Source organism: Channa argus, chromosome 21 (assembly GCF_033026475.1).
Source record: "Channa argus isolate prfri chromosome 21, Channa argus male v1.0, whole genome shotgun sequence".
Lineage (NCBI taxonomy): Eukaryota > Metazoa > Chordata > Actinopteri > Anabantiformes > Channidae > Channa > Channa argus.
In genome coordinates, this window is record NC_090217.1 from 14,955,288 (window position 1) to 15,457,729 (window position 502,442).

Below are 502,442 nucleotides of genomic sequence, written 5' to 3' on the forward strand. Positions count from 1 at the left end.
AGTACAGCCACTGCTACTTCCTGTAGAAAGAGGCATTCGAGGGGGTTTGGAGACCATCGCACGTCTTCTGGAAATATCCAGCTGGAAAGAGGCATCAGACAAGCTGAACATGCTGAAGAGATTATACATCTTGATGCCTTGAGATCCTGCCAGAGGAGCTGGAGAACAGAATATAGACCATTGTAACTTATTCAAAATGTTGTACCCTTAGCTCTTAGCAGTACTAGTAACAGAAGTGCAACATTTTTCCTTTCGAGCAAGAGTGAGATAAAGTCAATAAAGGTCAATATAAGATAAAGAACTTGCTTTTCTTGGATCTAGTTTGGGTAGTACATGTAAATGAATGCCCTTAAACCTTCCTCTAAGTTCCCAATGTTAAAATAATCCTCTTTTTCTAGCTAAAAAAAAAATGCCTCCAAGTGATTTTCTGTTCAGATGATGTCATCTCATTGCTTGTACTATGAAGTTTGTTATCAGGGTCAATCTACTTTTCAAAGGCTCCTCCAGATCCTAATGATGAAACACCCCTGTCATCTGGAGGATTTTTTTTTTAGTTAGAAGTAGAGAAAGCAAGTTGAAAATTAGTTGAGTTGCAAGACAAATTCAAGGCTGTCTGATGGCTGAAATGTGAAGAGAAGGGTAGCAGAAGCAGAAAGCAGAAGGGTAAAAGCACATCACCTTTACAGTACTAGGTTTAAGGATTAATTAGGTTTTTTAGTCTTTTTTTTTTATTTTATAACACTGCAAAATTGGATTAGCTGACTTTGTGCTACCTTCCACCCTTTGGCTGAACTTGTTATGATTTTTCCTCCAAAAAACAGTATGTGTGTCAATATGTGCCTTACTGCAATGCAGCTCTAGAAACCAGCTTTAAATTCCATGGGACTCACACTAAAACCTGATGTTTATTTTTGATTCTTCAGATGGGGTTAGCTGAAATATTTTCTACTATCAAGCGCCACTGTAGCTCCTGGAAATATCTGGGAGTAAAAATCCTTACATAAATCATCCTTACATAAATCAGCAGCACACTCCATTGGCATCAGGATGTTGAGCTAGGAACCAGTAGCATGGCTCCAATCATCTACATGGGAAAGAATTTAAGAGGTAATCCCAGCCAAGATATTCATTTTCCCATATGTCAAAAAATGTAGATTTGCTCACAGCCGACAGGGGGGAACCAGGGTAACTGCATCCAGATACAGTTGAGAAAGACTCAAGAGTTTGAATCCATAACTCTAACATTTATCAAATGTGGCATGATTATTGCTGTATTTGGTTATGGAACACTCAAAACAGTTCGGCTGCGTTATGTCAGCAATATTTTGATGTGGATTCCAGATGACTTTGTCTAATGTATTAAGACTAAGTTTAGCTCTTGGTCCCCCCACTTGTTCTTTATATGCATACTGAGCCAATATTTCTCTCCTGGGAAATGGGAATTAGTCATTTTCCCCTGTAAAACAGATCCAGAACAGCTACTGGCATACACGCTTATTGCAGGAGAACATCTGCAGTGGCTGTGGAGGGTGTGTGGGTATGATTTTAGGGTTCCCGTGACTAAAATACAGTTTTTCCCACGACTGCTTCATTGAAGATATTGATGTTTTATTCCATAGATGCCATGAAATTAAGACTGGACGAATGAAATACTTTGGGTTTAATATTCTCCCCCACCTCCACTACCAAGTGTCTGGTTTCGATTCTAAACAGCAGCAGCTTGGTTATGAAGTTCAACACAACAAGTGTGGGAAACAGGTGATTCACCACCAAAATCACAACATAAAACACTTTAATTTCCATTATAGCATTTCCAGAAAGTAAGAATTTACCATTACTGTATATGTTTAATGTATAAGGTTGTGCAAAAGTGCCCCACCCCAACCCGTCATGGCAGATGGCCGCCCACCCTGAGCCTGGTTTCTTCCGTTAAAGGGGTTTTTTGCTCCCCACTGTTGCCTAGGACTTGCTCAAGGGGAAATTGTTGGGTTCTCTCTAAAAATCTTTATAGTCTTGACTTTATTCTGTAAAGTGCCTTGAGACGACTTTGTTGTGAATTGGCGCTATATAAAAAAAGTTGAATTGAATTGAATTGATGTTTTGTTGCATTTTTTAATGTCTTTTTGTCTGTAAGAGCAGTTTTGTGTTGCTTTGGACAGTGAGCTTCTGTTTCAGTCTGTGTGCTAACTGATTTGAAAATGTGACGTCATAGTGGACACATGTCCAAGCACATGAGAAAAAAGTGTAATCTAGTGAAAGTTTACTTTGCTTCTTTAATGTAACAAATGCACAATTAATAGTAAAACTGTGAAAATTAAAACCACTGACAGCTAAACTGTTGTAATCCAAATCCTTTAACTGTCTCTTACAATCTTTAGTAGCAAATAAAAGCGTGGGTAGTGAAAGGATTATACAAAGGTAACATAATATTTTCTTAGTCCGCTGCTGTTCTTACAGTAAATTAAATTAGTGTGTTGACATCACTGACACTTCTCCTCTTGGTGAACTGGAATCAGATCCACTGTCTCTCATCATGGGGCTTGCAGAAGCACTGGGCTCAAAGAGGGATGGCAAACAGATTTATCTATTACAAAACGTCAAAGCTCACTGGGTGAAAATCAAAACTCAAAGGACCTGACAGACAAATCCAGACACTTCTCACACAAGCTTCACAGCCGACAAAAGAAGAGAAATGCAGTGAAAGCCGATTGAGGCCAAGTGTAAGCCAAAGCCACTCTTGTTTTCTCTCTCGATCCATCATTTTCCCATCAGACAAGGTTCTGACATTGGTGTCTGCCAGCCGCCCCAACACCTCACTTTGTCTCCATTATCTCTCATCCTTCATCGCTCGTCCCTACTCACACATGCTGACTCGTCTCTTTCTGTCCACTCCTGCCTTGATGGGCTGCACAGGGAATTTCTCAAAACCAAAGTGTTGTTGCACAGAAGAGCAGTCATTGCCATGAAAAATTGAGCATACTGAGATTTCATTCACCGCATTTGCTGAATATTTATAATGACAGATTCGGTGCACGTGTGCTCAATGCTACAGTACGTATCTTCTCTAGCAAACGAAACTAAATGACAACTTTAGTACATGGTTAGACTAAGGCCTCTAATAAATGTATGGGCTCCTTGAAGATGTCAAGCTTACCCTAACCTTCAGAGCTCCTAATATAAAAATGTTAAAAGCAGTGATAAATACAAACCATTATAAAGCATTTTGTGTTAGATATTCATTTCGACATAAACTCATACAAAACAAACAACAACGAGTAGACTGAGTGGATTAAGAAAATAAGATGTAATGTAGTGCAAATGAAGGTGTCCATGCATTTACTCTTCATTTCCTTCAGCTCCAAACTTAAAGGACAAGATTCTAGCTGTGAGACAGAGCGTATGAAGTGACTTTTCTGTCCTAATTCCTTGCTTTCGGCCTTATCATGCAGGACAGGACCATGGAAATAATTCATGTTGTGTGTCTGTCCGTTTGAGTGGGAAAAAATGCTGCCAACATGTCTGGGATAAGAGGGGATGGGAGGAGAGAGTCTGAAAATAGAGGAGGGGACGACAGAGGGAGAGATGGATGAGCAAAGGAAAAGAGTGAGGCAGAAAATAGCGTGTGTGAGATGGAGAGAGACTTGTCAAAACTTGGCCTCATCGCATCCTTGCCAACTGCTTTTAGCTTGCCACTCTAACTCAGGGTAATATGTGTGTGCGTGCATGATTGCATGCTGAAAATCTTAACCCCCTCATCTTTAATCCAAAGTTCAACCTCTGGCAACAGTTTTAAGTCAGGAAATTTTTAAGGGGGAAATAGGCAGGTACGTCTGGAAAAACAAGATATGCATCGGAGAACCATTTAAAACAATGATAAAACATGCAGTGAAGGCTCGACAGAATTATGTCTGACACACAAACACACTGTGAGTTGTCAGTTTTTAAGTTTCCACATCAATGTGTCCCAAAAATGTTTTTTTTTGTGGGGGGGGGTTGAGAAAAAACTGTCATGACAACTATAAAATGGCTTGATGAATCACACAGGCCTTAAATTTAATGTGTGTCTACAGTACAAATGCTTCAGTTATGTTTTTCAGTCACTTATCTAACATGTTCCTGAGGTATATACTCGTAATAAAGTCTCTCTCTCTCTCTCTCTCTCAGACACACACACACACACACACACACACACACACACACACACACACACACACACACACACACACACACACAGGGGCTGGATGCTATACATTAAAGTGGAATTGGTTCATGTTACAGTCCAAAAATCACTTGGCTCTAGTTACGGGACAAACAGAGTGTGTGTTTGTTAATGTTTGTCTTTGAAATAGAAATTCTGTGTTTTGAAAGAAAGGCTTCCTTGTATCCTTGACAAAAATAACTATGAAAATGAATTTCTCTTTTGAAATGGCACTTATTATTTAGCTGCGAGACTACGAATTGTCTGCTGTAAAGTTTTCATCCTCACCTTTGTCAAAGAGCAGGCTGCATGTACTGTAGAAGCCAGGGGTGATGATGGAGAGGGAAGTCACTAGGGAAACGATAATGGAAGGGAAAGAGAGATTAACAACAAAAAAACTCTCTGTTGTTCTCTATGCCATTCAGTTCCTGGCACTCTGGCCTGCGATGCTAATTCAGTAATTGATCCTGAGACACTGCTCTGAGGTTACTCTATGTGTGTGAGTGTGTGTGAGGTTAAAGCGTTTCTTGTTCTGAATCAGAGATGTGGAAGAGGAGGAAGGGTCAGCCCCCTGGGAAAACAAAAAAGGGAGAGGAGGAAATTACAGAAAGAGGTAGAGAGTGAAACAGAATAAAGTTTTGTGACAGAGAGCTGAGCTGTGGATTAAGGTGGAAGGGATGAAAATCAAAGAAGGAATTGATTGTTGCGAGTTAAGGTGCTGACCAATGATCCTAGATGTCCCTCTGGATGGGTGCTCAGCTTCAATCTGTATTGATCCTTGTTTTGATCACTGAAGCATTAAATGCACCAATAATACGTATTTAAAAAAGAAAGTGGAGTTTCCAAAGATAAACTAATGGAAGACGTCAATGTCTTTCTGCAGGTGGTCTTAAAGTGGGATTCCATTCAAACCTACTGCAAATTCCAACAAAACCTCAAAAACATAAACAAAAGAAAGAATTTGTCACATTTGACATCACCCGGAGGAGCTTTCCATCATCAGGAGTTCAGGTGACATCACACGGAGAAGCTCTGGAAAAACAGGTTGACCGTGATTACAAACTCCGTAATGTGAGCAATGATTGATTTGATAATTGATTTCATCTGAGGCTATTTTCAGGTAGAAGTAGAGAGATATTTTTATAAAGGGAAGTCAAAGGGAAGTTTAATGACATTTATGTACATGTACTACCCAAACTGAAAGCAAAAGAAAAAAGTTCTTAATCAGTGAAGGCGTCCTTTAAGCATGTGATAGTAATTACATTGAACCCCAAACAAAGATTGTTTCAGCCTCGAGCTTCATCGCATATTTGTCAACCCGTCATTACATCACAATGTTCTAAACTTTAAGTGAAGGTAAGTGATCACAAAATCCTAACATGTGGTTGCACACACCCACGAAATGAACATGAGAAGGCTGATGAGCTGATGAGTGTGAATAGAGGCCGTAGAGCTGTGTCGGTGGTAAGGGTCAGGGTCATGGGGTTGGGCTACAAGAATTCAACATGAAACACATGATATTGCAAAGTGGTTTTTTTTATGCTGAAAATAACATGAAGCCTTCCAGCCTATTGTTCCTGTGTGGCTTGCTATGTGCGAATAACTTCATATGAAAGCAATTTAAAGGCAAGAGGGACAGCTGCCAACAGTGATTACAGATCATGCAAATCAGTGGTCCTGCTTTCAATTTACTGACCCTGAAAATCTGTTCCTATTACTCAGCAGCTGTGTGTGTATGCATGTGTGTGTGTTTGTTGGACAGCGTGAGAAGGACAAAACTAAGAAAAAAGCCATTAAGTATAGTTGAAAGTGAATACGCATGATGTGTTGTCATGGATATTTACTATATTCACTCTCTGTTCCCTGAACGTAACCTTATGTTTTTTTATCCTAATGTTTTATTATTCATTATCATCATTTCATGTGTGTTCATGGCTCGTTTTTACTATAAGTGGAAACTCTTCAGAAGCTAATTTGTTTTCTTGTATGGCAGCACTTTTTGAAATCAGAGTAAAGGAAGCAACGGAGAAGCAGACACACGGTGGGAAAACAGCTTTAGATGCTGCTGAGTCGGTTTTTGACAGATGAACACTCACGCTCTGAAAGCACTGTTTTTCACCATTGCAGCTCCGGGGTCGGCCTGGGCAAAGTTTGAGTCCAGGTCTGAGGGTTAAATGCCAGCTGAAAGCAGCAGCTGGCCAAATCATCAGCAACAAAACCCCGGTGAGAGGAGCAAAGAATTGACAGGAAACAAATTCATGACTTTATTTATCCTGATGAGTCTTGTTTTTTTGAAAGATTTAACTGATAACTGATCTGCTTTTAGGCAGTTCGAGGTTTGTTGTACAATATATAGTGTGCAGTGTTTCCTTGGCTCTTAGAAAGTCAAATAGGATCCTGAACTTCTTGCCAGCAGGCACAGCAGTATGTTATAATGCACTAGCATGTGCTGGACCTTCACTGTCACGGTCACGTCACTGAAAGAGGAACTAAAACGTCGTTATATCTAAGCATACCGAGTGTAAGAAATCCAGTACTGGCGTCCTGTTAGGTAGCAGAAAAACAAAAACAGTCAAATCAGCTGCTGATGCAGTTAAATAGGTTTCTAACAACTTCCAGCTGCTGGAAATAGTCACACAATTACACTGAAAACAGTAAAGCTTTGGGGGAAATGTGCTTTATTAATAACTCATTGTTCTATGCTAAAGGTCCTTAAACTAAAATGTTTGCTAAAGTTCTCAAGATGAGAATTATTGGCATGAATATTTCATAAGTACCTACATCTTGAAGCAGTGAGAATAAGCGCTCTCAATGAACAGAGAGCACAAAATCCCACAGCTTTTTGTTCCTGTGTCGTTTGCATCGGCAACTTAGCTAAATGTTAGGAAATGAAGGCAAAGCTTTTTCTACAACATATGTTCAGGACCCTCAATGTAAGATAATGACATGACCATACCAGTGCTTTTACATGGTATAGTCTAATAAAAACCAAATTGCAATTTACTGATTTATTTTCCCACTGATTTACAATTTATTTTCCCACACAGAGTTGAGTTTTCACTGGCATCTGGCAACAGATCACTGTGAAGCTTTGTTTTGTTGAAGTACATTTAAAGAACTTTGTTGTTCCCAGAAATGACCACTTTTACACTAACCTTTTAATACTGTAGTTGCTTTTGTTTGTCTGCTGCTTGACTACCAACAGTAAATCATACCTCATAAATATAATGTTTTAACGATGAAGTTTTGATACTTTAGCTAACATAGCGTGACTCCAGGCCTCTGTGTGGGCTGATTTCTAATGGCGGAGTATCGGAACATGCGGCCGCTTTAGAAAAACTGACAGATTGATGCAAGTCATACTGAGACAAAGATGACTTCCTGTCACGATCCGGATTTTAAAGTAGAAATTAGACTTTTAAGCTACACATGACCCTTAACAATTATAATATAATTTCCAGGACGTAGCTACATTGCAGAATGACCCCGTATTGACCTCTGTTGACCCTTATTATCAGTTTTGTTTTGGCAGAGCTGATCCTGCAGGTGATTATGTGTGTGTAGTCTGCGTTGGCCTGAGATTACTGACTATTGTACCTTTATGGGACGGCAGCCAACGTGTTCATCTGAAGAAGGAAATGACGCAGTAATTTGTTTAATAATACTTAGGATGTCAGTGAGCTGGTACAGTTCAGTCAAGTGACTTGAGATGATGGATAACTCCAGTCTATTTACTCGGAGCACCACTCCCACGGCTTTGTTCAACGTCTGCTCCACCTTGTAGATTCTATTATTACCTCGATTTTTATAGCTTTTTAAAAATACCTTTACAAGTTTATGGAGCACTTCCTAACCCAGATACGTAAACAAACACTGCAACTGTCTAAGTCTAAGTTAGGTGCTAAAGAAAAATAAAATGCACAACTCTTCAACAGATACAGGTTGCAGCATTTCACAGTACTATACAAGTAGTAGTATTTAATACTGTAGCAGTGCAAAGATGACTGTAGAGACATCGCAGTTTACAACACACTGTCTCATTTGCTTTATGGATTTAGCTGTAATTTACAAAGAAAATGTTTTACACTAAGTCAGATCTATTGGATTTTAGTTAGACTGGCAGACACTATCTCAACAGCCTCCTTTTATTTGTTTTTACATAAAAAAGGTTTAATTTATCCTAAGTTTGCATATCCTTGGGGGAACGTTTAGTAAATTCAACCATACCAGCCAAATCAATAAGCAGAAAAAGATGAACTCATCACTATAAAAAGTGCTAAGTGTGTATCACTGCGCACTATGAAAGGCTCATAAAAGTTGACTAATGTAAAACAGATCTGCATGTTTATTTCCAGCTACAATTTCTTTCATTTCATTCACTGGCAGCTTTAAACTTTAATGATCTCACATTAACATAACCTGACTAAAATAGTTGCCATTCAAATGTTTTTGTTTTGTTTTTTGTCGTCTTTATCAGCATCTCTGCGAGTAAAGCATAAATTCTTCTTTCTTCTGCACATTTGTTGCCCCACCGTGCATTTATCCTCCGTCAATACTACTTTATTACAACATAAAATTGCTCCGAAACAGCCAGTTATCAGGCAGCTCTAACATCGGGCTCTTGGAAAGAGTGAAACCGAGGGTTTCCAAACCAAATTCCTCTTTGGAAAATTCAGCCAAAACACAGCAGCAGTTAACTGCAATGTCTACACTGGCTGCTTCTGTAGACTAGTCTGCTTCATGTAAACAGCTGAGAAATACCACACAGCTGCCAATAAAATCAGAGCACTGTAAAATCTGATATTAGACGTAGCAGATATGAGATATTTCTGCTTAATGTCTGCTTTGTTCCACAGTTTAGAGGGAAGCACTTTATCGACAGCCATGTCATTAACCAGCACTATTGATTTACTCCATTCCGTGTTGAAAACTGGATTTAGAAGGATTTTTTTTGTTGTTGTTGTTGTTATCAACCAAGTATTCTGCAAGTTAAAACCTTTAGTTTTCAAAGTCCTTAAGTGACTTTTACAGATGGTTTCTTGTTGGCACTAAAGATCAAAGACTTTGGGATAGTCCCTTCAGGGCCCCCACATGTATCCTGCTGAAACCCTCCCAGTTTATCCAGGCTCGGGACCGGGCACCAGGGTGGCCCTTGGTGGCTGGGCAGGATCGCACCTGGTGGGTTGGGATTTGAGCCTGATGCCTTCTGCATTCCAATCCAATGCTCTACCACTTAGCCACCAGGCCCCCCAACTTTCCAGCTGGCCCTATTGTATATAGAAAGCTGCATACAGTATAGATGATCAGGGAGACAGGTAGGAGAAGAGTCCGGAAAGAGATAAAGAGAGTCCAGATTGAGGTGGCTTGGACATGTTCAGAGGAGAGACTGTGAACATTTAATAACGAGATTGAAATGGTTGATTTGCTATGGAAACCCATAAAGGGAGTGAAATATTAATAATAATAACAACAGTAACAATACACTAAAAGTTAACTACACCTGTTCTGCTGCGCGTTAAGGTCCATGTACCGTAAGTGTTTCAGTGTTTCTGCCTCATCAACAGAGCTGACAGAGCATTCAGCTACAACCAGAGTGATGCTCTACTTTGCCAGGCTCCTGGATTACAGATAGAAAGGACAAGATAACCGAAATAAGCAGAGCAGTAGCCCATTAGTCAGAGCAGTAGTTGTAGACAATTGTGTAGTTTTTAAACGCATATGTGTGTGTGGATGGGTTGGATATCCACAGTAAAGCCGAAGGGCTAAAAGCGGGAATGTGGCAGAATGTTTCTTTAAGATGTTTGCTTAAAGTTGTCTGTACCTGTGGATATGTGTGACATGTTCCCGGCATGTCTCTCTGTGTATGTTACTCTGTCCATGTAGTATTTTCCTTGTCTGGTGTCTATAGCCAGTGAGTACTCAGTGTGGGGAGGTATCATCAACTAAACATGAATACAGTGTTTCCCAGTATTCAGCTAAGTATTAAGCATGTGTGAAATCCATATAGACTGAAATCTTTGGAGTAAGTAAAGAATATCAGGAAGAGTTACTTTATGTTATGAAGAGCCACATGTAGAAGAGGAGTTCACGGGACATAGACTGGCTCGTGGCTGATCATGCTCTCTGTGTTCACCCTAAATGCTTCAGCTACAATCTTTCAGCGAATCTATTTATAATTTTAAATTTAAAAAAATTACAATTTTAAAAAGTGATTCCACCAAAAGTTTCCCTTGTTGTTGAGGCTTAAAGGTTGCGTTATGCTGTGGCAATAAGACACTTTATTTGACTTTCCGTCATTTAGCAGCTCCGTGTGTTCAGACAAAAATCCCTCTCGTCTTTCGGCTCTTGCCTGCACGTTTACAAAGCACTTTCATAAATCTATCGCGACTTTTTTGAGATGTGTCGCTGTCATCAACTTCTTATTGCTGAAATATTATTTATTGCTAACCTAAGCTTGAGACTTTAACTAGAGAACTGAAAACAATTCTCGGGTGTGTTGTGTGATAAAAGAGTATCAGCGTTAGTAAATCAGATGTTAACTCAGTTGCGGTTTCTCCACAGTCCACATAATAAGTTGTGTGTTTATAAAGTGAAAGTAAAGAATCATTTACTTAGTCTAGAGCCTATTTACTGTTACATGATTGGACAAGTCTTGGTGTTGCAGGCAGTATACTTTATGTAGTATGTCGACATTAAGACCAGTGAAATAATATGCAAATGAAGTGTTGAATGCCACTGACATGCTTAAACATATGAGTGAAAGATTATATGGCTGATTGTGTCTCGCTCTTGACTTTATTCACTTGAATGTGCAGTTTAAATGGAACCAGTGTGAACAGTTGTGCAGCCTTTACATAAGATGTGTTTAATATGAGCTGCTCACGCCCAGGTTAGGCTGTAGGGAAGCTCTGAGTAAGAAGCAGGGCGGTGCTGGAAAATGTACAGAAAGTAAACAATGCTTGAAAAGATACACACAAAAACTCTCAAACATCACTGGGATGTCAGTGGTGAACATAAAAGGACCAGCCTCCTCTTTTCAGTGGTGATGGGAAAAAGGCAACAAAAAAAAAAATAGAGAGAGAACTTCTTGTGTCTTTAAAGGTGCCAGCGGTTAGAGGCCCCTGGAGTCCAAATGAATGGTGCAAAGAAAATAAGCTCCGTTGAAAAGTTCCTGTGAAAAAGCACCAAAGATCAGCTCGAGTCAAAACTGCAGAAAACACAAAGTGACAGATCGTGAGGCACAAAGAACAAATTCTGGCTCGATGAAAGCATAGTGAAAATGCTTGTCGAATTACTCACCAGGTGTGTTATGAGGCGAAGGAATTCCGCACGCAAGCACACACACACACACACACACACACACACAGACACAGACACAGTTGGCACCTGAAGGTATGTTTATAATTGTTTTACTGTAATTATAATTACCAGATCCCAAATTAAAATAACTGTGACCACAGTCTACTCACCACCTACTCTATTGTGACTAGCAAGAAAGTATAACAACGTTCAATAGGGCTCATACAGCGATAAAGCAGCAATATTTAAGTGTGTGTGTTCCTGACAGGGTTAATGTTGCAGGAAGGGGTTTGTCAGCACTGGCAGTTCCACTGAAATTTCACCAGCCAGAACCCAAATAACACGATGTGGAAGCTCAGTTCGATGTCAGTTACGTAATTTGTCTAATTTCAGTGTTCTGCTAGGACTCGCAAAGCATGTGCGCCCTATAATTGCACGTTAAAGACGGAATGAAAGTCCTCTACCCCCTGTATCTCTCTGGCACGAGGCAGTGCAAGCCAGAAAATACTGTAGGAACGAGTCCTGAACGCTGGGAATAAATTAGCCTTTTTTGTACACACACACACACACACACTAAAGAAAGAAAGAAAGAAAGAAAGAAAAAGAAAAATTTGCATTGAGTAAAAAGTTAACATTTGGTCATCTCCATGGTTTTTTAAAGCTGAGCTCCCTTTTTGTGCAAGAAAACACGTAGAAATTGTAGCAATTGTACATAAGAAAAGCTTGTGTGATTTAAGCTGAAACAGAACAGGTCTCACTAAAAGAACTGTCAAGTCCTGTGGTGGCTGCATCTGTAGAATGTCAGACTGCAAAGTCTCAGCTGTGCATGTATTTTTCCTGTTTCGGTCCAAATGCAGTGTTTGCTTTCGACCAATAGCAATTTTCTTTCTCTAATATTCATCATTTATCAGAGCCTGTGGTGCATTCAGTTTGTAATGGAGAACTTAATGACATGTAATAAAGTACTAAAATTACCGAGAACCATATTTTATGATATTGTGCAAGTTGACTCAAACTGTTTTCAGGTGCAATTCTCTACTATTTGAGATTTACCATTTACTATTTTATGCTATTTTTTTATTTTATATATTCTTTTTTACCGTCATCTTCCTCTCGTTCCCATTTTAGTCTGGTTCCACTGATTTGGACTGTTTTGGATCCTTCTATCTAATCAGAAATCCTTGCGTGTTTTTCTATGTTCTGGTGTCACAAAGAGCTCAGGTGGAAATATTTTAGCTTAACACGCATTCACTTTGCATTTGTTAATTCCTTTTAAAATAATATAAAAAAAATAGTGGGACCCAAAAAATGACATCATATTTCCAACCATGTTTTAAAAAGTGATCTCTAAGAAAAGAAGAGCAGCAGCACTTTGTGACAATGAGAAATGCACTGGTAGATTAATAATTCAGCTGTTTACATCATTCAGCTCAAAGGAGATAAATGCATCCACAATGTCTCAGCACTAATACAATTCGGGTGTTGCCCTAAGAGATATACCCCTGCTCTCGGTGAGCCTGCCCCTGGTGTAGATATCATGAGAACCAGAGTCAGAAAGTCAAGTTGACAGTGAAAGCTTGTTCATTTCTCTCTTCCTTTTCCCACCTAATTGAAGTTTTCTTTCTTGGACGTAGGCTGATGCCAGTTTTACTCCTGAATTAGCTTTGTCATCAGCTCACCCTGGTCTCTGTCTAATGTTTGATGGAAACTCTAATGCTACACTAAAGGGTGTGTTTAGCACTTTTATCATTTGCTCATAGTAAGTTGGAGGTTCTAAGGATAAATAGGTTTCATAGTGGTCTAATCTTCTGATTTAGCTTCTGTCACACTCCCTATTTGCACAACTTGCCATATATATTGGCAATATTTCAGACGGGTAATTATTAGAAATTAACAACTTTATGTATAGAGTTCAAATTTGGCTTTTAATTGACTTTTCCCTACTGACATGTATCAAATCTACATGAAAAGATGTTGCTGAGGTGATTAATTTTTTAACGGGGAGATTTGATTGGACTTATACTTCCCTGGTCAAAATTATAATTACCAAAACCAAAACAAACTATGGTTATTAGCTGCTGAGTAGATTTAGTACATAATTATTCCCACAGTCTGAAGACACCAATGTTGTGATTTGAATTAAGGGGATAATGTACAAAGTGCTGTAGTTACAGGGATTCATGAGTTTTCAGAATTTGAACACCTCAGCGAGCACTTCATGAGAATCAGTGTTTAAACTAGGTTGTAGTTGGTACAGTTAGATTCCAAGCTCTGAATGGAAGCCTACAAAAGTTGGTTGGCTTCATCTTATCTAGTGCAACACAAAAAAAATTGAATAGAGCACAATTTCTTTTGGGTAAAATACCTCTTCAAGTTCTTTTTTGTAAATGTGTAAATGAGAATTATTATTACTGTGGAAAAAGTTTAGCAGTGTGCTGCCAGAGGTCCACAACTTTGCTCACATGGTTGTACCACTGAAAAACACACAGAGCCAATGTGCCAAGGAACTGCCAGCTCTACGCTCGGGACGTCTTCCTGTTTTTGTGTGGAGAAACCAGAGAGTTGCGTGGGAAAACTACTGACGTAGGTTCACTGTGTAAAATAATAATCGGCAAATAAGCATATATCTTGTAAATGTATGTATGTTAAAATATTTGATTGGATGGCTTCAGATTAGGTTTAATGTGAACAGTGGTCATGGAAAGTTCAGCCACACGCTGCTGACCACGCTATTGTCTGGTGTTGCTAAGTAAGTGTTCGTGTCACAAACTGGCTTGTTACTTTGTTTTAGGGTGATTCACTCTGATTATTTGTGCACTCGTTAGGCGTTTTTAGGCTGATTTCACACTCCAGCAATAACATTAGCAGGGTTTTTTTTTTGGAAACTACATCATACTGAAGCTACATCACACTGCACTGACAACCATACATTATTAAAAGCTTCTTCAGCACAATGGCAACAGATCACACTGTCACATCCCCTCAGGGCGATGTCCAACCCAGGCACAACCTGCAACAGAGCACAGATGTCCAAGATCACTCACCCCAATGTGGGACAAAATCACAGGTGCTTTGTGTATAAGTCTGGTAGATGCAAATTGGAGCAAATTAACTAAATGTAAAATGAATTTCGTTGAAACTAACAGCGTTTGTTGTGTCTAGTAGAATCACTGTGGTAAATTGAAACATTTATTTGGTATTTTCTCGTAAACTGTATAGTGATACGTTGAAAGAGTCTAATATTACGTCACAAGTTGTGCTTTTTTTAAGGGAGAATTAGCTTTGGTTGCACGTTTTTATTGATTTGTGAGTGTCAGAGCATTTTGCAAAAAGAAATTGTCATTTTGAGCAGTGAGCTTCTGTTTCAGCCTGTGTGTGACCTGTATTGAAAATGTGACTTCAGAGTGGACACAAGTGTCTAAGCAAATGAAAACTAAAAATATGCTAACTATGGTCTTGCTTCAGAGCTTTTATGTATTAATAATATTTAATAAGATTTTTTTTTTAGGATAAGATAATTTTTCAATCACTGAAGTTTTGATTAAATCCCATCTTTTAATTCCCAGAACGTCTCCAGTTTTAGCTTTGAAGCAAAGACCAAGCCTGCACATTACTGCTTATTGTCGGGTTGGTGGGTGAGGACGTTTAATAAATCCCTGTCTGCTTGTCCTAAAGGACCAAAGCTATACAACCCACTTTGTTCTCATGCTTTACACCCTTCCTGTCTGCATTTACCTCTACTGTTGATTGCCTACTGTTTTGTCACATTAAATTCCCACCTAAGTCTCTATAGGCCAACACCCTTTTCCTCTCTATTGTATGTTTCTCCTGTTCTCAGCATGTACTTTATAGTGGTTACTTAATCAGACCCAGTGTCTTTGTATGAATGCATGCCACTGTATAGTTACAGTATGCGCTGATAGAGTTAATTTGGGTTTGGAACACGGGGTGGTTTTACAGCCCCTCGCTTCCTGCAGTTTACAAGCTAACCTCTCTGCTTCCCTTCCTCTGTTGTTATGCCTTGGATACGTTTTCTTGATTTACTCAGTTTTGCTGTTTCAGTGCGTCAAATTAAACGTTTGCCTCAAATGGCTTCATGCTCTGTGTGCTCACTACATAGATTGTCTTTATGATCTTTTTTAAACCATGATCTTTTCTTGTTTGTTTTCTCTAGGTACTCCGGTTTCCTCCCACAGTCCAAGGACATGCACGTTAGGTTAATTGGTGACTCTAAATTGCCTGTACTTTTGTGAATATGAGTGTGAATGGATTTCTGAATGTGTATGTTTCTCAGTGTGGCCCACTGCCCAGGGTGGACCCCAGCTCTCGCCCACTGACAGCGAGGAGAAGCTCGAGGATCCACAACCCAAAACTCAATGAGAGGTTAAGATGATGGATTTTTGATAGATGGGATGTTAGGTTAGATTTCAGGATTCAGGATTTACACTGTGAAAAAAAAGATTTGTTAGAAAAACTACAAGCATTTAACACATGTTGTGATCAGTTCGTCGAGGCTCTGAAAAAGTCAGTCGTGGCGTCAGCTGCTCATTGTGCTGGTTAAAACAGTGCACTTGACTCCAGCTTTAACTGTCAAAAATCTGCCATGGCTCATTTGGTAAAAGATTTATTACCGAATTTCATAACACAAAATAACAAATGAGTGTTTTTCATTCCGTTATCAGCTTTCAATCTGATTGTTAAGCAACCGAAGAAGCCAAATGATGAAATTCACCTGAACAAAACCTGGCCGTGACTCATCAGCGTCAGCAAATGTAATAAAAAGTTGGGTGTTTTTTAAACCAGACGGGTTTCATGTTAACATGCTATGAATTTAGTCTGGTGACAGTTTAGTAAACACTTCTCTCTGACAACAGATGCTACTTTTTTAGTAGCATTTATTTAAAGTGTTTAAACATCCATCAATCCATTATCTACAGCCACTTATCCTGTTCAGCCCATCCCAGCTGTCACCGGGCGAGAGACGGGGTCCACCCTAACAGATCTCCAGTCTATATCCGGGCCAACACACAGAGAGATACAGACAGACGAGCATTCACACACAGCTACAGATAATTAAGAGTCACCAATTAAACCTCACATGCACGTCTTTGGACTCTGGGAGGAAACCAGAAGAAACCCAAGCAAGCATGAGGGGAACATGTAAAACTCCACACAGAATGTTCGAATGTTCAAGCTGGGGAATAGAAATTTGGACCTTGTAACTGTGAGGCAGCAGTGCTAACCACTCAACCATGGTGCCCTGTGTTTAAACAACCAAACCGTAGAACCATCCAACAGTCTTGGATCACATCATTCCACCCATAAATAATACGTCATTTTATTTGTACTAAATGAAAAAAATAAAATTCAAATCCCTGTTTAACCATCTTCTTAACAAAAGACTCTTAATGTTATTTTTCAGAAATAACTGTTTGGTCTGAAATAGCAGGTGCTAGTGTGTTTAATAATATATGTGTACAATGGAACTTAGACGTGATGATGTGATCTATTGTCTGGGTATATTATACATTAAAAATGAGCTTTACACGTACCTATGACGAATGGAACGCTGCTCTTATGAAAACATTTTTACATTAGAAAAAGACAGGGACACCGTCCACACCAGAGATTTAGTTGATAAACGTGTGTATCCTTCCAGTAATGATCGAGTCCAAACAGGTTCTGTGATTTTTCTTTTTACCAGAGAACATACAACAGAAGATCAAATGGGTTTAAAGTTGTTCCAAATGGCCCTTCTGGAATGAGGATTGCTGATTTTTAGTTACTCAAGAAAGACGATGACAGTGTTAATAATAAATAAAAATGAGGTCCCTAGCTGGACTTGTGTAAGGTTTGTGAAGATGTTGGGATGTTTACGGTAGTCATGTTTCGCCTTTCAACGTTTTTTTTTGTTTTTTTTTTTGATACAAGCGAGACATTTTTTAGAAGGGACCCCTCTGAAGACAGCGGTGTCCACATTCTGGCCAGAAAAGACAGATCCTTTGAAAAAGGAGTAAAGGTAGACATTTCATCAAACTGCCCTTACTATCACTTAAAAGAGGAGGTGGCCAATTTATCAGCCACCTACATCAATGCTCTCCCGACGTCAGTTTTACAGCCATCGACACTTTAAAGCTTTACCCCACACGACATTCTGGTAAGACCACCACAGACAAACTCCACAGAAGATCCCAAACAGCCCGTTTAAAGAAGCCTTTTAAAGGAGAGAAAAGAGTCTTCAAGTACTTCAAGCAAGTCGTGGCATAAATCGGATAACTACTGAAAAACCATGGACAGAGAGACATCAGAGGTTTCTTACACTATAATTCCATAAAATTGAACAGTAAATCCTGCATTATTCTTCGCTCGTCTTTAAAGACAGGAAGCATAATCAGTAGGAGCCGTTCAGTCTTCATTTGATCTGTAACATGAATCTTGTCTCTTATTTTTATTATATATACATTTTTTTTTTTGCGGCTCTGAATTAAAAAAAAACAAACCAAAAGCTGACTCAGCAGCTCACTTCAGCTCTCAAAGCGTTTCACTTCCCGTCCCGATTCACCCTCCCTCTTCACTGAAGAGAAGCCTTTATTTATTCCAGGAGGACCACTTATTCTAGTGTTACCTGTTACCTTCCTACTCCCATATGGGAACTGCAGACTTTATCAGACTGGGCAATCTAACCCGACAACTCTCTTGTGCTCTTGTACACTCTTACACACACAAATAAAAACCCTCTCTCCCTTTCTTTCCTCCTCCCCCTTCTCCTATCTGGCAGAGTGATCTTAAGGCAGCTCTCCTGCCGTCTGGCTGCCACGACAGGTAAACTAAACCCGTGGCCTTGAATTACCCTCCTCCTCTTGCTCCTCCCTTCCACCAACTGCCCTCGCCCCTCCTGTTTCTGCGACTTGCTGCGTGGTCTCATGCTTTAGACTGGTGATCCATGGTTAATGGACTCCCCCCCCCCCCCCCCCCCCCCCCCTTTTACAACAGACAGTCTGTTTGTGTGCGTGTGCAAATGAGAAAGAGAGAGATGGTAACTGAGACAAAGCACGTCCACTTTTTCTGCTACGAGCTTTGCCCTCCTGCACTCTGTTGGTCAAAGTCGTCCCTCCAGCAGCTGTCACTCATTCCGAGGTGTTGTCATTTTGTCATTTGAACCTCAATCAAGCATCTAAACCAAAATTCCATCTGAAATTACAGTGTCATCATAGTTATCATAGTTATGTTATTTTCATTAACGAACTTCATGCCTGGAGACCATTTACACATTTCATGTAAGTGCATTAAAGAGTAAGGGTGGTGGATGAAGATACTGTATGAATGTGCACACTGATCACATGCGGACTAACAGTTTACAAATATTTCCATACTCTATTTCCATTTTTATTTTCAAAAGCATCTCACACCAGATGTCTAAACCCATGTCAGCATTTAGTGGCAATTAACTGCACCCTCCACTCAGGCAGTAAAGAAATTTAACAACTTGTGCTTTTCCACTGTGGGTTGTGGCTTTTTGAGGAAATGTGATTTGTTAAATTGGCCACATTTGGAAATTATATTTTGTGAATAGGGACCCAATGAGACTAGACCTCCTCAAAATAATCTGCAGGGGCAGTTCGCTCATTTATTGATTTGTTTTCTGCGGACGCAGGTTTTGGATGGTTCGTATACACCTCGTTGTTTCGGGCTTGATCTTATGTTAAATGCCGACTCTAAGTTGCCAGTGTGTGTGAATGCGAGTGCCATGACACACACACACCAATGGTCTGCTGGGGGCCAATGTCCGGCCATTGATGAGTGTGTGTGTCCTGCAGTGTTTGCACTAGATGTAGATTTGGAGAAAACAGACTTGTGACCTCTTCCTTCTTGTTATATTCATGTCCTCTATCCTGAATATGAGCTCAACTTCAATCGAATAGCTTGATTTTAACACTCATTGGGTTTGTTAAGTCGCAGAAGTGAGGTAGTCGAGGGAGATGAGACATGTGTTTGAACATGCAGACCCAGAAGCCAGAAACACCCACAGTGTGGAAGATCCTTCTTAGATGTTCGCACGGGTGGGTAGCTAGGGTTGTGTTTGTGTGTGGGTTTATACAAAATCTATATCGGTTATGTGCCTGAGGGAGTTTTTCAAGCTTCGAGTATTTGTGCTTGTGGTTGCTAATGTAAACAACAGCAGACGAATATGATCCTTGGTCTGTGATTAAATATGTAAGCAAACAAGTGTTTTTCTTCATATCAAATGTTACGTGTGAAGTGACAGAGGACGGCAGTGAATGAGTTAGAGTATGTGCAGAAGGTAAATATGAGACTGACTTAGCAACTGAGGCGAAGAAGAGAATTTCGAGCCCCTGAAGGACATTTCTTACTCGCAACATTTTCTACGGAGGAGAACTGTAACTTTTGGAATATTATAGTGTATTTAATTTCTTCTTTAAAATAAAAAGAAAGTGCCAATTGTAGTTTTTATTCATTTTTTGTTTTTTTGTTGCTTTAATTAGGTTTTCATGTTTTTTTTTCACTATTTAAAAAAAAGTATTTTCTTTTTGTCTTCCTTATGACCTTTATTTCTTTGCTTTTTCCGTTTAAACGTTGGGCTTGTGTGTCTGCGACTTGTATGTGAACATTAAAACTGTTTTGTGTCAGTGTGTGTACTTCGTGTGCGTGAAACTGGGGTAAAAAGTCAGGCGACGACCCGTGAAACTGAGTAGAAATCTGATCCAGACACGAGTAAAAGCTTTTCTCCTCCTCCTCCTTCTTTCTCTGTCCTTGTCTCACCTGTTTTCTCTTTCCTTTCTGACCTCACTTTTCCTCCTGTTATCTCTTCCCCCTTGCCTCATTTTTCTTCCTTCTATATATCTTTTCTTCCCATTCTTTTTTCCCTCCGCACATCTCCTGTCCTATTCAGCTCCAGGCCAAGGATCACTGTCACACATAGACATAGAAGAATGCAGTAAGGGGAGAAGAGGGTTGGGGGAAAGTGTAGACGATGTTTCGAAAAAGTAGAAACGTGTAACTGAAGTTAAACCACCCCTCTGGGATGGAGGAATGATGGACATGAGACTAGACAGTGAGGGGTCACGTTCTTGTTGCCAAAAGTTATATAAAAAATATAAAAGTTATATATAAAGGCAAACGTTACGTGTACTGGAGGAGCCATGTGGTTCTCTAAAATATTCCTCGGCCTCCAATTGGAGGTCACAGTGACAAGGACCACAGCAGAGAGAGAAGTGTGAAATTGGCAAAGAACAAAAAAAAGAAAGGAGACAGAGGATGATGTACTCAAAACAGACACATAAGGGTTTTTTGTTTTTTTTTTTACATTTTAAACCCACGCTGTTCTAGCAAGTTCCCCCCATTCGCTTAGTTCAAGTGCATAACCCCACTAAGAGATGAAGGAATCATATCATGAACAAAGTGTCAGGAGATGTCATCAAAGAAGGACAACGTTTCACTTTAATATAACATCTGACTTTTAATGGAAGACAGCTGTTCATCCATAATCCTCTTTGTGTTTATTATTCTAACCATATCTATAGGCTCAACTTTTATTCTTTCTAAACAGAAATAATAATTTCATATTTTCAATTGTCAATTAGATCCAGTTATTTGTCCTTTATTGTGCTCCGGATCAACTTCAAGTTATCATCAATAAAATTAATAAAAAAATAAAAGGCTGGAAGAGTTCTGAGCGTAATTTATGGATAATGTTACTGTGGAAGTCCAGATGCTTGCACTCTGATGAAAACGAACAACATTTACAGGCGTTAAGCGCTAACGTTTTAACGGCAGAACAGGAGACATTAGAACGTAGGTTTGTCCATAATAAAAGCTGATCCCAGGTTCTCTAACAGAATCTGTATAATTTGTAAAAAAAAAAAAAAAAAGTTACATCACTTCATAAAACTGTGCTACAACATTACCCGCTGTCAATGTGCATGTACGAGGAGAAAGACACTAAAAACGTCAAACTGACAGCAACACATGCAGGTTATAATTATAATAATAATCTATTCTATCTAAACAAAAAACAAAAACAAACAAAAACATTTCCTTTCTGCTCTTTCTCGCACTTGCATCTCGTGAACTGTGAACACTTTTCTGACAGGACTTTGCTTTGATGTTGCTTTTTTTCTCCTTCACTTAGATTTCTGCTGCCTTGTACCTCACTTGTAAGTCGCATTGGATAAAATGCCTAAATCTAAATGTTATCAAACAATATTGTTATTATTACACCAACATGGACCTTCAGCATGTGGTTTTCATCAGGCTCTGTTAGACGTACATATTAAAGGAAATTACATTTTTGGTCTGAGTTTGGATGATATTAACCAGACATCTGGGGCCTCCCCTCTTACATGCATTTCTCTTACTTATTGACTAAATAGAAGCAGCTGTATCTCAGTTGGCAGCTGTCCACGGACCACAGGGTCAGCGGTTCCATTTCCGGTCCCTCCTGGCTACGTGTCAAAGTGTCCTTGGAAAAGACACTGAACCCTAAGTTGCTACCGGTGGGTCAGGTGAGCACCTTGCCATCGGTGTGTGAGTGAGGAGCAACATTGCAAAGCGCTGTGGATGAAAACGCTCTGTAAGCGGCCATTTACCAAATATGACATCACCTGTCAATTATCAGACGCACCCTTTGTCTCTTTGCCAACAGAAGATGACTTGCTAAAAACCACATGACCTTATACCCACCCAACCAACCATATTTCTGCCTGGCTGATATATTTGAATATGAATAATTGTCTTTAATTTTAAAATATTTTTTTCTTTCTCTAACAAAACTCTATTTAAACGTCCTTTAGTGTGTACTTTTAATAGACCCCGATGGAGGCTACATGCCGAAAAGCATCACAGAATAATAAAGTTGTTTCACAACCTCCCAATCTTGAGCTTAGTACTGTAGGATTAGTTGCTGGTTACCAAACCTTAACTACAGAGGAGCTACAACAAATCAGAAAGAAATCAGAAGAAACACAACAGACCTTTGCACAGTGAGCACAAAACACACATTTTCTTCATGTAGTTCTGGTCTTTCCACTGTGTTCGAACATCAGTCTATTGTAAAAGCTCTTTTTCAGCTGCGTTGATTTGCTGCAGATGGTGACTGACATGAAACGTCCTCAGCACTATGCGCAAAACTCATACACAATTACTCGAAAGACTTTGGACAGAGAACAAAAGGCTTTGTTTGGCTCTTCGTAAAGACATCAAACTACACCCACACAATGAAACTTGGCAAATCGAATCCAAACATAATAATTCAATTTCTAAGTCATCAGTGTTTATTATCTTGCCATTGACTCCCACAACATCTTTGTGATTGCAGAGCTCACTAGATATTTATTGATGAAATAAAGTCTCTTGGACACAAGCTTAAAAAAAAAAAATATATATATATATATATATATATATATATATATATATATATATATATATATATATATATATATAAACATTAGCATTTGGGGTCAGGAAAGATGTCCAATCATAAATTACAAATGAAGGTGTAATTTTTATCTGTCCAGTGTGATGCACAGCTAGCAAAGCAAAACTCATCTGTCTTTCAAAATCTTTGCCTCTGGATTGGTGCTGCATGGAATATGGGCTAGTTGCTGACCAGCTTGTTATAAGCTAAATACTAACTCAGCCAGGACTGTGTACATATTTCCTTTACGTCACATTCTTGTTCTTCTATCATTTGCTAATATCGTCTTCTTGAATTTGTGAAGAGAGAAAAGAAAAAGAGCAGCAAGAGCAACTACAAAACATCGGGCAGGTTGGTAGGATTCAAACCTCTTGAATTTTCCACATTTTGTCACGTTACAAGCACAAATGTAAAGGCGTTTATGTGCTAGACCAACACAAAATGGTACATGATTCTCATTCGAACACATGAACGTGAGCACTTTGTTTTGCTCTGTGACATAAAATCCCAACAAACACATTTGTGGTTGTAACATGACAAAACGTGGAAAGTTTCAAGGGGTATAAATGCTTTTGCAAGGCTCTGTAATTCTTAAGCACGTAACTTCTTCTTCTATACACTTTTGTGGGAATATGCTCCAGAATATTTCTTAATAAAGAGCGAAGCTGTCGAACGTTCCTATCAATCAAACCCACTGAGAACACAAGCATCAGTGTAACCTACACTTATTGCTTTGTTAGTGTTGTATGAGGGTTGTAGTTCAAACTCATCAAGTTATTTCTGCTTGACAGGAAGGTTTTGTGGCTTCATTTCCTAACAACTAACACCTGAAGGACTGGGTGGGGCGTAGCAGGGAGATAGAGGGCTGGGTGGTACAGGGTGGATTGATTTTCAGGCTCATGCTGCAGCGACCTTGAAGCTGGATGTTTCCACCTTTTACTGATGTCAGGTGAACAAAAATTGTAGCTATAAGTTGTAAGAGAATTCAGAAAACTTTGTGGATGTAAATAGTTATTTTTATTCACTTATTATCATCATTTATGTTTTTAACAAGAAAGGTTTTTGGGTGGGAATCCCTATAACACACTGTATGTTTTTGGAGAGTGTTGAACTAGTGTTCGATATGACTCATCATTCAAAGAAAAAAAGGAGGGTCTCGTTTCTTAAAAACGTGCTGCTCGTGGGTGTTACCAAGCTGTCACTCAAGCTCTCCTGGTTTTTTTCTTGAAGCTTGTGTAAAAGTTGCGTAGAATAAGTGAGTGCAAATCAAGTGAAGAGGGCTGTGGGGAAATAGTGTCTCCTTGACCGGGGGCTGGATTTTTACGGTGAATGATTGTGTAATAGTCTCAGTAAATGTGTTGATTTTATATAAAACAGTCAGCAGAACTTTGTTACACTTGGGTGACATCCGGTGAATACAGCGCACGTGAAACGGTTAGAAGTTACGGTATGTAAAGTACAAAGTCCTCGGGTCGAGGTCGAAGGACATATAAACATGGAAACCTGGAAATCGATCCAGTGTCAAATCAACTATACTATGATGCTACTGTATGTCACAGCTCAGATGTTCTGGTCCTTTTAAGTTGCTTGGGTTTTTACCTGTTGCATCATTTTTGGGGTGTAATTTCACTTGGTTGGTTTTGAGGAATTTATTTCATGTGTTGTAATGTTGTGGCTTTTTTTTTTTTTTTTTTGTTAGCTGACGTGCTGCGTGTTTTTAACTAGCTTTCCCTGATTGTTAAACACCTCTGGAGTGAGAATGGACAATAGAGTGACTCTCCTGTATAGAGACAGAAAACACTGCTTCAGACTGCAGAATCAAAAATGGGAGACACACACAGCTGATCCAAAACATCCTGACTTTTAAAAGACCAGCGGGACTTATTTAGGCTTCTGTGAGGCACTTTGTGTTGAAAATGATCTCTCCTTTCACTCAGCTGCAGCCTTTTGTCACGTACATGCGCAGTTGGAGAAAGCTGCTTACTTGTACACATTACACAGAAAAAAACAACTTTCCTGTTTAAATGACACTTTAGATATCGGCTTTCCTGAGAAGGGCGACTGAAGTCTCTTTGGCTATTTGCTATTTATGACAACTGCAGATGTTTTTGAAGGTCTGTGGACATCAAGATGCTGCATGCTGCATAGAGCTCTATGACATGGAGCTGCTGACTACTTGGACTTATTCTGTCCCTGAATTTATATTTTGATAATTAAAGTTGTCTTTTATTTATTTCTGAGTATTTTTCAGTTTTACCTGATTTTATTTTTTGAGCTTGAAACAAAGTATATGGGTGTTGACTGGCTGCTTTATTTCAGGCTAAATTCCTGCCAGACACAGCGACTCTTTGCCAACATATTAAGCTATCAGACAGGATATAGACCAGTCTGCGTGAAACACCATTATATCTTCTGCCATTCAGCAACAAAAGGCTCAAGAAATCAGAGCGTTAAAATACTATAGACACACAAAAAGCAATGCAGATGTTGCCAAGGACATAAACGTTACAGGAATCCTGCATCTTTTGCGATGTTGCCTGAGGTAGTGGATGCTAGATTCAGATTTTTCCTGATTTTGTGTGACTTTCAAATGGGCAAAAATAGAAGTGGAAATTTAATGGTAATTATAACGACACATTTATTTTGGTGGTTTTACTCAAAGCTGGCATAAGCAGAAATATCATCACATATACAGTGTTTGAACAAATGATTTTTCTACACACATCGTGTGAGAGCACACTTCATCAGCAGTTACTGAAAGGATCTACTCTTACAATTACTAAACATCATTAACACCATTAAACATCTTTGATGCCTTGGATTTTGGATTTGCACATGCAAACGTAATATGTGCAGTATTGTGACAACATGACAATTAGGAAATATTTCACATTCTCTCCCTCCTCTTTCATGATTCAACCCACAAGTTTCTATACACAATCTCTCTGTTAAATGTTGTGTCCTTCTTTTCTCTCTCCAGAACGACCTACTGTTACACTTTGCCCCACCTGTTCACGCCTTCGTCTTCTCATCTTGCTCTTCTCTTGGCGATTTTTCCATCTCTCACCTACTTTTTACTTTCTCCTATTCCATCCCTCCTCCTGCCTCTGTCTCTCTTTCCCCAGAGAACAACATGAATTATGCAGTGTTCTGCTCTGATAATCATCATCATCGGCCTTTCCTCTGATTTCTCCCTCTTTTTGAAGCGTACAGTGGCATCTTAGGTCAGCGCCAGCTTTTCTGGAGTGTTGCCTTTGCACCTAAGACCAAATGATCCATTTGCAAAAAAGTGGAAACTTATCAATCATCAGCCTTTTTCTTTTTTGCATTGCTGGTCTGTCCTGCGTACTTTGTATGTCTGACATCCAAGCACCACCACCACCAAACTGGTAACGCACTGAACTAAGATTTGTTGCATGGAGTATATTTCCACGTCAACAAAACAGTAGATGTTTCAGGTTCTGATGACATACTTTGCCACATGCACGCATTGCAACAACAACCGAAGAAGACGCTGCCACACAGACCTGTACACACACGCATACAAACACAACCTCACACACTAAACACACTCTCTCCCTCTGTGGTCCATGTGTGCTCTGGGATGTTTAGCATGTTTTACTCTGTCAAAGCCACCGGTCTCTCTCTCACACACACCCTCTCACACTCTTCTTCCTCTGTTTATTTGACTTAATGTCTGGGAGGCTGTAGAGCAGATTGGGAAAACCCTCATTGTCTCCACTACTCTCATTCATGCATTCACACTTTTCTTCCTCTTAACCAAGTTGTTCTATTTTTTTCACCTGTTCTTGTATCCTCCTCCCCACGTTTCCTTTTATTGCCTTTTTCTTCCTCTCATTCATTCACTCGTTCACATTTCTCTCTCAGGTGTGTTTGTTTTTCGTACCAGCACACATCTGTCGTTAGAATTATAACAACATGTTTGTTTGTGTTCATCCTTCCATTGAAAGTTGAATAAACCGGCTTGTGCCACATTCATCCCCCCATAATGTATCTGTGTCTGTCATCGCAGCTGTTTAATCTTCCATGGAAGAGCGGGATATTGCACAGAATGCCGTGACAAAATTAATGTCCCGTGAATTACTTTCTGTTGAAATTTTCAGCAGGAACAATGTTTGCTGTCCATGGTTGGGTCTGTTTGCTGATGCATATCACAGTGCAAATTAAAAAAAAGAAAAAAAAAGAAAAGAAAAAGAAGACTGCAGTGTTTTTGTAACAGACATGCTTGGATCTCATTATGAAGCATGTGGAATTTACTGTGCAAATAAATCTAATCCGGTTCGTGTCATTTAGGATGCTGCTTGTGATCTCGTCTGGATTTAGCCTGTTGGAAAAGACTCAGACTCCTTGTTTAAGGTTGTCTGGGGGTATGGCAGCACGAAAACGATGCTGCGCTTAGTATCTGGAATCCAGTGAGGTCAATACAAGCCGTATCTATTTATGAGTGTGCATAATCAAATAGGAAGATAGACAAAACAAAAACAAACTGATACAAAACCAAAAAAAGATATTAGATGTAAGATTCCCACTGTGAGTTACTTTTTTTACTTTAGTGATATCACAGTTACTGTACATTACGGTTAGTTGGTTTTCAATCCTAATCAGATTTCTGAAGGACCAGAGCTCCATATAGGTTTAAAAGACTTTATTGAGCTCAAAAAGCTCAACCAGAGTTTGGAATATCTTGAAGTCACGGTGAGTACAGGTGGAAGCTGGAGGCTTCAGTTGGCTTCTGCCACGTGGTCCAGCATTGGTGAGAGGGAAAAGAAGGAGGACAAACAGCACAGACCAATAATCCTATTCCGAATCACAATCCAATGTCCCAGAAACAAAGTCTGAATCCAAAAAGCCAGAGACCGAGAAGCACAGAGTGGAGGTATCCAGGGGAAACTAGCTGACTCTGGAGGACAGGTTTAACACAAAAAACATGAAAGGTCGGGTGGATGCGCAGAGTTTTGGGGAGTTGGAGCCTCACCGCCACGGGATTAAACACTTTGGAAATGGGAAATGGTCCAACGAATCAGGGAGCCAGTTTCTTGCACTCAACTTTGAGGGGGAGGGTTGGTCATAGAAAACCAAACATTTTGACCGGCTTATTAGCTGGCGGCCGTAGAGCAACCATTGTTGGCCGAGTTGGTGTAGAACTGGACTTAGCTGGGTTCAGGCTGCACTGGATGCAGGATTTATCCTCTCTGTTTCATCGTTGGTTTGTGGGAGGAAACAAGAAGACAGGTTGTTGGCTGATTCTCCAAAGCGTTAATCATGTCTTGCTAGAGCTCCAAGAGAGCAGCCCCCAGCCGGGCTGCAGGGAGCAGAATGAATCCTGGTTCCTCTGAATCATCCGTAAACTGACAGGATAAAGTGTCTGCCTTTCCGGTCTTGGGACCTGGTCTATAAGACAAAACAAAGTTGAAGCTGTCAACAAACAGGGCCCAATGGGCCTGACCAGGGTTCAGTCTTTTTGCTGAACGGAGACACTCTGGATTTTTATGATCTGTGTAAACCACAAACTGTTCCTCGGCCCCTTCTAACCAGTGTTACAGTTCTTCCAAAGCCAACTTGATGGCCACTAATATGTGGTATAATATGGTAATAACTGGTTCTGCAGGAGCCCCTGGAGAACCTGACAAACATGATGGATATGCTCGGTCTCAGAACGGAACAAACTAAGAATGTATCAAAATAAACAAACTTATTCAGCATGTCTCCCAGAACATCACTGACCAAGCTCTGAAAGACAGCAGGGGCGTTGGTCAGGTCAAATGGCATTACCGGATACACACACTGGCCAGATGGAGAATTAAAGGCTGTCTCCCATTCGGCCCCTTCCCTGATACGGACCAGGTGGTGGGAATTCCGGAGGTCTAGCTTGGCAAAAAGTGAATGGCAGAGGGTAGCGATTCTTGACAGTTGAATGGAAACTGAAAATCCTAATACAGAACATCCTAATGAAAAGATGATTTATTTATCTGATCAACATATACAGATATTTACAGTACATGTTTCTGCACGACCCAGTGATATTTATACCACATTTAGAACTTAGGTGTGGAAGCCTTCTCTGCTTCTTCACCCTCCTTATAAAAACTGTCCCCCTCTCCCTCACCCGTTACATATTTGATGACTTCAGCTGCGGCACAGGATAATAATTACACTGCTATCACGTCATGTGGGAAACTCAAGGGATCTGCAGAAGATGCGTGTTGCCATTGTGCAGATTAAAAATTGAACATGTCATTTACTGTGATGATGCTAAATGAAAGGCTGGTATGATGGGACCTCGTATATTTTATGACTAATGCTTAGTCATAGAGGGGAGAAACACGGCATGTTCCTTATTTTGTGACATGCAGAGATTAAGTGAAAAATATCATACTGACATTTTAAATCTTACAGGACCTGCTTCCTGTTCAGAAGATGTTGCAGGTAAAGGTTTATTTGCAAGGTAGTTAACTGTACAACTTAAAACAAAATTAAAGGCAGAGTTTCACTAGTACAAATCGTTGAGCTTTAGTTTTGTGCATTTTTTAAATAGTCTGTTCTCTGAAACCTTCAAGTTGCTGTCAGCAAGGCTTTAAACGTCCAACCGCTGCAGTATAATAGACATATGAAGAACAGGGCTACTTAAAAAAATTACATTTGTCTCAAACTTCAAAGTGATTCCACCTGTCAAAACGCTTTTCAATGTTAAAAAGCGTTGGCATTGTGTCACTGGCTGAATTGCAGTTAGCAGCTCAGGATAAACTAACTGTGGTTTAAAAATCAAGAAATGGTTGAATGGTTAAACTGTCAAACTTGTTTTTATGTTAGTAAACAACCTAATTTGTTGCACGACATTTACAGGTTTATGAGAATTTACAAAGGTTGAATGATCACTGGAATAAAATGACACAAACCTAGAGATGATGGTGCCTTCTAAACGCTGTTTAGTTTATTATATTTAATCATTATTGTCTCCACTGCTCTACTTATTGCTATATTGCTTTTTCTCCTGTTGATAACTCCTCATCTTCATCAGCTGCTTTTCCTTGCTTCATTAGACCTGTTTATTTATCTTAGGGAGGTCTAAGACTGGTAGGGTCATTGCAAACTTTGCACACATTCAATCTTGTACATAGTTTAACTTTTGTCAGCCCTGGGGGGGGGGGCTCCCTTACTGGCCTGGGGCCCCCAAACAGTTGCCAGCCTTGGAGCTTAGAGCTCCTAAACAAGGAGTCTGAGCTTTCAGTGTAGTTTTATTAGGAACCCTGGTGCTTCAATATTTGACGCCAAAACAGATGACTTAATACAAGAAGAGAAAACTTCTTGCAGGGAGGTCAGCGGGGTGGTGGATGGTGGTTGGAGACCAGGGTCGTTTCACGTTCATTACGTTTTGCAGCACATCATTTGTCTTGTAACTTCAACTTACCCCCAAGTGTTTCCTCACCATAGTTGTTTCTTAACGTAATGTTACCCCGAAGTTGTTTGCGCTCAGACTAATGTAGTTTTTCTTTTATTTTTGTGCATATAAAGTCGTTCCTGTGGCGTCAAAAGGTGAAGCTCCCGGAGCGTCTGATAGTAACCTTTTGGCGTCAATGCTAAAGGACGTAGAAAGCAGCCAATTCGACGCCTTGGGAGCCTCAATATCTGAGCGTGTGGTATAAGAACGCGTTGGTACTGTACATACAGACTGGTTCGTTTTAAATGAAGACTTAAGTCTATTTATTCTTACAGGGGAAAAAAAAGCAGCAGTATTTGGCTTTAAACGTTTTGCCTTGCGAACCTTCCCAATGTCAGGCAGCACTTTTCATGATGAGTGAAAGTAGCAATAGCTGCAAACACACTAACGCACGCACGGTACTAATTCGGTGTCCTAATTCATGTCAGCAGTGGCAGCATGCATGCAGGTCTTTGCAGCAACATGCGCCAAGGGCCATCTGTCCTGTGTCAGACCGAGCGGCGTAGATTATGTTGTTGAGGGAGAGAGAGAGAGAGAGAGAGAGAGAGAGAGAGAGAGAGAGAGAGAGAGAGAGAGAGAGAGAGAGAGAGAGAGAGCATTACGCACACCCTGATCCTCTCAAACAGAACCAGTGTGGCGCACAGACAGGCGGCAGTCCTCAGGAAGTGGGAAGTTTTCGCCAAAAGGATTCTGTTCAAAAATTAATCACCTTCATGTCGACTCTGTTGGATACTAACCCGCCGATGCTATGGTTACCTTTATTACGGTAGGAACCGCTTTATTGTGGTTTACTTGCTGCCTAATTGAATATTTTTGTCGTAAAAAAACAAAACAAAACAAAACAAACCCTCTTTGGATTTTGGGGAGTCTAACACCAAGTTTGCAACGGAATGACTGAAACTGTTCAACAGACACATCACACAGTAAGAGTCGATAAAACCCCACAACGCTTCAAATTATAGGTGCTGAAGGTGCTGAAGTTACAACTTGCTTCAACACCTTTAACAAGTTCTTTTAAAATGTTCTATGTGGCAGCGAAGTTGGGTCCAAACTCGTTTTACGCGCTGCAGATTGAAGATGTACTTTTAGTAAAACAGTAGTCACGTTTGCTGTTCAGGCACTGAGTTCTTCTCCTAAGCCTGAGCTTTGGCAGGTAACACAAAGAATAGGAGACGCAACGCGCCGTGCGCTGCCTCAAGGCAAACCAAATGCAGACAAACTCACTTCTCCAACCCGTCTTTCGTTGTCTTTATAAACGCGCACAGGTAAACAGAAGGGTTGGGTCTTTCTTCATACACGCAACCTTTGGAGACTCTTACTATATTCAAATGCACTCAGAAGTCTTGTTTTTCTCGAAGGCGTGTTGCAGGGAGCGGGGTTGGCTCGATGCGCTCTGGAAACGGTTTAGATGTGGTTCAGCTTGTGTCTTTGGATTACCGAGGCGCTAAATGTGCCTTGGCTCGCTTAGTGGGAGTGAAAGCGGATATGTCACAGTTGAGTCCCAACACAAAGGCGGACTACGCGTTGCATCGCTCTTCTTTTCCTCCCTGCCCTGCGTGCACGCCTGCACATTCGTTTGTGTACGCATACAAACTATAGCGTGTGTGTGTGTGTGCATGAAAAGGACACGTTAACGTCTTCTGTACGCCCCAGCACCCACTTCTCAGGTCCTAAAAGTTTTGAAATTTGTTTTGGGGACAAATGCAAGTGCATATGCGTCATGTTTTGGAACATGTGGGTTGTCACATTAAAGATTATCAGACAAAATAAGGTGCTTCATTACTTCACTTTATGGAACTTTTGTTTTCTGGGCACAGTTAGGGTTGGTGTGTGTTTGCAGTGACGCTAGAATATCAAATGTGGGAAGCTTGTGATTGGATTGCAGCCAAATAGTCCAGTAACTCCGAAATACATAGTGTGATCGTATAATATCAAATAGATGGAACTGGGGAGTTACCGGCGCTGGGGTGCAGTTGAGTACATAAAATGGTATGTGACATGTGGCTTGTGAAGCTCTGCGCAATGGGACACACCAGTGGGTGCCCTGAGCCTTTGGTGGATGTTTCCCTGCTGCTGTGGGAGTCCACGTATGCATGTGTGTGTGTCGGAGTGTATACGTACTCGCAAAGGCTGCAGGAGCAGCTGTTGCAACTGCGGATTTGAGGCAGAGCCCCCACTGACGTGCAGAAGCAGACGAGCAAACTAGGACGCAGCGGAAGAAGGTGATAGAGAGAAAGAGGGGGCAGTTCAAATCAGTGGCTCTCCTCATAGGTGCTTGAGTCCAAAATGGCCTGGTGGGCATCCTGACAGGAACCTTCTACTACAGCTGTGCGCGTCCCAGCTCTGGATGCAATGCAGCTGCAGCAACTCACATTCATTTTGCTTTTCTGTGAAGGAGAAAAGTAGCACACAAGGAGTGAGGGGTGTGAACAATTTAAGGGGCTGGGCTCCGGAGAGGAACACATGGGGGATACTGCTGGTCTAATAAACTAATAGTGTTACTGCAAAGATTTTGCTCCCGTTTGTAACTAACTCTGCCCCCCAGCCTGCTTCCTCTTTCACACCTGTTCCAGTACAGCAGGTGGTGGATGCATACTCAGTAAGGGGGCAGGGGGAAACATCTAGAGGACACCTAATATCATCAGGATGTATGATTGGTCCAAGAGCTACATCACTTTATAGTGGTCGCTCTACTATGTGCAGCGGAGCATTTTTTTTCTTTAATCTGACTGTGCAAAGCATTAATCTTAGCATGAAGAAAAGACACAGCTTGGACCTAAAGTTGCCGGTTTAAATCAACACATGAACTAAAAATAGGTGTCAGGAAAATAACAATTAAATAACACACATCATCAACTTGTTCATAGCGAAAACATCTCCTCTAACACATCACTTCAACTTTCTTACATGTGTAACTGCTACAGTGTTTCATTAAGCAGGCTGTAGTGTCCATGTACAGTGTGAGATATTATTATTGGACGCTCCAGGAGCTTCCCCGTTTGATGCTACAGCAACAACTTCTATGCACAAGAAAACTACATTAGTCTTAGTCATCCAGGTTTAGTTAGCTGAAGATTCAACTGGACTTTTTTCTTCTTTGTTTACTACTACTACTATTATCCAAGCGGAAGCTTGAGGTAAGTAGCAAAACGTTTCCAACCGAGAACAAAGAAGTCCAGTTGACATGATTTAATCTTCAGCTGACTGTGATTGTGCTTTGAAACCTGTCAACTGGGGATTGTGGAAAAGTGTGTTAAGTCAACTTCCTCAGCCAATTAACAGGCTTAAATAAACATCTGAAATGATGCAAGGTGACTTTCCCTTATGACTAATCTAATGTTCACCGTATCAAAACATCGACCGAGCTTGTAAGAAAGGGCAGCCTTGGTGGATTGCAGATGTTTCATGAAGCTCATAACAGAAGGGCTGACTGAACGTTACAGTGTCCTGGAGTCTTTCTCTTCTGGAAATCTGTTCACTCATATTTCTTTACTTCCCCTCCTGCTGTGTCATTACATGTGACTCAGTTTAGCTTGCCACATTTCTAGAGGTTTACTCATCTGGTGTCTAATTCTAAATAAGTAAGTGTTTAATTATGCTTTCACTAACTAACAAGCATTTCTGGTTTCATTGGACTTAATGGGAACCTAGTTTTTGCAACTTAAAAAACCCACTGTAGACGGGAGATGTGAATTTACAGATGGTCAATGTACCATTTGATCTTTATTGTCACATTAGATGCTTTTATATTCTAGTTTGCCTGTAATTGTGCTCATTAAGGAAAGTCCCAAAGCCTTTAGTTCAGCCACAAATCATCCTACCTGCTATAGTTAGAAACAGTTCAATCCCCTAAAACACACTAAAATAAATGAGGGTAAAGGTGAATGAGTGAACTCTTGGATTGTGAAAAGTCTGCACTGTGCCACAGCTGTTTTGTAGATAGACCATAGACCTTTTTCACATTTTGACATGTCATATTAGGAAAAACACTGGTGTTACCAATAATAACTGTAACAACATCTCCATTCAGAGCCACTGTCAAAAGACAAACAGTTGGATGCTACTCTACCGTTACGAAAGAGGAAGACACGACACAATAACTAAAGAGATGCAGTCAAATCTCAAACAAATGAAAACCACGTGGAAAACATGATGGAAATTTGAATCTGATGAACGTTACATTGCTTTACATGCATACACGCGGTTTTAAATGATTTAACCTTTTCCACCTCAGCCAAGCAGAAACACTTTTATTTGCCATATTTATTCAGGTCAGGTTGCTGCTGCTGTGAAAATCTTAAAGGGTTTTGTAAGTAAAGTCAAGTGCGGCTTAAGTACACATATAAAACACAGTGTCTCCAGGACCTCTTGGGTCAAGCACCTGAAGTGTTTCTAGGCCTTTTGCAGCTGGTCCCCAGACAAGCTAGGATGTTGAACATGAGTGCTTACATCCCTCTAGAGTATTTATGGGTATTGGAGTCCATTAAGGCTGCATAGACTTCATAGTTTAAACTGGAATATCCCGTGAAGTGATGAGCATACAGCAGGTTTATAGTGCCTCATTCCAGAGGGATGACAGAGGGTGAAGATGTTGGTGAGATGGGCTTGTGTTTAGAACAAAGTTTGGATCCGTACCTCCCTGGCTCTTCTGTGGGGATCAAGCCGTTCCACTCATCCTATATAGCTGCAGTTTCACAGCTCTGCCTGCCCTGAGATGGTTTACAGTTTTTGCAGAGTGTTTATCTGCTGCACATTCTTATGGCCAGTTAGAGCAAAACACACTGTAAAGATGTGGATGGGACCCAGGCTGCTTCCTACGCTCGTGTTTCACAGAACCAGCACAGTGCAGAGGAGTTCAGTGCACGCACACCTGTCATTTAGGAAATTCAGTCCCTGTAACCTTAACTCTTGGCTTCATTGAAACATTTTTCTCCCCTTGCGTGTCTGTCTTTCCCACAATTTCTTGATTGACAGAGCCGATAGAGATCATGTGGTTTCAAGGTGAGGCTCGGCCTTCCCGGCACCTCAGTCATATGACAGCTCAGCCCTCCTCTTCTGTTCATTCAGACTTGATAATCTGCCTCTCTGTCTCAACGATTTTCTTCATCTCCCTCACATTCAGTGTCGGGATCTTTACCTCCTTCATTTTTCTCTTTACTTTGCCCCTCTCCCCTCAGCTTGTTTTACTTTCCACTCGTTCTGTTTCCACATTAAAAGCTCAGTGACCTCCTGTTAACATCTCTATCCTGATACAGCTGAACATTGAGCCAACAGGGATGAATTCCCATACCAGCTCTGGACAGTGTTTTACCCACAATAGCCTTTATTTGATTTGAAGCCCTGATTCTGTCTGGATGTGTTGTAGCTGAGTTGCATTTAAACGTATATTGAAGTGTGAACACTGTACAGAGAGAACTTTAATTCCATGTGATCTACTTAAATGTCAGATTGTCTTCCTGCTTGTAGCATTCATGAAACTCATGATAAATATTTCCTTTGACCTTCTCATGTCCTACAACATGATATCAATACACTGAATGTATGGGAAGCAGATCACCATGGGGCTGTACTAAAACTATATCATGTCGCATTTTTCTAAGTAAATGTTCTTTGGATCATTCCCCGACTCAGGATAAAATCAAAACTTCTTGGCAAAGTAATATGGAATTGAATGATCACTTCAAATAATCGTATCCTTGACAACAAAAACAGACAAAGCGGAATTAAAACTTTATCATACTGCAACTATAATGTTTACAGAGCCACTAATCAAGGCCGACCTCCGGTGAATGTATGTACAACCAACGGTAACATGTTGTAGTTAGGAAGCACTAATTATCACACACAAAAAAGGAGAAAGTTATATGATGTAGTATTTAAAGCCAGGACATCTGCTCAGTGACTATAGCTGACTTACAAAGCCCAGAAGTTTCCCACAAGACACAGATGTCCAAGTCCAGTGTAAAGAAGTTTTAACCATGAACATTAAGAAAGTGCTTCTTTGTACTTAAGCCACTAACTTTTAATTTTTTCCCTAAATATCTCATCTTATGCCTAAAAGTCTTATTCCATCAGTGTTTTTGTCTAAACCCAACCTCATATGGACATAAACATTTAACTTTTTCATTACAAAATGGTTCATACATGTTATGATTGTATGTTTTGATGAAGAGCTGCAAAGTAATTATTATTAATTACTGAGTGGAGAAAGTGTTGGTAGTGTTTAATCACAAATATCCTAAAGGGCACATCTGTCCTGCAAGACACTAGTTGCTTATCATGTTTCCTAGTGATGTCTATACAATTTGACTGACATACCTGCTTCCTGTTTGCATGGGAGGTTTGGTTTAAGTCAGTCAGGAATTTCATATCCTATAAATGAAGTACTGATGCCATTATAGTTTGTAGTTAGTGTTGTGACTGTAATTTGTTCATATTGAAGAGGTTTGAACAATGTGATTTTAAAGTAAGTTTTATATCTCTAATCATGATCCACTTACATGTAAAACATATAATTGAATACAGGAAAGTTCTTTTCAGTTCTTTTTGCATTTACTGTGACATGGGCAGATGGAGCATTTCTACATGAGGTATTGTTGCTTTTGCTGAGGTAAAGCATCAAAACTTAAAAATACAGAAACAGAATTTAGGAAAATGTACTTGACCTAAAATAGTTGCACTAAGTATTGGTTCTGCTGAAAATATTGTCTGCGATTGACACATTCATTCATCCATCCATTATCTGTAACCACTTATCCGATTCAGGGTTGCAGCAGCCTATATCCCAGCTGTCACAGGGCAAAGGGCAGGATACACCCCGGACACCCAGTCCATCTCACGGCTGACACAGATTTAGAGTCACCTAACACGCATGTCTTTGGACTGGAGAAGGAAACCCACACAAACTCCACAAAGAAGGGCTAACTCAAGCAGGGACACAAGCCTGCAAGCTTCTAGCACCCATGGTTGGTACTAATGGCATTAAACTGTAAATGTTTATACGCTGATATAGTCTGAGCAGTAGCATCTTACTGTTGTAGCTGATAAATCTGAAACTGAAGCAATGCAAAGTTTCATTTCCGGCCAAATTCAATCCAATTTGGTACTGGCTTATATTCAGGGGTCAGATTAAGATCTAAACATTAACATTAACAATAAGACACCTATTATTTCCTTTCAGTTCCAATGATACTATTGCCAGAGTCAAGTCAATTTTATTTGATACCTGAAAGTGTTAGCACAGATTTGTACCAGCTGAACAGCCTCACATTATTCTGCAGTGTGCACTTAAATTTGGCAAATGAGTTTCCACCTTTTTCAGCTACATGCAAAAACTGAACAAGGAGAAATGTTTGAATGTTTGGTTGGAGTTGGATTCCTTGGTAGTAAAGGTGCAGCTCAGTGTATCTCTGAAGGTAAACTTCCTGTTGTATAATCCCAGCTCAAATGCTTGGGAGTGTCCATCTTCATTTTCTCCTTTTAGAATAAAACACCTATAGGTGACATCTGTGTGGATGCTTCACGTTAGTGGCCACCTTTGATATTTGAGCTGACAGATGTTCACAAAGCTGGAGGGTGAAATCTAGTGTTCTCACCACAAACTCACACACATCACAGACACAAATCCAGCCCGTCCCCTCATTTGGTTAAATTCTAACCCTTAAATGAAACCAATCCAAACTTTAATCTTTACCCCAAAGCCAAACGCCTAGCTCCAAGAGATGACAGTTGTTGGAAAATGTCCTGAGAGTCCTAAACCTATCGTTCATGCATGAACACCACGCCCAGGATCAGTGTCATGGCCGAGAACACCCGACAGTATGTGCAAACCGTGAATTGCCAATTTCACAACATGGAGAAATGTTTTTCGAATAATTCCACAGTAATCTACAAGACACAAAATACTCTCCGCTTTACTTAAAAACCATTCCCAGTCCGAACACTGGAGGTTTCACATTCCCACATTAATTTTGGATCACAATTGGCTCCAAATTAGTTGTGATGTAACAAAGGGTTTGTCTTAAGCCCCATTCTGACTATTCTGGTTTGATTTCACTCCGAGAAGTGGAGTGATTTACCATTAGCTGCCCTGGTCAATGATTGTAATCCTGTTCAGAGCTCACTTCTGAGTACTTTCCGAACGTCTAAGTTGTAATTAGCGTGATTTGTTTGGTCTTACTGTAATTTAAAGCTGTCGAGAGCATTGCAGTGGCATTTGTCTGCAGAAAGTGCTGCTTGGCTTCTTTTTTTTATTAAAGGTGCAGTAGGAAAAGTACCATCATTCTTGTTATGCTTCATTTTATTGTTTTTACTTTGAGCCTTCTTTATAATTTTGCACTATTCTAAGTTTAAGTTTGCCTCACTAACTTGTAGCAGTTCCTGTTTTCACTATCGCTGCATTTCTCTGATAGTGAGGACGTTTGCACAGAATTTCAACAAAATTCGTTTGGTCAAGTTTGGTTTACAAGAAAGCAATTTTGACTTGAACCACAATATAAACCAAGCTGGTTCGACCACACATTTTTTGTTTCTTCTCATTAAAGCATTAATGGTCTCTGGCATGAGGTTAAATATTGAATACATGTGCAAATATTTTTTAGAGCTCTGGTCTCTCAGATCAGGTAAGAATTGTTTCTGCAAAAGTATAAGAAGCCAGAGGCAATAAAAAGCCAACCTCATAATATCCTATGTGTCTGAATAGCAGAACTTCTCACCAACTTGTGTGGTTAATTCCTTACTATCTATCATTACTAAACATAAAACCCTAATATGAGGATTGGACTGTGGGTGAAGCACATATTACTAGATTTGTATGGCACGATGAGCAGTAGTCTGGAATAGTCACTGCAGTAGTACAAGGCAAATGAAGATTTTGTGACAAATTCAAATAAAGCCAATCATTCAAATCTATGGACTCACTAAACAATAGTCTTTTGTCATGAGGGGTTTAAATAAAGACAAAGCTGTCATTTATGTATTAATGAAATTACAGCAACCAGGAGTTTACATACAGGATAATAATATTCGATTCACTACTCTATTAAAAAAAATATTAACTTCCATATTATTAAGGTATATGCACTGACAAGAAGAAGTGACATACACCTGTGTTGTCATATTATTTGCATCACCCACAGAAACCATAGAGTAGCATGCAAGATGTAAATTAAGCAGGAAAACACAGTGGAGTGTCTGACATAATGCCTAACATCTGAAATGTCATGCTAATCAGTCCAGATATCAAGATATTTCACTCTTAACCACCAACTGCACGGTGCATCTAAAAGAAGTGAGAGGATGTGCAAAGCAGGATTCATCCTCTGTGGACAAACGACTGTCATGCTGTGCCAAAGAGTCAAAACACACTCCAAGATGAGGTTCATGACCGAAATATTGCAATAGTTCACCCAGGTGTGACACGAGTTGTCCCAGCACGCCCAGTTATTAAAAATGAGCCCGTGCTTACATGCTGGTTTGGACGGAGAAAATAATTGTGTTTAATGTGAAAAGAAGCCACTATTCAGTTTCATTCAAAAAGACAGATCACTGGCTGACATTCAGACAAAGGCAGCAGCAAAACACCGAGCTGGAGAAAATTTGTGAGCTTGCCAAAAAGCGTATAACGTCAGCATTTTTTAAAGTGAAGACAATCTTATCAGATATTTACATGCTTTTGGAAACATGGATGTTGATGTTACAAAGCCAAAAAAAAGTAAATCTAGAAATTCACTATCAAATGTATCTGCATTGCCAAAATAGGACAAATCTGCAGTTGTTAATCCTCCATCGTACTATAAGATGTTTTATGCTTTACTGTTGCCTGAACACCAACCGCCAACTCTAAAACCCACTGTAACCAGTAAAATGTTCTGCCTTTGAGGTAATGTCTTCCAAAGCACAGGGACTTGGGAAAAGTTTCTGGACTCATGACATCGTGTTCTCATTTCCGAGGAGTCAGAAAAAAGGGCGCTTTCCCCAGTCGTTTGGTGTTAGATAGTACTAGCACTGAAGGTGCACGTTTGCGTTGAGACACGCACGGCTATCAGTCAATCCCAATAATATGTCACTTAAAATATACAGTAGAATTTGTAGCATTATTTCCAACAAATAGGAAAAGAACGATTAACAGCGTAACACTGTTATGGGCCCATTTATGGGTCATTATGTTTTGGGGTTTTTTTTTTTCCAGGCAGCAAAAAATTCATTTTAAGATCCCAGTCAGATGACAGTGCCCGAGAGAACAAAACAGCAGATCTTATCAGGAATAAATTCATCATGACTTTTGTTCCAGAATCTCAGTAATTGTCTGGTGCTCTTGTTGAAATGTGGAAATTTAGTGGTTTATTCGTGTATCAGTCAGTGATCATATGCGCTGCATGTGACACATTGTGGTAGTGACTTGTTTTGTCCTTATCAAAGCCGTTCATTAATGGTAATTATGAGAAGGAGACTGTTATTAGGTTATTATGTTGTGCTATTCTGTGGAATCGTGCCAGATGGACCCACTAGGTGGCCTCAGGCCTGTTCCAGATCTGCTGTGTGTTGATTTAACTCATTAATCAGGTCATCACAATAATGGCGTTCTTCGTCAAAATCACTTTATAATGTAGGACCTGCAGTCAAACTAAACTTGCACGTAAGGGTCCATTGTACCTAACACAATTTTCCCGTGATTAAACACATTTTTTTGAGTTGGGCCAAAACTACCCCAAACCCCAGCTTAACATGAAATCTGCACTAATGCAACAGATTCTCTAGCTGAAGCAGTTCAGGAGTGGTCCCGAATTTATCGACTGTCTCAGATGCTACGTCAGTACTCATGCATAGCCAAAAACAAGATGTACTTTTTGTTGGGGCAACTCGGAGACGAACAAGACTATACTTGGTTGAGAGATGATTTCACACATCTGCAATAGGTTTATACAGTATATATATGGACAGATCACTTGCCCTGTTTGCTATTTGTAGTCTTACTGTATTATATAGTAGCTTTTAAAAGTGATGAACAAGATTGCAATTCAGATCACGAGTTGTAGTTGTGTTTTAAAGGATACAATCTTTGAGCCAGATCCCCCATCTACATCTACATGGACGTAAAAAAAAAATATGTAAGTTTTTTGTCAGACACGTGCTCCTGTCTTACACCTGATCAAATAAAGTAACCCTGTAATCAGGAACCGGTCTCTAAGATTGTTTATGTATAAATATTAGCTCATTTTGAATTTGATGCCGGCAACACATCGACACATCAAGTTGGAACGGGAAAAAAAAAAAAAGTTTCAAATTCAAAATGAGCTAATATTTTCCATGAATTGCTAAAATGTCTTGGTTTCAACATCTGACGTGCTGTTCGTGCTCTATTGTGAATAAAATATGGCTTGATGAGATTTGCAAATTATTGCATGGAAAAGAAACTGAATTGAAGATATGAGAGATGCAGCTAGTTTGTGCCACTGCAGTAATCCCAGACAGTGCCAGTCCATTCAAAGCTTTAAAATCAAAAATCAACAATTTAAAATAGTCTGAAAATGGACTGGAAGCCAATAAAGAAAGGACAGAACGAGTATTAAATGGTTAAATGTTCTTTTGTTCATCAGAAGCTGATAGAGAGAAAACTGATTGACAACAACAATGTTTTGCAATAGTCAAGAGCTGAACTAAAAAGCATGAATTACAGTTATAAACAGTGGTCTTCAGGTATGAAGACCGGGGGGAACAAACAACACTCCAAGGCAGTTATGGTTGCTGAGCAAACCACACACAGTCCAATCTGTTTTCATTAAGATGTAAAATGCTCTCAAGCCTCTCAGACAGTCGAACAATGGCTGTAGTGACCTGCCTCCCATTGCCTTTAAAGGTTAATACCGTACTGTGTCTGTCATCTGCACAGTAGTGAACAGAGAAGCCAAATTTATTTAAAATAGAGTCCAGTGAGAGCATGTACAACACAAAGAGAACTGGACAGAGAATGGAGCCTTGGTGAACACCGCAGGATTGGGGCTTTGGTACCAGTAACTTCTGATGGTGTGATGTGATCTAAACCAACTGAGAACAATACCGTCCCACCAAGACAAAAGAAAAACTTGTGGAACTGTACCGAAGGCAGAGAGATCTAAAAGCACCAACACGAATAAGTCCCAGGCATCCCAACGAAACGTGCACATATACACGACACACATATTGTTTGCTAAGAATTGTAAAATCCTCATTTTCTTTCAAATACAAAAATACACAGTCAGTCTGGAAGGTTTTGGGCCCTGCAGAGTTCTGGGGTTCTTGGTCTCTGACACAGTTGCCCACTTTGCACATTTGATAATGTAGCTTGGCTTAATCTGGGAATTACTACAAGAATACACACACACATGGACACACACTGAAGGAAGGTCAAAGCCACTGTTGAGCCCTACAGTCTATTCTTGTGTCTGTGACTCTGTTAAGCCTGACACCAGATTAGCTTCCCTGATCTCTACAGCGCGGGCTGTTATAACCTATTACTGCTCACTGCTCTGCTTAACAACATGTTGCAGACACTGTTCGCGTTAGTCGAACTACTCCTGGGTTCAGTCTTTGCTTGACTGTTAAGGCTCCATAACAGGCCTGCGGAGAAGCGGTGGATTTAAGTGACGATGTGTTTGGAAGTCAGGTCGAACCTAAATGTAACCTTCGAGTGCTTCAACAAATAAAATGTGCACAGAGGGTTTGAAAAGAAGCAAACAATTGATTTAAAAATAAAAAGAAAAAAGAAACCTCTGCTCAGCCTACAATTGTAATCAGTCAGGAGTGGACCTTGTTAGATGAAGGGCACAATGGGAACCACATCAAAGTAAGAAAGGATTTTTTTTTTTACCTGTCACTCTTAGCAAACCACAAACATCGAACAGTCCTGTTGTGTCTGTCTGGCCTGTTGTGTAAGACGTAGGTGGATAGAGAGTTCTTACCCCTCCCTTTCTCTTTTACACACAAGGACTAAATAGGCGTGTGTCAACACTGCTGGATTCATTCATCTAATAAATCGGGCGGGGAGAAATGTGCCACTGCGCATCAGGATGCACTAAAGAAACTATCTACAATGGCGGGGTCCCAGTCTGATAAATCACATTTTCTTTTACATCATGACATGGTATGACAAGCCTGGGCCTTGCCATTCATGTGGATGTTACAGTACCACCTACCTGTACACTGTTGCTGACCAAGTCAACCCCATCATGGAAACTGTATTTCGGCCTCTTTCAGCAGGATAATGGACCCTGGCACACTGCTAAAATGGTTCAAGAATGGTTTGAAGAACACAACAATGGCTTTGAAGTGTTGACTTAGCCTCTAAATACTCCAGATCTCAATCCAATTGGCATTGGTGGGATGTGCTGAGAAAAAATTAGGCCTGCTCAATATTAGGCAGGTGGCCATAGTGCATTGTCAATTGTCGGCAGTCTTGTTTTTTCGTGCATTATTTTGGTACATTTGTTGAATCATGGTTACTTGGTTGTCATAGTTTGAGGACTGTGAAATATAATAAGCAGCAATGGGACCCACTTTTCTGCCACAGCCTCTCTTGGGCGCATTCCAAGACCATAAGGTACAGAACTGTAATTTCGTTATCACTCCATACAAAGACTGGCAATAAATAACACAATATAAAACCAGTGAATGGCTAAAAGCTGCTTGGTTTTCTTTCCTTGCTCCACTGTCTCTATTGGTCACTGAAGGTTCAAATGGGAGTCACATTGGAAAAAATGTGTTTCCCCCGAATCACTTAGCAAAATATCTGAATGCAATAAAACTCCTCTGTTTGGCTGTGACTGCTTTTCTTTAGAGTATAAATGATAAACAGTTGGTGTAATTACGTATGTGCTTTGACAGTAACAATATTCAGGCTGGTATGTAGTATTCTAATAGAAATCATCTTGCTCAGGTTAATGTTGTCAGACTCAACCAAGGTGTGTGTTTTGCTTTTGCAACCACTCGGACACAAACTAGTTTTCTCCAGTGATCATCACAGTGAATGCAGGTGACTCACCTGGCTCGAGGCAGCTAAACATTCAGAGGGTAATTCACTGTTATGATAGGAATTCAGCCCTTCCCTGCACTTACTTGAGAGAGCAAGGTGGGAGGTGGAAGAAGCCGGGGAGGATAAGCCATACATCTTGACAGCCTAAATTGCGTAAATTGGTGTAATTTCTAACATGAAATATTTTAAAGGACACAATCAAAGAGTTGTGGAAAACTGTCGTGGATGATTCCAGGTGAAGGTTTCGTGATTGTGAATTAGCTAAGCATTCACCAAAGTCTTTGCAAGCAAACATATGTCATGGTTCACCACTTTGTGCCACGTTTTGAGAATGTCAGTCAGTTCGAAAAGAATTTGAACAAGATTTGCAAAGAGTTTAGGTCTTTCACCATCTACAGTACATACTGTATTGTGAAAAGATTCAGGGACCCCTGATGTGTAGAGGTCAAGCTGCAAAACTCCATTTGATGTTGTGTGATCTTGGAGTCCTCATGCCAAACTCTCATGTTATCATGATAAATTAGCCCCACGGGTGCAAGAGTACTTATCAAAATCCATCGTCACTTAACACACACACAGCCACTGCATTCAGAGATGCAACGTGAAAGTCTTATTGCACAACAAGCTATTTTTCAACTTTGCAAAAAACCCTGCTGAGGTCTCTGGGCCTGAGCTCACGGCAAACTGGGGGGCATATTGGGATTTTAGAGAAACACGTGCTGCCATTAAGACAACATCTCGTGGAACGTCAGTGAATATTTTACAAAGACAGTCCGGAGCCTCATTCTGCACATGCTACACACAGAGTGTGTGTGTGCTGTACTGGCTCCTTGCAGTCCAGATCTGTCTTCTATTGAAAGAGTATAGTGCATCATAGAGGAGAGGAGAATAAGACAACAGTGACCAGAAACAGTTAAGCAACTGAAGTCAACTATTCTGCTTGCAAAACTGCAACCTTTAGTATCCTGACTTCCCAAGTAATTATAAAGTGTAAGTAAAAGAAAAGGTGATAAGGTTAAAGAAGTTGGCCATTGAAAACACGATAATATTTTTTTGTACTTTTGTCAGATAAATAAATGGTTCAAGCTAATTACGAATTTACTGATTTCAGTTTTTATTGCACACAAAAAAATGCCCTTGCACATTTACAGAACTACACAAAAACTGCACAAAAGGTTACAGCTTAGGAAAGTAAACAGTCATTAGTGTGGATTCAATGAATAACAGACCACAAAAACACGAGTGAAGTTTCTGGTACAATACAATGAAATGTCAGCTGTCATAATCTCACCACCGATTGAAAGGTAGACAGGTTTGGTGTTGCAGCAGACTTTCTAGATTACTGTGTTTTAACTTCCAGCAAATTCCAGAGGAATTGGAAGAACAGAGAACTTTCCTTATGCTGGCTAAGTAGTGTTTATGTCTTATCCCAAGAGTGTAATCCCTACTGCTAACCTAGATATACAGCTTTAAGTCACCCGGCCTTTGATTATATGTACTGTCAACTATGAAATGAAGATGAAGAAATCCCAACATGCTCATACATTATATAGATCATATGAAATGACTGTTTTAAGAGTTGATGTGGGATTTTTCTTGCTTTGCTTTTGCAGCCACTCTTCCAGCAATTTGTCTGTCGTAAATTCTACAGACTTGAAATATTATCAGTGTCAAAGATCCCTGTTATCTCTGACTCAGAATTACAGGTTGGAGACTGTGGAGCTGTTTGCAGTGTGATATAATATGTCACATAACAGAGAGCGAGAAAGCGAATAGGTGTAATTTCTAAAATATATATTTTTTTAAAACTTCACTATGAATATGTTGATGCTTAAGGGTCATTTCAGTGTCCGACCCCTTTATCAAATCTTGAGACTGTGTCTACCATGGATATTTATGAGTGGCTCCAAGCAGCGTTTCCTTCTACTTGTACATGTGTAATGACAATTACGTTGAATCTAATCTAATCTAATTCATAATTTGCAGAACAAATACTTGGCTGGTAACTATTACAGCCTGCATGTGTCTGTCATGTTCTTTTTTCTCTATATTCCATCACATCTGGAGTGAACTCGACAAATTTAGGGCTCAGACATTTAAGAGTCAAAGTCCCTCAGAAGGTTTTGCCAGTTTGGCACGTTACTTTGGTTGGCCTCATTCCTAAGCACCCAGACTGCTTCATCACCGGGGTCTCCACCATAAATGCAACACACACCACCCACTCTATAGTCTAAATCTGATATAGCTGTTCTTTACTGATCCAGTAGGTTTCTGCTTGGAGCCACAACAAGAAAAAAGTTCTAACAAACAAGTCAGGGCTGTTTTTTTCTTTAAATAACAAAACTGACTTCAGTAGTAAGTCAGTTCTGCAAGTATTGAATCAGGGTTTGACTGACATACAGTAGACTGACATTAGTTTATCCCATAATAAAACAAGTCAAAGTCCCGGCGTGTAGGCTCCAGTAGTTTACAGTGTTTCGGGGAAACTGGTGAGATGTGTTGGTGGTCGGACTAACCCTAACCCCTAACCCTAACCCTAACCCCTAACCCTAACCCTAACCCCTAACCCTAACCCTAACCCTAACCCCTAACCCCTAACCCTAACCTCAGGCAATGACTTTTGTCATTAGGATTAAAATCCATGTTTGCAGAGGTGACAAGCTGCAGTTTTAATAACATCTGGGTTCATCCAGTAATCAATTTTTAAATATCTATATTCCACTGAATGGACTGAATGTTGGTAAATGTGAGTATTGGTCAAATCAATTGTAGATGACAAAAAATATACTAAGCACAGTTTTATCAAACATATGTGCAGAGTGTAAAACCAGCTCAACCTTCAAATCATACTGGTGCATTTATGTCTGAGAACCTATTAGTCAGTTGGAACAATGTGTCAAATGTTAAATTAGTCAAACAGCAATAAAATAATTGCATAATTGTAATATTGCAAAAAATCTAGACTTTTAGGCTGTTTATTGAAGCATTACATACATTTCATTGGGCTGTGACAAATTTCAGTATGATATGACATTTTTGCCTACATTGAGCAGACCAAATTAGTAATGGGAGGTCCGGCTCTTTTCAAAGATTTGTCTCTTTTTTGGTTCGACTCCCTTCTTACGGATACAATGTGGCTCTTAAATGGCTCCAAATTTAGTCCCACCAAGAGCCTTATATTTTAGCATAATTTAGCAATTATGAATACAGTGTTTTAGTCATTATGTTTTTTCATGACATCCATGAAATGCAGTTAATGTTTTAATCAAACTTTTACTTGAACAACAGAACACAGAACAACAGCAAACAAATCAAATAAATAAAGGCAGAAGTCTTAACATTATGGCAGGTTTGCCCCCCCAGATCCTAGTCTGTCCTCGCATGTGATTGGCCGCCTGGTTAAAGTAAAGTCCCAACCATCTTTGAGCCGGCTCGTTCACTTCACTATACCTAATCGATTATTTTGGGGGAAAAAAAGGGATGAAGTAAATGCATAAAACACGGAGACCCGCACACACACACACACACACACACAGAAAGTTTTTTAGTAGTCACCACAGCAGTTGGCAGAGCCGTCATTACATTTATAGGTCTACTTTAGTTACAGCACAGTGGAAACCTGTTTCACTAATCTGATTGCTTTAATGACAGTATCTGTTGTATAACTGAGTCAGTATTTTGTATTCAGCATCTATTTGAACTCATGCAGTAAAAACACGCTCCGTTGTCTTAAAGTGTAACAAGCAAATGCAGCTTAGGACTTTCGATCTGAAGTAGACTGTTTATTTTCACTGCTGTTTGCTGCTGCCTAACATTTACGGCCCACTCCTCTGATATCATGTGCCGTCACGTTGGAGTGGCTCAGTGAAAGATGGGAGACCGGTGGTGAAAGCACGTCTAAACTGCTCTCCCCCCGGTGAATCTTCAATTAGTTTAGAGCTTGTGGCTTCACATCTTTAGCCTGGCAGGCAAAGCAGAAGTTGAATTGCTTACCTTTAGATCAGATGAGGCACCAAAGCAGAGGACTTTTCCTCAGAAGACCTGAAATCAAGTGCAGTGCGAAACAATTTTCCGTTGTCTGCTTTTTGTAACCAGTGGCAAAGAAGGATTTAAGCAAAACCACTACATTTGAACTAAACCTCGACATGTGTATAAAATAACCCTGATGTCTTTGTGCCCCAGACCAAATTGCTATGTTTAAAAAGTTGTAACACAGGTTGTTTTTTTTTGCCTGCCTCCTTACACGGGTGTAATGGCTGTATGAGGGAGTCTATGTGGGCGTAAAGGAAAATGGTGTCACTTTTATTCAAAGCGCTTCGCAATGTCGCTTCTCATTTAGCCTTTCCCGCCCCCTCACACACCGACGGTGGGAGCAACTTAGGCCCAAGGACGTTTCGACAATCCTCCCTTAACGACTGAGCTACAGCCACCATCATGTTGGAGGCCTTCTTGACATTTAGGGAAATTCTTTGGGGTTTGGATGTTTTGTGTATAATGTAGTTTTTTTTTATTATTAAGAGTTGTATTGTTCTAACCACTGATGTGACCCACGCTAAAGGTTGAATTAGCACTATTTGGTTAGAGTTTTGGGAAAGATTGTGGTGTGGGTTGGAAGACATTCAACATAGAGTGTTGGTCGTTTAAGTTATGAAACAAACAATGTTGGTTATATGTTTGAAAAAGGAAGTCAACAGTAGTTTTCTGTTCCAAATTTTTCACATTTTGTTGCCAAATCATTACTTCCCACACGAACCTGGAGTCAGGTCTACATAAATCATGACTGACGAGCTTCACGGGGTGCAATTTATTATTAGTCCATTATTATTAGAATTTAATAGGAAAGTATAATTGAGTTCATGAATCAGAGGCTTTATTTCCAGTTTGTTTGTTGGAGCACAGAACAAGGAGGATTTTAAAACTAAACTGAATTTCACTGAAAGGTTTCATGGTCAAAGTTGCTTGAAATGTAAATCCATTAGTTTTATAAATGGGTTTACAAATGAGGGACCACAGCAGTAACAGTGACTCATCTGTTCTCACTGACTACTGACCAAAACATCTGTGTCGGCTAAATGCTACACTTGATGCGATTTGCCTGCTGTGTGCTGCCGAGCAGGTTAGTCACGGTGACTTTCTGTGGCTGCAGTGCAAGTTGGAAAGGTTGAGGATAATTTGGGTGGAAAAAAACCAAAAAAACAAAGCAACCTAAAAACTGCAACTAAGCATTGCAAAGAAAAACTGTTTTGTACAGACTTTCACTTTCCATACTTTGTGCAGCTTTAACTTCTTGTTCTTTGCCTTTTTCTGCCTCCTCATTCTGCAGCCTTGCTACAAGATGTTGGCCAGCCTGCTTCGATCATTACTTTGTCTTAATCAGATAGACTGGCCGGGGTGTGTTGGCCTCACTTTAATGAGCTGCTGATCTACTGCCAGTAAACAAAGTTCACTACATTAAAGTGTAATTTTCTGTGCAGGTTAGGAGGCACCGCCATGCCCTCATGAACCCAACAAGACGTCTCCATTTAAACACACAGGAGCCACACGCACTGTTTTAGATTGATGCCAAGTGTTTAAAAACGGAGACGTCTGTTCACATGTAACCAGTTCTGACAAACAGACAGTTATGAGGTGATTAAACACATATTTCTTTCTGTGTGTCTCCATGTTACACAAACCAGTGTGTCCTAGGCTGCGCCTCTGTCACAGATCACAGTGCAGTGACCTGCTGGACAGTTTGCATGATCCCATTGTAGTATCCATAACATTAATAAAGTTTTTCCTGTTTTTTATTGCTTTTTTAAAAATAATAATGAGAATAATTTTATGAGGAAAAAAAATGGAATTAATAATAATATTTAACAGATATTTAGATATTTAGATATATAAATGAATGGAGAAAAGCTGAAATATCTGACTATTTTACTGTAGGTCAGTTTTAGTACAGTTGTAATCGAGGCAGCAGCAGTTCAGTTAAGGATCTACTCCCTTTGGTGCAAGACAGATTTCTAGGAAGTTCTGCTCATAAATTTTACAGAGAACAGCTATTGATAAATCATACAGCTGTTGTTTCTGTGTTATTATCAGGGAGTTTGAAGTCTTTACCATTTCAGTCCTGATTGATGTGAATAGAAAAAGAGAAGGGAGATTACTTTTATTTAGGGTTTGTCTTGGCGCCAGCAAACAAATAATGTTAAGCAGTCGGTTAAATAAATACGTCAAGGTTGCAAATTTGAAACTGGATCATTGACAGGATGACATGCTTTTGCAGATGCAAATTTGATCAATGATCATGGTGAGCGATCTGTAATAAATGCATTTACCTGTGGCTGCTTGCTAAGAAAGGCCACTCTTTGTGTCACCAGATGAATGCTTTAGCTGTGAAGCAGACGCAGAAGGGCATGTGGGGTTCACATTTGCAGTAACCTAATACAACTCTCACATGTCTGTAGAGGAGGCAACACTAATACAATGATATTACACTGGATTACACGTATGCAGCTGTGGTGGACCCTCTCACTAGCATTGAAAATGAATTTATACACTGTTAAATACTTTGAATATACCGTAAATACACTTTCCTTATGGAACTCCATAATTTCTAACTTCCCTTATCACTAATCATCAGTTGATAAGGTGAAAACATTGTTTCAATCATGCCGGCATTTGAATAAAGAACTCAACTTTTGGTTGAGAATTCTTTGAAAGTTGGAGCTGACACTCATCAAGCTGTGACCCGTCCTCAAAACTCACTCTTGCGTGTCAGCTGATAGTGACACGAACACTTGAACCTTAGTCATCTTGTGACTAATGTCCGGTCATAGATGAGTAAAAGGGTTTTTTTTTTTTTTTTTTTTTTTTTTTTTATGCCTCAGGCTTGGTTCCCTGTTTTATGTTCATGATGTAATTCTGAACAAATTTGGATGAGGGTCAGTAGCTCAGAGTGAGTGTCAGGGTAAGTTGCTTCCCTAAGTGAAGGAGTTCAAGTGTCTGAATGAGGGTATGGTTGAGTGTGTGATTGACAGCTGGATTAATGCAGAGTGATTAGCCTTACCCTGATTCGTTTGTTAAAAGTCTGAATGCTAATCTCTCAGTTTTCAGCTCAATTAAAGCTCAAACCATCACCCATGATCATAAGCTCTGTCGTGACTCAGAGGATGAGATAGCAGATAGAACAAGCTAAAATCTGCCTGGTTTTAGGGAGTGTGACATAATATCACTTATTATGTCGTCGTGCTGTGAGCACGAACCGTTCCACCCTTGTTGTTGTATCAAGGAAGCTGGGAAGCCTGAGATTTGGGTGCTAGGATATGTATACAGTAAATTATCCTGTACGTTGTCTTTTGGTGAAGTTGTCCCATGTGCTTATTATTTTCTGACATGGAGATTTCTGTCAAAAAAAACAAAAAAAAAACAAGTAAATACATATATAGAATATTAGAATGTATCATTGTCTATACCAAATTGTGATCAGTCCATCATGTACAGTAGATGTTGGAATATTTCACCGGGAAAGTGAAACCTAGAATCTGCCGGTAGCACGAGAGGAAAGGTCAGACCTAACCAAAGCAATTAGGACCAACAATATCTGTATCCAACTTCATAGCAACAGTAAAATTAGTGCTTGCAATCAAGTGGAGGGCCGGCAGACCAGCGTTGCCGTAGCTAGAGCCGGGCCTTGCAGCCATGCGTTTTGAAGCGACATGCCTGATACGAGCCAAACAAAGAGTTTCCTAAAACACCAGGTGCCAGCGATAAACTGTTAAAAACCACAACTGTAAAATCAATACCTAAGACTTTTATGACTTTATATGTAAGATGCTGCTCCCTGAAACGACCTTTTTTCATGCTAAGTCTCCAGTGCACAGCCCTTAGGCTAATCTTAGTGTCTTTTTCATTTTTGATTATGCATTAACCAGATATATGAAGAAAAAAAACATTTTTTTCGACTAACCTGGAATCAGCACAAAGGTTTTGTTTGTTTTGTTATGTCGACTGTGGGGTTTTCAAAGAAAATCAATCTCGTTTCTCCTCTATCATTCAGGCAGGTTTTTGGCTGCAGAGCTGCCCTGGAATCAACATCAAATACAGTACAGGTCTGATTTCCTGACAGCAGAAAAAGCAAGTAAATATTTGGCTAACATTCATGTCAAATGATTGTGTTGGTGCAGAGTGACAAACCCCAACACCCTGCATTCCAGTTTCCCCAGAACTGGTGCTATTTTCAGTCCAAAGTACCATCTGTGTGTCACATGAAAAATAGATTTTCCTTGAGCAATTATCCATTTAAGTGTGAAGCACAGTGCTCAGAGGCACACGGTGAATTTCTTGTAAACATGCTTTCTGCTATGTCAAATTTGCTCTTGTTCGAAGAGTCAGTTTAAGGTGAGTTGTGAGCAAATAAATGAGATGCTGGTGGTAACCTCACCCGATAAAACAACCGATAACCTGTAGATGAATGTGAAGAATCCTCTGACAGTTCCCTGAGGCTGCAGATGTTTCTTCTTGCCCTAACCTGCACTTTTAGTAATTTGCAGTGTGTATGCAATACATTTTCTCAGTTTCAGTGGGAGGTGAAAAGATTTGGGGATTACAGCTAAAGGATTTTCCTTTGTGGGTTAAGACATTCTCTGACCTTTTGGACCAATGGGACACTTTTAATCCTACCAGAATAAATTAGAGGATGCCTCAACGCCAAGATAAATAGTTCCAAAAAATTGCTTCTAAACATGTCGTGCGTTTGATTTGGGCCACTTAAGGTGGTGATGTGACTGCTGGCTCCCTTCTGGGCCTGGCTACATGGAACCTGAATCAGCCCACATGTACAATACCAAAGACAGCCCAAAGCCCCCAAATCACATGTTGCCCAAATCACATGAAGCAGATGATTTTGACCATTGGAGGTGGACCTTCTTAAAGAGCATACTGCTAAATTTGGTATGAGAAATGAGTTTATGTAAGGGAGTAATGAAATTCAGAAATTATTACATTGTCATTAATAGAAGCAGCAGTGGCTCAGTTGGTAGAGTGGCTGCCCACCGACCAGAGAGTTGGAGTTTCGCTCCCCACTCCTCCTGACCACATGTTGAAGTGCCCCTGGGTAAGACACTGAGCCCCCAACACCCTGTTCCCATCCCCAGCCGTGCAGTGCCGGTAGAAATTGGCCCGGTAGAAATTGGTCACACTAGTTAAACTAACCAGATTTTGTGGGTGAGGAGGTTCAGGCAAAGTACAGATTTACGCTGTTAGTGGATAAACGTTTTGGTTCAAGGTCAAAGGGATGGTGGCAAAGACCCTAAAACTGTTTAAGTGGTAACTGCCACAAATGCTAAAAGAAGAGTAACATGCATTAAAACGTTAGCTAAGAGACATCATGGTCATGGAGATATCAAAATCTCCAATGACAGCTAATTCAGCCTACAGTAAATCATCTTTTCAGCACTTTTAAAATGCTTGGATACTATTGTACTTTTGTGGTTCGACAGTTGGACCAAAGTAGTCAAAGGTTTTGAAGAAAACCCTCACCCAGCCGGCCCACCCACTTACATCATTCTGTGATGTAAGTGGGTTTGTAGAATAAAATTCAGATGTGGTAGGAGTGGAAGAAGAGCACTGTAGACACAAAAGACAAACATCCTTTAGACGTCATATCCAACGGGGGAAAAGAAAAGATAATATGTAAAATTATATCTGCGGTGCGCATCACACCAATAAAAGGCAGACAGACAGAGAGTGTAGTTCACTATCAGTGCACATCATACGGACAATTAGAACCTGCATCTAAATCTAAGATAGACTCACCTGGATGACTTTGAAACAGCTGGACTCATTATATACTGACAATCTGTGGTTACACACCCGTATGTTTGCTGCACTTTGTTAACAGGACCATTACCATCTGTCAGTGTTGTTCTTTCTGACTTTTACTAAAAGCACTTATTGGCTAACTGTAGTGTACACAACACCTAATTACAAGCTTAACACTAAACTCTGGTTCATGTCCAAAAATAACTTCTTGTAGAGGTGAGAACGGACAGAGTGTCCTCACTGGGGAGGTGTTTCCTCTCTTTCCTGTCCCTGTGCTGTTTCCTACAGTAAACATAGAAAAGCAAACCAAACACACACACACACACACACACTCATTATCAGCGTGGCCACAGAGAAAGTTATCGCTCGCCCACAGAGTCTTAACTCATGAGAGCCTCCATATCAACACAATAAACCATATTATGGCAGTGACAGTGGCAGCAGGAGAGGAAATTATGTCTGGTTAGGTGAAATTTCACAGGCCACAGGCGCCTGATTTATGAAGAGGCCTTTATTAATTCCAATATCTAAATAAAACAGGGGACGTTTGAATAGAGTCTATATTATGTGCTGTGGACACTGCTAGTTGACACCAGGGGACTTATCTTAGATAAGAAAAAGGAAAGAGCGAGTGCAGGGATCAGGGAAAGTTTTCACTACTCGGTGCCAAATAAAAATCTGTCAGCCCCGTCACTGTTTGACACCTCCCCAGTGTTTTGCCTAAAAAACAAGTAGACGCAGACAGTATGTGGACAGATGGATTGACGGATCGTCTTTTTTACACGAGGACATTTGTGGAACTTAAGGACATGCGGATGTCTTTTCCGAGCCATTAATTGTAAGGTGACATTGCCGCTGAACGTGCTCCCCTTCCCCTCAATCCAGCAGCTGTAACATCCAGCCAGAGCCCTGCTGATGGGAACAACTCACCTCATTCTGTTTGTAGCCATCTGTTTGTCTATTATCCCTCACCTCTTTTTGTCCTCCTCACTCTGAAAGACATGGCGTCCTCTCACTGTGCACTGTACATTCTTCACAACATCTGTTTGTGCAGTGAATTGCAACATTAACAACTGAGTCTCATCCATCCTCCACCTGGTCGTACTGTAATTAGACAGGGGGACACAGAGGAAAAGCGTCCTGCTGTTCACCTGTGTTTTTTGACTTTATCACAGACTGTGATCCTATAATAAGCCAGGAATATATGCAATTTGTACATCGGTGGTGGAGCAAGTACTCAAATCATTTACTTACATCAAAGTAACGTCACTACGGTGTATAGTGTGTAACAGGTAAAACTAAAGCTTAAACAAATACATGAAGTACTGAAAGTACTCTTTTTGCAGAACTCCTCATTTTGCATTGCATGTGTGTCACTTCAGTGTTGTATGGGGTAATTATAGAGCTTAATGTAACTACCGTATGTGGTGTTTTGATTGTAGAATTTGAGTTTAATTATTATTATTTGAGGTACTTTACATAATGCTGGGCAGATTGTGAATGTAGTTAAAGCATATTCTTTTATATTTAACAGATTCTGGAAAGCAACTAGTAACTAGTGCTTATGTATATATATATAGCAGTTTAACAGTTTGATGGTTTACTTGAAAACGCAGTAAAGTCAGACTTTGTAGAAGCAGAAAATAAAAGCACTCAATTAAATCAGGAATACCCCAAAATTCAAAAACTTTGTTTCAGTATTTAGGCAAAGTACTTAGTTTACTTCCACCACTCTACATTGGTTTTACATACTTTTCTATGGGTCATGTTTAAGTGGAGAACTACGGCTAAACATGCAGGTTTTTTTTTTTTTTTTTAAGGTTGATAGACATCGTACTCACCCAGAACACAGTCCTCTCAATGATGTATTAAAATTCTGCCTGTCCATGTTACACCACTCCCAGACATCCAGTTGGTCTCCATTCAGCCAGGGTTTAAACACAGTCTTGTATCTGATGGTTTAGTGTTTCCCCTCTGGAAATGATTTAGTTGCTAGATAACAGTGTAGCCTCATGTGGGCTTTTCTGTGAGGAACAGAAGACTCACTTCACATCTTTTTAAGGTTAAGATTTGAAATTCATTACCATGTAATAATTTGAGGCGCATTGGTCAACTCTCTGAAACCCCTGTTGTGACCGGCACTGTAAAAAGCCCCGTGGTTTTCTTCAGACACGTGGAGAGCAGCTCATCATCAAGATGGCTCTGGCAGCTGAGGATGATTCCATTCATTATTAAATCAATAAATATTTGCGTTGAGTTAAAGTGCAAAAAAGAAGTTACTTTGAATTATTTTACGTTTACAATAATTGGTAATCGGTTACCACTGGTGTGGCTCATGAAGTGCACTTCACATTTCAGCTCATCAATTTGTTTTCCTGACATGATGTTTAACCAGCTAATTCAAAAATTGCTTACTATTGGTACTTTGGTTTTTCTATAGTTAAAATATATTTATATATTGGTGGAGACCACAACAGCTTTTCTGATAACTAGGAAGTGGCAACAGCACTTTCCTGAGGCTGATACCAAGAGCACATCCTGACCCGTGCTGATTTGGAATAAGCATGTGGTGCTGAAACAACTGCTTTTGCACACACACACACACACACACACACACACACACACACACACACACACTGGACAAAAGTTCCTGTGAGTTTATGTTGTTGTATGTGAAAACCACAGGTTTGGCAATTCGAAACCTTAAAAGCAAATGCAACTGTACACTTAACTTTGCACTTAACTTTAGGTAAATTTTGACTTTTGATTTCGCTGGAGGCAAAGAGACAGGAATCCTAGCACAACAGTGGGATATAATCTAAAACTAACACTTCCAAAACTAGCAAAAAGGAAAGTATGCTTTTGTTTATTCTGGAAAGGCGACATGAGTTCAGCATTTGATGTGTTAACTGAAGAACGCTGTAATGATGCAGCTGGCTTTTAAATCATCTGTCTGATTGGCGGCATGATCTATCGTCCCATTTAAAGCTGAACAAGTTGATCTTTCTCTGTAATTATCCTACAAAGTTTGTGACATACCTGCCATAAAAGAATTGTAGGTGCTCTATGGCTGCACGGTATGTTGCACATGTAACAGCATGTTCGTTCCCATAGCACTTGTACACACACAATCACACAGAGCTGCTGTTTACCACAAACACAGATCCTTTACAAGTTTCCCTTTTCCTGTCTTTGCAGGTCTTGCAGGTGAATCTAGTGATGTCCATCCTGCTCTATGTGATGGTCCTCGTGTACCTCTATGGTATCCAGGCAACCAACATGGACAGCAGTCGCCAGGGGCAACAGCAGCAGCCGAGTCCAGACCCTTTAAACTCACTCATCATCCAGCTGCTACAGGCGGACCTAACAAGAGGGAAGACCCGAGGGAACCAGAGCCAACATGGGAAAAGCAGAAACACAGAGCTCCAGGACAGACTGCCTCCGCTCCTCGGTGCAAACCTTCCTTTAGAGGAGCAGGGTGATGTGGAACGGTTGGGGATGGAGGGTCGCAGCAGCAGCAGCAGCAGCAGCAGCGACGGGATGGGGGACCAGCAGGTGACAGTGTTAAACTCTGACCTACTGAGGCAGCACAAGCGGTACAACTCACCTCGAGTGCTGCTGAGTGACCGACCCCCACTGCAGCCGCCGCCACTGTACCTCGCGGACGATTTTGTTAGCACTGGGCCCGAGGGAGCGGTGGCGGTAAACAAGACGCGAAAGAAGCGCTACGTCGAGCACAAGAGCTATCGTGGGGAATACTCTGTGTGCGACAGCGAGAGCCAGTGGGTGACGGATAAAACCCAAGCGGTGGACACTAGGGGGGACTCTGTGACTGTTCTGGCCAAAATTAAAACCAGTGCCACACAGGACATCAAACAGTACTTTTATGAGACACGATGTCGGACCCCAAGGCCTTTCAAAGGTGGTTGCAGGGGCATCGATGAAAAGAACTGGAACTCGCAGTGCAAGACGACACAAACGTATGTTCGAGCTTTGACTCAGGTTCGCAATTCAGTGGGCTGGAGGTGGATACGCATAGACACATCCTGCGTCTGTGCATTGTCTCGGAAACGTCACAGGACGTAATAAAGCCCCCCTGAGGACTACCAGTCCGCTTTCTGTATAGGATTTTAGTTCCTGATCGCAGTGCTCCCCACCACTGGATTATGGGTCATGGCGGTGAAGAGCAACGCTCTGGCTGCACACTGATGCTTCTACTGAAGAAATCGCGGGTCCATTTACATGATATTTCACACAAATGTGCTGCAAATTCACAAGCCGGTTGCAGCACTGATACAAAAGAACTCTCTTGAAAAGGGGTTGGGTCGGGAGGGAGGGCGCGTGTGAGGGAGAACTGTACATATAAATTATTTAAATTATATGAAATGCATGTAGTTTTTACATGTTTATCTATATATATATCTATATATATATAGATATAGATATAATGTATGGATATATTTGTGTTATTTATTGAAAAGGAAACAAATATCTATAAAAAGGAATGAAACAAGCTATGAACTCTAATACAGAGCTGGGCTGCAAAGGTGCTTCACAGTAAAATAACTTTACATGTGCCTTGACCAGTGTAGCTGCAGAGCACAGACAGGATGTAGCAACTCACAGTTGCCACTCAACAGTTGCCACAAATATTTTGGGGGTGAACATAAACAGTGACAGAGCTGCGTCCCGCTCGTCCTGTTCCATGGACTACTATTAGCCCCAGACCCATAGAACCACCGAACAACACAGAGAATTATCAAAAAGTATAAGGTAACATAGGACCAAAACACAGATTTGAGACTTATGACCAAACACTTATATTTACACATATTTCACTCTTGACCACACTGTTAAGTTAAGATCATAATTATTCCTCTGGGAGACAGAAACAGAAATAGAAAATCCTCTTGCTGGCAGTGACTGACAGGGATTTAGGAAAACAAGAAAAACCTCGATGCTGTTCACAACGTTTTACTCTCAACTGGTATCATGAGTTGTTTTTGTTTCTTCCTATTAATAAAAACTTATATTTCTTAACGTTTGGAAATATTTCATTGAATAATGCATATTTTAGTTTGTGATCACAAGATTACATAGGTGGTACTGTATTAGTGCACATTCTTATAGCAATTCTAAGATGACTTTGTACTGAAATCTTGTTGTAATGGTCAGGGGCTAATCGAATAAGACCCTCCTGCTGGTACTGTGTGGGCACAGTGGAAGACAGTAAAACTCCCAATGAGTCCTCAGCTCAGCCAGTGAGAGAGTGGCAGTTAATTACAGTAGATGTCGGATCAACACTCATTGATTATTCCATCTGATCAGATGATTTTCTCTTCAGTTTATAGAACAGACGGAGATGGAACCAAAATTGCAACTATCAGTAATGAGGTTACAGTCGGCTTCCATGGGAAAGCTGATTTTTTTTTAGTGTCATGTCTACGGGAAAGCTGCTTAGATTTCCAGTTAGATTTCTGTCTGAGAACACTGATAACTCTGCCACGTATATGTGTAACCAGGTTTCCAGTCGGCTAGATCCAACCAGAGGCTGCGGACAGAAACATGAATTAATGAGATCATTAATGGGTTAACAGGGTGATGGGCGGTGTATTTTAAACGAAGACCCTGTGAATTCAGCCTCATGTGGCTCCTTTTTTTCCCCCCTTTCTCTCCACGCAACACGTTGCAACACGAACACACGATGGAGGTGGTGCAGAAATGAAGGTTCCCTTTTGCTGCATGCGTACGTGGATTTCCTGTAATCAGGTTACTTAAGTGCATGTAAACCCAGTCCGTTTCAAATGTGGTTAGAGATCAAGAGACATGAAACAAATTAAATAAGAATGTGAAAGGTAAAAGGTATTTGTGCTAATAACAGTGATGATCAAACTTCCAGCTGCCTCAATACATTTTGCTTCAAGTACATCAAGGCAAGTATTGTCTAACTACATGGTAATAAACAATTATATGGAGCATGGACCACGGGATGTATCTGAACACGGAAGGGGTGGGGGGGTGGGGGGTATATGCACTGAAACAGACTTATATTACTGATATATTTTATTAATATTGATATCTTAAGACGTTAGAAATTTAATGTGTTCAGTAAGTAAAGTTATAGAATATTAGTCATCTGACAACGCAATATCTATATGCACAATGAACATGCACATATTAGATTCTCTTGTTCATATTCCTGATCAGACCAGGCCTGTTCACACATTAAACAATGCCCCTGCATAAGACATATTCCGTCTCCTGCTGCAACATCATAATTATTATAAGCCGGTAGCAGATGCAGTCAGTCAGAGGGTGGGAGACTTGTACAATGGCTTCCACTGTTTACTGTGCTAATGTGAGATAAATGTAGGATGAACTTAACCTTTGAGATAATTTGATAAACAAACAATGGGCATCTTTCATCTCATTTTTATGTGCAAATCGCATTGTACAACCATCTAAGAGCAAAGTACAGAACAAGAATGATGCAAGGACACACATATCAAAGAAAGGTAGAGGGAAAAAATGACAAACTGAAATCTAATTAGGCAAATCACTGAATGTGGGCAGCTGTAGCTTAGTTGGTAAAGGCAGTCATCCATGGACCACAGGCTCCAATGGTTCGATCCCCAGCTATATGTCGAAGTGTCTCTGGGGAAGACACGGAACCTAAAACAACCCATTCCCATCCCCAGCTGTGCAGTGCTGGTTCAAGGTAGAAATTGAGAAGGGTTGCGTCAGGAAGGGCATCCGGCATAAAAACTGCCAAATCAAAATGGGGACAATGTCCCGCTGCGGCGACCCTGAACTGACGGGATAAGCCGAAAAAACTGAATGTGCAGAATGACAGAAACAGACCAGAGGAAATGTAATTGAGAAATACATGAATCGGACATGATCAAATTCCACAGAGCACAGACCAGATAAACTATGCTGTGTAATAGATGGTATATGAGGAGTCAGGAAGCTTTAGCCAATGAGAAGATACCAAGTTCAAGAGCCATAAATACATCATGTGATAAATATATTATGAAAATTTTATTTCTCTTGAGTTTCATTGAAATAGTTTTGCATCCAACTGGAGTGATGGAGTTTTTTCAGGAGGTTTTTTTTTTTTTTTTAATGTATAGAAATAGTTTTGAAATGACACATTCCCAGTGTCACAGAGGGGCACAAAGGACTGTTGTATTTAACAAGTGAAGCGTGTGTTTTATTCAAACCATAAGGTGGGCAGAGCTTGTGGGTCTTTCCTCATATTCCATCATGTGTCTGAGAAATTACTGTGCAAAAGAGACAGATCCAAATTTTAAAACCTTCGAGTGGGAAAAAAAATAGACCAGAGAGCAACACAAGTCAACTTGTCAAGCTGAGGTGAGTGGAAATGCTTCTCCACAGAATAACTCCTGGCTTGATGCCGCACTAAACATCATCACCCCCACAATCACATGCATCATCCTCATTCTTATCATGCTTTAATCTCACTGACCTTAACAGTCATCAGTTCCACTAAATAAGTCCCCCCCCAAAAATCGTATTTTTAATTTCTGTGCCATGACTACTGCATAATCCAAAACACTTATGCAGCGTCAATTGGTTTGTGTAACTGTTGGATCTGGGCTTTTGATACTCTACCAGAACTTTGTAAAGACACATATAGACTAGGTTAGACTACCAAAAAAAAATAGTGTTTTATATACAGTTTATCATAAGCATGAGCTAAAAACTGGTTACAAAATGTCACAGCATCAATTAAACCACCCATGACATATATATATATATATATATATATATATATATATATATATATATATATATATATACACGCACACACACACAGCAACCATTAGAACTAAACTTACAGTCGTGCTTTATTTATTAATTTGATACAGGTGAGGGAAGCACTAAAGGCCCAGGGGTTTTACTGGGGGGGTAAAGCTGTCTTAAGGAGATGTACATACATGCAGCGCTGGGATTTAATGCAGTAATCTCCTATTCTAACAGGGGCTTAACACTTGGCAGGCTGCAGAGGAGTGGAGCAACACCTTTAGTGTGCTGTTCACTAAAAACTAGAATTTAAACCTCATGTAGACCAGTGCACCCTGAATGCAACCGCAAGGGCATCTGACGTAAAACACAGGCCAAATTAAAAATGCGAATCATGACTTTCACACTGAAAATGACTCCCATACCGGATCAGTCGGGGCCTAGGTTAACAACGACCGCCACCGGTGCTGTTGACCTACAGTGTACCGGTGGAAATTGGGCTACTGTTGGTCAAAGAAGGAAGAAGGAAGGTGTGTTCTTAGCCAGAGAGAGGAGGAAAGCCAAGAACGTAGGACTGACAGTAGGGACTTTGAATGTTGGGACTATGACAGGGAAGGCTAAAGAGTTGATTGACATGATGCAAAGAAGGAAGGTGGACATACTGTGTGTCCAGGAGACCAGGTGGAAAGGTAGCAAGGCTAGAAGCTTAGGAGCAGGGATCAAGTTTTTTTTTTACCATGGGTCAGATAGGAGGAGAAATGGAGTAGGAGTTATCCTGAAAGAGGAGTTGGTGAGGAATGTTCTAGAGGTGAAAAGAGTATCAGAAAGGGAGATGAGTCTGAAGCTGGAAGTTGAAGGCGTGATGTTCACTCCACCTGTTCACTCAGGTGGACGACATCTTGTGTAGACGTTGTAATCTGAAAGACATCAGTGACTGTAAAGCATTGGTAGGGGAGAGTGTAGCCAGACAACACAGGATGGTGGTATGTAAAATGATGCTGGTGGTGAGGAAGATGAAGAGGACAAAGGCCGAGCAGGTAGTGACGAGGATGGTTAGGATCAGGAATGACAGCTCTTGTTAGTTGTGTTGGAGATAAAGTCAGAGAGGCCATTTGAGGTGGTTTGGACATGTTCAGAGAATAAATTGTGAATATATGGATAGAAGGATGCTGAGGTTGGAGCTGCCAGGTGGGAGGTCTAGAGGAAGAGCAAAGAGGAGATTTATGGATGTAGTGAGAGAGGACATGAAGTTAGTTGGTGTGAGAGAACAGGATGCAGAGGACAGAGTTAGATGGAGGCACATGATTCGCTGTTGAGACCACTGAAAGGGAACAGCCCAAAGGAAGATAAGTAGACCAGCAGCACCAAATAAAACAACCTCAAAGTCTGAGGTCGGGAGGGGGGGTTCCGTGTCTTGCCCAGTGACACTTTGAGATATGGCCAGGGGGAGTCGGGCCACACATTGGTGACCCTGGGGTCAATGTGCACCCACTATACCGACTGAGTCACCGCTTCCCTTATTATGTCCTCCCTTGTACAACCGGAGCTCAGAGTGCAGACATGGAGTCCAACATACTGGACGGCCCCACAAAGTTTTAGCATGAGAACATGGCAAAGGTGACTGTTACAGCGGTCAGGTCTATTACACATTTGCTACGAGAGTGAAACACAATATCTCTTGTAACGTAAAGTAAATTCCAAGCTTTTGTATTTTCCATTCCACCTATTATAAATATGCCTACAGCCTAGTTTCTTGGCTTGGGTTTTAAGTTCTTAACTTTTATCCTTGTATAATGCTTGACAAGAAAGAAAAGACAGGATTATATCAGGAAATGGGTTTCTTTCAGCATTGGACATCAACTTGTCAGATGTGGGCGTAAAGAGGGATTGCTGAGGGATTGCTGGTTTCCCCCTCCTTGCACTGATTTCTATGGGGAAACAAGGAAAAGTATTGTATTGGTTCTGTAACTTGGAACTGGTTGTTAGTGCTGAGTGGCATGTGAGATTTAAACCTAGGCAGCAGAAACTTTTAGGGGACATTCAGAGTCCTCGGACCTGCTGAAAGCCTGAAATCACAGATCACGGGTTTAAAGATGGCAGATTTATTTGGCAACTGTCAGTCAAACTCTGTACTGTGTCGCTGTATTTCAGACTAAAGGTTGCCCAGTAATTCTAAGTACAGTAACTAAGCTTCTATGCCAACAACGGATCGGATTCACTCACAGTTGCTTAATAAGTTGTTTTAATTCTATAGTTTTAAAATTACTTGACAAACCATTCGGGTCTTTTAAAATTAATGAATACTGCACCAACACTTCAATTCACACCACAAAACATCACTTTGAAATATTGTGAACCACTTCTCTCTCGGTAAAGTGATAAGTTTGGACACAAATGTTAACAGTTTCTGTAGTTTAAGAACATGTTATGAATCTAGTAGTTTTGTTGACACTTTTCGGAGGATAGATAATGATGAATGAGGCCTTCATTGTCAATAAAACTGTATCAATATACGATGAAATAAGGCTGGACTTTGATGCATCGCCTGCGGCCTGAAGCGCAGACGATTAGATGCTGTTGGTGATTATTCTTTTTCACTGTCATTGTAATTGTTCCAAGTCAAACATGACTGTTGAGCTATTTCATCACAAAATCCAGTATAGTTCTGTATAGTACAAGCCCAGTTCAAAGAAAATTGTGAAGAAGAAAAACAGAATGCAATGATTTGCGAATCTCATCAACCCATATTTTGGTCACAGTAGAACATAAACAACATCAGATGTAGAAACTGAGACTTTTTACCATTTGATGGAAAATATTAGCTCATTTTGAATTTTATGGCGGCAACACATCTCACAAAAGTTAAAAGAGGGGCAACAAAAGGCTGGAAAAGTAATTGCTGCAAATAATTAAAATATGGAGAAACATTTGACAACTAATTGACAACAGGTCAGTAACATGACTGCATATAAAAGGAGCATTTCAGAGAGACAGAGCCTCTGGAATTTAAAGATGGGCAGAGCTTCACCAATCTGTGACAAACAAAAAAAATTGTGCAGCAATTTCAGAAATAATTTTCCTCAAAGTAAAATTGTGAAGACTTAAAAGATCCCATCATCTACAGCAAACATTCGCCCCATCGAAAACAAACCTCCAGCAACAAAGGACTGTTGAGCAGCTAGAATCCTGCATCAGACAAGAATGGGACAACAGTCCTCTTGTAAAACTCCAGCAACCGGTCTCCTCACTTCCCAGATGTTGGCAGCTCTTAAGACGTGGGGATGCTACACAGTTAGTGAAGCAGACAGATAGTTTTAGGCCTATAACCTGAATTAAATCTATCAAAGCAGCATCTCCAAAATCCTTTTTTTTTTTTTTTTGCTTTGCATCTTATGAGTGTGAAATGAGTTTCAGATATGAGACACTGAACCTTTAAACATGTCATTTGATTTCATTTACATGTGCGAGGGCCAAAGTGGTTCAACGATCCAGTATTTTACATAAAGGCAAACATTTGCAAAAAGGGCCAAATAACAGAACATTGTTTTTTTTTTATTTTGTACTGCCATAGAAAGATAATGAGACAGTTGGGCACTGGGCACAGACATGTAAGACTTGATTGTCTTTATTTTGTGTCTCTTGTGTCTGCTTGTTTAATTCGTTGTAATGTTTTGTAGCTGTTTGGAGTCTCTTCATGTGGCTTTGCATCTCTTTGTGTCTGTTTGACTTTCCAACTTCTCAGCCGTTCTCACAGGCCTTGAGTTTCATATTTTACTCATTAAATTTAGTTACAATGCGCTGATAAGATGTAAAGGGCGACTTGTCTGGTTTGGGTTAGTTTTGTACTGTACATGTACTCTGTACTATATGAAGTTCCTCTGTATTCTCTGTATTAAACATCTCTCTCCTTGCTGACATTTCAGTTCAAACAGCTTCACATGTTTGCTCTGATTATGGAGGTTGTTCGACTTCTCCAGAAGTCCTCCAAAGTACTCCTGACACTGAAAACACCTGTTTATCAGCGGAGGGCAGTTTAAAAACATTAATATACGTATACTCTCTGCGCTAGATCCATCTGCCTCCCTCAATCTCTGTCTCACTTCAAAACTGCTGACTGAGGCCTTTTCGCTTCAGTCTCCAGGAGTCAGTCGTTCTCTATGTTTAATCTGTCCCTGTCTGTGTTGTCACCGCCATTTCAGTGTTGGACTCCACTCCACCAGCCTCTTCAACCATCACACCACCATCACCACCACCAAAGTATAGACTCTACCCTGAGACATTGCTGTTCTCATAACCTGATATCTACTTTACATAAAGTTAAGTCTCAATGGAGGCTAAGTACCAGTGACTCTTCTCACTAAAGTGTTTGAAAGATCAAGCACTTTAGGAATTAATCCTTATTTTGTGCCACTTCTTATTTGAATGGAGTTTGTCTGTCTGTGTTGGCCTTGACATAAACTGAGACCTGTCCAGTGTGGACCCTGTGGTCAGGAAAAGCAGGTTTTCTTGGGTTTCCTATTTCAAATGTACTAGTATACGTTTGGAGAAGGTGAACCTCTAATGTTCAACATCATCCGCTTCATTTTGTTCCAGTTTTATAATTTCATCTGCCATTTGTCAAATTGTACGTGTTACCGCGTTTCAACAAAGCCTCCCTTAGGGAAACATGCAGGTTATCCAATTTGTTCAAATGCTTGTATTACTGTTCTCAAACATTTAATGATTCCCGTGGCGTGTGGAAACTCTCTCAAACATATTACGCCCAGCTCACATGTCAAAGGCTCTGACTTTCGGAGGATTAAACCGTGCTTTCCAGGGGCCAGGTCGTACCCAGAGCAAGTGCTTCATTCAACATCAGACATTCCGCAAAACGGGGCTTTGAAAGACCCACTAATGCCGTGTTTTTTAACTCCCAGCATTTGGAGACATGGGTCCAAATATGGTCCTCAGGGAAGCCAGCACACGGTATTGCCATAAATAGGTATGTGCTGCAGTATGTTTTAACATATGTAAGCCAAGCCAAACTTGAAATATTTATTAATACTTAGTTGCAATATATTGGCGAAAAGAAACAACTCTATTAAATCTGATTCAAGATCATTTAAAGAATGTAGACATGAACACTTTAAAAGTGAGTGATAAAGTTCAATTTACAGCTTGCAAAGCTGTGCAGCAAAAAGAGAACAGCAACATGTATTATTTAAATAAGTAAACAATATTTCATATTAATATAAAGCTGTTCCAAAGTCAGAAAACTGTAAATACACAGGTTCAAACAATGCTTGAAGCTCGAGTACATATCATAATTTCACACTGTTGGCAGAAGTCTTTGACACTGGAAGGCAAAAGAAAAACAAAAGTGTTGCCAAAAAGCTTCGATCAAAAGGAGGGAAAAAAAAAATCCAGTCTTAAGAGCTGCAGCAGATTGAGCACTGACAGTGAGGGGAGAGAAACTACATTTAATTGGATGACAATGAGAAACCCTCAAAGCAGAGGGTGAGGCCACATTAGTAAGTATGTATGCACATCAGGGGAGTGGAAGAAAGAGGAAATAGAAGAAAAGAAAAGTTGCTTTGCAGTAAAATGATTGTCAGGTGAAATGTATCTTGAGAGGTTGTCTCACATCTAGCCTTCATTGTGAACATCTGGAATGAAATGCAGCATTGACCACCCAGTGGGTCTGTGTATGTATGTATGTATGTATGTATGTATGTATGTCCATGTGTGACCACACACGGAAAGCCCACATAGCCCCTGTACAGGGGATTACAGGGGATTTTACAGTACGTAGAGTCCATAAGGAGCACTGTTTCCTCAACAAAGGTTTCTTAATGTGGAGAGGTTCCGACACACACACACACACACACACACACACACACTCCTACATGTGTCTTTTTACAAATCTGCCTTTGTGTTGCAGTTCTTACTCATCACCCACTGTCAGCAATATGAAAAAACTGCAGTAAAGCAGTGGATGTTCTTACAGTTTCTTCAGGAATGCGAAATACAAGAGTCATTCAATATAAAACAAACATTATTATTTTGACTGCTGAATCACTGTATAACTGCTATTGTGGGAAAGCATTACAATTCCATTTTTGGGGCTTTTTCCTTATCTAACTTAGCAGAGGGGGGTTGCAGTATGTTAGCTAGCTACAAGTATTTTTGAATAATTTTGAAGAATTTGGAATAATTCAGCTTCACCATGTGGGTAAAACATAAGTGAGGACAGGAGATTTACAAAGTGTACAACAGCAGAATGGATGCGACACAATGGTAAGTCACTTGTTGAGGTTTTTCCATTTAGCAATCATCATATTTTAAGGTTTTCATAGCTATCAAAGTAATTTTCTGAATGACTGTCAGTATTAAATCAAAATAGGAACTGAAAATTATATTGATGTTTAATAAAAATGTTAAAGAAGGCTGGAGTTACAAAGCTGGCCATTATACTTTTATTCCAATTATGTTATATTTATACGGGTTAGATATGATACATTTATTGGATTGTCCGTATATTTTAAGAATTTTAATTCTACCTAAAAATCATGTTTTGAGGATGATCTGAATACTGTTCTTGTGCCATAGCAGGAAATCAGCTGGTCTCTTGGAAACCAGTGATCAGTCACAATACTGGACTAATTCAGCTAAACATACCACTTTGACCATCAGAATTATAAAAAAATGCGCCAAAAGTAAAAATCTAATCAAAAGAGCATTTGTGTCGTCCCCTCCTCACGCACCCCTCACCACCCCTGAGCCATTTCGATTTTACTCACAGTGAAATTGATGTGACAGGTTTCTATTTTGGAAAAAGAGTTTTGTCCATGAGGTGTTTGTTGGTAAATTAAGCCAGCGCCCGTTTGTGAAATCCGCCGCCTGCTGCTTCACACCCACCGACAAACCGTGTATGTGTTAAACATTAAGTGTCATATAATGGTTTTTAAATCCACTGAACACATATCTTAACACTTTAGTTTGGTTCTGGCAAAGAGTTCAAGGTGGACTGAGTTTACACAGCTGGACCTGACTGGGATAAAAGTGACTAAGTCCACGGCATCGTTATTATACAGGATTCTATTCCCCACAAAAGAGTAAGAAATAACAGAAAAAGCAAATTCTCAAACTGCTCTTTGTTTTTTTGTTTTTTTCCCTCACAGTGGTAAAAGCATCAGTTTCTCTATGAAAATTGAACATGTGCATATAAATCACCAATCTGGTTCTGGTTTATAACTCGAATTACTTCCTCTCAGTTTGGGGTCTTTAAACAATTTATAAGGCTTCAGCTGAAAAAAAGAAACGTCCAGTTTATTTTTTAATTCTGGCCATTTTTACTCACTTGCAGAAAATTCATTAGTAAGTCTGGAGGGCGAGCAAATAACTTTTAAAGTTGTGGAAATTAGGAGTAGAGTTTAATTCTGGACAAGTATCAGATTTTTCAAAAAATATGATTTGTTTAAGTTTATTGTTCAAATAAACTAGGTAACCAGGAAATCTACAGTATAAGAAGCCTATGTGCTTCACCAAAGAGAAAACTGTCCAACAGTACTAATGCAGGGTAAAATATCATGGGAGACTTCATGGCTCCTGCTTTATGGGACAGGGGGAATTCAAAGGTTGCCACTCTTGTTTTTCTAATATCTCTAAACACCAGAGACTTTCATTCATCTGACATCTCAGATTGCGTTGATAAATTACATTACATACTATAAAAAGTTTCACTGGGTTTTTTTCCACCTCCCTTAACCTCGTTATTAATTTTAGTCAATGTGAAGTCTGTGCTCATCGGTTTGTGATCCTTACAGCCAAGACCTGCCTAAGAAAAAGTTTAGACTTGATTATGTTTTTAGTTTTTTTTTTCCTTTTGCAGTGTGTCATGTACCCACCTATGTACACGACTGGACCCTTTCCCATGTCTCATCACACCCTCACACAGGAAAAGGATGGAAATGTGAGCTCTTGGAAAGACAGAGATCCTCTCCTCACCACTCCTGTTCCCATAAGTCTTTGACATCATGTTATTTTAGTTCCTGTTCAAGTGGAGTTATAACCCGGTCACTCTAAATAATACCTCATCTGACTCTCTCACGGCTTGGGTGCCCCAGTTTTGGGCATAAAGCATCGTGTTGATGTTACGCTGTAACAAAAAATGGCAACATGTGCTTTCAGGCAGATGGATCACTATGCGAAATATCATTAATTTTACTGGAGTTTATGTAGGGATGGTGCCATTCATCGCTCGGACGACAGACTTGACTTAAATGTTTGTAGGTTTTCTTAAACACACAAAGTGGAAGATTTATGTTTGGGTCAAACAATTGTATTAAAATTATTAAACACTATTCACACTGATTGAGCTACATCCCAGTAGAAAGTTTTAGTAGAAAGTAGTTCTAACGAAATCTGTTCATGATGAGATATGTCACTTATTGACTGTAACACCAGATCACAATAACATATAAACTGTTATTATTTCTCATCAGCGAGCCTCTACCTTCTAGTAGGTTCCGTTGGTTGTTAAAAATTACCTGGTGTCTGTTGTCTTTTAGACTTCTTAAACTACATCAAAAGCAAAAGCACCTTGGTTAAGGTTAGAAAAAGCTTTTCTGGCCTAACATTTAATAAACGTGTTGTGTAACTCGCCAAACCACAATCCTTCTTTACATTAGCCAAGTGTTGTGTAAGAGCATCAATTTAACCATAAAAACTAAGGCTGATGTTGTTCAAGATGTGATTTTATAGAGAAAATATATGTCTGGGAACAATTTCTTTATAAGTTCTGTTTTAATGTCTGTGCAACTTGTCATATCTGTCGTCAGCACTTCCTTATAATAATAGAAAACATTATGTGGTTTCAGTTACGTTCTCCATAAAAACGTTCTCTATGATTGCAGTTTGGATGTATATTAAATGCCAACAATAGACGGAAATATGTCCAGTTCAAGTCCAGACTGAGATCTCTGTCACATGCTATTTCCTTTCTGTCTGCTGCCAGTAATGTACTAAAAGCATAAAAATGCAAAAAGATGCACCAGAGTCAGTAGAGCAGCTGCCTGCTAAACTGTTCCTTTGCCGTTCCTGTGGATAACTCTGCCCTTTTCTTGGGAAGACTCTAGGATACGTTAGCCACCTTTTGGAAGGTGGAAGGTGGAAGGACTTTGCCCAAAGTCTGGATCCCTCCTTCTAGAGGTGGAAGTTTACGCCCAGGCCAGACACTTTCCCTTCAGCTAACTTTAAGTCTGACATCTACTCTGTTTCTGAGCGTGTTTCTGGGCCTGTCGCCAATCTACCTGTCCCTGAGGCTGTTTCTGGATTGGCTGATGCTCCCTTTGTTCCTGGGTCAACTGTAGCCCTGTCTGCCTCAGATGCCGGCCTCCAGTCCAGATCCCAGAGGGTTTCAGCTGTCGTCGCTGCCTTCCCGCTCAACCTCCAGCTCAACCTCCAGCTCGTCCCCCGGAGGGTTTCCACCGTTGTCGCCGGCCTCCAGCCCGTCCTCCTGCTGAAACCTGTTGTGTAGTTTACTCCCTCTCACCGTCTCTTTATTTGGCTCCACCCATATACAGAAGCGTGATACATTGTTGTTATGTCATTATGCATATTTTGTTCTTCTATAGAGAATGTGAATGGTGCAAATGCATATTCGTTTTCTGCAGAGATGAGGCTGATGTTTGATGCAGCTCAGTGCATCCATACCACATACAAATTCGTCCAAATACACATACACACTCCCGCCCTAAGAGAGATTGAGGTCAGCGGATTGACCAAACAGTGTCGCTGCCAACATCAGCCTCCTCCAGTCACAACACTGCCCTGCCTAGAATAACACTGAGGGGATCTGCACACACAAACACACATTTGCCTTAAAAAGGAAAGGAGGAAGTTGCAGACTTCATCTTTGGGCTTACACACAATAACACACATGACTATCCCACAGGTGGAGCTGTGAGAAGTGGAGAAGTGCTGGACAATTGGTACTGTGCAGAAGTTAATCGTCTTGCGACTTGGTGGCCGAGGGATCAAGCATATGAACACACAAGGCGTGATAGGAATCCTTCACGATAAGCGGCCTTCACTGAGTAACTCCAGGTCACCACACAGCAGCACGCTCACGTCGGATATCAGGCAATGAGTAAGACCTTCAGAATGAGAGAGGCTGTGGTGTCACGCAAGCATCATGCCACAGCTGGGAAACACACTCTTCTCGGTCGTCCTCTGCACTTAGTGAGGCTCCGCAGCGCAAGTTTGCCTGCAGCCGTGCAGAAGCTGACAGGACTTGAAAGTCCGTGTGATCCATGAAGTGTTTGGGGTAAGTTAAGGGATCTGGGTTAAGTTCGAACATGGTTTATGGTGTTTTGAAAATTAGAGGTTTCACTTTATTTAGTGCTACATTCTTGACCCTCCCTAGGATTATAAGATTAGGATGGGCCATGGAGGGTCAGGATAAACGGAAAGTACACTGAAATTGTCTCCTGTTGATGGAGACTGGGGTTAGTCAGTCACGGGGAACAAAGTTGTAATTAATAAAGTGAATTGACTCGATCAAAACTTGCAAAACCGAGTAAAAGACTTTATGCACTTCAAGAGTCTTAATTTGTGAGATTGCCAGATTTCCCCAGAGGAAGCAGGTGACGCAATAAACAGCTAAAGTAAAGAGTCAGTGTAGAGTTTTAAAGCTAAGCGCTCGATTAAGCATGTAGTCTACAGCCTAACACTTCCCAAAACATAGTGGATACAAGCACATGTGCTGAAGGTAGGAGAGAACTTCGTCATGGTTACAGTATCAACCAGGCGGCTAAGGTTATGGAGCGGTCTTGGTTATGTTTTTTTTTTTTTTAAATTAACAGCGTTAAGTGTGATGTGTTGTTCCATCTACTCTGCTCCTCCTTACACATGCTCACCGCTCTGTGTATGATGATGTTTAAAGAGTCATTATCACTACTGGCTAAGTTTAAGGCTTCGTCAAAGGTCAGAGCATTCGCTGATTATGTTGGGAGAACTCTCAATCATATCTTGGGACCCCTGAAGAGAATCTGACATCTGGGCTACCTTGCATAAACAGCTGCCACTGTGGCACCACCAGTCAAAAAACTATGGCAGGAAAACAGAGCTCCAACTCCGGTGGGACTTTAATGTTCTGACCTGGACTTAAAGCAATTTCCTTTTCATAACACACCAACCTATATGATTACGGACATAATGAACTTCTCACACTGGGGCACTTACATTTGATACACATTTGAGAGCTGAGCATTTATCCTGTAGCTGTATCAGTTTAGTTTGCATTTAGTCCCACATGCCCAAATAAGAGCATATGAAGAGTCTTTTTTTTTTTTTTATGGACTACAGTGGCACGAATGAGTCCAACAGGAGCAATAATGACTCTGCCTGGGTACACAAACCTCATATGGAGCTGAACACCATATTGGGGGCAATGTAAAGTTGTGACAAGATGTGTCAGAAATAAATGGTCATCAATCATTGCAAATGAGTTGTATAACCTCCAATCTGTTACTAAATTTAGACTTTTACATGTTTAATGAAGAATTATGGTTTGCTGAAGCTGAAGCTCTTTCCTGTTCATGTTGTCGTGAGCAATGTCAAAGCCTTAGGGATATTCAGAGGTTAAAGGTCACAGGTTGTTACTCACTCGCAGGTCGGTGAATGTACAGAGGCCATGCAAACTGATATGGAATCAGCATGTGTTTCTGACAACATGTGCAGGCCATGAGTCTGCATATACCCTTTGTGTTCTGACAACCTTATATATGTGTGTGTGAGATCTCTTCATTTAAAATAAATACCATTAGACATGTCTTACTGCAACACTATGGATTTAATTTACTGTGTACAGAGACATGAGTTTAAGTTACGTGTTTGCTGTATTTCAAGTGAACTTTATTTGTACAGCAACGATTCACGACCGATTCAAGTCATCTCAAGGCGCTTTACAGAATAAAGTCAAGACTATAAAGATGTAGAGAGAAAACCCAACAAACATGCTTGATCAAGCCCTGGGCAACAGTGGAGAGGAAAAAACTCCCTTTAACAGGAGAAACCTCCAGCAGAACCAGGCTCAGGGTGGGCGGCCGTCTGCCTTCACCGGTTGGGGTGAGTGGAAAGTGAAGAGTGAGAAGTTGTGTATGAAGATCTGTAAAATATCTGTAAAATTTAGGTGGAGGATCTGGTGAATTCTTTCCCTAATAGCTACAGTTTCTTTTTCTTTTTTTCATTTTATGTCTTATCCTGCAAGTTCCGGGTCGCCACAGCACAGCTTTCACGCTGGATGTCCTTCCTGACGCAACCCTCCCCAATTTCTACCGGGCTTAGACAGGCACTCCAAGGGGATGGGGATGGGAACATGCTGTCCAGGGATCGAACCACTGACCCTGTGGTCCGTGGACGACTGCCGTACTTACTGAGCACACACACCCTAACACACACAAATACACTGTATTATCTCATTCACACTGTTCTCTTGCTGCCCACTAAAACATGTCCGGAGTTAATTCTCCTGGATAATTTTGGCATATAAGCCAATCGAGTTTCCTATTTTCTGTCAGCATGATGCATAACACATCATTTACATAGTGTTCCTCGTGTTCAATATTGTGAAAACCACTAACAATACAAAAGTAAATCTGTACTCTGCTTTTTCTGTTTTTTATTCATCACTGTGTAAGAGAGAGTCAAACAATTGCATGTCACAGTGCAGCTCAAGATCTGTCACAGCAGCTTTCTATAAATAAAGTTTGAATGAGCAGTTTACAAATATGTGCGTGTAATTCTTCGACGCTGATATATATGTTTTGTGATTCATTTCATGCATCTGTACTGAGGTTTGTACATAAATACATTGATATTTTTGTAGTTGTAAACTTAATGAAATCTGGGTGGCGTCCTATCTATAGTTTTACTGTATGTGAAATCGATTAGGTCTGCGTGTCATCATGAATGTGCACTGATATAAAACCCGAAACTAAACAGAACTGTGACCAGAGTCTGCTTTGAATTATCTCGGCCAGGCCTGCTGATCTACCCTGACACAGCAGCTCTGTAACACTCCAGCATATGGTTTTCATACACAACGTGTCAACGCTGTGATTGAGTGATTTCACTGGAAACACTAAAACCGTCTATCACACGGTGGTTGATGTGGTTTCTAAAAAGCAGTCTGCTGATAGTGCTATTAATTAAGTTGTGAAGACATGATGAACGGTATTGATCCTGGATGTCAGAAAACACTGGAGCTGACAGCTCTGCACTGCTATGTTTAGAATATAACAGCAGATTGAAAAACCATAAACCATAATGATGATTTCAAGTTTCAAACCCAACCCCAGAGAATTAGATTTCACATTGCACATGAGAAATGGCCCAGATCTGATTTGAAAATAGTCAAAACGGTTGGTTTACACTTAAGCGGAAGAATCAAATGTGAATCAAAAACATCAGATTTAGGTCATTTGGGATTTAGTGACTCAGCAGGCGACACACACACTGCACCACGAACTACCTGACTGTGGGAGCGTTATTGTCGTACCTGACACCTCATAATGATCTCAATTTTAAAATATTCCGAACTATCCATTATGGACTTCCAGCTTCTTGACTCTTTATTAGTGGGACCATGGCACTTCTGCCACTGCACTGTGGAAATAACTAGCATGTAAGCTGCATGGCATCACTGGACAAGGACCTCTATAAACCCGGATCTGAAATGCTCCGTGGGGACTCTCAGCTTGGGAGGGAGACAGGACACATCGGCAGTTATTATGAGAAATCACTGAACAACACGTATTGACTGTCGCACACTGAACATCCAGAAAAATCGGAGCAGACACAGCGTTGACTTACAGGTGAGTGGTTGACGATTTAACTACATCTGTTTCATGTCATTGAAATGTGTGATGAAAATGTTTTCAAATGTAAGACTTGACCTGTGAACATCTGCGTGTTATTAGAAGCAGACCTGACTTGGATCGAGATGACGCATGTGAAGCGGTTTCAAGTAATTCCCATGTCAAAGGTACAGTGCTCTATGAGCTGTTTTGAATAAGAGGGTGAAATGATGACAGTTAACAGAGATACCAGTGTGGTTGCAGCTACCTACAGCATTCCAGCACACTCACTGCTCCTCGATGTGTTTTTCTGCATCAAAAAAGGCAGATAAGATAAGATCGTCCTCGATTATTAGCAAACAGAACCAACCTGCTTTTCTGAGAAGAGCCAATTAAGGAAAAGCAGGTGAACAATGAGGGGACGGCAGCCGTTTCCACAGCCGATTTATTCCACATCAGTCAGATGGGTGAGATCCAGTGACGGTGGAGGCCACAGCATATGATTCCCATCATGTTCAAAATCAAAGTATTCAGCCTCCCCACAGCATGAAGCTGTCACCATTGTGCTCCACACAGGAAATTCAGCAGTAGGTTCATGGTGATGCAAAATGCATTTAGCCAATTATGGTCTAATCAGATTAGAAATAAAGTGATTTTCTTTCTGGAAATGATGATTTGTTGTGAGATACAAGGAGGACTAGCACACATTCACACACATACTCAACCTATTTCTGGTAACAAAAGCCAAACCCACATAAAATACATATAGAGTTAAGACTAAAGATTAATTAATCGGATTAATCTGATTAATCAGATTTTGTTGCACTTTTCCAGGAAAAGATATTTTCGGCAGTAGCTAATAAACATTTAATCACAGTAGCTCGTTGGTTAAACTGTTTTGTGGATCCAGTGTATATGGAGCCAAATGAAGACTTTTTATCAGACAGCACTGTACAAGACAAGAGGACTGAAGGTTTCTATGGATCCAGATACAAACATTCTTCTCAACATTATATTTTTAACCAGGGTCTCACACTGAACAATGTAATTAAGCTATGTGGCTGATTTACATTTAATAGTTAAATATAACCATTGGACTAGAATCTGTATTGACAGATACCTAATATGAAAGGACTCAGATCTGTGTTTGGGCCAAAAATACTTGATGGGACGACCGGGCCGCTAACAACTCTAGTGTCTGGCTACTGTGCAGGGCGGCCTCCCGCCGACTTAGTCCTGAAAATCCACTGCTTACTGGAACACACACCAAGCAGCAGGTGGTTTTGAACCTACACTATACTACAGCTTGTAATAAGGCCCATGGCTCCTCTGCCTTTGCAACAGCATGATCAGATACCCAATTACTGAACTATTGACTTTGGAGTCCTCTCCCGGAGACCTCTCACAGGAACCGCACAGTGTAGTGCAATATTAAGTCAATATTTTGGTAATACATATAACTTTGGGTTTATATGCTCAAGGGTCAATGCGGCAAGAAGGCAATGAAGTGAGGATGAGAAACAGAGAGGTACCAGCAAAAAAAAAGGGACAAGAGTAAATATTGGACTGGCTTGTATTTGTTGGCAAAAGCTAGAGATAAGTAAGTATGTATGCAAGACAGATGCCAAGACATAAAAGGAAAGACATTAGTTTGTTAGAATGTCACTGACTTTGAGCTACTGATCAGTTGCCAACTGCCAATCAACTTGTTATAATACTCATGTAAAAGTACATTAGAGTAGCTGTTTGTCACGATGAGCCAACTCATATTTGCATAGCAGATAGAAATACTAGAAAATAAAACCTTTGATAAGTGGTCGTCTTCCTGGTTGCAGTCAATGAGATGTTTGTGTAAAGAGGAGGATTATGCATTTCTGGGAACCGAAGACAAGATGATTAAAGAAGTGGAAGAGGGAGCTGGAGTTTTGGAGGACAACTGGAGGGACAAAAAGGAGGACAGGGTAAGAATCAAGCCAGCTCTGAAATATTACAAAACACACATTTCTGCATAAGTGTGTTTGTGTGTGTGCGTGTTTTAGGACCGCCGGCGACTGGAGAGGGAGCAGGAGGAAAAAGAGAGACTCAGAGAAATAGAGAAGTGCAAGAAGGTGAACACACAAACACACACACACACACACACACAGAGTACAAGTCTATACTAAACCTAAGTGAAACCAAACATTCTCTCCTCTCTCAGCGTTTGGCACAGCATTAAGGTTTCCGCTAAATAACACCAACTCACCCTCAACGGTTTGTTTCTCATGAAGACACGTTCATGCCAATGCAGGATTGCAGATTGTCTCTGTCTTTCTCACACACACACCAATGCACAAGCACACAGGTTGCACCCAGCAGCCAAGCAGTAGTAACTGGAGCTGAGTGGTGTAATGACAGATTGACTTGGCAGTGAGCAGCGAAGGAAGAAAACCCCTCGGTAGTTTAGATTTTCAGCTTAAGATTAGAGTTTTTCAGAACTGAACCATGGATTTTCCATGTTAATTATATTTTTTACTACTTGCAATTAGTACACGTCACCTTTTGTTGTCTTTGATTTGTTGTTTTTCTTAGCTAATTGGGTTTGGGCCCATTATTCAGATCGTAAGACGCTGTGCTCGTCATTTCATGAGCTCAAGCTGCCATAATCAGCCTAACGGAAAAAAGTGCTTTGAACAGTCAGGCAGCAGTGTGATGGATCAATCAGTGTTAATTTAGCATCTAGGCTGACCTCAGCGCTCACAGCCAAATCAGATGCACTTCCGTGGAAACGACAGCGAGGGGAAACACAACTCTGGCTGCCAGGTTTATCAGTCACATCAGACCTCACTTACACTTCACGGCGGTAAACATGAACACTCATTTGGCATTTTGGAAAATAGTGTGTTTGCGCTGTAGCTTTTATTCGGAAACACACAGTTGTTAAAACAGATGGACATCATCATGGACATGGAATGCACACACACACACACACACACACACACACACACACAAAACAGCTGTGGGTCCTTTTAGCAACCGCCCTATTTCTGACAAGAGGTCAACAAGGGACAAGGGCTGTTGTTGTGATTCTGGTGCTCGCACACACACACACACACAGACACGCAAACAAAAAGGCAGGAAGCCGATGACAACATTTACCCTGATAGGACAGTCACTCTCACCTCAGTATGGAATGTACTTTCCGCTGAACTCTAACTTAACCCCAGACGAACACACAAACGGTGCACTCAATCACACACACACACTCAACCGGTGACTTATGGGTGTGACCTTTGACACATGCATCAACACAGACAAAAACACATGCACGTGCAAAGCAAGCAGACAAGCTGCTAATAAATGGACAAACACAAAGCCACACACAGTGTCACGTCACACAGAGCTGAATGAGCACAACACACACACTCCCTCTCTCTCACACACACAGACACTTACCTCACCTCAGAATGCTGTAACTAAGCCAGAAGGATTCCAGAAACATATTGTAAGTCTAGCACCCGACTCAAGTAGTAGACACATATAATGTACAGGGTGATGTAGTACTATGGGGCCGTGGGTACTTATATTTATGTAGTTCCATATTAATCTGTTTAAATAAATAATCTATTTAAGCATTTTATTCGCTTAACTAAAATAAACATTTGGAATTTATTGGCAGTGCCTCCCCTTAGCAGGAAGTTACAAATTACTGACATTAAAACCCTGCATAAGAATGAAGTTTCAATTACTTAATAATTTGACGGCTATTGTGTTCCATGTTCTTTATTATGGTAAAACCCGTAAGGATTTGTAAAAACACAACACTCTTGCCCAATACTTTAAATGCAAGTAATACATGTAGTAAAGAAAATACATCTTCATAAATGAAATAATTCTTTAAAAATGAAAAAACAAAATACACGTGTAAAAACAAATATAAGTTCCCTTTTCTTTGAAATTACACTTCAACCCAATTACAATCAGGAACTAAAGTGGGTCCCCAGTCACTTGTAAATAAAAATAAACCGTCCTTTAAAACATTTTAAAACGTTGCAGGCACTGAGTCCAATGCTTGTGAGCGGGGTGACCGGAACTTCACTGGCAAAGCAAGCAACAAAACAACACACGTGCACGTGCATGAACGTGCCAGTACTCACAAACTCCTTGAGTAGTCAATATCAGAAAAAGTATGAGTTGCTGAAACTTGGTGGGGAAGACGCAGGATGAAGGTGCCTCTGAATGGGACTAGCACAGGTATTAACAACCAATACAAATATAAATATATAGACAACCTGATGCTTGAATTTCAAACTTATGTGACTGTTTTACTCTATATATTGAACTGATTGCTTCTAAGCTTTTTATGTATTGAAGACTTGGCTACATAAGCTTTGCAGCTTTACATTTAGGTTAAACTGGACAGCAAGAAATTCAACACCCAGAAAAAAGCAAACCATTGTTTAATGCCACTGCTAGTGATGCACTTCAGAACAAAGTTTAGCAGCTTCTTCCAATTCCCTGTATCAACGGTATCAGACGACTCTTTGAGACTCACTTTGAAATTGGTAAAACTAATACGGAGAAATGTGTTTGTTTTTTTTCCCCAACAATCAGGGTTTTCATGGATGGTGGATTTGGAAATAAATCTGTATTTTGAAATGGTGTCTCACATATTTGCACAGTTTTCCCTTTTACCACACTGGACCAGTAGAATGCAGCAGGTCAATTTGTCCTGCTTCTAACAGTTTATTCTCCGTTTTCAATCAGTGGACTGTGTCCCGATGGCCCCTCTTTGGCTTCAAGCAGTCCAGATATTTTTGTTCACGTTTCCAAAGTGCTGCATGCTTTGGTGTACTGTAGTAAAAGAAACCCAATGCCATTGACACATTTATAGGCTCCTGCTTCAGAAGAGCTTGAACTGTTGGAGACATTTACAGACATTCAGGCACCTAAGACAATGAATACACTAACACCTTTTACACCATAGGCCGTGTGTGTCGTAACAACATGTCGCTAATATTTGTAGCTTTTACTGAATGTGTGATTGCTGACAAACTTATTGCAGATGTTTGCATGTTTAAAGGCGCTCGCATGTACGTATTTAAAAGGCTGGACCGGTGACAGCTGCTAATTGTCGTCAATGGGAGCCGGCTTCGCAGCCCATTGGCCCCTGCTGAGCTCCGCGGATTCAAAAGGAGCTGGGACGTGGGAAAGTTAAAGAGAAGCTTAGTGTGTATGCAAATATGCTCTGACGCAGTGCAAGTTTCAATCGGGTGAGAGCCAATCACCATCACCTTGGTTCGGCCGAAGCAGCAGATTAGTTTGCTGCCAGTCCAGGCGTTAATCATAAACGACACAAAGGAAAAGCTGATCATTGCAGTCTCGGTATAATGACAATTTACGATGTGTTTTTAACGTTTTCCATAATGTAAGTTACTGGGGCAAACAAAAAACAAGGAGGATTGTTGGTGCTGTATTGTTGGTGACAGATACTTCACAGCACACTCACAGAAAAACCCATTTGCAAAGTAATGAAACCTCTAATTTGGACCCTTTTCCGAGCTTCCGCTTATCTAGTCAAATATCTCAACTCTAATGGTTGGACTGGCAGCGTCTTTGGTACAAACATCGCTAAAGGTCGCTAAAATTTAAACTGATTCCTTATGTAGCACAATTCCATCTGTCTGTTTATCACCAAATCTGGATATCTGAAGTCGATGCCTTGTTTTAATCCTGTATCCTTCTGGAAACTTGTCGTTATGTTTTCATACCTCTGCAGACGCTCTACATGTTTTCAGTCTGGAAACCCTTTGACTTGTAGATGGTCAACTTCACCACCACCACCACATCTGGCCAGATGGCTAATTGCCCCATGATATTTTTTCTAGTTGGATCACAGACAGAAAACAGAGATTACCTACAAATTGGCTAAATATGCTAATTTGTGGTGGACAGAGAGTGAATGAAGTAATTATTCAAATGGCCAAATGCAAATTTCTCACCCAAGTGTGCGTGTGTGTGTGTGTGTGTGTTTTCAGCGCGTAATTGTGGAGGTAACGGTTTAACCGCTTTCACCTTCACTACACGTGTCAGCAAAGCTTGGTCTTTAGTCTGACTGACATTAAACCAAATGCCTCCCTCGCTCACATCGACTTCCTTTGCACATTACTGCTCCCCCGACACACTCGCTCACTCGGCATGAGAAAAATGTTAATTGATGACAGGCGCTGTCCATCGAGAGCAACTGGCCTTGGCTGTTAAAAATCTTCCATACACATTTCTCCAATTTGAGGTCAGGGATAAACCATGAGCAGCCTCAGTACTTTTCATCACTCTCACACACACACACACACACACACACACACAAACACACCTACTAAAGCACCAAGAGGAGCAGCCCCCAGTAGAATGTATGCACAGACACATCATTGTATTAGGGGAACCTTACGACCCTCACAATGATGTTACAGATCCTAAAAAAGTTGGAGAGGATTTAGTGTTTTTTCTTCCTAAATATGGTTTGCAGCTGTGAAAATGAGTCTCAATATCCAGTACGTGCGACTCGGCATATGGTGGGCTATTTTAAAATCCGCTGTAATAAAGCTGTTTACATGGTTATTTAATAGTGATATCAAATATAATTTTTATATAATTAGAACCTTTAGAACAGCCTAATGTATGATGTGCTTAATGTAGTGCTCCACAGCAGAGGGGACTGAGGATCCTCAAATCCATACTCAAGTAAAAGTATTTGACTTAAAATGAAATTCATTACATGTAGAGTTACCACTTAAAATTCTGTGCTCAAGTTGAAAAACTTATTTTGCAAGTACTTAACATTTACATTTACATTTAGTCATTTAGCAGACGCTTTTATCCAAAGCGACTTACATGGCAACCAAAAATCTAAGTCAAGCTTGAGTCCTAGGTACCTAAGGACACGAGCTGCATCCGATCTTAAAGGAGAAAGCCGTTTATTATGTAGTCCACCTCCTAGTAGGTTGTTAACATGCCACACAACATCAAAAATCAACTGAGACTCATCAGGCATGCAGGGAATGCAGACTTTAAATCATTAAAGACTGAAGGTCAAACATGTCAGTTCAAAGTGGGAATCAATCTGCTGTCACCCACTTCAGACTCCTCAGCTTTACTGCACAGCCATCCGACCCACTTCCTCCCTATGCAGATGTTCTCTGTCTTTAAAATATGAAATTGTACTGACGTCGCTTACACACATTCACTTCTGCTTCGTTAATTCCTGCTGGATGTTCCCTGTGTGTCACATGGCTGGAAGGTTGAAGGCTGGCTACTAACCCACATGTATGGACAGATACTGTAAGTACTAAACGTTGTGGTAACAGTCAAATCAGCTCTGTGAGAACTTCAGTTCACATCTGTTTAACAAGAGCCTCATAAATAATCTTACTACCAAAAGAAAACAACACTCATAATGCAGGACGATGACGCTGACTTTTATTGGTGCTTTTGAACCAGACTTTTCTGGGGATTTCGTTGTAGGGACCACCCCCAGGGACCCTCTACCAGAACTGTACCGCCCCAGGGCTTTTTATTATGTTTGCATTTGCACTGTCAGTGACATTTATCTCATCTTATATTGATTTGTTTTGAGAGGCAGCCTTTTGTAATATCTGATAGAATGCATTTTGTTAAGTCTCCCATCAAGCAAGTGGCAGCAACACATGTCGTATTTCAACTCTGACACACAGCTTTTATATTCCAACATTAATTATAACAGTTTAAAATGGTAAGAACATGATCCAGTGGTAAATTAAGACATCGTTTGCTGAGATCTGAACATGGTTCCTGTTCAGCTAAGAATGTACATACTAGAACTTTTATGGTTTATAGTTCCAGAGGTCCAAACACAAAAAAGTGAACTTCCTGTTATGGTTCTAAGAACTCTAATAAAGTTTCTCTAGTCCAAAGGCGCCTTATGTCCAACAGGAGATTAATGCCTAATAAAACATTTATTTATTGTTTAATCAGATTTAGTGTAAAGAATATCCACCAGCTACGTAACTAAAACTAAATGTAATTGAGTGAAAAGCAGAATACTTTCTTGAGAACTGAAGAGAGAGCAAAATTAATACATTTTAAATTCATACTAAAATCGAACATTTGAATTAGAGGGAATTTAATTCATATTAAAATTAAAGTGATTTTTTTTTTTTCTTGTAATTGAATGCAAAATCAACCCAAACTGTATTGCTGTGCTTTGCTCAGTTGCTGGGAGAGAGTTTGGATTCATGTTGCAGAGGACGAGAGGATATTTGATTACTTCAAAGATTTGCAAATTTCAGATCATCAATTTAGATATTTTTACACTCATGTGCCTCCTCTATCTATCCATTCTTCCCCGGGGACAGTGACTTCCAACATCACACTTGCTTACACAGTAAGATGTTAGGGCCTCAATCGATTTGTTCAGGAAACTTCGGTTCACATAGTTTTGAACGGTGCAGCTTTCAGTCTTACTCTGATCAAACAAATGCGCAGTGTGGCTGGTTTTCTTTGGCATCATCGCTGTGGCAGTAAAACATCAGCAGGATCGATTGATGTGCATCTCACACACATGGCACAGCAGCTATATCTGCAATATGCTTTATACTGCAGCTTTATTATCTTCACTGCTTTACTGCAGTTTTCTACTTTATACAGTGTATAAACATTATTACTGGAAAGACTGTTGAATATCGTTGTCATGTCTAGTTGATTTTCAAGACGGAATCTTTAGCTGCCATTACTAATCAAGCTCCAGTGTTCTGGTGCTTCCACTTCACCATGTGAAACAGAGTCCAAAACATAGTCTTTTATAGTCTTGGTTTGGTCGTCTGAGACTCCAGAGGGAAATATCTGGCTCAGTGTCTCACTACGAACACACACATTACTAATAGCGTCTGTCTCCAGTGCAAACAGGGCTTATGAGAATGATGAGACTGAACTCCGGCACTAATGTTACAGCTGGAAAAGACTAACATGCCCTAAAGAGCGGAGGGCTGATCATTCTCTGCAGGTTTGGCACTAAGAGGGACTCCTTTAACGGCAGCTATGCTCATTCCACCCACTGTTAATATAGAATGTATAGTGTGACATGTATTGAGCACATACTGAATGAGTTGCCTTTAATTGTGCATTGTCGATATGCTTCAGGAGAAGGAGCAGCAGTGGAGGACCCATGTAGCAGAGCGGACCTCTATGCAGGAGAAGGCCGTGCAGGACAGACTGGCACGAATCCGGAAATTCAGGGTGAGGCTCTCACTCAGACATCATAATTTGTCAAACGCACAGTTGACAAACCAACCAGCTGCTGCCGTTTGACATGTCTGACATGCTACACTTTACAGTGGCTGTCTGACATACAACACCACTGTGTGACAGCTTCAGTAGCCCCGGGGCTTCTAGGGGTCCAAAGCCTCTGCAGAGTAGAAAAGCTTTGTGCACATTTGAGGCGAGCTATTTATTACATGCCGAGGGTTTTCTGGACAACACTCATCAGGTTACGTGGCGGCCGGGTCACAGTTCAAGGGGATTGATCAGACCCCAGTTATAGAGACTCGTCAGTAGCCTGGAAATTTATGGCTCCTTTGAAGTTCAAGTCAATAGTTATTGTGTTTTATTGTGTTTCACTCAGCCATCGCTCATTGCTCTGTTTAATGAACTTGACCTGTCAATCAAATGGTAAATGTTGAATATAGCGGTGATGAACGTATCTCACAGCTGTTGTTAACTGCCCACACTGATAACTCTGTGGAAGACTTTGAGGCTATTTCATCCCTCACTCATTGTGCACAGCTGAATGTAGAGATCAATTAAAAGCTGTTCAGTCATCACACTTTTATTCTCCTGCAGGAGTTTCAGAGGAAGGTGCTGGCAGAGGAGTCGGGACTGGAGAGCGAGGCTGTCGGCCTCACCGTCAACCAACTCCTCACCCGGATGTAGCTGTACTACCGGACACCATAGCAACGCACAGGCTTTTGCTGTAATGACCAGAGTACAGTAAAAATACAACAATATAGAAATTTGCTTCTTAATGGGGGGAGGGGGGGCTGGTGATGATGATGATGTCACATTTGTCAAATTATTCAAAAATATGCCGATTCAGAGACTCTAGTAAGAGACCGACTCATGGTTCGGTTACATTAGAGTAATAAAGGATTTGAGTACTTCTCCCACCGTCTGTATATTGACTGCTACAGATTTAGAACAGCAAAGGATCAAACAGAGCTAAAACTAGTTTCAGCTTTTGGAACAGGAACTAAGAGTAAATGAAGAAAAGTAAAACAAGCCAAATCCCTAATCCAGGACTAAGGCTGCGTAAAATGCCTTCAGCATTGTTAGAGCACACACAGCCAAGCTCATGGGCACTTATAGGCTCCATGACATCTGTGGAAGGGATTACAAACTTAGATTTTTGTTTTCTTGTGCTAAACCCACGAGGCAAAAGAGCCGGGTCCAGCAAACATCAGGCCAACAGATGCCAGATTATAAGGACCAATACCAACGTCCTGGTCCTCTGACCTGCAGTGGCATCCACATGGCAGCAGGAATACTGGACCTTCATCGTCATGGTTACAATAATAAGCAGCGATCATGGTTTGGATTTGAGGAGAATGATTTGTCATCATATTTATGATAACTGTGAGGGTTTGGTTAAAACACTAAACAATGGGGAGACGAGAAGACGAGCAGTTCAGTCCACCGGAGAGTACCATGCTGCAGACTCATTCTAATCAGTTCATCAATGAGTCCAAGTGGACATATGTCCCAGATAGAATGAAATTCCATCCAATTATTACTGAGACCTTGTGTTGATGAGAATGGAACAGACTTGACCTTTGACCACCAATGTCCTAATCAGTTCAACCACAAGTGCAAGTGGAGTTTGTGCCAAAAACTCATGATATTTTACAGTCACAAAAATGAGAAAGACAACTCAAAAACACAAAGCCTCCAGCCACAGCAGTCTTTACCAGGGCAAAGACACACAAATAATGGGCTGTAACATCTTACCATCACCATATATGTTGGTCTCCAATCACATGTGTCAGAAGTGAAAAAAATCTCAGTGACCCCCTCATTAATCAGGGGATGCACATGCACTTGCAGTTCAAGCTCAGTAAGAAGCCTGCAGCAACAATCTCTGTGGAATTTACCTCTAAATATTTTGTAGACAGAAGGCGGCACGTAATGAGTAATGGGCCATCAGTTGAGCCTCTAAGTGATTTACCTCAGCCATATGTAATCTACTGCATGTGCAGCCATTTCACAGACTGCTTTTGTTGATGCTTTCCGTCCAACCTTCACGTTAGCGTGCGTGTTTGTATGACTCTTCTTGTGTATTTACATTTGCATCTGTGTCACTATACGCGCATGTTCACATGGCGGGCGAGTCCGTCTGAACATGATTTAGGAGCTTCCTGAGACTCCAGCTCACGGCAGCCTTCTAAAGTAAACATGGGGGCAAGAAGAAGATGAGGAAAACAGAAAATGCAGAGTGATTAATAAATATGAAGGCTGACAGTTTCTGTCAGTCAGTGACATTCTTGCTCTTTGGCTTTTAATGGAAATGTAAAGGGAAAATTCGAATTAGAGCTTATTTTAAGGCCTTCTTGTCTCACTTGCTCACCCTTAATGCTACATCCTCTGCTCTTTAAAATGTCCTTGTTTGGAGCAAAACGAATAATTTATGTTCTTTTTACCTCAAACCATTTGAAAGAACTCAGCTCTATACCCCCCAGGATCCAATCCCATCTGTAATCTCATTAATAATGTTTTTGAGATTCTTGCGATGAGCGTAAGATGTGCCCACCTGAGTCAGTGAACTCAACACGGCAATGAACAATGAATCAGGTTTTCACCGCTTCATTTGTAAACGACAAAGTGACAGACACAGGTGGTTGTGATCTGCTGGATAACACTGATTGGGGTATTTATATGGAACGAAAACATGACTGTGTCCGAAATCACCCCCCTACTCACTCATTCCCTATGATGTACAATAGCAGTTCGTTCAATAGGGAGCCGTCGATTGACATTGTAGATACGTTGTGTAATAACTAACAGCTGTTTGAGCATCTGTTTCATCTTTAAAATGGGGAACATTGCATTGTGGGATTTTTAGCGGGACGTACTGTACGTGCCATGTACACAACCTTTAGTGTTGCATTATGGGATACTATGAGTGCACTATCGAGATTTACACACTAAATATTCTCACACTACAAAAAAATGGCAAAGACACTATGTAGTGAGTAGGTGCTGGTTTTGGACACAGCCCATGTCTCTGTGGAGAGGACAGAAAGGTAAGTTTAAGACTGAGTACATCAAACCTAACATAAAAATGTGATTGACCTGTCAGAAGACAAAGGAAAGCCACCTGTGAGCAGCACTGGGACGTTTGGTCTGGGTGGTTGACACTGAGTGGAATGTAGCTCAGTCCGATGAGGATCAGGTGATTGAATCAGACAGTCTACTTCCTCGCTCTGAAAACTCTCAACAGGTTGGTTGTGGTTTCGTCTGTCCCCGGAACCGTCTGTTTGACGTGTCCCTGCTGTGGGGAATCCTCCCAAGTCCCAACCCTACATCCTGGAGAACCTTTCCAGTCTTCACCATGCAAATGATTATTCACCTACAAGACTTGTGCTTCTCCGTCTAACATGTTGTCTGAGGTTTTCCGCCCAATTGCTAATTTATATTGCTGATTAATACAGATAACATTTTAATGGAAATATGCAATAAACATCTAATGTGCACATTTTGCCATTGTAATCTGCATTAGCTGTCAGCTTTGTTGGGCAATATAAGTGAGAGGAGAAGTTAACGTGACACACACACACACACACACACACACACACACACCTCTCACACTTTAAAATTGATGTATTTACACAGATGCAGAGAGTAGGGTGTGTCCTGGCTGGGACTGGATTGTGTGTGCGTCTGTAAACATGAATACATGCTGTAACTCTACGTGAACGCTTCCTTAAGCACGTGCACGTAGAGTTGTGTTTTGGTTGAGTGGGCATGTGAATGCAGATATACAATGAGTGTGCATGTGTCAGCGTGTGGAGTCTAGTTGTGTGTGTGTGTGTGGATAAGGTGTGGCCTGGGGCATTTTTCAGAGTGACACATGAAAGAATTCACATTGGTTTCTATAGAACTCTTTCATCTGGATATTAAAGGGGTAAAAGATAAAAGCTGTTGACAGAGATGGAGAGAGAGAGAGAAAAACTGAAGTATTTAACATACAATAAAAGCATAATAATGTCCACATTAATGCTTGAGGACACACACAGGAACTTGGACCCTCTCCCCCTGCTTATCATGCAGCTACTTCCTCCCACTTGCTTTCCAGAATACACAAGACTTTTTCACTGTGCATTGTCAGTTCTTTTGATTAATTAAGCAGCAGGTGGAAAAGTGTATTTCCAGGACTCGCTGGTAGCTGCACTGTTGGTGCGAACGACATGTAACGACTGTGTTTGCGTTTGAAGTGCGGCTGCACGATGTATCTGCATTTCATAACCCTGCCATGTTCTTTCCCTTTTCAACCCAGACGAAAACAATTATCTTAGAAATTCAATTTTGAACAAAAAAGTGCTGTTTACTCTCACTGCGTTTGATTGCTAATTGTTTTTTAAGGCTGCCAGCCTTAATCACTTATCACTTCCCGTTTTTATTGGGGGAGTGTTGTGTTTTGGCCTATAGTTCACGAAATGTCTCGCACACCTTCCCGGAAGAGTAGGAAAAAAAATAGAAGCAAAAGGTTAATGGAGACTTTTGACAAATCAGGGCAGGCCAGGAATTAGCCACAGGCGGAGCAAAGACAAAAACACACATAAACACATGAATGATGGAAATGCACCATGGTACCCTGTGAAACTGTTCCAGCTGTGAGCAGCTTTCATATTATCAATCACCTATAGGTCCAAACACAACCTGCAAGAGGGGAAGAACATCACTTGTCCATAAACACAGTGCATTTATGTCAATTCCTCCTCACACAACTTTAAGAAAAAAATCAAAAAACAGTTAAGTCTTTATTCATTAAGGTCAGGAGCAAGTTCAAGAAATGATATGTGACATAATGTCTGAGGGGAGTCTGTCAATTTACCAATACTTCTGTTTACTTGATGATTCTTAGCATCCCTGACATAGAGCTTGGGACAGTACAACGCATTCACTTTAATTTCGAATTTTCTATAATACTGTTTATATTTCTATCTGTAGCTAATCGTACAGTAATGCAAATGGACCCTGGGAGAGAGGAAAAATAAAAGGACGGAGGACTTTTCTTTCTGTACTTTTAGGTGTTAATTTCATGGCTTCTGGACATTTGTAACATTAATATTCAGGTTTATGTGAGAGACAGTGTGTGTAACAGTCTTTGCATGACTGGATAGTTTTTTTCAGCGTTTGAGATCATTTAATTAGATTAGCGTATTTGAGAAATGTCATAAGATTCTGCTACTGTGTACAGCAAACTTTAACCAGTACCAGGATCACTGATGCACTGCATGGTGATAATTAGTGTATCAGATGAAAATGTGGGTCATATTGCACATAGACACTTTACATCACACTTTGGTGAATTGCCAGAACTTAACAGCACTGAACTATATTTACCTGATATTAACTTGTGAGATAGAAAAATGTGATCACAAAACACGAGAGACTAATGAGAACAAGAAGGCCGTTTACAGATAACAACCCGCCGTACAAACACTGTCTCTGTTTTTTCCTGTCCAAACCAGGACACATAATCACTACAGGTCACTCATGCTTGAGGCCTGTAACACACACATATACGCATAAGATTAGACGGTTACGTTTTATGAATAGAGAACGATTTGGCAAAGTTGAAAGCATTTAATAAAAAGAGGCTGAGTGTGATCCATCAACCTAATGTTGATGCTAACTGAGTAAAAATGTGGACCAAAAAAGCAAAAACAGGAACTGCTCGTGATGTTACCACATCACATTTGATGCTGTAATTTAGAGTCAACAAAGTCTTTGTAAGGACGAGGTTGGCGTGAATGGGTGGGTGACAAAACACAGACAAGAGACATCGGTCCATGTTTCGTTTTTATTTTTAAGTTCATATTTAACTCCATTTAGTCGCTGGTAACTTTAGTCAATGTTTTTAACCCTCACCATGATCTTTCCTTAACCGAGCCTTCTTCTATTTGTTCCTAAGTTTGTACAAACACCAAAAGACACTACAGCGGCCGATGTTGCTTGAGAAAGACTTGCTGAGTCTATAGCATGTGTAGAAGGTGTATACTGGCCCATAACAACCAAGCTGGTGGATGCTCCAAAGAAAGCAGTAATTGATACATGGTTAAAAACAAACCTGTACAACACAGCTATAATAAAGAAAAATGCAAAAATAAATGAATTTAAACTATATAAACACTATTATTGATTGTAATAGTAAAAGACAACACATCAAACTAATAAATTAGATTATTTTTCGAAAATAGTTTTTTGTTCTGACAAAAACATATGGCAAAAATATTTCATGGCTAGTTACTGAACATACATTTTTAACAGGCAGGTGTCCTGACTGAGTACGTAAAGAACATTCTAGAAAGGCTTTCAGAAGCAAAGATGGGTTGAGGTTCACAACTCTGTGAAAGCCTTAATAACAATTTTTCCGAACGCAAAATGGTGAAGATTTGGGGAATTTTATCATCTGCAGCACGTAGTATTATCCAAATATTCAGAGAAATCATGCAAATCTCTGTACACAAAAGACTACAATAAAAGTTGATAATGAATGTCGGCCATCTTCATGAGATTTAAAATAAAGACGATCCTTTAGTGGAGATCACGCCACCGGAACACCTTTAAAAAAACCACTGTCAGTGAAAATAGTTTGTTGAAAAGTCTATTGTGCAAAGAAATGACCAAAATATAAAAAGCACCTAGAAATGCTTCTGCCTTCTCTGGGCCGAGGCTCATTTAAGATATACTGAAAAATGAGCTTTACTATTTGGGACACATCTGTTAGTGTGCTGCTCTAATCGTTTGATCCTAACAAAGACTTGTAGGACGTGTAGGAATGAACGAATCAAAACATGAGATTAAAATCATTTTTTCTGTACTGGGCAAACAGTAAGAAAAATTACTTTCACCATATCTGAGGTCAAAAGAATATCGAGGGCCACAAAAGAAGTGAACCCAGCATAAGTAAACATAGACCTGAGACAAAGACACATTTTAAATTCGCTGTAAAAAGTCCTTCCATGTCCATACATTCAGTGTTTTTATTTTCAAATTATTATATTTTTGTCCTTTATGGCTGATCCTGAGTTCAGTGTCGCCGCAACGGATCTTTTGTCCGCATGTTGATTTGGCACAGTTTTTACACCGGACGCCCTTCCTGACTGAACCCTCCCCAATTTCTAGCGGGCTTGGGACCGGCACTGCGCAGCTGGGGATGGGGATGGGCTGTTGGGGGTTCGGTGTCTTGCCCAGGGGCACTTCGACACGTGGTGGGGAAGAGAGGGGCACGAACCACTGCCTCTATGGCCGGTAGGCGGCCACTCTAACAACTGAGCCACTGCCTGTGGCCTCTGTGCAACCTTGCAATTTAAAACATCATACAAACATTGCAACATGCACAACAATTTTTTTTTTTTAAGAAAAGCTGTTAAAAATCAGGCAACAATCACAAGCAATTCCACAAAATTATGGAGGGACTGTATTACTATTATGCTGGTTGCAATGCCACATTCCAACAAGCACAGAAACGCGTTTCAACCGTTATGTTTATTGTTTGGAGTATGTTTCTTTTGGTTAGGTGATCCCCAAATGGGATAATATGGTTAGAAAGGACAATAAAATAAAATTAAATAAAAAAAAAAAAAAAAAAAAAAAAAAAAAACAGATCCTCGACATGAAAGCAAACAGATCACACAACATGTAAAATTATTTTATAACCCATCAATCAGCCTAAATAAGTTAAGAATCTGGTAGGAAAAAAACATTTCGCTTCTTAAATGACAAAAATCAATTTAACACCACTATCACAACTTTTTTGTCTTAAATCCATGTGAATATGTTAAAAAAGCAACAGTCTGTCACTGAGTCCTTATGTAGCAGACAGATTTGGTGTTGCATTGGAAAAACAGCGTGTTTCAGCACTGAATGTTTACAGCATGTGGGCACATTGTGTTGGGGGGGTCTTCAATTCAAAGTTACTCATCAAGTAACCCAAATATCTGCATATGCATACGTGTCTGTTGTCAGCCAACATGACACCTTGGCAGCAGAATTGAGTCTTCCACACCATAACGAGCTCGTTTGACCTATTCCAACTTAGAATTGAAGTTTAAAAGAGGTTTTGCTAAGAAATCAGGACACAGCATACATTACTTTCATTTTTACCTTTGCACGTATCAGGCCGGGTCAAGTTTCTGCTGTTGAAGCACCACCTGCATCACAACGATATATAAACAAATATATTGACTGTTCATAGCAGTGGTCCCATATCAAGTGTAGGCACCAAGAAATGTTTTACCATATCACTTACTGCAGAATAAACTCCAACAGCCTTAACATTAGCTGATACATTACAATGATTCCAACTGGGTCAATGAAAGGGACACAGCTGATGTTAGCTGGAGGCTCCTCTTTGTTTAATGTAAAGTGTGCAGGAGGTGCCACCGACTCAGCAGGGGGTTGAAATACTATGAATTAAAGGGGGGGTATCTATGTCACTATTATTAAGTTACAGTAATTAGTTTTCACTTTGTCTGTAAAAAGATAGTCACGTTAGCTTCTGGCTTTAGTTTCCAGGTGAAATTTGAACATAACAGCACAATAGGTCCATCCAAATATTGAATGTTGAAAGAGACAACGTGTAACCTATGCCATGTAGGTTTATTGAGAAAAGTGAGAAATTTGTTGTGTATTATATGGAACACACAGTTGTCTTGGTGTCTTTTAGCAACACCAGCCCCGAACGGTTAGCAAAATAAATAAATAAATAAATAAACGGCGATTCCAGCAGCTTACAAACCCTCAAAAAAATAAATCAATAAATACATTTAAATTGTATGTATCATTTTAGTTTATATTTCAATACACAAAAAGTAAGGAAAATTCAACTTTCAGTTTGACTTGAACATAAAAAGCTAATTTAATTAGTATGTTTTATAAGTTGTTATCAACTACAGAATACATATTATATAGCTAGACCAGATGGTAATTTTGCTAGCTTACAAGCTGAAATGATTTAAACATATATCTGATGTATCAATGTTGAAATGGCCAAAGGGCCCAGTTATACAAAATAAAATCTCTTTACAGTCTGTTTCCCAACAGCTGACCTCCAACATGGTTGCTACAAGTAGAGTGACACCACAAACGTCCTTTGAGCAAGACATAGTTCATCCATTTGTGTGCAGAAGACCCATATTTATGATTCACCGGCAGCAATGTCAAAGTATACAGTCTGGTATTTCATAATCAAGAAATGCTGATGAAGTATCTGTGTAGTTTTACGGCCATTCTACATTCAGCAAAAAAGTCCATATTCATTTAATCCTAAAATTATATCGTGGAAGTTATGAGTGGCGTACAGTGATGTGCCACGTTGGCAGACGCATCCATCCGTCAATACGTAGGGGAAGGGTGTCGAAAAACAACGAGCAGCAGATGGGTATTGACAGACAATACGGTTTTTGTAAAGTGGATTCGAAATGTTTCCTGAACTCATTGGAGAAATGAACGCTTATAGTAGACTATCGTGTATTGGAAATATGGAATTGTTGTAGCTGCTACAGATTTAGTTAAAAACAGAAATACATAAAGCACATTAAGAATGAACATCCCCAGCATTAGAAGAGAGCCACACTGTCCATTGTCAGTTTATGGTGATCACGTGTCCGTCACTGAATCTGTCCCTTAGCATAAAGGTCTTTCTTTGTCTCCATTATCTTCCGGGTTCTTGTAATATTTGATTGTTCAGGCTAATGAAGTAATTATTGCTTATCTACGCTATGACGTTAATGGGCCTCGCTGAATCATTTATTTTTACCAAAAAGTAAAAATGATAACACTTGATAAGGTGAACAGTCGGTGCGAAGAGGAACAGCAACACACCCATTCAACCAGTGTGGACATAGCACATTCAACCACGCTGAAACCAATGAATTCGTATTGTTTAATTTAAGGCTGTGCTTGTTTTTATCACAGCACTACTACTGTGTCACACAAAATAGTACACAAGAGACATACACAGCCCGAATCACCCAAGGAATCATTCGGAGGCCCAGCTGGAGCAGCTCCACAGAGGTGTGTGTTTTGTTACACAGCAGTGTGCCTGGAATTTTCATTTTCCTTCCTGGGTGGTGAGGGCGTCTTCCTGGTGAATTGGCTGAAGCTGGCGGCCCTACATCTTGCCCTCGGTGCTCCTCCTCCATCTCCAACCAGGGCCTGAGTTTGGCCTAAGGGTAGAGTGCTAGAGCGTCCTGGGGTGGGGACACCCTGGGCTTGTTGGAACACGTTGCTGCCCGGTTGGAAGGCATTGTCCTTGGCGAAGAGGCTCTGGATGAGCTGGAATTTTTCCTTCTCTTCCCGCAAGAAGACGTCAACCAGGAGTTTCTTCTCCCTTTTGAGTTGCTCCACAATGTTTTTGGGGACGTCTGGGATCACCCAGGCAACCACGAGGCTGAGGAACATCACCAAGTTCTAATGGAAGAGGGAGAAAAGATAAGAAACAGATGGACGTGAAGACAATGGATAAAAGATGCATCCATTCATTTAACCCCATGGATATTAAAAGGGTCCTGATTCCGTAAAGAACAGGTTTTCAACACAAATGTACAGTATATGAACCGCACTTTATGTGAACCATGTGGATGGGCACATTCCGAGCCTTTATAATGTCAAAAGTATTCATAAAGCCACATGAAAGTTCATATTAATGGCTTCTTTTATGCTTTTATTATTTATTTTTTAATCTTAGTGGTATTTTAAGATCAGACTGTAAATTGTGGAACAGTTTGCATAATTTTAAGGTCCCAATATTTCATTGCACATAGTTGTACTTTGAAATACATCTTCCCCATTTCTCTAGTTTCTATTTGTTCACCATTCAAACGTGCGCTAAACTAACTATTAGCAAACGGCATTTCAATACACCCATGGTTGTACAGACATTAATAACTGGATGACTTTAATACTGATACAAATGTAAAAACATGTAGATCCTCAGGCAGCTTCTGTAGTTATACTGTCTTTTAATATTAGTACCCAGATTTATGGACACTTAATAGCAGTGGACATTGTACATAATGATGTTTGTGGGAATCGGTGTCTACATAAAGTCTGACAGGAGCAGCATTGTTGAGAATTTACTAAATCCTGTTTATGTGTTTCACACTGACAAATGCTTTTTATTGATGAGAGTCACATGCAGTGACCAAACACACTGCCTTTAATTAGCTTAGCTGCTATTGCTAATAAAATGTCTTTATCAAAAGAGAATAGATATAAGGCACACGGAGAAATCAGAATGCTGTAAACTGTAACAACTGACAATTCTGCTAGCTTGCTTTGCTCTGGCGACTGGGTTGTAGTTTTATAATACGTTGTCTGTCACTTAGTTTCAGAAAACAGGACAGGACACGTAAGGGGTACAGAGAGTGTAGGGAGTGATAATTGTCTTGTTTGATGGGGTCTCATTAAGACCTCTAGTGGCTAAAGGGAAAGTAGTTATAAAAGCTTAAAAGGCAATAACAGTAGTAAGCCTATCCCTGTCCCATCTTATTTGAAACATATCACTGACATCACATATTTAGTTACATTCTGATCAGGCACAATCAGTCAGAGTATTTGCTTTTTATTCAGCCTTTCTGTCTCTACGCATACCTGGAATAGTATGACGAAAGCCAGCCTCGCAGCCAGGACACACCAGTACTGTTTGGAGAACTGGTACGCGTCTGGAGACCAGGGGGGTTCTCTGTAGTCTTTATACCTAGAACAAAGCATACGTGCATTAAGTGTCAACCAAGGAAGGCACCACCCACCGGGAACCGCAGATGCACAGTGCAGAGTCTTGATTTATATGTACCAGGCTGAGAACTAGCCTCATTAAAACATACTCCTCCACCACACAGCTTGGGACCCCAGTCAAAGCACAATCAACTGTTTTCTTTATAGTACATTCTTTATTGTCCTGGCAAAACAAACAGCAGAAAAGTTGAACCACATGTTGAGCTAATGGTGGTCAGCATGTTTAAATAAAGAGAGAGAGAGAGACAGAGGGAGAGAGAGGCAAGAAGAAATAAAAAGAAGTGAACACAGGTAGAAGACTCGGGGAACACAATAATAATATAGACAAAGTAATAGGAAGAATATGTGGGAAAATCCGAAGTATGGCAGGTTATGCTATGGTTCAGTATCACTGAAACAATATTTCCCTTGTTTGCCATTTTCAGGCTTCTGGTTTGAACCAAGGTAACTAACTGAGCTCGAGACATTACTTGATATAAGTTGCACAGACTGCAGGTTTGGTTCAGGTGGTGGTAATAACAGGCTGTAAAAGGTCTTAACAATAAAAGATTGGTGTAGTAATGTGACAGCTGCAGAGCCAGAGCTGCTGTCGCTGCTGCTTCTGAATTTGTTGGCTGCAGTGCAACGAGAAATGATCCACGAAGGTAATGTAACTGCAAACTACGGAGTTTCGAGGAGGAATGTGATCTGTTGTTATTTTCTGTCACCATCTGCTCATAATAAAAATAAAAACAACTGAAAAATAAATATATAAATCAAACCAAAACAAAATCTGGTGGATTAGCCTTTATGAACACGTACTGGTTAAGTAACATAAACAAGCACTTAGTTTAGATGAACCAGCTACTTGGTCAGTAGTTCCTGTTTCCTGGTGGATGCAATCACTCTGCGTCTTGCACTTTAAAGTAAATTTATGATGGAGTCATTTTGAGACAAGACAAGTTAAGTATGTAACAAATTAATAACTCATGAGCCCAAAAGCAATAAAAGACCCATTTTCAGTTCCAGATATATTGATATTTCCTATTAGAACTGAAGCTACATGTCCTTCTAGATAATAACCTGATGAAGAAAACCTTAAAATGTAACTCAAACAATCTATGTGTTATTGTTATGATGTAACAATATGTATTCTTGCGTTGGTCCTCAGTAGTGCCATTTAAAAAGGCGACTAAAACACTGGTTCATCACTATCCACAACTGTGCTGCTGAGATTAGATAAGACCACCCTCGCTGTTTTAATGCTGCAATGCTCCTCATGTTTGTGTAGTGTTAACTTCTTAGGATGTGGTACTTAGGGTACTACATGTACATTAAACTTCCTTTTGACTTCCCTGTATCAAAATATCTGTCCTTCTAGCAGAAAAACTCGTCCAGACGACATCACTTGAAGGACCCTTGAGTTCAGAATATATCATCGTGTTGCTCATACTATGGAGGTAACAATCATGTTCAACATGTTTTTCCAGAGCTCCCCCAGATGACATCATCTGAACTTCTGATAATGAAAAACTCCTCCGGGTGATGTCATGTTTAAGCAGCATGACAGAACTCCAGAGAGTGACAGAAAGTGAACTCTGTAATGAGAATAATGTGCTGAAAAACGACAAATCGTCTGTAGATATGTTACAGTATCGTCAGTGTAATGCTTTCTTATTTTTTGAAGAGAGGAACAGAATTGGGGAGTGACTGGGTTCCACACACAGTTCTGCTTGTTTGTTACATTACGGTTGGACTTAAGTTTTTAGAAAGTTGAAAGTTGAACGACAGTTTATCTAACGTTAATCTCTAAAAGCCTCTTAAAACAGAGAATGCATCCTCCTAATCCACTGAAGATACAGAAGAGATAAGAAAAATAAAAATAGAAAGAAAGACAAAGATCTCCATTCTGTGGAGCCACAGATAGAGCAGTCTTCCAGTCAGCATCACACTAAATTAGTGCGTCTGAGATGGACATTAAGTTAGATATCAGAGAGGCATTCGATTACAAGAATGAAAATAAGCCTTTGTAGCACTGATCTCAACACAGCCAATCAAAGAGACAGAAATAGCAAATACAAAGATGAAAACATTGTTGCCATATATACTGTAGTAGGACATTGTTTCGCTCGTGTCAAACACAGCCATATTAAGCCATGTGAATAAAATACAACTAAACAATAGTTTGGGTTTTTATGAAATCTATGAAAAAGTTTAATCAAAAATTGCGGGAGACATCAGTCGCACTATAAAACGTTTCACATTGGGTCTTTTACAGTGAACACACAGCAGTTTTACACTGACGGAACTAACCCAGCGTTGCAAGTCATTAACACGTACACACACACACACACACACACACACACACACACACTCAGTCATGAAAAAAATTCCTCGGTAGCGAAAATAGATTAAATGGCCTGATTGAGCTGTCTCGCCAAGTACTCTCACTAAGTACTTGACTAGCAGTATAGAAATAACAGAGGGAGGGCAAAATGTGTGTGTGCGTGTGTGTTAGCTGTGTCTGACTTCTTCTCCTTATACAGTCATGAGAGAGGAATGCTGCCTTGGAGAGTCAACCCATCTCCCCTCTCTTTTTTTCTTTGATCTATTAATTTCCTCATTCACTCACCGATAATTTACACGATCTAGATCAACCTCCAACACGAGCCACATTGTAGAAGGAGACGTCCTGTTCTGTCACGCGCCGGTCAATTTTCCCTTGTGTGAAAGAACCTTTTCACTCTTCCTGTATTTGTGCGCGTGTGCATTTTAAAGAAGCTCCATGTTTGGTTAGAATAGTGCAGCTTGGCACTAACTGGAGCATCTGATTCAATATTCCTTCACGAGACCTCGCAATGAAATTGTGGATAATACGTGAGAGACTTGTGTTCGTATGGTTCTGTGTGTACGTGTGTCCCAGAGAGTCACTTCTGCCAATACGAGGCCTCGTGGGATCCAGAAATACATTTTCAGACAAACAAGGGTCAGACCATTCCCATCCTCCAAACACACACAAACAAACATGCACTATCCCCTCATTACTAAACATGGTTGCTGCCAGGTAACGCTATGGTATCTATCACTATGGTAACAAGATTATCCCACTGTCTACTGTGTGCAGCGACATGTCTGCATCGTCATTTTATGGCCTTTCCAGTGTTTTATCAGGCTCACCTGTGTTTTTCAGTTCCTCTGCTGCTTTCTATGGTTTTGCCCGCTATATTTCCTCTAAAAAGTAGGTGTGTTGGCTCTATAGGTAGTGATAATTTTACTATAACTACCTCTGTAGTAGAAATACAGGAGTACAATTACTCTATTTACTTCCTACTGTAAGGCCATGGAATGATTGTCATTTTAGTTAACTTGTCACCTGTAAAAGTTCACACACGTAAACGAGCCAATGCTGGTGAAAGGATATGACCGAGTGATCTGTTCAGCTGGGAAGTTGCTCCCGATCTATTTCCCCTTACAGTTAGCTGTGATGGCTACATCTTGTGTTTGATTTCCTTATGAATCATAGATATGCTTGACAAATGATTTGACTGAACTCATCTTTATTTTTAGCACTCTCAGAGGCTAATATCGGTCACTCTGCTTACTGCTGTTTAACACAAGTTCTCATTTCCTACAATCTCTCCAACAGAGGCAGCCTCCAAGCCCCCTTGGCTGAGGAGGGGAAATAAGAAATGGGCCTAAAATCTACATCATGTATGTATTAGTTAGAGTTTGTATTCTGAATGTCAGGTTAGCTGCAGGCTGTTTTTACACATTTTCGGTGCCTATGTGCAGACAATAAGTCTCACAGATACTTTTGGGAATGACATGTTATTGACTTTGCCCTATGTCAGATCACAACAAGGTTTAGGATTAATCCACAGAATTATTAGGAATAAGAAGTAACAGTGTGTTTTTCAATAGTCCTGATCCTTAACTTGAAACTTATTCAGTTTTACAGTGAATAGGTTTAATTCACATTCACATTTTAACATCTCAAACCCCATCCCACTGTTGTTCATTAATAAAAGGCAAATGTCAGCGTTTACTGTATAATGACTTTTTTTTCTTTGTCCTTTCGTCTTATCCCGTGAGTTCAGGGTCACCACAGCAGATCATTGTCCGCATGTTGATTTGGCAGTTTTTACGCAGGATGCCCTTCCTGATGCAACCCTCCCCAATTTCTACCGGGCTTTACCCGGCACTGCACAGCTGGGGAGGGGACAGGCCTGTTGGGGGTTCAGTGTCCTGCCCAAAAATGTCTTTTGTGGCATATATTAGTTACTATATTCATGGGTCCTTCATAATTCAAGAATGACAGAAGAGGACTGAATAAAACACAAATATTTTCTATTGATACACTTAGACATCAAATCAGAAAGGACAAAAAAACCCATCCCTTAACTCTGTGGCTGTCACTTGGTGACTCCTGGTGATAAAAGCCTGACCACCGCCAACTTCCTGTCGGCTCAGAAAGCAAGTACTGTCTTGATATGAAGCAGAGAAAAGCCTGAGATTCCCACTATCATAATACTTTTAAAAACCACATCCTGGAAGAGACAAAGGCCTGTAGCACATAAAGCTTCTTGATCACAAAAGATTCTGGTTAATTTACCTTATTTCTTCTTTTGTATTACAGCTCATTTATCTGTTTGTGTTTTATATTTGCACGTTGTTTTCTGTAAATTACAATAAAAACCTCTTTGGCTAAAGATAATTTGATTTAAAACTAACTGTAGGGAAACTCTGGTGATGTTTTCATAACTGACTCAGTCATAACTCAGCAGACTTGCAAATAAATCTGCTTTAAACAACTGAAGATTTAATCTTTAGGTAACATTTTTAGCAATAGCAATACAATGATAACAATTCTACTGAAGGTGAACAGAAATATTTATGCAATAAATATATCCAGCTGAATGTCTTTTCAGCTAGTCTTCATATCGCACAAAGGTATGCGAGCTGCAGTGATTTCCCAAAGTGTTCGCATTAGGCAGCATGTGGTGCCTCCTGGAGCACCACACCACAAGAGTCATGCCATTTTATTTTATAGAGCGATTTCTTGGTTTTCTACAATTTACACAGTGGCAAAGAACACTTAAAATGCAAGAAGGGGAAAATACTACTTGTCATAGTAGTCAAAGGACAGGTGTCTCTAATGTTGAGTTTTTTCTATTCAAGTGACTGTTTGTCATCAGACCTTTTAGAATTTGATCCCGACTCAAAGCTGACTGCTATTATGTCAGTTTCTTAAGTAAGTACCAATTTAGATGTGGCCTGTCCTAGCACTGCTATTATGCCACAATTTTGACCTGTTTTCATACAAGAAAGTACCCACTTGCGCTCAATTGATCCATCATTCACCCCAGCTCTTGAGAGTGACCAACAGGTCTGCTGTCAGTCAGGGGAGGCAAAACACCTTGATTCATCGCTTGTTAATTTACCGCAGCACTTTGCAGCACTTTTAAATGCTGTAGCTAATTTTAAAACATAAAAGCTGCTGTCAGACTCAACCTATTCGCCTGAAGGCAACGTTAAAAACACATTTCTGCAGATTCAAAGCACACAATACAGGAATACTGTAAATCAATGTAACGTTCCTACTGGCAGTGTGAATGCAAACAGTAAAAAAAAAGCCCTTCAAGGTGTGCAGTTCTGATTAGGATGTGGACATCTGAGCGGAGCCTGAACGGATAGGACCTGTTGTTACCCAAGGTTTTGGGTTGGGTTGCGACCCACCACCCTTTGGGAGCAGTGGGCCCCCGTGGTGGGGGGCCCCCGTGGAGCTAGCGCTGAGTGTCTCGCACGGGGACACACCTGGTGGGGAGGCTGGGATTTGATCCGGCAGACTTCTGCATTCCACCCTGCTGCTCTATGCATTGAGCTACCAGGCCACATGATAAGTGCTCGTATTAGAAAAACCCAGCACCAACTCAATTGTGTGAGGCTTGGGTCAGGTTTCCATATGTGATGCAATGTACTTGTCCAGCTCGGATTTGGTTCGGCCATTACACCCTCAGGCTGGATTGTGGCACTCAGTGTAACCAGTGTGCAAAATGTATAGTTTACTCTACTACATTATTATTTAGCAGTAAAGAGAACATATTTGCATAGATGTACAGTGACGCATGAAGTGTCATCCCACACTAACATTTTTAAATGTGATAAAAGCTTTAAAACATTTAACCCCTGTCATACCACCCATTTATCCATCCATCCATTCATATCCCCTTTTTTTGCTGTTACGTCTAAGTGCCAAGCACATTCTCACTTCTCTTGAACTTACTTAAATTTGCATCATTATCCATTTCTGACCTCTTTTTTCGATCCTGCATGTATTCATTCATACAACTAGCGTCCCCAAATTAAATAAAAAATAAAAATAAAAGGAAAGCTGTGACCTGTCAGGAGCATCAGACATACTTTGAATCACACAATGAATTGTATCATTTGAGTTGAGCCCAGAGGCGTTACCCAAACATCAGCAGCTAACACACAGTACACAGTGGGAACGTACGCCATAAACACGGCACACACACACACACATCCCTCTTGAACCATCCTCCAGCTAATTTCACGCTTATACGCGTTGAAGGCGGACATTATCTTGTCGTGTTTCGGGCGTGACGCATCACACTCTACTGACACAAAGACTGTATTCTTGCGTTGTAATTCTTTGCTATCTTATGTAACATCAGGTCGGGCTTAGCTGTCTGTGGGCGCCGGCATCCATGACCTTTTCATCTACAGCGCTTTATACTGATGTTATGAAAGAGATGTTTGCCACTGGCATAAGCGAAAACGCATAGAAGATACAATAGTGCACTGTCTTTGGGTTATGCAGTAATGGATCTTCGTTGGCGTGACAGTATTTTTCATATCCGCCGTCGTTGTCTTAGGATTTGTTTGTGTGTGTGTGTGTGTGTATCTATAGATATGTGTAGTATTGATTTAGCGCAAATGTGCATCTCAAATTAAACTTGGCCATCAGATGTCAGAGTTTCAGATTTGAAATTACTCACACATGTCCGACTTAGACATATAGCTTTGCCAAATATGGCAAATAAGTAAGTTTGTCAACTTTTTCCCACTTGTTTTTTTCTTTACATACCTTGTTAGCACTAACAGACAAGCATATGTCGTATTCTGCAGAAATGAGTGAATTGCTTCATGACAAGTTTGAAAGTAAAAGGGAAATGCAGTAATTGTTCTGCTTCGCTTCCAGCTTGTGCAGATGCTTTGCAGTGTGTTATCAAATATAAAGGTTTAAAAAGAAAATTAAAGAACTGGTAAGACATGGACATAACAGAGACACCCATCTGTTGACTTTAATGGACGCCGTCCTTGAAATAAGCAAGATACAGAGACTGAAGGGGAGATTATGTGTAATTGCAGTGAGGTCAAAGTTATAAGCTGTGACAAGACAGAGATTGGCTGTTTTATCCACTTGGACCAAGTTCCCCAAACTAAATTCCACTGATGTTAAAATAGATTAAATGCCTTCAATGTTTTGAAGATATTTTAGAAAACAAAAAAGCCAGAATGTCTATACACATATAAAGTGTAAAGAGCATAAACACTGAATGTATTGACAAGGTGACAATTGTTGCTAAATCAATAACAATATTGATTTTATAGAACTCATTGTTTTGTCCTTGTATTGGTGTAAGCAAAAATTTGTAACCTTAAGATGTATGCTGTATGTGTGTGTGAGTGTGATTGTGTGTGTGTGTTTTTACCGGCAGAAAGTGATGTCTTTGTCTTCCAAGCTGTTTGGTGCTGTGCCGGGTTTAAAATTAGACACGTTGAAGTAGGAGAGTGTGTGGTCAATGAAGCCATGCATGGTGCCATTAGGACTGTACATGTACTGGTAGACAAGCCGAGGGATGAAGTCAGATGTAAAAGATATCACAAAGGCCTCCAGAGAGAAAAAGGGGAAAAAGGCAGTATGAGACAATTTTCTCATATAAGCAATTCTAAAAAAAAAAAAAAAAAAAAAGAATGAAAAAAGAAAATCGTTTTATCCTGTAGTTTGTGTGTACTGTGTGTACTGTGGGTATGTGTACCCACTGCCTCAAAGTTCTTGAATACATAAAAAGACTCCTGCTGCTTGTTTTTCCAAATCCTCCACAAATCTGGTTAGTATTAAAAGTAAACGGAATAGGGCTTAGTTAGATACCTAAAGACAAATCCTAAGAAGAACTTTCTTCAAGTCCCACACATACACTTGACCTCCACAGATCAGCAGGTTTAAATTCATGATTCTAGAATCTCGTAAGAGCATAACTGATGACATTCATAATATAGTTAATCTGTATTTAGTTTTAAATTTAGTTGTAGTTTTTTAAGTCTGAACTAGACAATCTGTGCAGCCACATGGATGATATGTCAAAATGTTCCAGCAGAGACTGACAACAGGATAAAACTTAAATCCCATACTCTAACATGTCAGTAAAAGATATTATACAATATGTATGCATTCAATTATTATTTCTGTTATATTTACATGTCATGCTACTGCCTATGCAATGACAATTGAATATAGCCACAAATATTATGGAATCGTTAAGCTTTCAGACTTGATGAAGCTCTTTAAAGTTACACACAGGTAGTAATTGTAGTTCTCCTCATGACACATAATTAAACATCACACAAAAACCCAGCAGACTGTCTCTTTAATCCTTTTCTGTTTTGCACTGCAAACTAGTCCAACTGATTGTCTCACAATTTTAAATGTACTGTAAAGACACCTAGAGAGTAAACATCACCTCCCCTGAACACTAATTAAGATGATGGTTTATTATAGAGTAAAAATTATTTATGTACAGTGGGGCCTTCAGGGTGGTGTAGTAACTGTATTTAGGCATCATTGTGTATATAGCTGGCTTATTCATACATAATAAAATGTGGGACATTCCATAAATACTTACATTTATAATGACTGAGAATTTCCCCATCCCACTCAGTATGTTGTACCATATACCTGAAGAAAAAAAGAACAAAAGTGGGTACATATTTGTGTCCATGTTATCATTCCACATTGTTTCAGTGCATTGGGTTGAGAGTCCTGATAAACAGACCTTACAATCTGCAACCTTTCAGTTTAGCAAACCTAATAAACTTGATCAAGGTCAAACCAAAATGAAGGCTGATTTTCTGCATACAGTATATATCTGATTAATGAGTAATTAGCTTTACTGAGCTCAGGAGAAGACTCAGTGCAGACTTGCTTACTGCTGCCCCAGGATTCTGTCTCCGGGCACTTTCATCTCTTGATATTAATAATTTAGGTGTTAATGCAACTTGTTGAAAGTCTTGTAAATAAAAAAGGAGTGTCTAAAAAAAGGAGAAACTTTGAAACGGCTGTCTCCTTCTTACCACTTCTCATTATTGAGTTACACATGAATGCAATACTACAATGCATTTATACTATACGTTCAGAAATAGGATTCATCTAGTTTAAAACAATTAGCTCATCAGATAATAAAATCCATATCTGCAGTCTTTCCCCGACATTCTTTCCTGATGTTTGAAATAGCGATTTAGAGGATTACAGGGGAGATGTTGATACTCCTGTTTTCGTCGGATTTTTCTGCATGAAAATGATCAACATTCAACATATTCTGGTTTATTGTGTATGTGGTTCTTTTCTGATCCAAGTCAACGAGCTTACCAATGTCTTTAGCCCGTATAGCAACTGGCCTGCGTAGCTCTGTAACAAACTTCTTGGCATCCAGCCTGATCTCGATGACATTGTTGAGCAGGGCAAACAGGGGAGCGAGTGGAAATGAAGCCACAAACAAAGAGACGAAACCAAACTGGATGACTGCAAGAGAGAGGGAAACGATAAGTAAACAGGTGCAGCATGGTCATTATTACTGAAATCATTTGTGATGATATATTAGGCCTCCCACAAACAGAGACTACACTATATAACTCAAGTAATGAGGTAGGGACATTTCCTATCAAACTATTGTTTCCATTACAAAATAGTAATAAGCACCCAAGTGTGACTGTGGGACTGTCGGCGGTAGAGCTGCAGAAATGTACCTACTTCACTTTTGTAAACTCATAGAGGTCACTAATCTGGACTTACGGATAAAACAATGAACTACTTCATAACTGAGAAACATGTTTGGTTCAATCCACAAATCAAAACAGCATCTTTGTCCTTCCTCAGAGTGTGGAGAGGAAACATGAGATTAACAAGATTGCTTGTCTGACTGTGGCTGCAATGGAACCTTAGTATTGTGGGAATGGGGTTTTCCAGCGAGCCGAGACTGGCGGCTTCATCTCGCCGTGCAGTGACAAAGAGCAAAGGGGAAGAAAATACGACAGAAGACAGGTGAGCGCTAAAGGGCAAAACTTTGCTATCTACCTGAGCAGAGGTTGATAGGTTCAAGGTTGGCCCAGAAACATATGCACACACAAAGAAGACCCACATCTTAACACAAGTGTAGGGGCTTGCAAGGGACCAAACAAAGAGAAATAAATAATAAATAAAATAACACAATCCACACACCAACAATTCCTACACTACATGATACATGTAGGAAAAATATATTTCTGCCCTTCAGTAACATTAGCACAATCTTTCACCTCTTTGTGTTCATACTCAAGACATATCACATTAAATCTACTCATTATCATATCACCATCATCCAATATGCTGATAACTGTGAGCAAATGGGAAAAGAGTGTTCAGTGAAGGAGGAGACATCTTTCCAGAAGTTACACTGTGTATTAATCAATAGAGGCTAATTCATAGAGTCTTATCACAAAGGACTAGTTATCATTGAAAAACAATATTTTAAAAGGTAATTATAATGTATTGTAACATAACTGTAACGTATTATCTTGAGCAGAGTATTGTCTTGAAATGCAACCCAAATTCCAAAAAAGTTGGGACGGCGTGTAAAATATAAATAAAAACAGAATGCAATGATTTGCAAATCTCATCAAGCCATATTTTATTGAAAATAAAACATAAACAACATATCAGATGTTAAAACTAAGATATTTTACCATTTCATTGAAAATATGAGCTCGTTTTGAATTGGATGGCAGCAACACATCTCAAAAAAAGTATGAACAAGGGCAACAAAAGGCTGAAAAAATAATTGCTGCAAAAAAAAAAATAGAGGAGCAGTTGACAACAAATGAGGTTCACAAGTCAGTAACATGACTGGGTACAAAAGGCATTTCAGACAGATGGGCAGATTCTCCAATCTGTGATAAACTGCATCTAAAATTTGTGAAACAATTTCAGAAAAATGTTCCTGAATGTAAAATTGTTAAGACTTTGAAGATCCCAGCATCTACACTATATAATATCATCGAAAGATTCAGAGAATCAGGAGGAATCTCCGTGCACAAAGGATAAGGCTGCGTGTGATCTTTGGGCCCTCAGGCAACACTGCATTAAAAACAGACATGATTCTCTACTGGACATCACTGCATGGGCTCAGCAACACTTCCAGAAATCACTGTCTGTGAACACAGTTCACTGTGCAATGCACAAATGTAAGTTAAAGCCGTATCATGCAAAGAAGAAACCATATGTGAACATGATCCAGAAATGCTGCCGTGTTCTAAATGGAACCGTTCTGTGGTCAGAGGAATCAAAATTTTAAATTCTTCTTGAAAACCATGGATGCCATGTCCTGCGTACTAAAGAGGGGAGGGACTATCCAGCTTGTTATCAGCCTGCATCTCTGATGGTGTGGGCAGCTTACATATCTGGAAAGGCACCACCAATGCTGAAAAGTACGTAGAGGTTTTGGAGCAACATGTGCTCCCATCCAGACAACGTCTTGTAGCGAGGGCCCTGGATATTTCACCAGGACAATGCTAAACCACTTACTGCATCCATCACAACAGCATTGGTTTTGCAAGAGACGAGTCCTGGTGCCAAACTGGCCGGCGTGTAGTCGAGACCTTTCACCAATAGAAAACATTTCATGCGTCATAAAGCAGAAAATCTGGCAACAAAGGCCCAGGACTGTTGAGCAGCTAGAATCCTACGTTTTACACATCGTCCCCACTTCTTTGGAATTAAGTTTGTACGATTCAAATCACATTTCATAAACAATTGGTGCTGTAATAGTTTATATTAGCATTTTTGTTTTTTTTTTCAACAGTGGTACCATAACTGTATTTGCATGTGTAAAACAACCTTGGAATCATAATTGATAGAGTTATTTATACATTTAATCTGCATAATAATTTCCTTAAGAGATTCTTTCATACACTCATTTATTTAAAAGGGACTAGTTTGCATTAATTGTGATTGGTAAGCTTGCAAGGGGCTAGGAAATGCATTATATTAATTAGTGTTGTACAACCATGTGTATACAGGCAGACAAAACAAGCCTATGTTCCATCATGAATTTTCTTTTTCCTGTTCTATAGTTTTTGTCAATGTCTTTGCCAGTGTTTGCAGCAATATTCCATATGGATGTCACACACCTTGCTGGACTACAGTACCTATCTATTTTTCTTCTGTGCATGAACAAAAACAAATTCAAATGGCCTCTATAGCAGATTCATAAGCTCCGTTCATAAGTTCATGTGTACAGTCAGTAAGAGTAGTATCAGTAGTATTCATTTTAAAAAATAAACTGGCCCTTAAACCGCTGGACTTTCTCCATATTTTGTGTGTGTGTGTGTGTGTGTGTGTGTGTGTGCGTCCACGCCCACATGAACACTCACTCATCTCCATGTATTCAGGCGTGAGGCCTTCAAAGGCAACCAGAGCATAGTCTAAGTTCCACTGCTGTGGAGGTTTCTCCTCCTCCTTCTCCTTCTCAGCTGATCCTTTATCCTTTAATGCACGCACCAGCTTTTTCAGCTTCCTGTCAGGATACAGGGGGAGATGGTGGCAGAGATTAATGTATGTAAAAGGTGTAAAAATAGAAACCATAAAAGTATGCATAAAAGTATTTCCACGCATCTTGTGCGTCTACTCTGTGTGTCCTTTAGCAAACTATACTGTATATGTACATGCACCGTTTGAATTTGCATAACATATTTTGTTTAATAGTGCATATATGTTTTTATTTGCATGTGAGACTCTATACTGCTTATAAACAACTCTAACCGCCCAACAGCACTTAGCAAATAAGTGGTTATCACACAAACACAAGGGAGTTACAGTTTATAGAGTGCATGCTAGGCACCGGTGAACTTGGTAATGATGTTGGTGTGAAAGCAGAATAGAGTTTTATGCTGTAGCTTTATGTTTCAGCTACAGTATGTTTCTTCTACTTCCTTCACATGTTTTGTCCCCTGGCGAGTGATGTCATACAGTGTCATATTCGTTATTTTGAATGTGAAACACATCACCTGTCCAGATAATTATTGCTCAGCTCTGTCGCACTTTACGGATTTTGTACAATTCACAGAGTCTTAAGTGCTTCTATAAGTTAATATTTGACTCTAATCATATGCCTTTAAACTCCACTAGACTAAGATAATTTAGTAGCAGATGGCTTCAGTTCAAGGAAGTAATCGTTTTTTAGGCAAAGCATAACAAATGAATATATATACAGTAGTTTATGGCTGTATATTTGTTTGGGTCAAACTAGTAGGATCTTTAAATTACTTAAAATTTATTAAGTAGAAATTTTAGTTATGTGCAGGCCTCGCAACTTCTAAAGTTCAATTCAAGATTCGTTGCACTGCAATGAGTACAGAAGAGCGCTGTCATCCAAATGCAGCAAAAACAACGACTTATTATTTAACAGGCCATGACTGTTTTGAGCCAGTCACTTATTTGTGACTGTCTCTATGGGTGGGAACACAGAATGACGCTACTGTGAATTCTCTATAGACCTGAATCCTCTCTGGGAGGATGTGCAGGCTCAGCCCACAAGCCCTTGGTTCTCTTAAGGATGCACCACCTTTGTTGTGAGCGTTAATTGTAGGATACCCCCCTGGGAGCCTACTAAGGTGTGTGTTGGGGAGATAGCCAACCATGATGTAGTCTATAAGACACAAAATATTCTATTATGTATCGGACATATAAGCACGACTACCCTACAATGAAGTAGAAGGTAACTACTGTCCCACCCCCCCACAGAAGAAAACAAGAGGTTATTGACATCTAGACTGGTCTAGATTAAGGTTGTCTCTGCACTATGAGGAGAAACCCTTAATATTGATATGCCCACAGATTAGGACTTTTAGCTTTTCAGTGGGTGAATGTGCAGCAGAAGAGGGGCTGGTGTGTAGGTAGGATAGTATGTGCTGTGGCTCGCTGATCCCTCAGGACATTCTCAAGAACACAATGTCCTGAACACAGCCTCACCTTACAGATCTAAAGGTCAAGCTGTGCTTACAGCGAAAAACAGTGCAGCCTGAAGCTAAAAGCCACCTCTCTTCTGTGACAGTTGTTAAAACCAGAGCTGACCCCTGACCTTTGCTATTTTATCACTGGTAAAACAGTGTCTCTATACTAAAAGTGAGCCATCTTTTTTAGTTTGATGGAACAGAAATGCTTCCATTTTAATCATTCCAGGTGTCCACACCACCTGCCAGCTCATGTTTTACTCAGTAAGCACAGGTAGAAACATGACCCTAAATGTATATTTTAGCATCAAGTCTGTTTTCACACATAACTACAGTGAGTGTGGGGCTCTGAGTTGCGTCTTACAAACATCAAGTGAGCACATACAAAAAAAAACTAAGTGGTGTACTTACGGAATGCCTATTTCAAAGACGTTGTTCTGGATAAGCTGTTTCCCCAGCATGATGATACTGAGCTGAATGCACAACTCAATGAGGCAGCCTCCTGGAGCACACTGAGGAATACACACACTCCATTTGTGCCCTTATTCATTATTACTCAAACGTTTCAGATATTCAGCAGAAGTATAGAGATTCACAAAGAAAAAGACAAACCTCCTCCATCCGATAATTGTTGAAAACATATGTGTAATTTCCAGGTCGACCTGCAAACCTGCAGAAGCCAAAGGTACCAGATTCACAAATGCTAATTCCCATTGGTAACGATGTTTGTCATATGTGCATATTGTCACTTGACATAATGTACAGTAACAGAATTTGAAGATTTCAAACTTATCAGACACATTTATTTATTAATGTTCCTTTATGGTTTAGTAAAGTTCTCCTTAGACAAAAGTAACTATTCATAAGACAAAATGTTTGACCCATTGTCGAAAACTGATTTTCTCACATCAGGTAATCTTTAAATTTGAACAGGTTTTCATGGTACAGTGATGCATGGATATAATACTACACACCAGGATGCTGGACTTACCGTCCCTTGAAGAAAGCCACATAAAATATAGGTGCGTAAGCATTCATGAACTTCAGCAGGAAGGCTTTCAGGATGAGCCGCTCCTCGAAGTTAGTTTCTGTTTTAGGAATCTCTGGAAAAGAGGCAAAGGGAAAATATAAGCAACACTTGACATTGTTTTGTAGGTTAAGAGGACAGTAAGGGGACGAGTGAGAAAAACAAACACATGAAGCTAGATGCATGCACACATTTGGCTGACATTAAAATATTTTCTCTGACTATTACTGTATTATATAAATTAGTTTGTTCCAAAAAGAGTGGTGATTCAGTCTGACTCTTGAATTTTTGATGCATGAGCACTGTACTGGAAGTAGGTCAAAATACAGGCATCTTTCACGTGTCATACTGTATCTTCTCTTTCTCTGTAACACACACACACACACACACACAGAAACTTAAAGAGTTTGAATTTGAAACTAAACGTGCTTTAAACCTCTTGGGATAATGGATGAGATGACTGGAGCATGAAAACATCAAAATTTTACTTTCCCAAAAAGAGACAGGAACATTCTTTCTAGTTCTCACACTCTTTTAAGCAACATAAAAGTACATGAAGATTTTGTTTGCTCGGTTTGAAGTTAGAAAAGCTCGTGAAAATAAAATGTGTTAGTTTTATGTTTTGTTATTTCAGTGTGTTAAGGCACTGTTATGATTAAATAGGTATAGTATATAGTTCTATACCTAGTTCAGTCAACCACATTGCAACAGTCCCATAGATTTCATCAAGGATCAGAATAACCACAAGGTTGATAATGACCGCAGTGGCTGACACCGTCACCCGGACATTAGACTTGATCGCTGGGTCAGGGCTCATCGCCATCAGGGCGGAGACTGTGATGCGATAAATGATGACACTGAAAACTGCCGAGAACGTCAGACCAAACTGTGGGTAAAATAAAATAATAGGGAAAAAAATCATTACATAGCCATATTTATCTGATACTAACAGTGCAGTAACCTGAATAATTGTTTCAAAGGACACATCCATGTAGACCACCCGTGCAGTCATTTATGTACATTATCACCGTGATTTACTGTACATGTCCATTTTCTTGTTTAAAGTGCTGTCATCCATCAATGCTGAGAAAATGTATGATACAATGTAGAGTCATGAGCTGATGTTTTATGTACTAACCATAAAGAGGATAGAGGAAACATTGATGAAGTATCCAGGAAGACGGTCTTTCCAGGTCAACTTATCTATGGGAGACTGACAGGAAGGACGGGGGGAAGATGGGAGGAAAAGAGAGGAAGAATTTGTCAGTCACTCATATAATGGGCCAATGCTTCAGCAACTTTTGTTGGGGAATCTATGGGGCAGAACACAGGGCTTCCTGTTGAGACATCTCACTGGAAGAGGAAAAAAAAAATCATAAACGCATATATCAATGTTCTGGTGTGGAAAGAATCGTCTCGGCTCCTTTTACTCGTTTTTAATGGCTTGTAAATGCTGAGTGAAGACTAAGCAGCAACCGCATTCTTGGCATCTGTATTTCACTAGCTCCACATAAAGCATTACACTGTCCCAACAAAGAGACATAAAGGTTTTGAATATTGCATCCTACATTTGGAGACCACCTTTTAGTTTAGGCTGTAAATATACATCAGTGCTTTTAAACTTCCCTCTGACTTGTGACTTCAGATTGATTAGAAACTTTGATCCTTGATTTTATTTCAGATTACATTTGCTCAAGCACCAAGGCTGAAGAACCAAACATGTGTAATTGTCCAAAATATAAATATATATTGTCTTGTCTGTATATGATATGATTCTCTGAGCTTACTGTAAATCCAAAGGAACAAACTGACCTACTTGTCTCAGGAAGAAAAGTCGTCTGACTGGTCTGTCTAGGGTTAAATATGGTCTGATCTCTACATGTCCACAGCAAATGCTGTATCTCCATCCTCAGGTATGTGACCCCCTTTTCACTCAAGCATTAGTGACTGTAGGTATATACACAATGTAATTGTGCGTGAGCGTGCTCAGGCAGGGCCAGACAAGAGTTTCTCATACAAGGATACACACACACACACACACACTCAGACCACAGAATGATGGACAGAGAAGAAGACAATTAAAGTGTTAATGATCAGGACAACAGTACCATCTAGTGAACACTTTGGCACAATACAACCTGCAATATTGTACAATCTTTCTATGTCACAAACAAAAATATACTCAACAACCTACAGATAAGAGAACATGTTTCACCTCAAGCCTGGTTTGTTACAGCTGTGAATAGTACATTTTGAATTATTATTATTAATATTAGTATTAAGCACTGGCAAGTGTTCTGGGAGTCTGGCATTCTTAAGAAGAGCAAGTCTCCACACATTGATTATTACTTTTAATTAAGAGAAATACTCTTATAATTGGTGTGATCCTTGTTATGGCATTAATAAGGCTTTAAGTGTATTAGTCTGTACCCTGGGAACTTTGGTTCCTGGTTTTCTTCATAGTTTATCCAATTAATTACTATATATAATGTATTTAGTAACTTATATTTTGTTATCCTCCTATGATCCACAATGAAATTAGTCTGACTTCATGGTTTTAAAATGGTTTAATTGTTAATAATGGTGTAATGGTTTAATACCACTTTGTTTTGTAATTAAAATTATAGAGAAATGATATGTCCAGAGCTGGTGGGGAAGTAGGAAGGGTCAGTCCTGAAGGAGTTATTATTAAAGATAGCATTATTTTAGAATTGATCTAAAATATGTGTTTTTGTGTATGTTGATTTGCAGTAGAAACTGTAGAATAATTAACACAAATATCATATTTGATGTTTACGTACTGTAAGTATGGTGCCTTCAAATGGCAGAGTAAAGAAAAGGCTGGTTACTGTTAATTGTTGTGGGTTACAGAGGTGTAAGAATCACTCATCGATAGTTATTCATTATTATTTATTACCATAATACTACATTTTTTTCTCTGCATGACCATAAGTCAGCTGGTTAAAAAAAAAGCAATATAAGAGGGAAGAGAAGAAAGACATACAGGAAGCTGTGTAATTTTAGGGAGGTGAACAGTAAATAGGCGTGATTTGGCTACTAAAGCGTATCAAACAGACTGGCAGCACAAACTGCCACACAATACACAGCTGGCAAGCTGCAATGCAAGCTGCCTCAACCTCTGCCATGCCCCCCAGGCACATATCCACTAAAAAGTACAACTTGGAGCCCATTCAAAGTCTGCAGGCATCTGGAATCTGGTGTAATATCTACATGCTAACAGGGTAACAAACACACTGAGTCTCCTGTCTGTCTCCCGTCTGCCGGTTCGGCATTCGACGGCATTTCCAGCATGTGCAAAGAGGTGTCAAGGGCACAAAACTAGTATTAACCTCAGCTGTGGCAGATTTGTACTTATCAATCTCAATGGTGAGCACATACATCTACACTGATTTTCAACACAAAGCTTGTAAGATTTTCAGGTATATGGCAGTAAGTTAGTAACAAAATACATACTAGGTGAGTAGGTGGGAGAAGGGGAGAGAAGTGTTGGGCTTAAGAATGTAGACATTTCTGGAGGCAATACTTACAAGTATAAATGAGATTTATCACCAACTGTAAAAACTAATTTTAAGTATTTTATCAGTAATAATCAGTCATTTGTGTTTGTGTGAGAGCATTTAACTTTAATGTACTTAAAGGTTTGAATGTGGCCTTTCTTTTCAGTCCACTCAACAGATGATTCAGACGATGACATTTACATCATGTGGAATCACAACAAAGACCCACACAGACCAATGGCAGCTCCAGATGCATTTGCCTTTACACACACACACACACACACACACACACACACACACACACACAGTTCTTCTTTGGACACAAGTAGACAAACTTGAAGGACTTATTGAAGAACAAAAAGAAGGTCGGAGTGGACGGGAGAACGTGTGTGTGTGTGTGTGAGAGGAGCTGGTTGGTGGGAACAACCACTGGAGAGACGAGTAGTATTAATTGGGTCAAGTATTATATTTGGGTTGAAACCTCCGTTGAGGAAAGCCCCACAAAGGCTTCATCTTGTGACTGAAAGTCACTCACAGTCTTTCTCTCTGTCCCTTTCTCTGTTCACTCTCCTTCCTCTTTCTGTGTCGCTCTATACTTTTTGTCTTTGTGAACAAACCCTGGTTAATATATCCAGTTCTGAGTTTTGAGGTTGTCTTGCTAATTAAATTAGTTGTAAAACATTACACACATGCACAAATAATGACAATGTTTTTGTGCTTTAACACAATTCCACAATCCACTATGTTCCATTTTATAGTAAATTACCAGCATATGAGTGACGACACAAAAGTCCCAGAAAATTAAATTCACTTTTATCTATAAACTCCAGTGTTTATTACATTATAAAGAAAGTTGCATCATAATAGTGACTTTTATATGTAGATATTAACTTTATATGTGTCAAACAGAAAAGACCTGGTAGCTCTGTAAGCCAGATGCCAAAACATATTAGTATGAGAGCTTGTGCCACCATCTAAGACATTTAAAATTAAATGTAAAAACCTTTTTGGTTTTGTCCTATTTGAATGTGTCTTATGTAATTAGGTCAGAAATTATTTGAAAGCTTTTAAAAGAGAACTCTCTGTTACTTTGAATCAGACATGGCCAGCAAAAGCACAGGTGTCCCTCGAATTATGACAAGTCACTCAAAATGTGCCAGCTCATTAATGTATGGTTTAACCATTTACAAAGAAATAAGGGTCCTACTCGATTTACTGACTGTCTTGTAATAAATTGCATAGCACACTCTCATAAATAAATTAATACAATTAACCACTTTAGTCATAGTTTTGAAATATAACCTGCAGATTTGATTCCACAACACATTTCACTGTCTCAGGTAACAAATGAAATGGTTCCACTGCACGCGCATGTGTGTCTTTGTGTGTGTGTGTGTGTGTCTGTATATGAGAGAGAGAGAGAGAGAGAGACACGGAGGAAGAAAGAGTTCTGTGTCGCCATAGTGACGGTCACTAATCTTACCCCTGGCTTCCTGCCCAGAATGCATCACTCCCACTCAGCCGCCCTCCCTCTGTTACTCTTCATCCCTCTACTTCTTCAAGTCTGTTTGCGTGTCTCTGGCTTTTTCATTCGGTCCCTTCTGGTGTTAAACAATAGCTATAATTAACTTACAATTCTTACACATGCGATTAGTTTGTGGTTATGATGGTTATGAAAAACTTAATGTATGCCATTCAAAACTGAAATAGATTGTTTTCACTGCAGACATATTGACTTGTCATTGCAGAAGAAGCCACAGGTGTATGTATTACCATAAACTAATGACAGCTGTGTTCCGTTTAGGCGTCCTGCGGGCCCCACCAGTGAGTCAGCAAGCATAACAAGCCACTGTTGTTATTTGTTACACCAGTGTTGATGGAGCAAAATGGCCATTCTGCAGTTAGAAAGGCCATATGGCAGGCGTAATCATTTTATTTGTTTAACACAAAAACATGCCAGGATGAGCCGTAAAGTTGCAGTTTGGATGGATGACTTGAACTGTTTGTAATATGCTTTACAGTGACTGGCTGTGTGATAAGTAACATACATAGGATAAATTATATTCATGCAGGTGTAGTAATGGACACATACAAAAGATGAGAAAATTTCACCCCCTGCATTGGTTGTTATTTCCATCTTTGCAAAAAAGGGTGTAAAACAATCCAGTCAGAATTATCTCCCTTTACGAAGTCATAAATACATATACCTCACAAATGCTTCCTCAGAAGGATGTGGGGGCAATACTTCATTTGCTTTTAAAGCTGCCTTTAATGGCAAAATGCTTGATTTGAGTGACATTCTAGCTGAAAGGGTATAATATGGGACCCTTAATTTAGGAATGGGCAGCACGTAAACCTGGAATGAGCCTCCCATTTGTGTCCACATCAGCTGTATGTTCGGACATATGTTCACTCATGCATTGGAAGCTCTATGTTGACAAAGAGCACAGATGGGACTATGGAGAAGCCTACCACAACACAATGGATAGGGGAGAACTGTAGTTCAAAACAAAAATGTGTGTGTTACCAGTGGGTGAAGTATCTTTGTGTTATTATCTGTTTCATTCTGAAAATGTGATTACGAAATATGAAGAACAAGCTCTGCTTTCTATTGGGTTTCTGTGGAACAGTTTACCCACATAGACCTGGAAACAGACTTGAAGTATAAAAATACAGTTTGTGACACGTTCAGAAGTGCGTAGTACTGTTGAAATATAAACTTACATACTGGCTGAGACTGATCAGAATAGAGTGAATCGATACAACAAAAATGTAGCTGACAAACTGTGTAGGCACAGAATAAGAGCATCCTAAATCAGAAGGGCTTTTTCTGTCAAACTGTATATGTTGTTTGCTATAAAAGACTAATTTTCTTGACATAATATACAGTAAGATTGGTGCATACAAATGCACATTTTTCTTTCTGGCAACAAATCACAATGTTAAACTGAAGCTGTGCAGTTCATTGAGATTAAGACTGGCAGCGCAGTAAGGGATGACCCACTCACGTGGAAAGAGCAACTGAGGCTGCATGGGATCAGTGGTGTAAATAAGGAAAGCTAGTCTAACTCACTGAGGTTCACGTAAGGTCTGCATCCTCTTTTGCTGTTGGCATCCGGTGTGTATTGTAGTCTAAAAAAAAAAATCCACATTAACCAACGACAAGATTATCAGTTCTCCCTGTGCTGTAACATCATATGTTTTTCAGCCCAGGATTAACTTGTCATTATTAGTGAGGATCTACAATAGCTGAATGTGTGGGATTGTTTATAAAAATAAACTATAGTGACCATGTCTGTAGTATTGAAGGTTCATGTCACACAGTCACATTGACACAAAAATATAGGGAACACTTTCACCTGTCTGTCCATCATGTCCTTTCTCAGTATGTCAGTAATTACCAGCAGGGCTTTATAAAAGACATAAAAGAAGCTTGACTTTACACTGAATAAAGTTCAGGCTTTCTGACCATTTACCAGCTGCCAAATACAGATTATTTAGGCATGAATAAATCGCTATACATAACTATCTCCACTTGTTTGTAGAAAACGAGGCGGGGTTTACCAAAGGCAAACTTGAATAAAGCAACTGATATGAACTGTAGTGAATGCTGATCACTGAAAATCACATCACACCTAACAGAACATAGTGGTGTCATACTACGTTGACCTGCAGACTTCAGTTGTCTAAATTATCTCCAGATTGTCGCTGCAACCCTCAGACATCTAAATTAATATTAAAAAGCATAGAGTTGCACAAACAAATACCTGAGGAGCTGAGACTGTAGCAGCCAGAGGATGGGACAGGAAGAGAAGAACAGATAGACAGCAGCCTGCAGGATAGGGAAAGGGTAGTAAGGAAGAGAAGGAACACAAGGAAGAGGACAAGGAAATAGGAAAGGTGAAAGGGATAGGAGAAGGAAGGTGAAAGGAGGAGGGAGGAAAGGTGAAGGAGAGGAAAGGAGGGGTTACCGGTATTCCTGCAGCCATGGCAGACAGTAGTTTTTGTCTCCATCTGTCCTTCCCTGTCACTGTCCCTTCCTCTTGTTTCTCTGGCTGCAAGACAGAGGGACATGTTACACACACATGTGACACACACAGAAACCAGACGTGCGCACACACACACACACACACACATATATATTTTCCAGTTTTCAGATCCCCTTTACGTTCTTCATTTTTGTTATGATGCAGCCTGATACTACAATCGTCCAAATTCACTTTTTTTTCCTCGCATTAATCTACACTCAGTCACCCCATATTAACAAAGTGAAAACAGGATTTTAGGAATGTTTGCAAATTTATGAAAAACAAAAAAATGAAATATCACTGAGATGGTTCTACGTCTTGACTGGAGTCCAGCTGTGGTAAATTAAATTGATTGGACATGATTTGGAAAGGCACACACCCCCCAATAGAAGGCCTCACAGCTGACAATGCAGACTTTATCAGAACAAAAGCCATGAGGAAAATTCAGCTGAACTACAGGTTCCCAGTAGCACAGTCGCCTACACTCTTCTCAAATAAAAAAAGGTTTGGCACAACCAGGACTGCTCCAAGAGCTTGTCACCACACCAAACTCATCACTTGGTGAAGAAGGGCCTTGGAGAGGTGACCAAGGACACACTGAGCTTCAGAGATCCTGTGTGCTTCCAGAAGGACAGACATCACTGCAGCACTCCACAGATCTGGAATTTATGGCAGAGTGGCTTGATCTGTCTTCAATTCCAACACATGAAAGCCTGCTTGACTGTCAACAACATTCTGTATGTTTACACAAAGTAGTGACTAAAGGATCTGCATTCTTAAGTAAATGTAATAATCCTATTTGTTTTATACATATATAAATTTACAGCCTTTCTAAAATTCTGTTTTCACTTTGTAATTATGTAAGGGGGGTCTTGAGGCTCAGATTTAGAGCATTGGGTTGGGATGCAGAAGGCCGCGGGCTTAAATCCCACCTCACCAGGTTTGGCCCCACCCAGCCACCAAGGGCAAACTTGCTGCCAGTCCCGAGCCCGGATAAAAAGGGGGGGATCCTTTCGGATACTTAGGATCCAGTTCTAGGAAAGTGTAGCAGTAATGTAATATGTGTAATATGGATGAATTTATATTTTACTCGTCACTACACCAAAGTGTATGTGGGGCAACAAGACGTTATGTGATTGACCCAGTTTATGGAGAGAATCTAGATCATTCCCAGTTATAACATCATGTGTACTGCATGCATTACATATATATATCACAATGTAATATACATATCACAATGAACACACACACACATACAATACCAACTACGACTGTCACTGAGACCAATAAGCTCATATACACCAAAGCAAACGGGGTCCTTCAGATAATTGGCTATAAGATCAACATAAGCTATAAGATGCATAATCCTCCATTGAAATGAAAATTGAAGACTAAGATCAAGACAACAATTGCAGAAAGGCATGATGATGAACAAGTACAATCTACCTAATAAGTACAACAAACTGTCCATAGCTGAGACCTTGGAGACTCCCAAGCAAAGGCTCACAGCCCTGGCTACCCAGCTGAACAGGTACACCAGAGAAGTGGAAACCAGGAGAAAAAAACAGGATGTTCTCCACTGAACCATCCAACGTGTACTCTCAGTTGCAGGCTGGAGACTCAAGAATACAGGAGAAGCATATGGGAGAAGGAGGCATGGCATAACAACAATGCCCAGTGGCTAGCGGACTTGAGAGCAGACCACAGAAACCTTCCTGAACAAAATCCAGTAACCATCACAGTGACAAACACCTAAGAGAGGGTCTCAAGTATGAAGAACTGGAACAGCACCAGGCCCTGACATGATCCATCCCTACTGGTTAATGAAGCTAACCTCACCTCATAAAAGCAGCCACTCGAGACTGCAAGACTAGACATACCAGCCTGTGCAGTGCCTGCAGTGACTACAAGAAAGTCTATGACTGAACGCCTCACACTTGGATCCTGGAATGCTTGGAACGGTACAAGTGCAAAAGGACTCAGCTGAATGGGAAGCCCCTGACATTAAGACAAGGAAGCTCCTTACAATGCATGAAAGGTTTCAACCCAAATCCAGCATCTTGAGACTGTACACTAAGGGGAAGGAAGGAGGCAGAGGATTAGTGAGCGTCAGAGCCACTATCCAGGATAAAACAACCAACATCCATGAATACATCAGAAAGACGGCCCCATGTGATGACCCCCTTAGTGAATCCCTCAGGCCCGAGAAACCAGAGAAACAAGGGAAAGAAGAGCAGGAAGGACAGGAGGACAAAACCCTGCATGGTGTGTACTGCCATCAGACAGAAGAAGTGGCTGATATCAAAAAATCCTGGCAGGACTGAAAGACAGCACATAGGTACTAATCCTCGCAGCACAGGAGCAGGCTCTAAGTACAAGATCAATAGAGGCTGGGGTCTACCATACCAGGCAGGACTCCAGGTGCAGGCTGTGCAAAGATGCCCCTGAGACAATCAAGCACATAACAGCGGGGTGCAAGATGCTAGCAGGCAGGGCGCACATGGAACGCCATGACCAAGTGGCTGGCATTGTGTAAAGAAACATCTGTGCCGAGTACGGGCTGGAAGTCAAAATGGGACACACATCCAAAAGTGGTGGAGAATACCATCCTGTGGGACGTCCAGATACAGACTGACAAGCTGGTAATGGAAAACCAACCTTACAACGTAGTTGTGGACAAACCGAAGAACAAGGCTTTAGTGGTAGATGTAGGAATTCCAAGCCACAGCAACATCAGGAAGAAGGAACACGAGAAGCTTTAGAAATACCAAGGGCTGAGAGAGGAGTTAGAAAAGATGTGGAAGGTGAAGGCACAAGTGGTACCCATGCTAATAGGAACACTAATGGCTGTGACCCCCACACTGGGATAGTGGCTCTAGCAGATTCCAGAAACATTTGAGATCTCTCTCCAGAAGTGTGCAGTCCCAGGAACAGCTAAGATACTGTACAGGACCCTCAAGCTCCCAGGACCCAAGCTTGAAGGAAGGAATAAGACCACCCCAACAGAGCAGGAACACTGGAATTTCCCCATTGTGAGATCAATAAAGTCTTATCTCATCACTATGTCCGGTTGGTTGGCTATTAGCAGTTAGCAGTTAGAATGTTGTCCTACACAGTTCAATTGACAAAGACATTCAATCTCCCTACCTCACTTTTTTTCTTTTTTTTCTTGCTTTTTTGCTTCCTTTGTCTCTTCTGAAGTAGGATGGTCTCATATTTTGGCCTGGGATGTTCCTGAGGAGAAACAAAAGAATGATTTAGTGCTCGGTATGTATAAGCTCATGTAAAGGTTCAATTGGAAGAGGTTAACATTTGTGTGAATGTGCTGTGCGTATGCTTGGTGCATATCTTCGTCCAAGTGCAGGAGGCAGTGTGTCTTGTGTGTGGACAGGTAAAAAGATAACATGACACATGACACTTCCTTACTTTAAAGCAAAGTAAATGATTCCATTTGCATTAAGACACTATAGTTACATTTAATTCTTGTTGATACTGTAGGAATTAATAATCTTAAAACACACATTTGCAGTAAAAGTTAAGTTCTCGTATAAAAATTATGACTTTCTTTTAAAACATTATCATGCTATTGGGGTTAGGTTATTGTTAGGTTAAGGGACAGGGTGAGGCAAGCAGTGAATATGGTTATGATGAGGGTTAGTCTACAGGAAATTAATGTAACTCAATGTAATCTCTGCTAAAGTTATGGAAATTAAACTGTATGTACCTCATCTTCCTCTGTGCCTGTCAGACCCCAGTTGAAGCTCAAACTGACTTGACGCCGTTTCCAGTGCTCCAGGAATAGCACCGCTGCACACACACACACACACACACACACACACACACATGCATGAAATACCAGATGTATTTTAAAGCCCACCTCCAAAAAACAAATATAATAAATTGTGTTTGATTTTTTTCCCACAAAACAGTCGAAAAACCATTTTTCAAGTTACAATTAGTCTTTCTAACAATTATTTTTTAGATAGCAAAATAGGCTTTTAGTTTGTGTTCAAATAGAGATTAAATATGATTACATAAATATTAAATATTAGAGTTTTTAGTGCTGTTTAGCCAAGCTTCATCAATTTAAATGAAACAGCCTTTATGTTTCCAAAATGAACTGTTAAAGAAATAATTTGCAGACTAAATCCGGGGCACAAATTCACAAGTTTTCAGTTTTCTGCTCCAAGGTCATGTTGTTCTGTACAGTTTAGCGTTACACAAAACCTCATATAGCAAAGACACTTCACAATATTCCGACAGTGAACGAAGTTAAAAGGAACAATTGAGTAAAATACAATGAAGATGCTGGTCTTACAGGGTGTTTAAAACCAGAAAACAGCTTGAATGTAGAGTGTTTATGCTTTAAATTGTATTTTCTCCACTTTTAATGCTCGCTCTTTTAGTTTGTTACACTTGGTGTGAGTGATCATAAGATATTAATGAGCAGCTGCAAATTCAGCCCACCTTTTCACACACACACACCCACACACAGACTAACAAACACATGTAACCTCACCCCACAGAGACATAAAGATGGCGAAGAAGACGGTGGCGGGGTTGTCGAAGAGGTGTGAAGCTCTGGCGGTGCCACAGGCGGTGCTAAGGTGCCAGAAGTCACAGGCTCCATCACACAGAGGACACATGGTAAAATTAAGATGCGCGTCACACATCTCCAGACTGAGGAGGGAGAACATTAATACTAAGTCACAGAGCACCTAGATGCAACAACACTATTACAATGGTATTTTAAAACTATGATGATGAATTTCTAATGATGAAATGTAAACCACTTGCACCTGCACAAGTGTAAACGTCTGTTTTGCACTGTCATCTGTGGAGTCGGAGTCTAAAGTGTCTGTGCCTTTTATAACTGAATGGAAATTTGAGACATAACCACAAGCCTTTCTTGCTCTGACCCTATTCATAGTCAATGTAGGTTAAGTGATCCACCTTTTGCTTCACCATATTTACACACACTGCCAGCCAGTTCTGTGTTGGATCTAGATCCAGCCTCTACAGTACATGGGGGCGGCTAGACTGTATATGGGCAAGTGTGCATACATTTAAAATGTGGAAGAAAGAAATGCTAATGTTCTGGATTCTCCCAGCATTAGTATTTTACCAGGCATTAAGTTGCCTTACAAGTTACAATCAGAGGAAAGAAAGGAATCTCTACAGAGTATGTCAGCCCATGGATTCGTTTTCATTGTATTGAACTGAGTAAGCCTTTTTTGGACGTTGTTCAGTGGTTTGCACACTATTTCTGCTGATATACAATCAGTGGCCACTCTATTAGGCAGGGGCCACACTATTTAAAATGAAGGAGGTGGCCAAAACATTAGAACCCCGTTTTGTTAAAATCCACTTATTATTCTCACCTTTCTGACCGTTTCAACTTAAAAACAGAGAGATTATAACATTGTGACAGTGGAATTCACGGCAGAGCTGCGTATTGGATTACATACGTAACTAGTAACGTGGCCAGTGAGTGTATATGATTTTACATACAACTTCTTTCATAGTTAAAGGTAACAAACATTTGGAGACTTCTATAGTGGACTGAACGTGTGTTCAAATGCAAATATGTCTTTACCTGGGAATGTTAGTATCTACTGTTGCCACCCCGTAGCAAAACACAATGATCCCCACTATGGAGGCTGGTATTAGTAGCTGGGTGTAAACACCAAGCCATGCAAAATAGAGGCCGATCTTCTCCCCGAAGTATTTCCTGTAGAGTCAGAGATCACAGATAAGAGATGGAGGAAATTCATTTGTGTCCCATTCTTAAGCTGATTTCTTGTTTTGTTTTGTTTTGCAAAAACAAACTTTATTTAAAACCACATATCCTATTCCTTTAAATCTATCTTAATACAAGACTCACAAGCCAATTTACATACAAATGGTTACTGGGTGCTTTACAATGTTGCATCTCATTCACCCATTGACACACACATTCACAAATCAATGATGCCTTGCAAAGTGCTCACTTTACCGACCTGGAGCAACTTGGAGTACAGTGTCCTGCCCAAGGACATTTTCCAAGGTGAGCTACACCTGCCCCATTTTAAACTGCTATTAGCTTCCCACAGTACAACAAAGCCCCTGGATCCCCCCACTGTAGCAGCCCAACATACACATTTGTACAACTTTCTCAGTGTTTGCAACACATCTTCTTGTTGAGAATATGATGAAGGATGGTTTATCAACCATATTACTTCCATATCTCTGTACATCAGTGCCTGGTGTTTTTGCACAACCGAACTTTCAAATTACTAAGTACCCTACAAAAATAGAACCCTCCCCATGTAATTGTTCAGGGACCTGCTCACACAGTCTGTTCACATCTTGCTTTGACATTTTCACTAACTTCAGCAAGAGCTGCTTTTCCTGTTCCTACTGAAACACCAGTCAGTTGAGCAACCTTTACAACAGAAGCTCTTCCCATCTGTGTCCTAAAAATGAAACCTTTCAAAGTTATTTAGATGTTTTTTTCTTGCCACCTTGATCCAAAATCAGAATCAGCTGCTCAGCATTTTCATCCATGACAGACAGCACAGTTGGATGTTAATTGCTTAGTTGTACCATGAAGGCATCTGCATTCATTATAATTCTCCCCTCATTTTTGGGGGGTTTTCCTTTATTTGTCACCTGTCTTTAGTCAGCTACAGTACTAAACATTTGGGTATGTTAATTGTATACTAACATGGTCTTATTGATGATAAATGGAATGATTGTACAACATCATATATTTAGAATCCTGTCAGAAACGTCAAAGGCCTAACTACAATAGCCAAAATGCACAACAACTATTGCATAGTTGTAGCATGTCCGTTGCTAATATGAAGTCTATAGTCACCTTGAGTTGCAAATTAGATTATATAAAAACATCACATTCTGATCAAATCTGAGTTTGTGAGGTTACTGATTTGACCATAGATGTTGCTGTGGTCCCATTACCTGATAAGATCAATGGGCTGGTACTTGTAAAAGGCTGAGTATCTGGCCCACTCCTCATGCAGAAGCTAAAAAATAGACACAAGGAGAAAAGACGATTCACTCTGGGCATATAGCGTCTTGAAAATTCACCTATTGTGGATAGTTGAAAATCAAGAAAGGTTTGATTGGTTGAGCTAAACCTCAGGAGATAAATCCAACAAGCTTCAGTTTATGTTACATACTCCTGACATCAAGTGAAATTTAATAAGAGGGAAGCTGTATAAAATAATGAAACCTAATGGTCTTTCTGCTGAAAGGAACTGTAGCTACTAGTTAGCTACTAGTTAACTAGCTACAGTCCGAAATATAAATAGCATGATAATGGTTGACTGTTGAATGAAATTGAAAGATTAGACAGCATAGATTCCCCAGCACAACAGCAAGACAAGAATGGAGAGGATGAGGAAGAAAATCAGTGGGAAGAAGGAAAAGCAGAGGAGAGAGAACAAGACATTAGAAAGGAGGAGGAGTTGATCTACCTGTCTGTCATTCCTCTCCTCAAAGTCTCCAATGACCCGATAGTCACCCTAAAAAGCAAGAAGAGAGCGTCAAAACCATGGGTGTACACAGGCATGAAGGCCCACAAACACACACTGTCACGAACAGCACACTATTCATTCACTTATTCACACCAACATTTAGTTGTCAAAAAGACGGAACCTAACTGGTGATTTTATTTTAAGTTTTGGCAGACGAATATACAGTATACAGTCTAAATGGGCTTGTATGAACGTAACTTTGCTTGGGACGGTGCATAGGAAAAATTATTTTACATTGGATCATAAAATGGCAAGTTAGTTAAAAGCGGGGACCTCATATTGACAGTATAAAAAATCACTACAAAAGACAAATATACAGTATTACCCATACTTACATCGTGAAGAGGGAAGGCAGCATCATATACGCCTTTAGCTATCAGTGTGCTGATCCCTGTAAAGACAGGGCAGGAATTTAGGATATAGTCATGAGAGTATTTGAAGATCACTCTGACATGCACCAAATGCACCAAGCCATGTGATCCACATATCAACAAATCTCTAATGGGCCTTTTATGACAAGTCCTGATAGTTTTTCCCTCCTAAATGGCTTCGACTAAAGAGGAAATTTTAAAGCAGAAATTCAAGCAGCTGATAATGTTAGAATTGTCGGCACTGGCAAACAACAATGTACAATTTTACACTTGCACACTAACTAAGGAATGAGTTTATGCCAAATTGCACCAATCTGTGAAATAAAATCAATTTTATTAACATGTATTTTAGATCGGGTACTGCAAACTGCACTTCTGATGTGAGACTGTGTTGATTGCTGGCATGAAATTCCTTTTCTTACTTGCTCATATTAAGGGTCTTACATAAAGACTATTGTATCTTACTAAGGCCTGTGTGCTAATATTACTATTACATACATTTCTTGTTTTTGTTTTTATCCATCTGAAAAATTATTTTCATATTGGTCACAGGGCCTAAAAGTCAGCTACAAACTATTACAACACACCACACACCAGCAAGCATGTGTGCAATATAGACAATATGGCATACCCCACAGCATGCACCATTTTAATTCGGTTTTCAGTGCCAGACATACTGGGAGTTAGGTGCCACTTTTAGTTTTTTGGAAACGTTTATGTGGAATGTGATGGCCTGACCTCTAAAGGTTAGGGCAGACACTGACACATCAGATGACCTGGCACACACAACTGGCTCTTTCATCAAAGTCATTAATCAATTAATTATCAGTGCCTGAAAGGGGGTCTGAGAACCATGCAGTGATTAGCTGTGCTATTATTAATGAACGTCACAACCAACTCTCACAAAAACTCACAAATGCACACACACATACAAATGCAACCGACCACAACTCCCATTGGCTCCTGCTTCAATCTCAGTCTGACCCAGGAAGTGTGACCCATTTGTAGAGGAAACGGAAAGATCAAACTAGATAGAAAATATGTGTGTGTGCTTGTGTGTGTGTGTGTGTGCGTGTGTAAGAAAATATACACCAAAAATAAAGCATAGAGAGAAATCAATCCATCAATTCATGACAGTTTCTTTACCGCTTGTCCAGTTAAGGTTGATGGGGGGGCTAGAGCCAATTCCAGCTGATTTTAGGCGAGGATAAAGAGAAAATAGAGGTTAAAAAGTTGCAACTCTATTTTCTACCCTCTTCTTCCCCTGCAGCTCCATTAGTACCCGCAGGGTAAGACCTTCTGCTGTAATGGGTAAGCCAAGGAGACATATGGTGGACACTTGAAATAAATTAAGTGTCCATTCATATGGGACTCATGGGTCCCACCGTGGCATTAGGCACCAGATCTATGCGTGTCATGAAAGTGTACCTGAGTTAACCTGCATACAGTGTGTGCTGGATGTTGTGCAGTTCGTTTAGATTCATTGCTAGTGCAGCCTTGTTTTACAGGAAGATGTCACATTGGGAGGGCTTTATGAATTTCTCTTTATTCAAATATGTATACATTTTGCTTTGAAAAGTGCTTACAAAATTCATAAAAAAACAGACGCTGCGGCTGAGGTAAGCTTGGACGTTTAATTGCACATCATCCCAAAAGACGTGGGTGGTTGAAGCAAGTGCTAATGAGCATAGTCTCTTTCCAGGGACTGTCGGCTGGGTACAGGGTGTTGCTACAAGGCCCAAACTGGTGGTGTCAACCATTCTCAAGCAAATTTAGAGTTAAAAAGATGTTGGTCTCATCCAGTTATCCAGTCATTGACTTCTTGTTTGGTTCTAAATATGAACTGGACTTCACTTCACTTTCAAACTGAATTCCCAGCAGTCATGCCCAAGTCATTTCCCAGTTCCCATGTACTCTATTAAAAAAAAATCAAAAATACCTGTATTGTATTTGATAAAACATTGATCTGATAAGATATTTTTTATGTACCCACTCTCTGTTTTTCGTAATTATCCTGTTTTCTACATCCTTACATCATGAGACACATCTTCTGCCTTGCAATAAAAAATATGTTAAAGGTTGAAATGATTTACATTTCCAATCACTTTGTGTCCTTTGGAGGTTCATCAAAATGTTGAAACAAGAGACACCAGTTTATTTGTTTTACCAAGTGTGTATTTTTTTGTCCTAAATCAATCAACATTGTTGCTCTGCTTTTCGCATTGTAACTATGACAACAACGTCTGGCACATAATATAGCATAGTAATGCACTACTGAGTATATTAGTATGTGGAGCAGGTACCTACTACCTACTATCACGACAGCTTCACTAAAAACAACTGGGATGGATGTTTGCACAGAATTTATGTAGAACTGGTTGAATTAGTTGCGATCATAATTCCTGGAGGGACTGATTAATAGACAGCTTGTGAGGAGCTGTAGCAAAGCATGTGTAACATGGAACGTGTGTCCAACATATACCTGTCTGCTGTGAAGAAAAGAATTTAGGCAAATAACTCTAATGCTGTCAACAGAAGATTTACATAATTAATGAAATTACAGCTGTTGTTTAAAATTAATTTTTAGAGCACCCTCCCCCTTCCCTTTCCTTCTATTCCCTTTTTTTGCCCCTAATAGATATGTTTATTTGGAACTTGAAGAGCACTGGAAGCTGTCAAATCATTTGTGTTTTTTCAAGCTTGATGTCAATCCAGTACCTGATGCTCATACACAAACAACCAATGTACCACATATGTTTGCAACAAACACAAAAAGACTGTGCAACACTAGCTAAATGATAGCATGCAGAATAGCATGCAGAAAAATCAAAAACAATACAGTTTAAATTGAGAATTAGCACATCTAAGCGTATATGCCATGACTTCTGCCACTGTACTTGAACAGGGTGGGAGGTGTAGGAAGAGGTTTGCATTGATTAACTGTCTGCTGCTTGACAGCAGAGATACATAAAGTCAGGCTGTGCACAATAATAACAAGATAATAGAAAACCCATTAATGTTTCCCAGAAACGTTGGCCTACAGCAAGGATTTTCAATCTCGAATGTATTCATCTGATTCAATGTAATCAGTGACGAAAGAATACTGAGTCCCCAGCAACTCTTTCCAACTGTCTGGCCAGTAAACTATTACTGATATCCTCACCTATGGTTTGACAAGTCCGTACACACACGGTCCGTCTCAGGATCTCGTATACCTAAGAGAGATATAAGTCCATTGCACAGGAAATATAAGTAATGCTAAACAAACAAATACAGCAAAAGTGTAGCTGTTTAAAATATACAGAGGAGTGACCACTTACTATTCTGCCCCTGGTAGTGTTGTCAAAGAATGTCTCTTTAGATGTGATGTTGTATCTGAAAGAAATAAAACCAATGACTAAAACCTATGTGCATGCGACATCTGCATGTTCACGTGCTGTAGCATACAGTACATAGCTTTGTATTGAAAACACTGGGTTATTGGTTAACTCAACCCGTTAACTAATCAGAACACCAAATTGTAAGTTTGCCAAGTAGGTCTGATAGTTCGGGCAAAGAATTTATCTTACATTGTATGTAATATTCTCTAAAAATTCATTTAGTTATTGATTATTATGTCTAATAATTTTTAACGTTAGCCCTTCCTGTTACCAGTATCTGTTACAAGTACTGCGTTCTTTAAAAAATGAATTTGTCCTTCAAAAGTTTCAGTCTAACTTCATAATCAGCTGAGTTCTGCTTACCAATAAAACGTTCTGTGCTTTTTATTAGAAAGTAAGATGTAGTCTAACCTGAGTCAAAGTCATTTTAGATTGATTTGCAAATTTTATCCTGGAATAGGTAATTTTGTTGTTCAAATTGCTGTAACGGTGATTGTACGTTGTATAGCAACCAGCACTTGCTGGAGAGTGTACAGAAGTAACCCTGGTTAGTGTGTAGTAGTGTGTGTGTGTGTGTGAGTGTGTGTGTGTTTGTGTGTCTCACAGGTGGAGTTTCTCCCGGGAAAAGCTATGTGAGAGAAATTTAGTGAGTCCCTGCTCCTGATGTGGGACTTTGGGCTGGAAAGGTCTGTTCAGTTTTCTCCATATTGTGCTCATACTGGATCCAAAACTACTTTCTTCTTTAAGTTCATAACTCTGATGAAACACACAAGACATTATTACTTGACTTATTACACAGATGATTCGCACAAATGTAAAAAAACAATTACCTTAAGATTCTTAAAGTATATTACTTTGAGTAGCTTTGTGACTAAACCATGATGCAGTATTAGTACTGTAAACTGAGCCACACATAAGACATCACCCAGTTCTTTGGTGTCTTGGTCTCTTGATTTAACAGCTCTATAAAAGGTTTATTAATACAGGCTCAGCAAAATCTGATACTCTAAAACCTTATGCCATAGGTGTTGAAGATTTCTGAATAATTTCCTGCAACCAAATTCTAGTGTTGTTGCAGAAAGAGAATGACAACTTCTATTTTACCCAGACACAGAAACACGTGTGTGTGTCTTGTTACTGGTAATAAAAGTGTTTAGAGGTGGGTGCTGAGTTCCTACCGTTTTGGTGGGGACTCTAATCTTGAGAAACTCAGCCTCTCGACACAATACTGGCCAGGGGGCATGGAGGCGGGTGAAGCTGGGGCCGTGGGACTTTATCTGGAAAAACAAACAAAACATGCAAACTTGCATCACAATGCTTTTAATGACTGAACGCAGTATGTAACGGGACATAAAACTCAGAGTCAATGAATACAAATGAATACACGTAAATACAGGCTGAGATGCTTGTGAAAAACAAATGGGCCAGTCATCTTTCTCCAAAAGTATCTCTGTTACACCCTGTACACCCCTGCATATTGTACTTTGTGTCTTTGATAAAGTTTTTTTTCTGGAAAGTTTTTTTTTTTATATCCAAAACTGCAATGTTTGGGGAATAATATTACCAGATTGCCTGGCTAAAACTACCTGCTGTACAAAACTGGCCTACCAGACCATCTGTCAGTACAGCTTCGGAGTCCAATATAGCCAGCAGACTCTTGTAGCAAGAGACACCTCAGTATGTGCTGCAGTAAATGTATCTCAGCTGCTTTTGCCTCCAGACTAAATATTAAGCTGCAACATCGCAGTTACAACATTTCCGATAACACAGTACAAATTTCTCCCACTTATTTTTGAAATGTGAGTTGGGCATAACCCCATCCACTGAAATACTTTGGCTAACCAGTATGACCAGAAGCGTTACTCTTGTGTTCATAAAAGTTACATGTGGCCCTCTGCTCCTACAGCAAAGCTTGGAGCTGTTTTCTTCATTCTGTCGTTGCAGCCTGTTCCTGACACATACAGTAGGGTGCTTTCTTGTTCCTATCATCACCACCACCAAATAGATATGTATATAACAGTATTTAAGTCAAATACTGACTCATCTCGCTTTTTCGGCTCATGAATCATGCTCGTCTACTGCCCACACATTACTGTAATTATTATTTTTATTATGTATTATTAAAATGTGATAATTGGCAGCTCCAAATAGCATCAAGCCGTAAGTGACTGAATTCTGACAATGCATCTGTCGCTGAAGGAGGATAATAGAAATAGAAAGGTTAAGATCTTAGTTGTGAGCTACAATGAAACGTCTTCCAAAACCTATGCAGCAGCCACTATGGAGCCAGGGCTGCACTGAGAGCATAATCAGGAATGAAACAGAGCAAAGCCAGCAGGGGACAACAGCCAGGTAACCCTACCCTCCTCAGACCCCCATCAGCTTCTGTAAAGGGGGTTTGTGAAATGAGAAAGGTGGCATGGCAAATAATGGAAACCTGAAACAACCCCTCTTCTCCTATCTAGGCTCCTACTCTCCTGAGATCTTTCACTCCCTCCACCACCCACCTCTTTACATTTATTACTGTACCTTCTCCTACCCACGGTTTCACTGACTGATTGACTGACTGGCTGACTCAATAACTGTCACACTCCTTTGTCCTGCCCAGGGACACATGGACCATTCAATCAACAGAACTTTACCAGTCTTTTAATAAAACATACTTGGCCTTTAGGTTGCATTAATTCCTATCTGCACTCATTGGAACTACTTACAAAATCAACTGTAAGTAGTTCCAATTATCATCTACACTTTTAGTTTATGTCCAAACTACTACTACTACTACTACTACTACTACTACTACTACTACTACTACTATTATTATTAGGGCCACTTATGGATCACTTTTTGGATTTAGTTCATTTAATAATAAGAACACATTCATGACATAATTGCAATTGTGTAACAACAAATAAAATCCTAGTAAATACAACAGCTGAGCTCTATCCCCAGTAGTATTATTAGAGTGCGTTTATCAAAATAAGAGGGCATTTCCCATGAGCCCATTCTGTCCTGCACCTTGAAGAACATAAACATGTTGAAAACTACACACCTCAAGTCTTTTGACACTTGGTTTGTGAGTTCTTTTACCATCTGCTGTCCCCAAAAACTTTTGTTCACTGTTTGCTTAAACAAGCACATCATTGCTGAGTTCATTAACTATATAGATATAATAGATATAGAGATATAAAAAAAATCTACAGGATTCGCTGCTGTATTTTGATAAAATATATAAATACACAACCTTCTCCACCTCTATAATTTATTGTAACGCAACATGCCCCCCTCCCTTTGTTTCTTGTACCCCATCTTGCAGCATTATCTGCTCTCCTTCCTTCTTTTCTATTGCTCCATCAAAAAGTAGAAGATATAAATACCTTTCTGCCTGGAAAAGGTTAATTAGTAGAGGGACTTTCAATTAGTTCTTTATCTCTACGGGGGGGTGGGGGGGGTGGGGTAACTAGGACACAGCCAGGGGCATCCTTCGGGGGGGTGGGGGCATTAAATATGAGTGATTGGTAGGGTGATGCATGGGCTGGGTAGAGAGTGAGGTGATAAATGAAGAGGGAACAAAATGGATGGCGCAGAGAAACACAAATTAAGACCAAGGCAGAAAAAGAGGCAAACAATACAACAAAAAGCAAATCATGAAAATTGGCGATTCACAGAAAACATTCAATTGGGATAAAGGTTCTGGGGGTACAAAAGAAATTCCTACAATATAGATATGCAGGTGGTCAGATGCATGTATCAGCCAATATTGTACTGACTTGCAGCTTTGCCCTTAAATGTGTACATGTACTGTACGTCTCTGTTGAATTTGATGGCTTTATTTCGATTAGGGTCGATTCTGGGCCCCGTTCTTGGTTCTATTTACGGGGTTACGTTCGGATACTTGATTAACAGACACGATATAGTGTTAGAGGAAAATTTACTCCACCTTTACGAGGATATTTAGAATTGCCTCACCAAGCCTGACAAATTTAATCAAGTACTTCATCTCATCAAAGACGTATAAGGGAACTGCTGAAGCACTGTCTACTAAAATATAAGAAAATATCAGAGAATATCACAAGATTTCTTTTCTTTCTTAAGCTCACCCCTAATAACTACTTGCGCTTGCCTCGGTAACACTAAGGATTTCTCTTTCTCTTCATTTAGTAAGCAGTAGTAGTGTGGTTTAAATATTTTTGTTATTATTGAGATTTCTTTATAAATGCTTGGTGCAGCAGGGCTCAAGCAACCAGGTATAATAAAAAGGAGCCATCTGCCTCATTGCCTGTGAAGGTATCTGTGGGGAGAAAAATTATTTCCCACCTCTTAATCTAATAAACACTTAATCCTCCCCATTCTGTTTCCCAGTTCCACAGCATGAATTCATATCTTGTTCGGATTTTAATTAAAAGTGTTTTATCAGAGGATGTCCCTAAGAGATCAACGGTCACCTCTATAATCCTCAGGAACAGTCAACAAGTTGAACCTTTGAGTCACACTATTTCTTTAAGCATAATTAAACTGAAGTCAAACAGGTTGGACAGAGCAGCAGGAAAATGTAGTTCACTGCAATATACACATTCATGAAAAAGAAATGTGTTCATCTTCATGCCATTGTTTCAAAGTGGAGGATCTTCGATTATTTTCTTGAAGTAAAGTTAACACAGTGAATGTAACCTGTATGTAGCAATGTTGTTAATTAACAGTTTGACAGTTTATACTCCATCGGTGCAGTTTTGGTAAATACCGGTAATAGAGAAAATACTTACGATAACAACAGTTTATTAAGTGATTAATGAATTCTTGATTCATATTTTCAACTTTTATGTAAAACATCAACAGTTCTTGAATTGTGCCCAGTATTTTAAATGCTAATAGAATTAAGTGACATGTGAAGTTGAAGCATTTAATACAGAAATAACTATGAGGCCAAAACGCTGACTTGGCATTGGAAATGAGCTACGGGCATTTGAAACAAAGCCTGAAATGAAAATGAAAACAGAAGTGAACGATTATTGGCAAATAGATGAAGTATTAGTGTCTTTGTCTCTTTATTTGTTTCTTTATTCTGTTCTTTAAAGACCGTCTTAATTTTTTTCTCTATGTCTGTTTTTTAGTGATGTTGCTTTTTTAAAAATTTTCTTCTGACTGGGTTAGAGGGGAGGGGATTCAGGGGACAGGCTGAGAGGTTTCCTTACATCACCTGGAGATCTCTGGTGCTGCAGACTGTTTCTCTCTTATGGTGTTGTTATTCACAGAACTGAGCAGGGTTAGCTAAACTTTAAATTCAACTAACTTTTTCTGCTTTTGATAGATCAGCTGGAGCAAGTGCTAATGTTAATGTTAGCTGTATGTCTTTTTCCAGCTGAGACTTTTTTCAATGACAATATTTTTTTCAATGGTAAAATTTGAAGTAAATGTTCCTCATATTAAATTAAACGTAATCTTTTGGCGCACATTTAACTCTCGTATAAGAGAACATGCCAAAAGTTGCTCTGTCTGGTGCAAATGTAATTTGTGTGATGCAAGTTTTTTTATTTGAAATCAGAAGATGAGAGTAATATGTGTAGGATGATCCATAACATCCTACACATCTCAGACATTTAATGTTAATATTGCATGGACATCGTGTATTATAAATAATATCAAACATATTTTTTCATCCATACAGAGTGAACTAAAACAATTGATGACATGTTTTTTCTTTCCTGAGTGAGAAAGTGGTCAGCAAACCCAGTGTTATTATCAGACAACGTTCCTTCTGTTTGCCAGTACCTCCTACAACCACATCTAGTTACACGCTGATAGACAGAGTGTAATTATGTTTGTCAGTCATTTTGTAAGAGCAGCCTTCACTATATTCAAATGTGAGGTGTTGAAATGCAAGTGTCCCTCTTTTTTACTGGCTTCTTTTTTAAAATGTTATCGTCCCCTCAATCCAGGAAGAGGAGATAAGGAGCTATCAGTCAGTCAGCTAATCTCATTTTGGCTTAGGCTCCACACTGTCAACAATCTGATTAATACTATACTACTGGCCACACACACTGCCAACTGGCTGGCAGCCAACACACACACACACACACAGATGCAAAAACAATTCCACATATTTAGCAAAATATACACATACGCATGCCCATATGCCAATCCAAAATCCAGAGCCACCGCTACAACAGTACAGTCCTGCTTACCTACAGACCTCACACTTCCGGTTCCTGTCTCGAATATCTTGTATCAGGGATGTAACAATTCAGAAGAAGTTTTATGAAACAGCTGATGTGATCAACACTTAAATTAACCAAATTATTACACTTGTTTTTGGCATCAAAGTGCAACTGTAGCTCATTTGGAAACTTTAACAATAACTACATTTCTAAAAATCTGTGGCAGTGAGCCTGCAGAACACAGACGCTGTGTGTTTCGCCAAGCGCCTACTTGACCAACACACAAACAAATAGACAAACACACACAAAAAAACAAAAAAAAAACAAGACTGCTACTACACACTCTCACGCAAGTGCTGGTTGCTATGTAACATACAATCACAGTGAAAGCGATTTGTACAACCAAATTACCCGTTTGAGGCTAAATCTGCAAATCAATAGGTCGGCAGCCATGTCAGCTCACTACAGTAACAGGCTGCCAGCGCAGATGAAAGTATCAGGTTTTGCCTAGATTCTGACAGAATAAACAAAATCCCAGTGAAACTGACTTTAAAAAGGATTTAGACTACCCCCACACTGTGTTGCATATTTAATTAGAAATTACAAGTGGATAGCACTAAAATTTGTCATCATTCTAAACTAAAACAAAGCTTAATGACAAAATAAAAATATGTTCTTTCAAAAAAAAACAAACATTAAAAGCAAAAAACTGAAATGTTTCATCTACAAAAGTATTAAGATGAGTTAAAAGGGCCTTTGTCAGGGAGGTGGCCAAGTATCCAATTGTCTCTCTAACAGACTCAATACCTTATTAAGCCTCTGTGTGTAGGTAGTAGAAATAACAGAAAAAAATAATAGATACAATACATGGAAAATGAGTTTCAATAAAAATTTGAAAGCTAAAGGTTGCTAAACTAAATCATGCTTATTAAATCATGAAGTCAATAACTAAGGTCAACCATGTTTGTTACACTGTCACTGACTTATTAAAGCAACATAAACAAAGCTTTTCAAAAAGTGGAATGGAAGTGAATGGATTCAATCATGTCGTGTAAGAATATAAACTGTAATGTTTTTGTGAGTTAAATTCAAATGCTCTTAGCCCCACAGCACTTCAATGAAAGACAATGATGCTTGTAGTACAGGTAATCCTGCTTTTCATGAAACCACTTACTGTAAATTTGTTCGGCTGTGTGCATAGAGCACAGGAGCTGAGCATTTTTGTCTGTGATGGAAAACGATATACCAATTAAAAAGTGAAGAATGTCATAATAGTACTGTGGGCTGACATTTAGCTGAAATGCATTACAGTATGTTTGATGATGCTTCAATAGGCTTTAGGTCATCTTTTCTCCCAGTTTTGTTTGTTGTACAGTTTGCAAATATAACTGGAAGAAAGGATGATTTCACGCCTATTGTAAATTGAGAAGCCGAGTAACAAAGAGGAAAAAGTTTCATAAACTAAGAATAATGAGTCTTGAAAAGAGACACATGACAGCCTTAGGTTGGCTACTGGTGTGTTTACGATGGATGATAATATCCCTGATCTGTTTCATAGGAACATTTCCACTGTCCAAAATGTTAAATGTCCTGTATCGTCGAGTAATAATGGTCATGTGTCAATACTAAATACTATTTCCAAGGCAATAAACTGCTATATAAAGATGAATTAAAAATGTGTGGGTTTAGCAGGATACATAAAAAACTTTTCAAGAAAAAAACTATATACACATATTTGCTCAGCTGTGTGCTTTGGAACACATAGCTGAGCGATTGTGTCCTGTAGTGAACAAACATGCACGTAAGAAACACAATCGAGACTGTCACAGCACTTAAGATTGACAGTAAGTTGAACAGCACCGTGATGAATAGGAATATGCCAATGAATAATGCAACCAGGACCGATGGCAAGAATGGCTGAGGAGAAATTAAAAAACTAAAAGCAAAAAGAAAAAATAGTAAATGAAGTTTTTCACTTTTGAAACTAGCAGTCAGCTGGTTAGCTAAGCCTGATTGCCGCATGGTTAATATAAGTACAAAAAAGGGGATCAGTGTATACTTTCAGAAAGAGTGATGACTACAGGGGTGGTGGATAATCTGGATTATTTTAATAAAGAAAGAAAAAAACAATTTAAATTTGTAACATGAATGTTGACGAAGGAGCTCATCATGGTCCTGAAAGTTGCACACTGACTAGTAGTACTACTTAGACCAGTGCTACTAGTACTGGTCTAACATGTTATACTGATGGCTGACAGATCCATGCACACTGGAAATAAACATTGTTTTTTTAGAAGGGTTCCTTTGTGTTTCTGGTTGAAGGAACAAGGCTGAATGACTCATCAGACTAGATTTTTTTTTTTTCCATTTCTCAGGTTTGCAGGTTTGCTGCAGCTTGCACCAGGTTATGCATTCGTTGTGTGTTGCCCTTGGATACAAGCTGCTTCTGACAAAGAACTCTTTAAATATCTCTAAGAGAAGACTTTTTCTATTAAGGTTTTTGGTTTAATTAATCTGAAGTCACTTTTGAGGAAGACCTGATATTTATTAACTTGTTTCATTCTTGTCTTCCCAGCATTTATCTCTGTTGATGCAAGTTTTACACATTCATCATTTCCTTAACATGCTATTCACAGTTAATCCTACCAAAACCCGAACCCATATAAATATCCCCCTAGAAAACAAAGTTAATTCTATGAAAATGAGAATGAAGATCCACTCTCTAAATAAGCTCAATATTTTTTTTTTGCTTTCAAGTTGACACGTACTGATCAGTTATATTAAAACACTTGCTTACTCTCTTTTTCATGTAGTGTTTCTGTTACACGTACAACAGCAGCAGGCAACATCAAACGGAACAGGAAAGAAAAGCCACATTTCAAAGTTTAATGGAAACCTCCTAATGACCCTAGACTCTTGTTGGTTTAACAGACACCTGATATTCTTAACAACACAATGAGTCTCGCACACCTCTTCCCTTACAGTTACGTGAGATCCTGTGTCAAGGTTTAAGTGAAAAAAACAATCCTGTGAAGTCAGTCGAAATATTAATGGATGTCTGAAGTTATGATTGTGATGATCCATAGTTGTAAAGTAGGAAAGTAGGAAAATGTATTTACTAAATCCTAACATCCAGCAGCAATCTGAGCAGCAATGGACATGCTAAAATGTGTTTTTATACACTTATAATAATTAATTAGTATTGCTGTAATCAACAATTTTAACAAACACTGGAAAAAACTACTGCAGTATGTGCAAAGTGAAAATTGTCTCCCGGTGGGGGGAACCCCACAGAGAATTACCACCTGACTCTAATTCCTCTCCACTCTAAAGTGAACTTAAACATCTTTCAACTTATTTTAGTTGTACAGCGCAGAACTTTACAGTTTTGGCTCACTTGGTTTCTTTAGAGCTAAAAGGAGGTTGATTAAAATACTTCACTTTATTTATTTCTATTAAACTTCCCTATATTAAAATATCTGTTGGAAAATGCCTCCAGAGAACATCACTTGGAGGAACCTTCAGGTCAGATTATGTCATCGTGTGGCTCATACTGCACTATGGCGTTTGTAATCATGGTCAACCAGCTTTTCCAGAGCTCCCCCAGATGACATCATGTGAACTCCTAATGATGAAAAACTCCTCCGGGTGATGTCATCTGGAGGAGTTTTTCAGCTAGAAGCAGAGAAATATTGTATTATAGGGTAGTCAGAGGGAAGTTTAAAAGCATTAATGCACATTTACACCCTAAACTAAAGCCATAGAGAGCAAGTTGAAAATTAGTGAAGTTGCCCTTTAATTACTTCTTATCATGTTGTATTTATCAGCTAAGGGCTTATATAATGGATCATGTTTGTGTGATAAAAGCATGTAAAGTTTCATAAATGAATGTCGTTAAAAGGAACAGTACCCTGTGTACACTGGGGCACCTTCAGTATTGGTATTTTCTAATGCTACTGAGAGCGAGTGCTTGGTCAAGAGATACTTAATATCTAACTGCAATGTACATTAAGTCAATTTAGGTGTGATATTCCAATAGAAGTCCAATTTCAACATTTTATACTACGCCACCAAATATTTTACAAAAATCTTACATGCATCACATAACAATTCAACGTTATCACAAAAAGATATTCAGCCCTTTTAAGTGTCAGTACTGTGCCTTGCGGACAAGATAAAGGGGAGAAGACGGACTTTAGTAGGGACACACACACTCACCTCTCTGTCTCTCTCTATCTCCAGGCCAGCCTCCTGCAGGCTGGCCTCAAACTCCTGCCTGATCAGCCGCATCTCATGGTCAGCGGGCTCCAGTGACTCATTCCCTCCAGCAAATCCAAGCTCCATGAAAACCTCGCCAACACACGCCGACTCCCTTCCCGGCATTCCCCCTCCTCGTCCGGCGGCCACGTCCGAGCCCACCGAAGGGGGGAAGTTGCCATTGGATACAACGGATAGCCGGTCTTGTGAAATCGAGGCACTGGCAGGAGATCGTAATGAGCTGTGTCGCCGCTGATGGAAGACCAGAACATAGTCAACTTTCCGCCGGCCATCAGAAAAGTAAAGGCCTTCACCATAGCCCTGAGAGTTTGACGGTGAACCCACAACCTGTAACAAACCAAGAGAAATCAAAGAGAATGTAAAAGCTCAGTAAGTCACAATAACAGTTGCACAGTAGTAGCCAGCTCTACTGCAGTGAGACCAACAACACAACGAGGCACTGGACCTAATTTACCTGATGCATGTAGAGAATGGAGATTGTTTGAATGAACTTACAGATCTACTGCACTGTGAGCACACACACAAACAGAAGTGGCGTTTGGCAGGTTCTCTAAAACATTGAAGCGCGAAGCTCCAGCAGCCGAGTGGGCAGTCAACTCACCTTTGGTGGTTTTATTCTTTTTTTAGACAAAGAAAAAGCAGAGAGGTACACTAAAAATGGAGATCACAAGTAAGGAAAGGCTCTGTGTGTATGATGCGATTGTATCCAAATGAACCCAAAACTGATTTATGAAAAAAATGTATTTATTTTTTGTTGTTTTTTTCCCTTGTGGCTGGACTAATCATTAAAAGTTTAATCAGCAAAATAAGCGAACAATCAAACTAGCTGCATAAAATCTTGGGTTTAGCTAAAAGGCTAGGTAGGTTTGTCGAGCTGAAGCAGAAGCTAATGCTAACTAATGCTAAATGATCTACACTTCTGAATGCTTTTTTATCGAATTAAAAAAAATCTACATTTATTAAAAAGTTTAAGATATATAAACCAGATGTTCACATACACTGTTTAAAAAGACATATTACCTTTTTTTTCCCTCACTCAGACTAAACTTTTCCTCTTTTAGGTTAGTTAGAATTTTGCCACAATAACAAGAGAGATCATGTTTTAGAGAAATTTACATTACTTTCTTCGGTGTCAGAAGTTTACACACACACTTCCTTAGTATTAGCGTTGCCTTTGAACTGCATGACTTGGGTCAAATGTTTTGGTTATTCTTACACAAGCTGAACTTTTTGCCTATTGCTCTTTACGGAACAGGTGTAACTGAGTCAGGTCTGTAGACCACTTCGCTCCCACACGTCTTTTCAGCTCTGCCCACAAATTTTCTATAGGATTAGGATCAGGGTTTTGTGATAACCACTCCAAAACTTTAACTATGTTGTCCTTAAGCCAACTAATTTTAGTTTTGGAAGACCCAACTGTGGCCAAGCCTTCACTTCCTGGCTGATGTCTTGAGATGTTGCTTGAATATTTCTACAAAATGTTCTTTCCTCATTGTGCCATCTATTTTTGTTAAAGTCCACCAGTCCCTCCTCCACAGCATGATGCTACCATCCCCATACTTAATAGTTCACAGTTGCTCTTGTTCTGGGGTTTATGTGCACATTTCGCACCGAAGCACGTTCATCTCTGGGACACAGAACCCATCTCCTTCCTGGGCGTTATGACAGCTGCACATTCCCATGGTGTCTATACTTGCATATAATAGTTTTGAACAGATGAACGTGGCACCTTCAGGCATCTGGAAATTGTACCCAAGGTTGAACCAGACTGGTGGAGGTCAACAGTTGTCTTCCTGATATCTGGAGTGATTTCTTTTTAATTTTCCCATGAAGTCACAAAAGGAGGCAGTGTGCTTGAGCTGTGCCCTAAATCCAATTAACTCAACTGTGGTCTATTAACCAATGACATCATCATCTGGGCTTTTCCAAATTGTTTAAACATAATGATATTAGTGTATGTAAACTTCTGACTTGGAAAAAAGTAATAAAAAAAGCTTTAAAAAAATAATCTCTCTCTAAATGCTCCGGCATTTAGCGAAATATTAACCTTACACTTGCATGTTACTTTTGTAAGCTAGGTTAAATGACACAGCTAGCATTAAATTAGCCAACAGTAGTGCTGTTTTTAGGCAAAGTTACATTTTAGGTTCCAAGGTCACCGTCTTATTTGTCTCTAAAGACTTGAAATACGTGTCAGCAATACCGGAAAAATCGAGCATTTTTCACTCACTTTCTCTCCTGGCCCTCAGTCAGCGGGGTTACGTTAGCCACCGCAGCACGTGTTGCTCCCATCCACGGTCCGTCCACCTTTCTAGCTTTTTTGTCAATTTATGCAAATATCAAGCTTTTCATTTTGAAATTTGATAATTACTACGGAACTAATAATAGAATTACTACGGATGATAGTTAATGAGTTTCAAAAGGAGCGATGTCAGTCTGTGCTACAGACTTGACCGCGTGTAATTAGCAGCATAGCTCCACCCAGCGAAGGTGTAATTATCACACACCCTCTGTGTGTGTGTGTGTGTGTGTGTGTGTGTGTGTGTGTGTGCTTGAAACACTAAACTACACATTAGATGAGAAGGACGTGACCATTGTAAAGTTGCGGCCATATTCAGTGATGTCCATTCTTAATGACATTACAATTTCAAAATCATTGTCACTTCATATACTTAGATGTACAGTATGTCACAGTACTTAAAACACACAGTAGCCTAATAGCAAGAAAAGCGGGGGGGGGGGGTCCTAAACTCCACAGCTAGGCGTAGGCCTACATATACTGTATTGCATGGGACACACAACAGCTGCTAAGCTACCACCAAACTCCCGGAACTTTCCCCAGGGGGTTTGTGTTTGCTGACACCGCTTCATTAGGAGGAACCTTCTCGGAAGATTCCCATCGGGTTTAGCATCGCATGTTCCAAGAAGCTTCCCAAAAGCTCCCCGGGGGGGGGACGTTTCCTGGAGGGTGTCGACCCTTAACAAAACGTCGCTTTTTTTGCTGTTAATAAAGTTTTACAACTGCCAATAAATGCGGTTTTGTTACAAATATCCATAACGAGACTGTGTTGAATCGTCATGCGCTTCCTGAGCAATGTCGCCCAGTGTAAAATGAGAAGTGTGACAGAGGGTCGAAACACAAACTGATCGCAGGTTTGTTTGACTCAACTCGAGGCAAAGACGCGCAAAGCGCTGCTCTGGGACTCACCGGGACCTTGTCTTCACTCGGGGAGACCTGCATTCCGTGGCGCTTCAGAGACACACAGAGAAGCAAAAGAAGAGCAGGAGTGAAAGTTGGCGGTTTTCGCAGAACCAAACAGCCGTGTTCACCATCACCATCTCCATCCCCGTCATCCCCAAATCACACGTGCGGTCACTCGCGTTATTCTACAATCCAAAAGGGGCGATGTGTCATCTGGTCTCATTGCTCTGTTGAAGATGGGTCTATCCGGTGTAAGGGGCTGCTCGTTCAGTGGCAGCAGCCTGATTACACTCTGGTGAAACCCATCTATGCAACTGTGTGATCTGGAGGCTGCCTGCGCACCGCCGGCGCTTTTGGCACCGCGCGCGCCACACTGTAAAAAATGTCCGATGCTGCGTCTCAACCTGTAGCTTTCAACAGAGGGGAATCAGCACATTTGTTGCATATCAGTGAGCCCAAGTCCAAAAGTAAGTGTGTGTGTGTGTGTGTGTGTGTTTTGTTTTGTTTTTTTTTTTCTGATATAGAAATATGATGTGATATCAAATGACTACTTCGCCACTGGAATATTCCAACCTCCAAGTTATTTCCTTTATGTGTTTTTGTTGTCAGACTCAGCAGAAAATTTTAAATGGATGGTTGTTTTTTGCAGTGTGGAGAGAGGGAGCAGCCTTGGTTGCTTAGATGCAACTTGGAGAGAGACCTGTGTTCTCCCAGTGTACAGTACATGGTGATGATGTATTTGCAGTATTGCTTTTGTCCCTCAGTTATAATTCTCTGCTCTACACCAGTGATTCCTAACCTTTGTTGGCTCGACACCCTTTCAAATGAAACAACTATTGGCTCGTCACATGTTAAAATGACTCATTTGAATGAGGATGAAGAGGTGAAAGTCAATGAGAAGATTAGAAAATATGAAAAAGCCATTTGGTTTTGTAGTACCACAATCTGTATTTTCTAGTTTTTAAGCTACACAACTAAAACCCATTGTCATAATTTGGCCTGAGTGTTTTATTTTTCCTATTTTTTGCTAAACTCTGCTTTCATCTACCTCAAGTTCACCAACTTATTTCTGACTTGATATACAAAAAAAAAACAAAACACATAATACAAGAAAATAATAGATCATGCTACTTTTTGGATAGAGTCAGTCCATGTGATGTTGATACCACAGTAGCAGGATTCCGAGTTATGTTGATTTAGGAAGACAAAAAAAAAAAAAAAGTGTAATACACATACACACCCAGTCCCCAGTGACAGGTGTTTACACTTTACACAAATTCAGTACACGATTAACAACTGGCAGCTGTTGTTGGAGCGACTATACCAACATTATCACTTTTCAACAAGCAGGCTGTGTTAAACCGTCTCTACCTGGAGAAAACTTCAATGTTGAACTTGTCAGTATGAAATTCAATCATCACTATACCGTAAATAATTGTGGGTTAATAGTTAATGAGTAACACAAGGAGTGATGTCAGAGCTATAGGGTTTGATGACTTCTTGTATTTACCAGCATAACTCCGCCCAGCTAAGGTGTAGTCAGCACACGCACACACACACACACACACATGCACATGCAGTAATTGTCTGAAAGCAATTAATGCTTTTTGATCACAATAACAAATACACTGTACTTTCCGAGCTACAGTAGATGTTGCAAATCTTTCAGTGACTGTTCTTTTTTGTAAAACATTACTTTTAAGCATGATATGATTATTGTGTGTGTGTGTGCTGTAATTTTTTTTCCTTCCTAATGATAATAATAATATGGACCATAATAAAGGTTAGTATTGAGTTCGCTGCCTCCTCAGACATTGAGGCTTTGACAACACTTGTGGAAGTGGCTGCAGTTGTTGTCTTTGAAATGATTTTGGCGTAAATGGCCGGTGTCAGTGACCATGGTCACCGAAGTACTGACTCCCCTAACTGACACTGACTTTTCTGTCTTTAATTCACCTGTAGTAGACTCTGTGATTCTTCAGTCCACGTTTCGTATTTATAAGGTTCGGGTTCCAGACTGCTGTAGGACAAGGGGTCCAGCCCCATTCCGGACATGTCCCTGGTCAGGTGGTACAGGGCATCGCTTTGGATGGAAGAGGACTCGCTGAGTGCTGTGGCCACGCGCCTAAAGCCCACGCCGTTGTTCCATGACTCTGAAAGACATTTGTTGGGTGAATTAAACTTTATACAAAAGATTCAGGGTTGATATCGATCACGGAACAATTCATTTTCAGGAATTGTTTTTTTTTTCCACAAATGAAATTCATCGACAGTCAGTAAAACTCTTGTGAGAGTTGGAGGTGGGGAAGAGGAACGACTGCAGGCAGTGATTCCATTTTATTCTGTGAAAATATTGCCCAGCAGGGACCAAACAGAAAACTGAAACAGGGAGAATCTGGAGCTTCTTGGATGAATCAGTTGTATCGACTTAGGTGTATTTTGACATCTTGCCTTGTGCAGCTTTCTTTTGTTTATCCAGGAAAAATCAGACAGTTGTGCAATGTGCTGTCGACTAGGCCCAAATACAAGGTGTTTTGCTTGGGTATTTCCCTTCCATGCCTCCCCTTAAACTTTGGAACTGCATGGTTTTTCCCCCGACTAAAGTCGTCCAGCTCTGCTCGCTTCTCACGAGCTTGCTCTGCAACATATGAACACAATGTTCTAAAAATGTTCTAAAAGATTGACAGAAGCACATGAATGTAAATGTCATTTTCACAGTAGTTGTTGCCTGAAAGGTTTTGCTGCTGTTGCTTACGAATCTTAACCGAGATAAGGTCGTCAGAGGTTAAAGCATTGGATATATATATTATAAATATAGTATAGTATGAAGTGCTTTGTACTGGTGGGTACAGTGTACTGCGTAATCCTTTCTAGTGCAGAGGCAGATAAGCTTCACTTCTTGTACTTATCCTGTTATGCATCATCATTTTTTTGCAGTTTTTACATTTTCACAGCTCCTAGCTTTGCTTTCCATATATTAGCACTCACTGTATAAGCAGCTCAGGATAAACACAGTCTTGTATTTTTATGCTAAACTGCGGAAGTGTAGTATTCGGAGGTTATGAGTCTTGCCCAGATGAAAGAGTGGCGAGCGTCATGCATCCACTTTTCCCTACATGCTGTATATTTTCCAAGTTAGGCTGTACATTTGACGTGACCTACTATCAATCACAAGCCCCCCTTCTAAACAAAAAATCTAAGCTTTAATAGATTACGGTGCATTCTCACAAATTGGAGCTACAAATATGCAAAGTGGCCTCTACTGGAGCTTTGTCTCAAACTGTGCAAATTGATGTGCGCGTCAGTCACTTTATAAAAGACAAGCCTACGTAAAACTTGCTTTCTCTGCAGTCAGCCTCCAAACACAAAGAACCCAATATAACACAAAGGGATACAAATGTTGTTAATGGTGTAAAAGTCCATTTTTTTTTTTATATGGTGCAAAAAACCAAAAACACCAGCAGCAGATTACTGGTTAATTTTACCACACATCTGTGTTTTCAGGAGCTGCAACAGATTGTTTTTCTGTAATAAGGTTACTTTTTTTGTGTGTGTGTGTGTGGTTATTTTAGGGATAGAGACAGCTGTGGCCATAGTAACGCACCAGACCATGTGCTGTGCTCTCATTTCAGTACCACGGACAGCTCACACTCTATTTCATTCTCTCTCTCTCTCTCATCAACACAGTTTTATGACATTGAAACATACAGTACTTCCGGGGGGTGTGGTGTGTGTGTGTGTGTGTGTGTGTGTGTGTGTGTGTGTGTGTGTGTGTGTGTGTGTGTGCGGTGTTACTGCCTCGATTCAAGCATCTACAAGTATAACAGCACTGAACTGCATTTTTTTAGCAACAGTTGTGTTTCTGTGTAGCACACATCCCTTGACAGACGCAAGGTCGCCTGGAGGTTACAGAGGCAGGCCCGTAGCTGGAAGGTCGCCAGAATGTGGTAGGAGGGGAAATGAATGAGAAAATTCCTCTTCAATATAAAGCAGGGCATCACAGAGAAGTGAAGTGTGGTTATGTGGAATGTCTTTACATTTAAAATGAAAGCATGAATTCACACCGTCTATAGTAAAAGGGTTGAGGATTGGTCTCTAAATTGGGTTTAGGGGTCCAACAGAGTGTTAGATAAACAGGCCATAGCTTCCTTTCTCTATAGTCTGACGTGTCTGACATGTTGAATTTGGCAACTTTGTTAGAAAATGTGCCTATATTGAGGTTGCAGTTTGTCAGATGAAGCATCTCCAGTTTCCTCGAGACTTTACTTCATATTAAAGCCTATTGGAATTTCAGGCAGCTACAGTTCCTCAGAGTGATTGTGTAAGATCAACACCCTAGTTTCACGCTAATTTCTACTGGTAGAGACTAAAGGGCATCTTACAGGGGAGAGTTAATGGGCAGCAACCCAGCACGGAGACAAAACGCTGATGCTTTTATCACACGTTGTCTCAGCTCTGGCTCACTGATTGTATAGAAGCCTCTGCCAGGATGCAGCTGAATACATTTCAAACCCTGTATTATTTGGTTCATGTTGATTAGACAAAAAATACTAATGTATTACAGCTTTAAAGGTTTTCAGCAGTTTCAAGTGATGCACGAGATCGGCAGTATCTGTTTTTACAAGCAATAAATATTATTTAGTATTTGCTTGTTGTTACCTTTCTTGAATATTTGAGTTTCACTGTGATTCACGTAGATGCAGAATAAGCAGGAGTAGGTGACAAGGTCAGTTACCGTTTTTCTTTCTTTTTTTTTTTTTTTTGAAAGACGTAGACACAAATTGTTATTCTGAGAATATGTCATATGTATGTGCAGGTCTTTAATTTCCAACACGACAGCACTGATGGAACTTTCCACATGTGCTATTTTGGGCGGACAAGCTACACAGAAGACTGACTTTGATGTCAAGGAAAAGTGGAACATGCAACAGCTGGAACATCATTATTGGTTATCAATTGGCCATTTCTGCTCATCAAGGATTCTGTGATTTAATTACTTTGGAAAATAAAACCTCCTGGAGGCTCGATAGTAAATTCTGATGTCCCAGAATTGTCCAATCGTTCCCCTGCTGCTGTCAATATCGCCTGCCTGCATCAGTCCAATGTTTCCCTTGTCGCAGCCCAATGAAATGTCCCTGCACGCTGTAGTACATGTTTCCACACAGCAGGAGATGATCCCTTTTCAGCGTGTGTCTTTCATGGTTTATTAGTATGGTAAGCACAACCCAAAGATTTAAATTTAGCCTTAACGCCTTTGCTTATCTCACGTACAGTACAGCACGGAAGCAGCAGCCATGTCAGGAAACCTGGATTACTCCTCTGCCCGAGGCTTAGTGCGCAGGAGCACGTGTCTGAGATCAAGTCAACTTTTAAAAAAAGACATTCGTTCTGTTGAAGTGCGGCAAACTAGTTCCTTGCAGGAGACGAACCGAGTACACGAAGATCTACATTAGCACAGAGAGGTCACAACGTGTGATCAAATTGAACTACAACGGCCTCGCATGCAACTGTACACCGCGCCCTGTCGCAAAGATCTTCTTGTTAATGGTGGCCCCACAAGGCCTGCTGACACCCACACAAACATCTGAAGGCAATAGACTGTAGGTTACTCTATGGTGGTCCTGTCCATGCTTTTTGTGGGGTGACGATACAGGAGGGACAGGCAGGACAGGCCACACAAAGGGAGAGAGTAGAGGGTTTCCTACAGCTTTCTATTGGCACTCACCTGCACAGGTTGAGGAAGGAGATCTGCGGAGGGCCATTTCACCTCAGCTCTGAGCGGCTACACCTGGTAGGAAGTCAGTCAGTCAGCCATGCTGGTTTGCTGTCGGCAGAAGGTGAGAGAAACAACAGCAACTCCCTGACTCAGTAGTACAATCCTCAGCTCAGTAGAAGCTTAGCTCTGCTGGGATAATACTCCCCCTGTAACTGGTTGGCTGGGGAGCAGAAACTCCACAACTCTGTCTATTGTGTAATCTCAGTTAACACAATTAAGGCACTGCACACTAGGCTGGTGGGTAACGGACCGTCTGGCTGATTGGGTGTTTGGCTAAGGAATTACAGGAGAGATTATTGGGTCCTCTAATGTGCATTAATTACTACGCCTTCTGTTAAGGTTTAGCTGCAAACTTGTATGGTCTTATGTGTCTGCCTAGCGGAGCAGGGCCGGGGCAACTCGGAGCAAATTAAAGCTATGCAGAGGAGTTTCAAGCAGGAAAGAGGGATAATGAAAATTCATGTAGGTCAGCTGTGACATTCAGACTTTAAATTCCGAGGTCTTCAACAGCTTTTTTAAGGAGAAATACTCAAAAAATAGCGATACACTATTCCTTTATTTCTAGGAGGATGGACTACTGTAAAGCATTAAAGCCTCATTACATATTCATATACGGTTACTAGTTTGAAAATCACTGAATATTTTAGGATGTATTACAAGTCACACTGCTAATTGGAACTATAGTGTTTAAGTAACTATGCGGTTTGTTCACTTGTTTTAAGCAGTGGTATCACCTTTCAAAGGCAACAGTAAAATGGGCAAAAATACATGTACATGAATGCATCAGTGTTCAGAATGTTGTACACAGGCCCCTCAAACATTTGGGGTTAGTATCAAATGTTCAGAATTTAACTTCCATTTTCTTGGTATTTACACCTAGTATATAGTTGACAACAGACAACATCAGCACATATAAAAAGCTTTTGAATCTGAGAAAAGAGACAAAGGCATTACACAAACAGGAAGAAGGAAACTACTGGTGTACTGAGCAACATCCACAGAACAGGTCAGGAAAGAAACAACAACAGAATGATGACAGAAACGTTGTGATAGATGTGCAGAAAAACCTAAAACAACAGTGCGATACATCACCCACACCCTGCAGGAAGGTATCACAAGCGTAAAACCCCTTATGACAGCAAGAATCAGAACGCCAGGATGGAATTGGATAGAGAGGTGCAGAGAAATTCAAAAGGCGTGATACAGACACATTTTGTCTGCAAATACACAGAGAAACACATCAAAGCTGTCACGTAGCAAGACAATTATCCAAAACACAGTCAGCTCATCAAAGGACTTCATCCGAGGGAAATGAAACAACTGAAGGAAGGTGCAACTAAAAGCTTGGAAAAGCAACACTGAAAAAAGAAACCAACAGTTTGCTGAGGTTAGTGAGTCACAGGCTTGATGCTGTTGCAAACAAGGGTTTTGCAACCAAATATTAAGACTTTATTTATTACTTTAATTAATTTAAATCCTTCAGTACGTCTTGAAATGTGGGTGATCTGATACTAAAGGTGGGATTTCCTATGTTGTTCAACATATCTACATGTAAATACAATTCTGAACTGTCTCATTCAACTTTTCATCTCAAACCCAAAGTGTCTTGCGTTTGCATCGCTGCTCCAATACTTTTGAAGGGGACTGAACGTACATATGCATCTTTAATGTAAAAAAAATGTCTTGGTGGTTAAAGTAAAGCTGACTAAACTAAAATCTTTCTACCACTTTAAAGAACAAAAAGCCCAAATTAGCTGAAGAGCTTTTTGTTGCACGTTCTGCTTCCTCCCTGTCTAATTGCTTGGTCAATCTACGCAGTGACTAATTGTTCTACCTGATGGTAACTGATGCTAAATACAGATAGAGTGTGAGAGGCAGTGTCAGGTTGCACACACACACACACACACACACACACCAATGTTCCCTTATATACTGTCAGTAAAGGTATCTGATGTGGCACACTGACTGGCAGCACACACACCACACACACACAGACAAACATACACACTCACACATACACACAAATACAAAGACACCTCCACATTCAGGCTCCAGTTACAGATATGTTCAGGCTGTTAAATATTTACGACTGTAATCTTAACGGCAAGGTGTTGTAATCGAGGAAACCGCGAAAAGGTCAAGTTCAGAGTGCAGGCTGCTCTGTGGTCGTGTTGTGTAGCTTTCCCAGCTAACGCTGGACACAAGTCGCACGTTAAAACAACCGACGAGCTAAGTTTCAGAGTGTGACGTGGAGTTCAAAGCATTCTCCCCGTGAAAAGCAGGTGGGTTGTGTCTCCCCTCATTCAAAGATCAAGAGCAGTTTCACTTAAGGATTATTTCTGCCATACTGCACTGAAAGCCACTCCCAGGATACAATTGTTAACATTACATGATATTTTCTTTTGTTTTGCTGAAAATGAAGTTAGAATATCAATAATATATATAATATTATTGAACTTTATTTGCTCCACTGCGTTTTAAAGATGTGTATTTTTTTTCAGTGATGACACCACCCTACTCAGTTTAGTCAAACATAAAGTTTTATGTTACATTTGCTCACGTAAGGTGTGTTTGCTCAGGACACAAAGCAACTTTTGGGGATGACGTGGTTCCATTTAAAGACAATGCAGACATGAGTGGATCCAAATGAATGCATCTACTGTCGACTCCCACCTGTTTACTCATAAAGCTTTTCAGACGCGTCCATGTGACGCTCATCCGACAGAGCAAATGTACTAACAGCTGTGTACACTGTACGTACTTTTTCCTGCTCTTTGTATGAATGTATAACCTAGTGATGCTGTGCCTGAATACATCTTATGTAGACAGTACTGGCTGGACACTACAGGATTTACACTTGACATTTATAACTACTGCTGAATGTATAACAACGAGGAAGTTGAGGTCCTGATAAGTTTTAATGTCAGTCCAAGTCCCGTCGTTGCACTAGTAGCTACAGCCAACATCTGAACAGCTTTAGACCAAGGACTCCTCAAAGGACACTACATAAATGTCCTTTGAATTCTGTCTGAAAGATCTTTTAAGTTATATAAATAGGCCAGCTATAACCTCCAGGATTTGCTAATAATAGGCCGAGGCCTTAGGGTGGCCAATATCATCTTTTGATGTGCCCCTGGTGCTGACTTGTACTATTAGCAACTCAATAAAAACAAACAAACAAAAAAAAACACTGTAGACGTCATGTTTGTCTTTGAGAGTACATTTCATTTCAGGGCAAACAACGGTCCTCTTCTTACAAGTGAGATGAAACGTAAAGGGATGAGATCCAACTGAATTCAACAGGGAAGCATTAAATCTGTATTTATACTCTTTAAGCCACTAAAAAGCCGCTGCCATAAAGACAGGAGGGCATCACACCTACACATCCTAATTACATACTTGCATATGTATTTACATGTATTGTGCATTTAGTTGCATACAAAGATATGTGCACATGGTAGAAATAAATCGCACCTAAGTTTTTTGTTTTGTTTTTGCTCAACCCATAGCTTCATGTAAAGCAAGTAACACAACCTCTGACCTTTCAGTTACCCTCACCCTGAAGACCTAAAACACACAACCTCACAAGAACAGAAACACTTAGACTCATACAGTACAGACTGTATAAGCCCACGCAGAGTAATTTCCCCCGTCGTCTGATCTGGTTCACGTCTTCCTGGAGAGGAATGAAAGTTAATAGAGAAACAGAGTAAATCAATTCTCGATGCTCCAGTTCACTCCAGTTTTTTCCAGTTTCCTCCCACCCTAACCTGCTGCACCTGTCAGAGCTGAGAAGGTTATTCCATAAAAGATTCAGTGCAACAATATCACATTCATTCAGGGAAAAATGTTGCTTCTTAAAAACCAGTCAGTCACATGAAGTGTGTCTTGCAATAATATTATTGTGACAATGTTTTAAAATGTCTTTCTTTACATTGGTACATAAGTTACCGCTTATTAATTACAGTCAAAACAATCATTCCTTCCATCAAGTTTGTCAGCAAACATGAACAATAAAAACTTATTGCACCAATAAATTCAATGAACAGATCAGATAATGGTCCTTTTTAAGGCTTATCATGAAAAATGTAACCTAGGGTCTCGACAATGAAAGTGTGTAAGTAATGCTGTCAAGCAGCATAAATATAAAAGTAGAATGACTGAATATTTGTTTTATGCTTCAGCAAACCACTAAACTTAAAGATCGTCACTATAGACTTATGCGTATTCTAATCGGTGTAATCAAATTCAGTGTAGATACAAGTGGTCACAAACTCCATATCGTAGCTGAGTCTTATGATCCAGCTACATTAAGATGCATAACTTCATAACTTCCTGTAATAGAAGCAACAAACCAGAATTTTCATTCTGACAAAATAGCTGTCACTGCAAATGGGTCATGTACCACTGAAACCCTGGCTGTGCCTCTGTCAACACTCGTCTAAAAGGATTTGAAGGAGTTTGAAGGTTCTTTCATCACCTTGTAAATTGCAGCTTTACAAATGTCATGAAAATGGCCAAATTAAAACATATTAAACATTAGTGTGAAATAGCAAAATGTACCTACCAAAATAAAGTGAAGTCAAAATCTCCATCTTGCACCACAGTTTTGACTGAACAGTAATGATGTGAGTATTTGAGGATTTTCTTTCTGTTAAGTCGCAGTTTTAACAATAATAGTCTTACAATTACTATACTATTGTCTGATTGTTTGAAAATGCAGCATTTGTACTTTGTTTAGTTTAGTTTAGTTAAGTTATAAAACCACTAATACCCCACAATATAAATGCTAATTTCAAATAGTAAACAAGGGGAGGGAAGGCTGTGCAACAGTTGTCAGACAACCTTCTATAAAACAGCTATAAGGGTAACAGAGGAGAGAAAAGGGCCCTAAAGCTGTGGGGAATGAAGCTTAAATCCTTTCAGAATCTCACCACACAGTACATCAAAGCATAAAGTGCAGTTTACAGCCATAAAACAGACGTAAAACTGAGAGTAAGAGCAGAATCATAAAGGAAATATCAGAAAAAACAGAAGAAATGAAGGCGGGAAGCAGAGGAAAGTCGATGTAAAGACTTACAGTGTTTCTCCATCTTGTGGTCGGATTTAATCATTACAGTTATTGTAAGGTTTCTTCCTGGATGAGGCTCTGTGGCACAGCGAACCTTTTTGTAGCATCTATTTTAGGACAAGCCTGTTCTTGAAAGGGAAGATATGATAACGTGTAATATGAAGTGCAAAGAAGCAGTCAGTCTGACTTGGGAAAGAGACAAATCCAAAAAATCAAAAGCATTTATTATACATAACTTCAATTACACATTGAGTAGCTAACATGTTCAAGTTATTTTTCTTTCCACATTCAATTGAAGTGTTAACATTTTTTTCTATGATGGTGCTGTATTTCTGAAATAAATGAAGGTGACGATGTTTAGTTTAAAAAGTTTAAAATACTGCTTATTGTAGCTTTTATCTTATTAAAAGTGAAACAAAATCAGATCCTCCATTGATATGTTTTTTTGGTGTTTTTCAGTCATTGATTTTTTTTTTTTTTTTAAAGAAATTCAAGTGTTATTGGAATCTCTTACTTGGTGATGTAACTAAAATATTCCAAATCATTAGGTGGTGGACATAACAAAATCACATTCATAAATTATATGTAATACTATATTTTCTTTTGTTTAAACATTTGCTATTTACTACACAGATTATTAAAATGTTTTCTCTTCTTTCAATGAATGAAAGCAAAGTGCATTTCATATTCTCATACTTTGGATTTTTTTATTAAACAAAAATAAAGGTAGACAAAATGTCTTGATGTTAATATAATTAATATAAAAGTAAAAAAAAAAAAACTCCTTTAAATATTCTCATTGTGTTAGACAACACAATGAAAACAGTCAGCATTTTATATTCTGCTCTTGGTCACTTCAACATAGAATACAACTAATTACATTTAATTTAGCACTTGAGCATCTTGGTGCGAAGTTTTTTCAAAGCCTTGTGATTTTTATTGGCCTGTGTAGGTTTGGTTTTAATGTGACAGATGTTACCCAAGATTTACACTCAGTCCCATCTCTATTTGCTGCTCACATTCTTTTCATTAAAATGTCTTTATATGTGGTATGACATGTGGTTTTAACAGACAAGTGGTGCTTTCAGGTTCACACTTTGTTAGATAGCTTTCTAAACAGTCTTCTCTATGAACTTTGGTCTAATACTCTTATTTACACTAAAAAATTTTTAAAAATCTCTGATCCTAACTTAATCCAGACTTGCGCTAAGTCGATCGCTTCTCCACACCCTGTTTGATGCCCAGCACCAGGTGCACAAACCAGTTGATCTGAACCATCCAGCCTTTCTCCCTGCAGATTTCTATCTGGTCCAGTAGGTGGTGCTGTGCTTCATCCTCACTGCGTCCGACCGTCAACGCCTCACGGATGTACTCTATATCCTCTTTGCTAGTGAGCTGTGGCATCCCTGTTAATGACCAAAGAAGATTCAATACTCATCAGGTGTTTTGTTGCTTCCCATCGGATCATAAAAAAGACATGTTTAGTCCTAAAAATCAGTGACATCATTTAAAAAAAAGGGACATAATTTTATCCAAAAATCAAAACTTAAAAAAAAAAAAAAAGGATAATAAACTTCTTTCCTTGTGTTATTAAAGGCTACAAAAAAAAATTTCGGGTTTTACCAGTCATAAGCATCATGGAGAAGAGGATGATGAGCAGGTTGGTGTGGTGCCGAAGGGCTAGGTACGCCTTCACACACACGTCCTGAGACAGACATAAAGGATGTAAAGTACGCACATAGTGAACAAAAAGAAAAATAAATACAGAAGTGTGTATGAATACTATGGGGTATGTTCAGTGTGTTCATGGGAAAAATCCACTTCTCTGCACCTGGAATTTCTGGAAGTGGGGGCTGCTTTTCTTTCCCGATGTTCCCATGACGTACAGGAAGTCGGGTGTGAGTACAAAGGGAACCCACTCCTTACTGATCCCCATGAAGCTCTTATAATTGCCCAAGATGTGACCAAAGTCGATATGGAAGAGATTCCCTGCAGAAAAACAGGAGGAGAATAATTTAAAGTATTCCTGAGGTCCACATAACACTTTGACACCAGTGAAGCTACTTGGGAAAGACAGAAAATCATAGTTGCATCACGTTGAAACAGAAATTTCAATTTCAAGTGTTCAAATTGATCTTACTTTCATATTCATTTTTACATGCATTTGTACAATTTGCTTGCAAAAGTGCAGAAATATAATTAGGAAACTTTGTACACTGCCTCATGGTACGATTTATATTATTGTCCTCTTGCTACGACAACACAAATGAGGAAGAGATCAAAACAAATAAGGCTATATCTGTACTACAGTGCGATGAAAAAGCAGATATGAGTGATCACTACCAGACTCGGTGATCATGATGTTGTCATTGTGCCGATCCCCAATTCCCAGGACGTATGTAGCCACGCAGTAACCGCCACAGGAATACAGGAACCTCTCGATAGCCTGCTGGAACTACAAGCAGAGAAAAGAACAGTGCACTGTAATGTGACATACTAAACAAAAAGCAAACTGAAGGACAATGTGGACAATTACCTTCGCTTTCATTAGCTAAGGCTTAATGAGACGTGTTGCAAAACACTGTAGATTTAAAAAAAAAAAAAAAAACAGCGGAAACCTTTTTAAGGAAGAAAGCAGGGTGAATGTGTCATAGCTAAAAGTAGTGCGCGTGCATATTTTGGTGACAGGAAAGAACCCCGAGGTTTGCTTCCTTCCTGTCTGTCATCGTGCTACTTCCTCTAACTATGTGATAAATAGAGCAGCAGCTGGAGACAAACCTGTTCCATCATCACACCGAACACTTCCTACATACAGCACAGTAAATCAAACATCTCTGAAAATGGGGTTTTCTACTCAAAGAATCTTGAGATAATCCATTCAATCCACCAAACAGATATTTCTTACAACATCTGTTACCTTGTCCTCACTGACACACTTGTCCCGCAGCCACTGATAAAGGATTTCATCTTTGAAAGCTCCGGTGCTTCCCACAACACTTTGCTGGATGTTAGCAATGGTGGTGGCATCTTTCACAATCTCAATCATACCTGCAGAGAGAAAAACGGACAAGGTAAATATCACCCAATTGCTGGAATATGGGACTTGTTTGTCTCTCAGTTGCATAGCTCACCTATTCTGTTTCCAGTGGAGATGCAGCCGTAGGGTAACAGACAGAGATCTAATGATTCAGTCTCCCAGATCGACTCCATGATCAGCAGGATCTGACAGGACAAGTAACGAAACCAAGCGCATGTAATTGAGGTCATATGTATGTTTTTTCTTTTTAATTAATTCGCTAACTGCTGTGTCAAACACTGTGTTGCTACCGACCTGCAGGATGAGCATGTCCTGTCTGAGGTCATCGCCATCTTTAAAGATAATGCCAATGGGGTCTTTGGACAGGGTTGTGGGGTCGGCCCTTTTAAACTGCAGCCATAGCGGCTTCTTCTTAGAAGCCATCACTTTACACTGTTCAATCTGCAAATAAATCCAGTGGTAAACTGTGTGTCTTACAATGTCTCTGGTCAGAGCCCCCATTAGCTATGTCATACTGAGGCCAAACAGGTTCTATGGCTCATTAGATAAATCAGTCAAAGTGCGTTTGGTTTTGCCCACTTCTCTCATATGTGTGTGGTTGTGTGTGTGTGTGTGTGTGTGTGTGTGTGTGTGTGTGTGTGTGTGTGTGTGTGTGTGTCTGTCCCTCACCAGCAGGGCTCCAGCTCTCAGACCAGGATCATAAGGGACTCTAAAGCTCTCTGGCAGACCAGACATCTGCAGGGTCTCCAACTTCTGACGCAACTGAAACACAACTGACAACAGACACAGCTTTATTTATCACTACTTGAAGATGAGAATCTTTAACCTAACGCATTCACCACCAGGTTACTGTCTGAGATAAGCCAAGGTTGGTGAAATACAGTCGCTGCAACTATGAGCAGATTATGAGACAGTGGGTCCCCGACCTTGGGACCCCCAGAATGTAAGAAATACTAGCCTTTCAGTTTTCTGTCATTTTTGACTGTTTTTTTTTTTTTGTCTTTAGGGTCATTTAGGCCAATTACCCTTTTGCTAATTTTAGCATTACTGATATTACTAACTATTTTTAGAAAATGTTTTTTCATATATCTTTCTCTGTCTTTTGTTGCTCTTTATGGTCATTTTGTGTCCCTTATCTAAGCTCAATAAATTTCGAGCATAAAATGCTCAAAGAGCAGCCGTCCTGCTGAGGGTCCGGGCCTGTACCTGGTAGCCCCGTTCGTTAATCCAACCACGGCTGCAGCAGCGACTTACATATAAGCACTTGAAACAGATGCTATAGCAGAAAATGTTGCACAGAATCTTTGTTAGAATTAAGTACCAAATCTAATAAGATCATAAACATCACTAGCTTATACTTGTGCTACACAAAAAGTGTATGAATACACCATAGTTCCAAAAAAGTTATGCCTACATTTCAGGATTTAAAAGGCCATTTTACCATGGGAAGACAATGACAAAGGTGAGTTCCAGTACTTTAGTAGATTCATAGTTACAGGGTGATGTAAAAGTAAAATTTCTCCTCACCTTGTGCAGTGACGTCATATTTGTCAGCAGACACGGCCTTGATCTCACGAGTGACTTTTTGAAGGGCCTCAGTCATCTCCACCTATAGAACATCAGTTTACCCCCTCAACTCTTGATATTTTGCAAAGCTGAGCTAAATGTGATTAGAAATTATATGTCTCCTACTCATCTAATCCCCAAAAAACTAGTTTTAATGAGCATTTTAAACATTTAACGAGGGTATATTTAGAAATTCATTCATTTTACACACTGTTCTGTGGGAGGAGCTGTTGCCCACCTGTTTCCTGAAGTCTTGCAGCATGGCTTCACCACAGCCTCTGAGGTAGGCCTCCAGCAGGACAGCATACCTCTGCTGATAATGCATTGACTGGGCGATCTCACTGCGCAAGAACCAGAAGAGGAAATGACCGATCCGCTTACTCTGTATAGAATAAAACAAAGAAAAGAGAAGAAAACAAAAGGACTGAGTTTAATCAAATATACAGATACAGTACAGGGTGTTCTGCACATTGATGTGGCACCATTTTATTTCATTATATTCATGCTTGGGACCGGTACCGAGGGGGCCCTTGGTGGCTGGGCGGGGCCACACCTGGTGGGGTGGGATTTAAACCCACGACCTTCTGCACCTCTACCACAGAATAAAACACAGTATACTATGTGTTAGTTACAAAGCGCATAGCTATTCTGGGAATGTTAATTTGATCTAGTTAATTTCAAAGATGCAATGTTAAAGCAACTGAAACGTGTGTGATCATCTCTTTGAGTGGAAGAACCAGACAAAACAAATTAATGCGAAAATATAAAGAGACCGCAGCAAGGAACAGTGTGACACAGCATTTGTTCTCCTTACCCTCAGAGCTCTCTTAAGGAGGAACCGGACCAGAGCGCTGTCGTGGTAGGGCTCAAACTTGACTGCCTGCAAGACACACGCACGCACACGCACACACACACACACACAGAGAGAGAGAGAGAGAGAGAGAGAGAGAGAGAGAGGGGGGGGGGGGGGGGGGGGGATGCAATCAAATGTTATAAAGCTTCAGGGATGCAAGAACAACATTCTGGTAAGAAACACTGAATGAACATAAACTTGTTCACAAAGAAAAAAAAAAACAACAGGTTTTTCTACAGACTGAGTTCAGCAGATGCAGGTTGATGGAGCAAACTGAACCGCGACAGTAAAGGAAGTACCAGGAGAACACTGAGTGCATTGTTCTCACATGTAGCAGGCCTGCAATTCAAATTGGAACTAAAAAGAAACCGTGGTTCAGGCAGGTCAGAGGGTGTAGACACACACACACAGCCAGGTAGAAAGTTTGCTTTGGGTTCAAATGACAACCTGTTCCTTTCATAGTAATACATTCTTGCTATTACTGCAATATTACTATATTTGGCTTTCCTGTGATTGCTTTTAAAGCAGACTACTCAGTATTTAAAAAGTACAAATAAAATACAACCTATACTTTATGTTTTGTGTTAGATTGCTTTGCAAAGTAAGCCAACACTTTGTGGAAAGAATCTAAATTATACATTTTTTTATACACAGTTTATAAGAGGATATAGCACATATCATGGAATGATATAGTAACATTCCATGTATCTTGGAAAATATGCTGGAAGGAAAGTGTCCACGTACACAGTGATAAGAGTATATGGTGGAAAGAGACATTTTCCTATCAGGCCAAAGAGCCTTTGTTGAACTCAGACGACAACTCATATTGCTCATGTAAAGTTGACCACAAAGGAAACAGATCAAAAGACAAACATGTGACATCTATGTCCTGTGCTGCCTCCATTCATGAACTTGTGAAATACTGTGACTATGACTAAAGTGCTGCTAAGGAAGTGCTTATATATATTTATATATAAATATTTTAATGTAAAAATGACATAATTTTACTCAAAGACCCATCAGGGTTCATGGAGGTGGAGCCCAGCTGGGCGAGAGGCTGGTCCACCCTGGACAGGTCACCAGTCTATCTTAGGGCCAGCACAGAGAGACCATTCATTTACCAGTTAACTTATGTCTTTGACTGTGGGAGAAGAATGAAGTACAAAGACAGGCAGAACATGAAAACTCAAACACGGAAAGGCTGCAACTGCCAGGAAGTCAAACCACCATGCTGCCTTTACTAAAAGATGCAACACGTTATTTTTTAGAAAATGTTTTTAGCATATTTTTTAGTACAGATATGCACATAGTTTATCTTAACAATTGAAAACAATGGAAAGGTGCAGTTGATGCCTCACGTGACAGACTCACAGAACATCAAAAAGATTAACCCCTATGTGTCACATGGTGACGTGAATTTATGCACAGTCTTTTGGGAATTATTTTGAGTCTTATGGTACTGCTAGTTCGATTCCCCAATGTTCCACAATGTAGGTTTAAGTAAAAGTAAAAACTAATTAGCTGCCAAATGTAATTAAAGAGTCACTTCACAAATTTTCTATAATGTGTAAATGTACATTAATGCTTTTAAACTTCCCTCCAACTTTCCTATACCAAAACATGTTCCTGCATCTAGCTGAAAAACTCCTCCAGATTAAATTACCCATCAATAGGAATTCAGATAATGTCATCTGGGGAACTCTGGCAAAGCAGGTTGACCGTGATTACAAACCCCGTAGTATGAGCAACAAGATGACATAATCTAACCTGAAGGTTCCTCCAAGTGATGTCATCTGGAGGAATTATTTCAGCTAGAACTATAGAGATATTTTCATATACTCTTATGTCTGGACACTAAATTTGAAGTTTGCTGTGTGAATATGTGTGAGAATGGGTGAAAAGCATTATTAAAATTTGAGAGCATTTACCTATGTCTCAGTAAGAAAGCAAAAAGCCATATTTACCAAAATGTTTACCTCACTCTAAGTACAGTCATTGCACTCATAATACGGAATGAGTCATTTCCTACTGTTACATTATTTGCATATCCTTACTGATGCATCAACATTTACACAGCACTACAACGCTGTGGTTGCACAAACTAAAAAAGCACAATTCAAACTAAATGCAAATATTCAAATAAAATATCTCTGCATTACAGTATAGTATATTTAACTTCAGTACTTAAATATACTGAGTCCTGTTCTGTTACTGTAAGTTAAAGGACACAGCAACCATACAAAAAGAAAAGGAAAGACTCACTTGTACAAGCTGCAGAAGGTATCTGAGCACATCATCATCTTCCAGAGTCTCTAGCTTCCTAACAGCCATTGAGCGAACCTGAGCATCTGAATAGTGACAGTCCAGCAGCTGCATGGCCAGACCAACATCCAGACCACTGACCAGGGACATGATGACAGTTGATTTGACACTGCAGCTACTGAGGACAGATACAGTACATACTGTGGCAGCGTGAAAACCATTTTACCTGGTGTCCCACGCACTACTGCGCTCCAACAGACGGTGGGTTGCCAAAACATCTTCCTGCTTGCCCCACTTGACTGAGCCTAGCAGCTTTGGGTATGCCCTAAAATCAAGAAGGGATAGGTGAAACATTTAGGTACCTGAGAGAAAAAAACACTTGTAGTCCAATTCCTTTGCAATAAAATGACATTAGTACCTGGGGTCCCTCATGCACTCATGTCTGAAGTGCCACAGTAGCTCTTTGTCCTCAGGACTGAGTGGATGCAGGGGGTCAGTAGCCACGATAGCCTCAAACTGTTTCTTTAGGTGATTGGGCATCTCTCTCTGACCTCGCTCCCCTCCCTCGCTTTCCTCACCCACAGCCCCAGCGTCCCGGCCCAGGTCCCTGCTCTTTGGAAGCACTACAGGGTAACAGTACTTGTCCAATAAAATGGCTATGGCCATGGAGGACTCCTTGTCTGGGTTCGTGGCTGATGTGAGCTTGTCTGCGTTGATGCTGCTGCTGCTCTCCTCGCTCTTCTCTGGCATTTTCCACATGTGGAGGATGAATTCGCCCTGGCGGAGCAGCGAGCGATGGTCGATGAGGAGCAGGTTGACGTAGTACAGTAGACGACTCTTAGTCTTTCCTGAAGGATGGAGAGACAGAATGATTAATCCTGGACACTGTCAACACAATATGCAACTAATTGTGAGAGGACCTTACCATCATGGCTGCCCCCTCCTGCTGTATTATCCGGGTAGGAGCTTCCCTTGGAGTTTGGGGTCTGAGCTTGCTTCCCACAGACCACCTGGCAAGTGAAAATAGAGCACAACTATGATGTAACAGAGCAGAAAGACCAACAAATGGAAGCTATTATATTAACACATCTCCTCGACATTAGAACGCAGCTACAATATTTACGCCATATTTAAATGATTGTTTTAGTTTACCTGGAGGTTGAGGCGCGTACCCTTAGGTAGGTCCTTAATTTTAATGTTAAACTCCAACCAGCAGTTCCACAGCACTTCTTCATTGAAGGTCTTCGAGGTTGTCCTCTCCTAAAAGAACACAATTGCTCTCAAAACACGTCTCAGCAATTTGTGAAATTCTGGGTAATAAAACCAACATCAATAGTTTATGAATAAAAAGCTGCACCTTTCAGATACTACTTGCTAAATAGTTTAATTTTATAGTGCATGAATTCATTCTCACCCCTATTCTTAAATGCGTCTTTTGTATCATTAAAAATGACAAAAATCCACATGTTTCTATTACCTGGGCTAAAAGCTGCTGGCCATGGAAGATGGTGGCCTCTATGAAGACAGTCAACTCTGGGATTTTAGGCAGAATAGGGATGTCGATACCCAGCACCTTCACTCTGAACTTTCTGTTGCAGTCCCACATGGAGATGGTGAACACTCGTTCATGGTCCTTCTCATCAATGGTCAATTGTTCATGGGTACCTGGTGACGAAATGAATAAAAAAAAAAACACTGGACTTAATTTTCACTAAAAGTTTAAATGAAACTGTAGATACAGTAAACATGTGACTGAGCACGATTTCTGCATTTCAAATTTTCACCTGCAACCCCCGTGCAGTCATCCACTTGGGCCCAGTCTTCCTTTTGGACCAGATCCAGATCAGGATCAGGTGGTGTCTCCAAAACCAGGTGGATCTCTTCACCGTTCTTTAAACACTGACGGATCCAGTTGAAGTTCTGCAGTGGTTTTTCCCCATACAAGTACTCCTCCCTATGTTAAGGCACATTAAAAAGGTTAGTTTGAAAAATTAGAAAAACACAAAAAATATAATAATAATTTTCTGCTAAAAAAAAAAACCAATCCAACATACCTCCCACACACACGTAGCACATAGTCTGCCTCACACATGTTGTCAGGGATGCCCAGCAAAACTCTTTTATTGGCTGTCTTGGTAAAAAAGCTAGCTAATACCTAATTAAGTTGGAAAATAGCCAGTAAACATAAGTAAACAGTACACTTACAGAAAATAATTTGGTGAAATATTTGTCTACCTGTGCTGGTGTGTCGTCAATGGAGACTTTGATGGTCTGGCTGGCTGTACTCATGTGGATCACCACCAGGATGTGGCCATTACTGACCTGAGAGTAAAAGGAAACAAAACATTGCAGGTCAATAAATCTGTATCTTGACCTTTTGGTAGGTCATAGTTGATCGACACAAGCTTGACTACATTACTTGAGTTTTTTTAGTAATACTGTACATTAAGTACTGTATATTTTAACAGCAAAGAAACACGTACCTTGCTGAGCAGGTGCTCAGGCAGTGGTTTGCGGGTCACCCAGGGGTCCATGGAGTAGAGTTTCGGGTCACGGTCACTCAGCTCAATGCGTCGCGGTGTCAGCAGCTTCCTGCGAGTGAACTCCAGCTCATCGTCATGCACATTGCTGACATCAGTCACATCGTAGCCAATCAGGTAGTTAAGGTAGCGCTGGTACTGCAGTGACTCATCTGAGGGCTGGGGACGGGGCACCAGCTGAATCCTCCCCACGTCCTTCTTCAGAGCTTTAAAAATACGACAGATTTATTTCGCATCATCACTGTGAATTAGCTCGGCTCCAAACTCTAGGGAGAAGAAACCGTTTTGGTACCTCTCCAGTAGCGAATGCAGTCGAGTGTCTGAAAGACCTGGTGCTTGTCATAGATCTCATACACATTTCCTTTCTTCTGGTACAGCAGGATGCAGTGGTCAGGACAAGCCCTCTGGTAGAAGTCAGGACAGAGATTTGACGTCACTGCTTTCAGCCACACCTGAGCTTTCACCTGGGAAACATGCATAAGAACTCCTTGCACGGAATCAATGTGATACATGTTTACGGATGCTCTCTCCACTTTAACATCAATAATAACCACTGTTTAAAGACATCACTGTCATTTCTACTTAAAAAATCAGTCAATTAGCCCACCTGTTCCACAGTCCAGTTTCCAGCTACCTCCAGTTGCAGAGTGTCCTGGTTGTTTCCGCCCCATGTCACAGTGGGAAGGAGGAACTCAACGGTGATCTGATCCATGGAGGTGCTTGAGGACGAAGTGAAAGCCTTCTTTCTTCTCCTCCTCCGAATCTCTTCTTGTATGACAACGGGCTCTTCGTCGCTCACCTGGATCCGCTGCCTGTCCATCGCCTAGCTTTGGGGGGTGGGGGACAAAAAAAAAAGAAAGAATGAATGAAAGAATGAAACTGTGAAAGACAGAAAAATATTTTCTTATGCTGTTCATCATCAGTGTGTGAGCCCCTATGAATCTTATCAAGTAGAGTTAAAGAGATGAGCCAGAAATGCAAATAATACAGTCTATCAGTAGAGACATAAATATTTATAATAGCCACTTGTTACTTCATCATCAAGTAACCTAAATAAAGCAAAAGGTGAAGGAATGTGCTGCAGTTTCTTCCAAGAACATCAGTTGCAGCAACAGCCAAATAGTTTCAGTTTATTACAATATAAAATAACAACATCACACAAGTACTTCCAACATGGGGGTAATAGTATATTTGGTATATTTGGCTGTTATTTCACTAAAGACAAAGATCTATTACCAATCGCTATATAGTGCTTTACAGAAAGTTGAGGCTGAAGTTATGTATTGTTATAATAGATAATTATTTTTCATTAGTGATCGTTACAAATATTGTATCTACATTTTGAATATAATGTGAAAAATCTGCTAAAAGATCAGTTGTTGACTGACATGGTCAGGTTTCAAATGTGCGTAATGTTACCTTCTACGCCAAATGACATTTCACTTTGTTTTTACAGGGATGTTGAAAGCTTGTAATTTAACTGTTAACAATCGAAATTACTCGGTCTTTATAGTCATTACAAAAAAAACAAAAACAAAAAAAAACACGCTCACAAGTTTGAGTGATTCATAGGATTTGCTGTCTGGACTTTCCCTTCTGCTTCTCTCACTCTGGCAGGGGAAGTTTTAAAAAGCAGGAAGCAAAAGTCGACTCAGCATGGATGTAACTAAACCTATGCACAAGCTGACACTGTCTGGCGTTTTCCCGACTGTGTCGAACATGATTAGCTCTGTATCTGCTTATTAAAACGACGACAAGTTATTACAATGTACAATAAAAAAGCACCCGTAGCGGAAGTGGCTTATTGTGGCCGGTGTTAAATGTAACGGTACGGCTGCCATAATAATGGCAGAGAGAGAGAGAGAGAGACGTCAAAATGTTGCCAGACAAAAACACAAAGTCTTTCTCAAGACTTACCAATACATGCAGACGAAGAAGGCAACGAAACCCGGAGCTTCTGGCGAACGTGTCGGCATTTATGCTACATTAAGAGACCACAGAGCAGAAGGAATTAATGTTTAAAGTTTATGAGCAAAGCCAGGGTTAAGGAAACGCTGCGCCTCTGCTCCGCAAGACTGTCAGAGACCAACTCTTTCGAGTTAGACGGAAAGTATGACTTCCGGTCTCATTTCAAAGTAAAACACCATAAAGGCGCAACGAAAACTGGTTCAAAAACTGTTGTTGTGAAAAACGTGTATACCTACGAACTTGAAAATATATAAAAGGGAAAATTGTATCGATAGGTGATGTTAAAGAAGTGAATATGTCCTCTGGCCTCCGATATAATCTGCTGTAACATTGTTAAAGTTTGAGCTCGTTGTCAGGAAATGTTGCTATGCAGTAATCATGTCTAACTTAACGTTTCCTGCCTGGACGTAGTTACCCGCTGTGAGGACTGAAGGCCAATGGCTTTACATCTGTCAGCTCCACCAGCATCATGACAAGAGTCGCGAATAATCTCTTAAAACGCTACATTCTCACCAGTACGGATGTTAGTTAGTGTTATTTGTGATATTAATGATTCGTGCAATGTAATAATGGTTTTACAAATATTAACACCAATGAGCTTCACCAGACATCATGCAGCAACGTCCAGTGTTTCCTTAGAAAACATTATTACATGTATTTGTCAGGTATTTCTGGCGTAACTTTAAATTATGGGGACACTGCAAAATAATTCTCTGTATTTATGGAAACTGTTTTGACATAATGGTCACACAATGTACAAATGATTGACTTGCCAAATAAATAGGAAACTAGAAAAAGCCATTTACTTAAGTAAAAGCAAAATTACCGCAGTGTAGAAATACTGTGATACAAGGAAAAGTCCTGCATCAAGTATTAGCTCAAACATACTTAGAACGTCTTATTTCACATCGCTGATTAAAATATTATTGATATTTGTTTTTTCGAGCATTAATGTGTTCTACCCTTTAATGTTGCAGCTGGCAAGGGCGGGGCGTATTTATTGACCTTATGTTGTTTTGGAGATCCAGTGTTTCGAATCTAGTAATTTGAATAACTTTACATACTGCAGCGTAGCTTTTGAATTTCACATGGGGCATCCATAAAGCCTTCTGATTATATTTTGCATTAATAAAATGGAATGTAAAAAGTCATGAGTAACTATGTAGTTATCAAATACATGCAGTGAAGTATAATTTTGGTCTCTCACTGAATGTATTGAAGTATTGCGAAAAATGGAAATACTCAGGATAAACAGAAATACCTCAAACTTTTTAAGTGAATGTACTTTACACTACTGTTTCCTGGTGTATTTGTATAGCTAAAATGATTTGTTCACTTGCCAACTCTTCAAGTCAGTTGATACTTGATACTACTTGATCAAAGTTTTGGCTGCATCTTTTGTATTATAATTATCATCATTATTGGTCTCTAAATTCAATATGGTGCTATGCGTAGACCCTTTTTCGAGCTTTGAAATTAATCTTATGGTCCTACCAACCCTTGCCAGGTTAGAATACTGTCTTCCTATATTCTTTATGCCTACGTTTAAAGGAGATTAACCGTTTTCTAATCGTCAGTGGTGCCACTTTGGCTTCAGCTTCCTTTTGTCACATTTTCACACCCTCTGTGATATTGTTGTGGCGTTGTTGATGAAGACAACAAGGCTGCACTGAACTGACCAATGGAGTTGAGAGAAACGTTAGACTGACATTAGGCTTGGCCAATAGGAACGCTGGGAAAATTGTGTTTACACCACCCTCCCTTTTCCGTACAAGGCGACTGTTTTGGTGAGTTGAGGAAAGTTCATTGAAATCGTCTTTAGATTTAAAAGCGTTGAATTTGACAAGTGATTATAGCATTTGGGTGTCTTTTCTTGAACTAGACACACGGGTATCACGGTGAAGTTGACACGGTTTCATTTTTGTCATAAATTCGCTTTCGCCACTCGCCCCGTAAGCCTTCATTGTTGACGTTAGTTGTTTTGTTGTAACTACCTTTGTGTGACACGGCGACTCCCCCGTTTTACTCAACTTAGTCTTAGTTTCACTTCATAAAGCGCAATCTTACGGTTTCCTGATCCATTCTGATAAATACAATGAAGCTTTTGCTCGTTTTCGTTGACGTAATGTCAGTGTTTAGACGACTTTTTGTTTCGTGACAACCAATTACATCAGGTTTTCCAAAGTTTTACGAAGCAAAACAAACGTCGACATTAGTGTCATCTGATCGTAGGGGACAATATCATAATAGTGAGTTTATTGTGGGTTGCTAATTTCGTGCTTTTTACTCTTTTAAGACAACTTCAAGTGTATTATCGCTGCGCCTCTCAGTATTGAATGAATGGGCTTTATGTGCGCATGCGCGCAAGATCTCAAAGTTTATAAACAAGAATTAGTCACATGATGAGAATATTGTGAAATCGATATCTGACTGAAATATGTTCTCATCGGGTTTACATGTTTGAATCCTATTTATCATTCACGATTAAATCCAAGTCTTTGTATTAAAGTGTGAACTGGCTAATACGCAGGAGCTTTGAGAGATTAGTGTCTAAACTCAAGTGTGTATAAAGTAATAGCAGCCAGCCCAGAGATACCCTGCGTCTCCCTGTGGCCTCTTAATCATTTATGACCTATACATTACTGCCAAGTTCCCCATAGGGAAGTTTTGGAATACAACCGACAATACAGATGCCTACAATATGACTGGCATGACCTTTAGGTTATACAGTTTACGGCCTTTACAGTGAACTATTTCCAAAAACCTGAAACATGTTAGCTACGGTATAATGTGTAATTCCGATGTGTTTATCTTTTAGTGAGTGTGGACATTATGGTGTGGGAGGTGGTGCCCCCGGCTGTGCAACCCCGCAACGCAAACCATTACAAAGTCCATGAGCCAGAAAACACAGGTAACCACTGAGTGATGAACATGCTGTGTTAACCTGAATCTATACTGCATAGTCACTGACATGACAAATTGCACTTTCATAAATGTTTTAAAAGCTGAAATACATAGAGATTTTTAATCCTTAGTATCAGGCTAAATTTAAATTGGATTTGACTGTAATCTGTGGGGTTTTGGGAGGTTTTCTACTGTGACCTAGGCTTTCCATCATGAGTTTACCCTCATGTACCATATGACATCATTAGGGTTATGTTTCCACCAACAAAGGAAAGTAATTTACCTATTGGACTAAAATCGGTGGGGTTTCCTTTTGACTACCAGCCTTCTCACCTTATCAAGCATCCTACGTCGTTTTATCCTGAGTGTGTGTTTTACCTTCTAGCAGTGATGGTGGATGCAGACCAAGACCACTCACATGACCTGCTCCACTGTGAGGAGCACTTTTCCTCCTCACCTGGCTTCCCTACCAGTGACAGTTACATGGAGTATGGTAAATAAGATACAAGCACATATCCGGTGTAATGCAGCTAATGGAGTAATAACGTTGTTTTTCTTAAAAATGCTTAAATAAATAAATAAATAATAATTCTTTACCAAACTTTGTAACTTGTATGTGCTTTCTCCTCTTAGATGACCTTCCAGATCTACAGGAGGTTCAGGAGGAGTTAGAGCAAAGAGCTCCACTTATCTACCAGGTGGAGGTGGGTGTGTCACACCAGGAGAGACAGCTGAAGACGGAAGCACACAGCCCACAGTCTCCTGATACACACTGGTTGACACAGCTGGCTCACATTGCCACAGGACCTCTAAGTCCACTGCTACAGGAGAGTCCCCACAGCAGGTAGGTGCACCCCCAGAAACTAAACAGGGTTGACATGGATGAAAAGTGTAAATATGAAATCACATCTTCAAAAGTCTTTTAACCAGTCACACTTACATATATGAGCCTCTATGGTTTTTAGCTCTTCAGTCTGCATTGCAAGCACCGGCAGTGATCTGCACTCTTACGCTCGGCCTCCTCTCCCCGGCAACACCCTTACACTTCCCAGAGATTTTGGCAGGCGACGTCGGCACAGCAGGGTAGGGCTACGATGTTTACCTGCTTTGATTTTGGGTCTGTGTGGCTTATGGTTTACATGGTGGCAACTGTGTCCCAACAATTCTTCTCTCTGTCTCCATAGACAAGCAGTGAATGTGGCTCTGCAGTGTCAACCAGATCATCTCTGTCTGACGATGAAGACATGGGCTGGAGCTTCTCCTGGCCTCCCACTGCATGGCACTGTTTTCTCAAAGGTAGAGATGCACTTTAACGCACAAATACACTGGAAAAGCATACAAATGTTCTACTTTATTTTGAAAGGAATTTGAATTCCAATACAAGAAGCTCTCTGTTAAGGCTCCACGTGTGTCATAAATGTGAAAAGATGCTCTTGTCTATGTTTAGGCACGTATCTGCATTTCCACAGTAACTCTAGTGTGGAGTGGCACGATGCTGAGGACCTTGACTCCACTGAGGAAGACTTTGGTGATGAGGGGCAATCCAAATCTCTGAAGGTAAATTATACAGGAACGTGTTCTGACTTCTTAGTAAATGAAATTTTGAAGGGACCATTTGGCAAGTATAATCAAATCAATGGTCTTTTCAAACAAAATGGCATCATTTTTTTAACGATATACGCAGCTTCAGTAATTACCACAACCCACCCATTTTCCATTTAGGGAATAGGTAACAACCTAGCTTAATTTTGTAATTAATTTGAAATGTCCTAAAACATTTGTTTGACACTGAATCCCTGAATGGACAGAAGTGGAGAGATTGCAGATTGTAGAGATTTTTCATTAATTTCATTGTTTTGTTGAGATCTGGTTTCACATACTTTGAACTGCAACACTAAATTAGAATAATTGAACGTTTCATAGTCCACAAGGTTTTAATGCAGAATCTCTCCCCTATATTGACCATTGTTTTCTCAACACAATAAGTCATTAAGAGATTAACAATCCACTGTTACAATGTAGTAAATATTGCCCAACCTTTTCCAATAAGCTTTGGTGTCTCTGGTGCTACTTGAGTGGTTCCCAACTGCAGCACCCAGAGCTTTTCCTTTTGTCAGTTTTATTGTGTTACCATGTTGTTACTAGTAACAGGAACCACAATCTTCACATGGAATAAGATTTTAATAAGTAGGTTGTTTTTTTGTGAATTGTAATTATCAGAGATGGACAGAAGAGTTTGATATTTAAGGTAAAAGTACAGTATTTGTATCCACAGATAAGGATGCGTTCAAGAAAACAAAGTAGCTGTTCATACTGAGTAAAAACAAATTCTTCTTGCCCTTTCAGAGTTATGGCTCTGAGGGTCTGCAGCTGATGGAGCATTCCGAGATTGTGTTGTCTGGTGAGGCTGTCCTGCAGCTGATCTTTGACCCCGGGGCATTTGGACTTTCCCCCATGACCGCACGGTGCCAACTTGACCACCCCTTCTACGTCAAAAACAAAGGTAGTAATCTTCATAAGAAGACACGGCAACAGTTCAACACAATATTGCTGTCTTCACACACACTCCTACACACACACACACACATCCTTCTTTTTTTTTTTTTCAGGGTGGTCATCTTTTTACCCAAGCTTGACAGTGGTGCATTATGGGATACCGTGCTATGAAATGGAAGCAGGAGATGTGTGTCTGCCTCCAGGACACAGAGATGCCAAACACACAGACGACTCACCGGTTTTTGACACATTCCGGAGGTGGGATAGACACACACACACAAAAAAAACATGAAGTGATGATTTCATCATAATGCATATACTCAATGGTAATGTATGTCAAAGACCTGATTTTACACGTGTGTCTTTCTCAGTTATGATTTCACTCCTCTGGACTCCTCTGCAGTTTACGTTTTGAGCAGTATGGCCAGACGCCGGCACGCCTCCCAGTCCAGTGGTGAAGCAGTGTCTCCCCCTGGAGATAAATTACAATGTACTGGTCTTCAACTCCATATTTACTCAAAAACTTCCCACTGATATAAAGTGCAACTTTTACACATTAGGGTTGTTTTTGAAATCATCATCCATTATGTGATTAGGTACAAAATGTTTCAAAGAATAGTCTGACATTTTGGTCAGTGTGCTGTTTCACTTTGTCCTCTCAGTACAATTGAGGTGTTATCACATTTACATGCCAGCACCTAAGCAACATCCTGTAGAGAAACCAAAACCTTTCTGCTAAGTTCACCAACTCATGTCTGTAGCTTCATACCGATCTGAGACTTGTATACTGTCAAACTTTTAACCTTTTTCTCACCATGAAATCAAAGAAAGCATATTGAATATTATTTCATCAGGTTAAAAAAAGCTCTTAAAAACCCACAGATGCACACAGTCCCAGCCACTCCCACTCTTCTCATCGAAAGGCAGCCAAAAGCCAGCATGCCAATGCACCAGGAAGTAATAATGCCGCTCCCAATAAATGCAAGCGACCAATGAACGCTTTCATGTTGTTTGCCAAGAAGTTCCGGGTGGAGTTCACGCAGATGTACCCAGGGAAAGACAACAGGTACGGGGGCTTTGTGATGTGTATTGTGAATTTTTATTGTGTATCCATGCTTGTTGAATAGCAGTGTTTGTGTGTCTGTGTGTGTGTGCAGAGCGATCAGCGTCCTCCTTGGTGAGAGGTGGAAGAAAATGCGAAGTGAAGAGCGGCGGGTGTTCACCCTACAGGCCAAAGCCCTCGCAGATGAACAGAAAAGACTCAACCCAGACTGTTGGAAACGCAAACGAACCAACTCTGTAAGGACACACACACACACACACACACACACACACACACACACAGAACCTCATACTGTGCTTTGTGCTGTTTTCTAATTTCTCTTTTTTGCTTAACAGGGTGGTCAGGGAAATTAGGGCCACAGAGAAGACAATAAAGGACAACTGATAAACAAGGAAAGTAACAGAGAACTACATAAAAATCTATATTATGCATAATATTATGTGTTGCATTGCCTTGATCACCTAAAGTGAGGATTTAATTTAGTCTTTTACGATAATTCTAGCAGCAGCATATGCATTTTGTGAACACATAAAGCTGCCCCACTAAAAAAACGCCACTTCTCTTGCTCTCAAAAGGTGCTACATTCGACAAGTCGAGTAACGTAACGTAACATGATATCAAACATTACATTTTAATGCTACGAGTCAGGACATATTTTCAAAGGAAGAAGTTAAAATAAGTGACGTTCTAGCACTGGAATCCATTTCCGTGAATGTTTTGAACTGCAATGTTACAAAAAATAAAGAAAAACAAGTTTTTTTACCATCAGCTTGAAACAGGTGCAGGCTGGGCTGCTGTAGCATTAGATAGAGTAGAAAATGTAACTATATCCTAAAACTATACTTTATGTATTAGGAAATGCACAAAGTATTTTATGGCCTGGATTACTTGTATTTGCACAAGACAACATTTGACCTTAGCTTCAATGTTTTTTATCATGCAATATTTAGTTATTAAACAAATTGACATCTTAAATTCTCAAACAGGGGCCCAGGATTTTGGTTTACATCCACTTAAGAGAGAACTGGGCATTTTATTAGGGACAACTCTAATTTGACAAGTTTAAGTAAAAGCATCTCTCTGAGCTTGCGTCAACTTTTCAAATTAAAACATTTCAAACTATTTATTGGGCCTAACTACAAGGCTTTTATTTTGACACTACAGTAAGTACAAGCAAAAGTACATTGTATTCATGAAATAATGCTAAATTATCATTAAAGCCAATTGTAATACAGATAGCAATAGTTTCAAAGCAGTAATTAATTGTTAACAATGAGCTGGACCATCTACACTTCTGAAGTATCTTCCATCCCAGCAGTTGTAAGATTTGCACATGCTATTGCTTTAGATTCTACTGTCTCCACGTGTCATAATAACGTTTTTAGCTTAATCAAACACGCTTGTGTATAATCAAAGAAAGATAAATACGGGTAAGAGCTAATGAGGGTTTATGTTAGTCCCAGCTCTGAGGAAATTCTAGTCATCTTCTGTACATTTATGCTGGGTTTATTTTTTTCAAATTTCTATGAATGTGTTTACAGGCAGTCAAATCTCTTACAGTCTCACCTTGGGGTCGGGTCACAGAGCCCTGTAAACGTTGCAATAATAGATTGCACCCCATGCTTAAAGAAATGTTGAATACTTGTAATCATGTCATTTCTTAAAACATGCCAGAAAAGCAAGATCCCTGACGCACAGGGCATAACTATAATTATACAGTAATTATTGTATAATTACAATGATTATACAATCTCATCTTGTATAAAAAAACAAGCCTTAGTAATGCGATTTCACCTTGCATACAGACTGCATGTAAACACTGCAAAAACCATGAATATTATGTGGAAGACAGTAGTTATTGGGAAGATCAGGTGTGAGAGACTCCAGAAACATCACAAATTGGATTAAAGCTCTTTTACTATACTTCATAAAGAGCTGTGATCTGCGCAGAGTGTGAAGGCAAGATGGGAAAATTGTATTTAAAAAAGGCAACATTTAATTACTCCAAGTATGGACACCTGCATAACGAGGTTTATTCCAAATGCACTATATACACTTTATTATATGTGACTGCTACATCATATTGTGAAATATTAATAAGATTATATAGAAATATATATTTTTGGTTTTGACTTAATCCTGTTAACCTTTTGTTGTTGTGCTTTGGTATTTTGACTTATGTTTGTCTTTATTATCGTGTCATGTACAAATTTATCGGAAAGACAATGCAAAACAATGTATTATAGTAATAAAAGCATGACAGATCTCATTTTTCCTTATTCCTTCCTTATGTCATTACTTGTTTGAGACACGTCTCACATGAAACAAGAGGAGTTTTCAGCCTACTGTAAATCAAACGAGGGGGGGGATTACTTCTTCTGCTTTCACTGAGAAATCCACACCTACATCAAAGAAGACACAAGTTTTTGTCACAGTCATGGTTTGAAATAAATCTTTAATCTTGTCACTTCAGCCTGTTGCAATATATGAACTGCACCAGTTTGTAGATTGATATAAACGTGTAGACAATAAGCTGCTACTGTAATCATAAAGAGAAATACCATTCCATTAAATCTATAAACATAATATTTGCAGGTTAAAATTATCAAATAGATTTCCCACAGTTATATATGTGTAAATGACTAAAACTTTGTATAGTAAAATAGAAAATATATAGAGATACAGTATAAACATACAGTAATTTGGCCTTTTGATGTATGCAGGGATATTTACACACAGAGTTTTGACGTGGCAGTTTAAATGGTAGGTTTGAATCACTCTGGCATTTGTCTTATTCTGCAGCTCCTGTTGTGCTACACAGAAACAGCAGACATGGATGCAAAACAGATAGACACCGACTGAAAGAGATTCGGAGGTTGATTAATCGTGTCTGACATAACAAATCAACAATAAGAAAACAGCCATTGCAAATGGCAAAGAGATGCTGGGAGAAGTGCAGGCTGAAAAGGCACAGCTCCCAGCCTTTGAATTCCATTCTCACTCTGTGGCACGGAGGTTTACAGGAATTGAAAATCTCCCAAAAATATATTTCACTGCTTTGTCTCATCTGAACACTGATTGAATGCAACAATATCTCCGAGACTAATGATCCATTGACTCTCTTTCAATTGATTAAATTCACCTACACGCCTGGATTGAGAGGTTGTGGTATTATGAAAATGGGTTACCATTGGAATCCATTATTATACTTTCAAACTGAGCCCATCTGCCCCCCCCACCCCTTTTTTCCCCCCACATCCACCTACAGAAAGTGTTTAACACAGACATTTTGAATAGAATATCACTTTAAATTCCAGATTAAATCTTTTAAATATCTAAGTCTGACTTTTTTTTCTCCTTTCCAACTTTTAAACACAAAATGAAAATGGCCAATGCAGCAGTGATGCTCTTCAAGAAAATAGTTAAAAATCCCACATCGTTTTTGCATATTAGTCACACAGCTGTTTTGAAACAGGTTTAAAGTACAATAACACCAGTTACTAAAGGCACCGAAGTACCAGAAATCAGACAGTCAAGCAGTCATAAACAAAGAAATTAAATAGTTAGAGATTTTTGTTATTTAAAAACATGTTTTATAAGTAAATGTAAATATGTAAATAAGTTTGCATTCTGCTGGTTAATATGCAATGCAAAAAATATGTTGAAACAAAGATAGGGGCTAATCAAATTTGTAATTTGTTGCACAATTTAAATTTTTGGCATTTTTTTAATCTATATTTTCAAGAATCTTGGTTTAATGTGTTTTCCAAATTAAATTTCTTATATTAGTTTTTTTAGAAGCATTCAAGCGTAGAAAACAATAGCAAAATAATTAAAAATGAGTAAATGAGACAGACCAGAAGTAAAAGAAACAGACAGAAGTCAGGAATTAAAATCTTGAAAAAAATAGACTCCTCTCGTCTATAAGAAAAATTATTTCTAATGAAAAAAATCATTTTGACCTCAATATGTCAATTTATTCTATGTAATTGTTTAGTCTTGTCTGGCTTTTCTCAGAAAGTATTGAAGCTCCAGGCTCCATTCTGAGAAGCAAGACATAGTTTGTAGGTTTTTGCTAGAAAGGCAGTAAAGTTCTTTTTTGTTATGATTTTTTTTTTTTATATATATAATGAAGTTTTTTTAAAAGGCCTTTAAGTTGTAGCTAATTCCTTTTTCGAGAAGATTTACTAATTATTTACTAATACTTTGGAAATCAGGTAGTCATAATACCATTGGCACAGAGTCTGGAGTTCTTCATAAGATGTTGATAAATGGATTGCGGTCTGGGTCATATGTAGCCCTTTTTCCATGAAAGAACTGGTCATATGCTTGGTTAGTCGGATGTTTTGACAGCCTGGATATCCAAAAGTTGATGTTATTAATGGCCTAGAAGTTGTCTGTCTATACAGCATTAATAAATGTATTAGTTACTTTATGAACCCATTACAAAGGGTAACTTATTACATAATGCTATATTTCTCTCTTTTACAACTACATTTCATTACATAGCCTTTTGGACACTAACGTCAGACCACCAGAGCTGTGTGTCTTGGGATGATTTAGCGCTATCTGTTAGCTCTGTCTGCTGTCCATGCTAACACTGACAGTATAATAGTTGTTAATGACAAACAGAACCCAAATTTGTCATAAAGGAAGTTCTTAGCTGGCCAGAACATTCTGGGTGTATCCAGAATGTCAAGCAATACTGACTTTAAAGCTCCAGGTAGCAGATCTCTTATTTTAAAATGTGGGGGCTTTTAGTCAGTTTTTAGAACTATGAATCACACACTTTCAGCACATGTCAGGCACAGCCTCAGTCCCCACACCCCCCAGCCTCTAGTGTATGTGTGTGTGTTGTTGTGTAATGCCTTCTCTGTGTAAGCCATGTTTGTGTGTTTAATTTGTGAGTGTTTGTGTATTTGTGTACGTCATGTCTACATGAGTGATTCCAGGCTCTCTGCTATGTTGGTTTGTCCCAGTGGAACCGATCCATTGGTTTCTGGACTCTGCAGGGCTCTCTGGTCCTCCTGGCTGCTCACCAGACTAAGAACGCCTCGGTACAGATATTGAAACTGCTCCTATGGGGACAAAACACAGCTTCACTGGTGCACCTGCAATATTCCGCAGCCAAAATAATCCTGATCTTTTATCACCTGCTATTTCCTAAACCTGACATCTGAAGCAGCATTACAGACCTCATTGCTATTGTAACACTCCTGTAGTAAAAATGTGTGTCATGTACTATATACTGTACCGAGTACTCTGTTTAACATGAAATGTGTGTGTATGTTCCAGCACTTACTATGTCATTAAATACCCCGGGCCTCATAAGGTTGGTCATCCGTGCCACCTGGTAGATGTCTACTGCTCCCTCCTCTTCTAGTTGACTGGACAGCGTGGTGAGGGCACAGAAGAGCCCTGATGTAGCACCTCCCAAACTATACACACATAGACACACACTGTCAGATACAGCAAACCATAGTGGTCATGGTAGTTGATGGTTGTCCCATAGTAGAGAGAGCTAGTCGGTTTTGGACTTACGGATCATGTACAACTACAGGTCCACCTGTGTGTCTGCTGTGCTCTCTGACTATGTTGACCAGATCAAAACTGTTCCTGATGGGACTGTCTGGGTTTGGCCAGCAGGAGGTGCTGTACTGACGAACCCCCAACACATAATTGTTCTAGGAGGATACAGAGAAAAACAGAACGAAGGGGACTCGCTGTAAGAGATAATAATTCTCTAGAAATGGTCTTTAACCGTTACTGTAAATTATTTTTAGGTGTGTGTTACCTGTGGAGACTCCAAAGTAAAGTCCTGAACCAAAAGTCTGTCATCATTGGACAGACCAGTATACTGCTCCTCTAAATGTGACACAATGAAACCTTCAAAGATCATTGGCTGGTCTTTATTGGGCCAGTAGACACAACCTTCCCCCTCTTCACTCTGACATAAACATGTCAACACAAAAGACTGTGTTATATACAGTAATTTGGACGTTATATAGAACACGCACGTGTGTGTGTGTGTGCATGTGTCGGACCTGGCAGTGTGTGTCCGGCAGGCGCACAACAGTGTGAATATTCAGTTCCCAAATCATTCTCCAGAAATCTGCCACTGTGCTACTTAAAGGAGTCTGGGTCACTATGAACTCTTTACAGTGGTGATGTCCCTGTGAAAACACAAGCAGCCTTAAACTCTCATCAAATATTTATTTATTTATTTTTGATTTATTTTGAATTAAATGCAAGAAAGGCGATCTTTACAAAATGGAAGTCATCTTACCATGACATAGGAGGCGTTAATGTAGCCGGTGGAGTTGGTTTCTGAAGCTGTTAGACAAACTCTGGATCTCTCCACTACAGAAAAACACAGCGTAGTAGTTAATAGTAGCAATAAAACACCTGAAAATACAGTGTCCTATGTTCCAGTTTACCGATGACTTAAAAGTGTAATTAAGTGTAAGTTTGTCAGAAATGTGATCTAAAAGAAAAATAAGGTAACAAATTGTAATACACAATTCTACAATTACTATCTTGTGCTTAGAAAACTCTTTGAAGGTCACTTAAAGCATTTTTAGGTTTTATGTAGCTATAGTACAGTAGAATATTCCATGGCCTGTTTTTGTCCAGTGGGGTCATTTGACAAAATAAGAATTTATTAAGTTATATACACAAAATAAAATTGATATCGGCTCTAATAACAAATGTCATATCAGAAGAAGTAATAAAACATGACCCACCATATTGAGCATATTGTCTATATGAATATTCATATGATAGACCTACAATTTTGGAAATGTTAGCAAACCTAATGGTAAACAGTAGTTCTGAGTTTTAATTGGCAGGGTCCTTCTGCTTTTCCCAGTTAGTAAAAGGACCTTGCTTACCGGGCATCAATGCTCTGGCTCTATTCATTTCAGCGTTGCCATCCTTCAGAGCAGTGCTGTAGTCTGCATGCTTTGCCTGACGCTGACTGATCAACTGAAACACAACAAAAAAAAAAAAAAAAAGGCAGATTCGCTGTGTAAAGGTAAATTAGAAGAATATGGATAAACATAAAAGGCCAAATCATCATGTTTAATTTACAAGTATATACAAGGTGGGAATAAAAGCTGCTATACCTTAAACTGTTTGTCCATGCGGGTCCTGCCTGACGCTCCAGGGGTCAGAAGATCAGACACGTAGGTGTGGAGAAGGTCAGAGGTAACAGTGGTGTCCCGGCTTAAGATGGCCTCTACCAGAACATCATGGATGAACACATACTGCTCCTACAAGAGGAAGACAGTGTTTTCAGTCAATGAGAGTTGGCGGAATGGAAAACGATGTGTAAAAGTGTATTTATCTTTGTGTGAGGTCACTTACCTCTGTCTGAACCAGAAAGTTCCTCTGAGTCCGGACATGCTTTAGGAAACCAAAAACATTCACTGTCCCCTGGTCCTGGACCTGCTGCAGCATGCTGTCTATCACTATGTAGGCTCCTGTCCTTCCTACACCAGCACTAAGACACACAATCGAACATGTAGGAATGTAGGAATGTATAATACCAACCTCGACCCCACACACACAGATTTGCACACGCAGTCTACCTGCAGTGAACCAGGACAGGTCCCATCTCCTGTGTCCGGGCCCGGGAAGATGCTCTGATGAAGGACAGGACAGGTAGAGTGTACTCTGGGACGCCCATGTCTGGCCATTGGGTGTAATGGTAGTGAAGGACTGTGTGTTCAAGTTTCTTCTGAGACACCTGGTGAATCCATAGAATGTAATAGCATCTGTCAATGTGTAAACGCCAGTTTGTGCATAGTGTATTACTGTGTTTTACTGCAGCTGTTTGATGACATTTGCGTTTCGTGATGTACCTTATTTGTCGTATCTCTGACAGTGAACATCCGCAGTGTGTAGTAAGCGAGGATCTTGCTGCTTTTCAGGGTCACCTGGTAAGGCCCGTATTCCTCCTGGCCTTCCTCTGGCCAGTACTGGTCACATTTTGTCTGTAGCAGGATGGAGACGAATATGAAGCATATTTGTCCTTGTAAATATTTGGTCTCTTTTCAGCAAAAAATTGTAGGGAGCACTGTATCTGACATGAAAAAATTAAAATAAAATACCTCTACATGTCATCAGGTAAAGTAATAATAACACTAAATTTGCTAGATGTGTGAGACCCGGCAATTTGAGAAATCTGATGAAAATTTCCAAATAACTGTCTTGAAAATGGTGTTTGAGGCTGTAGCAGAGTGACCTCTTACCCGTCCTTTCTCCTTGAGGTTGGTGATCATGACTATAACCCCAACGTTCTGCTGCCAAATCATCCTCCAGAAGTCCTCCCTGCTCGCTCTGAGAGGCCCCTGAGCTGCGATGTAAGCCCTTGTTCGCTCATAGCCCTGCAAAGAAAACTGCTATTAGGTAAAATAAAAAACAGATAGTGGTAATGATGTGTGAATGAATGCATATTGTAATGAATGTATATTGTCCCTACACCACAGAGCAAAAGATCCCAAGCCAAACTCTTCAGCTCAGAGGTCCCACGATGGTAGAATGAACTACCAAACTTCGCAGGCGGAGTAACCTTCCTTCCAATATGTAAAAAACATCTCTCCTACCTTGCACTTGCATCTTGTGAAGCAGAAACATTTGTTCTCATAGTGCTTGTAGTCACTTTGGATACAAGCATCTAAATGTAAATGTAAAGACAAAAAAGGCGTCCTTACATCGACAAAATTAGCATTGATGTAGTCGCCACATTTCCCATCTCTGTCCAAACTGTTGGAGAGCTTCACTCTGCTGTGGTCATCTGAGAGAGGGAAAACGCAAATCAGCATTGTTGGGTTTTCACAATGAAATGTTAATGGCAATGACCATTTGGAATAGTGACGTACAAGCCAGTATGTTGATGTATCGGTTCTTGCTTTTGTTGTCGGGGTGATTGGAGCTTTCAGCAGTGATGCCCATGTCCACTGTACATGCCTGAACCTCCTGAAACACAACACAATGTACATTGCAGCACACATACGAATCAGGCTAAATGTTCAGAGAAAGCTAAACATGATAATTATAAAAATTAACAGGTTGGAGCCACTGCATTGAAAAACAAATGCGTTTGTTTTTTATCTGGAAAAGTAGACGTGCTGGTTTGCATTACTGCAGCTGGCAGTGCTGTCATAATCAGATTGTAGTAGTATCTATGATGAAAATATAACAAAGAAATAATTATTAATTAATTAATTTAATAATAATTAGTATGAGATCAGTTGTGCTTAAGGACATAGGTAATGGCCAATATTATGGTTATACTGTAATAGTCCCTGATTCGTCCACTCATGTCAGCTTCATATACTGGAGAACCTGATACACTGTGTGGAAGACTGATGCTACTGTGTGTGAATCCAGTTTTAAAGTTTTTACAATAGCTGTGAGGGAGAACGTTGACTATAAATGGAAAGACACGTAACATTTAAGCCACTTTATTATGCAACAACAGCGTTGCAAAAAATTATTACCAGATCAGATGCAAAAATTAAGATTTAATTTTTCATTTAATTATTACATTTCAGGATGAACTCGTATCAACAGAGGGTAGAAACAGACCCATTTCATTTTAGAACAACCACAATTTTTTCCTGAGTTGTAGACAAAAGAGCAGAAAACGACAGCTCTGCAAGTGAAGAGGGGTGGTAGGTGTCTTACCTCATAGGATTCTTTGACAGTCTAATGAAGGGTAGTGAGGATGCAGAAAGCACGACGGTGATGGTGAAGATGGTGACAGGGGAGTGGACAGGAGGGGGACAAGATGACAGACAGACAAGGAGTCAGTGCAGGTACAGAAACATGAGGTTCAGATACACACAGAGAGGTGGCACTAAGCGTGAAATATTCCCACCTGAGCTCTGCATGTGTATTAGCCTTCTGCTAATGTCTTATACCGTGAAATGTTGATTGTGCAAAAACCTAAAAGGCTCATGTGTATCTCCAAATCTGTGACCTGCTCATTTGCTCCACCAATTCGGCCTCATTTTTCTCAGTGAGGATTTAGGCTTCAGAAACATGTAGGTTTGTTGTGCAGCTATAGAAAACATCGCTATAGAAGTATGCTTCACTTATTTCTATCAGGATGTTCATGCTGTAAAACAGAGGTGACTAATGCCATGCAGATATCCCTACCATTGAAACGGATCCATCTCAAACATGAAACAAACCAATATTTTGATATTAAATACCTTATCCAAGCACAGCTAAGTCTTTTACCAGTCTGACAGGTTGATATGTAGTTTCCAACAGCCCATGTTTGGCAAACCTGCCTTTTAAATCTTAAGTTCTCTCTGATGTGTTTGTGTATCTGATACCCAAGTAGCAATGCTATGGTTAGTACCCCCTTTTACTATACAGCTGATTAAACATGTTGGACATGTACACGAAGTTACAACAACATCGTGCCAAACGATTTTCCTGAAGCACATGATGTTAAGAGAGATGTGGACGAGCATTAAGGAGCTATGACGAATGAGGTTCCGAATACTTAAACGCATGAACCACAGGTAATTGGTCCTAATGTGCTAGATAAAGCTTTGTGATTCAAAATGTTATGTTTATGTTGCTCTTGTGAAGGAAGGCCACAGATCTTTTCCTAGAGTGAAATGATAAAAATGCCACGCACCTCAAACTCCTTGGAGAATGTGCTGGTGGTGTGGAGCTCCATGACGTGCTTCACAAACTGCTTCACTTTCATCGGTTCATGACCATCTGTACCAAAAGAGTCAACATTTCAATGCACACACCTCAGCTCGGCAGCATTTGATATCACAGTGATAATCTTCTCACTCGGTTCTCAATGTTAATGTGTGTGTTTATACCCGTGGCCAGTATCAGGGGTGTAGATGGAACAGATATGACTTTAGGTGATGCACTGTCGTCTGGGTAGAAATGAGAGGCCTGGAAGCAGTTTCTGCAACACAAATCAGAATATAAAGTAACTACTCAGGGGAATTTGATGCTGACAGATACTAATTGCGTGTGCTTATGTATATGTACCTCCAGTAGATGAGTATGCCCACCAGGACTAGCAGACAGAGGATGGTGAGAGTGGAGACCACGGCCAGAGGAACAACTGTCCTCTTCTCCCTCTCTCCGCCTCCAACCAGCCCCACTCTAGACTCATGGCTGCTGTTGCTGTCCTCTGAGAGAGGGGAGAGATAAAAATACGATGATCGAGATGTAGTTGGTTGAAAACAAAGATAAAGAAACAGAGTGTGTGAGGAGAGTCAGAGACACAGAGAGAAAGAGAGAGAGATTTGCAGCAGCGATGAAGAAAATGATTAAAGAGATATAGAAAAATAAATATTAGCCGGGCCTGAAAAAATATTACAAACATGTTAAGAAAAAAGAAAAATTGAATTTAATAATACTGATGCAATTTAGCTTTCCTCAATCTTTAGTGTCTAATGCGTCACTGGCATATTAAACGTGTATTAACAGCTGCATAACAAGCTATAAATGGAACACTTTTATCATCTTTTAAATTTTATGTGACAATTGAGTTCCTAAACTATAGTTCACAGCCGTTGATTTGGTGAAAGTAAGTTCAACATTCACTCTGATTTTAGCTCCGACTTTGCCATCTCTTTATGGAAATCTCTCTCTTTCTCTCTCTTTAAATATAAAACTCTCCACTGTGTTCAACCACCTAATTTTTTATTGTTAAATTTAACATTTGTTATTTATGAAACTAATATAAATACAATTTCCATTGAAATTGGCCTTTTTTCATTGAAAACAACTGGAAATGACACTGATGACAGCTGTAAAGCAAAACAGTGAACTTTGGGCCATAAATACAAATGAAGAAGCTGAAAGACACTAAAATAATTCTATGAGCTGCAGAGTCCGGTAAAATGACATTGTGGGTTTAAAAATGACTCTGTTCACATAACACTAATCATTTTATTTCAATTTTAGTCTCTTTTCACAATAAAACACTTGGTTGTTGCACACTGAAATGTGTTGGGTGTTTCGACAAGAAATAACACAATTTGTTAGAATAAATATAAATGTTAAACTGAAAAAATAAGTGTGCCGAGCCCTTTATTTGTCACAAAAAGGCAGAGCTGAGAAAAAAAGTTGGACAATATATAATATTTACCTTCTTTCTGCTCATCTGTAACCTTGTTGGCATCTGTCAGTCTCAGCACAGGGACAACATGCTCCAAGACAGGACTTGGAGGATCAAACAACAACCCATCGACACTTGAAAACCGCTGCAAACTCTGTCCAATTACAGCTACATCACTTTCCTCTTTACCACCTCCTTCGGCGTGCGCCCCCGTTATGGTACCCTCAACAACTGGTACGTCAAGGCCTTTGTTTTGATCATGTTCATCGTGTCTATCTTCACCATCACTGCTTTTTCCTTCATTGCTGCCTAACAGCAGGAGACCTACTTTAGATGTATCCCGACTGGCAGACAACCGGAGACCATCTTGCCTTCCAGTTATAACTTCTTTGCTACCTTTGCCATCGCTTGCTGTTTCAGCTACGTCTTTGATATTTTCTTTATCGTCACTGACTTTCTTTTCCTGTCCTTTACCGTCTACCCCTCTATCTCCACTTCCCTCTCCAGAACCACTGATGTCCCCAGGCCAGTTAAAACCTCTTAAATTGGTCTCAATTTCAGCCTCAGTCCTAGTCTCAGTGTACATTATGTTTCCTATTACAGTTTCATCTTCAGTTTCTCTCTCTTCTTCTTTCAGCATGTCACAGCCTGCTGTGTTGTTGAGCTGTTGGACATCGTCATCTGCTTCTCCGTCAACTTTGCTCACTGTCTGATTTCCAGTGTCTTGTGCGCTTCTCTTTTCTTCTTTGTCACCACTTAACTCACTTTCATTCTCCTCCGTCCAGTTCTCTACCTCCATTTCCAACTCTTTTCTGCCACCTCCTGTGCTCCTTTGACCATCCCTATCATTATCTACTTCGGTGCTCATCACAAACGCAGTTGATTTACTCTTTGTAGCATCAGTTAAAGCTGGAAAAGTCAAAAAAAGGTAAGTGCTGATTGTAGTGACAATGTCAGAGTCCTGATTCAGCCTGTTGCTGTGAAGGCTAAAGCCTGAACCACTGTCTTCAGTTAAGCTGTCTGACAAATCTAAACCTTTAGATTCAAAGAAAGATGTGGCTGAACTGGTTTCAGTAAAACCTGTCCTGGCTTCCTTGACATCGTTTGGATGTAGTGAGATGTTCTGACCATCTTGAATCGTACCATCACTCTGAGCACGAGGTGTATTTAATTCACCAGTGTTTGTTTTCGATACTTCGATTGTACTCGAGTCATAATAAGGCAGCAGAGAAAGGGAGTATGCAGCACTTAAGTGATCTTTAGAAACTGAAGGGGTAGAGTTCTGATGGAGTTCTGAATCCATTTGTAGCTGGACAATTAAGTGCTCTTCAGTTGTCTTGTCATCATTATGAAACACAACGCCGCTCCTTTTAGCTTCAGGCAGGTCAGGAGAAGGACGAAAATGGCTGATGAATTCATTAAAGGGGTTGACAGATGGAGTATTAAAACTCAAAAAATCTCCTTCAACAGATACTGCAGCCTTTGCAGGGTTAATCACTCTTATGGGATTGTTAGGTGAGTTTGTTGAGTCAGAGGACTCAAACGTGGACGTTGGTTTATTTGCTGAAAGAAAGGCCCAAGTGGTCAAATGGTCAAGTCTGGAAAAAACTGCATTACGAGGAAACTACAGCATTGAAGTGATTCCTTTCAAAAAGTGTGTTCTTGCATCAGAAAAGATGTAAGAACTGAACTCTCCACATATGGTGGACAGCTTGACTTAAGGACAGAAATTAAGACAGAATCAAATGTCTACAAGCAAAAGCTTTCTGCCATACGCAAAATGCAAAGAAAAAGAGAATATATGTTGTGCTTTGGATTGAATAGATGCCTGATTTATGGCATCCTGGTAAAGATGAAAAAAAGGGAAACCTTCAAATTGAAGGGAAGTCTGCCTTCCTTAAGAAGAAGAAGAGGAAGAAGAAAAACACACCAACAGAGTGCACCATTGAGCCAAACAAAGGAATGCAGACCCAGGGGGACATAAACAGCTCCCAGAAGTAGATGCTGCTAATCACCAAGCTTGAGGGGATTCAAGAAGATTAAACTAAAGCAAGAAAAATTTGACCTCATGTGGAGCAGCAACATGCTAAAAGAATCTTTTATGAACTAGTTCAAAGAGTAAGGAAGCGGTTGATCATCACTATAATCATCATAAACACCACATTATTGTTTTCGAGCATCATCATTATCACCATTAGCCACCATTACCACCATTATCAACATCATACCCCAACAACACATACCACCATGATCACAGAGCATAGCAGTGATTACTGCAGCATAACCACAGTGGGCCATTAGAAGAGAAAGACGACCAACCACCATAATTAAGTTCACCTCTCTACCCACCACCAGATAATATGTACAGTATTTCTACCAATCTGCAATCTTGTAAGTCCCAGGTATTTTTAGACACTGGTAACCATAACTGGAAGTTACATGATTGTAAACAGTATGTGATCTACGTCTGGACAAAGAGTTCTTGGTTGTTTTTCCTTACCGTTGAACATGGGCTGGGTTGTGTGCATCAGCACCCTGAGGAGAGAAGAGGTGGTGAATGTTTTGTAGACTGAATCGGTGAGGCTGTTGCTGGCAGTTGCCATTCTTTCCGTGATCCAGAGAGAGGAAGGGTTCGAGGAAACTGAAGTCGTGGTTTCTGGTAGAGGTTTTTTTACAGGGACGTCACTGGACAGACGGGAATCTTTATCCATTTTACTAGCTGAGGGACAAAATGGACACAAAGAAGTCATGATGCAATCCTACCTGATATAATGTGACATGATCTGAGATGCTATGATGTAATCTAATGTGTGGTGATGTTAAAACATATCACATCATGAGCACGGTAATGGTGGAGCACGGTCTTCCCTGAGCTAAAGAGCAGAGTACATCGTGTTTAAAAAATGATAAGCTCAGCTTTAGGCACTGCACAAAAAGCAAAAGCTGTTACTGGTAAATTTGACCTGGCACTAGAGTGGCAGCAGACACTGTTGCAGTGGAGGTGGTGGTTTCCAGTAGAGAGCTGTGGAACATGTCTTCATAGAAGATATCTGTGACTTGAATGTCCTCCACAGGAGGGGTGTACAGTTCTGACTGTGGAGATGGGATTCCACTTTCACTTGCTTGGTCTGGTGGACTGAGGTCCTTTGACTATGAAGTGAAAATACAGGGGGACAAGTGGCTATTAAATAGGGTACTGGGTGAAGAAACAACAAGAATCTTGGACAAATCTTTGGATAATGTTGATTTAGAATTTTAGTATTTGGAACTTATATTGCATTGCATTACATCACATTACCTGAAGTTTTTTTTTTTTTTTGATTTACAAAATACAACAGAAATAGAATGATTTAAAAGAAGAAAAAAAAGTCACGTACCAATTCTATTAAAGAAGCCTCTTCTGTGATTTGTCGACGATTCGTCGGCAGGGTCGTGGTCCTAGCAACTGGAAACAGGAAGCCTGGCTGGTCAGTTACCTCAGTTACCCAGACCGCACCATTGCTATCGAATCCTGTATTAGTTAATGCCCGGTGTGTTGGGATCCTCTGGACCTCGTCAATCCAGTTCTGACTCATATCCTCTGGTTTAGTCCCGTTTCGGCCGGGTTTCTTTATCACGTTTTGGTTTAGTTGACTTTTATGTGAAACGGAAGAGTCAGATGGGGCCTTTGGGGTTGGAAGGGTGTGGGTTTGGTCTCTGGGCTGGTTAAGGTGATGTGTTGGTTGGTTCTGGTAAACTCTGGTCTGCTCTACTGGGATCTCCTCCACTGGGCTATGGTCCTCTAGAGACAAATCCACTTGATTATTGTCCTCAGGTTTCTCCAATTTGGCTTTAGGTAACACCTACCGGGAAGAGGAAAGTACTACTGTGTAAAGATGGTCTCAGACTTTCGGATGTATACAAAATACATATATATATAATTTGTTTGAGAGTCCTGCTGATGTGAGACACTTGGGTGGACAACTCTTTTACTTTAACACTAGGCACAAGACTAATGTTATTAATGTCATTAACATACCCAACACACAAGCATAAATGTTAAATGGTAATGTCAGCTCTGCCTGGTGTGATCACGAATATGGGTTAAACTAGTGAGTTTGTCTAATAGCTAATTGTTATAAATACTGTATATTAAAACAACAGCCACCGGATGCACGTTTAGCCTGTTTTGTAATATAGTTTAGTAAGTAAGCAAGTTCTGGAGGAGTGCGCATAGTAGCAGCCTCCATACTAACATTTTATGTAAATTAATGATAATAATAAATATACAGTCTATGGCCACTTCATTAAGTGCACCTGTACAATATTATGCAATCCAATACAGCAGCTCTGGCATAAATTCTACTTTTCCAAGGTTATGATTTCTCAGTATTTAAGTGAACCTGTCAAAAAGGTGACAATAGTTGTGCTGAGGAGCATTATATTAATGCATTACATTAATGCACTCTTCCACACCATCCTTTTTATAAATACTTTAGTCAATATAAACATTGCAACAAAGTCACAATAGTGGTAATTTTGTCTTGTTTATAACTGAAAACTTAAAACTAAGGAATTGTGAAAAATAATTTTAATCAGTGAGTAACATAGTAGTAGGCTGGAAAATAACTTTATGTGAGGCTCTCACACGCTCAGTGAGAAGCCTCTACTAACACAATTACACAATCATTTACATAATACTTAGCCTCTTCGGTATATGACTGAACACAGGTCAAGCTTCAGCTTCACAATGTAACTCAGCAAAATGAAACATGCAGGGAGGTGTAAGGTGAAACACCAGAGACAAAGTGTGTCCTACCTCCCTGGCGACTTCAAGATCTTTTTTGACCAAGTCAGGATCTGAATCACTTTCTAAAGAGAGGGAAAAAAATAAACACTTACAATTAGGTTTAAATGAATGTGACAATTAAAATGGAAGTTTATGTGTGTTTGTACCAGGGTCTTCTAACGGCATGTCCACTATAATCTGGTCACTCCATCGTCCTCGGAGTCCATTGGTACAAACAGCCACCACCTGAACCACGTAGCTGCTGTTGCCCAGCAGGCTGGGGATAATGGCCCCCTATCAAGTAACAGAGTTTAAGTTACTTGAATTGCTCCCAATCACCAACCCTACTACCAGCATCCTAAATGTGTTTATTTTAATTTAATTTGAACCTTAAAGCTTTTTAACACTATTTAAAAAACGAGGTTATTATAATTATGTGGATGCTTTTCAAAACCATAATTTCTATATTTTAGTGTTTTATCCTCCACTTAGATGACTGCAGAAGAACCTCCAGGGTAACAAGGACCCCTGGTTGGGAAACACACTGAAATATTTGTGCTTTGACATTTCTTTCAACTTTCTACATCCTGAGAGTAACAGATTAAATGAGGTTAAATAAAATTCCAGCATTTTACATCCAAATATCCAACTCAAGAGAAAGAGGAATGACTTAGACTGTAGATGATACGCGTACATGTGGGTGCTGTTTTTGTCAAGAGATATTTCATACCACGTCCTGGTCTCCATCGGTCCTGTACTCTTGCTTTTCTTGGTCTTGGCCCTGGAGTCTCTGGTAGGTGACTGTGTACCAGTTGATGGTTGTGTCATAAACCACACGGGGACGCTCCCATGTCACTACGATGGTTGTGTCATTCTGGGCATCAGCCTGAACATTTTCTGGCTCTGAGCTGCAGGCTAGAGACAATTGAAAGAAAGAAGGTTTGGACTGATGTTTAATTCTAATTCATTTGTGTGGGTGAGACACGTAAAATTTGACCAAAAGGACGTTTAAAAATGTGACTGAAACGGTCCAAAATCCAAATCTAAACAGGGCATTTAAGTTCACAGCTGCTGCTTTAATAGACCACACAGAAAACCAAAATAGATAAAAATAAATTTTATAAAGCCGAGCTAAGGAGGTGAGTGTGGCAATAAGTGGAAGGTGTGTGTGGGTGTGGGTGTGTGTCTGTCTGGGTGCATGAATTTGTTACAAGCAAAAAGGCTCTTTTCTGAATTTCTGAATACTTTATTTCAATTTCAAAAAGAGCTGAAAAATAAATTGCCTGTGCTAAGGAACAGGGGTGCTGAACTACAAAGTCGAGCTCCCTGGCAACCCAAAAAAACCCGCTTTGCTCGAGGGTCGACTTCACAGAGATGGAGAGCATCATGAATGATATCTTTCAATGATCATGATGATGATGATTCTGACCTTGGAGGACAGAGATACAGCTACAGATGAAACTGATGGGGGTCATGGAAAAGAGTAATATTTCATATTTCCATACATTGATTTCCAAACGGGGTTGGGGACAATTTTCTCCGCCATGCTGCTCAATACGTGGTTTAAATTAAACTGGTGAAATATTTAAAGCTCTCAAGGATTTTTCACAGCACAAAAAGTTGTATCACAGGGGAGTTAGCAGCACTTTTGATCAATCCTACCTTCTTAGCCCATAATCTGAGTACAAATCTCACTTTCTGGTCTGTTTTGTAACTTATTGTACTTGTACATTTTAGTTTCAAGGATGCCATCAAACTGAGCTTGGTGGCATGGGAACGTAAAAATTCGGAAAAAGTTAAGGGGTATGAACACAGTCAATTCAATTACAAATTTTTAATTTCAAGATTTTTTACCACATATAAAGATGATGGAGCTGTTCTTATTTTGCTAAACAATTGTATATTTTGTCTACAATTAACTGAATGAATTCAATTGCGATATTTCTCCATTCAAATAGAAATATCGTACTTGCAGTTAATTAATTAGCATATTTGCATAAGTTAGTAATTTGTAAGTCATTTGCTTAAGTAAAGTTTGTGGGTAAATGTACTGAGTTACTTTCCATCAGTGTGAAAAGCAGATCTTCCTGGGGATTGACAAGTAAAGCTAAGATGTGTATGAAAAGTTAAATGAGGTAAAAACCAATGAGCAGAAAGTGTGTGTGTGGTTTGGTGCCTGATGACGTACTCGGTGTGAGCACATCCTCCACTCCGGTGTAAGATGCAAACACTTGACCCATAAACTGCTGCTGCTGCTCCCTGAAGTTGTTCTGCAGGTAGTCCGTCAGCATCACGTAACCAGCCTGCTCCATGGTCATCACCTCACAAAACACCTCTAACTGGTGATGGAGAGACAGACCGATGCAGCCACAGAGATCAGAGAGAGAATAAGGGGGGGACAGAACGAAATTGGCAACTGAAAAAATCAAAAAGTGTGTTGACTCCCTTACACAAACGTGTGAATACATAGAACCATAAACTCATTCACTTTCCACTATTCTGCTACATAACTGATGAATACTACACGAATGATTTCATCCAAAGTCACCACTCGTTAGAGGCCTTTAAACATTTATAGCCTGCAATAAAACTGCAGTAACCTTAAAGTGTCATCTTTTGTTGCTGTTGTTGTTGCTGCATGACAGGCCCGTTTATTACCAGATCATGCGGGTGCAGAAGCCCTATTCTGTTCACATTCACATTTTGACTAAACCTGTCCCACTGCATCACCTCACTGTGACATTTTGTTTACATTTTGTTGCAAGATGTCAAAGACAGCTGACCTGACCAGCCACAAAGTACAACCAGACACGAGTGAAGGCAGCCATGGCGTTACTTTTTAGAGAAGCAGTGTGTCCAAGACCAGTGTTGATAGTTTTCGCGATTTTTAAATGAGCATCTGTAATTTCGAAGCTTATGACAATGGCAACATGCATCTACAATACAAACAGTGTTAAAATTTTAATAAAGCTTGTGACCTCTAAACAGACACAGAACTGCATCAGCTTTTACTGATTTCAAGCTTTTTCATGAAGGATATTATTAATAAGAATTATAAGAGTGGATTTTCTTTATTCATACCTACTGAAATGTTTAGAAAGAAACAGGCATTTGTGACAGTGGGTGGTAATAAACGTTACTGACCTGTGTTTCCGATATGGCCACCGTGTGTTTAAAGACTATCCATTCCACCACTTCAGAGCAGGGAGGAGCAGTCAGTGAGCCATTGTAGATGTAATATTTATCGGTGTTATTAGGCAGGAAGGAGCGCAAATTGAAAGCCTCTATAGACCTGCTTTTACCTGAAGACAAAAAGTGAGTACTCCCAGTGAGTAATGCAATGCCACAACAAATAACACATTTTTGACTGAAAGATTTTTCCTAAACATACCATTTTACTTTTTTCCTTTGCTTGCTGAAAGGCCACTTCTTTTACAAACGGTTTAGATCTAATAATTCTTTTGGTAAAACTATACATAAAGTATTTTAGCTTCTTATAATTATAGGTACTAGTTGGGTTGAAAAGGAGACTAAAATACACAGTTTTTTTTTCTTCATCTGTCTTTATAACAGTTAGTTTAGGTTTGTACAGTGTTCAGTGTGTGGCTTTACAAACATAATCCTTATCATTAACAGAGCAGGGCATGTTAATCCAGATCCATTTGAAAATTTTCAGCTACAGGTTAATTATTACCAAGCGGTGATGCACAATTATGTAGAAGTGACGTACCAAACCTGCTCACAGTGTTGATAGCGTCTATCACAGGATTCAAGTTCTCGTTGTCTTCCTGGCTGATCTGCAGAGAAGAACACAATCTTCTGTTTGGCATTTCATGGACAGGCCTAAACAAAACTGCTTGTAGTTTATTTGAGGAGGAACAGATTGATCCCTAAAGGTCAACAAATTCAGCTACCTCAAAGAGCACAGCCACAGCAGAGATCCTCCCTCCTTGCTTGATCGCCTCATCCAGACTATGAAAGTCATCTGGATTGTAACAGTAGATCTGCATCTGAATAAGCAAGAAACAAGTACTGTAGGTGATCATGGACAGTACATGTATTACAGGCTACACAAACATGCCTTATTCCTTTACCTCCAGAGGGTATTTCATCCCATTCAGGCTGTGTTCAGACCCATCTGATGTCGCATTGCAGCGTCCCCAGTGGAAGGTGATTCTACCAGCACGGAACCTGGAGCTCAGTCCTCCTCCACTCACGAAAAACTCCTCTTCCAGATCAATGACCACTAAAACACACAGACTTACTTATGCTTCACTATTATGAAGAATTTTAAACCCCGCTGAAAAGACCAAAAACACAAGCAAATTATGAGTTAAATTGCAAAGTGCAATTTTTTAATGTGTATTTAAATGTGATTTCTTTTTTTTATCGTGTATGCCTGAATTTATTTTTGACGATGGAGCTGATCGTCCTGAGCACAAATGATGCCAGTCTTGCACAAATCTGTAGAGACATGTTCTGCTTTCCTTCTCTGATTATTCTTTGCAGCTGCTCTTTGCTGGAGGGGTTTTGTTGTTCTCCCTACTGGTACTATTTTAAATAAAGTAATGTATTATTAATAAGTTAAGATCTGTTGCTGAGATCTTAACTTCAGTCACTCCGGGATCACTCCATCTGACCTCCACTCTGCAGCTAATGACTGAATATAATGCTCTGTTATTATACTTTATTAAAGTTAAAACCTGTGCACAAAGGCAAATGAGTCCTTTAATGATGATAAGAGAAAAAACATATGATTTCCAAGATAATGTATTTAATTTTGTGGGCTCTAAGAAGCCACTAATATGCAGAAGAAGTCTGCAACCAGCTACTCCTGTAACTTAGTACTAAAGCCCACCTAAGGTCATTTCATGATGTTTACACAAAACAGTAGTAAACTACTTTGAAAAGTTGTGGCGGAATACAGAAAAAGTCACTGATAGTTTTTTTAAAGAAAAGCTAAGTTTAGGGATTTTTGGCTGCAACAATCACAATAAAGTCTCCAAAATCCTAGAGGGACTGATTTGCATAACAAAATGTATCTGTCAGGAGTATGTCTGGGGACTTTTCATGACTGACAGGACAAGATTTAGCTTGGTTCCTTTGTCATTCTGACTAGTGTCCTCTTTATATTCACTTCCTTTCTAGTGAGTGGTAAGTGTGACTGTGCAGGGCATCAAGTTCTCTTATAACATCATGCCACTTATGCAATAATCAGCTTTAACGCAATTTCCTCAGAGGAGATTAATTCTAGTCCCATTAGCATACAGATGTGCACAGACTGAGATGGGCAAACACAGCCCAGGCACTGTTCAAAAGATGGTGACGATAGCTCAGACAGCTTTCATTTGCTTATCATGCCAGACATCTCTCCACATGCTGCATTTCCAGTCACTGTCCCATCATCCTTATTTCTTTCACCTGCTCCTGTTCTCTTTATAGAAATCTCCTCTTGCGCTTTTGTTGCATTTTTTCTGTCACTCAGTTTCATCTCTGCCTCTTGACATTGATCTTACTTCTCTCTCGGTACTGCTGACCCTCTGGGTACTTCTCTCAATTACTTGCTCTCTCGCTCATTTCTCTTTCCCCATTGTCTGACTGATTCTCTACTAATCCTTCCTTCTTCACTCCTTCATTTAACTCTGAGTTTTATCTGGATCTGGAAAGTTAAGCTTCTCCCCACATCTAGGGATTAAGATGTTGTTAGGATGTCAAAATCATCTACTATTGTACATGTACTGTACTGTGCGTCTTTGGCTGCTGCTTTGATATGCTCTTGGTTTAAAGTGCATTCAGATACTCAGTGCATTCAGATTTCAGACTCCTTTGACTTTTTTCAATTTTGTTATATTTCAGTCTGATACTTCATTAGTTTATTCATAATTCATGTTTCCCCTGATTAATCTACACTCAGTACCCCATAATGAAAACACACAATTTTTGAAATATCTGAAAATTTTGTAAAAAGGAAAACCTGAAATATTATATGTAGATAAGTATTCAGACCATTTGCAACAAAAGTTTAAATATAATTCACATGCCTCCCATTTGTCTTCATCATTGATGTTTCTACACCTTGACTGGAGTCCAGCTGTGGTAAATTAAATTGATTGGACATGATTTGGAAAGGCACACACCTCTCTATAGAAGGCCTCACAGCTGAAAATGCAGACTTTATCAGAACAAAAGCCATGAGGTCAAAGGAACTGCCTGCAGACTACAGAAACAAGATAATTGCAAGGCACAGCTCTGGGGAAGCTACCAAACATTTCTGCTGCACTTCAGTTTCCCATAAGCGCAGTGGCCTCTATAAATCAAAATGGAAGAAGCTTAAACCAGGACTGTTCCAAGATCTGGTCACACAGCTAAACTTAACAACTGGGGGAGAAGGGTCTTAGTAAGAGAAGGGACAAAGAACCTAATGGTCACTCTGACTGAGCTCCAGAGACCCTGTGTAAAGGTGGGACAAACTTCCTATCTGGGCTTAATGGCAGAGTGGCTGGACAGAAGCATCTCTTCATTCTAGGCACATGAAAGCCTGCTTGGTTTCCAATAAAAAAAAAAAAACGGAAGGACTCCTACACTGTGCGGAACAAGATAAAACAGATGTAATTGTTTGGCTTTAATTCTAAGCATTATATCTGGAGGAAACCAGGCACCGCTCATCACCCACCATATACCATCTCCCCCGCAGCATCATGCTGCAGGGACTGGGAGTATGATCAAGGTTGAGGGAAGGCTGAATGGAGTAAAGTGGAGAAATATGCTCAATGAAAATCAGTTACCCAGCACACAGGACCTTACACTAGACCAAAGGGTCACCTTCCAACATGACCAAAATCCTAAGCACACAGCCAAGACAACCAGGGAGTGGCTCAGGGAAACTCTGCAAATGTCCTAGAGTGGCCCAGTGACTTAAACCCTATTGAACATCTCTGGAGAGACCTGAAAATGGCTGTGCACCAACAGTCCCCATCCAACCTAAATGGGCATGAGAAATATATAAAGAAGAATGCTAGCAAATCCCCCTGTCAAGGTGTGGGAAGTAAAGGGTTTTAATACTTATGTATATGTGATACTTCAGGTTTTTTTTATATATATATAATGTAGAGGAATGTACCTGTCTTCCCATTGTTGTGAATGGTGCTGGACTCTGTTGTCAGTTTGTTCCAGCCCTCTAGCTGTAGGTTTTGAAACTGCAGCCTGACCTGGGTAAACGTTTCATCAATGTCCACGGGAGACTGCCTGGCACCATTACACAGAGGGTACTTCTTACCCCAGTTATGCTGGTTCAGGGCACCTGTGATTGAGAGAGCGGATATATAAGATAGAGACGAAGAGAAAATGCCAACCCGAAAAGCGTTTCATGGTAAAACAGCAGCCCGTTGCAGCCCTTTTGTAAAAGCCGTCAAGCGGTTTTCCCTTACATTGTAATATTCTGGCTTAGGCTGGTGCCTTAGAAAAACCTTTAATGAACTCATAATTTATGGATGTTGAAATACTTTGCATAACCCCTTTACTGTACCTGTACTGTGCAGTTTACAAATGTGCACTGCTGTTACAAACAGGACACCATCTGTTACAGTAAGTATGGCTCTAACAAGGCAGATGGTCAAACAGTAGGTCAAACATGACTGGTTGGCCTCAGGTCACACTTCTGCATTGTTAATGCATGAGTTCATGTCTCATATTCGGTGATATTTACTGGTGTGTGTGAAAAAATGTTGTGAATGGGGTTTGGATGAATTGTATAAAACTTACTGACATGGTGTGTGTGTGTGTGTGTGATTGTATTCATGACAACATGTCTAATTTTTGCAATTATGTCTACTGACATATTATGTTTATGTATTTTCATCAAGCCATATTCAAGCAGGTATCAAAGAGAAAACCTAATCATTTATCGGGCAGAAAAATCTTTCTGAAGTTACAGTAGAGAATTTTGCAAAACAAAATTTAAAAAAAGATAATCTGTTATCAAAAGTGATAGTAAGGATCAAATTTGATTTTTAGGGGAAAATAAAGACATTTTTAAATATGGGATCAGATAATCCATGTCAACATTTTATCGCAAGCAACTATGTAGAGTCATGGCTTATTGAGTTGGTCAGGACTGGACAATAGAAATGCATCATTAGACATTAAACTAATTTGTGTAAAGACAATCAGGTCAGAGCAGATGGAATAACTGGAACTGCTCACACATGATTAAACAGGCATTTGGTTTATTTCTGCTTGGGGGCGGGAAAGTGTTTGAGTTTTGTTTTTAACCCAAATTCAACTAGTTTGTTAATTTGGTGTTTGGCAGTAATCCAAAGTTTAATGTAAAACTGAAACCATTTTAGGTAGAAATCACAAAGCTAGACATTATAAGCTTTTCATAAAACAATCAACAACCAAACCATTAAATTGTAGTTCAGTGTTCACAGTCCAAAACATTCATAGTGAGATGTATTTATTTTTCAATGAAAAGTGTCACACAATATGAGGCTCAAGTAGTTTTTGTTTAGATTTTGTTTTTTTATTATTGTAGTCAATGCCGAAATCCAAACATAAAACCAGGAGATAACATGACAACTACAAAAGACAAAAGTATGACATCATGCAAAAAAAAAAAAAAAACAGACCACAAAGACATTATAGAGAAGAAAAGACAGCAGACAGTACAGTAGCAATTAGACTAATAGAGGGGGTTTTGTCATTGATGAAAGAATTGACCGCAGACAGTGCAGACAGAACTCATTATACCTGTGGTCACATTGCAGCAGTCACGGTTTACTACATGCACAGTAGTAGTGCTCTACAGCTCCATCTCTCTCAGTGTACTGAAGTCAACCGGAGAAAACCCACCTACGGGCTGTTAACTGTACCTGCTTAAAAATCAATAAATCACTGAATATTGCACAGATATTTATAGACCTATATTGCTAACTAACCTGATTAGCAGATTGTAGTCCAACTGCATTTCACTTTATTTGTCCCTTTCTCCTGAAACTGCATGCAAATTGCAAATGTGGGTGCAGACGCATTAGTCTATGGGAAAACAACTCTTATTGGTGACGAATTGGTGACCTGTCACACCTTGCTCATCCGAAATTGTTACCACATGTAAGGGCTTCAAAAACATATTGTTTCCTAACCAGTGTATTACCAGTTATATTGGCTAGATTATTGATAACATCCCTGGAAAAGCAGTACAGTAATTTAAGTCCCAGAGCTCATTCAATATTTCGGAGGAAACCTTTAAGTTAAAGCTGACAGTGTAAAGTAAAAGACCATCTTGACTTGGCTGTGTGTGTGTATTATAGAGGATACAGCCTATTCCGCATACGCTTCTTTGGATACATTCTGTATGAAAGTGCTTGTCGAGTGGCCCCATCAGCACCATCCTTGAACATCATAACACATAGACTAGCAAATACACACACACACACACACACACACACACTTCCTTTTCTGATAGATTGCTACCATAGCAACAAGTAGCTGACAGGTTAGAGGAAAAATATTAAGAAAAAAATCCCCTGAAGCCAGACTTTCCTGTCTTCAAACCAATAAATACACATATAAATCCACCCACTTGCATCCAGTTAAGGAGTAAAAATGTTGATGATTAAATATGGAAATTACTTTTCATATCTCTGTGTTACACTTGGTTTTTTTAACAATATTCCAAGAATAAAGTCTCCCAATGCTACCAATGTTCCTCTGTCCCTCAAATTCAAAGGAGATTTTTCTTTTAAATCTGCAAGGTTGATTTACAAAATCCATATTTTGTGTTTTCCTCCTTGATTTGTGCTTTTCCCCCTCTCTCCAGCTCCCCTTCTGAACATTCCATCAAGGAAAAAAAAAAACTAATTTCAAGTTTTAAAGACATTTACTCAATCATTTTCAACTGTGTATTCTTATATTTAGCTGCGTGGGTTTTGAGTTTATTTACGATTCAAGATTCAAGATTCAAAGTGTTTATTGTCATATGCACAGACAGAAAGCATGTTTCCCTGCAAAATGAAATTCTTACTTTGCCGTCCACACTAAATGTCATTCAGTAAAGTAAAATAAAAATAGGAAGAATAATAGAAATAAACTAAAATACAAAGAGCAATAAGGCAATAAAGGTGAGGTAGTGCAGTTCCCGGTGAGGTAGTGCAGTTCTGAAAAAATTAATGTGCAAGTGCAAAATGTGATTCAATGTAAATACTTATGTCAGCTGGTCAAGATGAAAAGAAGTGGTCAAGATGAAAATAACCCAATTTGTAATTTTTGATACAAATGAACTATAATAAAATTAACATTTTATTCAGAATGATCTACATACATCATCTACATGCATCTATGTACATTCACCTAATGATGTACATAGACCACATCTACATGTATATAGCACATCAAAAGAAAGAGGAAAGATGTTTTGAAAATTCAAGAAAAACCTCAGAAGCAAACAGAAGGCATCAAGCTATTAATCTGGTCAAGACAGAAACCATTTACACCTGATGCTGCTTTTTTACCACAACAAGTCGATTTCTTCAATTCACCCCTTACTCTCAAGGGAAGGGGTGTGAGACGAGAAAGAAGTAGAGTGCACGGGGAATCAGAGAACAGGAGATACAAAAAACAGGTAAGCACAAATAAATAAATGAAGGAAAACACTGAACAGAAACTACAACAGGAGCAGGTATGTGAGGGGGAGGACAGACGACCAAGAGGGAAGAGAATGAAGACAAAAAGGTGAGTAAAGTAAAAGTATGTGTATGTGTGTAAAGACTTTTGTTAATGTGTGTCCAGTGTGTTTTCCCATCTCGGTTAAACTAACACAGCTGCACCTACAAGCCTTAAGGTTTGATCCACACAAGACCCCCCCCCCTGAACAAGGGCAAGTCAAACCAAGTCTCTACACAGAAACACCATGCTATAGTTTTTCCCAACATTTAGATTTTGATGAAAAAAAAATACAAAAAATCTACTGTACATTTAATAGATCAACTTGCTTATGAAAATTAAAAGGTTACAGAAAGTCAAGAGGAAAAAAGAACAATCCCACATTTAGCTGATTCCTAATTTGCTCTCCAAAAAATATATTATTGTAAATATTGTTTAATTAAAAAATTATAATTACAGTCCCAAGCTAATAAATGTATTACATCCTTATTTTAAACTTATACCACTATTGTTACAATTTATTTGTCAAATATTTCAACAATTTGAAAAAAATTTTAATGACTGACCACAGTAAGTTTATATACTATATTTGTATATACAGCCACTTTGGAAAACAGTGTTTGGATTTTTTATGGTGGATTTTACCTGCATAGCTGTGAATTGGTAATGCCTGGTGTCATGTATTAAATTAGTATCTCAGATTACAGTAAAACTTATTATTATTATACCAGAACAGAGGTTTGTGCCTAGAAATTGTCTTGTTGTATGAAAGGAGACTTCAGTTGCTTTTATTCAATAGAAATGGTGTCTCTGAATGTATTCATGGGCACAAAAACACAGTGACTAACATGAAAGAGCCTGATGCTGACAAGATCTAAGATGCTAAACAAAGGGCTATACACGCACACACACACACACACACACACACACGCACACACTACTCATCCAGCAGGATCTACTATATGATAATGAGTGTCTCGAATTTCGGGAGTCACCATATCTGACACTCAGATCTGTCAGATTACTGAATAAATAAAAAAATAAAAAAATCTTGGGGTATGAATCAGAGTCCTCCTATGCTCTTTATGTGATCTCTGATGGCTCAGTCTAGATGTGTGAACACGAAAAAAAAAAAAAATACTCTCTGGTGAGACATGACAGGGAGAAGACTTGGTTAAATATTAAACGATGGCTGACTCAAAACTGATTTGTTATTTATCTGTATATACAAAATGAATTTTATTTAAAAAAAAAATACAGATTATTCGATCAACAAAAAAGTGCTCCAACCCCTTTTATAACTTCTTTCTTCAGTAAGTAGAAGAAAGTCAGTAAAAAAGTTAGGCCTACTGTAGCAGGTTGATAAATATGAGCATGCTGAGTGAGAGTTCACGTTTGCCTCTCATGGACAGGTGGGGCCACCAAAATGCAGGAGTTACAGCCACTGAACTCATAAACCCAGCCACATACTGGTACAAGCAAGAATATGTATTTGCAGATAAAGGAAAACCCACACATACACACCTCAACATCATTACCTCATGTCTCCCACAAAGCTCCAAGAGCAGCCACACAGTCTGAGAAACAACTGGAGCAGAAGAGAAGCCAGCCTAAAGTATTTGGTGACTAAGAGAGCAGCTGAGACCATAGTGGGTGGTGAACACACGCATGTACACAAAGAAAGACACGACAGATTCACGAGATCAAAGAAGACAGAAATGAATAACCACGATCATAGCTTCAGTGTTGTCTGCTTGGGGTAGAAGCATGTACAACAGCGTTTAGAGCATCATGGGACACTATAACCCAATAATTAAAGATGTCATTCTTAACAGGATAAGAATCAATTCAAGTTAAGGGTTCTGAGCAGACAATAACTGATAATATGTATATAAACACACAGCATCACACCCACGCAAGGATGAAGACTGGCTCATCTGCTTTCAAATGACTACACTGATGCTGTGGGAGTATAGTGTGTTAAATATTCACGAATGATTAGCATTGTTGTATTATGATAAACCAATTAGTCATCTGCAGTTGGCAGCAATGTTTTTCTCCAGTAGGAAGATTCACAACATTTAAAGACAAACCCTGTGTTCATTGTTCATGAAGTCCATTAGGAATGATGAGTGCCAGCATCTTTTGATCATTTGATGTGATCTTTGCACATTTCGTGTTTAGAAGACAAAGTTGTAACTTACACACACTTGAAGCTCTAAATAATTACAGCATTCACATTTAAAATGTTTAATTTAAGTATAATATGGGGGGGGGGGCGTGATAGTATTTTTGTTCCTTAGTAAAACTCAGATTAAAATTTGTCAAAGATAAAAAAAAAAAAAGCAGAGCAGGGAGGGGTGGGCTGGCCAGAGAGTGTGTGATTTCAATACTAAGTCTTGCTTTATGTTGTATGTTGTGCTCTGCGGACGATATGCAGGTTAATGGTTCAAGCACAATTCGTTACACTACAAAAAACTCCTTTATATTATTTATACAGCAATTATCAGAACAGCTGTTTGCTGAGATATGTAAGTGCAGCTCTAAGGTGTCCACTAAACACTCTCATCCTTTAGTTAGATTTATACTTTATACATACGTCTAATCTGCACAGAGGCTTAGCCGCGGGCTACACAAGGGGCAGTACTTTTACTGAAATTACTGCAAGACAGGAAAGAGATGGGTCCATACAGTTACTAAAGAGATTGAGCCAGAAGGAGCTAGTAAACCCCAGTTGTACGCCGCATAAAGTTACATTTTTGGGACGGTGCCCATCAGGCTACGTCTTAGAGGTCTGCGTGAGTGTCTAACCCACTAAAATTAACTCACCATCGGTGCTAAATGCTATAATTTTGTCACTGTCAACATCGCGTTAGTCAACTCTTATTACTTATCATTTTATTTGTATTATATAATTGAGTATTCAGACAGAAAGACAGGGCTGTCCTCTTGTCCTATAGGTGACAGCCATGATTAAGTGGATTTTCAGATGGCACTGTGTCAGAAAGACATGTCAGTGGCTGCATTTGAAGTGAAGGAGTCCAAAACACAGTGCAGCACTGCACAACACTATGAGACTGTAACTGTGTAAATCATGAATTTTACATAAATAATTCATCTGGGGTTTGGCGAGATGGAGCTGCACACATCCTCTCATGCTGTCCATATTAGTCTAATCCAAATGATTGTGCTGTATGAGGAGAAGGTGCCTGGACTAATGCTGGGTACATACATGGGGTTTTCTTAGAAACTAGTGGATAATTTAACCAAGAGTGAGATTTGATTCCAAATGTGGACATATATATTATTTGGTGTGTGTCACAGCCCACTTCTCTTTCCAACCAGATAACTTAGAATATAAAGAAATGTTTTGAGGACCGAATTTAATCAACTTATGTGGACAGCCTTTAAGTATTCGTTTAAAATCTGTGTATGTGTGTGTGTGAGTGTGTGTGTGCGTCTGTGTATGTGTGTGCGTTGCCCAGACAAAGCACGAAGGGAGTACTGAAGCATGCTTCGCCTCCGGCTATGACTTAGTTGGATCAAGAAAAGAGACGAAACAGAGAGACAAATGCAGACAGCGGCAGGCAGGGAGAGACACAGATACATAAGTACACAGTTAAACAAAAGAAGAAAAACAAATCAACACTCAGAAAGGACTTTTCCTTTACATCCATCTTCTCTTCTTAATGTTGCTGCCTCAACACCATAAACCAATTTCATCTCACTGCTTCTGAGTCTATTTGAATTTAATCTGTAATTTGATCTGTCCTGATGGCTCATTACTCTTGGAAGTAACTCTTGGCTAAGGGCTATCTATCTATAATTATAATGAGGAAATTGTCAGAGGCAAAAGTATCAAATCTAAAAAGGAGTCCTGTAAGTAAATGTAGTTTTACTGTGATGGTTAACTACTGTCCTTTGTAAAATGTCCAGGTATGTCCTCCCACTTGCATGTGGCCGGAAGAGGGAAATCTGGGTTGTCACAGGCCACGGTTACATACAAACACCTACATATGCACACACACACATAACAGATGGGGCCCTGGGGGATGTCTTCCAGGCAGAAGGATCCCAGGGACCCCCTGGAGACAAACAAAGAGTGAGTGATGAGAACAACATGAAAGAGTAACTGATGTACAATCACACAGATACACTGATCAGGCATAACCTGACTGCCTCTGCAATTTAATGCAATCCAATAAATTCTACCTGAACAAAGTAATAATTTCTCGGTTTTCAGGTTCAAATAGAACAGCCAGAAAGGCGATAATTCAAAGTGGGTAGGGGCATCATACTGCTGTGCATTATAAAAAGAGGCGGTTCCATTTTTTTTATATGGTGGCCAAAACATTAGAACCACCTCTACTTCACTTACTACAGGTACATAGATTAAATTTTGACCAAGTTAAAGCCCAAATTAAAGAACCCAAGCTGTCATGGAATATCATTAAATTCACTGTCTAACGATATACATATTCATCTAAACTGATTAAAAAAGGCTTTGAGATTATTACATTTTATTAAAAGGGACATGTACCCTTAACCGATCCCTTTTGCGTCTTTCGTAAAACAGTTGTCAGATGTCGTTATAAATACTGTAATACTGTAACAGGATTTGTCTTAAACCTTCCTCCTGTTTATACTGGTCATTAAAATATCTCCCTCTATTTCATTTTCAATGTGAGTGATGGGGAACAAAACGTGGCACAGTCCTCATTTTGTGCAAAATCACATGCCAAAGTTTATCTGAAGTTAATGAGAGCCTTCAGCAGAGTTTGACTAATGAAAAAAGATTTGAATTTCTTGATGCTGTTCTGCTGTGGCTTAGCACAGATACTATTTCCTGAGTAATGGGAATTTTTATACTATAAAGTGTCTGATAAAAGTGTCTGATAAAAGTGGATACCTGCTTGACTTGACTAACTCAATTGAAATCAATCTTTGGGGGCACAAAACCACCTCAATATTTATGGACGGTCCTTTATTTAGAGGCTTCACTTCCATTTTGTCTAAAATATTGTTCACCGGGTTCAACATGAGACTCAAAGGTAAATTGTTTGTTAAAATTAACACAATACCAACTTTGGTTGGTAGCTATTTATTAATCATTTCGTCTAATTCTTAGCAGATTATTTCGTTCATAAACCTTCGAACATCAGCGGTGGAGGAAAGTATTGCACTGATGTGGAGCTGCAGTTTATGATTGCACACACGCTTGCAGGTCTGAGAGTAAGATAAACTGTCTGCTTTACTTACAGTATATAGCATTTTTATCCAAAGTGCCATGATGGTTCACATTCACCCACTCACTCACACACACACTCATGACTGCGTGGAAGGTTTCATGCTGACCCACTGACAGCTTTTAGAACGCTGCATTATACTTTGCTTTGTATAGGCTTGTGCAACCATGTTTACCTGGGTTCACCAATCCTTTAATTTGATTTTTCAAAGTGTCCAGCGTGGAGAGTGTCACAAAGAGACAAATGTTGTGGACAAAATGCCAGAGGGTAAGCCCTTAATTAAGCTGAAAACCTACATGTACCTCAAACCTGTTATTTCAAATCTTACCAAACAACCATGGTTTGTTTGATGCAAGGTACTTTGAAAAGGTGTATTCTGATTTTAATTAAGCCCAACTTTAAACTTTCCTCCTTTGGCTCTCTCATCCTTTTAGATGAGTTCTTCTTTTTCTTCACTCTCCTCCTCCCTGTCACTCATTCTCTCACTCTCCCACCCCATTTCTTTCTTTTATGTCCCTTTTGTCCCCCCTACTTCTGACCTAACTCAAAGCTGTGCACAGTGCCTGACAATGAAGTGTGTTTCTTTCACATGTTAATGCTTTTACTCACGGCTCAGTGCACAGCACAAGGCAAGAAACAGTTGTTCAGAAAAACGAGATTGTATACACACACAACCACACACACTCACACTTATGGCAAGAAATGTCTAAAGATACAGTGAATCCAAATGAACTGGCACTGAAATGCCTTCAGTTATGATGATGAACTTGTGCAGAGGAAAATGGGAAGTGGATAATATAGTATGAAGTATATAGTACACAGTAGTAGAAAGGAAGAAAGAAAAAAAGACCTTGGAAAAGAAACTGCAGACTGGCATCACCTAAAAAAATGAAGACACTCTGACCATCAGGTTTTGTCTGCGCCTTATCACTGATTGACACGGGAAGAAAACAAACTCCAGGATGCTGGTTTGGCAAATATTAGGAGGAGCAAATCAAATAAACTAATCACATGGCAGCACTGGCTGAATGTGCATGAAACTGTCCTTAGTCATTACATTAATATAAGGCTACTAATGAGGTTTTGCATTTAAAGACCAAAGTTTATTTAACTGTAAGCTCAGACCGATGAAATCAATTAAGAAGTTAGTGTAATCACATTTATCACACTTCCTATGCAATTGGTTCTGTTGCGGAGGCTTGAGTCTGTTCAGCTTTTGTTTCATTATTATGCACGTTTCGTTTTTTTTTTTATAAAAGATGGAAGCGTTATGAAAGCATTACGAGAAAAAACAGTAGGGAAGATTTTTAAGTACAGTCAAATGACTATACTATACATCTACTTTAGCCCTGAGTTCTACCAACACCAACATACGGTAGGTGTTGGTGTGAAGATTTCTACTAGTTGAAGGAATTACACTAGAGAAGAAAGTGCACCTTTGGCACAAATTCCTTCACCTTCTGATCACTAAACAAACCTGAAACATTAAAAAAAATAGTGTTTACCACAAGTCAGGCATAACTTCTTTTTTGGATTTTGGACAGACAGAATACAGCAACAGGTTTTTGAGTGACAAGATGACATTTTATGTGAATCTGCCTATCAGCTGGAAGTCTTGAAAAAAATAGATCCAAATTCTGGATATATTGTACAGGACAGCAGCATTGCCAACTGTCTTCTTAAGAAAATTGTTACTGACTGCTGAAAATGTCATTAAGTCAGGTTCTTCCAGACAGTAGCAGCTTAAGCCCCTTCTAACTACCCACTGATTACTTAACTGGGAAAGCTCTACAAGATTGTATGGCATTTGACCACATTGTAAGTATTGTGACAAATCATAGTATCCACTGAGCCTGTGCTGTGATGATGTGCATAATTTTTAAATATGTTCCTATAACTGCAAAGCTTTGCTCAGCTTGTTTATTATTCAACCCTTGGGGTTTTTCAAGTAATTACAGTTTTTTTTTTCTATCTGAATAATTAAATGTAGGTGTAGTGTACATGTTCCAGCCCTAAGTGGACACAATGCTACCAACTACTTCTCAGCTGTTCTAATTTGCATTTATGCAACAGGGGCCTGAAACTAATTGGTTAATCACTGGCCTAAAAGGTACAACTGGCTTTTATTTTTGACTTCGGAGAAATGGTGTGGGCACCGTTTGCCTACAGTGTCATGCATCATATAATATGAGAAATAGAATCTTTCATCACTTATCACCAGCAATCCATTGGGGTGCAGGTTAATAATATGAATAGCTTTGTCTTTATCTCCCTGATGACCTGTTGAGCCAGATCATTGTTCCTGATGACTATTCCTTTCCGTAAGAACATAATCTCCCCCTTGGGACCATTACTGTCTGTCTGATTCCACTCTATGCTCAGCAGGGACTCTGTGCTGAGTTAGCCCGTGGACCATATGGTCCACGTCAGATCAAGCCACTGCCATTAGAATGTTAATTCTCAATTCATGTGATATGTACTGTATATAGGTATATAAAACATATGACATTGACTAGCCTGATAACTGTGGCTGTCTCTTGCACTATTTTAGGAACAATTGGTTCATACAGACCTGAGTATGACCAGTCAATTTCTTCTGGAAGCTTCTTCAGACCTTGGACGAGCGGTTCTGCTGCCACGACTGTAGGAGAGAGAGAGAGTGGGATTATTATTACCACACAGCTAAGAAATAAACCTTATTCATTCATTCAGAGGGCAAAGGTTATATATGTTAGCACTGTGTTGTGTGACGTCACTGTTTTATGTTGCACATATTACTGTAGAACTTAGTGTATGTAACAACCACTCATGAAATCGCCTGGAGATTTTACCTTTAGATTTCACCATAAAACTGTTTTTTGTTTTACTTGACCAAATCAACAATATTCAAAAAGTGCCATAGAGTTTGACGCATAACATAACTGGCTTCTGCATGCGGCGCTTTATCTTGCAGAGAGCGTGTTATTTGGATGTGCCGGCACGTCCATCATTTCCTGAGGTTTAAAACCCGCAAATTAAATTTGGATTTCCCCCGCAGTCACAGAGCACCTGAGCATTTTATCAAAGGGGGGAAATTGTGTGTGCTCCATGTACAGATTTCACATACAGGAAAAACAGAATAATGTCTTAGAAACACACACACACACACACACACACACACACACACACACACACACACACACACAGCCATCCATTTCATAGTAGTAATTTTCATTCAGGGACAGGAGAGGTCACAGTCGGTGGATTTATAGAGTGTATCTGTGGGTGCTACTTGCCTCACTCACACTAGTTGTACATTTTCCTTGTGTCTCATTTTCTTTTCCTCGCTGACATATCAGGGTACTGGATAACACACACGCAGGTTTGTATTTCTACAGTTCTTAGGGATGTTGTTGTTGTTCTACAACTAGATGCCTACCCCTAACTCTTCCCCTAATCTAAACCCAATTCTAAAGCTAACACCTATTCTTACCATAACCCTGAAACAGGCTTGTTAAGACCGACAATAACTCCTCATTGGCAAAAGACCAGAACTTGGTTAGTAAAAAACATTTTTGGCCTTACATTCAACCACCCTGATAAAACCAATACTCCAGACATTAAGACAATAAGCATGCAAAGACTTAAGTACAATTAAAGTGACACAATAAAGCCATGGTTCACAGGTTTTGAAAAATTAAACTGCAGACCTCATCCTTTATCCTCTACATATAAACTAGCAGTTTTTGGCAACAGAATGCAGCCTAACTTAATGTATCCATGTATGTTAACAGTGTAACTCCAAAGCTCTTCACAATCAGATGGAATATTTTATGTGATATAATATAGAAGATTTTATAATGAATATATCTGTTGCGGAGTTGCATCCCGTACAGTGATGCGGTGGCAGGAGCAGGAACATATAAACTCATTACAAAGGAAACCAGCACAAAAACAATGTGAATAAAAAAACTGTCGAACCACAGACCTGCAATACAACAATGTAGTGCATCCATTGGGAAAACAAACCCCTTCTGTATCATCTGTGTAACCTTTTGCATCCATGAATGCTGAACAAACCCTGATGCAGATGCAGGCACAGAGGGATTTGAACAGTATAATGTTGTCCACACTTAATTAACTCAGTTCTGCTATCCCATTTTTCAAGAGGCAGATGCTACAACAATAAGAATATTTTCTTTCTTTGTTGAATATTATTGTCTCAAGGTTCTGTTTAGTAGCAGGATAAGAGCTAAGTACAGATCACTTTTAAAAAGCCAGAATAAAGAGCAGAGCAGAGACTCGCGTGTTGATTGGAAGAGTAAGTTATTCCTTAAAGAAAAAAATATAATTTGGGAATAAGAAACTAATGGGAAAGTGTTCAATTCCCCTGATGCAGTCCCAAATATCAAAATCTAAAATATGTGACAACCACCAATATGTACAATGCTTTTGTTGTGCATGTGTGGAAATCAATGCATGTGTGCTTAAATTGTGAAGAAACAGTTTCTCAGAGCTATAGGAGCAAAATAAGAAAATCTCATTTTCACTGACACCACTGGTGACAATACTAGGCTAGACCCCCAGAAAATAGAAAAAAAATGAACACAAAGAGACATATGACCAGAAAAAACACATACTAAATATTCCCAAAGAGAAAAAACAACGTGACAGAATTAACAAAAAGAGACATAATAAAGATAAAGTGATGAAACTGAGATGAAAATAGTCACAAAGTGCATCATTTGCAGTCATTTTATGGCTGCAGGGGTGGGGGATCTTTTACCTGTCTGTGCCCCGAGGCCCATTTCTCATAATCTCTCCATGGAAAACAGAAGTGTCTTTAATTAAGAAAAATAATCATTAACATCTTGCATATCAGATGTCTTGTTATCTTTCTTTCTCAATGTGCATTATTCAATGACAAAAACACAAAACGGTATCTGCTAGTGTTTGATGGACATTTTGGTTGTAACAGACTAGATTTAGTCAGCAGAGGAATAAGGTGATGAGACAGTACAACGAGGCAAAGAGCCTGGAGCAAAGAGACACTGGTGCTCAGCTTTAAGAGTGCAGTGGATAGTGATGAGACCTCACTGCTGCAGGCACTGCTGCCATGCATGAAGCTCACAGCTGGATTATTGTATTATTCCACCCATCTGCAGTCTCTGCTGTCTTTACACCAAATTTGTAGGTGATGTCAGCGGCAACCAGACATTTCTATGGAGGGATGTTTTATTCATATAGGAAGGGTCAACAGGCATGCAGTTTTCCAACAGTGCTGTGATTCATCCTCGCACAATCACATGCCTGAAACAAGGCCAACCCAAAACTGATGAACCAAATGACTAGTTTCCAGCTCAGAACCTGGAACACAATTATGCTTCTGCCCTTCACTACTTGAACTAAGCCCCTCATTTTAACAACAGGGAGGATGGCTGTCCGTGTGAAACAGAATAATGAAGCCAAATGCCAAATGAGGATGTGTGTCAGCCAGACACCTGATACTGTGACTAGAAGCTCTTCTCATGTTGAAGTGCCTGTTGCTGAGCATCATTTACAACAAGAGCACCACTTGCAAACATGTAATATGTTCAAAATATGTTGAGGCAATGCACCACTAAAGATCATTAACTTACACTTGTTAAAATCCCCATCATAGCACAAGAGTTATTGAGCAAAATGTATCCGTATTTGTCCATCTTGTCCAAACATCAAGAGATGGGCTTTTGGAATAGAGATGCTACAAGGTGGATTCACTGTGAGGTATTAATGTTGGGATACATGAGCCTGTCCCAGCCGAACACTAATGAATAGTACTGTTTTGAATTACTGGACTCCTGGGCCTGATTTAGCCTGAAAGCCTGAGTTGAATTGTTCATCAGCTGCATTTATACCAGCACAAACTGATTTTTAACAAATGTGATTACAGTTGTCCTATTAAATGAAGCCCACACTTCCTTAAAGGATTTAAAGCTGTCTGTTAAACCCGCAAAAGGGAAAGTGTCAGTAAGCGTCGATGCAGAGTCTATGCACCTATCTGGGTGCTGATACATAAAAAGTCAAACTTGTAGAAAAATGGCCTATTTAAAATAAAAACACCACAGACAAAGCTTTGTGTCTCATAAATAAATCTCTCTCATAAATATATTTTTTTTAGTTTTTGTCTTCTTTAGTTATGTCCCTGCCTTATTTAAATCATGTTTAAATATTAAATCTATCTATTTATATGTTTATTTATAATATCTTGAATGTTAACCTTGATCCGTCTGGTGGGGATGACCCTTACAACCAGACACATTACATTTCAGCTTTGAATTCATGATGATGTCTGTGTTTGTCATGGGATCAACTAAGTCCCCTATGGACACAAATAACAGCATGTAGCAAATAAATTGGGGGTAAATATATAAAATGACTGGACAGCCACAACAGTCATCTCTTTAAAAAATTTATGCAGCTTTCTGTCAAATCACAGTCAACTAAGAACAAACCAACTTCTCTGGCTAAGTGAAAGGACTCTCAGACAACTGCTACAACTGATCACTGATGACCATAGGACATCCGTGTCACATAAGACGTGACACCTGTTTGACCTCTGAGTCACACACACACACACACACACACACACTCTCACTCTAGACTATAACTTATATAGCATTCAGCTGTGTTGAGTGTCAGCTGGTTAAATTAACGTGCTTGACTTCTCTCTCATTCACTGTCTCACCGCTTCAGTCGCCTTATCTTACTCTGTCAGCCGTTGTCTGATTTGCTCCATGTCATGTTAGAAATTATGCAGTACCAGTGACAGGATGGTGCAAAAACACAAAGCAGAGAGAGAGGACAGAAGATCAATCACTTCTAGTCTGGACAGTGAATATTTTAACTAAGGCAATAACAAGACATTGCACACTGCCATTATTTTGCCATCTAATTAAATGTCCATGCAATAACTGCAATAATATAAGCAAGTCCATTTCATTACCTGTGAAGGTTTTTGTTTTGTGGATAATGCATAACATTAAGTGTGCTCTCCATTTTCATCCAGTGAGCATTATTGAGAAAATATTAATCATTTTCCTAACTTTAGAAATTGCCAGTTTTTCCCACATATTTTTTATCCGAGAAATTTCAATAGGCTTTATGATACTTTAGTGTCTTGCTTCTAATGGTAGAGACGCTGGTAGAGACGACGCATCCAATTCATCCTCTCTGGAAGGCTGAATGAATGAAGCCTCACAATGAAGTCCAGCAGCACAGGTTATAAGTTAATGAGATTAGGCTCTATAGAGGATATTGTTTCTGCGTGCTAAACAAAATGAGCATTGTTCCACTGGGACACGACTGCATTAAAGCCGCAACATAAAACTGTATCAGACGAGCCTATCAGTGGCATCTGTGTGTGTGTGTGTGTGTGTGTGTGTATGTGTGTGTAATAAAGTCTGGAGTCTCCTGCACTGTGTATGCATGTCAAGAGGTGACCGTGAGAATATGGGGCACTGTGCTGAAGGTGGTAATGCAGTTCAGCAGCTGGGAAGGGGGGGTACAAAACACACATGCATGTGCACACACACAGACTGGTTGTAAGTTAACACCCAACTATGTCCAGCCAGATGAGGTATCACAACGTTTCTTACAGCCCTTTGGCTCCACAAAATTCTCATAAAATAAGACTGTTCTGATATTTAAAACCATGCTCAGCTTTAATCATACGCACAAACAGTCACACATATACACACACAGTCTGATTCTCGTACCTTCAGGTCACATTACGTTGAAATACATTCATTTCCTGGAGACCCCAACCATATCCACTACTGTATGTGCCTAACCCCAACCCTACTGCGAAACATACCCTAAACTTAAATCTTGTCATCACAGTAAAAATAAATTATTTCCTTGTGGGGACCAGCATTTTGTCCCCAAAATGAACTATATGGTGAGATTTAAGTCACCGTAACGTGAATACATGGTACAAACACACACACACACACACACGCACACGCACAGTTGTATAATTTGCGCTGTCAGACCAATCCTCCTGAGTCTGAGTTTGAACCAGGTATTAATGGTTTAAATGAGCATGTTTCCTTTACATTTCACCCTGGAACGAATATATTTGTGATATGAGTGGTAGAGGACCTGAAGGGGAGTGACCTCAAATCTCTGCTTTGAGCCAGAAATCAATTCATGCAGGCAGGAAATGTCTTATAAAGAAGCTATAAATAAATTATGTACATAAACACATATGCTAACACACACACACACACACACACATATAAAAAAGATCTGCATCTCTGACAAATGAGGTGAAAATACAGCTCTTAAAGATTAATTAAAGCATGAAACATATGTAAACACTTTGGAATGTGTGATGTGAGATGACATTTAGGCCACACACACACACACACACACACACACACACACACACACACACACACACACACACACACACACACACACACACAAAAGAGAGAAAGCACAGGGGATTGAAGGAAGCCAGCCAGTTGGCACATGCATGTATACTGTATGTCTCTATGTGCCTGTTTATTCATGTTACAAACCAGCTGCTCACTCTCCATTGGTTGTTGGGTGTTTTCTGTTCATGGAGGCAGAGAGTTCTGGTTTATCCACTGATGATGTACTGTGTGATTGCACATGTCCACCTCTGTGAGGGAATAGTGTGTGTATGTGTATCTAACTAATCTGCCCATCTATTTAGAGCTGTAAAATGCACTATTTCCATCTGCTTGGCAAAAATTGAGAAAGTACTCCAAAAAGTGTGTGTGTTTGTGTGTGTGAGTGTGTTTGTGTGGGTTTCGTGAGATTAGTAATCTTGTACTGTAGCAGATCAGTGAATGACAGCTGCAAACTAATTCAGCAGATTGTAGTGAAGAAAAGGATCTATAAATGTTTTTTGGTGGGGTTGTTTAAAAAGCATTGGTCACTCTTTAAAGAGTGTGAAGTGTAAAAATCTGTTAAAAAACTCTCGAGTATCGAGGCATGATGAATTTATAACTAGTGAATAATCCAGTCACCATGTTTCCCATCAGCATTCAGTCTCAATCAGCAGAGTTACCATGACAACAGTTCACAACGTCATGACAACAGAAGAGGCCGCAATGGCGTGTGGAACACCCTGACTTCCTGTCGGCTTCCTGCTTAGACTCTTTCTATTGCCATGGATACAACACCATCCGTTCTCCTCTCTATCTTTCAGTGCAGGGTCACGACCTCAATTCCTCACTTGTCTGGCACAAACTGCACACACCCACACATATATAACACAACAGACATTATGTATTTACAAACACATATAGTCCTAGACTTGCAAACAGCCTTTCCACCAAAAAAACATGCACACACACAATTTTACAGTGTTTTTGTAAAACTATATTTGTGAACATACTATAAGGGGAAAATACACTAAGAGCACAGCCGCAGACTTTTGCTGTGATATGTGCGTGACTAAGGGGGGTGGTGAACTGGTGGAGGTGGGGTTAATAACCTTTCAACCCACCAATTGGTCAGAGCAGTAACCCCCAGATTAAATTTCCTACTGGGAAAAGAATTCATCCTTTGCTCCATCTAGATAACCTCCACTGAGCTTGCCCCCGAATTCCACACTTGACAAAGCAATAGACAAGCTTTCATCAAACCAATTGGTTTCAGTTGTCCCTTAGCTTCAATGCCGCATCAAACAACAACTCTTTCAGCCGCTTTTCAAATGAAAATGGACAAAATGTCAGCTTTTTCTACAGAGAAAGAAAAGGAATTACTTTGAGGAATACATAGTTTCACTTATGATTTCTTTTGATGTTGTCTCTCATTAAACTCGCAGAAATTGTGTGAACAGTAAACGGGATTCGTCAGCGCTTCAAAAAAGGCAACTAGTGGTATCGAGCAAACATCTCCCTCATATTGTTTTTTAACAGCAGGTTCTCACATACAAAATCTAACTCAATCCACGTGGTGGTTTTAAGTTTGCTGAGGACGGGGGGGGGGGGGGGGGGGGGGGGGGGGGGGACTCTTGGCCATGATCAACAGGTGTCAGAACACATAGTGCACGACAGCTTGCTGTGTATGGAGCTGTGTAGTTACAGACAGCTTCTCAGTCCCGTCCCCTTGCTGACTGCTGTTCACCCCAACATTAAGGCAGCCAGCTGGTTTTGATGTTGTGGCAGTGAAAAAGTCCCATTGATGACTAGGTGTCAGTACGAACACCACTTGCACTGTGCATTAAAAATAATAAAGCAGAAACTAAAGTAAGACAAAATAGCATTTCATGACTTCAGAGTTACAGTTTAAGGCTAAAATATGTCCATGGTACTGCACAGTATTTCTGAGAAATTATAACATTTTACATTCATACTACAGCAACATTAGCATCATGCTAGAGGAGAAGTTGAGGTCAAAGGAGCCACGTACTGGGCTGAGCCCCAGTGCTGCCATGTTCAATCTGACCTGTGATGTATGTTTATGAACAAAGACTTGAGGCACGGTGTTTGCAAAATTACCAATGCACCAGTCACCAAAGTAAACCACAGTGGCGTTATGACACAGTAGCACAATGCTAGACAACAGAGAAACTCTAAGGTTGTGACACCCTGCAGCGGGAGCATCTTTTCTTATTAATCATAATCAAGCTCTGCTTCGCAGAAACATGAAACAGTATGGAAACATGAATGCATGAAATTGTTCGAGCAGCTGATGTAACCAAAAGAATGCAGTTCTTATTTAAAATAGAGTCAACAGTTGAAATATTGCCTTAGCATTTCTCAAGCGTTTACCTGTGGACCTGGAGACTACAGTGTGCCCACAGTGTGTGTGTATTCATATTTGTGTTAGAGTCTCATATGACCATCCACTGGCCAGCTGAGCAGTAGCAAGGTTCTCTCTCAGTTCATGGTGCCAGCCTTTTAAAAACACAACAGAAGCTTTTCTGTGTGTGGGCACTGACAAAGACAGACGTCCATTGTCAGCTGCTGTAACTTCAGACAGGCCTCCTCGACTGGAGAGACCGTAGAGAGAGCTTTGGCATTTCGTGGTTTCAGTGACTTAGTTTCAGTCTTCCTCTCCTTTTCACCTTTTGTTCTCTGTGCTCCTTTTCTAGTTCAAGCTCTTCTGCTGCTCTGTACTCTGGATTTCCCAAATGTTGTGTGTAATCCCTTCATTTGGTCATTTGTCCTTGCAACATTTTGACTGAGTGCTTAGACAGAAGGCACTCACAGTAAAGCTCAAAATGTCTTTACCTAAGCAAAGCAGCAATTACGCCAAAAGGATGCTCAAGCTGATTTGTATTATATGTAGACAGATCACTGATGGAGAAGTGGACTATGCTGCATGAGCTGTTTTGGAAGGTACCATGTAGCTTCTACTTTAAAATGACTGGTTCATTAGTGAAAAACCATCTAAGGGGGCCGTCCTCTATGAACAAGCAGGTTTGAAAGTTTCAGATGCACACTTCCAACCTGTAGTGAAAGGCTAAAATGCTGAGAGGCTAGATTTTCAGTCAAGTAGACCTTTAAGGGTCAAATCCGGCTAAGGTGGAGAAGTAACTAAGACGGAGACGGCGTTTAAAGTGTGTGTAAAGTCCCAAACAGTTTGATCTGTGAACATAACTCGAGAAAGTAAAGTAGCAGGTAACTCAACTTTTAAACAGCATGTGTGTGTGTCAAGTTTTGCTTGTGTAATACTTCAAAAACCTCTTCTCCTACACTTTTACCGTCGAGACTTCAACCAACCACAGCTGATGAGAGCTACCAAAGTACTGTAGCTATTTAAAAAAAAAAAAAAAAAAGAGTGACATAAGTGTTCCACTGAGCTGAATTTCCTGTCCAGGCTGCTCTGCATCAAAGAGACTCTGCTGTCCTCATGGCACAGACCGGCTCTAAAATAACTGTGACCGTACGCTGCCACAGTAAGAGCAGACTGCAGCTAAGTGGATTAAAGGGGAAGAGCACTTATGAATAAAACGCTGTAGATGGAGACCAGACAAAAACAAGCAGAGGGAAGGAAGACAAAATATCAAAGTAGAAAGCAGGCAATCAATTATTCAATATAACATCTGTGATTTTTAGCAATGCCAACACTGTGGTTACTATAACACACTGCAACCCACTTCTATCAACACAGTACATGCCATTAAAGTTTGCCTTTGAAAATAAGATTTACAAATTACAAAACATGTCACATGTGTAAATATTTAGAATTATTTTTTTATTACAACATAATGCCCAAAAAAGAAATGTTACAATTTTTTTTCCAATAAAAACCAGGAAATCTTGGTAACAATTAAACCTCCTTATATTAATATCACATTATGATTCAACACTTTGCCATAGACAGTGCTGAATGTGTGTGTGAAGCAGCAGTGTATATATATATATATATATATATATATATATATATATATATTTAGTTTGTTTGTTTGCATGAATTCATACTATTTATTAAAAGATCAAATGAGTTAGGGATTCATCAGATCAATATTGGCCAGTGTCACTAACCTGATTATGCTGATTGCATTAATGACCATATCAGGGCTTCTGTGATTGCTTCTATATCAGTGTCATAAATGTTGGTAACGTTTGGTCATGTTGGTCCACAGCATCCTAGTGTATAAAATCATATTCACATGTTCCACACAGTGAGGTTCAGGCTGCTTTGGGATTGATTTGATAGCAATTTTCTCCGTACTCAGTGCCAGTAACCCCTGACATATGCATCTGTAGCGTTGGCTGTTAAAGGTGTGTTCAACAATGAAGAGAACATGACTGCAGTAAATTACTACTGTCTAGTTTATGTTATGGTCTCATCTATATGAAGACTCTATTATTTAATACTAAGTACGTTAGTTTAGTGGCAAATTTAAGGTTATGCATTATTTACTGTCACTCCCTTGTATAATGTGTCTCCTACGTGTCTTCACTGCTCTTTCATATTAGCTATGGGCATATTCAGTTTGCTATGTGTGCTAGTACTGTAGGCAATTACTATTACACCATCAGGCATCCTGTTAAGCCACCAAATGCAACCCCTCTAGTTCAAATGCTCTGAGCGCGCTGGGTAACCAGATGGTGTCACAAGGAGAACATATGATCACTGAACTCACATTAATCATAAGAAAATCACTAGCACATAGTGTGTGGTGGTATGTCGGCCTGGGGAAATGTATAGAGCTTGGAGTATTTCATTTGTTAAGTATTTCATTTATCTAGGCTACCACTAGAGGTATACAAGTAAATAAGTAGAATGTAGTTTTTTTTGCATACATGAGATGTCAATGTAAACACACTCATACAACAAGTTGTCTCTCTGTCTCTATCTCTCTCTCACAAACACACAGACACACACACACACACACACACACACGGAATGCTGGGTGCCAAAACTCCAGTGAGCTGATTGATGATCAATGAGATGCGAGCTGGTGTTGTCACGGCTTATAACAAATCAAAATGCACCACCAACCTATTGCATTTGCCCCCAATTAAAAAAAAAAAGAAACTGAAAAGGAAAAACATCTACTACTTGTCATTTAAGGTGTCAAGACCCACATGTTGTGAGCTGTGGTGGTAATTTAGGAGTTTAAACTTATCCCAACTACAATGGAACATCAAATGCAATTCCTCGTGCTTGGAGAGTGGAACAAAGTGAACTTGGGCTGATGTAAATTGGTATGAACACCAAAGAACAGCACAGATATGAGCATCTTGCTGAGCTGAATTAGATTCACTAGTAAAATTACAAGATACTAAGACTCACAGTTACTAAAGGCATATTTTCTAACCTTTATATAATGTCTATAAAGTCAATCAGAAAATGATGAATGCATATCAACAGGAAGATATTCTCATATTCTCTCCTTCCTCACTCTCTGAAGTGCACATAGAAATATAAAGGCAGCAGCCGTGGTCACCACTCAGAACTTAGATGTATAATGTATAGAGAGGACCAATGTCTTTGAAAATCATATGGCACAGTGACTGACTGCAACCAGTGGACTGTGTTTACTGGCAGAACAAGGCCACAGTGAGAGCTCTCACACCATAACTGGGATTTGTATGTGTGTGTTTGCATGGATTGTGGGACTGAAAGGGCCAAGAAAGAAAATGCGATTGTGTGATTGTGAATGTTGTCTAAGCATATTGTGGGACAGATGGCTGGAGGATGCTCCATTTCTTTTCCCTAAAGGAATAAATGTTTCTCTCTCTATGTATTGAGACAAATGAAAACATTTTACATAAACATCACAAAGATAATGAACCAGCTTGCATCAGATAGTTGCATTGAGTGTTTAGAAACCCGCAGCGATAGCAAATTGATTGAACAATCTGAAGTTTGAATGCCAACATATGTTAAGGTTGAATTGACTGCTGCAACTTGAAAAAAATAAACAGCCAAACTTTAAGTATTTAAGTACATTATTTAAAAAGCGCATCGAGACGTCTGTAAAGCAAAGAGATCTGAGACCTTTAAACCTCTACCAGAAAATTATTCCAGCTAATTGGATGCAGAGATCACTTGATTGTAATGTTTGGGTAATTAGGTGGAAGAATGTCTAAAATACCTGCGACATTTATGGAAAACGTGATCTTAATATTTTCAACAAGAGCAGTGATAACTTTTCATTAAGGGACAAACAAAAATGAACAGAGGGTTTAAGGAATGGAAGCACTCACAGACCAAATCTATCACTATTTGTCTTTTTCTGAACCAGGTTACAGTTTAATATATTAAAATATCTCATGAGCTTACCTTAATCTGATCATTACTCAACCCCTTATCAAAGTTTTGTGTTCGAGAATTAAAAATACCTCAAAACCTCTGATTTGAAACTTCCAGAATCAACTGTCACAACATTACAACAAAAGATGTAATGCAATTAGATAAGCTTGTTAGGAATAGTAAAACATTTAATGAGATTTAATTTCTCAAAGGTCAAATATGAACGTGCCTCACTGAAAGTGCATGGATGCTCATTACCAGGGCTTTCTCGGAAGGTTAAAGGGAGTCTTTAGAAAATTAAGGGACTTAAACGGGCATTGTCGTTCTGTCTGTGCAACATTACACAGAAAAGCTGATGATACTGTCCACAGTTAAAATTAAGTCAAACCATTTTTAGGCTAAAGTCAGTATCATTATTGGGAAATGTAAAAGTCCGATAATATGCCAGCTGATATTCTTTCCATTAAACATAATTTGAGTGACAGTTTACTCATCCACGCCCCCTGCTGGTCAATACTATAATTGAGTTTGAGTTTCAAAACTTCTTTACAGATTACAATTAGTCATTTAGCCGATGCTTCCAAATAAATGTAAGTAGCAGACGCTAGGGACAACTTTGGGGTTCAGGATTTTGCCCAGGGACACTGACGTAGTCAGGAGGGTCGGGAATCAAACCACTAAAAATTCAGTTTGATAAGACTAAAAGATAATCAGTTAAGTTTACACCACAAGTCCATCTATCACAATGCATAATTAAATCCCCACATTGCTGAAAAGTGCAGACATTTTTATGTCGTGTTCTGATTACTAATATAAAGTCAGATTTATTGAAATTTGTTAACCTACCGCCAGTGTCATTTTGATAAAACTTGAAGTATGAGTAATTTTGTTATGACTACATACAGTATATTCATACTTCTCTGGTAATTAGTATGCAGCCAGAATTCAAAGTCTTACTTCCCCATCTATGACTTGGAAAGTTATTGAAATCAGTATTAAATCCTGCTCTCTGATGTATGTGATTTTAGGTTTGCCTCAAGAAATGTTTTCAACCTTTTTAACCATATGCAATTGTATTTCCTAAACTCTACATCCTGAGTAACATGATCAAATGTGGACACACAAAAAGATAATTGATCAGGTCACTCCTTAAAATTTTAGATGTGGTGTCAAGAATTGACTTCTTTCAATTGAACAGGATGAGCCACAGTCAATTGTATTTTTTCAATTGATATTCAGCATCCAAATTTAATAACATAGTAAAATACGCAGTATGACGGTACAGCCACATTCCACAACACTTTAATATCTCTCTATAATGCTCGTGGGGTTTATAAATGGGATGATTATAAAAGAAGAGCGAAGCTCGCCAAGGTGCACATTACCACTAAACGGCGTAAATAAATAAGTTCAGCGCTTTGCGAGCAGTTGAGCATGATCAGATAAATCCTGTGTGCTGTGCAGATTTGGAGAAATGTTCAGCAATGGTGCACATTTTAGCAAGACATTAGCATATTGAAAATGCATGTTCTAAGACAAGAAATCGAGATGCAAAATTTAGCTTTTTCGGCGCCGCCTGCAGATCCTGAAATACTGCACATGTGTGCAGAATATCCTAACAAATACACCAGACGCACCGCTCAATCTTTGACAGCGTTCAAAACGTCCACAGCAACACATGTCAGCACCACAGTCAAATCAGGATTTTCACTTCCCAGTTTCTTACCGATTTGGCTGAAAAGGAGCAGTTGGGGGATGATCACGTCGGTCCTAGGAGCTGAAGTCTTCATAGTCTCGGCGACAAAATTAAAAATAAAGAGGCAGGATGAGGTTGTACAAGGGACGGTGCGGCGGGTCGGGTGCGTAAAAATGCGTTACCAGCTCATCCTTCCACCTCAGCTGCCTCTCTGTGCGGTGGGTGGCAAGACACTGTTCTTCAATCAGTTTGGCTCGGCTCGGCTTGGTTCGGCTGGGTTTGGTTTGAGGAGTGCGGGCTCGCGGGCTGGTTGGATGATTAAAGACGCGCACTCACGTATCGCAACAAGAGACAGGCGGTGCGTGCGCCGCCCACTGCCCTTAATTGAAACCACTGCATCTCTCCCGTAATATTCTGATGACATTTTAACAAGAACAGCGTGTCAGCAGCTGTAATTGTGATTTAGGGTCTTTTATTTCGTAGAAAACATTGATTGACCATCCTTTGAACTGAGCGCAATAACCAAATAATGTTTCTGTCTTTATAGTATTACTGTTTGGCACGTTGATTTGGCAGAACATACTGTACGGTATAAGGCATAATTACGTTTTTATCTTAGATACATCCATTTAACGAGGAGCAGAAGAATAACGGGCTACCACCAATTAGCATTTGCACACTAACGAATCTGGTGAATGATAGGAAATAAGAATAACCAACTATGGACTCACAACAGTTAGATTAAGTAAGAAAGCAGAGAGACATCATAGGCTCAGAAAGGCTCAGAAACTTTTATAACAATCACAGAGGAACCCAGCCAACTCTAGTGAGCAGGAACCTCACAAAATCTGCTTGTGGATTCTGTATAACACAGAGAAAAGGGCCTTGGTCTGTTAAACTCAAGCAGCATCACAGCGGAACCATTGTGTGTGTTTGCAATAATGGTAAGATTTGGCAGGGGTGGAACTTGAAGATTCCCATGAAGTACACAATGAGTGTGTGTGTGTGTGTGTGTAGTTCCACAATCAACAAGCTTCAGTGGTGCAATAACACACTGTGGGAGCGTATAAATGTTTGTGAGCGTGTGTGAGACAGACTGTGGTCGCACAATAACGGGCTGCTCTCATTACTCTGCGTGCATTAATTAGCATAAATTAAGAGAGATAATCCTCTTTAAGTCAGGCGGGAACAGTGTCTCACTTGTTGGACTAACATTTTCACGGATACTTGTTACAATATCCTGTCTGGCTTTGTGCTTCCGGGATACAAGTCTGTGTTTGTGTTTGTGTGTGTGTGTGTGTGTGTGTGTTTCTGTGAGAAAGATTGTGTGACTTGTCTAATAACCACACATTGATTGTGGCATCCGTTTGCGTAATCCCAGACAAAAATAGAGAAAACAGAGTACAAACAATGAACGCTGCAGGAAAAAAAGCTCTTCTTGGGTGTTATGTAATATATACACACACAGCTTTTGTTTTTTCGGCTGAAGCCCAATAATACAAAGAGAAGAGAAACCAAAGTAACATCAGCTCACAAAACACACATGTTCCTAGACACAGACTTACTCTCTGCTGTGACAGGTGTGAAGACTCAAGCTGTATGATGCGTTGTCATGACGCTCTGCCGCCTCCTGCACAATATAACTAGCTTTTTGCATCCAGCGTGGAAAGCTGGCAGCTATGGATTGTGGATTAGGTGTTTGTTCTCTCTTCCTCTGCTCTTTCTGACCACAAGTGAAACAAAATCAACAACTCAACAGGAATGAATTCAAGTCATCCACTGTCAAGTAATAAGGCTCTGCTGTGTTCACAAAACAAATAATCTTAAGAGGCCATTGACCACATTTTAAAGAAGCACTGAGCAAAACCATAGAAAAGGGTCAAAACTGCAGTAGGAGGTTTGAAGAGAGGGACAGCGTGCTCTCTTAACTTTACCAGTATCAGCTCTGTGTGTTATGTCTGTTTACTGTTCTAGGGACCACAAACAGCAAATTCCACACTGAGAAATCTTTCAACTTAAATTGACTGATGGGCCAGAAAATGCAGGGATTCAGAAAAATGCTAACATTAATAAATATATCATTACAGACCACTTAATAGCATCTGGTCCTAACAAACCAATGAAGTTTAAGAGAAAACATCCTCCACTGATTAAAAAATATTTTTTTCCATATTTCTGAAGTCATCTGTATGACAATCATTGTAGTAACAAGTGACAACACCTGCAAAAAAAAGCAGCATTTATAAACACTCAGTGTGTTGCCGTGTGTGTGCCTAAACCGTTGTTGCCATGACGTTGGATGCAGAGTTGATGGTGATATTGACTTCCAGCAGTGGCAACTGGAGGTCAGTATTCTGGACACCGCTGAGCTAACAGATACTGGTCGATATGTGTGAGAGAGAGAGTGATGCCATCGGTGGTCGATACATGCCATGCAGCAACACACTGCACTGTAGGTCTGTGGGTTGTTAGTCCTGCATGTTTGGTGAGGGTGGTAGTTGTGTGCCAATTAAATGTTTCAGTTGTTTAAATGTTAGCACAAAAACAATGTCCAAGGATCTACTCATCAAAGACAGTGTTCGTATCTCATTGATTAAGAGACAGGGCTTGGTCCTGTGTGTCACTGTAAGAGGAAAATGTTCCTTTAGGGAGAATCGTCCCCATTTAGTAATCAATAAACTCGTAATCTTTTGATCCATCATGCTTTTAAGGGTAATGTCTTTCAAAGGGAAGAAAAAATTACAAGGAATCAAAGAGGCTGGAATCTGATTTGTTGTGGGGAGCAGAGTAATGTCATGGTTGTCATTTTTCATCGGCATCAAAAGGGTTTAAAAAACAGTACAAGTTGCCTTCGAGTGTCCGTGTATTTCTGAGAGTGAAACTGAAAGAGAGCAAGATAGTGTGTCTGTAAGTGTGTGTGTTTTGGCCTTTTTTTACAGAGTATGTGTGTCTGTGATCTGACATTTACCTTCCTGGCAGACTAAAGGTTCCGCCACAGATCTTAAAGTCATACAGCATGACTCATACCACACTTGAGACACTCTCTGTGTACTATAATGAGAAGAATGAGGGTAACCGCCTATTACGATGACCAGTGAACAGTATGACCACCTTTAGCACATAGTGAAAATTGAAGGGCAGGGATTTGTAGGTCATGTTCTGCATATTAATTCATATAAACTTGTCTTCTCATTATCCTCCCGTGAATATATCAATGTGTTTCTATGAGCGGTATGAAGTAAAGTACAGTAGAGTCCATTTCCATATTATTACTAAAGTACATCATTTAAATGAACACTCCTTTTCCCACACGGCCACTGATTCACTGATATTAAATTGTATCACTACTGTATCACTATTGTATCAATTGTATCATTCATTAATGCGACCAAGCAACCAAGTAGAACAATTTGAACAGCAGTGAAAGCGGACTGTGATAAAGCAAAGTCAAAACAGCTTAGGAAAGCAACAAGGTCTTTGTTTCATTTAACGACAGACTGTGAATAGAAGTTCAAGTCTATTATTGCCTTTAAGCCACTGTAGTAACAGTGACAGCAAATAATGTACCTTTCCATCTGGGCTATGTGGGGATTTATACTATGCCTGACAAGCCCATCGCAACTGTATCTTTATCTCTCCATCACTCACTGTCCTGTGTCAAGGACTGTCATCCTCCTCTTGACATCCTGGCTGAACTGACACTGACTGACAAGAGACAGCAGCCTCATGACCAGTGCACAAACTTCGTTTCCCCACTGTTTCAAGCTGTCTTTGTGTTAGTTACATTACTACCGACGGCTGTAAATGGATAATACCTCATACTGTTGCAACATAACTGTGCCTCTTTATGTTTCTAATCCTCTCGACAAATAATGACCTCAGATGGCTACTTACAATATTGACAATATTGCAGAAGAAAGATGAGGAAATGCTTTGGTGGCTTTCAATAACTTCAAAACGACCCTGTGGATCGAATGCCAAAGATAACAATGCCAAAGATTTTCTATCAAGCAAAATGGGAAAATAACATTAAGAACTTATGAGTCTAATGAAAGCGCAGCATAACTCATGTAAAGCATGTAAGCATGTAAACCCACAGCTTATTATATGAGAGCTATGTGGTGGCAACAGCCTGCATCACATAACATCCTGCATAACACTGCCAGGATTAAACTTCAAATCCCACTGATGCCTACGTTTTAAGTGACAGTGCTGTCAAACAACTTGGTGAACCTCAACAGAGATGCATGTTTAAAAAGGAAAACAAACTGAATATAGGCGCTTGATTTTTTTTTTTTTTTGCAAGCCAAGCAGGACAGAAGTGGCAAAGAAGACTCAAGGGTCAAAGATCATAATGTAAAACTACATTAGATGTACAGAAGTTTTACTGATTTACAATAATTCATGTTTTGTGTAAGCAAGATTATCTGCTTGATGAGGTAAGAGGTCCATGCCAATCCCCATATTGTATGGGAGACAAAATCATGACATAATATTTAATTCTACTTACAAATGTATTACTGTAGCTTAGTGTAACATGATGAGTCTGTATTTTTGTATTTAGTCTTCATCATTGTTACTGTTCACTGTCCTCACTACTGTAGTGTGCTTTCATGTGATAATGAAGAATGAAGAATACAAACTTGTTTGTCAAATACAATATGACAGGCATCAGGAAGACACACATTCTCTTAATCTCTGACAATTTTACGACTGCGCTTTTAGCCATGGAGAAATAATAGCGACATACTCTCATCAACATATATTTTCAGAGAGCTACAGTATCTCTTTCATGTTGGCAGAAAGTCTGTGCCTCTTACACAACAGGAACCATTTTAAGCAGATTTTTTTCTGCCATTCAGACAAGAAGTCTTGCAGAATCTGAGAGGTCGCGTTCTTTTCAAACCACGGGACATTTTTCAAAATCCTTTACTGTTGATGTTGATGTGCAAATTAAATAAAAAATGTATAAAAAGTTGTGCAGTGCACCAGTTTGGTGGGCTGCAAGACAAAACAGAATAAAACAGCACCTAGTATCTAGAGACCAAAACTAAATAAACAAAAATTGATGCCAAAATTCAACAAATAAAAATCTTTACTTAAAAACAAACAGATGCCAGAAAGTTGAGTATTTAGTGATCAAGTTGAATTTGGACAAATAAGTGCCCTCAAATGAAAAACTGTTTGCATCACGGTATAAACAAGCTGCTGCCACTGACACCTGCAGCTACTGAGTTTTTTAACCTTTTTAAGAAAAACTTTGATTTTCTATCCACAAACAGTAATTTTCATTCTCTACAATTAGTCTTTATTTAAAATATCTCCGAGAGCAATGAGAAAAGAGATAGTGAGAACCAAAATCACAACACTGACAGTGCTCTCAAACAGGAACTTTGGTCTAAAATCTGTGTACTGGTGAACAGTAAACTGAAAACACCCACTGAAACTGGAGGAAACAAACTTGAAGTGAGGCCAGTACACAGTGTATGACATAAACAGCTCAGCGAATTGTCTCTGAAGCAGCCAGAGAGACGCACTCGAGTCACACACACACACACACACACACACACACAGTGACAAACACTTACTTTATAAGAAGGGGGGCCGTGCACCTCACCCCAGCATCAGAGCACTTGTTTTGTTTTATTCCCTTCACTCTGCACAAGCACACGTATTGAGATGGATTGCTGTGCGGTGCCATGGAAACCAGGGGAGCTATTCTCAGTCACTATGGCTGATGAAGGGAGAAAAAGTGAGAAAGAGAGAGTTAATCAACTAAACACATTTTCATTCTGCCTTTACTCACCAAGCTAACACACACACACACACACACACACAAAGTAGGTTATACATTCATGTTGCTCAGTATAAGCAGCTCTTATGCAGGGAATAAAAAGAGGCTTCTGCAAAAGGAAAAATTACAAGTTTTCATTTTCATTTTTCATTCTGTGTCAGGGTACCATGTTCAGAGATCAATACATATAAAATGCAACAGTAAAATGTCCTATTAGATTATTTTAATACTCTGTGATATATCTTCTGTCATATTTGAAACAATGAATCACAGTGTTCATGTTTAATACTGAGCAAATACAACCATAGCAAAAGAGTAAAATAACTATAACGTCTTTACCAGTCTGTGTCAATATGCCATGTGTAAATATGAAATACTATGGAATATTTCCTGTCATTTCCTCTTCAACTGTTTTCTTGAGAAAATAGAGCTCAAGAATTATTATAGAGCTGGTGCAAGGATGGCAAATGTTGCGAAACACTACTAAGTCTTTTAAAATGTACTTTCAATTTTACCATGTTCATAATTTAATTATGGAAACTATTGTTGTTAAATAATTATTTTATTTACAATCTTGATATTTTACGTACGTACGTCCCGTTTTTCAGTTGAAAATCACTGAACAATGCCCTGTTCTGGTACAATGACCGAAATTCCATCTTCAGCCTCGTCCAAAGTCTTTCACTGTCTCCTTTGACCAGCATTGCAAAAGCCAAAGGTTTTATTAGAAGAAACAAAAAATAAAGTTTTTGCTATAGTACGTTTTAAAGACTATCTCGCCATCTTTCAATCCTTATTCATTGTTTCTGCATCTTGTTATTAAATATGAATAGGGTTATTATGTGTTTGACAAATACTGTTAAAATTGAACCCTTAAACCCCTTTTGAACTAACGTTACTTTGGACATTTTGGTAGTTGTCTTCCTTGAAGAGAACTGAATAAATTTTTACAATTTTAAAGTGTTGCAAACAATAAGTAGTTAGCTGTCGTACGTTAAAACACTGCAAAGTGTTACTGAAATGTATGTACAAGAATGCTAACTTACGTTATATTCTCTCAGTCTAATATATCATGTCAGTCTGAGAAAAACCGCTACTCAACTTAATAAATTCCTCGGATTATGTTTAAAAACCAATTCTAAAGAAATATATTTACCTGTTGCATTAATTTACCTATGAATATAGCATATAGCATATAGCTCACTTGGGCTTGATGTTTAATTAAACAGCGCCATCACTTGGTACGTTGTTTTAATTACGTCTTGACGTCATCATCCAGCGACAAGGAAGCGTTGTGTGTTGTGTGCGTCCTTCACATTGATAGGTGCTATAGTTCCTAAAGACGTTACAAAAGTTTTCTGCTTTTACTTATATCACCGTATTACGCCCATTTTTCATTTTTATGGAGTGTCGGAAGCGAAGCGAAGAGCATTAGGGGTCACAACGAAGAATTCCGGTGGGAGGTTTTAATCTTGAATTTGGTGAGTGAATGTTAAATTTATCACAAGATTGGCAGCAGTTGTCACCTTGTCGAAGACGCAAGGTAACGCATTGCATGGTAATAAGTTGCAATCAAATATCTACGTGAAGCTAGTGCATTAGTGCCACGTAGGTTATTTAAGAGATCAGTAAATTTAGTTTTTAAAAGGTGCATATGTGTATTTCAAGGGTACAGTAGCATATTAGTGTTCTTTAACAGTTACATCTTGTGGCAGCAGATACTAAGCTCCTATATTGACAGATCATAGCTTTTCCTTTGTGAAATCCCTACTAGAGCCAAGCAGAGATGGCAGCTCCAAATTCAGCGGAGAGAAAAGCCTGTTGGGCTGCCAGGGACCAGCTATGGAAATGTCTGGATGACAATAATGACAAAGTTACATCTTGCCAAATCTTCATGAATGAGTTTGAGGCAAAATGCCCTGCTCAGTGGGTAAGCTGTGCCCTAATTTTTTATTCTGTCCAGTCAGCCTGGCCTATGTGTTAGTTTAAAATGCGAAACAAATTTGAAACTCATATATTTTTTAAATTGAATAGGCATCAACACTGACTGTTTAAGCAAACGCAACTCAATCAAACTCTGCATGACTCTCTCTTTACTGTTCATGCAATGTAATTTGGACACTGCAGGATTGTTGCTCATCTTCAATGTCTACCCCAACAGGTGAAATATTTCACCAAGAGGAGAGACTTTTTGAAATACAAAGAGAAGATGCAGACGGAAGGTTTCGTACATGCTGAAGGACCCCAGCAGCCCTCATAACAACTGCTGGACAGTTGATAGTTAAAATCTGCGGACGAACTGACTAATAGGCTTATTCAGAAAAAGGTCAGGTGCTGGACATGGAGGGGAGTGTTCTACAACCCGTCAGAGTGGAAAAAAGTCGGGAGGATGTGTAAATGTAAATAAAAACCGAAGGACTGTTCCAACTTTTTTGAGATGTCTTGCTGCCATCTAATTCAAAATGAGCTCATATGTTTCATGAAATAGTAAAATGTGTCACTTTGTTCATGGTCTATTGTGAATAAAATATGGGTTGATCAGATTTCCAAATAATTGCTTTCTGTTTTTATTTATGTTTTACACATCCTTCCAACTTTTTTGGAATTGGGGTTGCACCTTTATTGTGGACATGGTACCTGTACTTTTTATTTATTTGTACAGAGATATAAAGCTGCATCCGCACAACATTAATGTTAGGAGTTCCAAGTGGCAGCATACAGCCTGGACTCACACACTGGGTGCCCAGCTCTTCTGTACTTCAGTGAGTAGAATTTTTACTGTGTCTAGAATAGAGCGGTGTTCTGCTGCATGACAACAGTCTGTGTATTCAAACCTTCAAGCCTTGTATATTTGAATACAACAACTCAGCTCTACTAAAATGACTGTCTAGATTGGGATTCTTAGCAATTCATCTATGTTTTTAAATTCCAGGAAAGTATTGCTTTGTAGGAATAATCCTAAATGTGGGATTGATGTGTGCTGTTGTTTGTACCCAATTAAATGCAATAGGAAATCCAGTCGCTGGTTTTATTGGATTTATTGTTGTAGATGGATAATGTATTATCCTAACTCTACTTTTGTCTGCATTTGAATGAAACATCAAGGTAGACATAAAATTCAGGAATATTACAGGTAATTTGAAAACAACCTAAGGCACATTATATTACAAATATGTATTTACAAAGAAGTATGGCCCCCATGTCAAAGGTCACTGCTACAATGCCATTTGGTTTGTAAGGCCTTCACTTACCATGCAGTGATATAAAAAAGCCACAATTTACTTTTGTGTACAAATATAAAGCATATGTTTAAAATGTTTGCACAGTACTGTGTTAATGTGCAAACGTTTTCACTAACAAACATTAATGTGATGTGACGTTTGATTGAACTGCTGCACCATATGACTATGTGCTCACTCATTCTTTAATTGCTTTGGATTTAACATCAACTCAGATTTCGAGGCCTGGAGAATAGCCTCCCAAATCTGCATTTGTTTCTGTGATCACATGCCAACAGATACCTTTGTGAAAGATTAGGATCAAGCATGATCATCCGATTGCTTTACATCTAATGTAATAGGTTTTATTAAAAAAAAAAAAACGTGTCGGTGATAATTGCTGTAGCAACTGATTTGGTTCAGCTTTGTTTAAGCATTTTTCTAACTGCTGCCAGATTGAATTTAGTTTTTTGTTTAATTTCCATGGTTTACCATTATATTTGCATAACACCGTGAGTCACATTTTCTCAGATCGGACTTCATCATCTAATGCATTACTGAGATGTATTAAATGTGAATAACTGGCTAAAATCAAAGTACCTAAGGAGACCACAGTGGGCCATGTTTGTAGAATCATAAGAACCCAGCTGAATACACTGAACAATGGCAAAAATGTGTGTAAAAACTACAATAACAAAAAAGATGGTGCTCAGAAACTGAGACGGTAGAAAACACATTATGGTATGATAAGTCAAAAGAAGTGAAACTTTCTGCGTCAAACATACAGTACAATATAGATTTTTGATAGTATAATAATGTACAGGCACAGATTACATATGGACAATGCAAAAAAAAAAAACAGCTATTGTTTTCCATGATTTGAGAATGGTGGTGAAACGAGGTGCTGAACTGTTAAGGCTACAGTAAGACACCAACTCTGTCAGGGTTAGAGGTTAGATTCCCAAACAGACAATCACGCTAAAGGTGTAGTGGTACAGGCACTAACAGGGTGAAGGCACCAGTTGTGCTCCAAGCACTTAAAGTAAAAGTGGCCAAAAAAATAAAATACTAACATGTTCACAGTATAATATGGCGCAAAATCAGGTTTAGAAACTTTGGTAAAAACATCAGATATTAAAAGAACTAGATTTTGAAAACATTACAGAGCATCTATGAACAGTTTATGAGCTTTACAGCACATACACAAGCTTTGTTATAGTTATAGTATAGACTTGAAAAAAAATACTGGGTACATCTGAAGGGTTTGAGTAAGTAACTGTGTTTACAGCACAGTAACAACCACAGCACAAGCCTCTTTCCATGCATTAGTCTTGCCTCTCTACAGTAGTCGGCTCTGTTTTACACTGAAACCGAGCTCTCAGCAAACCGTTCATTGTTGCAACATATCTGACCTGGTCAGTAATTCAGCAAACATGCAGTACAAAGAGGCTTGTTTCCACGGCTGTGTAGCTTATTTCTATCAGAATATGAACTGTTCCATAGAAGAAGGCATGTTGTGGCTCGGAAAACACTTTTCCAGGCAGCATCATAAATCGGAAAATAAAACATCAGTTCTTGATCACCTCCGATACTATGTGTAGCTTTTAGTGGCATTTTCAGCAATTTATTAAAACACAGTCTCAATCTGACTTTGTAAAAAACAGGATTTGCTGGAGGTCAAAGCTCTTATAATGGATAAAAATATAATTCTTAAATCTAAGCAACAGGTAGTGTTTTTCCCTCTCCTCTGTTTTCCCTCCGTCCATCTTCCTCCTTGGGCTAAACTCTGAGCGAGACCATCCTCTTGAGACACTATATGTCATTTTCTTGATATGTGTCCTCACAGAATCATTTGCCCAGTCCTTCGGATTCATCCCATCTTCATGCCATCAGCCCCCACCCACTCAGTGGTTATAAGCTCCCAGTGACGTTTCTGGCCACTGCCCAGGCTGGGAACTCGGTCAGGTTAAACAGAGGAACCCCCCACGTGGTGATGGCCAGCATGACCACTGCCACACCGATTAGGTTGACCCCAAAGCCTGCTTTCACCTGGAGAAAAAAAAAAAAAAAAAAAAAAAGGAGAAAAGAGAAAGTTAAGAAAGAGTTAAACAAAAAAAAAATCTTTGTACTTCGGTTTAAATAAAACAACTGTGACACACTGTACTCTTGAGCCTTTTGATGCTGCAGGTGCAGAAACAGCCTGTGACTTTGTGTGTGTGTGTGTGTGTGTTTGTGCTTGTGTGTGTGTGAGTGTGTGAGTGCGTACCATGTCGCTGATCTGCACGTGGCCGTAACTGAAGACAATGGCATTGGGGGGGTTCCCTACTGGGAGCATGACCCCAAATGACACACACATGGTGGAAGGGATCAAAGTGTGGAGGGGGTTGATGTGCAGAGTCTCCGACTGGAAGCAAGGAAGGCGAGCGAAGACAAAGAGTAAGAAATGATGAGTCAAGGGGAAAAACAAGGAGGCAGAGGAACATGGAGAAGAATTGGAGAAAGCTCAAGGGTCATATTAGTCTTACTGCATAAAACCTTTGACATTTGATGACATTTAGCCTAAACTAACCCGACACTAACACAGAGTATGAAACAGTAATCCACGTGACAAACGCAAAATCACAAGGCCAAGAAGAATTGTGTTCTGTCATAACCCAGTGATGCAGAATTCATTAAGCTGATTCGGAGCTGATTTAGACAAATTGCATGATGTCTCAGCACATGTCAGCATTGTGTTACAATTTTGAACTATACATTTGAACTATGCATTGGCACTAAGGGCAAGTGCGCCACTTGCTTTGCCCTTAATGCCAAAACATGCATACTTTTAAGACAAGCCGTTTTTACATCACCTGCTAAAGGTGACTCAATATTTATAAAAAAAATAAATTAAGACAAAGTGTGTGAAGGCGTGTGTGTCATACCAGTGCAGACAGGATGGGCAGAAAGACGGTGAGAGTTGCTGGGTTGGAGGCAAACTCTGTGACTGCTGACACCAGCAGGCAGGCCAGCAGGGTGACAGCCCAGGGAGGAAGACCACTCATTGGCTCCAGCTGTCTGCCAATCCACACTGAAAGACCCGAAACCTGCACAGATGTGCATGCACACACACAAACATGAGCATCCTCAAAGGGTACAGTCAATCTCTCACCCTCATAACCCTGAACCAAGTGAAGAAGTGTGTATCCCCTCACATTGAATAGCCAAGAGTAAAACAAAGAATGTTCTTTCGATTGACATAATATTTAACGCACCTTCAGCTAGTGAAAAACATTCATTCATCATCAAAAGTAACAAAAATGGTCAAGGGATGTATGAAAGAAAGTTACAGTAAAACACTGGAAATTCCATCAGTGCAAAAAGTTTGCATCCCCTCAGACAAACCCTCCTAACTTCCCTAACTTAATATGCAAAATTAGGTGTTGGACCTTTCAAAAACTTGAGTAGTGGTACCAGCTGTGTTAAATTTGCCTAGCACTTTCAATTTGCACGTGGTACATCTCAAGTTGTCGGAAGTTTAGGGAGAGTAAAAATAAAAAAAAGTAATAAAATAATAAAAACTATGAGTTCTACCACTGTAAAGTCCATCATATACAGACAATACTGCACATTTTTAATGCTGAAACTCTGACATCAACACCAGCTCACAGTAAATGCCATATAATTTAGTCATGGAAACATTTGATGCTGGCCTGACTTTCGTGAGATAAGATGGCACAGACAGCGACACACACAGTCATACAGTACAGTACACATCATACCTTGCAACCAGCAGCAAGCGCATAGCCCCCTCCTACCAGGATAACAATCTCCCATGGCATCAGCTTCTGAAAGTCCTTCCATGTGATCATGGGAGCCAGTGGGTCAGCCTCCGAATTATCATCTAATGGGGTAAATGGCTCATATGAAACTTCCAAAGTCCCATTAACTTAACTCAAGTGGATGGTTTTGTAGGTTTACTTTCTACGAGTATGTTGTAACATCCTCAACTAGCAGCTGATGAGGATGCTTGGCCATGCAAAGTGAAAGTCTGACGTGAAGTCCGACCATAAACTGTTTTAACTGAGTTTCTGACTAACTCTGTGACGTTAGAGCAAAAAGCTCAAACCATCTATTTAAAGAGACTGGGACTAAAGACTAAACCCAGTGCGGGTTTATAATAAACTGACAGATGGTTCTAACCTGTGTCTTTACAGCTGGAGGAGGAAGAGGAGGAGAATGGTCGCCTGGCAGGGATGAGAAAGAGCAGGAAGCCTAGGAGGACAGACACGGTTGCGTCGGTCCTGTAGCCTTTCCTGAGAGATGCAACAAAACAGAAAGAAAGCAGAAGAAAGTGGTTGTTGCTGTCTTTAAGTGTTAAAAAGTTCAGAATGTAAGATCAAAATGGGAAATTCACACTGCCTTTATGAATGATTCACAACATTTGTGTGAACATCTAATAATTTAGTTGGTAAGCTCAGGTGTGTGTACATGCACATGCATTACAGTACTAAGACAGTTGATGTATTTTTTTTTTACTGACACACTGCAGCACAGTCACTGATCGCTGTCTGCTCACCAACACCCTCTGCGGCTGTGTGTCGCAATGTTTTAACCACTTACTTCTCAAACAGAGATGTCCAGCCGGGCACGAAGCCTGGCTCTCTGGTAAACCACAGCAGAGTCATCAGGATGAAGAAAACACCGGTCACCACCTCGGGGTAGCTGAGGCACCCACACACACACACACACACACACATACACACACACAGAGAAACCACAAAAGACTGTGAGCAACAATTACATGCGTGATAACATACTGAAATGTCTGGCTGTGTGTAGCAAGACACATTTGTCTTTCTGTTTTTGTGAGCAACCTCTCTGAAGGTTTGCATTAACTAACTCCAGCTAATATCATCTTTAACCTTTACTTTGTCTGAATGTCAGGTTTCTACAGCACTGTGGTTGAAAATCCACAAAGAACAATAAAATAGTTATTAAAAGGAGATGTCCATATTTTTAAAGCACGTCTTAAACAACAATGGGTTACAGTGGAAGGAAGAAAATGAAAAAAAACAAACTAATGGAAACGTTTACTAGGCTCCAACCTTTGAAGATATTTACTCAGTGTGACTAAATTGGAAGGCCAAAGCCTTTTATCGCCTTCCTTTTAATAGATTTTCCCCGGATGGGGGTCTTAAAGGATTGTATGACCGAGGAGAATGGTTACAAGGAGCAGAACTGTATTCAGTGTTCATATGAGCACCTGACTATTATTTTGGTTCAGAGTTAAAGGAAAGAACCAGTCTTTTAAATTTCCAAGCTTCTACCTTTTAAAGATAAAATTATCCAAAGGAACTGAATTAATACCCTGCCATAAAACTTGACATCCAGTCAGAACAGCTACAGGCAGACAAAAAAAAACAAACAAAAAAAAACAACACACACACCTGATGGGTCCCAGTTTGGCATACTCCTCATGGATCCTCCTCTCTGACAGCATCTCTCTCCTGGTTTTGCGTTTCTTACTCAGTGAGCACGTCTCCCTGAAGCTGAACACATGAAAAATAACAACAATAATATCAACCACAGGGTGACCTAACACACACACACACACACACACACACAATTTTTTCCAACCAGAGCCTACACGACACCAAATGGCACCGCGGTTTACACTGTACGATAAAGAGAAGGATTAGCATGAGTCTATAATGATAAGGAGAGTGCAGGTAGGACACACACGGCATAATCACATATGGCTACGACAGTCAGCTGAAAAACCTGCAGCACAGAATACAGTCACACACACACACGAACTCACTTGCAGCCTAGGAAGAGGAAGTGCAGCCACAACCAGGTGAGGATCAGCATGATGATGGCAATGGGGAAGCTGAAGATGAACCATGTGCCAAAGTTTATCACCTTTGCCTCTGGATAACGCCTGGACGGAAGAAGACACACAGAAAGAGGCATAGGAAGTTCAGCTAGGATACTTTAATTCTATACGATGACTTTTACAGCAGGAAGGAGGAGAAAAAGCAGTGGCACCAACACTCCAATAACCTCCAACATGGGGCTATCATTTGATAACGGCGATGCCTTGATGTTCCAATAGACACAACGTCTGTGAGAACTCGGCATGATATAAATGGAGCCTTATCAGGGTTTACACGCAACCACTTAACCCCCATCAGCCACCTGCTCTGGCTTGACAGCCGCTGTCATTCCCATCCTGCTATCAGTGCAGAGGTACAGCTGACTCTCCACACTGATAAGAGGTGAATCAGTGCAACTGGAGCCACAGCGTGTCACTGAAATCCTCTATTGAAACGTCTTATTAATCACTGGTGTAAAATGCACCAGTGATTTTGAACACATTAAAGAAGTATGAAGTGTAATGTATTACTGCATTAGTACTGCACACTGCTATGTACTGTATATAAAGGGTGGGGGAACTGGTGGGAGGCTTTTGTTGCAGAAGTCAACAAATCCTCCTTAAACCTCTCTGTCGTCATCAATATACACAGATAAATAGCAATGTTAAATCCACCTGGTGGTTTATGGCGGACAGGGGTCAGAATGGGCTCTGACCCCTCTGATTGCATGCTGCAATACACTGTGTGTACTGACACTGATTAAGCGCAATCAGCATTTTTTTTTTTTTCCTTTCGCTGAAACCTGTCCACAACATTACAACCTAAGGGCATTTCATCAAGTGCACCCTTTATTATGGGTTTAGTAGTGTGTATTAGACAAGAAAAGTTTTATTGTTAGAAAACCATGTTACCATGTTATGAAAAGTCTCTTTGGCCGATGTTGCAACTAATAATATAGATACAATATGTAATCACATTTACAATTTCATGGGATGTTGTAAAAGCCTTTATTAATTAACATTTATATTAGAATATTACTTGAACTTAGCTGATGACAATAGGTCACCGGCAAAATTCTATATATACTATAATGAGAAATACATCAGCATATTGTAATGACTGTGGGCTTATAATTTTCATGCACCCTTTTTGATAATGTATCTGAGGAAGCCCTGATGATTTTGGTAAGGCGAGTCTTAACAACATGACGACAACGGTGTCAACTGTGTGCAAACAAGCGGCAGTAAATATGCAGTCGCTAATGTGAGTCAGGATCTCTGAGCAATTTAACGCTACTACAACTCTATACAGTTTACAGTATTTTACAGATCAACATAATGAACAGCAGGGGCCACAGGAGAGAGGGAGAGGAGGGGGGGGGCAGTGTACCGCTGGCTCTTGGTCATTAGTGCACTTTAAGCTCTAACAGGGCATTCATCTGCCAATCAATCAATCACACCTTATTTGATAGCACCTTCGGCACAGGTTAATGTAATTCGAGCACGGCAGCCAAAGTCTCCCCTGTTGTGTCATTCTGTGTAGGTGTGTAGGTGATAAATTGTGTTTGCTCAGACATGCCTCACTGCGCTCTGTGCTGGATAGGCAGTAAGCAGAGTAAAGGTGACATTCAGAGATGATGTTCGTGTGTGTGTCCCTAAAGCCCCCATACATCCATTCTAACAGTGGTTATACACTAGGAAATGAAGAATGACAAATACACCGAATCAAAGTTTATCTAAATCCTATTGAAACTAATCACTAAGCTCTAACCAAGCTGCTGTCCACAGGCACTAAGAAATGACAGCTATCAACTGCACAACAACCTGCTGACAGCATTACCTCTTGCCTATCTTGTTTTGTTGTGCAGGGATTGATTTTCAGATAAAAAGGTAAATAACCTGTTTACAGTATCAGCCAATATCCTCTGGATCAAAAACCTGGATTTACTAACTTGGGTCCTGCTGAAAACCTGTGAACACCAGAGCCTGCTTAATGCTATCAAAGATTTGAAGCCATCAGAGCCGTGGTCGGTCCCAACAAAGTGTACAATCTAAAAGAAATTAAGATTAATTAAGTTAATTAAACTTAATTTAAAGTATAGAGTGACTAAAGAAAACAGAGTTTTTGCTGAATGGATCGTAATAGGCTTAATATGTAACAATATATCAACAATATCTACCAACGTGTGTCTGTGTGTGTTCAATGTGTGGAACATGCTAATCATGTGAGCTTGTCATAGTAGCATGGACTTGTGAAACAAGGACGGATTGACATGACACACACATTATTGACAAAGGGCCCCTCAAATATAAAGTCGTCCTTAGGCTGTTTTTGTCTCAGATTCATTTCAGTTGACATTGAATTTGCTATTAAACTTACAGCCACGTTATTTTGGTGATTTTCACATTCTGCTGCTGGTGCTTCTGATCATATTATTTTAGGATTAGGTGAGGACCCCCCCCCCCTCACACACACACACACACACACACACAGAATCAAAACCTGTTCTTTGTCCAACAAGCTGTGACATGAAGGAGGCCATTCTGCCAGGCTTACTGCTGTGGCAGGAGGAAATCAGCTCTGTTAGGACTGTAAAGTCTGATTAGTTTGATGTCAGACCCAGAATGCAACCCCCCCCCCCCAAAAAAAACACCAAGTTCATGTTACTGTACAGTCTTTTCATCCAACCAGCACAGAAGCCAAGACCAACAGTAAAGCTGTTAATAGGCTTCAAAGTTGAGATGGTGTCCGCAGTGTGTGTGTGTGTGTGTGTGTGTGTGTGTGTGTGTGTGTGTGTGTACTCCTACGTGTTAAACTGCTCAGCAAAGATAAGGTTGGTGGATGTGCCAGTGATGGTGATGAGTCCTCCGATGGTCGCAGCGTAGGTGATGCTGAGCGACAGGCATTTGCAGATCATGTGATCTTTCTTGGTGGGATACTGGGAGTCTCTCCTGGCCCTCACCCGCTTCACGTTTGGAATTACCACTTCAACCTGAAAGAGAAGAGTGAGGAAAAGAGTTACTGACATCCACTGACGGACACTTGCAAGGAAACAGGGAGTGATTCACGTTCATCTTTCCAGCAAACTTCCAGTCACACAACTGCCTCATTAACCTCCAACGGTTTGTTCCTGACCTGTGCCATGTGTCCATTAGTGTGTTTGGTATAGTCCTGGGTTGAGATTGGCTTCAGACTCAAACCATTTGCTTCTCCAGTCTGTACCTGGGAAGCGATAAATAGACTTAGTATATGGATTTTCTTCTTTTGACTTAATATTCTGTCTGCTTTAAAAGTCATCACAGGTCTGACCTCACTTAACGCAGAGCCCAGCCTCGCTGTGCAGTCACTGAGGGGGAGCGGAAGAGAAAATGAAGGTCACGAGACAGTAACAAACAAGGTCAGATAAGTTTGGAGCATGTTTTTGGTGCGAGAAATTCAGGTATTAAAATAAACCCATTAAAATAAAAACCACACTTTACATTTTAACATACGTACAAATACACACACACACACACACACACACACACACACACACACACCTGTCGTTGCGATAGAGCAGCTCTAGTTGGTTTTTCTTCAAGTCGTCTTCTTTGTCCGAAAAAGCTGCAAACAACACCACAACTGTTAAAACCTTGGATTTTTAAATACTTTCAGAGTTTGTTAACAAATTAATCTGTCCGGCTCCCATCGTGTTTTTTTAGTTTTATGAAAAAAAAACACCGCCGCATCAGGGCATTAAAAATGTGTTTAAAGTCAAAATTGCTTCAGTGACCTTCTCCCCCTGTAGTGACAGAGCCCGATGCACTGCCCTCATCCTCAGGGGGCTCTGCGGTTTCAGAGTCATTCTCATCGTGGCTGTCGACTAATCCAGTACAGATGAGTTGCTGCAGGACGGCCTCGGCTATCGGCATCACCATGGCTGTGGTGGACGTATTGCTGAGCCACATGGACAGAAAGACGGTGCAGCACATGAAGCCTAGCACCAACCTGCACGAGAGAAAGAGGGACGCTAACTTGGGTGTGTCATTAAATTTCCATCTGCGGGAGAACCAATGTAAGATTTGGCGTGTGTGTATGTTGGGGTCATTTCACCCAGTGAGTCAAAGTGTGTGTGCTGCTTACATGCCAGGCTTGGCCCCCGCGATCATCACCATGCGCAGAGCAATGCGTTTGTGCAGGTTCCACTTCTCTATAGACGCTGCCAGGCAGATGACTCCCATCAGCAACAGAGTAGTGTCTTTACAGTACTCTGCCGCCACCTAAACACACACACATTAGAATGGAAGGATACTACAATGACTGATGCCTTTTGCTTTTCCCTACTTCACCCTGCTTGGTGTGGATCAACACTGTGCCGTTTGTTCTTTCTAAGCTGCCTCACTTCCCAATTGCAAAGTTCATGGCCTCACAGTGTTGTGCTGCACAAGTCGGACAAATACTCCAGAATGATGAACCACTTTTGACAAATGCAAATAAATTCGAAATTCCTCGTGTTTAGGAAGCTGGAACAAGGCAATGTGCTCAGCTGACTCTTGCTACCAGTACGGTTACATGCCATAACACACACTGCTGACTAATACCACGGTAGAGGTGAGACATGAGCTCCAGTTTTTGGCTCAAGAGTGGGTCATGCGATCTCTGTCCCGGAGTCCGTAGTTGCCTGCCATAGTTTCTGTACCTTCTTTAAAACCCAGTTAATGAGTTCTACTTTAGATTAACAGCCAACAATCAAATGCCATAGTATCACGGTAATTTACAATCAGTGGGGTGTAGATAGCAGGTAACCAGAGGACAACATGCTGAGTGACAATCAATACATCTATATCTCTGTTTTTAATTATCGGCATTAAAAAAAAAAAAAAAAAACCCAGTGGAAATACGCATGAATCATTTAATTACTCAAGAACTTTATGTGCTAATGCTCCATGCAGGCATAGTGCCAGGGGTCACTAGTGGGTTTATGTGGGAAACTGAGGATATTAGGGGAGACTGGGACTACCACAACAGACTGAAATGTTGCATAAAGCTCTCTGCTGGCATATTTACAGTACAGAACACCATCACAAGAGGCTTACAGAAGGGTTACCAGGCAGCTTTGTCACTGTTTGTCAATGCGATTTGGTCACATGAGGCCTGCAGCTCGCATTTTATGTAAGACTGATAAAAAAAAAAAAAGGAAAAAAGGGGGGGGGGGGGGGGGGGGGGTGTAACTAGTTTAAAAAGCAGTGACTCTGTTGGTTTTCACCATAGGTCAGACCCATCGGCTTTTACCAGAGTGGAGACAGAGCCTGGCAGCGGCACCAGTGCTTGGTCGTGTAACAGTGTGCGGGTGTAATGGAAGAGACATAATGATGATGGGTACAAGCCATGGGTACAGCTTAGGGATGACGCCTCTGGTTTACACTGACACATAGCACTGCATTGTACAAACTTTCATGGAAACTCATTTGCATTCAAGAACCCTTTTAGATCTGTAAAAGCATATGCAATGGCATGTGGAAGCTTTTTTAGATACACAGTCAACTGCTCGTCAACGCAAATATCTCCTTAAGTTCAAATCAAACTTCAGCTGAGATTAGTTAAAATGGGTTTAAATATGTCAGGGTAAAGGAAATGAGGAATTTATGCTAACGATGCTTATGTATGACAAATTTATAAATACAATAATGGTAGTACTCCTAATTTTACACAAAATATGCACAATGGAGAAAAAAAAAAACACCTAAATGTTGTAGTTAGTTAAAGTTAATTTAGTCAATAGAAAAGAAGGACGTTGATTCCTTCCTACAGTTTTCACAGACCATGAACTAAACAGACTCACCTCACTGGACTTGAGGACCCCAAAAAGCGGGTAGAGGAAGGCAGGGACCAGCGCAGCAGCACCTAAGGGAACGGCCTCTGACACCCAGTAGACTGCAGTCACAATCAGCACGTATGCACAGCAGGCCTCCTGCAACAGGAGAAACACACACACTGAAGGCTGAGAGAGAGTAAACACAACCGAAATCTGGTGCATTCAAACAAATACGGAACTGACATTTAAAGCGGTTTCCTTGACTAGTGGAGCTGAGATCCTAGTATCCTAATTGTTCACAGGAAAAAATAAATAAATACTCTCGGCAAGAAAGCAAAGGAGCATTTTTTAGGACGTTAACCTATTTCTTTAATTAAAGAGCTTCCACGGAATTCTCTCTTTTTTTCTCTTTTTTTTTCGCTAAAGCTTCTTTTTTGCATTCAGCAATATCAGCTTTTTATAATAAAAAGAATTCTTTTGACTTATGATTGGTCTCTTTGAAAGAAGCTGGAGCTCAGTCGTTTGCTTTGAAGTGATATGAAAAACATTTCCAATATTATATGACTACGGAGAATTTAATTACGGACTTCTACAATGTTTTCCTTTGACTTTGAATCACCTGAGCATACAGACACACACGGTTATGGTTATATAATAACTACTGTACATACCAGTCACTTATAACAATGTGTGTCCACACCAGCAGGCTTAGTGACAGGCTAAAGAGTCACGTGACACTTTTTTTTTTTTTACATCACCCAGAGGACGACATTAATCCCAAATTCAACTGTGAAGATTTTTTTCCCCCCAATGCTTCTTTCAGAGCTGAGTCAGTAACAATGCATTGTTCTTTTCAGACCTCACAATGACTTTTTTCTTAACATTAAGGGCTAATTTGATCCAGTAGTTAGAGAATAAAGAACAAAATGCTTTGTCGTTGCACTTGTTTCCAACCATGGTTTTAAATATTATAACATAACATTGCTCCTCACATCAGTACAGAACATTAATAGCTCCCATCACTGCCACATACTGTGTGAGCTTCTAGGACTTTTACAAAAAAAAAAAAATTTCATTAAATCATCTTACAGGAACAGGACAGTTAATGTCAAATTAAAAACCCAGAGGGGGAAGAATTAGTCACAGGGCTACAGCATGAAGCCGACATGTTCAGACCACACAGCCATTTCAACAGTGAAATTACTCTAACGTGATCAATCTGCTGCTTAGTTCCATGTACAGTTCAATACATGACATGGTACAGTATGTAAATTATGACTTATAATTCAGATTTTTTTTCTCAAAAAAAGCCTCTACTAACAAAGACACTGGAAATTATCCATATGAGCAGCCACAGCTGGATCCAAATGATGGTTGTAGAGCGAGCCCAATAATTCAGCCAGGCCGACATATCATATACTTGGTTGATACTATAAGCACAGTAGCAAGTTCTTAGTTGAAGAAAAACTAAGGGGTCAGAATGAATAATGTTTGATGGTGTTTTGTGTTTATGTGAATATATTAGATACAAAAAAAATTGGATTCTTCACCTAATTGCAAAGATCATTTTACAATTTTAGCTTTCGTGATACAGGTTGTCAGTTTTAAATTCCTTCTAAATAAATATCAAATTCATGGAGAGTGAAAATATTACAAAAATAAAACATACATTTTTGCTCATTAGCAGCTCGGTTGCGAATCGTTTTCATCATCAAGTCTGTCTCAAACAAGTCAAAGAACTTCCCATTCAGGGAACAAGAGGTAATCAAGGAGCCTGGTTGATAATGGGATTAAAGCTTAGCTAAAGGTTTGACCCTGAGAAGAAAGGAAAGAGGAAGAGACATGACACACAAGGCAAGAAACAAAAGATAAAAAGAGACAAAGAAGCGTGAATAAACAAACTTCGATCCAGTTCACAGATTCAGCAGGCACTGATCACTTATTGATTATTGGTCTCTGCAAACTATTGATCTGTGCTTCTTTTTCTACTTCTGTAGGTAGAAGAAGCCGAAGTGCTGGGTAAGCAGAGAGGCAGGGGTCAGCGAGTCCCTGATAGCAAGACTTTATGCCGAGACGTGTCAGGGGGCAGAAGTCAATACATACTGTTATTTTAATCGAGGAGAGTCTGTGTTTGCTATTTTTAAGGTGCGTTTCTGTGTAGGAAATAATCGAGTTAACGATTGACTTTAACCAGTATTTGTCATTTTATTGATAACAAAAGTCACACACTATGAGGACATAGTCAAGCTTGTTAGTCGAATGTTAGTCGGCTTCCCTCTGAGTTTTTTTTCGACTTTTAAGAGAGAACCCGGCGAAGGTGCAGTAAGGAAAACACTTGTTTCCAGCAAACCTGTAGACGACTTCCAGATGAGCTGACACGTTTAGGAAAATGATGAATGACAGAGTGGCAACAGCTGTTGTGACAAGCACGAAATTGGGAGGGTTGTTTTTTAAAAATCTAGGCGAAAGTTCACTTGATTTGAGGCCGCAAAAGAATGTGATGCTGGAGTGCCTGAGGTGAAATGGACGATGTGTGTGTGTGTGTGTGTGTGTGTGTGTGTGTGTGAGTGTCTCAGCAGGTTGCAGTACATTAACACTGCCAAGGCTAAGAGGCTTGAGCTCTAAGGGGGCTTTCTGGAACACTCACACACTGTGATGTGAAGGTTTTATCACCCGTCTCATAACACGGCCGTGGAGAATTTGCATTGGTCAGAGAAGGTTATTGTTTTTAATCAGGCTGATTTGTCTTTATTCCCAGGATGATCTTAGATATGTCAGCAGATATCAGTTTCCTATTTGAGTGAACTACAACAAAAATATGAGCCAACTTGACTATCAGAGAGAAAAGATAATCCCTCCTGACCTGTGCGGTTATGAAAACTAAGTCTCTCCATGGAGCTTAACCAGGGCCCTGCATGTCCAATTTGGAGCTACCAGCTTCCATGCTGACTCCTGCATTGTGCTCAGTACCTGCAAGTACTCAAACTGCAAAAGTTAAGTGGAAGGGTTAAGAAATATGTTCATTTTTACGTCGTGGGTATAGTGAAAAGTTGGAATTGAACCAAATGTGGCCAAAAGGTGGGGAAATAAATAAATAAAATAAATTTTAACAAATTTAGGGCAAGGGCAAACAAGGTGGCTGATAGATGCTGACTGCGGGTTTAATTACTGTTATGTTTTATGGAGGGTCACAAAACTGAATCTGTGCAGGTCTCGGCTTCAGGAGCCCTTTCTGTGCTGTAGTTGAGCTCATCACTTTCCAGATTACGACACCTCAACGAAACCTATAGTTTGTTATCTGTTTTTAAAACTCTGCACCCATATACAGTACACAAGCAGCTCACATGCATCTTCTGAGAAGAATTTGAAGTCACTGGAAAAGTGTTTATCGTTTGTGTGCTCTGTTAATCTTTATCAACAGTGTAGATAAATAAAAACGGGGGAGAGAAGTAAGGGGTCTGACAAAGGCAGGGTTAGGGTTAATACAGGACAAAAAAAGAAAATACTTAAATCACAAAAAAGGAAAGAAAAATCAGAGCAATGTTGGAAATGTGACCGTGTGTCTCTCAAACAGTGAACATCTTTCCCATCTAACATGATGCGACTGCTTTCAGAGTACGTTTCACCAGTGAATGAACTGAAGCATTGATATGGTTTCAACAGAAGGAGTCAGACACTTAAAGAAATTCTGTGCCATTAAATGACCCTTTAAAGTATTAGACACATCATCTATCTTGTGCCCATACAGACATCCATCCTGACAAACAGAACATAGTAGAGCCCTAAAATAATCCCATAAAACAACATATAATGCACAAGTGATTTAACTTCAAATCCTCGGCTTCACTACTCATTAAAAAGCAACAGCCTTAATGTATTTAGGGATGCAAAATGGCACAATCATGACTGCACAACTCTGTACACCTGCAGTTGGCTTGGCCTCTGTCTCCTCTCTCTCTCCGTGACCTGGTCTGACTGCATCCAGCAGATGTTCTGTCCTGCTGCAGCTGGACAAAGTACTACTCCAAACACACACACACACACACACACACACACACACACACACACACACACAGAGAGTCACTGTGAACCCCTGTCACATTCCAGGCACAGTCTGGGTTCCCTAGTGTCGTAAGGAAGCCAAGTGAGGCCAATATCCAGCGTGGTGGCAGGTTGATTATATAACTTAATTACTCGCACTGTTTCTCTTTTTCTTGGAAGGTTTTTGTTCTTTTGTTCTTTCTTGGCTTCATCCTTGGCCGCCTACTTGTGCCAAACATGCACCAGTCCTGACATAACAGCAAGGTTCCCAGGTGACAGCTGATAGGCTGAACTTGTGAGCACATAACAGTTCCTCTGAATAATAATGATGAAACACAAACTGAACTGTGACACAAGAGCATATATAACACAAACACACACCTGTTATCACATGCTGTGTAGCTGTTGCCTCTTTTTAGCAAGTGCTGAATAACTATACGACCAAGTCTTAATATTAACAAGGTGTTAGTGAACTGCATTATTATTTATTAGAATATGAGCCATAGACAAAAACACCTGTCAGCTCGATGAATACAGTGCGTTTATAATTACATCCTGTGTCACTGTATCACTATATGGTAGGATTAGGTTTGTTCATCACAGCTGGAACATGTGGTGCAAAGTTAGATCAGGGTTAAACATCCCAACAAGTAATTAAACCTTAGAGGGTCCTCTAATGCTGACCCCCTTTGTCAGGGTGCAAATGTATTTTTTTTTCATGCATTTAATCCTTGTTAGAAAGAAAAGAAAAATTTTAATCTTGCTTTTTTGGTTTGCCAGTATAAAATGTAAACTTTTTCTTTATTTCAAACTGAAAACACAACCCAAATTAATATCGGTATAAACCTCCTATAATAATAAAAAAATAATGATGACTGCAACTTTTGGTGAATCCCTATACTGGGAACGCAAGGGTTGAAAGGGTTAAATTACAAAAATGGATTATAATAATAAATGATATGGTAAATGGGATTAAACAACGTACCCACACAAACCAAAGTTACCAAAGTTCTGCAGTGGTTGTCTATGTGTGAATCCCTGCACAGTGCCTCTCTATGTGAACATCTGGATGTACCCTCATATAAAAGTAAAGTGTCTGCAGAAAGTGAGAAAACGAGGTCAAACACCCTTCAAATGAACACAATGCAGTGTCCTGTGAGTTGTCGTAGTGACTGGACGTCCTGTACAGTTACTCTTCTATGATGAAGGGTTATTTAACTGGGGACCCTTAAAACGAGTGTCCTCAAAGTGCTCTGCACGGCTGGAATATATCCCTTCACCAAAGACCATGACGGTGCTATTTAAAGTCTTTAGGCAGGCTGGCAATTAGGAAAATAAACCACCCAATAAAACATTTGTACTTGTTGCAGCGGAGATGATTCATTCAGTTGATTTTGGCACAGTTCTAACTACTTTGGGACCAGTTCTGTTGTCTCTGGGTCTGTGCGGTCTAAGGTGTCTAAGGCAACTAGAGGGAGTTTGGATCAAAAGATGTCTTTGGAATAGCCATTAGCAATTAAATGGATGCTCAGCAGACTGTAATACTGTGTGCAGGCATGTTAAAAAGTTATAAAAATGTATTTGGTCGTGTGTTATAATGGCAATGTAGGAGCCTTCTGAGTAGCCCTGCCGATAGATAAATCAATGATAAGCAGGGAAACGTGAACTTCCGAGGTAGAGGTGAAAGCTTACATAACAAAAGCTCAATAACAGTGTGTGTCTACCTTTAAGTTCCGGGTACTTGGTCAGGAAGTTAAATCCAGATGCCCCATTCAGGAAATCATTTTAAAAATGCTGTGCAGTACAGTATCTGACCAATCAGTGATGTTGTGGGGCAGGCGTCACCCCATGAACTATACTCACTAAACCCAGGACTTACAAGGACTGTTTTTGGACCTACAGCCTTAGAATGATCCCAGAACAAACTCTTGGCCAATGGAAGCACAGGAATTTAATTCTTTAAAAAGGTTCCTGGTCCTCAGAAAAGGTTCCTGGGGTACGAAATGTGCCTTGAGAGGGGTGGGCTCAGACCTAGAGCTGTTGGACGGTGTTTTTTTTTTAGTTAATATTCTGGAGGCACACTGTCCAACATATTTTCCATCTCTCAACTCTACCAACATTAACTCCTCTAAAATTAAAATAAATTAACCTTATTGTAATTTAATAAAACCATGAAAATGAAAGTTAATCTTCACTGGCCTTTAAACATTAAACGCATCATCTGCCCTTTATTCTTTTTCCATCCCTGCCTCTCTGTGTATGTCCACCACTGGACATACACATGTCATCGCACCCAGACACTTCACTGCAAACTAAACTTTGAAGGTTGGTAGTAGAAAATCTGAGATTTCCTGCTTCTTTAAAGACGGGATGCTAATCTGTTTGTGGGCAGCACCGACTTGGTTTAAAAAAGGTAAATGCTTGGGCAGATTGGATTTATGCAGATTGAGATAATTCTATTGTTTGAAAATTCACTTATCTGGAAAAAAAAACTTTGTAAAAGAGAGCACGTGGTGCGACAAACAGAAGAAAACACACAGAGGAAAAACGCATGATCCTATCAAGTCCATCTCTCTCTCTCTGTGTGTTTCTCTATCTCTCTGTGTTTCCCCCTCTTTGCCGCTCTTCCCTTTGCTTTTTTGAGAACACTGATCTCCATCTCATAAACATGTCGCGACATCTCCTCTCCACACACAGAGCTCAGCTGATGATCAGGACAAGCAACAGAGGACAGTGTGCCTTTTGATTGATTCTCTTTCTCTCTTACACACACACACACACACACACACACACACACACACACACACACACACACACACACACACACACACACACACACACAAATCCAATCAGGATGCTACAGCCGCCAGCAACAACTATGAGGAACGTCGACACATTAACTGGATGATTTCTAGGTATTTATTTAAACTGTGTGCTTCTCTGATTTATTAACCACCAACTAAATCCCTCATTTAAAAATTCTGATTTTTTTTTTTAATTTTATCCTGCTATTTTTGCCTAGTTTTTTGTCATAGTACTATAGTGACTTTTACTTTGTTTACCTGTCTTACACACGGTGGCACAGTAATTGTCTATTATTCACTGTATTATTTAACAAACTTATGGACCCCGGGAAGCAAAGTACTGGGATCAAACGGCCCAAAGACACATCTCCTATGTTTAAAGTGATTTGGAGGATTTGTCACACTAGTGTACTTACAATGTGGTATTACTTTCCAAAAGAATCGCCGTGCATAGTTTAGAATTTAACATAAAAATATATGTGGAGTGTCTAAAATACGTTGTTGTTTTTTTGTGCTTGTTATTAAAAAAAGACTACAAAAAAGAACTTTCTACTTACGCTGGTTGGGTGGATAAGCGGTAAGGGGAGCAGGGACAGTGGGATGAACACCACAACGATCAGCTTTCTCGCCTTCCACAGTTTCCTGAACAGATCCATCCTGGCTGCGGCTTCCAGCCTCATGGGTGACCCGGGGCTCTGGATCGGAGCGGTCACAACTCAGCAGAAACAGGTGTGAGAGTTAGAACCCGGCCAGCGGGAAACCACCACTGAGTTTGGGGAGTTAAAGGACAGAGGAGGAACCGGGAAGCCTTCTGCAGGGAGCGCGTAAAGTTCTGTTTTGGCTGTGCGCTTTTACGCAGAGACTGTAGACGGGCACCGGAGCTGTGTTTGTTTCTCTCAGGTGAGTGAACTTGCCTAAACTTGTTTTTTCTAACCTGAGCCTTACCTCCACCGTGTCCGACAATCGTGCCATGCGGTACATCCGACGTCCCTCACCTCCTCTGTCTGTTTGATTCTCCCAGAGACGTCAGGTGAGCCTGTCGGCACATTTATCAGCCTGGATAGGTATGCTAATGAATCCCAGCTTTGCGCACACCCTCTCTAGGTCGGAGTTGACCAATCAGAGTGGAGTAAAGTTTGCACAAGGGAAAGTTCGATTGGGGTGAGCAATTGGAGGTGAGGTGGGGCTCAAGCAACAACAGTGGGGTGTCGAAGAAGACAAATAACCATTAATGCTAAAATAAACTGTACGAAAAAAAAAATCTTGGACGGCTGTGATTAAGGTCTGAAACGTGACTTGATCGGGACATGTGTGGAGAATTTTCATGTATCATGGCTTCATGGATCAAGAAGTTACCAGTGTGTATTTTTATACAATTAATTTAAGGTGTATATAACATTATCCATATGGATTTAAATAATAAATATAATAATACATTTCTAAACAATAACAGCAGGAATCCTCAGGACATCAACAGGTTTAAAAGTGTGAGGAAAACCATGAGTTGACGCTGCAGTTGCACACTGCTCTCTAGAGGACTCTGCGTGTCCGTGCAAGTATGTGTCCTCTCCAGAGAGGAGGAGGCGGAGGAGAAGCAGCACAAATGGCCACCTTGTCTAAATAGGATGATGATGATTAGGAGTAGTGTTGGTCTTTTAGACAAGTGTAGGAAAAAGACAATACATCATTCCACTTGTGTACCATGGAACCAGCTCCAGCGATCCAATCACAGAAAAACAGTTGGGACTGACAAAAGAACATTTTTGGATAGTTATAAGTTTTTGGACAAGCCTGCTTAAACTTGATTACAGCTTATGGACCTTTGGTTGGTGGTTCTGCTATTTTGGAATTGCAATACATTCAGAGTGTACGAGGTCTTTATATGCACGTGATGGACTTGGAGCGATATTTATGATGTGGTCTAAACCTACTGCTGTGATATTTTTCAGTGAACCTGAAATACTTTTGGCTTGGCACTGAAACATCAAGATTATGACAAGATGGATTATGACAAAGTAAAAGCTACTGTGAAAAGTGTCACACAGAAATAATAAATATCGCAGTCCAAATGAAGCTGTGCCTGTAAAACCGTATTTAGTATTTATTTATATCACAGGTTCAAAATCGATGCCAGCACCACAAGTGTTAGATGTAACCTGGTCGTTTATTAGGTTTAACACAAGTCAGCGTGTTAAAGAAAAAGCTGCAGTCCAGGTCAATAACGCTACATTGTGCTGCCAGGAACAGAACACAGTAAAAACGGATGAAAATATGTTGAAGACATCCTGCTGATTTACATCAGGGAGTGTTACAGGAAAGAAGCATTTTTAAGATCTGATGGAAGCCAGTCACATGACAAAATATACATGCACACATACACACACTGTAAGGCAGCAATTCACTAAACAGCTTTTTGCTTATTGTGTAATGAGGATTAATTCTTAACTTCAGCTGCAGCCAACAAAAACCGTGGCTGCTTGGTGAAAGCAAAGAGACAATTATTGGGATGATCCACTCAGTGGACTGTAACACGTTAAACAGAGAAGGAGAATTAACTTTTATTGACATTTTAATGACAAGTGAACGAAGGAAAGACAACACACACAGAACACTGATAGCACATCATTTTGATACTGAAGGTCTCTGGCTCATCAGGACATAACTTAGCTAGTCAAGCTCCAAAGTGTGTGTGTGTGTGTGTGTGTGTGCACGTGTGTGTGTTGAGGGTGGTAGCTAGGGAGAGACCTTTGAGCTTACATAACCCAATTACTTTTAGTTAAGTCTCACTAAACCTCTTTCCGTCTTAAACTGCGTAAAACTTTGTCAATGGCTTCACACAAGCGGAGTTCTCTGTGCGTGTGTGAGTGTGTGTGTGAGAGAGAGAGAGAGAGAGAGAGAGAGAGAGAGAGAGAGGTCAGTGGGAACTGATTACACTCTGTTGTCACACGCGACCAGTTTTAGTCCAAAGTCAAACCAGGTCTTCACACTGACAGCTGGCTGTGCAGCGTCTCAGCTGTTGAAGGTAGTAATTCCATCAGTTGGCCTGTTGACATTTGTGCTTTGGCTCCTCCCTCTGGTTCTGATTGGATTAGCAGTACGCCTGCTCCTTGTCTAGGTCACTGCTGTTCTACTCTGCAGGGCTACAGTTGCTGCCAGACATCCACGAGATGGTCGGTGTGTTTTTGCAGGGCAGAAGCCAGTATTACACTGAGCTTTGTTTTCAGCATGTTGTGCTGAAGTAATGTTGTGTTGGACTTAAACATATTTACTTCATAACAATCAACCCCAACAAAACAAATGCACTATACCAAATATTTTTTTAATTCCATCACAGGAGTTTTTGCATCATAATACAGCTTCCTGATGCTCTTTCCTGGCCTGATGTGTACAGTCCACTGTGCACTGTATAATCTCATTAAATCACCCCAAGTTACTACAAAGTGAACAGGCTGGGTTTACATAAAACATATGTATTATTACATAATGGATACTGGATGTAGTACTTGGATTTAATGTAGAGCTTCTCATAAACCCTGATTAGGCTGAGGAGGAGCTGTCCAGCCAACTCGGGTGCTGAATGCTGTTTACAGGCAGCAGCAGCAGCAGCTCCTTGGCTCATTAGTTAAAGTCATAAGTAGATGCCGCTTCATCACAGGTTAAATGTTGATTTTCATGGGAATTATTTATCCTACTAGAAGTCTTAATTGATTTTTGGCAATTTTTTCCAACATCAGTCTCATTCATTTTAACTGTATTGTCATATAAATGACAAGTTAATGAGGTAAATGTGGATTGTTATTTTATGAAAGTGTGTTAAATGCTTAATCATGCTATTTGATGCATTTACAAGTAAAAGTAAAGGAATGTGGCGAGACAAAACTAAAACAGGATGAATTCACAATACAGAAGCATCTGATCACCACAAGATGGTGGTACGTCCCTCTTCAGGGTTTAAATTAAAGCTGCTGTATTACATATATGTATTACACATGTGTACACTGATGAGCCAGAACACTGACACCACTTCCTTTTAAAGAAAAGAAATAGAACATGACTGCAAGGTCAACATGCTCTTCGTGTTATTTTTAAAAACCTGGAAAATCAGCTGGAGGTTTTTTTTTGTTGTTGTTTTATTCTTTCTGTGGTGAGGGCCAGAGATGTGAAATCATTTCTAAGCTTTATAGTTTAGTCTTTTCAGCACTCTGGTTGTCCCCAGTGCTGCCAATGAAAACAGGGGAAGCTGTTTCCCTCTGGATTACAGCTTAGTGAAAGATCTAAAATGTAAATAGAATCACGGTGCCAGATTGCAGCAAGCTCTAACCTCAGATTAGGAGTCGCATCCAAATAAATAAATAAATAAAATCATACCACACACCCACAGGACAATACACGTATAAGCTTCAGATTGGAAATAAAATGTAAATCCATCACCAAAGCACTTTCAATCACTTTTAATTCGAAATCCTGTTGGATTTTAATTTTGAGCACTTTTTGTGAGGGATTGGTTTAAAGTTTGGACCCAATAATGCGCCAGGCAAAAGCAGGATGGAGATGTAATAGGTCCTCCGACTTGCTAGGTGGTGCAGTACCCCAGTCTATGAGAGAGAATACCTAGATGAGTATTTCAGCAATGACTTGAGGATGATTGAGCATAGAATAAAGAATTAGCAGAGTGAGTGAGGAGAAGAGTGGAGTCTGGAGGAGAGGCTGGGGTTTATGGAGTGGAGTGTGGTCCTTGCAGTAGAGATAGATCTTTAGGATGAGTGATTTGATGAGAAAATAAGAAATGGTGGGGAGGGGGGGGTCCGCTGGGGAAGATGTAGTGGTCTGGATCTGTAAGTGAATGCGTGGAACGGAGCCGTGGTGAATCTCCAATTCCTGAAGTGAAAGAAAAAACTCCAAAATCCCTTAAACTCCAATAAGGCGAGATGGATAAAGCCAAGAATAGTCCTTTACTTCTGGCCTCACGTAATATCCTTCCGTGATGTTAACTTGCGTCTCAATATTGGCACACATGAAGATCCTTCTGTGATATTTACTTGGTTTCTAATACAGCATTCTTTGACACTTGGGGAAGTGAAAATAGTGATCCTGACACTTTTGCTTTGTAATCACACATATCAAATTCACAATAGTAAATAAAGCTGGACCCCAATCATGTGTTACACAGTTTTACACCTTGAGGAGTGAAGAAGCTGCTGCCCTCTCTTCGAACCTTGGAACAATACCAACTAATCACTTCTCTCCTTCCAAGTGACTGCAGCCATGTCCTGCAGCGCAGATCAAACAGAAGCTTAGACACCCTACAGGGGTCCGTCCTGAAGTGTTGCTACACATTTACATGTTTATCTCTCTGGCTTCTTAGTTCTAATCTGCAGTTTGCCTCCCAAATTAACGGTGCTGTAACAAACCACTCAAATCTCAGAGTTTCACTTAAATCCCAGGGCACATTTGCAACTAGGTCAGTGATTCTGTCTTGAGATCTACATTTGCACCCTAAGCAGCCACAAAGTCCAAGCAAAAACCTTCAACTACTGTTTATGGTTTTTAAAATTTCTGCTTTATTCATGTCTTATCATGCTGCGGTTTTAATGGATTCAGTTTCCCGCCTGAGACTAATAACCTGACCTTATCTCATCTCTCATACATCTATGATTGGAAAGAGTGATTATTTCCTTCTGGTATTTGGCATCTTGTAAGAAACATGTTCCCCCAAAACAACCACACACCAACAAAGTACTTTATGTGATCGAATACACACCCAAGCAGTGGTTGGTGGTGAAGGATTATTCCTCCGCTGGTCCAGAGTTTTAAACTAACCTCCTTTCACTCCTGATCTTACATCCCTTTCAAATCCTCTCTATTACATTTGACACCTACTTCCCATCTCTGGGTTCAGATGTGGTTTGTCGCAGCAGGAGTCAGAAGCAGCAAGACATCACTGGTGCTCATGGAGAAAAAAAAAACACTTTAGAAAATGTGGAGAGCTTTTAATAAAGTCGGAGAAACACGAATCTAATCAGTGATGATCCTTCAATCTTAAGCGCCCCACTGTGCTGCAGCAAACCCCTGAGAGTTGTTTACTCTTGGTATGATGATGTTGTAGCTGTGTGAGCTGAGCAGTTCATGTGCTGTGCAGATGAACCAACATACATGCTGAAACATCATGTGGGAGCAAACAGATCAAGAGAAGAAACATTTAGGAGCCCAGCTGGAAATAAGCAACAGACTGTCACAGCAAACTCATTACTATGGAGTTAGAATGTGAAATGAGCTTAATGTTACTTTAGTTGGAAATTGAAGTACGTCTAATTTCAAAATTGATGAACATGCGATGGAGACGGAAGTTTTTCATTGAGGTGTCCAGGATGTCAGTGTGACAAAGTGATTCAGCCACCTGGATGTGGAAGCTCCAATGGTACTGATTGGTCAGCAGCATGTGTTTTCTCATTATGGACCCTTTCATTACAAACCATCCCTGTCTTGTAATATCAGAAAAAAAAACTACCATAAAACAACTGAACCAAAAGCTGGAAGTGCCTAAAATGCTTATAAGAGCTCCAGCTTTGTTAAGCATCTTTCAAAATATGAGGTGATTTTACTGTTATGACACAATGCACCCGGATCGGATCAGTTGTTATCAGCCCCTAGTTACAATGGAGTAAGTGACCTTCTACTTTCCAGCCTGCATGCAGTGGTTCTTATCTTACCACTGCATGATAAGACTAGCATGTAGTCAGTTACATACTGAAACACATTTATGAGCTGATGAGAATTCATAATCACCCACTGGATAGTAGGATAATGTCCTGGGTGAAATTGTACCTTGTGATTTGAGCCATTGCTATATTACAAAAATATTCATTAGTACTTGAAGACATTGGAAAAGACGCAGAAACTGGGAAAGTTAACAGGGACAGACTCAAATTGAAAATTAGAACTTAAATACTCAAAAGTAAGAGGATGCGAATCCAACAATTATCTAGTGCACTAAATGTTTGCGTGTTTGTGGCGATTAGACATGCAAACATCTTTGCATAGTAAATATGCAAAGATGTAACATTTGCATATTACTTGAACGCAGGTAAGAGGACTGTCCTGCCTTCTTTTAACCTCTTTTTAAAGGAAAGTCCGAACGTAATGTGCACAGTTACAAACGCAAGCCGACCGAGTTCAAGTGAGTATGAGTGCACGTGTGTGTTGCATTATATAATAGTATTTAATCTGCTCTAAGATGTTGAAATAGGGATTAGGTTGATAAGGACAGAGCTGCAGATTGCCGCTGCCTCTGAGAATATGTGTATGACAGACACAGACAGGCTGCCAATCTGTAACTGTCCTCACAGTCACACACAGCTTTATTAATAAGCCTGTGTTTCCTCTGTCTGGCTGATAAGCTGAGAAACTGTCTTTTTTCATGTTTTGCCAGACATTAAAACATCATTAGTACTTTAACTGTTTTCACTTTTAATCATTGGCTGTTAGGTCACATTTCTGACCATTTTCTTGTTATCTTGCTGCAAGAGGCCACTAACATCAGGGAAAGTCATGTTTCAAAGGAAAATCCGGATGCATTCCAGGAGCCAAGGTTTCTAAGCACAATCTTGCTTAAAGCACCTCACTGTCTCGTGATGCACACATACCCAGCCAGTCACGTGACGTTAAAAAAAACCTGACTCATCGGACCAGGCCGCCTTCTTTCCATTGCCCCACTATTGCTTTTAGGACCAGCAACATTTTCAGCATTGGGAGCTTTCAGCTTTCCAACTGGATCAGATTACATGGGCCGGCTTTCGCTGTCCATGTGCATCATTGAGCTTTAGCTGAACGTAACCCTGTTGCCGATTGACCAATGTCCCTTCGTTGGACCACTTTTTGTCAGTCCAGACCACTGCATCCTGACAAGTTGCAGTTTTGTAGTTTCTCTTGCCCAGTGATCTAATCATTACAGTTTGGCCCTTGTCAAAGTCACTCAAATCTTTATGCTCCCCTGTGTTTTCTGCTTCATCCCACTTTCAGGTTCCATTGTGACAAGATAATCAACGTTATTCACTTTACCTATCAGTGAACGGGACACTATCTGCTAACAAATTAGCTTATTGCTGCCAAAGTGGCCGCAAATTTCGATCAGTATCTGGCCCAAGAGATTGTTGAATCAAATATGACGTCATCAACTCATAACACAACACCATAGTGACTATTTCTTGGAGATACTATATCAGCTAAACAAGTTTAAAAGGTTTCACGTTGCAGTTTCGCTAAGAAAGGAGAGTGGTGGATGTGAATGTAAAATTCATCCGTCTCATCCATAGAGCATCTAGACGGCTGCTTCCCTGATCCTTTGAATCCTCCTCAAAAGTCCCATTCAATCAACCTGTGCTGTTAGAGTGCATTACCACACAATCACTGTATCTGCCTGTTAATAACTGAACCTGTGTTTTCCTCCTCCTAGTTTGTGTCATAAAGCAATCCTGTAGTTTTTCTTCCTCAGTCAGGGGGGGCTCACGATGCAAAACAGAGTAGATGCCGACAGTCTGCTTAGAGACAATCTCATTGGTTTGCACTACTTATACATATGGGATGTTTCATAATTAATGTGGTAATGATTTATTTATGGGGAAAATGCTGTTGGTAGCATGTTAAGGAGATTAAATGTCACTTAAAGCAGGGTGGGAGAGTAATCAAATCATGCCTAAAGGCCCCCCGTTTAATAATTTATTATTTTGGGAATGGATTTTGCCGACGAGAAGATCAATACTCTCTCTCTTTCTCAAGTTTGTAGAGAAAATTAGAATCGGTTTAATTGTGTTTGCTCTCCAACACCTACTGAAGGAAATAATCAAGCTTCACTAGTCACTAACTTATGGCCTGGTGAGAGCTGCAGGTAGCATGCAGCTGTTTTTTGGTTTTGTCACCAAAAACAGCTCAAAACAGCTCAAAACTAGGTTAATAATGGTGCAATCATGACGTCAGAAACCTAAACAATCACCTAAAAGAGACTAAAAAGCTTGGTAGAGTTCAGGGAAACTGTAGAGTTTGTGATTACACATTAAATATGGAATAGAGCAGCTTTAAAGTAAATGTTAAAATAAAATATTTCCACCCAGATATCACACAAATTGATAGCAACAAATCTTGTAGGCTGTGGTTTCATGTCAAGCTGAGATTTTGGCTTTAAAATAAATTGCATCTGTATCTCTATGTTGGATTTTGTTCCAGCACTTTAAGTTCGCAGACGTCCTATGCATTAAGATCATGTCCCAGGATCAATTAAAGCCTGACACCTGAAAGTACACTTTTCTGTTCCAGCCACGTTTTCGATTTTACACTGATGGGTGTATTTTTACCATAAAAACCTTGTCTAGTGCAGATGTAATTTGATGGCTTAAAATAAAATCTGGGATCAGTCCTTTGAAGCCTTTCCTGTGTCCACTTTGGCAAAGCCGTGGCTGTAAATAATGCAGCTTGCGGCAGCGGAGCTCACTGCGTCCCCATTTACTGGCCGAACAGTTGATAGATGGCAGTTTTCTCAGGCTAAAAGCATCAGATCTCACTTCCTCTGTGTTTCTTTTCCAATGTTTTGCTGTCTTTCTTGTCTCTGATTGTTTTCCTCCTGCTCTCATGTAATCACTCACCCTGTCTGCTCATTTTTCACTCTTTAATTACTCTTCAACTTTACCTTTCTTCTATTCTCTTTCTGTGTCTCTCTGTCTCTCTCTCTGTGTGTGTGTCTCTATGTCACTTTCTCCTATTTTTGGTTTCAGATCCAATCAATTATTCACATTCATCCATGGACTTTCTGATTAGAGAGCTATCAACAAGAGCTATCAGGGTCTTCACATTACACTTGAGCCCCCCACCACACACACAAACCCATGCAGATACTTATGTCACCATTTCCATCCCATGGATGCATGTAGAAAAACCCAGGAGTTTCAGAAACAATCAGTAAAACTCTTTAAACAGAGTGTTGTCAATAATCGTCCAGGCTGAACTAATATGGCTTCCAATTGGAGGCCTGTGCTACTCTTGCTACATGACTCCAGAGACCATTGTGTACTTCTAGATCAACTAGATTAGTGGCATTGGATTGGCCCTTCCTTGGTTAAAGTCTCACTTTTCTGAACAAAGACAATGTCTCCTGCAGTCATACAGCATAAGCAAATACTCAGATCCTCAAGAATCCATCCTGGCCCTCATCCCCTCTCTCTTTATATGTCCACTAACTTTATTGGCCTGACTGGTTTCCAAAAACTAGTGAAATGGAGATGATCACCGAGTTTTTCTTCGAACTTACTAACGTGCTTCTTACTTCCAACAATCTGCACCACTGTTATAAACGTCAGGGAAACACAAGTAGCCTCTGCTGACACAGATTTTGCTCTGGGGAAAGCAGCAGCAGATTCAGTCCACAGCCAGTTTATACTGGATGAATTCAGTAATAGTATTGAGTTGTGTTTAGAGCCCAACAATCAGTCATTATTGTTAAAAACAGGAGACGTGTAGACAGTAGACTTGAAGCATAAAAATAGGTACAGCACAAGTCAAACACAGGCTCTAATGTGGCCTGTGCAGATAGCTGGACTGTCTCTTCTGGCTGTTACTGTTACAAATTGCAGTTTGTGACCTTTTAGGTGACAGTGATCCAAAAGTAAATGTTGATCAGCGTGTAGTAAGTGGTTTTCCTGCAAAATCCTTCAATTCTTCCAATACACTAAAACATCAGTGAGAGAGAGACAGGGTGCAGGGGGGCAGTGAGGGAAATGGCAGCAACCAGGAATATCAGGACTTAAGGCTGCATGAGTTACAGCTCAGCACAGCTCAGTGAGGGAGTTGCTGTTATGCAAGAGCTCAGTCAGCCCAGCTGGGGATCAGAGAGGGAGAGAGGGAGAGAGAGAGGGAGAGAGAGAGAGAGGGACGGCAGCAGACTAGGCGAGCAGTGAGGGCACAAGTGAGCAAGCTGAGGGACGGAGAGGAGAAGGCTGGAGAGAAAATAAGAACAACTGAGGAGACAGGAAGCACAACACAGCTCGATCTACTATATATACACACATGCATCCATAAACACACAGATGCACTGTCATCATTGTCTCTTTCTTACCTCCACACAGCATCGCAGCATCATGTGTGGCAACACTGAGGGAGTTTATCTCTCTCCACTAAGGGAGTGAAGAGAGGAGAAGAGAAGAGGAGGAGAGAGGACGTAGTAGAAAGAGGACGAGCACAGGAAATACTAAAAACAAGGATGCAACAAACTTTCCCCTAAAGGATTTTTCCTCCTCGTTTTGACCATGAGACTGTGAAACCTCTTTCTTGAATTTACAGAGTTTTTTACCTTTATCATCTTGAGTCCATGTTTCCAAAAGTGGGACCATCTTGTCAAAGTGCCAGCGCCCACCTCTGGATGCTGGTGTGCCCACTGCTCTGTGTTCTGATGATGGCTAGAGGCTCCACACTGAGCCCCGAGGACTTGCATAGCACATCACTGCTGGAGGACTGGACCGGCACGACCATCCAGCTGCAGCCAGACCTGCAGACTGAAGCCCAGACACCGACGGAAGCAGAGACGGAAGCAGAGACAGAGGTTCGGACGGAGACACAAACCCCACCAGTCACCAGAAACTATACAGGTTAGTCTTTAAACAAAGTCCACATCGATTAATTACCTTTAATCGAGCAACTGTAAACAAATTATTTTACTAAATAGTTAAATAATGCACTGTAAAAGTTTAACTGACTTTAATATTTTCAAGCACACACAAACACACACACACACACACACACACACACACACACACCTGACTACTGTCATGGTCTCTCCCATGTTTTGTTTTCTTCTTACCTTCACCTGAATCCTGAATTTCTTCCAATATTGTCCGTTTGACAGAAAATATTGGCTTCCAAGAAGTTTTTTACCTAAAAAACATGCAACCGAGTGACTTTTTTGCTTGAGACTTTCTCACTCTAAAAAGCTTCAATCGAATTTTTAGTTTGATTTAATTTTCCACATTACAAATGTGTTCTGTCTGTGTGTGTGGCGTGTGTGTGTGTGTCTATGTGTGTGTGTGTTTGTGTGTGTGAGAGAGAGAGAGAGAGTGTATGTGCGAGGCAGCATAACAGTTTGTTATTTCCAGGCTGAAGCTGCTCAGCCACTTGCATGACTTCACCTTCTTCACTGGAGCATGAGTTGCCGTTGTCCTCTCTTCCACTCCCTCTGTTCCTGCCTTCCACTCTTTCATTCCTTTTCTCTTTTCGCCGTCTGTCACTCCGAAACCCCCGGTTAATTTTCTCTTTCTCGTCTGTCTTTTTTTCGACTAATTGCATTTTCTTCTCCTGTCACTTTGTTTCTCTTGCACTTAGTTTTTCTTCTTCTGAGTTTTTTGTGACTTTATTTCCTTTTACTGTTTCTCTCGTTCTCTCTCTCTCCTTCATTTTCCACCATTTATTCTTTAATGCCTCACCAGCCCCATATTCTCACGTGTATGCAGAAATAGCCCCCAGCGGATGACAAAATGCAAACCTCACGTGCCTAATACACACAAACTCCACAAACACAGACACTCATGAGAAATGGACGCTCTTGGCCCAAACACAACCAATCTTCTTAAAGGTTTATAGACTAAACAGCACAGTTGCTCGTTTCATAACGGCAGCTCTGCATCTGACAGAGCCAGAATAAGCACATTATACTTTAAAAACACACAAAAGAAGCAAACACTCAGGTGATCAGCTGGCTTCCCACATTACCCCACATGCATGAATTACACCCAGAGCCGAGCTTTTGCGTGAGTTTCCGAGACGCAAAACCCTGTGATTAATATCAATGCTCCCAAAAAACATCGTATGTGAGTGTGTTTTTTTCTGTATGTGTGTGTTACAGTTTAAACTACTTATTCCAGGAGCAAGAAGCTGCACATTTCCATGACTTTTTTCCACCATTTGACCCATCAGTTCAGGGTTACAACAGAAAAATTGTGCTTCTGTGTGAACATTTTAGGTTTTGCTTTGTCTTGAGTATAGAACCTTGCATGTAGAACCTTTTCTACATGCAAGGAATGTAGAAGACATTGAATAAAGACAAAACTGTGTCTTTCCAGGAAGACTTTTGACCCTGGAAGTAGTTCCCACATTTTATGTACCACCACAGCACAATGCTCAAGTCCACCTTCAACTGAAGTACGAGTTTATTAACACCACCCGTCATGTTTCAAACATGTTCAGTTGAAGTGCTTTTAATCAAACTAGATGGAATTTAACTGTTGCAAATTTTTGTTTCGTTGATGTATTTTCAAACATTTCTCCATTAGTTAATTTAAGCTATAGAGATCACTATCCATTAGCAACTGTATCCAAAAAACTCTTTAACTGAAACAATGGTTTCACCACCTTTAGCTTTAGGTCACTAATTTAATTTTAATTAATTAAAACGTACATGGATCCCATCATATAGGTTTACTGTAGATTGGGTACATGTTAGTGAAAATGTGAATTTTTTTAACTACTGTTAGCAACTCAGAGATCATTTGAAGCTGAGTAGATTCAGTGTCTGCAGGTAGAAGCAATCTGATATCTCCTCTGGCCTCACAGCTACTTACTGAATCCATAGTTTCACAATCAATAACACTGGTGAAACACATGTTTGAAGGTTGAGCACACAGAGACTTGGAGACTTGGGGGACGCTGGATCAAACCAGAGCTCTCAGACTCTGTCAATAGGAGCTCGGAGTCATCCAGGAATCCATGCTGCCAGCTGTTCCTGAATGTAAATTGATCAGAGTTTAGCTATTGACGGATTGGTCCTTCACCAGCTCGTCTTTAATGACAGACTGCATTTATGTACATAGAATTTATTGCATGTGTAAAAAAAAATAAATCCCCAACAAAGCTCCTCTGGTTTGGAGCTGAGATTATGTGGTTGATAGCAGTGAGAACTCTGTCAAACTGAGTTGGTGACGGAGTGGGAAGCTGTGGTGCTGGTGGGCTGCAGATGAGCAGTGGGTATTTCAGCCTTAGAAAAGCCTTAAGCCTTAACATTAACACAGTAACACTAGATATTAACCTCAAAGTTAGTGCTTATCCTTAAATGAGTCCTATATCAGTTACTTAGCAGGTAGTCTACCTCCTAATCTGGTCTGGTGCTTTTGCTTTTTTGTGAGATTCTGGATTTTCTGTATGTTGTTGTTCACAGATGTGTACTATTAAAAATGTAGATGTATTCTGACACAGTGATCAGCAATTGATAAAAAAAAAAAAAAAACATAGTTCTTTTAGTTCCAAGTGGCTAAATATTCTTCAATAATTCTACTTCCTAAACAAAGCCAAATACCAAGGATCAGTGTTGGATACAGCATCCACCTAATGATGACAGTAAGCTGCTTATTGTTCACTACGAGTCTCTTCAGATAAGATGGTCAGCCAAGTGCCTACAACGTAAATGTGAAACGTTACAATGCCTTTAATCGGATTAAGTCACAGGCAAAACCTATTACCTTTGTCTATTCCAGGCTATTTGTAGAGCAAGAAATCTTATTAATGACACGCTAACACACACACACACACACACACGGCGGCAGAGGTGCACTCACAGCAGGAGGCAAAGGGGCAAGTTACAGCATAAGTGCCCCAACATGATAAAGTACCTTCAACAGACCCCACCATCATAGAACAACCACCTGAGTCCATCACTGCACACCGATGTACAGATGCAAATACTGGTGGCAGCTCCAGGACTTTGAAGCCAGTGACTTTAGAATGTCTGTTTGAGGGGGGTCTCATCTTTCCACATTGCAACAGTGATAATTTGATACTGTTTTTAGTCAGTGGAACAGGTCTAGCGCAGTACAACACAGGATTAATTTGATAATCTTCAATGGCAAAAATGCAAACTTTCAAAGATATATCCATTTTTTTGCAAATATACATAAGACACAAGAAGAATTTCTGCATATCAGAGGCCACTGGCACACACATGCAGCAGGACGTACACCATCATCACTCCTTCCCTCCTGAGCCCTGGAGCCTTGGTGTGCTTCAAACAAAGAGTTTCTTCTCTTCTGTTGTCTGTCATTCCAATATAGCTGCTGGCAGAGGCTCAACTTCATTATTACCTTCCCACGGTTTAAAACTAGCACCACTAGCTGAACAAAGACACTAAGGGAGAGTCTGAAATGAGCTTTCGCTCTGTCGTGATGGTTGAAGTAGGAAAGCAACAACTAAAGAGCAAGAGGAGAGAAAGTAGAGAGGCAGTAAAGACAAATACCTCAACCCCGCAGTTTTTAATTCATTACGTGCCAGTCAGCCAAATAAGATTCCAGTTAGTTAGTGATCCCCTGCAAAAAACAACATTTGTGCATCTGTTCAGAAAATACCCCCAAAATAACACCTTGGTGGCCAAGAAATAATTCTGAAAAGAAAAAAAAATATTAAGGAGCTGTGTTGATTCAATTGCCAAAGCTAAGGGGAAAAACCCCCATGAGATGAACTTGCATTGTCATGTTCAGTTTCACATGTCCCACAACCTGATGTGTGTCCTTCTGGTTGTGTTTCCTACATTTCCCTGTCAGAAGGAGTTTATGTGACTCATTCCTGTTAAAACAAAGTGACAGCCACTGTGGTCCAACACGCAAAGGAAAAGAAAGCCGGATTTAAAATCTTTTATCTCTCCACCATGTAACTTTGATGAACACTTTCTGTTTGAAAATGTGCGACTCATTGCACTTAGGTCAGCCAACTGTGTGCTGCTGACATGTAGCTGAAGGTTTAAGGGCCAGTGTTGCTCCCCAAAGCTGCTGGTTAAAGACAATCTTTTCCTCTTGTTTCCGAGCAAAGACTCTCAAGCAAAAATAAATCCTTTCAAATGTCACTATTCAAAATCTGAATCAAACACATGCAGGCATGTGTTTGAATAGGAACAGTACAACATGGGGTGAGAGCTTGGGGATTAGATGATCAGCTGAGATATCGTGATGTGAGACGGGAGACAGGCATCATGTTGGTTTGAGGTCAGATCACACAAAGAGTGCTTATGAAGGCGCTGAATAATTTTTCATTAAAAGTTGAAATAGTGTTGACTTTAAAAAAACTATTTGTAACATTAGCTGTGTTGAGTTCTTTGATTTCTTCGATGTAAACAGCTAAAAGTGTGGCCTTTTTCGCTAATACACCAAATTTGTAAAAGGGGTTAAACATTTTTGAGAGCAACTGTATAATGTAAAATTAATACTGACATTACTCAACTCTAAAAGTCGGCGGTTTGCGAAGTGATGAGTTAACGCAGGCCAGAATTCGAAGGAAGCCTCATTAAGCTGGAACAAATAAAATGAGCATCCGAAGAAAGTTTGTCTAACATTGTTCATATGTACGTGTGTGTGTGTGAGGCATTGGTGCATCCAGCATTCTGTGTTGTGTTCTGTTCATCCCTGCTCTTCATGCTTGTAAATATTTAAATCTTTAATGCACACAGTCTAATCTTTTTTTAATCACAAACTATTCCAAGTGCTTCTCTGTCGGAGGCAAGTTGGGAGGGTTTTAGAAAACAATGCAGCTGAAAGGATGTTTGCTTGGCAGTGCCGGGTTGCCAGGTTGGAGGGTCAAGACGTTTATTAGCACCCTGTTGGCATCTTTACTCTTCTGAGTGGCAGCCCAAAGCTTCCACGATGACAGAGAAGCTTTCTGAATGGGGTTGAGGGTGGGCGGGGGGGTGGGGGTCCTTCTGTATTAAACACACACAGCCAGAACACCAGATCACATCCATCAGTGCATGTGATTTCTGTACATGTGGGAGTTGATGCCAGTCACCTGCTGCAAGGGTCACACACACACACACACACACACACACACACACACACACTACTTCATAGCAAAACCACCATATGTGTTTAATATTTTCAGCAATAACCTTCAGCTGTTTTTATTGATGCTGCGGCTCCACGGGGGGTGTGACGTTTGTCCAGCCACCACTGCTGTGGTTCTTCTCCCTGTCTGTTCACTGCAGCATGTTGACTCAGAGAAAGGCAAAGGTTTTAGTTCAAGGTCTGTACGTAGGAACGGCGACGAGTTTCCTGCTGTAGCGCGGTAACAGCCAGCAAAAGAAAAACACCTCAGCTAAAGTCTTAAAACACATACTGTCACGTAAGATATTGAATATTTTATCCGCCTTTACAGAGGTAAATGCTTTTCCTTTGGCAGGCGAGTGTGTGTGTATGTGTGTGTGTGTGTGTTTGTGTGTGTGAGGAGGCTCGGATATTGCATGTGTAAACTGCATTTTAGCAACTAGTACTAATGCCATTAATGTTAACTTATATTTTATACATATATATAAAGAAAACACAGAATTATCACAGAAGTTTGCACATCGTCTGACATGAGTTTTAACATCATTTAGCTTCTTCTTTTGCAATTACAGCACACAATTCAGTGTTTTGGTTGACTTTTACCACTGTCATTAATTTGTTGCTACAGAGCGGTTGCAGTTCTTTCTGGGAAAAAGCTCTAATAAATATGTCTGGTATTTTCTGCCAGCACTAAACAACTCACAAAATTAGCAGTTATCTGTTGAATATGGAGTATATTTAAATGCAGAGGAGCCAGAAAAATCACCCAGAGAAAACAGACATAAATGGAGAGTGAATATAATACGACTTTGGTTGATCAGAAACACAACTCAGTAAATTCGGATGTTGTGTACAATGACAATGTGTCTGTTCTTGCAGCATGTTCTACTGCCCACGAGCAGCCTCAAAAATCAGTACACCCTTCATTGTCACGGTTAAAATTTAAAAAATTAAAATGCAGAGCTAACTTTGTTACATTTAACACAGCATTGACAGGGTTAGTGTTGGGGAAAGGAGGGTTTGAGTTTGAATAGAAATTGACTGGAACAATATTCAAAGTCCTCCATTTTGTCACCTACCCCTCTTTTTAAAATTACATCACAGCCTGTTACTTTTGATCGTATCATATTTCCTATATCCATTATATGCCAAATTAATGTTCTAGTAGAACAGAAGATCGACTACTGAACTATGAGTCTGAGCGATACAGACCGACAACGGACATTGAATGGTCTCACAGTCAGATCATTAAAACTACTTGGTTTTAATTAAACATTATTGTATCTTTTATTCAAACGTAAATACGATCCTCAAGTATTATTTCATGAAGAGGTTTGCATTTCTTAAACACAACGAGGATGTACTATTAGTTTCAAACAGCGACAGTGCCATTGGAGGGAAGAGAAAGAAAAGAGGCTGGTGCTGGCAAATGTGATAAAGTCCTAGTCACAGAATATTGTATTTTATTGTCTTTGTTTTGATTTGTTTTTTTTTGTTTTCTTGCACAGTTTGGAGAGAAGTCAGTCAATTCCACAACTTGTACACAAAGTTATTCATGTGTATGGAGACATTTTCATTAGGAAGCTTTTGGCCGCTGGACCAACTGTACTATATCTCCGGATGCAGTTTTTGGCTAAGGTTGTGTTCATCTGACACACACACAGACACACACACGCAGAGAGCGATGGCAGTAAAAGGTCTCTTAGGGGAAACAGAATGGCTTTTAGTTTAACTTTAAAAAACAGAGTCATCTTGTCCTTGTTCCACTGTACTGTGCCATTATGCACGTGTCTGGTGTGTGCCGAGATGTGTGTATGTATGTGTGTGTGTGTGTGTGTGAGGGAGGGGATGCTGTCATCTTCACACAGAATCACAGGATCCTCTCTCACTCTGCCTCCACCACTGCAGAAATCCTCCCATCTGTCATTACCAATCAGCAGAGAGCAGCTTGCATGTTCGCAGGGTCTTATACTAAGATGACATGTCTCTGTCTGTCCCATTCACACACACACACACACTACACTAAAATAGCAAAAGAAAGTGCAGCATCATGTCCTTACTGCCATAAGACAACAAACCCAACACTGTACTGTCTCTCTTTTAACTTTTTAGGAATTGTTTCCTCCACTAGTCATTAGTTAGCACATTAAAAATGAAAATCTAAACATTAGAAACAGTGCAAAGTTTCTCTTGTAGTGACAAACCCAGAAACATTAACCCTAGACTCTGCAATCCATTCATGATTTATAATATTTTTAAGCATAGGATTATAGCTTTAAAGCGAAATAAAGGTTTGGTGCCACCTCAATCCCCCCACGCTTCCACACGCACACACCTCCCCAAACATTAATGGACAGCAGCCTTATGACAGACCTTAAAGGTTTAATTGTTGAAATAAAAATAAAACATAAATAACTGAATTCAAATAAAAGCAGTGTTCGTGTTCAGTGTTCGTGTTTATGTAAATATTTAGAGCGCTGAGAGCTCCCACATATTCATATGAATATGATCTAAAAAGGTGCCATGTTCAAACAATTGGCCTACAAAACAGAGCAATATGAAATAAAAGTTGAATTCAAAAGTTGCAGCGTGGGTTTGTTCAAAGTCAGTCCCAGTAACAGCTAATATTTTTTCCCTTTTTTTCAACTACATAAATATAAATTGTGCTTCTTCTTCTTCTTTTCCTTTCGGCTGTTCCCTTTCAGGGGTCGTCACTGCGAATCATGTGCCTCCATCTAACTCTGTCCTCTGCATCCTCTTCTCTCACACCAACTAACTTCATGTCCTCCCTCACTACATCCATAAATCTCCTCTATGCTCTTCCTCTAGACCTCCTGCCTGGCAGCTCCAACCTCAGCATCCTTCTATCCATATATTCACAATTTATTCTCTGAACATGTCCAAACCACCTCAATCTGGTCTCTCTGACTTTATCTCCAACACATCTAACATGAGCTATCTGATGTATTAAAAAAAATAGAAATAAAATTGTGTTATGGTCTATAAATACTTTGTACATGTATTTAGTAACAATAAGCCTTATAGAAGCACAATGTGTAAATAAGATGACATTAATCTATAATGAATCTCTGAAAGCTTTCATTGAAAACTCTACACGTCCTTGTGGCATCTATGGTATCATCAAATGCTAACTGCCTAGAAGCCTCACGAAGCCGCACCTGAGAGGTTGGCAATATTAATATCACATAGATAAGATAAGATTTTTTTTTATTTACAAAAATTAAAAGGTGAAATATACAATGTGTATAAAAAAGCATTCATTTAAGTAAACACACAGCCAAGAGACTTTACAGTCATCAACCATGACCAGAAATATTCAGCTGAACTGTTGAGTTGTACAAAATGAAAGATCTGAGGCAACGCTGCTTCCTACGCTGAGGGGGTTTCAGTCTGCTGCTGATGCAGCGGGTGAGAAGTATTGTTTATTTTTTATTTTTAACACAACGTATGAGGAAAGGGCACCAGTCAAGCCCGAAAATTACTACTGTTATTTATTTTATGTTATTTGTTTTTTGAATTTGTATTTTATTTGATTTTATTTTTTGTGGGCTTGCAGGAACGCCACCTCCAGCAGGTGGCGCCCTAGGCCACCGCCTATATGGCTCATGCGAGTAGCCGTCTCTGTGTGTCCAAAGTGCTTTGCACTCCTTCTCATAGAGGAAGCTGCTATGTAAATGTCTGAAATGCTCTGATCAGGATAAACTACGTCAAACTCGTTTCTCCAGAAACTAGCTGCAGACCAAGTTAGTCAAACTTGCCAAGTGCCAACAAGCCTGAGAAGCTAGTAACCTAACTTTTATCAGCTAGAGAAAGACATAGTCCCCTAAGCTACTGGTGAAGGCCAAAACAAAGCTGTGCATCACATTTAAATTAATTATCCTAACATTAGCTGCTTTTTATAACATATAACCTTAGAACATTTTTGCATCCGCAAAGTGGCCAAAAGCAACGTCAATGTGTCAGATATGAAAAAAAAAAAATAAATAACCTGACATACTGAGGTGAGCTTTAAATGGCACATATGGGATGAAAAATATGAGATTTGTTGTGCAACGCTGCAGGCTTACATGAGAATTCCTGTGAGCCTGAAAAACTCTCTGCAGAAAATTCTAACAATAGCTGCTGTATCACGAGACCTCTCTGAGGTATTTGCGTATTGGAGGTTAAAAATAGTGATGCCTCTCCCTCCTCTCGCTCTATGTGTCTATCCAGTGTTACTGGTAATCTCTGTCTCCCGGCATTGATAACAGAAACTGTGGCCCGTGCTGAGTCTGTATTTGACAAGAAAGAGAATAAATGAGAGAAGAAGGGGAAAGAGAATAGTGGAGTTTTTATGTTCTACGCTTTTACAGTCACAGCTGTTGGGAATGATGACAACAGGACGCCCTCATCATTTCACAACAGCAGCAAGTGAAGTCTGACAGCACAAAATGTTATCAGCCATTCGAAATAAAAGAGGATTATTTCTGGAAGTGCAATTATTCAAGTCAAGTTGCATTTTTATTTGGCAAATTATCCCAAATTTGCCTCAAGCGGCGCCAATCATCCATTGCAGAAGAAGACAAAACGACGAATGTCTATATGAGCTGCATGGAAATTAGTCATTTTACTATTAATAGAGTGATGCAACTTCAGTATCACTTCATTCCCATGCTGTGTAACCTGATGTTACACTCATTTATGCTACAGTGTGTTGCATTTACTTAACATAAATAATGATCTGCAACTGTCAGTGATGATGAAAAAGTATCTGAAATGTCTATTTTACAGCTTGCAATTGAGTAAACTACTAATTGTGTGCAACATGGCATTAGCTTAGCATAAATACTCTCTCACAGTTCTCATCAGTCTCAAGATGTTTGGTGTCCCTCAGGTCTGTCCTGCGTCCCTGTCCTACCTCCACGTCGAGGTTCCTTCTATGTGGAGAGTGGCACAGGCGTGTCAATCGGGAGTGTGCTGGCCTTCTGGTGCCGAGAGGGCTACCAGCTGGTCGGCAGCGACAAGATCTACTGCAACATCAGGAATGGGAAACCGCAGTGGAGCAACTACCTGCCTGTCTGTGAAGGTGAGCAGGTTTAGTGAAGAGATTTCTAATTAATACTTTGTGGCTATTTTCCACATGCGTTCAGTATTAACTAACTAATTAAAGTCCACAAACATTACTGTTCATGTCTGCAATGAACCTGGGTAAAGGTTTGTAATGCAGAGTAACTTTATCCACCAAAAGCGATCCCCAGACCAGAGGACCGCGGCCTGAGAGTGGCTGTTTTGGCCTCAGTGGTGAGTGGCATCGTCATCCTCGCCATGTCCCTATCCTTCCTCATCTGCTGTCTGCAGGAGCGATCCAGCCAGGACCGAGCCAAGAAGGAGGGACGGAGCAGGTAGGATTACAGAGAGCTGTTAAGTGCATTTAAACCTCTCATATTGGTACTAGCACTGCCCCGAAAACCCCTTTAGTGGGGCCCCTACTAGCAATTAAGGGGGCTTTGAGGGACTTTTTTTTGCCAAGGGGCCCCCTCAGAGTCTAGCGATGCCACTGCACTTGTAGTGGAAACTCTCCACTCCATCATTTGTTTTCTAACTTTTATTTTAAGCAAACCAGTAACCTGATAAAGTTCCCTGCTCCACAGGCGCAGAGACAAGCGCTCAGCCCGCCGCACTGAGTGCTGGCTGGAGAGAGAGGAGGGGGAGTGGGAAGCCTTCCCTCCTCCTAAGATCTTCCACCTCTCCCAGAGGATGAATCCTCGTTTGGCACCCGACAGCCCCCTATACCTGACAGGAGGCCTCAGTGGATATGAGAACAGAGGATACCAGAGGTAAACTGGCACCACTCATAATCCATGCGAATGCTACACACACTTCATACTTCAAGCTCAAATGAGATGTTTGACACAAGCTGATTCATCGCTTTATTACGGCACCAAATACAGTTCGGCCGCGCTACATCATGCAAGTATGCATAGGAAATACTGTTAAAGTCCTGTTTCTGTCTCACACAGGAGCCAGGAGAGTCTGCTGAAGGCCTCCCTGCCCGGACTCTATCGCTCCGAATCTCAGCTCTACCCACACATCGTCCTGCAGAGGGTCCCAACTCCGACCGCACCCTCAGCCCCCTCTGCTCCATCTGCCCCTCTCTACCTCCACCTGCCCTCCTCTTCCTCTGCTGCCTCCTCGCCAGCCCACACCGCCCCCCACAGTCAACCTCACATCATGGCACAGTACCCCACTCCCACATACCCGCCCAACCCCAACCAAGCTGCGTCTGCCTACCCTCACCCAACGCCAGCACCCATCTACCCCAACCCCAACCCGAGACCACAGCGACCATGGCAGTAACTTCATCGTCCGCTTGCCATATTCACAAGCTGCTGAAGATGTTTAACAAACACGTATGAAGAAAACATGTTTCGTTCTTCGTTAATGCCCATTTTCTCCCGCTGGAGGCTGCAGGTGCGATGTTCCAAAGCACACATGAAAACAAGAGTGTAGAAACGGGGGCTTCCTCCTTTACCGCATGCTTGTTGGACTCGCTCCTGCGGGTTGGACTCTGCCGAATCTTCCCTTCTCGTTCAGCGGCTGCACTCTGCGTGAGAGGAGCTCCACAGAGAACGGCCTGCTTTCATTTAGCCCCCAGGAATTACAGGAACGCTTCAAGTAGCCAGTCAATTAAAAAAGACATAGAGACTTGTACTTTACTGTACTTACTGAGTCAAAAGAACCCGTGAGTTCATGAATTTGATGTTCATGTAAAAATAACCTGGTGGTATTAGACCTCCTGCCATCCAGTTCAACAAAACATGCTAAAAACTCGAAATCTCACTTCTTTGTGATGCGATGAAAGATTTCAAGTCCTTTTACAGCTCTGTTAATATGTTCAGTATTACTAATAAAATATATAGGTAGCAGACACGCTGTGATTAATACGCTGTTGCTGCTGCAACAACTGAATGAAGCCAATTTTGTGCTATTTGTACGGATTTAGTAACACGGTGAACAATTTCAAATCTTTCTCACCACAATTGTCAAATGAAACTTTATTATTGTGTCTGTGTCTCTTTAATTTGCTCTGTCTGTGCTGCTCATTCTGTCACATAAATATTAATAACAAAAGCTTGTTTTATGGTTGACTGCTCCACTGGTAATATATTGTGACAATGTCATTCAGGGTGTCAGATGGACTCAGCAGCAGACAATATACTGTACATAACTCAAATGCCAACTGGAAGTCAACTCAAAATGATGACATATTGCATTTATTAAAGTCTGGTTTCAGCCACAGAGCATTTGCATTCAAAGAATGGAAAATAGATTTTTAATTTTAAAAGATGTTTGTGTGCTATGTGAATAGGAACAAACTAGGAATTTTACGGAAATGTAGACCCGTCACTGTGAAGCTGCTGCTTTGTTGTTGCCGCTGTGCTAATGTAAAGGTGAAGCAGAGAGACGTCTGAACCCGATCAACCTATAAACAAACTTCAAGTCTTTAAACCCCAGCTGCAATCCTGCAGATGTGGATACTCCTCTTAGCTTAACTTGTTGAATATTTAACCTTAAACCCCTGTTATCTGTTTGATTTATGTAAATGCATTAAGTCATTAACTGTGAACGACCACTTTGCTTTGGCTTTATTCAGTTTGCACATTAGTTCTGCAGCTTTTTGGTTTTAATATAAGGACTTAAGTAAAAAGACTAATGAATCAGCACTTTACATTTTCTGAAGGTAGGGGACGTTTAAATGGCTTGAAGTGGACAGTTAAAGGCTAATATCTATTAATAAGACATAAATGCCATAAATGCTGAATAAAGGCATTTTTCTTTAGTTGAACTGTTTCATCTTGCGTGTTCTATTTGTGAAAGATGAGATGAAGACAAAGAAAATAGATGAAGAAAGAGGGAGAAGAGAGAGAATGAAAAGAAGAGAGGGACTGTCAGGAAATTCAGACAAAGATGGACCTAATTCCTCATTGTGTCATCACATCTAAAAATGAGGAGGTGACCTAATTTGCCCGCAGAGTGACAGTGACACAGGAAGATGGGTTGTTGTGGTTGAGGTGATGGAGCAGTCAGATTGTCACAGCAGCTATATTTATAGTTAGAGCTATTTAACATTCATGGCTCCCACAAAATTGCTGGCTTCAGTTTACTGATCGGTGAAGCTCATAACAATATCAAAACAACTGAGAAACGAGAAACAGACAGGTGAGTAAGTAAAGCAAGCTACTGAAAAGAAGGAGCTCCTATCGAAAACATACTTGACCACTGGGCTCCAACAAGTCGGCTTTAAAATACAAATATGCAACCACTGGGCTTCAGACCACAACCAAAACCAGGGCAGGGTGAGACCAAGTTAAGACCCCAAGACCAGACACACAGCAAATACCACACAAATATAGTAAGTGCAGAAAATCAAAGTCAATAAAAATATCAAGCACATAAAAACTATATGTTATTATATATGTCCAATCAGAACATTTTGTGGTCGATTCATATATTTTTATATATACACACATATATACATGCATATATATATATATATATATAAACACACGTGTGTGTGTGTGTGTGTGTGTGTGTGTATATACATATATATAGATGTTAAAGAGAAGAAACAAACTATTGTGCAAGTGGAGCTAATTAAAAATCATAACAGCTGCATATTTCATTTGATAGTTCATGAATATTTCTCTCTCCAACTCAAACTAACAAACATTATCACCTTCAGCAAAGTCGGATTTATAGGCACTGCTGTGTTAGGCCGCGTACGTTTTAGCTCCATGTACCGATTAAACTACCAACTGAGTTTATTTCACCTTCGTGATGCAAATGAAGCACCGAGAGCAAAGGACAAATTAGACATCTGGAGAAAGTCTGAAAATACCCTCGAAACTCAGCAAGGATGCTCTGTAGTGCTGATCCTAATTAGCACAAAACCACTTTAGCTTCGAAAAACTAGTCCTTTAGTGTTCAAGATGTAAATGCAGGACGGAAAGAAACAATGAGATAAATCAATAAAATAATTCATCCAAGTAACTTCTAAGGATGAGGAGCTGTCAGGAAATACAGAGGGAAAATGCCTCTAACTAACAACGTGGTTACGAGCTCATAAGTTTCTTAGTGTTCGGCCATTAAACCAGCAGCTGACACAGGATGAAGTCGAATGTTGATAATGACTAAGTTAAGTTGAAAAGTGCTGACAATGCACTTCAAAGTCTTTAATGTTATGCAGCAGGCAAGTTAAGTTAGTGATTGTGTATATTACTGGATATGTTCATATTTTGTCATTTGAAATGCCTCCGTGTGTTTTACTACACACAGATTCCCCATTGAGCTATGGTGGCACGATTTCATTTAAATCATTACTCATTGTTCATCTCTGAGTCGGAACAAAAAGCAAATGCAAGACCCCTTACTCATGATGATGTCATACAAAATAAGAGTTCAGACCATTTATGAAAAACAGTTTTACTTTCAAAGACCTCAACCTCAATTTTCTGTTACAGCAGATACATCGACAACTTGCACATGCAATATCAGACAGTTTGCCATTTGATAGCAGGATGTGTCATTTGTGTGTGTGTGTGTGTGTGTGTGTGTGTCTGCTTAAATGGCACTGACAGCAACAGAGAATATTGTCCCGTTCCAACAGTTGTATTTTTTTTTTTTTAAAAAGCGCATATTGATCAATTTACAACTGAACCTTGTCAGGAACAACACGTGTTCAAGGCAACAGAATCACATTATGCTTCAAGATTAGAGGAACCAGTGATATAACCAGAGTTTGCATATGCTGTGTGAAGGCCTGTGACCGGGTTTAAAAGTAAAATCCCACCTACACATATTCTTACACGTAAGTCTGCAATACAGCACAGGGGTCATTTTTCAATGAGGGTTAACTTACTTTCTATAGTCGACCATTCCAGATGTTTGGAATTAACAAGTTGATTCTGACGATTGTCTGTCAACCTGCCTTAGGTGTCGCACTCTAACACGGGCATCAAACTCTCCTCTCTTACTCTCGATTAAGATTAAATTAACAATAGCTGTTTTTGAAACTATGTGGAGATGCTTCAAGGTGGAGTTTTACAAGAGGCTGTTGTGGTAATAGAACATTCAGAAATACATAAAAAAAAAAGTGGAAACACAAATACACGGGCTAATTTCTCTGCAGTGGTAGGCAGTTCAAATACAACTTTCGGGGTAACACGAACAGCAAGGGGGATTGGGTTCAAAGGACCAGACTCAACAGTAAACATGAATCAACTCTTTCCTCCCAAAACATGTTGACTTGTCCCTTGTTAATACAGAAAAGGGTTCTGCCTCTTTCATATTTTCCCAGGAGTTCAGAGTACAGTAAATTACTTTCACACACACACACACAACTGTCTGGAGTATAGAATATGTAATATGAGAACACGCAGTATAGGCATAGTAGGGCTCAGTCCTTTAGTGCACATTCAGTATAAAACACATCAAATGCATTTCCACCCAAAGGTTCAGGAACCTTGTCTGAGATAAAAAGTCCTATCAAAGGGAGCTGGGATTAGCATTCTCACCCCCGAGGAGGATTAGAGCTCAAATTAACCTGCTAATGTTCGAAACCATATTGGGCCACTTTTGATATGCACAGCGGGATTCAGATGTGTAAATTGCTGTGCGGTATTCAACAATTGGCAGCATTCGGCACTGAAGGCTCCACCAAAACAGTTCCTGGACCTTTAGAAAGCACTTTTCTTGACCAGGGTCTTTTTTGTGGGGGGCTAGAACTACATCCAGGCCCTGGTTTCTCCAGTGGAAATGCAAGTAGAGGACCTAAGTTCCTCAAAGGGTTCCTGGTCCCTGCAGTGGAACTGGGTCTTTCCTTTATTGAAACCTTACGCAAAAACAGTCCTTTAAATTGAACCTATACTCTCAAAAATATGTTTTATTTTTTTAGGATGGACCTTTTTATTTGGACCTTTACCTGACAGATGCGGCTTGTCACATTCTTCTGATAGAAGGACCGATTTTCTAGATTTACTAAGAAGCTGAATGACGGCTGAATATCCTGGAAACAAAAGTGTAAACAGGAATCCATATTCAAGTATTCATTTTCATAAAAACAGTCCAGTAAAGCTCTGTCTGTGAAACAGGTTTTCTTGGTAGCTCATTGCAGACAGCTGCAGTTATCTGGCTGAGAAAATGTGACAGTGTTTATTGGTCTCTTGCTAAAAAAAAAGGTTTTTTTGTAAAGGTTTAGTGTCATTTTCTGACACCTAGTACTTATCGATGACTGGGCTTAAGATTTTTTTTAAGGTTTTGTTTACCAGCTCAGTTAAAGGATTCCTGTGGCCATGCTAGCTGCCATCCTCCAAACCGAGTGCGACCGGACCAGTTCCGGTAACATCTTCATATCTGCACATTCAGTAACCTGGATTACTTCTTAAGCGTGGGGCTAAATGTTGTTTTAAGCCTTTTACAGTACGTACTGCTCTGAACAAAGCACAACTCAACTCCATTTTATTTTTACAAGGTTTGAAATGTGTCTGGAGGAGAGTTTTTTTTTTTTTTTTTGTTTTTTAAACGGAGTAACAAATGGAAATCAAACCACGCATGTGCGGAAAGCGTGTGCATCCTGACTGTACCAAAGCTTTAGCGAATGTCAAAGGTTTAAAGAGTTTTATCTAGCAGCACTGCAGACAGCAGAAGTCTCTGTCACGGACCTTGATCACTCACTGGGCTCAGCAGCTGTCCTGTGGAGAGTCTGGGTTTAAGCCCCTTTGAAGGACCTCGACGTGTCACTGAGGAAGACACTGAATCCCCCCAGGCTCCGAGGACACTTTAGCTCACTTTCCTTTAGGCAAGAGCCAGGGAAACACTGGCTGAGTACAAATTCAGTAAACCTATATCAGCTTCTAAGTACAGTTGTGACCTTGTGCTAGATTAATCGCTCAACGAATGACTGGACTGAAGTTCTCGACAACGGGTAAGAAGGTAGCACGAGAGCACGCGAGAGGGGCTGTAACTCTGTTCGTCCTCTAGAAAGGCCAGTGCAAGTCCTCAAAGTCCCCTGACGGACTCATGTTTACATCCGTCTCCAGCAAGCTCATGATGACCGCCATCGCTGCCTCGTCACTGCTGAAGCTGCTCAGGCCCGGGACCACCATGCTGTCTAGTTCTAGCTGGGATGACTCGCCTTGGGGAAACAGAGCAAAGAAAAGGAGATTTTAAAAAAATAAATAAAAATAATTGATTTGACCTTATTTAGAAGGTAAGAAGGTAAAATGTGCTAATTGGGAAATACTGTAAAATGTGAAAGACACTGATAAAGTGGACTATTTAAATCCTACTGGCCAAATATAATGTCAGATTAAGTCTTTATGCAATTAGTAAAAAAAAAAAAACTGAAAAAAACTCCTGTGGATATTTACTTTAATCCTTTAGCTAATTTTCCTCAGTAACTATTTAGCTGTTTGTCCACCAGTCCGAAAAACATAGTCTCCACTGAGTAAAGTGAAAAAAAGAATCGTCTGTAAAACCGAAAAATTATGAGTTGTAGTCAACAGTAAAACAACAGCTTCAGTTATTCCCCCCCCCCCCCCCCCCTAAAAAAAGTCAAGCATTTCTCACATTTGCTTGGATGACTTTTGTCACTGTTTTCTTCTTCTTTGCAGAAATATACATTAAAACTGGTAAAAGCCTCGGAGCAAATTTGTGATATTACCTGTAGTTTCGGGAGCTGCAGTGCTAGCGCTCGCCGCTGTCCTCGAGTCAGACTGGGACTGTGACAAACTGTCCGCTCCATCCTCTCTGCTGGATGCCTGGAACAAGCCATTTTATGTTAAAACACTACACAACACACACCTTCTCCATCAGAGTGTGTAATTAAACAAGTTGTAGGAGAAGCCAGTGACCCACATCTTTAAGGTTTCCTGTTACATTTGAATAAACCTTTTCGAGGAACGAGCAAATACAAAATGGTTGATTTACAACTCAAGTCTTTACTATAAGTTATTTATAAAAAACTTAATGTAATAATTTTATTACAAGGAACAATACACAATAGTGTGGATGAGGTTATGAAGTCAATCAACTGTCTGGTCATAGTCTGTGCGAGCTGTGCAAATTCTGTGCCTACGCAACCAGAACTCAACATGCCACAATTTGCAAAATGAACTGGAGAACTTTTCCTGGAGTTTTGTGATAAAAGCGGACCAAAAGTGTGATTTGCCTCCATGTTAATGCGCTGCATTTTAGACCACTCACGTTCAGATCGCTGGTCTGTGGGGAAACCAGTGGACATTTGTCCTGGTTTGGGCCAAATGGACTGGAAGCTTCGCTTGATGGAGAGGAGTTCACCCTGCTCAAAATGAAGGATCAGCAAGAGAGAAAAAAAAAAAAAACAAAAAAAAAACTTTGAAAACTTTATACAAAAGATACATTTCACCACAGAGGCTTCATTTCAGAGGGGATGCAGCTTTCTCTATTAAATTTTCTTTTTTTTTTTCCTTAAAGAAACGAAATGCACCTGTAGGAGTCGATGAGCTCGTTTGCGATTTGGGTCCCTATGCTCCCTGCATAGATCATTGTACCCACTCCACTGGAGAGGCTGGGAATTATAGGTATTTGTTTTGTGTCATCTGTGAAAGAAAACAGAAGTAAATTCAACATCGTACGTAGAAAATTCACAAACTAGAGAAAAATGCAAATATGTGAACACTTTGTTGTTTTCATCACTTTGGTAGAACTTCTTGGTTGTGGATCATCTCTGTACTTTTTATTTGCCAATTCCAACCTGACTTTCTGATTCTTACTGCAGATGAGGGGTTTACATCATGTGGTACTTTATGTCCTCGGTGTTTCTGTTCATAATAATTTCTTTAAATGGTGGATTGTGGTACCTTCACCCTTCTGTGGGTGGAGCACACGGCTATAGTCACTGACTGTGGATTTCTTCACAGTCAGTGAAGAAATTTCTTAAATAAGAGCTGAAATACTGAACTTTTGTCTCATATCCATGTTTTGATCTTAAACACATACTGTATGTCCCCATTGTACAGCACAAACAAATGGATTAGTCTTGCTGTTCCAATACTTTTAGAGGAAACTGTATGCATGGTATCTCTTACCTTGAAGTGCTTTTGAGCTTCCTGCCTCCTCAGCATCTTTTGTGTGATCAGGCCCCCTGCTGGTTCAAATAAGTTAATATGCTGCTTTGTAAAAGAAACAAAACTGTTCTGGGGCAATTTAATGGATAATGTGGGGATATGACAGGAGGTCAACATCAAAAACAAAAGTTCAGGACAATGAGTGTTGAGGAGTTTTAGCGTGGATCCAAAGAGTCAAAAGAGGTAAAAAAAGAGACAAACAAGATCAGATTGAAAGAATTAAATCACTACTTACGAGACAAATCTGTTTAAGGACACGATAAACTCCACTTCTTTGGTCCATGGATTTGTGAAACTAAACCACTGACTTTGCAGGGAAATGTAGGAGCCGTGCTTCGTTTTGAATTTGTAGCACTGTGTCTCAATCTTCTCTTTGCTTCGAAGAACTGCCAAGAGATCGCACATGAGTCACCACGGAGCACAGCGGAAAATCAGCGCGCTGCTTCAAGTCCTTTGGTCGGTACATTAAACGCTACACATGGGAATGACATTCGTTCTAGGCTAAACATGCTCCGTTTGCAAACACAGAGGTCTGGTTTTGTGCCTAACTGTCCTTTTTTGTGTGGCCTTATATTTGCTATCTGCAGGGACTTTGCTCCATCACCTTGCCTGTGTTTCTCTGCCAGGTGCTGCAGGTCATTCTGGTGGAAGTATTCGTAGCAAGATGTGCCGAGAACTTCCTGCGGCAGATAACCGATGACTGTCGTGGCTCTAGGAAAGACAGAAAACAAATAGGGAGTTTAGGTATTCTGGCTTTCTCTGTCTTTCTCTTTCACTGTCTCTTTGGATTGTGCTCAGGACAAACGGATCAGTGAAAGAGAAATGAGAGTTAACACTGTACAAATAAGCCTCACATGTATAGGTATTGGAAGACTGAGGGGATGATTCATTATACTTTGTTGCGAAATTACTTCCCAAAAAATGAGAAGAGATTTTCATGTGATGCCATCAAGATGCACAGCTCCTTCTGAGAAACAACGGCAAAGACAGAAAGGATTATCTCCACTGACAGTTGAACTGACAAAACTCTGTTAAACCCTGTGCGCTCAGCGGCCTCCTCACCACAACACAGCTCTGCCATTTCTTTCTCAGCGGAACTGCGTCAGAACAAACCCGTGACTCACTACAGGACAATAAATGGGAATTTGTGCAGATGGAGGTAGTTAGAATCAGGAAACTCACTGTTGGTCTACAAAAGTGAACTTGCCGTCGATTGCATAGCGGGTGACGAACTCCGTGGGCTTGATGGCGATGTCTTTTGCGGGCTGGTGGGGCACGTGGGGGTGGAGGCGGCACACAGTCACTAGGCAAGTCAGGTTCGAGGTTTCCTTCTCTGCTTCACCTTCGGAGTCCAGCTGGCTGCCCGGCCAACTCCGCATGTATCCAGTGCAGTGGAGGGTGCAGTATCTGTAGGTGTCTGCTGATACAAGCAGTTTGTCAGATTACTGCAAAAAATTATGAATGTACAGTCATGTGCAAAGGATACAGTTTGCATCCCTTTATTTTGAAATGGCAAAACAGTAGTAAATGAATTTTTAATGCTTTAATTAATTTATCAAGGAGGATGCAAACTTTTGCACAAATATAAATGTAATTATCATTTATTCTTTTTATTAACTTTAATGATCTTTACTACTTTTGGTCATAAAATAGCATTTGTACCAGCTGATGGTGCATTGGTATTATTTTAGGTTTAGGATTGAGTTTCACTGTGAGTGTAAAATGTATTCGGTTCGCCGTTTCAAACTTTTGCATATTTCTACTTAAAATATATTTCAAACAGTATGTAGCGTCACCTTAATGATTCTAAATGCAAAACTTGTAAGTATTCCTTTGAATACTTTGAATACTATAATGCTGTGCAGCTCCAGGACTGAACATGACGTGAATAGTTGATTGATAAATGATTTTTCCAACTCAAAAATCCCTCAAACAACAAGCTCCCCTCAGCTGAGTCACTTCAACTGGTTCCCCGGCAGCGAGGTAACAGCAAAAAAAAACAAAAAAAATGATACAAAATAGCTGTGATCCACATGAGCTGCAAATTTAAGAGGGTCAGTGTGTTCGTCTGTGTTTATCTGGATTCAGTTTGTCTTTGTGTGCGATTCTGTACGTGACATCATTCTCTCTCTGTGATCCCATGAAACAAGCAAAGCTAACAATGTGTCAGCCCATCTCCAGTACTTCCATACTCTATACTGTCTGCAACTTTAAGGTATTTTTAGCAAATATTGCACAAACAGGAAAAACACCAGATTAAATGAATTTGTGCTGCAGCAGCCCGGTGTCGGACTGGCTCCGAATTTATGCGAAGATGGTTTTCAGTAAACTAGCATGGACGTGGATGACGAGTTTTTAATAGTTTTCACACAAAAATGGAGTTTAGTGTCAGGATCAGTTGATAGATAGATGGTCAATACCTGATATTTGTTCACAAGAGAAAGAAAATACTATCATCATGATATGGCTTTTACTTTAATTAAAGTAAAAGTATATATAGTAACATAAAAAGTAAAAAACAATACTGTATTAAAAATACAATATTTCTGTTGCATATTGTGGTTAAATGTCATAAAAGTTGAAATTGTTTGGGACTAGAACGTTAGTGTTTTGTGTCCTTATACCCTGCAGGACAGTTGCTGATCTTTGCCACTGGGTGGCGCCAAACCTCTGGTTTATGTCGCCACAATTAGGTTTAGATGGGGTTTGGACCATGTTCTGACTTCATGGTTATACAATGTAACAATGACCTACTTCCTGTGCAGGACAATGTTTTGTTTTGTTTTTTGTTTAACTGTGGCATCTTTTGGGAAAAAAAAACTGCAGAATTCTTTCCACTTATCAAACCAGCAAAACTGACCCACATTGAGAAAAGTGTTTTGTTTTTGTTTGTTTGTTGATGTTAAATTAATGACAAAAACCATGTATTTGGTTAGAAAGTGATCAAAATTAACCTGAAAATCCTGAAAACCTACATGATCACCACCATTATCATCACCGATTTTCATAAATACTTCTATGGCAGATCAGGAGGAAACCATGCCACAGAACCACAGAAGTGAAGGTTAAGGCCGTCCTGCTTACGATCAGCCCCGGCAGGTGGAAAATGGGAGGGGGACTCACCTCTCCACCTATTCCTCATCAGAGATCACAATCTGTATTTCCTCCTGGACAGGGCTCATGTTTTCCACTGCTTTTGTTTGTTTTTGCACTGGCTGCCTGAAAACTGACCTCACGGCTTAGAAACACTTTCAAAGACATCTTATTCATCTATTGCTACACATCCTCATTCCTCCTCCTCATCTGTTTCGAACTAAAATGCCGGGCAGTCGCAGGGCTGAACATGACCGCTGAGTACTACCGATGATTTTTTCGAGAAAAAAAAGAAGGTCCTCTCAAGTGAGACACTTTAAGTGCTCCAAAGATTGAAAGGACTGTGTTCTTCTTGTTTGACCCGAGTGGCTTTAAAGGGTTTGGGTCCAACCGGTTTGGGATTTTAAGCTATTAATCAGTTATGGCTGAGCTGCGTCCTGTAAATGATAGAAATGCATCTCATGTACGAGTTACAGGGCGGAGCCCAAAACACATCCAAGTCTGACATTTCTGGCACCGGTTGCTTGGCCTTTAACTGCTCAGCACTTCCATCCGATATTTCAAAGTGCACTAAAAAACGGAACAGTACTGGAAGTACTTAGTTGAAAATAGGGCACAGCACTGAGCAACGGAAGTGGATCAGTGCAACTAGTGGTCATGTGAACCGAAGGGGAGTCGAGATACTGTCATTTGTCTCGGTTTTGCGGCACTGTTTTATTCACGCTTCGCAATCACGGGTTCATTCATTAGCTGTTTGGAGCTGCAAGTTGACTGCTCAGCATTATAACCTGATACTTTGCCCTGTTGCTCGGCCGACACACGGGTGACACTGCCATTAGCTGCTGCCGCAGGTCTCCTCTCCTCTCGACAGTCTCCTTACGAGCTTTATTTATTGATTTATTATATTTACAGATCCATTGTTCTTGAACACGTTTGGATAAATGGCAATGTCGCTGACTGAACCGAAGACAAGCACTGAGAGAAAACTGAAATTTCCTCGGTTGCTGTGATGTTATTAGTCAGTAGCTCCAAGTTTAAACGCACCTTTTTTTTTGACGGTGCCAGGCAACGAGAGCTTGTCCGCACGCTTCCCCGCCACTTCGCCGCCATTGTGCTTCATGCGGCAGAAGAAAGACCTCCGGGCTCCGGTGGACAAGTGGAATGGTTTGGTGGGGGTGTCTGCCTGGGCCTGCACCCCACCTGCACAAAGAGAGACGGCATTGATGACATGTTTGATTTCAGTTAGCCTCCATGTGCATCACTCTTCAACTCTCAGTGCTGTCTTCCATGTCAATTAGATTTTTTTCCCCCCCTCAATGCAGACATGACGACAGACTTACTTGAAGTATCGATGAGGCGCTGACGAGGGTTCAGCTCCAAAGATGACAGCTGCTCCTTTACCTTGTTGATGTCTTTGGGATGGATGAAATCAAACAAGCTCTTCCCAGTCAGCTCCAGCTGTGAACCCAGATGACAAGCATGGACGAATCTGCCTTTTTATGTCTCTGTGTTTTATCAACTGTGTTTGTTTGCATCATACTAACAGACTTGCATTGTGGATTACCAAAAAGATGGCCACCAGACGCTAACATTTTGTGGGATTTGTTCAGTTTTACAGTTGTTACTTTTCCAAAACCTCACGTGAAATCTAAGGAGACAGTTCACTCAGTTTTATTAGCTTTGCAGGGCGTAAATGTGTTTCGGCTGTGACGGAGAACTGCAGCATGCATCACAGTCATGGTTTAGTGGTTATGCCCCAAATAGCATGTGCTTCACTTCAGCCCACACAATGTCTCTTTATCTCAGTCTCTGTTCTTTTCTGCTTGCCTCCAGTTGTATCTCAAAGCTGGAAAAATGTGCTCAGCAATGTCAAACGTGTGGTTATCATTCCAACTGCCGAGCATTATAAACTAACTTTGAGGAAGTTAGAAATGCTCGGATTGCTGGCTCTGCAGACACACTGAGAGCCAGTGAGGACGTGAGGTACAAAATAAAGTAAAATACCATAAACTGACTCAAAATTACATCTAATTATACCAATAAATACACAGTCCAAACATAGTGTTGAACACATGCTAATGGTTAGCGCATACTGTGCTATATAACTAAACAGTTGGACTCTTAGTTACAGGACCTTGGCTGGATATCGTCTCTCGCTATCTTGTTCTCTCCTTTTCCTGTCTCTGTCTAGACTGTATAGTGTCTGATAGCAGAAAAATAATCTCTAAAAAAAATTATATACTATCATATACTATAAATTATATCCTAACTATATATTAGTTTTTTCCTTGAGGAAAACAGAATTGTTTTATACATTTTATATAATTTAATTTTTTCAAGAAATATTAAAACTTAATTATTTGGCCAATTAGAGTTATTAGACATAAGCCATAAACGCAGTACATACAGAATTAAAAAAAAATACAGAATACAAATACTATTATATACTTGGAATTTACTCTGTGCAACACACCTGACTGGAGTTGAGGATCTTGGAGACGGACTCAGAGATGAACAGGATTTTTGCCCGGTCACAACTTACAACTAACAGGAAGCCGTCAGCAGCCTAAGGGACACACAGACAGACAGAAATTAATACACAGATAGACATATAATCAAACCCAGCTGTTTGGGATTGTAGATGAGCACCTGCCTTCAGTAGAAGGTGCCTGAGGTCATCATGAGGCAGGATGGAAGGCTTGTGGGTGGTGTCTGTAAAGGCGCTGCCCGTCCCAGCTGAAACACCATGAGGACAACAAAAGCTTTAAGACATTTTCCGACATTTTAAACAACCCCGTGGTTTAAAAGTTACCTCTGAGGGCTTTCAGGTGTTGCACAGCCTTCCGCAGCACGGTGAGTTTGTCGAGTTTTCGAGCCATGGGCTGACAGGCAGGGATCATGGCAGCCAGCTCATCAATGAGGTTGTTCATTTTGTCCCGCCGTCGCTTTTCAATCTGACGGTGAGGCTCCCTGTAGATACACTCAGCTATCAGTCAGTGTGAGACCCTCACACCTGCTGCATGGCTTTCAAGTTAGTAGTATTACAGTAATTATTAGTCAGTAGATGAAAAAAAAAAAAAAAAAAAAAAAAAAGGAATAACCTGAAGCATTTCATTTTAACCTGCTGGTCCTCTCCTTCCGACCTGCAAAAATGGGATCGAAAATCAAATTCTGTGCCAGCATTTTTTACTATAAGCGTGTGAACACTGCCAGGAAGTCAGCGTACCTGCTGAGGTCATCATCCATTTGGAAATCAGTGCTTTGCCTCCGAGATCAAACAGACATAATGGGAGTCATATAGTGTGTAATGAGAACAATGTATGCACTGGACAGCACAGTAAATGGATTCAAACCAGAGAACCTAAGGTAAGATTATCGTGGGTTTTTATTTTTTTTTATTTTTGCACAAGCAACATAGCTGGTCTCTTACTGTACACGGGTGTCCGACCTCCCCTCCACAACTCCCTTTCGTTTCCTTGGCAGTTCGATACCCGGCACAGAGGAGCCTGCCTGGATTGGCCCTTCCTCCTCTGCAGCGGGATCTAATACACGGAAAAAGCAACAGTCGAGCAACACATTGATGTGAGAGACGGCAAATAAACACATCCACCTTGAGATTTCCTTGGCACTGGCTTGTTGGATGCGCTATTAATAATTCACTATGAATGAATGACTAGGACATGCTCTGCTACTAGGGGTCGTTGAGTTTGTTGGACATAGTGAGCTGCAAATACAAAGCATTCATCGGTTTTCTTTTGGTTGTTTTTGAATATTTTAACTGCATAAATAAATGAAGAGAAAAAAAAAACCAAGGTGTGGCCTTGGTGATTCACGCACACCACCAAGGCCTCGCCCGGACTGTGTGGCAACAAGAAAGTCAATGCACCTTCAGGCTTCGAAAGCTATTTTGAGCTAATCACCGGCCCCTTTTGTGTGCAGCCTCTTGTTAGCAGCACAACATTGATTCACACTGAAAGCTAATCATAGTACACATTTGTAGAAATTATCACAGTGCTAGTTAATAAATATCCAAAAAAGTGAATTAATAGGAAAACTGTTACAATATAAGGTGAAAAGAGTGTTTTCATAAACATAATGTCAAATTAATGCTTCTTTACTTTCATAATTTGTATTTCTTTGTTTTAAGAACCATTTTTAAATGATTTTATTTTATCATTCCTTATAATTCATTCCTATACACAGTACATAGATCAGTATTTGCTAATCATAAAGTAGTCTATTCTGCCTTTATCCTTCTAGGGTCAGTGTTCATTTTGATTTAGGTCACACCACTCTTTATTTTTCTAGCACATTATTGTTAGCAACTGAAAAGTATCCATTGATATCTAGACCCCGACCCCCCCCCCCCCCCCTTTTTTTTTAAAGCTAAGCTTTTTGTGAAAACAATCAGGATGACTCACAAATCTGTTTGCAGTAGTGGGAGGTAGCTATTTTTGAAAGGTTGATGTCTTGCTCAGGAATGTTTGTCTAACTGTGGAACCAGGCAGGCAACAAAAGCTGGTCCGCGTCTGCCAGAAATTCTTCTCCGTCACTCTCACTTCTGCACCCCCCCCCCCCCCGAGCACATACCATAGCTTAGTCCTACTCTGTGGTCATCTGTTTCTAGGCGAAGTCAATGCACTGGCCCTAGATTGCCATTGAATGGCGCCAAACATCCAGCTTTGCTCAGAGTGTGTCAGGCACGTGAGAGTAAATGGGTTTGGGCTATCGTCTTACCGAATGCTTATATAATGCTGTAACACTGACCTAGTTCCCTCTCAGGACTCCCAATACTTTAAATTGTGACTTCCAATTGTGGGACCAAAGTGTTTTCAATGTGACCGTTGTGACTGACCCATATTCTACAACTTTTCTCCACAGAGGAAAAAACGGATTGATAATAACGGCAAACTTTTAATAATCATTTTAGTAAAGAGAAGAACGCTTACACTTGTGTGTTTTCTCTAACCTTTAAATGACATTTTATTGTTTGCCCTCAGGATTTGTATAATGACATGTAAATGTAAGTTTATACTTAAGATTCCTAGAAGACAACGTGGAGCTAAACATGTCATAATCTTCCTTCCCGCGGGTACAAAAGTGAAACATCACTAACAAAGACATGAGCCTTTAGCGTGGAGTAAACATTAATGATATAGACATAATTTTCATTAATCCCTCGAAAAGGAGTTTAGTGGGTCATCACTGACGCAAAAGTGGAATGTGGGAGGGAAGGCTTGTCGGCCCTCAGCATCCACCCACAACACCACTGATGCTGCTGCTTCTCTATTAGTCAGGACATTTCCCTGTGGGTACCTGTCCAAGGTTTTCCAGCTGACCGGCTAAAACGTGCCATATATTACAGTGTCAGCTTTGTGCGGAGCTGAGTGCACGCACATACATCGTGAGTCACACCAGAGCTAGAACTGTGACGAGAAAGGTGGCGACTGGCTGAACTTGCAGCACGCGACACACTATATGACTGAAACCGGCAAAATAAACCAGCGCATTTGGTAAAGTATGTGGTGATGGAAAATGGAGTATGTGGCCCGATTTAGAATACGGACGTGATGGACGAGCACCGGTAATCACAATGCATTGACCAAATGGACGGCAGTATAAACACGGATTCAATTAGTCACAAGCTGCTCCCACAATAAAAAGATAAAGTCAACAATTAACCAGAAGGTTGAGCCAAAAAACAACTGTCAAGGGCTTTTTATTTCCAATGAGCTGTTGACACACGTTTAGGCTGTTATCTGTTTTATGCAACGAAACTAATTTCTCCCCTGCACTGAAGTTTCATGCTTTAAAACTCCACAAGAGCAGAGGTGTTCATCCACACAAATTTACAACCCAACCAAAACCACAGGTCATGGAGGCTAAGGAGGAGACGTTAAGCAAACGCATCCAAACACTATAAATTACAGCCAAATCAGCCAGAACAAAAGTATGGATACAAAATCTGATGTAATTTAATCTACAAATGCTGGTTTTGTATAAAAACAATCAAATATTTATGTTAAAAATAGGATATGTTTTTATAAAAATATGTGGAACTAATAAATGCTGATGCATCATTAACACACTTAACTGTGTAGCTGCTCAGAAAGGGCATGTTGACCCGTGTCCTCCAGACAGTACCAGTGTTGTGGGCTGAGTTTAGTCTGTATTTACTCAGCTGTTTTGCAAATCCTTCAGAGCAGGGCATACGTCTGCGCTGTTTTTTTGGTAATATTCAACATGACTGGCTGCTTCATGGCCATCATCCATTAGTGCTCCACGTCCACGCTACTAATGTGCACTCGTGCGTGTAAAACAGTGAATGCACCTCCGCTGTTTCTGTTGCTCTCACAGAATGTTATACGAGTTCTCTTAATCAGTTATTTTTGTTGGTGATCCACTTGGTCTAAAAAAGAAATTTACCAGAGGCACAAAAACAGTGTATGAAAATCCAAATTAGCAACAATGAAAATGAAAATAGAAAAAACTTCATTACAAAAAAATGCAGACCAACCACTACGAAACACGAAATCCTTTCAAAGCACTCAGAATAGCAACAGCGACACACAAAGAGATGTAAGGAGAAGAAACGCAACTAAACTAAGGCCCCACGTTGAGGTAGTAACAACAGGACCTCAGAGGTCAATTTCACCTGCAGAAAGGTCACTGAATGAGTTTAGTCTGGGATGGGTGGGGGCTACCTGTGTCTAAATCTTAGCATGGGCACCAACCCTTTATCAGCCACAACATTACAACTGTCTCTCTTAATAATGTCATGCACTGACACTCTGAGCAGTCTGCAGCTACACAGCCCAGTACACGCTTAGTACAAGTACAAGTATTGGCCTAAAAAACTTCTCTCCTAAAAGTAATAGTAAAAGTACTAAGGAAATGATCTACATTTTACTAAAAGTACAAAAGTAAAAGTGGTTTCTCTAAAAACAAAACAAACCAAAAAAAACTAATACTGATTATGGGGATTATTGCAAAACATGTACAGTAATTAATTTAAATGAGGGTCACAGATCTTTGTTGATAAAGGTGGAGCTGATTTTAACCCCTCAGGATTTATTAGTTCCTAATATTTGTAGAAAAAAAACACACATATTTTGTATGAAAAACCACAAGATGGTATTAATGGTGTTTCTTAGAATGAAACTGTATAATTTGTTTTTTCATATTTTGCATGGACCAGTGCTGCCGTCTTTAAAATGATTCCCTACTGCAGCAGTACTTGATGCTTTTCTTGGAATAAACATTTTTTAAAGTAGGTTGCCGTAACTGGGCCACATATACATAAAACCTTGTTGGCTATTTCTAAGTGGGGGTGGGGTTATAAATAAGCTTTGGCTTTACCTACCCCCTTTCAGTCTCATTTGAGAGGACATTAAGTATTAAAATGCAATAATATGCACGAAGAACGTTCATTTAATTGTTTGAGTGTTACGTGCATCACATGGGAAAGTGTCGTTACAAAATAGTGCCCTGCCTCCACAATGAAGAACAAAAGAATTGCTATACATTCCAATGTTCGAGATCTAACACATTATTTCTGGTTGATTGACAAGCAATTTCTGCTCAACTCCTCAAACCGGTTTGTGAGGAGTAATTAAACATTCCGGAATAACTGATACAGTACATGAGATTGATGGGCTATTCATATTCACTATCATTTCTCCTTCAAAAGAATTTCTTTAAAAGTATTTATAGACTGCCGGCCTGCCAAAGAAAATCAGATACGGAACATTCATCATTTGGATCAAATAACCAAAGCAATTATCGCTTTTTTGCTTTTGGAGCTACTAGAGATGTGCAGTGTGTGTGGCCAGTCGTGACTCTAATGTGCTTGACAGCATATTTAATGGCTATTTAGAAAGTTAATTAATGCCCTTATTAGTTTATCATTGATAGATGATTTTACAGTGCTTCTTTGGAACAGAAACATAATTCGGAGAAGCATAATCACACCACATAGTAACTTATAGAGTCCTATTGTGTCCGTCACTTATTGCAATAGAGTCTTGAAAAATAAGGGATTTTTCTGTCCATTTAAAAGCTTCTTTGGGCCTTTCGTACAGTTTGGTTGTCGATTTTGAGCTTGAAAAAGTTTTGCCGGTTGCACATTACTGCAGTGCTTCTTGTTTTAGGTGTTCAGGGAGCGACTACCTCCCTCTGCTGCACGGTGAAGGCAGCGCTGCTCTACTGATCTACTGACCCAGATTCAGAAGAAGCTGAAGAAAGGATACACAGATATATGGAAGATCAGTATTGTCCAAAAAAGTAAATAAATCAAACACAGAAATAAAGTGCGTTTTTATATTTGCTCTCGTGTGCCTTATGTACTGTTTCCTAACTAACATGTTACAGGATCTTTTTTTTTTTTTATGCAGTAATTTATATTAGACACAGACAAAAAAATGTACATTTACATCGCTTTGTGCATCCACGACTCATTTCATTTGCAGTCTGGATGCGGCGGAGGGGTGAACATCTCCTGCTCTGACTGCAGCTGGGAGGAGCTGCAGAATGAGGACTGGGCCCTTTAGTGCTTTGTGAATTGGATAGTCTGCATCACACTTCCACGATAAATATGGAATTCCAAAGAACGCTTTTTAGCAATTAAGTGACATAAAGAACTTAATGCTAAACGAATGTTTATTTACCGTGACATCATAATGCTTTGTACATTTTCTGAGTGGTATTTTAGTAGCTTATTTCTATTAGTATTTTTTTTTTAAATCACAGCTAAATATTTAATGGCTAAGGAGAATAGAAAGGAACAACAATGCAGGCTGCAATCCTCAACTCTATATCATCACATGGATCATTTTTCTGTAGAAAGGTGTTTGCTCTTCATGCTCTTTATGTTCCTTGAACCTCCTAATGGTTTTCTGTCGCAGTACAGCCAGATGGAGGCTACTTGTAGCATTTCCTAATCACTGTGGTGATTGGAACAGAAACATAATTCGGAGAAGCATATTCAATACAAATACGGTCAGTGTGGTTGTAATGGTAACGTATTAGTTTATTTCTCACCATTTCACACTGGTTCACACAGAACATTGGAATGCGGCAATATTACGGGATTGATTATACTAATCATCAGAACTAGATTAATGCACAAGTCATAGTGAGAAGATTTTAATATACACTAGCCAAAACCAAATTATATACACAAGGGATTTGCGGTGGATAAAAAAAACACCCAAACACACAAAACTCAGGGGGGAAAAGTAAGAGGTGAAGGAAAAGAATGCACAGGTTTGCTTTAAGCACCAGAAACCTCCCGTACAGACACACCTGTGAAGCCACATCAGCTGCCCTACGGCACTTTTGAAGAGGTTAGGAAAATCAAAATCTTGGACACGCTATTGATAAGCATCCAGTTTATCAAGATAAGATAATTGACGGTGGATGAGTGGCAGGTAAGCGGGCATCATGGTGCGTGATTCCGTGCGTTTTCCCCATAGGACGTCTTCTCATAACGCATCAATGTGTCTCCTTCCCACCTCCCAACAGGCGAACAAAGCTCATGCAACTGCGCGCTGCTCGGCGGAGACGAGCACGCACAGATTAATGAATGGACAGATTTCCACTACCACTACGGCTGTTCCCCGGTTGCCAATCGGTATTTTGGGTAGAGCGGGTCTTCAGACTGACGCCTGGCTGTTGCTACATCCTGAAGCTTCACCCTCCAGCCTCGTTGTTCCGTCAGGCTGGGTGCCATCGATATTGCAGATTAGAGAAGTAAAGGTGGCTTGTTGTCAAACTCTGTGAATACATTTTTAGAGTAAGCCTGACTGTACCCACCCAGGGTCGCTGCCTTGACGTTCACCCGGGCCCTGACTAGTAGAATTGCATGTAAGAAGCGACGCAAGAAGTTTGACTTTCTGAAAATGACCCATGCTCTGAGTTTCCGAACCAAATGTTAAGAAGCAAACACTGGTCAAATAAAGTCGCAGGCTGATTCTACACCGTAAAACCGACCCTTCCCGAGCGCTTACCTGCGGTCCTGTCCGCCGTCCCATCAGCGCAGCCGGCCGACATGCCTTCGGACTGGAGCCGCTGTGTCCGATGAAGGCTACGGAGCGCCGCGGTGCATGTGGAGCCACCAGTTGTAGTAGTAAGCTGGAGGAGGGAGCTGCAAAGAGCCGGCCTGTTGTATAATTGACTTCATTTTTTTCCTCACCCTCCTCCTCCCGTAGTTTTTTTTTTTTTTTAACAAAGGAGGCGGAGTGGGAGGTGGGGGTAAAAAAAAAGCAAAAAAACGTGAGGGATGAGTGAGAGCAGAACATTCAGGTCCTTTAGGAAACAAGGACACATGGGAGGATTCGTGCTTGTGTCCTCCTCCTTCATCGTCTTTTTGGTTCATTCATCCGTGTTGACAGAGCAGCTATGCAGCATTTAACAAAGACGACTGCAGAGCACGAGTTTCAGCTCATCTCACAGCACATATTTAGTCTGAGAATAAAGAAAAGGCATGTTTGCGTGCGTGAAGAGGATTGACTTTTACACAATGGTAGGTAACGTCAGTCTACTTACGCTGTAATGACGCCTTAAACGCAACTGATGCGGCAGTAAAAATGATGCCTAATGTGTGTATTGTTTTTTTGTTTTTTGTTTTTGCGTTATCATTTTATAGCAAACATATGCAAATATGCGTGCAGTAAATGTTCTACAGAATTGCCCATCACAAACACACACACACACACACACACCATAATCATGCACTGTCAACTGTGCTGTGAGTTGACAGCCGTAACAAAGTCAGTCGGATTCAGATCAAACGGAGCCAGCGCTGCCGTAGCAGAACCGGTGACATCGATTCCCCCTGGTGCTACGCACGTTTTCGTGACCTCAAAACATGACGTGCGCGCGTCAAAAATCCGCGCTCTCCGTTTCCTCCGAAGATCTTTAGGAAAGAGGTCTCACTCTGTCCTTATTTCCTGGAAAATATCCGTAGTATCCCTCATGAATGAACTAGGGAATTCGAATAGTTTATGGAAATGTATTAATAAAGCCAACTATTTTCAGTATTGTTTTCAACTTCAACATTGTAAGTGGCCATTTACTATCTTCAAGAGCAAGAATGAGGGTGTTCTGCAAGCTTAGGGGGGAAATAATAGTATTTGACAAAAGTATAAGCCATATTAAACTATAATTACATTGTCTAACGTTTACTTTGTATAACGTAGAGCAAAAAGTTCCAGTATGAGAAAACCTTATTTAATATTTTTAGGTTTTTTCATTTACTGCTCAAAACAAGCATAGTCTTTATGATGAAAAACTCACAATAATCAATAATTTCTACAGTGGTGACCTCATTTCCTCCAGTTTAACGTCGACGATCTTCGGCCTTCACCTACATAGTGTAATTCGCGACCTTTGCACGAGACTTTACGTAAGAGGAAAGGCTGCACGTGCCACTAAGAAACGTGTTGACCTACATAGACCGACCGAGGCTGCGAGCGGCGGTGCGTCAACGCGGCCGCCATGTTGGTACGGAAAAGCCGCGTTCCCTAACGCGTGTAAATTCCGGTCATCCCCCAAATTAAATCATCTAATATGATGCAGAAAATGTTGTTAAAATAACTTAATGTGGGTTTTAATACCAAAATACCTTCGTATGAAAGTTAACATAAACGTATTATGAGAAAGTTATCATTGCTATGTAAAAATGTCAAAATACATAAAACCCCGATAAGCTAAAAGGGGGCACTGACCAAAATAAATGAGAGTTCTCCCTATCCATGTCACAACCCCGCTACAACATGGCGGCGGCGGAATAGCGTATCATGAGGCGGATGTGGCATCTACGTCTAGATTTCTACAGATGACCTATATATTATATAACCCGATGGTCACGTGGAGACGTTTGGCTCAATAACCCATTAAAAGTCCATCTGGGGAGAAAGTAGAGTGTGCACTTAACCAACCTGGAAACATTTTTAGGTGACAGAAAAGAGGTTTACAGTAAACCTTTAGGGGGATTGTAGGCTACACCATAAACATTTCCAAGTTATCATTCCAATGATCAAAGACAATACAGATTGACGTAAACTACATTTTCTTCAGTGCTGTATTTTTTTGTATTTCATGAAATGATTAAATTGCAATATCACTAAGCGCTATAGTGATTCGTTTTAGAATGCAAAGCATTCTAGCAGATATAAAATATTAGCTGTGCAGCCTTTTTGACATTTTAAACATTGTGAGGTAAAAATAACCTTGTTTGGTCTGCGGGTCTATTTGGTTAACAAGGCAACACGTGTGCAGCCGACTGCTTTGGAGCCTTTTAGTTCCGTTTGTGACCTTTCTGAGTTCGCAATCCCCACCTCCGGATCTCCTGACAGGGACACTAATTATTTATTTATTTATTTATTTTTGGACATAATAATGTCACTTAATGTTCCTGGTGTGAGTTGGGCCATATCCAGAAGCTATTCTAGACGTATTCATTTAATCGTTGACGTGGTGGTAAACTAAGCAAAGAAACATTATTTACTCACCCGTATCTTTTCATTTAAGTCAGTTTGACACCACCTGTTAAATATGGACACTAAAGATTTTATCACGTCACATCCATTTTGTTTTGTTTTGTTTTTTCTAATAACTCCTCTAAATAATCCAGTCTACAGTGTTCCATTGGTCCATGTGTTTAATTACACCAGACTGATATAGATAATGGGGAAAAAATGCTAAATATTTTTGGAAATGTGCAAACAATAACTCAGTGAAGTAGTTGACGAATATAGTTCTTGATAATAATGGGGGCATGACACGACACTCACCTCTGTCTCAGGTACGTTATCTTTCTGCAGTACTAACCTTATTTCTTCATGTTACCTAAAAACCCGGTTTCCTTAATCGGGGTAAGGGATTAAGGGAAACCCGAGTAACACAGCTCGATCTTTGCTGGAAGAAAGTTGAATTCTTGGCCTTTCGCCCACGTAGCCAGGTGTGTAACGGGAATATACACGTGATAGAGGCTTCAGCTGTGACAACAGGGCTGCAGGATGGGGATATCTAAAAATGTCCTTATGTGCAGGATAGAATATTTAAGATCTATTAAATTACTAAATATATGGTTTGGTTTAACAGAAGCGATCAATCAGACTTATGGATAATTGTGTTCACATAACTTTAGCTTTTTACTGAAGACGTCCCATCGGATGAAAAACACTACAGTGTGTTAAGAGCGCCATCTATCGACCTTTTGGATTCACAACAACAAAAGGTGCTGCTTCTACCAAAGGATGAAAACGTCTCTACCTTTGCCCGTGGAAACTGAGGAGCTTCCAGAAATAAAGAGAATGCATTTATATGAATGTTGTGAATATGATTTACTACTGCATATTCGTTTGCTTATTCCCCAATTGAATGCATCAAAATGTCACATGGCATTTCTTATATATACACTGAGCTGGACAAATCTCCCAGAGAATTTATTTGATTAATAAATTATCGGAAAGCAATAAGTTATATGCTGTACACTGATGCAGATTTAACATTGTTATTTAATTCAATTCATTTAATTGGAGTTAGGAACTTTTTGGCCTCCACACTTCATGTGTTTATAGGAGTAAGAACACGCACCTGCCTTTAATCTTCAACAAAACAAACTCAAGACTCTTAAGTTTTACATTTTATTATTTTAAGCATTTTATCAACATAAAAACTCATCATACTCAATATAATAAGCATTTTCCTTCCTTCACTCCATAGACAGTTCCTTCAAGTGTCTACAACAATATGTACACATCATTACACAAACTACCTAACTACATAGTCCTGGCCTGTGAAAGGGCTTTAAAACCTTTTACACATTAATGAGAAAACTGAATTCTTGCTCTAACAGGTGGGGAACGTACGTAACCATTGCAAGAGGTTGAGGCTTCCCAGGCAAAGAAGTCGACCACTTACGTCTAAAACTAAATATTAGATGTGAATGGGGCTGTCATCTGCTTTGATCCTTTACAATTTTCTCTTTCTTTCGGAGTTGTGTAAATGTTTTCTTTACACATAGGATCATGGCAGATGGTGCGACGTTAATCTGACTAACAACATAGAGGGTGAGTCAGGAAGCGGGTTTGGTCCTTGAATAAAGTCAATTGCTGAACTTGAAATGAGAGTAACGTTAATGATATAGTCCTCTAGATCCTTGAACTCCTGAAGTCACAATAATTTAGCTCCTTCTAGTTAAAGTGGCACAGTCATGGATTTCAAGTCATCTTGTATATACATTTATAGAACTGTACAGATGTCAAATGCTGTATTTACCCTGCTTTTGAATTTAACTGCTTTTTGAATTACATAAAAGTATAATAATTTCTCTATAACACAGAACATGGGTTTGCCAAAAAAAAAGCAGTGAGTATCTACTTCATGAAACTGTTTTTGTCACCGTCACACACTTACAGAATAGTTTGTCAAACAGGTCAGAACTGTTTGGCTGTGAATACGGCTAAAAGCCATAAAGCCAAACACTTTCCCCCAGTTGTTTTATTGTGTTCCAGTGATGAGACACAACAAAAAATCCATCACCAAAAATCCCATGTCATGCTTCATTGCTGCCGCTGTACAGTCTTTCAGTAAGGCTGCAGCGCACACAGCCTGTCATTAGCTTGGAGATTACTTTGTCTTTTGTTTAAACCCAGACATTTCTAATTTCGTGATGAAAATAAAATTATCTGACATAATCCAGATTGCTTGAATTATGATATCCTTGGGGTTATCTTGGCTTGTGCTAGGGAATATACATTTCTAACACAGAACCTGTGTTACAAACAGGTGGTGTGGAGTTAAAGAGATGTGCACATTTACTTCAGACTAAGATTTTCCTTATGAGGAGATGAAAAGTCAGCCAATTTTGCCTACTATGCTTCAAATCTGTTATCAAACCGGAGTTATCCAACTATACAGAAGCACAGTTAAAAAAAATGCTTCAGTATCCATTTAAATTGTACAGAAACCAAATAGTATGAAACTCCATAATATATAATATAATATATAATAAATAATGCAAAAAAAAAAGTCAAGCACCTAACTGTGATTTTTTAAAAATTGTTTTTTAGTCTTGATGGTGCTTTCTTTCCAACAGATTTTCAGCAGGACTAACTGGATGAAGAATGTTTAAAAACTGCTAGACCACCTACTTTCCCCATCAATTCCTCAGGAATAGCACCAAAAACAGTTTGTCTTAGTTTAATATAGTGAAGTTCTCAGAATATTTCCTTTCCCTGTATGTTTCCTCGTTCCATCTAACAGATATGCTAAATAAGAAACATCTGTCTCTGCAAACTCATTTTGACAAGTGTAGACATAGAAATGGCAAATTATTCCACTACAGATGTTAGCTCCTGTAAAGGTGGTTCTCTTTTTTAAAGGTAGTTTTAGGTTAAGTGCAGTAAGCAATAGCTACATATGAATGTGTGTTCAGATCACATGGGATGATCAGTTCTTTGGTAACTATTTTTAGTGCTGTCTAGTCACAACTCTTAGCAGACGTGATGGTTACATAATTTCTTTCATTGAGAAGAATAGGCCTCGTATTTAAGGCTTTAAAGGAACAACAACAGCCCATGGAAACTTAATTCAACATGAAGAGACATTTAGGAACATAGAAGACAAAAACACTACGTCTCCAAGATATCACGGAATTAATATATTCTTGTTTAAGTTCAATCTTTACGAACAAACACACACTGTTGCGTTTGCTTTGATGTAACGTTTTTTATGAGCCCACTGTTTTATTAATCAACCTATAATAACCTCTTGTCTAAACTGCCCTTGTTTCATGATTCGTTTATTACTCTATAGCCTAAATATGACTGACACATCAGAGCTTTAGGTTTGCTTAGACACAAGTGATGCTTTCTATCAATTTAAATAAGAATTGTTTTTCCTTTATTCCTTTCTGCTTTTTCCCTGTACCTCAAACACCTTTAGCATGATCATATATTGTAATTAACACCCTTCTAATCATTGCCCAATAACATCTCTAGAGGATTGGCAAAAAAAAAAAAAAAGTCAACTGTTTAAAAGGCACTTTGCAAGTGGTTTCCGTGTAAGGAGGAGGTGGTTGGCCTTTAGACAGATTAGAATTAAAATCAGGGGAAATATCAATTACTACAGAGCTAACCTGAACAAAACAACAGGCTCTTTAAAGGAAGTGACACATTCTGCAGTTTGTCTGGCTATGTGAATAGGCAACACTCCACAGTAACGGATGTCAAGCACTGGGTAAACTGCATTCAGAGGTCTCCAGGCAACAACTTGTTCCTCTGTGTGAGAAAAAAAAAAAAAATTGGTGCTGGAGCAAAGCCACAGGAAGAGTTGCTCCACAGAGCTGACACAAAGTTGCACATTGTTTCACCACCATGAGGGTTTGAGGAGGATTCCAGCATGATTTGTTAGTTTACATCTTACTTAATGTTACCGCTTTTGATATATTTGAGTTAAGTCCTGTATGAGCATTTTCATCACACAAAATTAAAAAAAAAAAAAACTGCCCAGAAAAGTCATATTTCAATACATAAAGAACCAAGACTTACAATGTGCAGCCACACTAGCAGCTCTGTGAGCCTATAAAATGGAGCTTTGACCTAAATGCCAACAGCAGCATGTTAACATTCTCACAATGACATTGCTAACATGGTAAAGTTGAGATGAATCAGTGTTTACCATGTTCACCATGTTAAGATTAGTATGTCAGGATGCCAACCTTTACTTCTTCCTTTACTTTTGTCAATCTTTGTTACATACCATTAGCAGAGTAGCCGGGTACAGCGGAGGCTGAACACGTGTACAAGCATGTTTAGTCATAAACCAAAGCTTTGGATAAAATACTAATATGAAGGCGTTTCATCCTGAGGAGGATATACATTTGCTACTATTATGAAATTATTATTTTTGTTAAATTGGACTAACTTTCTAACTAAAGAAGTTAAAAAACTTGAAATCATGCTGGAACTTTCCTCCTAATAATGAACATGAGACCAGTTGAAGGATTCCTGTTCCTATTCCTAGGGTCACATCTTCCCTATCAGATCTAATTGAACTTTACAAAACTGTCAAAGCAGTGATATGTATTCAAGCCTCATTTGCGCATTTGTCTTCTGGCAGTAAAAAAAAAAAAAAAAAAAAAAAAAATCCTCTCCGGAAGCAATATGCTGCTAAACATGCAGATATGCAGATTTTTAGTGTCCTGCTTAGTGAGCTGGCCTGAGAGCTATGGCTAGAAAGGGCACGTGTACATGATATAAACAGCCGAGGTAATGCGGTAACTCTCCTTAATTTCCGAGCTCTTGGCGTTCTTGCGGAGGTTGAGAAGACCTAATGCTTAAGTTGCGATGAGGGTTAAATTTAAACTGAGAGGCTGACAGGACAGCCTTCAGCACCAGCAGGGCTCCAAGGCCCGACCCTGTGTCCGTAAATGTCAAGTTTTCTTCTCCACACTTTATCCCGCTTTGAACACGTCAGGCTTTCCCTGCCTTCATATATGTGGGGATAGTGCCTCGCTGAGTCAGCCCCTCGAAGCGTTTGTACGTGTAGTTGAGGAACACCCAGTCCTTGGACTTGAAGTCTGGTTCCGTTGAATTGGCTGTTAACAAACAAGGACAAAATGAGTTTGTTTTTCGTGCCACTTGGGGGCGCTATGGCCCACACAATGTAAACGAGAAGCCCCTGTGACTATTTAAAGTGATGATGATATTAAGAAGAATTAGCTTAGACAACAACACTAGAATTGTTGTTACTCTGAACTTAATTAAGTGATCAAATGTTGGCTCAATACCGTTGCTTCTGTTGAAAATCTATGTTTATTTATTGATCATATCCCAGTGTGGCTTGTTGAGTTCTAGTCAAATGTTTCCCCAAAAGGCTGCTGTTCAGATTAATGAACTGTCTCGTAGTGCAACTAGCAGAATACTCCACAAAACAAACCTGGCTGGAGGATGTCTGATTCAGGGAAATCATCAAAGTTTGAGGTGTCATCAATGCTCTTGATTTCAATAGAGATAGCTGCTGGCCGCTCCCTGTGAAGTCAGGACGGAGGGGAATCATTGTCTGACTAAGGCAGGAGAAAGTCAGCGGTTTTGCAAATAGAAGAAAAAAAAAATGAATAAAAAGCTTCCCCGTACCTGATGTGCTCCCAGTCCACCGACTCAAAGAACGGATGACTTTTGATCTCCTCGACACTCACAGCTCCAATCCTGTTCTCAGCATCAGTGCAATACCTGAAGCACACAAACAGCAGCAGCCTTTAAATGCACGTTCATGTGAAAGAAAAAGAAATCTACTCAAAAAGTCACAGGAAACATTAACATTTGTGGCAGTTCATGTGAATTCATCCATTATCAGTAACCACTTATCCTGTGTGGGGTCGTGGGGGGGGCTAGAGCCTAACCAAGCGGTCATTGGGTGAGAGGTGGTCTGTCTCAGCGTTCAAGCATTCACCTACACTCACAAACAAATTTCTGAAACACCTACAAACTTTGGTATTTTTATTATCTTTCCATGGATTTATTCAATCAAATGGCTGTAAATGAATCACAAAACACAAAAAGCGAACATTATATAAAATATAATATAACATAAAAGTATTCCAGCAGCTACTTTCTTCTCCAGATAACTCTAACAAAACCGGGTAGAATGATTGGCGTTATTGTCTGGCTTCCAAATGAAGTTGTCCTCAGTCAGTCCTGGCCCAGTATGGACTGGTTTACATGCTGTTAGAGGATGCCTTGCATATGATGCAAAGCACCCACTCTGACTGTCAAAGCATCCCCTGATCATTATGTTTCCCCCTCCATGCCTCACTGATGTTGTTAGGCAGGCATCTATCATCTTTTAATGCAGCTCTGCATCTGACACATGTTCTTCGCTTGGATCCAACACCTCAAAACTTTGGCTCATCAGTCCACAAGACTTTGTTCCAGTCATCTAAAGTCCACTGTTTGTGAATCTTGACCTACTTAAATCTTTTCTTCTAAATTACCAACCTTTGCAATTTACACCTTTGCACAAGATGTGCACCTTCCATTGCATCTTCTGTCCTAAGTGCATCGAGTAGCCTGCCTCTGGAGACTTAAGTGTACATCTTTTTTTTTTTTTAATCTTTAGTTCTGGGCTACAGTAGATTTTGTAGAGAATAGCCTTCAAATCTACAGTAGTATCAAATGACGAGTTTCTAAGTCATGCTATTTTGGTTTGGAATGGACATACATGAATGATTTAAGACATCTGCACTTCAACTTTTGGAAAAACTCAGTAGAATGCCACGGATTTGTCAGCTATTGCAAAAAGTAACATATCCAAATTTGATATGGCCGATATTCTCTGCTCAAATATGCATGAAAATTAATTGTTTTTCATTTTGCCATTGAACAAAACCAATAAAAAAAAAAAAAAAATTAGAAATGCAAAGATGTGCAGGTGATTTAAAATTTTTTTCATGCCAGTTTAAAGAGCTTCAAATACCTTAATATCAGGTCTTTGGCCCTCTCTGAAATGGGGACTTCAGGTGGGAAGACCAGGGTTTCCTTCCAGTTCATCACTTTCCTGTACGTCTCCTGTGGTGTCTCAGAGCAGAAGGGTGGATAACCTGAGCAGACCCATTGAGAATTTAGAAAAAGCTTGTGGTAGTGCAATACTAAAATCAATGAAGATAAAGCGGCATCAAGCGTTGGGATAGCGTTGGTGGCCTTAAAGCGTGAAGGAACAAACTGCCTCAGAGACATGTTTAAAATGTATGTAAGAATGACCACAGAGCTCGTTGATGGCAAATTAGAGAATTTTTACACTTTAAGTCGTTGCCTGTCTTTGGATCTTTGTCGCTTTAGGTCAACTGCATGCTTACCGATTAGCATTTCATACATGATGACACCCAGAGACCACCAGTCACACAGCTTGTTGTATCCCGTCTGCATGAAGACTTCTGGAGCAATGTAATCGGGTGTTCCCACAGTGGAATAAGCCTAAGAGTCACAAAAAAGAAGGGTTCTCAGTAGAACAAGCTTAATTTCCATTTTCCCCATGTAACATACAATTGTTCAGTGGAGTATTGTTACAGCAACTGATTCAAGAAACAATTTCTTAGCTTATTCAACTATTTGATAGGCCTGTGTCGTTTCCTAAAAAACGATTACAAACACATCAGCCATCAGCATCACTCCACTGAGTGATGGGTTTCTTCATTCCAAAATGCTTGGTCAACAAATGTTTAAACACGTTGCCCTAAATGCTCTAAACCTTGCCTAAACCTTACCAGCTGCCTCCGGTTCTTCTTCCAAGTTTCTGCTTTCCTCTTGGAGTTCATATTTTGAAAGGCTGCAGCATGTAAGGAAGGAATTATTAGTTACAGAATGTTTTTCAAAGAAGACCAAATAAATAACTTTATTTAAAAAAAAAAATTCACATAAGTTACTACTTATTATAATAATCTGCACCTGGATCTGGTTTTATTTCACTTTTATTGGTCAAATTATATTTTTAACTCACAGAAATCACTGGGTGGGTTGTGCGTCAGGTTCCTGTAAAACTCTGTTCGATGAGCTTTTTTCAGTCCCGTACACAGGCCAAAATCTGACAGTTTAACGTGTCCCTGTGGACAAAGAGACATTTGATAAATCATCTGCAAAAAGCACCACACAATGTATGTTTTACCAAACGTCAGGAACCATCCATGAGATAAAGTTTTGTGTTTTTGTGGCAGAAGGTAAAAGGTATCACAGTAACAGAAATATACATTTGCATGCGTGGTCGCACCCTGGAGTCCAGCAGCAGGTTATCTGGTTTAATGTCTCTGTGGATGAAGCCCAGCTGGTGGATGGAGTCAATGGCCAAGACTGTCTCTGCGATGTAAAACTGGGTGGCCTCTTCAGATAGAGTGTCCTTCTTCATCAGCAGTGTCATCATGTCACCTAGCAACAAGCGCAAAAGTCAAAAGAACTACAGATACACAGAAGAACTACAGATACACAGAAGGTTTCTCCTGTTGGTTAGTTTGGAATAAAAAGAAGGATCAGGGTAGTTAGCATGAGCCATCGTGGGAGTTAATCAACAAAAAAAGAACCCCGACTAAAATCAAAAGACTATAATCCGCATTGACAGACTGACAAATGGCCATCAAAGATAAATAAATATTATTATTGCGTTTCCATATTCGGAGGACTCATTAATCTTAATGTTTTAATGCAAACCTCCAGGCAGGAACTCCATGATGAGGTACAGGTTCCTCTTGTCCTGAAAGCTGTAGAACATCTTGACCACCCAGGCACCATCTGCCTCCACCAGAATATCTCTCTCTGCCCGAATGTGAGCAACCTGCAAGGAGACCGCCGACAACCCGTGACACTTCGAACATACAACACCCTGACTGCTGCAGTGTGGCTTAACATTCTTGAGAACCTTACCTGCTCCTTTTCTAGCATATCTGCTTTTCTTAAAATCTTCATGGCATAAATGTGCCCTGTGTCTTTTTTCTGCACCAATCGCACCTGGAGGATTGAGATCACAGTTACAAACAAATGTTCTTGCATAAAGGCAGCAGGTTATGCAGTTTTACCACATCAAAAGACAAAAAAACATAGCAAAAGTTCACATTGAGGTTAAAGTGCACAGAAGACCCACTGAAAGCACACACATTGCTCCTGGCCTGGCCTTGACTTTCTCTTGCAACATTTCAAGCAATCAAAGTTTAAGTTAAAGTTCCCAATCTTTTTTTTTTTTTTTATGTACCTCTCCAAATGCACCTCGTCCAATAACTTTAAGGGACTCAAAATCGTCCAAGCCCAGTCTCGTTCTCTTTAGTCGCAAAAACTCCGTCTCCTTACGAGCATGTTGCGAGCGCCGCATTACTTTCTGCAGACCACATGATTTGAAAAGGTTAATAAAAAGAGGCCCACGAAAAAACATTTGGATTCTGTTGAATTGAGAAAACGCGGCACACTGTACCTCCTCGTCTGGCAAACCCTCTTCCTCCATAGCCTTCTCCAGCTTTTTCTGCCTACAATTTAAGAAAGATAACATATAGGTTATATACCTCCTGTGCCACAGTCACCAACAGTCCAGTTATTGTATCCCATTTGTATTTCCATATTAAGAACCTATTCACATTATCTTACAACAGCTACAGTACGTGCTTCAAATAGGCTACTGAAGACCTTGATTCTGAACTATAGTTTGATTTATTGACCATGGTGTGAACATTCAAACTGGGAGATTCGGAAACTGATAAAGGGTCAACTGGTGGTTTTACTAATGAAGAGGTCTCACTTTGTTTTATGAGTTTTGGGGACCACAGAGACACTTGTTCAAACTTGGTTATTCAGGGTTGTTACAGAATGATATCGCTTATCACAGGTATAAAATCTTTGGCACAGACCCCAATTGTCTGTTGAGGCGTATTTCTCCACCAATGAGCAGAGAGCTCACACCATTCATCCTGTGATCAGTTTAAATCCGCGAAATGTGACTGGCAGCTGATCTGAGCGTGTGTTTGACATTTTACGCAGCAAATAAGGGGTCTACAGGTCCAGTAGAGCGAGAGGAAATAGCCCTGTGAGTATTTGATTGCGGATATCATCGGTCCTCAGACAGATTAAAACACTTGCGTGGGAAATACTATGAGTGATAAATTGTGGAGCAGAAACATACGAAAAGTGATTAGGTGGCCTAAACTGTTACAGCTCTTGAAAATGAATCCCCTCACAGTTTATCCATGGGTGTAAACACCGAGTCAAGTGTCTTTTACAGGCACCAAAACCATGTTACCTGCATTGCAGATCAACCGTCAGTTAAGGTGAAACCACAAGAGGTGGGTAATGAGATGCTTTTGTTGTGTTACCTTTTACGGCAGCGGATCGAGTGACACTTAAACAACAGCTACATTTACATACAAGGAGAAAATGAAGGAACTGGTTGGCACTATGTTAAATCTTGAACGTGTATTGCATGAGGTGACTGAAACTATTCGAACATTCATTGAGTAAATAAAGTGAAGTCTCTTTTTTTCAATAGACACATTGGACAGGCGAGTTCCTCCAAATCAATAGGCAATGTAGGGTATGAAATATCGGATTTCATTTTACCTCATCTCACGCTCCTCGTGCTGGGTAAGCAGAGTGCTGTAGAAGTTTTCTAGTGTCAGCTTGGCTACGGTCACCCTCTCTCGGGTGTGGTTGCTCATGGGAAGGGCAGCTGCAGTCCCTCCCGTCATGGCCATACTATCCTGTAAGAAAAAAATAAATAAAAATAATAAATAAAATGATGAAGAACCCTGAGAAAAGTGCAGTGATGTGCTGATAAAGATCTCCAGCTCTTTCAGATGTTCATTTTTTTATTTGGTTAAAATCTTACTTCACTGTAGACCAGGGTGCAATGTGTGTCTCCAGTTTCTATCATCTGTCCTTTCGGGTGAACCAGAGACTGGGTCATTTTATTTTTCATTTGATGCTGTATTACTCTCTGGTAACAGACTTCACGATAACTTCATGGAGCAATAACAACGTGGAGCCATGCTACTAGCGTTCACCCTGCTTTCCCTAATGAGAACCTTACACTCCTGAGTCCTTCAACAACTTTAACAGCACAAGCTGCAACCTGCCAGTCAACTTTACACTGTGTGAATGTGGCAAATTATGTCTGTTGTTAATAAAGTAGAAATATTTTTGTCGATCATTTTGTATTGATTATTGCCATTTGTGGTTTAAATAGAACAGAAAGGCGTGTAATAAACACACACACAGTGTTAAACCGGTCCCCTCTGAAAGACCAAACTCTGCTGCTGTTAAAAGAAGCTTCAAACCTAAAAACTCCAAAAAGTTTGGTATATTAGCATCTTGATCAGATGGCTGAAAATCTTACGACTGTTAAAACTTCAATATGAAGTAGGTTATTTTACTATGAAAACCCATCCAAACCACAGGTTTCTCTGCACCTGTCGGTGCATCTGTGCATAAAGTAACAATGAAAAAAGAAACGGCAAATAATTCAGCAAATTGTGTTAAATAATATGCATTTTCTTTTTCTGTTAAAACTGTTAATGTAGGCTCTGTTTATTTATGATGTAATCAAAGGTTGGAATAAAACTCCTGCTATGGCTCTTATTATTAATTGTTCAGGCCCCTTACTCTCATTTATGGCATATCAAGGTTTAAAGCTGCCAACCCTAATTTTCAGGTTGTTCAGTATTTGGATCAATTAGCTTGGTAAATATAAGCTGTAAAAGCAGACTACAGATGGTATATTAATGTTTTAGATAGACTTTCAATCAAAATGTTATTATTTCTGCTATTTTATTTATTTTTGTTCATCTCATTCTCTGGGTTTATCATAACTTGTGATGAGTATTTATTTACCATTACTCAAACAAAAATACAGGTATAGCATTGAATATTTATATAGTTCTTTTGGTCTTCTAATATAAAAGTTCATATCTTAAGCTAAATTAAGTAACTCATTTAATAAGGAAATCCCCACAAGAAAAACACTTTTCTGTGACCTTGATAGCATTGGACAACTCATTCTACCAGCTGAGCCACAGTTTCCCCAACTTTTAACATTTTAAAATACTAAATTTATACAGTACAGATTATCATTATAATCCTCATCCATCAATGTAGTGTTTTGTCTAAGAAAGCTTGGCTATTGAGCAAGTAAGAGATCTCAGCTACTTCCCCAAAGGTCAAATGCTTTGAAGGGTGGAAAGGCTTAATGTCAAGCCCTGCTCTGTAATATTCAGTGTCAAAGTGTGGGAATCAACAATCTTACTGTGGAACACACCATTGTGTTGCTTCCTTTCAAAGAGGTACTAGAAGGGCACTTGCATATTCGGGGACTCAAAATCGAACCAGGAGTCGGTAAAATGATCGTGACTTTGAGTAACTTATAAGAGTCAAAGCCCGAAAAAGCACCTTCATACTGCCACGTGATGAAACCTTTTATTAGAACCTCAGTGTGTGTAAAATCCAGTTTTTTTCCAGACATTGACGAGCCAGGCAGCGTAAAGGGTAATGATTGGAAGATACCCATTTTTAAACTCTTAATAAGCTCGGGAAAAAACCCATAATCCCACTATGACATGAGGTATCCCTCTCAGATCCTTGGTGTAAAAATATTTATGTGACCCCAGAAAAGGGTCAGGGAATCATGTGCTGGATGCTTCGTGGCCTGTCTCCGATACTTCAGAATTATCCACTCCAGAGATCATTGTATGACGAATACTGAACATTTATTAAATTCCACATTTCTCCACTCAGCCTATAACGAAGCAATTCTACAGTACACATTTACAATAGTAATTTCACAAACAGGTTCACAAATCAACTCCACCGAACAAGGTAAGAAACCGTGCACTGAACGTTTCACTTCTACCTTGTAGTCCATTCTGTCAATACCTGCACCTTGAATCTCCTATAGCTGAGTCAATTCTTTCCAAAGGCTGAGCTCAACTACATATCTTGTCAAACTTTCTATATACATTGGTTCTATGACAACTAGTTAAACAAACTTCAAAGGCACATATATGACATCATTAATGACATCATCAGTACAAACAGAGGAAACCCTGGCTGGGTCGCACATATACTATCAATGTTATAAGTCATATATCAATACTGTAAGCAATATTATCAACTGATCAATCCTCAGTCCTCTTTCACAGGTAATCTTTTAGTATTTTCTCTATGGGATATATATTGGCATCTTTAATTTGATGTGCAGCCCCAATGTGGGTGATTTAAAAACTGCAGAGAGCAAAAGAAACACTCATATGCTAGAGAGGGAGATGCCACAAGTGCTTCCAATCGTTTTTTAATTTAAGACAAAAATAAATAATGCCTATATCAAGTTGAATAAATTGTGATGAAGGGAGATTTAACTGCCGCTCATTTTAACTGCAGAATTGAATGAACACATTTTTAGTACATTATGCAATAGAGTGAGAGAGGAAGAGGGTGGATGTGTAAACGATTAAAACATTTCAGCAGTAGACCATCAGAAATGCATGAATGGGCTTGATTACTTCAAGTCAAGATAAAACAACCCTGCAGCTCAAAGATAGGACCCATGTTTTGTCTGGGTCACTAGTCATTTTCCTGTCCCGGCCCCAACAATCCCACAACAACAAGACACTTCCTGGATTCTGAGAAAAATCCCTGAATCACCGCTGCAAAATGCCTACTGCTTGTCGTCCATACTGGGAGGTAAAACAGGGCCACCTGCAAACTAGGGTTACTGAGTTCTGTACAGGGTTATCTGAGCACAACAAAACATTTATCAGAGTCAGCTCAACCAGGTACCACACTTTGATGGAGGTGCGCTATTCAGCGGGAGACTAAAGTATGTTTTGAATTGAAAAACTAAATTAAAAAAGTAGGTTGCTCCATCATAGACACACTTGATCATTTTAGGTCATCAAATAGAGTTGCACAGATATTTGGACATTTAGCCCCAACATTATTTTTGTTTTGTCTAAAATTAATGAAAATGCCTAATGACATCCAATGACGTGTTTTTTTGGAATGACGTGGTTTTAACATAGCTTTTCAGTTCCTAGACTTGGCATTCAAGTTGTGTTTTTTTAATACTCTTTGTAATTCTTAATCATATTATACCGTGTCCTCATCCTTTCTTCATCCTTAAGTGTTTCAATCACCTCCTGAATCTGCTCCTGACTGCGTTGATCCAGGACTTGGTTCTCACGCTCCCTCACTCTGCATTTCTCTTCCAGGTGATCCTGCCTTGAAATCTTCTGGAGGAGATCCTTAACCTTCTCCACCACCACATTATTTTGCTGACTCAGGGATGTTGTTTCAGCTTTATTTCTCTTGAATTAAATGCTCCTATTCAGTTTGATCTTTAAATTTCAAGTGAATGTCCCAGATTCTTTCGTGGAGATTCTGGTTTCCTTTGATTAAATTTTTCTCCTCTTGAACAGACTTAATATTTTCCTCCATGGCAATTTGCTTCTGGAGGTTTATGTGCAAGTCTTGCACTTTCTTGTCAAGGAATTTCAGTTCCTAGCTTTTTATCTGTCTATTTTAGGTCTTTACATTTATGCTGCAAGTCTTGAAAATGTGCAAGCTTGGCACTGAATTCATTGATTTGGAGATTTAAGATGTCATTCTCTTGTTTAATGGCTTTTGCTTCCTCATTTACCATTGAAGACTTCCTGAGAAGAACCTTCTTTCCTTTTGTCTGGTTGTCCAGTGGGGCATTGCTGCCTAGAGTAAACTTGTGGGGAAGGATGAGTTTACGCTGAAACATTTTGTCTGTAGCTGTTTTCGGTCTATGTAATACGGTATAAAAAATGGTTAACACCGAAAGCTGTTTTAGAAACACTCAAGGAACACAATGAAATAGTGGTTCCAATCAAATGATTTTCAAAACTGAAAAGTGTCTAACCAGTAGCAGCATAGTGAGTCTGCTATAGCCCACGATGTGCTGGGCCAAAACATTGAGAGATCTGTTTTTTTTGTTTTGTTTTTTTAAGTTGTTCTGTTTTGTCTTCTTAAAAAAAAAAAAAAACTCTATCCACAATGGGTTTTGTGCTAAAATGTTGTCTCACTAAAATGGAAATTCAAGCATCATTCAAACAGAAGGTACTGCAACACAGCTCAGCCCGACAAGCATTACATTTAGCTTCAACTGATGGGACTCACTTTGGCTTGAAGGTCCCCTAAATCTACCGAACAGCTAAACAAACATGCCTATGCCACTCAGATCCTTATAAGGAAGAGATTAATAAAAGGCACTGTTTAGTGACTAAAGCATGGAACTTATAACTGATGCCTTAGGCCAAGTCTGATCATCATCATCACTAGGCTAGAATTGGTAAATGGTAAGTGAAAATAAAGCATCATTTACGGTACTAAAACTGTCAATTCCATCAATCTTACACAAAATACACATCTGCTGCCAGCCCGAAATCAACAGAAGTGAAATGTGAAAGGGTATTGGTGCTTTAGCATGGATCAAAACAGCTAAATATCCCAGAAGAAAGGGAGTATCTACTTACAGATTCAATATCTGACTTGGCAGAGAGACTCATAAATGCTTTGGGTATTTTTTTGATATGAAATATATTCTGGGGAGGAGACTTTTCCCCAGATGGTGTGTTTCTCAGTTTAGCTTGAAATCATTCAGTTTATGTGTGTGAAAAGACAGAGACACACTCCACCCTTCAAGTACTGTAAATGACTGGACAGAAAACCCTTTCCGTTCTGAATCAAAGGGCTCAGTCATGACACCAGAGAGGAATCAAGCAGGCATGCGCGCGCACACACACACACGCACACACATAGACACACAGACACACAGACACAAACAGAAGGTCTGTTCAAAAATCTAATATAATGGCTAATATTTCTATTTATGGCTTAACAGCCTATATAGTATTGGATATTGGAATCTCTAACATTCTTTGGAAAAGTGGGAAGTAACAGCATATGTTTTATAAGGCTTCCACCAATTGTGCACATTTTTTTTCCTATGACAAAATATTCAGAATATATCCATATTCATAGTTAACCTATACAAGTGTATTGTTTTCCAGTGTATTTAGGCTACTTAAGACAATATGCTTCTAGTATAATAGAACAATCAACTACAACTACAACAATGTTATGGAGGACAGAGGCCAGCATCCCCACTCTGTGCAGTCTGCAGCTACGCAGCCCAATACTGTGTGCAGAGGTGGTGGAAGTACACAAACAAAGTAAAAAAACTTTTCATCTAAAAAAACAAAATTCCACTCCAAACCTTATACCCAAGTAAAAGTACTCCCCCAGGACAGCAACGTATTTGAAACAATAGGGATTACGGTCATTAGGGCAAAGCATTTAAAGTAATTAATAATACAAGAGTGTCAGAGATCACTGTTGCGAAAGGTGGAGCTGATTTTAACCACTTTACATGCTCACATGTCTGCTCGTACATTAGGATTTATAAGTTCCTAATATTTTTACTAAAGAAAAAAACTAATCCTTATTTTAAAACCACCAGGTGGTGTTATTGTTGTGGCCGACTGGTGCTTACAGTAGCCTTAATCGGGTTTCTCTTAAAGATTACGACCACATGAAATAAATTCCCTTCTAATTAAATAGTAGAACACTGTTAACTTTTATATGTTTCTTGTCGCTGTCACATTTTTAAATTAGTGCACCGATGACACTTCATTCACCTGCTGACATGTTTTACCTGCCTGGAGCATATAAGGAGCTTTGTGCACCATTTGGTGGCCCCCCTCCCCTTCCCACCTCTATGACCTTCCACCCTTAGTCCGCCACTGCTGCACTGCACATAATGGCAAGATAGACGCTGGATCATATGAACTACTGAGATACAAATAAGTTGAGATAGCTTGAGCTATTTATTGCACATTTTCGGACGGGTTCGGGTCGGCTAACGCTAACGACTTGCTAACTATTTGTCACATGTAGCTATTCCCAATCACGTCTCCATCTGGCAGGTTCCATAATAGCGCTAAATTAAAAGCGGATAGCATAAAAACAAACACCCTTTTGTTGTAAGTGTTTTCCCACCTACCTCCGTGTCCTGCTCCAGAGTCGATTTTTGGCTGACCGCCAGCCCACGTTCCAGTTGAAAGAAATTTCAGTGGGTTATTTCGTATTTTTCTGCCTAATATGTAGGCAGATGAAGGCTAGATGCTCCAGTTATTGGCTGCCCTTTAGAGAAAGATCAACGCCAAATCATAACAGAAACCCTATGACGCTGATGGCGAGCTAACCTGAAATATTATGAAAATATTTTTGCGATCTTCATTTATACCTCTTAATCTCTACATTCAGCTCTTCCTTTTCTTTATGGCTATAAAAAAAAAAAAAAACGAAATAAGTAGCGCTGCTTCCTGGGACCGCTGGGCTCATCAGATGCTCTGACAAACGCAACGGTGTAGCACCTGATTGACGTCAGAAGGAACCAATCAGCAATAAATGAAAGAACCCCGTGGTTTGATTTACAAATCAGATGTGGCAAATACATCAGAATGACATGCGCATTAGCCAATGAGAAGACTCACCCGCCCCTCAAGGTTTGCGTTTCAGGACGCAGGTTCATCTGGTTAGCAAGCCCTTGCAGCTAGGAAAGAAAACGCTCGTGCAATAGTAGTTGTAGGATTTGTCACATCATTTTAAGGATTATACTTCTGTGCAAAGTCTTACTAAAATTAACTCGTAGCACTAATAGTGTTGTTGTAGCATTTAAAAAAAAAACGTATATACATGACCATTAATGAAAATATGTTGGTGCTTCACGTGTAAATAAATAAATAAATGCAAAGGCTGAATGAACTTATGTAACTAATGAACTAATGTACCTAAGGTCGATCAAGGGTCACATTGTGATGAACAAACAAATGAATGTTAAAAAGTCACTATTTTATAGGATGAATAAAAACAATCCAATGGACATTTTATTGAACTAGTTTAGCAGTGTTGCAATATATGAGATAAAAACACCATAAAATATGATAACAATAAAGTGCTGCTTGTTTGGCCAAAGTATGTAAAATGTGACCATTGCTTAAACTACACACTCCAGATTATGTCTTCACATTTCAATACTATTTCAATGTAGGAAAATTCCAAAGGAAATTGACTTGTTTCCTCCTGTCATCATAGCAAGTGTGCTAAAAATGTGCTCAAAGTGGGTTTTTATATATGTGGAATCTTTCATTTCTTTGCATGTGTTTGTGTCTATATACTAAAGACTTTCAGGACAATAGGGAAACAGCTTCATAAGGGGAAAAATACCCTAATTACTGCTGACAATTACAGATAACTACAACAGCAATAACAAAGTGTTGTTGACCATGACACAATGGAAATCGACATAAACTGACAGATGATGCTTCTCTTCCATGAATGTCCTTATTTGGATGGCTGAGTGCTTTTACTGTTGAGAGTCATGCTGTCAACATGCACATAGGTGGGTGTAGTCATTAGGGTGTGTGCAGCAGACAAGGCTGTTTTTATATTTCTCACATCACCGGGGCGCACTGAGCTGTGACACAGCATCTATATTTAGATTTGGGCTATAAACTCTTTGGCCTGCAGCCTAAAGCACTCAGACCACTGAGCCTCTTTAATGGTATAAAGGCTACACCATTTGATGGGGATTTTAAGGCTTAGGAAATTAAACAAAAATTATTTTTATTGTTCAGGTTGTTTACTGTCTGACAAGGCAAATAAACTATTGTTTCTTTAGCAGAAAACACACACACACACGAAAAGGTGTTCCATAATTCACCAGAGAGTTATTCTGGGTCAAAAAAAACTTAGGTTGGACAAGTATCCATACAAATACTCTCTTTCTTGAACATTTGTTTTTCTTCTTCTACAGTTTCCCGATTTCTTAAACTGAAACTCACAGTTGAACATTCCTATCTAGGTATATTTTAAGTGATCAGCAGCCTCCCTATTTTAGCCCCTCAGCAGCTTACAATTTCTTCCCTTTGCTATTTTTATCTTATGAAATACTCAGAAAGATTCACACTAGTTTAATTCCTCACACATAGACTTAAAAAGTAATTGTTACTGTTTAAATATTACTCGTAGAAATCACAGTACCATACAGTCATGTCTATGTCACATTTCAGGTATGTTTTCATGTCTAGACTGACAAAAAAAACCACAGAATAAACTTTGGCTCCTGGATTACAGATTAACACAGAACACCAGGTCACATGAGCTCCTTTGCCTAAAAACCAACACAAACCATTTTTGGAAATTGTCATCCTTTCCTTCATTATTGCTAAGATCACATTACATTCCTAGATTTAGGGGAAACAAGCTTGAATTTTAAACAATGTACTAAAATAATTCTTTAAAATTAACATTTATATTAAGGTAAATATCACTCTGTTGTGTTTGTATGTATAAGGGGAATAAATACAATTCCAAACATCTGGTGAAGCTTTATTTAAAAGGTGAAGATTAACAGAAGTAAACTTACAGTTAACAAAAAGTTTTACAAGCATTTCACTTATCTACATCTAAATATCTACAAAAACAAACTTAGACAAAACTGGTCAATATATAACATTTACTGTACACACACACACACAAAAATGACTTTTTTTAGACCACAAGAAAGCACTTTTCTAATTTTAATTCAGGAACAACAACAATTGTGAAGACATTTGCTTTTATTCCTCCCGCTGTGTTTCAGGCCAAGATGACGTGCTTCTCTGACTCTGTGAATCAAATTGTGTCAAGGAAACAATTAAACAAACTTATTCACAAAAAACACTAATCTTTAATGTACATATTTAGACTTGTGAATGAAGCTTATCCCAATGTGGTCACCATTCCATTCTGACACGTTTTGGCACAGTAATGTTTTGAAGCTTGTAGATTGTTTCTGGGGTTAAAAAATTGTCAACATTTGAGTGAAAATGTCCAGAATTTGTGTTACTTTATTGCAGGTCAGGATTCAGTTGGTGAATTCTGGCTTGGTGCCCCGTTGCGGGTGCGGAGCTGAGATTGGGCAATGTCAGCCAAGGCGCTCTGTATCTTCTCCAGCAACATGTCGCCACGGTACACCACCTCCTCCAGACGAGTTGCTGCCTCATGGTTCTCCTCCTCCAGCTGCCGTAGACTGGCCGCCTGAAAACAGGCCACAGCGGGTCAGAATTTTCTTTCTGTTCCGTGAAAAAGCTTCACTCACTAGTCCATCAAAGTTACAGCTTTTATCCTAAGGTCTCAACATTTATGTCAGGAGGTTTAATCTGCCTGTAAACGTTGAGAAAATACAACACTAGATATACAGTGCATCCAGAAAGTATTCAGTGCTTAACTTTTCACACATTTTGTTATGTTACAGCCTTATTTTAAAATGGATTAAAGTCATTATTTTCCTCAAAATTCTACAAACAACACCCCATAATGATAACATGAAAGATGTTTTTTGAACTCTTTGCAAATTTACAAAAAATAGTACATGTCCACAAGTACAAATGTGATTTTTGTTTTTCATTTTTTAATTTTAAGAAAAATAAAGATTTCAGACAAACTTCTTTCATTTTGTCTTTATGGGGTATTGTTTGTAGAATTTTGAGGAAAATAATAATTTGGATCCATTTTTGAATAAGGCTTGTAACATAACAAATTGTGGGAAAAGTTGAGCACTGTGAATACTTTCTGCATGCACTTTAAGTGAGAGAACCGTTTGAATCACTTTTCTGCATTTTCGTGGCTGGTTTAATGAGAGGGGCATCAGTCTTTATGCTCTCTTTTACTGATCAACAGCTGTAAGACTGGCACAAAATTCAGTGTTTGCTATTGGCTGTAGTTGTAATTTGGGTCTTATTGTGGTGCAACACCAATTGCTCAGGAAGGAAAACACTTTTTTAGAAAAAAAACAAAAAACAGATACAAAGGAAGTGATTTACAGGTGTGCACAATATCTCTTGGGATGTGCCCCTGCAGTTGAAATCTTACTTATTGAATCCTACATTGACAAAAGTAAATCTTTGACTACATACAGTGGAGGGGAACTTTCTTTTCTTTTGCATGTGCTTCAAACATTTTTTTGTGACAAGCTGTTGTGTTTACAGAATTTACACTTGTACATTTTAAAACTTGTTAATTACTTTAAATTCTGAAAACTTGTCTACAGTACAGTACAAATGTCTGTCTTCATTAAATAACTAGCAAGCAGCCTCAGGAAGGAAAACACTTTTTTAGAAAAAACCAAAAAACAGATACAAAGGAAGTGATTTACAGGTGTGCACAATATCTCTTGGGATGTGCCCCTGCAGTTGAAATCTTACTTATTGAATCCTGCATTGACAAATGTAAATCTTCGACTACATACAGTGAAGAAAATTAACAGCTGTGGAGCTGTGGACTAGGGGGAACTTTCTTTTCTTTGGCATGTGCTTCAAACATTTTTTTGACAGGCTGTTGCATCTGAATTACAGAACTAGCGTACAACAAGGTGTGTAATCCTAAAATGCATTACATAATAAAAGGATGACAATCTTTAACACGAGTCTGCAGTGAATTTACAGAATTTAAACTTGTAAATTGTGAAGAGTCTGAAAACTTGTCTATCACAACTTGTCAACAGTGCAGTACAAACGTCTGTTTTCAATAAATAACTAGCAAGCAGCCTAAAATTATTTGGTTTGTTGTATAACTGTGAATAGACCATATTTTACTTTACAGTCCAAGTGCTCCCTCTTTTGGCTGAAAGCTACAACTACAAACTTGGTTTTGGTTCATTTAGGTGTCGATTTAAAAGTTTATCAGTTTAAACATGACCAGTCAGGCAATGGTCATGGAGAAATAGAGTTCATATCAACTTAGCTTACCGTTGTGAGGGAGGGAAACACTGAGGATACATATGAATGTCTAAACGATGCTTCTGTGTGTGCTGACCTGTAGAGCTGCTGTAGACTCCTCGCTCGGAAGAGAGTCGATGAGTACATCCACATCTTTGGCTGTTCTGGCGATCAGTGCTGCAAATAGCTGGGCATATTCTGAACAGAGAAAATAATAATAATGGGGGTCAAATCCAAATACAAGGTAAAATTTATACTCATTAAAGACCGTCCCAGTGATGCAGAATGAAATATGCATTCCCATTTCCCTCTTAAAGCACATCAATGAACCAGTGACACGTTTCTTTTTATTTTTACATTTTATTTAGAGAAATATCTTCCATCACGTTTGCAGTGTCTGGAGAGTAGTTCCTGGAACACAGTGGCTCAGACACAAGGTTCTGTGTGAGAGTCGAGGAGTCCAGATGGGTCAGGATATGTGAGATGTGATGGAGACATTGAAGCATACTTGCATGGGAATGAAAGAGTGAAAGAGGGAGAGTCAAAGGAGACAGAGTTGATGGTACCATTACACCATCAACTGATAGCAAGGCACACAGCACCCCCCCACAGAACTACAATGCCATGGTAGGTACACAAGTTAGATATATTTAGCAAAATGAAAGAAATAATCTGGAGATGGTACTGCAGAACCTTCTGCCCCTTTAACCTTGCCGCTTTAATTTACTATATATTGGGGCAACTGTGCCTCAGTTGGGGGCAACAGTTTTTAATAAACAAATATAGGAAAAAATCAAAGGCTGTGTCCTTTTACACATGCTACTGTTATAGCTTTTAAAAGATCTCTAGATCACAGTGTTAAGCAATGTTGGAGTGTAAGCAGCTATTTTGTATCCTAGGAAAATTCTTTCATTATTTTTTTTTTCCTCCTATGAAGAAAAATCACCATAAAATCAAATTGTGGAATGTTTCCAGTCTGGTTTCTGGTCTCTGCAGAGTACTGAGATCAATCTATTAAAGGCTTTCAATTAACACTGATGTAAGTCCTTCTGTGTGATACTTGGAAATGCCTGCTACTCTATTTTGTGCCCCGGGGTGCAATCTAAGGCCTCTTAATTTACTGTATACATGCTACCAAAGAGGCAAATCATGATACTGATTTTTAATGCAGCACAGACACAGATATACCACTTCTGTATGACCCAATAAAAGCCTCCTTTAATTAAAAAAGGATGTACAGTTGTTAATAATGCTTTTCAAGATTAACGGATGTTATACTGTAAACCAGGAAGTGTTGAGGGTTAGAATGTATACAGCTAGAAGAAAGAGAAGTAATCAACAACGAATAGGGTTATAGCTGCCGAAAACATAAATCACCTTCGGTTGGGTTTGCAGGCTGATCCTTGTTGATGGCCGTCTGGATGTTACTGAAGGATGCAGGAGGAGCACACTGTTGCAGGACCCCGATGGCATTACAAAACTGGTCTGCAAGCTGGATACATACAATACCATTGTTGATCATAGAGGGAACGTTAACCTGTTAGCTGTTGACAGCACCTATTGATCACCCGCTTGTTACGCTTTAACCCTGTATAACTGTGGATTTCTTACGTTTTAACACTATGACGCTGTAGGAAATGTTTCCGTTCGTCATAAGCTTTAACTGAACTTGTTCCCTCATAAAGACAACTTATTATTAACGGCACAATAACGTTAGCAAACCTAGTGGTTAGCTATCCAGTGATGCTAGCAGTTTTAACATGTCACTGAAATACTGGAGCTAACGTTTCACATAAAACACTAACGGAACTTATATAATCACGTTTGTTACTTTTGTTTGCTTCTTTGCTTCTTATATAATGACACTAATGTTTGAAAATCTTAAAAATTTGCCTTACGGAATTGACTGCATCTTGAAGTTGCGTTAGCCTGTCCGCCATAATCTCTGCAATAGAACTGAATCTCGCCGTGATCCTCGCGAGAATCTAATTATATTACATATCTCGCGAGAATCGTCGGTGTTTTGAATGCAGTTGTTGGCATATTGACGTTTAGGTTAGCAGCAGCGTGTCAGGATCGTCCCTGGATAGTCTTATAGCTAAGCAGGAAGTGTTTAACTCAATGAAGTCTTATCTACTAACATCACATTGTCTTTTAAAAAAGAATAGATCTTCATCCGAACTTCTACTTGTTGGTCCTTGATGGGGACTGATGCTAACCCGTAGCTACTTTAGCTACCAAACATCAACAGGAAGTAACGGGCTAGCTGAAATTTGTCTTGCATTTTGAGTTCTCCAGGTACAACAGTTTAGTTTCAGTTGAATTGTTCTGATAAATAAGAGGAATTATTTGACTGCCTGTAGATAAATTAGACCCAGACCTTTGTAATATGATCCTTAAGCGGATTTGCATGATAGCTTTTATGTGGTTAAAAATGAGCTAGCTTTAGTTGATAAGTTAACGAAGTAGCTTTTGGTAATATAATATACTCTTTACTCTGTATTTTACGTTAGCCAGAATAATTTCTAGCATATTTGCCCTTACAGTTATTACTACAAAGATAAATATAGCATACCAGTAACTAAATATATCACTTCCGGCAAGGAAACATTAACCTTAGCTTCAGCTAATGCTGACACAACAGCTGTTAATCAAGGTGTTACTAGGAAGTGAGGGTTAGTAACGATTTGAGTACGTAGTGTCTTGAAATAATACACTGTTAGAACACACTTTATTTTGTCATTGTTCTAAGGAATCAATCCTAGTTTATTTTACTTTAGTCACAGCTGTAGACCTTGGTGGTTTATTTGTATCACTGCACCTGAGGTCATAAAATGATGTATGTGACGGCTCGTTACATGACCAAAACTGTTATCTGAGATAAAAGCCTCATTGAAATGCAAAATAAAGACTTATAAATCTCAAGAATGAAGAATGCAAGGACTTTGAACTGATCTATATGTAGAGGTGTTCAGAAGGAAGTTGCACGAAAAGAAAATGCATCGCCTCAGCTTTTACAACACTGTTTAAGATTTTAAATTGGACTTTAGGCTAACCTGGCATTTAATGATCTGAAAGAGCTCTCAATTTTTTTGTTATTGTCACTAGGTTTTCATTTCCTAAGAATCATGGCTTGTATTTCGGCAGGCATGAACTGTACTTTAGAGAAGGTCTTGGCAGATGCCAAATCGTTGGTGGAAAGGCTTCGTAACCACGACAATGCTGCTGAGATGTTAATTGAACAGACAACATCCCTTAACAAGCGAGTGGAAGCCATGAAACAGGTACGGTGTCAAAAGATGTTGATGCTGCCTAAATATACAGATGTGTGCAAAAGTTTTCATCCTCTTATTTTGAAATGGCAAAAAGAGTTTAAAAAAATGTTATTATTCATCAAAAACATATTTAATACACATTCAGCTAGTATAAATGTTCCTTCATCTGAAACTAAAGTTATTTTTTAATTTATCAAGGGGATGCACATTTTTTCAGTACTGTAATTTTCATTATTTTTGAAATTCTCCTTGATGACCTTTGTTACTTCTTATGATAAAAGAACATTTGTACTAGCCAAATGTGCATTGTTATATTGTTATGGTTATGTTTGCATCCCCCAATATGCAATTCCACTGTAAGGGGATGCAAAATTATATCTAAACATGACACAGTGACAATGCACCTTCAGCTAGTACAAATGTTTTTTCATCATCAAAAGTAACAAAAAAAGTAAAGTAATGATGATTATATTGGTACAAAAGTTTGCATCTCTCTTGAAAAATTAATTGAAAGTTAACAAATTTCTGATTTTTCGTTTCAGTTAAATTTGTTTGCCATTTTAAAACCGCAAACTTTTGCACCAATCTGTAAATGTCATTTTTAAAAATGCTTTTATGTCAAGGATACTTATCATCCTGTTTATAATCGGCCACAGATGCTAACAATAACAATAAAGTAACTTATAACTAAAAAGAACATGCATAAACATATACAATTAAGAGCACTTCAGCTGTAAACCGCTGTTAAACACTACAGTTTTGACATCAATTTTGGTTCAACCTAAATCCAAGTAACATTTAAGAACAAGAACTCACAGTTGTTTGAAAGGCTTATTTACGTATATCTCCCGTCACCAGTACCAGGAGGAGATTGATACACTGAACCAGGTTGCAAGACATCGACCTCGTTCCAGCCTGGTTCTGGGAATCCAGCAGGAAAACCGTCAGATCAGAGAGCTCCAGCAGGAAAACAAAGGTAAGACTTATTCTTTTTATATAGATTTATATGTTTATTCTCTTGAAATGGGCATTTGTTGAATCCATCAAGTAGTTTTTGGAGCCTAGTCACACGGTTCAGTACTATCGATGGAGTATTTCAGTCATATACTGTAATATAGATTGTAGCACAGAGATGTTCTTGTTTTCCTAATCGAACCTTTCCGCATTCCTTCTGTAGAACTACGTACTTCCTTGGAGGAACACCAGTCTGCATTAGAGCTCATCATGACCAAATACAGGGAGCAGGTGTTTAGACTTCTGATGGCCAGTAAGAGGGAGGACCCAGCCATCGTAACCCAGCTGAAAGAGCAGCACACAACGGTAAGTGAGGTCAACTTGCTCTTCATATGTTCAAGTAATTTTATGAATATCAAAGGTTCCAGTTGACTCTGTTTTGCAAACCTTTCCCTTGTAAATAAATAAATAAGATTAAAACAAATAAATACAGGACATAATATTCACACATTTCATACAAACTTATAAATTACTTTCTTGTCTTTTAAGGAAATGCAAGCTCACATAGACAAGATCAACGAAATGGCATCTGTGATGAGGAAGGCCATAGAGGTGGACGAGGGTCGGCTCTGTGAAGACGAGGAGAGGATTAAACAGCTACAGGTAAAAGACAGATAAATCATATTGGGCTAAATCCAAATCATAAATGCAAACACTTTTCACTGGGTCATTTCACTTTTGTTTTTGTTTACATTTTGTTTAATTAAAGGTAATAGTTTGGTTGCAACACAATGAATACTAGGATACATGATTTATCAATGCTATTCTAGCATATTAAAATACTATTGTCCTCTCATAATACAACCCAAATTCCAAAGAAGTTGGGATGATGTGTAAAAACTTTGATTTTAAAATCTCATCAACACATATTTTATTCAAAATAGAACATTAACAAAATATCAGATGTTGAAACTGAGACCTTTTACCATTTAATGGAAATGATTAGCTCATTTTGAATTTGATGGCAGCAACGCATGTCAATAAAGTTGGAACAGGCTGATGTTTACCATTGTGTAGCATCCCCCTTCTTTTAACAACTGTCTGTAAACATCTGGGAAATGAGGAGACCTGTTACTGGAGTTTAGCAGAGGAATGTCCCATTCTTGTCTGATACAGGATTCTAGCTGCTCAACAGTGATGGGCATTTGTTGCTGGATTTTTTTATTATGATGCGCCAAATGTTTTCTACTGGTGAAAGGTCTGGACTGCAGTTTCCAGCAGTGTTTCAGCAGTTATCTTGCTGAAATCTTCAAGGTCTTCCCTGAAAGAGTAGTTGTTTGCATGTAAGTATATGTTGCTCTAAAACCTCTACGTACTTTTCAGAATTGATGGGGCCTTTCCACCTGTGTAAGCAGCCCACACCATAGGCACTAACGCACCACCACACCATCAGAGATGCAGGCTTTTGAACTGTCTGCCGATAACAAGCTTTAGTCCACAGGAAAGGGCATCCATGGTTTCCAAAAAGAATTTCAAATTTTGATTAATCTGACAACAGAACAGTTTTCCATTTTGCCTCAGACCATTTTAAAAGAGCTTTGGTCCAGAGAACACAGCTGGATCATGTTCACATATGGTTTCTTCTTTGCATGATACAGCTTTAACTAACATTTGTGCATTGAACAGTGAACTGTGTTCACAGACAGTGATTACTGGAAGTGTTGCTGAGCCCATGCAGATGATGATGTCCAGTTGAGAAATGTTTTTGAAATGTTCCTCAAAGAGGCTCCTCCTTTCTGAAATGCTCCTTTTAAACCCAGTCAAGTTACTGACCTGTTAACCTAATTAGTTGTCAAATGCTCCAACATTTGTTTTTGATTCGTGGCAATTACTTTTCCAGCCCTTTGTTGTCCCTGTTCCAACATTTTTGAGGCGTGTTGCTGGCATCAAATTCAAAATGAGCTCATATTTTCCATGAAATTATAAAATATTTAAATGTAGTTTTAACATCTGATATGTTGTTGATGAGGTATTCAAGTTATTGCATTGTTTTTATTTACGTTTTACGCATTGTCCCAACTTCTTTGGAATTGGGGTTGTCCTGTAGGAAAAGGTAATGGCACTGTCTGCAGTTTCGTATTGTTCTGCATAAATTGGTCGTGGTCAAGTAAAAAATAAAAAACACAATATTTCTAAGCTGATAAAACCCAAACAGGCATGTTAAATGTCGTTGGTGACCACACCCACTATTCATACAGTTTAATGGTGGAAAAAGAAACAGCAACAGTTTAAAATTACTAATTAAACTACCTTTGGCACCAATAACTTCAAGCAAGGGCTTCTTGTAGCTGGCTATTAGATTTTGGACTATTCTTCATTACAGCCCAACCTATTTTCTAAGGATGTTTGATGTGACAGCTCTATTGAGATCATTCCACAGCACCACTGTTAAATTGAAGTCTAGGCTCTTAATTTGTCTTTCAGTTTGAAAGTAGGGCTGGACATTGACCCGAGAGAGAATCTCATCTTTAAGTAAATATTTCTATCTGTTTCAGCTGGAAAACAGGGGACTTCGAGAGCTGCTGGGAATCAGTCGTGAGGCTTTCCTGGTTCTGAAGAGAGAAGACGCATCAGAGAGCACGTCACTGTCGCCATTGTTGACCAGCACTGACGTCAGCTTACAGAAGAGTTAGTGCCCAGGGTGACTGCCAGTTGCCCTCTCCGTGCTGCTGCTACTAGTGTGTACAATGTGTACGATCTGTTGCCACATACTACTTCACCTTTCTTCTCCTACAGACTGGTCCATTGATCATCCCCCTTCTCCCGGTGCATTTACAGCATGATTCTCCAAAATTGCACCCAGTGTGCTGATTCAGAGACAAGCAGTGTACACTCAGTTTTTTTTTTTTGGTTGGTACTTCTGTCGTGTTCCTAATTTTGCCAGCATGCATGAGTCTGTGGTGCCTGCTAGGATTTAAAGTATGAATGAATAAAAGAAGGGCTTGAGTTAAAATAAATCTGTTAACATGATATGGTTTCTGCTGAGTTGATATGGGTGTATTCTTGCTTTCAAATATCTAACACAGCTTAGATACAGTGTTTTTGGTTGTGTTTTTGAGAAACCAACCTTCTCACTTTCACTTTTCATGTTATTGTGACGCACTGTCAACAGCAACTTAAAAGCAGGAATAGGAACAGTGACCAACACATTATTTTCTGTAACTCCCAACCAGTCCTTTTTGTGCAGAGCTTCAAATGCCAGAATATATTTAATTAGTAGTATCTATTTTATGTCCAAAATAAACTGCAGCCATTTTTAATTTTTTTTAGAATTAGTTTCAAAATCGGTTTTTGTCTAGATTTGTTTAAAACTGATCGGTTATGACCCAACAGTAGATGTTATAAGAGAGCACCCACTCTGCCATTATTTCCAAACTCCGCAAACGTAATTTTAAAGTCTTTTCGAGTTTACATGGGATTTACCATGTCATTCCAAAAAAAGAAACTCAGTTATTATTGGACATTAAGACAATTTAACCAATAGGCTGTTTTTTTAAAAAAAATGTAATAAATAATGCGTTCCAATCATTAGCAGATATTGCTGTGTAATGATTCATCTTCACTCAAATGAACGATCTTTTATCCTGGAGCGTGCAGGCTCAGCTATCGCGGGATTGCGCGCACGCTTTTTGCGGAAGAGCGCAGAGCCGTCAGAGAGTGGTAGGAGTAGAAATCCGTCCTGCAGAAAATCTCGTTTCAGACAAGCATGTCGCTTCTGTGTTTGAAGGCCCCCTTGCTAACCAAACACAGGAGACTGGCAGGTTATCAATGATTTGACCCACCGGCAAATAGAAGGAATTTGTTGTCAAATAAACGAAAGGAAAATGTGTCTTTGGATTTGCTTCCCGCCGCCGCTGATGCTGCTGCTGCTTTCTTCGCTGCGTGAAGTCCAGGCTCAAGCTGAAAGTGAGTTCTTAGAGCTAACAACTTCCTCCGATCCGGTTTCACCTGTGTCATTGTGTGTTTTGAGTCTTTAAAACACAGAACTGGAGTTTTACAGTAGCTAATTGTGTAGGAAATGAAGCTGTAAGGCTGTTTTTCAGTGTCTAGATCCTGTTGTCTAAAAAATCTCTGAAGGGTCACTCGGCTAAAATTGCCATTGTGTAGATTTAGCTAGTCAAATATTATGACTGATGTCATGTGTGTCATATTTAAACAACTTTATATATCTTAAAGTAAAGTGATGTTTAGTGAATTAAATTATATATGAGATTTGAGAATTAGGTTTATCATTTACAAGATTAGTGTTAAAAGAAAGTGTCTCAGCAAGTTTACAGTATTCCTGTAATTACAAAGGGATGTTAATAGGGCTCAATAGAATTTTGAATTTGCCACTCAGTCAAGTGTCCAGTGTGCAATTGTGATTTATCAGTGAAATGTTGCATTGAAAAATCTATGTTCTAAAGAACATCATCCAAAGCTTCGGCCCTTTAGTAAGAGATGTAGTGTTAGAAGTTCTTAGTTACTGAATAAACAGCCTTTGAACAGGAAATCTGTTAATACATATTTGGAATATTTTTGTAAGCAGGCATGCAATTATAAAAAGTACTGGATTGAAGAATAAGAAAATCTGCACAAATGTGTCAATAAACAGGCTTTTCCAGTGCACAGTTACCAATTGATATCCCACTCAGACACAAAATCCTTATCTGCCACTGAAAAAAAACCAGCACCAGTGCAGTGGAAATGCCTAAAGCCCCATGATTCGTACTTTTTTCTGCTTGTCTGCCTTACAAACCATGGCAGCGCATCACTCCTGAGCTGGACTCTGACCTGCAAACAGTATTTCGATAAGTCCGCGTGTCTTACCTGCAGCAAGAAATCTAGGGCATTAGATATATTCCTTACAATACAGTCTTCACCCTGGGAAACATGAAATGAGATGCAGTATATCAGCATGATCACTGTTCACTTATCAGCCAACATGTATGTTCATAATCTGTTCAAACAATGTTTTTTTAAACTTTTTTTTATTGGTCATGTTGTTTTGTTTTGCACATGTTTATAATAAAGAAGAAGAACAGCAGCTGTTAGTAACCATGTTGTCAGACTTTGACACTGATATCAATCTGAGTGGTTCGTAATCTAGATAAACTGAGGAAAGTTCAGTCTTACTGTGTCAGCGTGCACAGTGCAGATAGCAGTGATTGTATCTTTGAACTGAAGTTGCAGCAGCCATTGTAAATCGCTTTCTCAAGGTCTGTTATTGATAGATGTTTTATAATGAACGTTGCTCGTCATGGATTTTTTTTTTTTTTTTTTTTTGTCATTGGTCAAGCTACACTTTAATCTCAGATCTAATCAGGATCATTTCTGCAGTCATGGTCTTGGACAGCAGATCAAACATCAGGGCTTCTCTACCCGTTCCACTCAGATAGATAAAGATAAATGTGTTTTTAATGAATTATTTCTGTTTTAATAAAAATGGGTAAGAACACGAGAAATAAATGTCAGCATTGACGTAAGCAGGCGATCAGGAGAATGAATGCTGCATTTTCATACCAGCAGCTTATTTAAAACTGACAATTGCTTTAAAAGTAAATAATTTCACTGGGTAAAAGTAAATTATTTCAACTGACTGTAGATTTACAGGCCAGAATTTATTATGATAAACACTACAAGCAGCTGCAGCTCGGTTAAAGTGGTTTAAGATTTCTTTGCAGCAATGATGGCACGATTCAGTATTTCCGCCTTAAGTCTCATTAGGCAACACAGTGAATACTCTTTCATTCTGTCTTTTATGTAAGATCACTCTTTGATGTTATGCTTATCTGGTTTTACATTGCCCTTTTGGTACCAACTGTCGAAAGCTGAGGTTACTGTACGTGTTACCTTGTGTATGCCACAGCTCTCGTTCTTGGCGACAGTTTACTGAGCTTGAAAGCAGATTTAATCTGTTTTAACATGTTATAACGTTATGTACATCCACAGGCTGCTGAATGGGGTCGACTCGTGTAAAATTTAGAAAGGTCATGTGAGAGGAAAAATAGTTGTGCATTTAACCCTTTACCTGCCTTCACTGCAGTTGATTGCTAATCCTGCAATGTTTAGAGAAGAACCCTGCCTTTAATAAGTCATAAGTTTTTCCCATGCAAGTATGTTTTGTCATAATGTCTTTCTGTTTCAGTTTGCATTGGGTGGATATCGGTTTTAATTACATAATCAGAAATGGACGTCTCATGTGATAGATGCTCCTTGCAGAACAAACTATTATTATTTTTTGTGTGCAGTGTCATTTATGCATTAAAATGCTTTGCGGATATGTCCTTTATTTAAAGGCAGTAGTATAGTACAGAGTACATGGTCACACTTTGATATAGGGGTTTATAAGCCATATACTAAAAATATCTGCTACTACACAATCATGTGATTTATGGAAATCGGTCAAACGTTTTCCTCTTTTCCACAGACCGGGTCATTTTCCTGCCAGGAATGTTCCAAGATGTAAGCGTTTCGCAGAATGAGACTGTGCAGGCTTTTGTGTCCAGCATCCCGTCGGATGTCGCTTTCGTCACTGTCCAGTTTCACACGCAGCGTCACAATGCCACACTCTCCTACGCCAGGGTAAGAAAGTGCTGATCATGTATGTTTATCTGCGTACATGGTTGTAGTTGCTTGTTCTTCATGGTTTAGGACTGTAGTGACATTACACTAAAAGTGGAGAGGGTTCGTCCAGCTGCTGATTAATGAATGAGGCTTTTGTGAGGGAAGTCGTCTTACCCGATGGAAAAAATAGCAGTCAGCTGATGTACAGTCTAGTGGTCATAAGCTATTGACAGGGCGGCCCTGAGGGAAAACCTCCTGGACTTGGTCCCAGAAGCCTCAGTACACAGCTCGGATTGGGTCCAAGCAGCACAGGCAGACACATGGCCGAATTTAGCTTTGGCTTTGTTTTTTCTGGTGATGGAAATGTCAGAAAACAAGATGAGAGAAAACAAACCCATGCGTTTAAATTAGGGGGGGAGAGATGCAGACCCCTGTTAAAACATGAGATGGAGTAAATTACTGGCAACAACCAGCCAAACCTAAAAAGGAAATTTACAGATGAAAAGAGGAAGTGTGCTTTCAAACAAAAACAGACATAGGTTAATGAAGAGTGAACATGCATTGTACACATTTAATTTATTTGTATCTTTATTTGTATCACTTTCACTCAAAGCGGCAAACCACAAGATCCTTTTCTATGTTTGAGTGTATGTGTTGTCACCCATTTACTACATGCTGTCTGTCCATTTATTTGTGATTTCAACAAGCTAAAAGCACAAAACGCGTCCGTTTCTGAACACCAGAAGATTTTTGCATAAAGAAAAGTCTACGAGATGAACTCTAGCATCGAAACTGCAAATGCTCTCATAAGCTGTACTTGGTTGAAGCGTTGTGGCGCACATTTCCTGCGACCCCTGAGGAGGCATAATAGACTGTAAACCTTTTATACGCTTGCGAAGTTGTGACAAGTCACCAACCGCATCGAATGGAGTCTCTCTACCCGCTGCCTGAACAGGACCTGTGATACACAATGAAGCGATTGTAGGACTGAGAGTCATACTCTGTGGGCACAGCGCTTAGACAGTGCCAGGCTCAACACACAACAGTCAGTTAGTATTTGCACACTGAAAAAATGCAGCATCTGAAAGTACAAACTGAGAGAGCTCTCCAAATGTTTGTGTGAGTCCACAGTGTCCGGCTGGGTTTTAGCCACAAAATGTCACTCTGTTTCCTCCGCGAGCAGAGGCAAAGCCTGATGTAACATAAATGCTGTGAGAGCCAAGCAGGCTGTCTGTGTGTGTGTGTGTGTGTGTGTGTGTGTGTGTGTGTGTGTGTGTGTGTGTGTGTGTGTGTGTGTGTGTGTGTGTGTGTGTGTGTGTGTGTGTGTGTGTGTGTGTGTGTGTGTGTGTGTGTGTGTGTGTGTGTGTGTGTGTGTGTGTGTATCATTGCAACTTTAGCATTGCAAGTTTGAATTTGGTAAAACGATCGTTGTCATGTTCTTAGTCACTGTTACCTGTACAGTACAGATTCTGATCAACACCTTCATCACAAACAGCTTCATCACACGACTGACACATTATTTTTCCGTGATGCTTGTGCTTCAGCTTACAAAATGTCTTTGTGTGCTCCAGGTGCCGAGCCTGAGTGTCTCTCTGACAGCAGTGGACTCAGGGCTCCTGTCAGTTCTCAAGCTGGGCCAAACCTCCCTCTCCTTGTACCTGTCTTCTCCAAATGGAGACACTGTGACGGGCACTGGGGTTATCCTGCCGTACTTCAGCGCCGGTGGGTCCTGAAATGTTTTTCTGCGAGTTTATGCCAAAATGAGGAAGTCGCGCGCAGTCGAGTGTTTCAACAAGCCAGATAGTTGCACCACAGAGCGCTGACGGAACTCAGTTAATTATGATTTTTCTTGAGGAAACTCATGCAGACTGTGATTCACTACATTCATTGTGTGTGGTGTCTCATGTGCTTTTCTACCATAGTGACACACCTCACAACAAGTCACTGGATATGGCAGCCTGCCACTTTAGCCGCAGGGGTGTTTAGTTTTTAATCTTCTCTGTGACTAACATGCCTGATAAAGATTTCTAATGACAGTAAATGGGATCTTTTTGTTTTAGACCCGGTCCCTGGGGCTTGCAACATCGAGTCCAACCTGGACATCGACCCAAATGTCTACATCCACTACAACCTCTACGAGACAACGATCCGTTTTGCGCCAGCAAACTTAGGATACAAGAGGTAACACACCAAGCTGGCTGGTATCGCCTGCTCCACTTCCTGTTGACTCACAGCACTCGTATGCGGCAATATGGCTGCGTTCAGATTGCATCTGCATGGACCTATCTTCAAACCGCCTTGTTCGCTTTGGAACGACACGCACACATCTGTCCTGCTGCTCTGTCGTGGCTGGTGGCATTTGCTACAGAACGTGCCGCACAGTCCTCCTGATGCAGATAAAGCCTGAACTCCGAACTTGTAGACTACTTTCATGTTATGGCACGGCCTGCTCATGCATGGCCGCTTTTGTTTATTTCAGTGCTTTCGGTTTTCATACCAGTTGCTGCTCTTATATTGGGTCCAGAAATATCTTAGGAATTAGTTTCTATGGGACGGAGCTCGCTTATTCACCAGTTGTCCAACAGTGAAACCCTTTTTTTTGGGGGGGGGGGGGAATCCCAAGCAGCATGCATACAATATGGCAAATTTCATTTTCAGCTCATTACCAACAATAATTGGCACAAACACTAAGGGCTTTGTTTACAGTCTTTGGCTGCGGTTCAGCCTGCTCCAGTTGCTTTGTGTAAAACTCAACTTGTTGGATGTGTCTGGTAGGTTTAATGTACTATCATCATGTGATTACCAAACATACCGTTGTCCTTAACATCCTAACCTTCAGTGTGACCTTTTCATGGCTTCTGGGTTTAGTTTCACATCCAACGGTCTGCAAATATTCATGACGTTTCTGGTGCTGGGCCCATCCGCAGCAGAAATGCTGAGTGGCATCACCGCGTCAGCTCCTAATCCATTGCCATGACATTTAGTCAGATGCAAACTTTGGATCATTTTAAAAGTGTGCAACTAAACACAACCCTGACATGTTTGTTGTCTGAGCTGTTTATTCCCATCCACACTTTAGCATTTCAGGTGTTAGTCAATTCTTAACACATTTAGAGAATTGAACTGGGGCACTGGGACCCAGCTTATGCGGCCACAACGCAGCACGCAAAGAAAAACAAGAGCCCCTCACCACCAGGGGGGAGAAATGAGCGCAACTCGTCAGAACCCCTCATTCATATAAGAGACACAGCTATATCTTTCACACTTTCCAACCCACAACTCACCGACAAACCACTGAATTACAGAGAATGGCATTACAGCTACCGCTTTAAGACAGCTTTCACTTTCCTTAACCTGTCCTCATGCTCCACTCACATTTCTCTCTCTTTTTTCTTATGTTCTCTCAGTTTCTCTTTTGATTGGTTAAATGCTGTTTTATTGGAAATAGTGACATTTGTTTGCCAAAGCTGTGAAGCATGTTCCTCTCACTTAAAACATTTCCGTTCACACGAGCAGGGCTGCATGCTGGAGAAGTGCTCTCAGCTTCTAAGTAGGCAGTTTCTTAGTACTGACTGTGCCCACTCTCTGTCAGAGGCGAAACCCCTCCAGTCTGCGACGAATCGACAGAGTCCAGCACACACTGGCGGCTGCAGTACGACATCTACCAGTACTTCCTGCCTGAGAACGACCTATCAGAGCGCAGCCTGTTCAGTGGTATTCAGGCTGTGGCTGATATCCAGGGCATTACAGACAACGCCAAACGGGTATGCAGAATCACGCTGGTTCAACTTCCTTAACTTTACAAGTACTCTACAAACACGTCAAGCAACAGTTATGACAAACTTTCCATCCATTTGTCTCCCTGCAGGTCATTACGCTGCTCTCTACCGACAAGACCACGGCAGTGTTCAACTCCATCCCCGGTCAGGGCGTCGTCTACGCAGTCATTGTCAGAGATCCACTTTTGAACACCTCGGCCTCCTACATCCCCGTCCACACGTACGGCTGCAGCTTCGCTTCCACCCTGGATGGCTGTGAAACACTGGGTGAGTTGACGCACGGCCTGTTACTGCTTCGTTCGATTTAGTCGTGCTTTAAACCAAAACATATTTGTGGGATTTTGCTATATTTAATCAGTTTGCGTTGTGTATTGGGATCTCAGGGGATCGTGAATTGAAAGTTTAGAAGCCCGAGCTCCTGCATTGTTTTGGTACAATAGTGAGTTTTTAGTTTTAGTATGAAAGAAAGTGTATTTTAATTCTCTCATTCTTTCTTTTTTTTTTTAATCAGGAAAAATATCTACAAAAGTGTTTTTCACCATTGCTGGCTTAGCAGGCTTGTTTGTCTGCTTCTTTGGCCATCGATTCTTCAAATGTGGTGAGTAGTTTACTATTTGACATTCAATTCGATGTTTGTGTTATGTTAATGTCTATTTTTATTAATTTTCCATGACCGTCTGTCTCTGGTGCAGAGTTGTTTTGCATGGGATTTAGCTTTGCAGCGTTCTTCTTCTTTGTGCTCATCACACAGACCACACAGCTGGACTATAACAGTGAGTGACTTCTTTCTTTGTCTGTTTAGAGGATTAAAGCCATTATATGTCTGACTCTGGCGCCTCGCATTAAAAACCCACTGCTACATTTCACGCCAAACAAAAATCCTTGACTGTTTTTTGTGTCTCGGCAGTTCGCCTGACCGTGACAGCCGTGATCGGCGTGGTGGGTGGGGTTCTCCTGGTGATGAGCTGGTGGCGTTTTGGTTCAGTCATGGCCTGTGTCATTGTGGTCGGCCTAATGCTCGGCTTCCTCATCGCCTCCACTGTCCTCTTCACTCCTCTCGGTAGGAAAAAAAAAACTGAAGCCCCCCAAAGTTTCCCCAGTCATTAGTCACCCTTTTTTTCTTTTTAGTGTTTAAAAAAAGTCACGTGTTGTGCATTTCCTCAGGTGACCTTAACGTGTTCAGGCAATCAGACGTCGTTTTCTGGTTGACGTTCTGCTGCATCATGATCGTCATTCCACTAGTCTTTGTGCGGTGGCCCAGAGAGGTAACAGATTTACCACTTCCAGTGACACCTACTCAAAACAGGATGTGTATGGTTTGAGTTAGCAAATAGTAAAGTATAAAGAATAAGACTGTGCTGGGCTGCACTAAGTAGTTTGAAAGACAGTAAATCAAATTTTTACCACAATTGAAGTTTTTTGTTCCTTACAGTCTTCTTCATCTGTACAGCTCTCATGTCTCTGTTCAGTTTGCTTTCGATAGTATGTGCGGAAGCGTTAAACCGTTCAGATAATGTCGCACTGCTTAGTCCACCGTAGTCTTGGTGAACGGTCCTGCAAATGACATCATCATCTAAAGACATTTTTCAGCTAGAAGCAAAGATATTTCAGTACAGTTTAAAAGCATGGCAGCTCCAAAGTAGAATCATAGGAAACCTGTTGACAATTTTTTAAAATTGACTTGTAAGTATGGATTTAATTATGAGCTTAGCATGAAGACTGGAAACAAGGGTAAACAGCTTCACTGGCTTTGTCAAAATGTTTAGCTTAGCCAACCTGCACCTTTATTTTTCTTGATCCAAATATGAGTCTTGATAGTAGGATGCCGTTTTTCTTTTTTTGTTTTCTTGGCAAGAAAGGAAATGATTACTTCTCAATGTAATAAAACTGCCAGCATCTCACAGCAGTATTTTCTGTTTCAGGGTAACATCACAACATGTGGCATCGTTGGTGCTTACGCTGTTATTTTAGCAGTCAATGCCTACATTTACACCAGCCTGTCTTTCATCACCCTGAACATTCTCAAACGTTTGCTCAACACCAATTTCAGTTCAGTGTTCACAGACGTGCCGTTCCAAACGATCGGTGAGTTCCCAGCTAAAAAGTCAAACCTAAAGCGGTAAACTCATTAAGGCTGTAGCCCAGGTTATTGGTCTAATATTAATAGCATCTCTCTTCATGTCCCTCTTACCAGACTACGTCATGATCTCAGTGTGGGTGGTACTTGGCGTTTGTGGGATCGTTCTGCAGCTCTACCGTGAGCGTTCCCGGCCGTTCTTCCCTCCCAGCCCGTACCTCATGTGGCTGCAGGAACGAGAGCGCCGCAAGACCAACGTCCTGGACCCAAGCCACCACTTTCCATCACTGCCCAACCGTCTCCTGGCCCGGATACGGCAGCTGACAAGGCGCATGGAGCCAGCAGGAGAACACACACCTCTGCTCCTGTGAACCTGGAACTACATATACTGTAAAATTCCCTGTGGTGCGTTTTTGAACTATGGAGAGTCAAACTGTCAAGTTGCCTAAAAAACCGGGGAGATGTTGGTGACGAGCAGAATGTGGTTCCTCAAGACTGGTGCATGGATTTTGACCCCAGCTGACTAAAAGACATAAAAAAAAAACCTATACAAACGGGTTATATCACCAACACTCTGCAGGTGAAATAGATCTTTTAAGTCCCAAAAAGGTCTTTTGTACAAAGACTACGGCTGTTTGCTCCTGATAACTAAATGCCACTTTTCTAAAACACTCGAATGACATTGTAACAATCACAGAAACTTTTTTTTTTAAGTTTTCCATAAATGTCTATTTTTTAATAACTAAAAAGTAGCTGTTGTGGCTTTACAGTGTTTGTTGCTTTTGCTTTGGATGCACTAAAGTTCCAAACCACTAAAGATTGACACAGCAAGGCATTTTATCCCTGGAGAGTTTCACAACAGCAACATAGGTGTTGATGCCCAGCTAGTATCTAAAACAATAAAACTGCACCACTCAGAATTTAGTTTAGTTTTTTTTAGTTAAGTTTTAAACGCATATGAGCCAAACCTTTAATAAACATTTTTAAAAAAACATTAAATACTTTTTTTTTTTTTTTGGCTTCACTTTAAAAGTTCCACTTACCTCTAAACGGAGGAGATCCAGTGAACAGCCAGAATAAAGTGACAAAGCAATTAAACCTAATATTGCACAGTTTAGCTTTTTATAGAAAACCAGAACCAAACATGGTTTAACTGCGTCTCTGTAACCACTGTCAGAGATGTTTTAACTTCTGCTGTCTTGTATTCTTCTTTGGACTGAATTAACAGTCCGGTCAGTCTTTTTGTACTTTGCACACTGGGTTTATTGTATTTAATTGTACTTGCTGATTGATTACATGTTAACCTGTGAATCTCTGATATGCGCCATGACTTTTCTAAAGGCTTTTACATTTACACATACAGCTGATGAAACCATAGACTTTAAGCCTGTAAGTGTCTGTCAGTATTTTCTTGAACTACTAAGCTGAACTTTCTGGTCTATTGACTTTAGATAAGAATTCACAACCATATGCACATGTGTCTTTTAAAAAGTTAGGTCAATTGTCATTTGTAATTGAATGTATTTTGATATTTAATAAATGCCTATAGATTAAAAACTTAGTGTGTTTTTGTTTAGCTTTTTAAAATTCCTTAAGGCAAAACAGGAAGACATTAAAATTGTATCGTTCAAAATTGCATGATGATAACTGGTGAAAGAATTTTTAAAGAGGTTTAATTTTACAAATAGTGGAAATGTAAATTTCTATCAACCTGCATTAGCTGATTTGTGGCAACTTGGGTGCAGCAGAAACACGTAAACGACTTCCGCACAGAATCGCCTTTTTCATTTAAAGCTACAGAATCCAATTTAAACGGACCTAATTATTAACCTTAAAGTCAATCTACTCTGCTCCAGCCAGGCCTCCCTGCTAGCTCTGCTACACACCATGATCAATACTTTTGGCAGTGGTTATTAACTTAAAGAAAAAGGGAAAAGAATAATCCGACTCAGATGTAAACCCTCTCTGTACTGTGGTACATCTGTAATATAATGCACCATCAGATAGTTTTTTGTGTAGCCCTGTACACTCCAGAATTCATTCTGCTACTTTCATCAGCAAGTCACATTACCAATAAGCAGCAGTGACCCGGCTCCATCGGCAGCCATACACGTCATAACATTGATTCCTCATCCATGTTCGACAGATGAGGTGATGCTTTGGATCATGAGCGAGGTTCCTTTACTTCTTCATATTTTTCCTCAACCCAAGTTCATCTTGGATTGCTTGATCCACAGAATGTTATTCCAGCACTGGACAGGCAATTTTGGATTTTGACTAATAACGTCTAATCTGTCCTTTTGGTCCTTGACCAGGGGTTTGCACCTTGTTGTGAAGCCTCTTTCATTAAAGATGTCTCTAAACAGCAAACACATGACACCTACCTCCTTCAGAGTGTTCTTTTCTTGGCTGGACATTGGGACAGTGTCTTTTCATCAAGGACTGGATTCTGCAGTCATTTGCAATCGGTGACAGTGTACCAAAACAGTAATGTTATGAAAGACAAAATCCAAACTAAAAGTTTTGAAAACTACTGCAGACCTAAAACCTTAACTTTGTTTATACTCTAGAGGTGGGAGTTCGTTTCGGGACTAAATAAATTGCCTCTGGGCCTCAGTAAACTAATCCCCATACAGATACATCCAGTTAATCTAATGAGCCGCCTCTGCAGTGCCCACATTTAAAGTACGAGTGGAAACATGATTTCATGTTAAGAGGGAGTTTAAATAAACCTTTTCATAAAGTTGAAGGAAAAATAAGCTACTTCTTGAGGGGATGGGAAGATCATTCTGCAGACAAAATCCACTCAAATCATATTATACAAACTGCATCCTCTGCAGTGTTTTATCAGATGCTCTAAGGGGCAGCAGAGGGTCACAGACAGCTACTAAAGGACCAGTTCCATTCATGCTAGTGCTCAGTGGACGTAGTCTTCATTTTTGATTTGTTGAGTTGCACCTTGACAGAATTAAAGACTGAGAGACACGTCCCAGGTTTGAGCATTACTAAAAACTAAGCTCACTTCTATTTATCAATGATGATGTCAGGCATAATAACAGATCCATTGCTTATCTGCATTACTAATCACCCACATGTTTCCCCCCCCCCCCACGGTCCGAATACTTGGAGGACTTTGTTGAGGACCCTGCTCAGAGAGACTTAAAGCTTTAGTGGGAAAAGAAGTTCTAATAGCATTTGGAGCAATGTGCAACAGCAAAACATGTTGAATGAGTCACATTGCAACATAACAAAAGATGTTTTTCAAAACACTTGTCCATTTATTAATCCAAACTGACAAAAAAAAAAAAAAAAAGTAGCTGGAACCAGAGACACAATCGACAATTTGACATTCAAACTGTGACAAACAAAGTTTCTGTAAAGTGCCAAACAAAAGCCTCACTGATAATATATACTTTATATGCACACGCTCGCGCACGTACACACACACACACACACCACATAGAAATCTAGATTTGTAATACACACACACAAAAAAATAAATGTATATAAAAACTAGTTACAGAGTAGATTCTGTTTAAAAAATGATTCTGGCCTTGTGAGTGTTTTCGGTTAAAAAGAATAAGAGGCGTTTGATCAGTAGTTCAACTGAGACTGAGGCTTTTCTCTGCGAAACCAAAGTCACGAGTGCTCGGACACATTGTGCAATTACGTTTGGTAAAACCATTAAATCCCCCCACCACACCCCCACGCACCGCCCCAATGATCTAATACATTCTAATGCCGCTCAGAGTTCATTTCTGATAAAAGGCACACAACAGGAAGGAGCGGTTCTGATGGCGCCTCGTCTGACGCTACTGCGACAAATCCTCCATCTAGATATCATTTTTACAAAAACGTTCCATCAGAAACTGGGATTTATGTTCCAGTTGTGTTACTGAACTTTAAAAAAAAAAAAAAACTACAAAAATCTATGCTTTGTTGTTTAAAAGTCAGTTCAGACACACGATTTGTAACCACTGCACAAATAACGAAGGTGGCGATTTAAACACTGTTCACGGCTTAGTGTTAATCAGACACATGGAGCTAAACTCTCAAAGACCATTAGTTCATCACAAAGACAAAACAGAGACACGATATCTTTGACCTTTTTGGATTAAAAAAATAAAAGACTATTAAATAACATAAATTAAAAAAAAATCAACAAAAAAATTTGCAGACAAATGGTTAAAAAGGATGAGCTTTTTTCATGAGGATTAGTGTCGAAGTTTATTTGTTTGAAGAGTCTAAGCTCCCAGAAGTGCGGGTTTGGGTGAAGTCTTCACAGATCCCCCAGTTACGTCTTCAGCCTCCTTTTAGTAGTAATTTCAAAGTAAGGGTCCTCACTTTTGCCTTTGCATTGTGGGACCTTCCTACTGATGCTGGGCTCTGTTTTTACTGCTTTGACATTGGGGCTGGTTTTCTGCTGAGAGAGAACTCGAGTTGGAGCTGATTCAGGTTTTAGAGTTGACTTTCCATTGACGGGGTTAGTTGTGGTGGCTTGTTTTCGCCCCACTCTCTGTGCTGTGGCTGGTATTTTCTGATTGGCTTGTGTGGTGGGCGAAGGGCTCTTGTTGCCCCCTGGGACCCGCCCGGGGACAGTGGTACCTCGTGGAGGGACAGCAGCAGCCTTGGTTGGGGCCGGCCCCTTAGGTTTGGCTGAGGACTCTTTGGTTTTAGGCTGGGAGGAGGGAGCTTTTGGCAGAGCTGGGGAAGCTGTCCTTGAGCTGGGGGTGGGGGTCCTGGATTGTGGAGTTGTTGCCCTTGGAGTTGGTGTCCCTGCAGCCCGTGTGGCCGTCCGCACACGCCTGGCTGCCTCTAGACGGAGGCGCGAGGCTGGGGAGCCAGGGCGGCGCTGTGCTAAGCGGGAGCGCTGGCTGGTGCCTGCGGGAGGCCGAGCATCTTTAGGGGCGGGTGCCCGTACTGGTGCAATGACGGAGCGAGGCACAGAGGTTGATGAGTGAGATGTCCAAGGGCTGGAGGATTTGGGGCACTTTGAAGATGGCTCGGGGCAGACAGGGCTCCGGGGTTGAGAGGTGGTACCACGGGGTGGTGGTCTGAGCTTCAGCTTGGAGGCCGAGCTTGGATCTACAGGAGCAGGTGATGGAGCTGCCGATGGAGTCAGCGCTCTGCGCTGGAGCGGCCCAACCTGACCCCCTGGGCTGGGAGACTGTTTGGAGGAGCTTCCCACAGGTGTCGAGGGCAGAGAGGAGGAACCTTTAGTAATGGCTGGCAGAGGAAGCTGGGTGGGCTTGTTGGGGGAGGAAGGCGTCATGTGGAAATTCTTCCTGGGTGCCGCTGTGGCACCTTTCCTGGGCAGCGTGGGTGTGCAGGCTGGGGAGGCCGTGTGTGAACGACACGTCTGGCCAGTCACTGGGGGCCTACAAACAGAGCTGGAGGAAGAGGAAGATGATGAGGCAGAGGAGGAAGAGGAGGAGGAAGATGAGATGAGGTTGTTGACAGCAGCGAGGGGGTCCATGTCAGGAGGGGGAGGCGGTGCTGCATTGGCATGCTGGTGGTGAGTTCCCAGCCCGGGGGGGCCTTTCTGAAAGGCCAGAATCTTCTGCTCCAGGGTGGTGAACTGCAGCACTCGCAGAGGGTCGTACTTCATCAGAAACCCACGCAGAGTGTCCCAGCCCCCCCCCACACGCACCATCACATGTTTCCCATGTAGCATCTGTGAAGAAGAAGTACTCGTTAAAACACAAAAGGCTGCTACAACCCTTCTAAGAAGAGTCGCATCTTTGTAGACGTGTATAAGAAAAAAATAAATAAATAAAGAAAAAAACATTGACATCTTCCTTGAAATTCCAAAAATAGTCTACGCAGAGCCACAAATAAGCTCGTCTATCCTGAGGCTTGGCACTAAAGACGGTGGTGCAATTATGATGTAATCGCCTAATGGAATCCACCACTACTGGGTAACAAGCTTACATGAGTCCAGCAATAGTACAACAGGTGCCAATACCAGATTCCTGCCTTACAGATACTGACCATCATGGTTCATTAAAAACAAGAATTTCTTTTCTCCTCCATTTCTCCGTTCACTTGCACTGATGTTTGGTCTCAGAAAAATCCATAAAATCCATTCATCTAACAGTTTACTTCTTCAATTACACAAATCCTAACATCTGGATTAAGTGTGTGTGTGTGAGTGTGTCTCACTCTAATAAAGATGGTCTTGTCTCCCAGTCTGTAGCGGCCCTCGGACAGGTACTCAATGGACACTCTGTTGGAGCAGTTGCAAGGTGGGTCATCCATGCCGTGCTCCTGTATGTGGGTAAGGGGAATAAAGTAGGTTTAACCATGCCATTCTTCTTTGCGAAACCTCTCAAGCTCTGTCAGGTTGCGTGGGAATCGGGTGTGACACAAATTCTCTACTGGATTGAATTCTGGGCTTTGACTGGGACACACCAGAACATTCACCTTGTTATCAGTAAACCATTTCTGTATAGCTTTCGCTGTATGCGTCAGGTCATTGTCTTGCTGGAAAACCAATCATTCATTCATTTGACCCCCTTTACAAGCCTTCCAGGTCCAGCTGCCAAGAAGCGTCCCCACAGCATGGTGCTGCCACCACGATGGGGATGGTGTGTCTGTGGTGATGTGCACTGCTTGGTGTCCACCAAACATAGTCTCGTGAAGAACTGGGGTAACAGGTAACAGTCCCTCTTGTGTTTCCATCCGATGACTTATGCTTTTCAATTAACCTGTTCTCGAAGTTGCTTGGTGTGTTCGTTTGTCTTCATGGCATAATTGTAGCAAGGAATACTGATTAAGCAGTGACTGGACCTTCCAGTACTACAAAAACTTGTGACACATTCACTGCACTCACGTCATCCCTTTTTCACTAATTGTGAGATTACTAGCACCAAATGACCGGACCTCTGTTGGATTAGTTCAGTCATTTTAAAAAGGGACTAATATTTCTGCAGACACTTATTTCACCTGACGTATTTTTATTTTATTGACATTACTTTGTAGAAACCTCTCTTCACTTTGATAATAAGGTATTATTCTGAAATGCTTTTCTCAAAGTTGCTACCTTACATTGGACATGATTGATTTATAATGTCAATAAAAGGGGGAAACATCTAAAGAGAGTCAATACTTTTTATGGGCACTATAATAATGCAATTGCACCCACTGAAGTGAGCAGGTTTCCTTTTTAAAATGTCTCTTCCAACACGAGAAACGTGTTGTGAGGTGAGGAAGTCACACCGGGCGAAAATCACTGAAACTGACAGAATTTGCTATAAAAGAAACCGACAAACATTTTACAAAATAAATGTAATTTATTTTATGCAAACTGCATTCAACTTCAATGGGTGCAGTTATTTTTACCCCAGCTGCCTCCTTTAGGAATAAATCCACCCACCCTGACAGTGTTTCACCCACCGAACTCCCAGTCTCCCCATTAACACTTACACAGTAAAACCCACAGTCGGTTGAAGAGATGGAGGATTTTCTCTGGACTATGAACAGTGGGTGTGTACTTATGGTTGTATGATGATGGCACAAATTTGGTCACGTGTTGCAATGAGTCACAGCGTGCCGTGGTCACATGGGGCGGGGGCTCGGATGCATCATGTACCCTGTGGGGCGCCACTGAAGCAGCAGAAGCCGCTGCCTGACGCTGATCATGGCTCTGCTTCAACTGGGTCGCACATGTGCAACCTATGTGCTGCTAACGTGATCATCTGTAGCCTATCAACACTTCACATGTCACACGGGCGACGGCAGACGCTGAACACGTGAGGAAGCTTCCTCAACTTCCACAACTCCACAGGCTACGCCTTTCTGAATTATGAATTAATTTATCATCTGAACACCACCTAAACATATGACAGTTGTCTTTATGCTTCAGGGGGAAAATATTCGCAGCAGTTAAAGCCGTTTCTGATGCAAAACTTGCCCTTTCCAGGTGGAAAGTCTCATTATGTGTGTTTATAGCTGTGTGGAGCTCATTCCCTGTTCATATGTTCCAAGTTGTCAGTCACAACTCACCCCAGGTTGGTAGAGGCCGCCATGCTGGCAGCACACGCTGAAGGTTTTGACGGCTGGGGGTGGCTCCTCTGTCATCAGCAGAGTCTCCTCCAGCTCGATCTCCTTCTCCAGCTTCACCAGCACAGGAGGCTCCACACCGTACCTAAGAAATGCACAGCACAAGTTTCAAACCAATGTTTAACTGTTACTTAATTATGTATAAAGCCAGTGGAAACTGTCTTTCTGTGCTCGAATACATACTTGGAGACAATGCGGCCAATCTCCAGCAGACAGAGACAAACCTGCCGTGGCTCTTTGTGCAGCACTGAGGTAGAAAACAAACACAAACAGATTAATAAATATACTAATCAAAGGAAGACGCTGCCACTTCTGCTCTCTTCAAAAAGTACAATGGGCAATAAAGAGGGGATGGGAAGTGACTAAATGCATGTGTTATATTGAAAAAAGTGCACAAGATAATCATTTTCTAAAGGGTGATTAGTGAAAAAAAAAAAAGGGGCATATTGACCACAAATAAAGAATCTGTGTGTACATGCTCCTATAAATCCCACGGTACAATCACTATAATCTGTTTTATGGGGAGCCCCCATACAGAGTAGTCAGGGTGATTGCTCTCCTCAACAGATCCTATTAAACCATTAAGACACAAGGCTTAAACAACAGATTCAGATCTTCTGCAATGATATTAGGAGCTTACAGCCGCGGTCTAGTCAGTTCATCCTGTTAACATTCCTCACTATGAAGCCAAACATTGTGAAGCAGCTTTTTATCTTCTTAAGTATTCTGAACATTTTGTTGCGCTTGGAATAAAAACATTTACGAGTCGATTAAAGTGACATTCTTTGCTGAAAAATCCCAGCTTTGTTCCGCTTGCCTACTTAAACACAACTTCAACTCTGTGTACTGTAGCACTTGCTGCCCCCATTTCTGGGAAATTTTATCTGGTTATTTAATAAGTGGATTGGGAAAATCTCTCTCACTCTTTGCCAAAGCACCAGAAGATGCACTTTAATAAGTGGGTTTCTGCATTACAACAACAGAGATTCATAACTGTCCAACCAGGTAAGGTGTTACTAGGTTGCATTGATCTAAAACAAAAAGGTTTCCAACAACGCAGAGGTCAGATTTACTACGACTCATGTTTTGACATGGCTGGATTTTAACTGCTGCACATGAACTAAAGGAGACAAGAGAGGGCAGAGGATGAGAGAACAGAAGAAATCAATCGTAGTTCTTACCAAGACCGTCTGACTCAAACAGATAGGTCTCCTCTACACCAATGTGTCGACACCAGGCCAGGAAGTTTGCCGTGTTGTCGCGGGCAAAGAAGGAGCCTGGGGAGGCGTCCTGCTTACATGCAACCTTCCTTGTGGGGAACAGCTGTGAGGACAAATAATTCATCATTAACCATCAATAGCCTGAGACACAGTCCCTGTAAGGACATGTGTTATGCAGTACTGCAGGCTCGGTACCAGTTTTGTCAGGTAATTGTTAATTGTCTGTTACACCTGGTGCATTTGTCACAATTGTGTGTAGTCTTTGTTAGAGACCCAAGTGCTACTATCTGCTGACTGGATACACGCTGGTCACGATTTCATTATTACTGACTCTCGTCTGTCACGTTGTGTAAATATTAGGTAAACATTTTATACCCGGCAAATTCAGAGTCGTCCAAACTGACCTGCAGGGCTCCCGCATGTGAGAGCATGAAAGCTGCCCTTTAGTTGAAGGTCTGAGCTATTTTCATCCCTGACTCACCTTGCTGAGTGCAGAGGGGCAGCTCTGGGCGATCTTAGTCTGCAGTACACCAATAAGCAGGCAGAGCTTCACGCCGTTATTCAGCTCCTCCATAAAAAACTCTGCTCTCACCTCCTCTCCTGGTAAAAGAAAGTGAAAAGAAAGAATACAAATCACTGCTTTCTCAAACCCAGTAAATACACCATGTATTTACATTTACAAAAAGACTGCAGATGAAAAAACAAACTCTTTGAGAGAGGATGGCACTTCCCCGACCCCTGTAGTAAATCACTGCCCCAGGGAACTCAACAAAAGGCCATGAGTCGGACTTCACATTTGGAAGAAAACCCAACAATGGCCATAACTCTAAGTGACAAAGGTCGTGCCACAAAAATTGATTTTCCACATGACATGAGCTGCAGCCTGAGGCTTGAAACTTTCTCCACTGCCTGCCACCAGTTCCTGCAACATCCTGCTACTAAGTATTGAAAACTGACAGTTTAAAAACACATCACATGTAACGTCACAGCCACAGCACCAATAACTCATATTCAGTGTTTGGTACATGCCCACATTCCATATTAATAAAAATGAAAGCAACGAAAATTCCAAAAGTTTTTAATTTGCAGAAAACATTGGAATCAGTTTAAAGTCTGTGAATTTCAAGAATGAAATGAGGGATTTGGTTCCACTGGTTTGCTAAGGTCCGGTTGGAAATAGCCCCACGCAAATCCTATTACATGCAAGACAGTTGTCAATTGTGTTTAACCGTTTTGCGAGCAGCGTGGGAGAAAATTTATTGGTGTGCAAGTGTCAAGTGTTGATTCACGTATCTCGAGGTTTTGTAGCCAGTCCTGCATCATTTTAATCATTGACAGCACCTTACAGTAAGGAATAAACCCAATAGGTGTCAACTCAAGATCTGTCCACTAACTGTCAGACAAGACAAAAAAAAAATAAAAAATTAAAAAAGGACAACCCAATTTCAGGTAGGACACAGCACTCACCCAGCATGCCAGTGAGCCAAATAGCCAGATCTTCCTGCATGGGCACCAGGGTTGCCTCATGTCGCACTGCCAGCCACTGATCGTACTGGAAGACATCTGCGAGGCCGGGGCCATGGCGCTGTGCTAATGGGCTGCGAGGGCTCCTGGGGCTCAGCAAGGGGGCATCAAACTTCTCACCAAACCAGGCCTGGAGACGAGGGGAGGGAAAATGGAAGTAAGATTAAATGGTGGGTTTCTGCTAATGTGGAAATAAATACAATACAAGACACGAATGTCTTGACAAACAGCATTATACAGTAATGCTCTGTTGAATTCCCTGAGACCTCTGAGGATAATACAATTAATATGGTCTACATCATCTTAGAAACATGAACAGAGAGGCTGGCAAAGTGCTCTCACAGATTAGTGTGGCTGCCTTCTTATTGAGACATCGCCCTAATCTGACCCGACTACTTTTCTCTCAGTTAGTTATGGTTTTAAGTGCATTTATGTTTTAAGCATCATCACCCTGGGCAATAGACTTTGTTAGTTCTCTTGCTGAAAGTTAGAGAAGATTTATTCCATTATCAAGTCTGTTGGCTAAATATGATTTTACCAAAAACACACAGAGACACAGGCTATGACATCAATGAATAGAACTGAAAAAAATTAAAAAATAAATAAATCTTTTAGACAGAGCCAGATTCATTTTCTATTAACTGGCTGTAGCCTTTTGTTAAATGGACAGACTGGACAGTGGTATTGTCTCACTGTCAGTAAGAAAGCATTGCAATGGTCCACAAAACACAAGGTTGTTGATTCAACTCCTCGTCTCTACAGGCCACATGATGACAAGGCCAAGATACTGACCCCAAGTTGCTCCCAGGGTGGGCTATAAAAAGTAATTAACAAAAACGTATAGATCCAATGTTCTCTGTTCAATAAGGTAAAATGAGCCCGATTAGTACTCGGCAAAACACTGCAAGTAAAAGAATAAAAACAAATAATAAATGGATATGGAATTCTGATACACTTGAACAGCCTTTAACACTGCAGAACTACAGCGTAATCAAACTCGCCATGTGAGGAATTTGTGCGACCCAGCCAGGCAAAGAGGAAGCGTCAGCGGTGCCGTCACACTTCACTTCAATGCTCTGCTGGAGTTGACTGCACGCACACCACTCACCGACTCTGGCACTGCAGCTCGACCTGGTTAAAACCCTGAACTGTGTGCTTCCAAACGACATAATCTCATTTTTATCTCCAACCACCTAACACCTTGTAGCACTGTGTTCTTTTATGCTTTTCAAGTGTTTCCTCTTTATAACCAAAACATCTTTATAACATTTTCTTCTTTCTATTCCAAGAATAAATACAGACAAGGGAAAATTGTTGCACTTCATTGCATTAGTGGGTGTCTAGCACAGGGCTCAGTGCCTGCAGCGGGATGCTGAGTCTAGCTCTTGACACTTATGTCCCATCATATCCATCTCTACTGTACTGTTGCACAATACCTCCTATTTCCTTACCTCTTCTACTTCTGCGTTGTGATTTCTTTTACATTGATACTTCACAAAGTCCTTCATATATACAAGAGATGCAAGATAATTTTGCAGCAGTTATGTTCAAATATTCTTAGATAAAATATATTTAACAATAAATGGGGACAGTTTTCTTCTCTTCTTCTCTCTTCAGTTTTATGGCATATGAACCCAAATTTAAGGCTATCTAAGCTCTTGACTTTGAGCTTTAAAGATCCATCGAATATAATATTGCAAACAACTTTTACAACATGGCTATGTATTTTTATTTTAACTGTTGACATGGCAGAGGGGTTAATCTAGACACCAGCAGCAGATGTGCACTATGAAAAGAGAGATTACATAACTCACTTCTGGATGACCCCCCCCCCCTCAAAATCAATTTGTTGACATCTGTTTAAGATACAGCCTTTAAATCAAGTCTATAACATGTCAATAATGGGACATTGCGTCCACCGGCTACTGAAGGGGTCATTGTACTTAAAACAAGGCAGAGTCTTGTTGTGGCCCTGAATTTATCGTGCTGGTTCTGGATACAAACAGGAAAGCTTCTGGATTCTAAACAGAGAGCTTGTTACATATTAATGTACTTCCGCTGATGCTGAACAGTCCCAGCAATCATCAGGATGCTATTAACTGAATGTGCATTTAGGCTGCAGGGAAAAACTGGCTGAGGGACACAGTATGTGGAACATCGTCCTACGGTGTGGAAGAATCCCTTTATCAGCTGGGCCTATGGAAAGTACATTCAGGCTGTCATTCTGTATCCTGAAGAAATATTTTCACGTCACATTTAAACTTTGCAGAGGTACTTCAATTTACACTGGTACTGCACTTCCATTTAAAAATGTTTTTTTTTTAAAAAAAAATGAGGAAAATGTTTGTATTTCTGCTAGAGGTTGGGCTATAAAAAGACTGCATCCTACATTTTTTTGTAAGGCGAATCCACAGAATCTTTCACTAGATGACTGGCTGAGTAGCAGTCGTGGCGGCAGACAGCAGACAGGCTGTTTAAGGAGCATGGGTGTAAAAAAACAAAAAAAAAAAAGTCTTGTGGGCCCCTGATACATTGACTGGGCCCCATGAGCAGAAGACTTTTGGTAAAAAGTCTACATCACTGTATCATATTGAGGGCATCCTAAAGGCCACTTTATCAAATTTGCTCCACTTTTGCCTTTTTATTTTTGTTTGCCCTTGTGGGCACCAGAGGTGGGGGATGCCCTCTGCTGCCCACCCCTGAGTCTGCCAATGCCCATCAGTGTGACCTCTGAACACACAGAAATTGCACTAGTGAAAGGTCAAAAACACCTGATGTTCTAAAGTGAAAAGGTTACTTCAAAAAAGATACACACATCTTTTACACACACATACATAAGACAGTTCAAAAGAGCAGGCAGCCTGCAATGCTCTGAAGATTCACAACAACATGTGCACATCTCCACATTCAGCTAATTAGAAAATGAGGTTGGTTAGTGTAACACTTCCAAGTTACGTAAAAGACGCTGCACCAATTAGTAAAGTCAACTGAACAGGGGGGATAATCCCTTCTCCTACTGTAATACGGCTTCACGGTTAGCATTCAGGTTTTAAAGCCGACTAATATTGTCAACTGAAATCTGCATTAGACCCAGCATAGGGGCGTTCTCAGTTAATCTAGTTTGCCGTGCACCACCCCTGTTCTTACTGGATGCAGGAATGTGGATTGATAATCCAACACACAAATGCAACCTACTGAGATATTCAAGCAGTTTGTGCTTGTATGTTACCATTTACGCTTCAGAGCTGATGCCATTTAAAACTGGAGGCCAGCAAGTCTTCTGAAATGATATTCAGTAGCTCAAGGAAGGAAATTGGTTAAGTGTTTATTCAAATAAAGTAAAAATTACATTTGGATTAGCTTTGATGATACCAAACGTGTCTCCAATTGACCACTTTCTGTTCCAAAAGTGTTTCCTTGTGTTAAACTTCCCATGGTCTGCCTGCTGACCTTTGAGCCTTTAGGATCACATGTAAACACACAGCTGTATAAATTGGCCAGCCTGAACTAAGGAGGTCATCCTCAAATATTGTTGGGTGACAAAAAGAAGTTGCTTTAGTAGAATGAAGAAATTTTAGAAGAGCAAACAATGACATTCTTAGCCACAGATATGTTACCATGATGATTAACACTGCTTCTCCAAGATTATCAGTTGTCAATCAGGCTTTCTGTGTTCAGCAATGTGTATCTTTGAGTATCTTTTTAGGTTTTTCTCCTATTTAAAAAGCCCAGTTCTTCTTTCAAACAAACAAACACACCCTTTCATACCTTCTGCTGCATTTAAAGCCAGTTAAAAAGAGCTCTGATGTTGGTGGAGACAAAAAAAAGCGCGTCACATTTGCGTCAAGAAGACAATGAGACAAACTAAGATGACATCAAAGAACTAATAGAGATGAAGCCTAATTGCTGTGTCACCTCATGTTGCCTTTGTCATGACACACGCAAAAACTACAGCTGACCAGCGAATATGTTAGGATGAGAAACTAGATCTAGGAAATCGTGTATAACCAGTATTTATCAGCTTGTAAGCTGTTGATACATCTGTTTGTTTTTGCTTAATTATATACTGTATGCAGGTTTCTGCTGCTCCGTGATGACACAAAAAGAAAACAATGGTTGGATGTCAGAGCGTCATAATAATACTAAATTCTGCAGGCATCATACTTACATACATACTGTTACAGTGCATTAATAGATGTGCACATATGCTACTTTTGCTTCCATGAGTCGATACATTTTCAGCATGGGTGAACGAAGCAGTCAGCGTGGGGCCAGTTATGAATGTGACTGTGCTCTACATGGGCAGTCAAGCCCTGAGCTGAGCTTCCAACGTAGCTGCAGTGTTACACAGTCTCTGCAGCATCACTACAGTCAGACATGGATCAATATCTTCACAGGGTGCTTTTGATTACATTCAATACCAAAATTCATACACTCTGCACTGTATTTCGTATTATGTACTGCATACAAACACACATAAACTACCTTAATACACATTAAACTGCAAATATAAGACGCAGATTTTCAGAGACGCTAATCGTAACATCACTGATGATGTTACTGTTCTTTAGTACTGCATTAAGATGAAGATAAAGAAATTGGACAACAAATTGTTATGTTTTTTTAAGCACTTCTTTTTTAAAGTAAAGTAAAAGTACTCTTACTATGTTTTAGACAAAGTCACAATGATGTGGGAAAACTGAAGGCTACTAACATATTCTTTTCTTGGGGAAACTATGGTGTGTCTCATACTGCACCATCTGACTACACTTAAAAACAATAACAACTTGGAGCAGACTCTTCACAGCCTCGTCAACACATCCACATCAGACTGAGAGGTTTCCTGTCACATGTTCCTTTCACATGCATATCGCTGGGATACATACTTTACATATCCACAGTCCAAGACGGGTGGGGCGAGCAAACAACGTTCCAAAGCAGATGACAGAGAAATCCCTTCCTCAATAAGGCGCGGCCATGAGACAGATCTGTAATTTTACCCGTTTGTTGTTTTGGATTTCAGGGTGGCTGACACTTTGTTGCTGGGAGGGGAAAGGAAAAAGTGTTGCACATTCCACCCACTCCCCCTAAAAAATGTGCAGCAAAACTCCTCCGCGGAACGTCAATAATGCGTAACAACAACAAGACAGCGTGCTGCAACGCAGGTGGGCTCGCCACAGTTGTTCGGAGGGAGACAGATGTCTGCAGTGCTTTACTTAATCTGAATAACTCCAACAATGTCAGGAACTCCCTGACTGCGTGAGCTGTTAGAAGAGCACTGATTTGGCTGAGGACGACACTATAACAAAAAGTCTTTGCCCCACTACAAGGTGAAGATTTAAAACCTAGAACAGACTAGATAATTTAACACAAACACATTTAAGTTACTTAACAACATATTTAAAGTACACCATTGTAATTTTGAAACTCCTTTATTTCCAACTTTGGAATCATGGGACCAATCAAAGCACACCTCACACTATATATGTATAAGGTAGTGGCCCTACCTGGATGCCAGCCTGGACAGCCATGACTGCGACAACAGGTGATTTACTTCTTCATTCTGTGGAAAGATAAGATGGACAGTTGTGTTAAAAAGGTTTCAACTTGACACTTTGCAGTTCAGAAAGAGCATATATGAGAAAGTCCAGATTACTTGAAGCTAGGATTTCCATGGTATTCGATAATGGAGCACTTATACTCTTATATAATACACTTAAACTTTGAGATCTGGGAAACTGCCTTTTCACTTTGTTGCCAAGAGACACGTGAGAAAAATCAATACCGCAATCATCTCTGTACCTTAGCTGGAGACAGGAAGGGAGTTAGGGAATTTAATGCTAAAAGCAAGGGGAAATAGAGTAACGGAAGTACTCGAGAAGAAATAACTTTTGTCTCGTCATCACCACGTAGTTGAACAACAGACACTGCATGGATTGACACAGTGCAGCCCCATTCTGGGACCATCTTCTCACTGTGCAGGAGACAGAGCCGGATCCATCTTCCAGAAACGCTCATTAAAACAGCTTAGAGCAACACTTTGACAAAAGTGAACAAACTAGTGACGAGCAGCAATCGGCTCTTGCCGTGTTAAGGATGGCAGCACTGAGCGAACTGGGGAACTAAAAAGAGAAGAAGAAGCTGCTGCCTCTTAGACACACTAATACAGGTTTTTTATGCTTTTGTTTATTTCAAACTCTTTAACTAGTCAGAGAATTTTGAATATTTCTGCATCATCATTCACTATAATGTAATCATACCTACAACAATTTATTACGTTTAATAATTTTCACATCGAAATATAATATTTTCACATAGCATTTTCAGCATCCAGTTAAGGATCAGTAACATCTGGACTGGACTTAACTCGCCGGTTGAACCTGTAGTGGTTGTTGAAGCTATTCTGCATGTACAAGACAGAAATTTTATTTATCAACAACTAAAAAAAAAAAAAAAAAAAAAAAAAATACATTTATAATATTGGGAATTAAATTAGGGCCAAAAGGATTCATTTGGGCTTTTCATTGTTGGACAGATGAACAAGCCACTGAAGCTGTGAGAAGTCATACATGTCTGACATTTAAATAGTCAATATCCAAAACACTTAAGTTGTACCTCAAAGCTCAAAATACCAAATGTAATAAATTCTGTTTATTCCCCTCCACCTCCTGGGACACCGTCATGACAAAACCCAATGACTGACTTGCAAGCTTAACTGGTCCCAGACAGACACGATTATTTCATAAATGTGGCTTTTCTATAGAAATATCCAGCTTTCTTCACAGAATAGCCAAGCACTGGTCATCTTCACATTCATTGTGTGATGAGTTATAAGGAACATTACAGCAAACTGTTTACCAGGATAAAGGGAGCAAACGGACACTCAGGATGGGATAAAGGGAAAGAGGAAAAAAATAAATTAAAAATTAAAAATTTGTTTGGGACACATTTTTTACTGGATACAGGGAGTCTCTGCTTTTTCCCCACCACACAGGATGTGAAGGATTATCCAGACACTCAGCTGTTCCCAAAGATGCGTTTGACAAAGAAAGGGTGGGGGGGGGGGGGGGGGAGAAAGCAATCACATAGATCCTAATAACACTGATAATTTAGTCAACACAGCTGAGACAATAGTGCCCCAGAAGCAGTTGCCCCCCACTCTCCTCAGACACACAAACCTTATACAAACTCAAAAATCTCCAACAAGATAGTTTTGGTAAAGTTCTACACTGCAGTATTTATATGTTCTGGTGTTTTCCCATTGTGCAGGATCGGAGTGATCAAACTTCTGTCCAAAACAGAAAGATTCCTACATCCTTATGTAGAGATGCCTCCATAACCACAGAGACTAAAATCACATCCTCAGTTGCTCATCAAAGCCCCCGTTAGAGAGTGCCGTGTCCGGTCATCCGACACCAAAGCTGCAGTTCACAAGACACGATGCAAGTCAGTAAGCAGGGACGAGTTGGGGAAGGAGGGATGACAATACAGAATGACTTACCTCGGAAGAACACAAATACAAGAGTCAGCAAAGGAACGGCAGCAAGCAGCTCCAGTCACCTTCAAAAGCACATCTTTATCAACACTGGACCAAAATCTTTGTCATCTGCTCAGCGCCGTTATTCCAGAGCAGCTCCTGCCTCACTCTGTAGTTCCACGAGTGAGTGAGGAGGGAAAGGCAGCGAGAGCCTGACAGGGAGGGAGGATAGATGGGAGCAGGAGGAGGTGCAAATGGAGAGCCCTGACTAATGAAATGGCTACGCTTCACTAAGCCCTGACCTCCCCCCTGCTCCCACCCCAACAATCCTCTCACGGCGCGACCCTCTCACAAAGCTTCTATTGTTTTGAGGCTTGCCACCGCACACATGCACACACCTCCAAGCCACAAACCCAACTAGGAACTCCCCAACCAGGATGCAGCGAAATGGAAGGAGATGCAATAGAGAAGGTGAGGTGGTGGGTGTGGGGGTTACCTCCGCTTCCTTTTCATGCCCCACCTCCATGTTACTCTCACCAGAATACTTCCTGAAGCTCTAAATTATACTCTTCAGAAAGGCTGAGTTGGGAAAAGGGAAATTAAGTGCAGATTTTTGCACTTTGGCGTTTTTGATGGTTTGCTGTCAAGCTGAGAGGGCGTCAACAAAGAAACTGACAATTGCATCCATGTGGAAAGTGTTTCAACAAAACTGCTTTTAGTTAGCAAAGTCTGAAAAACAAACCGAACACATGACGTCATACTGTTGTATCAGATGCCCAGATGTTGGTTTTCCACAGCTGTTTCAAACAGCTTGGTTAAATTGAATGAAATGTAGCATGTGATCTTTACTACATCAATCCCTTCAACCTAAGGTTCTCCAATTTTGGAAACATACATTTTCTTTTTTGTGTCATTTCGGATCATTGTCCACGTTATTGTTATGGCTCAGTTTTTACGTCGGATGCCCTTCCTAAAACAACCCTCCCCAATTTCTACCGGGCTTGGACCGGCACTGCACAGCTGGGAATCGGAATGGGCTGTTAGGGGTTTTGTGTCTTTCCCAGAGACACTTTGACATATAGCCGGGACCGGGGATCAAACCACTGATCTCACCTTACCAACAGAGCTACAGCCGCCCCTTGGAAACATACAACATATTATATCAAATGTCTTAGAGCACAAATTCATCAGCCTGGTGTCTTCAACTTCCCCTTGACATTTGGCTACGGAAACCGTCCATAATGGCTCCACTTTTCACCATGCAGGCATCACAATCAACAACACGGAGCAAAAGGGCAAATCTGTGGCTCTGGACTCCAGTTGTGTGCATCTGTGGCCCCGGCAAAGCCTGTGAGCATGACCCCCTACAGGAACCAAAGGCACCCACACACAGTCAAATGTCAAGCACAGAGAATCAAAGCCAAAAAAGAAAAAAAAGACAAAACATGTTTTATATGTGAAGAGCTTGGGAGTGGAACACTGCATAGAGCAGAGCCTGACACTGTGATACTGGTCACTACCACGCACATTCCCCAACGGTCGCAGAGGAAAAATGTCTGACAATGCATGCAGTCTTCTGCCATCCATCTTCACTCTGCCTTTTCCTCCATCATCTCCCTGCTTCTGTCAGCAAACAAGGTTTAGCTTCTGGAGGAGCTGAGCGTTTTCAAAATTACGGTCTTAGATTTCTTTGTGGCCCAAAATGCAATAGAGCCTCTTTGTGGATCATCTTACATCGTCAATTGTCTGGCTTTACATGAACATCATTTTTGGTAATTATATGATCAACCCGTTCACAGAGCAGTGTGGGAATTTGCAGCTTTCAAAGAATCCCATTTCTTGCTCAACATTAGCTTTTGTGCAGAGACACGTGAGAGATTCCTATATTTCAAAAACCAGAGTAAGATTAAAGAAGAAAATGTGGAACAGAAACTCAGCACACAAAAGACCCTGGTCAGGTTTAGGTGGACTAAACCTGTATTTCTTGTTATGAGACATAGAAGCTTTGTTTTGGGTTAAGGTCTTATTTCCTCAGGAAAACAGCTACTTCCAGATTCATTAGACTCTTTTGAAAAAGAGACTTTATATAGTGTTTCCAGATGTTACATTCAGTTCCACATTTTGGTTAATATTCTCATTTTACAATGAATGTGAGACCATTTGCACTAATTCAGGATCATTTTAAGGCCAGTGAGGCATTTGATCTTTACAAACATGCATTCGCGGTAGGTTTGGAGGGTGGGCGATTTCTTGAATACACAGTACTCAACTTAGAGCAGCTTGTTCTCTGTAGGACGTACTGAATGACTATATCAGCAGCACTGAGTACAAATTTCACCTAATTTCTTAAGCTGATGGGATGAGACTTGGCTTTGTTCTTTTGCTTCGCTCACAGACTCCTGCTTCCAGTCTAGTCTAGTGCAAATTCTGGGAGCGCTGCAACATTACAGCCCCACTTCAGGACCTATCCTATGCCACCATCAATCTGCCTCCTACTTGTGATTTAAAACAAATGCAACATACATAAATTGTAAACACTAAAAAGGGACCACTGTCATTAAGAGAATGGTTCAGAGTAAAAAGTCTGACTTTTTTCCAATTCAAAAGATCATATCAAAGAAACACCACAATGTAGTTAGTAAGCGCCCTTAAGTATGTTTAAAGTCATTTTACATAGTGTTGGTTTGAATGTTTAATGTTTCATGCCCTTGCTGCTTTACACTTCAGTTAGCTTGACATTAATATTACTGCTTGATGCACTGTCCAATTTATAAAAACAGAGGTGTTTTATATTTTGAATTGAATGGGGGAAGGTGGAGGAACCAAGCACCAACAGCTTTTAACAATTTCCTGTTTTGAGTAAATATTGTTTTTTTCAAATCAAGGAGGCTGGAAACAACTAATCAATTAAAACAAGGATGTTTTAATGCAGACATATGTCGCCAAGACTTTTAGATTCATCATTTTGGTGTGAACTAAAGGGTTAAATTAAACACTTAGGAAATGCATTACACAAGAATTCAAAATGTTGAGATATTGTGATATAGCCTAAAATAGAGTGGCATTATTCAGAGGCCCTATTGCTCGGCCCCAAACGACATACAGGTCGTTGATTTGCATTTTAATTGTGTTAATATAAAGAGACCACAAGTAATTTAGATAACTTTGCTTATTAATAGGCATATTATCTCTTTTCTCTTCAACACACAGCCCACTTCCTGCCAGGAAAATGTCCTGAATAAATTAGGGGAATTGCCTTTGTGTAGGCACAAACGAACAGTATGATATACTATAAGGAATCTCATCAGATCGTCCCTGGAGCCCGAACTGCACATAGATCTTAACGGCGTGTGTTCTTCAGAGCATGGAGATGAGACATCTGTCCGCATGTCACCCACGCAGGTCACCCATCTCTTTCTCTAGTCGCAGCCAGTAATCATTTAAGAGGATCAGCACTATCCCAGACAGCAGAGCACATCCACCTCAACAACGCTCCGTCATCACACACACAGCACGTGGCACACGCATGCAGCCTGCTACGTTACGGCGGTGCGTGCGAGCACTCGTGCATAAGTGCAAAACAGAAATGAGAACACATTATGTAATGACTTAAAAGTAGGTTTAGGCGGAAATGTCCTTTTGAGGTTCCACCACATTGTGCGTGTACGTGTCAAGGGATATAAACGAGGCAAACATGAGCAAAAAAAAAAAAAAGTCATTTTTAAACACATTTCTAAAAAGACCTCAAGGGGTCTTGTAGATTTTCATATGACAGGGCCGAGAAAAAGCATGTTCTATTTCCTCATTTCTTTCCCTGGAGGTTAATACAATTTCAGCATGTGTTTCCCTTGTTTGTATGCAGAGCTTGTTTGTAGGCCTGACCAGCAGCTCTCGGCCCAGAGCTTACGACACCCAGAGGGAAAAAGCAAAAAGATCTTTTGCACATACTTCTCCCGATGTCCACTTTATCCGAAAGCTTTTTACTTTGAACTACCGGAATGTTTCAGTCATCTTCAATAACTCAAAGGGGAAACTTTGCCTTTGGCTCTACTGTTCACAACACAGTCCACAAGAAGAATGAGTTTGTTTTATTTTTAGTGTTGCAAATTTTTTCAAGTCTGTTTTAATTTAGCGGATGGGTTTAGTTAGCTTATTCCCACTTTTGCAGTGTAAAGCCATAATTGCACTGTATATCAAATACATGTCCAATTGACTCTTGCTTGCTGCAAGACTGCTGACTTATGTACACTAACCATGAGTAGTGGCAAAGATTGAAGACATTAAAAACCATACATTACGAAAAACCCAAAGTTATTGTTTTAAGTGTAAAAACCCTGCACTGACCAGGCTCTATTCAAAATCCCCTCGTGATATGACATATTTTACAGCTAAATGCCTTTCATTTACTGCTCTGCTCAAGAACTTTTTGATGCGAATCAGGGCAAGGCTCTATTTTTACACATTTAATTTGACAACTTGAGCAGACAGAAACAACTGAGTGATATCTTTGTGTGCTTTTCCCCAGCACATGCGATGTGAAGTGGCCATGGGCCAGCTCACAGAGCCAGTGAACCTCCTGCGCCCTGTTCTATTCTGCTGGACCCCCCTCACCCCCACCCCAGGAGAATTCAAACTGCTTCTCTATTAAAATCCTTCCTGCTGAGCCCTTTGTGTCTGGATTTAATTACCCTGTCGGAGAAGCATTTTATTTAAAAGTCCGGCCTCCCCCTTATCATTACACATGGGGCCCGGCTGTACTGTGTAGCGAGGGAAATTCATTCAGTGGAGGAGAATGAAAAAGGTAAATATACATCAATGGTCTGTTGACAAAGTGAGCCCAACATGTTTAATTAAACTTTAGTTTCTAAGCAGATCCAGTCTGCCTGGGGCCTGTACCAGCTTGCTCATCATGGTTTTCCATGGTAAAGTCTACTCCCCTTTCAAGCAGGATTAAAACATTTCTTGGCCTTAGTTTTCTTGTCCTTGTTGGAGCAGTCTTTCCCTAGGTGAGACAGTATGAGTAAAGCCCGTCTTAAAGGCTTGAATGAGTGGAAGCCACCTGCCAATCCCATTTTGATTTGTTGACGCTAATCCACAGCTCAAGACCTGCCATCGGGTCAGCACCAGGATTTCAAAGCCCTCGGTGCTGACTCAGGATCAGTCCTCTTGCCCTGCTTTACATCCTCTTGAAGAACAGAGGAAAAACACAGACTGAATGTATTCATTCAAAGTATATCTTGCTTTTTTTTTTACGTAAAATATCACAACAAACAAACAAACAAACAAACAAAAAAAAAAAAAAAAAAGGAGCTATAGGCAAATATTAGGAAGGCAGTCTGTACCAAATACAAACCCAAATCTGTTTTCCTCCTTTTAAAAATTCCCTCCCGGTATTATGTCAGCATTTGAGATGCCCACTGAGTCGTTTCTGCCGAGTAACATCACACATGCTCTAACTGCAGTGACATCATTGCTTCAGTTCGAGTGACGGCCACTGATCCTTATTCAGCTGTTTTTTTAAAGTGTTCTGTGGTTGCAGATCGAGTGCATCACAGGTATCCTTTTAAATTCAATCACAACAAAAAAAAACTACAACGCGCCGTCACATACATCTGCCAATATGAAAGATTGTGAAATACACAATGTCCAAACATGCAGCCAGCAGTATTGCCATGTAAGACTATTAGGGTGAGTTTAGATAAGCCATCTCACCCCTTCCCCACTCTTTACAGAGGGTCAGACCAAGGAGATATGAAAGGTCAAGGGGTTGTTGAACTTAACGTAATCAGCTGTGTTTGTTTGTAACACAATCATCCTGGTGGGGAGGGGGTGGGTTTGAAAAACAGAATTGACACTTTGTTCTCGACAGTCTGAGAAGCTGTCAGTGCTTACAGGGCAGGGCAGTATAAGTAGATGTAACTTCTCTGCTTTAAGGTTTTTAAGAGAGATGCTATCAGGATGGCAACTGCCACAAGTATTGTAGTTCTGCAATGACTGATTTTAAAAAAACTGATCTGTTATATTTATTTTGAGTGATGTTCTTTAAGTTTGTTTTTGAAAAAGTAAATCTTTTTCAAATAATTATCTTCATAAGGAACACACTGATGTTTTTATCTATAGAGGCTTGCACCTTGTAATTTAATAGAAGCTGACCTGAGCCCTCAGAGTAAAGCTTACTTTTATACAAAAAAAAGATTTGACATGAACTGGTCCGCCCCTCCAGGCACTTGGGATGCTGCAACAATTCAACCAACCCCCTATGAATTCTGCTTGACGTTGCAATTTAAAATATAAATAAAAACATTGCAACATTTTTAGAAAAGCTGTCAGAAAGTCAAAAAGGGCTGAAAGTTTCTTGGAGGGACTGACTAACCAACAGATATACAACAGTCCTTCTGACTGTGAGATCGGTTGAGTTCAACTGCTCCAAAGATTGATATGGGTTTAACAGCATGGATACGGTTATTGAAATGATACAGATTGCTTCAATATGGATTACACTGTGATTCTTTGTAGTTGACAAAGTGATACAGTGTATTTTTATGTAACTGATACAACTGTCACTCCTCCGGTTTGCCATATATGAATAATGTATGACGTCCGCTCTACTGTGCAACTATTTATAGGATCTATACACAACACCCCCCCCCCCCAAAAAACACACACTTACCCCTGATTCATTTCCTGTAAGCTCTTCTCTAAATAAAGGAGGGGTAATCCAAGATTTCATTATCATCTACATTATGGTCACACATGCAGCATCGCAGCCCATATGTACACACATGCATTTTTAACTCATTAAATCCCCTTTGTCACATCAGATGTGTGTTTGTCTGTCTGTCTATTGTCTTAACTTCTTTTTTTGTAGGCCTGGAACGTGACGCCTGTTGCCAAAGATCAAGCAGATGGTGATTATGAGGATATTTGGAATTGGGGTTGCTACTCATGTGTGCACTCATTCATTAAGAGCCGGGCGGTGACAGTTTTGTCTGAAACACAGTGACGTATTGTATTGTCAGTAATCTGGTAACAGATCGATGTACAGCGTCAACCACAGTTTGATTATAGCCTTGAACCACCATCACAGCCTTGTGAACAATGGTCACTCAAAAGCAGCTCACTGTACATTTAGTAAATCGTCGCCCTGTACAAACCAACCGAGTAACCAGAGGCATAAACGTGAAGCTACAGTATGAAAGTCTGGCAACATGCAGAGATATTTCCCTCCAAATGTGATAAGTAGATTTGGGACAATACAACATCAGGGTTGTCAATTATAGCATAGCAACAATAATTATTCAGGAGGTTAACCCCTTTCTTTCTTAAGTTATGAGTTATAATTACATCAAATTTTATGTACTGAAAATATATAACCGATAGCATGAAGAACTCACAGCTATAATCAGAAGCAACCTGATGGCACAACTCTACTTCAAATCACTTTTTACATACAATGAAGGGACAGAAAATGGCCACTTATCATTTATCACAATGTCAAGTAAAGATCTAGTCTGTGCAAGGACAAAAAAAAAAAAAAAACTCAACATGGACTCATCACCAGCGTCTGACTATTCAGTGTGAATAGTGCCTCCCTGCTGTCTCCCTCTTTACAGGAAGCACCTGCTGAGCCTTTATCTTGGCCTTTTTTCTCCAACGGGAAAAGCGGGATTGTCACATGAACAGTTCATGAACATTTTTGATTTCCCTCTTTACTGTCCGGACACAAAAGGTACACCAGCAAGATGAAGCATGAACATCTCAGAGAGTGTGTTTGAAACAGGGACCGCACAACCAAACGTAACTGTGAACTTATGGCGAACGCACTTATCATCAGCCACGTTATTATCACCTCGGCAGACACAGTCTCCTAGGCGAGATATGCATCAGTCATCCACTGATCCTCTTACCTGGTTATTCCCACCTGCCACTCACGGATAAATGCGTTCATGGTTCCACACCGGTGGCCGTTGTTTCGAGCACAGAACCGTCAATCGCCTGCCACTACGAGGCTAAAGGGGAAAACTGTAAAGTGCAGGGATGCAAATTGGTTTATGTTACACCATCATTTCAACTTGATGATGGCTCATGCGGAAGGAAAAGCGTTTACTTAATAAGTGGAGTATAAAAGGTAAAGCTAAATAAGTTTAATTCAATAAGATGAGAGATGTTGTACTTGACTTCTATTATACCACTTTTGCCTGCACAGATTTTCAAATGCTTTATTAAACGTACTGTTACAACACACACACACACACAGAAGCGCACACACGAGACCGTTATTTTATGAAAAAACACGCGCGAGACTTTGCTCAGTATAAATAATATTTCTGGTAGCTTCCACGAGGGTCCCTCGTGGATTTGGGAAAGAAACGGGAGAAAACTTGGAAACTTTTAGATAAACTTTCCCCACTAAGACCAATTACGACAAGTCTAACAAAGTCTTACTTACCAGCGACACTAAGGACACATGAGTCTTCGAACGGGAAGTTTCGGCAGTTTATGGGACTTTAGAGCCTTTTTTTTTTTTTTTCTTCTGGAAATCTTGAGCTGCTTCTGCAACTGCCGGGACCTGCTCACGCTCTCCGCTGATGTATGTTTGTGGGCAGCGCTATTCGAATCAGCCAATCAAAGCGCTCGGTCGGTCTGTGGGCGGGGCCACAGGTTCACCTGAGTGTCATTTTACTGGACGTTGGAAACCCATTCATAGCATTATAATGCCAGGCTATAAAAGCGTCCTCGGTCTTAAAATAAGCCTGTTAAAGGGACTGTGAGTGATTTAAACGGAGAAAGAAGCCACTGTTATTCTTTTATATATTTATCTTTTTTCATTCACACTAATGTATGCAGTGTTTTACTGCTCTGTTTCCTCTTAAACAGTAATATCTACAGTAAATGCAGCTACGATTCTGTGGCCACTTCTTTTATTTGGACTTGCGTTTTCTCTACTTGTACACCCACAGTGTTTCTTCCCTTTATATGACACTAATGCAGCCCACACAATCAGAGATGCAGGCTTTTGAACTGCCCCCTGACCTGGATGGTCCCACTCCTCTTTAGTTTGCATGACAGGGTATCCATGGTTTCCAGAAAGAATAATAATAATAATAATAATAAACCACATATGGTTTCTTCTTTGGATGATACGGCTTTAACTTGCATATGTGCATTGCACAGTGAGCACAGCTCAGCTTCACAGGAAGTGATTTCTGGAAGTGTTCCTGAGCCCATGCAGTGATGTCCGGTAGAGAATCATGTCTGTTTTTAATGCAGTGGCACCTGAGGGCCAGAAGATCCGTGCATCCAGTTTTGACCTTCAGCCATAAATAAATTAATATTAAGTTTTCTTTTTAGAAACAACAATTCACTATAATTATGCTGTGAAAAACGTGTCTTAGCTTGTTCAGGGTCTCTTTTTTTTCTTTAGGACCCTTGAATATAGCAGGGGACAGCACTGCTTGCCAGAATGGTAATGCTGACCATCACCGTACCCCCATATGAACATCACTGAGACATACGGAAGGACTAAAAAGTACCCTGACCTATTTTCTGGTTTACAATGTGGAGAATGAGTCCTTTTACATACAGCTATTTCTTCAGGGGCTATTCAGGGCCAGATTGTCTTGTGAGACTGAAGGACCGGTTTGTGTTTCAGCCGCACCCTTCCCATTGTGGAATGGAGCCATGGCAGCTTCTACTACAACCTTTTTCTTATAAAGACTTCAGGAAACAGGCAGTTTCCCAGCTGCTACACAAGCCTCCCTGCCAGCTGACCCTGGTAAGCGCACTGAAACTGGATATTGTTCTGTTGATGGTGATAAAACACACATAACCACCACACATGGCAATTATTGGCAACTTTCTGCGAAAAAACCTTCCCGTGTTCGTTTGCTAATTAAACATTTACCTGAGTTCAGTGAGCTGCAGGCTTTCTTCTACAAACACAGTGTTCAACCTATGACCTGATAAGCTGCTAATCAGTAACAGTATGTGAGATAATGGCACTGTTTAGACAACAGATTGTGGAGAGATTTTTGATTAAATACCAATCCCAAAAAGAAAAAACAAAACAGAGGTAGGCATACCAGACGGTGCAAAACTAAAATTAAATGCCCTTTTATACAATTTGTAATCACTTCTGAATCACTGCATAAATTTTGGTTGACATTTGAATAAAATGGGCATTTTGTTTGGTAAATTTTTAATACCATTGGCTTAGGGTCACTAAAATGTAAGCCTATTGATCGTCACAAGACTGTGTTAGGTGTTTGCCACATTCAAGCTCTAAAAGTCATTGGGTTATAATTGACCCCAGTGTTGGGTCACTATAGGACCTACATAATACTGGACTAATGTGCTGGGTTGTTATCACTGTTGATGTTATTTATACATCAGCAATGGTCACTGGAACGAATGAGCCCTTTCTCCTGGGGAATCGATCTTCTGTATTGGATACATTTATTCAATTATTTTGTGCTATATGGACCCAACAGTGGGTCAGTTTCAACCCAACAATTGTTATGTATATGGCATTTCCTCTCACATTTACTGCAATTTGCAAATGTAAGGTCAAAATTAAAAATTTAATTTGGAAATAATGTTCATACAAATGTAACATTTGTTTTCTCTAATATTTATAGATGTTAGTGTCTGTTGGGGTTGGTCTTTACAGAATACCACTGACCTCAGCATTATCAACAGTTAATTTGTGATCCATGCTTTTTAATTAATAACAAACGTACAGTTTTTTTTAAATTTTGTGGCTCAGCATCCTTCAGTGTGTTTATCAGTTATATATTCCAATAACAAATAAATAGTATAAATATGACTGATGCCTGTGATTTCCCAAGCATTTCCCTGTTCAACAAAAGTTGTACTTGATTTTAGTGTATATATTAGTATACAAGTCAAAAATCTGCTACAACGCTTCATATATGCTGCTTTTCTGGTTTGTCAGTACCCACACGGATGATGGCTGGACTGCAGGTTCTGGCTTGACCACCAAGAGAAACCTGGGGTTTCGTGTCTTGCGCAAGAACACTATGACACACCGGGAGGAAAGGATGGAACTGCTGACCCTTTGATTAGTGGCTGACCTCCTGAGCCATAGCCCCCACTAACAAACCTCAGTACAGTAAGTCCTGAAAAGTGAAGAATAAACAATTTTATCACAGAGGTGTGAAAGTAAAGAAAACACTCCGTCCAGCTCCATGTGATAACAATAACAATGGATGCTATTAATGGTTTAAAATATAGCTGTGTTTACCCAGCTGTGACACTGTCCCACTTTTATGTAATACATGGACTTAGGCACAGCCAGCTAAAAGTGAAGCAAGACTAATGAGTCATCATCACATGAAACACGACTGTAGTATAAGAATACAATCGTTAAGGTATTTTTACCTTATAAACTGCCAGTTTAGTGGACAGACAATTTATGTGCTATAATTATGCTGTGCAATTGGTGAAAGGAAAAGGAGGCCTCTTGGTATGTTTGAAGATAAAAATACAAAAAACATGCAAGTACTTTTTATACAAATTGCCAAATGATTCATTTCAGTAATATTGCGTTGTTTATATAACACAAGAAAATATGTGGAATATAGATACAACTTTTACTGTATGTTTTATGTTTGAAACTGACAGTAACCTTTCCACTTTAAAGGTTTGGTTTATTTAGTTAGTCGTTTCCTACAGAACAAAAATACAACGTGAACCTTGGTAAAGGGTGTGTTTGATGCGTTGTAACATAATTTCCTCAGCAGACACTTATAGCAAGAAAAGCATAGCTGATGCTAAAAATATTAATTATACACTATCTCTCTTCTCAAGTGGCCCAGTTAGCCATGATACAGGATTCATTGAGTGTAAGGAGGAATTAATGGAAAAGCTTCTATGATCTGGAAATCTTCTGTGTCCAAATAATAAAAATACATAGAATAAAACAATGAAAACAAATACATCAAATACACACCTATTCATTGTGAATACTTGACAGAGGAACTTTACCCTCACTACTCAACACCTACTTCCACACCACCAGCCACGGGACACCAGTACCACCTAGTGACGACAATGAACACATTGTAAATAATTGTCTTAAAAATAAAGATTGCTGCACCTGCCTAAAATCAACATATGTCTAATATGTCTTGTTTAACTTTGGCTTGACGTCCTGAACAAAAAAGAAAAAACACCTTTCAGCCGCTACTTGTAAACGTACAATGTTCCTGTTTTACTTACTTGATCCTGGTTCAGTTACATACTGCACTGGCTGATTTGTCTGTGTTCTGTTGGGTGAATACTACCAAAATAATTTAGGACTGTTTCAAGATTTAACCTGAAGATACAGTTTGCATCTATTTAGTTTGAAATGGCATAAAGAGGAAAACAGTAAAAGATTTTTTTTTACTTAACAGATTATTTAATGCACATTTAATAATGGTTTACGGTTATGTTTGCATCCTGTTACATCATTTCAATACACAGGCGATGCAAATGTATCTCTTAAACCAAATGAATACAAACGTTCGCACCCAAATCTATATTTTTCATGAAGTGTGAATGTGTTGTCTCTTTCAAACTCATCAAGAAGCTGGTTTTTGAAACCACTTTACTGGAACACATGCAGCGGGTTCCAGTAAATGCATCAGGCGAGAAAAGATGTTTTATTCAGCATGGTTGTCATATGATAAGATCTTAAAAGATAAAAGTGAGCAAAAAGCCCACACTGCTGCTTTTCCACACTGCTTTCTGAACAAGACTCACAGGGAAATCTGTTCAGAAAGCAATACAGAAACTGTCAACATGAGATGAGGGGAGGCTGATATATGCAGATGTCAGTTAAATGCAATCTACAAAAATAAATACATCTATAAATGAGAGTGTAATTTCACCATTATCAATTACTACAAAACACACTTTTCTATGTTCTGACAATTGTGTTAGATATAGGTGCACAAATCATCGGTACAATAGGTCAGCTGTTGAAAAATGATAATAAATGAGCAGCTACATGGAGTGTATGGCCTCAAGGAGCAGTCATATTTTTATATATTTCTATATCTGTCAGCTTATCTTGCAGTCTACCAAAAATAACCATCTATAGAGGAGAAAAATAAACCAAATTGTAAGAAATGTTGACAACCAAAGTACTGTTTGCTGTTCGGCACATGTAATTCGGATGACAATTGTGGCCCTTCAGCATAAAATCATGAAGACACTAAGTTTAATGTGCAGCAAATAGCAATTTTAAAAATTATATATTTGCTTTTTCCCTTTAGAAAATACAAAAACCTTTAAAAATACATTTCCAGTAGGCTACAGAACGTGTATTCCATCTTCCCGCCCCAATCTCCCAGCATGCATCATACTCTGTGACTGCATCCAGTTTAAAATCTCTCAACGGATCCCTCGCACTAAGTACAATATGTTCCTAAGGCAATGAGGTGAATCCAGCCCATCATTTAGACAAGATGCCAGACTGCCAGAAGATGGAGCCAGTTTCCACCAAATACCTCAAAACATTTCACACAAGTCCTGAGGTGTGGAAGAGGCAGGGAGGTTAGGGCGTTATGTGCACTTTAGCGTCCCTCTGGGAGCTTTTGTCTGGGTGCTGGGAGGCAGCTTGGGTTTACTGGCCCCATTCGCACCATATGCCATAAGAGGCCTGGCTGTCACATCTGATGAGGACTTCTGTGTGATGGCATAACTGACAGTGTTTTGCTTACTAGTATCCATCACAGTAAACAAATACCATCACTATTTAAATGCAGTTTAAGTGGGTGGCTGCAAATACTAAAAATACCACAGTTAAATGAATGACATGTATCATCATGAAAGGATAAAATCATTGTCTCCACAAAAAAAAAAATAGACATCGATTTCGTTACTTTAACCTCAATTTGTGTAGTTTATTGTAACGTCAATTATTACTACATTAACTGGGACAATGTGATACATTCGACTAGACATATTAATACATTTGAGGCCAAAGTGAACAGCATTAAAATAATTTCACATCCCCCGTTGGTTACTAATAGTTATGCAACTGGAGGGCATTTCCTAGCTAAGCATTCAGGGTCAAACATTATGATTGATATTCGAAATGAATTCCATTGTTTTCAGTTACTCTAAAATGCGATTAGAAAGGTACTTATTAAAATAAAAATTAAATAAATAAAAGGTGTGAACACCAAACTTTGACAGCGAGTAGATACAGAGAATGAGTGGTCTTTATCATCTAACTAGAGCCATCCACTTATAATCACACAATTTTAAATAAATCTAAATCTGATTTCTTATTTTTAAAAACGTGTTTTCTGTTTCACAACACTACCAATATTTAGTGGCTCGTCAGCCTTTACGCTGAACTCTACCTCCTCAACAAACTCAAAACGTTAGCCAACATATGCGCTTTGAGGCTATGAAATAAAACGGAATTATTTTGTTTCCTGACTGGCTCAAAGTCGAGTGTTTAATGCCACAGATCACTAAAAGCTAAAATGTCTTGCAAATAGCTTTGGCTAGAAATGCAAACCGACAGAGATAAACACATAAGGTCGCTGACTATCGTTAGCCCTTCGGTTATAGCTTCGTTAGGATCTTTAACTTAACAGATGTCCTAATCAACCCAAGTTATTCGGCGTGTAGTGATTCATATATAATTAAATAACGACAACTGAAACGTTACGTTTATCTAATAAGCCCCATTTTTCTTTGAGCTCTCGTTATTCACACGTTTGCTTGTTAGCAATTTTAGCAATGAATAGGGATCGGAATCTCACATGCTAGTGCAGCTATGCTAGTTATCGCGCAGCTAATCTAAAATGTTCACCCATAATAATGACTGTAAAGTTGATAGTGATTAATATTCACGCGCAGCGTCCCAAAGATTTAACCTCCGTTAACATGAGACGTCGCCGGGTTTGGTTTTACACAAACTAGGAACAAGACTCACTTCAGTGACTTAGCTAACATTAGCTAAGCCAACAAAGTAGCTAGTAGCACTACCGACGCGTTCACCCACAATTCGGTTGACGGGTGGGGAGTCCAAACAGGCGTGAGGTGAACTCCGGTGTGCCGCAGTTTGTATGCACACACACCAAAAAAAAAAAAAAAAAAAAAAAAAGAGCAGTATTTTGAAAACCACACGCAGGGACACGCACTTTTCCGCTGTCTGGTGTCAATTCCTCAAAATGGGGTCTGCTAACGTACGTCTCCGCCATTTTGTGACAGGTTTTTCATTGAGCAAAGGGGTACGTGTAATGGTTGAATGTAACCCCATCAAGAAGATATCCGCTTGGCTGTTACAGGGAAAAGGGATCAGGAGTAATTTTCAGCCATCCCGTGAGATAAAAGTCGTTTTGAAGTGGTCAGCAAGGGATAGAGGAAGTGTAGTTTCCAGCCACAAACTGCACCGAGGCAAAAAAGGAAAGTGAGCAGATGTGAACAATAAAAACTTTGAAATGACACAATAAATTACTTTGACAGACACCGACATCAGTTGTGCCCTTTAATTGAAATAATGATTTTGGCTATTTATTGTATTCAGTTTCATAAACACTGCTTGTTAACGCTATACTAAATCAAAATCTCAGTACTGTTAATATTTGAGCCATGATTTTAATCAAACGTTTCACTCCAGTTGCACTACAGTGTTGTTCAAAATGACATCATATGTAAGAATAACGAGAAATAATTAGTAACGAGAAAGTCAAACATACACTTTGGACAAAATAGTCACAAAGCACATAACTACCAAGGCAATGAATTTATTTTGAAGAAAACTAAATGCGTCCTCAACAAATACTAATTAATATAGCGGGAAAAACTTTGGTACAAAAGTTTTAGGACGTTAATTCTAAAAAGGCTCATGGCCACCGCTAAACATAAGTATTCATTTTTATAGAAGTGCTGATCTAACAAGATTTAAAAGATATATGCAAATATACAAATATACGATTTTCCTGCAGTTTAGGTTGTAAATGCTTCCATGACATGCCTGTGTTTTTTGTATATTAATGAAATTGTTAGATGTAGCCTTTATTTTCTAATGGAAATACGCAATCTTTAATTAATTATTATTAATTAGAAAAGATACTCAATGTTAAGGCAGTTACAGAAAAGCTGAGAGTTTATGTCAACCTGGGGAAAAAAAAAAACAAGAATATTTTTCAATAAAAGTATAGGTCTGCCCTCTATTACACGCCTGGTTGGGATAACAAGACCCCTACGTTAATTAGTGTTATCCCCTCCCCCCCGCGGGACATTTCCAAGTACCTCCTGACCCGTTTTCCAAACAGAGGGACGACTTGTCAGACGGTCCCTAAAAAAGAAAACAGTCTCTATTGTTCCAGCAGCCGCTCGGGTCTGGACGCTGCAGTGCCTCCTGCGGCCGCAGAGGGCGCTGCACGCATGGCAGGCCGGGCTCCGCGGCCTTCACATCTTTTTGTCTGAGAACTGGATCCCTGTGCCGCTCTACAGTGTGTGCGTTAGCCTCGGAGCTGCGTCCGTACTACACTGTCAAACCACTCCAGACGAATACAACCGCGACCAAAAGCATTAATTCAACACATTCTGCCATGGCGTTTCTAATCTGTCGGTAAATCGGTCGTATTTGTGACTGCTCGTTGGAACTTAATCCGGGCTTGAATCGGGCTTGCTTTCTGTGTGCATCACTCTTTATTAGCGAGCTGCCGCTCTTCTTGCTATCAGCAATTTCTTTAACTTTTTAAACACTCAGCTTCGCGAATGACTGAGCGCCGGCGGAGTATGGGATCCTTGGTGTCTTAAGAAGCGACTGAAGTGGGGTTTAACCGTTTTTGCATGCAAAAACTATGGCAAATTCGACGGGGAAAAATCTACTAGATCAGCGAAGGAAAGGACAGGCTTTCCTGGACGAGCTGCGGCAATTTCACCAAAGCAGAGGGTGAGATTTGGGCGTCTTGATTGTCAAGAAATATAACTTTAGACCATCATTGCATGTGACTGCGAGTTAGCCCCAAGTGTTATTTACACATGTGTGCGCTAATTTCTTGTGTTATTCCCCCAGATCGCCGTTCAAGAAGATTCCTATCGTGGGTGGGAAAGAGCTGGATCTGAATGCTCTCTATATCAGAGTCGTCTCATTAGGTGGATTTGCTAAGGTGAGTGGGAACTAAAAGTAGAATTTCTCCACACTCTGCTGTGTGTGGAGTCTTCGGTGGACCACTCTCCTGCTCGTGTGGACAACCCGGGACAAGTGTAACCCTCTGGAAAAATGTTAGTGGCTCGGTGTTGGCCTTGTGCTAGTTTGCCATGTATCTCTATGCAATGTGGTGGCTTGTGTTGTTGTGTGGTTTGAATTGAGAGTCCCGACCGCTCGGAGTCAGAGTGCAGTTGGAGCGACTCAAAATTAGCGGGCACGTTTAACATCGATTATCGGCACGGAGCCCGGCCTCGGAAAACACCGCTTAGGACGCGGTGCTTCGCCCGGGCTTTTACCGGTAGTTTTCAGCTTGCTTTTTTCTTTTCTCGCCATAGCCATCTTTCTTCGGCTTCATGGCTGATCTCAAAATGTAGGCCTCACAGGCCCGTGTAGTGAATACAGTGAACGGCACCAAAACCTACTCAAAAACCAAGCGGGTCGCCGCAAGCGAACATTCGTTTGTTTCTCGGATGGAGGCAGTTTACGGGGAGTTTAGCCTCGTTGGCGTTTAACGCAACAATGCAAACGTCAAGTTAGCTTGTTAGCTCTAGTGCTAACTAGCCTCAACTGTAACGATAGTGTCCTAAAGGGAGTCTGGCAGTTTGTACTTACTGATGTGACAAATGTAAATATGGTCGCTCCATACACACTGGCGGCCGGTAAACCGCCACTGGACTGAACGTCTAACGGGATAATTTCACCTGGTTCCGCTTTTTTTTTTTTTTTACTTGTTATTTTCAGCAGTTTGGCAAAGTTATCGATTACTGATTTGGATCTAGCCTAATTGGGGGGGAAACTTGTAACAGAACAGATGGCTGCACTTGTAACCGCTCTTTTTTGTTGTTGTTGCCGGTGTTATTTTTTTCCCTTTTTTTTTTTACATTTCCTAACGAATGATTTTTTTTTTTTTTTCCCCTTCAGGTCTCTGACAAAAACCAATGGATTGAACTTGCGGAGGAGTTTAACTTTCCCAGAGGGTGTTCTAACGCTGCATTTGCTTTAAAACAGTACTACCTTCGGTAAGTAGCATGGCCATGCAGCTCTCATCCTCTCAGGTAGCATGTGGGAAGTGTTTACAAATGTTAAGATGCAGTCAGCGAGATCTAGCCTCGCCGCTCCCGCTGCTAGGAAGTTGCTCTACTACAATATTATGACAGGCAAAGCAGAATATATTGTGTACATTTGCCCTTGCATAATATATATATGTACACATATATTCATACACACACACACAAACCTGCCTCTTTCACATTAGAAACAAGCACAGATCAGTATTCTGTTAAAGAAATAGGTGAGGCCAAATGTGGTTTCTGAATTGTACGTTTTGGAGAACATGCTAAAGGTGCATTAATAGAGCAAAATGCGTGAACAAATACCATTGGTTTTAGCCACAGTGACTTTGATTATGACACATCTCCAATAATGATCTGGTTGCCACAACTTGTATGCACGCAGCAACCTAGTCTGAACACAGTCAGGTGCCAGTGATGGGAGTCTGGTGCAAATGCAGCCCTCCTCAACAGCTGGCGTTGGTGGCTTTCTTGGTGTTGCTGCTTTCGCTGTACTCCTTTCTTTTCTTTTTTTTTTTTTCCCTCCACCACCTTATGCAACAATGGTTCCCATCAGTAGCAACTGCCTGCAGGGGATTACACCTGTAGCAGAGAAACGCTTGTAGGCTCTCATGCATGCTCACATGTTGATCTCATAAACGGGGCCAATTATCTATGCACTATGTACCATGTTGGGTTCTGTTCCGTAGTTGGGTGTTTAGAAGTGAGTTTGACTAACTTTGCAGAGCTGGTGAGACTTGTAGCTCCTCAAATGTTCACAGATAATGATCAGTGTTGGTTGCATGAACACCTCAGGCACATGTGGACTTGTGATAATAGTGTAGTGATAATAAACTAATTTGAGGTCTCTGAGCATTGCTATGGCCACTAACCACTGTCAACCTGTTACATATGTATGTCAATAATAGCAGAATACTTTATAAAGCATGTATTGCTAAAGCAGAAGAACATAATTTGGTGTAATTGGCTCTACGTAATCTTATTTTAAGTTTGTTCAGCAGAAGTACCTGTAGAACAAAGGTTTTGTTTTTCTGTGATCTAATTTATGTTGGCACATCTTCATAAGCACAATGAAACACAACATCCAATCTCTATTTCTGTCTTTGTCTCAAAGATGTAGATTTTCATGCAGATGTAGTGCCCGTCACAGAGTCAACTGATTATCTGATTTGTATAGCTTTTAAAATGTTTTTAGGCCATATTATCAGGGAAGCAACTGTGTGTGTGATGTTATGTTAGTAATTTTAAAATACCAAAAGGTTGATGTGTCATTCTGTAGATGATAAGCTCACTGAGAAATAAGGTGGAGCTGATAACATAATGATTTTTTTTATTTTATTTTTTGTTTGTTTTACCTGAAATTATCATCTGTGTTACCCAGTCAACTGTAATTTTTACCTTTTTAAGATGTGTTTAAGAGGCGGCCGACATGCTGAATATCACACTAGTGTCGCAACAGCCATTGAGGCTACTTTGTAAAGTTTATCTGTGGCAGCTTAGTGTAGTGGATGTCAGGCCACAGGCATTTAGACTGGTCTTGCCTCAAATAAAGCTAATGAAAACAATCCTCATGATTTTTTTATTTATTTATTTTTTGCTGAGAGAGTACAACTGAATGTTTCTTTGTGTTTTGTTTTTTAATTCTGAACACCTATTGGAAGTTTAAAAAAGTGAGTGAATTATGCAATCACCATAGGGGAGATTTTCAATTTGCCCTCTTCCAGTGAGGTTAGAGGTCAGAGACAGTTAAATGGTGAATATGTTCTCGCTGGAGCTGACGTTTAAACTGGGTGGACGTTTGTCAATATCAAGTGTTAATCTTGATTACTCAGTTGATTCTTTAACAACTACCTGCCTTGTCATTTTAAGATGGATTTGCATTTTTACAACTTTGTTGTAAATGTCCAGGCAGTAATTTATAGAAGGGGTTTTGTTTGTGATGATTAAACATCATTGTCTCAAGTAACCTTTAATTATAAGGTATTTTAGGTAAATCTCTGGTTTGTGGATCTTCCTGGTGTGGTGTTTTGTATTAAGTTTTTTTTTTTGCCTTAGGTAGGAGTGAAGGACACACTGTTGCTGCAGGGATCAAACTCATATGTTTCTGTTACATGGTATCTGTTGACCAAGATTTCCCTTTCTGAATGAATAGGATGATCATGATGTGGCTCTCTCTGGTCAGCACTTCCCACTCAGAGCAGAGTAAGCAGCACCATAGTTTAGTGGCAGCTCCCGCTGCCGTCTATTTGATATCTGAATGTCACTAATAAGTGAGCGAGGCTTGCCAGAAAGCATCGCTTCAACAAGTTGAAGCGCTGCTTTGACATCAGTCCTACCAATGGTGCTGATTTCATTTCCAATTCGGGGGCGGAAAGATTCACACTCTAGATCAAAGCATTCACTCCAAATCACACTGACACACTAAGGGCACAGCTGAAATGCAGCTCTGTTTTCAGTTTGTTTCAGTGGTGACATTGAAGCAGAAGATACACATTTAAATGAGAGGTGTTTGGCTATGGGGATAAGTTGATCAATGAGACTCGGAGTAAAATGTGGCATAAAGGGCCAGTACAGTGTTAAAAGTGTTAAATAAAATAACAATCATGGCTGGAGCTTCCACAAGCCATTAGAAAGTTTGAATAAGTGATAGAATTTTAATAAAACTATTGAATAGTCTTGATTGGGTTACAGCAGAGCATCCAAATTATTTTTATGTGACTCTGCCACAGCAAGAGAAACATTTACACTCTAATAATTTGACACTTTTGTTTTTGTTTTTTTTTACATCCGTGTACTTTGCACTCTGTTTCACTGGATTGAGTTAGAGGTATTACAGGCTGCTTCCAGTTTTTCGTGTGGCTGTGCAGATTTGGATCATTCTCAGTCAATACTATTTCACATCTCTACAGTTGTGCTCTTGCATTAGTTTCATATGATTTGGAAGTGGTGTGGGGCCGGGGTGTGCTGCAACATCCAATTCAACATGATGCGCACCATAATTTGTGTGTGAATGAAAGCTGCTTTTGAATAAGGTCCACGGTGTTGCCGCAGTCTGATTTCTTTTCCGAACTACAGTGTATTGTACACAGAAGACAAGTCAGGTGACAGATAACCTGGTTCACCCTTTGTTTGCCCTCTCTGCTGCATCCCCATTGGAAGGAAATCAAGCCCTGTAGCACTAAAATCTAGGAATCCCTCACTTAAACGCCTGTATTAGCTTACATATGGAAATCAGCTGTTTTTATCATGATGAGATTTGTACACATCATCAGAAATGTGTAAAGGAAGAGAGTGGTTATTCTTTTTCCTTGTGTAATAGTTTAAATAGGAGGACCGTTGTTCTGATATACTCTGTCACATTGGCATTTGTTTGGAGGAGTAATAGTTATAAGATAGAACTCTGCATATTTAAACCAGAATCGGATGAGCAGATGTGGCAGTGATCTTTTGGGAGTATTTCAGGGTATTTCCGACACGACCATTTGGCCCATAATATAATATGAGCAAGTTAGACTTTTAGCTCTGCAGCCAAGGTCAGTTTTTTTGCTGTTCATAGTGATAAAACAAACAAATAAAAGCTCTCCAGTTATACTTCTTCCTTCTGAAGCAACCAGCACCAAGTCATCTGTCTCTTTCAGAGTAGTAAATGCTACTTTCTATAGAGCAAAGTGATTGTACCCAACTTTTCATCTGTCACTTTGACTGTTTGCAGTGTAAAAAAGCAGGTGAAATCACATTCACAGGTTTACTTTTTTCAGTCAATATTTGAATGTCTCCTTTTTTAGTTGACAATGAGTTTCTCAACCGCTGCCCCCCACCCCCATTTTTTTTTTTTTTTTTTTTTTTGGCATGTCACCCCACTTTTAGGGCCCAAAATTCTCATGACCACAGCAATTGGATTTTTTTTTTTTTTTTTTTTTTCCGGTGTCATGTGAATCCAAGCATGACACACATTTTCTTTTCGAAGCATAGCGGGGGGAAAAAAAGCTGCTACTGGACTGTGATGGATATTTCCAATGTAAATGAATGTATTGATGAAAAATATGATTAAATCACTGCTGGTATGGTTAGTGGTGGTGGTGGTGGTGTTTTTTTTTTGGGGGGGGGGGTTATTTTGGCACAAGTGGAGCTATTTGCACCTGATTTTTGTCATTTAATTAAAGGATAACATGTGGTATCACAGTTTCCACTGAAAAGGAAAACAGTTGAACTATTTCCCAGTATTATACTGTGGACACATTTCACTACTTTTTTTTTTTTTTTTTCTGCATGGCTAGTGTTAATTTTCACACCTGTTTATGAGACTGTCCTGTTTCTGCTTTCTTTTTTCTGGGCTAAACGATTCTCCAGCATAGCTGAAACATCTGGATAAAGTGACCTTTTAATCTGGCTTTCATTAACTGTTTCTTTTTGTTTGTGAATCTGTTTTTTGGTAATTCATCCGCCTCTCCACACTGATGCTCAGATGACAACCAGTTATAGAGACATAGCTGTGTGGACTGGAGGCTGTTTGGTTTTTTTGTTTGCTTTTCTTTTTTCTTTTTCTTTTTTTAGATAAAGCATATAAGAGACTTTTTAACAAAATAAGAGTAGAGCAAACTTGCTATCTCACATAACATCTGAAGGCTCTTGAGACTTTGTGTCTTTAGCCTGTCTGTAATTTGACTTGCTCTCCAGCACTCTTGGCCAACACCGATAGCCTAATCTTCTTCTCTCAGTCTCCTTGCTAACAAGCAGATGGACAGAGCTGCCTTGTACTTGACAGTGAAGCTAGAGTCTTGCTTTAGTGCTTTATTAGTTGGTTGACATGGTTAAATTGTTTCCTTGAGGTGTTGTGTAGATTCCAATTCTTAAAAGAAGAGTTAGCAGCTGAGTGTGTCACACATAAATAGAAACCAGTGTCTTGAGTCAGAAGCAGTCCAACAGCACCTTCTAACATTTTCAGAGTAAAAAGTCCAGTGGGTTTGTGTGCGAGTGCTTGTGAATGCGATTTACAGTCTATGCTCAATATCCATCAGATTTATTTTCTGAATGCTATAACAGATGATGCATTATTCCTTTATTCATTATTTTCATTCTCTACAATGTCCATAAGGTCATTTACGGTAGAATTAGCAATTTGGTAATTCTTGTAGAGCTGGGTAACGTGGCCAACGATTTTTAATTTACTTTTTTCTGTCTCAGTGAACTCTAGACAAACCATGTTTAATAAATAGATTTATTGCAAGAACAAACTAAAGAAAAAAAACTCTCAAAATGTATATTTGCTTTCAAAGTATGTTTTTCTATATGTGACCATCAAATTCATATCCAGATATCCAGAACCACCTGGAGGCTTGTTAAATGCAATACATGGTTTAATGAGTCACATCAGTTTTGTAAAGATTCAAGAAGGCTGATGTGTATCTACTTTAATTTGACTATTAAATGTTTTCAGCCTCATCTAGTAAAAAAAATTTTTTTTACTAATGCATCTGACACATTATTTAAAAGAAATTGTAACTCAGCCCTATTCATGAAGTCTCACAGTTTATGATGAATGACACAGTAAGGAAACTGAAGTCTAAATGATAAACAGAAGCTGCAGGTGTACAGGATCAACTTTTAACGTCTCCATACATAAGGCCTAGAGGGACAAGCTTAATATTTGGGTCAGATGGAAGCAAATTAACACTTGGATGGTTTTAAGCTGTCATCTAATGTATTTGCAAGGAGATGGTGTTAATTCACGCTGTAAAGCATTCATTCAATGGCCGACCTTGTAAAAGGAAAGCCTCCTTTAGAGAAAAGGCTATCTCTCTGTGGCTTGCAATTATATCCTAAATATGTACAAGCTGTGGTTCCTTGAAGTGTGGACTCTTCTCAACAGGCATCGCCTGTTTTTGTAGTTGGCAGGATGCAACTTGCGGTGTAAAGGTCCCTCAACTCAAAAAAGCCTTGTTTTTTTTTTTTTTTTAATTAGGTAATGCTGCTAACCACTGAACTCCCACGATATCAAGATTGACCAAACTGATAGAAAAGGCAAAAGAAATGTTTGTCATGTTTAACTTTCCCAAGGGCACAACTGCTTTGACCACATTGAGTAGCAGACAATAGAACATCTATATAGTACAGTCTCTATGTGGCAGTGACAGAGTTGATATTATTCAGTTGTTTTAATCACTCATCCATCACGTTATGAGCCATGTCTCAGATGTGAAGGCAATCGACTGTTCCATAGTGAGTTCTACATTCAGGTTTCCACCAACTAACTGTCAACAGCCCAACTTTGACAGCAATTTCCTGATTGGCTCTGCTATCAATAAATGTTCTTGCAAGTATTGACAAACCAAACCACCATCGCCTGTCCCTGCTAAATCCAAGCAAAAATATCTGTCCGGACGTTGGCAATAGTTGTTTTAAATGCCTGCGTGCAGGTCCAGCAGGGGGCAATGGACTCCCACACATTGAGACAGCGAGGGCATGTGGGCACACAGGCAGCTGACCAAGAAGCCAGGAGTCTGTACTGGAGTGATCCAGGTCTGTGAATAACACAGTACTGATGACAGTGGCTGTTTGCAGCTGTGTGATCATTCATTACTTCTAATGCCTTGTCAGGTTCCTGCCTTTTGCACTTGGATTATTTTGGAGGGAAAACCTGTCTCTTTATTGGAGTGATAATACACACATTTCCCTAAACGGTTGGAGGGAAATCACGATAGCCTTGTGGTTTCTGTTTGCTGGGCTGTCGCGTGCTACTCAAGTAAGAGAGGACAAATGTTTCTCCTCATGCATGTATGAAAAAGGGGAAGTGCAGATGCAAACAGCTGCAGTCTAACCCCCTTTCTCTCCTCCCATTTCACCATCCGTCTTTACCCACAGCCTTTTTTCTTTTTTTTTTTTTTCCCTTCCTTGCTCATGCCCAGACAGCCATTGATGATGCTGCAGTTGGGAGTGGGGCCTATCTCTCCCGCTTTTTCACACTCTTCACACACACTCTTTCTCTCTCTCTCTCTCTCTCTCTCTCTCTCTCTCTCTCTCTCTCTCTCTCTCTCTCTCTCTCTCTCTCTCTCTCTCTCTCTCTCTCTCTCTCTCTCTCTCTCTCTCTCTCTCTCTCTCTCTCTCTCTCTCTCTCTCTCTCTCTCTCTCTCTCTCTCTCTCTCTCTCTCTCTCTCTCTCTCTCTCCACACAAATGAAGCCTGGGTGTATTTATAGTCCAGTGTGTCACCCAGCAGCCAGCGGACTGGGGATTACCTTGGCCAGGATGAACAAGCGGGGCCTCATTCAGAAACAGCCGCGTGCACGCTTGCTCGGTGACTCACGGCCACACAGGCAGAGTTCACCACACTTTTGCTGCTGAGGTATATTAGTACTTTCGTGTTTATATGTGTTAGGCAGGTGGATGTTTCTGTATTATTAAGAGTTGGTCATGTCCAAGGAAGCCGGAATTGGAAGTTGCACGGTGAATATTTTGCCAAGCTGAGTGCAAAGTTGTCAATGTTGTTTTAATGTCGGAACACAGATGTTCATGTTGCAGCCAGTTCACTTGAGATGAGAAAATTGTATTCGATTAGCCACATTTAAATATCTGTGTTACAAGCACTTTAAAATAACCTGACTGTATAATTAGAATATTTGTTTTTAAAACTTGTGCAGATCTCATGCCTTAAAATAAGCTGTTGTGAAGAATAATCATTTCCAGAACACTATTTTCATTATGACGGTAGATAATTCTGTCTCACATCGTACAAAGAGATGCTTATTACAGGTTGTTCAGTGCTCGTTTTTAGCTTCTTTTCCTTAGTTGACCTAATGCTATAGTAGGCCCAGGTAGGTGAAAGTGGTCGACTTTGCTGACTTTGTCGAGACCGAAAACAACTTTTAAAGCAGCAGAGTCAGGTGACAGCTCACCCTTTGAGCTGTTAAGTTTATTCTCAGAAAAAAAAAAAAACCTTTGCATTTTAGTTTGGTGTGTTGAATCCTGATGTAGATTTGTTTTATCGTAAGTTAAAGTTAGACGCAAAATGAAACATCTCTAGTACAAGTGCTCCAGTGCTATGGGAGGCACTGTGACGGCTTTTTCCTTATTGACTTTGTGTTGACAGTGCTTGGATGTCTGGGTGAAGCTCTTGTCTGGTCAGCAACAGTTGCTATCATGTAGTCATGGAATGTAGCCATTTGTTCATCAGTATAATTTGAGTTAATATAGTTTGAGCATAAAATTTTAAGTGGTATCTTTTTAAAAAGTCGTTTTCAGGGTTTATACAGGTGAAACCCTTAAATGCTTGAACTTACAACTAATGTTGTGTTTTCAAGGTCTGAAATATGCTTGGATTTTGGAGAAAGTGCTTGAAACAGTGACTCTTTCACAATAAATAGCAGTGTGACGTAGAGTAGTTAGTTTGATTAGTAGGTGGAGAAATAAACTATTCTAAAATTAAAACGTGTGACTGTGATCGGTAGTCTGTTTACATGCGTGACCCTGCCCCCCCCCCCCCCCCCCCCAAGTCGGACATGAATGCGCCAACATGCCGGGAGGTTTTCGTTTTTATGAGCGCCGGCTCGAATAGAAAAATACAATGCATGGATAAAACGAGGACCAAATCCACGCATGGCCGTCTGCAGAAAAGACCTACAGCTTTTTACCACAGGAGAGTCCGCGCTTTCAGGTCACATGAAAGGTGTGTTGGAGTAACGTTAGATCCACGTTAAGGTGTTTATGCTAACCGCTAGCTGGCGACTTCGCAAGTGAAACGATTGAGAGGCGCCGTGTGTGTTAGTGTGGCAGTGCTTGTATTGCATGTCAATTATGACCTGCTCATTTATGGAATATGGCATGAATGTATACTCAGCGTTACTGCGGCGAATCGCATTCTCGTAAATCGTACTTAGGAGTTATGTTTCTTGTAATTACGAGATACTGTACTTGGGCATCTCAGAAATATGAGAACGTTTCAGAACTTGACTTAGATAAATCGGGTTTTTAGGACGTCTTCAGTATAACAGTAGTTCTGAGACACGTTTCAATACTTCCAAAACTCTGTAGTAAAACACAGTTGCCGATAAATAATTCGGCGGTTTTAATTTTGACAAAATGTCAACAAATAGTTTGTAAAATGAGCCTCGCTTTAGACTAAAAAGCCAGATTCAAATAGCAGGCGACAGTGTGACTCTTCGTATCCATGGCAACACGATACGTGTAGAAGTTGGTCACTCGAGTTACGTTATTAACGTTTAAATTCACATTCTCTAAAATTCTATGTCGAAAATGAAGCACGCGAATTTGTATCTAAGATCATATGCAGTAACTCTTTGAATTGACATGGAAAGTGCTTGAAAAGTAAATTTAACTTTTTAAAAGGGGCATGAACCCTGCATTTTATCAATTCATAGCCCTAGTTTATTTAAGAAATGTGAAGGAATTAATAGTTTTACTTTCAGTGAGATAAAAGTGCTGTTACAGGCACATTAGACATCCCCATGCGTTAGGCATCTCTATAAAGTCAAGTGTATTGGCTTCCAATGTGATATTAAATTGCAAAGTATGGCAATTGCTGTTTGAGCAAATCATCTTCTTGATGATGCATACATGCCAGTAAAATGTATTCACATTTTAATTATTTTACAGCATTGAATCATGATTGATTAATTTAATTTGACATAAAAGTTATCTGAAAGAAAATGTCTAGAAAATAATGTGAATGTATTGGAAAATGGAAAGTTGGCAATTGCACAGATATTGTTTAAAGTGACCTAAGTCTTCACCAGTTGGTTAAATCAGAGATCACCTGAATGTGTACATGTGTTCTAGTATAAATACACCTGTGTCTGGAAGATCGAGTTACTACGTAATCAGTATCCTGGGCAAAATCTACATCATGAAGACAAAACAAGATTAATAACAAATTGGTGATTCTAATTTAAAAACAATCTTCAGACTTTTATTGCTCCTTTACCTGTTTTTAGACCTGCACAAGAACACTGAATTTATCGAACCTTTACCTTGCATATGAGACACAGATGTCATGTCAGATAGCCTGGACATTATGGGAAATTTTTCTCATACTTTGTAGTATCTTTCCTCCTCCACCAGGGAACTGGAGTTGCATACGAAACCCACCGGGTTTTTTTTTGTTTTTTGTTTTTTTTTAATCATGTTATTAGTCCTGCTTCGATGTGCTGAGAACAGAACACATGTACTGTGATTTCTGCAGCATACATTTTGTCATGCCATGCCTTCTGCACACTCTACCCAGGTACCATCTCTTGCCTGACTTAAGCACAGTATTTCTAACGAGTGGGGACACGTCTGACATGGAAAATCTCCTGTTGTGTGCTACATGTGTGAAAGAGCAACTTCGGACAGTGTAGACCCAATTATCCAGACATAGTCCTTTAGCATATGGGAATAAATGCTTTTTTTAACATTAATTTAGCAGTACTTTTGTTGACTTTGTAACGTTCAAGCTGATTTGCTGTTTATTCACACAACTGATGTGTTTGTTTATATCATGTCTTGATTGCTGATGTCTAGTTTCACAGAGTGTATAACCAAAATGAATGAGAACAAAAGATTTGGTGATGGATTTTATTGGCTGTAGGTGTTTGATCAACTTGTACGGAACACTATCAGAACACATCCATAGTTTTCTCTCACTTTCACATTTGTTCATTTAATTTTCTAACGAACCAGAGGTCTTTAAAATGTACAATAAATTGAAGTGAATTTATAGAACCTGAATTTAATAGTACACTACAGAACATGACAGCAGAACATCTTACTTAGAGAGAGTTACAAAAGCAAAAGAAACAAAGAATGAAAAATGTCAAACTTGACACTTTTCTGTTTTCATGTTTTTGTTGTAATTTGGAACAAGAGAAAGTGGATACTATTGCTTAGTAGACTATAATGGGGGGCTTTTGTCCTGATAGTAAGTGTGGAGTTAATAGCTGTTATCACTTAAATTTCAAAACCACTGAGACTGTCAGTGGTTAGTTTTTATGAGTAGGAGTTTGTACACAATATCACAGAGGAATAAAAAAACATCAGCTTTCATCAAGGCTTCCAACAGAAGCTTTGATGGAAATGAGGGAAATATGTCTGCATACATTAAATAAACTCGTGTCACTCAAGGCGTGGGAAGAAAGTAGAGCATGAAGTTTTCACTGATTTCAGTCTTGGTTCATCATCTGTTTCTTTTCCTTCCATGCAGATACTTGGAGAAGTATGAGAAAGTCCACCACTTCGGTGAGGATGATGAAGAAACGCAGCCAGGGAATCCCAAAGCCTCTCTTCCAATTGGTGCAATTCCCAACTCTTATAACTACCAGCAACACATTGTATCAGGTAAACAGAGACACCAGAAGCTCTCACTGTGTTCACAAGTACACTAAACACACAAGTTTCTGACTCAAGCACGTCTGTATCAGATACATGGCTTCAGTTTCTGTTTGCGTACTTTTTCTGTCTCGCTTCTTTTCCTTCTGTCTTTTCGTCTACTTCTCTGCAGCCTTTGACCAACTCAGACACTTAATCCTCACGCAGATGTCATTCTAGCAAAGCATCACTTCATCAGTGTCATGTGTTTGTCTCCATGTGTGTGAGATGCATGGGAGACTGGTCAAGCACATGGATAGAAATGTGTCTCAACAGCAGCTCTTTGTTTCAAGGATTTTCAAGTTGGTAGAATTATTTCACAAATACGAGGAGGAAGGAAGGAATTATTTTGAATTTAATGTGTCTACTAGTGTTACAAGCTGTATGGTTTTCACTTCTTTTAAGAAACGTGCTTTGTTATAAAACATGTCATTTCGTGTGGTAGAGTGGAGCATCGCTGCATTTTGTTTCTCTAATGTGACTTGATTCCTTGCACTTGGGTATGAATTTTAAATAAGCAGTCTAACATTTTGGGAAAGGCAATAATTCACTTTCTTACCAATGGGTTAGATGAGATTAATCCCACGGTTATTTGTCCACAGCAATTACAAGCCTGCAGCCTGCACTACAACATAGTAGAAACACTTCAAATGGATTGAAACGGGTTGTTACATTTCTGTCAAAATGTAACGAAAACTATATCAGAAACTCACTGATGAACGTATTCTCACACAGTGTGTTTAGTGAAGATGTATATAAAAAAAAAATGCTATATTACAACAGCTTATTTCCTGGCTGAGAGCAGTTGGAGCAGTTTTTTGTCCTCAGCACTTTGGCTGTGCTGTGTTATCATTGACCATGAGAGATGCTTCTAGGTGGGTTTTCTTACCTTTTGATAAAACTAAGCTACCAGGATGCTGGCTCCAGCTGCATATTTTATCGTATAGACTTGTGTAGTATCAGTTTTCCACATCCAACTCTTGCCAAGAGAGCAAATAAGCAAACAATTGCTCAACATTGAACTATTCCCTTAACAAGTTAAAGCTCGGCTACACTTTGGGCTCTTTAAAACAGAACCTACCCAAGAAGTAAATTGGATCTGTTTGAAATTGGATTTCATTTTTTCTATCTGTAGGTACATTTGTACCTTTTGGTCAGGTTGTTGTGTTAACCTAAAGTAAAAATTTCCGTATTTCATAACGGCACATAATGTCCATGGTGAATCTACTCTTTCCCTGACCGTTTATTTGACAAAGTTGTAACACTAAATACCAAAAATCCTAACTACCTCTTCAGGCCATTTGATTAATCTGCCTCAATAGTGCTTTTCACGTGACGAAAACGTGCTTAGTTTAGAGGCAAAAAGTAATGACAAACCTGGTTAAGGAACATAACTATGCTTTCAGTTTTTTAACCACTTAATTATCTTGTTCTCTGTACTTCACTTTTTTCCCTTTTTAGTACACGCAGTGCTGGAATTCTGCTGTACGATTACACACACTTTTAATGGTTCCTGCAAATATAGCACTTATATTGAGGTAAACTCTTTCACACATCGACAGCATTGTCAAACAAATAAAATATTTTTACCCCTTTTTAGGGTTTTCATGCTTGCTCTCCTCTCTCCTGTTAGTATCATTTGCTGTCATAGATCATATTGTTTCTGTGGTGCAATGTAAAACAAATTCAACTGAAGTGAAAGTTGCTCATTTAAAAAAGAAAAACCAACAACACTGAAACCCAAAATTAGCAGCACAAACACCAGTGCCGGTGATGCTAACATTTTAGCTACGCACAATTGTTCAAACTATATAGCAAAGCTTTCTGGCTGAACTATAGTGTCTGTTTCGTCATCGAAAAAAATGAAAAGATATGTGTGGTCATGTTAGTATAATCTCAACCTTTATCAGCTTCACCTGTGTTATTATTTCTCTTCATAGCAAAGGTTACTTCACGGCTCTTAACACAGCTCTGCTGCTGCACAGACTGCTCACTGATCATCACTGTTGCCTGTGAATATGACCACTACTCACATCTAATCAACATGACTAATGTTTATTCGCTGTCCTAGACTGATGACGGGTCAAAATGAAACTTGCTGTTGTCTGTGTGTGTGCTCCCTGCAAGTCAGTGGGAAAACAGGCTTCAGAGCACCTATGTTTTATACAGCCACACATTGCGTATTAGTCAAGATGCTCTGTAACACTGATGGGAAATCAGTGTGAACTAGCTTATTGTAGTAGTTTCAAACTTATTGGGACATCTTATCTTCTTCTCTTGTAAAACAATCAGCCGCTTAGACATTTCCTTCATCAGTTAAAGTTTTATTCTTGGTTCAGTACATCAGGTTGCTCCACTGTTGCGTAGTTCAGATTCAGCACCTAATGAAACCAAAAGCTGTTGTGCCGATGTCAGCCAGCTGTTAGTGTGTTAACACGTTTAACCAACGTGATAGCCAATTCTATTTCCTGCTATCTAAAAAGCTCATTTATTCTAGGTATACTGAGCATCTTTGGCACAAACAGCTTTGAGCATCAGTTATGTTTAGTCCTCATCAATTTCCCAGTTTGTAGCTACAGGTTGCAAACGTCAGTTATGCTGCCACTGTAACTATATGTTCTCAACCAATTTTTAAGTTTTACTCATTAAAAAAAAAAGAGAGCAGACCAAACATGCAAACATGGAGTTTAATTTGCATTACTCTAAAACATCACGCTACAGTTTACACATTATTAGCGCTGGATCAGTCCATAGACCAATAATGGGAATGACTCATCACATATGTAGGGTACATAAATGACAGTAAGAGAGACGAATCCCTTAAGCCAGAGTGGAGCAGTGAAACGCAATCTGGGGTAAGAATAGGACTAGGTATAACCTGTAGTAAAGCATTTAAAGGGGGTATTTCCCCCTCCTCCTGCACATTCTGAAATAAAAAACACAGTGACTCATAATATTTTCATTTTTATCTTAAGCATGGCTGTGTTTAGTTCAAGGCTATGAAGCATTCAGCAATATTCAGTGCCATTTTTCTTGGAAGTTGCCTACACACCTCTGCGTTGATGAATACCTTTTTAAACCCGAGCATGTTGGTACTTTAATGATGAAACGGCAGCCTCTGAGTAACCACATCACATTTCACATTCTGTGTTTTTTTTGAGCAGCTGATCAAGGCCAACGCTTTGTCTGTATTGTCCAGCCCTGTGAATGGGGGGCTGTCTATTAACCTCAGAGGTGTGTTGTAATGTTGACCTCTGAGCTAATTGACTGCTATTGATAAACGGAAAAAGAAAGTCCTTTTTGGTTTTCACACCACCCGATTTTTTAGATTAGAGCCTCTAGCTTTTTAGTCAAAGCATTCTTTCTATCAGCCTTCTGCTTGCTAAGATAATTGAATCCAAAACACAACTATAGTGGGGGGAAAGAAAGACACACAACATACAGTGCTGATCTTAATTTGTGGCTTTTACGTCTTTGTCATTCACTACTGTGATGAGTCATTGAAGAACACAATAACGTCCCTCCATCATTTGACATTGCAGTCGTTCCCTTGTTTGGGGTGATGATGCTTCACTAATGCTCCGGTGGAGCAGGCCTTTTTGGGATGTGAACCTTTGCAGGCAGAGCCAAGAGAAAAGAATCCAAGATGAAAAGAATCATCTTTTAACGGCATTTATACATTACCAGTAGATGATAAGGCAATTTTATCAAAGATCTGAGCATATTGGTACACTTCTGAGCTTTATCATCGCATCTTTCCAATATACTATTGGTTGTCTGGCTCGCAACTTTTTTTTACTTTTATTCTCACCACTTTCATAATATAACTTTCAACAACACGAAGAAGTGACTGCACTACCCACTGTACCTAGACTGTCCAATCTGTGACTTGCTTGTGGACATATCTGAGCATTATTGTGGCCTGTTTTATTTATTAAATTAATAAACAACCCTAATTTTTTTTAGAAGCAAGCTTGTGACTCTAGGGTCACTAGTTCAGTCCCCCAGATCATCCCCATCTGATTGGGACAAGAGGCAAGGCCCTGCTCCAGGCATGAATGTTATACTTGATGAAACTAATCTGTACAAATAAAGGTCAAATGGACTTGTGTCAATGACCTACTTACACAAAGACGAGCGGGACATTTTTTTTGTGTAAAAATCAACTACTTATTGCTCCCTTGTGGACAAACTGTGATGGTGAAACAATTTACTCAAAGTTAGTGTGACATTTCTCTAACAGAAGCTTGTAATTTATTGGCCTGGCTTTACACTGATGCTGATGTGTATATATGCAATTATCAAATATTGATCGATATATCTCCCTGGCAGAATCATTGTTCTAGCTTTATTAGAGTCCTTTTGAAAGTGGACCCTTCCACTTCCCCAGACTCTCACTCGTAATGTAACGAGGGATGTGGTTAGAAAGGCAGGTTGAAATTGTGCTTTGTTAGCTTGGCAAACTCACTGATGGTTAATTATTTTACAATTACTGTAGAAATGTCACGCTCAGCTTTGGTCTGCCCTGTCGTCATGTTTTGGTTGTAGGTGCGAGAGGAACGTTTATTAATTCACTCTGTTCATAAAGCCTTGTCTGTCATGTGGCCTGTTGTACATTGGTCCTCTGACTCTGCTGTTGGAGGACAAGCACAGACCAGCAGGATTTGAATGGAGGTGTTGTTGCTGTAATAGCAGCATGGACTGTATTACATTTGCCTGCGCAAACCTTTTAAAACATGGAAATCAAATTCACTCAGCAGGACTCCTCTCTGCTATATGATTGGTTTCCACAGCCAGCAGTCTAGAAAGATTCTGGAGCAAATTAAAAAGTCCACTGAATAATAACATTCAAGTCATGAATCTTTTCCCACACAGACCTCTGGTATTAAAAATTAGATGTATTTTAATTATGAAAAACCATTCGTGGAGGTTGACTGAATTGGAGACAAACACTATTAACAGTTAGTGAACATTCATGTTCCTCATTCAGACGAGACATGGCTCATCAAACTAATTTCAACTAAAGGCTGCTTTCACTGAACAGCGTAATGCTCACTTTGGTTTTCCACAACACTAGTAATGTGGGTATTGGGATTTTTAATTTTTTTCCTGCAGCTCTATGGCTAAATACATTGATTGTCCAGTTAGGCACAGCAAGTCCATCAAGCTTGTGTTTTCTCCAGATGTTGGAGCAGTGTGCCTAAAGCTGTAAATGTTATTTCGAGAGTTTTGTGCACGGTGCTCGTTTTGACTTTGGATCAGGACAACTTGCAAGAAAAGGATTGCAAAAAAAGTTCAGCACTAGTACTGCGGGTATTGGGATTTTTCTGCAACTCTCTCGATACAATTTACAAATTAATTTTTATAACCCACGCTCTCCTACAGTGCCTGTCTAGTCCTGTTTTCTTTATTCTTTTTTTCACTTTACTTATTCATTTATACACATCTCTGCTTTAAAGACCTTAGAGTACATGTTTTATTTCTCACTCATGTTTAACAACAAAATAAATCTGTTTGTGTTAATATGTATAGTAACCCTGAGATACTTGCACATCTTTCTTTTTCCCTAGACTATCTTCGCCAAAGCTATGGTCTGTCGACGGATTTTGTTCCACCGTGTGACTACAACAAACTGGTGCTGTCTCTCCTTTCGGGCCTACCCAATGAAGTGGATTTTGCTGTTAATGTTTGCACTCTGCTTTCCAACGAGAGCAAGCATGCCATGCAGCTCGACAAGGACCCAAAACTGGTCACGTTGCTGCTGGCACACGCCGGCGTATTCGATGACTGTACGTTCCCAACCTCAATCCGATCGCACTCCTTAGTTCTGTTGTTAAACATTAAAATAGAAAAACAAACGTAACATTTTTTTTTTCACACCTAATTTGTTTCTTTATCAAGCAACAGATAGTTGAGTCTCTATATTTAGTGTGCACATGCAAATTTCAGAGTTGAAAGTAGTATTATGAATTGAGATGTCCACAGTGAATTTTTAGTACAATCGTTAATTCTTGCAATCCCAACTTTCCCAACTTTATTCAGGAAACCACAGTTTTTATTTTAATTGTGCTGCCGTTGAAAAGACCAATGCTGGGGTTAGGGGTTGCACCTCATTTCTCATCTCTTTGTACCAAGATCAGAGCTTCTCTGTTCTTAGCATCTACTAAATATAAATTGTGTTTTGGGATTTAAAGAACAAGGGAAAAGAGACAAATAGACTGAGCTTAAACTCTGATGTTCGACTCTAACCCTCCTCTTTGCCTTTGTAGCACTAGGCAGCTTCTCCGTGGTATTTGGGACAGACTGGAAGGAGAAAACCTCTCGGGACTTTGCTAGGGTAAAAAAAAAAATTACAATGTTTAATATGACTTTTTTTTATTTAAATATATATATATTCTGCTTTCACTCAGAACACACAGGACATGTTTTATTTTTACAGTGTTAATCCTGGCTAACAACATAGCTTTACCGAGATGCAGTTATTATTATTTAAAGCTTCCATAGATTTGTAAACTGTTCATCGTGTTCATGAACAATAAATGACACATTCGATGCAATAGTAACTTGAAATAAAAGAGATTTGAACATTTTTGTCTAATTTAAAACTAACTTGTCTGTAAGTATTTTATTAAATGCACCGCTGACATTTTCTCTCCTGCAGTTCTGGAAGGAAGTGGTGGAGGATGCTGAAGTCAGGGAGCTGATCTGGGACAAGAGCAGTCCAGCACAAGGTACTGTAAACATGCATGGTGCTAAAAGCCACAGAAAGCAATAAAAATGGTACACAGTTGTGTATTCCCACAGCGTGTTTATTGACACCTAAAATGCTATTGCAAGCTCCAGTGTGCAGTTTTATTGACTGACTTCCTCTGTGTAATAGCTGTCTTCTTTATACTAAAGGTCCCAAACATGCATTTCACTTTCTCATTTCAAGTAGTTATATAAAGGAATCCTAGCAGAAGACTAAATAAATAGATGCAATATGTATATGCCACCATTAACGGATCACACCTTTTTAAGAATGTTGTCTGTATAGGACATCACAAAGCGATAGACTGTAATAGATGCAGAATTGTACCAAGCAGTTCTTCTTGTAGCATGTGATTGTGTGAGTTAGACACTGATTGTATCCCTGTTAAACAATATGTGCTCACACCCTCATCTAAGTACTTCCTCATGCCTTCTTTACAGATGGTACGTCGTGTGAGGAGCGCTGGCAGAGCCTCTTCCACCCACCGCGGAATCCGGGTATCAGTGACATGGAGGCCCAGCGGGTGCTGCAGATTGCCATTATCCTGCGAAACCTCTCATTCGAGGAGGCCAATGTCAAGCTACTGGCGGCCAACCGAACGTGCCTGCGCTTCCTTTTGCTCTGTGCCCACTGTAACCTCATCTCTCTCAGACAGCTCGGACTTGACACTTTAGGGAATGTGGCTGCCGAGGTGAGTCTGGTTTTGGGTTACCATTTAGAGCGCTTGTTTTAGGTTTGGCCAAAGTTAAAATCTGTTGCTCGGGGGCAGTTCAGTTTGGTCATGTAGTGAAAGGGAATTTTGATGAGAGAGAGCGTTTTCCAAATGTAGGTTACCGTAACAACAAAAACATCTTCTCTACTCTAATTGTTTGACCTGGAGCTTGACTGGAGTCAGTTCCGTCAAAACATAGTATATAAGTGTTTTTGGGGAAAAAAAACACTAATATTGATTGTCCAATTGTAGCAGTAACTAGGCACAGCAAGAGTTTGGTGCATGGTGTCCTGATTCCAAGTCAAAAGAGCTGTGGGCTAAGTACTACCCACTACAGAGGCAAAGGAGTGCATTGTTCATTAAATATTAAATGTTTATGGGGCTATAGTTTGCATTTAAAAAGTCGAGCTTTCATCCATCACACCCTTGGTGACCAAATCATGCAGCTCGTGTTGTTCGGCAGTTCTGTAGGGCAGAAATCAAAAACGACTAAAGAAAATGACTGATAATTCTGTTAAGCCTGAATAAATTAAGCTCCATTTGTTAGGATAAAATGCATGTAGATATGTCCTTCCTATTTTTAGACACAGTATGCATAGGGTCCCTGATACAATCAGCTAAGCCTCTGATGTAATTAATTGAACGGTTGTGTTTGAGAAATTTGAACATGTTCTTCAGATGTGATGCTTAAATGCCTTGTTGTATTATAAGTATGATATAAGTAAAATAAATACTACTCAAACACCTTCTTTTTACTATAATAATAATAATAATGAAGAGGACAGTCTTTCCACTCTATAAGATATTTGTTTGTTCTGCTTGCTAGCTGACTTGCTGGATTGCAGCATCATTAAATGAATACTGTCTGGCTTCTTGTATAGCTCCAGCTGGATCCTGTTGACTTTCGGACGACCCATCTGATCTTTCACACCATCACCAAATGCTTGATGTCCAGGGACCGGTTTCTCAAAATGAGAGGTGAGCAATTGACTTGGTACCATAAGTCACATGTTGCCAGGGCAATCTTTGGCCTGATACAGGTGTAGTAGTTTGGTTTTCTCTGCTTTTTTAGTGTGATCTTAACGTGTTTGTGTCTGTGTTCTTAGCCATGGAGATCCTTGGTAACCTCAGCAAGGCAGAGGACAATGGTGTGCTAATCTGTGAGTATGTGGACCAGGACTCCTACAGGGAGGTAATGATGCTCCTCACCCTGCCTGACCTTATGCTCCTTATGGCCTCCTTGGAGGTGCTATACCTACTAGCTCAGCTGGGAGAGGTCCCCTGCAGCAAGATCGCCTCTGTCGACCACAGCATAGGTATGATTGTGACTTGTTTTAATTTTAATGTCTTAGTTTTGGTTCATTTGTCTTAAGTTAGATCAGGGCCTGAATTCTAATACCATATCAGCTTAGAGTTTCGGTCACTCATGAGTAACTTTCTCCGATGACCCTGTCTCTCATCTCCCTTTTTAAAATCTTTGGGGTTAGATTGTAAGCTTTAGTAATTAGCTCAAATCTTATTGCTTGTTTCATCCAAGGTACTCTGAGCTAATCTTTTCTTCTGTTTCCCTCTGTTCAGACCTCTTGGTGCGATTAGTATCGGTTGACCTTCATACGTTTGGACCAGACGCCCTAACAGCGGTGCGGTTGATTGAGCATCAGGCCAATGCCGACCAGGCAGCTGAGGTTCGGCCGCATTTAGTAGAGCAGGTACCTGCAGCGGTGCAGGGAGCACCAGCAACTGGTAAGTGTCTCTACATCGCAGCCATCGATTAGTCGCACTTCTTGGGTTCTTCTTCTTGACTTCTTGACCCTTTTGGATATCTGGGTTTGGGGGGGGGGTCTTGCTAGTTCATGGGTGGCCAACTAGGTTTCTCGAGAGCTACAGCCTGGTTGTTTTTCAACTATCCCTGCCCTACCCAATGCTGAATGACTGAACACAACACACCCAGGTAATCAGAAGTGGGAAGATGAGGGTTGTACATGGATAGTTGAACAACAACCAGGGCCACAGTTATCACCTGTGTTCTAGGCAAACCACAAAGATGGTGTGGGCAGAGGTCATATGAAACATTTCCTTTCCTTCCTTTCTGCTCCTTCTCGCACTTGCATCTCGTGAATTGTGAACACTTTTCTGATAGGACTTTGCTTTGATGTTTTCTCCTTGACTTAGATTTTTGCTGCCTTGCACCTCACCTTTAAGTCGCTTTGGATAAAAGCATCTGCTAAATGACTAAATGTAAATTTACCAATATTTTATTTCCAAGTGTTAGTGACTTTACTCCTAATCTTTCCAGGTTGGTATATACATATACCGATGAGTATCTGAAATAACAGATTATACAATGTTAGAGCTGTACCCCTAAAGATGTGTTGTTAACAAATACAGAGTTGTTAACAGCTGATTAGCTCTCCTCTGGCTGAGAAATGCACCAGTAAATCCTTTACTAGAAAAATATCAGCATCCTTGCAGTTCTGTCACAAAACAAAACCCTTCTCTCAGAAAATTGTTGGAGTTGCAAATGTTTTGGTATTCACATGCTTATTGTTTTTGTTTGCACTGCAAAAAAAAAAAAAAGTCAAACTTGATAAAAATTCATACAGAACCCAAAAATAGACTGGACAAAATTATTAGCACCTCATTAAAATTGTAAGAAATAAATGCTTTAAAAGCATGTGATGCTTTGGTAATTTGTATTTAAACACACCTGGTGCAAGTAACAGGCGGCAATACAGTAATCAAACTTGCAACCTCTTAAAATGGAGAGACGTTGACTCAACCTTTGTGTTGTGTGTCACACTGAGCATGAAAAAAGGAAGAAGTGTAAAGAGGTGTCAGTGGATTTGAGAGAAAAAATTGTGGCAAAAGATTGACAATCGTGGACGGAAGAGCAAAATTAATGAAAAATTACAGCGAAGGATTGTTGGAATGGTGGATAAAAAAAACCCTGATTAACTACCAAACAGCGTGAGCTCACACTATCCATCGCCATCTGAATGAAATGGTAGGAGCACAAAGGCATAAAAAAGAAAGACCGGAGTTTGCCAAAACTTATCCTTATGGGAGAACGTACTGTGGACAGATGAGACAAAAGTAGAGCTTTTTGGTAAAGGACATCATGGGACTGTTTACAGAAGAAAAGAACATGGAGGAGGTTCGATGATGTTTTGGGGGTTGCTTTGCTGCTTCTGGCACTGGATGCCTTGACTTTGTAAACTGTATCATAAAATCTGATGATCACCAAAGACTTTTAGGGAGCAACGTAGTGGCAGGACAATGACTCGAAACACACTTCAAAAAGCACTCAGCAATGGTTACAAACAAAAGCGCTGGAGAGTTTTGGAATGGCCAGCAATGAGTCCTGATCAGAATCCAATAGAACTCCTGTGCAGAGATCTCACAACAGCAGTTGGGAGAAGGCCTCCTTCAAATCTGAATGACTTGTAGCAGTTTGCAAAAGAAGAGTGGTCCAGAGTTCCAGTACAGGGGTGTAAGAAACTCATTCATCAGTCGCTTGATTTCAGTTACTTTTTCCAAAGGTTGTGCTGCCAAATATTAAGTTAAGAGAGCCGATAATTTTCTACTGTGCATTTTTGAGTTCTGTGTGACTTTCTATTAAGTTTGACTTCTCTGTTTTTTTGTGTTGTTCCAGTGCAAACACAAACAATAAGCATGTGAAAACCAAAACATTTGCAATTGGAACCGTTTTCTTAAAGAAGGGTTGCATTTTCTGTCAGAATTGCGAGGGTGCCGATATTTTTGGCCATGACTGTTTACCAGCCCAATTTGTTTTGTTTTGCACTGTTGGCTGAAAATGCCTCTTGAATATTCAGGAGTTAAATGGACAGGTCTCTCAGGTGGACAACAAACTTGATGATTTAAAAGCAAAAAAAGATGATAAGATAAAACATTTAAACAATGGACAATTATTTTTAGGAGCTGATGGTAAAACTGCCAAAACAATTCTCAGCTATTTGGTTTTTATGTCTTGTACTCATATCATGGTAGGCAGAGACAAAGGAATGGCATCACAGTTTTGCATATTTCTCACAGCACCACGAATATGTGAATTAACAAGTGACCCCTGGTGGGAATTATACCCACCTAACCTTGGAAGTGTCATTTCAGTGGTGTCACTGCTTCACAGAACCACAAAGCTATGGTGCTGACATCTAGTGGGCAGCTCAGGGAGCAATTTAATGTTCAGTGATTTATGGCTTGTTTTTTTTTTTGTTTTTTGTTTTTTTTACATTTCTGTGTGTCAGCATTAAATCAATTAGACTTTTCTACAGACTAACTGTTATCTTCTGTTTGTTTTTCTCAGTAACAAGGGTCCCAGTTCAATCAACGCAGCCACCACCTGGTATTGTTGAACTAGATGGGGAGAAATTTACACTGCAATGGTAAGTTTGAATAATAAATCTGAACATGTATAATGAAAAGGTTTGTGTAGTTTTTCATATAGGCTCCTTACTCTGTACATATGTGAGAACGCCAATGCTCCTGACATAACCAGGATGCACTGAAATCAAGCGAGTTTCTCCCATGTGGGCGCTTCTCACTAGTGCAATACCCAACTCCGGACAATGTCCGAAAAGGATTTCTCTAGACATTATCCATAGTTCGTATGTGAACAGGCTTTATACTATACTTTGTACTATATAAGGAGGATGGGAGCAGCATATACCCTCTGCATACAGAGTTCATTTAGCAATTTGTAGGAAGTCAGTTTATTTTATCTATCCTATCTAAGACACACTGTGAGACAGCACATGTAGCATTTGCTCTGTGTTAATTTTTATTTTTGGTTCTGTGGTCGTTTTCTCCAAACAGGCTAAATGCACACTTTGAGACAAACCCAGAGGGCTCTGTGTCTCGGTCAGAAATGTACTCGGAGTACTTAGCCACTTGCAGTAAAATGGGACGGAGCAACATCTTGAACTCCACCGGCTTCCTCAAATGTCTGCGGTTAGTCCTAGTTCCTCCTCTGCTGCCCTTAAGCTTTCTAAAGAAGATGTGACAAAAGATGTTTTGAGTTCTTTAAAGCAATGAATCTGCCAACATATTGGCAGTTTTCATGGATGATTAATAAATCACCATAATTACCTAAATCAAGTAAGATTAGAGTAATTTGTACATTTATAGCTTAAGTGTATGCAACAGGATATTTTTTTTCACCAGTAGAACAGAGCACCTTTGTTTTTACGTTTCCAATTTAGCAATTTTTCTGTTAATCTACAGAACTGTGTTCCCCAACCACACGATGCGACGGCAAGAGGAGGCCAAGGCTAACGGTCAGGTTCAGATCCTCCTGGTAGGGCTAAGGCGGAGGTCAATCCCCCTGCCCATCCAGCTGTATTACCAACAGCCTCAGCAGCAGCAGCAGCAGAACGCAGCAGTTGCACCTCCACCTACAGCAGCTCGACGTGAAGCACCTGGAGACCCTCAGGCCCCACCTCCAGGTAGCACTAGAAGAAAAGAATGGTCTATGCATGTTTCATCTGGAAATGATCATGATGGATCAAAAATTTTATTATAAAAGGGCAAAACATGGGCAAACAATCAGCAAAGAAAATTTAAAGGACCTTACTAGAAAAAAAAAACACAGAATACATTTGCCAAAATGATGAACCATTGAATTATAACCATAAAATGGTTCAAAATCCCTGGGTGTATTGAAAACTGCAAGGATCAGACCATCCTGTTAACAGATGTTTTACATTTTGGGTAAATTTTTACAGACTGGTCATCATATTTATGAGGTATGTGAACATGATGGTCGTTATAGCTGTATACAGCAGTAAAGTCAACCTAGCAGCTGAAAGTGTCCAACTTAGGGTTGACTAAGGGGATTATGTGAATGAAACTGAATTGCCCCCTTACCATTAATTAAGACTAACTTTCATTACAAAATCTTGTGCCTGATTCCTAGTTTCAGGAAAATGTGCCAACACCTGATGATCATTTTATTATTACAACACTGTATTTAACTTGCATGTGTATTACATGATATGCAACCATATCTGTTCTGATGTTCATGTGTAATAAATGTTTAAAAAGGTGTTTTGTGTATATAGATGAGTAGTGCGTAACTTATCTCTGTGATGTTTGTTACCAGGCTTGCCTCCCGGGCATTCCAGTCATGGGCCCCATCTAGTCCGTGCCCCAGGTCCCAGCATCAGCCCAGGTGGTGCTACCGCATCAATTAACTTGACTGCACAGGAATCTCCCAATGCAAACCACCCGACTGTTTATCGTCACCCAGTGGCCCTACAGGTGCCTCCACAGATGCCACCAAATCCTCTAGCAGCAGTGCAGCAGCAACAGCAACAGGTCCGACCTGGTTCTGTGGTCCAGATTCCAACGACGGTACCAGCCACCCAGAACCACAGTCCCCAGAACCCTGCTGCTGCTGCTCCTGCGGCACAGCAACACTCCCCCATGCTTCCCACGGGGACCCCTGTCACGCTATTTCAGCAGGTACCACAGGGGCACATTCTCACCGCCAGGGTACAGGGTGTGTGCCCCCCAATCACCCAGCATTCCCCCCTCCCTCAAAACCCTCCAGTTTCTGGGCCTCAGGGTGGAGCTCTCCAAGTGGATTCTCCGTCTGTTGCTGCAACATCAGCACCCTCCTCTACCATCCAGGTTGGGGCTGGTCAGGCATTAAGCATCACAGGTGTGCCCAATTCCCAAGGTTCACGTGTCGCCTTTCAGAATATTGCCCCCAAACCAGCGCCAAACCAGTCAGGTGGACCAGCAGCCACGATAGCCACTCCAAACCAGCAGCCCCAGCAACAGACGCAGAGTGTAGTAATAGTCAGTCCCAACCCCCAGCAGAGCCCCGCCTACACCCCTGCCATACATCAGATTGTTCTTGCCAACCCCTCTGCCATTCCTGGAGCCCAGACTATCCAGATAGCAGGCCAGCCCTCAGCTGCTTCCAGCCCCTGCCCTCCTCCTGTCTCTCCCTCAAATACACAGGTTCAACCCAATCAAACTGTCAGCCACGCACTGTCCATTAAACGGCATCAACAACAACAGCAGCAGCAGCATCAACAACAGCCACCGCTCCAAATTATTTCCCAAACCTCCCCCTCTCAGCCTACCTCCACTGAGTCCAGCTTGATCAAACAACTACTGCTTCCAAAGCGAGGGCCTTCTACACCGGGAGGAAAGCTCATCCTCCCTGCTCCACAGGTCCCCCCTCCCAACAGCACGATAGCCTCTAGTACACAGGTCATCTACCAGACAGGTTACAGCACCCAGAATCCTTCTCCTCAGCCTCAGCAGCTCAATGTCCAGCTGGTTTCGAGTCAGCTTCCAGCTGCAGGAGCTCCAGCCCTCCAGACAGTCCAGCTCCTGCCAGGCCAGCTCATTTCTTCAAGTAGCCAAGGGTCAGCTACTATAATCCAGGCCCCGACAGCAGCTGGACAAGTCACATTTACCGTGGTCCCCAACACTGGCTTCACAACCTCTACTGCTGCTGTTGCTGCTGTCAGCCAAGGTGCCGTGGCTCCCGGTGTTCTCCCTCCTCCATTCTCTACTGGAACGGTGCCCCATCATGCATCAGCAGCTCCACCTCCTCCACCACCACCCCCTCCACCACCACTGCCAGCTCCCCTCAGAGGAGACAAGATCATTTGTCAAAAGGAGGAGGAGGCCAAGGACGCTACAGGGCTGCACATCCATGAGAGAAAAATAGAGGTGATGGAAAACTCCTCCTTGGCAGAAGGAGGCTCCTCAATTAGTAAAACCAGTAACGGTGATGTTGCGGCAGGTGCCAAGCTGCTAAATGGTCGGAAGTGCATGGAGTCTAATCTACCTCCATACCACTCAGGGAACAGCCAGGGGGCACTCAATGGCCCAGCTATGGAGAGTTACCCTGCTAATGGGAAGCAGGCCCTCTCACCCAGCCTGAACACCCCTCTAGAGGGCAACCCCGACCCTAAAAAGACTCTAGTCAATGGAGTGTGTGACTTTGATCGGGTTGACAGTGGTGGCAACTTTAACAAAAACATTCCAAATCACATTGCTTCCAAACAGTACTTGGGGAATGGGGAAGTGGGCCCCTCTGAGAAAAGTCAAGGCTCAGACCCCCCTCTCCCGAGTCCTCATCCCCCCCAACAGGACACTGCCAAAGCCCAGCAGGCTGAGCGTCTGGCCAACGGACCCCAGGCAGCAGGCAACAGGCTTCCCACAGAATTAACCAATGGACCTTTGGGACCGGGCCATGCTGTGCTACGACAGCAACTGCTCCCCAACTCCTCCCTTCCCCCCACTGTTACAGTTACCTCCCAGAGCCTTGCTCCCTCTCCTGCAAACGGAGTGGTCTCTGAGGCTCGAGGCCTCAAGAGGCCAGCTGAGAACGAGGACCGCAGTGTAACAGCAGCATCCTCGGGGATCCCTAATAAAGTGGGAGTGCGAATCATTACCATCAGTGACCCCAACAATGCCGGCAGCAGCGCCACCATGGTGGCCGTGCCAGCAGGAACAGACCCAAGCACAGTAGCCAAAGTAGCAATAGAGAACGCCACTCAGCAGAGGAACTGCTCACCCACACAGGCAGCTGGCTCAACGGTGAGTCACTGCAGGGTTAGTCTCGCAGGATGCTGCTTTTATCTACAGTGTTTCATAGTAGTGTGATATGATGTCAGGTCTGTCAGAAATTGTGTATGTCATGTCTTTCACAAACACAATTTGCATCATCCAATCATGTATATTGTGGTTAATCTAGCACTAGTTTCTGGTTGCAGGTATACTGTGGTGTACTTGTACAACAGAACAGTCAAACCTGCAACGAAGAAGGGTTGAGCTAAAGCAGAAAGGGCAAAGATTAGAAATTTACAGTCATTTATTGTGTTTGAGATGGTATAAGAGACACTAAAATGACTACAAAGTTATACATTACAAAGATATAGCTTAATCTGAGGTTGGCTCACGTGCACACATTGGTGTGCGTGTTTGTAAAACCTGGACAACCCAAAAATCGGATGCTCTACACTGCCACTGTCTGGCAATTCACAGGGTTTTTTGTTTAATGTTGTTCCTCTGAACTAAGCACTTATGTGAATGAGCTGAAGTGGCACATTGTGTCCTAAAGTGTGATGATCTCCAAATGTGTATTCAGAACAGGGATGTATTATGAGTCTGATTGGGGTGTGTGTGAGTGAGAGAGCGTGAGATAGACGCCAATGGAAGTATATGGATTTTGTTGATTTAAAAACGTTGCGAGTCTGAACACTGCCACGTTTGTATTTATTGCAGTCTGCAGTACAGTAACTAGCTTTGTTAAAATAATTTGCCACATCTTTTATTTACGTTGCAGTGTAGGTTATATGAATATGAACATTTCAGTTTGAGTTTTCATGTAATATAATGTATTTCATAACAGAACTTCAGTTAGAAGGAAACACCTGCTGCCTGCTGGGCCTACATTCAGGATCTGTTGAGTATTTACTGAAAATACTGGAGATTTGGCTGTTGAATGTAAAACCTGCCATCTCCATTTCTTTTATATTTCTGCAGTCCAGCAGATACGTTGGGTTGTGAGGAACTAAGGTTTGGAGGTTAAGAAGGTGAGGCCAGTTAAGACCATGTGGCTCTCACCGATACCCACCTCCTAGAGCAAAGCAGCTGAGAGAGCAACTTCTGCCAATAGAAAGGCTGCAGTTACATCTCAGCCAACAAGACATGATGATTTTGTATCTTATTTATCACAAAAGAAATATCCCTTAGTATGAGGGTATTATACTTTATAATTTTTGCCAGCTGCCACTGTCTGTCTAGAAATAATGGAGATCTTTATATGGAATTAAGATCATTACTCCATGGGGTCTCCTATTTTATTTTTTTTTTACATGTTTAATACTTAATATTTGACTCTTTTTAAGCTCCGTTTCTCTTCCCCACAGCCGACCATATCCCCGTCCCTGCCCCCGGTATCCCAGCCTGCACAAGTGGGTAACCACAGTCCCCACTTCCCAGCACAGCAAACCTCCACGCCGCCACCAGAGCAAAGCAGGAAATTAGGGCAGAACTTCAAGTGTCTGTGGCAGTCCTGTAAACGGTGTGTATTCGTACAACATGTACAGGTTGTATAGCACATATAGTTAACCTCAGTTGAGCCACTGTCGGGCTTGTGTTCATTTGCTCTTGTTGTCTTTAAAGGTGGTTTGAAACGCCATCTCAGGTGTTTTACCATGCAGCAACACAGCATGGTGGAAAAGACTTGTATGGAGGTCAGTGTCTATGGGAGGGATGTGAACCTTTTCCCAGACAGAGACTGTCCTTCATCACACATTTACAGGTAAATGTGCAGGGAAACGTTTTGGCAATAGGAAATTGTCCCACCAAATGTACAGGATTTGCCTTAACAGTTCATGCACTTTGTTTCCCAGGATAAGCACTGTTCTCGAGAGGCTTTGCTGGCTGGACTCAAAGTAGAGGAGCAGCAGGCGCAAAGTCCCAATCAAACTTCTTCCCAGTATGTACACTGTTCTGTTAGTCTTGATAGGATTAATACTTGAAACAGTCCCTTCAGGAATTTGCAGAAATACAATTGTTGTGGCCTAAAATCTTGGATTTTGTGCCAGCTTTTCCAAAAAAAAAACTGTCGTGCAAGTTTTGATGTTTTGCCAACGACAACGCAAATGTGCAAAACTACCCCTGCATAAAAATACCTTCTGCTCAAAGTAAAACACGTCACATAAGCAGTTTGTCATGCAAACAGGCAAGCAAGCTATAACTTTATCTCGTATTACACTAGCATTGCCACTAATCGTACTTAATCGCTCTACAGTAACTCATCACTCTGCGGTAATTTTTGAAAACACACCACCTCCTCTGGAAATACCTGGATTCTCCTGCATAATATAAATTGCTTCCTAATACTTGAATATTATATACAATATCCCCCAAATTAAACATTTAATTCAAGTGGATCAATCATTGCCTTTGTGCACAGGTTTTACTTGAAGACTAAAACACCATTTAGTGTTGATTAGCTTTCATCAGCAGCCCTGGTGCACTGACCATGCAAAGACATTTAGGGACAGTACAGATTGTAGGTCATATCTGCAGAAAGACTGTGGGGGTTGGACAAAATTGCAAAGTCATCCGGATATCACTGGTTTGTGAAATTTTCATTTATTGTTGCAATTGCCACATCACGAGGGACTGCAGAAACTATACTTCACATGTGTTGAAATTTTACGAGAATATGTTTTAGATAAGTGAAATGTATCATTGTGCAATTTGGAAACTACTTGGCTGCTCTGACTTAGCAAATTTCCGACACTCCCTTGATATTATTTTTGTGTCGATTGTCATGGAGAACATTATAAAAATGCAATTTTAAATGGTAGATAAAAGTGAAACTCCTTTTGTTTGGTGACAGTGACAAATTGGCACGTACCGTATCAGAGCATTACAGTTTCTATGAGGAAACATCATACAGGTTGCAGTATTTGAGAAATGACACTGATGCATTGTGCGTATGTGTGATGTGTTCTAAAGGACTCCGCCAGCGGCAGGCAGTACTACAGCACAGCGAGCACCGAAAGCAATCGTCAATCATCCGAGCGCAGCTCTCATGGCTCTACGCAGGGGCTCCCGAAACCTGGTCTTCAGGGACTTCACTGTGAGTACTGACCACGGCTACATTTCACTACCATTTCCTTCAGGGTAACATATGTGCACAAACAATTGTGACTTCTGAAGCTCTCAGTGGGTTGAGGAGACTTCAAAATCTCACTGTTTCTGTCAGCTTGTGGTTCAAAGCCACTTTAGGATTGACTGGAAACACTGAGAGTAAATACTTTCCAGATATTATTGAAGTAGCCAATTCCAGTGTGGAGTGTCGTTTCCCTGTTTGTTTTCCCGCTGTCCTCAGCTGTCCTTACCTTCTACTGATTATCTGGATCAGGTGTTTAGTCAAAAGCTGGAAGATGCCATCTTGGAGAAGGCTGCACCGGGGTAAGACAAAGTAAACAAGCTTCTTCCAGTTTTTGACTGAACACACCTGACCCAGGTAATCAGAAGTGGGGAGTGCAAGGATAATTGGGAAAACAGAACTCACTAAATCCACCCCACCCCTGGCATGTTGGTGCAGGGGTCACTAAATCCACCTGGTTGTTTTACTTTTGTGGCTGGTAGCAAATGTTAGAAAAATCCTAATTGCCTGTTGGGCTGTATATAGAATTTTCTTGACTGTCGTACCAGCTTTATGCCAAAAACATGCAAGAAAGCAATTATTTCTTGTTAATGTTCAATACAGCATTGACTGGTCTCATGATCAACGGCTTGTCCCCTCAGGGGTTGATTTGGCATGTGTTTTTACACCAGGTTCCTGCCGCAACCCTCCCATTTTATCCGGGATCGGGACCGGCACCAGGGTCTCCCTTGGTGGCTGAGTGGGGCCTCCTGCATCCCAGCCCTATGCTCTACCACTGAGCCACCAGGCCCCCACACACATTGACTGGTCTAGTACCATTTCTAAAAATGATATCCATGAATGTAATTGAGGTTTTTCTGTTCTAGGATGAGAAAGAGGGACCAGTGACTAAACACATACGACTAACTGCTGCCTTAACGTTAAAGAACATCGCCAAGCACTCTGACTGTGGTCGCATGTAAGCAAGCTTCTGATTTAACATTTACATTCCGTTTGGTGGAAATGGGGAAACAAAAAAAAATAACTCTTAACGGCTGCCCATATCAGTCTCGTGTTTCTGTGAAGCTTGAATAATCTTTCTTTTCTTGTCCTTGTCTCAGGTTGGTAAAGAGGCATGAGACGCACCTCTCTGTGCTAGCTTTAAGTAACATGGAGGTTTCCACCACGCTCGCTAAATGCCTTTATGAACTGACGCGCTCGCTCCAGGCTTAACGCCAAAAGGACAACCTCTACAACCCCATCACCCCTATACCCCCATCCCTCTCTAGAGACGAGAGGAAAACGCCCACCAGTGAGCCGTAGCAGGTCAGCAGGGGGAGCAGAGGGCAGGAAGCAAAACAAAGACCCTCCTTCTGCCACACCTGCCACACCCACCCAAGCCCCTGTCATCTTTCACTCCCTTCCTTGCCAACCTGTGTTCGAACCCTCCCTCTCATCAGCACACACTCAAAAAAAAACTGCCACGGGGTCTTCCACCAGCTGCCCACCAGGAGGAGCTCTTTTAAGACTGCTTCCCCAAGGGACTCCACCTACGAAACCCCAAACACGAGCACATTTTTTTTCTTTAAGTTCTTTAATTATTTTAATTTTTTTCTCTTCGACCCGTGAACTGATGTGTGCGTTGAAGTGAGTGGCGGGTGACTGGAGAGAGTACAGGTGGACAGGGAGGGAGCAGGGGATGCTGTAGGTGTCCTACAGGAGTGGGTGGAGAAGGATTCCGCTGGCAACTGGCGCAGAGAAAACATTTTTCTTTAGAAAATTGGTAGCTTGGTTTTCTTACTTGAGTCAATATATTTTCACTTATTTATTATTGAAATGAATACCATTACAATTAATAAAAAAGAATCTTGTAAATATGTTGTGAATATATATAAAGAAGATCCTCTTTCATGCCGATGCAGCCACTGGAGAACTTGCTCTGTGGAGTAATAGAAGCATTACTTTGGTAAGATTGAAAAACGTAGTATGTTTGGGTTTTTTTTGTTTTTTGTTTTTGTTTTTTTTTTCCTTTGCTTTTTTATGATCCTTGGTAACTTGTATCTAATGTGATTCTATACTCAGCAGTGGATGAATGTACTTAAAACCTGTAAATATTTCTGCAAAGGTACTGATGCTGTAAAGCTTAGGGAGGGGGAAAAAACAGTTTTTTTGTGGAACTGTGACATTTTTTGTATTATAATACCTTATAGAACTCATTTTGCTGGCTGAAAGAGTATGGAATAATATATCTCATGTCATTTTGTAGAAGAAAAAAATATTGAAGGTATTCTTCCCTTACTATTCCCTTACTCTTCCCTTACACACCTTCCCCTCAACGCGCGTGCACACACACAAGTAACATATATTCACTGTAAGCGTTTTGTCATTGTACGGGCACAGTGCGCGTACCAAAATTTTTTTGTATTTGTAAATTGGTTTAAATACATGGAGTTTTTATACAGGTTTTCTCCTGTGTTCTTTGCTTTACGTGCAGGTATGATATTTTCTTCACTACTTTTTTCTATCTTAATATAGTGTGGAGTTTTATTGTACTATTTTTTCATTCTTAATACCATGCCACATTCCGGCTCACGTCCTCAGACTGTCCTCTCTACCGTGTGTTGTGTAACATTTATGACTGCCTGTCGTATTAGCATCTGACCGGGGCGACCCAACCATCCTCATTTCTGCAGTGTCAGTAGGATGTGTGATTATACATAGACCTAACAGTCTGTTAGAGATTGGCTTTATTTACTTTGGTGACTGTTTATAGTTTTTAAATAAAACACTGAACATTTTGCTTATGGTCTATGCTTGCTTCATTTTCTTTTTCCCCACCAACTTCTCTCACTTTCCTGTCTTTTTATGTTGGTCCATTAATTAAAATGGAATGTCTCAGATTTTTGAGAATAAATACTTTGATTAGCAAATTCAGGTCCTGAAATTGAACTGGCCTTAACAGTGGGATGAGTGTGGACTAGTTAGGAAGCTTGAACAACTAACAAATCTGGATTTAATGATAATACCTAAGCAGTTTTACAAAACTCAAAGTAATAGAATGGTTGAATCGGCTAAACTTGATGCCTTTTAATTTAATACATCTGATGACTATGGGGATTTCTAGTAAAAAAGGTTTAGTAATTAGTGGAGCTGAAAAGACCAAGAAAAGTGTGTGTGTGGCCTAAATAACAGACGTCTGAACATCAGCCAGTGATTTTAATATTCAGCACTCAGTTTTTATGGTTGATAGTTGGGACTTCAGTCTGTCTAATGCTACAAGATAAGCTCTCTACTTTTGTTTAACCACTGGACACTTTCCTTTGGCTCATTCCCTTCGACATAATTGTAATGACTTTGCTGAGCACTTCACTTCCCACTGCTCTCAAAACATTTTGTGCTTAATCTTTCTTTAAAATGCCGTTTGCATTTTTCAAAAGACTGGGTGGTGCTTAATCTGAGACTTGTGCTAGTTTTTGTGGCTTAAAATGTGCACACATTTAATGTGTATTTGCCAGTGTGTCTGCTTAAAACCTAAACTACACTCAACGACTGATTCAATTCGGTGGTTGCATGAGTGTTTTGTCTTACACAACAATGTTTATATCTTTTAACACGGGTCAACTGCCCCAGAATATCATGACAGTGAGTGTTCACAAAACCAGGACCTTAAAACTCAAGCAGAAATGAAAATAAAATAACACAACAGACCCATCAAATTGTCTTTTGACTTGCAAACACCTCTTTTTGAGATGTATAAAACGAAGCAACTAAAAGTAAACCAGTGTTCCCATCCTGCACAAAAAGTGACACTAAGTATTTAATGGAAGTTGTACGCCATTACGATCAGAGATGATGCAGAGGCCATTATGACCATTATTTACTTGCCATTTTCATTTGATGTTAATTCGATATTGCTTCACTACAATTCAAAATCCATTAAAAATAAACAGACTTTAACTTCACTACATTTATTTAACAGTTTTAGTTTTTTGCAGTTGTGGACTAAAACAAAATATAAATGATGATGATGTATTATTATGGATTAACCACCTGGTAGTAAATAAAGTGGATAAAACAACCTCCATTTCTCCCAGCTGCTGTTTTTGTTCCACACTTTAACCCTATTTTTTTAATAATACTAGACATTTTCTTTGCCATATTTTTCACTTTGAACGTTTGCCAAACAAATCAGGACAAGACTTGTACGTTCGTTATCAACACCATCACATGCAATGCATTGCTTTCTTAGAACATGTACTTATTACTTCAACTTAAATAAAGAATGTAAAATAATACTTTTTTTTTTTTTAGCAAATCATTTCCACTTTTACGTCAGTACTGAGTTTGTGTACTTCTACCATCCCTGGAGATCGCCTGAAAGTACTACAAAGACACTAAGATACATGTTAGTACTGTTACATTTTGTATTTCTCTTCAGTTCAAACACATTGTGACATAGTTGACTCATACTGAATTTGCTTATTATTGCGTGCTGACGTACAGATTTGGCCGATCGACCTGATGCTGTTATTTACTTAATGCAAATGCCAGCAGATGGCCACGTGACCTCCGCTCTGCAATGCTCGAAGGTTCCGCTGAGGGGCTCCAGCTGGAACAACTTTCAGTCAGACCGCGAGACATGTGGCTGAGACTTTCTGAAAGCTACGCTGCGTTTTTAGCCAAAACAATTCCCGGATAGTGCGTTTTGTTTGCAGTTCCTAGCAGGGTTTTGGACGCTAACACAGTTTGCTAAGAGCAAAACAGCTACAGGTGCTCCTAAAGGTAAGTAATAACACTTGCTCCTGTGTAACTAGGGGCTAACTGCTAGCAGGCTAAAGGCGACGTAAGCAGGTGCTGTTGTTCAAATCGTCTAGTTAGCTTTCGGTTGTTGCTAGCTGGCTAGCTAGCTAACTCATGACCTTCAGTGCAATCGTCGTAGCTAATATTAGACACTATATAGCCATGTTTGCAACCGCAAATAGCCATTTAGCTCTTAGCTGCGTTTTAGCCAACAGTAGCTATCTGGCTAATAAACAACATCCATGTTGACACCGTCGTGTTGGCACTGGTTGATCAAGTTGCTGCTAATGTTGTGTCGTCAGAAACGAGGCCGCACGGGCTCAAAACACCAGCAAACATTCGCAAGTGTAAGTTTGCTAATCTGGCTTCTATTTATTTACATCATTTTCCATTTTTGGCTATGCTGGTATTTCGTTTCAATTAATGGAATACAAAATTAACCAAAGGGCTAGTTATCCTGTAATGTTAGATGAGTAATTGGCTTTAATGTTAACTGGCGTTAACTAAAGAAAGTGTCCCCAAAAAGCCCGATCAGACACAAGCCTGCGTTTACCTGCTTCAGTTTCAGTGTTTTCAAAACGACACCTCGGGACACACGACCCCCCCCCCCACTTCTGCTCACGACGATTCTGAAGACGACGATTAACTTGGGATTTTCGATGGTCGAATGAACAACGTTTGCTCACAAGTCTTTGTCAGCAGATGTCGGTTTGTTTTGATGCCTCTGTTGTTTGTCACGGTTTTCAAAGATCGTAAACAGCGAATGTTTCACTTTCACTTCTGTTGTTAAAAATATACTACGAGTGTTTAAAAGTTTTACATTTGTTAAAAAATTGATACTGAAACCGGTAAGGATCACCATAACCCACTTTCTCATTCAGTGGTTATCTTTGTTTAATCAAAACTAAGAAACGACACACATGGGGTGATGTAATGAAAAATGCACCAGCATTCTAAGGAATTCAAACTTAATAATTGCTATATTTACTTTGATCGCAGCTTTGCTCACACTTGGCATTTTCTCAACGGTTTCCCTGCAACTTCACCTGAAATGCTTTTTAAAGGTTTTAAAGTTTCCACAAATGCCGAGACCTTGCTGGCCATTTTCTTTCACTCTGCAGGCCAACTGTCTTCTAAACAATCATAAAATGGATTTAGGTCAGGCCTGCTAATCAAGCACTGCATCCAGCACTTGGGCCGCAATGAGACCAAAATGTTGACATTTTGTCAATGAACTCTTATTGTTCTCATACTGGCTGAGGTCAGATGCATCTCTTCTTTTCGGCTGCTTTGATTATTTTACCTACAGTTACACAGATTGAATGAGGGGGTTAGTTGTACCTCCTCAGACAAATTGGTTGGTCATAGAGAATCTTGAAGGTCAGAGTTGAGCAGCTGTAGCTCAGTTGTTAAGTCAGTCATCCATGGAGCACAGGGAAGTCGAAGTGTCCTTTGGCAAGACGCTGAACCCCAAGTTGTCTGTGGTGGGTCAACTGAGCACCTAGGAAGTGACTTATGCTCTGACTGTGCCCATGCATAGCCTGGAGGTGTTTTTAGTCATTGTCCTGTTGGAAAAACAAATGATACAAACACTACTCTGGTACAGCGCAACTGATGGTCTCAAATACATTAAGAATGCAAGAAATTCTACCACCGTTTTTGACAAATCCTGTGTTCATTGAAAAGCAGGTTCTAGGTACCTACCTCAGTCTGGTAAAGAGATCACCATTATCACCATGGCGAATAATATTGTCTATTTTGAAGACTCAAAGAGGGTCAGGTGCCTGCCTTTAATCTTCCTTGAGAACTTAATTGGAAACCATCTGTGGAAGATTACGTAGATTGAAAATAGTTTAAAAAGCTGTGTGTGTGTGTGTGTGTGTGTGTGTGTGTGTGTGTGTGTGTGTGTGTGTGTGTTTAGAGACACACACCAATCAGCCATAATATTATGACCAATTGCAATTGTATACAGCAGCCCTGCAAATTTCTCAGCTTTTAGGTTGAAACTGTGAAAGGTGATAATTCTGTGTGTTTATTATTGAGGTCAAAGTGGGGAGTGGAGTCATACTGGGGGGGGGGAAAGGTGGTTCTAATGTTTAGGGAACATTATTTAAAATAAATAAGGTGGTCAAAACATTAGAACCACCTATTCTTATAATGATCTCCAGTACCACCAACCATCTGATGCCTCTTTTTCAAATATATGATGACACTCTTTATATAATGGAATCTCATTCATGTTCAGTTACAAACCCTGTAGTAATTGTGTGGAAACATTTCCAACCACAAGTCCTCAGTGAGATGTTAGCACACCAGTCCAACAGGGCTAAAAGCACTTAAACAAATTGGTGTTGTATAGTATTTACATTGACATATTAGTGCTTTGATCATGTGTTTTGTTACTTTTCTGTGGGCTAGAGTTGGAACACAGTATCTAATTCTCTTCTTTGTATTAGCATTGGCTTTATCTTAATTTTATTTCATTTTCTCTGCACTATAGTGGTGACCAGGACAACCTGAGCTGGACATGACTGGAACTGGAAGTGGTGAGACACAACACAAGGGTTGTTTATGGGCTTACATGTTCTACAGTGCTTAAAACATGTACTGTGTGTGTGGGGACATCTCCTTTGAGCAGCTTTTTGTTTAAATTATCTGAACGCAGTCAAAAATATCTGTGTTTGAGACTAGGTGGCCAGGGCCAACCTGATGAGATGGACACCGAGGAGCCAGAGAGGTGTCCTATCTGTCTGGGTGTCCTGGCTGGAGGCGAGCTTGCCATGCCTGACAGCTGCTGCCACATCTTTTGCCTCAGATGCCTCCTTACCTGGGCAGAGGTGACGCTCATTGCTGCTACATAACATAACTGAAACTGTGTTAGCTGTGTTTCCCCTAAAATTGGCTATTTAAACTATACCCACTTTAAAAAAAAGTTGTTAACCTTTTAAATTTACAATTCTATCGAATCTTTAGTGATCTAGTATTTTGTAAATGTAGAGTGAAAGCAACATCTTTAAAGAGCGTGATTTTTAATTTTTATTTTTTTTGGTTCATTTTGTTCATTATGATGTAATGTGTCAGCAACTATTGTGATAATTGCTACAAAGATGGCAATTTTGTTACTGCTTAATCAGTTAAGCAATGGGCATTTGTATGTTAACAGTGTTTCGTTTTATTTGAATTTGCAGATGGCTCCTTCCTGTCCTGTAGACAGAAGACCTTTTACTAATGTGTACAAATGGGATGGGGATCTTAGTTGTGTGCAGGTTGGTTGCCCTTTTTTTTCTGTAATCCAACACAGTTAACCCAAAGGAGTTCAGCTGAAATTGCCTCTTCTATAATTTAAGTGGTACTGGCACTTGCAGTTTGTCACCTTGGTGTTTTTACCAGAAGACCTTTTGCATGAGGCAATCAAAAAAGTCCGCCCTTGGCTTTAACGCTCCAGCTTCCAGTCAATTGGTTTACATTATGTCCCTGTGTTTCAGCAGGGCATCTGTTGGCCAAGTCTAGTTTGTCAAGTGAAAATTTCCAGTGGTACAATGCAAATTGCACTAAAAAGAAATCTGCTTCTGTTATTGTTTTTAAGGTTTCTGTGAGAAAACCATTAACTCAACCTGAAGCAGAGAGTTGCTGCTGTAACAAGCCTGAACAAAACGTCTGTCTGAAGTAAGTATCATATTTACAGGATCATAAGTTTTGCATTTGTGTCTCAAAGGAGATTAAGATACTAATGACATATTAATACTTATGACATCTATTTAATCAGTATTGTGTGAAGTCCCAAAATGTTTGACTACAAAACTCAACTTCTTTTGGAGAGATTTTTTTAATTTTTATTTATTTTTCAGACATAAGTCTTCTAGAAGAGTGAAACAACAAAAAGGGAGGAGGACAGCAGATGCGAAAACAAAAGGATTTGTGAGGAAATGTATGTTTAAAAATCTTCCTCCTGAAACACACACGCATTTTTGAAACAAGGTCTAACAGTCTGTAATGTCTTTGTCCAGGTAATGATGAAGATCCCTCTTTGCTAAGAAGAAAAAAGGTGGGAGTCTCCCCCCCCCCCCCCCCTTTCCTGTTATGCGTGCTTGTTTCGCTGTTTGGTTTAGTATGCTCTCGAGTATTAAATCTTATGTATTTTATTTTAGGTAAAAGGAACAGAGTGCTCTACATGGTCACCATCTCCTTGTGTCTCATTAACAGCATCTACACAGGATGTGTAAGTCATGTGTTCATTGATAAATTATTACATTACAATACATTATGACATGTTCTTACTGTCTTAAATCTTGACTGTGGGAATTGTGCAGTACTTCTTACTAATTGTAAGACTCTCACAAGTAGCCTGTGTTATGTTAGTAAAACAAGTAAGATCGTCTAGCTTATTGTAAGATTAGATTAAAAAGAGGTCACTAGGCTTCAAGGGGTCTGTTTACAGTTTGATTTTGAACATATCATGGTGCATAGATTACCTAACTTTTATTCCCAACTTAACTCCGTGAATTCATATTTCTTTGTAAATGATTGTTCATTATAAAATTAAATATAGGAAATGTCCATAATTCTGTGTAGAGCAGATGGAACATTTCTGGACACTGTATTTTTACAGTTACATGTGTAAGTGTTGCACACATTGTTTTAAAAGTACTTAAATAATATTTTATCATCCTATAGTGTTTGGGTGACAGATGAAATATCACATTACACTGGCTTGAAAGAGTGCAAATCCCAGGTGCAAGACTGTCCATGGCTTTCTCCTGCTGCTCATATTCCTGCTGATGGCACCTTAAGGTAATAACATCCAAATTTACCACTAACTTCCTTGTTTTACCAGCTTTCATTGTATCTTTCTTGTCTCCTAAGTGCTAATGTCTTTCAAATGTCCTCAGCTTGTAACTTGTAAGGATTCCCCTATAAGTCAGTCAAACCTGCTGTTTAATGTCTTACACATTCATATTTTGCAGTTGATCATATGTTCTGGTTGTTGTGCATGGTAATCAGAATCCACCCAAACAGGACTTTGGATTGGATAATTACTAATTTAGTGACTGACATAAATGCTGACAGTGCATTTGCCTTTTTGTCTCCTTTACAGACAGCATTTTAACCCCACTGTTTGGAACCGCGGCCTGTGTTCATTTGGACACTGTTCATTTCCCTTTACCTCCAGCACACTGATCAACCCTGGCAATTTTGGTGAGTCACATCTTACAGATTTTTGCTCTTAACTATTTAAGGTAAATTGTACTTCTGTAACCATGATAATGATAGATCTTAACTTTCCTGCACTTGTTAAAAATAGATTTTCTTAATAACATGTCTTGTAATATGGTTGGTTGTTATTAAAAAGAAAAGAGTACTTTGATTTGTTCTTTTAATTCAAATGTTATGAAGGGCTTTTCCCCTTCTGCATAAGTTTGCTTAGTTTGACAGTTTGCGGGCATATTTATTTATCTGTTTTTTACAAATGTAAGTGGGAAGTTCAAGAATTTTGCTTTACTATTAAGCACCTAACAATAATGCGAGATACTGGAACATGAAAACAGTTGCAGCAAATTTCTCTGGCTCAATGTTGAACCATGTCCTAAGGTTTTCTAATGATAGTGTATCCAGTGTAATGATGTCTAGTGTGGACGATTTGGTGACGTCTAGTGATGAAGGTGTAGAATGCATCCGTCTGAATTTGCCCCAGTACACTCTTTTCAAGTGTGTGTGTGTGTGTGTGTGTGTGCGCGCCTACGTGGCTTTTAGTTGACATGTCGTCATCTACATAGTTTATTGCTAATGTTACCTCATTATTTTTCATGTTAATAAAAGCTAACACTAGCAAAGTACTGGGAAAAGCTGTTTTTATTCTGGGTGTTTAGTTGATTCCAGGATACCGTTAGCAGGATGCACATTGCCAGTCATCACAAATCAATTTTGGACTGTCAAGAGAAATCTGCCTTGGACATATCTGGGTTTGCTTTTCACACATGTAACACAGCGAAAAGTCTTCCGGGTGAGAAACGTCCTCGTGTGAAAATCCGCTCGATTACAGTGTGTGATTGCTCACAGAAGGCAGGACCTGAAACTTTGGCTATGGGAACAGTGTTTGGTTTACAATTTGGAACAGAACAGTGTGCTGCACGCACATAATACAGACATTTGGGAGCTCAAAGCCTAAAGTCCAGATAATGCCGGCAGCGCCTCACTAGCTTTGTGTTCACAAATGTGATCCAGCAAATGAAATCTAAATGTGATGGTCTGCAGTGTTGATTTATTTATTGATTGATTTTAGTGATTGATGTGTGTCTGTGCGTGCTCCCTAGAACTAACTCCCTAGAACTAGTTCATCCAAAAGCAGCTTAAGAATGCTACTACTGATGGATCCTTCTAAATATTACAAGCTACACATTTTGTGTTGGACAGTTGTATTTGTTTGTCAAAGATCAACGGCTTTCAGCTTGTCCCTTCAGGGGCTGCCACAGCCTAACGTGTTCTGCACGCTGATTTGGTAAAGGTTTTTAAGCCGGATTCCCTCCCTGTCGCAACCCTCCCATTTTTGTCCAGCCCGGGACTGGCACAAAGGTGGCCCTTGGTGGCTGGGTGGGGCCACACCCAACCTAATGCTCTACCACTGATCCACCAGTTTCTGTTTGTAAGATGGGATTATCCTAACAGAGAAGACACTCTGTTGAGCCTCTTTTACACACGCTTGAATCCTGAAATTCTACAGACTTTACCTGGAGGAGGTGCAAATGTCCCAGTGAGACGACCCGAGATTACCCTGACTTTAATCTGCAAAATCAGGATTATATACATTAACCTGTGCGTGCATGGAGCACACTGCTCTGTTTAAAATTGTCAAGAGGATTTAAAGCAAGCTAATAGGTGTGTTGATGATGTTTCTACCACCGCTTTTTTTTTTTTTTTTTTTTAAAGCATTGATTAATTATGCTGTAAACATAAGTGCAGCATACTTTTTCTAACATGTTGTGCCTTCTGTATGTGCTAACCCTCAAAATTCAAGCACAATGCTCCTGACTTGGACAGTCTAGCAGTATGTGTTACATGTGTGAAACAACATCTGCCAATATCTGCAAATCAGTATCAAGGGACTGTCCAGAGTTGATATGTGGAGTTACTATGTGAAAGAGGATCTGAAGTTGTTGGAACTGCAGAAAGAGTCGAAGTTTCTGACATAGCTTTGCCTATTTTTAAGATGCAAAGAGGGGGTGAAAGTTTGAGAAGATCAAAAGCAGCTGCACATCAAGGCGTTTTCGCTGATAGCCTTAATGTGATAATCATGAATGATTAGAAACTACAACACCCTAAAATGAGTGCAGAAATCTTAACAGCAACAAGTTCTTGCCTGCCACGAAGTTATTAATAAATTTAAAACCAGAAAAGAGTACTTTGAAAACCAGAGCAGTGTGAAATTAAATTGTTCATGTTGTGGCCTGGCTCCGTGCAGTTTTTGGGTTGCTCATTGTATAAAAGTCTAGTTATGGATCTGGTTCAAAAACATTTCTTTCTCCCCACAGTGTTTCACGGAGTTGTCTGTGCCATCCCATGTGCCAAGGGAGGTGATAAGCGAGGTGGTCGGGCCTCAACTTCCAAAGCTCTCACCAAAGAGGGAGACTCTCTACCATCTAGACGATCTGGGCGCAACAGTAAAGCCCAGGAAGAGACCCCTTTATCTGCCTCCTCATCGCCACCTCAGTCTAGTTCCTCAGACTGTGACTCCTCTACCAACCAATCCACCAAGGCAGGCAGGACGTCTCAGGTGCCAGCCAAGAGAAGGGGGAAGCAGGTAACAAGTCGTAAGGCTAGTGGCAAACGGAAAGCTAAAAGGAAAAAAAATTCTCCCGAGGTTGTTAACAGCCCGGCAGCAAGTGAGGAGGAAGAAGAGGGTGACCAAGCTAATGAGACAGAGGAGGAGGAAGAAAACAAAACCGATCAGGATACAAACAACTCTGATCAGCAGCACTCTGATGCTGAAGCCTGCCCCAGTGCAGATCAGGAAAATGTAAATTCTGCTGATGAGCAAGGTAGTGCAGAATCCCTGCATAATGTAGTTGAACAGGACAGTGATGACACTCAGGAACAATTTAATGAACACGAGCAAGAGGAAAAACCAGATGGGGGAGATGACTCAGTTCCTGACAGCAGCAGTTCATGTTCCGAGGAGGACGAGGAAAAAAGAGATGAGCAAGAACCAGCCAGCCCAATTTCTTCTGGAGACAAGGACTTTGACAAAGGGAATTCTCTATCACCCTCTGACACTCAGAATGCTCTCGATGACCTGATGTCTCCACAGTGTGATGAGCATGAACAGGATGATAACATGGACATTTGTGCAGAGTCAGAAGAAGCTAACGGTGAAGAATCTTCAAAGATAATGAAGGCTGAATCATGTGAGAACTTGACGCATCTTTGTCCTCCCTCTGCTGGAGAGTCCGAAGAAAATGTAACTGACACAGAAACAAAAGCATTTGAGGGCACTGAGGTAAAATTGCTTGGATCAGAAGAGCCTTCAGTGGATGACAGTGTTAAGGAAGGAATTAAGGATGATGGGGCGTTTAAGGATGACACTGAAGTTGTCCCCATGGACTGCAGTTCACCAATGAGTGAACATGGTAACAATGCCATATTTGAATTACCGAAGGATAGTGGTGACCCAGCAGCTGCCGAACCTCCTGCATTTGAAAACCAAGTTTCCAAGGATCAGAGCTGTGGGGACCAACAGGAGAGAGAAAAGAGCGAGGAGAGAAAAAACGGCAGACAGCGGCGCTCTCGCTTCCACTCCCCAACCTCCACCTGGTCACCCAAGAGAGACTCAAAACGAGATTCATCCAGGCGTTCACGCTCTCGGTCTAGAGAGCGTGACAGCAGTCCACCCTCTAGCCGCTCTTCTTGGGCCCGCAGCAGAGACAGAATCAGAGACCGGGACAGTGAGAGAGATAATTCTAGGAGGGAACGTAGTCATGAGAGGAGAAGACGGCGATCTAAGAGTCGGTCTAGATCCAGGTCCCGCTCTCGGTCTAGGTCTCGATCCAGAACAAGGTCCTACAGAAGAGGGCCTAGCCCAGAACGGCCAGCTTCCAGAGAAAGGTCTCCTCAGAGAAAGCAGCATAGAGGCGGGTGGAGGTCTGGGCATGGTAGTAGTTCTGGTGGTGAGGGACGGAGGCACCATGGAGGCGCTGGGCGCTTTGAAAATGGTGTGCCTACAGAAAATTCCCCTGATCGCCAGGGCTGGTCAGATAATCCCGACTGGGTTACAGAAAAGACTCGTAATGAAGCTGAGGGTAGGAACCGGGACTTTGCTTTCAGCAGTAGCTCACGTTGGGAAGACCGTGGGAACAGGGGAGAGTCACGGGATAAGGGGGCGCGTGGAGGATTTGAACGCGGCAGGGGCACAGGACGTGGTGGAGGCAATCGTAGCTTCTACAACCAGCAGGAAGAAACGTCTGACAACCGCTGGCAGCCCAGAAACAACTTCTCAGGTACAGGTAACAATTCAGGTAATGACGCGTACAGCCGTTTCAACGAAAACAGAGCAGGTAGCCGTAGAAAAGAGTCCGAACAAGGCGACTCTATGCTCGACCGGTCAGGATGGTCCTCTGCATCCAGCTGGGCTGTCAGGAAGACGCTTCCTGCAGACGTTCAGGACTATTACTCCAAGAAAGAGAGAGGACCAGGAGCCTGGAACAGACATGAAGAGGAGCAGCAGGCAGCAGCAGCAGCAGGTCAGATGGTCTTTTTCCATGAATAAAAAAAAGCAGGCTTCTCTGTACATTTTGCAGCAAAACACTGCTGTTATTTCTAGAAAAAAAGGATCCATTTTAAAAAGTCTGTAACGTATTAGTAGTCGTCATGGTGTTTGGAATTAAATTTCTCTTTCATGCTTTGAGAGAAGGATAAATTTAGTGTAGTTGTAGCTCATATAAAAGACTCAAAATAAACCATAAATTACCTGCAGGCATTTGTACTTCATTAGATACAATACACTTTCTTTGAAGTTTGAACTTATTCGATTGAAAAATCTCAATTGTTTTACTGACACAGAATCTATTTTTGATAAAAGGCTTGTTCAGTATTTACTCTATAAGCCATTGACACCTTTCTGTGAATCTTCTTGCACATTGTCATCACTTTTTAAATCACTATTCACATCACTATTTCAACTTTGAAATCAGCTATATTATTTGAATATTTTAACTAGTTTCTGTTGTTTGTTAGTTTTGTTTTATTTATTAATTTATTTTTCTTTACTCTCCAGATCCACTTAAAATTGAGCCTCCGCTACAGACAGTCCCGGGTAACGCTCCGGTGCCTGTGATGAACGTGATTCCCCCTCATCCTCCTCAGCTGAATGTTCTTCCCCATCAATACCCAATGCAGGGCCCGCCAGGAACCCTTCCTGTCAGCTTGCAGCCTGCCACGCCATACGCCATGCCCCCTCAGGTCCCCATTCATCTCCACCCGGCTGTACCGCTGCTTCAAATGCCCACTGTTGGCGCTCAGGGCCTCCCACCTCCTCCCCCACCACCTCCACCCATGCAGCAAGGGAGTCAGACAGTAGCAGCTCAACCTGATGGCCACACCACTCAGGTACGGTACAGCAGGCCAGGTTAAGATTTAAATCCAGATCCTGCATGTTGACTTTCATGTAAATTAATTAATTAATTTGTTTTTAAAGACAAATCTCATTCTCACATTCTGCTTTGCCCTAGATGACGAGTACTGTCATGGGTTATGGGAAACCTGCCCTGATTCCCACCCCTACCAAAGCAAGTAACACCACTGTGACCCAGGGCCAGCCAGCACCAAGTCAAGTTTTGCCATCCTCAACTACTCACCCTGGTCATAACAAGGCTCAAGCTGACAGCTCCAAAAAAGAAAAGGTACCTTGGTCATCTGCCTGTCACTCTCTTTGAAGAAATGGTTTTCTTACTTTATCCATTACTGTCAATTATTTTCAAACAATTTGATTTCCTCTTCCTGCTCTAGAAACAACAGATCCAAGAAAAAGCTATAAACGAAGTGAAGACAGCCATCAAACCTTTTTACCAAAAGAAGGAAATCACTAAGGAAGAGTATAAGGAGATTGTTCGCAAAGCAGTAGAGAAGGTAAAGACTGTGCTGGTCTTAGGCCAACTTTAAAAATGATTGCTGACTTATTTATAGCTTCAAACTATTCCACTTGCAGCAAAATTATAGCGTTTTTTAACTCAAAATATGGCCAATATTCCACATGTGTACACCAGGCATGCTTGCTATTGATTAAGGGATGTGCATCAGTTTAGAGATTCTTGCTTATGTTATTGCTGTTTATCTGAGCTAGTAAATATTAGCCTGTCCAACTTGAGCTCACTAGCTGTTAGAAGTTAGTGGGTTGCTCGGGCTGATTTGTAATCTTAATTATTTTCAATGGGATCAGTGTTTTACTCCGCTTTCCCAGTTCAACACATTTCAGGTATTTACCCAACTACTCTGAGCATTGCGACTCTCACTCAAAATTTTTGTGACCTTTTGCTGTGTCTTTTCCTCAGGTGTGTCACAGCAAGAGTGGTGAGGTGAACTCCAGTAAGGTGGCCAACCTGGTGAAGGCCTACGTGGATAAATACAAGCATGCACGCAAGAAATGAATCTCTGCCCTGCTGCTGGCATGGTGATGCCATCATAGACCCATTCAGCTGCTCAAGTGCAATTTCCTCAAGCTGGAATTTGGCCTCCAAACTGAGAGACGATGGAGAGTCAACTTTTTCTTTTTGATATCTAAACCTTTTATTGAATTATGTTTTTTCTATAGATTTTCATATTTTGTTAGAAAAAGAATGACACAATCAGAAATTGTAATGCAAGAGCCCTTTATTTTGCATAGGTCGTGTGACTTGGAAACTACTGTAAGTAGTGGGGGGGGGGGTTGATATTAAAGATACAGTGCTCAGTGAATGATGTCGGCTCATGTAGTGGAGAGTCTCTCCCAGAGTGCTGGCTTGTACAATGAATTTCTCTTCAGTGGCATCCTGATTGCATAGCTTATTAATTAAATATTGTCAATGTTCTTTTTTAAATAATATAATATTTCAGGTGAAAGCCTAGTTTCAAAGATGGTGCATTGCCTTTATTAATCTCTGCGGCCCCTCGATGGGCCGGAATCTGAAAGTTCAATTGTAATCAGGGCCTTGATTGGCTGAGGGCAGTGGGATAGCCAATCAGCAGTGAGTGTGTGATGTAAGGTGCAGGACCCACGTGGGCCTATCAGGTGAAATGGAACCCACCCCTGCCTGAATGTGTAATAAATGTTAATGTGTGAACAAGAACTGTGCAAAGTATCCAGAGAGTGGTGAAAATAAAATGGCTGCTTCCTGATGTGTTTCTTGGATTTCTGCAATATTTCAGCTTCAAAAAACTTCAGTTTCAGAAACACTTTGTCTGTAGCAGCCAATTTAAATCATACAGCGTAGTACAGTAAGAAAAAAAAAAACTACACGCATCTGTACACTAAGACATTTAAATGTGAGCTGTGGTGGTCTGTGTGTTTTTAAGGGAAGTGGGGCTTTGTTTGTTTAATTAAACACAATGTCACAGGTAGAACAAACTTGACATGAACAGGTAGTTCCTTGTTTTGCAGAACAAGTGAATGCAGCGGTTCTACTTACTGGTACAAAAAGTATTAAAGAAACCCAGCTGTGTAACATCATCTTGTAACCGCTAGGGAGCAGTATTTGCAAGAAATGTTTAACAAGCCTATTCAGACCAGGATGCAACAAAGACTTACTCTGGAGGATATAACTTAGTTCCATGGCCACTTTATTCAGACAGAAACAGCTTCCTGGATAAGTAAGGAAACGTTTCTATCCACGTCCAGTTGACATGGTTCAATCTTCGGATAATAAACTTGGATGACTGAGAATCTTAACTGACACTCTGCTCCTGCTTGAATGGACAATAACTAAAACCAACTTTTTCTCCCCATATGTACATAGCAGTTTTAATCACTCAAAACGGATTTATTACTAACTGGTAAAAGCTTTATACGATAGTCAAGTGTGTATAGTAAGGTTGAGTTTGTGTTTAGTGTCTGTAACCATAGACACACAGGTTATTATAATACTAACATGTAAGATGAATAGAGTGTAAAAAGCCATTTTCCCTCTTTTTACCCTATGTAAATTTCATTCGGTCATTTCTATTTCTCACATGCTGTCTCAGCGGATGTGGATTTGTAAAGAACACCAAGAGTCCGTGCTGTAGATTATCTTTCATTTTAATTGAACATTAATTACATGATATACATAGTGTTTCATTGAAACAAGAGGGTAACACTGGCGGGCAAAGCCCTCTTTGCTCCTGAGGTCAAGAGATGGCTGACGTACTCTCCAACCAAGATGTGTGAAAAAAGAACAGTTTACTGATGCAGGTTTGTAGTCGGGGCTCAAAAACAATCAAGTGACTTCCACGTGTAAGACAGTTTTTAAAGAACAAACACACAGTTCAGTCAGTCGTAATGGAGTTAAACAACTGAAACTCCACCGTATGAGAGTAAACTTAATGTTACAAATTCAGCTTGGGGTTTTTTCAAATCTTTGACAGGCCCATTGCATTACTGTAAAAAAAAAGTTTAAAGCAAAATATATGTACAACTAACATAATAGATTATATATACATATATATACATACACTACTATATAAATATAGTAAAATAGATAAAATTACATTGATCTGACGGTCTTCCATAAATAGACAATAATAGTTCGACGATGTGTTAAGTTAGTGTTGGAAGCATAGTGCATCGCCAGATGTCAGCCTCTCGACTTAACGAGATACTGTTCTTACGAAACATTTTGAAAGCATAAAACTGTGCGACCATACTTAAAAACACACCATATTTTGTGACAGAAGCTCCCCTTCGCCCTCTCCGATGTGTTAAAGAGCCCACTATACTTCTAGGTTGTTTTTCGTTGCAAGTTTAACAGGTATTACAACCACTGCATGTGGTCAAATTCAAAGTATTCTCCCATAAAGAAAAAAATTCAGTTTCAGCAACCTCCCGATGAGGAGGAGGCCCTGGGGCTTTTGTGGCCTTTCGGGTCTTGAAACAGTAGTGTCGTCGCTGTGCGTGCTAATCCAACAAGATCTTCAGCAGGTTATGAAGAGTGAGTACAGTTTTAAAAGAGTCCTCTTGGGACATACTTTGCAGCTTCCAGTGTCAAAAGGCTTCGGGTCCTGTTGACCTATGATGAGCTTTACAAGGACAACAGACACTATAGGCAAGGTCTCAAAACCTTCGTACGAATACTGAACAGGCGATATAGTAGGCCTTGTCTGTGAAGGCTGACGAGTGTGCTGAACAGTAAGTGCTTTCTTTTTTTTTAAATTACAAAGATACTTTACAAATACATTTTTTGTGTGAATGTAAAAAGAAGAAACCAATGTTGGAAGGAGCACAGTCGTCCTTGAAGAGGTTAAATGTTCAAGTCTGTTGCCTCTTGTCACGCTTTGGGAGATTCACATACTATTCACAGCAGGATTAGTGGATGCTCAGCCGCGAGGTCACAGCCACACACACACACACACACACACACACACACACACACACACACACACACAACGTAATACTGTATCTGAGTGTAAGCTACGTTTTGAGCTCTAGGACTACATCATCTCTGTTCTGAGGCACCTTCACATAATTGATCTCAGCTGTACCATAACTACAAAAACAAAAAACAAAAAAAATCGTAAAGTGTAAAAACAAGCAAAAACAACAAAGAAAAACTGACGATATAAAGCAAACAAAATACCATCTTTGTGGCCTATAAAAGCGTAATGTACAAAGTTCGGATACATTCTCTCGGAATGGCATGGTCTGTTGCTCAGGAAGTCAAAGCAGAGCATCGCGTGAGTTCTTGTTTTTTTGTTTCTATACAGTAGGTTAGGATCTTCATTGGTCGCACACTTTCAGCAGAGGTGGAGCTTTACTGTCCGTTGGCTTCCGTGTTGGCCGAGGGATTGTTGATCCAGTCCAGCATGATGAGGGTCATGCTGCCGAACATGACAATGAAGCCGCACAGGAGGAATGCCAAGGCCTGAAAGGAGGAAGCAGTTTCACATGAATTCCAACAGTCTTTGAATGGTTGTTCTCTAACATGTGTGTAGGTCTTAGGATGTAACTCCTTACCCCGATCTTTTGCACAGACATCATGGATTCCTTCTTGACCAATTTGATGTAGAAAGCTGACGGCAGGATGAAGATAAGCATAGCAGCAGCAGAAGCGCCTGTGGGAGGGAGAGAGAGAGAGAAAGTGGACATTTTAGTTTCGATATCTTTTTGAGATGCATTTCATGGCAATATCATACACGTTACCACAGAAAGACACCCACCGATGAAGCCAAAGATGTCCCTGATAGTAGGGACCATGATGACTAGAGTATTGGTGCCAATAAGCAAAACCACGGTGATGATGGTGTGGCGGATCCAACTGAAGTCCCTACCAGGGCACAGGAGGTGGTTGACAGAGGTACGGATCTGTAAAGACAAAACGAGAGGTCACATCACATGACAACGCCAAATATCACGGATATGTCCGGAGCTGGGCTCGGGATTACGGACACTTACAGGGAAGAGCACCACGGGGACGGTGAGGGTGACGGCGGTCAGCACAGCCAGACGGACGATCAGCAGCACCACATCAACACTGTAGACCTTAGAGTAGGTGTGCAGCAGCTCGGGCCCCACACGCGCTGTGTGGACAGAAAGAACAGACATTAGACTTGATTCAAAGCAAAAAACGGCAGGTGAAAACCCCTTAAAGTTTTTAGTATTGTCTCTCCCAGTGACTTTAGTCCAAGTCTTCCCCCCCTAGGAAGCCCCCTTAGTGCATTGTAACTTGCATTTCCAGTCCCCCCCCCCACTGTCCCAGCTCACAAACACTCTGACACTATCTGTGTCTGTACTCAAATGACCCCTGCAGCTATTATCTATAAAAGCAGCTACTGCTTTTTTGTAGCGAGCAAAACAAACTGCCCTCTTCATCAGCCTCCAATGTGAAAGGCTGGGCGCCATCTGGCCAATCAGCATTAAGTATCAGTTACAACTCCTACTCATTGATTTTATTTTCACCTCCTGCTGCTTTCCCGGGACTTTCTAGCGGCATCTGCCTAGTCCTGCCAGGGAGCAATCCTCCAAAAAATGGGCTGCAACAGATGTCATAAGGATTTCTCAATCTCTACTCGTCAAACCAGTACTGCCCCAATATCAGGCTTTGATCTGTTCTGGTTTCTGAGGAAGTCTTTGCTCACTGTGCTCTTGTATAACCAGTTTGATGTTCCAGGAAAATATCTGCATGTTCACTCAGGCGTTTGACATGACAAACAGGGACCCTGGCACAATGGTCAGCTGCATCAGGTGGGCGTTTTCACAGTCTTGCATAACAGGCCTTGAGTCCTGGCCTGAGTTTTTTTTTATTCTACATGGGATACACTATTTAATTTGGATCAGGAAGTATCTTTGAATGATTGATCCTCTGTAATTGAGTACATTGACTCCTTGTAACCTCACACTGATGATTAACTGAATTAACAATTTGGATCTTTGGTTGTCCTCAAAATTAACTGCCTCCCGAAATTAAAAGTTGCTTTTTTTTACTCAGACTCACAGTTGAAGGTCAGATATCCGAAGAGTGCAGCCAGCAGGTACATGATGAACATGGCCAGGAAGGACACGTTGGCGACGCCCTGCATCTTTCTGCGGGAACGGCTGTTTGAGCGAAAGAGAGAAAAAGGTTGTTGCATTAATCCTTGTTTTTTGTTTTTTTGCAGAAAGTGGGAAAATGCTGATAAGAGTGCAGCTGTGGCCTGTAGTTTGGGTTAAACACTCACTCTTTGAGCTCCTCGTACATGGGCAGGATGGCGGGGTGGCACACGAAGGCGAAGGTCAGAATGGGAACAGCGTAGACAGTCTAAGGGAAACATTACACAACCATTACATATGTTTTTACTACTACTGGAGTAGTCATTTCTACTCCCTGTACGTTTGCCTGTCAAAGAGCCTCACCTGTGAATTGAAGACAAAGTATTTGGGTGTGCATGCGTCCTCGGTGTAGTTTACAGCGGTGGTGTTGAGGTGGGGCACGGTCATGTTCAGGAATTCTCTCATTGTTTCGTTCAGAGCTTTGTCGTCTATGGGCAGAGGGCACGGGATCTGGAACTTCTTGATTATCACCTGGACGACAAGACAACGGATTTTATAGATTTTCAGACTGAATCCTATTTTTTAAGTGATGAGAAGGGGATCTACACATATGATGGAACAACTAAACATTATTCTCTGACTAAGACTCATCTGTCACAACAATGTCTCTCACATGTGACAAAGACGCTATGCAGGATGTGTGTGAGTGTGTGTGTGTGCGTAAAAATGAGGAAACTCACCACAATCACAAAGAACACCATGCAGAGTAGGGACAGGCCACTGGTGTAACCAAGGTAACCTAAGAGTGGGGGGGGGGGGAGGAACAAAACATGAGCTTCTATTTTAAAGCAGTGGAAACCTAAATCCTATTTAGAAATGCTTCCTATTTAACAACACAGACAGACATACAGACAGCTTACCCAAGTTCCTGAGCAGCGACAGGGGCAGGATAATGACAAGTGTCACTAGCAGCACCAGGTAATCTCCGTTAGTGTACCATTCACTGGAACGGAAGAGAAAAAAAAGAGAACAGCGACTTCAGTGATGCAGTGGCTCAGGAGGAAACCGCAAAAGACATGTTGAAAAAAACATGGCCACACAACACCATGAATATTACTGTATATATTAACAGGAGCTTTGATCAAATTTGCAGTCGTCTTTTGGAGAAACACACAAGACTCAGCACCACGAGCAAAGTAACTATCTCTAAAACCGACAAAACTAAGCAAATCTCTTTTATCTGCAGCTTCAGCTCTGATCAAACCTCCCTGCTGCCGCCCTGACACATCTTGACAAGCTTTCGTGAAAATCTGTGTGTTAGCTGACACAAACCAGCCGGTGTGAGATGACTGCATCGCTCACAGAAATAGATTTTACGAAGCAGCACAGAGGAGCCGAACCACATCAACTTTAAAAAACTTGAACAGAGGTCGCAGTGAGCTCATCCGGCGCTCTGTCTCGATGCAGCACCGGCTGCACGTTCTAAAAGGGCTCTTTGAAACGAGCACATGGTGACCGAGGACTGTCCATCCCTTTAAAGAACAGCCACACTGCCCGAACCCCCCAGCCCTCCTCTCTCCACTCTAACAAAAGGACAAAGGCAGCGCTTCACCTTCTCTGGTACTCAGCTCTTGAAAAACAACTGGCAGCCATTTTGCTCGATGTGCCACTTCACCCTGAGTGTGTCTGCGAGCGGTTCCTGTTTCCCTTTATTCATCTCATTGAAAACACTTGATCTGTCGTTCCGAACGCCAACACACAGCTTTCTAACGGGTCAATTGTTTCTCGTTCGAGTGTGGACCCTGCAAACATCCCATCTGGTCGCCATGTTGTCATGTCAGTTTATATCATTTATATCAGGCAAAATAAAGGTTTTGCTGCAGGAGTTTGATGTGTATGTGACTGTTTTTTTGTCAGTTCTGCTATTTACAACCAAAAGCAACACACTGTAATACTCTAAATAATACAGGTTGTTAAGATACTGAAAGTTGAAGCTACTCTTTGGTGTTTCAGCGTTTTGATGAGTGGGTCCAAGTTTTGGAAAGATAACTTTTGTTTGCTTACACGAAAACTCGCCTCTGCACCTTTAGCCATGTAACTTAAAGCAATTTGGTCTGTTAGAACTGTGCACAGGACCCCTGGTTTCCAGCCTTTCAGGATGTGATCGTAGTTGTGATCAAATGTGTTTGGATACTTACTCATTTTTGGATCCCAGAAAGGATTCGATGACGAGGGGCAGCTCATATTTGACGATGAAGAGGTAGGTTGACATGGCTGTAAAGAGAAAAACTGTTAGTTAGTATTTTTCTCTCTCAAATTAGCCAAGAGAAGGGAAGTCTGTGACAAAAATAGTAATGTCTAATATTTGGTCAGGGCCTGAGTTGTTCCATGGGAAGACAAAAAAAATCTGGCACATACTTGTGGAATGACTCAGGTTATTACTGGAAGGAACTCTACATTCCAAAACACAAGCTGGTTTTCATCCGCCAAGATTTGTTTTGCTTTCAGTTAGTTATTTATTTTTTTACCCCATGAACAAACCCACAGTGGATAAATATAGTAAAGTAATTCAGCTGTAGTTACATAAGACTTAAAATAACGTGTCTTTGATGTTTTTAAATGCTACATTTGTCTCTCACCTCCAATGTTCTGCATGGTGATGGAGATGGAAGCAGCGAATTTGCCTGGAAGTCCGAAGGCTTTGTAGCCCAACTTCTCATACACCAGTGCACCTTTGAAAAGACATCAAAGATTTAGCATTGAAAGAAATGAGAAGAAGCTATTAGGAAGTTCTTTTACATTAATATCTAACCAACTCACCTCCTTCATTGGCCGTTTTCAGCAGCAAATGGACAGAATACAGAGAAAAGATGGCAACTGCCACAAGGAGGATCCTGTAAACAGAGGAGAAAGATCCTCAGCTTAATGTTCACTCCCACTCAAGGCAGAAATGACGAGGAACGAAAACTGAAAAATTGATGACAAACTATAGAGCAAGAGTGGCCAGTTCCCCAAGCTATTGACGAAGAGGTACAAAGAAAGATCCAACAGCCTGCACAGTTTCTGAACCACAGCCGTTCCACAAAGCTGCATTTCCTCGCACTTTGGCTGTTTGATCGGCAGAGGACCTTGAAGGCAGCGTGGGTCTACGCAGATTCTGTTACTCACATGCAGCATCAGCAAAGGGTCGCAAAGGGCAAAAGGTTTCCCTGTACGGGATCCTCTTAGCGTCCTCGGGATGCTGCAGAGCCGAGAGTATTAATAGTGCAGGTGAAAATTAATCTGAGGGCCATTTGAGACCTGCGCTGTAAAGACGCAGTATTTCCTCTCAGCATGTGGCCGCCCAGCTGCTTTCAGCCCTCGCCCGCCTGCCTCTGGCATCATAATCATTAATAACTTATTACTTTGTGCACAGAGACTGAACAAATATATGCTTTAGATGACCTTTTATGGCGAGGCAGTTTTTTTTTGTTTTTTTTTGGCAGTTTGGCGAGAGGTTAGTTCCTTTTTTTGTAAGTGTAATTGCTATTAAAAGAAGCATCACAGAGCATTTGGAAATGCAAGCCAGGGAGATATAGTGCAGTTACTAACACTTCCAGCTACATCAGCTACACATTTGATGCTTTGCTCTTTGTAATCAGCCTTTTTCAGTGGATTCAGGGCTCTGATTAGTCAGCTGCTGGATGACACACCCTGCTCCATTCATGAACTTATCTGCGTTTATGTAACTCTGGCCCTAATGCTACGGGATTAGCTCGGCTAAGCTGCTTCCCCTGCCACTCCCTGCAGTTGTAAACTGACGCACGCCAAAACTGCAATTTGTTGACAGCCTAAAGTGGCCTCTTCCTCAGTGCAGATTCTCGTGTTCGACATCCTGTTTTTCGCTGTAGAAAACACCTTGGTGTTGTTTTTCAGCTGCTTGTGCTGAGTGCTTTGGGTTTGATGTCAATGACAGTAAGCTGCTTAGGAAGCAGAGCTACGAGATGCTGTCTGTGTGCTAATAAAACCTTGGGGCTCTTTAGACAGTTGTACACCGAGTAGCCAACAGATGGAGCTTTCATTAATAAAGAGTGCTTCTGTTTTTCCACCCTAAACACTTTTTTTCCCACTTTTATCTACAGCAAACATGATAGCGAATACTTCAACAGTGGTGGCAAGAATCTAACTCTAAACTTTCAACCCTGTTTTAATCTGCAATACAGGGTCAAGCAGCTCCAGAAAACACACACACACACACACACAATGCTGGCAGGAAAAGTAGCTCTGCAAACCTACGGAACGTCATGACCCGAGACCTTGATGCAACAGACAAAACCACACCTGCATATGAATGAAAACCGCACCTGTGTCAGGTGGTGGTGGAAATTCACCCTGTTATGTGACTGCATTCCAACTTCAGCAACTTGCAGGTAACTTGTCTCTTTAGAACCCAGCATGTACAATCTGTGTGCAAACATGTACTTACACAAATAAGGCGATGCCAGTGTTGGCCATAGCGTAGGAAAGACCCAGGATCCCACTACCCATGATGGCGTTGCCCAGGTTAAAGACGGACATGCCGAAGGAAGCAGTGCCCTGGTGCTGTTGGGGGCAGTAGAAGATGAGCAATTAGGAAAACATGAAGACGTCCAGAGGAGATACAGTAAATGAGTTGGGGGTTAAGAGCAGCTCTTACATATTCAGTCTCATACTTCTTCTTGTCCAGGTTGTGTTCAGGGAGGAATTTCTGACTCTCCGCCTCTATATCACTGTGTAGGCTTTAAGCGAAAAGGAACAGACAGTAAGTTAGAGAAAGGATCATCGCAGCCGATGTAGAAATGGTTTCATTTTGACTTAAAACAATCATTTCTGTTCAGTGTGTTCAGCCTATTTTGCTGCCAGCCTCACCTGCCCAGTGGGACCTTCTTAGGAAAGTCTGGGTAATAATCTTGGGGAGAGATGTCACTCATTTCAGTTTCACCACTGTTCTGTGACATTCTGAAATTTTTAGAACAGAAACAAAAGCATTATTATTAATATTATTATTATTAGTTTTACGCATTTATGCTCTGTCATGTCCACCCAACTAACTGTGCGCGTTCACTTTCCCTTTATAAAAATTTGCAAAAAAAAAAAAAAATAGCGAACGGACGCGCGCCTCAGCCCGCATCGTGAATCTCCGATCATGTGACTTTCCTTTACAGGGATGAAGCTGTAGAACCGGGGGGGGGGGGGCGTGACGCACACCGGCAGTGGAAAAATACCAGACCGGCGTCCACCCCAGTTCTCATCACCTCATCCTCTCTCTTGATGCTGAATGACAAAAAAAAAAAGCCGCAGTATGCACCAGATTGTGCGCACGTTTCCTGTCGAAATCATTTGAAAAGTGAAATGAAAACATCGACTGAAAGCGTCTCTTTCCTCCACAGATTCCAGTTGCTAATGAAGCAGAGTGATGTGACACTGGAGCTAAACTCCATGTGGCCATTCTACATCTGACATCCCTATTTTTATATGTTAACACGGGTTTAGATCGAGTGTGAGACCTTCTTTGGACAGTGTCTCGGCGGTACACATGGAGATACACAGACCGCAGATCCCTTCACTAACAGTATGGAAACAGTGACACATGTCCCTTTGTGTTCAAACAGCCTCACCCGCCCAATAGGACGTTCAGTGGACCGTTGTGGTAAATGAAACCCTTGCTGTTGGGGCTGCTGCTGTTCTCTTAGGGAGCTTTGGCACGTCTGTCATTTCAGACCTGAGAAAAGCACAAATTCAACATCTAAATACATTACAGCTGTTTCATTTTGGCTGACAAGTCCACACATGTAGATCCACCCAGAGCCCCGAAAGGCGTAACCCCCCATTTACATGACCGGCTCCAAAGGAAACAATGGCACGTGTCCTCCTTGTATGGACACGGCTCTATTTTGCGCCCGAACTTGGGTTTAGATTAGATTTTCTTTGCCATTACGCACAGCCACACAGTTTTACGCTTCTTCCTTTTCACTTTGGTTGTGAATAATTGTGTGTGTGGCAGTGACAGCCCGTCTCTGCAGCATCACTGTCACTCTGCTTCATTATTTATTTATTTGGAAGTGAAAAAAAAAACAAGCAAACAAACACAAAAAAACGCTTCTGGCCTTTTTTGGATCGAACATTTCTAAATGATTTATGCAGAGCCACAAATATGTCAAATATGACAGGAGATATTGACCAAAAGCCCCAAATGTCGGTAATTGTGCGGTTTCTTATTGTCATTCAAAGTACAAATTAAAGACAGATAAAGAGCTACACATGTAACATAAAATAAAAAATCCTGCCTTCTAAAATCTCCCACATTCGAACACTATGCCACCCACATCCGGTAAATGATGAAACAAGCCGGCATTCTTACCTTATAACGGTGGGGCAAGACACCTGTAAAGTCCTTCTCGTTATATAATGAAAGAGCAAAAATATCCGGACGACTTCTTTACTAAATCCGACCAAATCCTTGAGTGTATTTCGGTGATTTAAATTAAATATGAGCCGAATGAAAAATGAATGGATCGGCCTGTTATCAGAGAGGATGCGGCTCAAAACGCACAATGAAACAGTTCAAGTAACAAAACACTAATGGATTCTGAGGATACGTTCTGAGAATAAAGGAACCGGCAGTAATAAACAAAAACCCAAAAAAAAAACAACAAAATGATTCTATAGATTTATTGATGAATAAAAAGCAAATGCCCGGAGATCGCGTGCGCTCGACAGGAAGATCACGCTCTGATGGAGGAGGGGTGAGGCGCAGCCCTTATAAAGATGTGCATTGCATCAGCCGCGAAGCAGAAGGAGGAGGAGCATCCTCAGCAGTGTGGCAACTGCATCTGTATACAAACACATCAAACACCACGAGTTGGGAGGAATCCTCCTCTCCAGTGGCCGCGATAACGGAAAATCACAACAGCAAAGCGCTGTGAGATAGTGACAAGGGACATGGGACACAACACAGACACAGAAAGCTCTAATTCTGTAGTACTGTCTGCAGTGGACCCGATGTGATCCCTGAGGACATGATAAGAGATGTCCCTGAGATGAGCACTTTAAAGTTTATTTACTGTATATGAAGTTATAAGGTTGTAGTAATAGTCCTAGGGTGCAGTGAGGTCAGATGTACCACAACAGTTGGACACAGGATTCTTTAGCTTTTTCTCTGGAGGGTCTTGAACACTCTTGGCCCTGTTTTACCCATTACGTCTGTGCACAGCCGACCTGACTACACACCCACAGATACACACTTGCCGTGTTTTGAAGCTAAAGTGAGTGGGGGCATCTGTCAGTCCAGTTCAGAGTGTGATGTGAGTGGGAGCTGAGCTTCAAAGCAGACCTCCCCTGTCCGAGGGAGATTACGCACAATCTCCACCATGTGACTTCACGTATCCTGATCCCAATTTACACAGTTGGCTCCTCTCTGCAGATCAGGTGTGTGTCTGTGAGTAAAATCCTCCATAGGCCTGATTTATTATTAATGCTGGAAGGACAGGCCTTTATCTCTTATCTATTACCTGACCTCTCATTCCCCATGTTTGACGCATGAGGAAATACTTCCTTTTGTTGCAAGTGCTGCTATTACTGCTATTTACTAAACGGAAACTCTTGTGAATGTGTCCTATTTCCACAACCCTTCTCGCCACTACATTAGAAATACTACTACTATGGCTAAAATATGATCATTACTTCAACTACTTGTACTGTGTGGTTTTAATACAAATCACGGAAGTACTTTACCAGTTCCAAAAGCAAACTTCCAGTCAATGCAAAATGCACAATTTCACTCCATGCAGTTAATCATTTGTTACCATAATTATTGATTTATGTGGCAGCCGGTAACTAAGGAAGTTATTTTAACTCCCTCATGGTTGTGTTTTGATAATAATAATTTGTGTGTACAGTGCGTGTAAAGTAGCAGAAAGTAGAAATAAATAGGTTGCATTTAAGTACAGTACTGAAGTAAAAGTAAAAAAGTCACTTTCAGTTCCTTCTACTATTATCGAAGCCACTAGACTTGTACCTGTGTAGCTACTTGTACAACTTTTGTTATTACACTCTATTCAAGAATAGGATATATTTTAACTCTTCCATCGCTAATTAACAACAGTAGTAATAACATTAATTCTCTCCACTCAAAGGTAACAGAGTTTCAGCCTGTTTCTTCAGCAGTTTAAACCTGAACTGGGGTTGAAATATCAGCAGCTGGACACATTATGCAACGTCATTTTGCTTTTAGACCCTGAACGTTCATGGCCTCACGTGCATTAGCTTTAGCTTTGTGATTTTTGTGACACGAGTTGTAATTAGACGCATCCCACAGCTGAACGGATGTTAATGACAGTGAAGCATGTGTTGGTATAAACAGATCCACAGTACGTTTGTCATGTAGCTACTTGTTGGGAAGGCATCAGGTTTCGGTTGGGTTTTAAATGTAGTACTTTCTTTCCACTTTAAAACAGAACAAAATAACACAAACTCTGGTCAAAATAACATTTAGTTTATGCTCTGCCCAGATTTAGAGATGAGATGCACTTTTATTGTGTAACCATATTTAAAATCTTCATATTCAATCTATCCATGTCGAAAAAGAGACGGCTGCCACAAATGATGAACAAACAAAGAGAAATGAGTAATTCAAAAGGCTACACATGCACGAGTTAAAGGATGGTTCTGTTGATTGTCTCACTCGCTGTTCCTCATAATCTCTCTCTCTCTTCTATATTGTGCATTCCTCCGCCCTCAGTCACACATGAGTACGTTTGTGGTTGTATGAGCCTTTGTTTGGGGCTTTGGCTCGACACAGCAGCCCTAAGACGGATCAGGAAAGTGCAGCTGGGTCAGGGGGTGCAGGATGGGACACAGCCTGACCACTGGTGCCCATTGTGCCCCCATCAACGCAGATGCACAAACAGAAAAATACAAATATACACAATATTTACTGTGATGTGGCTGAGATCTGCCCTGGGGTGTGGCGTGGTTAGGATGGCCAGGATGGGCTCGGTCCGGTGGTTGAAAAGAAAAATGGAGGCTGAAACAACCTGTCTAATTTCACACCTACTTCTCCATGTAGTGATTCCCTTTAGTTTAGAACTTCCCTTTAGTTTTATTACTTCAAACTTATCCCTGCTACTAACAATACTGACTTTGTCATGTGGCGTCTCGTAAGTACCTCGAGAGCCTACTCTGAGAAGTTTAAGGAACAAGTCTTTCATTGTAACGCTGTCTGGATATTTTAAAAATGCCTGCACCGAGCCTTTGTACCGTGCGGCGCATTCTTCTTTCCGCCATAACTCGGCCGTGCAACAAATTTATGTAGGCATTTGAACGCATGTGTGTATCAAGGCTCATCTTAAAATAAATGCAAGTAGAATTTTTCTGCCCACACATTTGAGGAAAGCAGTGCGAGCAGGAGACCTACAGTCCATGTCTGCAAGTGCACTTAGTTTTGCTGCTCTGGCTGTTGGTAGATAATAACTGATTTTGTCACCAGTACTGATAAAGTAACAACTTGTCAAGAAAGGAAACCACACTACATGAGAAAAAGGAAGATGAGAGATGCTGTCACGGAAACTTAAACGACATCTTCAGCTTTTCAGCCTTTAAACATCCTCGCTCCACTCAACCTGTTAACAATGCTTCTTCAATGCTTTGTTTCGAGCTGTTTCTTCAAAGTCCGAGTCACTGATTTATACTTTTGCACGGTGGGAACAACGCCATCTAAACTTTGCTATTTGCACCCAAACATAAGTCCAAGTCGTCCTCCATGGACTGTCATGCTATTTTATGAGTGAAACACTGCTTGGTTGCACTCTAGGAAACAAGTGGTACCTGTCAGCAAAAGTCCCGGATTTAGCTTCACTGAGTGCTCAACCCTTGTTAACACAAGTTCATTGTGAAGTGAATTTCCTCCCGTTCTTGGTGACGCTGAAACGAGAACATGATCAATATTTACATGCCAGGCTGGTTAGAACTTCATGACTGACGTGGTTTGTTTAATCTTGTTTCATTGTGGTTTCTGTAGCTGCTATACACCCGTATCCCACACCCCTCCCTCAAATTACACACGTAATTATCTAGAGGTTTTATCACTTTTTAGTACAGTGAGTGAAAGACACTGGTTGCACGCTTCTCCCTCTAAGAATGACACTAATATGGTTTTTAAGTTAATGTAAAACTTGTCACTTGTAGGTTTAAAAAAAACGTACCATGATTGTACCCAATCACCCCTACAGTTAATCACCTCCTCGACTTTCTTATGTAAGTCCACATAAGCCAAATGGAAACCTCTCAGGACCCCACATTTAAGTGTGCCAGTCTCCCACTAAGCCCCCCCTCCTGTGTCCAGGCCAGATCAATAACACGACCACTCCCCACAAGCCCCTCTCCCCCACGGCCTGTACTTATTAACTTTTCATTTACCCCGACTTTAGACCAGGGATTTTATTCCTCCTCAACCCTTTTCACCCTGTGCTCACTGTGCATGTTCTTGGAACAGTTAACCTCCAAGGAGGATCTTTATTACAATATGGACGAACACCGCGTCCATCCTGTATTAGGAAAATAAAGGTTGTTGGGTTTTGATTCATTGGCTCCATGTGTGAACCAAAGGAAGGTCAAACAGCTGAGGGGCAACAATGTTATTTTCCATTAACAGAGAGGAGTAGGGGATAAACCGGGATAGAGACACTAATGGATGGAGTTAAAATGGCCTTTTGGATCATGATGAGCAGCCAAAAGTATATACATTTGTTCCCGTGGAGGTGGAAATCAGAGCAGATTTTAAAATAATCCGAAAAAACATTTAGATTGAATAATGAGAAATAAGAACTGTTCATTTCACTTTAACATTCCTCCTTAATGCACGTGTCCAAGCGTGTGTGTTCGTCTCTTAATGATGGACACTGAGTGCATGAATGCAGCCGCCATTTGACGCTGGTGACACAAAAGAGACTAGTGTCCATCAGACTGAAAAGAAAACACATCGCCAAAGAGGAAGTGAGATATTTTTTAGAAACCTTGTCATGTCGCTCATATACACACACACTTCTACACATTCACACAGAGGCATAGTTGATCCTGATCGGACATGAGGTCTGTGGCAGGATCAGAGTCCCTACGTAAACACTCCTTAGCTAAACATGACCTCCTCACTCCCAGGGTCCAACAGCCATCACCAGAGTCTCTATACTGTTTGTACTGAGCTCCAGTAGATTTGCATCAAATGTCAAAATCCCAGTTTCATTGTTCCGACAGGTTCCCATGCAGTCTCCATCCCACCCCAGTGTTAGCTCAAATATTAGTGTATGCACTGTAAAGCACACGAGGAAGTAGGAAAAAAAAAACATTCTTATGCCTTTTTTTTTTTTTTTTTTTTTTTTTTTTTTACACTAATAATATTGTTTTGGTTCAACTTAAGTATCCACCACTTGATAACAAATTATTGTAAAAGAAACTGTAAAAACATTTAAAAAGAGGCCAGTGTCCATCAGGACAACACTTGCCTAAAACTAAGGGATCGTGTGAGAAGCCGGTGAGAGATCGAGTCCTTGTTGCCTCACGGGGGACTTCTGCTGGTGGATATTGTTGCCCGTAAGACCTTCAGAGCCGGAGAAAAGAAACAACCAGTGACTCTGTGTGTATCAGAGGAGAGGTGTGGTTGTCACCCTCTAAGACAATCGGGGAGTCAGGGTGATGGTCCAAACCCGTCGGGCAATGTCATGCGGTCGTTGAGCCGCCATTGGTGGCTCTTTAGTCGACTCAGCTTGCAGAACAAGCTGTGGTCCTTGTCAGTGAGAGAGACCACTCTGATTAGCTGCTCATCTTAGCCAATCAGTGCACGAGAAGCAAAACAGTGAAGTGAAGTCAAGCAAAATCAAGCAAATGACACACGTGCACAGCCATTGTGTTGAGGTACCCCCTTTTGGCCCTGATGAGGAGGATGATGAATTTTTAACATCATACACCACATCATCACTTTCGGCTTCCATTCCAGGGTTTTCATTGTGCTACAGTAAAAGCCCTGTGCTTCGATCACTGAAGCAAACAGGGACCTTTAGCGTTCAGGCTACATGACTGCACAAAGCCGTACTTTTTGATGTCTTGTGAATGAGAACAGACTGGGTGACATGAGGCGACAAAGCTAGTTAGGTGTTTCCCTCCTTTCCAGTGAGGTGAAGCCTGCCTAGATACCAGCTAGCATCTTCATTCCAGATGTATGAGTCTGGTTTGATCAACTGGCAAAAATCCAATTGCAGCTTTCTACATGAGTTATTAATTTTTGCTTTTCAAATGTCTAGATCTACCAGAGCATCTTTTGATTCTCGAGTATTACCTTGGTAATCCTCTTAGTGGTGGTAATGTGGTTTAGCGGGCGCATTCTTTATGACCGTAGCACAAATGTGCGGGGGGGGGGGGGTCACGTTAGCCTTAGGAACCCCACACGGGAGGGGAGGGCCGCTCCTCTCGCTTTCTGAAAACTTTCCACCCAGGATGGACCTCAGTCAGCCCTGTGAACCCGCTGACTCCTTGTTTGACGTGTTTTTACATTGAGAGGCAGAGGGTGAACAGACAGACAGAGGGATGAGAAACATGTCAAAGGTGACGCTAAAACATCGGAAACCTTGAAACGTATTTCTCTACTTTTCAGCTTCGTGCAATTTCCATAAAACTGCACACATAAAATGATTTGATCTGCTGTAAAGATCAGTTGACTCTACAAATGCTTTCCATTGTGACAGCTCCCATATTGCAGTCGCTATTTAATGATATGATTCGTGTTATAATCCATGCACTACAGTTTTCAAGAGCAAAAATAAGGAGTTTTTTGTAAAGAAACAAGCACAATTATGGCTTTGTAATGCAGCACATGATTGTGTGATACTGACACCTGGCATCACGAGCATATTTTGCCTGACAAAGGCGTACAACTGGGAAGTTAGTTATCTCAGTTTCACTACTCGCACAGCTCCAGCTGTTCTGGCTTCGTGGGGCAGCAATTTGTGTTTGTGTATTTGTGCATGATATGGTAGCTCTTAAAACACAAATCAAGTCCAGTGTCTCACACCACCAGCTGGGGGGAACGTAGGAAAAAAGGGGGCATATAGAGGTAATTTGGTTCACCGTGCGGGGTAAAGTTAGGGCGCTGTTGTGGTGCAGGAATTAATGGTGCTGCAGCAACTGAGAGGATTTGAAGGATGTGCACGCGCACACACACACACACACACACACACAGTTAGACACACAGCTCATGAGGCTCGTTATTGAAAAGCCTGAATCCGTGCTACAGCAGACACAGAGACACAAAAGCCCAGTGGCACAGTGACAGGCCGACTCATGATTGTCATTAGGCTTCATTTTTAGACCGCAGGCCTTATCGTGTCGAGTGTTTTATCGGACTGTTCTTACTGCTGTTGTGCGGGGATGTTGAATAAACACGTGAATAGCAAAAGGTCATTGTTCTTGTTTGTGCTCATTTTGTATTGTTGTGTCTTTGGCACAAAGACAGCGAAGACTTCGACTAACCATCACGATGTTATCTTTGGGCACCCGCTGTAACAGCAGAAGGTACAGTATGAAATTGTATATTTAGCCACACGACGGTCATCTTTAGACACGTTAAGTCTCTGATGCTGATATGAATGTTACTAAATGCTTCATTTGTTGTAGCTTAGATTTGTACAGGTCAGTGTAGATGAGAAATTTTGAAATGAACACATTTTCTAAATGGTAATTATCAAAAAAACCCAAAACAAATCTAATGTGTTTCGGAGGAACATTTCTCACATAGCTGCTGAGTGAGTAACACAGCGTGATTAAAACATGACAGCCTCCAACATCCTGTCTGGTTTCTGTGTATCTGTGTCTCTCTATAGTAAAGTCCCCTCTACACAGGAAACCTTAAAAAAATGCCTTTGCTGTGACGATTTCCTGTCTGCAGCTGAAGGTGACAAAAGTGCAAAGAGGGTTGTAAATGTCAGGAAGAGGCGGCGCCGTGAAGCATCGTCCACAGTACGACAATGTTCTAGTAACGTCCAGAAACACTATGGAATACAACCGGCGTCCGTTTTGTTATGTAATTCTTCAAAAAAATACCCCGAAGACCCTAATTCACCAACAGTAAAGGAGCAACCTCCAAACTAAAAGCAAAATGTGCTTCCTTTTGAACTGCTGCAGGGTGAAATGTGCAGTATTTTAAATGAAATAAAATCAAATTAACAGTTGTTTTCAGTGCATGTATGACCAACCTGTAACCATTTGTGCCCCACCACCAACAGGGGGATTTAACATGACTATAAATAGGATATCTGTAAATAAACTCCCCCAGCCCACTCACCGTTTTAAAAATAATGCCACAGCCTTACAGGGAAAACTGATGTAATGATGAAAAGTTCTTACAAAAGCTCCAGGGAGTTTATGATGAGATGTCGAGGTTAAAAGTTGAGCAGAGGTTAAGGTTGTCACAGTCATTTAAATTTAAAACATTCAAGTGTCTGAGTTACATATAAAAATGCTAGTTATCAATTTAAAAAAAAAAAAATCATGGTGATAGCAGGTAACACTTAAAAACTATGTTTGCTATATGTCAATTTTTAAGTATTTTTTTGATTTCATAACAAGACCATGTCTTTGATAGTCTTGAAAATTATTAAAACGAGCCGTGTAGTAAACATTACTCTTCTGAATCCTCTCTTGCCAGCAAATGCCAGCGGAGGCAACAGACGCTGCTCCCTGAATAACATGGTTCGCGGTCTTTGCTTTTGATGTAGTGAAACTCAAAGTCAGAATTGCATCAGCCTGCATGTACCTCACTAATATTTGCTCAGTGTTTTGGCAAACTAGGTTTAATACAGTTTAGTGTGTCCTTTATGTGTATTAACACCATTTCTTCCTTTGCTGCATCTGGATTGTTTTAAGTTGGCATCATGTAAAACAATAAGTAAATGGTTGTTGGCTTCTTCACCCACTAATTAGAAAAGCTGTTTTTAACTCAAGCACTCAAGCGAAAACTTCCCCCAGCGCTATTGTATCGGTTACTTTTCCAGCTCCACTTGTCCAACTAGTAGGTGCTAGTTTTATAAGTAAATGACCTCTTACTCTTAAAACTGAAGGCTCCCCGTGAGTTTGCACACCTGGTATTCAGCCAAGATATAACCATTGGTTACTTCCGCAGGTAATAACAAGCTTTAATAATCACAGTGTGTACTTTGGTTTTGTTGACTCATGAGCTGTGACGCCATCCGTCTAAATGAGGGAATTGAGCGATCATCCCACATACTTTGAATTTATTGGGTGTTGTTTCCTTTTCACTTGTTCCTGGTCCTTCAGGAAGTCAAAGGCCTGTGTCCATTTTGGATTGTTGCTTAACACGTCAAGTTAAGGCCTCAAGTTAATTGTATGTAAACTTTTGACCTTTCAAAGCAGAAATGTTGCAGCGAGATGTTTGGATGCTTCAGGGCCTACGAGGGAAAACTGTGCTGCTCACAGGTGTCTTCCCTTTGTCTCCTGAGAAATGTGTCAAGGACACTAAGATAAGAACTGAGCCACTAACCCAGTGATCAGTGGACAACCTGCTTTACTATTTAAGTCTCTGAAGTGAAATGTAGTTCGACATTATATGTGTTTTCATTTAGTACAAACAGCCATCTATAATATGAAATATGAGTTTCCTTAGTAATGTCCATCTGAATTTGTCATGTATGCATGGATGTATGTAAAATATGCTTTGAGTTATTAAGTGATATGATTTTTTTACATTTTTTTAAATCCAGGATAGATTCACTAAGAGGCCTTGTGTGACCCAGGAGCAGTTGGAATTCCCCCCTTTATACCAAAGTGTACTAAATAAAATTCCACTTGGGAGGTTGGGAGTGATTTTCCAAAGCCAGTTTTATTATAATAAATAATCCGGACTTTCTTTGCAACAAGTATAAATTAGCATAAAAATAGTTCTTGCTTTTTGAAGCACATCCAAACCTGAATAAATCTGTCAGTGTACAGATGTAATTATGTTTGCCATTAAAACCTGCAATTAGCGGTTTTTGGAGCTCATATGAAGCTAAACAAAGGTTTTAATGTCATCATCATTGTCTTTTTTTCCCCCCATCTTTGAAGCTTGGTCGTGGTAAGAGACATTTGATGCGTTTTATTTTTGACAATGACATACGGTTTAATTATTCTAGCTTTATTCTAGCTTTAATTTTACATAGTTGGATTCATTGTCTGTTCTTGGCCATTTAAAAAATAAAATTTTAATGAAAGTGCTTGAAGTATGATGAGTAATATACTCAAAAGGTTTGTTTCTGTTGAGTCATGCCTGCTCATTACCGTCACATTTTCACAAGTCATGTCTGTTGCCAAAAGCTGCCTGGCCTGCAGTAACACTGTATTGGCAAATTCCATCAGCAGATCTCACAGGACCTGCATGACTTATTAGCATAAGTTTGCAGATGATATCATTTTTGTACCTCTGTTGGACAGTTTATGAATACACTGATTGTTTTCAGGCGTTCCCTTTGTTACTTTGTGGCTTTATGTTCATTGAATTTTAAGGGTCTAAGTGTAAAGACAGTTGATGTGAGTCTGTGGCTGAGTGAGAAACAGGTGCTGAGGAGGAGGTCTGCAGTCTGTGGCACAGTTATGTAACATACACAGGACCAGAAATATATATTTGACCACTGCAAAACTGATTTTCATATTTAAGGCTTAACCCATAAAAGATGTGATTTAGTCTGAACTCTACAGTCCCTATTTGTCTGTGAGCTCTTTTAGATCCAAGTAAGTTATCCCGTGAATTCAGGGTCGACACAGCAGATCATTGTCCACATGTTGATTTTATTTTTTTCCCCCAATACATTTTATAGCTATAAATATAAAACTGTTCCCTGTCTGGCCACAAATAATTATCACTAGAATTGATTCGAAGGCTTTGCAATATATCTTGAAACTTCAGGGTGGTGAGTAAACAATTTGCTTTACTGTCCAGTGGGAAAAAATAAATCATAATCATGGCTTCCTAATGACAAAAAGAGCTATTATAAGGAATGATGATAAAAACGTTAAGCCTAATACCCCACAACACAAGCGTGATGTGTTTCATAAGCTTAATTGAACAAAGGTTTCTTGATTTTCTATTTTAGTGCACTGCCATAAATGTAATTTAAACAATACTAATTGTTGTTTCTTGCTCCTAATATCCCAATTTAAGATCGCTGTCATTAATTGATGTTGGTTCCTTATTGATACCAAGTGCAATATAATACGAGACATTTGTCCCCAGTTCACTGACTGCCAGAGCTACTTATTGATAGAACAGTTCCATCAAAGATGCTGCTACAAAGGTGTGATGAACTGCAAGTCTTTCAAAAAAGCCAAACCCAACAGACTTTTAGCCTGCACTCAAACAGGCCTCTATGTAGAGTAAATTCCTGCAAATACTCAGGAGCTTATAGGTTTGAACATTCCTTTGTATAGCCTACATTACTGCATTTATCGAATTAGCCGGATTCAAGAGAATGGCATTTTAATGAACAACTAACTTTTGGATAAGCCTTGTAACCCATTTAAAAGAGGGCACTGAATGTGAGGTGTTAGTGTTGGAGGAATGGAGAAATGCTCATACAATGAATAAATCAAATCAAAAACCAAACAAACTTTTCTATTCCAGCATGTACCAAAGGACTCTACATGACATAACTCATCAAAGAATGCTCAACAGGAATTTAGGTAAAGGAAATACTAATAGTGTTGATAAGAAGTGGCTATGCAGGTTATATTAATATATAACCTTCATATTTGGATCCATTAGCCTCATTATCGTAGTTTACAGTTAAACCCGTGTGTGCACACGTTGTGGGTGAGCACGAGTAGCAGAGATGAAGAGTGGGCTACCGAAGTGTGGCAAACTCACTTGTTGCTAATGTTCAATCTCCGATATTAATAGTTTCCTAAGTTTTATTCTCGTATTACAAAATAACCTCAACTTGTTTTTGTCTGGATTCTATACAGATAAGTAGAAAAACAGCCTATGATTTACTCAGACAACACTAACGTGAGCAAATATTATTTTAGTATACCATGGTCTACATCACCAAAGACTTTAGACAAAGCTATTAACAAAGTTGGACAGCTCTGGTTCCTATAGCTACAATCATTACCTTCATTGCAGCAGTAGTAATAGTTTTCTGCTTCCCGAATTCACACAAATAATTGAAGAAATTCAACATGTTACTCGTTTCAGTGTTTAAAAAAATATACAGAATTAAATTTCATTGTCCCACCAACACACCATAAAAAACATACAGTTACTGGGAAATAAAGTAACAGTTACTTTATTTTGACATGACAAGAGCCGTGTAAACATTCCCTCCCAGTACTGTACTATGATAATGAAAAACAAATAAGGAGAATAAACAGGACAAAAGTGTGTGGAGGGGAAAGGGCCCCTGGATACACAAGTGCTTCTCTTAAAAGAAGAGTTTGTTCTTACAAAAATTGTTCATGTTTAACAATTTCCCTGGGTGAAATCACCAGTTTAAAAAAGAGGTTTATGTGAATCATGTTTTAGATTTTGGAGTAAACAGAGGATGATGCTGACTACAATGGTTTCCAAAGAAAAGACTACAAAGTTGAGTCTGAACTCCACAAGCACCTTTAATCTTTGCATTTAACAGATTACCAATCGTGAATACGGTAGTTGTCAACCACACCCGTAGTTGTGTTGTAAGGAGCTTTCTGAGATTCATGCTGAGTCAAAACAGTTTTTAAGAGGATTCAGTCAACCCCGAAGGAAATGCAGCACATGATTGTGAGCATTTGACAACAAACACAGACGGTAAAAGAACAGAAAATACAGCTGTCATTCACAATGAGCCGTTTTTGTTGTGTGGTCTGGTAAATTTAATTTAAAGTATGATGACAAAGTGAGTTGCTGTGTTGCATGATATATTCCATATTGACCCCTGTCTGAATCTCCTGGCCCCACTTGTACAATAACTTACATATTTCCTCCTGGCTGGGACAGTTTCTCTTATGGAAAGAACACAACTAAGCCTTTTTAAATGACAGCTGTGCATTCTCACCAAATCCCCTCCATCTTGGAATTCTTCCACTTATTGTTTTTGCATTAAAAAGATTTAATATTATCTCCGTTCTTTTGCTATTTTATGAAATCCAGCACTGTCTGGAGAAGCCTAAAGATAATATAAACTTATATAATATAATATTATTATTATTATTATTATGAACCCTATCATCAATTATATGTAACCACTTCTCCGGTTCAGCTGCCATTGGGCCAGAGGTGGGGGACAACCTGACAGGTCTATCTGAGGGTCATTACAATTAAACATTTACATTTTCTCACTGAGATTAAGGAAGATAAGTTTTGTGTGATGTTTTTTTTTTTATCTCTATGAAATTACTAGTCTAAATATAAACATTGCTTGTCTGTTCAACGCAGCACGTTATCAAAAATACGTTGACTCTATTATTATAAGAACTACGACTTTAAAATTGTAAACTTTTTACATTTATATACAAAATATTAGGAGGGAAGAGAGAGAGAGAGGTTATAGTATTTGTAACATTAACTCACGAGAGCCAGTTATGTTCAACACATATAGGAGTAAAATTACTCCAGGAACAGACAGATGCTAGTAAAACCAAAAGTTGGACACATAACTGCCATCAGGTCAACATTCTTCTGTCCTTTTCTGGACTAATTTACTTTTGACTCCTTAAGAACGTATTTGACAATGTAAAAATTCCCCATATTACCTCATAGTTTATTTAAATCAAAGTATGTAAAAGTAAACTTATTATCAAAATATCGTTAAAAATTACATTATTATAACGGATTCATTGATAAGTTCTACTACCTTTACGACTTGCATTTGAGTGTTGAAGGCACAGTTTTGCCACACAGATCATCAGGAACTAAAAGGCTTCTGAACACACATTAAATTCTTATTTTGAAATTTGTTAGTTTAAACACAGTGATTAAATACAAATTTGAAAATAATTCGTAAATTTGCTTCGTTTCATCTTCAACCGTTGTCTTATGTCTTTCACATGCTGATAGACTACAGCCAAGAGGGTTGTGAAAAGTACTGGTTCTTCCGTTTACTGTAAATACTTTTGGCAAGAGCTCAGTGTTAGAAAGCTGTCTCAGTATTTTTGCACAATTATGCTAGGAAATGAGATATTTCCTAATACAAACCAACCCCCAGCAATGACCTTTGAACTGTACTGTTCTGACACTGTTTATTTTCAGCACAAGTTGACTGATCGGAAACGTTTTCACATCGCCGCCTTGTATCATTAAGGAGTTATTTCACAGTCATTTTCTATTTGTGGAACAATACATTTTATTACAAGCTTCACTTTTCGTAACATAGGCAATGATGTCGTTTTAAAGAAAAAGCAAAAACACAATGCATTTGATGAAATTATGCATTGAAACATTTAATTCAACTGTGTGACTTTGAGTACTTATGTTCAGAAAACTGAACTGTGATTAGAGCTTGTCATGCAGTGCATGTGTGAACCCTTGTAAGAATGGGCTTAGCTTTGAGTCTTAAGCCATTGTTGATGTCAATGCTAACTGACACGGGTATAAGGTTTAAGGGCTGATTGGGATATCATTTGTTTTTTAAGGTATTATGATCATTACCCCAGTTAATTTGGCCAATTTTGGTTTGACGGTTGAACCAACACAAATGTCGGTTTGAGATTTCATGGATATCCGTCAAAACCCTGTTGGATCTTCATAGTTGTAGAGATGTAGACTAGTGATGGACTGACCAGAGGTTTCATGTTTCCTAGTAAACTGGAGAAGATCTTTTTTTTTTTTTTTACGTTTGATATAATCAAGGGTAAATGTTGAAGCTGCTGCTGTTTGTTCATGTGAACACAGGAACAGAATCTCCCTGCATGTTAGCTCAGGGCAACAGAGGGGAGAACAAAACACCTGGAGAGAGAACATTCACTGTCACACCTTTGCCAACAATCAACAACACACACAGACACACAAATGCAGTTTTTTCTGCCAAATACATTTATTTTCTAACACAGTGTGAGAAGAACACAAAGCTGAAAATGTCCTTGTTTGAAATTGATTCCAAGCCAAGTTGTGCATAGTAGCACAGGCAGGAGACTGACTGCAACACCTGCACATCTAACATATAGTGCACTTATGATTATACGGTTGTTATTTTTTTGACTTTTTGAAATGTCTCGGTTTGCTTTCCTCTTCCGAGCTTCTAACACCAGTGTTACATTTGAGGAATGACCTTCTGCAATGTTACACTCTGACACACCGTCTACCGAGCTGCCCTGAAGGCCACTGTGAGGCCAGAATCAAGATTACCTTCTGTGTGTGTGTTAAGTGTGTGTCCTCAGCTGGCAGTGGTTACACTCTCACACCAGAATGTGGTTTCTGTCACCGTGTTGCCATCTTTGCCACTGCGTGCGCGTAACACCGCGCCTACGAGTGCGACATACCAAATCAAACAGCAACCTCTACTTTCTGACACTCAAGAGAGACGGGGCAGCTCCCATGTACCTGAGAGAAGCTGACCTGAGTCAGACCCCACACTCAGTGTACTGTCTAATACCACAGTGAAGACAATGTTTTGCTAAAATAGTGAGTTCTTGTGACTCGACTCCACTGTTTAGATTCTCTCTCCTTCGAGCCTGAAGGTTACGGTGTTGTGACATTACGCTGTGTGTGCTTATGTGTGTATGTCTTGAGAAGTGTTGTGGGTGTCACATGGTCACAACATACCACTTTGTGTTCTAGTGCTGACACTTCTGTAAAAGTAAAAATAGGTCACCATCTTCTGTGTGTGTGTGATTTTAAATGTATCTATCTTATCTTTTAACTTAACTTTACCCTGAATTTTTGGTGCTGAGCCCTGACAAGCTTGTATTTCTGTGTAAAGTTAACTAAACCGTGTGATGTTATGATGAGACATGCACAGGCAGGTACGATTATTCCCATGGTGTCAAGTCGTGGTGCTTCTGGGGCGTCCAATAGAGATGCAGACCGCTACCTGTTGTGTCTATACGGGAAACCAAAGGACATAATAATCGTAAATATTTGATGCCTGGGGAGGCGTCAATAACTGACGCTGTGGAATGAGTCTGTTTTGGACTGTGACTGTGTTAATGGATGCAGGATTCTGCTCTCAGAGGAGCCGTTAGCCTTCGAACCAGCAGGCTGAACTGAACTAATGTTCAGGCAGGCACAATTTCAGAAATAACAGCAGACAAACAACACACACACAGGCAAACACACACACACACTTGTGACTTGACTCAGCTGATATGGAGATGAATTTGTGTTTCTATTTAATATATATAATATTAACTTTAAAACATCTGTATTGCACTTTTATGGGTTTTTTTTAAATCTTTTATTTGATTGCATCTTTTGTCTATGCTTGCGTGAGTTTCCTTCGGGTAATCAGTTTTCCAATCATCATACATGTTGAGGTTCACTGGTGAAATTGCCCGTAGTTGTGAATGTGTCCGTCTTGGCCCTGATATGAACTGGACACCCGTCCAGGTTGTACCCTGCCTCTCGCCCACTGACAGCTGGGACAGGCTTCGATGCTGAACAGGATGAGTGTTTACAGAAAATAGCTGGAGAACAGCTACTGTGATCGCTAAGTTTCCTGCCAAATGACCCAGACCGCTGATGAACCGTGTCGCCTTTCTAACCATTAGACTGCAGATTAAAAAAAAAAAAACCCTGCTACCCTACAATCAATATTTTTATATTAACAGAAGACCAAATGACTGCATGTAATGTGAAGAGTCTCACAGTGGTCTGTTACACATTTCACCTTAGCTGCACATTGCACTTTGGAAATTCCTTTTCTTTTTACTGATGATTATTTGGATTTTTTTTAGAACCCAATTTTGATATTTAGGTTAACTCAAAAAACTGTAGAGAAAAAGATCAGATAATCTTACTGTATGCTATCGGCTCATCGCCAAACAGCCAATCAAATGAGCCACGATAACAACCAGGTATTTACAACCTAGAACTTTACTAGGTAAAAAACATCTCAATGTAAAATGTACAACTTAGTGTTCTAAGTTCACCAAATCTGTGATTCATAAATGACAGATTTGTCATAATGTCATAAGTCTCTATGATGCTTTCCCATTATTTTCCAATCCTGGTTTTTCTACAGTTGTCCACCCCACCCGTTTGGATAGACAAATTAATTACTAATTACTTTTCAGCGGCTACTGTCTGACCCATGTGTGACTAGTTAAACCCAAACCTGTGACTTTGTCCCACAAAGATAGTGAGTTATTAACGGTGATTGTGTTCAAGGAATTCGCCCCACTGTACAGAACAGTCCAGCTAATCCTCATAAAGACAAGATAGATGAGGGAGCGTAAAAGAAAGCAAATTAGCGAAGAGGAAGAGACGAGAACATCCTTCACAGAACAAAATAGAGGGAAAGTCAAAAAGAAGGAGTGTGAGAGTGGATTGTAAAGGTAGGTGAGCCTGTTATTATTTTTATACTAATGATTCATTTTTAAGTACCTGTACTCATGATATGTCAGGTTTCGAGTGTGCTTTGTGTACACACTGTGTCACAAAGGTTGAAAACTTCCTGTGTTCTGTAATGAGGTGACTGTCCAGGATAAGGATATGGTCGACACCACATGATAACAACATGGGTAACTCAGCGAATTGCATCTGAAAGACTTGCTCACCAGGAATTTAATTGCTGTGGTCAGAAGGGAGCTCTGAGAGCGCAGGGAGGTGAAGGGAGGACACAGCGGGAAATCGACCAGAGGTTGAAGCTAGTGGGTGTTTTGTAACCAGATCTAACCCGTATGGTAGAATGTAACCCGCATCCCGATGCGGGTCACTCTGTGTGCGTTGTCCTTCTTCCCCTGCAAACACACACAAATCAATAACACATTTGCGTCTGCAGCCTTGGCCCCCAGACATTTCAACGTAACCTCTGTTACACAATGTATATTTGTTTTCAATATGATGAATAATTAAATGTCCTAAACTAAATAGCTATTATCTGTATTCGCTGCTGATAAGTGGTGTCTCTGCAAATACGATTTTCATATAGTATTTCTCAACCACAGTGAGCCTTTAACAGACTCCCAATACCTCATGGAGGCCTGTACTAAAAGAGGTCAAACGGGCACATGACGTCCGTTTAAAGAAACCTTAGCTCAACGCTGTTTTTAAATAATGGAGTTCAGTAGACATGAATGAAGAGTCGAGTAAAATGTTCAACACATCACCAGCACTGAACTAAGAAAGACATGGGAGTGCAAGTCACTGAAGAATAAATACAAACAAATTCTTAATGTTAATTTATTAACATAATATAGAAAAACACCATATAGAAAAACCCTAATCTAAACTTAGGAAACGGTTTTTATTACCAAAAAACGCTCAGGGGAAACTGGACAGGTTGATAGTACCAACATCATCCACTACATTACAAATGTCAGAAAACTATACAGAACATTTGTCTAAGCCAAACAAATACAAATGTAGATTTTTACATTCTTACATTTTACTCTACGGCCAAGGACTTTTTATTATAGTATAGAAAAACTCACGTCTTTTATTTAATGGCAGTGTTCTTTTGGTCATGTTTGATGTTTTCCGAGTTTAAAGGATCTTTGGTTTTATAAATGCATAATGCAATGCATAAACTTTTTTAAGGGAAAAAAAAAAATCCACTTACACACAAGTGAATTACTTCTCACAATTTATCATGTCCACCTTGGTTGTTGTAGGTATGTATTTGGAAAGAAGTGGGAAGGTTATGTAATTCATTTTCCCAGCTCTTGTTTTTACTGTCTGGGAACGCTTCAAGCTGGTGTTACATGTTAGCAGTAGATAGCAGCTGGATGGGAAACAGAAGGATCTATTATATTTCCAGGGGCCCAATATCACCTGATTGTTATGCCAGAAATATGTCTTTTGTTGTTACTTCCTGAGATGCCAGTTTGCCCATAGACCTGTTAGTAAAACCAGGGGGCTCTATGTTCCTGCAGGAGCAGTGCCATTGTCTAACGTCCTTTAGTCTGTATCTGCTTTGCAATTTTCCTGGCACCAATTGATCTTGTGTGCACACGTGTACAAGAGGAGACACAGTGTAGGCCGTGTTTATGCTGATTAGATAACCCGGAGCAATCTCAGGGTCCACTTTGGACTGAAAAAGCCTTTCCAATACGACATGACCAGACTCCATCTTATCGCTAATCTGGACGCAGTGCAATTTTTATATCTGGACCCCATGGAAAATTATGTGTTAATGTTAGATGTTGTGAACATGTCAGAGACAGGGGACTAAAAGTTACAGGTTCAGATTATTATAATTTCAGCAGTAACAGCCAGTGTTCATGCAGTTACACACTTTGGACAGTAGGAGGCGGCAGCGTGCACCTTAAACACTACAGTTTACTACGTCAGTAAAAGCAAAAGAGGAAGACGCAAGTATTATTATTATTATTAATTATTAAATATTAGTATTTCAAATATTATTTGAAATGTAAGCAAATGGCTGTGTGTTGTGACAAAGACGGTTGGCAGCATAGTTTATTTTTGTGACTTGGAAAGTGTCTGTTTAGATTTGCATGAATACTGTGAAAGAACAACAGCTAACGTAGTAAGCTAGCTTAGCAGCTAATGTTGCTAATGTTGCACAGTGAGCTACTCTGCTTTTACTTAGTACTCAGGTCATTGATGAAATGAACTAGCAATAAAATACACATTTATAAAGCACTGCAACTTTAGATATTTTTTTTAAAAGTAAAATATTTAATTTTTAATTCACTTAAGGTGAAATTTAAATATTGCAAAGATTAACATAAACACATGGCTAATTAGTAAAACAACTCCGGATACAATTTAAATTACTTATACTAGCTATATAATCGCACAAGCAAAAATTATTATATGAAGGCATTTACAATATAAAAACGCATCAAGTATAATATACTACAAACCAGAAGCTTCTCTCTAGTTAGGGGGTTTCTGGGTTTCTTCTATAGTGCAACACCTTTAAAATCCAAGCAGAAAAATAAAAAGTATATATTTTTCATTTCACATTTTTATTTTTCATCATAATGAAACAGCATTACTGATACAAAAAAAAAAAGAATAATAATAATAAAAAAAAAAGAAAATCACAAATCCAAATGACATGAACTCACAGGAAGCAGAAACATTGAACCCCTGCTTCTCTGAGACTGAGGGTCCATAGTAAAATAAGGCAGGTGGTTCTGTACAACTTAGCTGGGGACTTTTACAAATCCACATAACAACTTATCATCTAGACCAGCATAATAAACAACAGCACTGTGCAATTTGGCTCAATCATGCAAAATAGGTGAAAATATTTGAACGCATCCAAATGTGAGAAGTGAACTGTAATGAGACTAAATACCTGAGATACTAATAGCTGGTAGAGATGTGGTCTTGGGAGTCTTCAAAGCTACTTGTGGACTGCTGGCAAGCAGTACAAGCTACTGACTCTAGGTTGCAGCCAAACATTTGTAAAACTTAAAATAAAAAGAGTAACTGAGAACAATCCATTTGTGAACATTCATTTACCGGCACTGAACAGGCTGTGTGGACCCTTTCGGTCGAGAAGCTTGATGTCGAAAAACATAAGTTCAAGTAAAATCATGGAAGGAAAAGCTTCCAAACACTGGGTTTGTAAAGGCTTTTCTATGACAGCAGTTATATATGTTGTAAGCCACAGTAAGTAAAGAACAACAACTGTGTAGGATTGTCCAGGTCAAGTTTCACAACTTCCAAACACAGAAGGTTCTTGGGCATTGTGGTTTTCTGTAGTAGAGGTATATACTTGACTATATGTTAGCATAGACGTACATTTACACGTCAGCATACTAATGCTGTTCAAGAAACAGCAGAACCATGTGCTCTCATGATGACAAACAGGTGTTCTCTGCTGTAAGAACCTGACTGTAGTGTTGCTAGGTAATACTTCAGATGATCTCGCCTCGCTTCTAAGTTGCAGCGCTGTTATCAGCATCGATACGGCTTTCATTTTTCAGCCAGTATTGGTAAGCAGGAGCCAGTCAGCTACAGAAACGTGGCGCCTCGTTTCTGAGACTTCTGGAAAACCATGTCATGAAGTAGGCTGTTGATTCATTCATCCTGATATGAAAAGTCTGTACTAAAAACGAGAAAACTGATATATTGAGACCAAAATTTCCGACAAATATACAAGCTTCAAATAAAGGAAAAGACAACTGTCAAACAGCAAGAAAAAAGTCTAATACACATTATATATATATATATATATACTAAAACAAACACTGGATTGCAGAAGACATATAAGGCAGATTCCCCCCAACAACCCACTGACAGACGATGAGTGTCAGTGTACCATAAAATATAGATTATTTACAGAGCATATACAATTGTCCAAAAGGACCATGTTTCTAAACCAAAACATGCACAATATACACTATTTCATTTGAAATATCTATTTGATTCTTGTATGTAGATCCACAAAAGATCTATAAAAGGTTGTCACTTTGGCTGGATGTATTTGTGACACGTAACAGTATTGTAGAAAGGTGAAATTACGCAGATGTGGGGTTTTAATGTTGCTGTCATTTATCCTACTGTCCTACTAAATGCACCTGCATTAGAAGCTAATTTAACAAGAACAATCCAAAAGGCACAAATGATTAGGTTTCATATCCGATTAAATGTTAAGATTGTAGGCATCAGGAAATTTTGATGTGTTGATCATTTTCAAGTGTGCAACTAAATAATGAGGTTGTGACTATGTAACTATGTGGTGGACAATCAAAACCAATGGACAAAGTGTCCTATGTGTACTACTTCAAGTGTCAAAGGCACTGAATTGTCTAGAACCGTAAACTACACAAACATGTTTCCCCACATAAAAATGAATCTTGACCATTAAAAAACATTTTAGTGTTTGAGTGACAGGTTAGAACAAAAGCATAGTATTTGGAGTTTGTTCACAGTTTAAAAATGAGTCATAACCTCTGGATATTGTTAGTTTTGATACTCTAGCTCACTTTCATGTTACAACAAGCCTCATGATGTGTATTATAGTGTTTATCACTTATCCGTTTCTTTAAATGACCACTGTTCAAAAGAATACGTATCTTATTCAATTGCAGATTTAGAAACAATAAGATTAATACCATAATTCTTGTATCTGCATGCTAAATATGAATCTAGTACCAGAGAATCAAAATATGCCATTTCCAATCTATATTTAATTTTGCTGAATTTAAGTAATGTCAACATTGTCCACACACATCAACCAGTAAGAAATCCACCTATCAAAAAATATCAGATTTTTAGGATATTAATTATGGCTTGCTGGTGATGTCAGAGAGCAGCTAGTTTTTGTTGTGAAAAATGTCAATTTTCACTGTATTACTATTATTATTATTATTATTATAAAATTGCCTTCCCCTAAATAATATACTATTTGTTTTAACTGAAAAGCACTTAGTGTTAGAAAACAGGTGATTTTTTTTTTTTTTTGTCCTTTTGGCTTATCCTGTGAGTGTGTTAGAGAACAGGTGATATCTTTTAGCAGTAATGAAAATATAAAAAATATTTTACCATTGTCTTAGCAATCTAAATTTATACACACTGATTCTAGAACGTTTGGCTCAACCAGTTTAAATAATTTCTCAACTGTCCAAATGTATTGTAGTAAAACGCATCTTATTTAAAATTGTTTTATGTATTTTTTGCTATTTTAGTCCCTTTTTAAAACAACATATGATTTCACATACCCTAGATGTCCAGCCATATCAAGTGCCAATAATAATAATCCAGGTGTATATACTGTGTGTTGAAAATGGTCATTCAGCTTTTCATAACCTGAATGGAAATGAGCCATGTGAGGTCAAGTGAGATATTATGTAAAACACTAATTTCTTCAGTAGATACACTTAATTATGTACATTCATACCTTGCATGTTCAAACCCCTCTGTGACAGTAATACTGAAAGCATCTCCTGCTTCATGTACACAGCTAGGATGAAAACAGCCTTGAGAGTGTGGAGCTGGGAAGCTCTAGCTTGAACTCAACTGACCCAGAACTGTATGTGCATGCAGACTTTGGCAGAGTTTCACATTGTTGACATCTAGCACAATAAACGAAAAATGAAACCGAAGTTTCCAGAATTAAAGTACTACATGGATGCAATGAGATGAGCTTGCTGCCTAATGAATTTTAGGTCTTTTTTATGGGTAGTTAGTTAAAAATACAGGCGTGTGTTTGACTATGTCTATACGTTGTGTATGTGCGTGTCTGTGTTTGTGTTAGCTTTATCCACATAATGCTGAAATGTAATGCTGGAAGTGCTCCTTGTTTAATGGAGGGTGATTCACTCAGCCTCCAAATGTCAAATGTCCTTCAAGTGCACAGGGTACTGAGGGACTGCCATTGTCTTTACAGTCCTGCAAACTGCAATTCACAGATTCACTTTAGGTGGGGGCTGCACAGCATGTGTTGTTCTGCCTCTTCAAAGATGGTGAAGCCATAGTCTGGTACCCCCTCTCTGGGTTTGGGTTGTGGCACATCCAGGACTTTTGGAGCATCTAAACAAAATATAGAAACAGCGCTAAAAAGATTCCCCTCCAGAAATATTCTCTGGAGGAAGAACTCAAGACCTTCTAGCCCAGTGCAGTGCTAGGTTTTATAATCATTGTTTGAATGGTGGCTTCTGATGAACCCTGTTCCCAGATGCTAAACCAGCTGAGACAGGAGACGTGGGGGGTTTGGGTATTTGCTGCACTCCTTAATGTGAATCTGAGGTGGGCAGAAGAGGATTTAGTGACCGCCGCTGGAGCCTGTGGGATTGTGGATCCAGTCGAGGACAATGAGGGACAAGCTGCCAGTCATGAAGATGAATCCCACCACAAGGAAGATGGCTGCCTGAAGAGAGAGAGGTGGAAAAAAGAACAGACAAAGGAGGGGTTACATGTGGTTGGATGCATGACGGTGCACACCTGGGTTCCGCTCAAACTCTCCCTTCTTACCCCAATTTTCTGTGGAGAGCGAAGTGGCAGTGATTTTACCAGGCGGAGGTAAAAAGCCGCAGGCAAGACAAAGATGAGCATGGTGGCTGCCGAGGAACCTGCAACAAAACCAAGAGGGGGGCTCGTTTATCCAATCAGATACCTGCTTTTAAACATTTAATCACATTTTTATCATGGCAGAAAGGACTAATAAATAGTCCTAAATAATTTAGGGTGTAATGAGTGTGGCATTGATGTTACATAAAGAAAATATGGTAACAAATTGTTTCCTAATGACTAGCAGCTAGAATCGTGGTTATAAGCCAAATTGCATTGCAATTCCACTTTGTGTTCAGCAAAATACTTACCAATGAATCCGAAGATGTCTCTGATGGTGGGGACAAAGATGACCAGCATGTTGGTAAAGGCCAGAATGGCAGCAGCGATCAACACGTGGCGAATCCAGCTGAACTCTCGACCGCTGAATAACAATGTGGTGATAGAGGATCGGATCTGGGGGGAAAAAAAAAAAAAAAAAACAGAGTATTGACATTTAAGCCTTTGCCTTGATGACACAGAATCAGTTTGTCAATATCATAGCAACGTTTTGTTGTGTAAAGTTTTAAATGGGCTGAAAAAGACTAATGCTGCACTGCACTGCTCCAATTCATGTTGCATTCAATGCCAGCTGTAAATTCCATTTCACACTGGAGTGCAATGAAATGTCCCTGTTGCTCTTACATTCACCCATTTGTGCACCTGGTGCTGTCAAACAAACAAGCAGTCTGTGTGCCTGAAGCTGATTCCCACACTTGGCCACCGATGGAAGTGTGTCAAGTGCTAGTGTTGTGTTTGAGAACCAGAAGATTCCAGCTAAGACCCTTGTGCTACTAAGCCACAGGCAGCCTATTCAAGCCTCTAGTAGGTGAAAGGTCGTGAGTATCAGGTAAAACCTGAGGTGACTGTGCTCACAGGAAACAGGGGGAAAGGTGATAAAGGCTGATGCCTGTTTCACCCTTTATGAACGCAAAGGATTATCTCCTGCAGGGCAATGAAACTATAGGATTGCATCAGCCAGTTAGTGGCGTGGAAGAAAGTGGGAGGGGCTTCTTACCAATGCTACTTTTCTTTCACCTCCAGTTCCTCATTACTCTACAAGGCCAATGTGGGCCACTGGTCACCATAACACATTTAATTGCAGCTGTCTGTGACACTTTAAATATGGTTCGGACAATGATACATCAGTTGCAAGGAGAGAGTCAAAGAACTTTAGTTTACCTGGAAAGACATGTGCAAGATTTTCTTTTTAAAGAAAACGGTTTCTGACTTAGGTACAAGATTTATTTACAGTCATCATGGTATAGTAGAAAAAGAAAAAAACAACATTAACTGGATTTTATTTCAGAGTGACCTCCACCGTTATGTCAGGAGGCACTGAGGCCCCAGCGCTTACATACAAATGTTCACTGCCAAGCAAGTGTTAACGCATTTGGCCAAAACTCATTTTGTGAGGGACATAATGCTAGTGATTTATGCTCATCTTTACTGAAATTCTTTAGAGGCTTCCCACCCATAGCATCCCCCCCCCCACCCCCCCTACCACTCAAGTGTTGCATAATTATTTTGCTTTGGAAAAGTGGAGCCTGGATGTGGCATTTCTCTCCTGGGCTCCAAACTGTTCTGCACCCAACTGTTACCTGGCTAAAAGCCTTTGGAGATTACTGGGTGATATTTGCTTTTTACTTTTTGTTCTTTACTTGTCAAAGGCACGCACACACACACACACACACACGCACGCAAAAAAACTGTTTTTATTAGCCCTTGGGGACTTTCCATTGACTTACATTGATTTCTGAAGTCCTACCCTAATCTTAACCATAATCAGTACCTAAGTAACTCTAATCTTAACCTAACTGTTACCCTAACTTTGACCATGTCATCACAGTTCTTTCGGGCCCAGGATCTGGACATATGAAAGTGTAGGTATATTTAAAGCTAGAAAGAAACCATGTCCGAGCTGCCAGTCTGTCCTGTCATTTGCACATAAAGCCATTTGTTTTCTTTTTCACAGACACAATTTTGAATATTCAAAGCTTCTGAGCATGAAGTGAAACTATGTGCGGTAGGCTAGAAGTCGCCCGTCTAGTAAAAATACAACAAGGAAGCCACATCAGTGTTTCTGAGTTCACAAGAACTTAAACATTCCTAAAACCCTTGTGTGATCCACTGTAACTTCATGGAAGCAAAACAATCCAGGGGCAAACGGACCCCAAATAGAGGCCCCTGTAATGTACACAGGCCCTCTGGCAATGTCACTGACTCTATGCAGCAGTTCAGCAAACAACTTTCCTGTGCCTAGAAAAAACAGTCCGAAAATAAATCCGGCTAAAACAATGCGATATAATTACAGAGAAATTGTGATATGTTACCAGTTCAGTTATAAATCAACTCTTCTATCACCAGGGTGTGACCCACTCAAATGACTTAACTGACCCTCTGATAAAAAAAGATTGTATTTATCCTCAGTGATTGTATGAATGTGAAAAGTAAAACTGCAAACTTCGTAATCACTTTATTACCACACAAAACGGTGATTTATTGACGCATCAACCTTTACTAATTAAAAGTAAAATACTAACGCTAGAAATAAAGGTCTGGACCGGAATTTTACCACACGACGGCAAGACGTAAAGGTGATGCTGTTAATCAGCTCGTTTTCAGCTCTCTCCCATGGTTCTAGTCTCCAGCTGGAGCCTGAGAACTGGGGCATGGTTGACTCCACATAAAGCCCTTTCATTATATACTGGCTCCTGCCAAAGCCCTGTGTGATCTGTCAGCATCTACCCTCCATGTGACTGCACACACACACTAACACAAACACACACACACACACCTTTGCACCAAAGACCTGTCTCTAAATGAATACTACCACACACACACTGCTCTCATATTGTACCTCCACCGGAGCCACTGGATAGTAGCAGACAAAGCTAACGTTAATCTTTAGCTAAAAGTCAGCAGCATTTCCCCGTAAAATTAATGACGGGAAGATTCAAGGAGAGATTCGGGGAAACTTCGGGGGCGTAGACGGCAGATTATTATCACTTCTTTTCATGCAGGCATCCACAGGCAAAACCAGTTTTATATACACCACTAAAGAATTTGGTTAATGAAAAACAAACACAACCTACAATTAACCACGGTTTGAGGCTCATAGTGTTCTTTCCTCATTTTTGTCTACACATGGTACGTTACGTTACGTTACAGTTTATAATGTGTGCATTGTGAGGATCAAGCAAAGTCCCATGACTCAGTTGGGAGTCAGCGAAATGTTCCATGTCATGTCAGACATAAATATAATGGCATGTTTGCCGTTAACCAGACTAACCATAATCAGAAATTGATTCGATAAGTGTCAGGTCAAAGGAAGAGACTGCTACTCATTTGACTTCTGCAAACTGCTCTAAACATGGGCTCAGTTTCCTCACACTCCGCTTCCGCACTCTGCTTCCTACCATGCACTTACATTATCCCTGGTGACCGATGGCTTCGTGTTTACAATAAAACCAACCTATATACTAACATACTAACATTTCTCAGCCGTCCTACAAACCTTGGATTTGTTCGATCATAACCTAGTTTTTTTCCCCCCATCTACTAATTAGCTCCTGTAACCAGTTAATGTTTACGACAAAACTTCAACTCAATTCTGTTTAAATGTGATATTCCTGAAGTTTGCCTTACAGGTGGGATCCATGTAGATGATCCTTACTTTTACCATATTCCAATTATATTAAATATTATATTACATATTTACCAAATTCACACACATGTGAATGTTTGAAAAAGGGCAATAATTCTCACTTATAGTTGCCATTGGAGCAACATGATTCAATTACAGGATCCAAACCCACAGGAGTCTGATTACCTTTCCCATTCCGCACATTTCATCTTTCCCCGAATAAGATTTAGGTATATTCCCATTTTCACTATCAGCCAATCGCTCCATTGTTTCTCCGTATCTCTGATTTGGATTTGGGTACGTGTTTCAACATATCACCTATCGTTAACACAACACATTTGGATGACTACGTTCCCCAGGTTGAGGTTCGTGTTTCTCTCTCCCACTTCTAACAGATCACCCCTCCGATTCAGTTCCTCCGCCTCTCTTTGTCCCTGAAGAGCTTTCAGGGTGAGGGTTTTTCCACTGTCCGCCCGGAGCCTGTAAACTTCCACTGTAGAGACATGGGGATCCTCTGTCACATTCCCTTTCACAGAAAAAGCAGCAGTGTCTGCTTAGGGTGGAGGGGTGTGTGTCTGTAAGTGTGTGTGTGTGTGTGTGTGTCAGGGAGGGATAAACCGAGAAGAGGAACATCCTGGGTGAGAACTAAATCGCTAATATGTAGCAACATTTTATGAAGCCTGTGTGTTTGTGTTACTGATTCCCACACATTTAAGCTTCACTGCTGAGTCACTGCTGCATCATTCTTTGTCAGCGTTTTTCCTGCCACTGAACAACAAAGCCGCCCTCTTGTGGCAGCGCAACTTCACTGCAAGCACTACAGGAACGGGAATAAGCAGCTGCTTGTTGTTACAGGACACACACTTTGTCTCAGAGTGTGCATGAAACTAAATGGGGGGGGGGGGGGGGGGGGGGGGGGGGGCATGAAGCTTCCTCTGGCCACCAGCCATTTTTGTTGTCCTCATGTCACATAAGGGTCAAACTAAAATTAGCCCCCTGGCCATGTATGGGATGGGAAGTGTGTACACGTGCATATGTGTGAGTGACTGTGAGTAAGATGATAAGTTCTGGCGAGTGGACATTACACACAGGCTTACATTTGGCACAATCTTGCAGGAAAATGCAGAAGAGCAAAAAGTAAAAAAGGTGTGGGAGCTGTGTGTGTGTGTGTGTGTGTGTGTGTGTGTTTGTTTGGGCACGGTAGCCTGTGTGTTAATAAGAGGTGTGTCAGTTTAAGACTTCAGCCTGCGTGCTTTGGGATTTCAAATGACGAAACCAGTGTCACACTGGACAGTGTGTTCTTTTTCACCCAACTGCCTGCTACAACCAGCGAATGACAAAAACGAGCGACTGCACCAAAAACAACAACAGTCTGTAAGCAGAATGACACAGTGGCTGTAATGTTTGACTGAATGAATGTTTTACAAGTAGCCGGCTGGCTGGCATCGGGTGGAATGCAGTGGCCGAGGTATTATAAACTACACGGGTGGCGACTGACGTAAATCAAATTATATCAGTGCTTGAACAAGTCTCCGCTTAAAGATGCTGACGTTGATGAAAATGGAAAAACACTAGTGTAATAAGCCCCTAATCTCCATGTTTTCTATTGTGCCTCTTTTTCGCCCGTAGCCAAAAACACATTAGGCCATGACTGTTTTTATGTGCAATGTACTTACAGGGAACAGCACGATGGGGACAGTCAGGGTGACGGCAGTGAGAACGGCCACACGCACCAGCAGCAACATCGTGTCAAACTTATAAACCTTGGTGAAGGTGTGGAGCAACTCTGCTTCCACATTACCTGCGTTGGAGCAGACACAAACACAAATGGATCACATCACTGGATTAAAACTATTTAAAAACAAGCTAATGAAGTGGTGAAGGGTGACTAGGCCTATAAAGGTATATAAAGGCAGCTTTATCTCGACCACATACAACGGTAAAATGCTACATGTGCACTGAGAGATTAGCGTGAACAGTTATGTAAAGTAATTTATACCAAACAAATATAGTAATGTAATTCTTTCTGTACAGACTAAGTAGCTGTCATCTGAGTGTTTGTGTCTTGAATCTGAGTGAACTTTATCCTCTTCTTTGGTCTAAAATGATAGTTGATTACTACTGCTTGTGTGTATCTTTGCTTTTACCATAAAAGGTGAGGTAGCCGAATAGCGCTGATAGCATGTACATGATGAGCATAGCCAGGATGGACAAGTTGGAAACGTTCTGCATCTTCTTCCTGCTGCGACTGAAGAATCAACAGACACAGACACACATTTATAGGGGTCAGAGCACCGCGGTGTTTGAACTGCAGCATACTCTGCACCCACTGGTCTAAATTCAGACTTTCCCCGTAATGTTACATCCTCTTTTTGCAAAGGTAACATTTTGACATAGCTGCAGATAAAAACACACAATTTGCACGGCTCAATTTGCCTATGAATTAAAGCTTTGAAGTTTATGTATGGAGCATAAATAAAAGCACACTTACTCTTTCAGCTCACTGTAGATAGGCAGGACCTCGGGATGGCAGACGAAGGCAAAAGCCAGGATGGGTACAGTGTAGGCCGTCTGTGACAAAATGATCAAAATTGACATTTAGGACAAACAGATTCACATGTAGGTATGAAAAGAAAACCATGGTGCCGTTACTCTAAATAAACCCATTCTAAGCCATGTAATGTCTGCAATGTGGGTCATGAATATGTCACTTATATTTAGATAAGTTGTGTTTAAGAGTTCTGGTACATAAGACAGTTGGACATAAAACATATTGGGGACACTGTGGTTTGTATGATTGACAGCATTTGCTCCAGCACTGTTGGTTCTAGTTGTAACTTGCTGGCTTTTTGGTTTTCCAGATGCCCTGCCCGAAAATGCCATTTTCTTTTCATTAATCATTGGATCACATACTGTGAGTGAAACACAGAGTAAAGCAGCGGTTTATGTTTGTAGGATTAGAAGCACAGACTGAATTCACCTCATCCAGACACAGAGCACACTGTTCTTGCACTTGCATGCTAACTGTCAGCTGTAGTTTCCTGCTGTGTTTATGTGCAATGAAGTCATTCATTATTCAGGACCAGTTTTCCTTTGGGCTGTCTTTGGTGTCAACTCTCCGAAGACTCCGATTCGCTTAGATGCTTCAGTTTTTTTATTCTCTTAGGAAACAATATTTTTTTAAATGTTTTGTATGTGACTTTAAAGTCTAAAACAGCACAATAGGAGCAGGTAGATAGTAATCTTGTTAGAAAAAGGTGAAATTACTTTTCCCCTTTCGAAACACAGTGGCAGACCTTAGAGAATCACATTAAAACAACTTGCACTGTTTGCCAATATCAATAGGGCCGTGTCATATTTTTATCCTGAGTCATAATGCTATAGGCCCACACAAAAGGCCTGAACACACAGTAGCTAAAACACACCCCTAAAACCCCACCTTCACCAAACGTGTCTTGGCAAATACTTGACATAAAAGTTTATACTGTAACGCGTATACAGCATTGCAAACAAACCTGCGGTCTACAAGCAGCCATGTCATACCTGAGAGTTGAAGACAAAGTATTTGGGCGTGCACATCTCCTCCTCCTCAGGGTGAGGCTCAAAGTGGACGCCTGTGGCATGGTGAGCATCGTGGCTGCCCAGGACGGCAGGGGAAACGTCGGCCCGGGAGAAGTCCATATGTGCCGAGTGGTTTTGCATGGCGTACAGCCCCGGCATATCCGAGCCGTTCGTGCTGAGATTGGAGTTGTGGTAGAAAAATGGAAGAGGGCAGGGCAGCTGAGTTTTCTTGTAAATGACCTGAAAAAGAACGACATTAAGTCATGTGACGTTTTCTCTAAGTGATATGCATGAACAAGTGTCATTCTCCTTTGTATTCCAAATCATTTTGGGGGATTTATTTTCCATAGATGTGCAGGTTCTGGATTTTCTACATAATTTAACTGTAAATGAGTGAACTGCAGGCATTAAACAGGGAACACAGACAGAGCCATATATCCTGTGGTGGCCGTATTCAAAGTCCTAAACTCTGCGGCAATTGGAGGACAGGGTCAAAATAATGGTTATAGACAGATATCTCGGTTATAACGATTTGCTGTATTTGTTCGACCTGCAATTTCTGGCCACTTAAGGGCACCTGCAAAAATCTGTTAAATCTAACACTAATAAATCATTAACTTTTTAAAGCTCACCTATTGGCTTAAAGTAGCTTATTTACACATCCAACACTCGTGTAGCCACATCACCAGTCATTTGGAGCCAGCTCTGGCCATTTATTAGGTAGACCTGTACAATCTAATACAATCCAATATGGCAGCTTTGCCATGCCATCTACTTGTACAACGGTATAATTTCGCAGTTTTTAAAGGTCGAAACTGTCAAAAAGGTGATAATTCTACTCCCTGTTTCTTATTGATAGTGGCCAATTGTATTGCATTGTACAGGTGTACCTAATAAAGCGGGCAGTGAGTGTGTGCTTGCATGCTTAAGACAGCAGATAAGGGTGATACACTTCTTATTAGTAGTATCACCATAAGTGACTTATTCAACACTAGGCATCATCACCTAGTTTAGTGTTATTATTAGAATAGGTAGGTAAAGCACTGTTAATCCATATATTTTACATGCAAGTCTGTTGGAAAATGTCTGGTTAAAGTAGTTGTAAGTTGGATTTTTCTAGACCTGAATTGCTTATATTTCATACTATATAGTGATTTTAAAGAAGTTACCACGCCCAGGAAGAAAACCATGCAGGAAAGGGAAAATCCACTGGTGTAGCCCAGGTAGCCTAAGGAGAAAAAAAAACATAAGGGATTTAAAGAATGTGTATTTTAGAGCCTGGGTCAGATCCCATTCTAGGTTGTGACCCGTATCCAAGAATAGACAAAAAAACACACAAATGAGAATTGAGATGCAGCGTAAAACCTTGAAGGTCTGAATGGACCGGTGAGCAAATGCAACAAATATGAATACAAATCCTGTGCTGTGAACATAAAAATGCTAATTTCTGTTTTCACTTGTTGAATTGAACTCATCTCGGATGAGATCTACAGCCATTTACCTCTTAGTGCCTAATTGTCTTAATTACTTCTTCTCAGTGGACTTGGTGTGCGGCGTGCATGGAGCTGACTACAGTATTATGTTACTGTAACTTCAAATTGCCAGAGCTCAACGAGTGTTACATTACTTCTGGTTTGCCAGAGCTAATTACAGACAGCTGCAACAGCATGGAAGCACAGGGAAATCTGTCCTCGGGCAGCAGGAAGTAGTAATATTAGAAGTATGTGAAGTACAGATTGCAGCCTTTGGTCAAAAAACTAAGCAATATACTGTAAGTTTGATTTTAGTCACCACTGATGTAGAGAAATCATACACATACTAAGTCCTTACCTAGATTTTTAAGGAGAGACAGAGGCAGAATGATGCCGATAGACACAAACACAACCAGGTAGTTTCCATCAAGGTACCATTCACTGCAAACACAGCGAGGAGGTTAAAAATCCAAACACATGACACACACATACATCAAAGGGGTTGTGTTCTTTTCAAGAAGCACACGTACTCACCCAGAACTTTGCTCCAAACCCAAAAAGGTCCTAATCACCTCAGGCAGCTCATACTTCACAATAAAGAGGTAGCTGGACATGGCTGCAAGAGGAAGAAGACATAATACACACGTAACGTTTACGCAACTTTTAAACTGCAGTAAACGATTGCATTGACAGATTCCGTCGGAAAACACAGAAACACATTACTTGACGGCCTATACCTCCAATATTCTGCATAATTATCGATCCAAATGCTGCCATTTTCCCGGGCCAACCGAATGCTCTCTCTCCCAGCTTCTCATAGATGAGGGATCCTGTCACAGCAGACACAGTGACTAAGAATTTGCCATGATTAACAATGAGAGAACTGTAGACCTTCAATGCAAAGGGTTAAGCACAATGCCAATATTGTGCTTCCCAAATATTGTTCCTTGCAGCCCTTAAAGCCACATCTTCATGTACCCCAGTGCATTTCAATACATTTTTCAGCATATTAGAAAAAAAAACATCAAAACTGACTTATGTTAAGTAAATATTGGACACAACAATGAATGATTAAGGTAAAAATGTGCCATGCAATCTTATAAAGCTAATTTGGTATTAGAAATTTAGTGCTAGATGTACAACCATAAATGGTTCTCTAGATTGTAGATGACGGCATTTACACCCCTCAGATCCTGCAGCCAAAGTTGGGTGAGTTTAACTGCATTAAACAGAAATACCAACCTCCTTCTTTTGCCGTCACAAGGAGAAGATGTACAGAATACAAAGAGAGGATGGCCACAGCAATGAGGAGGAGTCTGAAGAGACAAGAGAGGCAAAGTCACTGCTAAGCGCAAATCAGTAACACATGACAGCTCGAGTGATGCCATTGTTAATGTGTCCCCTATCAACTTTGGTAGGGGAACACAGGAGGAGACCTTTGACATGTTTTCACTGAATTTGTCTTAGCAGGTGTGTGTGTGTGGTTTCTACCTTTTTCTTTAATGTTTATTTGAATAAAGCTGAAAGTAGCTGCCACATGCTGCTTCGACATGGGTGTCGCTTAGTTTGGGTGTTGGGGGGTTTGGGGATTTTAACCTAGTTCTAACATGATCAAGGCAGTATCACGTCAATGTCACCAGGGTCCTATCTTTACACTTCCTGCAACAATGTCAGTCATTGGTTTAGCACCAGAAGGGAGGAAGTGAGCTACAGTATGTCAAGCTCACTGATTGAAGAAGCCAGCAACCTATTGCGATTCTTTTTCTGTCTGTCATTAGGCTGCTACCGCAACATGACAGATGCATTTTAGCTCTCTTGCTCCCAGAATCATGGGCAGCTCATATAGTGGTAAAAGGTGGGACTGACAGGTGTAGGGTGACAGTGTTGGCATTGAAGGCTGAAAATGCATATGCACGGGACAGACATAGCCCGATGAAAGATGAGGGCAGAGGGTGCAGGAGTATTTCCATTTATATTCCATCTGGTAATGTGATTAGAATTGTTACTTTTAGAAGAGTTCACAGTCCCTATAATGACCAAAGGTGCCCAGTTTAAATGCCATAAATATTATATATATATATATATAAATTTTCAATATTGTTTACATGTTATTTAAATGTTTGTGTGATTTATTTAATTGTTTTTAGGTAGGAACTATGGCTCCGTTTTATGTTTCACACGGACAGCTTTTAGACAAGGGCTCGTGAAGAAGTCCCCATAACTTTCAAGCTTAAAGTTATGATGTCTTATGTGGTGTTTCCAGTTTTGTTTTGATATATTTTATTTGGATTCATTCCCTCTCAGACGTGCAGCCACATTTTATTTACGCATTTTATTTATGATGTTCATTGTATCTACTTTGTGATCAAGCGTGTACTTTGTCTATGCGACGTGTTATATGTTTAATAGTTCGACGGTGGATAATACCGAAGTGCAAGAGCAACAAGTGCTAACTAAGAAGGAATAAATCCATCAGTAACAAGCTGATGAGTATTTCCTGGAGGGAAGAACATTTTTGTGTCACCATGAGTTTAATATTTGTTGCCTGAGTAAATGTTTCATCAACTCTTGGACACTCTTCTTTGAAATTGAATTAGGATAAAATGAAGGTCTAAATTTGAATTGATCCAATACTAATGACATTTCACATCCACCTCCCTCAGATGGACTTAATGCTAATTTCCTTATGGTCAAATGTTAAAACTTCAGCATGATGATGACCTACACAACTATATTTTTCTGAAAACAGCGATATAGATGTAGGAAAGAGCACCACATACCTAAAATATGGTGCCACAGTGCAAATAAAATGAATAATAGAGCACAATAAACCAGATGATCTTGTTTTGCTGAAGCAAATTCTTGTCAGTCATTATTGCATAACTTACACATCACACTGTTCACATATCTGCTGCTCCACCCCTTGAATAAACATCATCTGTGGATAATCTCATATCTCAAGGACTTGTGTGTTATTATTACTACATAATATAAGCTACTTGTTTTTCTCATAATGACATTTCTGTCAGTTTAGATTGCACTGTAATTATTCATTACTTTAAGGATGATTAACGTTTGTAACTGAGACCCAGTGTTTATGTCTGGAAATTGAAACAGGGCTTTCTTTCCTTTTACTTGGGAATTTAGAGATCCCAGTGTTGAGATGTAAGGACAACATTTTATAACTTCAAAAATAAACAAGACCTAGTTTTGATTATTAACGTAAATCTGAAGAACTGCAGGATTTAAAAGCAGCATCTTTGCTCTGCCAAAACTGGCCAGGTGTCTTGAAATTATTTATGCCGCTACTGCCTCCCTGTGCTTGTGCTCCTGCTGGTTGATTTGCTCCGCTGCTGCAGTACTTACGTAAAGAGCACGATGCCAGTGTTTGCCATTGCGAAAGAAAGGCCCAGGATGCCACTGCCCATGATGGCGTTGCTCAGGTTAAACACCGACATGCCGAAGGAGGTGTGGCCCGGATGCTGCTCGAAGACAAAAAGAAAGCTGTCAGCGTAAAACAGCCTGAAACAGCCTGCTGAAAAACCCCGAAAGGCTGCGTTTGAGATAAAACAACGCAAGATATTTGGTGACATGTTAAAATTGGTATAAGTAACGCAACTATTTCCCACTGCAACAAGAAACACAGCAAATATTTGTGTGCAGCAAACCAAACAAAAATTAAGCAAATCCATGGGCTGCACTTGAATAAAAAACACAACCTCACATTCTCCTACACTGCCGGACACCAATTGTTTAGCGTGTTTCCAGTAGGTTTTAATTGTCACACCGTGCTTCTGGATTATGTCCAAAGCTGACAGTAGATTTTATACAATATGTGTTAATACAGTAAAAGTTGTGTCTACTATAATTTTGTGTAATTAGTTACAGGACACATACTTTTGATCTACAAATATCCAGCTCTACATCCTCTCATCTTAATGGCTGCTGACTCACGAGCTCCGTCAGGTGGCATCTATGGCTTCGTTATTAGTATCTTGTATGTTAGATTTCTTTTCTCACAGTTATCGGACATTGGTACATGCAGATGATCAAACTTCATTTTAGCTGCTTGAATCATTGTCATCTTACAATCATCTTACATTATTTCATTACAGCAAACCATCAGATTTGTGAATTAGGTAATAATAATAATAATAATAATAATAATAATAATAATAATAATAATAATAATAATAATAATAAGGACAGACAATGACTATGTCAGTCTTCTTAATCTGCTTACATATTCTTCATCGTATTCCTCATATCTCTTCTTCTTCATCATCCCATTTGCCAGGAACTTCTGGTTCTCTGCATCATCATCATCCAAAAATTGGCTGCAAGGACCAAGACATTTTTTTAAAATAACTGAAAATTCACATCATCTCTATCTATGCGCTGATTTGATCAGCTTATGTCTGTGCTGGTTATTTGAGGCCTTGAGGCTTAATTTACTAAGATCATGTACTGTCACTCACCAGTGTTAGATCATTATGAGCAGCCACCTGATACCAGCAGAGTCGCCAGTGTTAAATTAACTGAGACAGTTAAATTTATACTCTTGAACTTTAACAGTCTCAAAGTTAATTTTACACTAGCAATTTTGGAGTGTAGATATCTTAACTAAGAATCATTGTCTTCATATAAAAGTCTTTAGCCTTCCAACAGATAACTAAATGTGTTTAACAAATTATCAGGAATGATCAGGAACAAATTATCTAGGAATGACCCCTCACCCTAACACTTGAGAAGGCTCTGTTATTTGGTTCTAGTTGTACCAAAAGTACACTTCATTCACATACGCATAATTACCCAAGTTACTTAGATATATCTGAAAACACAGGGATTGGTGTTTTTCACCAAAATTGTGCATTTAGTGTTCAGAGAGCATGAACTGAAAAAAATTTGCTTTAGGTGTTAAACAAAGTCACTAACAGAGCTGCAACGTCAAAGTAAGCGACACGTGCCAAGTCATTTAGGGAAGGAAAGAAAACACCTGACATCCTGGCGGCTGACCTGTTGATGGTGCCTTTCTCAGAGTCAGTGGGCTCTGTGTACGGGTCGTCCAGGCTATTGGTGCTGTCGTCATCAGCCTCTGTGGAGACCTTCCTTAGCTCCATGCGATCCACAACTCCTGGCATAGTGGTGCACAGCAGAATGAGATGTAGAGAAATTGGTTTTTCAGGCTTCACAAAGCGTCAAAGGGCGTCTTCCTCAGCCTCTTGCTAGACCTCGTTACCTATAAGAAAAGAGCTTAAAAAAAACAAAACAGAAGAACTATTAGAGGTCAGGGTCCGTGACTAAGATGTCAGCAACAATAGCTCCTGGTACAAGTCTGGTTAAGTTCACGAACAATCAAGTTAACCTAAGGAATGCACATTTTCAACTGAATACAGGCCTGCAGAAGCATGTATCAACTGGCTTTATCAGCATTAACTGAGTGCTCTGGCTGTGATGAGGAACATACCAGTCCATCCTTTTCCTAGAAGAGGTGAGTTTGTTTTGTTACCTTGAAAGGATTGCTGCGTATGATGCAACCATGGCGGCCCCTTCAGCTGTACCAACACTAGCAGGTTTAAAGTCTTGTTGGCTCTCAGTACTTCAGAACTCTCAGTACTTCAGAACTCTCAGTACTTCCATCTTTTACCACCGTCACTACCGTTTCGAATTTTAAATGCAACACGGAATAGAATAAAAAATTTGTCTTGATATTACAAGCCAGTGTTGGCATACAGAGAGATTGCTAACTGGGGTTAAGTCAACAAAAAAGCCCAATACCAGATCAAGGACCCAGTGGGTTCATGAGGCCGCCTGACCGCTGCCATCAACATGCTGCCTTCACAGATCTATAATCTGGTTTACTCAGTCAGTACCATTAACAAATAAATAAAATTGAAGAAAGAAGAGAGAACCGTTCTCCACAGGGCCTCACACTTCGTTTTTCATCCAGCAATCATCATTAGGTTATTTAAGTAAAAGCTCAAAGGCTGAAGCCTGTATAATTAGAAATGCTACTAACATCCAGATTATTTATGTTTGTCACACACACAAAGACGGCGTTGACTAGGTTTGAAGGAAACGTTGGCGTTAGTCACCAACAAACAACCAACCACGGCAATGAGTAAACCCTCACAAAACCACAGGAGTTGGTCAAAAAGGGAAAAAAAGGGGAGAAAACATTAAATCCCTTTGTAAGCAAAATGTAAGCAGCTTGCTGATTTATATTATGGGTAGTTTAGTCTATAGTTCATTAGTACATAATTTTCATTACTTAAAATATAAATAAGTAGTTCATATAGCTATCAAATAAATTTAGTTGAGTAAAATTAAAATTTCTATCAGAAATGTAGGCAAGTATAAAACAGAATATAAGTATAAGTATATTTACCTGGAAATATTAATGTACTTGAAAAAAAATACCTGAGTGCTTGTTAGGCAATGCTCTCTAATGAAGGAAGAAGATTAAGCATCTACTTTGTAGTTTACAACCATTATTGACATCAGTAAACTTAATTCCTCTCCTTTATTTAATTTGAACTTAATTCCTGTCACCCTCTGCTGGGTGGTAAGAGAGAGAGAGGAAAATAGAGATCAGTTTACAGCTTTCATCACTATGAGGACAAACCGGTTTAACTGGGTTAAAATCACACGCATTTACTGCCACCTTTGTTCCAACCAATATATAAGAAAATGTTTCGCACTGTACCATGATGCGGAATTTCCATTTGCATACTGGAAAAAAAACTCCAACAAAAGGACACACACACCGATCATATTTTCATGGTGGCAAAACAAAAACGTGTGTTTTGGTACCAAGTGTGGAGCACATGGTGCACAAGATGGGAGGTGAGCGGTTCATTCAAACGAGGAGGCACAAAGTGACCTATGAAAAATGTTTCTTAGACTTTATGATGACAATAGACAGCTCACACTGGGCTCTAGCTTCAAACGCTGGTAAAGCAGTCTGCATTAATAATGTTATTCTTGTCCATATCTATTTAATATTTTGACTTAAAATTTTCTTCTTCAGCACAGAAGATTCTGGCAAATGTTGATTAATCTGCATCCTATTCCTTGAGTGCACAGCACCATTACACACGACTCTGCAGTGTTTGCATTCATTAAAATCACAAATCATCAAATCAAATGACACCACGCTGCTCCAAAATGATAGTCTGCTCCACTCAGACTTAGTGTTCTGGCATTAATGTGTGTCAGCAATCTTCTGTGTCATTGCCTCTTTACCCGTCTTTATCTTAAAATACAAAATCAAACTGTGTCACATTTTACTGTAGCCTGTGATTAAGTGTAATTATTTGTTGAAAAAAAAAATAAAGTAGGAGAAGCCTTTCTCTCCAATGAATTCGTTGAGCTGTTGCTGGCATGAGTCACTGTGACTGGCACATCTGATGCACTAAGAGTAAATTTAATAATCAACACTCTGATTTTAATTCTGCCTCAAGCAACTATTTTTGCCATTTGGTGCGTTATCTATGTTAACTAAAGTAGCAGGTGGACATGTCTACTACAGTCTGCGTATCCAAGACCGGCTGCTTTGCTCTTGTTACATGGTTAGAGTCATATGCGACTGAAACTTCTAGAAACCAACATGATGACAGTTTTAAGGCAAGAAAGAAGAATCTAATGCAGCAAATGCAGCTTCCCTTAATCATTTTAAGCCCAAGACAAATGTGCTTGTGAGGTTCTGTGTGTTAGGAACCTGTTTGCAATGACAATAATGAACTAAAAAGCCCCAAATAGATTCCAAGTTACTCTTTGTACAAGCAGTAGCACAGTGAGGAGCATTTTGAGACATGACTACTAAAGAAATATATTATTCTGTAACATCAGTGTAAAGAACAAACTTCAAGTTTATGCTCTACACTGCCCCATTTATTCTCCAGGTAAAGAAACTCTTATATCAGAAAAAAATTCCTGCTTGCAAGACAAACTACAGAGACAATTTTTTGTTACAGTTCTTCAAACACACCCGACTGCAGCTTGAACAGCGAAACCAAGGAAACACCTTCATTCCATAAGTGCTAGTTCACAGATGGAAATCTTTGACAACCAATCCTGTTAAAGTGTTTGCTGCTTTCATAAATCTGTCTGAAAGTCAGAAGCCTTATTTTTACTAAGCAAATTGTTCCAAAAAAATAAAAAAAATAAAAAGCAAGCATTTTCTCACCTACTGAGAAGTTCCTCAAAGAGGTCCCAAGACTGAATTTCTTATTTCCTTTTTAAAGAAATGTTGACAGACAACTGAATAGGCGAGGAGCTGAAGCGCTTTTTTAACTCATGTAAGGCCGCAGGCTTTTAAAAAGGTGGAGGGAGGGCCTCTTTTGACCAATGAGGAGAGACTGAGTTCACCCTGGCTTCTCAAGCATGGCTTTAACCCAGCAATACACACACACACACACACACACACACACACACACACACGCACACCAACACATCCACCTCAACAGAAACGACCAAGAGGGTGGACAGAAGCAGAGGTATAGTTTGGGACACCCCCCAAAAAAATTCAAAGCACAAGTATTTCAAGTATAACTTGAGAGAATGTTCACCACCATTAGTCTGAATACAGTACTACAGTGGACTAAAGAACGGTCGTGTGCACTAACACTGTTAAATACCCTCAATGGCTTCAAGACATGATCACATGACATCCCACATGACCATCAAACTACAGCTTTATACTGGTGTAATGTGGACTGATGAGAGGCCAAGGGCACAGAAAACTGGTGGATGACCATGGGTGGACCAGGGGTGATCACACACACCTCTTCTGGTGTCATTGCACTACCTCTTCTGTGCATACAAAGACAGACACACACACACACACACACACACACACACAAATTGTTTGCACATGGAGCTGCACACACACAGATGTGCAGATGCAGGGAAGGCTGTGCCGCTGTCCGACCAATCGGAAGAATGACGCTGTAGCCAAGGTCATGGTCGAGTCAGGGATGTGGTTTTATCTCTGTATACTTTGTAACAATTTCCAAATTATCTGACACATACACATGCTATGTGGCCAATACACATGCAGCATGTGGGAGGCAACTCCAGGACCATCTTCTTCCTCAAGTCAGCTATTTTGTTCATCTTTAAACATGATTATAAACTAGCAAAAAAATAGGCAAATTGGCATTAATTGAAGTGAAAGTGTGACTTTAATCAATCAGGCAAGAGTTTTCTTTAAAAACAAACAAAAAAAAAAAAACCTTTTAACGTCTCTACAATCGAAGAAATGTGCTATAACCAACAGCTACAAAAAAAAAATGTTCTTTGACTTTTCTCTGGCTGATTGATACTGAAGCTTTTTTAAAGCAGTCCTGCACTAAACTAGTAATGGGTCAATAAAAATACAGTCAATCGGTGCATTTACATGGACTTGTTAACTTAGAGAAATCAGATAACTTTGGTAATGAGGGAATGTGTTTACACGCATGACAGTAACCTGTTTACTGTAACTTCACGCACACGTGCAGCAGATTAGTCCCTGGGTTTCTCCTCCACCCGACTTATTTTGTAAACTGATAGAAAATGCTGCATTCTGACTGATATGTATTGTGTCCATGGGGGAGCAGACTGATGCTGTGCATTGAGAGGAAGACAAAACTCAACAACAACAACAACAACAACAACAAAAAAAAGTGCTTTTTAAGTGGTTTACAGCACATTTTGTTTAGTTGGATTGTGAGTGGATTTATTTCAAATATGAGGAAACATCAATCCATGTAATGAGCTCCTAATTTCCCTTTCAGTCTATTATTATTTCACTGTTATCAAGTCTGTAAACGTGTAACCTGGCACAGCTGGAGAAGAATTATAAATTCAGTGATCATAGTGATCTCCATTGGATGACAATATTTCTTAGAAAGTCTTGCTTTATGTCCAGGAAAAGTCACCCTGTAAAGTACAAGATTTCAACCAAAGTGTCAAGTTGACTTACAGCCCTTGCTCCCAGCTGTAACTTTTCTCTGGATGTAGATATTTATCATCAGCATGGTAAAAAAAAAAAAAAAGAAGGAAAGACAATTATGAGCGAGATACTTATCAATATGATCACTAAAAAGAGCAACACAGCCAAGTGTATATCAGTGAAAGTCAAATTCTCACTAACAATGAAACACTCAGCACAGTCCATTTTGTTGCTGCAGGGACATTCCTTAAATGGCTCTGCAGTCTTTAAAGTGTGTGGGGGCTTCACACACACACACACACACACACACACAGCCAACCACCTGTGACTAGAGAACTGTCCCCGAGCCAGTCCGGTGACATACCAAACAGAGAGATGGGGAATGGGTCAGCTTGGAGGATTCAGGGCACACGTCAAAGGTCAAAGTGGCAGGACAGCCAGCAATATAAGTGACTGAAGTTAGTATTTGAGGTCAACGATATCACACAAACAAGACGGCAAAGAAGCATATCTAGCTGATATCGCTCGAGGCTTGTTTGCCCTTTTAAATTAAGTAAAATGAGGTCAAATCACATGAAGAATCACAGCAAGAATATTATTGTGTTAGGTCATAAGGAGTAGAGCTCGGCCATTTGATACAAAGTGACACAGTCTGAAGGAACAAGGAAAGACACAAAGACACAGAAAGAGGCAACTCAAGTAGTAGTAAAACTTACTGTCAAATTACTGACAGTCCCCAGTCGACCCTGGGAGCTTTCCAAGACATTTTGACTGTTTTGAGAGGTTCACTTAAAGCTTAGCTCAATTTTCTGGAGTAAATTTCCATGTGGTGTGGAAATTTATTTCACTCCTATTCAGTGTACAGCTGCTCATCTTTAAAGTGGCAGGTTCACTGGAGACTTTGACCTCTGTGTGTGCTTGCACTGAAAAACATCTCCACTTTGCCTAATTATTATTTCACTCAGTTTCCTGAGGTGGATGTAAGATTGTGGTCGTTCCTGCAGCTGGAGAATAGCACAGTCTGTTGACATCCTTTGGTAAACAAGAGAAAATAAGGCAGGTTTCCATCATTAAGGTTATTAAGCTCCTTTTTTTAACCAAAACTACCACTAATTATATGAATAGATGAATCTCTCCCACATACGGCACACACACTAGCAGCCAAACCCAAATCAGCCTCGATTGCTCTTGTGCAGCTGAAAACAACGCTGTCACTGATGATATGAGCTCAAATTTGAAGTCCTCTAAATTAAGCGTGTACCTGTCATTCTCATGTGACTAGGCTTTAAATCTGAAACACAGTCCCTGTGAACATTGCCTCTTTTTTTAAGAGAAGCCACATGACAGTCATATAAAGAGTACATTTTCAAAAGCCATGCAACTGATATGATCATTTAAAACTTCTTTAAACTCCTATGGTCGATTCCCAATAAACCGTTTGACTTTCTCTTTGAAAATTCAGGTTGTGCAACTTCTACTTCCTGACTGTAGCTTTCTGTTTGACATCAAAGCCCCTCAGTCCAACTCTCCACTGTCTCATCTCAGTACGTCCTAAAAGAAACAGATTTACAGCTGCTGGATGCAGTCAGCATAGTGTTCTGAACCTCAAGTGTTACAGACTAAACACAGAAGGAGTTGTGGCCACACACATGGGCTTTGAGCTGAGCGCACACACACTCCTCCAGATGATCCAGCTCCCACGAGAGGAATTTATTATTCTGTATGTGGCGTACTGAGACAACTGTGTCCTCCCCTCTTCAGCGTTTCCTCCTTGTCAAACTGAATTTACACATTTTACAGTTTGAGAGCCCATGAACTGTTAAACCAGGCTTTGGAGGACATCAACATCTGATTCTGACATTCGATTTTGAAGCCAGATTAAAGCTGAAAAATGAAATTTTGTGTGAACATTTTTTCTAGCCTACATTGAAGCTTAGAGTTGAGTGCTGATATCTAGCTCTGTCTGGGGACTTGATTCCAAAGCTTGTATACGTGGAAGGTGTGGAAGCGTTCCAGCCCAAGCCATCATTTATCATCTGACAGGTACTGTAGGGATGGCCACATCTGATATGTGCTCATTCTAAGCCCCTTAAACCACCTTAGCTCATGAGTTATATTATAGTTTTCCTCAGTTTTAGTTTTTGTTTTATGTTATGTGCATTGTGAACTGTACTGTATTGTGTTATGTTTCTGTGTACTGATGATTTCATTAGTGACATCATATAGCTTTATTAGTTTGCCCTTGACGGTTCCCTTTGTAGTTTACGTTTTAAGTTTGTTGTGTGGTTGTCAAGAGAACAATGCAACGCAAAGGATTTGTGGCAAGAGAGCATGCAGTTCAGCTGGAGCAGAGGAACTGACTACAAGAGAGCATGCAGTTCTGCTCAACTACTGAAGGGTGGAGACACGACACGGTGGCTGGAGCAGAGGAACTGACCACAACTACTTTTGTTGTTGCTTTTTGTTGCTCTGTTCTTTTCTCTCTCCCCTTTCCACTCACCCCAACCGGTTGAGGCAGATGGCCGTCCACCCTGAGCCTGGTTCTGCTGGAGGTTTCTTCCGTTAAAGGAAGTTTTTCCTCTCCACTGTTGCCTATGGCTTGCTCCAGGGGGAATTGTTGGGTTCTCTTTTTATCTTTATAATCTTGACTTTATTCTGTGTCCTGAGATGACTTTGTTGTGAATTGGCGCTATATAAATAAAGTTGAATTGAATTGAAAAATACAAGAGAGCATGCAGTTCAGCTCAGCTACTGAAGGGTGGAGACACGACACAGTGGCTGGAGCAGAGGAACTGACTACAAGAGAGCATGCAGTTCAGCTCAGCTACTGAAGGGTGGAGACGTGACATGGTGGCTGGAGCAGAGGAACTGACTACAAGAGAGCATGCAGTTCAGCTCAGCTACTGAAGGGTGGAGACGTGACCCGGTGGCTGGAGCAGAGGAACTGGATTCAAGGTGGTGTGGACCGCAACAAGGTAGAAGAGAGAGGTTCAGTGTGTAGCTGTGGAGGCAGACGGTTTCTTATCGAGTTCTGCGAGTTCTGAGTTCAGCCATACTTTGAGAAACTTGTTTGATGAAGCTGTTTGCGAACGTGCTAGTGAGAATACTGTACATAAGCTTGTATGTACAATTGAACCGTCATCGGCTAAGTTGAGAAGCGAGTACAATAAATGTTCGTCAAACAACGATCTCTGGAGTGAAAAGTGTTTGCTGGAGCGTCAGATTCGAGTAAGACCACCTCTACACCAAATGTATACTGCAATTTAAATGAATGACTCTACAAGACACCACCATCTAATAGACCGTCTCACTATAGAGCTACTACAGTCAGGGTGGCAGCACTGGGAGGTGTTATAGCGGTGAAACTACTATTTAGTTCAGCATATGCAGCATGCAATGTGTTTTACTTATTTTTTCATTGCATTTTATTTATACTAATGAGCACAAAGCTACATGGACATGCTGGAACAACCAAATCGGCAGGATCCGTCTCTATGAAACATTTCATGGCAAACCATCTAGGAGCTGCTGATACCAAAGAGGCAGACCAACACTGCCGTCCCTATTCAGCCTTACTTCTAGCACGGCTAAAAATACAGCGAAGGTGATAAAAAAGTTGGCCCGGGCTCTACCTGCTACAGGGCATTTCAAAATCTTTCACGTGTTGACCGACAGACCGTGCCAGTACGGGCATGTGCAAGCTCTGCCTTTTAGCTGAGCGCAGGCAGCTTCAACTCACAGGTTTATAATACATCAGCATGAGTAATGAGACGACACTGCCCCCTTTGAAATGCACCGAGCTACACCGAACAGAAGTTTAACTTTGTCTCACAACTTTTTCATTGGTCTGTGTTGTTCTGAATCAGGATTTCAAACGGATGTGAAATTCCTTGATATTTTAAAAAGGCAAATAGAAAATTTTAATGACACATCAAATCACACAGCCGTTTGAGCCAAAGACAAAAAACCCCACACTGTTGAAAACTCTGACTTACGCGTGATCTCATGATATTAAAGGGTGGTCTTTAGTAAACATCATATTGACATTTTGAACGTACGCCTGCTGTGTCCTAACCTTGTTTGTGAACCCTTTCATTGCAGACCCTTGCTCTGTTATCTTATCACTTACTATTGATTTGCCAGCTCATGCGTCCTAACGATGACGATGGCATCGTGCTTTAAAGCAATATCCAATTTTTCTCAAGCTCAATGTTTCAGCCTTGACATTAGAAGGAGGAGGAGGACGCTGAAAGATTTTTTTCCTTTTAATTCAATTTAATTTACGGCTTCTTTTTTTGTTTGACCCAACAGCAGCTAAAAGACAAAGAACATTAATTTCCACTACAAAAACCTCCCCGTGTGATTTGCCTCGGCTTCTGTCCCTTTTGTGTTTAAACATGTCATTGGCGGCCACACATTTGAGACAGACAGCTCACTTAGCAGAACAACACATGTGTATAAGCTACTAGAGTTTTTATTCTTAGGTTTACACCATGTTCACACATGACAAGCACTTTGTACAGAAGACCAAACATTTTCAAGTGCAATGGTGAAGTTGAAACAAAATATTACACAAAACTGAACCGGCCATAAATAAAGATATTTGGCTTTTTTGGCCTGTCCACATCCAGCTATGATGATTTATAGATCATATTCAAGTCATGGATTGGCATTAATCAGCTGATTTGACCTAAAAAAAAAGAGAGACAGACAGAAGCATGCTTATTGACAGTGTGTAGAAAACTACTACTACTACAAACTACTATTTTGAGAGAAGCAGAAGCTGAAATTTATGTTTTTGGAATTATATAAGCATAATATATAAGCATAATTCCATAATCTAGATCAATTAGATTAATACATAAACATATCATACAAATGCAATCTGTCATTTTCTTGTGTGACCATTTGCAGGATTTTCCACTGGATATAAAAACTCCTTTTCTGTTGCATCAGTGACCATGAACCTGCTGAACTCCAATTAATTCAGAGGGCCGTGTTGGGGTGGTTGGACATTGGTCACATGCCATTTTGTTAAAAATGTGGCAACTAGAGACTTTGATGACATCACACAGACCCCCACCCACCCGCCCCATCTCTGCTAGGGTTGTGTGTTACTTAGATCATCTCTACTTGTCCATACTGACTCATATATAATCCTATATTCTGTATAAACGATGAACAAACCAAAAAGTATTGTAGCTGTAACTTCAACTGCTTTATATAGCAAAATTAACCTCCGTCAGGTCTTGATCAAACCAGATGAAGCAGGTCTGTAGTAACGTTTGTCATTTCTTGAGAATCTCGCAAGAGGAAGAACGTTTGTTCTTAGCTAAGAACATCCTAGAATCTACACTAAAGGGCAAACGTATGCACATTTGTTAGTTATTAGGTTTTCTTCAATTCTAAAGTTGTATAATCAGTCTCTTCAAGAATTTTTGATGTTGCAATCACAACACTTCAACAGATCATCAGTGAATTCTGCACAAGTTTGCAATTGCAAAACATAATAAAAATATTAAAACATATAAAATTGTCTTAGAAAAGCTATTAGAAATCAGTCATTTAAGTTACAACACATACAGAAAAAGGTTAGCACAGTCCTGGGGAGACTGTGTATAATATACATTTACATTAAAAAATGTTAAGTCATTGATAATTTTTTAAAATAAATGCAATAATTTTACAATGCATTCTGATATTTAAAATTATTGAATCTAACACTTCCCCTTCGCAAATACTCAAACACCCTCCACAACAAGACGACGTGCATCCCGACCACTTCTGACTCTCTCAGCTCAAATAATTCTGGGCAAATCTGTCTCCCAGAATATGTCAACGATTTTTATTATGGCAAGGACACAGGTACAAACAGTTTCTGAAGTTTAAGAACACGCATCCCACATGTATTCAAGGTCAATAATAATGATAATAATGTCAATAATAATAATAATGTTCTTTTCTAATCATAACAGACACAATTCACAAACTAATCACATAAAAAGTTTAGACGTGTGAACTATGCACTCATGGATCCGTTTAAAGGATTTTCACTTTTTTGAACTTAAACGTGCCGGGATTGTTCTGGAAAAATGACCGAAAGCTCCTCCCCTTTGCGACACTGCCTCACTGTCTGATAACCACTCCTTTCAAACCCACTTGCGACTCATTTGCTCATACACATTCCAAGTTTCATCAACTACAGGCAGCAGTGCTTTCAAACCCCCCACCTCCCCCCCCCCCCCACCCTACCCCAGCTGCCCAGTGGGGTCTGACCTAGATGTGTCATTTAGCTTTTCTAACAGCCAATGAAAAGCAAAGATCCACCGTCAACCTTTGCCCTACTGACAAGTGTTAAAACTTGTACTGCTATTTTGCAGTCACCTGCAGCCGCACAGAGCTTGTGACGGACGTTTGTCATGTGTGTTCCAACAAGTTCACAACAATAAAGGAAAACAAAAGATTCAACACATGGGAAAGTACTAATACCCAGCTTTTCAAAAAAACAAAACAAAACAAAACTTTATTGTTGTCTCTGGAGGGACCTTTCCGGAGTTGTCCAAATACACCTGATGATGTCATCTTGACTTTAGCACAGATGTTAAAAACTGGGGTTGCAGAGTTTAAAAAGGAGTGTTTGCCATTCAGGGACATTCTAATTGCATGGTGCTAAGCTGCATTATGGGAAATGTAGGACTAAATGTTGCTATGTCTTGACTTCTGCTGCTTCAATGTATTCAAAAAAGGCCCTAAACTTTGTGGAAGTACAATGCTTAATATCTTAAGTGCTCATTTGATCCCTTTGCTTTTTCTGCTTTCCTTTCTCTGTTTAGGATTGAAATTAGGATTACCATGTAAACTTTAAGATTTTGGCAGCTGTAGCTCCGTTAGTAGAGCAGTTGTCCATGAACCAAAGGGTCGGTGGTTCGACTCCTTCTCCTCCTGGATACTAGTCACAGCGTCCCTGGGCACAGTGGGCAGGCCTCAGAACCCCCAAGTTGTCCCTAGTTGTCTGCTGCTTAGTTGTGAGCCACTTTGGATAAAACATCTGCTAAAACATCTTTTTCATGTTCCCTTTTATTTCAATCCCCATATAAACACTTCATTTAAACCAATGTTTTCTCTGAGTGTGTGTGTGCATGTAGCCTTTGCTCAAGTCCCACACTGTAAGTGTGCATCTCGAAGCTTTAAGAAAACACACCCACTTCGGCATCGTTACAATGAGATACCTAAAATGCTATCTAACAAAGACATAGGTGGAGCTTCACGGAGAAAAGACATTACTAGATCACTGTTATGCAAGATCGATCCACAGTTAACAGACTGGATTTGAACTCGGTGTAGCAGCGAGGTATTTTTAGCAGTAGTAGGGGGCACAGATAGAAACTGAACTCACCACTTAAATATGCATAGGCTAAGATATTCTGCTATCGGAATCTGTTCTTTGTTTTCAGCCAACAGCTGGCGCTCTGTTGTATTTTGACTGGGATTACAGTGTGTTGGTTTAAGTGCTTTGCTAAAACTGGCCAAAGAAAAGGATGAAGATCAAGCACTACAGCAAAGAAAGCGACAACAGCTCAGCACACGTCTTTAACCCCATTACAGGAACTTTTTATTTACTTACAAAATAAAAAGACAAGAAATCCTCAATTAAACCAAAAGGAGATGGCAGTATGAAAAGCAGACAGAACCACAAGCTCTATTGACAAGTTTTCACATATCAAATAAGGTTAAAATTAACTCATCATTTCTATAAAAAATAAATAAAAAATTCCCACTGAAGCATGTCGCACTTTTTGGATGTGACAGCAGCCACAGCATGTGTATATTAGTGCTCAGTGAGCCCTGCAGGCCACCTCCAGCATAAACCTATGAGCCATATTTGACGTTAATTCACCATTGTTACCACTATTGGTCCATATAAGATGAACCTTCGTGATTAGGGATCAACACACACACACACACATTGGTTGGGAGTGTTGCCAACGCCAAACAATAATAGTTGTCTTTTGTGATGTTCTTAGAGTAAAGGCGGAAAAGGGACAGGGGCCGTACGCAAAACACAACAGCGTAATGCAAAATGCACTTTCACTGCGTATGATCAACTGGTGACTTTACGGGAAACGTGCAACGTGATATTCAGTTCGGCAAATGTAAAGCGCGATTCTCATGTAGGTCTATAAATAAAGACACGTTTCGCCTGTTGGGTTGGACATTCAATGGGCCTCACCCTGCTGGGACTGTTGCTCTTTGGCTTAGATTTATTTTAAAAAAAAAAGGTCTCCACCAAAATGGCAAATAAAAGAAACAAAAGGTTTTACGCAGACACACGTCAAAACAAACTCGCTTTTTATTTCCCCCACATTTGCTCGTTAGTGGCTCTGAGCACTGCAGCCACTTCCTCCACTCACGTTAAGGACCTGAATTAAACTGCCCGCTTTTCCAGCCCATCAAATATGGTGGTCGACATAAACCAGCAAATCACATGCAGGATAGGAGAAACATTTTATCAAAAAAAAAAAGTATTAAGGAATAGATATGTAAGCACAGTTTGGGCTCTTACCTAATGTTTCGGTGTGGCGGACAGCAGCAGCGGCGGCAACAGCAAACGGCAGCAGGAGGAGGAGGCGGACTAGTGGAAACAAGAGTTCGAGACCCTTCCCATTTAACAAGCAACCACACCGAGTGGAAATTTCCATCTGCCATGTGATGGTGGCAAATCTTGAAGCGTCGTGTTACACGGCCGATCACTGCTGGGGGGCCTCCTCCTGTCCCCCCGCTTCTCAGGTAGTAGGACAGCTCATTGTCTTAAACCGACGATCTGAGCGGATCCATTGACTCCACGTCTTCCCCTCGAATAGACGATCCAACGATATAATAATCAGTATGCAAATCTTTAGGGGAGAGAGTGGTTTTGCGCTACGGCTAAGATAAAAACAAATGTGTTTATTTGATGATTGTGGGAATCTTTCTGTTTACATTCCGCGTGGCCACGTTGCTCCCCGCTTTACTGCTTTAAAGGGAAAGTAGGTAGAATGTGGCTTAGGAACAAACTATGATTTACATCTTACGCATGTGTTATGAGCACTAGTGCACAGCGCACTACTGTACATTCACTATAACAGTTTGTTTTCAGGTTTACACAGAAAAACGACCCACTGCTAATCATCAGTGTATCAAGGAATTAATATTACTTCCATTTTGAACATTAGCCTTGGAAATAAGTGCGCACACCTAAAGCTAACGGAACTGCAAAAATTCATTGTAGGAAAATCAATTGATAATTCTAATTGAAACTTGTGAGGATTTGCTGCCCCCTTTTTGATACAGTGGTAAACCAACTGGTTTTTTTTTAGACACAACAATTAGGAGGTTTCATTATTGTCAAGAACCATTCCACTGCCTGATGTGTACTTTTACTTTATTTTGCTGTTGCTGGTTTACTACTGTTGCTTTCCCATTAAGTAAAACAGATTTGATGATGGCTTTATTGTCAATATCCTCGCTTAAAAGTTCCCACTATCACTAATATTCTTAACAGATACCTAAACTGTGTTTTTCCTTTCCCTCTTAGGGTTTTTTCTTTTTTTCCCCTGCTTTGCACTTTCAGAGTTCACCTGCTGAAGTCAAACTGTGTGGGCGGCATTGTGATCCTTTTTTTTTTTTTTTTGATTTTCTGTGGTGCTCCTCTCTTTGTCTGTTCACTAGCCAGATATTTCCGCTTGACAAAACCCAGTTCTTCTCTTTACTCCAAAGAAGCCTGCACATCAAAAACACAGCATTTCTCTGTGCTGGAGGAGCTTTGTGTTTCCAACCGGATTCCATTCGCAAAACATGAATTTAAAGAACTAACTACTTTGGCCCGTGCCGCATTACAAAATAGCTAAAATTATCAAGTTAATTATCAAATTAACAAGTTTTTTCATTCCACAATTATGGGCAATGGAGACATTTTCTTCTGTTATATTTAACTACACATGCACAGCAACTCAAACTATCTTGCTGCTCTTCAGTCACTATTGTTGGGTGTTCAGTTGTAACACTACTTATATGCATTTTACCAATTGAAATATTCATAGTATTCAGTATTCAGCTTTCTACTGAGACCTGCTTTGGTTGATTATAGTGTTAATGATGGTTTCAGCATATTATTGCACATGCACACTCTACTACACAACCTTGTAGCCACACATAATATGTTTATAATCTGGAGTTAAGGTTTCTTTTTAAATGAGCTGATAAACACAAAATATCAAAATTACATGTTACACTGTATATAAACGCACAGTAAATTAACAGTAAACCCTCAACACCATAGATAGGGATTAATCTGCAGATATTAAGAATATCAAGAGAAAGCCAATTTAGATGTAAAAATGTTCTATATTATTAATCCTATATAATTAAAACGAACAAAGCAAATACCTTCAAAAAGACAGTAAATATGCTACGCACATATAATATTATTTACTTCTTCTATTTTCATCCACAGAAAGTCTGCTTAGGTCCCTTTGTGGATTAGCTGCTGAACTTGCTGTAGTAACATCTACTGCTTACAGCAGGAAAAACACTGTTTGGCGCTTATTTTTTAGGTTTTGAAAAAGCGACGCCATTCTGAAGACTCTTTGAATTACAAAGATGCACACTTGACATTTTGATGGGCCCGATTTGCTTAGTTACCGTGGGGAGTGTGGTTTTGTGAACAGTCACTTGCATGTACAAGGTGATTTCCTTTTGAAAGAGATCAAGCCAAGAGCTGAACTGGAGATGATGAGAGATACTGTTAACAGTAACAATTAGCAGTGTGAGTGTCTTTTATTCTACCTGCAGATTTTAGGTATTATTATGCAAAGAAACTCATTTTAGGAGTAAGCCTTTTTCAGGTGACAGTGATTGAATACTAATCAGGTCCCCATTCAGTAGACTGGCACAGTTAATGGGACTCAAGAGCATTTAAGGTCACCAGAAACACAGCTGATAATCAATACGTCATCTGCCTTTGTCCAATGTAATGACTGTAATGTTAAGTTGTGAATGCAGCACCACTGGGCCAGGAGCTTCATAACTAAGACTCAGGATTTGCAGGCTGTGTTTTTGAACTGCATATTGGAATTGTACGAACGCTGCCTTACAAAGCCGCTTGACCCACTTAGCCAAAATAGAAAATGTCCCTCACTTGCGGAGTTGGACAGATATGAGAGGTTTGACCCTGGCAGTGACATGGTGGTCCCACACAATGCGCTGCTAGTATTCACTGACTTCATTTTCAGTATTACCTATACACCATTCATACACGTGTTGAACCACGGAGAACTCACCTTTAGAAGTTTTTAGCTTTTTTAAGGTGAAAGCTTCAGTTTAATGGTGCACAACTTTTCTGTTTTGGTTTACTGTTACTGCTCTCATCAATCTCGTGTCAACCAGCAGCAGGCAGCTGTCTTTAGTGACAAGGTGCTGATGAATTGACTGGACACTACGTGACTAACGTGGCAGACAGGCACCTTTAGTGACTAATGTTGGATTAAACACGTGGCTAAAGTTACTGAAGGTGATTGCTCAAGTGCTAAATTGACTTTCCCCTGTTTAATGGCATTGCATTCTGGGAACTATATTATTACAGTCATGGACTTACATGATTGCATGTCTCAGGAGTTGATTGATATCAAAGTAGCTAAGGTAACAGTAAATGTAGAGCTTTCATTTATCAGTGGGCCAAAACATGACTTGATGAGTTATCTGTACGTCCAATGGTACAAAAGCACAAAAACAGTTCATGGCCAATTCGGCATATTTAATGTTGCTAAATGTAAAACATAAAGGCTAAAAATAAGGCCTAGTTGAAGCCCACAGTGCAACTTTCTGTATCTATGGCGACATAACACTTCCTGTGTCTTTTCGCACTGAGTGAACACTTTTAACATTCAATGTTTAATTATTTCTAAAGATCCAGAGATCAAGATGTGTAGTAAAGATAGAGTAGTTTTTAACTTTTGGTTGTAGGAGACGACAATGGCCTCATGTTTTAGGATAAGGACAATTCAAAGAGTCACAGCATATATCAAGCATATATCGATATAAATTTCCCTGCTTCATTTTCGACATAGACATTTAGAGAATGTCAGAATGACTTCACTTGTGTGACCAACTTCTACAGGAAACCGAAAGCATCGTGTTGCCATGGATACGAAGAGTCACACCGTCGCCTGCAAATTGAATCTGGCACTTTGCTAACTATTTATTGACATTTTGAAAAGCTAAAAGCGCTGAATTATCTATCGACAATTGTCTTTTACTATAGAGTTTCTGAAGTATTATGGTTAAAATTTGAACCAAATAAAACCTATTATTTAGTTATTATTAGTATGTATTTTTTATTACACTAAAGGAGCTGGGGGCAATAAAGGTGTAACCTGAAAAGTACTCACATGTAAAAACGTGAGCTTCCTTGACAGTGAGATAATATACTTTAACCTTGTGCAGTAAAGATAATAGAATCAGTGAACTCACATTAGCTCTTTACTGAAATTACATTTGACCTAAATGATGAAGCAAGCAGTGAAGGAGCTTTTAGCTTTATAATATGGACTTTACTGCATTTGGCGATGTTTTTAAAAATTGTGACCTTCCCTCTGGAGACTATATCATTACAGTCACAGATTTGACACATGGTGCTGGACATATTGCAAGTACTGTAATTGTTTCTTTATTACCTTTGTATTTTAACAATTCTGACTCTCTTCCACGTGTTTCTGCAGGTAGTTACACTTGAATTCAAGCAGCAATTTGCAACTAAACCAGCAGCTATCCCGTCTACTCTGTTTAAACACTGCTGAACTCAATAGCTTGAACTTGAGTGTAATACTGACAAATACAGCTTACATAACATTCAAACTGGAACATAGCTGATACTGAGGGATGACTCTTATTAAACAAACCCGTCAAACCAACACTGTTATGTAACTAGAAATATGTATATGCACTGAGGTTACATTTCTCCTCTTCTGTTGGACCACTTGCTGGGTGAAATTGCTTAAATTGAAAATTACACAAGGATTTAAACCTCACTGTCTCAATACATGTGTGGTGCAATTGCCCACCATTTCTGCAATAATAACCGCATCTGTGTTTTGCTGCTATTGAAAGTCTGATGGACAAACAGCACAGGACTCCACATCCATCAAAGGAGGAGAGCACAGACCCTGACAAAGACCCCTCACCTCATACAGTCGAATGTTTATCCAGATGGATGTTATTTTGACCAGTGGGTTAATGTAACTACATGCATTTACTTCAATACCAGTTTAATTTTCTAATTTACTTGAGTTTACCATTTTCTGCTACTTTGACTTCACTATATTTGAAAGCAAATATTTAACTTTTTTTTTTTTGTCCTTTCAGCTTATCCCGTGAGTTCAGGGTCGCCACAGCGGATCATGGTCCGCATGTTGATTTGGCACAGTTTTTACGCCGGATGCCCTTCCTGACGCAACCCTCCCCAATTAAATTCAATACTTTCCTCACAATTCTACAAGCAATACCCCATGATGACAACATGAAAGAAGCTTGTTTGAAATATGTACATACGTATTCACTGCCTTTGCTTAAATACTTTGTTGAAGAAAGTTGAAGAAACCAGTTACAGCCTCAAGTCTCAGTGCACCTGTTTTGGGTTTCTCCCGTACCTCTCAAGCTCCATCAGGTTGGATGGAGAGTGTGGTTGCAGACCCATTTTCAGATCTCTCAGAGATATTCAATTGGGTTTCAGTCTGGGCTCTGGCAGGGCCACTCAAGGACATTCACAGAGTTGTCCTGGAGCCACTGCTTTGTTATCTTGGCTTTGTTTTTAGGGTCATTGTCCTGTTGTAAGGTGAACCCTCACCCCAGACTGAGGTCCAGAGCACTCTTGTATGCACAGAGCACAATTTTGAGTGTCATGAATACTTGTAGATGTTATTTTTAATAAATATGCAAAGATTTTGAACAAACTTCTTTCACGTTGTCATGATGAGGTATTGTTTGTAGAATTTTGAGGAAAATGTGTATTTTGGATATGTATGTATTGATTGCAATTTATTTCTCGTTTACCAGAGTAAAAGACAACCCTCCTAGAAATATCAGAAATAAAAATAATTAAATAAATTTTTGCTGCACAAGCATACATGTGCTGCACGGCATGGAAGCGAACCCTTAGCTGGTAATAATCATTTGTGCTCCTCAGTGTCTTTGAACTTTCACACGGTGAGGAAACTGTCATCTTGCTTCTTATCTCAGAAAAATCACACTTAGATTAAAGCGTGTTTGTTAACATTACACATCTTATCTTTTAGGACAAATCTTACAGCAACTGCGCACTAGAACGGTGGGGGGTTCCCACCAGGAGTATGAGAACAGTTAGGAGAATTAAAGAAACTTTGCTTATTCCGTTTTCTTTCTTTCTGAATTGTCCTGCTGTGTTAGATCTCGTCAGGAAAATCAGCCCTTTACAATTACAATTAAACTGGGGACGTTAACAGTGCACTGTGACGTGTATCATTTTTGAAAAGGAAACTTTGCTGCATGTGATTGGGCTTTTAACGATGTCCCTTTCTCGTCACAGCGAGTTGCTTTCCTGTTCATCCTTTGAGCCCTCCTGTGTGCCCCTCATGCCAGGGCGACAACACAATAACACAAGGCCTTAACATAATTTCCCAATTCTTCCGCTTGTTTGGTCCAGCTATTAATTTCGGAGGCATGTTATATAAAGCATTACGCAATGTGTTTTTCTGAAGTCTACTTTCCTGGCTCCTGCTCATTAATGGGTCTGGGGGCATGTTTTTGGTGGCGGCTGCTGTTGACGTTCACATGCTCATGAAAGGTGCCCCCTGCTCCTCTTCTGCTGTTGGGGTCTGGCTGCATCAAACCCAAACAGGTCAACGACTGGCTGGGCTAGAAGGACCACCCTCATGCGTGTCCCAGAAAGTTGGGAGAAAACAGGGGACACGTGCAGTTTGTCAGTTACTGCACAGCTTTCATTCCTGATTGTCAGTAAAATCTGTTTTGTTATTAGCAGATAAAAGAATGAGTCACAGGCTGGTGTCTGGTGTGACATATGTCAACCCTGGATACACAAAGTTGTGTCTGTTTATTTGTTTTTGTAGATGTAAATATAAAAAAAAAACAGTTAAAGTGGAGACATATTATTGTTTCTTCCATTTATTATTATCTATGAAAACAAGGCAGAAAAGAAAATGCCAAAGGAAACTGTGAACGTTAAATAACCGTGTTGTGAATGTTAGCAAACACAGAGGATACTCGGAGCAATATTCAATTTGGGGCTTGTTTCAAGTCACTTGACAGACAATATTATTTTTAATATTTTTCAATATTTTTTTTTACTCTGTTTCAGTCTCTACAAGCAGCTGAGAATAATGTCTAGGTCGTTAGGTAAATTAGATGTTTACATTTCTATATTCTTTATCAAACCCTATATTCTGTAACGCAACCACTCGCCATTGTGTGTGTCTTAGTTAGTTTAGTGTCTCTCTTGAGACAGTTTAGTAGAAATGTGGTCACATTTTGTGCTGCACTTTGAGGTAAATATAACCAGCATCTTTTCTTAATTCTGATTCAGGCTTATTTCTGGAAAATGATCTCTGGCCTCCTTTCCAAACCACTAAATAATCTGATACTTGTTATATTTTTTCCTTTCCTTTAGAGGTCACTGCAGCTGGTGGACAGTCTGACACAGCTCCTGTCTACACCAGTTTAAATCACTGAAACCTAAACTGCAGCTTCCACTGTTACCACACATAGCACACAGCCTTTACTTTTTATTGAATGATTGTACATAACTTCTAAATCTAATTGTATTAAGATTTACTATTAGGCAGCTGAATGTTCTGTCTGAATGTAGTACACAATAGCGCACAACATAAGCCAGTGGGTGTGTGGTGGGCAAAGCCCTGTACTTTTCCATCAGGCAGCTGAACAAATGGAGTATTAAGGAATATGATTTTTTTCCTCTGCCTTTCTCCTTGGGCTTGGATGGTCAAGGGTGGGCTAGGCTGAAAGAAAAGATGTCCCCGAATGAGAATGTTACTGTCTCCAGAGCTGCAGATGACACACTTCTTGGTGGCTGAGGGACGATCTTGCGTGTGAGGCCAACGCTTTGTCTGAATGCTTGCTACCTGCCCCCACACTTTCCTTTCAGCACTGTATTTTTGGATTTGATCTTTTGACCTTAAAAAGTGACCAAACATAAAGGGAAAAAAATGTGTGGAATATTGTGAGTCTTAAAAAAACTGTAATTTTCCATCCATAATTCCATAAATCCATTCAAAAATGAAAAGCCGGTGAATTGTTTTGCAGCTTTGAGTGTCCCTCAAGGACATGTTAGGATCTCATATTCCCTACCTGGAATGTGAACTCCCTAACCTTCATTAACATTTTCCCATTGGCTGCTGGGTAAAGGCGGAAAGAAGGAAGTGTGTATATTGTATATATTAGTGTGTTTGTCTGTGGAGGCATGTGGGGCGGCGGCGGGGGGGGGGGGGGTTGTCTTTACATTCACACAGCCATGATGGCACGATGTATGATGTGCACGGCTCTTTTTACCTCCCACAGTCGTCACTGCAAGCGCACGTGCGTCAACATGGTGGAGAAGGAAATTGATCCCTGACAGGAAGGGCCACACACGTCATGACAAACAGTGTCAAAACACACCTATGTACACAGAACATACAGCTACACAAACAGAACGAATCTGGACACAGAGCGAACACACACCAAACGGAGATTGGAACTAATTTGATACTGAAGGCAGATTTTATTATTCAAACTATAAGAAATGTGGATTACATGGATTACACACATATAGGATTTACTACTCTCCCAGTGTCTCTTACACAATACAACAGAGCGGCTGTGTTATAATTTTCTGACGGAATGAAATTTTTTGGAAAATGCTGTTGTTGTAAGACCTTTTACTGCATTTACTTCTCTAGCTCCCAGCGGGTCTAGGAATTATTTAAAATGTGTTTAACGTCTGTGACACATGTCTCTAAGCTTAATGATTCTGCTTTTGCATTAAAAAAAATCCGTCTTGTTATGTTATTCTGAAGCGAACACAGTTTAGTAGAAAAGCCAAAATTATAAGAGTGTTGGCTATGTTAACTAAAAACACTAATAACCAAACAGCACCAAGCAACAACCTCTTTAGCTCCATGTAAAAAAAGTATTTGTAGCAAACCTACTTTAGAAACTACATCAACATCAACCATGTCTAGAGAATGGTCTGAAAAATAAACAATATCCAGTGAAAAAGAAAGCTTAAAGCTGAAGTCCACATGATGAGTCTCCATTTCTGCTAAGACATTAGGGTGATGGTGTCAGAACTTGGTGTAACCAACATGAAGAGATTCCTCCTGTTTAGTATCAGTGGATCAGGCTGCTGATGGTGGGGTAATGTGGTGGGGAATATTTTCATGTCATTTCCTTTGACGTGGACTCAGTTGAACATTATGACCAAAGTGTACCCATCTTCTGATGGCTACTTCGAGCAGGACAAACCTAAAATCATCTCAAACTGGTTTCTTGAACATGACAACGACTTCACTGTACTAATATTGTCTTCACTGCCACCAGATCTCAATCCAGTCAACATCCGTGTAATGTTATCATGTCTACATGAACCAAAATCTCTAAGGAAGGTTCCCAGCACCTTTTTGAATCTATGCCCTGAAGAGGTTCTTTAGGCAAAAGTGGCTCGGTACTAGCAAGGTGTACCTAATAAAGTGGCCATTGAGTGTGAGTTTTCCTAAACTGACAGTGATATGTCAACTATGACACTATTTGGGGAAATAGTAAGTGTTCAACATTGTATTATGTCTAATACCAGTTCACTTTCAGTTGTAAGGTGAGTTGTACAGTGACACCACTGTTAGTGTGACAAGAAGATTTCAAAAGTTGGACTGATTCAACCTTTTACTTCAATATTCAGTGCACCATTGTACTTTAAGTCAGAAATGGACGGCTTGAATTTCTATGTGTGTATGAGTCTATTTCTAATCCAACTCATGACCACACTTGTCAGTGCAGTAAGTACACGGAGATGCTGTTCAAAAACAGGGGACTTACGTTTTTGCACAACTCCGGTCAGGGACAGTGAACATGATGAGCTCTCTCATTACAATGCAGTCCTGTACACATGTGGACTTCTCAAGACATTTTTGCTGTAACAGTGTCAAGTATCAGATAAAACCATTAGCTGGACGATATCGTGATGTCATTGTGAAAGATACCCCCCCCCCCCTTCCCCCCTCTGCTAAATACACGTTCAAATAATTCAAATCCTCAACTTTTTAAATTTAAAGTAAGTAACAAGTATAATATTTATGACAGGAAACCAAACATGAAGATCTGCTCAGAATGTACTACTATTATCTGAGAATGAGTAGTGAGTGAGTACTTCATGTATCCACTTGAGAGCGCTGTTTTTCTACAATAGAGACAGAATGTGCCATTGATGTTGACCACCTGCTTGTTTTTACAGGCTGTGCCTCTAGACATGAAAAAGGAATAAAACCAAAAAGAAAATTACATTTCAAGTTTATCTATAGACACAACTGTTTAAATTATTCACAGTTGAACAGTTTGGTACTTTTAATTATCTTCCTCTAGTTAGAGCTTTGTGGCCTTCATGGCTACTTCTGTATAGCCAGAAAAAATACAAAGAAAGTTGTTGTTTTTTCCTCCCAGTCCTACTGCATGAAGCCAAAATCGGCCGTAAAGGAAAAGAACTGGTTTAAATTGGACAAAGGCGCTTAAAATAAATTTGTTTTAATTGATGCCGGACTGGAGGATCAGAGCTGTACGTTTTCCCCGGGAAATGGGAAGTGCACAGATCAAATAGGGAGTAAAAGCTGTCATTGTGCCATCGCACAGACCTGAATCTTTCAAACATATTAACATATACAACAGCAGCAGCAGCAGCAGCAGCAGCAGCAGCAGCAGCAGACAGAAGATACTTTTATCCAAAGAAATTAGCAGCACTAATGGGGGAACAAGTCACATTTGTTTGTATTCATTATGTCCTTCCTGCTGCTTTTCCCACTTCATTAACCTAAACGATAAGAGGCACATTCAGTTATTTCACTGCAATATAGTGGTGATGAGGAGATTTTTAATTTTGTCCCAGAAAATGGCTAGATGAGAAATTAAAATGGATGGATAAAATGTGAAACTTAAGCCGCGCGTGTCTTTTGAAAGCATCTTCATGATGTAATCCACATGCTGCTACTGTACATCTCCCAGAGGTGTAAATTTGTGGTGTTCTCGCTCGGAAATAGAGACTAAATGATTCCCCAAATAAGGAACTGCATAGCAAAAAACTAATTTTGCTCAATCCGATTTATACCATGGCAACTGTGTGTCATCATTAGCCATTTTCTGTTAGAATTTAATCTAGTGACTGTGCTAGAAATCTGCGCTGTGCTAAACCAGAAATTTAGCTTAGCAGAATATGTTCGTATCGACATCAGACTTTTTTGTACGTTGGCCTGACTTTGCTGTAAACACTCATAAAGTAACTACACTGTGCATTTTAACACACTGCTTTCAGATCACACTTAAACAATGAAGCCACTTTAACCTAAAAAAAGGCCAGAGGTCACATAGTGAACACGCTTGTGCTTCTGCAGAGTTTTTTTTTTTTAGTAAGTGAAACATATACACATCCGTGATGTAAAGTTAACTTCCTAAATTGTGAGTTTTTGCAGAGAAGTATTTATTATTCAGGGTGGACGCAAACACTGCATAGCAGTTTTTAATGTCACAGAGATCCTGTACGGTGGGACAGTACATGCATCATTTAAACCCACACATTACAACACTCTGCATACGCTCACACTCATAAAGAGGAGGTGGTTTGCAGCTTTGGACCAGGGAAAAATGTATAGAAGTGTTTCTTGTGCAAAATCAGACTGCTTGCTTTGTGTATGAATGCATATGTAACATGTACGGTCCACAGGGGACATTACACCCTCAAAGGTGATGCACATCACAGATTAGCTGGCTAGAGTAGTGTCAAAACAATTGTTGATGATTAAAAATGTTCAATCTGTAGGATGTAACCAAGTTGTCAAGATTATCACTCCAGAGCCAACGATTTTAGTCTGTTGCAATAGTATTTATTTCATCTTGCTTCCCTCGATGTACTGTAAATACTGGGTGTATTCCATGAAAAGAACAAAACCAAGAATGTGTTAGTCTGTCTTTAAGTATTTAATGATGTCCCCATTCTGTCTTTGGCCCTCAGATGCAAACCTGTTGCTTCTCACTGAAGACATAAATGATGATAAACAGATCACAGGTATAAAGTTTTTTAAATAATCAATTGCAATCCACAAACGGCATGGAACTGTTATTTTCTTGGAAATGTCACCAATATACAATGTGCATTTGTTAAGGACTATTTTCAGCTGTAAATAAACACAGTACTGCTGTAAACACACCGGTGAGTTTGTTCAGCAGTAATGGAGGAACATGTCATCCAGTGTCAACAGCAGTGTTTGACTGCTATGTTTTATTGCAGTGTAGGAGCTGCAGTGCAGCTCCATGACACAGAGGAATGAGATATGTCTGGTGCAAAGTAGGATTCATTAGTGCTATTTTAGTTTTTTAACGTTACTTATCACAGAAACACAGACTCTTATTAATAATGCAATTACTCTATACAGTAGATTTATCTTATGGACATCGGTCTTAATTATTATTACTTCTTTTGTGAGAAATTATGTTTCTAGGGAATTGAAATAGTGCCTAAGTTTAGATTGTTTCACCATGAGTGTTTTAGTTCTTTATTTAACTATTGGATGTTTCTTACAAAAATTTATTGTGAAAGTCAACTTTTGCCACTTTGACGTTTAACACAGAACCTGGTATTTGCCAGGAGAGTTGTTCATCATTTGGACTGAGGATTAAATTGATTGACACCGTTCGAGTACAGTTACTGTACATTTAAAAAAATGTTTTTCAGTCTAATACAAACAACAAAAGAGCTGTTCATGCATTTGCTGTCAAAGGTTGCCAGCATTTCAGCAAAACCAGCCCGACCTGGGCCCAGTTCACCAAACATCAACATCTCTGGTGTCATCAAACATGCTTTGCATTGGTTTATGGGTCTTAAATAAGGAGGGTCACCTATTTTTCTATGATTTCTAGGTGGATTTATAAAATTGTGAAAGTGTGACTCAGTGGTACTTGTTAGTTAGTCTAGACTCTGGTCGTAGTTTATCACCAGACTTTTAGGAGTTCTCCACCAACTGAACATGTCACACGAAATGCGAGCAACCCAGTTAAAAGCACTGATTTAGTGTTTCCTTTATACTCAGAGGAGCTTGTTAAAGAAAATGACTCAATTTGATGTTTGGGCTTTATATAACAGAATGAGATTTAAAGACATGGGCATTTAAGCCAAATGAAAACCACTCTTCACTACAAAATGGGAAAGAAGGATTTGGAGCACGACACAGATTAAGGACAGGATAGCACAGCCTCCGCTGCATCGATCGTGAACATTCCTTTTTTTAAAAACCTGTTTCTCACAAATCCCACTTGAAATTGTGGTGGACAGACTGCACCTGCTCATAGCAACAACAGTGTGTACTATAAAACATAAGCTCATACTCTGTTTTCACAATCACCAAATCTGCGTTTTACTGGAATATGAAGTATAGGCTCATATATACTAATTATGGCATATGTGAATTTTATCTATTGTGGCAAATGTTTCCATTTATTGGCCACACGGAGCAGCTGTTGGATGAAGAAGTGTAAGATGTCAGGTTTATATGCCGCCACGTTCAAGAACTGATTACAATCTGGTTCAGCACTGCACGATCTGGATCATGTTTTTGATATGTGGGAACAAAACTGACGGGAAATTGTTCTTTTAACACATGCTCAAAACTTGATGTTACAATTATGTCCCTCGAAGGTTTAGCAACAACTGTGCATGGTCTGCTTTTGACAATCTGCTTAATGGTTTGTTGCTAAAATCCTCTAAGTGTTCATTCTCACCTGCTGGTTAAAACCACTGAACTGATTTTTTTTGTGTGTGTGTGTTTTTTTGTTTTATGATGCACAGTCCTTAAATTTAAAGTGCTGTAAATGGAGACAGTTAATGCTGGGGGATGCTCACTTGATAGTCAGTGAGCAGTGGGGGAGTATGAATGCCAACATTTGAATTTTTCTAACTGCAGTATTTACATATGCCCAGACACTATGTCCATAATAAGTATGGAAAATAAAAAGGTATGATGCAATCCTGGGAGGATTCTGCAGATATGGAGACTGCCTCAAGACATTTAGAGTAATATATGCATATGCTTTATTGCTGATAGGTGAGAAGGTTGAGTGGTCAGGAAACTGGAGAGGGTTGAGTGTGATGGGGAGGCTGGAATTAATGTGCTGCAGGACCATTCTCTTGATGATGAAAACGCATAAGTGCTATGGGATGATGCCTGGAAGACGGTGGTTGAAGCATGTGCAAGGTGACTGCTTGGACCAGTTACACCGTCTACATGCATATTAAGAACTTTAGAGGAGGGAAATGCATGCAAGATGTTCAGAGTATCTGTTCAGGGTCTGTGGCATAGCTCTACAGTCCATGGTGGCTTGGATGTGTGTCTGCGAATCCCTCTGCATAATTCCATTTTGCTTTGAGGACTACTTTCCCCCTGGATCTGAGCTGCAACTTAAACTATTAGCAACATCCAAACTTTCACTTTCATTCATGGCTTCTCATTCACCTATAGGCTGATGGTTTCTGTGACATCATCAATACTCTCTGTACTCTTCCACATCAATGCAATCTTCACTGGAAGCTGCGTCTTTGAAGATATTGCAGCCAGTGTTTTCAAAGCAGTCCTGCAGAGCTGAGGCAGCACCCGCTGGTCCAGCCTTTTATCTGGGTTCGAGAAGTAGTCTTCATAGTGTCAGTGGCGGTTTATGCTGTAATCAGCATAGCAGATGAATGGTCTAAAGGGCCAGCTCAGAGCTCGGTGGCAGGGGCCAGCGAACTCCCTCTGCAGATAGTGTGGCTGGAACTTCATAATCATTATAAATTTGTACATAAATGTGTTTGAATTGTTGGTATGTTGTCACGTTTTAGTGAAAATACGGGTGTAGTTTAGCTGCTTCCTCCTGTGTCCTTAACTGGTGCACAAGACACATTTGCATGTCAATGTGTGGGAACATGCATGTAATAATAATAACATGTATAATAACCAACCTGCCTCTGGTGACTGACTCATATCACCCGTCTCAGGTGTGAGGTCACACACCACCACCAAAATAGCCTGTTATTTACTCACACAACTTTACTCCACATTTTCACTTAGAGTCTGTGTTATAGTCGTAGTTGTCAGTGTAGCATTAGTAATAACATGCGTAGAATTATGTGCATGGATCTCAATCAAACATCCTTAAAAAATATCCTTTGATGTGTTTGCGAGACCCTTACATTTCTTAGTTGAGGACATAATGGTAGATTTGGGACAGAGCCAATCTAGCTTTCTCCCATTGGTTCCAGTCTTAGTGATACATTCATTATCTTCATAGCTTCATGTTTAATGAACAGATGTGTGAGTATTCATATTCAGAAATGACTCAGTATTTGCCTAAATAAAATTTTAAAAAATCCTTGAAATTTTATGACAGACATATCTTTTTCTAAAATGAAAAAAAAAAAAACCTTAAGTTCACAGCACAGTGTTTTATGATGCTGCCTGTAATTTGCAAGACTATCTCCAGTTGAGGATCCTTCCGTGACTCGTGCTCATTGCACACTGGGATGATGAGATGGTCTCCTCATCATCGTGAAAAGTAATGAATGGTTAGAACCAGCAGATGGACAGATAGATGGGCTGTTGAACTCCAGCTAAACTAAAACGCATCCAAGACCAGTGCTGTTTAACTCTTTCCCTCAGCCAGCACTCAGAACCCTGCTGGTTTTCCTCCTAATCATGTAATCAGTGACTATTTTACACCTGGGATGCAGAATGGATGCAATTACATCCATTTAACTACCAGGTAAAACCAGCAGGCAGCCACCGGTAGATGGTGAATGGAACCATCTGATACCATAGAGGTGAAGGACTGAAATTATTTCTCTGTTCTAATTACTTTTGGAACATTTCTGCAGAACAGAAATATGGAATTAGAAAAAATATTGGTCATTCCACGTCTTGCATATGTGATCGCAAAGGCAAGAAGGACACTGGCAAAAATCCCCAGAGATCTTCCCCTTTGATGGTCAGCACCATGGAAACATACAGGGATTTGTCTGTCAGAGTGTCCCGGGAGGGAAGCTCATAATTACAAGCACATTGTGATTAGACCAAAGATGGGATTGTAAGGCAACAGGGCTCCCTCTCACTTCTCCTTCAGCTAATGGAATCGATTTGAATGCAATTGATTTTTCTCTCTCCTTCTTCTTTTTTGGTTAGATTGTGAATGTGTGGATCCAAACGATCAAACAAGATAGTAAAAAAAAAAAAAAAAGAAAAAAAAAGCTGACAGGGCCTCTAACCCTGTAGAGCTGGTCAGGTGGAAGAATACTTTCGTGTTACATTAAAAACATAGTCTGCTGGTTGCAAACTGACACACACACACACACAGTTAGAGAGAACATGGCAAACAGCTAGTGAAGAACAGAGGTAAATCAGTGAAATCATGTCATTTTAATGAAGAACTCAAAATACCATCTGAAAATATTCTGCCTCAACAAGCAAATTGTGAACTGCTGCTTCTTTTTCACAGTACCAAAAAAGGAAAGGATTGAGGTAACGGGAGTTTTTCTGAGCTGCATCAGTGTTTGTTTACCTCTCTTCACAGCTCGGTACACTTTTTTTGGGTGCAGGATTTAGCCCTAAGCAGATCATGAACAGCACACTGCAAACCAGCTGTGAAACCAGAAGCTCGAGAAAATGAAAGAGAAAATCTTCAAGGTCGCGCACGTTTAATTAAAAAGATGTTATCGCTAATGAACCAAACTGTCCTTGCCAGGCTACTATTAACAACATAATGCTGAAATGGCGAAGCATGGTTTGCAGTCTCTGCGGGGGTTGGGAGCCTTCTGATTGCAGGAAAATCATCTAAACCTGAATTAGTATGAGCTGTATACCAAGAGATGGGTCTGTCTCTTTCAGATTGTGATGCTTAGAGTTGTGCCGGTCGGAACACCTTCATCAGGAAGTGTGACTAATCAAACCTCTGTGATGATCCCTGGGATTTTAATGTTAATAGGAATTAGAGAAAAGATGTGTCACATGTCATAACATTTACATTTACATTTAGTCATTTAGCAGGTACAAGGCAGCAAGAATCTAAGTCAAGGAGAAAACATCAAAGTCCTGTCAGAAAAGTGTTCACAGTTCACGAGATGCAAGTGCGAGAAAGAGCAGAAAAGTCGTTTTTTTTTTTTAGTTTTTATAGATTTAAGTGCAAAGGAAGATGCGGAAGAGTTGTGTTTTCAGCAGTTTTTTAAATATTGGGAGAGCGTTTGCTGAGCGTGCAGAGTTTGGTGGCTCGTTCCACCATCGTGGGATCATTGCGGGGAAGCGTTTTGCTTGGTGAAGTCAAGTGAAGTCAAGTGAAGTCAAAAGATGTTTATGTAAGAATATGACTGACTGATAAGGTATAAAAAGTATATAATAAAGACTGCAATAAAAACAAGACTAGTCCTATTTATGGGTTAAATGAGACGGCGGAGGCTGTTTTATTAAACGCCACCACGCCGAACACAGAGACTTACCTACTCACTAGTTCACCTTTACAGCCTTGTTGAGTTTATGACTCGCAAACACCAGCTGTTTCAAGTCACTATAATATAGTGACACATTTATCTGGTCGGCTCACTATAGTCCCTATTTATAGCCTAACAATAGATTTTTACTTCTGTTAAGTCAATTTAAACTATAAAAATCATAAAAGGTCATAAATCATCAATGCAGATTACCTTGCAGAACAAAATGTGTCAGTGTCATAAACGTCTGTTTGTCACTGAGCTTTTCTTCCACTAGAAAAATTGTCTTTTAGTTGAGTGAACCAGGAATATGCTGACTTCCAGGTTGGTCTACAGAACAATCTCATGCCCACAGGTCTCTTTAGCAATAGTTTCACACTGGAATTAAACTCCAGACTCCTGTGCTTTGTTAACCCATCCTTCCTCCTTACAACCTGTGTGGCCATAGACACTAGATGACAGTATTTACTGTGTGTTAGACAAATGGTAATATTGATCTTTTGGTCATTTTTGGCTTCTGGTACAAACTACCTACAGCATAACACTCATCTGCCTATTTCAAAGCAATGAGGGGGCCAAAACCTCCTCCTCGTATTAGACACTTCAGTAAGACCACCTACTAAGACCTCAATAGTAGAAGGTTTCTGACAGTTTCAATTTAAAAACAGAGAAAGGGTGCTGGAGTGGTTAGCACGACCACCTCACAGCTAGAAGGTCCTTAGTTTGATACCTGGGCAACTGTGGATTTTCTATGTGCATGCATTCGTGCTTGCATGAGTTTCCTCCCACACTCCAAAGACATGTGTGTTAGGTTGATTGCTGACTGGTGTGAATGTCAGTGTGAGTGGTTGTCTGTGTATGTTTCTCTGTGTTAGACCGGTGACCTGCCCAGGGTGTGCCCCACCTCTCGGTCTATGACAGCTGGGATAGACTCCAGCCAACAGGATGATGGATGGATAAAATCATAATGTTCTAAATGTCAATTTCATGGCAGAGCTGCTGAATTGTACAGCTGCAGCCTAATGTTGTGGCCGATCACTGTAGTATTTTGCAGGAGGCTGGTCTTGTGAACCAGAACAATTAAAACTGTGGCCTAGAAAACCAAAACAAGGAGCTAAAAGAGGCTAAAAAGCCTGGACACGATACAACTGGACTCCAGAGTTAGGGGGAATATTTTCTGTGCACCTACAGGCAGCCCTGCTTTTCACATTACACGAAGCGATTAGCTGCATTGTTAAAATATAAATTCTTGTCAATCTGCAGGTCAAAAAAAAAGGTCAACAGCTAGAGGGGTCACTGCAGCGGAGGTGGCCCTTGGTAGCTGGGCAGGGCTGCTCCTGGTGGAGTGGGATGTGAACCCACAGCTTTCTCCATCCTTACCCAACGCTCTACCACTGAGTCACCAGGCTGGTACGATTTTGTAGCAACTATAAAATTCTCATTTTTGTGGAGCAATCCGAGCTATGTAACAGATGTTTTAACTTCATTTTAATGAAGTATTAATGAACATCTGCCAGGCAGGTGTGCATCAGAACTGTGATGTCTACCAGTCTCTGTAATCCTTTTAATCTCATTCACACAACTGAGCCTTGACGCTTTACCTGGAGTCACACAACCAAAGAAAAAGAAATCAAATCGGTGAAAATACTTGAAAATCCTTCCAGCTTTGTGCGGACGCTGCCTCCTCTCTTTACCAAACCTTCTCCCACTCCTCCTCTTCTTCTAACACCCCCTCTTCTCCCCCTCGGCACCAGCCACTCTCCTGTTATTAGTGGAGCCTATTGGCTGCCGTTGTGTTTACTCCCAGGACGACCCCTCCCACAGCGACACGCAACGCGACCTGCAGGTGAACAGTTCAGCTGCGGCTTCCCCGTCTCCTCCTCGCACTCCCGGTGGACGATCGGCACGGGTGGAGACGATGCGCGTTTACTTCCAAATCAGCTTAGTTCCCCTTTGGATTTTCGGATTCACGGTCGGGACGCGGTCGTGCGTCGCGGTCCGGACAGCGCGTCTGGAAATGAAGACCGACAAGCTGATCTGAATAAGTCTGCGCGTAAAGGTGAGCGTTGGGCTGCGTGGTTTCTGAGGGGTTTGTTTTGGTTCCGCCAAAGTCCTAAAATGCTGGATGTGGTGGGAAAACAAGAGATGGCGAATACTATTAATATAAAAGAAGGTATCTTCCACCCACAAGCAGTTTCCTGTGTTTTATACTCATTTACAGTTACACAGCCTTTTTCTATCACCTCTGGATTGCAAGTAACTGTTCCACTGGTATTTGGTCCACAAAGAGTCATTAAGTCAAAAATGATGAACTTCTAAAGTTGTTTTTTTTTAATAGCCTGTAAAATTATCTGTTATTAATCAGCTGATTTTTGCAGCCTCAGATTTGACCTTTGCTCCAGTGTTTTCCTTCCTCGCTGAATCTGTACTGTGAATCGGCTTTTTAGATGATCGTAAGAACATTTGCACATCGGTTTCGCTGAGGTGCAGCTGATGGAGATTGTAAATTATAGAGTTTTGTATGTTGATTCTAATTTAAAAACTGCTACATCACACTATTTGTGCACATTATTATTAGAGTAATATTAGTGTAGACAGCTTTACTTTGTTTCCCATTTGTACTTATATATTTGACACTGCTCATCTTAATGTGCATCTGTGCACGGGTGTAGTACTTTGTCTTAATTTGCAATAGTGTTGAAAAGTGTATTGCTCTAATTAGTTATTTTCAAACATAATTAGATTCATTTCCATGTTCCCTGTGTCTTCCTTGTTTTCCTGTCCTCAGTTCATAAAAGCCGCTCATCAGAGACTTGTAACCCTGACATGTGTACACCAAGTGAGACAGTAACCTGAGATCCCATCCTGAGGGAGCACCAGGATGTGTCCCATTGCGTCACCCCTTTCAGGCAACACCAATGTTGAAGGCAGTCATTATAACCCTGCCGCTGCCGCCTTGTTGCTCCTCCTGTGTCTTATCTTTCCTTCCTCTGTGGCCACTTGCCCACGGTACTGCCTTTGTGCTAGTGATATAATTTCCTGCAGCGGTCACAATCTGTCCATGTTGCCCTTTGATCTCCCAAGCTATGCCACAAGGTTGGACCTGAGCCACAATGCCCTCACTGCCCTGCCTACAGATTGGATTCCCCAATTATCTGATCGGCTCGCTACACTGGTTCTCAGCAGAAACTCAATAAGTCTAATTGAGTTGAATGCCTTTAATGTCACACCACATCTCCTCCACCTCGATCTCTCATCTAACCAACTAACAGTCCTGAACTCATCCATCTTCAGCGGGCTAAAGGAACTGAAGGAATTGCTGCTGTTTGGCAACCAGATCATCCAGATCCATCCTGGGGCCTTCAATGATCTTCACAACCTGCAGAGGCTCTACCTCTCTGGGAACAGATTGAAAGCTTTCCCACTAGGGCTGTATTTGGAACCTGGAGGGCCTCGTAACCTGACCTTTCTCGACCTCTCA

General features: G+C 40.1%; 19 protein-coding genes and 2 long non-coding RNA genes across 39 annotated transcripts in view; 10 read left to right on the forward strand and 11 right to left on the reverse strand.

Moving 5' to 3' along the window:
• The first annotated feature begins 31,024 nt into the window (after positions 1 to 31,024).
• On the forward strand, positions 31,025 to 59,242 carry ntf3 (neurotrophin 3). Its single transcript, XM_067491064.1, has 2 exons — positions 31,025 to 31,156; positions 57,401 to 59,242. The coding sequence occupies exons 1-2, from the start codon at positions 31,139 to 31,141 to the stop codon at positions 58,286 to 58,288; spliced, it is 906 nt and encodes a 301-aa protein (XP_067347165.1). The 5' UTR covers positions 31,025 to 31,138; the 3' UTR covers positions 58,289 to 59,242.
• A 33,353-nt stretch (positions 59,243 to 92,595) lies between these two features.
• On the reverse strand, positions 92,596 to 151,253 carry ano2b (anoctamin 2b). 6 transcript variants are annotated; one of them, XM_067490152.1, is made up of 27 exons: positions 150,319 to 151,253; positions 146,550 to 146,746; positions 141,332 to 141,718; positions 132,137 to 132,235; positions 131,563 to 131,714; positions 130,899 to 130,953; positions 130,742 to 130,793; positions 128,725 to 128,769; positions 127,543 to 127,598; positions 127,148 to 127,195; positions 126,630 to 126,694; positions 125,266 to 125,400; positions 124,189 to 124,349; positions 123,394 to 123,476; positions 122,817 to 122,903; positions 119,613 to 119,696; positions 113,262 to 113,336; positions 112,808 to 113,009; positions 112,088 to 112,199; positions 111,709 to 111,766; positions 111,508 to 111,608; positions 109,519 to 109,661; positions 106,481 to 106,633; positions 105,738 to 105,790; positions 104,547 to 104,725; positions 96,688 to 96,793; positions 92,596 to 95,505 (listed from the first exon to the last, which is right to left on the reverse strand). In XM_067490152.1, the coding sequence occupies exons 1-27, from the start codon at positions 150,353 to 150,355 to the stop codon at positions 95,122 to 95,124; spliced, it is 3,309 nt and encodes a 1,102-aa protein (XP_067346253.1). In that variant the 5' UTR covers positions 150,356 to 151,253; the 3' UTR covers positions 92,596 to 95,121. The 6 variants fall into 6 exon arrangements, with proteins under 6 accessions (XP_067346253.1, XP_067346255.1, XP_067346254.1 ...); XM_067490154.1 differs by lacking the exon at positions 119,613 to 119,696 and having other exon boundaries at positions 150,319 to 151,252; XM_067490153.1 differs by lacking the exon at positions 128,725 to 128,769 and having other exon boundaries at positions 150,319 to 151,251.
• Positions 151,254 to 155,934: 4,681 nt separating this feature from the next.
• pik3cg (phosphatidylinositol-4,5-bisphosphate 3-kinase, catalytic subunit gamma) lies at positions 155,935 to 167,787 on the reverse strand. Its single transcript, XM_067490151.1, has 24 exons — positions 167,616 to 167,787; positions 166,306 to 166,525; positions 165,991 to 166,162; positions 165,642 to 165,904; positions 165,394 to 165,480; positions 165,213 to 165,313; positions 164,943 to 165,112; positions 164,636 to 164,823; positions 164,311 to 164,418; positions 164,084 to 164,168; positions 163,577 to 164,006; positions 163,385 to 163,483; positions 163,159 to 163,294; positions 160,858 to 160,923; positions 160,282 to 160,425; positions 160,005 to 160,086; positions 159,147 to 159,250; positions 158,772 to 158,918; positions 158,572 to 158,662; positions 158,358 to 158,488; positions 157,784 to 157,895; positions 157,272 to 157,429; positions 157,064 to 157,145; positions 155,935 to 156,846 (listed from the first exon to the last, which is right to left on the reverse strand). Exons 2-24 carry the CDS (start codon positions 166,516 to 166,518, stop codon positions 156,647 to 156,649), a joined length of 3,369 nt encoding a protein of 1,122 aa, XP_067346252.1. The 5' UTR covers positions 166,519 to 166,525; positions 167,616 to 167,787; the 3' UTR covers positions 155,935 to 156,646.
• Positions 167,788 to 169,359: 1,572 nt separating this feature from the next.
• Positions 169,360 to 176,398, forward strand: LOC137106665 (HMG box-containing protein 1-like). 3 transcript variants are annotated; one of them, XM_067490285.1, is made up of 13 exons: positions 169,360 to 169,453; positions 170,485 to 170,577; positions 170,956 to 171,063; positions 171,204 to 171,414; positions 171,536 to 171,653; positions 171,755 to 171,866; positions 172,018 to 172,127; positions 172,917 to 173,073; positions 173,180 to 173,324; positions 173,438 to 173,556; positions 173,949 to 174,132; positions 174,224 to 174,365; positions 174,465 to 176,398. In XM_067490285.1, exons 2-13 carry the CDS (start codon positions 170,499 to 170,501, stop codon positions 174,480 to 174,482), a joined length of 1,503 nt encoding a protein of 500 aa, XP_067346386.1. In that variant the 5' UTR covers positions 169,360 to 169,453; positions 170,485 to 170,498; the 3' UTR covers positions 174,483 to 176,398. The 3 variants fall into 3 exon arrangements, with proteins under 3 accessions (XP_067346386.1, XP_067346387.1, XP_067346385.1); XM_067490286.1 differs by having other exon boundaries at positions 170,959 to 171,063; XM_067490284.1 differs by lacking the exon at positions 169,360 to 169,453 and adding an exon at positions 169,894 to 169,915.
• Positions 176,399 to 176,564: 166 nt separating this feature from the next.
• On the reverse strand, positions 176,565 to 223,650 carry ptprz1b (protein tyrosine phosphatase receptor type Z1b). 3 transcript variants are annotated; one of them, XM_067490280.1, is made up of 32 exons: positions 223,347 to 223,650; positions 209,484 to 209,552; positions 198,127 to 198,306; positions 195,101 to 195,252; positions 194,921 to 195,016; positions 194,737 to 194,803; positions 194,151 to 194,308; positions 193,195 to 193,345; positions 191,737 to 191,921; positions 191,174 to 191,300; positions 191,037 to 191,089; positions 189,616 to 190,080; positions 189,202 to 189,388; positions 188,739 to 188,957; positions 185,161 to 185,305; positions 184,983 to 185,074; positions 184,787 to 184,872; positions 183,820 to 183,840; positions 183,012 to 183,108; positions 182,844 to 182,926; positions 182,382 to 182,516; positions 181,992 to 182,123; positions 181,719 to 181,876; positions 181,495 to 181,630; positions 181,254 to 181,400; positions 181,020 to 181,113; positions 180,416 to 180,489; positions 180,174 to 180,302; positions 179,924 to 180,076; positions 179,671 to 179,813; positions 179,432 to 179,567; positions 176,565 to 179,207 (listed from the first exon to the last, which is right to left on the reverse strand). In XM_067490280.1, exons 1-32 carry the CDS (start codon positions 223,408 to 223,410, stop codon positions 179,064 to 179,066), a joined length of 4,278 nt encoding a protein of 1,425 aa, XP_067346381.1. In that variant the 5' UTR covers positions 223,411 to 223,650; the 3' UTR covers positions 176,565 to 179,063. The 3 variants fall into 3 exon arrangements, with proteins under 3 accessions (XP_067346381.1, XP_067346384.1, XP_067346382.1); XM_067490283.1 differs by lacking the exon at positions 198,127 to 198,306; XM_067490281.1 differs by lacking the exon at positions 183,820 to 183,840.
• Positions 223,651 to 230,390: 6,740 nt separating this feature from the next.
• On the forward strand, positions 230,391 to 231,664 carry coa6 (cytochrome c oxidase assembly factor 6). The gene is made up of 3 exons (XM_067489593.1): positions 230,391 to 230,591; positions 230,885 to 231,040; positions 231,272 to 231,664. Exons 2-3 carry the CDS (start codon positions 230,897 to 230,899, stop codon positions 231,368 to 231,370), a joined length of 243 nt encoding a protein of 80 aa, XP_067345694.1. The 5' UTR covers positions 230,391 to 230,591; positions 230,885 to 230,896; the 3' UTR covers positions 231,371 to 231,664.
• A 1,460-nt stretch (positions 231,665 to 233,124) lies between these two features.
• slc13a4 (solute carrier family 13 member 4) lies at positions 233,125 to 251,516 on the reverse strand. Of its 3 annotated transcripts, none has more exons than XM_067489586.1 (16): positions 251,383 to 251,516; positions 244,008 to 244,136; positions 242,309 to 242,445; positions 241,959 to 242,173; positions 241,726 to 241,789; positions 241,496 to 241,532; positions 241,322 to 241,402; positions 240,994 to 241,178; positions 238,132 to 238,251; positions 237,758 to 237,859; positions 236,931 to 237,032; positions 236,511 to 236,623; positions 236,090 to 236,211; positions 235,253 to 235,414; positions 234,595 to 234,732; positions 233,125 to 234,377 (listed from the first exon to the last, which is right to left on the reverse strand). In XM_067489586.1, exons 1-16 carry the CDS (start codon positions 251,503 to 251,505, stop codon positions 234,240 to 234,242), a joined length of 1,968 nt encoding a protein of 655 aa, XP_067345687.1. In that variant the 5' UTR covers positions 251,506 to 251,516; the 3' UTR covers positions 233,125 to 234,239. The 3 variants fall into 3 exon arrangements, with proteins under 3 accessions (XP_067345687.1, XP_067345686.1, XP_067345688.1); XM_067489585.1 differs by having other exon boundaries at positions 241,322 to 241,408; XM_067489587.1 differs by lacking the exon at positions 238,132 to 238,251 and having other exon boundaries at positions 241,322 to 241,408.
• A 67-nt stretch (positions 251,517 to 251,583) lies between these two features.
• Positions 251,584 to 275,503, forward strand: zgc:162331 (uncharacterized protein LOC793007 homolog). The gene is made up of 6 exons (XM_067489592.1): positions 251,584 to 251,725; positions 261,937 to 262,455; positions 272,552 to 272,743; positions 272,906 to 273,059; positions 273,309 to 273,494; positions 273,678 to 275,503. Exons 2-6 carry the CDS (start codon positions 262,179 to 262,181, stop codon positions 274,012 to 274,014), a joined length of 1,146 nt encoding a protein of 381 aa, XP_067345693.1. The 5' UTR covers positions 251,584 to 251,725; positions 261,937 to 262,178; the 3' UTR covers positions 274,015 to 275,503.
• Positions 275,504 to 278,107: 2,604 nt separating this feature from the next.
• On the reverse strand, positions 278,108 to 295,107 carry LOC137106391 (basic helix-loop-helix ARNT-like protein 1). The gene is made up of 17 exons (XM_067489588.1): positions 294,923 to 295,107; positions 288,346 to 288,457; positions 288,142 to 288,180; positions 288,017 to 288,058; positions 287,728 to 287,885; positions 287,569 to 287,651; positions 287,389 to 287,481; positions 286,256 to 286,373; positions 285,960 to 286,115; positions 283,005 to 283,242; positions 282,427 to 282,533; positions 282,058 to 282,208; positions 281,784 to 281,842; positions 281,183 to 281,294; positions 280,921 to 281,014; positions 280,379 to 280,475; positions 278,108 to 279,850 (listed from the first exon to the last, which is right to left on the reverse strand). The coding sequence occupies exons 1-17, from the start codon at positions 294,963 to 294,965 to the stop codon at positions 279,693 to 279,695; spliced, it is 1,860 nt and encodes a 619-aa protein (XP_067345689.1). The 5' UTR covers positions 294,966 to 295,107; the 3' UTR covers positions 278,108 to 279,692.
• Positions 295,108 to 298,550: 3,443 nt separating this feature from the next.
• Positions 298,551 to 314,826, reverse strand: LOC137106392 (serine/threonine-protein kinase 38-like). 2 transcript variants are annotated; one of them, XM_067489591.1, is made up of 14 exons: positions 314,466 to 314,826; positions 308,009 to 308,148; positions 306,873 to 306,924; positions 306,657 to 306,779; positions 306,332 to 306,415; positions 306,119 to 306,242; positions 305,685 to 305,839; positions 305,418 to 305,520; positions 305,185 to 305,246; positions 304,777 to 304,894; positions 304,398 to 304,521; positions 303,059 to 303,154; positions 302,862 to 302,953; positions 298,551 to 302,520 (listed from the first exon to the last, which is right to left on the reverse strand). In XM_067489591.1, the coding sequence occupies exons 2-14, from the start codon at positions 308,140 to 308,142 to the stop codon at positions 302,396 to 302,398; spliced, it is 1,392 nt and encodes a 463-aa protein (XP_067345692.1). In that variant the 5' UTR covers positions 308,143 to 308,148; positions 314,466 to 314,826; the 3' UTR covers positions 298,551 to 302,395. The 2 variants fall into 2 exon arrangements, with proteins under 2 accessions (XP_067345692.1, XP_067345691.1); XM_067489590.1 differs by lacking the exon at positions 314,466 to 314,826 and adding an exon at positions 308,277 to 308,413.
• A 2,003-nt stretch (positions 314,827 to 316,829) lies between these two features.
• Positions 316,830 to 321,225, reverse strand: med21 (mediator complex subunit 21). 2 transcript variants are annotated; one of them, XM_067490825.1, is made up of 5 exons: positions 321,123 to 321,225; positions 320,602 to 320,716; positions 319,322 to 319,422; positions 317,355 to 317,545; positions 316,830 to 317,133 (listed from the first exon to the last, which is right to left on the reverse strand). In XM_067490825.1, the coding sequence occupies exons 1-4, from the start codon at positions 321,162 to 321,164 to the stop codon at positions 317,366 to 317,368; spliced, it is 438 nt and encodes a 145-aa protein (XP_067346926.1). In that variant the 5' UTR covers positions 321,165 to 321,225; the 3' UTR covers positions 316,830 to 317,133; positions 317,355 to 317,365. The 2 variants fall into 2 exon arrangements, with proteins under 2 accessions (XP_067346926.1, XP_067346925.1); XM_067490824.1 differs by having other exon boundaries at positions 316,830 to 317,545.
• Positions 321,226 to 321,271: 46 nt separating this feature from the next.
• fgfr1op2 (FGFR1 oncogene partner 2) lies at positions 321,272 to 326,483 on the forward strand. Of its 2 annotated transcripts, none has more exons than XM_067490822.1 (6): positions 321,272 to 321,522; positions 322,333 to 322,508; positions 323,358 to 323,475; positions 323,677 to 323,819; positions 324,003 to 324,116; positions 326,009 to 326,483. In XM_067490822.1, exons 2-6 carry the CDS (start codon positions 322,353 to 322,355, stop codon positions 326,144 to 326,146), a joined length of 669 nt encoding a protein of 222 aa, XP_067346923.1. In that variant the 5' UTR covers positions 321,272 to 321,522; positions 322,333 to 322,352; the 3' UTR covers positions 326,147 to 326,483. The 2 variants fall into 2 exon arrangements, with proteins under 2 accessions (XP_067346923.1, XP_067346924.1); XM_067490823.1 differs by having other exon boundaries at positions 322,372 to 322,508.
• Positions 326,484 to 327,134: 651 nt separating this feature from the next.
• tm7sf3 (transmembrane 7 superfamily member 3) lies at positions 327,135 to 337,472 on the forward strand. Its single transcript, XM_067490818.1, has 12 exons — positions 327,135 to 327,419; positions 329,923 to 330,077; positions 331,631 to 331,781; positions 332,120 to 332,240; positions 333,652 to 333,823; positions 333,928 to 334,105; positions 334,350 to 334,436; positions 334,531 to 334,611; positions 334,746 to 334,898; positions 335,003 to 335,103; positions 335,761 to 335,923; positions 336,033 to 337,472. The coding sequence occupies exons 1-12, from the start codon at positions 327,338 to 327,340 to the stop codon at positions 336,284 to 336,286; spliced, it is 1,698 nt and encodes a 565-aa protein (XP_067346919.1). The 5' UTR covers positions 327,135 to 327,337; the 3' UTR covers positions 336,287 to 337,472.
• Positions 337,473 to 339,172: 1,700 nt separating this feature from the next.
• gas2l3 (growth arrest-specific 2 like 3) lies at positions 339,173 to 362,794 on the reverse strand. Of its 3 annotated transcripts, XM_067490817.1 has the most exons (10): positions 362,647 to 362,764; positions 362,105 to 362,219; positions 352,228 to 352,283; positions 346,664 to 346,850; positions 345,678 to 345,796; positions 345,158 to 345,299; positions 344,160 to 344,223; positions 343,920 to 344,061; positions 342,078 to 342,182; positions 339,173 to 341,589 (listed from the first exon to the last, which is right to left on the reverse strand). In XM_067490817.1, exons 3-10 carry the CDS (start codon positions 352,249 to 352,251, stop codon positions 340,210 to 340,212), a joined length of 2,163 nt encoding a protein of 720 aa, XP_067346918.1. In that variant the 5' UTR covers positions 352,252 to 352,283; positions 362,105 to 362,219; positions 362,647 to 362,764; the 3' UTR covers positions 339,173 to 340,209. The 3 variants fall into 3 exon arrangements, with proteins under 3 accessions (XP_067346918.1, XP_067346916.1, XP_067346915.1); XM_067490815.1 differs by lacking the exon at positions 362,105 to 362,219 and having other exon boundaries at positions 362,647 to 362,794; XM_067490814.1 differs by lacking the exons at positions 362,105 to 362,219; positions 362,647 to 362,764 and adding an exon at positions 354,222 to 354,407.
• A 1,585-nt stretch (positions 362,795 to 364,379) lies between these two features.
• On the reverse strand, positions 364,380 to 370,439 carry LOC137106850 (uncharacterized). The gene is made up of 3 exons (XR_010912024.1): positions 369,154 to 370,439; positions 366,169 to 366,257; positions 364,380 to 365,335 (listed from the first exon to the last, which is right to left on the reverse strand). It is a non-coding gene; the product is annotated as an uncharacterized lncRNA (long non-coding RNA).
• Positions 370,440 to 370,660: 221 nt separating this feature from the next.
• arid2 (AT-rich interactive domain 2) lies at positions 370,661 to 405,724 on the forward strand. 2 transcript variants are annotated; one of them, XM_067490811.1, is made up of 21 exons: positions 370,665 to 371,124; positions 371,248 to 371,341; positions 372,304 to 372,401; positions 383,645 to 383,778; positions 389,379 to 389,597; positions 390,078 to 390,145; positions 390,470 to 390,539; positions 391,000 to 391,250; positions 392,153 to 392,249; positions 392,378 to 392,587; positions 392,850 to 393,014; positions 395,596 to 395,674; positions 396,105 to 396,239; positions 396,513 to 396,733; positions 397,390 to 399,851; positions 401,186 to 401,340; positions 401,442 to 401,580; positions 401,672 to 401,757; positions 402,789 to 402,912; positions 403,812 to 403,903; positions 404,046 to 405,724. In XM_067490811.1, the coding sequence occupies exons 1-21, from the start codon at positions 371,033 to 371,035 to the stop codon at positions 404,155 to 404,157; spliced, it is 5,103 nt and encodes a 1,700-aa protein (XP_067346912.1). In that variant the 5' UTR covers positions 370,665 to 371,032; the 3' UTR covers positions 404,158 to 405,724. The 2 variants fall into 2 exon arrangements, with proteins under 2 accessions (XP_067346913.1, XP_067346912.1); XM_067490812.1 differs by lacking the exons at positions 403,812 to 403,903; positions 404,046 to 405,724 and adding an exon at positions 403,617 to 403,805 and having other exon boundaries at positions 370,661 to 371,124.
• Positions 405,725 to 407,531: 1,807 nt separating this feature from the next.
• scaf11 (SR-related CTD-associated factor 11) lies at positions 407,532 to 420,084 on the forward strand. Its single transcript, XM_067490813.1, has 15 exons — positions 407,532 to 407,706; positions 410,225 to 410,270; positions 410,416 to 410,561; positions 410,913 to 410,990; positions 411,311 to 411,390; positions 411,573 to 411,652; positions 411,732 to 411,769; positions 411,873 to 411,943; positions 412,399 to 412,515; positions 412,820 to 412,920; positions 415,251 to 417,455; positions 417,989 to 418,320; positions 418,443 to 418,613; positions 418,720 to 418,839; positions 419,262 to 420,084. Exons 2-15 carry the CDS (start codon positions 410,252 to 410,254, stop codon positions 419,355 to 419,357), a joined length of 3,654 nt encoding a protein of 1,217 aa, XP_067346914.1. The 5' UTR covers positions 407,532 to 407,706; positions 410,225 to 410,251; the 3' UTR covers positions 419,358 to 420,084.
• An 880-nt stretch (positions 420,085 to 420,964) lies between these two features.
• Positions 420,965 to 431,163, reverse strand: slc38a2 (solute carrier family 38 member 2). Its single transcript, XM_067490821.1, has 16 exons — positions 430,785 to 431,163; positions 429,293 to 429,382; positions 429,081 to 429,162; positions 428,871 to 428,986; positions 427,226 to 427,299; positions 427,045 to 427,137; positions 426,604 to 426,679; positions 425,326 to 425,408; positions 425,146 to 425,204; positions 424,769 to 424,936; positions 424,594 to 424,673; positions 424,371 to 424,471; positions 423,332 to 423,456; positions 423,097 to 423,241; positions 422,894 to 422,991; positions 420,965 to 422,801 (listed from the first exon to the last, which is right to left on the reverse strand). Exons 2-16 carry the CDS (start codon positions 429,379 to 429,381, stop codon positions 422,691 to 422,693), a joined length of 1,500 nt encoding a protein of 499 aa, XP_067346922.1. The 5' UTR covers position 429,382; positions 430,785 to 431,163; the 3' UTR covers positions 420,965 to 422,690.
• Positions 431,164 to 451,621: 20,458 nt separating this feature from the next.
• slc38a4 (solute carrier family 38 member 4) lies at positions 451,622 to 481,877 on the reverse strand. Of its 2 annotated transcripts, none has more exons than XM_067490820.1 (16): positions 481,742 to 481,877; positions 468,258 to 468,494; positions 467,485 to 467,578; positions 466,608 to 466,723; positions 464,484 to 464,557; positions 463,979 to 464,071; positions 463,776 to 463,857; positions 463,600 to 463,682; positions 462,939 to 462,997; positions 461,752 to 462,009; positions 460,700 to 460,779; positions 460,356 to 460,456; positions 459,885 to 460,009; positions 454,835 to 454,979; positions 454,488 to 454,585; positions 451,622 to 454,383 (listed from the first exon to the last, which is right to left on the reverse strand). In XM_067490820.1, the coding sequence occupies exons 2-16, from the start codon at positions 468,380 to 468,382 to the stop codon at positions 454,279 to 454,281; spliced, it is 1,638 nt and encodes a 545-aa protein (XP_067346921.1). In that variant the 5' UTR covers positions 468,383 to 468,494; positions 481,742 to 481,877; the 3' UTR covers positions 451,622 to 454,278. The 2 variants fall into 2 exon arrangements, with proteins under 2 accessions (XP_067346921.1, XP_067346920.1); XM_067490819.1 differs by lacking the exon at positions 481,742 to 481,877 and adding an exon at positions 471,430 to 471,856.
• A 177-nt stretch (positions 481,878 to 482,054) lies between these two features.
• On the forward strand, positions 482,055 to 487,163 carry LOC137106849 (uncharacterized). Its single transcript, XR_010912023.1, has 2 exons — positions 482,055 to 486,449; positions 486,577 to 487,163. It is a non-coding gene; the product is annotated as an uncharacterized lncRNA (long non-coding RNA).
• Positions 487,164 to 500,740: 13,577 nt separating this feature from the next.
• Positions 500,741 to 502,442, forward strand: part of LOC137106947 (amphoterin-induced protein 2-like) — a 3,785-nt gene continuing 2,083 nt past the window's right edge. Inside the window, exons 1-2 of the mRNA XM_067491037.1 lie at positions 500,741 to 501,020; positions 501,750 to 502,442. The exon at positions 501,750 to 502,442 is cut by the window's right edge and continues 2,083 nt beyond it. Of these exons, the coding sequence (XP_067347138.1) occupies positions 501,843 to 502,442 (600 nt within the window). The 5' untranslated portion in view covers positions 500,741 to 501,020; positions 501,750 to 501,842. The remainder of the gene's footprint in view (positions 501,021 to 501,749) is intronic.

Excerpts from the sequence above, each read along its gene's own strand:
- ano2b (XM_067490152.1), bottom strand. The coding sequence starts at position 150,355 with ATGGCCCTCCGCAGATCTCCTTCCTCAACCTGTGCAG. Across the intron at positions 111,767-112,087 it reads GTGGCTTTCTTCAAGGGACG|GTTTGCAGGTCGACCTGGAA; the intron begins GTAAGTCCAGCA and ends TGGCTTCTGCAG. Across the intron at positions 104,726-105,737 it reads AATTCTCAGTCATTATAAAT|GCCTTTGTGATATCTTTTAC; the intron begins GTAAGTATTTAT and ends TTCTCTCTGGAG.
- pik3cg (XM_067490151.1), bottom strand. The coding sequence starts at position 166,518 with ATGGACAGGCAGCGGATCCAGGTGAGCGACGAAGAGCCCGTTGTCATA. Across the intron at positions 160,426-160,857 it reads TCCTTAAGAGAGCTCTGAGG|AGTAAGCGGATCGGTCATTT; the intron begins GTAAGGAGAACA and ends TATTCTATACAG. Across the intron at positions 158,489-158,571 it reads CTCCACTGGAAACAGAATAG|GTATGATTGAGATTGTGAAA; the intron begins GTGAGCTATGCA and ends TTCTCTCTGCAG.
- LOC137106665 (XM_067490284.1), top strand. Across the intron at positions 171,415-171,535 it reads CAGGAGAGTCCCCACAGCAG|CTCTTCAGTCTGCATTGCAA; the intron begins GTAGGTGCACCC and ends TATGGTTTTTAG. Across the intron at positions 173,557-173,948 it reads CCCTGGAGATAAATTACAAT|ATGCACACAGTCCCAGCCAC; the intron begins GTACTGGTCTTC and ends AAAAACCCACAG.
- ptprz1b (XM_067490280.1), bottom strand. The coding sequence starts at position 223,410 with ATGAAGACTTCAGCTCCTAGGACCGACGTGATCATCCCCCAACTGCTC. Across the intron at positions 181,401-181,494 it reads ACTTTCTGGTTCAGACAGAG|GAGCAGTATGTGTTCATCCA; the intron begins GTAAGTGACCTC and ends TTCCTCTTGTAG. Across the intron at positions 181,114-181,253 it reads GCATGGACAAACAGTTTAAG|TTGATCAGTCAGCGTCAGGC; the intron begins GTATAGCAGCTT and ends GTTGTGTTTCAG.
- coa6 (XM_067489593.1), top strand. The coding sequence starts at position 230,897 with ATGGCAGCTCCAAATTCAGCGGAGAGAAAAGCCTGTTGGGCTGCCAGG. Across the intron at positions 231,041-231,271 it reads CAAAATGCCCTGCTCAGTGG|GTGAAATATTTCACCAAGAG; the intron begins GTAAGCTGTGCC and ends CTACCCCAACAG.
- slc13a4 (XM_067489585.1), bottom strand. The coding sequence starts at position 251,505 with ATGAGGCTGGAAGCCGCAGCCAGGATGGATCTGTTCAGGAAACTGTGG. Across the intron at positions 244,137-251,382 it reads CGCTTATCCACCCAACCAGC|GAGGCCTGCTGTGCATACGT; the intron begins GTAAGTAGAAAG and ends CTCCTGTTGCAG. Across the intron at positions 242,446-244,007 it reads GGGTCCTCAAGTCCAGTGAG|GTGGCGGCAGAGTACTGTAA; the intron begins GTGAGTCTGTTT and ends GTGTGTGTTTAG.
- zgc:162331 (XM_067489592.1), top strand. The coding sequence starts at position 262,179 with ATGTTTCCAAAAGTGGGACCATCTTGTCAAAGTGCCAGCGCCCACCTC. Across the intron at positions 262,456-272,551 it reads AGTCACCAGAAACTATACAG|GTCTGTCCTGCGTCCCTGTC; the intron begins GTTAGTCTTTAA and ends GGTGTCCCTCAG. Across the intron at positions 273,060-273,308 it reads AAGAAGGAGGGACGGAGCAG|GCGCAGAGACAAGCGCTCAG; the intron begins GTAGGATTACAG and ends CCTGCTCCACAG.
- LOC137106391 (XM_067489588.1), bottom strand. The coding sequence starts at position 294,965 with ATGTCGGCCGGCTGCGCTGATGGGACGGCGGACAGGACCGCAG. Across the intron at positions 287,482-287,568 it reads TCAGGCACCTTCTACTGAAG|GCTGCTGACGGCTTCCTGTT; the intron begins GCAGGTGCTCAT and ends TGTGTCCCTTAG. Across the intron at positions 281,843-282,057 it reads TCCTTAAACAGATTTGTCTC|CAGGGGGCCTGATCACACAA; the intron begins GTAAGTAGTGAT and ends TATTTGAACCAG.
- LOC137106392 (XM_067489590.1), bottom strand. The coding sequence starts at position 308,366 with ATGAAAAATAAAATGACCCAGTCTCTGGTTCACCCGAAAGGACAGATG. Across the intron at positions 306,780-306,872 it reads AGGGTTTGCCAGACGAGGAG|AAAGTAATGCGGCGCTCGCA; the intron begins GTACAGTGTGCC and ends TGTGGTCTGCAG. Across the intron at positions 306,416-306,656 it reads GACGAGGTGCATTTGGAGAG|GTGCGATTGGTGCAGAAAAA; the intron begins GTACATAAAAAA and ends TCAATCCTCCAG.
- med21 (XM_067490825.1), bottom strand. The coding sequence starts at position 321,164 with ATGGCGGACAGGCTAACGCAACTTCAAGATGCAGTCAATTCC. Across the intron at positions 319,423-320,601 it reads GCCTGCAAACCCAACCGAAG|AATATGCCCAGCTATTTGCA; the intron begins GTGATTTATGTT and ends TTCTCTGTTCAG. Across the intron at positions 317,546-319,321 it reads AGTCTACAGCAGCTCTACAG|GCGGCCAGTCTACGGCAGCT; the intron begins GTCAGCACACAC and ends GCCTGTTTTCAG.
- fgfr1op2 (XM_067490822.1), top strand. The coding sequence starts at position 322,353 with ATGGCTTGTATTTCGGCAGGCATGAACTGTACTTTAGAGAAGGTCTTG. Across the intron at positions 322,509-323,357 it reads GAGTGGAAGCCATGAAACAG|TACCAGGAGGAGATTGATAC; the intron begins GTACGGTGTCAA and ends TCCCGTCACCAG. Across the intron at positions 324,117-326,008 it reads AGAGGATTAAACAGCTACAG|CTGGAAAACAGGGGACTTCG; the intron begins GTAAAAGACAGA and ends TATCTGTTTCAG.
- tm7sf3 (XM_067490818.1), top strand. The coding sequence starts at position 327,338 with ATGTGTCTTTGGATTTGCTTCCCGCCGCCGCTGATGCTGCTGCTGCTT. Across the intron at positions 330,078-331,630 it reads CCACACTCTCCTACGCCAGG|GTGCCGAGCCTGAGTGTCTC; the intron begins GTAAGAAAGTGC and ends TGTGTGCTCCAG. Across the intron at positions 334,612-334,745 it reads CACACAGCTGGACTATAACA|TTCGCCTGACCGTGACAGCC; the intron begins GTGAGTGACTTC and ends GTGTCTCGGCAG.
- gas2l3 (XM_067490815.1), bottom strand. The coding sequence starts at position 352,251 with ATGGCTGTCCAGGCTGGCATCCAG. Across the intron at positions 346,851-352,227 it reads CTGTCCAGGCTGGCATCCAG|GCCTGGTTTGGTGAGAAGTT; the intron begins GTAGGGCCACTA and ends CCTCGTCTCCAG. Across the intron at positions 345,797-346,663 it reads TTGGCTCACTGGCATGCTGG|GAGAGGAGGTGAGAGCAGAG; the intron begins GTGAGTGCTGTG and ends TTCTTTTACCAG.
- arid2 (XM_067490811.1), top strand. The coding sequence starts at position 371,033 with ATGGCAAATTCGACGGGGAAAAATCTACTAGATCAGCGAAGGAAAGGA. Across the intron at positions 392,250-392,377 it reads CCGGTTTCTCAAAATGAGAG|CCATGGAGATCCTTGGTAAC; the intron begins GTGAGCAATTGA and ends CTGTGTTCTTAG. Across the intron at positions 395,675-396,104 it reads GAGAAATTTACACTGCAATG|GCTAAATGCACACTTTGAGA; the intron begins GTAAGTTTGAAT and ends TTCTCCAAACAG.
- scaf11 (XM_067490813.1), top strand. Across the intron at positions 411,770-411,872 it reads CTTTGCTAAGAAGAAAAAAG|GTAAAAGGAACAGAGTGCTC; the intron begins GTGGGAGTCTCC and ends ATTTTATTTTAG. Across the intron at positions 412,921-415,250 it reads GATCAACCCTGGCAATTTTG|TGTTTCACGGAGTTGTCTGT; the intron begins GTGAGTCACATC and ends TTCTCCCCACAG.
- slc38a2 (XM_067490821.1), bottom strand. The coding sequence starts at position 429,381 with ATGTCACAGAACAGTGGTGAAACTGAAATGAGTGACATCTCTCCCCAA. Across the intron at positions 424,674-424,768 it reads ACTTTGTCTTCAATTCACAG|ACTGTCTACGCTGTTCCCAT; the intron begins GTGAGGCTCTTT and ends TGTTTCCCTTAG. Across the intron at positions 422,802-422,893 it reads TGTCTGTGCAAAAGATCGGG|GCCTTGGCATTCCTCCTGTG; the intron begins GTAAGGAGTTAC and ends TCCTCCTTTCAG.
- slc38a4 (XM_067490820.1), bottom strand. The coding sequence starts at position 468,382 with ATGCCAGGAGTTGTGGATCGCATGGAGCTAAGGAAGGTCTCCACAGAG. Across the intron at positions 463,858-463,978 it reads AATTATGCAGAATATTGGAG|CCATGTCCAGCTACCTCTTT; the intron begins GTATAGGCCGTC and ends TTCCTCTTGCAG. Across the intron at positions 460,457-460,699 it reads ATCTACAGTGAGCTGAAAGA|TCGCAGCAGGAAGAAGATGC; the intron begins GTAAGTGTGCTT and ends TTGATTCTTCAG.